Raw genomic sequence first — 425837 nt, 5'->3', positions numbered from 1 at the left:
AAATATGTTACTACCTTACTGTCCCTCTTCAAGCAATTTTTACTTTTCCTAGACTTGTTAACGTGTAAATACAGTTCTCAAATAAATTTTATACAAAATGATTTCGTGTTCTACCTCCCCATGTACCCTTACGCAAACCCTTTGATAGCAAATAAATTACAATAATAAAATATAAGAAATACTAACTGAGTAATATACAAAGTCGCCAATTATTGTAGAACCGCAAAATTGGTTGCATAAGTCCGTTACTGTTTTTATTGGACTGGAAAATTTTGTATAAACTAAACGTTTATTTTTTTTAAGCGCAGTTACTTTTAAACGTTTTATTTAGAGATAGTTTTTTATAGACTTTGAGGATCACTCAACAAATTTTTATTTTTTTTCTCTTATTATTTTGCAGTTTTGGGCTTAATTGAGGTAACGTAGGTACGCGAATCTGCTGATAATTTTAAAAAACTGCTTATAGCTTACTTGAGATCGTAGTGGGTTAAAAATTATAATATAAGCGTACAACTCAGTCTATAAGAACAGTTAGAAAACGAAACCGTCTTGTCCAGAAAAACATTTAATAAATGTAATTAGTTCAGGTAATGCAAGTAAAGAAATATTTTATGAACTCAACATTTTTTTCCAAATAAGCCAGATAAGTTTTACAATCGACCTAAATATATAAGATGAAAAATTTAGAACCTTCTATATCAGTTTTCTGCAGCTATTTAGAAAAATACGAAATAAGCGAAGTTTTATTCATTTATTAACCAGTAAAATACAAATAGCAAGTACTTTTAAACAATTCTTTAAAAATCCAAACAGAACGAAATAACCCAATTTTTTTTTAATATACGTTCTCTGTTTGACAGGACTAGAAACAAAATAACTCGATTTTTTATGTATCCAAAAATTTAGTTACGTGGGGGTTTTTAAATAAATAATTTAAATTCAACTAGTTCACTAATTGCTAATTGCAAGTATGAGAAAAAATTAAAAAAAATTAACACTTGCGCCCGTCGGTAATATATTTTCAAAATGCAGCGAATACGCGTGATTAAGGATACAAGATAAATGTTGACATTTTTTATACCTTCTCCATCATGTTTGCAGCATTGCAAATTTTTTTTTAATTTTTTTAATACTATAGTTTTAGATAGTTAGATCAAATTTCTTTATTACATTTATCTCTGACTTTTGAGAACAGAGCATTTGTTTGCCTTATGGTAACCGTTATGTAAATACAGACTTTTTTATTTCAAACTTTGATGGGCAAGGAATTGGGCTATCTGGAGATCCTAATGGTACTAATAAAAACGAGGTAGCAATATTTAGGTAGGTACGTATCCGTAGTTTGCACAAATTGAACCAATTATTTTTTAATAATGGCAATTTTTTGTTGAAACAAGCTTATTCAATTAAAATAGTATGACGAAAACTAGAAAATCAGTAATTTGTAATTTCTTCATTAGCAACAAATTCCTTAAATAAATTTTAGTTTAACAATTTGACCGAAATTGGGGTATCTGATTTTAATTTAACAACGACTAGAGATTAAAGTTCACTAAATTAGAGGTTTTTCAATAATAATGTAGTGATCAATCAATAGAATAAATTGAAAAAAAAAGTGAAAAATGAAAGAAATTAATAAAATATCTTATAATTAAAAATACGCCATCTTGGCTTATATTATAGCTTTAATTCAATAAAATATACAATTTTAAATATTCAAAGCATATGTTCCAGAAAGACTATCTTTGTATGATGTTCTTCTGTATACAGGATGTCTCCAAATTGGCGAATTTCAGTTCAGAGCGTTGTAGAGAATTACTTAAGTGGTTCAAATATAGAAAAAAAATAAAGATTTGAGACTTCCCCATAAAAATATATTGGTTTAAAGATCACTCTTTGATCTGCGTTTTCTTCAGATGTAGGCTAAAAGCGTCAGTGTTTATTCTTATTTATGGTGAAAATGCATGTTTAGAATAATCATGTAAAAAAAATTTTCAAACAAATAGCTTTATTTTGGAGTAAAAAATCTAACAACTTGTGTAATTTACCGTTTTATTTTTAAGAAAAATTACATACACCTGAAGTGCACCTGCTAACCATTGTATCTTTGTGGGGAAGCCCCGAGTCTTCATTTTGTTTCTAAATTTGGACTACTGAAGTGATTCTCTATAACGCTCTGAACTCGAAATTCGCCAATTTTGAGACGCCCTGTATATTTTTGCTATTTATTTATTATTGTACTAGTACATAACGGGGCTTTTTATAGCCGCTACGTGTTGACATTATGAATAACAGTCGGACATAAACTTATAATTAAAGCAAGAACTATACCGAAAAAAATAATCAAAACAGAACGAATTAAAAATTTCGGGTTTAATTACTGGGTAATCCAGTAATTATCATTATTTCAAAAAAAGTGTGCAGGTTTAACTGGATTCTAAATTAGAACAGGTGTGGTCTAATTAGGTATTTGTAATCTTGATGCTTCACACCTTAAATTTGTTTATGTATTTAGTCTAAATATAGGAACCTTTCAAACAAACAAAAATGGGTTAACTGCTTTATATTTTTTGAAATCGCCTAAAAACTTTATCAAACATTATCTTCAAACAATACTTATGTCGTACACAACGTGATGTAGAAAAGTAGCAATAAAGATAGCCGCCAATTGGTAAACATATTGAAAAACACGATTCTAAATTGGTGAAAGCGCAATTTAATCCTTTTTAGATTAGTCCCGGAAGGTTATCTTCTACAATAAGTGGCATCAATTAATTTAAATTAATGGAAAATTTCGGTTTGTGTTATCTATGCTAATTCAAATCCAATCATCAGGAGAAAATATTTCACTAAACGAGTTGTTGTTTCAACCAGGAGTGCAGAAATTTATGCAGATTCGAGATTTCTTATTGAATAATAAAAGCGACCATTTCAAAGTAATTTACCGCGCTTTATTGGGGCCATGCGCATGCGCCCTTCAGTCAACCCCAACCCGAAGACACATCGATCTCCAGCCGAACTCAGCCGACACTTGACAGAACCTGTTCATTCAATTTCACGCTCGCATAAAACAAAATAGTCAATAGTCGGAGTCGGTGTCATGTTCCAGTGTTCCAAACTCCACTAAAATGCGCTTTTCCGGCCATTCCTTCGTTCCGCCTCTGGAAGCGTGAACCCAGAATCGATTTTTGTGTGAGCTATGTGAAGAGCCATGGACTCGGGTCTGGGAAGCGACGAAGACCGCCGAGGTCGCACCAAGGAGCAGAAGCAGCTCCGCAACCAGCAGCTCCTCAGCGGGTGCTTCATCGACGCCGCGAGCCTCTCCGACGATGCCGAGGTCGACCAGCGGCGCACCGACGAGCGAAGACAGGGGGCCCTCATTTTCCAGTCGTCCATTCCGCAGTTTTCCATGCTTCAGATGGCCGGAAACGAGGCCGCGCCGACGTACCCCGAAACCAGCACGCCCTACAACTCCATCGTCCACCTGGAGGAGGACGCCTCCAGGAAGTCGCCGCTGGGGTTCTACGTGGACTTGAACGAGGTGCCCGACCCGCCGAAGACGCCGCCGCCGGCGACAGCCGCCAAGAAGAACATCTTCTCCATGGTCATCGACTTCGAAGGCCCCAAGAAGGACAAGCCCACCAAGCTGAGCTCCTCTCTGGTCTCCTACAAGAAGAACAGGCAGTCCAAGCAACTGACTCTCACCACGAGGTACAACGGGAACAGCAGCCTCTCCTCGAGTGTGAGCTCCATAAGTTCAGTGGCTGGGCCCAGCAGACAGGTGGAGGATGAGAAGGAGGAAGTGGAGGGTCAGAACCAAATGTCGGCTTCGTCGAAGTCGTCCAGCTCGAGTGAGAATTTCCCGATGCACAAGAGCGAGGACGAGGGACACGTGGAGGAGCATAAACCCGCCGAAGACGACGTCGTGGAAAAAAAATGCGAAGAGACTAACGCTAAAAACGAAGAAATTAAAGAAGTTGAGACTCAGGTATGTGGTGACCCTTTTTTTGATGCATAGGAAACGGATTGTATAACTTTTGTCTAGTTGTTCGTAGAAGGACATCAGTGTTGACAATGGATTGTAAACAATAAGAGCATGACTGCGCGCGATGGAATACTAATACGGTTTTTAGAATGAAAACTTTTCACGTACCAGTAAATATTTTGAATGAAAATTTGCATATTTTTAACTATGAATAACTTATTTTGACGTGGAGATTGAGTTGTGATATGACGAGACAAATTATTAAATTTAAAAATTACAGGTAAAAGTACACGGAATAAAACAATAATAACTTAGTTTTCAATAGTTGACATGTAATTATTATGAAATAGATTAAAATAATACACTCACAATACTAAAAAGTAAAAAGTTCTTTTCCTTGTATGCAAACAGCAAGTAATAATTCAAAAGCACTTTCATTTTGCAGTAAGTGTAAAGTTGATATTAATTGAAAGGATGTCACTAAATATTTGAGGAAAGAAAAAGTTGGCACAAGAAGTATTTTAATAACAGTTCAAACATATCGAATACTTTTACTTTTTTTTGTTTTCATGTTGCATTTTTTAACCATTTTGTGTGTCTATGATATGATATGGTGGTTCCTTCGTACGATTTAAAATTACAATTAAATTTTAATTCGTGATTAATTTGACTTCTACCAATGCATTGTAATCCGAATTATTTTATTTATTTTGTATTTCAGTTTTGCGGTAACTAATTATGATCGATTTTTATACAAGCTGAAGCAAAAGCAACACACAAAATTCATACTTTTGTTATGATTTATTTACGAAAAAATTTTCGAACTAGTTGATTTTATTTTTGTACTGATTTGATAATACATTTTTTTACTTTTCTGGTGGTAATAAAAATTAAACAAATGACATAAAAAATAAGTACATGAAATACAAAAATAGCGACAACACAAAAAAGTACAAAATATTAAATACTAAAAAAATATGATAGATATGAATTTTTATTAACTGTTAATTTTTTAATAAGTTTTACTCATAACTTTACGAAAAAAAAAATCACCATGAAGAAATTAAAGTAATGTTAATATTATGCGACATTTACGGTGTGATTCAAAACTTGGTATAGAATTTTTTAATGTGAAAATATAAACGTCCTCCAATAAAGCAAGGGTACTTGCACAGATAATGCTGGTCTTTTAATTATTATTATTCCAGGGGTGTAAATTTGTTAGTTCAAACATTTTTTCATTATCTGTTTTTGAAAGAAATATGTAAAAAAAATCTGTAAAACTTAAGATATGTAATGTAGAGTTGTTTCTATAATAAAATAAAAATAAAACTCCAGACCTGTAAAGCTAGTACCATATGTAGAGAGTTAAATATCCGACATTCTAACAATTTAATCACAAGCTTTGGCCTTTCAGGTCAGGTCAGGTCAAGTTTTGTTAAGATCAGTGTATTGATCATCTTGTACAGGGTATATTACGACCTTTTATTATACAATTATTTTCTTAAATAAATAGTTATAAAAACCTAAATATTTACATTAAAAGTTGGTTCTAAATTTTAACTGTTAAGAAATTCTTCAATGGAATATAAACAATGTTTTAATAAATGTGGTAACAGCATTCCCTTAAATTGAGGTGGAGATTATTGTTAATTAATAATTGTAAAATATTTATTTTTTGTCTTAAATATGTACAAAACTTTTGTTCATCGTTCTTCGTTATATATTTTTCTTGATTTTGTTATTTAAACTTTAAACTAAATATACAGGGTCTCTAAAAAGTATGGATATATATTAAGGGTATATAAATTCTATTGTTTCAGATGTTTATTAAATTTCTATATCCATTTGTTCTTCCGATACAAGGCTAACTTGATTTTTTTTAAATAGCAACAAATCAAATTTAATATATTTGAGAAGAGCATTTTTTTCTGAGTTCGATGGTATAACATATGCATACCTTACTTTAATCAAAACTTAAAAAAAAATCGAAAATTTTGAAAAATGTAAAATGTTGTTAGCCTTGGAAATGTTGTCTTTATTTATCGTTAGCTGATTAACCAAAAAATAAGTAAATGCTAAAAATAATTATTAAAATAACACTTCTAACTGAAAAAGAACACGTTTTAATTAAGAAATTTTAAACACAGAATACTTGATTTTTATGCTACAAAAGATGTTCAAATTGATTTCCACTAACTTCTTGACTTTCTAAACCAACATGAGATTTTTTTTCGCTCAGTTTTACTTAAATGTACTATAATTAAACTATTTATTGCACCCTAGTTTAATTTTTGGCTAATATACAAGTGACAGGTATCGCTAATAACAATATTTTCATAGCTAACTTAGTTTTACTATTCCAGAAAATTTTTGAATATTTATTTTTTTACCTATTAATAAAAGTAAAGGTGGGTATTATGTTACATCACTAAATTCAGAAAAAAATGCTCTTTTAAAAATGATTAAATTAGACCTTTCGTGCTATTTAAAAAAATTACGTTGGCCTTCTATTTTCAAAACAAATGACGATAAAAATTTAAAAAAGCTTTCAGGTGATAGAATTTAAACACTTTTAACTGTGTCCCAGATTTCAAGATTTTCTGTTAAACCGTTCTGAAAATATTTAACTGTATCCATACTTTTTAGCGACCTGTATAATTGAACTATCAATTATTATAATTAATCAAATGCGAAAGACAAATTACTTCTGATTTTCGCTATTTGTTTTTTCCTTGAAGCTAAAAACAGCAAGATCTATACATACTCGAACATATCTGCTGACGCAAGTAAAATTTTCAATATGTGGCTTATTTTTGGATTGCTAAAAACAAGAACGCAAAAAAAAATCGCTATGATCTTAGCTACACTGCTATCGGATCATAAAAATGTATTTGGTGTTATCATTGTTTTTATCAGTAGTGCAGTATTACGACACCAACAGGGATATTACCAAAATATCAAAACGAAAACCAACCTGCATCCGGTTCACAATTTTTTAAATTTCTATCAGTATCAGTGTAATTTTGAAGTGTACAATTAAAACTCGTTTTCTAAATTTTACATGCATCATACATTAAAAGATGAGTTCATTTTAGATGAATCTCTGATAAAGCGAATCTCATGTTGCCATTAAAAATTTGAATAGTATTAACGGATCTTTATTGCAAGAGTGAAAGATGGGAAAAAAGTTGCAGAGATGATGTGTTATGAGAAATATGCTAGTTCTTTTATGGAGATCACTGACCTTACCTTACCTGTCTCTATCAAATTCAGGCATGTCTATCATTAGCTTACCCACCCAAACAGCAGGTGTTATTTGTACATGTAATCATTCTTACTATGTAGTTATTTCGTAGAAGATTATCACAACGACTAATCTCGAAAGTGTATTAGATATTTGTTTAGCAACTTTTTTAATTATTAACAACAAACATTTCAGCTTAAGGAGTAATGATATGATAAACAATGTTTTGTTTAATAAATAAACGTTGTCCTTGCTGATTTATCTATTCTACTTTGTTTTAATTACTTGGATGTCATGCTCGCTTTGAGATTATTTACTACAAGACTGAGCATCGTTTATCGTAATAAAATCTGATGTTTTGATTGTTGATGTTATAGTAGAGAATCCTTCACCGAGTCAAACATCTCAAAAAGGAAGAAGTGTATTAATTCCTGGTTTGCATTATGCATGAAATTAAAGCGTAATTATTAAACCACGATTATGTCAAAGTCAATGCCAACATAAGAAGTATCATGTTTGTGTTTTCCGCGCTTGTCACCAAGATAAAAAAAATGATACAATTAACAATATTTATGTTACATATTGAAAACAGGAATTGGGGACATTAAAGCTGTGAGCACACCCACACTGATTAATTTAATGTGATTTAAATTAATATATGATAATTTTATTACAAGCTAATTTTATGCATTGCAAATTGCGACCTTTAACAATGTATTGATGAAAAAATAAAGTGAAGCCAACTCATCACCGGAAATTACATCAAAGAATTTCTTGTTCATGGTAAAGCAAAAAAAAAAACAAACATTTTCTGTTCTGAAGGATCAAGGATGTTCACTTTACTATAAATAAGTGTTAAGTGCAACTTGATTAATAAATATCAATATAACTTTTCGCTCTAATTGTTAAATTAGTAGTAATTAAGCGGAAAACCTTAACTAATCTTAACAAGTCAATTGATTTTCTACCACAAGTGTTTCATTGTTTCAGCGCGTAATTATGTATGAATGTGATAAACAATACGTTGAACCTCAGTCACTGATAGTTGTGTTGATATGTTTTGGTAAAAACTCTAACAATTTTTAAAACCATAATTGAATCTTCTAGAAAAGGCTTCACAAGAGTAGATTGAAACAGTTTGTCTTTCAATCCTTGTAAAACGATGAAGTTGTCATAAATGGTACCTTAGTAGAGTCTGGTAAATGCAAGATATACATCGGTGTACTTACCCTTTGTATATCTTGGATTAATCAAGCTCTACTTGAAAAGTATGAATAAAATTAGTTTTCCTGGGGAAATTGTGTTTTTTAATTGTAGGTATGTATTTTTATTTGTTTACATTTTATTTTTTAAGACAAGATTAATTTATAGTTTGGAACTAATTCTGTGCTAGTTCTTTGATTTTAATAAAATTGAACAAGTATTTACACAATGCACCCGCATTTGTTTGGTGTATACATTAATTTTTAAATGATCCCTCGTCTACTGGAGGTCAAAATTTAAAAAAGTGTTGGTATCTTTTACTGCGCGAAGTGTATGACCGATAATGATTAACTGTGTATTTTAATTGGATTCGAATACATCATTAACCTTTTTTGCATAAGCCTAATTACCATTTAATACTGTACACTAAAATTTTTACTGCTGCTTGTCTATAAAAAAGCATGCCGACTGTAAATCATTCCCATGTGACTGTGACCGCAATCAATTTTCTTTCCATAAAAAGAGTTTATGTTAGGGCATTTTACGGCAGTGTATTGTCATCATAATTCTCCATAGAAAGTTCTTTTTGAATGAAGTGGGTTTGATGGGAACGAAAGATACACCCATAATAAGACTATGACTAATCGTACAGAAGAGTTGTTTATCGTGATCACATTGAGAATAAATGAAATAAATTTTTAAAATTAACGTAATTTACAATGAGATGACGGCTAAACGCTTGATAATCATATTGTTTATTGTATGCAAGTTTTACCAAATAAAAAATCCATTGTTTTACAAGAAAGGCAACATTCTAGTAACCAATTATCTTCTTCATAATTCAATAAAAACAGTGACTAGTTTCATTCCCAGGTAATTTATTTACCTCATTGCAAATTAATCGCTTGTCAATCAGGAACTGATTATTTATTTTGGTGACGCTTTTTTAACGATCGTGAAAGTTGAGCATAAAACCGATGACATCTCCTTAAATTAATTCCAGCCTTGAGCGAAAACAAATATTGATTAGATAAAAGTGTACTCTGCCGAGAGAAATCCGCAATTTCAAAGTTGCAGTATTAGCTTTCGCACTTAATTCGATCTGATTAGCAGCAGTATCTCCATAATTCAATAAAAATGTTGCTTATCGTGAGTCACCTGTTCTGGTTTCGATAAGTTGTTTAAAGGGACATGCGGTAGACTTTGTTCCTCGGAGATTGACAATCGATAATCGAACGGAAAGTTTGGTCGGAAATTATGTCAAAATTTAAATTGGGTTGGTAACAAAAAATGTATTAAAACAATTAGTGTACCACATGTCGTGAATACACTTTATAAAAATGATTGGATAATCATGCTTGAATAACTAACAAATCACAAAAAAATAGTAAAACGTGATACGGAGGACTATAACTTAGGAGACGAAACGAGATGATAGCAGAATTTCTGAACCCAAAAAAATAGTACGGTAGAGTAGACATGAGGGCGCTTACAGCGTTATACATTCTCGGCACCAAATCGTTTTAAATTAATTTTAATCCAACCAATTCACTAATTGCTTGGAAAAAAATGCAGAAATGTTGAGTTTTGTATTCCCAACAGACTGGGAAAAACCTACGGCTAAACTTTTCATGAAAAACATGAGGAAAAAATTATTTAAAATTTAGAATTTGCGCTTCGTCCCGTATTTTTCAAGACGGTTAAAGATATAAGAAAAATGTTAGGAAGAAATTTGTAGAGAAATAAATTTGCGCGAGAGCATATCTATATCGTCAATGGTTTAGGCCTTAAAGACGTTTAAAGAGACTAAAGCGACTTTAAATAACATAAAGTTATTTAGTTATTTATTTAAATAAGTCGCGGACTTATTTATAGAAAATTTTATTCTCTACACCTTTGTTCTTACACTTTTTTTTAAATCTTCAACTGTATTTCCAGCGTTTTGGTAAATGTGCAATGGTGCGCAAAAAATTATAGCTTAAAATCATCAATATTTGTTCCTCCTTTATATTTTTGAGAACGCTGCTAATACGGTTGAAGATACAAAAAAAGTCTAAGAAACAAAGTTCGCGACACCATATTTCTATCTGCAACGGTTTTGGTGTAAATTCACTTTCCAATACTTGACCACCGGCAAAATAAAGCAAATCCGTCGCTTGAGCGTCTTTGAACGACTTTGGGGTCAAAATGATTGAAGATAAGGATATAGTCGGACTTTTTTGTAGGAAATTTAATTCTCTTCAACTTTATTCCTTAAACTTTTTTTGTATTTCCAACCGTATTCCCAGCGTTTTGAAAAATACAGGGCAGAGTGCAAATTGGTAAAAGTTAATTTTTTTTTAATATAGTTTACGATATAACTTTTGCATTATATTTATGTCTTATTAATTATTATTGAGAAATTAATGCTCCATCTGCCTGTGTTTTTTTGTTTACTATGTGTTAACAGTTATACAAATACAACCCTTTTTTCAAATTCATTACTCTGAAAACTTAAACGGTAATAGAACAACTGCGCTCTCTGGCGACATTAACGGAACTATCAAGAACGGGAACGTTTTATTTGTACGTCGTTTCACATCATAACCTTTAGATATCCATAGTCACACTTTAGTAAAACGCGAATGAAAAAACATAATGTTGTTGAAACTTGATTAATTTTTCTGAAAATAGTTGCAAGTAACTTTCAGTAACGATTTTAATTTAACATACGGTAGACTGCCAAAAAGATTTGCCGATTTTTGGAGATATCATTTAATCTTGTAAATATAACTGATGATTAATCGCGGAATACCAATTTTGGAATGTTTAAGGTTACATGTAACAAAAAAGGGACCACATACTAATAGAACTACACCTACAAAATATGTTGGTAGAATTCCATTGGCAAGTTTAGTAATCATCAAAATGCGTAATAGAACGTAGGCGTAATATTTAACCAAGAAATCATCCTTGTATCGTCGTTTTTACCACAATGGTATTTCTTGAATTTTGGAAACAACATTTTTGTGTTTTTCTTGTAGGAACGGCCCCAGTTCGTCAAACTCTCCGACTTAGAATGTCAAAAACCAAGACTGGATCTGAACTTCACTCCCCGGATGAGCAAATCCATCCCTGAGAGTTCATGGGTGGAAAGTCCACTTTTGATGTCTAGGTCTGCCGGTTATCGCAGCGCACCACATCCTCTTGAACCCGAATCTGGAGAGTTTTCTGATTCGGGTAGTGCTACTGATACCAGCGTATCACAACCTAGGCGTTCGGTGCGGCGTTTAGGAACAGATCTGCTCCGAATGTTTTTGGAGGAAATTGGACCAGATGTTACCGTCGAAGTAGACGGGCATAAACTGAAAGCACACAAATGCATTCTGGCGTCTAGGTGCCAGTATTTCGCCGCTTTATTGAGCGGGAATTGGTTGGAAGCATCCGGAAATATTATCTCACTGCAAGTAAGGAATATTTACGAAATCTCTAGACTCTAGTTAATTGTAGTAAAACCTATAAAGTGGGCTAATGAAATAATAACGAAAAGCATCAAAAGGTCGGTTTGTTATTAAAAATAATTTCTATTGCGATAGAAAAATAAGCATGAAATTAGTTTTTACTTTTATTTCTCGGCCAATATGCATGGTATTATTGGATACCAAAAACAAACAAATAAATTAACATATTCATTAAACACTACAATAGAAATTATGAGTAGTCAATTTTGTGTAACGACTAACGAGTGGGTTTTCGAAACAAGAGATTAACATTGATTAATCGAAGATATTTGTTTAATTATTGATTACATCAGGTTTATGAATTTTTTAGCTCCTCTCTTTTTATTTTAAGGTTATTATACCGTTATTATTAATTCGATATGTTTCACCAAGACGACTGGAAGGCTTCATGTACTTTTAGAGGGTTGAAATTTGAAGGGAGGGTAGATTAATTCATTGTCTCTAATGTAAATGAGATTAATTGCGTCGACAAAAAGAAATTATTAAAAAACAATAAGGTCATTATTAGTAGAAGAGGGGATTTTTAAAATTTGGAAGGAAGATGGAATAATTTTTCTTTACTGTGAATTGAAGTGAATGCGTTGCAAAAAAATTGTATGAAAAAAATAACGGGAGGGAGGATAGATTAATTTTATGTAAATAAGGGTTAACTTCGTCGACTAAAATAAATAAAATAAGGTTATTATTTTATTCATTATTTTAAAAAAGAAATCGTTTGGAAAAAATAAAAATCATTAACAATTCGACATATTTCAAGTATAGGCTGGGAGGGTTATTAAATTTTTAGAGGGTTAAAATTTGAAAGGATAGTAGATAAAAATTAATCGTCTTTAATGCGTCGACAAAAAGAAATGGTTAGAACACAAATCTTGATATATTAGATTTTATAATTATTATAATTTATAATTCAATTCTTGAAATTACAAACGTTTATTCAATTTTTTACCAATCATCAAAACATTAAGATAATTGCTTAAAAAGGCTTCCATTATCGATTTCATAAAAATTAACAAATACCACGATATTTTGTAAAAAAAAAACATTTTACGTCAGAAATAGATCTAACACGATTACACTTGAAGCAGGAGAACAAGACACGCAACAATTTGGCGAAATTAATATTATTTATGTGTGGTTGTGTTAGAACTCAGGTTCTTACAAAAATTTTGCTAAACGATGTTGAAAAATTGCTAAATTAGGTCAAAAATTACATTATGTTTTCTTTTTCAGCGTTTTAGTACATTTTTCATCTAGAAACGCTGTTGTTTTTAAGCTAGAGTTGTATTCATTTTACATGCTGTTGAAATGTTGAAATACATTTTAATAATACATAAATAATAAATTAAGTGTTATTTTCACTGTCCCACTATGTAAAGAAATTCTAGATACATTGTTAATATCAAAAAACTGAGAACAAGACGTTTTTATCACAAGTTGTTATTTTTCCGATGATTTTCCTTTATAAACAAAACTGGCCTTATGTCGCCTTATCGTATTTTAGTTGACAATAAAGATTTATGCAGCAATTTTGCTGAAATATTTTGATTTTTTCACTACTACTGCCCAATAAATCAATCAAATAGCCTGAGAAAGGGTATTTTTGTTGAATCCGACAATTTTTGAACTAGTTTCGTAAATATCAGTCTATTTTCGATGATTTCCCATTTATGGACGAAATTGATTTAAGTTTTTTTGTTAACCCACTTTATTAGAATTAAAGAATTAAAATACTGTATTTTTTTGCTAATGTTTGAATTGGTTTCGTTAGAATAGGATGATTGTTCAATAATTCCTTGCTTAAATTAGCCTGGTAATTGCTAAAAACGCATTATTTTCGTGGAAATGTCGTTTTCAATCAAAATAAAGCGACTCATTATTTCAACGAAAATATTACGAAAATCGCCGTTTTTTGGATAAAAAATCGCGATTTCGGCCGTTTCATCTTGAATACTTTTTTTGTAAGAGCGAAGTCACTTGAAATCAACTAATCTGAACAAATTAACTGGTTGAAAACAAAAATTTATATACCAATTTTGCTGAAATATTTTGATTTTTTCACTATTATTGGCCAATAAATCAACCAAATAGCCAGGGAAAGGCTCAGACCACATTATTTTTGTTGAATCCGACAATTTTTGATCTAGTTTCGTAAAAATCGGTCCATTTCCGATGATTCCTCATTTATGGACGAAACTGATTTAAGTTTTTTTGTTAACCAACTTTATTATTAAAGAATTAAAATACTGTATATTTTTTTTGCTAATGTTTGAATTGGTTCCGTTAGAATAGGATGATTTTTCAATAATTCCTTTCTTAAATTAGCCTGGTAATTGCTAAAAACGCATTATTTTCGTGGAAATGTCGTTTTCAATCAAAATAAAGCGACTCGTTATTTCAACGAAAATATTAAGAAAATCGCCGTTTTTTGGATAAAAAATCGCGATTTCGGCCGTTTCATCTTGAATACTTTTTTTGTAAGACCGAAGTCGATTGAAATCAACTGATCTGAACGAACTAATAGGAAGATCGTGTTTTTTTTTCACTGGTTGGAAGTCAACTCATTCCAACAAAACTAACGAGAATATCGTCATTTTCGGTCAAAATAAGGTTACTGAACTATTGCAAAGCGATTTGACCACTTTTCAAGCGAGGAATCATTGGGAATCCGACGGAACCAGATCAAAAATTTAGTTTAAAGCGATCGAAGTTATTTGGCTCTTTTATAAGCGAAGAATATTGTATAAAATCATGCTTCCCAGTAGCATACACCCTTTCTATTTTTATTTTCCTTTACTTTCAAGCAAAAACAGGTCGATTAAGATCGCGAAGGGAAGTTAACTAACCAATGTTGGTTTTGAACTTCTCTCTCGCGATTCTGATCGACCTGTTTTCGCCTGAAAATAAACTGGTCGAAAAAAGTTAGGGTATTGGTGTTTTATTTTATTCGTCGTAATTTCGCGATTTCTAATTAAATAAAAAAATATTGCATTTTACACGCCTGACTGTACGTTCGAATGGTATCTCCCCAAATTTTTTGGTAATTTTTCACTTGCAGATAAAAATAATAAATAAAAAAAAGTAATTTTCGACCAAAAAGTCAAATTTTAAATTTTATACTAAACCACGCTTATTCACTTCAGATAATTGTTTACAAAATTAGCGAAGAAAAATACCAATCAGATTTTGAATTAAACGCACTTTTACATTTTATTTTTAAAAATTATTTTTATTTATGAGTTGCTACTTGTGGCGTCATAAATTTATGTGACAATGTGAACTGTAAATTGGGGTAAGATTGTAAAAGATTTCGTTGGGATATTTCAATGCAAGCATCAGTTTTATTGCAAGACTGTAAATAAGGGGCTTCAAAAAGGTCGGCTACTGGTAACTGATTGCTTTGTTGGTAAATTATACCATCTTCTAATAAATCACGCGTCTAGTTTGCGTCTAGATAAAAAAGACCGATTATTTCACCAACCAAGTAAAAATTTATAATTCTGATACCAACGTTCGATGGTCTAAAAACTTTGTAGTTAAATTAACAGTTAGTGCCCAAAAACTCACAAAACTGCTACGACTTCATTTATTAACAAAAAAATTTAATAAAAATCGAGAATTATCAATGTACAGACTGGTGTGTAAAATTTCAGGATTTTTATTTCATTAGAAGTCGCGATTATCTTGGGTGCGCGATAATGTTGCCTGACCCTATATTATGTTATTGCTTCTGCAGATTTTTTTTAAAATTCAATAATAACCTTAAATTTTTTCAATCAATTTATAGTACATATTTACTCAATTTGAAACGTTATTGAGACTGCAACCGGTCTTTTTGCATTTGAAACAGCTATTGATGTCTTTTTAGGGCTTCTCGTATGAATCAGTTTACTTCGCTCTCTGTCACATCTACAGTGGGGCCGCACACGTGCCCGACTCAATCAGCCTCGTAGAACTCGCCTCACTGGCCGACATGTTAGGCTTAGAAGGCCTCAAAGAAGTAGTCGAGCACGCTTTAAAACAGCGTCACTGTCACAACTTTCACAAACCATGTGCCGGCTGCTGTACCGGAGTCCTGGAAGTCCTTCCGTTATCAGCCGCCTACGGCCTGGACGACCTCTACCAGAAATGCCTCCAATGGATCACCCAGCACTTCGTCCGAGTGTGGCCAAGTCGTGCTTTTGCCAGTTTGCCGCGCGAGTTGCGCGAAAAGTGCTACCAGCAACACGTCGTTCATATGACGGCCGACAAGGTGCTAGAAACTATAGTGAGTTGTGATAAGGTCCTGGCCACTTTACCTGCCCTGAGATGGGCTGAGCCCGTCACTCAGTTGGTCTTGCAACTGTCGGATGCTTGTCATCTGTACCATAGGCAGCATTTCGCGGCGGTTTTAGCGTCGCCGTCGTTTCTGGCTTTGGATGCTGGATTGGGATGGAGTGTGGGACAGGTCGAGGACCAGATGGTGTCTGCTGCAGGGAATTTGAGTGTGGAACAGGCGTGCAGGAGTTACGCGAGGTGTTGCAAGATGGTTGATCAGAGCTGGAGCAGGCCGTTTAATGATCTGTTGTTTAAAATTAAAGTGCAATTAGAACAGTGTTTAGTAGCGCAGTCTGATAGGCTGATTCGAAGTAATGCATGGTTGAGGCTGGATTCGGCATTGAGGTAAATATTATTTGATTTTATTACGTTATAAGTTATAATTAATTAATTATTATTCGCTCAAAAAAAAATCATCCCTTACTTTTTGTGCACAATAAGAACCTAATATTTTTATTTGCTAACAACCTTTAGGTTTTCACCTTAATGAAGAAATAGAAAAAAATAATTAAAGTGGAGACCAAAATTGTTGAATACAATTTTGGTCTTTTCTGTACTATTGTAACAATCGAAACTGTTAATTTTAATTAAAGAAATGAACCATTCTTTCCCCATTTTAATTTCTATTGATGTTTTTTCAAGACTTTCTTGTTCTAAAAAATGATAAAAAATCAGTGATTTCTAAATATTAATTATTTGAAAGAAAATCCAAATTTGAAATCTGTTTGTTTCCACCGGTTTCACTTATTCCTATAAGCACGTTTTATCAGGTCCCATATTATGAAAGATTTATCTGCTTGGAGTGTTGTTCTTCTCTTCCAAATTGTATTGGAATGAAAAGATTTAAAACGAAAACTAATTTTAGCAAATAAGAAACTATTTTTTAGCTTGTTATGGCTGTACAGAGAACCAAATAATGAAAAACTTATAGAATGTAGGAAGTTTATGAAAAATACGAAAACCTGAAATCGATAGAAACAAAGGTCTTTCAAATTTAGATCTTTTAGATTAGATCATTACTAAATAATAAGCATTTCCTACTTTTGACTTTCTTATCAAAAGGAAACTGCTAATAAAAAACAGCCAATACAATAATCACTCTCAGAATTTTCACGTGAAGTTTTCAAAATCCTCTCTGGGAAAATTAAAATTGGTTACAAACTTGGACCTAAAAGAAAAAGTGCACCCTTTTTGTTTTGATTTTGGTGTTGGATACGATTTTTTTATTGTTAGATTTTTAGCTTTTATTTATGAAAATAACAGTTTATTTTTCTCTATATTCCGTAATTACGACACTAATTTAATAAAAGCAGAAAGACATTCTCTACGGCGAGGAACTGTTTGATTTAGGCACAAAAATAATAATCTGTTTTGAGATTTTGTCACTAATTGGTAATTATACGCTTTCAACTGAACAAATTTGTATTGGCAATACTTATAAGGCAATTTACCTGTAATTTCATCAAGTTTTAGTACCTAATCAGTTTTTTTTTAATTTCACAATTAAAATTGAACTTAAAGACATTTCTTCATGAAATTTTTCTTAATAAATGATAAAGTATTGAGATCTATCAGTGTTATACGAATATAAAATCACTGATGTCTGTATATTATACACAACGCATGTATGTTTTTACAAGGTAATTTTAAATAGTGATAATTAACACAATAGAAAATAACAGGATTTCTTCACATTAAAATTAGTTATATGAGAGTAGAGTCATTAAATAAGAAAAACATTAAAAAGCGAAATGTGTCAAAAATACAAAGAACAAGTCCCCAAGATAAAAATATTCCAATCAATACTCCTATAGAAAGCTCTGTTAAAATTTGATTCGTTCTTAAAAGTTAGCAACGCGAATGAGCCAACCAAATTGCTTCACTTTGGTCACGTGATAAGTTTGCAAATTAAATTAATGACGCTTCTATAAACCGGTCCCTAAGATCTTAAAACGTTATTTTCTCAAAACCACTAGTTCATAAACAACTCAGTTATGTAATTAAAATTAGTAAGAACGAAGTAGTTTTTTATCTGAAAGATGATTTTTGTTTATTAATGTTACACTAGGTATACTTTTTATATTTAAATAATTGAAATAACTAAAAATTATATCAATTGGACCACCTAATTTTTATATGAGAAAAGCCAAAACTAGTTGCCAGTTATATCTAAACCATATTACAAACTTTCTCATTATCAAGATATTATTAAAGATAAATATATTTCTTTCCTTCCATTGACAAAGTACGTTCAAAGGAAAATTCTTTTTGAAAAATCATGGAGATGTAGCAATGAGCATGTATAATTCCAGTGTACATTTATTATTGGAAAATAAACGTTTGACGTTCAGTATCTCAACTTTTAAAAATAAAACTCTACGCAAATATAGTAGGTACATATTTGTAAACAATATTTGCACGGAAAATATTTACCTTCTTACATTGTTTTCGTTATTTTTTTGATAGATAAAATATTAAGAAAATAATATGCCTGTTTTATTCCTCAAACAAGCTATTAAAGCAATTGTTTATGTAGATCAAGAAATTTTAAGTGAAAATTACGAAAATCACCAAAAACAAAAAAGAAAAAGATGTTGTACGGCGACGAAATTTGCGTAATATGAGATTTTCTATTAAGATAATTTTCATATAACTGAGGGATGCAGAGTTACAATTTCGAATGTATTTCAGAGAATACAAAATGAATTTAAATTTAGGTCGCATTGTAAAGAAATTTAGAAACTGTTAAAAGCAAACGAAAGATTGTCTTTAAAAACATCTATAAAAAACATCATTTGAAACCACCAAAAGGATGGCGTATGTGCATAGAGCTAATGGAAAAGTACGTGGAAAAGTAGTTTTAAGAGTGGTTAAAATTTTCTTTTATATTTTGTCGTAAAGAGAAACGTATCAAGTATAATTAAAAACTGAAATTAGACTTGAACATTTTTTCAAACATAAGATATTTTCGGACCAATCATGAAAGGTCAATAATGGTCTATGTCAACTCGCTGAGACAATTCGTACGTGGAAAAAAATGTGATTTTCTTTTTTTTTTGTTCTAACGTTTTTAAACATTCCCTGTATATAAACGCTTCCGAATTTTTTCTCAAACGTTCATATTATTTATGTTGAATTCAGATTTTTTTTATTTCAATTAACCATAAACATTAAAATAAATTTTGATACAATTTGGACAAAATTTTCTTCATTATATTTTAAGAGGTTTTAGCTTCGTAGTGTAACCTAAGACTGCTGTAATTAATAAAATTGTTCGTGGCTGCAATAATGTCGTATGTTTAAGATTATTAACTTTTATTATTCGTTAAGTATCATTACTAGTTAGAAATGAGATTGGATAAAATGCACTTGGTAAAATATTAAAAAAATGGTATTTATAGCTTAAATATTTTCCTATCATCTAATAAAAGCACCGTTATCTTTATAATGCAGTTTAGAGCATTTTTGACCCTAAATAACTTACCCACACTTCGTATTAATTTCAGGTGCCGCATAAAGGACTTAACCCCCGTGGCGGAGCCCGTGAGTCGCTTGCCCCGGGCGACCCCAAAACGAACGAAAAAATCGCCTCTTCAATCAGCTACGAAACCGCACAGCCAGAGCCCGACAATAAGCTCGTCCGACTCCTCCCGTAACTCAAGCCCTGGAATGAACCAAGCCCAGTCTCGTCTACACAATTCCGGCGGCAGTCCCTCCCTCCGCAGGAGTCTCCTTCTCGCTGCAAGGGCGCCCCAGGTGCCCCCCAGCCCGTCCACCCACCGGCGCAGCACTCTGACCCAGCCCACGCAAGCCAGCGCCGCCAAATCGGCTCCCTCCAAGAACATCAGGAACCCTCCGCCCAAAGCTGCGACACCTACCACCACCGTCAAACCGGCGCAGAAAAAAGCCCCAGCGCGAAACGCCGTCTCTAACCCTAATCTGCGGAAACCGAATCCGACGCTTTCTAGCAAAAAACCCATCAGTAGGTCGAGTTCGCCCTTGAAGGTTGAGAGCAGGGCGAGTTCGAGGGTCACTTCGCCCATAAAAGCCGACGTTCGGACGCCTTCCCCTAAGAAAATGCATAACGGGAAAGTGGGGTCACCTAGGAAGGAAGTGAAGGAGAGTAAGGAGAGCAAACCGGTGGTACCTACGATGCAAAGGTCGAGCACTTTCCTGAAGGATGAACCTACTGTTTTGGGGAAGGTTAAGTAAAGGGATGTTTCCAGCTAGTCCATTCCTAGTCAGGCATATTTTTGTTTCGTTTTTGATCTCGTTATTGTATTATTTTTGTATGTTTGTAAGACATTGTGATATATATTACTATGCTTCACATGAATCAAATTTTAGTCGTTTTAAATTATTGTAGCTAAAAGTACTAATTTTTCTCACAGTTGTTTCGTTGATACATTCCATAAATGTGATAATTTAACTGATGCTAAGCACGGGGGCACTTTATTTCTAACGGAATATTCTGTAAAAAGTTTGGAAGTGCCAGTTGTTTATGCTACCCACATTTTATTGATTTTTGTACTTTTGTACGAAAAATAGTCACTCTGCTGTCTTATTCTCTAAATTAAATTCAAGACTGAATTTATTGAACATAACAACTTATGGTTGTTTTGAAGTACAAATTTTGGGTAATCAAATTAATCGACGTGGGTAGTATTCTGTGATTTTTCGATATTTTAACGCTTTTTAAATTAATTTTAATCATGTTCATGTGAAGTTCCTGATATTTGATTATGGAGGAATAAATATTAGGAGGTGACACGTCCTGATGGTCTAAATTAGATTAATTTAAACCAGAGTTCTTTATTAGGTATTGCCTGCGGGTTCCTAAATACTAGGATGCGACACATTAACCTTAAATAACGATGTGAGCAATAGTAAAAAAGAGTGAGATAGTTTTCAATAAGATAACAACATAACAAGAAAAAGTGTAAAGGACAAAGTTGTACAAAATTAAATTTTCTTGAAAAAAGTCTGCGGGAACATTTTGCCTTTTAAACTTACGTTTTTTCTATAGCAAACGTTGAACTATTTCTTTATCAACTCTTTTGAGTAGATAAAATAGCACTTTATCCAATTAAATTTACAAATTCAAACTATTAATTTGAAGGATTAAACTTGGAGGTCTGCTATAGAAAAAATATATTATACAAGACAATAAAGACCGTTTATCTGCTTGTGAAATAAGTCGACTCGTAACTTCGTCACTGTTGAACTTAATCTTTTCACTCATAAATAAAAAATCGGTGGTGGTAATAGACCAAAAAATCTCTTTATCGTCTTGTAGAATTAATAACTAATCGCTTTTACTGTCCGAAAACGATGAGTTAAGCACCAGTTTTGTTAAAATCAGTTGTTTTCGGACGAATCCTTGTTCAGAAATGACAAAACACGATGTAGAAAACCTGAAATAGTTTTAATCTGAAGCTGAAAACGACGCGAGTTAAGCACCAATTTTGCTGAAACCAGTTAAATGATATAATAATAGTTGAAAACAAAAATATTTGTTGCCATAAAAAACTTAAAAATGTGGTAATAAAAATATTGAGATTTATAAGAATTTCTAAAAATAACGTGTTCAAGTTTTTTTTTTAATGACAAGATGTGAATTTTATCCGTTATTTTAAATTCGCCATTAATTATTTCACTTCCCTCATCAGAGCTAACGATGGAGAGGGAAAGGGAGTGGAGTAGTTTATAAGTTTATTCGTTCATGTTAAATCTTGCCCTAATTGATTGACTTTTACCAATTTTGTCTCTTTCTTTGCTTCAGCAATTTCTCAAAAAATATATTTAAGTTATCAGCTTTTGATATTTTGCACCACGATCTGCACTAGTTAAATTAATAATTCGCTACAACTTTTTTTCATGCTGTCTTGTATCTTTGACCGTATTCGCAACGTTTTTAAAAATATAGGACAAATCGAAAACGTAATAGTTTTTCGGACGTTTGTCGTGTTAATTTTAGTTAGCATTTCTCATATTAATAAGAGTTTAACGCTCATTAACGTTTTTTTAAGTGATTGCACTGAATTAATTTAATTAATCTAGAACCGAAAGTCTAACGCTCAAAGCGCCCTCATTTTTGGATCTAGTTTCGCCTCCTAGTTTTTAGTTCTCCGCAAGTAAGCGCTATATTTTTTAGGTTGAAAAAACAGTGATTTGCCTCCTAGTGTTAGTCCTCCGTACATTTGTTAAAGAGAGTGAACAAAATGCTATTGTGCGTGGAATATTGAAGATAGATATCTAAAGGCAAATGACAGATTCGTATATATTACTTTACTATTGTAATAATTGTTCATAACAAATGTTTATAATTTCATGTAAATTAAAATAAAGTAGATATTTTTACTAGGTGTTATTATTCCGATCTTGAGGTAACTGTTTCAATTTAAACTTAAATAATGAAAATTCAAGTTTAAATTTTTCAAAATATATTCTGAAAATGGTCCCCAAAAGATAACACTCCACAGACCTTATACAAAACGATGTACAAGTAATGTAATAACACAGTATGTACACAATACAGGTTTGTATTCAATTTAATTACACAACGGCGGCTTATTTGATTCCACGAAACAAATAAGCTTGTCATATTCAAAGAAAACTGGACTAAAATAAATAGATGACAAACAATTTAACCACCTTAGGGTGTCTCTACAGCAAAACAAACTAACACAAAGCCGATCAATGTACATTTCAAATATCAAATACGGGAGTTATTTACAATAATCAAACTCGAGCCGTATCAAGCAACTAAAATAAAAATGACTAATTTTCTTATCATAAATACTTGCTCGTTAGGGCAATATGTTTTTGTGTACCCGTTACAGTCGACATGAAAAGTACATAGAATATTCAACAAAACTTTACATTGAAAACATATCAAATATTTAATTTTACACATTAGTTACAATATGATACACGCATTAAAAATAGTTTATAGGAAATAAAAATACACTACATTTATTTACCTTAAATCTACAATAAAAAATGACTACTTGCAGTAAAAATATTGATCAGGCAAGACCCTTCACTTGAGACTATATGCCACCACAGAAATGTCAAAAGATTGCTAAATTTTGATTTTCAATTTGTCGCTGCTTGGACATGCACATAATCTCAAGTAAATAATTTCACAGCTTCCTTAAGCAATGAAGAAAGTTTCCCGTCATTGGTCGAGGAAGCAATAGATTGAAGCTTAGTTAGAACTTATTAATTAGGCTGATGCACAAAATCTGAGCAAAATATCTACAATGAAGTGTGACAATATGAAACAAACAACAAATATGGAAGACGTTAACCTACGATTGTTACTCTTCTCGCAAAAATATATTATTAAAAATATCGCATATTTGCAACACACTGCAAGACTATAAGGCCATTTATTTCATTGGATAGGTCAGACATTCATTTGATTTTATTGGCACAAAATACAAATTGCTAAATGAAAAAAATCAACAAAATGAAACAAACAAAACTACATGACCTCATGGAATGCACATTGAATATTGCAGCTATGCTGCCACCTCTTATCTAGACATTTACTTAAAAAAGCTTTCGTTTGATTGTGAATACTATCATGCCACGTTGCACTCGTTATTCTTTTGAGTATGTTTGAATGAATGATGAGTTCAAAATTCTGTGATAATCAGCTACTTAAGTCTTTTTAAGGTTTGAGATCTTGTCTCGTAGCACATAGTCGTAATCACATACCTGACACATACAATATCTGATTTGTTGAACTACTTCTAGTTATCTCTACGCGCTTTTTTCTTACTCTTCTTCGCCACCTTCGCTTCTGTCCAAACATCTACAACAAAGAACAATCAATAATAAGGGAAAACATTCTGTCCCAGCCAACTGATGCTTTTAATTATGCTCAGTTTTTGAAACTGATTTTTTCACAAAAAAATATTACACAAAAATTAAGAATCCTAGAAAACTATCACCAAACAATCAACTGCAGCTAAAGCCGTTTTACCGTTCGCTAAAATTCTAAGTCAGAATGAAAAAATCCCCTAAATCACAGATTTAGACCTCAAAAATTCTTCAAAAGAAAAAGTATAAAGAATTTATTTTTTTTATTATTTTTCACATGTTATTATCTTTTTTTGTATTAATTACGCAAACAAAACTAAATTCGATTATATGAGCACCTCTAGTAATTCACGAACTTATATCGTAAAGAACTAGTCTTTTTAAAAATGTATTATATAACCAAGAATAGTAAATACTAAAGAAATTTTTATAACTTTAAAAAAAAAAATTAAACTTAAAGCTGAACCAATTATTATAAACGTAAAAAATTAAGTTTGTTAAAAGTTGAATAACGTAAAACAAATAATTAAAGTCCCTTTTTTATTTTGTTTTTCAGAGATTATTAAATTGTCTTTCTAAAAACAATTTCAAATGTTTAAAATTATAAATAATTACTGCACTGAATGTGAATAAAATTATTATGAATTTTTGGAGACAGTACCTCCCAGCTCGTCGAAGGCAACGCCTCCCTCTTTGACGGGAGTCTTGGGCGGTTCTTCCCTAATCTCTTCAATCACTTTCTCAACCTTCTGTTTAGGAACTTCCTTTGGAACCGGCGGTTCTTTCTCAACCGGTTTTTCATTCTCCTTCTTGGCCTTCTTTTCCTTCTTCTTTTCTTTCTTCTCTTCAATCACGACAACAGGCTCCTCAATCTGAATCGGTTCCTCTACAGGTTTCTCAACCTTGATCTCCTTTTCCTTCTCACGCAGCTCCTTGTTAACCACTTCCTTGACTAACTTTTCAATTTCGGCCGCTTTCTCGACCTTTTTCGACTTCTTGTCCTTCTTGGCTGGACTCTGATCGGGTTTCTTCTTCTTATCGGCTTTGCTGGGAACGGTCTCCCAGTTGCCATCGTCGAAATCCACTGGTTTCTCACTGAGGAATTTCTTCAAGTTCTTCTTGTTTTTCACTTCTTCGATCACTTTATTTTTGTTGGCTTCGTTCTTCTTATTCTTTTCGGCCTGTTTGTTGTTTTCTATTTTCTTGTCTTTTGGTTTTTGAGAGTCGGTCGAATCTTTGGTTGGCGACCTTTTTGAATCTTTGACTGGTGATTTCTCGGTTTTTGCATCACCAGTAGACACGTGTCCGTTGGCGGTGGTTTTCTGCAAATTGATTAATACTTTATTAAGATTCAATTCATGTTATGTTGTGTAACTGGATAACAAATTATGAATAGACATCAAAAATGACACAAAGCAATGTTTTTTTTATCTTTTATTTGCTCATCAATAATTTATCTAAAATCTAAGAATTAAAGGTCATCTCGAGATTACACATTACACAATAATAAATTGCCAAGAGCCTCGCTAAATTAAGTGTGGTTCATTTTTAACTTAATGATCTCCAGGGATTTTTTCAAGTCTCAAACACAAACTCGGTTTCGTTAGGTTTTACTTATTTAAAAAATTCTTTCCTTGCTCTATACAAATTAAAAATACATTGTACATTTTCCTGTACACATAGCCTTTGTTCTATTGTTTATTTATCTTATCTAGAATGCAATAAAAATTGTTGTCACGTATCGAATTCGTAAGTATGAAATTTTTTATTTTTTCTAATGATATTTGTATAATTTCCCAAAACACACAAATAAGCAAAGATAAACCACAATTGTATCTACAATTCTAACGATAAATATGTACTGTTCGATATTTTTAGCTTTACATGAGTTAATTAGTGGTAATAGCATATCGTCTAGAACGTATAAGTGTATTAATATTTTCAACAAAAAATAGACACTAACTCATTTTAACTACCAAAATAAGATGTATATGATTTTTGAAAGTAATGATTTTTTTACGTGACAATTTCATGGTCGTCAATCATTTATTTGATTGATATAGTTTAGTGTTTTTTTTAGGTCTAATATCTGGCAAGTCCGGTTTCAGGGCTGCAAACGGCTAAATAACTAAATGCTTTTAATTTTGTTGCCAACTCAAACAGTCGTTTTCGATGACCGGATATGTAAATATCTACACACCAATTACAAAAAAGTGTAAATATTAGTTCTAACAATTTTAGAAATTTGTCCTTGATGCTTCATCACGATCTGACAGTTGGGGATAAGTTTGCCATTCTATGGAATGACATTCTATTAAATTAAGAATAAAAAAATATACCTTCGTTTCTCCTTGAAAATTGAGTGAACAGATTTAATCTACTTTTCTACAACTAAAATTAACTGAAATATGGAAAAAATAAGTGGTTTCTGTTACCACAATAATAATAACGGAATTACGAAAATATGGAAATCACCGCAAAATATATTTCCCATTTACAAAGCCATGGTCAGCCAGCAATTATTATTGTAAAATGAAAATAATTTAATGTACGAAAACAACACTAAATTTCGAAAGTCTGGTGAATTTAAGTTTTTAATGACACAATACTTAAGTTTTGAAATGGAAAGTTGGTAGAAACCAATATTTACTTGAAAAGATAAAAAAAGACTAATTAATGCCTTCAATTTTTTGTTATTTTTTTTTATTACTAAAATTCAGAGCCACCGACTTGACAACAATAAAGACCATTTTAAGGTTACCAAACATTTATTTCTGCATACAATGTGAGCCTACTTAAAGGATACTGAATTTATTTACAAATCTCTATAATTAAAATTAATTAATTAATAAAATAATATTAGCAGCAAAAAATATTATTTCTTATATAATTTACAAAAATCCGTAAAAAATGTCACTATCAACAATTTTTTTAAGATTTTTTTGTTCAAAAAATCATTTAGTATTTTGCATGGTATAATTTAAATTTGAAATGACACTTATAGCAATCATAAAATATTTAGATTGATATTTTAATATACATTCTCAATTTTTTTTATTTATTATAAGGAACTGGAACTGGAACTTCTACGGAACTAGAAAAATTATGAAAAAAGGCACATATATAGAGAGAAAAAAAATAGAGTAGCAAACGCTCATTTCTGTGCGACTATTAGTTTTTGAGATATAGCAAAAAATACTTTTAGGAGTGTACAATCAAACTTGACAAAGATTTTGGATTTTGCTAATTATTAATTTTTTAAAGATGAACTCGTCACAATCCATCAATAAAAAATTTGTGTCTGTTTTTAGTAAACTCAAAAAAATATATTTGGAGTTTTTTATGGTCTAGTGTAAACCTGGGTTTGATTTATATTATTTGACAAACGTCACCAATTGATTTTTATTTTTGTTCCCTCGTTTTTGAAAGCATTCTCGAAATAAAAAATTGATCAAAATATGTTTTGGCACCGCTTTTGTTGTCTCATTGTTAAAAATTGTTTAATCAATGCAAATCCAGCGATTTTATTACCGTGACGTTTTAAATATACCTGACCACAAGTGATAATGTTTTTCAATAATCGACACGTTTTATGGCTATGGCAATCAACTTAACAATTAGATTAAGGTGTCGGTTTTAAAATTAATTGCTTTCGCAAAACAACGAAATCAGACGAATTTATGAATATGATAAAGTTGACAAAATATCCAAGCCAAGAATTGAATTGAAAAGTAAATATTTTTGGTTCAGCTGCGGGACAAATTAGCTAAATTATTATGGCCACGGCGCATTCCTTTGTTCCTTTATCACATTTGTTCTGTAGCAATTAGATTTAAATTTCCCACTGACCAGTTATATCTGTTTGATCTAAAACTGGCAAAGATACAAGCAAGTTGAGCAAACAGGTTTATTTTAGCATTTCCCCAAAAATCGTGGGCTATCCGAAGCAAAGCGGCCCCCTTTGGGGCTGCAGCATATGTTAGACTGAATTCGGCGCTCGATCTGAATTAAAAGCCGCGATTTGGGTCCATTGCCATCGTGGGGGCTTACCTTTTCCTTGATTTTCTTCTTTTTCCCTGCTTGTTTTCGATCATCGTTGGTGAGTTTGTCGAAAGGTGGTTGTTCTGCCGATTTGAATCCGAATGTGAACACTAGAATCACTACAATAATGACCAAAGCCACAGGTAACAGGTAGAGGGTGAGTTGGTTATTTACAAGATCTTTCACTAATTCCATTTTGATGGACCGAAAGGTGATTATTTCTACCGAAAAGCTGCCACGGAACCAACGAACAACCGCAAATCTAATTTTTGGTGACGCGGCTGTGACGTAAACAGACACATATGTTTATTTTCTGCATTCTGCGCCACGTATTTGCGCAAGCTGTCAAAATTAGGGACAAATTGGGGAATTCTACACTGCCAACACTACTATGGTGTTTTTTTTGACTAGTTTTTTGCAAAATTAATGATTTCAAAAGACTCGAAAAAAGCAAATTATTGTAATTATTGGAATTGACTTACTGACTTTTTAGTCTGTGTTAGCGCGTATTCTGTGTTTGGATTAAGTTTAAGAAGCCTGTCAAGTAGAATCAACAATAGAATTAATACAAAATAAAAATTTTGAAAAATTGCATAAGATTTCCAGTACATCCTTTCAAAAAATTCAAAACGTTTTAGTTAGATAGTCATATAGTTATTAGTATTTAAAATAGATAAATTATTCTTTCTCTTCATAGATACACATAATTCTTTCACAAAAAAGTTATTCATGACATTATGAATATTACTGAAACAATTAAGATTTACAATTACTGACATGATTTTCCAAAAATTAAATAATTAAATGTGTATTTTTTATTGTATCTAGTGTGAAAATTTAAAACTTAAAATAATTAATAATCACTTAAAATTACTTCCCAATGAAAAATCTGTAATTTTCTTACTATTTCATTGTTTTGATTTTTGTTTGCTTTAAAATTTTCTAAACAACAGTGAACACTGCTTGAAATGTTAAGTTTAGGGTAAAAATTGTAAAATGACACAAAACTGTGTCTGGATTTGCTGACAGGATAATGAAGCCAACAACTGTAAACAACGCCTTTTATTCACATTTTACATTTTCAGTTAGCTTTTTTCGTAGGTGCTGACCTCGCAAACACTACAACTAAAGGCTTATCTTTCAAAATATACGCATTGGTTTCTTTCAATGCTTTTTGTGCGATTTCAACTGAACTTAAAGTAACGAAAGCTTGCCCCTTCATTCTCCCTTCCTGCATAAGTCTTATATCAAAAGTGGAGGGGTTTTCTCCATCACTCTCCACCTTATACCTGTTATAAATATACTCCAAATCTTTCAACTCGGCATTTTTGGCGATATTTTTAATATACAATCGGCAAGTTGGTGCCCCTGGATGATAATTCTTGAAAACTGGAAGCACATCAAGGTCTTTTTCTGGGATTTGATTGGCGGCCAATTCTTTAGCTGTGATAACAGTTTTTTCGGGTTTTTCAGCACTGCTTTCGTCCGCTTCGCACGATGGAATGGTCCCAACGTGTTGTTCCACCTCTTCTTCTTTACCTGATAATTTTTAAATTAAAAATGAAGGTTTGGGATTTGAAAAAACAACGATGAATTTTTGGAGACGGTTCGAGATTTTATTATCTCTTCTTCAGGCCTTAAATTCTCTTAAACATTGAATGAAATGAAAATTATAATGTTTAAAAAAATTTAGGACTGGAACGTCGCCGAAAAATTGATCGTTGTTTTTTATAGAAACTAATAAACGGTTAGGTAAGTAATAGTCACTTTGTAAATAAAAGATTGTAAATACTAGGTAAAAATTTGTTACGTAAAGTAATCGAAATGCTTGGTAATAAACAGAGAGCGGATCTTAGGAAACCTCCTTAACCCGCAATCGTTAAGGCCATTTTTTCAAACTCAAAATAAATCTGTTTTGTTAAAAATGTAAATAGTATTTTAATTTTTCCTAAATTTCTAAATTGCCTTGTATCTATACTATCACTTGTATCCTAAATATGTTTAAAGCATCCAAAGTTGTTTCCAATTTAAAATAATTTATCTTTTCATTTTTTTTAACTAATATTGAGTAAGATTTTTCAATTTCATAGAATTTTAATTTTACATCTAGAGATTTTTTGTTTCACAGGCTTCCAGTCTTTTAATCTCATCAGTTTTTGGTTTCTTAGTTTCCCTTTTCCCCATACTTCTTATTCATTTCCTGTATTTTCAATTTTTCGTGATTTCACTATCTTATAATTTCAGTTTTCCAATTTCTTAATGCTATTATTTTGCAGTTCTATAGTTTTTTAATTTCTCCCTCTTTCCACCGCTCTTAGCACAGAATTTTAATCTCCCTATTTTTGTTTTTTTTTGTATTTCAGCTTTTCAGTATAAAATTTTTTAGCTTTTCAGTCTCTTAAGTTTATTCAGAATGTAAGTGTTTCAATTTTTAGTGTTTCTCTTTTCCTGTTCTCTAGTTTTTTCAGTTTCTTAGTTTTTCGGTTACTTACTAGATCTTTATATTTCAGCTTTTTAGTTTCTCAGCGTTAAGTTACTTTCAGTGGGAAATACTATTGTATATTAAATATTTTTTAAGGTTGCTTTTATTTCTAAAGATTCATGAGTCCTTGCAAAAGCACAGTATTGTTTCAGTCAAGTTCAAGCTACTTTGGAAAAAGACTTTGAAATTTGACACAAAAATTTTTATAAAAAATACTCCAGAAGTTATGGAAAACTGGAAAACAAACTGAGACTGTCCAACAAATTCTAGATATAGAAATCTACTGAAAATAAAAATTGTTACTGAATGAAAAAATATTGATAACGCAGAGATATCAATTTTACATCAGAAAATTTAAAACTATATTTAGGTTAACCGATTAATTAATTGCCCTTATAGCTTTTTATGCAATAAAGAATTTATTTATTTATTTAAAGAATTATTTCGTTTTACTTGTATTTATAAAGGAAAGTATTGCAATAAAAAGTATGTTTTTATTTTTCCTGAAGTGGGAATTAAAAAATATGTATCTACATTATCAGATTTTTAATACCTAATGACCGTTTTTTCCCACCTTTTTTGAAACCTAAATAAAGTTTATTATTTGTTTTTATCCACAAAAATCCGGTCCCTAGTAAAAAATTCTATGTAATAAATTAAGATTTACTAGGTGAAATATTTTAAATGCTAATTAAAATAATCTAAATGTTAAGTAGCAATGGTGGTAACTATGTATTTTTAAACAAAATTTGTTAAAAAAATAATAATACTAGTATTTATAAAACGCCATACCTACTTAGGTTTTTAACACCCAATTAGTAAAATAAATATTTGACATGCTAGGCATGGATTAACAATTTTTGATGTAAAAATTCAAAAAAATACATTTCTTAAAAAAAAGTTTTTTGAAGAAATAGAAAGGACACAGCAAGTGACGTATTTTATAGGAGAAAGTAAACAGTGTAATTGCTCTTATTAGACAAAAAACTTGCATTGACACATTTTTTTTAAATAAAAATAATCTTTAGAAGAGTTTACATAACGTTTTTAATTTTTATCAAGCGGTCATTATTTTTTTATTTTTTACCAAGCATTATTTACTATTTTCACCAAGCGTTTATTAATTCGAAACTGAATTTTAAAATTATCAAAAAAATATATTCCTTTACCATCTAAGGCCGTCGAAGACACTTTCAGCTCGATTTTGCGCTGCGTTTGCACATCCGATTTCTCAAAAACATCCTCAGGCTCATGCTTGGCCCCACTTGAGGCAACTGCGACCGCTGGTTTAATAAATTTAGGCCTTTTAACCGCTTTTTTCTGTCTCAAAACGCGCTTTTGTGGGATTATTTCCTTGTTTGTTTTCGATTCTTCGTCACTTTCTAGCTCCGATTCGGACGAACTTTCTTGGGGCTTAGGTGGAGTCGGGTCTGCAGGCTTCGGCTGAGGCTGCTGTGGGGGCCTCTGTCTCACGGGGTCCGGAAGTGCGAACGGTGGCGGCAGATTCATTCGATTCATCAAGTGCAACACTTGCGTGTAAAATTTCGGTACAGTGGCCAAAGCATGGCCAATATTGTTGATTGTGAGGCGATTGGCTTTGGGGTACACGTATTTGAGGTGAGGGGGCGGTGGTTGTTGGAATCCCACAGCACTGTTGAATGAGTTCAATTTCGTGACAAACGACTTGAAGTGCTCCTTGTTGGTGGCTGTGGTTTGTTCGACCTTTTTGATTTTTGGTAAACCTATGTCGTGGACTGCATATTCGACACACAAACGGTTTTTCAATATGTAGGCTTGGTGGAGGCGAAATAGCACTTCTCGGGCCACTTCTTTCGAATCAAAGCGGGCGAAGGCGACCGATTTTTGGCATGATTTTGAGGTTATAATCTTCACTTTTGATGCTCCGAAGTGCTTCAAAAAGTCTTCCTTTTCCGCATCGCTGAGTTCTTTAGGTAGGTTCTTTATTTTTAAAACGTCCTCACACACCATTCTTGTTTATTGTCAGTAATATAAATTTTCGAATTAAAAAAAAAACAGTTGGTCAACAATCTGTCAGCTGTCATCTGCAGTCATCTGTAATTGACCTTAGTAAGTTTTGTATGAGAGGTTGGTACAAAACGCGAATATTTTTTGTTTAAAAAGATAAAAAAAATGAGGAAGTGTACATAACTAATGGTTTCTAACTGACTTTACACTATGTGGCCTTTATTAAAACGATAATTCATTAGAAATTAAAAATTTTTCATTCGTAACAGTTAACGTTGGCAATAATTATTTACTAAGATGCGGGAACCACAAAAATTAATAAAACTCACTCACCTTGTGGCATCTCCTTCGTCTCCCCTCAGTTAAAAATCCAAAAATTTTGTCCAAGCTTTGCAATAATACGACGTTTTAACTTCAACAAAATTAATTTCGTCTTATACTCGTATTTTCCTAAACACCCATACTTACTGCTGTGATATAAAAATGTTCTACTAATAATTATTGCGCATAGAAAAAATTAAACAAAAGTTACAAAGTTGTCGTCAAAATTACAAATTAAAAAAATTACAAAAAACAAAAATACGAAATCAAGTCCAGAAGTTTTCTTCAAAGGCTTTGAGAGAATTACGTTTCATCTACAACACAATCAATTAATTTTCACTCATATTTTGATATAAATACTTACTGTATTCTAAAATGTTGCACTCACATTAAAAATCACATATTCACACACCTCACCGCACTTAGAAAAAATTAAAATTCACTCACCCTTGGCGTCCTCTTCGTTCCCTCTTCTTCTTAGAACAGACCTACTGAAAATAAAAAAACACAACATCACTATGCAAATTTTTGATACATAACTTTATGTATAACATAACGGATTTATGCTTAATTTCTTTTTAGAGATAAAAAACTTTGGCAACTAACCCTTTAATCCTGATCCTTGTAGCACGATTATAGCGTCCAGGTTCCCTGAAGATCCTTTCCATTGGCACTTTAATCACTCGTAATGTAAAAAATCGCGCACTACTAAATGTCTGTTAAACACTTGAAAATCCACAACACGCACTTACGATCGCTAGAGTTATCTGCAACAACAAATAGGAATAATTAATAATGAATGAAGGAACAAATTTAAATTCGTACAATATACTTAGTCTCGATCTTGCTGTGAATGTTTTTCTTCATTATTTCAGTGATGTTTCGTCAAAAGTCCAGAAGTTTTCTTCAAAGGCTTTGAGAGAATTACGTTTCATCTACAACACAATCAATTAATTTCCACTCAAATTTGGATACTTATAAATACTTACTGTGTTCTAAAATGTTGCACTCACATTTTCACTTCACACACTTCACCGCACTTAGAAAAAATTAAAATTCACTCACCCTGGGCGTCCTCTTCGTTCCCTCTTCTTCATAGAATAGACCAACTAAAAATAAAAAAACACAACATCAGTATACAAATTATCGATAAATAACTTTATGTATAACGTTACGGATTTATACTTAATTTTTTTGGAAAAAAAACTTTGACAACTAACCCTTTAATCCTGATCCTTGTAGCACGATTATAGCGTCCTGGTTCCCTGAAGATCCCTTCCATTGGCACTTTAATCACTCGAAATGTAAAAAAACGCGCACTACTAAATATCTGTTAAACACTCGAAAATCCACAACACGCACATTCAGTCACTCGAGTCATCTGAAACAAAAAATTGAAAAAATAGTTATGAAAAAAAAACAAAATAAAATTCGTACAATATACTTAGTCTTGAGCTTGCTGTGAATGTTTCTCTTCATTATTTAAGAGATGCTTCGTCAAATGTCTGGAAAATTTTCATCAAAAGCTTTGAGAGAATTACGTTTCATCTACAACACAATCAATTAATTTCCACTCATATTTTGATATAAATACTTACTGTGTTCTAAAATGTTGCACTCACATTAAAAATCACATATTCACACACTTCACCGCACTTAGAAAAAATTAAAATTCACTCACCCTGGGCGTCCTCTTCGTTCCCTCTTCTTCTTAGAATAGACCAACTGAAAATAAAAAAACACATCAGTATACAAATTTTCGATAAATAACTTTATGTATAACATTACGGATTTATGCTTAATTTTTTTAGAGAAAAAAAACTTTGCCAACTAACCCTTTAATCCTGATCCTTGTAGCACGATTATAGCGTCCAGGTTACCTGAAGATCCTTTCCATTGGCACTTTAATCACTCGTAATGTAAAAAATCGCGCACTACTAAATGTCTGTTAAACACTTGAAAATCCACAACACGCACTTACGATCACTAGAGTTATCTGCAACAAAAAATAGGAATAATTAATAATGAATGAAGGAACAAATTTAAATTCGTACAATATACTTAGTCTCGATCTTGCTGTGAATGTTTTTCTTCATTATTTCAGTGATGTTTCGTCAAAAGTCCAGAAGTTTTCTTCAAAGGCTTTGAGAGAATTACGTTTCATCTACAACACAATCAATTAATTTCCACTCAAATTTGGATACTTATAAATACTTACTGTGTTCTAAAATGTTGCACTCACATTTTCACTTCACACACTTCACCGCACTTAGAAAAAATTAAAATTCACTCACCCTGGGCGTCCTCTTCGTTCCCTCTTCTTCATAGAATAGACCAACTAAAAATAAAAAAACACAACATCAGTATACAAATTATCGATAAATAACTTTATGTATAACGTTACGGATTTATACTTAATTTTTTTGGAAAAAAAACTTTGACAACTAACCCTTTAATCCTGATCCTTGTAGCACGATTATAGCGTCCTGGTTCCCTGAAGATCCCTTCCATTGGCACTTTAATCACTCGAAATGTAAAAAAACGCGCACTACTAAATATCTGTTAAACACTCGAAAATCCACAACACGCACATTCAGTCACTCGAGTCATCTGAAACAAAAAATTGAAAAAATAGTTATGAAAAAAAAACAAAATAAAATTCGTACAATATACTTAGTCTTGAGCTTGCTGTGAATGTTTCTCTTCATTATTTAAGAGATGCTTCGTCAAATGTCTGGAAAATTTTCATCAAAAGCTTTGAGAGAATTACGTTTCATCTACAACACAATCAATTAATTTCCACTCATATTTTGATATAAATACTTACTGTGTTCTAAAATGTTGCACTCACATTAAAAATCACATATTCACACACTTCACCGCACTTAGAAAAAATTAAAATTCACTCACCCTGGGCGTCCTCTTCGTTCCCTCTTCTTCTTAGAATAGACCAACTGAAAATAAAAAAACACATCAGTATACAAATTTTCGATAAATAACTTTATGTATAACATTACGGATTTATGCTTAATTTTTTTAGAGAAAAAAAACTTTGCCAACTAACCCTTTAATCCTGATCCTTGTAGCACGATTATAGCGTCCAGGTTACCTGAAGATCCTTTCCATTGGCACTTTAATCACTCGTAATGTAAAAAATCGCGCACTACTAAATGTCTGTTAAACACTTGAAAATCCACAACACGCACTTACGATCACTAGAGTTATCTGCAACAAAAAATAGGAATAATTAATAATGAATGAAGGAACAAATTTAAATTCGTACAATATACTTAGTCTCGATCTTGCTGTGAATGTTTTTCTTCATTATTTCAGTGATGTTTCGTCAAAAGTCCAGAAGTTTTCTTCAAAGGCTTTGAGAGAATTACGTTTCATCTACAACACAATCAATTAATTTCCACTCAAATTTGGATACTTATAAATACTTACTGTGTTCTAAAATGTTGCACTCACATTTTCACTTCACACACTTCACCGCACTTAGAAAAAATTAAAATTCACTCACCCTGGGCGTCCTCTTCGTTCCCTCTTCTTCTTAGTATAGACCAACTGAAAATAAAAAAACACAACATCAGTATACAAATTATCGATAAATAACTTTATGTATAACGTTACGGATTTATACTTAATTTTTTTGGAAAAAAAAAACTTTGACAACTAACCCTTTAATCCTGATCCTTGTAGCACGATTATAGCGTCCTGGTTCCCTGAAGATCCCTTCCATTGGCACTTTAATCACTCGAAATGTAAAAAAACGCGCACTACTAAATGTCTGTTAAACACTCGAAAATCCACAACACGCACTTTCAGTCACTCGAGTCATCTGAAACAAAAAATTGAAAAAATAGTTATGAAAAAAAAAACAAAATAAAATTCGTACAATATACTTAGTCTCGAGTTTGCTGTGAATGTTTCTCTTCATTATTTAAGAGTTGCTTCGTCAAAAGTTCAGAAGTTTTCTTCAAAAGCTTTGAGAGAATTACGTTTCATCTACAACACAATCAATTAATTTTCACTCATATTTTGATATAAATACTTACTGTGTTCTAAAATGTTGCACTCACATTAAAAATCACATATTCACACACTGCACCGCACTTAGAAAAAATTAAAATTCACTCACCCTGGGCGTCCTCTTCATTCCCTCTTCTTCTTAGAATAGACCAACTGATAATAAAAAAACACAAGATCAGTATACAAATTTTCGATAAATAACTTTATGTATAACATTATGGACTTATGCTTAATTTTCTTAGAGAAAAAAAATTTGCCAACTAACCCTTTAATCCTGATCCTTGTAGCACGATTATAGCGTCCAGGTTCCCTGAAGATCCCTTCCATTGGCACTTTCACTCGAAATTTTAAAAATCCTGCACTACTAAATGTCTGTTCAGCACTCGAAAGTCCACACCACGCACTTAGATCACTAGAGTTATCTGAAACAAAAAATAGGAATAATGAATAATGAATGAAGGAACAAATTTAAATTCGTACAATATACTTAGTCTCGATCTTGCTGTGAATGTTTTTCTTCATTATTTGAGTGATGTTTCGTCAAAAGTCCAGAAGTTTTCTTCAAAGGCTTTGAGAGAATTACGTTTCATCTACAACACAATCAATTAATTTCCACTCATATTTGGATACTTATAAATACTTACTGTGTTCTAAAATGTTGCACTCACATTTTCACTTCACACACTTCACCGCACTTAGAAAAAATTAAAATTCACTCACCCTAGGCGTCCTCTTCGTTCCCTCTTCTTCTTTGAATAGACCAACTGAAAATAAAAAAACACGACATCAGTATGCAAATTTTCGATAAATAATTTTATGTATAACATTACGCATCAATGCTTAATTTTTTTTAGAGAAAAAAACTTTGTCAACTAACCCTTTAATCCTGATCCCTGTAGCACGATTGTAGCGTCCTGGTTCTCTGAAGATTCCTTCCACTGGCACTTGAATCACTCGAAATATAAAAAAACGCGCACTACTAAATGTCTGTTAAACACTCGAAAATCCACAACACGCACTTTCAGTCACTCGATTCAGCTGAAACAAAAAATTGAAAAAATTAGTAGTGAAAAAAAAAAACAAAATCAAATTCGCACAATATACTTAGTCTCGAGCTTGCTGTGAATGTTTTTCTTCATTGTTTAAGAGATGCTTCGTCAAATGGCTGGAAATTTTTCTTCAAAAGCTTTGAGAGATTTACGTTTCATCTACAATTAATTAATTAATTTTCACTCATATTTAGATACTTATAAATACTTACTGTGTTCTAAAATGTTGCACTCACATTTTCACTTCACACACTTCACCGCACTTAGAAAAAATTAAAATTCACTCACCCTGAGCGTCCTCTTCCTTCCCTCTTCTTCTTAGAATAGACCTACTGAAAATAAAAAAACACAAGATCAGTATACAAATTTTCGATAAACTACTTTATGTATAAGTATATATAATTTTTTTAGAAAAGAAAAAGTGACAACTAACCCTTTAATCCTGATCCTTGTAGCACGATTATAGCATCGAGGTTCCCTGAAGATCCCTTCCATTGGCACTTTAATCACTCGAAATTTAAAAAATCGCGCACTACTAAATGCCTGTTGAGCACTTGAATGTCCACAACACGCACTTACGATCACTAGAGTTATCTGAAACAAAAAATAAGAAAAATTAATAATGAACGAAGTAACAAAATCAAGTTCGTACAATATACTTAGTCTCAATCTTGATGTGAATGTTTTTCTTCATTATTTAAGAGATGCTTCGTCAAAAGTCCAGAAGTTTTCTTTAAAGGCTTTGAGAAAATTACGTTTCATCTACAACACAATCAATTAATTTTCACTCATATTTTGATACTTATAAATACTTACATTGTTCTAAAATGTTGCACTCACATTAAAGATCACATATTCACACACCTCACCGCACTTAGAAAAAATTAAAATTCACTCACCCTGGGCGTCCTCTTCGTTCCCTCTTCTTCTTAGAATAGACCAACTGAAAATAAAAAAACACAAGATTAGTATACAAATTTTCGATAGATAACTTTATGAATAACATTACGAATTCATACTTAATTTTTTTAGAGTTTTTTTCTAAATTTTGTATACTAACCCTTTAATCCTGAACCTTGTAGCACGATTACAGCGTCCAGGGTCCCTGAAGATCCCCTCCATTGGCACTTTAGTCACTCGAAATTTAAAAAATCGCGCACTACTAAGTGTCTGTTAAACACTCGAAAATCCGCAACACACACTTTCAGTCACTTGAGTCATCTGAAACAAAAAATTGAAAAAATTAGTTATGAAAAAAAAAATAAAAATAAAATTTGTACAATATACTTAGTTTCGAGCTTGCTGTGAATGTTTTTCTTCATTGTTTAAGAGATGCTTCGTCAAATGTCTGGAAATTTTTCTTCAAAAGCTTTGAGAGATTTACGTTTCATCTACAATTAATTAATTAATTTTCACTCATATTTAGATACTTATAAATACTTACTGTGTTCTAAAATGTTGCACTCACATTTTCACTTCACACACTTCACCTCACTTAGAAAAAATTAAAATTCACTCACCCTGGGCGTCCTTTTCGTTCCCTCTTCTTCTTAGAACAGACCTACTGAAAATAAAAAAAACACGACATCAGTATGCAAATTTTCGATAAATAACTTAATGTATAACGTTACGGATTTATACTTAATTTTTTGGAGAAAAAAAAACTTTGACAATTAACCCTTTAATCCTGATCCTTGTAGCACGATTATAGCGTCCAGGTTCCCTGAAGATCTCTTCCATTGGCACTTTAATCACTCGAAATTTAAAAAATCGCGCACTACTAAATGTCTGTTAAACACTCAAAAATCCACAACACGCACTTACGATCACTGGAATTATCTGAAACAAAAAATAGGAAAAATTATTAATGAATCCAGGGATAAAATTAAATTCGTACATTATACTTAGTCTCGATCTTGCTGTGAATGTTTTTCTTCATTATTTAAGAGTTGCTTCGTCAAAAGTTCAGAAGTTTTCTTCAAAAGCTTTGAGAGAATTAGGTTTCATCTACAACACAATCAATTAATTTCCACTCATATTTTGATATAAATACTTACTGTTTTCTAAAATATTGCACTCACATTAAAAATCACATATTCACACACCTCACCTCACTTAAAAAAAATTAAAATTCACTCACCCTAGGCGTCCTCTTCGTTCCCTCTTCTTCTTAGAACAGACTTAAACAGAACAGACTGAAAATAAAAAACACGACATCAGTATGCAAATTTTCGATAAATAACTTATGGATTTATGCTTAATTTTTTCAGAGAAAAAAAACTAACCCTTTAATCCTGATCCTTGTAGCACGATTATAGCGACCAGGTTCCCTGAAGATCCCTTCCATTGGCACTTTAATCACTCGAAATTTTAAAAATTGCGCACTACTAAATGTCTGTTACGCACTTGAAAATCCACAACACACACTTTCAATCACTCGAGTTATCTGAAACAAAAAATAGAAAAAATTAATTATTTTCTAGAATGAAAGGAATGGAAAAAAAGTCTTTTGATCCAATATTAAAGATTTCATATTTTCAAATTTTTTATATTTGATTATATTAGATGCAATACATAGATGTTTTTTATTAAAGCCAAGTTAGGTGTTTTCATGTTTTATTTTAGAATTAAGACATACCTAAGCAAAACTTGCTAGAATTTTTCCCGCCAACAGTTTCCCAACAGTTTCCCGCCCGTCATTTTCCCGCCAACAGTTGAGTCCCCGGAACGTTTTACATGGGTTCCTGTGCTGATCTGGCATTGAACACCTAGGCAAGAATAATATTATTTACCTATTTCACATATTCGCACTCAGTTTTGTTCTTATTTTACGTATTTACAATGAAAATGAAATACGAAAATTTTCACCTGCAAGGCGTCACCACCGCGAACACCAATTACCCGCCAAATCGTAGGCGGCCCTTTCCGAATGACAGAATTCCTAGTAATTATATCGAACGTTTTTTAAAATTTTTGCACAATATTTGAGAAAAGAACAGTTTTAACACACTTTTTCACAATGGAAAAACTGTAGGACGCCACCATGAATAAGATGAAGCCGATCAAGACGCCGATTATTTATTGTTACCAATATGTTACAATTAAAAATCACTAAAGAACTTCAGGGGAGGGGGTGCTCTTGTTTAATTTTTCGTGTTTTGGTGGTGAATTTTTGAAAACATTGTTTCCTTTATGAACTGACTAACGTAAATAAAAAATTTCCAACGCCTTCAAACATGCTTTAACCGGATTTAACGAAAGAAATATTTTTTCCCTCTTGTCAATCAACCGGTACTTACCGACTAGAAAAAATTTCGTATCACAGCTAATTAATGATACCATTCAAACACCGGACGTTTTTTTGAAACTTTTGCACAATATTTGATAAGAAAACAATGGTTTTCATACACTTTTTCACGTTATAAAACATTGGCAAAGCCACCACCATCACGACGCGGGCTAATCAAGAGACTTTTTTTATTGTTACCAATGTGACAATTAAAAATCACTAAAAAACTTTATGGGAGGGGTACGCTGTTTAATTTTTTGTGTTTTGGGGACGAATTTTTTAAAACGTTGTTTCCTTTATGAACTGATTAAAGTAAATAAAAAATTTCCCACGCCTTTTATTTCCTGTTGCCGATTAACCAGATCATAGGTGACACTTACCGACTCGAATTTTTTTCACATCACTGCTAATTAATGCAAACCATCGAAACACCGAACGTTTTTTGAAATTTTTGCACAATATTTGATAGTTTTTAGAATTTTTAACGTTATAAAACTATTGGCAAAACCACCACCACCATCACGACACTGACTAATCAAAGGACCAATTGTTTATTGTCACCAATGTGACAATTAAAAATCACTAAACTTCTTCAGGGGAGGGGGTGCGTTTGTTTAATTTTTCGTGTTTTAGTGATGAATTTTTTAAATTATTGTTTCCTTTACGAACTCACAAAAGTAAAGAAAAAAATTTCAAATATGATTTCACCCGTTTTAACTAATGATTTTTTCTTTTACCGATCAACCAGATCGAAGGTGGTACTTACCGTCTCGAAAACATTTCGTATGACAGCTAATTAATGCAACCATCGAAACACTGAACGTTTTTTTGAAACTTTTGCATATTTGATGAAAAAGCAAGGGTTTTTACACACTTTTTCACGTTATAAAACTTTGGCAAAACCACCACCATAACGACGCCGTCTAATCAAGAGACCTTTGTTTATTGTTACCAATGTGACAATTAAAAATCACTAAAAAACTTCAGGGGAAGGGGTGCGTCTGTTGAAATGTTTGTTTGTTTAAAGGGTAATTAACTAATTAAAGAACAATTATGTTGGTTTTTTAGGGCGGGGGGCAAGTACCCGAAGGAGAGCACCTATGGTATTTAGTGTTTAGTACATGGTCAAAGGTGGATCAAACATTTTTCTTTCCAGAAGTAAAAACGTACAAGTTTTGTGCCACTCGGGCCAAGTATCGATATTTTAGCCAAGGAAAAGGACAAATTTTATTTAGCTACAGATAGTAGCCTGATTTTTTGCCCCAGCTTTTAATTATTTTTTGTACAAACTTATGTTTTTCAGGATTCAACTCAGTGGTGCTTGATGTTGACAAACAAATGGATTTCGAGACAGCTTTGCCACACAAATCTCAACGAATTATGAAAGCGTTGAATGTCCTGTAACTTTTGAGAAGATTCAGTTTCCTAACAGACTTTTGGGTTCGATTCGTCCAGTTAATGTCTGCGAAACTGTTGGGATTAAGAATAAAGTGGAGGAGAATGGACGAAAAGTTGTAAAGAGGATGTTTGCTTTGGATAAGGCTCAAAACCGAATTTTCACTTTTATGGGACGAATTTTGAGTAAGTTTGCCTCCTGGTGGTGGTGGTGATGAAAAAAGGGCTCCAATGGTGGGGGTACTTGCTGGTAGTCGGTGTGTATTATGTTGTACGAATGGTGGATTGTATTTATTGATTAATTAATGTAATGTTAATCCAAACTAGTACGTATTACGTGCAAATTTACTTGAAGAGTTTCTTGATATTTGTAGTGTTTCGTTGTTTCTTTATATTATAAAATGTGCTTCCAAGAAACATTCTTGATTGAAATAAATGTCTAGATATTTTTTATTGCATAAAATGCTTATTAATCAAGTTGATTGGAATTTTACGTAACGGCGCATTGTTTTGAAAATTAAAAAATACTTTTTTAATGCTAATTTCAAAATACAGGCCTGAAATATTTTGTATTTTTTGAACTGTTCTCAATACTTAGATATAAAGCAATAATTAAATTGAAAGTGGGCAACTTTTAATACACCTCTCTTCGAATTCTTAGCTAACTGGAAGAAAATTTATGACGGTTTAAGTGCGGATTAACTGCCGGAGGTAACCATTGAAAAGTTAATTATTTTATTGCATTTGTTCAAAACAGGAACATTGTTCTATATTAGAGAATTATTAGCTGTTTTAAAACTATAAAAACGCCAACATCGTATTTTACCGAATTATTTTTTTAAATGAGATTGATTATAAATTGTACAATGGTTATTATATTAATGACTGTGTTAATGATTACATCTCTCATTGAAAGTATAAATTACAATAGCTATTATTTTTCTAAAGTGCATTAATAGAGAAAAAAATGAGTTTGGGGGTTTCCCCACAAAGATACACTGGTTTGATCACTCTACTAATTGCGTTTTCGTCAAATTCAAGCTAAAAGTTTCAGTGTTTATTGCGACTTATGGTGTAGATGATTGTGGAGAATAATAATGTAAAACAGTTTTTTTAAGTCATACTTTGGAGGAAAACATCCTAAATTTTGGTAATTTCGTTATGATTTACATATAAGAAAAATTACGAAAATTTAAATTTCTTCACTCCAAAATAAAACTAATTTTTCGAGAAATCGTTTTATATAATTATTTTTCACAATCATCTTCACCATCAATAGCAATGAACACTGAAATTTTTTGCCGATATTTGAAGAAAACGTGATTTAAATTGCACTTGAAATGCACCTTGAAACCAATGTATTTTTGTAGGCAAGCCAGGATTCTTTATTTTATTTTTACATTTGAACTAGTGAAGTGATTCTCTACAACGCTCTGAAGTGGGAATTTCCCAATTTTGTGACACGCTGTATTTTTTGCTTAATAAATGTAATGTTTTACATGTAAATTTAGACATTTATGGCTAATTTCAAAATACAGGCCTGAGATATTTTGGATTTCTGTCAACTGTTTTCAATTCTTATATTTAAAGCAAAAATTAAATTGCAAATGGGCAACTTTTAATACACCTCTTTTAGAATGCCTAGCTAGCTAGAAGAAGATTTATGACTGCACAGCTGGGGGTAACCCAGAAGGTAATTAGTTTATTGCATTTGTTCAAAATAGGAACATTGTTCCTTATTAGCTGTTTCAAAACTATAAAAATGCTAACGTAGCATTTTACCGAATTATTTTTATAAATAGGATTGATAAAATTGTAGAATAGTTATTAATTATTAAGATCTCTCATTGAAAGTATAAATTACATTAGCTTTCATTTTTTGAAAAGCACAAGAAATTTATTTAATTTTTTAATTTAACAGGTAATTTTGAGAGAAAATAGTTTTGAACTTTTGAGCAAATAATTCACTTATTTTTTTTAAATATTTGCCAATTTAAAAAAATATAAAAAATAAAGAATGGAAACTTTTGTTGGTACATTGCACATATGTATCTGCACTTTGAATAAGAATTTTTCTTACATTTAAGTATGCAGTTTGAATTTCTTTAGCCATTAATAAGCAATTTTAGAATTTTGTGGTAGAGTAAGAAAAACATGAAAATCATTTTACGGAACTTTTCGAAAACATGCTGTCTTGCAACACGTTTGAGAAAAGTTTAGAAAAGTCATTGTTACAAAGCAGGTGCGGGGTGACAATTTTCGACGTCAATAGACATGAATTGAGACAACGGCCCCATCTTTTTTTCTCCCCTCTGCTTATTAGTTGCGGTGTTGGGGGTAGGAAAAGTGAAAGTCGGCGAAATTAGTAAATAAGGCATTGTAAGAATTGATTTACTTTTATTTACTACTATTTATTATTAAAAACTGGGCGCCACCAACTTTATCCTAAAAGCTGAAAAAGAACGGTTTTCCGTTGTTATCCAGGTTTACATTACGTAAGAGTGCCTTTTCGACTAGCTTTTATACAGTGGGAGTAGGGAAGTTCGATTTTAATCAAACACAGGTGATTGAAAACAGAAATTTATTCAGTAGCTATAACAACAGTAACAACAAATAGAACAAGTAATTTTTACAAACATTTTTGGTTATTAAAGTTTTTGTAATATTGGTTGCCTGCACCTAGACCTAATCGTAAATCGTCATATTGACCCGGTTTTTTATAAGTATACATAGGACTATAATTATTATTATAAGTATACAGGCTGGTCCACGAGTAATAATGAGCCTGAAAAATTTTTTGAAGCAACCAACACTTCATTTCATAGATTACGTGGATAGTTCCAATATAGGAACTCTAGCTAATAAGTGTTAATAATGTTGTTGCTTATTCCATAGATATGAGTAAAGGTAGTACACCTTTATTCTACGACTGGTTACTATGTTAACGTACATTATTTGATTTAGTTATTTTTTATCTTTCTCTATAGAATAAAGTGGCCCTTTTTTATTGATTTTTTTATTCCAACGGTGAAAAAATTCAACAAAAATTTTAACTTATTTTTCTAGTGGATAAAATAGATTTTATGCTTAACAATGGAATACAATAATAAAAAATTAAATACTTTAAATTCATAGCACAGTTCATAGTTAAAGTTTTCAAATTCATCACCAACTTGACGACAAGAATCACAATTAGGACCCACCAACTTGACAACAATAAATACTATTTCAAATTTGCCACTTGATTTCAACAATTAGATAATTTTTTTATTAATTTTTTACAAGTGCCTGCGTTAATATAAATTCCCGTTTTCTCTCTTTACTCTTTAAAAACACAAGTGTTAAGTTGAGGTTACGCAAATGTCAAACTGACGTCTGTCACGAGGTGAGGTTATATCACGGAACAAAAAATGAAAAACTCGCTCTCGTTGGTATTTAAATGATAGGTGAGACCAACAATGCACTATTTATCACTTAATTATTTAATTATTTGCGTAGACTTGTCACTTGTATTTCCTGGGGGTTGATGCAATGGTGGGGTTGAGTGATTCCTCTCACAAACTGTCGCAGCTCGATTTTGTGATTGCTGGTGGAGGTTCAGGCTTTATTACACGAATGTTATGTCAGCCTTTAGACGTGCTTAAAATAAGGTTTCAACTGCAAGTTGAACCGATTTTGAAAAGTAACGTTTCAAAATACCAGTCAGTGTTTCACGCCGCTAATTTAATTGTCAAAGAGGAAGGGGTGAAGGCACTGTGGAAGGGTCATGTCCCTGCACAATTACTCTCAATAAGTTACGGAGTTGCCCAGTTTTGGAGCTTCGAAGTGTTAACCAAGCAAGTCTCTAGAATTAATTTATCACCAACTTTTTCTCCTATGGTTAATTTCACTTGTGGCGCCCTTGCAGGTAAATCTATCCCTTTACCAAACAATAAAAAGTAAGGTAAATGTTTGTAGGTTGTTACGCCACTGTTGCATCATTTCCCTTTGATGTAGTTAGGACCAGATTAGTTGCACAAAGTGAAAACCGAAAAGTCTATTCTGGTATTTTACAAGCTTTTACTTCAATATTAAAAAATGAAGGATTTTTTGTTTTGTATAGAGGTATTTGGCCCACGTTTTTACAAGTTGCTCCTCATGCAGGGGCACAGTTCATGTGTTACAAATTATTTGATAATATTTATAAACATTTAATCAATTCACAAAATACAACGTTAACTAGTAGCTTAGTGTCGGGAAGTTTGGCAGGTTTATGTGCAAAAACTGTAGTCTATCCGTTTGATTTGGCTAAAAAAAGATTACAAATTCAGGGTTTTGAACAAGGGAGGGCCGAATTTGGACAATTTTTCAAGTGTCAGGGACTTAATGATTGTCTCATTAGAATCTACAAAGTTGAAGGTCCTTCTGGCCTTTTTAAAGGCCTTAGTCCTAGTCTCATTAAGGCTGTTGTAACAACAGCTTTACACTTTAGTAGTTATGAATTAATTTGTAAAGCTTTGGCAAAGAGGAAGAAATAATATTTATTTGCATTAGTGTGGTGTATTATAGAACTTATAAATTTTTATTTTTATTTAAAAATACCTATTTAAAGATTTATTAAAAATTTGTTAAAGTTTTTGTTAATTGCCGCGTACGTAACTACAGAGTGATCAAGAAAGACTGCATAAATTGGCAACACTTAATTTTAGTTGGTACACCTGGAGTTTATACCTACTCTCCAGTTATTGAACTCGAAGAAAGTAAAAGTAACAATTTTTAGTGCTTTTTCGGTTTGCTTTCACGAATTTTCTAATTAATGTATCTTTCTGTCTCTTTTACCAGAATTTTGAAATAAATTGATAATACAAAAGCCAATTCAGAATTCCCAACTTAAATTGGTGATCAATTTGTATCTACATAAAATCTAGGTCGTTTAAAAGTTAAGTTTTTATTAATCTTTATTGCTTTTTCTTGTTATACTTACGAGTATTTCTGAACAATTATGTTTTTTTGTTATTTCTTATTCAAGTTTATTGTTTCTGAATTGCTCACAAAAAATAAGTACATAATCGTTATTTTATTCTTATTCTTTAAAATGGCTTTATGTTTTAAGAAAAAAATGTGTTGTGTAGTCGGCTGATAATTTTTTTTTAATCATACATCAATGAATCCTGTGATCGTTGTTATGTGTTCACTCATCACTAGTGTGATATTATTGTTTTGTTTGTTTAATATTTATTGTAGTACTTAAATGAATCTGTACCAAAAATGTGAAGACTAATAAAAATAGTAATATATTTTCAAAGATAATTTAATGTATTAATTAAAAACTTACAACAAAACATCAGTGGGACTATCTAACATTTATACAAATTTACAATAAATATTATTTGCATTGTGGTTAACCGTATGATATTGTGTATCCCATGTTTCTCATGAGGGTTTCTTTGATGGCCGGTTGTAGTTCTTTTTGCATGTACGTAGTTAGTAGAGATCTAATTCCTTTGAGAAAAATATCCTCCATTTCCCTGGACAGTTCCTCACTGTCCTCGTCGTCTCTGAATCCTCTTCGATGTTCCCTAAGCCTTGGTTCACAGCCGTAGGCGTAAACACTTATAAATCCAGGCTCAAGGAAATGTGAATCAGTCTTGACGTTGAACTGGCCCCTCTCGCGTCTTATGGGCTCAGTGTGAAATCTGGAACAAGGGTTTACGAAAGCATATTTAGGACACAAAACTCCTATTTATAAAAAAGTCCAAGAATAAAAACTTTGCAAATGTATTATTGTTTGTTTTTTATCATTGTTTTAACAAGATATTTTTTGTATTGTTCATTATTATCTTGTGTGTTTTTTTATTTTATCAGTTAATTCAAACGTTCAATTTTTATCTCCAGACGTTAAAAAATGTTTTCAGTACACTCACGTAAATATACAAAGTTAATCTTTGCTTTTAGGAAACTTTTTTTAATTTATTCGTTATCTATCGCACATTATTGAGTTTTTATTCACCATTTTGCGTAAAGGGAAGTGTGGTTGTTTCCCTAATTTAAAAAGATGCTTCTTTTACGTTTTGTTGTTATTAAAAATAATATTGTTTTTTAAGATTGTTTTAAAATGATATTTTTTTGTTTTATTGTTCATTAATATATTGTGTGTTTTTTTATTTTATCAGTTATCTTAAATGTTGAATTTTCATCTCGAGACGTTAAAAAAATTGTTTTCAGTACACTCACGTAATTACTAATTATACAAAGTTAATCTTTGCTTTTAGGAAACTTTTTTCAATTTATTTGTTATCTATCGCCCATTATCGAGTTTTTATTCACTATTTTGCGTAAAGGGAAGAGTGGTTGTTTCCCTAATTTTAAGAAAAAAAAATGCTTCTTTTAGGTTTTGTTGTTAAAATAATAGGTAAGATTTTAAACTCTTCTTTTTTAGGATCAGAACTCTTCTTTGTTCAAGAAGGATAAATAAATAAAAGATTCAAGGGCAAGTGTCTAATTCGATAAAACTGTTACTTTTTGTGACATTCATAAACAAGATTTTCAAAAATTAATAATTTGTAGAAAAGGCACACCAAATATCTTCAGAATCTTGTAGGTTTCATAGATGAATTGATTAATTAAGTAGTTCTAAATACACATTAAAATATGTAAAACTTTGATTTATCATTTCCTTTACGTTTCTCTTTTGCTTATTTTGTTATCTTTCTTATTGTTTTTTTGAACCTTTTTATATCTTTATCGCACTCTTGATTTTTTTTAAGATGTGTAAGACCCATCACCAACCATTAGCAAGACTAGAAAACATAATTTTTTTTAGAAGATTTTCTTTATAATTTTACATTATAATAGTAATATTGCAAGCGAATGCCTTTTTGTTAATCTTTATTGTTTAAAAAAATCAGCAAAATTTTACGGATGATTTCCCGAAAAACGAGACAAATTTTTGTCTAAATTTTTAGACTCTTCATTTTTTTCACAGTCGAAGCTTTGATAAGGCTTGTTTTCCTCAAAAGAAAGGACAATTTTCAGATGATTCACCCAAAACGAGACTTTGCCAAAATATTTTAAGACAACAAAAAATTGGTTACGGACCTAAGAAGTGATTTACTTTTTTACAGTCAAAAGTCAAAGATTTTTTGCCAAAGCCAATGTCAAGATATTTTGAGAAAGCTTTGAAATTTAAGAAATAATTGTCGATTTACAATATTTGTACAGTTGAAGGCCCTTCTGTAAGCTTTGTTTTTTTGGCAGAATTTTTTTATGGATAATTCGTCTAAGAACGAGACGATACGAAATTTTTAACAGCTGATTAGAAGATCTTGATAATTAAGTTTGGCAATAAATATTTCAGATTTCAGAGTAAATATTATTTCCTTAACATTGCTGATCATATTGCAGAAATGAAATTGTCGTAAATTTAATTAAAAAGTAGGTAATAAATAGTAAGTGCTTTATATAATGATGAGTCATCTTTTGTTATTTTTTTAACATTTAATTTGTTAGATTGAAAAAAGAGGATTTAATTTATCTAAAATCTTAGTACGTACCATTTTATAAGAGATAGAAAGAGGACGAGTTATTCTTTATTCAGTTGTACATTGATGAAAAATAATGATTATTAAACAACTTAAGACGAAAAGTATTAATTGTTTATTTACGATTTTTTAAGAATAAAAATGTATTTTTATTCCATTTATTATTTCCTATGGAAATACACCAAAGTAGAGTTACACTGCAGCTGGTATTTTCAGACTTAGGGGCTGAAGGTCCTTAATTATTTAGAAAAATCAAATGTTGGTATTTTCGGACCTATTTAAAAAAAAATTTAATTGGCCTAATTCAAACTCACCAAGTTAGGTATAATGAGAGGTTTCACGAGCAATCATTTTTTTTTATTAAAAGTCGGCACAACCTATAAGGAATTTATTTTTAACGAATAATAAAAAACGAATACGAGTATAATTAGAAATAATATAATTAATCTAAAGAAAAAATGAAATTTTAAAAATAACTTCGTCAAAATGATCGAAATCAATTCACGGAGTCACACAGGGATTTTTTTGTGTTGTGGAGAGTTTTGAACTTGACCTTGAACCTACTTTTCTTAAAAAAAACAGGATTTCATATTTTACTTTATTCCAAGTGTTTGAAAATCTACCATTTTTTTCTTAAAATTTCGATGTTTAATTTGTAGTCTTTCCCAATTATAATAACAATAACTTTGCCATTTCAAGATCTCGATAAGTTTTCGAGTGAAATTCGTAACTCTGAAACCTCCAGATCATTAAAAACGAAAAAATAAATCTTGGATATTTGTAAATAAAATAATATAAAAAAAAATGACATGGTCTCTTTGCTTATCTAAAACGATGTACGGAGTCACACTGTAGAAAATAATTTTGCGACGGGTAATTTAGCCTTCAATCTTGTAGTTTCATTTTTTCATTAAAAAACAGCGTCTCCAATAGATATTTCTTTTCAGGCGCTGAGAAAAATAAAATCCGAAGATGTAAATCTATAAATTATTTATCAAATTATTTTTAAAGAACATAATTCCGATACATGAGATCACACTGTAAAAAAACAATTTTGAATTTACTTTTGATTCCGTCTTTTATTTTCTAGAAATAGTATTCCATATTTCGTTTCATTTCGAGAGTCTAAAGGATCTCTGTACCGTTAAAAATCTATCAACTGTTTCTTAAAATTTAGCTACTTTTTCTGGTGGTATTAAATATTACTTCTAGCCCTTTCAAAGTTAAAATACCGATTTTACACTGATCTCCATGGGTTTTGGAATAAGTTTTTCATAACACTGAGATATCTGAAACCTTGAAACTGCAAAAAATTACAAAATAAAATTAAGATATTTTCAGGGTTTCTTAACTTTTCTAACTAAACTGTTTAATTATGTGTGTATAGTAGATTAATTAAGAGTCAGAGGAGCTTCGAAATTTTACAATTTCGAGAGAACGCCACTCTAGAGATACATCATTATGATTAATGAAAACTGCTAATTGTATGTAAATTAATCACGCGGATGTTTGTAATAATTAGCTCCCAAAAAATCCGGTGATGAAAGTCGAGTTGCGACAGTTGCCTCACAACAGAAAGTTTCGGAAATTTGATCTGGCTGATAATTACATAAATGCAAGTCAATTCCTTCCAATTAACCTCTGAAACACAGTCTCAAACCCGGCTATTGTTGAAGAGAGCGGCGTTTCCTCCAACCCAAATCAACACTTACCCAATGCCCGCCCGTCTCAATCGCAGAATCATGCTGCAAGAGTCCTCCGGATTGGGCTCAACGGGCGCTCTTTGGAGCATGTCGCCGTTGAAGAGGTTCACTTTGCCGCTGATTGTCAGATCGTTGAACAGCAAGCGGGTCTCCAAGGAGGCGTTCCGGGGATTGAACCGACAGCGGTCCACTCTTACCCAACTGCTGGAAGTCGGGAGACGCACTCTCATGTCGGTTACGTACATGTCGTAAGGGGCAGAACGGAGCTGCTGGTGGAGCGAGTATCCGTTGAGGTGGAGGGTCTTTTGTTTGGCAATTTGCCGGCGACGGATTTGGTCCAAGGCGGTTTCGAGACGTTCGGAGCATCGGTGGTTGTAGGGGATGCTGCGTTCGTCGTCGTAATTGAGGTTGTTTCCGTTTCCACGAACGTAGGGGTATTCAGCCGTGGAGAATTTGTCGTTCTGACGAGTTGGAGGCTCTGGGGAGGAGAGACATGTAAAGAACTAATGGAACCAAATCGATAACACAAATTTAATGTACATTCAAAAAATTACAGAGAAGAGGAAACAACGGAACGTGTTTTAACTTATTGATTTTACATTAGCTGACACGGAGTTTAGTCGGATAACTAATTTCTCTAATTATGGATAAGCTTATCAGTAGATGATCATCTAATGGCCTGTTGTTCGCAATATGAACATAGCTAACTACTGTCGTAATTATTTACGCATCAAGGGAGTAAAGGAATCTTTACATACCTCCGCTGATAATGTTCTTAATAAAACTTTACGTCCATATTCAGGAAGTAAAGGGTTGTTAACGAGTGAGGATATTAGTAAAAGAGATTAATCGTAATAATCCAAACACTTGAAATTACTAATAAGTAGGGTCCGGCTTTGGGATTTTCTGCCTTTTCATATTTCTGTTGAGGCATTTTTCGAGTCATTCATGTTTTGCATAAAACTTCCACACATTTTACCTTGCGGTAAAAATTCTGGAGCTTTTAGACCCAATATCATTTTTGTAATATGTGTTTTTTACCAAACAATAGATATGTTTATCACAGTATTGTAGTAACGTTTTCTTTGTACACCATTAAATTTTTATTATGATTACCCCAAACCGCAAGAACCCTTCCAGCTTATTGTGTGATTTATTGCTGACAGGCTATAGGTTTTCAGACGAACCGATCGGTATCGTAAATATTTTTTTGTCACCCTTGTCAAAATATCTTAAAGTGAAGGTTGCTTATTTTAAACACCATTATCTGTTGTAAAACTTTATTGTGTACAAAGAAAACGTTGCTACAATAGACTTTCGATTATTCACAATAAAGTGAATCGAAATTCTGGATAATCCGAAGCTTTTGGTAAAAACTTTTTAAAAGCAAAGTAACAATAAATTACGAGTAGAAAGAAAACGTTAAACTTAAAAATCACAACAATGAAGATTGCTTAATTAAGCAGTAAACTAAAACCATGTTTTGGGTGTTTCTATATTTTTATATAGAATATATAATAATATTTTTATAACAAATTTTTACTTGATGTCGCGTTATCTTGTTGTGCAATGTGCTGGGGAGATTCTTCAAATGCCTGCCTTCCGTCAGTAACAAAAAACTGTGAGATACTTTTGTACATTCAACGTGTTATTGAAATTATTAGGATTTTTTTATCTTCCTCATTTCTTAACAATTGCACGAAATCTGATTCAAGATCAGGACATTTAAAGTTTCAAATAAACGGGAATTGGATAATCTAGAGTTTACCATAGTTGATAATGATAACAAAACTTAAAGTTTCAAGGAAAATAATGTTAAAGAAAAAAGAAAAATACTACACTGGGTAATTGATTAGATAAGAAAATGTTAATTTGTTTGTTGTTTTTGTTTCTTTAATAAAAAACTTATTTCATTTTGTGTTGAATTATTTTTTAAATGATTTTTAATGTTTTTACTGTGCTTTTTTGGAATCCTTTTTTACAGATTTTAAAGTTCCAAAATCCGGTCTATTTTTATTAAATTTTTTTCGTAACAGAACATCGATGAAACTTCAAATGCTATCAAATTACAGTCTTTGTACATTTTTTGTTTGTAAAAGATAACTTTTCAAAATTTTCAATTCTAGACCACAAGCACTTATGACACTGCTCATTAAAACTTACTTCATCATGATTTCCGAATTTCTTAAAACTACAAAAGTACTTAATAAATTACCGGAGGATTAAAAGGTCACCGAATTTATTCCAATTTAAAAAAGCGGCCAAAATATTTTTTTCAAGTAACTGTGTTTATTCGTACGACGAATTTTTTAACTAACAAATTTGTCTTAATTAAACTTGTTCTAGGTATTTAGTAATTACATGCATTTTATTTTTCAATGTTCTTTTATTTTCTTGACTATGTCGATGTCTGTAATAAGATTTTATGACTATAAACGTTTTTATTATTATTATTATTATTAAGATTAAAGTGCTCTCGAAAAGCTGTTAATTATTATTGTTTAAAATGTTTCTGTACTGTACCTTTTAATATTAAATTTTTAATTCACTTTTTTATAAAAAAGTCATTTTATTCTTTTAAGAATTTTTTTTCGTTTGTTTTGATTATTTTATCTTATAAACTTTCACTGTGAATAAATTGTCTTTTTTTTTCAAGAAATACATTGTTTAATCAGTAGATTTTATGTCATCGGGCTATTGTAGATTATATGCCATTGTTTTTAATTTTAACACAAATAAAGATTATTATTATTATTATTATTATTATTATTTGTATGAATTCGTTTTAGAAAATTCATCATTTCTTGATGATGCTGTTAGTCTGTCTTCTCCCATTGTATTTTTTAAATAATTTTTAACATATTTAACACTGAAAAAAAAAACTTTCAACTTATGTACTAGATATCTCGGTATTATTGTTAAAAAACTTCATAGTCATTGAAAAGTTGTAAAACGTTGTAAAGTTGTAAACGTTGCTTACTTTCTTTATTTAGACAAACAAGGTATTTGAAGTTTTACCTTTTGTCAAAAAAAAATAAATGCTTCTTTTTACATAAGAAGAAATCTGTATAATACAGTGATAGAAGTTTAAATAGGTCCCACATATTGTACTAATATTATTTAAATTTACATCATATCACAGCGGAACGCAAATAACCAGATTTGGTATAAAATATTTTTCGAATTCCGAGAGTTTTAATTTTTACACGGTATTTGTACACGGGAAAATTCCTCCTGTTTTTACACGGAGAATTCTGAAATTGAATTAATAAAAAAATTGAAGTCTTGATTAAATGAGAGTTTAATTTTGTATTGGTAGGTTACGAGTTTTTGAGTAATTTACGAACGAAAGTTATCTTTTAGTACTTACTGAACAGGCAATATAAAGTAGCGATTTTTGGTCATAATGATAAAAACGACGAATTTAGGAGTTAAATGGACTCTTCCGCTTGGTGATTTACGTGTTTGAATCGTCAATTTCATTTGAATTTTTTATGTAGTTAAACAGCCTTGTATAAAGTTAAATATACAATACTATTTCAAAGCTGCAATTTAAAATTTGCTATTTGAATAATAATAAGGCACTGGTTCAGTTGGTGAGGAGAATTTACTTACTTGACTTAAAAGTGAATCACTCTCAGATGCATAACTAACGAGAAGTTCCAACTTTTGAGAATAACACCTAAACTAATAAATGCAAAGATATAGATCAAAAATATCCTTAATTAGACGAACACATTGTTTTCTTAGAGTCGTATTAAGATAATTTGTTTATTTGATAATTTTAAATTTAAAGATTTAACTGTTCAAAATCTTCTTAGGAAAATTTTTTGGGTGCATAGAAATTTTAATAAAACTTATACCATCTTACAACATTTGTTTGATCTGACAAATAAAAGTTTGTCAAAATTTAGGTTTTTATAAATGGTGGATGCGCTTTCCTCGAGTTTTCAAATAGAATCTTCGGGTTTGACTGTTTGATTTTTTTTTAACCAAGTTTATTTAGATAAGTAAATGAACATAAAACTGATAAAATTTTTAGTTTTAAGTTGTAATAATGTTTCGGTTTGATTCACTGAAATGTGAATATAATAAAATTGAAAAACTGCAAAAAAACTATTCACTTCCAAACCAGAAAATCATAGCAAGTAACTAATATCTCTAACAGCAATATTTTTAGCATCTTACCAAAACCAAAAAAAAACCTAATTTTGACCATAAATCGAAAAATATCAAATGTAAAAATTTGAACTTGAGTTCAGGTTTTTCCAAATTTCGAATTGTTTATTTTGCTAGGTTTTATTTTTTTTAGGTTTATTTCTTTTTAAAGTTACAGTTTGTGCTCTATTTAATTTAGGTATTTTTGAGTTGTTCGGATTTTCAAGTTGTTTTGGTTCAAAGTTTACTTTAAGTTTTTCGGTGTCACTCTTTATTTCAGTAAAAGAGATACTATGTCTAATTCGTTCTTTTGTAAGTTTTGATGTATTATCGTATTATCGTCTTGAAAAGAAAATGATTGCAACTTCACATTGAAAACTCCTATATTTTTTAATGTGAAAACGTAATAACTTCTCTTATATCTTTCTAAGTAATTGCACGGATTCCCCATCCGTCTGTAAAGAAAGATTGAGTATTTGATTTTCTCTGGAGTCATCATATGTAGTTATTGGAAAATAAATTCAGTCTAGGAACAATTGTTCGATTACCAGACAATACAATTCGATGTATACCTACCTACAGGTATTTACGTATGCGAGCGTGTAGTTTGCGATAATATTTTGCCGTGTGTTTGAAGAAACATTTCTTTATGTGTTTCAAATGTTTTACAACAAATATTTATTGGAATTTAACAAAATATGGAGAGAAATAAATAAACATACTTCTATATGTGACCTTAGCTGATCTATGATCGAAGTTTTTTCCTTCTCCTTCTGAGGGAGATTTTGAAACCATAAATAAATTCAGTCTAGGAACAATTGTTCGATTACCAGACAATACAATTCGATGTATACCTACCTACAGGTATTTACGTATGCGAGCGTGTAGTTTAGTTGTTTTATTTGCGTTTACGGATGCAATTATGTATTACAATGACATATCTTACAGGTGGGTACTTTCAAGCATAAATGTGTCGTGTGCCATGAATAATAGCTTTTAGATATCTAATATAATAATTAAATTGCTCGTTACTAATTACATAAACATACCTATTTAGAACAACAATTTCTGGGTAAACTGTCAGAAAGAAACTGTGTTAAGTTGCTTGAAATTCTATTGTTTAAATTTGAATATGATGAGAAATTAGACACAATTATTTTGAATTATTTACGTAAACCCACCAAAATACCTCGAATATTTTCGCACTTGCCTAACCATTATCCAAGTTTAACTAAACTTAAACCCACAAAAAATAATAATATAATGAACATTGTTTTACAATATAATGTCTTAGGCAGGCACAATTATGCAAACATGGAAGAAAGTCAGAGAAAGAATACATCATTATTACATCTTGCTTTTTCTAGAACTTTGTATGCGCTTCAAAACGTAAAATAAAAAAGAACAAATATTGTAAAGCAAAAACTTGGTAAATAACAATATCTCAAAACACCAAACTTTATTAAAGTCTACACGTGTTTCGCCAACTAAATTGGCAGCATCATGGTGCTCATAAATTATAAGTTTATTATTATGTAAAAATTACATAAAACGTGCGAGAAGTTTGACGTTTAAGGGTGAAATATATTTTTTTTCTGTTACAATGGGATCAAGTCCAAATATTTCAGTATATTATTAAAGTTTGGTAAATGTTTTGTTAATAAACTGTTCTGTTATTTGCGACAGGACTGAATAAAAAAACATTTGATCTGTTTATTGCTTTGTTATACATTTATTACCAAACTTCTGAATGCCATCCACATTAAAAAAATACGTTGAACGTTTTGTTGTTGTGTTTACAAGTTTATATGACATTGTTGTTTACCTACCTACCTGCTCACTCAAAGGAACTGTTATCTGAAAAAAAACACATGTGTGTACATTTTATAATTGCATCCAACCTAAATATTATAAAAAGTATAAGAAAGGTCTCAGTAAAAGTAGGTTCGATGTTAATTAGAAATTCCCAATATGGTAAAAAATGCAATAAACTATCAAACCATTGTTATTCGTTCAATTAATCAATAGGTAAGTCATGTGGAAAAGACCACAAACTGGATTTTGGTGTAGCCTAGTTTAGTCATTTAATAATAGTAAGTATAAATAAATAACTTCCGAAAAATTAATAGACATACATGAAATCTAGGCTAGTTATAACACTTAGCACGGATTTTTTTACAAAACCGTATCTGTGTGATCTTTAGAGCACCACTTATTAAGTTATTATTATACTCTTTTGTAAATTTTTGTTGATTTAATAAGTTGTGTGCGTGATTGTTATGTGAAAGACAGAGCAAAATCCATAATTGTTATAATTATTTAACCATTTGCTTAATAAAAAATATAAGACCGAACTCAACTTGGTATATCCATAATTCAAAAAAGTATCAGTTATTAATTAATTTTTGTTTTTTTTTTTTTTTAATATTGAATATAATCTCGGTACAAAACTGTTTCGAGGCTGTATTTTAGCCCCTAGGAGTTTCAACGGTTTGCAAATTAATTAATGAACGGAAATGGACCGAAAAAAATTCTTGTTTCAAATTTAATATGTTTTAAATTTAAATAAATTTATTTTTCCAAAAAGATACCTTTTGATAGAGAATTTTAGTGGGTATTAGAACGCAATCGGAATGATAAAAAATGTAATAAAATTGTGCATATTTGAAGTTGGAAAAGGAATAGCATTAATCAGACTTCGTTTAGTATGTATAGGTTTGAGATGAGCAGTTCGTTCTCTGTAATTTATATCTGCTATTGAAAGGATGTAATCGAATAGATGGGAGAGAGTGCATTGAATTAATTGAAATTGATTCAATGTGCCACAAAGCTTTCCAGAATAATTAAGAATATGTGATAATTATAATAGTGATATGAACACATTATGTTTTTTTAAAGACACAGGTTTACAAAAAAAAACTGATTCGCCATCATTTTAAAATAGTTGGGTATGGCACCGAATTATAAACTAAAATCTAAAAAAAATATTAAAATGTTTGGTAAAGCAACCCTTAAGTGGGGCTTCTATTTTTTGATTTTTTTATATATGATAATGTTGCTTAAACTCCCTTATTCGCAACTAAAAGTTGTACAAACAGTCATCGCTTGCACAACAGATGTTATTAAATCACTCTGCTTATTAAATATTCAGATTTCGTACGACTTTTGCCAGATACGCAAAATTCAGACATTTATTTAAAATCTTCGTATTATTTGTTAAGTATTTAAATAGATGTCAAAATATCATGAGAATTCGTACAAATTTTATAGGATAACATTGGTAGCAAAGACTTTATAATTATTCCAATGCAAAACGTAGAATATATTAAATAGTAAACAATAATTGTTAACGGCATTTTGCGATAATATTTTGCCGTGTGTTTGAAGAAACATTTCTTTATGTGTTTCAAATGTTTTACAACAAATATTTATTGGAATTTAACAAAATATGGAGAGAAATAAATAAACATACTTCTATATGTGACCTTAGCTGATCTATGATCGAAGTTTTTTCCTTCTCCTTCTGAGGGAGATTTTGAAACCATAATGAGGTTTCAAGGTTGTACCTACTTAGTTTTTTTATAAAAATTCTTACTCATCTTTTTAAAATCTTTTAAAATTGCTAAACGAATCCAGTTACAATCCAGGCTTTTACTCAGATTCTTTTTAAACAGAAACCTTCTATGGGACCCATTTTACCTTAGAAACACACTTTTGAACCTACTTTTTTTAAAAGCGAATAAAATTTTTATTTTAAAATGAATGTAAGCTACTCGTATATACTGTCATAAGAAACACCAGTCGGACTGGAGTCGGAAATTTTTTAAGTGTTTTTCAATAACATTATTTCTAAAAAATACTAATTCTAACTAAGTTTTTCTAATTTCTATTAATATATTTTTTTCTGTACGAATATTAGGTAAAAGCAGAAAAATAAAAAATAGTATTACTTTTAACTTTTACAAAGTGCTTATAGACAAATTATCGATTCATATAATCGATTTTTTTGATAATTAACTGTCTAAGAGCCGTCAGGCTGGCATTATCATAAACAGTATTTTTTTTTAATTAAGGTTGGTATAATTTTTTACCTGGCAAATTCAATTTCTAATTTTTCAAGTTGTCTCCATTTTAAAACACGTACAACACATTTATTTATTTTAGACCACCTTTAGACTAACGAATTAACGATTAATTAACGTCCAATTTTCAAAAATGTCAAATCTGGTGTTCAAAAGGTCAAATACAGAATATAGCTAGTTTCAAAAGTGTTTGGACATGAACTGATATAGTCTGGTCTTTAACAGAATTTTGACACTGACAGTTGATTAAAAAAAATTAACTATATTTTTTTCGACTGCTTTAAAAATTTCATATTTTTTTCTAGAACAAAGTATAAAAGTTAATATTACAACTTCAGGTATGCATCATTTTGTTAGGTATACTTCTAACTACTTTCTGTATATAAATAACAATAAATTTTTAAGAAAGACTTAGGTGTATAGGTTTGTTAATGAAATTTTTATAGAATTCTTGATTAAATTTTTGGTTAGACTGTATGTTGTTTTGTATTCTTAAGCAGAATCTAGCAATAAAATTCTGCTAGAAATACTTAAAACCGCAATAACTTTAAATAAAAAGACGCTAAACTAACCGACCATTTTTCTACTTGAAGTACATACAGTAATATTTTTTATGGTTTAAGTATATTTTTCAACGTGAAATATTAAAAAATTCCTGCCAGATATTTGAAATGTAGTACTACCATCGTATTAAACGTAAATGAAAAATAACACACACGTTTTTTGGTTCTTCCTCCCAAGTTTTATTTTTATTTTGCTACACGTTTCGACCAGTTACCATGTGACCATTTTCAGGCATCAATTTTGAGTTCACCTTTCTTATTTATTATTTATTATTTATCGCCAGTTTTTAAATTAAAATTTTTCTATTATTATTTATTATATCCAAGCCATAATTACAAGTACTGACACTTTTGTTACTTTTCACAATGTTTTTCAACATGAATTAGAGAAGCAATAGAAATAGCACGAGATAAAAGTATATGATAAATTATAACTAATTATGCATGTACTTAATTTCTTAATCACCCTTTAATAATCCACTTGGTTGACGAATAAATTATATTTATCTCAAATACGGGTAGAAAAAACTTTTCTTTTCTATAATAAACAGCTATTAAAAACTGAAAGTTTCAGAAATATCACAAAATTAGTTGTTATGATAGGTATTACAACTTACTCACTATTGCTTGATTCCAGCAATGAAGTGGTTGATATGATAATATACTATTAAAAATGTCTAGTCGAAACGTACATAATAAATTAAGCGAATACTAAATAATTTTCAACAGTTGACTCCACACTAGCTAGGAATATGTAATGTAATGTAATTGAAAACCTTTTTGGTACTCTCACTACTACTCATTTTTGTCTAAATTAAATACGATTTATTATTTCATTAAAATATCAACAAAACTATTTAATCCAATTAAAGCTTAATTTATAAATTGTTTCATTTTCAGTATGTTTTCCAATATTACCAGCCAATTTTAAATTATTTGCTAATATTTAATTTGAATGATAACGTAATTAATTTCTGTTGCAACCAACAAAGCAATGACACTATTTGAATATTATTATTCTCGGCATGAGAATCAACATAATTCTTATTTTACTTTTTATCTACCTACATAATAGCTTGATCAGACTGCAGTTCTCGAATCTTCGAAGACCTAACACGCAACTTGACATTATTTAACTTTCTTTAAATAATGACTGTCAAAGCTTGACTGAAAAATTGCAAAATGCAAATAAAATGCAGAAAGCGCCTAATATCTTGTCCTGTTAACTAAAAGTGTTACTTCTTTGTTTAAGTCAATCAGATAAGGACGCCGAGCTGATTCATTTATTGATAAGCTCGTCACAAAGAATAAAGACTAAGCTAATTACGTGCCGAAATTGTGCGAAAAATTCACTCACCATGTGAATCAACAAGGGTTGTCGTATCTTCGGCCAGAATAGACACCACCATATCCGTGAAACTGAGCGCCCAGAGGAACAGCATCCACATTTGGAGATACATCGCACGATTAACAATCGAGTCGGTTATCAATTAGTTATTGTTGACGGGAATCAGACCGTTTCCCAGACTCTCACTGGTGTAGGTGCGTTCGGCAAGAGTGTCTTCTTAGCACTGGCATAAAACTTGAACCATGGCTAACGCTGTACCTCCAAGAAATAATAGAGCTTTTACACGAATTAAACCAGGTCGCTCGACTATTGTTGGCGCGGATGTCTCTAGAAATCCGATGGTTCCAGTGAAATGCGGGAAACTGCCATTACCATGCATGGCGGTTGATGAAGAAAGTATAGTCGCCAAAATAACACGACCGTTGCAGCGGAAATAATTGAGAAAAAATTCAGGTGACGTTACACCATTCATTTCGGTTTCCTCTTGCGGTGTAACAATGCTTCGAACCGAGTTTTTATCATTATATAAATAGGCGCCTCTTCATTGACGTTGAAAGTTTGTTGTGCATGAGTGAGTGTTTTACTCTGCAGGGTTAAAAATTGGTTAAATTCCGGCACCGAAAACGAAGATTTAGGCAATGGTTTAGCTAAAATCATTTGATTTCGGACAACAAAACTCGCTGCAAAAAAGTTAAAGTCGATTTGGACCGAACGCAAATTATTTGACTAAGATTATTCCTGACTTGAAAATGTCAAAACCGAAAATTGCTCTATTCTTTCGAAGAAAACGACGAATGAAGCACCAGTTTAATGGAAAACCATCATTTCGGATAATTTCTTGCCCTAAACTGGCAAGAAATGACGATTGAAGCACCAGCTTTTTTGAAATCAGACGATTTCTTGGTCTGAAGGGTGAAAATTATCAATTTTGTTCAAAAGATTTGATTTCGTCAGATTCATTGCTCAATTAAGTCTTTTTAATAAATCTGCTATTAAAATGATCGTAGTTTTAGCTAGTTTTAAGAAGTTCCTAGTAATTTCAATAAATATTAAAGAAAAAATTTTCGAAGAATAATGGTATTGAAAAAGCCTGATGTACACAATACAGAAAAATGTCTTTGGAAAAAGTCAGTAAAAAGTAAAAATGGCAACGATTTTTGAAGAATGAAAAACTTCTTAAATAAATCGCGGGTGATTTTTTAAAAGATATACAGCGTTGGACAAAAGTATGGAACTAAGCGTTTTGTGCATAAACTATGTACCTACGTCACTTTTTTTCTAAATTCCTTATTCTTTTCAAGTTATTGAAAAAAATATTTTTTTCTAAATGGCACCTTACTACGGCGATTTTTTTGATTTAAGATTATGCTCTAAAAATAACTTCTGCTTTAATAAAATTAATTTTAAACCAATGGTTTTTTTAAAATAAATTATTAAAGTTGCGTTTCGAGTTCATTACGAAGGTTTTTCGAACTTAGCTGAAATGGTTGTATCCATGGTGTTTGTATTTGCGAAAAATTTGACGAATCAAATTAGTGAATTAAAAACATCCATGGATACAACCACTTCGGCCAAATTCGAAAAATCTTCGTAATGACTTCGAGCAGCAATTTTAATAATTTATTTAAAAAAAAAACACTGGTTTAAAATTAATTTTATTAAAGTAGAAGTTATTTTTAGAACATAATCTTTTACCAAAAAAATCGTGCCTGTAGCGTGCCATTTGAAAAAAATGTTTTTTTCCAATAACTCGAGAACCTAAAAAAAGTTTGAAAAAAGTTATTCTTGAAAAATGTTCTCACTACTAATACTAATTAATACTTTTGCCTAACGCTACATATTAAAAAATAAGAGACATTAAAAAATCTACTGCATGTTAACTTAATTTTTAGAATTACCTTGCATTTGTGGAGAACTTGTGCTAGAACTAGGTTTGCTATTTCATTCAAATTAATTGAATGAAAAAAATAAAGATATTGAATGTAAAAAAATCAACTGAAAAAAAATTCACAAGGTTAAAACAGATACATATTTTTACTGATTTATTTTTATCAGATTCCAATGCTGTTGTAAAGCAGTGTAAAAGAGTTTATTAAAACACCAATATCCTTAACTGATATTCTCAAAAGATTGGTCTAAGAGGTTGGTTTCTGAGATGGTGTTTATTAATAAAGTTAACAATTAAGTCAATTTTAGAACAGACACACAAAATTTAAGAAATATTTATAAATTTTTACTGTTTAAACATAATAAAATTCTACGTCTTTGTTTTTTATGTACTGACTAAATTTAAATTTGTATTATATTTTAATTTTGTTTTTGAGGCCTGTTTTTATATTTTTTTTGTAAAGATAGTGGCATTAACTTCCCCTTCAGCTCATTCTTTGTTTGAACTTCTGCGTTGCTGCGTGTCAATGCCACATTCTTGTTTACATTTTAATTATGTAATCTGTAAAACTTTACTATATTTAATATTATTTATAAAATTGTTTGGTGAGTTTTATAATTTTTAAATTGTCGAAGTTATATAATAACTTGTTCTTCAGCTTGATGATGTCCTATGTAATAAGACGAAACGTTGCATAACTCGCTTTTAGTTTTATTTATGGTTCTTCCCCAGTAATTTTCTAACTCTATAAATATCCCTATCATTTTTTGAGCAGCTCATGCAGTTTGGCAGTCTATTGAGGAGTCAGAAGAAGAGTAACATTTAAAATTTTAAAAATATGTGTAATAAAGAGGTTAAGTGCTATATATATCCATAGTACGACAAAAAATGTCCCATGTCCTTTCAATAAAAATTGTCCCTTTTCAGGGTTTGGAATTTTTTTCTTAATTTCTGATTTAACCAGTAAATGTTTTTTTCTAAAAAATGTCATGGACAGGGTGTAGAAAAGTTAAAATCTCTGTTGACAACTGCCGACGAAGAAACAAGAACCAGTTTTTTTTATCATTTGATTTCGAATGATTTCTTGATCCAAAACTATAAAAATCGCTGCAGAGAAACCATAATCGTTATATTCTGACCCTATATGACCGGTGATTAATTGATTTCAGAAATTTTTTTGCTTAAAAGCGGCACTTTCGCTGTACAAAAACCAAAATCATTTTAATCCCATACTTTCCAGACTGAAATGTTTCCAAAGTAAATAGAAAATATATGTGTGCACACTGCACTGAGCACTGAGCTTTGAAAATATGTTAGACTCGTGATTTATTCCTGTTTTAATATTTCCATGAAAGCTTATGTATGTTGTTTGTTATTAAAACAAATTTAAATTCTGCGATTGAATTCCGCTGTGGACGTAAATAAAATATGGAATTATCGCTTGGGGAACGGTTTATATCTATTTCCTGAATAAATACCTTCACAAAGATAGTCTCATGCATAATTTTTTCGTTTTGATATTACTAAAATATCTTTTAGTATCTCCAAAGAGTTCAACTTCGGGAGAGCTTAAATACTTCACGTGGATAACGCACACCTGTATGTTGCAAATTCGTTAAAAGGAAATTTTTGCACATTAAAGGCAACTCAAGCACTTTACATTCTTAAAATAGCTTTGAAAGCTCCTTGTATAAGGATGAAGTTTTTTTATTATTGAAACTAATACGGTGAAAGCAGCTTTGAAAACATCATAGATCCTTATTATTTTATTCTGTCTGTATACTCGTATTACTCGTAAGCAGACATTTTATTTGTGTCTAATCAATCTTTACTGCATGCGTTGGGAGATAAAGGACCAAAACTGCAGGCAAGCTTCTACCTAATTATTTTTATTGCGTTTTCTTGTGTCTAAAAGGCTTGATTTTGTAACTGACTGCCTCAAGGTGATGAAGCATTTTTATACTTGTGACACAAAATGCCTTACTATTTAGCTTTATCAAATTTTTTACAAAAAAAAAGCTCTATTTTTTACAGTTTTTGTAGGAAGATAGGTTTTTCTGTCGATCTAATTCTAATTATCTAATTAATTCTTTATTAGCCTGGCTTATAGATTATTAGACAAGCTTTTGTAATTAAAAAAGTGCTTCATCTTAAAACTGTTATTAAAATTTCAGGAGATTTTTCGTACGCGGGCTTCATTATCCTTAATTAATGAATATTTCACGGTTCATACTTTAATTTTTCTACATTTTCTCACATTTTCCGAAAGAATCAAGAAATTGATCATCGTATCTCAATGTTTCAAAATAAAAACAGATGATCAAAAATTTCATATCTTCTGCCTCCACAGTCATTTATTATATATTATATATTATATATTATATATTATATATTATATATTATATATTATATATTATATATTATATATTATATATTATATATAATATATTGTATATAATATTGTAATATTGTATATTATACAGCGTGCTCAAAAACTGGAGCACCAACTCAATCGTATGTGGTAGAGAACTGGTTACATATAAAGGTAAAAATAGTAAAAAAATTCTTTGTATTAAAGTTATTGATAAATAACTAATTTTAAGTAAATGATATGTGGCAACGTTGTATAACAGTCATGATCGCAATAGAATTTGAGCAACAATAAAAATAAATTATTTTTAAAACGGTTTCCTAGGAAATAATTCCCAGTGTTGGCACATCTATACATGTAATTTTTTGGATGAATTTAAATTTTTTTAATTAAAAAAACGGCTAAAATCTGATAGTAAATTTAAAAATAAGTATTCATCGTTTTGTTACGGAACGATTACCTGGTATGAAACATAAAAACAAAAAAATTATGACAACTAAAGAAGTTAACACAATAAGTTTGTAGCTCCAGATTTTTTAAAATATAACTTTAGGAATTTTTTCAACATTTTTCCTTTAATTTGCACTTGCTTCTCAATAACGTATGTACCACTGAGTTGGTGCGCCAGTTATATATTATATATTATATATTATATATTATATATTATATATTATATATTATATATTATATATTATATATTATATATTATATATTATATATTATATATTATATATTATATATTATATACTATATACTATACGGTATTGTCTTCAACTATGACAACAGGCTTAACTATCGATGTGTTTTTTCTAATTTTAACTCAATGTGTTTAGATTTTGAGACCATGCTGTACAAAAATTTATTTATCCAACCAAAATCCTCTTATACCTTTGAACCTATAAACTTTCGGATAACAGACTTCTTTTGAATTCTACTATCACCCTTTAAAACATTTGGACAACTATCAAATTCATCCTATACATATAGAAAAATATTTAATATTTTAAAAGACAGTGACTTTAGTCTTTTCTCTATCGATTTTGATGAAATTTTTACTACAAACATAATATTACCTCTTCTTTGTAGGAGTATCTACCTAATATTTATTTTTATGCATATGTGTTTTTTATAGGTGCATATTTTTTTCTACAGGTTTTTTGTGCTGCGTTCATTTTCATATTTTTTGAATCTTGTTTTTTACAGATAGCACATTTCAACGGAATTGCAAAAAAACATGTCTGCAGCAATAACCTTTCTTTTTTTTCAGACGAACTCGACAATCCCTCAATACGACTTTTATCTCCACAGCTTTATTTATTTTTTTTTTTCATAAAATTGTAATGTATCATTTTACACATTTAAATGTCCCATATTTTTATTTTTGACCTATTTTTCCGAGTGCCAAGATGAAACATTTCGACTTTTCTTTATATTACAAATTTTGATATACAAAATTTAAGATATTTTTATAAGGTACTGAAACTATTCTTCAAATCATTCTGAAATACTATTTAACAAAATTTTCTTAGGACTTTTATGGAATAGAAGTTGAAGATAACAAATAATGGTCTGTTTGTAAAAAAACACAAATTTTTCCGAGTTGCTTACGTAAATTAGTTAACAGCTTGGTGTAATCCCGTTTTTCCAAAAACAAAAAACTGGGTTATAATTAAGGTCAAAGTTTACACCAACAGAATGATTTCTGTCATAATGTTGATTGAAAATTGATGAAACACCTATCAAAATGTACAAAGATTTCTGAATAAGCAAATTACTATACCCATAAAAATGTGAAAAATTGTCGTTAAGTGTGTTTGCCTTTTATGCCCAATTCTCTTTTATAGTTATCTTCGGCATTACTTGGTTTTTTAGAGATCATGAAATGACAGAAAAATCTCGTTAAGCGGACTCTCTTATATGAGAAAAAAATGTCCCTTTTATTCAGATTTCACGTGAAAGGCTAAACACATGTGTATTTTGCTGCAAGGTTTATAGATACCCACAGAGGAGTAATAAATGATCAGTTTTCTTGTTCACAGTAAAATGCATAACCTACTTTTATAAGTGTAATTTAATCACAATAAAGTTTTATTCAAACTCAAGCAAACGAGTTAACTTTATTATCATTTTCGAACATAAAATTGGAAAAGCAAATAACAATAAAAATAAATTTGCTTTTATAATAAATTAAAAAAAAACGTCAGAAACATTCATTTGAACACAGATGTCAATATTTATGGCGATATAAATTCATAGTGGTAGTGCATGTGAAAATATGCAGTTAAAATGAAATACTTGCCTCACGGTATCAGAGCACATTATATGAATACGAGGCATGAGGGATGCAAATATCTTTTTTATGGCATCGTTATGAAATGCTTTGTGAAACTGTATAGTGTCGCTTTTGAATCAAAAATAGCTTTCTACGCATCAGCAATAAAACGGCGTCAAAATATCGAATTTATTGTACGGAACATGGAAACGGCGAAAATGTTTGCCATAATGCCATTTCTGTTTTATCGCACATGATTATTGTACTAGAGCGAAATAACAACCATTACATAAGCATTTTACTTTTATGGTTGTCGATATTATGGCTAAAATGGAAGGACAGCTCATGTTCTATTATGTAGTGACAAGTAATTGAGGAACTGATTCAAATAATTAAACGTCAGGTTGTAAAATACTGTTATATATTTCTGCTATTGTTTCGTTCCTAATTAGCCATTTCGTTGAGTAAGCGACAAAGTTTTCGTTGATTTCTTTTCGGAAATTAGACATTTCCTGTACTTTACGGCGACTTAAAGTTATTTCGGTTCTCCCACTTTGAATTCAATCTTTTCTAATTAATATTGTCTCAAGAAAATCGCTTTTGTATTCTACCGAAAACAAGTGATCCAATTTAATTTAATAAGACCTACGATTTATATTTTACTCTGTAATTTATTTCATTAATAAAAATGTATTAATTTATAAAATGACGGAGCGAAAGCAATTTCCAATATTTCCATAAAGTTTGTTGGCAACAATTGTCGTTTCATCAATTCGTACACCTATTGCATTTTACATGCGAATAAAACTGTAATAAAGTAAATATTGGTTTCATGTCAGTTCAAGAATTTTAAAAGTTGAATTATTTAAATGAAACAAGCGAGAGCCAAATTGTGTGGTATAAAAGTTATGACAAAGAGTATTATCAAGGGAACACAATTTTGCCATTGTGGTGATGAAAACTGTTCAAATATTTAATCAAACGCGTATTCAATTTAAATGCTGTGACAGAGGCGCCTAAATTGAATATTTTATTACATAAATAAAGCATTAACAATAGTTGTTGTAAAATAATTTTTAGGAGACTCTTTTATTTTTTAGTACTATCTGACTTTAAAAAAATGTAAATGTACTTGCACTGTTTAACTTTCTACAGTGATTTCAAGAAGTAACTCATTTGTTTTTAAACGCATATGAATTTACATAATTACCATTTACAACATTACCTTGACAATTCAGATTATATTATTTTTTTGAATGTTAAGATCAAAAGCTTTCTCCTAATTGTACCTGTGATTAATTAGCCAACAATCTTACGTCTTTGTTCTTTTTTCCAATTCTCACATATACAGTGGTTGAAGAAGCGAATGTTCACTCCCTCGATAGTTTATGAGTAAATAAATAAATAATAAAGCATTATCAAATACAAAAATATATCTTACTGAAATTTCAGTAATACTTTTTGAAAAAGAATTAAACCAACTCAAAATGCTTCTTTTTTTTCATAATAGTCAATTATGTAAAAGGGACCAAAAATAGATATTTTTATCATGTTTATCTGCTTAAATTATAGTCCATTGTTGACTATTAAGATTTGTTAATTTGTTTGATGTAAAGTTCCCATATGCGGGTACCATCTTTACTCTGTATGTAATAAAGATTAAGAGAGATTAGTGAACTAAAAGTATAGCATCTGGAAATTATTCTTCACACATTTCTTTTTTAATAAATAAAAAAATCATCAGTGTTAATTTAATATTTAAATTAAATGTATGTACGTGTTTGAAGTTTTTTCTATGCAATCAACATCGAAGAACTGCATTGGAAGTTATCTAAGTGTTATTACTACTCTTATTATTTATAGTTATTAATAATACGAGTGCGAAAACAAAGCTTAATGTTCGAGGACTGTCGTTAAGCAACGAGCATATGCGAGTTGCATACCTAGACATCCGCGAACTTTAAGCGTTTTCGCATAATAAAAGTGTTATTCAATTTTTTTTTGTTGGAACATTTTAATTTAAAAACACGTTGCTATGGGAAGCGTGTTTTAAAATAGTGAAAAAACACGTTGCTATGGGAAGCATGTTTTCAGATAGTTAAAACACGTTGCTACCGGAAACGTTTTAAAATAGTGTTTATAATGTTTATAATTTATAATTTATAATAGTGTTTATAATCTAGGATTCAGATGTTCAAACTAAGCTTTAAAATGTTACCAACAAAAAAATTATTAGAATTGTTATTACTGATAAACAAATAATTTGTTGATATACTTAATATAGCATACAAAAATAATCGTTTTTATTGAAGAACTTTTCATGAAAAATATTATCAATTTTTTGTAATTACAACATTTTGGAAAACAAACTTCTAAGGAACGTTAAGTTAATTTGGAGTAAATTATAAACTTCCAATTAAAGTCAAAAAAAAACTATTTCCAGTTTCGAAATAACCTGACTCTTGCGTTACCTTAGATTTTTTTCTGACTCAGACTTAAAGTATAAATTGTAAGAGCCGTCTTTATTTAACTATAAGTTAACATTAAGTTTTGGTTGACTCAGAGTTATTTAACTCTTAAGTTAACTAACTATTAAAATAACTGGCCGTAATGGCCACACTAAACTTTGTATTTGTTGATTATTGTTGATGAGTTATGTTTAATTATGATTACGTTAATAATTTATCCGAAAAGTGTGATTAATTACAGAATTCATTCTGCTACGTTAGATAATATGTCAGGAGCGTGTTAACAGTAACAAATCAATATTTAACTACCTATTTGCTTTACAAGAGATATTAATAGTTGCAGTCAAAAACACTCTATTAATTAATCAGCTTATCATTATCAGGGTAATAACTGGAATGTTGTATTGAGGTGTAAGTATGGTAGTTGTAAAATAGCAGAAGAGAATAATAATACTTAATTACTTATTATTTAAATTAAATTTTTCATTTTTATTACTTGTATGCTATTAGAACAGATGTTAGTACATTAATTATTTTTTCATTTAATTTTGGAACAAGCCATCTAGATAGATAAACTTTAATACAGCGCTGTTGTACGGGTTTTATAATGTTTTAAAGTGGTTACGATTTGAACCACAAGGCACGAGATTTAAAAGATTTAAATTTACAATACAGTTTGATTTTCACATAACATTTTACAATAAAAGTAATGGTAAAAAGTCTCGAAAAATTTTTCCCTTATCATTGTAACTGGAATATTATATTGCAATGTTCATGCTCGTAAAATGTACAATAATGAAACAAACTTCCAACTGTTTGCCGTAAGCAAAATTTCATTTCGGAGATTAAATGGCTGCAAAAATGTTTCGTATAATTAGCTGCTCCGGTGCGTAATTATTATCATCTGGATAACCATGATTAAAGCTTCTAGTCATTGAGAAGATTGCATATACAGGCCTTTTAAAATTATATGATTAGCTTGAATAGAGCGTACATCCAACATCTGTAACGCACCATTTTGAATTAATAGAATTTATCATTTGAACAAGGTATCATTTACAATGTTATGATTGTTATGAACCTACAACGTGCTTTTTTCTTTAAAGAAAAAAATACAAACAGTTGTATGGTTTGCTCTGAATTCTTTGTTATTGTTAAGAAAACAGCCTTTGCAAATTGTAGTTTGCATGTGAAGTCAATTTTTTATTAACTTTTTACAATATGTACTTACCACAAAGAATAATTTTAAATAATATTAAAACATAATGAAAATTATTTAAAATATTTTTCACTAATTTTGAACTGGCCATGGTCATAAAAAATTAAACTTAGTTCCAATAATTTTCCTTCTCTTTTTCTCTTGTCAGTATTGTCAGTATTGTCAGTTTCACCAATGTGAAAAGAGAATAATACCATATAATATTTTAATCTGATGACATGTAATCTTTCATAGTATATAGAAATTAATTTCTTATCTTTTTTTATAATAAATTTACTTCCTAGTTTACAAAATTGCTTTCTTTTGTTAAAAATTTTTTACAATAAAAGTGTTTTTTCTCATATTTTTTTGTTATCTGTAATCTTACAATTGAAAATGAGGTTTTGGTTTAAAAAAAAGCAACAATGAATTTTTTGGCGAATGGCACGTTTCGAGATTTTATTATCTCTTCTTCAGGGCTTTTGTTCCTAGTTTACAATATTGGTAAAATTTCACAGATTGCTTTTGTAAAAAAAAATTTACGACAAAAGTATTTTTCTCGTATTTTTTTGTTATTTGTAATCTTAAAATTGAAAATGAGGGTTTGGGTTTTTAAAAAACAACGATGAATGTATTGGTGACGCCGACGTTTAGAAATTTTATTATCTCTTCTTTAGTCTTTCTTCTCTTAAATCAGTCTTAAGTTATTAAATCTCTTAAATTTTAATTAGTGTTTAAGAGAATTTAAGGCCTGAAGAAGAGATAATAAGAGACATCGCCAAAAAATTCGTCGTTGTTTTTTTTAATCCAAGTTCTTCATTTTCAACTTTAAATTTATCTGTTTTTTTTAACTTTTAAATCAGATAATGGTCGCAGAAGACATGGCATCTCTTTCAAATGTCCAAATACAGAGTTATCGATTATTGAAATTCCAGGTCCAAATTCAAAGATTTAACAGAAAAACCTAAATATTTCTAAAAAGCCTAAATTTAGGTAGGTTTAAGAAAAGCTAAAGGAAAAATAAAGTTAGAGAATGTAGGTATTTTTACCAACATGCTATTCCGTGTTTTAACATACGCTAAAACAGGTACTGGACTTTTTTTTAATAAACCTAGTTTTTTTAATTAGCTTCGTGATTCATAAAATATAAACTTCATTTCTTATTATAACGAATATTTGAATGAAAGACAAAAATAATTCTCAGAATATTTGAAACCAGGCACGATTTTTCAAAAAAAACACTTTTTCTAAGTTTTTGGTCAAACATAACTTGTCCATTTCCAAAAATTTACAATCGTTTTGTAAAATAGCATTATCGAGGGCAGCATAAACAATGTGAACCTTTTAAAAAGAGAAATAATCTGTAGAACCTAGCCAGTAATAAAGATGCTTTAAACCTTTTTAATAAAACTGATATTACAATAAAAAAAATTGGAAATATTTTCATAGAGCTGCTGCCCCTGAATTCAGTGTCAATGTACTCCTGAAGAAACAACAATACAACCTTTCTTTATTTCAAACTGAATTAATTGTAACGGTTTAGCAGAACCAAGAGACAATTTTTAGTCCTTTGAAGATTGTAACGATAGTGCTCGACTTTTACTTCACTATCCCTTTTGTAAACGGATAATATTTGACTCAAAAATGACTGTATTCGGAAGTAAAATTACCGTTGGGGGCGCCACTGAGCTAGGTCGAAAACAGTAACCATAATTGGCGGGAAAATGTTTATTCGGATATTTTGAGTGTTGTACGAATTTTGGGGCTTCACAATTATTACATTGTCTATGCGGAATGACTATTGTATCTTTGATGCAAGAAACTTATGTTGACAAATGAGAGATGACGAGGAAAACACGAATAACGAATGACTATTTGGTTCACTTTCTTTATTGGAAAATTATTACAAAGACATTGAAAAGCCTACCTTTTGGCATAATTTACGTTTAAATGTATCAGCAGTTGTTAATCTTTATTGTAGTTTTGTAGATTTACTGCAGCATTTCATGATTTTTTCAGTGGAAAATTCTAACCTAAAATTCATAACACTTCACTAATTTATTGGTTTCTTGAGCCAAACTTTGTGTTCGCTGTGATCCATTACTTATAATCTTTAATTAGACAACTGTTTGATAACACTTTGTAATCAAAATTTAAATATTTTTTACTTTTTATCCACTTTCAAGTTCCAACAATAAACACATTATACCATGAAAAACTACAGAACCAAAGTCAACGCTAGTATTTACCACCACGTACTTTTAAAGTAATTCTTTCTATTGTAAGTAATTAACACTATACACGCAAAATTGTTGAACAATTCATTAAATGTCAGTTAAATGTGGCATTACGAAAATTTCTTTACTGTTTTCGACATAGTTCAAAAGTCATCACCAGAGGGCGTCTAGTTAATTTTATTTCCGAATAATACCTAGTAGTGAAAATTTTTGCAATTTTGTGTTCTTACATTGTTGTTAGTTCCTACAACATTTGGCAGCGAAATCATTCAATAATTTGTATTTTTATATCAATGACAATCTTGCTTATCTTGTATTGTGTGAAAGTTGATCAACTAGTCACCGGCTTGAATACGATCTGCAAACATGTACTTACATTTTTTTAGAATTTCAAAAGATTAACAGTCTTGTTACGATATTTGTGGAAGAAGGAAAGAGGACAAGACACATTTTCCATTCTAAAATTGTACTTAAAGAGGTCACGATGTTCAGGGCTCTGGAAAATATTAATCCGGTTTTGTACACAGCGCATTCTCCAGAAGAACCGCTTTGATAAACGACGTATTTCCACCTCATTTTCATACGACAGAACATACCTAAGACAAGACGAAACATTTTTCACGCTTTAATCCCTTGTCGATGTCCAGCTGTTTGAAATATAATATCACGTCCCATCAGGTCATACGCTCCCCTGACTTATAATTTCAAAAAATAAAAAACAAGAGTCGTTGATTTAAGCCCTAAAACGGAGAACTTTCTCCCAACTTGCACTGTCTTAAATTTCAACTGCATGAAGGTGCGTAGGCTGCAGCTTCACATTCTCGAAAATACCTACACAGCTTTAAATGGACATTGTTGGATTAATTTCGTTGCTCGGTTGGTTCATTGCACTTTTTTGAACAACTCAGCTAATTTAATATTAACCCTTTTGTGGAGCTCCGTTACAAAGCCATAAATAATGCACGTTCCAGACTTGTTAAAGCTACTAGTCCTTTTTTGCTTGATTATAGGCAAGTAGGCTAATTAGAGAGCAATTACCGGCACGTGGGCGCGGCTCCAGGAAGTACTAAATCCCGAATCACATCAGGTGGAGCATTAGATGCACTAGCTACCGTCCTGTTGTGTTTAATCACAATGAAGAATGCGAGCAGTCGTGGCATCTAGCGGCATGTGTAGCCCCAGGTCACGAGTGACCGGCATCACACCGTCTAAAGTTACAAAATTAATTAAATCTACACCTGTGTCGTATCTACAAGTAATCTTCCTGTTAACAGATTTGGATTATTTCCGTTGTGGTTCGGGGGTGGAGGAAATTTGATTACTTTTAGGTGTTGGTCTGCCAGAAGGACTCCTCACTATCTGGGTTACTGTGATAGCTTACGGTTTGCGTTAAAACAGACGGAAATACGATTATTTTGCCTTATTTATACCCATTAGTCAGTCAAGAACGACTAGCGTCATTTCAGTTAATCTCCAGTTGCAATGATTTATTGAAGGCGTACACAGGAGATGCGACTAATTTAACACAAAACGACAAATTTGACACGTGATTGGAATTAAGTAACGGAGTGATGTAAATGATGTCTTTCAGTGTTATTAGTATGTAAAATATTTGTAACACATCTCGAGTGAAAAACATGTATCATTTCTTGCATATCCGTGTAAATAAATACACATCAGCCAGTTTAATTTATTTATTCGTAAACGTACGTACAGGTTTTAAAGTTTTATTTGTCATATTTTATCATTGATAACAATATTTTTAAAGAATTTTATTGTTTTATAGATAATAGGACAAAGTATTATAAAAAATATCAAAAAACTTACACAGGTAATTCAGGGAAATTAACTACATTCTACATCTAGGTAAATACAATCTGATCTTGAACCAATGAACATACTAGTATTTAGACTTTAATTTGTTTAAATAAAAAATAACTTGTGGCCGAAATTTTTTAAGCGAGTTTTTCTATACATATTATAATAATTAATAATATAATTAAACACGAAAATACGCTTCCAATCTGCACAAGAATCATACTTGTAGAAATTTTTAATTTTTTTTTTCATTTTTCTTTAGTCGAAATCAGGTATAATCTAAAAGCAACAAAACGAAAAAATGTGAGTCTTTGATAAAAAAATGATTTTCTTCAACAAAAAACACGTCTCTTTATCGTCGCATATATTCCAATATAATGTTTAAACAATTTTTTTTACAATATTTCGAGGAATATTGTTAATAAATGCAAATTGATTTTTTTATATCAAAAATTTTTTTACATTTGGCTTACCAAATAATAATGAATTCATTTTTACATCCAAATTAATATATTTTTGGAAAAAAGTACCTGTATAAAATAATGTTAAAAATTGTATTTACTGATAACCAAGAAATAAATGAAGAAAAAATATTAATTGAAGGGCTTAGCGGATGAAGAAACTATGGCTTTTTTTGAAAATTGACTTTTTTACAAATTTGAATTATTTTCATTACGTTTAATCAAAATATGTACACATTCGTTTTTTTCTGTAAAATTTCAAGTTATTTGTGGATAAAGGGGCTATGTCCAATTAATTTAAATTGCATGATAATAAAAACTTATTTAAAAATACCATTTATTTTATATTAGTTGATTACTGTATAGTATAAAAATAAATTAATCTTTTGTATGTTTTTTTTTTATTTAAAAAAAGTATCATTTATCGATAAAACAGTGACACACACTTAACTTATTTCTAATTGAAACTGGCTATTTTCTTGTTTAATAAATATGTATTTAATTATTTTCTAATCGACTAAACCGTAAATTTAAAGCAATTTTTTGAAATGAAATTTTGAATGCGCCTAGCATAAATTTTACTTTTATGTACATAGCCCCTTCATCTATTAACCCCTCTAATTATGACACATTCCTTATTGCTTTTGATCATCAAATGAAGACTTATTTACTTTATTCTACATTGTCTCAAATCTACAGAAGTATTTTTTTATTACAAGGTGTACACAGGATAAATAATTAATAAATAATTCTACTTAATAAAATAATAGTGGAAAGAGTTCTTATTAGAAATTATTTATAATTAGTTAAAGTGGAAAATACCGAATCCGAAAATAAGTAGTTCGCAGTGTTATAAAGATTTAACTATTGTCTTAATCTGTATATAACCTTTTTTTAATATATTCGTAATAAACGTCTTGAAACCAGGTAATTGTTTTACAAATAATAGTTATGTAATATACTTAAGGCACAAGTACTTAGATAAACATTTTTTAATATGTTGGAATTTGTAAATTTAATTAAACAGAATAAATTTAAAATATTTTATGTACCCTTGCGGTTAAAGTGCTATTTTATCTACGCAAATGAGTTGATAAAGATATAATTTAACATCTGCGATGGAGAGAACTCGATTTATTGAACCCAAAACAGTGAGTGACTCTGCATAAGTCTGCCAGAAGATATACTCTTTTTACGACTTTAATCTGATACCTATTTTTAACTTCATTAATTTATTTTAGCCCCCAATAAACAAACTCAAACAAATCCTCTCCAAGCCCGTATTCAGAACTTTTATACTAAAATTTATAGTGTCACTTTAACTATGGAATTATTATATATTTTTTATAAAAATAAAAACACTGATCTGCAAAAAATATTTTTTTTTGTTTTTCTTATTAAATTTAAGCGTGATTATTAAAAATTCAATACTTCTGAATCGAAATATAAAAAATAATAACAAAAATTATGTATCACATAACTTTTTTTTATAGATTTTTTTACTAAATCTTTAATTATAGTTGTAAGGCCACTTTCATAATCGAATTTAAAAGAGCATTAACTTAAATTTTGCTTATAATGTGCTGGTTACTACGGATTTGTTGACAAACATTTGACATTCTAAACAATATTTAATTTAATGCTCTGTTAAAATCGATCATGAAACAGGCTATATCTGTAAATTTGTAAATTTGCGACAATGATTTACAGCAAAACGTTCCAAAACTCTAAAAGTCATAAAAAAATGTAACTAGTTGTATAATAATCTCATTTTTCTTTGTATTTTTTCCCTTTTAAAGAAACTGAAGCAAATATAGATTCAGAAGGTTTAAATCTTCGTACTCCTTCAAATTTTTTTTGAGGAAAATCTTTTAATAAAGAGCAAACATCCTAAAGGTTGCAAAAATAAAAACAGTATATCTTTGAGTAAACTTCTGATCCCAAAAATTTTAATTAAATCAAATACTAATTAGTTCACTGTACACTGTAATTATACTACAATTAAACCTCTCAACAACGGACACCGACGGGGACCTTTAACTGTCCGTTGTGGAGAGGTTTTGTTGAATTTTAATATAGGTTTTGTTACGTTTCTACAAAAATGTCCGTTTTGAGGAAGTGTCCGTTAAGAGAGGTTTCACTGTATTATACTATAATATTAGAATTTGTACGACAAACATGAGAAAAAAATATTACATATTATAAATATGCGGTACGTCCGGTATTTTTCAAAATGCTGAAAGATACAAGGACTAAATTTCTTACAAAAAATCTGCCAGGCCATATCTCTATTTTAATTGGACCTCTAAAGACATTCGAGCTCAAGCTACGGATTATTTTATTTTTACAATTGTTTTAGTGATTTTTTTTAACAAAGGTAAACCTAATCAGTTGATTTTATGTAATACAACTGACAAAGTTCCTTCCTAAACTTTAAAACGACAAAATTTATTATTTACACGATAAAACTTGTAAATTAGAAGCCAAGAACTCGCAAAGATGAATATTCACCGTCATGTCGTGATTTCGAATAACGGACTTGGTATTAATAATTACAAAACTAAACACCTATGTGTTTGTCGAGTGAAAAACATTGCAACATATGTGAGTAAAACAAAACAGGTGTACAACATTAAATCCTTTCTTTTTGCAAATTTGATTCGATCAGGTGCCAATAGAATTTTATTAATGACAATATACCTACTGACACCTGTATTAATGTTCCCAACTCGCGATACATTCCATCGATAGTGGGTCACTGTGATTTTATGCGAGAGGAAGTCGATGTAGTTTTATGCAAAGAGATGTCGGTCAGTCAACATTTCCATTTCAGTTTCTTTTAGCCTCGATAAGTCTCACTGTCAAGTGCATTTGCTATAAACAAGTGTTATTTTTTTCAAAACTACACGGAGTAGAAATTTACGTGCAGATTTGCAAAAATAATCCGATAAAACCACTTGCACGCCCACACTCGCACGGAACCTGCTTTAAAACCTTATTTATATCTGAGTGTAATTTCAGCGTGAAGAAAGTTAACGAAAGATAACGCGTTATGTTCTGCCGTCTGCGTGTTTGTTTTTCACTTAAAATTACTGTAATATACCAACTTTTTACGTAATAATTATTTAACTCCTGCACAAACTTTGCATAATAATGGAAAATAGTCCACAATCAGGAAATATTGCATAATAGGGGACATATACTTTTTTTGATAATTTTATTTTATTCAACGTAATTATTTGAGCTTTTGCTCCAAAATTATTAAGTTAATAGCATTAGCATTAGCGGTGTTAGCATCCGAAATGAATTTTTCTTTCGGTAATTACTTTGTGTTCACGTTTGAATGTTTGCTTTTGTTGCGCCCTGAAACGAACAGTCAATAAACGAACGAAGTAATTGGGTAATAACTTTGATTTATGCTTTAGGCGTGGAAAAATTGAAGGAACAACGTTTTCCAAAGCTTGTGAATATGTGATCAAATTGTTAAAGATTTTAGACCATTTTATTACTTGGAAATAATTACTGAGTAAGCTTTTTTCGAGAGCTCATCAAAAGCTTTCGCTCTACATAAAAAATTTCATCTTTCAGCGATTAAGAACAGTTCGTTTCACGCCCACTCACTTTCTCCTCTTTGATCGAGTTACAAGTGAAAATAATTATTTAGGAACAAATGTTGACATGTGCTTGTCTTCATACAAAGATAGCTCTTGATGGCTGTCGTGCCCTAATTTATTAAAAATGGCTGGAAACAGATGTAAAAGTGGCATAAATCACATCACATCTCGCATCGCATCAAGAAAAATTATCATTTTATCTACTGACTCAACTAAAATATCGTTTCAAAAACTTGCTAAAAATACAGGGTGATTCTTTTGAAGCCTATTTTTAGAAACATTTCAACTTTCTTTCGATTGTCGCTGAAAAAATTGGTTCATTTTACTTGAGTTATAGCCGTTTTCTGTCATTTTCTGAAAATCATACTAACATTGAAATACAATTTCCCCTAACCTAAAAATATGCACTTACCGCAAAGAGTTTTCATTATTCTAAACGTCCCTAACAAAAAAATAGATAGGTAAAAACTATGGGATTATAAGAACAAATAACAAATAACATAATTGAAGAGGCGAAAAGAAAAATGTAAAAAAATGTGTAGTTACTAAAATTTTAAAGCTAGCGCCAGTTTCTCCTAGTTTCATAAGTTCGGCAATTTTAAAAATAATTCAGTTGAATTAAGACTGGTCTTTTTTGTCAAGGCGGCCGTAGCTAAAATAGAAGTAAAAAAATGTATAATACAGCGTGCTCAAAAACTGGTGCACCAACTCAATGGTGTGTGGTAGAGAACTGGTTACATACAGGATGCTCAAAAACTGGCGCACCAACTCAGTGGTACGTTATTTAGAAGCAAGTGCAGATTACGGGAAAAATGTTGAAAAAAGTCATATTTTAAAAAATCTGGAGCTACAAACTTATTGTGTTAACTTCTTTAGTTTTCATTATTTTTTTATGTTTTTATGTTTCACACCAGGTAATCGTTCCGTAACAAAACAATGAATAATTATTTTAAAATTTACTATCAGATTTTATCAGTTTTTTTAATTTAAAAAAATTAAAATTCATCCAAAAAATCACATTGTGTAGATGTGCCAAGACTGGGAATTATTTCCTAGGAAACCGTTTCAAAAATAATTTATTTTTATTGTTGTTCAAATTCTATTACGATCATGACTGTTAGACAACGTTGCCACATATCATTTACCTAAAATTAGTTATTTATCAATAACTTTAATACACAGAATTTTTTTACTATTTTTACCTTTATATGTAACCACTTCTCTACCACACACCATTGAGTTGGTGCGCCAGTTTTTGAGCACGCTGTATAAAGGTAAAAATAGTAAAAAGATTCTTTGTATTAAAGTTATTGATAAATAACGGATTTTAGATAAATGATATGTGGCAACGTTGTCTAACAGTCATGATCGCAATAGAATTTGATCAACAATAAAAATAAATTATTTTTGAAACGGTTTCCTAGGAAATAATTCCCAGTGTTGGCACATCCACAAATTGTAATTTTTTTGATGAATTTTAATTTTTTTAAATTAAAAAAACTCCTAAAATCTGATAGTAAATTTAAAAATAATTATTCATCGTTTTGTTACGGAACGATTACCTGATATGAAACATAAAAACATAAAAAAATAATGAAAATTAAAGAAGTTAACACAATAAGTTTGTAGCTCCAGATTTTTTAAAATATGACTTTAGGAATTTTTTCAACATTTTTCCCGTAATCTGCACTTGCTTCTAAATAACGTACCACTTAGTTGGTGCGCCAGTTTTTGAGCAGCCTGTATAGACTACAAAAGAATAATCCTGTATATGAAAATTTGGTTCCATGCAATAATGTAGTGGTTGCGAATAATATTTTTTTGTATAGAGGTTATTCCAGCTGATGAATTTAAAATATAATAAACGTCCTAAAAAACGTAAAATTTTTATTTAAAAACACACATCATCCAATCACTGTTATAACTTTTCAGAATAGTGAGTTAAGATCAATGGCTATCTTGTTCACAAAACAATTTTTATTTATTTTAATTTTTGAGTTATGATAGCAAAAAAACACATAAAAACAAATATAAATTTACAATTCATTTTACAAAACAAGTCGAAAAATCACCTATCCACTTTCAAAATGACCTTATTTAAAAAAAAATTCACTGTCTTAATTTTCTTTTGTTTTTCGAAATTTTTATTAGCAAAACAGTAAAATTTTTTTATATAAGATCGAAATTCATGTCACTTTTGCCATTTTCAAAAAACTATTTTTTCTGAATTCTGCTTGAAAAGATCGAGAAATTATGTATAAAAGTCAAAATTAACTAACTTTTTGAGCTTTTTAACACGTCTTTCAGAGAAAAACTTAGTTATTAGTTATTATGTATAAATCGCTAAAAGTGAAGACAGAACATTGCTTGTTATTGTTTTTTGAACGAGAAATTTCCACTCAAACTTCATCAAAAATAACTAAATAACTCGATCAAAACTGACGTTCACTTAATTTGGTAGCAATTTTGTTTATTTTGAGTTAGTTTAAGACTCACTTATTTTGCAAAATTTTTGCCTATTAAGTGTCCTATCAAGGGCAAAAATTATGTTAGGTTTGGATTAATTCTTTGATTTAAGTTTGTTTTATAAGTGAAAGATTATTTTTTGAGAATTTTCCTTTAGAAAGTCCTAAACCCACGCAGTTAATTCAAAGTTATTTGTATTTTTTCCAAAGTTTAAGCTCATTTTTAAATTAACAACGCACTTTTTCACAAAATTTTGCCCGAAAAATTACCAGTCAAGATCGAAAATGAGCTTTCTTTTTCTAGGACAAATTAGCACATTATCCTTCAGCCAAAAAAAAATATTGTTGTCTGATATTTCACATAAATTTGCTAGTATTCGCCTTTTTTTGGATTAAGGTACTTCGGTTTTTAGTAAAAAATTAACTAGTTTTGAAAAATTTCTTCTGAAATGAGCAAATCCTGATGTTCTTTTGACCTATTTACAATGATTTTTAGATTGCAAATTTTGCTGAAATGATCCAAAATATTTCTGATTAAAGTCAGAATTAATTTTTGCATTTTCAAGCGTTTTGCACAATTTGTAACCAAAAACTCACTTATTTCTCTTGAGTTCTCTAAAACTGACCGAATAAACTATAAACTGAAAGATCGAAAAGGTATTTTTATGCGAGCAAATTCTATAAAACGCTAATAAAAAAACAAAACTCACAAAATTACGTTATTTCAAGTTAATAAATCAATTTTGCTAAATTTTCTTCTAATAGGAGTTAAAAATAAGGTTAAAAGAACACAATATTTTGTCATGACAATACATTTGAGGATGTAAAGGATTTTATAATTTTTTAAAATTCAATAATGTTCTTTTATAAAAAGGTACATTTTTTTAGATTAAGTAGAACTCCACCTACTCCACCTAATCATCACAGCACAGGATTCGTAAATTAGAAATGCTTTCACTGTTGTGTAAAATTATGGGTGTTTTAAATTTTGCCTATTTAATTATTATGAATTATTCGAAAAAAATCATTTCCTAATAAAGTCACCTACAAATAATTTCCTTGAATGCACCACAATGTTTTTATTTCAAACATTTATAATGTTCCTTTTAATTGTTACACAGACCCAATTAAGCTGGCGTACCTAAATTATATAACACGTTTAATTTCACAAAACAATCAAGACAATTGTTCCTTCAGGTCATTGTGTAATTTCAATTGTTTTATAAATTTAAGTGAAGTCACGTGCGCATTAAGAGAAGCAACTATTTGCTCGGCAAATGAAAGGCTCTAAACTTGGCTCGACGGAAGTTACTAAAGAGGGCAGAAAGATTTAACTTACGATAAGTGTTATCTTCAGGTAAATATTTAAGGCCAATAAGAATGAAACGTTAGACCGGGTTTATCCTCTTCAACAAAAAAGTAAGTGCGGTATATTGCGGAGAAACTCATTTTTTGTGGCGTAATTAATACGAAAAGTAAAAGGAGATACAAACGTCTCTAAATTATTATGATTAATAAATTTAGGCGACGAATGGTAAAAAAGCGACTTTCGTTTGTTTTTGATCTCCTATTTCACTTTTTGCGCGCCTAGAAGTTAAAAATAAAACATTTTCTAATTAACCGTAGGGTTGGCATAAAATCTGAAAAGTTGCAGCAGCAATTCAATTTGTATTATTAGTTGTAATAAGTTGGCTTCGAGTTGAGTTGCTCGTTCAAACTTCCTAACAAGGCGTAATGTTGACGAAGGCTTCTTGCGGGGTCTTCAGCCCCCAATTCAATTATCCAGTTATAATTAAACTGATTCAAATCGCCAAATCCGTAAACCACGGTATATTTAAACTGAGTTATTCATCCCCGAAATTTTCTTAATCACTTGGGGTAACACTTCATAACAAAGTTATGATGTAATTTAAATCGGGAAACTTCCGCACTATTGGACCATTCGCAGCTGTTGAATATTTATCTCCAGTTCCAATATTTACGTCGATTCCCACAATCGACGACAGTCAGCTCACAGCTCCCTATATCTCTCTCTGAACAATCACAATTGATGAGGGTTCAATCGGAGCCAGTCTATTGGGTTTTTTGATCCTTGCGAGTTGCTGTGTGGGCCTTCATGTCCCTGTTTGGTAACCCGAGGTCAGCTGCTGTCTCCAATGATAGCGTAAATGTAGCAGCGAACTTGCACAATAAAAAGGAAGAGAGCTTTCAGTCGGAGTTATCACACATTGTTGTATAATTAAATGAATGGCCCCAATGGCACAATAACAACTCCGATTTTGACAGAATCAAATTAAGGAAGTGCTTTTTGTTGTGTTATCATTTCCCTCATCATGCATGGCTTAAGTGGTTTCTACTAATGAAGCATTTAGAAAAAGTGCTATGTTTATGCATTTCATGCAAATGCTCCAAAACGAAAATAAATGCATCCAAGTTGTAATAAACTGGGTAACTGTGCGATAGCTACTTAAGAACATGTGTTGTTGTTTATTTATAGGCCTAACACCACAAAGCTCATTAAAAGGAAATTAAAAATTCAATGTGATTTGTTTAATAATTATTATTATTCTGATAACAGAAATTAATTTATAACTAGCATTTACATGACTATTGACTACATAAGTTAAAAAACTAATAGGTTTATTATGTATTGTCTTTCCAACACAAAAAGTTGTAATTAATTTGCATTATGAATGACTCAGAGTAGAGCAGGAGAAATTTTTGTTAAAACTTTTTTAAATCGATACGAAGTTACATTTAATAATTAATCAATGTGCAAGTGTGAATATATTGTGAAATACAATTTTATCTACTTGTTGAACTATAGTGAAACGTAAATTTTTAATACTGGCGTAAACCTACCAGAATTTTGGCCATTATGTTTTATTACTCGATAAAAAGTTAATTTTAAACCAGTAAATTTGAATCAGAAAAATTGAATGCAGGAGAAGCAATTTCACGATAAGTACATACATTTTTAACTATTTTTCGAACTATTGCAGTCGAATAGACGCTTAAAAATACTATTTAAAATCGTTTTTATTAAGACCTATAACATTTTCAAACAAATTATCGAAGTAATCTTTATTTTACTCGCATGAAGACGAAGATCTAACGTTTTTTTAACGTTACAACGGTTGATATTGCGATATACGTTAAAATTTACAACGTTGTTATTTGGTTTTTCAACGTTTATGTTACGTGGTATAACAACCATCTTTATTCTTTTTACTTTAAAGTGGTTTAAAGTAGGTATGTCTTAACCGAGGCCTTAACTTAAAGTTGTATTTACGTAAAAAACGTAAAGAACTTTAACGTTATTAATAACTGTATTTACTAACGTTTGTTTTAAACGTATAATTAACGTTAAAAAAAAACTGAATTTGGTTTTTATGGCACTGTAATGTAACCTTTTAATTGAACGTTATACTAATGTCGTGAAACGAAGTTTAAGTGAACGTAACTAATTACTTGCACAGAAAATGCAGAATATACAGGGTGTTAGCAAATAGCTTAGCAATATTTCGTATTACCTATGTGAATTTGTCTTGATTAGATAAGTTAAAAACCCTTACATCATTTTTACAAAAAATGCATACTTTCTTCAGAAACTTTTATTAACCCACCTGTTGAGAGCCACTGTGTGGCTCAATTTTTTTCTTTAATTTAATTTATTTATCAAACGAAATGGAGATGGTGGTGCATTGGCGTATTGAAAATTTTTCAAAATTTTGGTTCACATGTTCATTTGTATGGGAAGTTCAAATCCCGGTCCTGCCAAAAAAAATTTAATTTTTTTTCATAAAATTTAATAACAAAACACAACTTAATATAGAAGAATAACGTAGTGGAACAAGAACTTAATTTACCTCTTGTCAATAATATTAAAAAAAATTTGTCCATAATATCAAAATTTACGCTAATTTTTAAAATTCTAGTTCAGCGGTTCTCAAAATTTTGGACTTTAATTTCAGAACGATTTTTTGGAAAAAATATGCATTTTTGATTTACATAAATTTTGCTCAATCGATTTGTTTTGGCATTCTCTATCTACCTTTAAATTTTTGCTAAACCATTCCCTAACACGCTGTATAGTAAATAACCACTATTGTAATAAACTACTCTTGCATCTATTTTTGACAATTATTATAAAATATAAAAACTGATATAAAAAATAAAAAAAAACAGTTATACTTTGACAGTTATATGTTTTTTACAATGTTTCGTTAAATTATTGTGTTACAAATTCGTTTAAATAGTTACCAAAAAAACGTTAATGTTTTACGTTACAAGTAACGTTATTTATATGGACATTTTGCTTTTGATTCAACAATAAAAGCAACGTTTTCGCAACCTAACTAATGTTTCTTTCTATGTGTTATTTTTACGTTAGTGTGTTTCTAGGGAAGTAATTGGTATAATTAATTTGAAACATAATTTTTAATGTAGTAACCTAAAACTACAAAAATTTTTGTTAAATGGAATGCAGGAGAAGCAAAAAAACCTACAGTTTTAATTATTTTTCGACCATATTGCACGCTGATAGATGTTTAAATTAATTAAAATCATTTTTATTTATTGAAACCCGTTATATTTTCAACTAGGATGAAAAATAATTGAGGTAATCTATATTTTATTAATTGCTATCATTTTAATTTGCGGTTAAATGAAACTGACCCAAAAATTTTTCCACTAATTTTCTTAACTTTGGTATTAAAATTTTTAATTTATATGGGAAAGAGTTTACTCTTAGCTTGACAGTGTGTGTTATGATGTTCATCCAAACTTTGTGAATAAGTAGTCTTTTAATGACTTTAAAACAACTCCACTAAGCCGAAACAACAATAAAACAAACCGAACTCCTTTCATCTCTGACTTGCAAACATTCGAGCTTCTAAAACAATTTTTTTCATTACATTAATTTGTGGTAAAATGTATGGTTTTAAAGTCATGGAAACTGACTGTTGTTTACTTTGTAACCTTAATTTATCTAAAATCTCAATCCTAAAATGCTAACCCGTGAACTTTCTTATCTAAATATATGTCTAATTTGATGTTTTCTTATTTTTTTCGATAACATTTTGTTTTGTTGTTAAATTAATGATTGGGTAAAGGCATCTAGTCATCATCGTTGATCAAGTCTCGTATTATTACAATAAAAACTTTACTCAATTGTTATTGTACTTTTACTTGCGATTACATTTTCTCCATTTTTATAACGTCATACATTCTATTAAAAATGGTAATAACAATGATTTTCTCTCGACTGGAAATAATAAATAATTCTTTGTTGTGTTCATCGCAAGTAATTTACAATTTACAATTACTAGACATATCGACAAGAACAGATGTTTGAAACTTTAATAGACTTAGCAGTTGAAATACTTTTTTAATTACTACCTGCTGCGAGACGGAAGACTTGTCTAAATACGCAATTTTTTAATCTTTTTTATGTATCATATAAAATTTTTGTTTAAGTTAAATGGCACAAAAAATATTCAATCAAATAATAATCAAAAATTACAGATATATTTTATTACCGGTTGCAAACAATTTTGCTTTCATCATATCGTAATTAAAATTTTTAAAGAAAACATGATCTGAAGTCTCAAAAACATAAACCAAAAATCTAACGTTTGAAGAGTTATATTGCGCGAAAAAAGGCTCAAACAACTTTTTGTTATAGGAACTTCAAATTATGTATGTTATCACTACTCAAAAGATGTTCAAAGATTTTTCGATTTTTATTCATCCTATAATAAAAAAAATTGAAATTTACAAAAACCACTTTGAACTCACTTTATTGTCTATTTAAACACATCAGATAGTTATTTGGTTTTCTTAAAAATCAGAAAAACACATTTTCAGTTGGTCATATCTGTTGCTTTAGATTTAAAAAATCACAACTTTACAACTAAATAGAAAGACAAAATAAATAAATTGTTACTTTCCATAATTATTTTACTCTTTTCACGCATTTTTTTTATAGAATATTTAAATTTCTGACCTATTTTATCCCATAAAATGTCTACGCTTTTGCCATTTACTGTTTTTGCCACTATACACTTCATTATTTATTTCGTAAGAATAAAAAAAATAAAGTATAAAAATTGAAAAAAAAAAACGGATTAACGGATAATAACAAAAAAATTAAAAATGTTTTGATAATTGTACACAAAGGGTTTTATTAGAGTAGTAATTTCTTCTTTATTTACAGAGATTATAGTAATTTTGAAAAATTATTTTTTGTAAATATTCAAATGAAGCATGAAAGAAAAGTGTAATGATTAATACAGGTGTACAAAAGGTATGGAACTAAGCGGTTTTTTTTAAATTCGGTTTATGTAATCCTTTAAAAAAATGAATTACTTAAAGTTCGTTTTTTCAAGAATGAAATCCGCAGAAATTTCTTATTGTTTTTGAGTTTTGTAGTTGTTTTAAATAGCAATCTGCCACTCAGTAAAGATTCTATTTACTTTCCTATTTACAGTAACGCACAAGATTCGTATCTTTGTTATGAGTTGTTTTTCAAAAATATTCTCGAACAAGTCGATTTTATTTTTTAAATGCTACAATTTGTCACCATAATAACATTTCTGACTTCATTCGTTTTGAAATAACGACGTCATTTTTTTTTGAATGACAACTCCAACTGATACTTTTAATTCCTGTTTTAAATAGTACACATTTTTATCTTTCTGGAAAGTAAAAAAATAAGCAAAAAAATTCTTAAAAATGAAGAAATTAAAATAAAAAAAAATTAAAAAATTATAAAAGTTATTGTAGTATTACAATATGGAGTATTACCTACACAAAGAGTTTGATCTTTTCGTTCTCGCTGTATTTTATAAAGTTAAGTGTGATTGTTTTCTGTCTATTTTTGTGATAAGGTCTCTTATTAAGTGCTAATTGTATAATTGTATAAGTGATAATTAGTATAATCATACAAAAAAAATATACAAAAACATTTGCCGCTTATAAAACAAGGCAGAAACAAAAAGATATGTTTAATTGTTAATATTTTTTATTTTATTAATTTTTATTTTACTTTTTTATTACCAGATGGATAAAGATGTGTAAAGATATATGTCACTAGATCGTCAAAATTTAACATTAAAAAAAAGCGACTTGTTATAGGTTTTATTTAAAAAATGACAAAGATATGAATTTTGTGCGTTACTTTTGGTTCAGTCTGTATAAAAAAAATTGACTTTTATTTTGAGTTCACTCATGTAACGTTTTTTCAGACTTCTCTTATGAGATACAATTCTTTAAAGCCATTTTTATTATTTTTATCAACTCGTGATTTCGTCACTCTTAACCTAAAATGCTATTCGGAAGTAAAATTACCGTTGGGGGCGCCACTGAGCTAGGTCGAAAACAGTAACCATAAATGGCGGGAAAATGTTTATTCGGATATTTTGAGCGTTGTACGAATTTTGAGGCTTCACAATTATTACATTGCCAATGCGGAATGACTATTGTGTCTTTGGTGGAAGAAACGAATGTTGACAAATTAGAGATGACGAGGAAAACACGAATAACGAATGACTTTTTGGTTCACTTTCTTTATTGGAAAATTATTACAAAGACATTGAAAAGCCTACCTTTTGGAACAATTTACGTTTAAATGTATCAGCAGTTGTTAATCTTTATTGTAGTTTTGTAGATTTACCGCAGCATTTCATGATTTTTTCAGTGGAAAATTCTAACCTAAAATTCATAACACTTCACTAATTTATTGGTTTCTTGAGCCAAACTTTGTGTTCGCTGTGATCCATTACTTATAATCTTTAATTAGACAACTGTTTGATAACACTTTGTAATCAAAATTTAAATATTTTTCACATTTTATCCACTTTCAAGTTCCAACAATAAACACTTTATACCACGAAAAACTACAGAACCAAAGTCAACGCTAGTATTTACCACCACGTACTTTTAAAGTAATTCTTTCTATTGTAAGTAATTAACACTATACACGCAAAATTGTTGAACAATTTATTAAATGTCAGTTAAATGTGGCATTTCTTTACTGTTTTCGACATAGTTCAAAAGTCATCACCAGAGGGCGTCTAGTTAATTTTATTTCCGAATTTTGTCTATTGATAAAGAAATAGTTTAACATCTGCTATAGAAAAAAATAAAAAATAAAATTGATTGGAAAAACCGAACTCATTGTTTTGCTTAGCTGAATGTTTTTACTCGTATTACCATTCGAAGTAGTCCGACACTTTTGAATCACCCTGTACTGAATTAAAAAAAAACGTTAATTATATTTTTTATACTTTACGTTTATAAACGTCTATCAGTAGGAGTCGTTTGTGGTTCTTTAAAGACAATTAAAGTACAGTGAATTTAGGGATATTTAGCTTTCAAGAGTTTTATCGATAATGCGTGGAATACACGTACGATAGATTTAATCATCATTTCTTTTTTATTTGTTATTTATTTTTATTACCGTTACTAACTGACATAAAATTTGCTAAATGACATTTTTTTAAATTAAAATAAGAAAAAAGTATAAAAAACAGCATAAAATACTCGTTTTATAAGGGTTTGTTTTTTAATACATCATTCTAATACTTTATTACATTCTGTATAAGACTGTCAAATATTTCGAAAAATTAAAGACCTTTATAAATAAGTTGAATAGAATTACAAACGTATTTTATTTCAAGAAATGTTAGGGGAGATTTTTAGAGCTTAGAGTGGTGTTTCGGAATTAAACCATTTCCCCAGCTTATCACCGCCCGTCCTTTCCCCAAGAAAAAACCGGTTCAAGAAGATACTAATTATCTTAAACAAATAGTCGCAATGTTTTAATTTTCCTGATTAAATTTACTTAAGGTCAAGGCTATTTCCCTTTCATTTACATAAGCTCTTGCTTTTATCTGCTTCTTCTCCTCCCTACCTTCCACGACTCGTAATTTTGATGCTAATGCCAAATTTTCATGTACACAACTTCATTTCCCGGATTGCTTGTTCGATAAGCTATAAAATCCCCCAACTTGGGTGACGTCAAGCGCCGATTTAAAATTTTAATTACCTGCGACAGTCTTCCATAAAGATTATCCCCTAAACTAACGTTAGCCTCCACAGGTGCACTCTAACTTGTGGAGGGTGGCTGTTGCCTAGCGCTTCCAGACCGAATCGATCCTGGAACGGCGGACATTATCCTGCTCCAGACTGGTCCTTCCAGGAGGCTTTTATGCGGCCGTTGTCGCCTCGTTTGTTGCGATAACGATGCGTTCTTTATTACCGTCATGTTTAATTAATTTATTGCGTCGGAGGGAGGAAGTGTGAAATGATTTTTATCCCGTCATGACCTCATTATCGCATTGAATTAATCGGAGGTGATCAATATTTATGTTTACTGTGAAGCGCGAAACTGTTTAATTGTATTTGCATCTCTCTATGTTTATGCCAGGCCACATGTCAAATGTCTCCTGGTATCTTAAATCCGTTGACACGACATAAAATTTTTCTCATTAACAACTAATTAAGGGAAAAAGCCCGGGTGCAGGCGATTTATGTGTGTTTTCGTAACTGTCGTAACAAATTATGCGTTGACTGTTAAAGTTAACTACGTTTCTAATTAGAAATATCTTGGATGAAGCAAACCATCTGACTGATTTTGCTTCTTTTAAAAATACGTCACAGAGACCATCAGTGTCAAAGGGCAACATCCAGCTGCTTATGTGCTACATCCTGCTTTAAATCTTCTCAATTGGAGGCGAGCAAAATAGCACATGTGTGGTTTCTAGTCCCCTAATCCGATAACTTGAGTTTCTATACTATAACATGTGGTCTCATATTGTGCTGTTTGGCAATGGAAACCTATTTTAGGTGTTATTTGTCTGAAATTAATTAGTACGGTTGTTGCGAAAACCACATGATACAAAATTCGTTTCGTTAATTAGGTTTGAAATGTGAAAAGATAGGAATGGGGGATACCTACTGGTTTAATCTAAAATTTAGTTCGCAAAGTTTTGTTCTCTCTGAACTAATAAAGCTACACCAAATTAATAATCCAGCTAATCTAATAGAAGCACTTTTTGATGGTTGCTTTGTTTTGTTGTGTTATTCATACAGCGTTCGGCAAAAGTATGGAACAAGCGTTTTTTGCTTAAACTATGTATCTTACAAAAAACTAATTAGTACATTAACAACTACTTTTAAGATGTGATCATTTTGAAAGAATAACATTTTTCGAAATTTGTTTTAATTTTCGACTTATTCGATTTTTTTGGTAAAAGTTTATGTTCTAAAAATAACTTTTTCTTTATTAAATTTAATTTTGAATTAGTGTTTTTTAAATAAATTATTAAAGTTGCGTTCCCAGCTCATTTCGAAGGTTTCCCGAACTTGGCCGAAGTGATCCATGAATGTTTATATATTTGCGAAAAATTTGACGAATCAAATAAGTGAATGAAAAACATCCATAGAGACAGCCAATTCGGCTAAATTCGAAAAATCTTCCTGATGAGTTCGGATCGCAATTTTAATAATTTGCTTAAGAAAAATCACAAATAAATTTTATTAAAGTAAAAAAAGTATGTTTTTAATAACTCGAAAACTAAAAGAAATTTTGAAAAAGTTATTCTAGAAAAATGATTACATTTTTAATTAGTTTTTTCGAAAGGTACTTAGTTTAGGCACAAAACATTTGGTTCCATACTTTTGCCTAACGCTGTATGTATTATAATAATGTATAAATTAATCACATTGTAGGAAATTATTGAAAAAACTGTAGTTCCCTTTTTGCTAATTACTAATTAAATATGTGGCTTATCTAAGAGTAGGTTTACACAAATATGAACTGGTTTATGAACCGGAAATACTATTCATAATTGGTTTTTACGTTTGGAAGTAGTTCAGTTTCAACTTGTTTTGTTATAAAGTGAATGCTTAAAGATAATATAAGTATAGTAAAACTATTCCTGTATCAGTAAAAAAACTAGTAATAAATAGGAAGGATGAACATGTTTTATTATATTTATTTTTTTCCTAAACTTCGATCCAAACCCTAAAAATTATAGTTATTTTGCTTTTGAGTCAAAAGCATTTTTTCTATCTACACAAAAAAATACCATACTTCATCCTGGGAACTTATATGCAGTTGTAAAATAGGATGAGCATAGCATGATGTTTGAAAAATTCCTTGCTATCGGTAACTGGGTAAAGTTTGTCAATTTTCAATTTTACAAAAACTTTTATTTTAAATTTTTAGTGCAACATTTACAAAACAAAAATTAGTGCTGTGTAAATTACATTTTTAATGTACGAAAACACGTGATCTAAGCCTGACCGTTGCACAGCTTGGGAGGATCTAGTAACGTGGTTGTTGGAACTTATTAGCTGTTTCAAAACTATAAAAACGACAACGTCGCATTTTACCAAATTATTTTTTTAAATAAGGTTGATAAAAATGTAAAATTGTTCTTAATGATTAGATCTCTTATTGAAACTATAGATCTTAAAGTACATGAATAATTTGTAACACCTAATTTTGAGAGAAAATGCAACGTTGGCGTTTTTATAGTTTTGAAACAGCTAATACTTTACTACAGTTATTGAAACAAAGTTCATGTTTGTGGTCTACAGCATTGTAATAAATGAACTGAAAGGAAACCTCCGACAATTATTTTAGTAAATACTTACAAAAATAAAAAATGAGTGGTGAAACAATAATTAAAAAAATCAAAATTTCCTCATTAGCTTCTCAGCGCAAAATCTTTATCGAACATAAATATTTTGTTGTGCCGTGTGTAACAGTCAGCTTCAGCGTAAATTTCCACCTTCAGAGGAAAATTACATTATCAATATTAATTAAAAATTAGTCAGAACAAGGTTACGGTGCTGTAGAGTATAGCTGCGAAAGTCTTATACAGGGGGCGTAGCTCAGATGGTAGAGCGCTCGCTTAGCATGCGAGAGGTACCGGGATCGATACCCGGCGCCTCCACACTTTTTTTTTATCTAAATAATTTTTTTTTTAATTTAATTGACGAAGGGTCTCTTATTAGCTTGTTACTGTCTAGACTGTCTCCACTTGAACTAACTGAGATTAATTTTTTTACTCTGTACACAATTCTTTCTCAGCACGAACCTGAAAGATAATTTCTTTGAAGTTTGAAAAGTCCTCTTTTAGTACTAGGAAACAACTGAGGCACAAAATTTAGATCTTTATTATGGGTCATTTGTCATAAAAAGCTTTGGTCATGACGATTTTACTTCGGTAACTGCGACAATATGTTACCTTACCATCCATGATTTTATTGATTTTTGAGTAATGCTAATGAGGTCATTTTTTTATTTTATTAAATGATAATCAACAGTTTGGGTTTGACAGTATACCTACTCCTTTTACTTTGTGATAAGTACATACATAAGTATAAAAAATAAAAAATTCTATAAAAGGGTAAAATTAAATAAAAAAGCTATTGATTATTTTGTGCAAAAGACTTTTTTATTCTTCCACACTGCCAAAATTTACAGTTTTTCTCTTGTGTAAGGAAGTTTTGACAACTGTTTGGCATTTCTTAATACGACACGTCAGAATATTTTTAATAGACTGAAAGCAATTTCAAGTCTTAAGTCTAATTCGAAGAATAAAATGTATTCAATTTGTCTTCGTGTAAATCGGTTTATTTATTCCACTTCGTGGATAATAAACCACTCGTTATAATTGGTGGTTTAAAATTCTAGTCGTGAAATAAAGCGTCCGATTTACACTCAAACTAGTCAAACTCGTTAAATAAATAACTATTATGTCCCTATTCATGTTAATCTCCTCTTATAAAATAAGAAAAGAGAGTGAAAAAAGCGTCTTGTGTGTAATTATTAATTATCAATAATTGTTTTATTTTGGTAGGTATTAGCTGTTACAAAACTACAAAAATACCAACGTCGCATTTTACCAAATTATTTCTTTAAAAAAGGTTGACAAAAATGTAAAATTAGTGGTTAATAATTAGATCTCTCATTGAAACTATAGATTTTATTAAGTATTAATTTTTTAAAAGGCATAAATACTTTAAAACAACTAATTTTGAGAGAAAAATACGGTGTAGATGGTGTTTCTATAATTTCGAAACATAATATGATTTTTGTGTTTGTACTTTTGGTTTAGTCTCTACAACCCAAATTAATTGTTCCAAATAACCTCCGGATTATTGATTTCTCAGATTATCGCATTAATATTTTTTTAACTAAATAATAATAATATAATTAATTAATTAAATACTACTCATTGGTGGTTATAGAACAAGTTGCTCATACGAGAATCAAAGCAAAAAGAGTAAACAATCTCTTAATTAAAAATATTGATCTTTTGTTATTAGTTAATTAAATTTTATGGCACTTTAACTAGATTAGACTGATCTTTAAAACAAAGAGAATGTGCAATTAGCGCAAACATCATTTATAATATAAAGTAAGGTCAAAATCTGAGTTGAGTCAAAATCACTTAATTTTTTCGCATTTTTATCCGATATTTGCATTTCTCTAAAATTAGAAATGAAAAATTTTAGCGGATGGACAAGCTAAAGGTTTAAAATTTTATTTCTCGTACCTACCTATTTATTTGTATAAAACTTTAACCGTCTGTTTTGAAAAGAGAAATGATGAGGCCGCATACATTTTCCATTATTATTAAAACGTCAACAATCATGAAGAGGGTGTATGCATAACATAAATATTTAATCGAGGTGTTTTCCTACCGAACGATACCTGCTCGTGATATTTAAACAAAAGTCCAGTCGTTCAAATTCATAAAATGGGGGAGATGTTTCTCGAACAAGTCAAACACTGTCGAAAAAAGAAAAATTGGAGCAATTTGCGAGGGCCACTACATAAAAAATTGAGTTCAACAGGTAACGATGCATAATACAAATTATTGTTGTTCAAACAGCGGACATCCGGGCGATGTTTCACCGGAACAAGGAAACAATACAGACCAGGGTCGTCAGGTATACGACTCGATTGTCACGTAATGTTACAGATAAACGTCCCCCATTTGATTATTAATTGAAGGTGTGAGCTTTAATCAGTGGAATGAAAAATAAAACGAAAGTAACACAGGCTTATAGATTTTTATTCCTGTAATAACAGTCGTGAACGTTCTTTATTCGCCGAGGTCTTTTCAGCCTCTGGTTCTTGCGGATGCGAGATATCAATCCCATAATCCGCCAGATCATCGGTATATCTGCAATATTCGGTGAAAAATTCAAGAAACTCTTTCTCCTCTTCGGTGAGCAGTCTCGGAGGGGGCGGCACCGGCTTTGGTGGATTCACAGGAGGAGATCTCCATTTCAGCTCTTTGAAAAAAAATTAAAACGTTACAAGTTAATGAAAGAGAATTTTTAAAGTGGTCAGGAAGCTGTTAACAAAATTAACAAATACTTTATCAACACAATTGAATGCAACACTATTTTTTCTCAAGGGGTGAATAAGTCCATGTATCTTCATGCAACAGATAATACTGAAATAATCATCTTAAAGGATACTAAAGTAGTTGGAATTAACGGCATTGCAACAACATTCTTAAAAATTGTCAACAAATTTATATCGGAACTACTTGCATACATTTGCAACTTATTTTTCTCACAAGGAATTTTTCCATCAAAAAAAAGTGTTTTAAAATTAGCACACAATAAAGGAGGTAAATGTATTCTAATACATCTGTTGATTACGAATTTCGCGAAATGAGTGAGTTTCTGACTGAAAAATGCACTAAAACCTTAAAAAAGTTCAAAAATAATGCAATAGTGAGCTTAATTTTGAAGTTTTTCTGCAAAAATGGTTTAAAAACGTAGCAAATTTGATGATTGGCTATTCTTTAAAAAATATTTGTAACCAAATTTTCTACCTTTCCTTTACACTTTTTCATTTCCAACGAGAACTGAAGATAACTTTTATTCTTTAGAGAGTAACAATGCAAAATAAAAATTCTAACTCAAGCACCTAACATAAATTTGGCAACCAGACATCCAGTTTGTCTTTGTATGGTTAAGTCAATCAAAACTTTGTTCCTTTAGGACTATGAAGTCCACATTAGATTTGAGGCTTTTGGAAGTTTTTGACAAAATTCAGGGAAATAATTGACTTTCTAGCTTAAAAATGAACAGCGATTCACTAAAGTTTGGATGAAATTTTGCAAAACATTTGTGTTTCAAGCTGAAAAACTGCTGAAATGGTTTGGAAAACAAAAAAAATTGTTCCAATTAGATGTTTTTTGATTCAAAATTTTACAAAATAGGTGTGTTTTTGGTCGAAAAATACAATGAAACTTTGAAGAAGTTAAAAAATAGTACAATTGTGAACTGAACTTGAAAGTTTTTAGTCAAATTTTTTTTTTGAATAACAGTGATAATTTGACGATAGTTTGATTATTTATTATTAGTTTTGACAAAGAATAGATACACAAATTTGGGGATTTTTTTAGGAGATTTATAATGAAATTTGGCAACAGTTTCGAGTTCTTGAGTTAAAAAACGCTAAAACAATGTCATTTTAAACTTGAGGTTTTTGGACTTAATTTTTTTTAGAACTTTTCGAAATCCGGGAATTTCAAACTGAAAAATCACCTTAAACGCTTGGAAAATTACAGAACATTGTCATTTTTACACTATTTGGTGTTATTTGATGAATTTAAAAAAATAGAGTATCCAATTGACTGTACCTATATAATTTACGAGAACTGAAGAAAAAAACTTTACTATTAGCAAAATTGTATTTTTGTACAATAGTTTATAACAAAATTTTGTCTAATGGTAAATGATATGATCTAAAACTTTCAAGAAAAAATTTTAAACCAAACATTAACATAAAATTGACCACCAGGTATCGAATTTGTCTTTGTATGGTTAAAAAACAATCAAAAATTTCTTCCTTTAGGACTATGAAGTCCACATTAAGTTTGAGGTTTTTGGATGTTTTTGGCAAAATTCAGGAAAATGAATGACTTTCTAGCTTAAAAATAAACGATTCACTAAACTGAGTACAAAAATTTGCAAAACATTTGTGCTTCATGCTGAAAAATTGCTGAAACGGTTTGAAAAAAAATGTCTTTTTCCACCTAATTAGGTGTTTTTTTATTCTGAATTTCATAAAATATGTGAATTTTCGACAGAAAAATACAACGGAACTTTGAAGAAGTTAAAAAATAGTATAATTATGAACTTAATTTTGAAGTTTTTGTTCAAGAATTCTTGAAAACAACGCAAATTTTATAGTTTGGTTATTTAGGACAGAAAATACAAAAATGTGGCGATTTTTTTTACAAATCTATGATAAAATTCGGTAACAATTTTGAGTTTTCGAGTCAAAAAAGTGTAATAAGGATAAAAAACGGTAAAACAATGTCATTTTGAAATTCAGGTTTTGGACTTTTTCAGAATTTCTCTAAATCCGAAAATTTTGAACTGAAAAATCACCTTACTCGCTAAGAAAATTACAGAACATTGTCTTCTTTACCGTAATTTGGGGTTTTTTAATGAAATTTGCCAAAAAATTAGAGTATTAAATAAAAAAAAATACAAAAACACCTGAAAAAAATATTTTTCGCGACCTAATTTGCTGTTTTGTTTTTCGACTAATTTTAAGTGTAATTGTACATTTTATACAGACTGTTCTGTAGCACACAGCACAAAATTCATATTTTTGTTATTAGTCATTTTTCAAGAAATTTTCGTACAAGCCGGATTTTTTTAAATGCGGAATTTTGACATCATAGTGACATTTCTGATGTCATTGGTTTTAGAACTGTTACGTCATTCTTAATTTTTGTAATGAAAATCGACATTTTTGTCCACTGTTTTAGACCGTACACATCCTAGTTCTTCTTGTAGTATAAGGAAAAAATAAAATAACAAAGTGAAACTAAAAACTGAAAAAATAAATTTAGCAGTTTTTTAAATGTTTTATTTTTTGTTAAATTAGCATAAAAATATTTAGTATTCGGAAATAAAATTAACTAGGCGCCCTCTGGTGATGACTTTTGAACTATGTCGAAAACAGTAAAGAAATTTTCGTAATGCCACATTTAACTGACATTTAATGAATTGTTCAACAATTTCGCGTGTATAGTGTTAATTACTTACAATAGAAAGAATTACTTTAAAAGTACGTGGTGGTAAATACTAGCGTTGACTTTGGTTCTGTACTTTTTCGTGGTATAAAGTGTTTATTGTTGGAACTTGAAAGTGGATAAAAAGTGAAAAATATTTAAATTTTGATTACAAAGTGTTATCAAACAGTTGTCTAATTAAAGATTATAAGTAATGGATCACAGCGAACACAAAGTTTGGCTCAAGAAACCAATAAATTAGTGAAAGTGTTATGAATTTTAGGTTAGAATTTTCCACTGAAAAAATCATGAAATGCTGCGGTAAATCTACAAAACTACAATAAAAATTAACATCTGCTGATACATTTAAACGTAAATTATGCCAAAAGGTAGACTTTTCAATGTCTTTGTAATAATTTTCCAATAAATAAAGTGAACCAAACAGTCATTCGTTATTCGTGTTTTCCTCGTCATCTCTCATTTGTCAACATAAGTTTCTTGTATCAAAGATGCAATAATCATTCCGCATAGGCAATGTAATAATTGTGAAGCCTCAAAATTCGTACAACGCTCAAAATATCCGAATAAACATTTTCCCGTCATTTATGGTTACTGTTTTCGACCTAGCTCAGTGGCGCCCCCAACGGTAATTTTACTTCCGAATAACACCTAAACACAAAAAATAAACAAAAGAAAAACATCACCCTTTATAAAATAAGGCATGAACGAAAAAATAAAACTCTTTGTGTAATCATCTCAATAACTTCTACAACTTTTTTATTTTATTTTCTTCTTATTTTTTTACTTCAATTTTTTGTTTTTTTTATACTAATCAGGAAGATAAGAATGTGTACTATTTAAAACAGTAATAAAAGATGTCAGTTGTTATTTAAAAAAATAAAGTCGACCTGTTCGAGGAATTTTTTGAAAAATGACTCATATGACAAAGATATGAATTTTGTGTGCTATTTTTGGTCCACTCTGTATTATTATGTTTTCTGACATGATGAACGCCATATGGTTTTTATAATAAATAATCCATTCTATTCTAAAGCATTTTGTAATTTGGGCTCTTATGTGCAGCTTTGTGTCTCATTGTGTGCGTGAACATCTCTTTAAAACCTCCGCACGGATTATATACCTCTAGTGGTCCTCTTATGCGGCGGCGAAAACACCTTCTGCAACTTCAGGAAGAGCATTTCAAATTCAAGTAACTGCCTTGCGGCTTGTTGCGCTGCTTTCATCATTTTCGCCTCTTCCCTATAGCAGCTAACTTCCAGTTGCGCCACTTGCTCGGAAGGCATTTGATCGAGACTGATAAGCTCCTCGCGAAATTTCGATTCAATCATTTTCATCATCTCGCTCATGCTCAAATTGGCATCGTTCGGACCGATCCGAGTTTCATAAACGTCTTCGACGAACACGTGCAGATTCAGAACTTCCTCAGCGATTACCAATTTCTTGAATTCCCCATTGATTAGTTCCAAAGCTAATTCCTCCAAGTACTTGGCACGTTCCTCCTCCCACCTGTAATTGCCAATAAATTCCGCACTTATCAACGCATGAGTTATGACCAGAGTCCGGCATTTTCATATTTCTTTAATTAGACAAAACAGTTAAATAAAATTCTTACTGAACTACTGAACGTTTCTCAGAACAAATTCTAGTTTTTAGCGAGACCAACATATTAGGTACTTGTGATACGAGTAAATATCAAAAGAATTATTATTTGAGGTGCGTAGAACCTTTAGGAAAATGAATTCCAACTTAAAATATTTGTTTCATTTACAAAAAAAGACCGACGTTTTGTCAAAATTTAGACTTTCATCCCTCGGGTTTATAATTTTATTGTGTTTGTTGTGTTTTTTTACATTTTTCAGAATTTTGTATATACAAACCAATTTCGACGTTATTTGTACATTAATAATAATAATAATAATAATAGGCCTTTATTAAAGAAAAATATAATATAAATATAAATAAATAATTAATTTTCTTCCGCACTCTTTTTGAAATGACGTTGGAGTTGCATTGAGTTTTACAAAGTTTCATTTGTAAATCAGAGAAACTAAAAAAACTGAAATTAAAGTCTTATCATCTGTAAAACGAAAAACATGTCACTGAAAAACTGAAAAAAACTATTCACAAATGCTCATAAACTCGTATCTGTAATGATACTTAATGATAATGACAATATATCTAACCAAACCCAAAAATGATAGTTGAAGTTTGTTCAAAATAATTTTCTCCAAAGTAAAATGAGCATCTGTATTTTTCTCTACTACAAAAGTAACAAAGTTTTTTCATTTTTTTTTTTAGTATCAACAAAACAACCAAATATCTTGTATTAAGTATTAGCGTTTTGTGATTATGACACCATAAGCATAATTGGGCATTGAACATGATTTCATGATAGATGATAGATTTAGATATTTTGTAAAGTACCTGAAGAATGTCCTACTTAAAAACGCCTAGTTCTTTTGTTTTTCGCTTAAAAAAATAAATTCGAAAATTACAAATTTGGGTTTTTTTTTCAATAATTCAAAAGCTCTTTCAGATAATTTCTTATCCTAACTGAGATTCCCACGGTGGAGCTCGAAAAACAGACACCCTGTAAAATGTAATCTTAAAATTGAACTAAATCGAAATGATTTGAGCTTGAAACCAGATGTAGAAAAACGGTTTTCACTATTGTAATAAGTACCCCTTATAAGTTCAATGCTTTAAAATTTCATAATTTTGTGAGTTTCAAGTTTATAAATTGATACGCGTTTTTGGCGTTTGATAAATTTTAGATTTTATACAGAAGCAGATTACAGAAAACTACAACAATGTTAAGTTAAATTAAATTATACTAAGAAAAAAATTTTTAATAAAATAATAAAAATAAGAGGTTGTCTGAAATTGAAAAATCTAAAAAATGAAAAAAAAACTGTATCTTGAACTAGTAGCGACATTCTTTCTAAACATAAAAATTTTCAGTGAAATAAGGGAATATAAAAATCAAAATTTCAAGTATGGTTTTGGCTTAACCTCGATTATTTTTACGTTTCTGAATTCATTCTTTATGATGTTTATGTTTTTCATCGATTTGTTAGAACAAACTTCCACAAAGACTCACAACTCAATTTCTTTTTGCAGTAAAAGCAAATATCATTGAATTATTCTGACATTATCTCGAAAATTGGCAAACAAGATGAAATATCAATGAAACTGGACATGATATTTTATGATAATTTCACTCAAAATTTGTTGTTTTCTTGGATGTGAGTCTGAGTGGGAGTGTGACGTATTTTTTACAATTCTCAGATAAAACGATGAAGTTTTTCTCTTTAGGTTTTTGAGAAGTTCAAATTTGTTTCTTTTGGCTTTATAATTTTTTAACCTCAGGTTGTTTTAAGTTTTCAGGTTATTTTTTATTTCTATCATTAATTTGGGAAATAAACTTTTTTTAACATTTTGAGATTTGATTTTTGTTTCGCTACAAAAACGAAAAAGTAGAAATTTATTTTTTAGAGGCTTACGATTATATACTTTCAAGATTGGCAATAACGTTTCTAAAATTTGGTGAGGAATTCTCTAACTTTTCATTATTTGGTGGGGTGTGTAAATGTTCAAGTTTTCCCAACTCACTTCCACTTTTCCACATTCTAACTTTAATTAGGAAAATTGACACTTATCCACAATAAATATTTATTTATATTTATATTTATAAATGCCTGACCAAACTAAAAAAAGCTTGTGTTCAACTTGCCAGAAAAACCGATTTTTCCATTCACGACACCTAGGTAATTAATTCCACGTCTAGAAATAATACTTGTTTAAATTTCGTGTGAAATAAGCTCGAAGTTAATACGTTTCAAGTTTTTAAGAAATGCTTCAGTTTTAGTTCATAATAATTTTTACATTTTCAGTTTTCTAAAAATTCATATCTTTGTTATTGAAAAAATCATTTTTCAAGAAATTTTTTTAAACACGGGATTTTGACATTATAGTGACATTTCTGATGTCATTGGTTTTTGAATTGTGACGTCATTCTCATGACAATCGACATTTTTGTTCACTGTTTAAGACAGTACACACTTTATCCCCGGTTTCTTGAATCGGTTATCATTAGATAAATTTTATCGGTTCCATAATTTTTATAAAAACACCAATCAGATCACCTCTACCTTAGCAAGTATCCAACCGACAAAAGTTATCTATCGATAAATCTTTCAAGAAACTGGGGGTCAATCTTTCTGGTAATAAGGAAAAAATGGAAACAAAAACTGAAAAAATTAATTTAATAAAATAAAAAAAATATTGACTATTAAACATAATCGGCATTATCTTTTTGTTCTTAATTTACTTTATAAGCGGCAGTTTTTTTGTAAAATTACCATAAAAATATTTAATATGACACATATATCACACATATAAACAAAAAAATAAACAAAACAACCATCACCTTTTATAAAATAAGGTATGAACAAAAAAATAAAACTCTTTGGGTAATACTCTCAATAACTTCCACAACATTTTTATTTTATTTTCTTAATTTTTTTTGTTTTTTTTTACTTTAACTTGCCAAGAAAACCGATTTTTCCATTCACAACACCTAGATAATAAATCACACGTCTAGAAATAACTAGTTATTGTTTAAAATTCGTTTGAAATAAGCTCGAAGTAAAATTACCATAAAAATATTTAATATGACACATATATCACACATACAAACAAAAAAAATAAACAAAACAACTATCACTTTTTATAAAATAAGGTATGAACGAAAAAATAAAACTCTTTGGGTAATACTCTCAATAACTTCAACATTTTTATTTTATTTTCTTCATTTTTTTGTTTTTTTTTTTGCTTTAACTTGTCAAGAAAACCGATTTTTTCATTCACGAGACCTAGATAATAAATCACACGTCTAGAAATAACTACTTATTGTTTAAAATTTGTTTGAAATAAGCTCGAAGTTGATACGTTTCAAGTTTTTAAGTTCTCAGTTTTAGTTTAGTTTAGTATTTCACTGCTCTCTTGCACAAAATAACAGAATCGTGATCTTTTATTAAGAGTTCTTTTTTATGACCCTTCAAATTTTCAAAAACTGTTAGCGGTACCGAATTTGTCCCTGTTTTTTTTATCAAACAATCTGTTTGCTACTAACTACTAACATTTTTTTTTTCAAAATAAAACAAAAATTGAAACCCATCATCTATTTTCTCAAGAAACATCTCACTCGCTTTTTTAAAAATTTATCGACTTAAAACCCGAACTTATGACTTACGAAATCCCACTCGCTAATTTCTCGATAAGTTCCTGCAGCGAGTTGATCTCAGCATTGAATAATTCCTCCGCCCGAGCCATTCCCTCTTGCACATTTTCCAAAGGAACGGCCAACTCCTCGGAATGCAGGAGGGAGTTCAAGTTTTGAAGTTCCATAAATCTGAAAACGTCGAGTAGTTGATTCGGGTCAGTAAAATACAGCGCTGGCTCTTTCTGACTCGCGCAGTCTTCCCGAAACTGGTTGATTAAATCTTCCAACGAGGCAGTTTCGTCAGTCACATTCAGGCGGTATTTACCGAAAATGGACGACACTTCCTGAAACGCAGCAAGATCTCCCTCTTGCATGTAGTAGTAATCATGCTCCTTCCTCCAGGATATGGGGCTGACCAGGTAGAGAAACCTCTGGTACAACTTACAGTTACGCCACTTTTCCTCAGTGCTGTACAGAACTGACTTCAAAGCGCCATACTCTCGAGATAACTGGCGATATTCCTCGTATTTTTCCTGGGCTAACATTGCTTCCCGATCTGACTCTTTCAGCAAGTTCATCGAGGAGGTGTGATCATTGTACAGGAACTCCTCGAAGGTGTTGACATAAGTCTGATAATTGTCTTTAATCCGGTCAATTTCCTTCTGCTCCAGGATCAAGCTCTCATCAATCAGCATAATATCGTCACCTCTGTACCCAGTCAGGATTTTAGTCTTCAGCACATCTCGCACCGTCTGTATGTAACGACTCAATTTCAGTTTTTCAGGGATCGGTCTCCCTTGCACAATCGTGAAAAATTCAGGATCCACGTCTTGCACCATCTTCGCGCTCCTAATTTCAGGCTCTTTAACGTACAAGCGGTTCAGCATATCGCCTTGTTGCCTCGACTTGTAATTGTGCCGTTCGTTGTACTTGTAACCCATTTCCTTGCGCCTCAAGTCGGACCTCCACTCCTTGGTCATGACTTTGTGGGCGAACTCCTCGTGGTCCTTCGGGTAGACGAACGGGGACGGCTCATTGAGCAAATCCCGCTGATTCCGGTCATTTATCCCAGTTCCTGCAGTGAAATACCGTTTCTTGATCCTTGGCAGTTTCAGAGGCTCCTTCTTTTGGGTGATTCGGCGCGATTTCGGCTCTCTTGTCCGCTCAAAGTGCACTTTTTTCGAGTTTTTGTCGCAGTTTACTTTGAGGGATGAGCGGTCTGGGGAGACGGTGCTGGGGCATGAAGGGGTGGCGAGGGAGGTGGAAGACATGGCTGCACATATTGAGGCATAGGTGGGCACTGGGTCGGGGCGAAATATTTTACAATGTTCATGTTCCGTCATTATGAGAAGTTTTGTCAATACGTGGGGGTTGCTACAGAAATAAATTGTTTAATCAATATGACGTGCAGCTTCATCTTTGATTTTTTTGTTGGAGAAATCTCGTCGTTATTCAGAAATTATATTAACTAGACGCCCTCTGGTGATGACTTTTGAACTATGTTGAAAACAGTAACGAAATTTTCGTAATTCCACATTTAAATGACATTTAATGAATTTTTTAACAATTTTGAATGTATAGTGTTAATTACTTACATTAGAAAGAATCACTTTAAAAGTACGTGGTGGTAAATACTAGCTTTAACTTTGATTCTGTGGTTTTTCGTGGTATAAAGTGTTTATTGTTGAAACTTGAAAGTGGATAAAAAGTGAAAAAGATTTACATTTTGATTACAAAGTGTTATCGAACAGTTGTCTAATTAAAGATTAGAAGTAATGGATCACAGCGAACACAAAGTTGGGCTCAAGAAACCAATAAATAAGTGAAGTGTGTGAATTTTAGGTTAGAATTTTTCCACTGAAAAAATCATGAAATGCTGCGGTACATCTACAAAACTACAATAAAGATTAACAACTGCTAATACATTTAAACGGAAATTATGCCAAAAGGTAGGCTTTTCAATGTCTTTGTAATAATTTTCCAATAAAGAAAGTGAACCAAACAGTCATTCGTTATTCGTGTTTTCCTCGTCATCTCTCATTTGTCAACATAAGTTTCTTGCATCAAAGATACAATAGTCATTCCGCATAGGCAATGCAATAATTGTTAAGCCTCAAAATTCGTACAACGCTCAAAATATCCGAATAAACATATTCCCACCATTTATGGTTACTGTTTTCGACCTAGCTCAGTGGCGCCCCCAACGGTAATTTTACTTCCGAATAAAATATTTCGGGTCTGGAGATGCGTCCTAGTGTTTTATTCATTTAGTTTACGCCTTTGAATTTGTGTGGAACGTTTTTGTTTATTTATAGTCTCATTTCTTGTGCCATTTCGAATAATTTATCAAAAAACTTTGAAAGTGTCAAGTTTAAAATTGGGGGTTTTGCTCATCGAGAATTTATTCCTCTTTTTCAATTAGAATGTATTTAATTTTTAATTAAATAAATATTGGCTTGTGTTAATTGCTTCGATAACATCGTAATTTATGTTTTAATTGTAAACATGAGACATGATACAACATTCATAACATTCCCAACTTGCATTTTAAGATAATTGTGGATAATTAACACTTAACCTTAGCTCTAGTAAAAATTTTGGGTCATGTTTTTTGCGTTTAAGCCGGTTTAGGCAGAAAGTTTTAAACTAAATTATTGGTAATTTCATATTTTTATGAATTAAAGGACTGCTGAGTTTATAGATCAAAAATGTGCTTACACACGGTTTTTGTATCTTTTTTGCTTATTTTTTGACGCAATTTTGCAAAATAATTGCGTTTTTGGTCAAATTTGCCAACTTTTCAGTTTTTTTACCTTACTTTGGCAATCAACGTGTTTTAAATGACATTCAAAATTAAAAAGTCACATTTTTTATAGTGATTTTTCAACTAATTTTTGGTACAATTTCGTAAAAAATGTACTAAAAGCTCTTGAAACCTAAGCAAAATTTTACAGGACTGCTGAGTTTATAGGTCAAAAATTAGCTTATACACTTAAAAAAAGACGTTTTTTATACATTTTTTAATTATTTGTTGACGCACTTTTGAAAAATAACTGCGTTTTTGGCCAAATTTGGCAACTTTTCAGCTTTTTTACCTTACTTTGGCAATCAACGTGTTTTAAGTGACATTCAAAAAGAGAAAAATTACACTTTTTATAGCGATTTTTTTAACTAATTTTTGGTACAATTTCGTAAAAAACATACTAAAAGCTCTTGAGACTTAGGAAAATTTCACGATAGGAGTGCTGAATTATCGGTCAAAAACGAACTTACACACCTAAAAAACAAAAAAATAACACGTTTTTTTATATCATTTTTGCTTATTTGTTGACACAATTTTCCAAAATAATTACGTTTTGGCCAAATTCGGCTACTTTTCAGTTTTTTTACCTTACTTTAGCAATCAACGTGTTTTAAGTGACAAAAGATAAACCTCAATTTTTATAGTGATTTTTCATCTAATTTATAGTAGAATTTCGTAAAAAACGTACTAAAAGCCCTTGAGATGTAAGCAAAATTTCACGAAAGAACTGCTGAGTTTATAGGTCAATATAAACACACAGGTTACACACTTAAAAAAAAATATAACCCTTTTTCTTGAAGTTCTTATTAAACATTTAGTGATTTTTTGACTTATTAATGACGAAACGTGTTTCTGACTAAAAAACACTGAACCTAATTTCTTTAATCTTTCAATTTAAATGTTTAAACACTCGAAAAAGACAACCATTCAGGCAATTTTTGACCAAATTCTGAATTTTTTTAGCATTTTTTGTCACAATTTCCCAGAACAATTTGTTTCTGAGTGTCAAAAGAGTATTTAAACATCCACAAAAAGAAAATGACACTCTTTACTAAAAAAATTCCCAAGCTCTTAAGTGATACGAAACATATGTCATTTCGACAAGTTTCAAGATTTTTAAGCAAGCATTTAGTTTTTTTTTAAGTAATTTGGTAATTTTTTGCTTATTGCTGCTGCAATTTTGCAAAAAAATTGCTATTTTGGACAAAAAAAGATGTAAGATACTCGAGAAAGCGTTTACTTAACCCTTAATTAAATCAAGCTTTTTTCTGTTTATATGAAAGAATAATTTTTTCAATTGGCAATTGACCTAGCCTGATATTCAAACTGTAAAAGCTTATACACCTTTTCCAATTGTAATAGTTCAGAATATATCAGATTAATTTCAGGAAGTACATTTGACACTCTCTGAAATACAATTAATTCTTTTGAAACATAACTGGAAAAAGTCTAGTTTTTTTTGAGATCGTTATGACTGTTTTTCGTTTGTCCAACTTTTATCAAAAAAATAACAAAATAATAGTAAACGCTGAAAAGACGATTCTACAGATACTTGATTCATTCGGATTTCTTAGAAAATAGAATTATTTTTTGGATTTTTCTCTGATATCAAAAACAATTATTGGAAGTGAATCTTCGTAGGAGATATGTTTCGAAAGATGAGGGTTTCATTGTTTGTCATTTTTTGTGGAAGAAGATTTATTTTCAAGTTTTTTTAACGTTTTGTTTGGAGATACCTATCACTTTATAAAATCTGTTTGATTTTGAAAGAGAATTCCTTTCATTGGGTAATTTTTTATGAGTTGCAGTTTTGTTTTTAGGATTAATAAATGCTTTTATCCACTATTTTATAGTAAAAAATTACAATATTATTGGTACAAGTAAAGGCCGGAACAACAAGAGAGATCACTATGTGACCTTAGTGATTGAGGAGCCTTAAATTTTTTCAAACAAAAGGAAACAAGAAAGAACAAGTTTTTACTCAAAGTCTCTTATTACCAAATAAAAATATTAATAAATTTAGAAATTCACTTTTTGGTCAAAAATTGTTGCTTTTTGACTTTTTTCCTTGATTGTAGAAGAATAAATTACCAAAAAAAAATATATATATGAAACGTAAAGCTAGTGTTCACTTTCCGATATTTAATTTTAATTTAAACTTTTATTATTAAAGAACATCTATGAATAAAATAATTATAAAATAAAAATGTAAAATTTGTCTTGTGTGAGGAAAATACATTTTGTAAAAAATTGTTTTATAAGAAAAATAGCTGATGAAGGCATGTTTCATGCCGAAACGTCCGTAAATGTACTAATTGTTAAATAAAAAGGATCTGGAAGCCAGAATTACATTGAATAATCAAAAAGTACTCGTAAATATTTATTTGTACAAGTAAGTTAATCATAAATCACAACAGAATACATGGCATTGGTTTCTGATTATCAGAAACTAAACTTCTTGGTAATTGTTGATAAGTAATTCTTTTTTAAATATTTCGAAGTTATTATTTATATTTTTTATTTCCTTTAGAATTATACTCTTAGTACTTAACTATTACATCTGTTTATCACCCTTCTCCTCTTTCCATTTTTTATTTCCTCGTTCTTTCTCTGCTACGACGAATTATCTCCGAAAATTCTTTTTCTTGACAGATTTAGCCTTGTTTTTGAGAATAAAAATAAAGATAAAAGGGTGCATAATAGTCTGTTATTATACGAGTTTTTTAACACGACATATCTTCGCACGAAAGGGGAATTTGCGAGGAGTGTTTTAAAGGATTAAGTATATTATTTTTGAGAAAGTAGTATTTTATGCAATGACCTTTACAAAATCCTAACGTTGTAAACAACCTTTTGAACCACTCTGTATATGTAGTCAAAAAGTTGAACCAAAATATACCCTCATGTTATTTTCTATCTCCAATTTAGCACAATTTCACAAAAAACGTGTTCAAACGCTTGTAAAAAGCAAAAACATTTACTCAAAAAATTCGATCAAATTAATTTCAGCTTTCAGCGGTTTTTGAAAGTCTTTTTTCTCGTCTTCTTTGCGACTAATTATTTTGCTTCGCCGACTTGAACCACTCACAGAAATGAATTTCCTTTAATCTGAGCAAAAAAAAGTAACATTTTGCCCTTGCTAGGTTTACAAATTTTCTCCGGATCAATAACCCCCTAATGACAATAATAGGCAACAGATCCACTAATAAAAGAAGCAATGACCGCGCGGAAAGCCGTAACCAGCTTATTTTAAGACCTGCTTTTTCCTTATTAGTTTGATTCCTCTTCGGTAATTTGAAAAGTGAATTTCAATTAAACAAACATCTCAATCATTCTTTTTCACGCATCGCCGAAACTCCGGAAAATATCACTTATTTCCAACTTTCGGCAAACGGCACAATAGAGCCACATTTAGATGCTATCACTGTTGATTCTACCCTTTCACATAAATTTAACTATGGGCATGCTGCCATAAAACGTCAAATAAATAAAGCCTCATCGAAAATTCCCGCTTCGTTGTTTGATTTTATTCGGAATCAGTGGACGTTTTGTCAGCTGTTGCTCGAACAAGAAACGCGCTGTTTATTTTAATATCAATGACAGGGAGAAGTAGTTTTATTTCTTGCAGTGATAAATGAACCAACTGGTTATGCACACTGTAATTTATTTCGTTATCACTTCCTTAAATTCGTGCGATTGATGGAAATTTTAACCGTCTACGTGCAGGAATTATTATTTATTCAACGTATTTGATGGATGATCTTTGAATCGTAATGTGATTGTGTTCGTAAATAATACATCAGGGCAAAAACGGGATTTAACCGTCATTTATCCAACGGCCATATCGATGAATATACAGGGTGTCCCAACGATGTGACAAAGTCCATTACTGACCTTTGAATGTTAGAAAATATATCTTTTTTTTAACGAAAACCCTAGATACTAATCCCTGACCCAACTATGATTATTTTCAAATAATATATAGGGTGTTCCCAAAATTAGCTACAACACAGACCTATGTTTTTTTTAATGGAACCTATATTTTCTTGCATTTTCGGAAGTAGCTTTTAACACTGATGTTATTGGTCGATTTTGATTTTTTTTTAAATAATTCGATTTTCTTTACGAAAACACGTTTTTTTTAATCATTAGATAAAAACTAAGAATCTCAATATATAAATTTAGATTAAAATCGTCAATATTAAAAGCTACGTCGAACAATGCAATTAATTTAGGGTGTATTTAAAAACATAACTTTAGTGTTTTTAAATATTGGAACACCTGTATATACAGCCTGTTCCGTCTAAAACCCACATCAGAAGTATTGAATGTTCTAATAAAAATATTTATTTGAAGAAAGTTGATACTCAGCCATAATTCGTTGAGTTCTGCTCAATGAAAATATTTTCAAGATGGCGACACTTCCGGTTATACCGGAAGTCAGTATCAACTTTCTTATTTTAAATGGAAATCTATGTTTTTCATTACATTTTTGAATTAGGTCAGTTATTTTAAAGTCGTTTTTCTTAACTTTCCCTATACCTAAGTTTAACCGTTTTCGATATATTTAAGATTTTTTGAAAATTTTTGAATTTGCACCGGCACTTAAAAAATCGGTAACTCTCTTAGTTTTAAAGATTACGAAATCATATTTGGAGAATTAAAACATAAAGCCTAAATAAGTTCTCCAGTGTGTTCAAAATTGGAAAAGAATTTAAGAAACCCAAAAATTTTAAGGTTAAGTTGGGACAAGTTCAAATAACTTTTTTCAAATGGGATGATCCAATTTTAATTTTTTTAAGTGAAGGAGAATTTTTTCTGTATCTAATTATATTAGCATCCTTATACCTATCTGTGATAATTTTCAAGTTATGTTGGTTTTTCTGACATTGTAGAAAGTTTCTTACCAACCACAGCTATTTTTTGCATAAATTGTTATAAAAACATTTCTGATTAAACATACGACAAACTCTGTTCAAAATTGTGTTGTCCGGCTGTGAAAACAAAATAAATTCATTGAAAGTTGAATTAAAAAACTTTAATTTTTCACATTTTTTCTCAAGTTTCCATGGCAACCTATGAGAAAAGGCCCGTGGCTAGTGAATTTCTCAATCCCAACAAAAAGTTATTGTAACTTGAAAACTATTAAACATAAGTATAGGGAATACTAATACAGATCGATGCAGAATTAAATTTTCTACGATTTAATGAAATAAAACTTGTGGCATTTCATTTGAAAAAATTGAGTTATGGGTGCTTAAAGTTCTGAAAATTTAACTTTAAACATTTGGGGTTTGTTATTTTTTTTTAGAAATTCGAAAACACCAAAGAAAAGATCTAGGCTTCCTCTTTCAAATGAGCTAAAAAATATTTCCGAAATTTAAAAAATGGTAGAGTTATCGATTTTTGAAGTGGAAGGTACGAATTAAAAAAAATTAAAAACCCTAAATATTTCGTAAACGGCGAAACTTAGGTATACGAGAAGCATATAAAAACTACGTTAAAATAACTCTAGTAATCCAAAAATGCATTAAAAAATATAGCCTTCCATGTAAAATAAGAAAGTTGACAGCGATTTCCGGTATAACCGGAAGTTTCACCACTTTGAAATTATTTTCATTAAGAAGGACCTAAGAGATTATGGTTGTATACAAATTTTCAGATGACTATCGTTATTAAAACTACCAATACTTTTAATATATATAATTTAAAAAGAAGAAAAAGTTAATATCTCTAGTAATAAATAAGCTAAGCTTTTTCGGACCGTTGGCACAGCCTGTATTTATGATAACTGATAACGCATCCAGAAGGGAACAAAAAGGCTTTGTAAAGTGAGAACAATCCAATTGTTACATTTCCATAACTGTCTTTAAACAAGATTTGTGAAAAATTGTGCAAGGACGTGGTAGAAAAGAGTTAATAATCGCATAAAAGGCAACTTCAAATGTGCGCTTCATATTTTCCAGAGCGACATTTTATTGAAGTCCCCTAGGTAAGACAGTTATTTTTAGAATTACTCAGAGGGTTGTTTACTCTGTTTGACTTGACGTTTGTAGTCTGAATTTATTTGTCTGCGGAAACTCCGAATTGAAAAAAAGGCCAATAAATAAATGAAAATTTGTGTATTTTCTTGTTGACACTAAGCTAACTTTATCGGACCCTTTTAACTGAATCCAGCTGTACATTCCACGACCCATTGATTACACAACAGAGAGGAGAAAAGTCTTTAGATTGTAGTGGAAAAACGGCTCCGGGCCAACTGGTGTGTATTTTACACAAAGCACTGAAATCTCTCTATTATGAATGAGTGAAGGGATTTTTTAAACAAAGCAAACAATTCCACGTCGTGTGGCTTGAAGCAACACAACTTTTAATGCTCCCCTTTCTAATCAAAAATCTGCGTTTGCAAGATGGTTGCCTCACTGGTGACACGTAGTTTGCAGACGCTGTGTTTCTCGAAACCCTTTCATTGATCATAAATTTAGATCGAGTTTGAGATTGTGGTAATTGCTTTCAATTTTACGACAGCTTTGCGGAGAAACTCGGTCTTGGCGTGTTCTGCTGCTCCTTTCAAGGGAAAACTTCTCAAAACTGTTATTAATGACAATATCGACTCGACGTTCGCTGAGTTATCAATTTGATTAAAAAAGGATTTATTAATCGGCTCCAAGTCATTTCCTCGCAGCTAAAGTACCTGCTTCAGCGCGAAATTACTTTCATATTCCAAACACAGTCATCTTCCATTTTTTTACTGTGCAATTATTTATTGGTTGTAGGTGAAATTTTTAAATGAAAAATAGCTTCAGTTTTTTTAATATTGCGTGTGGCCATCTAATTAAAAGTTCGCACTTTTACAAAACTTTTCTTGTACACGCACTATATGAAATAAATTTTCTGTCACGTCATGGAAACAATTATATCAAAATTGTCCTGAGAATATTTTAATTTTGGCTATAATTTTCGAGTGTCACACACTTTTAAAACGGTAATGTTCCTGATGTAGTACTTTTTTTTACATCAAAACGATTTCTACTTTGGAAAATGGTTTAAAAAAATGAATGAAAATTATTGAATCATCAAATTTTGAACCGTCATCATGACACGGTATTTTTTTATCTGAAAATAACTAACTCTAGTTAACCTTATTGAATTACATATTAATTACAAGGATATATGTTATAGAATTGTACACTATAATAATGCAGAGTTGTATCATTTATGTTATGTAACGTAATTGTATAGTTTTTTATACGTTCCAACATAAAAAGAACGCTGGTCTGGTGTACAATTGACTTTATGAGCTTGACAATTTTCTTTGCTCAAACTACTCTTTCCGCCAACTGTCTAGCCACTTTTACGAAGAGAATGAGAAACTGTTTTCAATTAATTTGGTTGTATTTCAGTGGCACTCCACTGGAAGAATATTAAGAGTTTTTGGAACTTTTTATTATTTAATTTGGCACCAAAGTAAGTGCGATATAAATTCACAGACTATCAAATGAATTTCCAGGACAAATTTATAATTTAATCCTTTATTATTAAAATCTTAGTCATATACGTAGATATTACTAAAGTTATTTTTAGATAATATAATAAACAACAAACTTCTGATTAGATTCCAGCCAGGTAAACATGCAAAGCAGCATGATATGCAAACCAAAAAAGGTGATTGTTGATTTTAGTTTCAGTCAATATTTTGCGTTTCTGTTATCAAACAAAATAAGAAATTATTATGTCTAAAGAATTATGAAAAATGCAGAAAAAAATTAAAATAAATGATCATTATTAAATTATTAAATAATTGTAAGTCGGAAATATTTACTTTTGTCCAGTTATAGTCCAAAGATTTTATTTTGGTTTACTTTCAAACTAATTAAATTATAGCTAAATTAATAATGAATATGAGTCATTCATTTTCAGCTAAATTTTCAATAATTTCATTAGCGTAGATTTGAAAAAAAGGGTACAATGTCTAAATCCACGAGAATCAATTATTGATTTGATATAACTTTAGCTCTTTAGTTCTGTCCAGAACAGATATTGGAATAAGCCTGCGTCTTGAGAACACATTTTTATCATACAAAATAATTGTGTTTTTTTTTCTTAAATATAGTATGATTCAAAATAGACTTTTTGGCTTAACAAAACTTCTGAGACTATTCTTAAGAATCAAAAATGAAGTGTTATTAAAATAATATTAAGTAATTAGTATTTCAAGAAAATCAAGAAACGTTTTTATTCTTGTTTAGGTATGGTCAAGAATCAAGATAACATCAAGACACGTGTTCAAATTGTTCATACATGTAACAGTGTTCAAGAATAAAAAATCTTGAAATGTTGAATCTTTTTAATAAGCTGTTTGATTTCTGATTTTAATCATTAGCAATTGTAGTATAATTTGCAAATAAAAGGTAACTTTTAGCAGATGTTTTGTATTACTCACGTTTTGTACGACATTTTTTCGTTTTTTTGACGATGACGAATCTATGATTTTTGACGTATTGTTATTAAAATTTCTATCGACTGTGAGATGCCATGCCAATGAGTAAATAAAATTGTTTTCGTTAGAAAGTTGAACGTAATTGATAAGGAAGAATTGGAAATAGTGGAGATTTTTTGTCTTAGTGAAACATTAACAATGGGCAACACCAAAATTCCTCTTGAGACGAACAGTAGTTACATTTTATGTTTTGTCATTCATTGTAATTTTTGGGATAAGTGCAAATACAAATTTGTTTTTTTTTTCTTGGCTAGGTTTTAATAATTTTAATCTGACTTTCTCATTCAGAAAAGTTAAAAAACGTGGTCTTGATTTGATTAATTTTTTGGTGCAGAATGCAAAACCGAAATTTGTTTATTTCTCTGGATCCCGCTTTTTCGAAATACGTATTTTAGGTCGTGTTTTACAAAAAATTGATCTAGAAAACAAAACTAAGAAAAACTGAAATAACGTATCCAAAATTAAGAAACATATTATTATTTACAAAAAATATTCTAAAACTGAGCAAAGCCTGATTTCCTAAATGTTTTTCATAATACGAGTATTTAAAGATGGAAAAGTTACCGAAAAATCTTTTGTAGTTTCTTATTTATTGAAATAAGGCTAAAATTAACTTTCAGTTCAAAATCGTCACGTTCCAATAAAATTGTAGCTACTATGTATTTTCAAATACTTAAAAATATAAATTACGAGACACAATTTTCCTTAGACCACCTACCATTCCAATTGTAAAAAAAATTGATTATCAAAAGTCAAGGATTATACAATGTGTTCAAAAATGGTTGTAAATTAAGTCGACTATGCGATTCAAATTAAATGTGCCGCTTCGTCCAAATGACTATTGTAGGTTTTGAGTACTGTCACCTCTGTCAAATCTTTGAATTAGCATTTAAGTATTTCTTTGCATTTTCGTCAAAGTTGTTTCAAGAGTAAAGTTTGCCTTGATTTGTGTTTTATAATCATGTGAATTTTTATTTTTAGATTACATGTCTTTTTACATTATTTTGACGGATCTGTGACTTTAACGGAATTCACAATTTATATTAAGCGGTACAATATACAGTGCTTTCATTTCAAAAGGAGCCAGTCTCAATAACTTTTGAGATCGACAATATTTTTATTTAAATTAAATTGGCTTCAAATCATGGCCTACTACGAAAAATTTCAAAAATATAACCACCCTTAACTAAAAAACGAATCGACAAATAAATTTTTTTCTTTAACAGTTAGATACTCAAATTTTTTTTCTTTCCCAAAATGTTTGAAAAAGTAGGGGGTGCTATTTAAAATTTTAAAGTAGGGGTGGCTAGTGATTAAGGGATGAAACGTAAAATGTAACTAATGTTGGTTTTGAACTTCCCTCTCGCGATTTTAATCGACCTGTTTTTGTTTGAAAATAGATTTGCTTGTTGTCAAAAGTTATTGAGACTGGCTCCTTTTAAAATGAAAGCCCTGTATATCAAAATCACTTTTGAACAGTGTGTAAAGAGCGTACAACTAATAGAAGCAAATGGATTTCAGGTATGGATTTTGTATGAAAATTCAACTGGGACAACCTACTTGTATGTAATATTACAGTAAAATCGCCCTTATTGGACGCCTCCGAATAAAGAACACCTCGTCACAACGGACAATTTAAGATTCCCCATAGGTGTCCGTTGTTGAGAGGTTTTACTGTACGTTGACTGACAATAAAAGCATAACTCCAAAAAGCTATTTGAAAAAAACAAACGCAATATTCCAAAATCCTTTATTAAAATAACAATAAGAATAATATCAACCATCTTTATTTAAATTGTAAATAAGCAAAACTCCCTGACGAAAATAGCACTAGACCGTGATTAATAAAATTACAAGTTCATTCTACATCATTAGGATCAAAATGATAATACAAATGCGTATCATCTGCATGGACATGGATATAGTGAAACCTCCCTTAACACAACACCTATTCACAACGAACATTTTTGTAGGAACTTAACAAAACCTATATTAAAATTTTCCACCTTCCATTAGCGGACACTTTTCAACAATGGACAAAAAACGATTCTCCATAGGTGTCCGTTGTTCAGACTTTCTACTATATTTACATAATTTCGAGCATTATTTATTTATTTATTTCTGCGCGGTATATTGAAATAGAAGCGGTCCTAAAATTGAGCTTTGTGGAACACCGGATGTAATATTACCTGCTCTTGATTATGGGCTAACTATATAGTAACAATTTGTTTCCTATTACCTATTACCTATTATTGTTTTTATTATTTTATTTTTTTATTTTATTTTATTTTATTGTTTTTTCTGAGGTCTCAAACCATTTGGAGAAATCCATCAGTGTCACTATGGTTGCTTCACCTTTATTCAAAGTTTTAAAGTCTAAAGCAATGATCAAAAACTGTTCCCAGTGCTTTTTACTATATCCTGATTATTTATTAATTCTTAGTACCTAACTATAGCTGCAGAATCGATATTTTATAAACCTGACTAATAAATTACTTTTTCTCAAATTTTTGATAATTAGTAATATGCTTTCAAAAAAAAAATAAAATTCGCAAGAAACACAAAGTAGAAAATTTTTCCGAAGAGACACATTTCAGAGTAAGTCAAAAAGTTGTCCCAAAAATTACAATATGGAAATCGGGGATCACTGCTTGAAGCAATTAAGTCCACACTCTCCGAAAGCACTTGATAAAATTCGATTGGAGCTACAGCGTGGGCGTGTTAAAAACTCCCCGCTTTCCCCCTCTCCCTGAATTAGCAAGGCAAAATTTGAATCAACATGTCCATTCCCTGATTAATGTATCACAAGTGACATGGCCAAGGGCTGGAAGGAAGCACCGTCGAACCTGGATCAGAGTGCGCTTTATGCGGGTATTGATCCGGAGGCAACTGGGTTAGTGTATTTCTACGGGATGAGGGGTTGGAACCACCCCCGACCGCGACAAAGACCTTGCAATTAACTCACACGATTCTAAAAATACACAAGGGGTGTCTAGGTTAAACGTGCATTTAATTAACTACCCGAGTTAATTGCTAATTAATTCAGCAGCATTGATCTAGAAAGCAAATCTGTTCGTGCATTCCTCCTCCGCACAACCATCGCCGGTATTAATTTACCGTTGCCATATATGGCCGATAATAGGTGGGACAGTAAAAATTCGAATATGTAATCTCGTGGCTTGATGGCGGTTCTTTGCTGCCATCGGGCTGATTCCTTATGAATTCTTTCTCTCGGCCAGTTAATAGAACCAACTGGTCTTTCAACCGTCAGCGATTTTTTAGTCTCATCACAACGTACAACAAATATTTGACGAACATCAGCTCGGGAATGAGATCACGAAACGTTTGATTTATGTGCTATAGGTGGTATGTCGTTATCTTTACCCTCCGTAATGCACTCTTCAGTACACAAAAAAATCTTAGTTAATAGACAAAATTTTTAAGTAGAAGGGCTACTTCGGTTATCTCAAAAAAAAAAACGTGATCTTGCTTCTATTTATCGTCCGAGAAGATAACAATGATTGTAAGGATGTGATAATATCATAAAATTAGCAAGACAAGGTTTTATAATTCATATACAGGCTGATTCTTTTAGGGCCTTCTAATCCAGCTAGAGCTTTAAGATTTTGTATACAATCTAAATCGACCATTCTGAGTTCAACAAAATTATTTTCAAAATGGCTGAATTTCCGGAACTATGAGAAATTGCCGCCAACTTTGTACTTGTTAGTACTTATCTGTCATAGTTTTTGACATACGTCAATTTTTTATTTGCAGGGGTTCATTTAAAATATCACAGCACCCTTTAGAACAAGTGAATAATTATTTTTGCATTTGATTGCCAAAGGTTCAAAGGGTCTTCTCAAGTCTTCAGGATTGTCAACTGTCAAATTGCAAGGCTACTATGATATTTTGAAAATGGTGATTAAAAAATTATTATAAAACAGTTTTTTCAAATGGAATGACTCCGTTATTTCCATGGCAATCAAAAGAACATCGATTTTATGCAGACTTTTATTAACATCTTCAATATCTATCTCTTACAGTTTTTGAAATAATCGCAAAAAACAGAATTTTGGTTCATTATTTTTAATTTTAATCAAGTAAAATTTTGAAAAATACGATAAAATTGTGCTATTAATTAAAAGAAATGTCCTGTTTGTTTACCATTTCTATTCAAGAAGTTCAAAAGTCGATGGCAGACTGACTGACTTACTTTAAATAATTCACTAAGTTATAATAAACCATAATTAAATATTATTGTTTTGCTGCTTATTTATAGAAGATTTTTGAAAACAATTTTGAAAAAATCATACTAGCCATGAATTTTGACTATTGACAATTTCGAAAATTCTAGAAAACTCTTCAAACCGTCGGTTATCGAATGCAAAAAAGTCTTCACAAGGGCTGTGATATCTTAGATAAACCCTTTTAATGAAAATTTTAACAAAAAAATTGATATATGTCAAAAACTATGACAGGTAAATACCAAGAACTTGGTAAAGTTAAAAAGTTTCTAATGTAGGCCTTAAAAGAATCACCCTGTATTATTCCAAGCTCGATTGCAAGTATTATTTAAATAAAATTAAAATATTGTTTAAAATAGGGTATGTTATCTTTAAAAAGATACATTACACTGAGCACTAGAAACTAGCAGAGTAAATCGAAAAACTGTTGCATACTTTTTGTAGGTGAAATAGATAATAGGATAAAAGGTCTAGGTCATTCGGATAATGAGTTTTGTTTCTTAATAATAAAAGTTATTGATTTTCCTTATTAGATAGTCATATTTGCTGACTATAATTTAGTAATAACTAATAAAGAATGTTTGGTTTGTAAAGACATAATTACTTGGGAGATATCTGTAAGCATTTGTGAAAATAAATGTTATACTGTTGTATTGACGTATAAACAGTTCGGAATTGACTCGGAGATAGGTAATAAATTAATGGAATTTAATTTGTCGTACATATAGCATTCACACCACCCACACACTCATCGTAAACTAGCCACTAGACACACAAATCTATTTCAGATTCAGATCAATACGATTGTAAAATTAGATACGTTATATTCGTAAATCAAAAACTGTAATTTTCTAGTGCCCCTCGAGCTTACTTTTTGAAAAATTTATTAAAGGCCAACCTGCTGTATTTTTTTGACTAAGATTATGATCTTAGAATCACAGCTATATAAATACATAGAATTTAGTGAAAATTCATTTGACGAAAAGAAATTTCATGGTAGTTAGCCATTACAAAAATTTTGTATGCACCTTGTATACACTTCCACTTACCTTCAGTTGTGGCATCATTTTTTTAAATATAATTTTATTGTTTACAAATTGGCCACGTTATGGAAAAAATGGCAGTTTTATAGAAAAACTAAAATCGTAAATATAAATTTAAAAAGTCTTAAAGTCGATTAAATAATTTATTTTGATGTTAAATTAAAAAATGTACATTTTAGAGAAAATGTATAATTGGCTTTAAATTTTAAACCTGTAATGTATATGCAAAACTCTTCTCTAAATAAGGTACGACGCCAGTGTCACTACCTATATTTGGAAACCGGACAAAAATAATATAGGAAGAGTTAAAAAATATAGTAAAGTTTAAAAATATATCAAAAAAACTAAATTTGTTTTTTTGTTTTCTATTTTAATTTAATTTTACTTCAATACTAAAAATAGGTACTTACTGAAATATTTGTGATTTCTAAACCTATTACAATACTATTACAAAACGGAAGTTACAAAATCACTGTGAATAAATTGTCTATCTATTTTAGGCAAAGTAATACAATCACCCCCTTCTTGACAGTAACAGATTATACTTCCTTATTTCTTGAATGGGGTGCTTATATTTTTAGCCCTCACACTATTTACGTGTAAAATTTATTTTAGGGTTGTGTAACACCTGACAATTTTTTTCAGAAAAACATTGACTCCACTTTCTGTTTTTTTTTTTAAACACGTAAAATGATAGTGTAGTAAGCAGTGTAAGTTTAGTTGTGTAGAAACTTTGTCACAACCATAGACACGATTTATTGTACTTAACTCGAGCTTTCGTAGCGTAAGCTTACACAAAAGCAAACAAACTAAGCCAATTATTGAGGTTTCTACTATATTTTTATACATTTAAGGAAATAGGGTTATTGAAGGGTGATTCTTAGGGAATTTCTCCACTCATGAAAAAATATAGGGTGCTCAAAAACTGGTGCAAATCAGTGGCGCGTTGTTAAAAAGCTCGAAAAATCTTGAAAAAATTCCTAAGGAAATGTTTTGAAAAATCTGGAGCTACAAACTCATTTTGTTAACTCCTTCAATTTTCATTATTTTTAAATTTACTAGCTGACTAGCAGTTTTTTTAATTTAAAAAAAAATAAAATTCATCAAAAAAATTACAATTTGTAGATGTGCCAACACTGGGAATTATTTCATAGGAAACTGTTTCAAAAATAATTTATTTTTATTAATCAAATTTTTTTGCGATCGACTGTTATATATAATGTTGCCACGTATCATTTATTTAAAATTCGTTATTTATGAATAACTCTAATACAAAGAATTTTTTTACTATTTTATTTTTACCTTTACATGTAAACAATTCTTTACTACACAACATTGAATTTTTAAGCACCCGGCATAGAGCATCCTCATATCGTCATATCTGCTTTTTTATCACACAATTTTTTACTTACAGCTTATATTCGGGATTATGCTGTGTTTTATTTTTCCAGATTTCAAACAACAATTGATATAATTTAAACATGAAAAATTGTTTCCAATAATGCTTAGCCAATTTATCAATAAACCCTGTTAAATAAAAAATAAATAAAAAATGAAATAACACTAACAAAGTTTTTAGCCAGACGTCGGCAGAATTTCGCTTAATTAGAGTAAAATGAGAGAAAAAAAAACTTCCCTTAATCAAATTTTTTCTTTCAAATTTTTTTTCAAATGTAATGGTATGTCAAGTGACACCTCGTATGAAAGCCCTTTTCGCAAGCATTACGACGCACTATTTGTGTTTTGAATTTTTTCAAAGCCTACATGATAAAAAAATAAAAACCAATTTTATAAGTTGAACATTATTTAATGCAACATTTGTTCAAAATGGGCTCCTTTTCTCTCCTGGGAAATAACATAACGATAGTAGCATGAATTTCTAACATTTTGCAACATTTCTACTGTAATTTGCCTAATTTCAACTTATAAAATTTAGTTTTTATTTTTTTATCGCGTAGGCTTTGGAAATATTAAGAAAACGAAGAGTTCGTTGTATTTCTGCAAAGTGCTCTTTCACATGAGGTGACACTTAACATACCGGAACATATGAAAAAAAAGTTAAAGGTGGCTGTGCAGTTTTACAGCAAATAAACAAAAACCATATCCACCAAATAAAAAAAAAGCGATCTGTTTCTGGAATTTTTACAAAAATTGCCTATATGTAAGTTACAAATTTTATTCCAGAAAAAATTCCACACTGTATGTAGTTACGATTTCGTTTTACTAGTTACAGCTACTGTATGTTCCTAGAAATATTGTACATCAAAGAACTGACATCGTCAAACAGTACAGAAATATGCACAAGTTTTGTTTTGTTTGTTGTGCACCTTCGCGGTCAGCGGTTTATATTTTTAGCGTTTTAAAATAATTTTTGAATTAATCACCCGCCACAAAATTTTAGGACTGACCCACTGATTCATCGTCGCTATTCTTATTGAAACAATCAAAAGTCGGATTCCATCGTGTGGAAACTACCAATTCATTTAGGAAACAATAAAATTGCTATAAAATATTAAACAAGCTTATTAAATTTTACGTACGGCAATCAAACGTGAAATTACAATTACAAGTATGTAAATAAAACTGCAATAAAATCGTAGATTTATTCAGGAAAACAGTTTTACCTTAGAATTCCATGTTTGCTGGAATTAATTTTTACTCACACACCCTCTTATCTCGGCTTGACAGTGGAGATAATCTTGGTCGCTCCTCGACTTACTGTAATTACCCGAGCACATAATCCTTCTCGCAGTTAAAACTACATTATTCTGGGTGATAAGATGTTTACTTGGGGTCGTGTAGTACATTTTGGATGTGATTTTGCCCCGCATGAAAAAATAAAGCTTGAAGCTGCACACAGTCGTGATATAATATCCCGGCTGAATGCGTGTGGAGCAGATGGTTGGTTCTTGTAAAGCAGCAGGTAGTCAATTATTAAAACGTGCATTCAGACGGCCAGGCTCGAAATGAAACCAACTTTTTATAAAACAAATATGGTTTAATAATAATGTTTAGAAATTATATTACATTTAGGTACATATTTACAGATTTACGTTATATAAACATGGCGAGCAACAGGAATAATTCTGGTTATACAATTCTAAGATTAATTCAACATTAATAGTAGGACAGTAACAACAAAATGACGGGGAGGGCCGGTAACACACTATCGCGAATTTTGGGTGAAGGCCGTATCGAACAATTTGGTGGTTTGTATTGGTCGTCCGATTATTATTACTTCAAATTGAGAACGGAAAACAGCAAAACTGGATGGCTTTAGTCATCGATGTCTCTTGTTTTTTTTGGTTTGGGTCACACGATTGTTTTCTCAATTTAATGTAATAACTGCTAACTAAAACTACTTATAAATAAATGAGCACCTTTGGTTCTGGTAATAAACTAGAGTCTTGAATCGAATTGTCGTCACGTGGGAGGAGCAACAAAAATGCACTTGGAGGCATCAGACTTTTCTATTATTTTAATTTATTGTAATGCCTCATTGTGTGAATGGAAGAAGTGACGGGTGTCAATTCTATTCAAGAAATAGTTATTTATGATCTAGAATTGCACATTTCGACGTAATAAAGCGTATGGGAACCATCTGGGTATATTTTCACACTGCTTTCTCATTATACAATAATATAATACTCATCGTTTCACTTTCAAGCGTGCAAACTATAATTAAGGCAAAACCTTAACAAATCGCTGTGGAGTCTTGCATAGGAGAATACATGTAATAGTGGAGGATGCGAATTAGGCTCGTCCTTCACCCATCTGCTTACAGGATGAGTCTTATTTTTTATCAAACAAAATACGCATAAAAAATGTTCAAGACTGTTATTTAAAGCGTGTCAAAAAGCATCTTAAGAAATATTTTTAAAACTTATTTATTTTCTACTCGGGCTGTCTTATCCGAATTCAGAAAAAATCCTTAATAATTGATAATAGGGTAACGCAGGGAGCGATGGACCACCGGGTGAGTAGTGAGACCAGTAGTTTTAGCCACCACCGGTAGGTGGCTGTTTTAGCAGGTGCATCTGCTCGAAACTAGTAATAGTGTCTATTTTTTCTTTTGATGTTTAGATATAAGTAATTGCAAATATATTTGTACAGTGTGAAAAAAATCTAATTTAATGTCGACTTTAGCTCAAAACTCTATTTCATAATCACTTTAAATGTACATTTAAAAAACTGCTCATTTAGTTTAATGCACCCATTGACGTATTAATGAAATTAATTTATACTAAAAATTTTCAAATCAACATGAACGTGCAAAACGTAGTCGAAAGTAGCAGTTCATGTGCTGATAGATGATGTGTGGTTGTTGTAATGACGAAAAATACAATAAGAAAACATTTCTTCCAAATTTAGAAATGAAAAAATACAGTGGTTAGAAAATTAGACGATTTTGTGAAGAAAACGCAAATGTTAATGTTTGAAAAATTTTAATTACAAAGCACATTGTCATAAACATTTGTTCTTTAATTATTATTTCCAATTCCAGAAGCTTAATTTTTTGATGTTGGCAATATCCCCCAATTTATTTTCTGTAAGATGACACTGTTCTAACTTATTTTTTTTAGTTCTTCCCCATCAATTTTACTGTATTACCTTCTGAGATAAATTAATTTTATCAGTCACCTTACATTTGATAAGATTTCTTTAAGCAATAAAAGCTCCCTCTCTTTGAAAAAATTCCTTCCACAATTCCTTTTCTGGTTACATTAATCTTTTTAAATACAGTTTACCTTGACAAAGTCAGTAAGGTGTGACAGAAAATTGATAAATTTCTTTAAATGAAGTGCTACCAAAACGATATAATTTATGCTCGTATCAGATCAAATTTTCTGTTAGTTAATAGTGAGTTTTATGTTTATATGGAACGTTAAAACCTTTTTCTCTTAGCCAATACGAAATTTAGTCAAATTTAGAAGGTAACAAAGTTTAACTTCTGTAATGCGCAAACTCACTAGAGTCGCTGTAAAGTTTAAATATTTAAAGCAAAGTTTAGAAACCCGACACACCAAACGTTTATTTGAAACACAACGCGTTTCAACCACAAAGTGGTCATCCTCAGGTGAGAATAAACGTTTGGTGTATCGGATTTTTAAACTTGTTTTTAGTTAATTTCCACGTCAAGAAAATCCAACAAGAAGTTTTACTATGAAATGCAATAAATTAATGAACGTTTTAATGCCTCCATTAAGTTAAATGAGCAATTATTTAATGTGGCATTAGCGGTGTATTTATGACATCGGCCCTTAACCTTATTAATTGTGTTCCTGTAATTAAAAACAAAGTCTCAGGAGGCTAGGAACCAGGGCCTGCACTAGCAGAAGTTATTTCTTCACCAGAACTCATGTAAAAGAAAAAAAGAAGAGTGAAAAAGAAAAGAAAAGAAGAAAGTTCCAAAAAAAAGAAAGTTTTTTAATTTTAATTATTGTTCTTTAGATTTGTATCATCAGCTTTATGAAATTTATATAGGCATTTTCAAACAAGTGCTCCATCTCTCCCGGGTTTACCCTATGAATGATGAAATCACAACCGCTGCTATTGGAGGCGAGATTTCAGCAAATTTGTTTTAAGTATTTTACAAATTAACGATTGACAATTACAAGTAAAAACAAAAGCAACTTTATTCTCAAGAGTCCAATAGAGGGCAAAAAGTATTTTATCTTCTCTTTAATTAGATCTGATGTAGATTAAAAATAATTTTCAAAGAGTATCAATTTTTTTTCAGTTTTCAGGATTTTTTCTGAACTAAATAAAGCACTGACCTCATTTTAAAAGAATTTCTCCCGTACAGCTTAAATAAACGAATTTAACCTTTAAATAAGTTTCAAAAATGTTACTTGAAAGGGCTGTAAAACTTTGTGGAAAATGGTTAAAATTTGACGCTTATGAACATAACATTTTAGGCACATTATATTTAATCCAAAATAAGTTTAATCCGGTAACAGATGGGTGAAAGACGTCTCTAATTCCGATCTGAGACTATAATAACTATTGTTGATGCGAACACTTGAAAAATGTAGAAATCGTTCCTTGTGCTGTACTATCGAAAGAACCCAAACTTGCAAAAATTACCTACATGTATTTACACTTTAGAATTTGTCGTTTCTCGTAACAGGGATTAAAAAACCTAGCAATTTTCCCAAATTGATATAAAACACTCACTATCGGAGGCAAGCTTCCGGCTTGTATTAGGTACAACAGTGTTTTCAATAAGAATATCACAGAGGGACGTGTCGAAAGTCTCACTAATTTTGCAACTGCGCTGTTATTATTAGAGAAAACACTGATCCGAACAAATTAAAAACAGTACATTGACTCGCGCACTCGCGCTTTACCTCGTCTTCTTCTTGGACATTTTGGCCAGCTTCCGCCGCTTGAGGATCATCTCGTAGAGCACCTCCAGGCCCTCCTGGAGGCCGTCGCCGGTGATGGCGCAGGCGGGCTGCACGTGCCAGAGGTGGCCGTTGCTCAGCTCCGTCAGCCCGAGCAGCTTCTCCAGCTCGCGGGGCTCCCGCGCCCCCGGCAGGTCCTGCTTGTTGGCCAGCACCAGGATGGGCACGCCGGAGTTCTCCGGCGCCTTGACCGTGCGCATCAGCTCCATCTTGGCCTCCTCCATGCGCTCCACGTCCACGCTGTCCAGCACGAAGACGATGCCGTCCGTGCACCGCGTGTAGGACTTCCACAGCGGGCGCAGCTTCTCCTGGCCCCCCACGTCCCACACCAGGAAGTTGATGCCCTTGGCCTTGCCCATCATGCCCTTGACTTTCTCGCAGTTGAAGCCTATCGTGGGGACTGTGTTCAGGTACTGGTCGAATTTTAGGCGGTAAAGGGCGGTCGTCTTGCCCGCCGAGTCTAAGCCGAGCATCACCACGTGCAGGGTGCCCTGACCTGATGGCAACGCATCAAGCAGCGATGTGTTTTTGCCCATGTTGGCACCCATTGGAGACTAAGGAGAGACGGGCTTGGAGTTACATCGTGTCGGTGTCTGGGGTCGACCGCTCCAAGACACTTGGCTCAATTCCATGGGTGAGGGTTTAGAATCATCGCGGAGGATCTGCAACAATAATGTGACGGTTTAATTTCACCAAGGCGTTTATGGTTGGATTTAAATCAAAGTGAGAACGTAGAACTTTATTTCGTTTAAAGTCACCAAGAGTCGTCCGAAGGTATTTTCGCTTCTGGGCTAGGTACTCAAGTAACAACAATGGAACAATGCGACTTTCTTAAAACGAAAATACTCGTACAACATGGGTTCCATTTTTTGTAGAACCATATTATGCAAATTCTTTCGTGAACTTTAATAAATGATGTTAGCAGTTTTAGTTTTTGACTTATTAACTATTATGTAAATGCATACCAAAATATTTAAAATAGTGCTTTATATAGAAAATTCTCTGTTCTTTTCTATTCTGAAATCAGATTTAGAATTTGAATTTTTTTTCGTGTAGAAAACCAGAAGTGAAGTTTTAAATCCGAATTTTAGTAACTTGGACTTTTTTTTATTTATTTTTATTTCAAAAAATAGCTTATAATATCTAGGTTTTACACTATAAGTCGCAAAATGGGATCTCTATTTCTTTAGGAGATACAGTACTTAATGTACGTCATCGGCCGGTTTACGCAAGAAATTACGCGCTTTTGAGTTCATTAAGTACTATATCTCCTAAACGAATAGAGATCCCATTCTGCGACTTATAGTATAAACTCTATTTACTTTAAACTATTTTTTAAAATAAAAGTAATTTAAAAAAAATGGTCCAAGTTACTAAAATTCGGATTTGAAACTTCACTTCCGGTTTTCAATACGAAAAAAATTTCAAATTCGATTTTAGAGTTAAAAAGAACAGTGAATTTTGTGTATAAAGCACCATTTTAATTATTTTGTTATATATTGTTTAATTAGAATAATAGTTCACAAAAACGTTATGCTTAATATTTGGTCAATTTTTAGAATAACTTTTTAAATAAGCTGACCATAAAAAATCATTACGTATTTACATTCACACCTTTAAAGAGAACAATTGTAACCGAATTTCAGGTTGTCGAATTTTTTTGAGTTGTCCGCTTCACGTGAAATACCGCTAACAGTTTTTCGAAAATTGGAGAGTGAAAAAGGTCATAAAAACATTAAAGTTGTTGGACTACATTTGAGAAGAGAGTAGAAAATGTGATAATTTTAAACAGGTCATCAAATTGCAAAAAACTGTTATTATTATAAATTATAAATTATTATAAAAAAAACTAAAAATATAGATTTTTTTTTATAAATTATTAACGTTGCTTCCCGAGCTCAACACGACGATTTCCACAAATTAACCGAATTGGTTGTTCAGTTTTTGAAGTCATTTCCCTGTAAACTAAAAAGATTTTCGAAAAATTTTATTCTTATAAAATCATTACATTTATTAGAGATTTAATAATAATTGAAGTGGAATGACATTTTTGCTCTTAAAAAATATTACGAAGGAAATTGTTCTTGGTTGTTCACCTTGCCATCTCCCCTTTAAGCAAGATCTATCAATATTGAAGCCTGATGATGATTTAATTAAAATCGAAACGTCGCTAAAAATTTAAAGCTTATTTACATTCCTGCCCTTAATAACCAACAACAATTTCCTCCGTTTAATAATAATGTACAAATATTTTTTAATAAAGAAACCCAGTCCATTCTTTTGCCGAATCCTGGGTATCCACAGGGTGACTCAAAGTGTACGACAAACTCTCGTATAAAAGACGTTCAGTTAAGCACAAAAATGAAGTCAATTTTTTTTTCAACTGATTTAATTTTTATTTATTTTTTAATTTGTTTCTCTTAGTAACTGTATCGATTGTAGCTCTGTTGTTTCCTATGATTAATATCAATTAATTGTTTTGTACCTCATAAGACATTAATTGTTTTTCTTTCAACAGGTATTTGTTTAATATTGTAAGGCTGTCGTTTCTCCTAACCAAAGTCAAAAAAATATTATCTGAAGTGCCAAAAATTTAACATAAAAATGTTACTTTTAAGATCTATATCTCGTGAAAAAAGACTTTTTTTGTCTTTTAATACAGCTTGATGTCCTTTATCACTCGAGGATTGTCCTGCACTTTTGAATCAGCCTGTATACATAACTGTAGCTTTTTTTTCTATAAATAAATAATAAGAATTGTCGGATAACTTCATCCTGGAGATAAATTTTAAAAAATATATTCTTAAATATAATATATTTAAATATAAATCATTATCTAAGAGTTTACTAAAACTTTTTCTCTTAATCCATAAGTTCATAAATACATTGTTGTATAAAGAACGAGCGCCAAAGTCAAGCATTCATTTACAAATAAATTTGAAATTACCTAAAATTCAGTAAAACTTAATCTAAAACCAAAGAAATTAATAACATAAAACGCCATCAAATTAAAAACCCGACGAATGTGAAATATAAATCTGAAAAAAATAGTTAAATTGAAAATCATAAGAAACTACACTAAAAATAAATAACGAAAAAAAATCGCTTAAAAACCTAATTGCTAAAAATAAACATTCGTTGAAGTTCGAATTGTAACTGAAACTGAAGTTAAAAGTTTTACCTAAACCTGAAAAATAAAAACTCAAAGACTTTCGATATTTGTCAAAGACAGATTTTTTGGTTGTGGTTTAAAACATTGTAATTAGAAATACGAATTTCTGATAAATATTTCGTGACTTTAAAGTAAATACTAATAATTTTTTTTCAGTTTTTCAGTGATTTGTGTGTTATTAAAAAATTGGTTTTGCTTCTTTACTTCCTCTCATTTTAATTTGATTTTTCGATCCCATTTCAGTGAATCACGTTAGCAAAAGCAAAACAGTACGCACTTTCGTCTGTTAAAGAAAAAACAGAATAAAAATATAAAATTCAATGCAAATTTGAAATTATTTCTAAAAAAGTGCGAAAGTTGAATTAATTAATGTGCAAATAAACAGGAACTATGAACTAAGTATGTTTAAAATCATAAAAAATAAATTTGAACAAAAAACAAACTTGGAAGGTTCGACCTAAAAACCTAAATAAAAGTGCACTCAAAAGTCAAAATTTTGACAAAAACCCGTCATAAGACGGGATAAATTTTACTCAAAGTTCTATCCGTCCTGAATAATTTCCATAATGTTTACACAAATAATTTGGGTGGTCCCTGAAAAATTTGAATTCAAATACGTTCTAAACCATTTTCCCACAACTTGAATTTTTCCATTGTTTAATTAAATAACTGTAGCTATAGCCCATTTAACAGTGATGAATTCACCGCCTCCGAACACACCCACGATCGGAGGGATTTTTACGCATAAATTGTCACGAGCTTTAATTGACCATTCAATGCAGATAACGATTTGCTTCGAAATAAAATGCGTGATATTATTTTCATCAGGGGGGAAGTTGAATCCTCTTATTTTTCAGTTGACCTCTGCTGTTTGATCTTGTCTTTACACCGAACGGAAGTACAAATTAAGAAAGGCAAACACCCCTCAAGTCCTGAAACTTCTTCATCTAAATGACTGTACACACACGCTTCATATTCACTTCTTTCTTTCACTGAGCAGATGTTGCGAGATTTACAGCGCATGTAAATGCAAATCTCCCCAATAAGATTATCATGTCGTAGAAAAATATGGGTCGTAAAGTAAAAATAAATTGTTTAAATGTACGATTTTCTTGTCGGATGGATAAAATACAAGTTTCGATTTCTAGTCAGTGCACCTGAACTCGTGGAGTTATGCAAACGCGATTAAGCCATCACGTATAATGTACCGTTTATAAAACAAATGCGATTTGATAAGAATAATCGCAATGGTATGGTTTTTAACTGCAATCCTCTGATGAGTATGTGTACAGTTAGCTGGGTTCAACGAATGACCACGGTAAAATCGATTCTTGTAAAGTAATTTGTTGCAGAATAATTTATGAGCTCGTAAGTTTTAATTGTCTTATTAGCGGGAATTCATACACAATTAAAACATACCGCTGGAAAATAATATGCAAAAATGCACTTCCTTATTATTTTCACAAAATTAATAATTTGTGACGTTTAAATTAAACAATAAAATGTTTACGACTCCTCAAGGACCACTCCTTTCTTGATGCATCCTAAACAGATCGTTCGGAGATTATTGTGCTTTCAGGGCTTGGTAGAGAAAGTTGCTTCGAAAATTTCTTTTGAGGTTTTTTACAAAATTACATGAACGGTTAACATTACACCGTTAATTATCATACAAGCTGGCACAAGGCAAATGCAGTTTGCTTGTTGCATTATCCATTTGTTCGTAGTGGTGAATTAAAAATTTAATAATTAATTAAAAATTTAACTGTTAAACCTCATTAGAGGGAAATTCATACCGTTGACAATGGTTTATGTCAACAATGCCACAAAGTTGCCCAAGTTTGTAGTTTCCTGAAACTTACCCCGAAGCGTCAATTAATAAAATTAACAATTTCGGATTTTGAATCTCACTCGTAATTTTAACTTTTCTGGAAATATTTTCACTCATCGTCATGCATATTAATTAGTTCGGAATGAATGAACGTCAGTAATTTTCAATTTCAATATTTATTAAACTCGACAATTGTCGATCATTATCAAATATCCATTAAAATTCCAATTAATTAACAATATTCCGATAGCCAGTAACCGATTTGATTGCCATCGTAAGCCCAAAAAATGTGAAAATTTACGTTTCATTTCCCGGTACAATTTGTACAAGTAAAATTTATTTTATTACCTCCAAATCAGATGACAGCTGTAGGTGATAAAGATAGGAAAGAATGTGAGATAAAAATATGAGTAACAAACACTTCAATTTATTATTACTATTCATTTTAAACGTCAAAAATTCCAACAATTTTTAGATTTCAACAAGATAATATATTATCTAAATTATCTTGAAACACCGCCAATCAAACAAAAAAATCTTAATTGAATCAAAAAATAACAGCAAATGAGTACTTTCAATAAGTAACGATTAAGATATTCTTAAGGTACAATAAATCTATTCAAACTAGGTGTATTACCCAAAAATAACAATAAAATGAGAAAAAATTGTTTAAACAAATAACCAAAGAAAATAAAGACAACTCTAATTACGTGTATTATAAGTTCAATAACGAAAGCATCACAACTTATTTTTGTAAGGCAATTTCCACTTTTTTTTCTGTGGGTAAATATCATGTTCACTTCCGACATCCAAATGCATCAGTTATGGCTTTAAATTAAACGAACTAAGTCTGAAAATTAAGGTTTTCGGTCAAAAGTGTGGTATTTGAGGTATTCATAAAAGACACTAGTTTTTAAGTGAGATTAGAGTCAACGTAATAGAGTCAAACAAGTTCGAAAATTTTACGAGTAATATACAAAATACTGTGATTCTTAAGAGATTTTGCTCATTTTTGATCCAAAATAAATCAAATTTACCTATTTTCAAACAACTTTGGTCGTTTTTTTTCGTAACTGACCGTTTATTTTTGACCAAAATATAGGCAATTCTTAATTAACAATTTCGCTCATTTTTAATCCAAAATAAGCCTTTATATATTTCGAAACAAATTTCGTCGTTTTTTTTTTGGCAACTGACCGTTCAATTTCGGCTAAAATATAGCAATTTTATGCCATTTTTAAGAGGTTTCGCTCAATTTTTAGCTAAAATAAATAAAATTTAGCTATTCCCAAACAAATTTGTTCTTTTTTTTTGGAAAAAGACCGTTCATTTGGGATTAAATATGACAATTTTGGGCTTTCATAAGGAAATTTGCTCATTTTTAAGCTAAATTAAGTTAAATTTAGCTATTCTCAAGCAAATTTTTTTGTTTTTTGGCAAGTAACCGTTCATTTTTGGCCAAAAGATGGCCTTTTTGGGGCTATTCTTAAAGGGTTTTGGGTGTTTTTAATAAGAGAGAATCTGTTAAAAGTCACTGTAATTAAGGCGATGCATTTTTTTTCCAAACGTTTTTGCTTGTTATCAAAAGTATACATTATTTTAAAACTTAAGTTATTTTGGTGGAACCAGCGCTGTAATTGTTTTTAATGAATATAAGGTGGTACGTCGTTCGAAAGTAATCTGAAATAAGTCAAAAATGTATTTTTTATTCCAAAAAAATGCCGTACCTAATTCCAGAAAAAGTAATTTTTAATAATTCTAAACACTTTTAATAATTACAAATTCATACAATAACAATGCCAACAACCAATTTTTAGAAATTCCGAATATTTGTGCAACTACTTTCAAAGTTGACGGATTTTCGGCCAAAATTTTTCAAGAAAGAGATTTTATTTTCATTTCAAAAGACCTCAAAGTCAAGAAAAATTTAAACGGTTACAAATTAATCAATAATAACAAATTGTATTTTTCGTTTACAAAAAGTATGAAACTAAAGACTGAATCTTTCGAACACATAAGAGCTTCCTGGAGGAAAATGTAATTACCAAATTTCTGACTAAAAATTTTTTTTTATAATAAATAGTTTACGCAGACTTTTCTATAAGATTTTGAAATTTTTAAACTTTCTTAAATTAAGGAGGGAATACTTTACATACTACTAATAACTCCTAGTTTTTTTTATATGCATCAGATTTTTTTGTTTAAAATTTTTATGGCCAGTTTATAGAAAGCTCAATTAGATTTTAATGCGCTGTTAAAAGTTAGTTTCGTGAATGAGAGCATTTGATTAACCCATAAAACCAGAAAGTTTTGTTTGAAATTCTGTTAAAATATATGATTAACAGAATAGTTTAGTGGTTAGGAAGCTATAGAAAATTGATAAAAAATATGTTCCATTTTTTATTTTTGGGATACAGGGCTTTTTTTCAAAAGAACCCAAAATTCAGACACACATTACAAAAAACATTGTATTTATACGAGAAATTGGAATAAAATTATGAACTGTTAGGTATATAAAACAGCTCCAGTTTTGATACTCATTTATTTTTTCACCGAACAAATTTCAAATGTGCTGTTTATAAAACTAAAAGAAGTTTAGATTAGCATTGAACAAAATTCAACATTGACACTTGTAGTAATTAGGTGTCTCTACCTACCTAAGAGTAGCAACAAGCGATTTAAACAGAAATATTGAAACAGATGTAAACCGTCCTTTTAAAAGGACCGTAGGTTCAAATTTGATCAGTTAATCACGCATTTAATAGCCGATTGAAACCATACTTTTATTATTAATAGTCCTCATGCACCTAATTATTTTTTTCCATACGAATTAATCCAATTTACAAGAAATGAAATGACGCAAAAATCTTCTATTGAGTAGTAGTAGTTGAAGGCTATTTTCATTATTACACAAGAAATCTGAAATTTGAGCTTGGTTTTGAGGTGTTTCATACATGTAATCTGTAATTATTACTGAGGCAACACAGGATTTCAGTAAAATTATTGTTTACTAATAGCAGTAATAGCACACCTCATTCAACAAACTCTCAAGGTGTTTTTAATGGAACAATAGATAAGTGCCATTTAGAAGGAACAATTTATACTGATATAAACAGATAATTTCAGTTTGGCATTTGTTGTTTCACACACTCGTTTAAAATTTCAAGCGTTCTCTGTCCTTTCTCTTCTTGAAGGGTTCTCAAAAAAAATGGCATATTTGCGGTTTTTCCGTTAATAACGCTGAGATTATACCTAATCCACTTCAGAGCAACTTCAGTCAATTGCGGTTAAGAATCTGCGGTCTTAAAACAACCACACAGAACTGCGGCCGACAATTTAATATTAAATAACTCACCGGAAAATTCGTTACTGTTCAAATATGGGAATTCTCCAGTCGACCACTTCTCACTATCATGATCAATTGTGCGCTACAGTGTGGTTGGTCCAAGACAAAGGTTATTGCTTTAGTGCACTTTCACTGAAACCCAGCGTTTTAGCCTCGCATCAAAGGGAGCGCAAATGGGCCTTAGCCCTTAGCTTTATTATTGATAAAGCCATTGCGCTATTATGGCTCGCTTTTATCGCTGTTTACCCAGCTACCAAGTGGGTCGTTTATTTGGCCGAATGTGGGTCGATCATTGTGCCTATTTGCCCAGAACTACATAAAAAGTCGCAATATCCAGCAAAGCACAAATTTAATAATAATTTATCGGTAGTTTATCCCAGGATAAACAGTAAAGATTAAAATGGAAACCTAAATTAAACTTAAAATTCAATTGAAAGAACCATAATGAAATCTAACGCATGTAAACAGACTTAATTTAAAAAAAATATCCAAGAATTGTAAAAAATATCAAAAAAAAAGTGAGTACCTTCAAGTACAGGGTGACCCAGCGGTGTGTAATCGGTCTATTACTTTTTTGCTATTTGAAATATTACCATTCTGTTTTTATTATGCGATCGATCGACTTAAAGTCCACAAACTAAATTGAAAAAAAAATTTATTATGCACAGGGTGGTGAACCAAAGTTATATTTTTTAAATGGAACACCCTATATATTTTTTATAATAAGATTTTACGCAAAAAATAATGTAACTTTATATAAACAATTATGGGTCTATCTCTTTTCGTTTCGGAATTATTCAACTTTTCGTTATAAAAAAGACCAATTTTTGAAAAATCACTGCAAAGTCGCTTATGAAAGTGTTTCGATAAATTTGCAACAGAAAAATTCAGAATACCTTGTAGTTCTAGTAAATCGACAACTTTTAGTTAAAGCACGCAGATAATATACAGGGTGTGCCAAAATGCAAAAAGTTGAATAACTCATTTTTTTCAAATGGAACACCCTGTAATTTATTAAATGTATCGAAAGCATTTTTGATAAGCTTTCTAACGGTATGGAGTTTCCATAGCAAATTTAAAATATTTTTCGAGATTTTTCAAAAAAATATATTTTATTACAAGAAAATTTGTTAACCTAGAATCTGATGGTCAAATGGTAATTAATTTTTTGATATGTACTCATGTGACTAATTACATTAGTAATCTAATTATTATCTGATACATAAATGAATTTCACTCATCAAGAATTAATAATAAAATAAATAAAAAAAATTTTTTTTATTTTTTTTAACACTAAGAAATATTGTAAATTTGCTATAAAAACCGAATATCAATAGAAAGTTTATCAAAAATGCTATCGATGCATTTAAAAAATACATGGTGTTCCATTTGAAAAAAATGAATTATTCAACTTTCTGCGTTTTGGCACAGCCTGTACATTATTTCCGTGTTTCAAGTAAAAGTTGACTATTTCCTAAAACTACAAGTTATTCTCAGTTTTTCTGTTGCAAATTTACCGAAAAATATTCATAGGCGACTTTGCAGCGATTTTTCAAAAATTGGTCTTTTCTATAATGAAAAGTTGAATAATTCCGAAACAAAAAGAGATAGACACATAACAGTTTATATGAAGTTACAATATTTTTTTGTGTAGAATCTAATCATGTAAAAATATATAGGGTGTTCCATTTAAAAAAATATAACTTTGGTTCACCACCCTGTGAACAATAAAAATATTTTTAGTTTGTGGACTTTAAGTCAATCTTTCGGATAATGAAAACGGCATTGCAATTTTTCAAAGAACAAAAAAAGTTATAAACCGATTACGCACCCCTGGGTCACCCTGTATACTCCATAAGGCCGAGTTGTAAAAAAACTTGATCGTGTTTTTAATTCTATATAAACCCTAAAGAAAAAATAAGGGTTTAAAATCAGGTTTAAAGGCGATTAATTGTTTATACAACTCGGCCTAACTTAACCACGTAATTCTAAAAACTCAAAAAAGTAGGCGAGGCCAAAACCCACTATTCTTGAAAATTTGATTTCCAAATTCGGATTTGCAATTTGGAATCCTTCTTCACTGAAAATTTTTACGTTTGCAATATGTGGTGAAGGGCAAAATTTTAGGATCTTCAATTATAGAAAGATTGTCATTTAAAGTTATTCTTGTTTTTATTTTATTATTATCTAAGAATTTACTGAAACTTTTTCTCTTAATCCATAAGTTCTTCAAGAGATTGTTGTACGAAGTATGAGTGCATAACTCTAGTATTCATTTATAAATAAATTTGAAAACACCTAAAATTCAGTAAAACTTCATCTAAAACCAAAGAAATTGATAACATAAAACACCATCAAATTAAAAACCCGACGAATATGAAGTATTAATCTGAAAAAAATTAATTAAACCGAAAAATTTAAGAAACTACACCAAAAATAAATAAAGAAAAAACAATAGCTGAAGAAATCTTATTGCTAAAAATTAAAAATTCGTAAAAGTTCGAATTCTAACTGAAACTGGAGTTAAAAGTTTTACCTAAACCTGAAGAATAAAAACTCAGAAACTTCGGATATTTGTCAAAGTTAGATTTTTTGGTTGTGGTTTAAAACATTGTAATTAGAGATACGAATTTCTGATATTTCGTGACTTTAAAGTAATTTTTTTCAGTTTTTTAGAGATTTGTCTGTTATTAAAAAATTGATTTTGCTTCTTTACCTCCTCTCATTTTAATTCGATTTTTCGATTCCCATTTCAGTAAATCACGTTAACAAAAGCAAAACAGTACGCATTTTCGTCTGTTAAGAAAAACAGAATAAAAATACAAAATTCAATGCAGATTGGAAATTATTTTCAAAAAAGTGCGGAAGTTCAATTAATTAATGTGCAAATAAACCCAAAAATATGAACTAAGGATGTTTAAAAACATAAAAAATAAATTCGAACAAAAAAACAAACTTGGGAGGTTCGACCTGAAACCTATATAAAGTACACTCAAAAGTCAAAATTTTGACAAAAATTGTCGTTTTCAACGAATTTTCAATAAGGGTTCTACGTCATTCGAAAGTAATCTGCAATCTAAAGACAAAAATTCAATTTTTAATCTAAAAAAAATGCCGTACCTAATTCCAGAATAAGTAATTATTAATAATTCCAATACAAATTTAATTATTCCAATCAGGCCACACACCGCTCACATATCCAAATTCATACAATGATAACAATGCCAACAAATTTTAAAAAAATCCGAATATTTGTGCAACTATTTTCAAAGTTGACGGCTTTTGGCCAAATTTTTTCAAGAACGAGATTTTATTTTCATTTCAAAAGACCTCAAAATCAAGGAAAATTTAAACGGTAACAAATTAATCAATAATAATAAATTGTATTTTTCGTTTACAGAAAGTATGAAACTAAAGACTGAATTTTTCGAACACATAAGAGCTTCCCCTAGGAAAAAGTAATTACCAAATTTCTGACAAAAAACTTTTTCTTATAATAAATAGTTTACGCAGACTTTCCTATAAGATTTTGAAATTTTTAAACTTTCTTAAATTAAGGAGGGAATACTTTACATACTACTAATAACTGGTAGTTTTTTATATGCATCAATTTTTTTGTTTAAAATTTTTATGGCCAGTTTATAGAAAGCTCAATTAGATTTTAATGCGCTGTTAAAAGTTAGTTTCGTGAATGAGAGCATCTGATTAACCCATAAAACCAGAAAGTTTTTTTTTGTTGAAATTCTGTTAAAATATATGATTAACAGAATAGTTTAGTGGTTAGGAAGCTATAGAAAATTGATAAAAAATATGTTTAATTTTTTATTTTTGGGATACAGGGCTTTTTTTCAAAAGAATCCAAAATTCAGAGGTCCATTAGAAAAAACATTTTATTAATTTGAACGTAGTAGTAATTTTCTGATTTTTATACAAGTGTATCTATACGATAAATTGGAATAAAAGTATGAACTGTTAGGTGTATAAAACAGCTCCAGTTTTGATACTCATTTATTTTTTCACCGAAAAAATTTCAAATGTGCTGTTTATAAAACTAAAAGAAGTTTAGATTAGCATTAAACAAAATTCAACGTTGACACTTGTAGTAATTAGGTGTCTCTACCTACCTAAGAGTAGCAACAAGCGATTTAAACAGAAATATTGAAACAGGTGTAAACCGTCCTTTTAAAAGGACCGTAGGTTCAAATTTGATCAGTTAATCACGCATTTAATAGCCGATTGAAACCATACTTTTATTATTAATAGTCCTCCTAATTATTTTTTTCCATACGAATTAATCCATTTTATAAGAAACGAAGTGATGCAAAAGTGTTCTACTGAGTAGTAGAAGTTGAAGACTATTTTCATTATTACACGAGAAATCTAAATTTTGAGCTTGGTTTTGAGGTGTTCCATACACCTCCATCATTGTACCTATTTGCCCAGATCTACATAAAAAGTCGCATGAATGATGGTAATTTCAGCCTACTAATGAATGAGAGGAAGTGTACCAAGGTAAAACAAGATTATGTGGATATCGTACAGGTGTCTGGTGCACTTAAATGGCTCGTGCTCTAACTGTTTCCATAAATAAAATGTCGCAAAGTACAGCAACTTGTATCTTGCAACCGCTAGCCGTTTTTCCTTCAATGAGCAGCAGTGATTTGTTGGAGTGACCAACTGAGAAGACGATGACGACCGGCTTTCGTGACGTTATCTCCTAATTGCTTGATTTGAGAAACCAGGAATTATTACCGCATTAGAAGTTACGATGTTTACGTAAGCCGCGTAATTTGTTCTTGGGCGCTCAAGGTGGCTTCTTTGGCCAATTAATTGCTAACGGCTTTCAAATCCTTTGTCTGGTTTATTCGATATGCGGATCACTGTTTCGCCGTTAGAACTACATGACATTGTTTATTGTGAATTGGAGGTTAAAACAGGCCGAATATGAAGCAATAATACGCCAGATTTCGTGAAAAATGAGGCTATCGCTGGTCTGATATCCTTACGATAAAGTAATTATTGTTTAACGGTTAACTGTTTTAAGTAACCATACCATGTTAAACGACTGGAAAGATATTGTCAATAGCGTGAAAGGAAAACTTTGAACTCGTGCTGCTTCTCGCCAGTTCATCCAATTTACTCCCAGATTTATTTTTACGAATTAGTTCTGACATACAACTTCTTCAACATCATAGATAAGGGTTATTGCATTTGCCAAGCTTTTCGCGTTTTGTATTCTAATAACTAACTTCCTGTTGCGAGAATCTGTAACACCTTTATTTATTTTAAAATCAAATACTTGGAAGTGTTTGCCTAAGTGCAGCGTTTGCAGTACAGGAATTAAAAGTAGAATTATCAGTGTACAAAAACATGGTACATTCTGTTCTTGTTAGTTGCTACTCAACAATTTGAAAAATAAAAAAACTAACCGAAAAATAATTAGATTTCAAAATCAGGTTCAGGTTCCAATAAATTTGATTTAATCAAATGCAATATTTCAAAACATTTTGAAAATAACCCATTTATAACTGGAAGACTGTAAGAGACACTTTTCAGTTTGTAAAAAATTGTTTTATCTGTGTAATGTAATAACTAATAACAGAGTTTTAAATGGGCAAGAATAACACCGTTTTTGAACCAATTTGTGACTTTTCGTTGGATAAACGTATAAAAATCACCACTTTAAGCCTGTTTTGTTAATTAATTTTTGAAGATTTATTTTTCGCTAAATAATAATAATTGAATGACTGACTGTATGAAAAACGTACTTACTTGAACCCTTAAAAAGCAAAACTAAAAACATTTTCGCCACAATTTCGAAACGAAAGATATATAAAAGGGTGTTTTTTAAGCTGTTATTTAAAGAAGTAGTATACCGGGTGCTCAAAAACCGGTGCACCAACTCAATAGGGTGTGGTCGAGAATTGCTTACATAATAAAGGTAAAAATAGTAAAACAATTCTTTGTAAAGTTATTAATAAACAAATATTGATAAATTGATAAACGAATTTTAAATAAATGAACGTTGTCTAACTGTCGTGATCGCAGCAGAATTTGATCAACAGTAAAAATAAATTTGTTTTGAAACTATTTCCTAGGAAATAATTCCCAGTGTTCGCACATCTACAAATTGTGATTTTTTTTATAAATTTTATTTTTTTTTAATTTAAAAAACTGATAAAGTCTAACAGTAAATTGAAAAATAATTATTCATTGTTTTCTTAGTGAACGATTTCTTAGTGTGAAACATAAAAACATTAATAAATAATGAAAACTGAAGAAGTTAAGAAAATAGGTTTGTAGCTCCAGATTTTTTAAAATATGACTTTAGGACTTTTTTCAAGAGTTTTCCTGCGTCAGTTTTTGGGCACCCTGTATAATGTGAAATTGTGTAGTATATAATAGGGTAGTTTTCCTTATCCTTAGTATAAAAATCTCGCTCACATTTTAAAGGACTTAAATATAGGGTATTTTCCATAAAAAAATTATATTTTATTAGATAAAATGGGTTTAAAAACAGGCCATTTTCCTTATTTTTTATGCTTTTAAAAATCTTCAACGACTAACACTTGACTCTCTTTCCATAAAAATATTTTTCAAAAAATCTGAGTTTTAAAAAAGGGTCAAAAATTAAGGTAAAAAGTCAAATTCAACGTTGTTGCATAGAAAAATAGAAATATGAGTCAGAAAACTAGGTATACAAATCTGACTTGAAAAGTTACACATCATATACTACTAAAAGATGCACCAAATATTAAAAAAAAAAACATAAAAAAATGTTTTTTAAAGAAAGTTTTTATGTAGAAGATGCAATAAAAAGTAGATAATAATGTTTAATATTGTTACTTACAGATTAATTTCTGTTGATATTTTTTACCAAAAAATTGAAGAATACAAAAAAGACAGACCGAAGTTTATTATCTAACCATAAATAATGTATTGAATTATTGATTTAAAAAACTGACAACCATGCTTGCTTGTCATCATTTATAACCTAAACAGATTTTTTATGACAACTCACAGTATTACCAAATAATATGTCAGATTTTCATAAATACTCCGAATTTGAGAAAATCTTAAACAAGTATAGAATTGCATTGTCACGCAGATTACGTAAGTATGCAAAATTTTCATTCATTCGGACAACAGAAACCCTCTCAAATATGATACAGACAGGCAGACAAAAAAGCAAGATAAAAAAGCATATAAAATGTTAACATAATGTATGTTATTCCCAGTCCAATTTTGTGTTTTTCTCCGATTTAAACATGTATTCAAAGGCTCTCCTTAAAGACTTATGTTACTAGCTAAAAAAAGTGGTAGCCAAATAGACAGAACTTTGTACTCAAATAAATAATTTTGGGCCCGTTTTAGTAAAATTTTCCGAAAACTGGCTTTTTAGCTCAACCCCTGCTTTATTTACGACACAGCTAAAAAATTAAATATTGTTCACACAATTTATTTAATTTGAAAAAACAAACGATATGAACCCATTAGTTTACGTAATCAGTAACATTGTTAGGGTTTTTACATTATGTAAGAACATTTGAAGAAAGTGTAACAATCTTTTAAATTTTCTAAATAAATCCGAAAAATACCTAATGTTCTGGTTTCAAACGACGTTTCTACAAAATTTTTGTCACTACTGAAGAACCCAAGTAAAGAATTCATTAAAAGCATTTTTAACAACCTTTCCGCTATTGTACCTATATTTTATCAGACACACAATGGGCCAGATTTTTATAACAGTTATTAAAGTTAATAAGTAGAAAAGTATTACAAACTTGTCAAGTGCGGAAAATTTCGTATTGACCTCGGTTCAGTTTTTAATTTTTACATTTCTTCACCAGGTCAAAGATTGTAGCTTTTTGTCTTGTGTTCTATTTTTTGTTTGGTATCACTATCAACACAAGTCTTTAAAATTGGTAGTAACGTTTTAAGGTTCATCAAAAGGTTAAATTTGATAACATAGTAGATTTTGGCCGCTGTTCGTGTTCAAAACATTGGCTGTATACAACACAAGAAACAAAAACATTAGAACTTTCTCGTTTATTTTGTTCTCCAGAACAAATACCATTGGTAAAAAAAGTAATAAAACAATAGTGATCTTTTAGTTAACTGAGGTCTTTCAACTTCAAATGTATGAAACTCTCATTGATATGGATCTAAACACCTGTGCTAGTCTCTTTGCGATCTTCCGATGGTAGTGTAAAATATGGAAATGGGATTTACTATTCAGTAGATATTCATTTGTAACTGTACTCTTTTTTTAAATTCAGTTAGGACTTCGACAAACATGTGTAAAAACTTAAGTAGCTCTGTTCGCGGTTATGTGGGTAGTTGTAGTGGTTTCAAATAGGAGCTAACAACTTATTTAAATCGTGGTGGCCTTTTTGAAAAAGGAAAAGTTCTTGAACAAATCTCATTTATTGATTATTAGACAAAAACTAAAGTCATTAAATAAAATCTTTTTCGTTGAAATTCTTTCAAAGATGACTCAAGGTCTTGAACATAATAATGACTTCAATGATGCACCGTATACCTAACCTACCGCTCACCGACTTGTATTGAAAACCAAACTAACCGTTATGTGGTTAATAACAATCTGGGCAAAAAAGAAAGCAAATTTCCAATGGCACAATTTGCCGAAAAAGTCCATACGTGGGTTTGTCATTAGCTAAATTTCACACAGACCAGGAATAAAGAAATTAAACACATTACCTAAATTGAAATTAATTGGCGTTAAATGCGAGTCACACCTTGAATTCGCGAATTATTTGGCTGGAAGAAGTCAATTATTAATTTTTCACAGAACTGGTTATTTACGATCGGGCGCTTTCAAAATTTCGCTTCATTTGTATTAATAATGCCTTGAAAAGACGACAAAATGTAGCGTAAATACCTAAAGACCCAGTTATCTCCAGTGTTATTGACTAATAAGTCGAGTTTGTTTTACTTCAAACACAAACTGTGTTAGCTTTCACTGCCAGAATAGATCATAAATTAACAAACAAACTGAAAAATATCGATAGCTGCTCCCATCTCGAACATAAATGGTTTATTATACTTTCTCCCTTTTTTGTTTGCAAATTTGCAGAGATTATAGCGAAATGTAAATCATATACGCATTTCACACCTCAGGCCGAGAGTTACAAGATAAAAAATTCTCACGACTAACTTTCGAATATTGTTTGAGCTATGAATCAATTGATAAGTCATTGTTGGCTCTAGATAATACAGGCTGATTCTTTTAGGGCAAACATTACAAACTTTTTAACTTCTGAAATAGGTAGAGCTTTAAAATTTTGTATACGATCCAAATCGATCATTCTGAGTTCAACTAAATTATTTTCAAGAAGGCTGAACTTCCAGAACTACGAGAAATTGGAGCCAACATTAAAATTTTAAATGGTAACCACACATTTTTATTGCATATTTGAATTCACCTTCTCAAGCTGAGTAAAATTTACCCAAGTTGTTGGTACTTATCTGTCACAGATTTTGACATATGTCATTTTTAAATTTTCATTTGCAAGGGCTTATTTAAAATATCACAGTCCTTGAACCCTTTGCGATAAGTGAATATGTTTTTTTGCATTCAATAACCGAAGGTTAGAAGAGTTTTCTAGAATTTTCGAAATTGTCAACTGTCAAAATTCATCGCTAGTATGATTTTTCAAAATTGTTTTTAAAAAACTACTGTAACTCAGTTTTTTCAAATGTAACGACCCAATTTTCTTAACGGCAATCGAAAGACTATCGATGTTTATGACTTTTATCAATACGTCCTATACCTATATCTTACAGTTTTTGGAAAAAAATTACAAAAAACGGATTTTACATCGTAATTTTACGAATTAGTTACTCAAGTAGACCTTGTAAAATGGTCAAAAATTGTCAAACTTCAATATTTTATTTAGTTTTTAGCTAGTTCATTATTAAATAAACAATAATATTTAATTACAGTTTATTATAATTTAGTAAATTATGTAAAATAACTTACGTCAGTCTGCCATCGAATTTAGAACTTCTTTAATGAAAATGGTGAACAAATAGGACATTTCTTTTAATTAATAGCACAATTTTATCGTATTATTCAAAAGTTTACTTGATTAAGAATGAAAACAATAAGCTAAAATTCTGTTTTTTGCGATTATTTCAAAAACTGTAAGAGATAGATATAGAAGATGTTAATAAAAGTCTGCTTAAAAATTGCTGTTCTTTTTATTGTCATTGAAGAAACGGTCATTCTATTGGAAAAAACTTTTTTATAATCATTTTTTAATCATCATTTTCAAAAAATCATAGTAGCCTTGCAATTTGACAGTTATCAATCCTCAAGACTTGAGAAGACCCTTTGAACCTTTGGCTATCAAATGCAAAAAGCATTATTTACTTATACTAAAGGGTTCACGAGCTGTGATATTTTAAATGAACCCCTGCAAATAAAAAATTGACATATGTCAAAAACTATGACAGATAAGTATTAGCTGTTTCAAAACTATAAAATCGCCAACGTCGCATTTTCTCTCAAAATTAGCTGTTAGTTCAAAAAAAATAATAGCTTATGTAATTTATACATTCAATGAGAGATCTAATCATTAATAACTATTTTACAATTTTATCAATATTATTTAAAAAAAATAATTCGGTTAAATGCGTTTTTATAGTTTTGAAACAGCTAATATCTTTTTAATAAGGGTATTTCTTTCTATTTTCTTTTCCCCTGCAGTTTGAAATTGAATTTTTGGTTAGATTAAAAAAAGTTGACCGGAAATTTAATTAACAGAGAGGTACAGGCACGTAAGAAAACAATTAAATCGCCCTGGCCTGTTTGATAAAAACGTCTCAAGTCCACAATAAACCACGGAACAATCTTGGAAGATAGATGGAGCGTCAGGACCCCGACTTATATTTAATCTTAGCCAACATAAAATTCCACTAAAACTCATAATCATGCCAGAATGTTTCAGGGTTGGATACTTTGTTCGGCGTGTGGAACGAACACCGACACTGCTTGCAACTTTTCAAGCAAAAATTCGATAAATAAGTCGTTTGTGACGGCTTATTCGTTGTTTATATTGACCGAATCACTCGTGTTATTAATGCCCCATTATTAGGCAAGAAGTTATAAATATTCCCGCCGAGATTGTAAACACACGATGCATTTATTTCAACATCTCCTTGAAAGCTCGCTGCAACGTCAACTTGGAGTCTTAACTTTATTTACGCTAAGAAAATCTGTTTAAAGAATACGTAAACACGGAAACAATGAGGAAATAAAAAACACCTGTCCTTAAAAATCAACTCGCTCGATCACTGCCAAAAACGAGGCAATTGCGGTGGCCCACAAAAGTGAAATTGTAAAAACTCACGGTCACTTTATTACAGTTGGAAACAAAAAATCATCTTTTTATAGGAATGACAAAGTTAGCTAGTCCTTGAGGTATAGAAACCGTGTATAATTAAATTTTTATACTTGTTTGGGTAAAAAACGCACATATTTATAACCAGACCACAATTTTTAAAATTACAATATCGCAACCATCTAAAAAGTGTAACACACTTTTCCTGGTCTGGTGCATTACAATAGTCTTAATTAATTTTGTGAAATCAGTGAAATTATTTCGATGAGATCATTGTTATGACTGCTGATGATAAAAATGTTATTTCACATGTTTTCAGTTTTATAATTAAAATTACACAATTGCTTCAACGAGAGTCATTACCCTCATTTTTGAACTCAACGAGCATCTAGCACTGTCGCAATGACCTATTTGTTATTTTTGATTCATAATTCCTCCATTTCTGAAATGTGGGTAAATTACGAGGTCAACCATTGATACGTATCTCAAATTCGACTTTCCTTCGTAGAAAGACATTTTCTAGGTAAAACATTCTAAAGCTCTGGGCTTGGCATAAGTGACAAACCTTCAGTTAATCGGAATATATGTTGATGTTTTGAAACTAAATTTTTGAGTGTAACTATTTAACATTTCGGCCTTGAAATTGTTTATTTTACCCCTGGTTTCTAGAATGACTTATCTTGCGGTTCGATAGTTTCTAATAATTGCGATAGAAATTATGGAACCGATAAAATTTATCTACAGATAACTCGTTCCAGAAACCGGGGGTTAAAAAGAATAATGAAATTTATAAAGAAATAACTAAACAAATAATTACGTGTCATAATTTGTCAGTTAATAAATAGCACATAAATAGTAATTCCTTAAAAAGAACAACAATTAACGGAGGATATAACACACGATAGTAAAATTAAAATACTATATACAGGGTCGCTAAAAAACTTGGATATAGCTAAATATTTTTAGAACGATTTAACAGAGCACCTTGAAATATGGAAAAGAGGTAAAAGTGTTTAAATTCCATCATCTGAGATCTTCTAAAAATTTTTTCCATCATTTATTTTGAAAATACAAGGCGAACTTGATTTTTTAATGGCAAGAAGGCTCAAATTTCATAATTTTTAAAAAGCATTTTTTCAGTGATGTAATATATACCCACCTTTATTTTTATTAAAAGGTAAAAAAAATCAAAACTTAAATCTGGACTTCTGGAAAAAAACTAAGTTAGCTTTGAAAATACTGTTTTCTGTACTGTAGGATAAAAAACATGTATTTCGTGTTTATTATTTTTTTAATGTGTTCTTTTTCAGTTAAGTGTTATTTTAACAATTATTATTAACTTGCACAAATGTTCAAGCGGCAAAGAGCTAACAATAGACAAAGATATTTCCAAAGCTAGCAAAATTTTACATTTTTCAAAATATTATTAGTTCGAATTTTTCGATTAGATTAGTTTCGATTAAAATAAGGTATGCATGTGTTAGACCATAGAATTCGTAAAGAAATGCTCTCCTTAAAAATATTAAATTTGGTCCTTCTTGCCATTAAAAAAATCAAATTAGCCTTGTATTCTAAGAACAAAAAAATAAAAAAAATTCATATACTCTTAAGTATATACCAAGTTTCAATAAGATTTGATGATTAGTTTTCATAATATAATGTATCCATACTTTTTAGGGATCTTGAAAGAAATACATATCGTGGGTATCAGAATTTTTTAGGATATTTTATAAAAGAACAAAGTTTTATTCTCATATCTGACACCCTTCACAATTTAGATTTACCAGAAAGACAAGAAAAAATAACTTCGGAAAATGAGCAAAGAAGTCAAATTTTGCCGTTTAAATTATTCAGATTCAAAATTATATCAAAGTGTAAAAATGTAGTTTTTATATTTTTTGCTTGCTTTTTTGATGAGAACGCGTTTAACTATCGTTTTAATCTCGTTTATTTGCACTGTGCGGAATTTTATGATTTAGGGCCGATTTATAGAAAGCTCTGTTAAAATTTAATTCGTTGTTAAAAGTTAACAACGCGAATCGACCAACCTTCAATTTGGTCACGTGATCAGTTAATCACGCATTTAATTGCGAATGAAATTAATTAGGCTTTAAAAGCTCCGTTAAAATTTAATTCGTTGTTAAAAGTTAACGCGAATGGACCAACCAAATTGCTTCAATTTGGTCACGTGATCAGTTAATCACGCATTGAATTGCGAATTAAATTAATGACGCTTCTATAAACCGGTCCTTAGTATTTTGTTCTGTAAAGTAGTGTTTTGTGACATTTTTCTGTCAAAAGTCAAAGTCAAAATTTCAGTATTTCAGAACTGACTTCGCTTTATTAAAATCTATCATCGTTGAAATTATTTTACCACAAAACAATTACCTAATCAGTCATGAATTCGTTACGTTTCGATTAGTTTTCCGAAGCAGAAAATTCTACTACTTTTCTACCATGAATTCTAAGTTCCAGAAAATCGAAAATTTTGCAAATCTGGATAATAAAGTTCTAAAAACCGCCAAAAAATGACCACTCCAAACATTCAACATTAAAGGGACAGAGAAAACTCAAAAAATTTCTTAAGAATACCAATCTTTGGCAAAGTGTGTTTTAAATCTAGAGAGAAATCATCTCTGCTTTTCCTTTATACCCCCAAGTTGTCATACGTTTTCCAACCCCACAGAATTATCTTGCCCAGACAGTTCATTGATTTGTCGGTTATTATTTCCTTTTCATTAAAATTTTCCGACAACCACCGCTGTTGCAATTTCAGGACAGGATTACCCAAAATCAACAAACTTGCCACTCTATTCCGTAACTCAAATTACGAACTCAAAATCCAGTTTACGCATGATATAACAGGATTCCCGGCTTTCAAACAGTTTTCACGAAAGATAAACAATGCGCTTTAATACCCATTTCACCGTTCAGGTGTATCATAATTTTCGGTTCTGCGTACACAAGCTGATTCACATAATTCGGTTTTGCCAACTTTCGATAAATTTGTTGCAACGTGAATCACCCTGTACAAGGCACAACAGAAAAGCACCGTTTGTTTTGGTTTAACAATTTATGAAGGTCTTCTCCAACAGGTGTATCATTAAACTTATTGACATCCAGGTAGAGAAGGATCAAATTACCTGCCATAAGAAACATTTTTAAAGGTAAAAGCTGGCCAACTGAAAGTTCCTAGAAATATTACCACGCCTAGTGTAGGGAAACGGCCATCAGTATTCAGGTGCATGCACTACTGTTATAAAAGCAATTTAAAATATATGTGTGTGGAAGATAATAGTGGATATCGTTTCCAATTGCAGCGTTTTATTTTAGTGTTTTAAGTCAATAATGATAGACACGGAACTATTTATCATTTTGACGAGCAAAGGTCTCCCGTTTCTTGGCCAAACTTCAGTCAAGAATTGCACAAGTGCCAGTTATTCATGAAAAACGGTGCTCTCGCAACACTTTGCATAATTTGCTTCAGAGACCTAATGTCCCACATATTGTGAGAATTTCCATGGGATTGTTAAACTAGGAATTTAATTGATTATTACACCATCCTCTTCTATTTAAGAACTGGTTGGAATGCGTTAGCGAATGTTGTTCGTCTTTTGCCGGAAGGCACCTTCTTGACCTTATAAACTATTTAATCATCACACTTCTTGGATTCACTAAGAAGCGTTATGAAATTATCGAATCGTGGTTAGACAGTGTCGCAATTTCCGCTTTTGCGAATTTTGGCAAGATGTAACACCTCGGAGAAAGTTTCAATTGTCCGTAATCAAAGTCTAGTTCATCCACAAGTCCCGAGAAAAATCGCAATTTGCGTGGAAACTCGATTTCTAAATACCCAACTTTCTTGAAATATCGAGCAGTTTACAACGATATGTGCGGTCCTAATTGATCTCTCGATGATTACAGAAGTAGAACAAACAAATAGAAAAGTCGGTGCGAGTTTCTCGATCAATTCACTCGACTTTTTTATGAAGGGGTTGCATTTTTAGTCGTTTTGAAGAGGAAAGGGTTCGTTAAATTCACAAGAGTCGTTCGCTCGTGAACAATTAAAATGCTTTGCACGCGCTCTCGCTTAGTTGCGTCGTGTTACATCATGTTTAACATTTTAATTGAAGCTGCATTGGCCACTTATCGCAGCAATGCCCCAAATCTGCGCCAAAAGCAGCAAAAGTCATTGTGGTTCCACCAAAACCCATTTATTTTTGGGTACACATTAAAGGCACACTATACTCGTGTTGAAAATAAAAGATATCGCAGTAGGCCATGACTGTGTAAAACGACCTTTACGTTTAACTAGAAGTGATAAAGTTACGTTTACGTTTAATTGTCAAAATTCAAAACGTTAAGGCTAATTTTAAGGGAAAATGCCACGTTGACGTTTTTATAGTTTTGGAACAGCTAATAAATCTTTTGACAGTTTTGACACATGTAGTTGGAAAAACAGATACCACCTAAAAAATAGCATTATGACCAACCTAAATTCAAATTTCCACAGCCGACTGGAATATCATTTAATTTGAAAAGGAGTATTTTATTTAAACGCCAAGTATTTTCGTTCAGTAAAAATGATAAATGCACAGTAAAAATAATAAATGCAGAGTAAAATAATAAATGCACAGTAAATAAAACTTAAATTCAAATTTCCACAGCCTACTGGGACATCATTTAATTGGAAAAGGAGTATATTTTATTCAACGCCAAATATTTTTGTTCAATAAAAATGATAAATGCACAGTAAAAATAAAAATGCACAATAAAAATAATAAATGCACAGTAAAATAATAAATGCAGAGTAAAATAATAAATACACAGTAAAAAAAATAAATGAACAGTAAATAAAACTTAAATTCAAATTTCCACAGCCTACTGGGACATCATTTACTTTGAAAAGGAGTATATTTTATTCAACGCCAAGTATTTTTGTTCCGTAAAAATGATAAATGCACAGTAAAAATAAAAATGCACAATAAAAATAATAAATGCACAGTAAAATAATAAATGCACAGTAAAAATAATAAATGCACAGTAAAATAAATAAAGGAACAGTAAATAAAACTTAAATTCAAATTTCCACAGCCTACTGGGACATCATTTAATTGGAAAAGGAGTATATTTTATTCAACGCCAAGTATTTTTGTTCAGTAAAAATGATAAATGCACAGTAAAAATAATAAATGCACAGTAAAAATAATAAATGCAGAGTAAAATAATAAATGAGCAGTAAATAATAGTATTTCCAAAGTGGAGAGTCCCCAGCCTGCAGGCTAGCTACTAAGCGTTTAATATTTAAACTGTGCAAACTGAAATTAGATACTTGCATATACGATTTTTTTACTGGGCACTTTATACTGAACATATTTTAATAAAACACGGTGTGTGGTTTACTTGTCATTAAAAATTTTTATTGTGCAAAATATTATATTATACTGATCATTTATTATTACTTACTGATCAAAATAGGATCGCTTTATTACCACCCTTTATTTTTATCCCAATTAAAAACCAACATCGGCTTGGCCAAGTCAAATATTTTTCGTTATTCGCTTTGATTTATTCTTATTTTTCTTTCGGCGTCATTTAATTAAGTCGCTGAAATTTAAGATCTAATCTAAAATGTCGCGTGTGCTGGTTAATCTATTTTTAATACACATTCACAACTGTAATTATTAAAATAAAATGCAAGGTTAATGGGTTATGACCAAAACCATTACCAACAAACAAACCGCAATAACAAATTAGCTCCAAACGTTATTCAGAGCTGTGCTTAAATTTTTTAGTTATCGGGATTAACTATTCACATGAAATTGCAGTCAAGTATTGATTTTGAGTGAAAAGAGGGATACAAACACAAATTTATTGATCAAATTTTGCACAGAACGTTTAATTTAGCCAGGTGTGACTGTACTATTTTTATCAATAAGTCTATAAAAATAAAAGGTCACATTGGGAAAAAAGATAAAAGGAGAAAGAGAGCAATAATTAAAACAAACATAGCGGTACCTTGAGTACAGATTATATTCCTAATTTATTTACAAAATTTCAACAATGGGCAATCACTCGATGCTATTGTGATAAATTAATAATACTGATTACAACAAAGGTGGGTCGGAACAATCTGTACGACTTTTTTAATTTAAAATTGACAATTATTTAAGAAAGAAATTAATTTTTTAATTTGTAGTTTTTTTGTATTAGGTATGAACGAATCAGTTCTTGTTATTATTTCCAATGGAGGATAAGGGGTAAAAAAATGATTGGGCAAAGATGCGACATACTGACCTCTAGAAATGGTACTCCTCCTGATAATAAAAATATGTTTGGTATCACTTGATTTTTTAATGTTACCGCCACTTGGTGTTTAATGTTTTGTAAAATATCACCATTAAAGGTCAGTATATTATTTAAATAACGCACGCATCCTAACTACCACTACACACACCAAACATCCTTGCTCGACTGATTTGAAGCTGATTAGAGCTCGTTGGTTGGCGCTGGCTCACCGATTTGGTGGCTCGTTTTCTTTTCTCTCTCAGGTTTGAATTTAGTTTCGAAATGAAGGCTGAGAGGCGCCACTTGTCGGTATTCGAAGTTGGTGAAGGTTTAAAACACAGGTAGAGTATAGTCAAGTATCAAACCCGAATAACCGAAGCCTACCATTAAATACAGGGTGATTCATTTAGAAGAAGTACCTGTTTAACCCTCAGTTTCTCAAACGCTTAAGTTATATATTTTGAAATAAATATTTGCCTATTTAAACACTTAAAGTTGAGATAATAGGTAAATTCCAAGGACGTATAATTTTTAGGACGGAAGGGGCTTTTAAAAATATGAAAACCGGGCTAAGGCTAACGCTAATAGAATCAGTAATAAAAAGATAGATAAGAAATAACAAAAAGCACGTGTATCCCAGCTTTATTTTAATCTATTTATTTTCAATTTAAAACTTTAGAACCTATGTCTTTAGCACATCCATTTGCATCTTCCTGATCTCACTTAATCATATCTTACTATTAATTAATACTAAGAAACTCAATGATGTTGGCTGTTGAGTTACCCAATTCAAAGTTACAATTTGCGGGAGCTTTTTGGAAACTTTTGTGTAACCAGGTTGGCTCTCCTGGTAAGCACAGTACTCGCAGTACTTGATCACAGAGGGAGAATCGCCATATTGGCATTTCACCCTCACATTTTTGAGTCTGTGGTAGTGCAAACTTTGTTACGGGTTTAAATTTATAATTCTAAGTTTGAAACCGTACACAAATTGGCAGAAATTACAAATTGTACAAGAAAGTGGAAAGTAAACGCGTGATAATACCACTACCAACTGTACCATCACTCCATCACTTATACAATTTTCCCGTCTCCAAAGGCCTTCACAAAAAGGTATAGTAGGTGTAATTCTTACTAATTTATCTCTTATTAAATCTGTAAACTCATTGTTCCTAAAATGAGTAAACTGGAAAATAGAAATTCATTTGAACGTAGGCCTCCATTTCGAATGTTCAATTAAAACTTAAAGTTTGCAAACATTTCAAAGTATTTGTGGTGGTATGTGGTTTAAGCCCGTTCAATCTGGAGGACGTCAAACACATAAAATAAAATGTAGATACGCCTGGAAGAAGGTGGAAAGAGTTTAATTACGGCCTGTGCTCGAGACTTCTCAAAGCGAGAATTCTCGAGAACTCAGGCCTCATTCGAGACGAGAAAAAAGTGTCGACAAATCTAGCTTAGCAGAGTACTTTGGCATACGGGGAATTTGATTGTTGTGAAAATATTTAACAGGGCGATAGTAGAGCTTGAAAGAAATCAAAATACAGGGTGTTTCATGTTTTATTTTATTTTACACGCGCCTGTAACAGTACATATTCCAACACGAACTCAATTTCAAATGTTGAAAAATTGGATAGTCTTCTCAAGCCTGTTCATCCTTTAAAAAAATGCAACAAAGAATCATATTCATTCCGTTTCTTGTTGAAACACATGAAAATTGTTTCTGAAAAACATCAATTTATGACTAACAATGAATAGTGATAACTACTGTCATAATTACACACATAACTAAGTGTGTATTTTTTGTGTCTAGTGTTTGATGACTTTTGTATATTTGAGTGCGTACATTAGACACAGGCCTCGTAAAGTTGTATGAAACATTCTATAATTTAATTTGACTTATTCGAACGTTTATAGTTTTGGAGAAATAATAGAGCGTGTGCCCTTGCCTACTTTTTTTTGAACGCGCTAAATATTTTTCGTTTGGACGTCTTAAATAAAACTTTTAGGACAGTTAATCTCCTTTGAGGACGAGAAAATGCTCAGGCAACGTCCATACCACGCTGAATACACCAGTTCTCGTCTGATCACTGAAGTTAAAGCAGCGTCGGGCGCGGTTAGTACTTGGATGGGTGACCGCTTGGGAACACCGCGTGCCGTTGCCTCCTTTTTTGTTTTGTAACGTCTTAAATAAAACTTTTAGGACAGCTAATCTACTCTGAGGACGAGAAAACGTTCAGGCAACGTCCATACCACGCTGAATACACCAGTTCTCGTCTGATCACTGAAGTTAAGCAGCGTCGGGCGCGGTTAGTACTTGGATGGGTGACCGCTTGGGAACACCGCGTGCCGTTGCCTCCTTTTTTGTTTTAAAACATCTTAAATAAAACTTTTAGGACAGTTAATCTCCTTTGAGGACGAGAAAATTTTCAGGCAACGTCCATACCACACTGAATACACCAGTGTAATCTTTTCCCGGATATTTTGATTATCATAAATTTTATATAATAATTTCTCTACCTCTATGGGGAGTATGGGGACACTTTTATTTTTATTTATTTTATTGTTTTATTTTTAAAATCGAAAACTTCCAAAATAAATCAACTGCCATTGCAAGAATATTTATTTATTACTAAGCAATTATGAAGCGTTTTCTTATCTCATCTTTTTTTTTTACTCTTGTGCAAGCCAAATGTCTGATGTGCAATCACCTCCAGGGTATCTGAAAACAATGATTGTGCCAAAATTATCAAACACACAATTTGCCTAAATAAACAGACCTCATTTCATGAGCTAATAATGGTCCATCAGGCCCGACTCCAAAATCGACCAAAAAGTTCTCATCCAACTTCATCCCACCTCTCTGTGTATCAATATCGATTTTAACAATAGTTGCACCTTTTTCTATTGTCTCGGGATAAAACTGTCGGTCCCAAGGCGAGAACAAACTCGAGCTAATGTACAGCCGCTTTCCATCAAGAGACAATTGCATCATTTGGGGACCACCCAAGATGCGCCTTCCCTTAATGTAGACAGGATCCGGCTGTTCCTTCAATTCTTTATCTTCCAAGACTTTAATCTTAGAATCTTTCAAAATTTTTCCACCCAAAAATAATTGCCCCGTCAATTTCGGATGCGCGGGATCCGAAATATCGTACTGTCTGACATCGCCATGTAGCCAATTGTTGAGATAAAGGTATTTGTCGTCGAGTGATAACAAAATATCTGTTATCATCCCGTTGATGTAATCTCCATCCCAGCCCGAAACTTTCTTAGCTGGAATATCAATGACCTTGTCAACAGCCCAAGTTCCATCACTTTTTTGATAAAACCTAAAAAAACAAATAAATACAAAAATTTTTTAATTTTTTCAACACCTGAATATATTAGCGTTGAGGGCGCAGCCAACGAACCCTTGGGGCTGTTTCGGGTTGTGCAAAAACCGAATTTCAAGAGGGGTCACTCCATCAAACCCCAAATTAACCGTTTGGAGGAGCTCTCGTTTAGACCAAGAGAAAAAATTGAGGGAGCGTCCGTAGATTTTTTGGTCGTCGGGGTCAGTGGGTTGGAACCCACGTTTGAAAATTTTGGGAGCCCCCCACTCTGATGAGACCATTATGTCAAAGTAGGGCTGGTACCAAAAGTCATAATTGAAGGCTCCGCTCTTGTTCCTGGTCCAGGTTCCCTTCACTTCGAAGGTTTTACCATCGAGTAAAATAAACTCGCATTTGCCGTTCCCTTGATTGTCACCCATTGTCGAAATCATCACTTCACCACTTGCCAGGCAGTGGGCAGTGTGGGGGGTGGTGCAGTTAAAGCGGTGCATTTCTTCAGCTTCGATCACCTAATTCATAAAAAAAATTTTTTACACTATAATTAACGGTAAAGTGGAAACATTCCATTAATTTCGTTCCAATTGTTATTTTAAGGGAAAGAGTGTAACAAATATTTTTTAAATCAAAACTTTAAGATACAGGGTAATTCTTATTGTCGGGCCTACGCTAGAAACTTTTTAACTTTTAATGTCGTTATATGTGAAATTTTCTACAAAACCAAAATCGACCATTCTCAATTCAGCTAAATTATTTGTAAAATGGATGAACTTCTCTCTTCTCTTGACAAGCTCTAAGTACAGTACATATTTTTTTTAACTTTTTTAAACTGAGTAAAACATACAAAAGGGACAAGTTAATTTACATCATGGGAAATTGACGTCTAATGTGCCAAAAGTTGTTCAGATACAATTTTTGACGCTCAAATATTTTTGTTCGTTGAAAACAAAAGAATTGATAATTCCACACAAAAAGTAGATGCGGTGTCTTATTTGTCAAAATGTTGTAACTTCCCTATTTAAATTCTTAACAATTTATGAAAAACAGTAATAAAGTAACAATTACCCAAAATATTACTTCCCTATTTAAATCCGTAACAATCTATGAAAAACAGTAATAAAGTGACATTTACCTTACTGACGTCCTGTTTTTTATTAAACCAACTGTACCGAATATTGCTGATTGATACTTATCTGTCATAATTTTTGCCATTCTTCAATTTTTTGTTAAAATTTTCATTTGCACAGCTTTAGGACCTTTTTCAATAAGTGAAAATTTTTTGCATTTGATAAGAGTCTTTTAAAAATTATTTTAAACTATTAAATTTGAAGGCAAGTATTAGCTGTTTCAAAACTATAAAAACGCCAACGTCGCATTTTCTCTCAAAATTAGCTGTTATAAGTTATTCAAGCACTTTAAAAAAATAGCTGATGTAATTTATACTTTCAATGAAAAATTTTATAGTTTATAGAAGCGTAATTTATTTAATCTGCAATTAAATGCGTGATTAACTGATCACGTGATCAAATTGAACTTTTAACAATGTATTAAAATTTATTTAAAGTTAACGTATTAAAGTTTAATTTGCTCAAACAATTTCTTATGAAGTTACGCTGAAGGTGATTTTAATTTCTTTTATTTTTTTAATTTTGAGAGTAAATCTAATTGATTTAAATGATTTTTCAAAATAATTGTTGATTTATTTTTATTTATTACAGTTTTTGAAATACTCTAACACACAGGTAATATATCGTAGAAACGGGTTTTACTTCTTAACTTTCATTTTTATTAGTCAAGTAAGCTCTCCAAAATTAACAGCTTACTTACTTACTATAAATTATACAGGGTTATTCACACTAGACTCCGAACTAACCAAGTAAATAATGCACAACTGGAAATACAGATTAGAAAACTAATTGAATTTCTATTATGATTTCATAATTAATTAATATTTACTTGAATTTATGATTTTATTTTCTAATTTTAAGTCTGGACGTTAAGTTGCATTTTTACTTAGTCAAGTTCGGAGTCTTATGTGAATAACTCTGTAGAAATGAAATATCTAAAATGACTCAATTAATCCACCAACGAGATTTGGACTCGTTTAACAATGAAAATAAAAATCGTTAACTAGTTAACTAGTTTTTCGTGATTATTGCAGTTTATAAGAGAATTTTGCAACAGCGCATTTGAATTTTTTGGAGTGAAAAAAATCTATGTTCTATGTGATCGCCAAATTTTAATCCAAGAAAATCCATCAGAAACTTCGAATTTGTGTTCCATTTCACTCCAAATAATGCAAATGCGTTGTTGCAATATTCTACTATGAATTGAAATCAGAATTATTGTAGCAACGTTTTTTTTGCACACCATTAAATTTTTTTATGATTACCCCAAACCACATGTGTAATTTATTGCAGATAGTCTTTCACACGAATCGATCGGTATCGTAAATATTTTCGTGTCACCCTTGTCAAAACATCTTATTGTGAGAGTTGTTTATCTTTAACACCATTATCTTTTGTAAATTTTATGGTGTACAAAAAAATTTTGCTACAATATTACTTATTGATCAAAGTTTCCATAAAAACCGATGTTCTTTCGATTAGGTATCGTTAAAAAAATAGGATCATTCTATTTGAAAACACTGAGTTATAGACGTTTTTTGATCATAATTTTCCAAAAATCATACTTCCCTTGTTTGACAGTTGACAATTTTGAATTACTCACGACTACTTGAAAAGATTCCTTAAACCTTCGGTTATCTAATGCTGATACAATTACAAAAAATCTTCGCCTATCATAAATTCATAAAGCATTCAAGAGATGCGATTTTTTTGTATGGACTTCCGTAAATAAATAAGTGTTGACAAAAAATTACACATGTCAAAAATTGTGATAAATAAGCACTAACAACTAATTAGTACGTTTTACGTTTAAGAAGGCGAATTCAAAACTGTAGATAGTACCACATTCCAAATTTCAAATTTGGTGAAGATTTCTCGCAGTTTCGCAAGTTCAGGCATCTCGAAAATAATTTAGACAAATTAAGAAAGTTTTCAAACTTGTAGCTAATGAAAAGTTAAAGAGTTTCTAATATAATGTGGAATTTAGACCAAACATCAAAAGTAAAAATGAATAAGTCAGTAAATTTTAAGTACATTTTTTACAAACATGAACTGAAGTTTTTAATCGAAGACGAATTTTAGAAAAAAAAATAATTATTCAACAAGTCATGACAATATTAAATCAGCGGAGAAGAGTATAAATTTCAAACTTTGACCTTTTGTAACTAGAGACTTAAAAAATCCCCTACAAAACTCGCAGACGCCACAATTCCGTAACATTTTTTGGAAAAATTCTGAAATAAAAATTTTTCCTTTCCTTACTTTGTGCATAGTTGGAGCCCTTGGATTTTTCCCCGTATCGACGACATAAATTCGGTCGGAGTTCAACGCCGGCAAAATGAGTTTATCCCTTTTGGGAACATCACAGCAGCCCTTCGTGTCATGACAACTGGAACAGATATTCCATCCGCTGTGGTGCAGTTCATCGTTAAGTCTTCCGGTCCTCAATCTGTGAATAACCTGATAAAAAGTAATCAGCGTCGCTGACAAACAATCACTGGTTGTAATACTTGGCAATAAGTAGGTGACGATGGGTTAACGTCCACAGTTGCTAACAGGTCGGTTTTTCCTTCAGCTTGGTTGGGTTGAATACAAACAACGTAGAGCAGTTCTTCACGAGGGCCATTTTTCATGGCATCGAGAGGAGTAGCGTATCCAGGTCCTGTGAAATAAAAATAAAGTTAATGAATTCGACCTTAATTTTTCAATTCAATGCCAAGTTCGTGTTTACTTGAGTTTTAGACGCTACTTACCGTTTGAAGGCATGGTGAATACTGAGTTGAGAGACAGACGATTTCCAAATCAATCGCTTATGAACAAGTGGACAAATAACTCATAAATGGATAAGATATGTTTGTGTGCTTGTTTCTGGTTTTAGTTGTTTCAGTTGCATAGTAGACACGCACATATGATTGTTAAATCGAGTTGGTTTTGGAATGATAAGAAGAAAAATTGAGGATTACTGGCAGAAACGAATGTTTGTTTTTTAAGTATTGCATAAATTTGTAATAAATATTTATAGCTTCTATCAAGTTTTGAGTGTTTATTCACTTCGGAGATTGACTTTGAGATAAGCTAAAAATTTCTCGGCCAATATCTTTGTTATTACCGCAAATTCTAAATAACAGAAGAAATCGTCCCGTTTTTTATATTAAATTTTTAGAAAGTTGCGGTAGAGGTAAGTTAAGTTTGATTTTTGATATACAGGTCGATTAGAAAACTTAAAAAACGGGGACTTTGAAATCACACGGTATGTAAATCATCTAATCACAATAATTCATGTGTTTAACAACTTTACATCTAAGTTGGTAAACCTTGACAAAACCATTAATCAATATACAGAGGACAATTCAAAAGTGTCTTTCCAACTCGTGAATAATGATAGCACTGACAAGTATGCAGTTTTTTTCCAAGCAATTTAATTTTTCTTTTTTTTTCTTTACTAACCGTTTCGATTATTGCCTATGCTTATTTTTCTTTCTAGTTTTATCGGATTTGGCAGTTTGTTGAATGTTTTATTCACCATATTACAAAAATTGGTGATTTTTTTCAATGTTACAAGATCACTTGCCTATTTGAACTATTAACTTAAAAAAAATATGAAGTACCAAAAAATTACTTAACCCATGAATCTAACGTTTGGAGAGCTGTATCTTGTACAGAGCTGTATAAGGTTCGAACAATGTTTTGTCAAAGAAGCAATTTAACTCAATTAGAGTTGGGCGTCTTATTTATCACTAAGAGATGGCCCGATATTTTTTAATCATCCTGTGTAAGGAAAAGGCATAACTGTCGTAAAGTGACAGGGCACAAACCAGGACATAATTAATTAATAATGATTATGTAAAAAAATTTAACGGAGGTTAAAATACTTTCCAGTTTTAAAGATCAATAAACAGATATTCATTTCAATTACACAAAAACAAAATAAAACGAATATTAACATAAAAAATAACTTAACTAAACTGGGGGTGGTTCCTTAAAAATTAAACAAAAACCTTATAAGTCAATGTCCGGGAATTTTTCTGCCAGTTTGCTTTATTTACTGTCCTGTATCAGTCTATTTCTTATCCTTTCTCTGTTTCTGTTTCTCCTTTTTAGTTTAGCTTTTCTCCTTCTGTACTATCTTTACTTTTAATGCTTTATTCTCTATTCCATGTTCTATTCTCTATTAGAAATCGGATCCTGTTATCCTTTCTCTGTTTTCTGTTTTTCCTTATTAGTTTAGCTTTTCTCCTTCTGTACTATCTTTACTTTCGTTGTTTTTTTTGTGTTTTGTCAACTTTCTATTCTCTAATAGAAAGAGGTTTATAATATCCTTTATTCTTCTCTCTTTTTTTTCTTTGTTCAGTCTTCTTTTCTTTCATTTACTATTCTTTCCTAAATCCTACTTCTGTTAGTTCTCCTGTTTTCTTTATTTACTATCCTCGTTTTTTTCTGCGTTTTCTCATTGTATCTGTCAGTTTTGTCTTGCTTTCGCTCCTGTCTCAGTCAAAAAATCAGGAAGCATTTGTTCAGATAGGAATGACTTAAGAAAAATCTTTCTCTCCAAAATATTACAAGGTTTTTTTCAGATATCCTGAAAAGATTCATTGTTTAAAATTATGTTTCTTCGAATTGCTTTTAAGATATTTTAAATATTTTAAGATATTTTTAAGATAATGCATTTAAGATTTGAAAAAAAAAGCAGAAGGTACAGTTCCTTTTTTTATGGTCTTTTTTTTGAACAACGACTTGGATACAATATAAATTAGTGGAGTTTTTTAGCTCCCATTGTGTCACTATTATTGATTTTTTTTTGACATTGTAGGTCCCTATAATATGAAAATTATAACATCCTAACACGCAAATTGAGTAAGCTGACCTTGTGTTTATTTATAATAATTTTGTGAAAGGTAATGGCAAGTGAGTATATTTTTTGCATTGTAAATTAGGTACAGGAGAAGCTATTTATTAGGCGATTATTTTTTCTAGGAGTTTATTGTTTATGGCATTTTTTCATAGAGCCTATTCATTAAAGAATCAAGAGCGTAAATTCAAAATCATAAATTTATTTTTACATTTTTTTAAAAGAAAAAAAAAGATCGGTGTTTTGACGAATACTAATCCTTGTAAATTCTCGTACAGAGTAATTCAAAAGTGTCGCCGCCTGATTTCTCAAAAAAAAGTCAGAAGTCGGGGTGGTTGTAAATACTACAATTTTTGCCTTTTTGAGTTTGAACACATTGTTCTCAGTTTTTTTTTCGAGAGAGAGTTTGCTAATAAACCGACACCGACAAATTTAGTAATTGGGGTGTCATTTACATTTTGTTTTGTTGTGTTTAAAACCGCAAAATTACCAAACTACCAGGAAAGCTCAAATTTAAACCGGAATTTGTTTATGCACAAAATTTTGAAACTCATCATCATTGTGGAATCAAACGTTCTCCAGTGCTTTTTAGGTGGTTCAAAAAAAAATAAAATTTCAAGGTGACATAGTAGGGCTATAAGGGGAATATGAGGAGTCTTTCAGTGCAATTTTTTCAGGATATTTGTGGTTAAATGCATGGTCGGGCGTTTTTTTGTAACAAAATCACACTTTTTGCTAAAAGATGGACGTTTATCTTTCCAAAAAGTCGTGTATATAACTTCCTGGATTATCCAAAATACAGAAACTATGTTTTTTCTGTTTAAAAACCCAACTTCGATTTTTATCGGCTTTAATAAAAAAGGAGTAGTCACTTTTTTGAATTGAATTATTATTTTTATTCTGGAGTGAAATGACTAATTCACTAAATTTTTTTTTAGCATTAAGTCGATTGAAAAGTTCGGTAAAACAATTGACCACGTATACAAAGTCAAAAAACTTCTATAAAAAATATGTTATAAAACTATCAAAGGGATGGCATATGTACCTGAAGGTAGAGAACGTGGAAAAGTAGGTTAAAGTTTTAATTTTGTTAAAACTTTCTTTTGGTCAAAAGTTATAAGAAAATTCTGGTTTATATTAAATTTGGACCTTTTAGGTAATTCAAAAATACGGTATGATTTCAAGGATGTTAGGTTTTTTGTCGAGAAAAAAAACAGGTACATTTATGGCAATTTTACGCTATTAATTATTATTGTTGATGTTGAAGTTTCTTTTAACTTTTTTATTATTTCACATCACTTTGGTGGCTTTTGTCCTTTTCCAATGACATTATACTTACTTAGCATTAAAAAAATTTCTAATTAAAATGTGCTGTGCCACCGAATTATTGGTTCTATTAGACGGTGACGGACTTACGACTTCATGGCATATTGATCAGAGTCCCGTGTTTGTTAAAACATAAATAAATCTCATAGAAAATGTGTAAATTCGGGTTGAATAAATAAAACTCCATCATAATTTGTAACATGTATTGTTTCAACATAAAACCATCTATTTACAAATGGGGTTGTACATTTGATTACATGAGGTTACCAACCACCACGACCTTGAATAGCTACAAACGCAACTACACAAAAAATGGAATACTTCTTAATACAATTCTAAATAATTTAATATACAACATTGGTACAGTAAGCAACAATTTTATTTTACATTATGGTGGTGCATTAAAAATGCTTGGAATTACAGTAAAAATGTTATTTTTAACGAGATGAAAAATTGTCTTGATAATATTTAATCGGTGAATTTACGGTTGACGTTACGTCCAAACAAGGCCGTACGAATTTCTGGCACAAGTTGCTGTGCGATTAAATCCAAACGAGCCTCCAAGGTGTTGTCAATCTTGATTTTACCCTTTTGCGCATACAAAACCACTCCTCCGGTGGTTTCGGATGGCAAGTGGCTCTCATCGTCGATTTTAAGATGAACGTCTTTACCAGTGGCGTCCCTGTATTTCGTCGCAACAACTGGGAGAATGCCCTGGATTATACTCCTGTCCTGTTGCCTGACTCTCACCACTATATTGTTCTCAAACAACTAAAAAAGGCATATATTAACAAATGTACCTCCTACTGGTATGGTGGATTAGACTCTAATATCATGCCTCCAAATAAATTCCTCATCAAAGTGACCTATTTGAAATCAAGTTAATTTCAAAATCACAAGTCACTTTTGTCAGAAATTTGTTTGAATGCTGTTACCACAGACTAACAGACGGCCGTATGAAAAGTTGTCCGCACTTTTCACTGCTTTCTCTTCGTCATAAATTGTGGGAAAGTATTCAGATACAGAAACACTGGAATGTTGTAAATGTCGATACAATAAAAAATTGTGTGACTACCAAAAAATAGTTTAAATAAAAACTTTAGATCGCAAATATAAAAACTACAAAATCTAAAAAAAACAAAACCAATTTTGTGTGAAATGTTCAATACTATAAACGGTTTAGTATTATAGAATTAAAAAGAAACAAAATAATTTAACATAGATACATAACATGGAATATTTTAATTATTTTTCCTAATTTTTTCTGTTTTTTGTTCACGTAACAAATCCAATGAAACTACATTAGCTTCGTTTCTAATCCCTGGAGGTGTTCAATACATGTAATTTTCAGACTCTTCTGTATCCATTTTCGATCAAAATTAGTTTTTAGGCACAAAACAATTTTATTTTTGATTTTTAATTTAATTTAATTTAATAATAAATTTTTAATTATTTTTGATGCGATAATAACAGTAAAAAGTTCAAAAATAAAAAGTAAGTAATAGGTTTCAAGAGATGAAAAAAGTTATCAAAAGCATTTGAAATCATAAATATAAATTTTGTGCGTTAATTTTGGTTAAGTCTGTATGTTTTGAGCAAGAATTCTTTGTACTCCAAAATTAATGTAGATTAAAAACTTGATGATAAACCGAAAAATTTATTATTATTTATTTCGAGGAAATATGGCAATGTAATTTGTAACTTGTAGTATTTTGACGGTACATAAGAAAGTTATGAAAAACAAAGAAAAAATTAACCAGTTTCTATAAAATAGTTATTTATTTAACGAGTTTGAGTATAAATCGAACGCTTTATTTCGAATGGTTTATCATACACGAGGTGAAATAAATGATTTATTTCCCATTTACACGAAAACGAGTTGAATACACCATTTTATTCTTCGAATTAGACTCAACAAGGCTTAAAATTGCTTTAAATCTATTAAAAATAATCTGACGTTTCATAATGATAATTATCAACGTGTTGTCAAAACTTCTTTACAGAGGAAAAAAAACGTAAATTTTGACAGTGTCGAAGAATAAAAAAAATAAAGAAAAAAATAATCAATATTTCTAATTAGAAATTTTTGTCTTTATTTTGAGCAAGTAGAAATATTATATTACATCGATAAACAAATATGTTTCAAACTAAATAACAAAATATTATTAAATAAAAATGCAGTATTAAAAAATCGGAAAGAAGAAAAGTAGTGTAAATTGCCTCGTTTCAGCAAAAAACTTAAAATTAAATAATGGGATGTTGTGATGTTTTAGAAAGATTTTTCCAATTTCTTCGTTCAGAAAACTAAATCAGAGTAAAAATACGAGTATAATACAAAAAAACCTAAACAATTTTTACGATATTTTTTTGCTTGATTTCAAGCAGATAAACTTGTTTAATTGATGAAAGCAAGTAAAAACGGAAAAAGCAAAAAAGCAATCTTGATTACTTAATTGTTATAGGTAAATAGTACTTCAAAGGTTATAACAAATTAAAAAAAAAACAACTCAAAAAGCAACCAGCCTCAATCAAAATAAAGGAATAGTTGTCAAGCGCCGTACCTAAATATTTGTAATTATGTAATTATAATTTTGGCCTTATTCGAGTTTATAAAAATATTATTACAACAATAAGCAGAAAAAATGCAATACAAAAAAATGAAAAAAGACAATTCTGGATGGACAGGTTTGTCCAAATTTTTTAAACACAATATTAAAAAAAATAGAAACAATTACATACAGGATTTACACTTAGTTTTAGCAAATACTCTTAAATTGGATGCTTGGAAGCTGATGTTACGATAAAGTTATTTTCGCTAATTCTCTGAGCAAAAAGTGAATAACTAACAATACTATATAAAATTATTTTTTGTAATTTTTTGAAGATAGTTGGTTAGATTTTGTATACAAAGTTAGTTTGCTAAAAGCATATTTTTAAAATGACCAATCAAAAACTAATATTCAAAATTCAGCTTTCGTTACGAAATATTTTATATTTTTCACTATACAAGTGAACTATTTTAAAACAAGTGAGGCTGAAATATTTTATGCAAAAAATCCGTAAAGAAAATGTCACTAAACCCAAAAAATTAACAAGTAGTATAAGTTAAAAATTAAAATAAAAAGACAACTATTTTTTTAAGGAATTGTTTGCTTGGCAATTTATTAGTGTCGTATTAATTAATAGTAATAAAGTGTACAAATTCTGAAAAAAATCACATACATAGAAAAAATTTGCAAGGTATTTAACAGCAAACGCAGATTAATGTACCATTATTTGTTTCCAAGACACAGGAAAAAATCCTTTTAGGAGGAGAGCATCAAAGACTAACAACTCGTTGCCTCTTATGTCCTACGCCGATGACTCAAGCCCTAATGAAAATTTTTTTTATTTGAAGAATTTTTTATCTACAAAATATGGTTTTCCTTGCCTTTAAATTTGTATAGGTAAAATAGTTTTGGGGAAACAAATATAAAATTATACACATACAAATAAATACACTATACATATGGAGTTACCTTGTTTTCGCAATCTCTCCACCGCTATTATGTAATAACCTTTTTACTAACATTTACAAAGTTTGAAACGGAAAGTAATTAATTTGTAAACAAAGTCTTAAGTTCTGTGCATTTTTAATCAAATTCATCGACAATTTTAGTTGTATCTAAGCACAGAATAATTTTTTTTTAATATCTTAAAACTCCGCCGCCGTCTCTCTCTCTGAAATAATACATAACACTTTTTTTTGTGGATTTTACAATTTAAACCTCCTTTTTAATATCTGAATCCTAGATTGTAAACATTATTTTAAATCACGTTTCCGATAACAACGTGTTTTCACTATTTTAAAATACGGTTACCATAGTAACATGCTTTAAATTAACGTTTTCACTATTTTAAAACACGCTTCCGTATAGCAATATGTTTTAAATTAAAATGTTACAACAAAAAAAATTGAATAATACTCATACGAAAACACTTAAAATTCTCTTCTCTTGAAGCACTCGTGTTATTAATAACTATAAAAAAACGTTACCTCTTAAAATTTCTTCGAAACAATTACTATTTCTTAGATCAACAACTTCATGTTGATCACGGAAAATGTGTAGCAATAAGAAGTTTTGAAAATAGTATTTGTGTTTGAATATTAAAAGAAATACTATTTATTTCCAAACTTTTTGCCATTGGACGGATTACCTTTCGGCCAAATTTTCAAATTAAAAACTTGACCTTTTACCACGTTACAATGTATTAACGTAATATTTTGTTGTATGTTTTTACCTAATAAAAATTAAAATAATCTAAAACTGGATTAAAATTTTCCGCCACTTTGTTCGCAGTGCCATCTGAATACAAGTTAACTTAACGAACGGTGTCGAATAATTCCGAAGTTGTAGCAATTGGCCATCTGTGAGTAACCTGTGCCACAACTAGAAACTAAATTATGAACTATTTTTTTTTTCTAAACCTAAACTAAACTAAATAATAGTCGATAAGTTAATAGTCGTCCTACGTCCAGGCTTCACTCTGGGTTACCCGACCTTGCTATAAAAATTAAGCTAGAGTAGTAAAACTAGGACAATATTAAAAAAAAGACAAACTAGAATTGTCTAAGCTAGACAAAAGAAAAATATAATAAAGTGATACCTCATCACTGATTCCCAAGTACTAAAAATAATAAAAAAAAGGTTGAAATAAAAGTTGAAAGGCATTCCCTTATCTTAAGCTAGGATCAATACCTGGTAGAGACTCTGGAGAATGAGAGACTCCAAAAGCTGTGAATATCTCGCCTGGTCATTGGTGATTTCGCCCAGACGTTTGCGGGCGTCATCCAGCACATTGTGGACGTGGTCTTCACGCACTTTTAATACTTTCAAACGGGCTTGGTTCAGCATGTTTGACGACTGACTGCAATAGATCACATGACATGAAAAGGCAGCCCAGGACAATGATTTACGTACATTTTCTTCTGCAATTCCACCTGTTTCTCCTTCTTCTCGTAATATTCCATGATCTTCAAGCGCTGTTGTTGGACCAGGCGCCCTTTTTCAATGTTAAACTCCTCCTCAGCTTTCGCATCGATTTCTTCGGCTTTTTCATTGGCTTCTTGCTCAATGAAAGCCATCATATGCTTGATCTGTGAGGAACATTGCGTTTGACTTAATATTATATTCGTTATTGAATTAAATGTGTACGAACAATTCTTGTGAGGGTTTGGTATTTATAGATTTGTGTTTTATTGACTTACTTGTTTTTGGACGTCGACATCGCTTAGTGCCATTGTTGGAGATTGTTTTTAACACTTTTTAAATGAAATAAATTGGTTGAATTCACGGGACACCTTAGACAACGCCTTTATAGTAAAACTTGTCTCAAAAGTGTGACAGACTGATTGATCATATGATTTTGACCTTATGACAGTCAATGGCGCAACCGTTTAACTATTTTTGAAAATTTGCTAATCAATTAAGTGGCAGTAATCAAACGTAACAACAAAAAAATTGAGCAAAATTTAACAGTGGTCATAATCAGTGGAGATATTGTCCCGTTTAAATTACTTTTTTACGAAAGTTGCTCTTTTGATTAATTTAATGTCCGTGATAGCGGTCCACCTAACGGAACATCTGTGAACCACGCACAGCGATCTGTAATCTGTACTGTTGTTGACAACTAATCTAACCTTTATTTTTTTAGTAAAACAATTTGATTATTTTGATTAGAAAATATCGCTATAAAATAACAGCCATGAATGTGGTGGGAATGGGAATGATCCCCCAACCAAATCCGCAACAGCCGCAGCAACAACAACAGCAACAGCCCCACCAGCCCCTGGACAACATTTCCAAAATTAAAACCTTGATTGGGCCTTTAAGGGAGTCGCTTTCTGTAAGCTGTTTTGTGAAATGATAATTTTGCTTATGTTTGTTCTCCTAGAATACCATTAAGACAGCGGCACAAACTTTAAACCAAAATAGTCAAGTGGATGCGGGCTCTTTGTAGGTTTTTCCGTTTTTTTTTTTAAATACCTACTAACATTGTTGTTTTTGTATGTTAGGAAAGGGGTTGATGTGCCAATACCACGATTCGATAAAAATCTAGAAGAATTTTACTCAATATGTGACCAAATTGAGTTACATCTAGTGAGTGTTTGATTTTGTTGTTTTTTTACATGTTTATTGTTTGTTTTAGAAAACTTCGATAAAATGCATTGGCCAAGCGGAAAGTAGCAATCGATATTTGCACGTTCCTGTGATTCCCCACAGAAGCGAGAATATTGGAATTAATGAAAATATGTTGTCATATCCTCAATTTTTGGCCACTGCTAGTGCTCAAGTGGCGTATGCTAAAGAAATTCATGATACATTAATTGCAGCGGCTCAAAATATTTCTCCTTCTGATTGACGTTTCCAGCAATTTTAATTTTTTGTAAATTATTTATTGTATCGTCTTTATTTTATACCCTGTTTTCAATTAAGTTTCTGATTAAAGTTGCATATTATGTGAAATTTACACAGTCATAGCCCACTTGACGAATTGTAATAGCATAAATAATTCATTGTTGCCTACTAATTTACCAAGTCACAAGTCGGTTTGATCAGAAATTTAGTTGAAACCTCAATAATGGTTAAATATATTTTTTTAATTTAACAGTGATAAGGATTGATAAGTGTGTGTATTCAAATAAAGAATTTTCTCAATGTGGACATTTTTTTATTCTAGGTTAAATATAAATATAATAATATAAACTGACCAATTGGTCAGTTTATCTTTGATGAAATCTGGCTAAACAATCGCTAAAAAGTGTTGATTTAAATTCAGATTGCCAACGGACACAGTATTTCTGTATCAGTCTGTACATAATGTAATTACGACCGTTTTTTTTTAAATCTGATTTAGTAAAATCATATTCCACACAAAAAATCATTAACTGGGTAAATAGTGGATAGATGTTTCATAAATTTAAGTCTCAGTGAATGTTTTTTGGAGTCGTATTAGGAGTCCGACTATCCAACTTGTCTCAACCGTAAAACTACGACACTTTGGAAATATTTTTTATGCTTCTGGGCCTCAAATGACAACGTTTATGATTGAGAATATGGGCTCCTAGTCATTTAAAGTCAACATGTGTGGTGAAAATATTCATTTTGAACCACTTTTTGTATAAGAACTGTCGCTTTTAGTATGGGTACTAACACGCAAAAAACACCAGCACCGTTTGCAAAACATAATATTTACGTGCCACTTTATCACTTCTGAATTACATATCTGAAACACTTTCCACGGAATTTTCGTTTTTTCGTGAATTTTCAAAAAGCATTTTCGAAATGTCAAGTGTCAACTTAAAGAAAAGCGCGCGCATGCGCGTTGATTTCAACACGAATAATTCAGGATTTATTGCGATTAATCAGTTTCATTTTATTATTTGTTATTTATTTCCTCTAATTATTTTAATTTTGGCGTTTTTCATCTATCAGTAAAACCTCCAGCACGACCCCCAGGGGTAAGTCAATGAAAGAGTCTAATAAGGATGTGAGATGTGACAAAGACAGACTCATCATTTATGAATTAACGTAGTGCACGTAAGATTTGTTGTAAAATTTGTAAGTATTTTGATTGGATCGTTTGAGGTCGGCCATCATAATTACGGGGAAAACCAATCACTTTAGAGTTTTTGATTCATTCAAAAATTTTATTTTTGGATTTGATTAGTCTATTTAAGGTCGGCCATTAAAATAAAGGGAGAAACCAATCAGTGGGAATTTTTGGTTTAATTCAATAATTTAATTGAATGGTTAATTTAAATTTGGAAGCAGACAATGGAATAAATAATTTCAATTGCTAATGAGAGTTATAAAACAATGAAATTGGAGATTCTTATTCCTCTTTTAATATTTTTGCTCAAAATTTTTTGTGGAACTTGGAAATTAATGAAATTGTAATGTAAACGTAGGTTGGTAAATGTACATGTAATAAATAAACTATAACTTTATTGATTACATCTATCTATCTATCGATAAAAATTAGCAAAGACGTTGTTTTAGACTATTGGTTGAATTATTGCAACGTTATTTTAAAATTAAATGGAAATAACCATTTATCTTGGGACAGGAACTAACATATTTCAATAAATTTCGGCGAAAAAACTCACCAAATTACGTGCAAATTATCTTATTTCAACGAATTTAGCTTAATTTGTGTCATGACGTCATGAGTTTTTACTTTTTTCTCTACTCAAGTTGGCTCACAGTTTTTTTTGCAGTTTTTATTCTTAGTATATACTGATTTTTTTAGGCCTACATTAGAAACGTTTTAACTTGTAGTGTAGCCAGAGCTTTAAAATGTGGTATACTTTACAAATCGACTGTTTTGAGTTCAACTAAACTATTTTCAAAATGGCTGAACTTTCGGAACGATGAGAAATTGGTGTCAACTTTAAAATTTTAAATTGTAACCAACTATTTTTTTATGCATTTTTGAATTCAACTTTTCAAACTGAAACAATATTACCCATGGTGTTAGGACTTATCTGTCATAATTTTTGAGGTAGGTATAACAATTATTTTGTTAAATTTTTTGTAGGGGGTTATTTAAAATATTACAGCTTTCGAACTCTTTACAATAAGTTAATTTTTTTTGATTTGATAACCAAAAGTTCAAAAAGCTTTCTAGAATTTTCAAAATTGTCAACTGCCAAAATTGAAGGCTAGTATGATTTTTTCAAAATGCTTATCAAAAACGGCTATAACGACTCTATTTTCTTAACGACAGTCGAAAGAACAACGACATTTATGGTGACTTTTATCAACACGTCTTAGACTTATCTCTTACAGTTTTTTAAATAATCACAAAAAACAGATCGTTTATCATATAGGCCATCAAATTGTGAACTTTTTGAATGAACATGGTAGAAAAACATTTTTTGAAAATTTTGATCATCATAAAAAAAATTCAAAGTAACCTGGCAATTTGACCGCTAAGAATCTTGAAAAGTTTAGAAGACTCTTGGAACTTTTAGTTATCAAATGCCAAAATGACTATTCACTTTTTGTAAAGCGTTCAAAAGCTGTGATTTTTTGAATGAACACCTGCAAATGAAAATTTGAATTTTGTTTTCTTAGTTTTTAAACTATTCGAAATATTTCATTAAGGCGTAATGAATACAATTGTTCTGCATACCATATGCAGATAATTTCTCGTATTACTAAATTTAATATGAAATACGAAGCATTCTGAATGCAGAATGCAGGCAGTAAATAATAGAACAAGACATATTTTCTATACCTACATACAGTGTTTCCTAAGGCAACATATCTTCTAACAAACCAAATATGCTTTGCTTACTAAATTCACGAAGCTGTAAATCTAAGCTCCCCAATATTACACGTAACAATAGAATCGCAATTAATCAGAAAATTATTCTGACAATTGTACCTATCTCTGTGATATTTAAATTCTAAATATCCGTGATTCATCCTCACAATCGCGCAAGGATTCCACACCTATGAGCTCAATCGAAGGCACGCGATTTATTACACCACTCGTAGACTCGTACCAAATGTATAGAAGTTTATTTAATTTAAACCCCTGAAGTAAAGCTCTAAAGTTAACTGCAATCATAAAAATAGAAATCCAATTCGAGAGGAACAAATAAAAATTGAAAAAACCATTTGTTCTAATTTTATAACCATTACGTTTTATATTCGTATCTCTAAAATACCTTGATGTTTGAAAATGTATGTATCGATGGCGGATTATTATTATTATTTCTATAAATCTCCAATTCAGTTTTGAATAAATATATTTAATGTTCTAGAACAGCAAAATACTTACCGTAGACATTTGGTTGAGCTTGGAAACACTACGTATACTGTCTTGGACAAAGCCGTGGTAACCAATGGTAGTAATAAAGAGTAGGGATTTTCTTTGGTGGTAATGCAATTATTTGGAACTCAATCGCGCAAAAAGTTACATTTTGTCATATTTGACAAATTATATTTGGTGGTTGTTTTTTCTGTAAGATGTGGTGTAAGGTAGCAAATAATGTAACAACAGTCCAGTAAAATATTAAAAAAAAGAATGTTTTTATTTTCGAAAGTGTCTACAAGTTACAATTAAAAGTATTACTAACTAGTAATTTTACTATTTTTACCCATCTATTAGTGATGATAGGTAAAATTAAAATTATTTGAAAATAAGAAAAATATTTATATACGCTATTTACCAAAGTATACCTCTGTATACTCTAGCTGGACCTCATTAATTACAATAGGGTTTTATTTATAAAGCGTTAGCCCTTTAGACACGTTCGAAATCTGAATAAAATCATTTGAATTGCTCTTCATGAGATAATTACTCTTATATTATAGAAAAATATTTCAAGGATCGTTCAAAAAATTCGTGACTATTTGGTGTTTTAAGGGAAAATAAGGGAAAAAAGAAGAAATAAAATAAGGGAAAAATTCCGCGACAAGAAAATTTTTATTGACTGGAGGACATTTTTTAGTGACTTTTAAAAATTATGGCGTTTCTTTTGTAATACAAACAATACCTTCAAATGTTACATAACAACCTTCTCTTTGATAAGTTAATGATTTTTTTTTAATTTTGGTTATTTATCATAAAGCATTATATTAAATTAGAGTGAAACTTCCTATAGACAATCATAGTGTACCTACACTAAGCGCTTTCACAATTCAAATTTAAAAGGTTTTTTAGCAAAAATTGTGTATACAGTGTGAGTCAGTAGTTGGTTATTTTTAACAGAAATGACATTATCTCTCTATTCTTTCCTTATTCAAAAAATGTTTGCTTTTTTTACAATTTTTTTGTATTTGGATTTTACGTTTATTTTTGTAAATTAAGACAAAAACAGAAAATAAAGCTCTTTGTGGGTAATTAAGTGTTGGTACGTTTTTTATTTAATTCAATTTAATTTTTTTATATTTACCAGAAAGATAGAGGAGTAGACTTTTGAAAACAGTAAGAAGTTAACAACAAGAAAATTAGAAATAACGTAATAATAATAATAATAATAATAATAATAATAATAATAATAATAATAATAATAATAATAATAATAATAATAATAATAATAATAATAATAATAATAATAATAATAATAATAATAATAATAATAATAATAATAATAATAATAATAATAATAATAATAATAATAATAATAATAATAATAATAATAATAATAATAATAATAATAATAATAATAATAATAATAATAATAATAATAATAATAATAATAATAATAATAATAATAATAATAATAATAATAATAATAATAATAATAATAATAATAATAATAATAATAATAATAATAATAATAATAATAATAATAATAATAATAATAATAATAATAATAATAATAATAATAATAATAATAATAATAATAATAATAATAATAATAATAATAATAATAATAATAATAATAATAATAATAATAATAATAATAATAATAATAATAATAATAATAATAATAATAATAATAATAATAATAATAATAATAATAATAATAATAATAATAATAATAATAATAATAATAATAATAATAATAATAATAATAATAATAATAATAATAATAATAATAATAATAATAATAATAATAATAATAATAATAATAATAATAATAATAATAATAATAATAATAATAATAATAATAATAATAATAATAATAATAATAATAATAATAATAATAATAATAATAATAATAATAATAATAATAATAATAATAATAATAATAATAATAATAATAATAATAATAATACTAGTTTATTTTCCAACAGGTACATAACCCAATTACAGGAAAAAAAAATTAAAATACAATTAAAACTACAATACAATAAACACTAGTTACAATTGCAAAAAACAACCTAACATACACATTTTATACGTAATCTTTATGTTTCAAAAACCTATCACTTCTTAAATTTTGATATGTGAGAATATGGTCAGAATGATGTCAGAAGTATTTAGATAAAACTCGATCTGTTTGTAAACTTTTTTGAAAAATGGGCTTTAACGAAGATATAAATATTGGGCATTAAATTATATTTTCTTTGAATTAAGTTGTAGAAAAAGCAAAAACAGAAATAATTTTAAAAAATGCAAAATTAAACTTATAACAAAATAGTACCTATATTAAAAAACAAGTGTCATAAAAGCACACTTGTTGCCGTCTTTAAACAAAAATTGTTATTTTAATTGATTTAGGAATTTTCATTACAATCGGTAATATCTCAATTTTAAAAGTGAAAGTAGTATATTATTATACGAGTTTTATAAGACGTTCTATTGTGGCACGAAGGGTTTTGGAGCACGACGAAGGAGTGCCTTATAAAACGAGTGTAATATACAATTTTTTCTACTTTCTATTTATGTTGTTTGTTTTTGTTTAGTTTAACTTATCAAAATCTGTTTAAACTATTTCCTCTTATTTTTGTTAATTATTCGGGCTTTATCAGTAAACGACTTGACGCTATTGACAGACCACACACTATATGACAGTGATGACTGATGACACACAGCCCAGCACTGCCAATACAACTTCTAAAAATTTACTAAAAGGAGTTGCACAAAAGCTCTTTTTGTGAAACTACTTTCAGTTTCACAATGAACAATTTGTGATACCAAAGTAGAAAAAAAATAGTTGTAATTTTTAACAACAGTTAGATGAGTTTACCACCTAAATTTTAACCGTTCTTTTTCCAAATAGTTAAGTGAATTTAATCCAACATATTAGGTAGATTGTCAATTTAATTCTCTTGCCACGTAGGTACACATTTTCCATTAAGCTGTACTTTGATATAACACCACAAACAACCGAGCATCGACGTGCAAACAGTGCACCCAATCAAAATGGCACGTGAAAGCATAATAACAAATTGTAAATACTTGAGCATTTTCCGCAAGAAAAATTGTAAATACTTGAGCATTTTCCGCAAGAAAATGTTGCAACTTACTATTCCGCTGGCACAAAGTATCAATCATTTCGATAAATGTACGTAACGGTGTGATACCACACGTTCAGTTCCTTTAACGAATGCAATATATTTTAGAAAATATGTTCGAAAATGCTGCGCCGCAAAATGCCAACGTGTAAAAAATGTCTTGGAAGGCTATTTCCGATACAAGAAATATAGTTATCGAACATAACCCCGGCTATAATTTTATCGATAGTTATCAAATTTCCCCAAATTGTTCAGTGTCAAAGATTTCACGTTTATGTCACGATCCTCGTAAAAATTTCAAACTTATTCGCTGTTTCATATGACGGGATTTTCCGCCATACAGGAAAAACTAAATTACGCTTCTCAACCGTATTATTTTTGAAGCTTATGATCCATTCATTTATTTATTTTCGCGCAGTGACAGAAAAACGCAACTTCTTTTGGTCAGATGACTCTCAAATAAAATGTGAATATAAATGCCGCATCAAAGCGCTCTGCCGGAAAATATACAAAAACACACAGGGAAATATTACTGAAAAGTTTCATAAAATACAGAGTTTTTGCCGCATTTATTGCCCCAGAGAGGGCAATGCGAAGAATAAAACTAACGCTAAACGAAAACATATTAAATATTTTGTAATTTTATTGTTTATGTCCAATTCTGAGACCTGTCCTAATTTATACTGAAAGAATTTTGAAAAACAAATTAAAAAAAGTTTTTTTAGAAAAAAGTAAAAAGTGAAAAATAATGTTTTTCTATCAGAGGAGCGAATATTTTTTCTTACAAATTAGGATTTTACAATATATAAAAGTTTTGGAAACAGTGCTCAGTTTTAAAAGGTAATTCTGTAATGCCATATTGTTACTACATATGACCGTTCCCAAAGCTTTTATAAATTTTAAAATCCTAATTTGTAATAAAAAATATTCTCCTCTGATAGAAAAACATTTTTTTTATATTTTATGTTTTTTATGCATCTTTTAAATAAAAGCTTTTTTCTAAAAAACATTTTTTAAATTTGTTATTTATTGTTTTTTAGTCTTCACTTATTCCAAGCGTCTTTTTCTTTTTTTCTGAGATTTACTTTCGTCTTATTATTCTAACACTATTATTTTACCGATTTGTGCAAACTTGTTTAGTGGTATGTAATAGAAAACAGCTGCTAGCATTGAAGGCACATCCTAACCTCTGTTCTGTGTCTATATTCTATCGTCCAAGATAAATGAATTTAAAAAAAATAGCGACATTTGTTTGTAACGAAACGTAATAAAAATGATTAGGTATTAATTAATATATTTCCCAATGACTAACATACCGTTAATGTTGGTATAAGTTACGGTATCTACACAGCGAAAACCCATTTGTAAACATAATATATAACTTCAAAACCTCATTTAATCCTTTTAGGGGGTATTTTACCACATAGGATTGCATTGTCACGCAGATTATGTAAGTATGCAAAATTTCAATTCAGTTGGACAACAGGAACTCTTTCAAATTTGGCTCCAAAAATATGAAACAGACAGACAGACAACAAAGCAAGTTAAGTAAAAACTTAAAAAAAAGCGCTTTTGATTTTCTTTTACTTTTCAGTATTTTTAAGTAAGATCACAGAATTAAAAAAAGGGATTTTACTCAAAAAAACTATAATTAGGACTCATTTTTACAATCACGATTTGACAATGGATTTAATATAAAACTAACACAAATTTGAGTTAATAATTTAGGCTTCTTCATCCTTTTTCTCTTCGCTGCCTTCACCAGTGTCGCCCTCAGCAGCTGGTTGACTTTCTTCTGGCGGTTCTTCCTCAGTTGGTTCAGCAGGCGGTTCGTCAGCCGGTTCTTGAGCAGGTTCTTGAACAGGTTCAGGTTCAGGTTCAGGCTCAGGTCGTTGTGGTTCAGGCTCAGGAGCCGGTTCCCTTGCCCTGCGTTCTCTCTGAGCTTCAATCAAACGATCGATGTATTCTCCAGCATAATTAAAAAACAAAAACAAATACCACAGTGTAAACAAACACGGAGGATGTTGGTAATTTGTTAAATCGCAAAAATCGAAATCCATTTCCAAAATTGGTTACGAGAATTTTGAGCGATCTTGACAATGTCACTGAACTTACTAAGGAAACTCAATTTGAAATTAATTTTTGAAAGCCACTGTGATTGTCAAAATTGTGAACTTATTATCTCTGCGTGTGATAACTGATAATCCATTATTTGGTTCAGTAGATGGCAATAGAGGTTCTCAATGGGGTATACATGTTAATATATCCGATTTGATATTTGCTTTGAAAATTTCAGAACATGTATGGAACGAATTATGCCAGGCTTCATGTGGTAGGTATTTGATGAATTAGCCAACGCGTGTGAAACCTCCATGAATATATTGGTCCAGGAAGAGAACACAGCTTGTCACCGCATTAATCAACATTCTAAAATATGGATCATCGAGTATACAAGCTATACATGCTTTAAATGCTAATTGCAATATATTCTCGGAATGCAAAGAGTGGCTGAATTGTCAATAAAATACAATTTCTTTACAGAAATAACTGATAAAACCATTGTTCTCACACATATTGGTATTTACTAGTAAATGAAGTGTTTCCATCGAATGTCTTCATTTTTTAATTTTTTTTTAATTTTGTATTTCAAACACCGGGTGATTCAAAAGTGTCGGACAAACTCTCGTAAGTCAGATTTTTTTTCAAGCAACTTTTTTTCAAATTTTTTAATTTGTTTTCCTTAGCAACGGTATCGATTGTTTCTCTTTTGTTTCCTAAGACGTCGAATTTAATTTGTGGTCGAATTTACAAGATTTTTAATTATTTAATTATCTTTAGGCACTAATTGTTGTTTTTTTCTCAACAGGTATTTGTTTAACCTAGAGCCAAAAAAATTAACTTAAAAATTTAACTTTGAAGGGGTATATCTTGTGAAAAAAGGCTCAAACAATTTTTTGTCATAGGAACTTTTAATTCAGTTTGATGTCTTTTATCAGCACCCCAGAGATTGTACGCTATTTTTGAATCACCTTGTATATTAAACTATTTCTAGCGAAGTTACGCTTCGCACGATTGTGAATTTAAGAATTTTAAGTTATTGAAGGGCTTTTCTCATTTTGTCCAGATTTGCACATAGAGAACTTGAAGAGGTTTGCATTAAGTAAATTCACAAGGTAAGAGCTCTTTAAAATCAAGCACCGTCGTCTTTTTGCAGTCGTTCCTAATTATTCATGTTACATTTTATCTGAGATGATACCGAGAGATATAAAGTATAGTAATTTTTAATTCTTAGGGTTCCAGTCAGGAACGGACAGCTTTCAAGGTGCAGAAGTGTTTTTTTCAAAATAAATAAATTAATTTTACAACTTTGTAAAATTAGGCTCTGCTTCAAGTACATTTAAAATTATCAAAAATTATTGAGATTTTTGTTCTTATTTTTGTAGCGATGATAGCGTCAGGTGATTTTTAAATAGCTTGTTCAAAAATATTATTGCTCGGTTTAAGTGCTCAAAAAAGACAAAAGTATGTGACTAATTCGACTTTTTTTGTGATCACTCTCATCACAGTTATGTGAAATATTTAAGTATTTGAAAAAAGTGCCATGCAATCGTTTGAATTTATCATTAGAGTACGTAATTTTTTTCATTGTGATTGGTAAGCTAGTGCAAAGTGAGGGAAAAATGTACTATAATATTAGATATTACTTGACTTTTTACCTTAATTAACTATGACAATCAGCGTTTTCACACAAGTTACAAAACTAATACATGCCTACTCTAATTATAAATTCAAATGATCACATGGTATTTGAAACGTTGTCCAACTTAAGCTAACCAATTTTGAACAAAGCGACAATATTTTTTGTTTTTTTTTAAGTTTATAAATTTTTTAGTTGGTCTATTGTTTGTATTTTATCAATTGACTATCTTCAAAATTTTTGGGGATATGTGTAATTTTTTTCTATTTGCACAGGTTTTTTTTTGTAATTAGTCTACTACTCTACTATATGAATTTAGCCACTTGGCATTTTTCCAAATCTTTGTGAAAATTATTTGTGAAAAATTTTTTAATTTTTTTTCTTTATTTGCAGAAATTTTTTTGTTTTTTTTATAGTTTAGCAATCTTCTTATTTGGTCTACTGTTTACATTTTTTCAATTAACTCTTTATTTTTTTGTGCATATTTGAATTTTTTTCTTATTTGCACAATTGTTGTTTAGGGGAATTATTCCAGGAAACCTCAAACTGGTTCTTCCATACTCTGATCCAAAATGTCACTCGAAAGAGTAAAAAAACATCATTTCTGATTCAGTTCAACGATTGTACTTGTTTAAAAGACTTTCGTGAAATTGTGTGTATTTTAGTGAAAAAAAAAAAATTAATGTGCTATACAGAATTGTACAATTCTTATAATTTTTTGATCTATTTGTGATAATAGAAGTTTCATTCAAAAATCTCGTCTTTGGTTAACATACCAAACCTAAACGTGTTATGTAATGTACCTAATTTTCGATCCGATTTAGTGATAAACAAACATGCATTATTTTATAACTCAATTTTGATTAAAAAAGTTTTGGAGTAACTATTATTTGGGAAGAATCCCTCTATCTCCTTCAGCATCTGTCTCAGTTTTTTTTCTAACCGTTTTTGTTTTTTTATTACCGTCTAAGAATAGGAGCTTTTTCCAAAATTTCTCTAATTTAAACTGTAAGACAAGCATGTTTTAACTAGTGACCACTAAGGTATGCCTAAACTATGATCATATATTATACTTTTAATTAAAAAAAGTAGGTATCACCCAGAATTATTTTTATCATTTAATTATAGTAAAATTTTTGGCAACAGATTATATCACAATTTACTGTGTGATAATGATAATAAATAGCTTGTTGGTTATTCATTCCGATTCAGTTAAATTTTTAATGTCGATATAATTATCTATGTGACAGAAATCAGTAACAAATTTGAAGGAAATCAGCAGGAATTTGACACTAGAAAGCACCGGTTTTTCAAAACTAAAATATTGCAATACTTTACTTTTTGGTAGAAAATGAATTAATTCTCATGGATTATTTCTAACAGGTTAGAAGTATGACGGGATCATGTTAAGAAAAAGCTTGTCAAAGAACTTGCTGAATGTTTGCTTTTTTTCTTGGAGATCATTGAAAGCAGATAGTAGATTTTTTCTCAAAAAGTTTGAATGTTTTTTAAAATATTACGTTACAATTTTTTGTGAATCAAGCAAAGACACGAGCTTTGTTTTTTCAAAGGTGACTGAGATAGAACATTTACCTGACCTTTATCAAATTAAAATTTCAATTGCTCAAAATTCTATGGGTGTTTTACTATTTCAGTTTTGGAATTCTCACTTAAAAAATAGGAGAATCTTTATTATGAAAAAATTATTGCAATGATTTGAAAAAAAATATATAATGTAATTTTTTGCATTTCAAGATTACATTACAGCAGCAAATTGAAGAGTGTTAGAAACTCTATCGTTTGCTATATATTTTTTTTTGAATACTAGAAAAATTTATTTTTTGGCACTAAAACTTGAAACACCCTGTACAAAGACACCCGCTAATAACTTTTAAATAATTTCTGTATCAAAATTTGATTTGTAATTATAGTTATTTAAAAGTATAAAATATTATGGGGACCATCAAAAGAACTCTAATTTAGACTGATAAAATACCACCGCCAACAAATAAATCTATTCCAGAGATAAACATTGACGTTTTCATTGTCTCTACAGTTGTAACATGCAAGCGCAGGACAATGCATTTTTCCCGACGATTGTAAAAGCCGCCTTTTTGATCTTTTATTTACAACAATATAAAAAACAAACATGTTTATTCTTATTACTTCGTTACCACAAACGATTCTGTTTGTTAAATAATTTTTCACACAATTATTCACTTGAAATCTTAATGAAACGAAACCTAATTTTCTATAAAAGTTTATGTAACAACACACATGAAATTGGTAAAGTTTGTCTTTAATTCATTCTGACGACTTCAGAATGCACATTCAATTTCCACATTAAAACTTTTACTGAGCAACGTATCACTTGAGAGTGCACTCCAATTAAAGTTCTGAATCCATAAACTACAATTCCTCTTTTAATAAAGACCGAACTATTCATTCTAACGCCAAAGCAAGACGAGACAATGGTGATATTAATAAAAATTAGTATCAAACTTATATAATATATATAAGTATAAGTATCTTATACTTATAAGTATTAGCATTTACTTAAAAGTATCAGTTCAACCTAAAAGTAAATACTTATACTTATAAGTATTAGCATTTACTTAAAAGTATCAGTTCAACCTAAAAGTAAATACTTGAATCCATATTCATAAAAAGATGCTTATTCTTATAAGCAAATACAGTGTGTTCAAAAATGGTTGTTCATCAACTTGACTATGGAAATGATTATTTTAGTTTCTCAGTCAAATCTTTGAATTAGCTTTTTACTCAGTTTTTGCTTTTTTCGGCAAAGTTTTTTTAAAGTTCAAGGTTTGTATTGATTTGTGTTTTATATTTCCGTGATATTTGATGTTTTGTATTCTTTCGTTTTTGGACTCGAAGCTTTTTGCATTATTTTGACGGATCTGTCACTTTGACAGCATTCACAATTAAGCGGCACATTACTTTCAGTTTCATAGGGGACTTGATGAACAAACATTTTTGAACAATCTGTACTTATATCTATTAAGTATATATACATGCTAATTTTTGTTAGTAACTTCTCTGTTTTATGAATATCAACATAAGTATAGATACTTATTTTTTATGATTTTTAAGCATATGCTAATACTAGAAAGTGTTCAAAAATGATTGTTCATCAAGTTGACTATGGAATTCATTGTGCAGCTTCTTTGTGTTTTTCTTTGTGATTTGTGTTTTATATTTCCGTGATTTTTAATGTTTTATATTCTTTCGTTTTTTGATTCGAAGCCTTTTGCATTATTTTGACGGAACTGTCACTTTGTTTCACAATTTAAATTAAGCGGCACATTACTTTCAATTTCATAGAAGACTAGATGAACAACCATTTTTGAACACATTGTACATAAGTATTAGCATCTACATATTACTACTTAAAATTTTATGAATATGGATGTAAACATCTAGTTAAAAGAATATAAGTATAAGCATGTTCTACTTTTTATGAATATCACCCAAGTTCTTATCTAAATCAATTGTAGGATGGATTATAAGAAATTATGAAAATATCGTGCATGCTACAAGGTTTCATATTACCATACTTTAGCCACTTCACGAATAATTACCATCGCAGCCTCTCCCCAAATATTAAAATCTCCAACGATCTTAATTAGGCCAGAAAGGAAACACTTTGCGATACAATCGCGAACTTTTCCAGATTCCCAAGATGACGTAACGCCCTTAATTGAGACCGAACGCAACTTGACCTTAGAAAATGAAACGTAAATGCTAGCCCTTCCCTAATGAAAATTATTAATCCCAAGACTCGCATTTATTTTTTTTTCCTCCAAAAACCAACTTTGGCGCAATTTCGCACTACATCAAGTTTGGAAACAAGCCGTCAATAAATTTTTCGAGCGTTTTCGATTACCCGCTGTACACGCAAGATTGGAATTTAAGTTTGGTTTTTCGAAAGTTGCGACAAGATAATTTATTCTATTACATTAGGTTACTCACCAGCATTTATATGACAATCATATTATTGATATTCGAGGTGCGCATGCGCCAGTGAGAGGGTCGTCGCGACGCACATCCCTTTCAAACGCCAGTTTACGTCGAGACGCTGTACTGTGGTGACTCGTAACATGATCTCATAATTTGCACATTGTGTGTGTTTCCCCCAATTGCGATAACGTAAGTAGCGAGTGAGAATTTACTAAAACACTCTGTAGATACCCAAGGCTTGCGAGTACTAAACAAGTGATTTATTTGAGCAAAATTGCGACCATGTTACAATTGTTTCGGGAAGTTTTTCACTGCTTGTTGAAATTAAAATTTAGTTTAGGTGCGAGTGTTAAGAGAGTACTTTGGGTTGTTGTTTTCCCGGCGCATCCGCCAGAATTTCGAAAGTTTAATTAGCAGTTTAAAGAAGAGCGACGTGGCAAGATTAGGCTTTTAAAGCACGTTGTTGTACTTTAAACTGTGTTTGATGTTATCTGGATTTATTTGGGAGGTTTAGCCTGGAGCTTTGTAAGTTTGGAACAAGTATGACGTTCGAAGAATTAGCAAGGCACGCCCATAAATTAGTTAAGTCTTGCAACGGAAGCGATGGTATCACAATTCAAACAACTTTTTTTGGGGGGCGGTTTGAGTGGCGGCACGCAACCGCCACGTGTAAATAGACAACAAGACAAGGGGCGGAAGCCTCTCCAATCGATTCGGAATTTTTCGTGAATTGTATTAACAAAAAAAAAGGTTTATTGCCCAACTTGCTCTAATAGTATGACAATACAATAATAGAATTTAACAAAAAGGCTAAATAATATAAACAAGAGATTAAGTATAAAGAGGAAAAAATACAAACGTAATACATTAAAAATGTCGTAAAAAATATAATATATTAAGAGTAATCTTACAGTAATAAATAGGACAATCAATAAGAAAAAATATCACAGTCTGAACAAATTTGATCGTAAGATTTACGCATTATTTTTCGTTTAGAATGTAAGAGCAGTCTATTTGATTATGTATAAGTTTGAAGAGAAACGTTAGTGTAAAGTGTATTCTTTGCATATCTAAGTATATGGTAAATCAAATATTAGCAAAAGCATTTCATGTGGAAAACCTCTATAGCTTTAAAATAAAAATATTTATAATAAATTTTATCTGGGTTTTATAGAAAACATTCCATTTGAAAGTGCAATATTCTAGTTTTGATCTTATTACTGTGAAACATGCATTAACCACCTTGCATTTTGAGGTATTAGGTTTAAGTTTATTTAAGCTACACCAACCAACTTAGTACGAAATATTAGATTGGAAAGTGAGACATTACTTAAATGTTTAAATTTCAGACAACAATTTAACATTATCAGCTTACATAGTATGTGGCAGTTAAGACACTACAGTAGATTATTAATAAACAATAGAAAAAAATTGGTCCCAAGGTAGACCTCTGTGGTTCACCAGATAAGACACTACAATTATGAGAAACGTAGCCATTGTGTGACACAAAAAATTGTCGGCAAATAAAGCTGAAATAGTTTATTATCAGAGCTTCAGAGAAACCAATATAATTAGAATTTCATCATCGAGTTTGTCTACAGTAAGGTTTTTATTTTGCTGAACATAGCATAACACACGTAACACTAATAATTCTATGTTCATTTAAAAAAATCCATGTCATTGCATTGCAAACAGTTTCATAGAAATGCCAATGTTCAGCAAAATAAAACTTTTACTATATTTTACATCAATTTAACTTTTAATAATAATAATTTATTAGACATCAAGAGACACATTACAATATGAAATAAATAAAGCTAATATAACATTTTTTAGATATAGATTTCAAACTTTAAAAGAAAAGAATTGGTCCCAAGGTAGACCTCTGTGGTACACCAGATAAGACACTACAATTTTGAGAAACGTAGCCATTGTGTGACACAAAAAATTATATATATACAGGGTGCTCAAAAACTGGCGCACCAACTCAGTGGTACGTTATTGAGAAGCAAGTGCAGATTACGGGAAAAATGTAAAAATTCCTAAAGTTATATTTTAAAAAATCTGGAGCTACAAACTTATTGTGTTAACTTCTTTAGTTTTCATTATTTTTTTATGTTTTTATGTTTCATACAAGGTAATCGTTCCGTAACAAAACGATGAATAATTATTTTAAAATTTAAGATTTTAGCAGTTTTTTTAATTAAAAAAAATTAAAATTCATCCAAAAAATCACAATGTGTAGATGTGCCAACACTGGGAATTATTTCCTAGGAAACCGTTTCAAAAATAATTTATTTTTATTGTTGCTCAAATTCTATTGCGATCATGACTGTTAGACAACGTTGCCACATATCATTTACCTAAAATTAGTTATTTATCGATAACTTTAATACAAAGATTTTTTTACTATTTTTACCTTTATATGTAACCACTTCTCTACCACATACCATTGAGTTGGTGCGCCAGTTTTTGAGCACGCTGTATATATATATATATATATATATATTATATATATATATATATATATATATATATATATATATATGACTAACTGACTAACAAGTAACGGTTTTTTTCTGATTTGACAAACGTAGGATCATATTCTAAAAGATCGTTGTCTTTAATCCGTTTTAAACTAGGAAGATTGTAGTCTCCCAATACATAATATTTAGCTAAAGCCGGTTCACTTACATAAAAACCACGTCCTAGTGTAAGTTCTTAATATTTGGTCTGTGTAACTCGGTCTTTAAACGAGCGCTATTTGTTTCTAGTAATTTCTAGTGAGAAATTTGTCAGAATTGACAGTGTCTACAAATATAGGTTAGAAGCTCTGAAAGTTTTTTTAAATCTGGTAATTATTCACTTAAATTAAATCTGTGAAATTATGAAACTATTCCAAAAACAGGGTATTAAGACTAATACTTTGTTTTAATAAAAATTTCTATTGCGCGTAGAGGGAGAAAAGTTTCCCCGTCCTTGGTGTTGCGTTAAAATTTTTCGAACTTGGAACTTTGAGCACTGGTAGGTGAAAAACGTTTAGCAGGAGTTAGATAAAGGAGAGATATGGTAGGTACAAAAAGGAAAATGGAAAATTACCGAGAAAACATTTTTTACTGTTGTCTCCAAAGTTCTCTTCAAAGCGCCTCGGCAAAGTTGCTCGATTTTTGCGTAGCATTTTATAATTGCCTGTTTTAACATTTAGCGTTGCTCGCTTCTTTATAGACTTTTGACTGCTTATTTTTAAAATTTCTGTTTGAAATTACGATTTTCCTTACTGCGCTTGTGCCAAATGTCAAATTTTGACAATGAATTAGTACTGCCAATCGGTACACTAAAAAAACTAGGCACGGCGTACCAACCTAACAACTTCACAGCTGGTTGTTATCCATGTGAAAATACAGTAGATAAATCCCACTTCAGTTCATTGTAGAATTTTGCAATAACCCATTTGCATTTTTTAGAATTTCTGGTGGGTTTTGACTCAAAATTTGTAGCTGGGATTTAGCTTAACATAGAGTTCTTTTTTTATACAGAAATTCTTAATTTGTGCTTTATTGCTCCAAAAAATTCAAATGGACTGCCAAAAAATTCTACTAAGAAAAATAATTAAGTTGCAGTTTATTTCAATAAGGTTGATATTAGCATCTAAAGAGGATCTTGGTGGAAGGTACAATGCACCAAAAATTAATAAATTGGTTAGACGTATAGTTACTGATACCCAAACATCTTCAGTACATGAGTCAGACAGCAATTAAAATACCACCACCTGTACACTTGTCACTGTTATCAGAAGATCTGTCGGTTCTGTAAATAACGTAAACCCACTATCACCTGGGTGTAAGCACGTTTTAGTAAATACAATAATATCATATTCATCATTAGGACAATACAACAAATCAACAGACAAGAATTAATGCGCAGACATTTTGATAATAAAACGAAGATTTAAGCCAGAATCTTTCGGGTTTACATTTTTGACTTCTTGGTGGTCGGTATTCCTTAAGTTAGTAATCATAGGAGAAAAATTAAACCAACGGATCTGTTCCAATTTTGAACGGAACCGTTCTGGCTGCACACCTTTTGGGTAATTCCTCGACTAGGAAATCACAGTTTGAGTATTTTTTCTCAAAATAAGTTGATAATTCAGTTGATATTTATCTGTCAGTGGCGTTTCTATTTTTCCCGAAAAAAATGAGACGCATTTATAGCCTCGCGACGTGTGCGATACATTTCACAGCTCAACTGGAAATTGATTTCGTATTCAGGAAAATACTCAGCGCGCATTTGTATAGCTGTCGATGTTTGTAGTATACTTATTTAAATTTATCTGCTTCATCTCTCTCCGCATTGTCTTCATGGACTTGCTTTCGTGTTATTAAAATACTTGCATCAAGTGGAATCTTCCTGATACAAAATGCTGGGCTTTTGTAATAAGCTATTCTGTTACCTCCAGACTAATTTGTGTAATTCCTTTCGTGGAATGAACATGTTTGCCGTCAAAGCACCCGCAGGCGGTGGTATCAGACGAAATAGGGGATCTCAATTATCATCTTAAGCTCATTCATATGGACGGCGCTTGGATGAATGAAATTAAAAGGTTGGAACGATGGAATCGTTAAATATTCTCTGTTGATAATGTTTACATTGAAAGCGGCAAAAATTAAACAAGATAAATAGATCGTGGAATGTAATTTAAGCGTGCAACGGGCTTGCAAGTCGCTGTCACTAATAACAACAAAGCTGAATGCAAATTTACGTCTTTACGTACTTTTATTTTGAAAGCCGCCAAGTTAGAACGTCAAATTAGTTTTCCAGTTTATAGATTTAAAGTTTCTCTTTTTGAATTAAATTAAAAACGGATAATTTCCATGAATTTATTTATTACAACGCAGATTTTAGAGGAATTTAATAATTCTTTCTAGTATTGTGAGGGCTCTAGGTTCTGTTTAATTTTATGAAAGGTCGCATTTCTTATTATCAAAGCAACAAAAACTTAGAAGGTTTGATACTCTTTATTTGAAATTTTAGGACTGCTTGTTTCACAAAAAAGTTTAATTTACAATTGGAACCTAGACAAAGTTTTTTTTTGTTTTTGTGTTGTGATGAAAAAAAAACGAAATATTGTTGAAGAATATTTTTTACTTCCTTTATGTACTCTATACATTCTATTTAAATTCCTATAAGGTCGCTTTAGAGCTAGATCATCAAGTATAACAATTTTAGACTTACACAAAAAGTTGAGTTACAACTTACGGTCAGAAAAATAAGAGACATTTTTTGTTAATGTGATAGACAAAAATAAAATCGTGTCAAAAAAAAATCTCGTAATGTGTGGACTCCTTGTACCTCTCGTAATTACATAAGATTGCATTTCTTAAAACTGAAATAACATCAAAATTAGAATGTTTTATAGTGATTTGTTTTTATTTATTTTTTAAGTTTTACGACTGTTAATGTCTTTAAAATAGTTGGTCGACGTATAGTAATTATTTTCCTACAAGGCAGGTCAAATATTGATTGATATTGAATAATGCTTCAGATATTACAAAAAAAAAACAACAATTCAAAAATGGAACAGAAACTTGGTTTTAAAAATAAGAAAATTAAATAAGAAAAAATGAAATCTTATTGAGGAATTTTTTTTTCGTAATGTGAGGGTTTTTTATTATTCTACAAGTCTATATTTTAAGACTTCACATTTCTTCAAATCAAAATAACAATAAGCACAACTTGCAATGTTTGATAGATACTCTTTTATTTTTTAAGTTTTAAGACTGTTAAAGTCTTTAGGTTAGTTGGACAATGCATAAAAATTATTTTGCTAGAAAAGAGGTCAAATATCTTTTAATTATTGTTTTAAATTTAGATCACCCAGTTCATATATTTTACAAAAAAGATTAATTATTCATTTAAATCAAGACATGGTCAGAAATAAAAAATATTTTTTGTCGTAATAGAAAGAATGAAATATTTTCAAGGAATTTTTTCTTGTTAAGTCAAGGCCTACTTATCGTATAGTCAATTTAAATTCAAAAGAAGTCGCATTTCTTAAAAAGAAAATAACAAAAACTTTGAAGGTTTGGTACTTCTTTATTTTACGTAAGTTGATCAACAAATCACAAATACTTCTTTAGTTTATTTATTTTACTCTTTTACAATAAAAGTTTAATCTAAAATTGAAATCTAGACCTAAACAAAAAAAAACATTTTTTTTAGTGATATAACAAGCAACTCATTAACAAACTTGAAACTTTTTTAAGTTTCAAGGTTAAAGCCTTTTACGTTAGTAGGTCAAGAAAACAGATTAAATACAAATACAAATGTGTTACTTTTGGAAAAAAAGTCAAAATTGGAAAATTGAAATTTTTTCTTGTAATTTGAGATGTTTTTTGTTTATCTTACAGTCTATTTCAAATTGCGTTAAAGTCGCATTTCTTCAAATCAAAATAACTTGGAACGATTGTTATTTCTTTATTCTTAAGTTTTAGGACTAAGAAAGAAAGTTTTTAGGGATGCATAACAATTATTTTACTAGAAAATGGGTCAAATTCTTCAGTCAGAAACAAAAATTATCTTTCGATATGATAAAAAATAAAATAAAATTGTCAAAAGATGTGTTCAGTGAGGCTAACACTGATTTACACGCTTTGTACTCGGGAAATTTGGTATATTTTTGTATCTGTTTAAAAATAAATAAAGAAAAACCTTTAAATAACAAATGAATGCTAAAGATTTTACAAATTAATGAATGTGTCTGAAGTAATGTAAGAAAGTATAACTAATAAAATCGTTATCCAATTCAGAGATTTCTAATAAGTAGGTATCGCTAGAGGTTTTTAAATATGCAAGCTGTATCGAGCCGCGTAACCTTTTGAGTGGTTTAATATTTTAAATGGCTTGTAATGAAAACGGAATGAAACTATTTTAATAACCTCGTAATATTAGCTCAGTGAATAAGAGCACTTTATCCCTCAGGAGAAGTAATTATCATTTACCTCGCTTTAATACTGGGTGATGAAGAACTGCAGCTTGAGATGCCACTTACAATTTTTTTAAATGGTACAAGTAAAGTAATTTTTATTGTTGGCCTTGAATATTTTAAACAATATATACACTGTATACGATGTTTTAGTGGCGTGAATGTTTTACAACAAAATTTTATTTTGTTGAATGTTTTTTACCGTCCTGATTTGCACTAATTTGAAACTCACTTTAAAAAAAAAAACGAAATCGTTATTTTACCAATGGATGTTGTTCCTAGCTTAACTTATTACCTCACAGATCAGTTCTTATGTCGATTAAAATATTTATAGCGTGGTAAACAGCGTAATAATTTTAATAATTTTTGGGAAAAACCTAATGTTCAAAGGGAATGAAAAAACACTGCATTGGCAATTTTGACGTAATTTTTTTTACTAAAAAAAATGAATTAAATCGGATTAAAAAAATCTTTTGTTTTGTGTTAGAACTTGTCAAAGGGTAAGAATAACATGAGATCGAAAATATACTCAATTAGAGCAAGCCTTGAAAATTCATATCACATGCTGTGTAAAACCATCATAAGATAACATAATTTTTAAAGTGTGGGCGTAAATAAACGGCTAAAATGTAGCTAAATAAATGGTTAAAATATGGCTAAAGTTCAGCAGGCACAGCTTGCTCTAATTTAGTATATCTTCGATGTCATGTTACATTTTTATGAACACTTTTTTCAAGTTAAAAAACGATTCTGGATATTTTGGAATAATATAAGAGAATATTAAATCGAAATGATAATATCTGATTTGTGTTTTCTGTAACTCTGCATATCTACAGGGTGTTCCGACTAAACCCCACATTAGAAATATTGACAGTTTTAATAATGATAGTCATGTGAAAATTTGTATACAACCATAATTTTTTAGGTTCTGCTTAATGAAAATATTTCCAAAATGGTGACACTTCCGGTTATACCGGACGTCGTTATAAACTTTCTTATTTTAATTGGAATGCTATATTTTTAATGCGTTTTTGGATTAGTTGATTAAAGGATTAATTCCTTTTAAAATAAGAAAGTTGATAGCGACTTCTGGTATAACCGGAAGTGCCGCCATCTTGAAAAAATTTTTATCGAGCAGAACTCAACGGATTATGGCTGAGTACCAACTTTAGAATAAATAACTTTATTAAAACTTTCAGTAGTTCTAATGTGGGTTTTAGACGGAACAAGCTGTATTTTTTTTTACTTTCTGTTCTAGTATAAAGTTCTGTACAAAGGATCAATGTTCTTGGTCCTCCTTGCATAAATAAAAGCGCATTTTATGGCAGAAGGCCCGATATTCGAAAATCTCTAGCAAGGCATAAATTTCAGAGCGAACTTTCCGTCACAGAACAAATCATATCAATACAATCATGTATTCACCAAGTCGAAGAATGTATCCAGTTATCGGGAAAAAGCGTCATAGGCTTACTTTATGCATCAACGTGTCGCAACATTTTCAGTTCCTTTTAAATATTTCATAGCTATTGTTTCCCATTTTTCTTGGCACATATGCCGAAGATTTTACTCTGACAAATTTGTTACGTTCTGTTTCATCCCTTATGACCCTCCAAGTTGTGGTAAATGAGTTTTTGATCATATTCATAGTGTTCTAGTTACTCGCAAGTAATAAAGCTGAAAGCTTACGGTATTATGTAAGCAGTTAATTATTATAAGATTAGTTTGTTTACGATCCTGATTGAATTAAACTTAGTTTCACTGTTTAATAAATTAGCAATTTTGATAGGCGTGCAGCAGCGAAATTTAATTGCAAGCGAACAAAACAACATTGTTTTCACAAAATTTTCTATGGAATTAACCAACTCGGGTTGTATTTTATTTACTGAGTAATCGAGGGACGGACGCACTAATGGTAAACAAAAAACAAGAATACATACTCGTGTATGTATAGTTGTGTCGCTTCGTTATTCGGGTGATCCTTTGTGAAACGTTTTATTCCTTTCCGAGCCTATAAAGCGCAATTTAATTTACCTGAATAATTTTTAAACAAGTGTGTGTTTGTTGTCCAACCCTTGGAATTAGATTTGAGGGACCCTTCCGGTCGAGGCGAGTGCTTGTCGAGGTCAAACAATTCACATATGGTGCAGGCTTGAATTGACAGTTGGAGTGTGGTCAAAGATATCGCGTTTGACAGCACACGACATGCATATTAAATGGGCACCTACTTGTCTGTTCCTGACGAGTTTGCCCTTTCTGAACGAATTTATTCTAGATACAAGTGTTTGTCGCGCTGTGTGCTTCAACTCTAGTGTGTTTGTTAATTGAAATTGTTTAATTAATTTGATAGTGAACTAGTATAAAAGGAATGCTTCTTTTCTAACACTTTTTTTCCAACTCGTATTACATTAGCAGAAGTTTGCTGCCTTAGTTTGAAACTTCTTACAGCCCTATTTCTGGAATCAGGGTTGTGTTCCATTCCCACATTAGAAGAATTGGGAGTCGTTACTTACGAATTTCCGATGGCATTTCTAGTTAAATTTAACTCAAAATTTTCAAATAGAATGAATAGAATTTTGTTTCACTAAATTGAGGAAAAATTTATTTATTTATTTATATTTATTTATTATTTATCTATATTATGGATATTTAAAGGTTAGGATATGAAACGAGGTACAAATAAAACGTTCTCGTCCTTGATAGTTCCGTTAATGTCGCCAGAGAGCGCGCAGTTGTTCCATTACAGTCTAAGTTTTCCGAGCAATAAATTTGAAAAATGGTTGTATTTATAACGGTTAACACAAAGCAAACTAAAAAACACAAGTAGATAGAACATCAAAATTTCAATAGTGAGACATAAACATAAAGAAAAATTTTTATTGTAAAATATATTTTAAAAAATTTTTAACAAATTTGCACTCGGCGATATATTTTTCAAAACTCTGTGAAAAAAAAATGTTAAGAAAAAAGTTGTAGAGAATTGATTTTCCTACAAAAAAGTCCGCGAAACCATGTCTCTAACTTTAACCATTTGGAGCCCAAGCTAGTTCAAAGACGCTGAAGCGACGAATTTTTTTCATTTTGCCGGTGGTCAAGTATTGGAAAGTTAATTTATATCTAAACCGCTGAAGATAAAAATATGGTGTTGTGGACTTTTTTGTCGAAAATTTAATTCTGTACAATTCTGTTTTTATACTTTTTTTTGTATCTTCAACCGTACATGCAGCGCTCGCAAAAATATAAGTTGGGAGGCAAAATGATATTTCTATTCGCTAACTCTTTGCGCACCGTTGGATATTTATCAAAACTCTGGGAATACGGTTGAAGATACGAAAAAAGTGGTAGTAATAAAGTTGTAGAGAATTAAATTTTCTATAAAAAAAGTCTACGACACTATATTTCTATCTGCTACAGTTTAGGTGTAAATTTCCGTTGTTTGAGCGTCTTTGAACGTCTTTGCGGCCTAAACCGTTGACGATAAAGGAAATAAATAATAAATAAAAATAAATAAATAATAAATAAGCCCATACGAAAAAACCTACAAAAAAATGCCCACATCGAAAAAAATACATATGGGAAAAAACCAACACAGAAATAAGCCCACATAGAAAAAAAACGCACACAGAAATAAACCCACAAAGAAAAATGTCCACCTAGAAAAAACTCACATGAATAAAAGCCCAACTGTCGAAAAGCAGCCCATGAAAAAAGCTCAAAAAAATTAATTCACAGGGAAAAAACAATCTCTGTCGTGGATGAATTTATAAATCGGTAACTTAATAACTTAATAAGTTTTGTGAAACATGTTTTAATAACGTAAATAAATAGCTACACTATGATTGTATAACTATATCTGACGATTTATTTGTCGTTGGTGAAACCGAAAGCAAGTAATTAAAATATCAAGCAATATCAACTCAATTTTATTTATAACATGGGAATTAATAACGATCCAGCTGAGGTAAAAAAATTAAAATGTGGACTAGTTTCAGTTTAATTAAAATTAAACAATACTCAGCAACAGATGGTAAAAACATTAAAAAGTTACCTATAAATTGAAATAAATTAACACATTTTAAAATTTACAAACTGTCTTTAAAGTTAAAACAAGAGCAGACTTAGAGCAAAAATTACGGATACTATTAAACTGCTAGATAAATAATAGTCATTTTCTTGGTTAAATATTGTAAATTTTAGAAAAATAATCTAAACGCTAAGTGATAATGTATTTTTAATAAAATTTGATAAGAAATAATAATATTCTTCCACTTGTTAAGCTAGATATATTAATAATAATAATAATAATAATAATAATAATAATAATTTATTTGTGGCAGTAAAACAGTTACAATGTAATTTGTTACCACAAGAAAAAAAATACTATAACAAAATTAAAATTTTCCTACCACAAATTGGACCAAAAGGCAGCAAAGCTGATCAAGGTTTTGGCCTAGACAATAAATGAGAAATAACAAAAAATAAAAATAAACAATGTGATCGAAAAAAAATAAAAAAAATTAATAATAAAAAAATATCCAATTCTATTTAACAAAATTATAGAGAAGAAAAAAAAACAAAAGAAGAATAGAATAATCATTTTATACGAAACATTTTGTATTTATATTTAAAATTACCGATTTGCGAATTTTTTAATGTCAGAGGAACTTCACTGTAGAATAAGTAGATATTATAAACAAAACCCTGGCAAAATATTGATGTTCTATATGATGGTAAAGATATGAGATGTAAATAAATAAATAAATATATAAATAAATAAATAAATATAAATATCTGCTATGCTAGACATGAACTAAAAACAAATTTTTGACGTAGAGATCTGATTAAAAACCATCTCTCTAAAATAACGAATGTTTTTTAAAGATGGAATGGATAAATGGCGTATTCAGTAGAGGAAATTAAAAAAAGTAATTAAAAAAAGCAGTAGCCCCTCTTTTATAATTAATAAATTCTTAAATATTATGTTTATTATTTTTACCTAGCATTTATTTTTCCCAAAAATTACTGGTAAATATTGGGCAAACCACAAGAAATTGAAGATTTTTTGGCTTTCATAATTGTTAAAAAAATAATTGAAAGAGTACTTAAAGTATCATTAATAAAGGTTACTGTATATCACAATGTAAATCCCTATATAAAAAAAAAACGTTCGCAAGTACGTTGTGTGGACAAATACAGGGTTATTCATAAACATGCAGCAATAATTGAACCTCAAAAAGGACCTATAAAATGATGCTAATTGAAAATATGTGCGGACGGATAGCCAGAATTATAAGTTATAAGATGATAAGTTATAATGAAAAAAGAGTATACCAACGAATATAAACTAGAGGGGAAATATTTACATCAACACAGCTTATATTGAGTTTCTTTCTCTCTATTTGTGATTTTTTTCTGTGTGAGCTTCTTTCCATGGAAGTTTTTATCAGTGTGGTTTTTTTTCCATGTTGTTTTTTTATTGTGGGCATTTAAGTTTGTTTTTTTGAGCTTTTTTGCTGTGCGCATTTTTTGTTGGGCTTTTTTCAGGTCACGACGATAGACTTTTTTAAAGAAAATTTAATTCTGTATAAATTTTTTCCTAACATTGTTTTTTGTATCTTTAATTGTAGCTTCTTAGAAAATACGGGGCTAAGTGCAAGTTTTAAAGAGTGATTAACTTTTTCTCACGTTTCTTATGAAAATGATAGTCGTCAGTTTTTCTGAAAGTTATAATTATAATCCAACAAGATTTAGTTTGATCAAAATTATAATATGCTTGCAATGGATTACGAATTATTTAGAAAAAACTACTTATTAATTGGACAATAGCTAAACTTCTTAAAGTATGCTGCATTAATTTAAGGCAAAGATCTAGTAGTTATACTTTTGGGATAAGTACTCTTCAAGTGAGGAATCGTCTGGTAGCAGTTTTAACAGTATTAATTTATGCTCCTATTAATTAATTAAATGTTTAAGTACCTGTTTTATCTACGCTCAACTATAAGTTTTAAAATGTGTGTGATCTTTTGAGTGTAACAAATTTGAACCAACCGGAGTGAATAAACTACAAATTCAAGTAGTGTGGAGAGAAGTTAAAAAAAACACTCTAAAAAGTGTAGAAGTGCATCTGACTGCTCTTTCGTATTTCCGATTTATCCTGGAATTTCCTGAATTAATTCCGGTTAAGGACAAAAACATTTTTTATTATGTATTTTAATTAGTTAAATGAGTAGTAGTGCTTCTAGTCAACAATAACAACAATCTCGTACTACGAATAACATCATCTAATGTGCGAAGGCTATGTAAATAAACAGAGGATCTCTTGTCATGTTTGGTCAACACTTGTACAACCTTCCATCCGCAAATTGAGTTTGCGCCTTTCAACAAACATCATAACAATCATTTTCCTACGTCTTACACAATGCAATTCGCCAGCTGGGCGAACTCGATCCAGATTAAATGGAAAGCTGCTCCTTAAAACATGACATTCATTGGAAACAAGCACATCCGAAAATTAACCGCATTTCCTGCTGCATGTTATCCAACCATCTGGTAATTTATTGCAGACTAGATCGAAGCCGATAATACCAACCCTATTGATCACTACCAACATTCGAATTGAGAATTTAGAATTCTAATAATTCGAATACCAAGTCGGATTAAGGTGGAATTTCAACGAGTGAATACCGATAAGTGGGTACATCGTGTCGCAATTACTATGCCGGATATTGAATTATTCCTCCAGAATATGAAGCTAACCGGCACAGAACTCATTTTAATGGCAAATTCCGGCCGCCAAATAGCATTTTATAAATGCTACCAACCAATTATTTTTGCACCTACATTATCCCAATAAAAAACTACTCTTTTTAATGCACCGATGGTTTGGAAAAATTTAAATAATACCCACACAGTGTAAATGACGTTGATTTCCTAGAAAGGCAGCTGAGAGTTTTCTTTAACATACATATTAAAAAACTAAAACAGCATAACTTATTCTTCTTTTCTAACATTTTAGACAAAATTAAATTAAAAGAAATGGTCGGTTCAACTGAATTGGAATTTGTCAACCCTTCTATTTTCTTATTTCAAGATTTAATAAGCTTATAACACTGTTGCATTTAAAGATTTTCTAGTAGCACACTTGCATAACGAAGATATAACCATTCAATATAACCGCACGCTCCCAAATGTGACGCTTTTTTACTAAGTGATATATAACCATTCTATCTAACCGTTACCTACGTGTGGTTACATAACTTCTCTTATATCTCGGTTATGTATAGCGTAGATTGGTATTATGCTTCCTTAGCTAACCATTATAAAACTAACATTTTATAACTGAAGGTAGCATACGCTATATTACAGCACAAGTTATATAATAATAATTTATAACCGCCACATAACCTTTGCTGTATAACATAATCATGCATACATTAAATTTAGCAAGGGCTATAATGCTAAGAAACATAACTGTTATTTAACCGTAATATAACCATGGTTATACACGCTTAACCATGGTTAGATAACCAGTATATAAACTGGAACTAACATAACCAAAATGGTTAGATTTTGGTATAACAGTTATATAACGTTATATAACCGCTATATAACTTAGTAAAATTGTGCTACTAGGGTTATGAAAACAGAAATCTTGAAAAAAAAAATGGTTGCAACTTTTAATCATATTCATAAGCAACAATGAAAGTAAAGTGAAAGAAATATTAGACAAAGCTACTACTTATACAAGCTATTTCTTCTAAACCCAACACAAGAAGGTTTGGAATTTGTAATTTTTCTTTCTTTGTTTAAATGGAAAACTATGTTTTACTGGATTTTAGGATCATTCAAATTATTCTAAATGAGTTTTTATCAGCTTTCCTTAAAGCTAAATGTAGCTGGATTTTTTGAAAATTTTTCATTTTGCACTTTCAACATTAAAAAAAAACTAAGGAATTGTGAAAGCAATTTCTTTAAAGAATAAAGAACTTTTATTGCTTGACGAAATAAATAAATATAACAGTTTTATCGAACTTAATTAGATGCCCTGATAACATTAATTCATCTGAAAATGCAAAATTGGTAAAAATTAAATTAAAATTAAAATTTGAAGCAGATTAAAATCAAATTCGATAATTTAAAAAACAAACCTAGAAAAAGAGCTATACTATTGTAAGTACGAGTAAAAAAATATTTTATAATATGTTAATTGTTTAGTTACGTTTGCGGAATAGAAAATCTAATAATAAAAGAAAATGCTAGTTTTGATCCTATAGCTGAATACAAACATGAAGGGTATAAGAATAAAGTAATTAGTTTATTAATTAAGATTTGGAACAAAATTAGTTCAAAAAGTCAAAAAAATACACAGAAAAACAGAGAAAAATCGGATTATTGAAAACACTAAATAAAATAAAGCTTTTGGAATTAGAAATAAAAATTATAGAACAAATGTTAAAGAATAATTATTTTTTATTTTTTTAATTAAATTTTTTTTAACATTAGCTTCATTTACGTTTTCTGAAAAAAAAGATTGTTTTCTAGATCATTTTCTTTATTAAAATCTTTTAACCACTGGAATTTTATGCAATTTAAAATCTTTGCAAGAAACGTTACGTATTAATTTGGAAGCAATTTTTTAAAAGACTGCTGCTTTTAATTACTTTGCAAATTTTTTACACCATTTAATTGGGGAATTAAATACTGTAATCTACTATTCACCAAATGTGGAAAATTAAATTCTGTTTCGCATAATGATTCAACACATTTGAAACATATTTTAACTAATTTCAAAAAATTTCCGTCTTTCACAAAACAATCTTTTTTATAGATAAGTTTTGACTCATTTTGGGTTTTAGTCATTATTATGATGTTCTTATTGTGCTTAAAATGTTAAAATTATTGCTCACGATTCACTTACGAGTACATACAAGGTGAGTCTGCTAAAAACTATTTTTGATTGTATTTTTAAAACTAATAATCACACGTAAATGAGAATTTGTTATTGAATATTTTATAATTTACTCAATACATGTGAATTTTTTCAGTTTTTTTTTAAATTAAATTATTCCAAATTATAATTTCTATAGTGTCGTTTTAATTTAAATCAAACAGAGTTTAAATGATGTTTTAGGTAAAAAATTACGGAAAGTAATTGCTGCTATTTTAAAAATTACATTTATTTAAATTTTTATTTATTTAATTATTTTTTGGAAGTAGTGATATTTGTATTGTACTTGTTTTGTACAAAACAACATCGTTCGTTTTAGAGTGATATGAATATAATACAAAGATAAATAAAAATATAAAGATAGTTTTTGACTCATTTTGGGCTTTAGTCATTGTTATGATGTTCTTATTGCGTCTAAAATGTTAAAGTTATTGCTCAGGATTTAAACAACATACACCTACATACGAGGTGAGTCTGCTTAAAATATTTTTGACTGTATTTCTAAAACTAATGATCACACGTAAATGGGGGTTTGTCATGAAATACTTTGTAATTTTCTCAATACATGTGAATTTTTTCAGAATTTTTTTACTTAAATTAGGTATTCTAAATTAATCTCTCAAGTGACATTTTAAATGATGTTTTAAAAAATTACATTTATTTGAATTTATAATTTTTATTTATTTAATTATTTTTTGGAAGTAGCGGTATTTGTATTGAGTATTTTTTGCACCGTTCGTTTTAGAGTGATATATAAACCATATTTTCTTGTAGTTACAAAGAGGTGTTGAAAAATTAGGAAAAAATTACATAAATAATAATGGAGAGAAAAATACTCGTAAAGTACATATTTAGTTTTTGAGATACACTAAAAGTATACAATGTGTGTTAGAATGATTTTCATCCAATCGTCAGAGCACTTCTCATATAAATTACCAAATAAGCTTCGGTAATATAAGTATTTTCTTGTACAGTGTTTAGTTGCATTTCAACGAAATTTTTAAAATTTAATGACTATTTGTGAATTTCACAACTGACAGTTTTGACATTTATTGACAGAAAATTTAATTGAGCAGAGTGGCACAAATTTTTCACATGTAAACCAATTTCAAAGTTAACTAGTTGAGAATCATTAAAAAACACAGTACTACAAAAAAATACGTTCTGGTCTTTTCGTCTAAAAACCTTTACATTGTTCCATAAACATATCTGATAACTGAGATAAACATATCTCACTTTGTAAATGAGAGAAAGATTTACAGTACATTCAATTAGGAAAATAGATAATATTTTCTAACTATGACTACAAGTATGTGTACATTTACAAAAGATTGTTTGGCAATAAGGACCACAGAAATGATTTTTTTTTCAATGATTTTCAATATGAACTATCATTTTGTTTATTTACACAATTGAATATAGGTAGTGGCAAAAACAAATACTCGTAAAATATTTGTCAAATATGTAAAAATCTAAAATGTAAAAAAATGTAATCCAGTCGGTACAAACAAATAAAAAAATCTTTCTTAGTTTCGTTATTAAAATAATATAGAATTTACATATAACTAAGATTGAAATTGCCTAAAGATAGTTTATTTTTTGTGTAAAAGAATGATTGTTTATTTAGTCAATAATTTTGTTTTCAGTGTCTTCGTCGAAGGCTTGTAACTACCATCTAAGTCCTACTCCTGGACAGAGTAAGGTAAGAGAACCTTTATTTAATGCAAAAGGTGCTTTTTATATTATTTGTTTAGAGTTTAACAGTGTTTTTATGATAATATAATTTTTTTTTACAATAATCTTTGAACAAATTTTTAAGTTTATCGATTACTTAATCACAATGTAAATTATCATTAAAATCTGGTCGGATTTTACAGAATGCACTAGTTGTTTGAATCGGTTTTTCTCTAGAAACAAAATACGTTGAGTCATTGTTCTTATTATTAAATAATTAGTGATCAACATTTCTTGCAATTACCTACTAAAAATGTAATGTTCGTTGCTACATCCCCAATCCGTAACAAGGATTTTATGTTTTGCAGTAAAAAAAGTCGAATTTCCTGTACTGCTAATAAATGTTGCCGAGGAAACATGCACAAGCATGCTTTTTATTTCGAAACTGTATGTAACTGCTTACTGTGTTTAGGGTAACTTTCAGGATAATTTATGGTATGTGCACATATACAGAGAAAATACAGCGCATCAGAGTAACTCATTTGCCATCTTATTAAATTTCTACTTGGACGTGTTTAAAACGACAACAAATTATGTGCACACGTACAATGTTTCCAATTTGTCATCGAAATAAATTAAGGTTTTTTTGCTCCCAAGTCAGTTCAGAAAGTAAAAGTCTTTGGTGTATTTTAAAAACATGTTTTTCCTTGAAGCTAGTAATTTAATTTAAGCTACTTAAGTTGATTTGAAACAAAATGTGTTTTCGGTTTTCCGTTTTTTCCTCGGTTTTGTCCCTGTGATGTTAAAAATTAAGCAGTACTTAATTCGTCTGAGTGTATTTTCATAAAGGAATTTCCCGGCGAGACTTTATTAGTCCGGGAAATGCGGAAACAATTATTAAAAAAATATCCATCCCTTGACAAAAAATTTAATTTCGGGTCCACAATGCGGACCGATTATTTTTCGATCGGTTTGGTTCGTTATTGTCTGGGGATTTCAATTTCCTCGTTAAATATTTCGAAATGTCGCAGCTTGATGACTTCGCAAAGGAGCGGTTCGCCGCAGTGTTAAAAACTTTGCTTATGCACTTTGCAGAATTGCGTGATGTAATATAACATCCTGTCACCTCTCTCGAAACTTTCCCGTCTCTGGGCGCGGAAAAACCGCAAGAAAAACCACTGGAAACTCCGAGATAGCTTTCTTACACATGTCAGGAAAGAATGGCGCCGCGGAATTTTCATATCACATTCATTTTAATGCACTGCAAAAACTCGTACATTTTCATCCCGAATAATTCTTTCTCGAATTAGGGTCAGTGTTCGATCGACGTGTTATGTGCCGCTCAACTTATATTCCATACAAAGTCTGTTCTGAAAGCAATTTATCACTCGGGGCTCCAACTGTAAATGGGGAATCTAAGAATTAAAACTTTTGTTCGCGATCTGAACCGCCTCCAGCTTGCAATAAAGTCGATACTTTTCGGAACTCGCTGATTTAAATGAATAAAAATTTAACAGATGGGGCCGAAGAATTACATCCGACGGATTTAAATTAAATTTGAGTTGGGTTTGGGCTTTTGGTGCAAAATTAATGCCAGGTCTGATGAAAATTTTATGGCGGATGGACCTACACATTTTGCCATAATTGGAGATATATTGAAACGATCGGAAGATCACAAGTGGCTCAGTTTCTACACCTGGCTTTGGGAAAAAATACGAATAAATCGTCTGTTTTAATTTTGCGGTCTGCTGTGAGATTATGGAAGGCAAAGTTGATTTATAAAGCGCCCTACTTTATTCTGATTTAAATAGAAAAAAATCCGTTGTTGTTTTTAATAATAACTCAATAGTTTTAGTAAATTTTACTAAATGTAGTGGTGTTTTAAAATAAATAAATCATAAAACAGTTAATGGGAAGTAAAATTGGTTTTTTCTCTCAACTTTGTTTAAATTTGTTGCCAATTATTATTTTAGTTTAAACTTTCTTCTTATTTTTTTAAACAATTTTTTGATCAACAATTAAGGATCGCTTGTTTTAGCTTTTAGAATAACACCATAAGATTTTTTTTTGCAACAACTTAATAATATTAATAAATGAATAACTTTTTTTCTAAAAATACAAACGTTTTGTGCATTCTTGCTTTAATATGGACTAGTTACGGCACTTTTTTTATAGAAGTACAATGAAATTATAAATCAGTTATGATGTAGTTGCGATGTTGCGAATAATAGTAATTGACCCGAGATGTTATTTCATATTTTTCTAAAAAATGAGAAAACCTTAGATTTGTTTCATTATTGCTTTTTTATTTTATAATACTCACAAACTTTACGTACTGTGCTTTTTTAAAACAAAAATTAGTCGTAGAAGCTGGATATGCTTCATTGTAAAAGTTTGGAAATGTTTGAAAAAATTAGATAATTTAAGTCCTTTAACCTCTTGATTAAAATTTTATTGAAAATTGATTACAACTCTATTGGCTTCACATAGACATCACCTGATCTAAAAAATGTACGTAGTGTATTCATGATAACCTATCGCTGAAGAATAAAAACATCACGTGCATTTTTTAGATCTGATGATCTGATGAACAGAAGTAATTAATTTTGAATGAAAATTTTAAGAGTTTAAAGGATCTAATTATTTAATGTTTTCCGGAAAAATTAGTCGTTTCAAAAATATTTCTCAAAGTACGTAGACATAAAAACATAAAACACATCAAAAATGTGTATTATAACCTCAGTCCTAAACCCTTCGTGTATGATTTTTGAAAAAATTATAACTAACCTGTGGAACTAACAGTTTAAAGTGCATTGTTTTTCTAAAAAACAACGATATTTATGGTTAAATTGAAAAAATTATGTAAAATTTTACAATTGCTTACCTTAAAAGGAACTAAATCAGTTTTGAGAATAAAATTATTTTCAGCGACTTCTTCTATTAAAAAAGAACTAAATAGTTTTTTTATGATAACCTATCTCTGAAGCATAAATACACCACGTGCATTTTTTAGATTTGATGATGGTTATACAAAGCCGAAACAGAAGTAATTAATTTTGAATGAAAATTTTAAGAGCTTAAAGGGCCTAATTATTTAATTTTTTTCGAAAAAATTAGTTGTTCAAAAATATTTCTCAAAGTACGTATTAAAAATTAAAAATGTGTATTATAACCTCAGTCCTAAACCCTTCGTGTATGATTTTTGAAAAAGTTATAAACTAACCTGTTGAACTAACAGTTCAAAGTGCATTATTTTTCTAAAAAACAACGATTTTTATGGTTGAATAGAAAAAATTATGTAAAATTTAACAATTGCTTACCTTAAAAGGAACCAAATCAGTTTGGAAAATAAAACTATTTTCAGCGACTTCTTCTATTAAAAAAGGAACTAAATAGTTTTTTTTATGATAACCTATCCCTGAAGCATAAATACACCACGTGCATTTTTTAGATTTGATGATGGTTATACAAAGCCGAAACAGAAGTAATTAATTTTGAATGAAAATTTTAAGAGCTTAAAGGGCCTAATTATTTAATTTTTTTCGAAAAAATTAGTTGTTCAAAAATATTTCTCAAAGTACGTATACATAAAAACATAAAACACATTAAAAATGTGTATTATAACCTCAGTCCTAAACCCTTCGTGTTTGATTTTTGAAAAAGTTATAAACTAACCTGTAGAACTAACAGTTCAAAGTGCATTATTTTTCTAAAAAACAATGATTTTTATGGTTTTATTGAAAAAATTATGTAAAATGTAACAATTGCTTACCTTAGAAGTAACCAAATAAGTTTGGAAAATTATTTTCAGCGTCTTCTTCTATTAAAAAAGGAACTAAATAGTTTTGGAATGATTTATTTTTACTGTTTTTGCTTTTTTATTTTTTTAGTTGGAAGAAATTGGAAGTAACCTTGTTTCCTTATTTTTTTTAATAATAAAGATTTTTGTTTTCTTATTTTTAAATACTTATTCGTAGCTTAATTTTTCACAATTCACCATTTATATCAACTAAAAATTTACGAAATTGCTTTATTTTGTCGGAAACGAATTTTTTTATCCACAAGTTTATGGAAGATTCTGTAAACCAAACTCTCTACGTTTGCTCTGAAATCTCAAATCTCAAATTTCTACAGCTAACCGTTCGGAACATATCGTGAAAAGTTTAGTCTCGTCACAAAATGTCTAAATCAAACTTTCTACATTAGCTGCAGATGGTTTTATTGTGACTGATCACTGATAAGTGATAAAAACAATTTTTGAACTTGTGTTAAAATATCCGAATTTTAAATATATAATTCCTTCCTTATAACTCTTTTTATATAACTTTTTATATCACTCTTTTATATCACAGCATTCAACGTTGTACATAACTAAAAGCAATATTTATTTTATTAACTTTGATAAGTGGAACCTTCGATACTCAATTTTTTTTTTGATAATCTGAATGACTGTAAATTACTTAGCACAAAGACCGTGATTATTCGAATTCCTTGATTTTTTTAACTTTTTTGACGGAACCCAGGACCGAAATTTCACCCAACATTCATGTTTACTCTGAATGTAGCGACAATTGTTTTACGTATTTCCTGCACAAAACAATAAAATAGCACCGTTTGTCTTAGAACGATATAAGAAATAATCTCAGAAATAATAAATAATTATTAATAATTGTGAAATGACATTTTTGCTTTTGAAAAATTTTGACGGAGGAAATTGTTCTTGGTTGTTTAGGACAGGGATATAAATAAGCTTTATATTTTTAGCAACGTTTCGATTTTAATTAAATCATTATCAGGCTACAATGAAAAACGTAAGGTTTGTAGTTTCTTCTTGTAGCCTGATGATGATTTAATTCAAATCGAAACGTCGCTAAAAATATAAATCTTATTTACATCCCTGTCCTAAACAACCAACAACAATTTCCTCCGTTATTAATAATACGAGTGCGAAAACACAAGCGTAGAATTTGTTATGCAACGAGCGTATGCGAGTTGCATACCCAGACACCCGAGAACTTTAGGCGTTTTCGCATAAGTGTTATTCAAAACTTTTTTTTTGTTGGAACAATTTAATCTAAAACACGTTGCTATAATAAGCGTGCTTTAAAAAATACCAAACACATTAATTTAAAACACCTTGCTATGGAAGCGTGTTTTAAAATAGTGAAAACACGTTGCTATCGGAAACGTGTTTTAAAATAGTGCTTATAATCAAGGATTCAGATATTAAAAAGAAGGCTTAAAATGTTATCAACAAAAAGATATTTTTTAAATAATTAATATTTTGTTGCAAAAATATATAGTGGTGAAACGGAAACAAAAAATATGCAAAGGCTATGCACTTTGGGCTTTACAAGTTGACCTTGCATTTTAACTTTCTTTGTTATGGTGAAGATTATTTGTAAATTGAAAATGGAAAGTTGAAAATTTTGTTGGTAAAGTAAACCTCAGATCCTAATAAAATTAACAAAAAAACTTTTAAACTGTTTCAATATTCCTACATGAAAAAATATTGGTACTTTGTATGTAATAGTAATGTTCTTGAAAAAAAAACAGAGCAAGACAAATTAGTCATAAATCAACTCACTAATTTATCTCTCCAAGTTTTGTAAACTCTTTATTCATTTAGAAAAATTTGCCGTATTATGTTAAAAAAAGTCGTTAGAATTGCACAGCTGGTCCAATTCATTTTTTTAACAAGTGACCCAATTAATAAAAAACGAATTATTCCACAAAACTGTAGTTCTGAGAGCTTCTAAATTTCTGGTCAAGGAAAAAAATAATTTTGATTGCGGAGTGTCTTCGATTAGACAACTCTAATTTTTAAGCAAGTGATAACATCTGATGAAATCGTAGCTGTTTTTTTTTAAACAAAAAATAAGACAATTAATCTTGAACTCAATTTCTCAAAACCAGAACTAATTTTAATACATCTCTGGATTCTCATAATAATTGTTGTTCCTAAAACATCGTTCTAAAACAGTCAGCTTAATGGCCTTAAAATAGCCCAAATCGCGAGTATTCTGTGCGCGAGCAAAACTAACTCTTGTGTCTAGTTTCCAAGCAGCTCTTAGTTTTTCCAATCCACCAATAATTGGTGGATCTATTCCCAGCCCTCGTTTCCCCAGCCACACCATCTCCCTTTTCCTCTTACAAGCTACAAGTGAGCAGTTGGTAACAAAAAGCCAAAGTTGTTCTAAGGGCATATTTACCCGACAAGGCAAACTTTTCCGTTTACTTTTCAAAGTCGAACGTTTACTTTTCATTGTAGAGCTCGCCACCAGCACACATCGAGCATCTTGCAATTAGAAAGTGCGAGTTGCAAGCCCTGATAAGGGAATCCGGGCCATTCCTTGTTTTCCGGGCCCCCATATCGATTTCATTTATCACCCTTGCTGATTTCTTATTCAACTAATTTATATTTGATGAGAATTGGTTGTCCCCTTATCAGTCTCGTTAGCTGGGAATTTGCAAGCGTTTTAAATAAATTCCGGCCTTAGCCGGAAAATTCACAAATGGCCTATCAATTCAGGTATACAGAGATTTCCCGGCTCAAATGAAGCCATTTTGACAGCGAATTTCGCGTTTATGACGCCCGTAAGTCTTAACGGGTTGAAGACAATGGGACACGAGCATCGAACCGCGCTGTGATAATGGGACCGATAAACCCCAGCCCTTGTCCCGGAAAATCATACAATATTAGAGCTAACTACAATAATAATTGCGAATTAGACCTATACAAATAGTTGCTTAGCGCTGTGTTTGCACGCCTGAATTACCGAACTGTCTACTCGACACATTTTTAGGACTCTTTCCTCCTTTGTTTTAAGAACCCTTTTCTTATCGGGCGAAATTAATCTCGGATTCTGGGTTTTTTGCTATTTTTAAGATATGAAGCTATTTTTCACTCAACTTTGTGAAATCTCAACGGCTCTGGAGGAAGGATACGAAAATGTTTTTCACCGACTTTATAATTCCACACGCCCGAGACGAGATTTTTTACTTGAACTATTCGGGCTCTTTCCACTACAAAGTTAATTAGAAAAGTGATAAAAATGTCCTGGAGTTTTTTATTTTAAGAGGATTGTGCACGAAGCAGAAAAGTTGCAAGATTTATACCAGTGTGAAAAAATACTAAAAGAGAAATACTTACAAGATTTAAAAAATTATTATTATAATTAGTTATTATGCTAAAAGCCAATTGAAAATTACAATACTTTGTCTTAGAACTGGTTTACAAAGTGAGTTCGTTAAAAGTATTTTTTCTGTGCAAGTGAAGTTTTTCATCCAGTAATAGGAGAGAACTTTAGTTTTTTTTAATAAAAATTGTAGTTTTCGAAATAAAAATCGTTAAAAATTATATCAAATTTTGCTGTGCGCTAGTGACTTAAAAATGTAAGTCTGGTTGCTTAGATACTGTCATTTTTAGAAGCACTAACAATTAATTTCTATGACTGTGATCATAGGGGTTAATTTACTATCATTATTTTTGACCTAACAAAAAAAAGGTTTTTCGAACTTGTTGAATTCATATAATGAACCAGAATTTTCTTTTCAGTTTATGTCGGGATCACGCTGTATTTGTTAAATTTCTTATATTTACCTCGACAAAAGTGTGTTATGTACGTTATTTATTATATTTAAGGCATTTTTTGCACAAAACTATTTACTTTAAAATAACATAAGAAATAATATTTTGTGCATGTAGTATTTGTAGTGGTTATATACATGCTTAGAGAAAATTATAACATTTAATAGTAAATTCTGATTTCTGTGTGACACTTAGTTTTTAAGATACAGTGGGCCCTAAAACTAAAAAACATTTATTAATTATTACTAGTAGCAGAAATCTGATTATAAATAAATATATCATTTGTTTTGAGGTATCAATGCTTTTTTATTGAGTATTGATAGTAATGACTTTAAAACTATTTTAATTTAGCACAAACTAAAACTATTTTAATTCAGCACAAACTCTAGTATCAGTAACAATTTCAGAAATGCAATTTTTTTTAATATCTAACAGTCTGTTCAAATTTAAAAGTAGGTGTGTAGACACCTAATTATGTACTTTTATAAGGTAAAATAATGCAGATATATGTTCTGCAACATTATTCTTGAGTATGTTATAAGCTATCTCTTAAATATCGATGATATAGCAAGTCATAATTGATGCAATGTTCTTGTTTTTTGTTTATTAATAAAGAAACTCTAGCAACTTTTCTAAAAATCGTCACTTTTTTTATATTGGTTTTCTGCACAAACGTATAAAACCTATAAAAGTTATTTTGAATTTATATAATAGCTTATTTTAATTTAAAAAATGGTCGATGCGCTGAATTATTTATTAAAAAATTCATAATTCAAAAACTAAATGAAGTAAAGCAAAACGGTTTATTTCATTGACATTTACGGCTCATTTTGCATATTATACCACTATTTGCACAATCTTAGCTTACTTAAGAAATTATTTAAAAGCTTATCTTAATTTTAAAAATGGTGGATGCGCCGGGTTATTTATTAGAAAATTCACACCTCTAAAACTAAAAGACGTAGGACAAAACGGTTTGTTTCATTGACTTGTGCGGCTTTTTTTACACATTATACCATCATTTCTAGAACCTCAAGTACTTAGAGTACCTGAGAACGTATTTAAAAGCTTATCTTAATTTGAAAAATGGTAGATGTGCCGAGTTATTTATTAAAAAATTCATAACTTAAAAACTAAAAGTAGTGGGACAAAACGGTTTGCTTCATTGAATTCCACGGCTCATTTTGCGTATTATACCATTATTTCTACAATTTAGCTTATTTGAGAACTTATTTAAATGCTTATCTTAATGTGAAAAATAATGGATGCGCTGAGTTATTTAAAAAAATTATAACTCAATAACTGAAAGTCGTAGGGCAAAACGGTTTGTTTTATTTAATTGGACGGCTCATTTTCCAGATTACACCATCATATCAACAACCTTAGATTTCTTGAAAACATATTTAAAAGCTTATCTTAATTTGAAAATTGGTGGATGCGCCCAGTTATTTATTAAATTATTCCTAACTCTAAAGGAAAAAGTCGTAGAGCAAACCGGTTTGATTTATTAAACTTTACGGCTCATTTTGCGTATTATACTACCATTTCTACAATCTTAGCTTACTTGAGAACTTATATAAATGCTTATCTTTATTTGAAAAATGGTGGATGCGCCGAGTTATTTATCAAAAAATTCATAACTCTAAAACTAAAAGTTATAGGACAAAAGAGTTTGTTTTATTGAATTCTGCGACTCTTTTTGCATATTATACCACTATTTCTACAACCTAAGCTTATTTGAGAATTTAGTTAAATGCTTATCTTAATTTGAAAATTAATGGGCGCGCTGAGTTATTTAAAAAATTCATTACTCAAAAACTATAAATCGTAGAGCAAAACGGTTTGTTTCATTTAATTCTACGGCTCATTTTCCATTTTACATCACCATTTCAAGAACCTTAGATTTTTTGAAAACATATTTAAAAGCTTATCTTAATTTGAAAAATTCATAACTCAAAAACTAAAAATTGTAGAGCAAAACGGTTTGTTTCATTTAATTCTACGGCTCATTTTCCATTTTACATCACCATTTCAACAACCTTAGATTTTTTGAAAACATTTATAAGCTTATCTTAATTTAAAAAATGGTGGATGCGCAGAGTTATTTATTAAAATATTCCTAACTCTAAAGGTAAAAGTCGTAGAGCAAAACGGTTTGATTTATTAAACTTTACGGCTCATTTTGCGTATTATACTACCATTTCTACAACCTTAGCTTACTTGAGAACTTATATAAATGCTTATCTTTATTTGAAAAATGGTGGATGCGCCGAGTTATTTAATAAATTATAACTCAAAAACTAAAAATCGTACCGCAAAACGTTTTGTGGGAGTAAATTCCACTCAGTTTGCTTATGACACCAGTATTTTTACAACTAGTTTAGTTGAAAACTTATTTAAAAGCTTATATAATAGTAATTCTCCTCCTATGAAGAAAAAATGCTAAGAGCATTATGTAGTTACTTACTCATTCTGTTGAACTACCTATTAACAATAAAACATTTTTTAAGACGTACGATAATAAGTTATTCTGTTGAAATTACTGAACAAATTAACGAATAAAATTAAATACGAAGTCGGACCGTAGTTTCGTAAGTGGAATATTCTGATCAACTTGGATATAATTTAAGAAAATCGTTATGGAATGGAACATAATCCATCACGAGCAGACGTTTAGAACTGAAATTTCTCTTCTTATTGCAATATTTCTCGTTATTTTGCTTTTAGTAGTTAACCCTATATAATGGGACCGGTTGCAAGTTCCCGAGTAAGTTTTCCGATTAAGAAATTGCAAATAAATAAAATTCCTCTGTAAAGTTTGAAAGAATTGAACGCGTGATAAAGTTTGGGGCCGGTTAATTTCGGCGTTCGCATTGAGATGTATGTGCGGTCTCCGAAGCTCCTCCGGGACATCACTGTTTTTAATAAAGTCTGATGAGATGGCAAACAAGACGGGAACAAGACGTGAAAGCGAAACGATACGGAATATAGAAATCTTAATAATCGCATTATTGGCAAGAGGGCGCGGTTGAGGAGGACTTGGAAGCCAATGTTGTTCACTTCTAGGGGCCAATTTCAACCGTTTAATGAAGCCGAGGTGCCCTTTGAAGTAATCGTCGACGAGAAACCGGCAAACTTTGTACACACATTGTTTAGGGTTGAGCTATTCGTATAATGGAGTCCCAAAAATAACAGCCGACGAAGCATTTATTCCCACCCTAAACACCCTCAGAGCCGCCTGTATTGCTCTCGCGCTAGCGATCCATGATTTATTTTCACTTTCCAAGTTTGGGAAAAATTTGCTCATTGAGAGACAATGGATTCGGAGGAGTTTCGCAATTAATGGCACACCGAATCGAGACTTTTCGCACTAAACTTGTACATTGTAGTACGTTTTAAGAGTGCCTAAAACCTCCAATTAATTTTATACTTAATTAAATCCATTCTCAAGTGACGATTATTACGGGGGAAATTCATCGCTGAGCTGCGCATCGATTTAACAGATTCGTTATTGTGAAGAGGGGACAATAGTTTACACCCTATTTATTTCTAGAAGATGTAGAAATTTCTCTGTTAGTGGTAAGTGGACCATAAATTATTCGAACTTTTAAATCTTCGGTGTTAAAATGCTAATTACACAAAGCTTCACACTTTTACGTTGTTACATTTTAATTTTAACACCTACCATTAAAAAAATAGAATTTAGATTTTTTGAGTGATTTTGATGTTTAAATAATCAATTCCTGCTTTATTGTGCCACAGATGTGGCTTTTGTCTTACAAAATGCTTTCCAATTTATTACCAACCTTTTGTAAGTAAGTGTGCATAGATTGTTGCTAAAAGTTGAGGTAACATTTCTGTGGCGTCTGGCGACCCGTTTTTGGACACAATATATACAGAAAAAAAAACTGCAAAAATTACGTTACGTTAAACTTTGGTATTACTTTGGAATCACTTACAACTGGCTATTATAAAATTGTTACCGTTTTTCTTTACAGGACATTTGAATTGTTATAGTAATTGTAATTAAAGTATTTGCACAATGTTTAAAAAAATAAACAGTCCATAAAATCAAACATTAATGATGCTAAAAAATGAACTCTTGTTAGTAAACTGTAACAAAAAAATTGTTAGATATAACTAAAATTAATAAAAAAAAATAATTAATATTAAATCACTGCCAATAATTATTTCTTATGTTATTTTAGAACGAACGGTGCTTAAATGTTGTTTTCTGTAAAAAATATCTCTAGCCAATTTTGGGTCTAGCAGCAAATTATTTTATTAAACCACTTGGGCACCTTTGGTTTGGATAGATATTATAGAAATTATAAATTTTTGATTAATCTGTTTTATATTTTTTTATTTATATTATTTTTTTTATTAATCAATAGTTATTATAAAGAAATGTAGTTTAAAATGTTTAAAAAATACATGCACAGAGAAAAAATAAAGTATTTAATGACAAACATTGATTCCTATGTGACTAATTCATTATAATTAGTTTATGAGAAATAGTAAAATAAACTTTGAGCATCAAACGCTGTAGAAAAATTAGTATGTTATCACTGTTTAATTATTATTTCTTTTTTTATTAGTTTTTGTTACATAAGTCATTACAGTATCTTTGCTGTTTTTTTACGATTAGAACTGATGAAAAAATTTTATTTTTGAAGCTTTAGGTTGTTTTTAAATTCATAATATTTTTAAAGAATTTAATTATAAGATTTTAGTTGGATTTTAGTTTGACAGTGAGTGGCACACTGTTTAAAAAACACATTGATATAGTTATTCCTTTTTTCAATTACTATTTTATTATTAGAGTTGCTCCAATTACCCATATAATAAAATAAAATTGTGAACTTAAGATATTCAATGTCTACTCAAAAATTTCGTTAACAACAACAACTTTATGGATTACAAATTTTTAATAAAATTACTAGCAAATTTTTGTGATTGCAAAACTCGCCGATTTTCTCGGAGAATATGCTTATAAAGAATTTTCGGACAAATTGGGCGAGTTTTGGTAATAACTTTATGTCTGAAAAAATGTATTTCACTAAAATATCTCAAAAACTGATTAGTTGACGCACAGAAATCAGTTGTTAATTGCTGTTAAATACGTAATTTTTTTTTCTACACGTGCTAATTTTTTCACAATTTTTCTGCAATTCCCAATAACAAAATGATAACATGAGATCGAAAATATACTCAATTAGAGCAAACAGTACCTACAGAACTTTAGCCATATTTTAGCCGTATATTTACAATGTAGCCACATTCTAATTTATTTACGACCGCACTTTTGAAGTGACATATGCTGGTTTCACACAACATATGATGTGGCTAAAGTTACACTTCATTTTTAAAGCTTGCTCTAATTGATTATATTTTCGATCTGATGTTATCATAATTAAAATATATACCGGGCGACTATTAATGATTATGATTTAAGTAGTCAGGTTGGTTTCAAAACTTTATTTGGCAGCCTTGACTATGAAATTTATTTGTAAAAATCTTATATTAAATTGTCATGATTGCTGACATGACCGTCAGATAAAACAGCTCCATATAATAGGTTAGCAGGGAGAGCAATAACTCAATGTTGCAAAAAGATTTTTTTGCCTCAATCATTAAGTCACCCGGTATATAAATAAAATATTTAATTATAAATTAAAATTTCTTTAGGATTTCTAAAGTTTTCCCAAAACAACGATACTTCAACCATTTAAAAACAGTTTTAAATAAAATTGTTTCTACAAATTTTTACTTAATTGTTTTTTGTGGCTAGTGACATTTTTACGGATATTTAGCATAAAACAACATTTATTTTAGGTTTATAGAAAGTTTCGTCAAATTTTAATTCGTTGTTAAAGGTTAATAGATGCGAATGGACCAATCAAATTGGTTCAATTTGGTCACGTGATCATTTAATCCCGCATTTAATTGCGAATTAAGCGCTTCTATAAACCGGTCCTAAGGATCGGTTTCACCAACGTTAGTTAAATTTAATAGACAGTTAAAAACAATTGTTTCTGTGGATTTATTCTACGAATAAATTTCACTGAAGTTAAATAATTTTTACTTAATGTTAATTAATTTTTGTAATTTCGTATTATAAATACGATATAATTTAGTATTCAGCATAAAAAGACTTTGCATTATTTTAATATATTATCTGTTTGATTTTAACGATTTTTTGAATCCACTAATTACAATATTTACTATAGGGTGTATCAGAAATACGTGTGTTAATTTTAACACGTAATAAAACTCAACAAATACAACAACTTTTCTATATAACGTTTTGCAAAATTCTTTTTTTTTGAGCAAACGAGCCGATCAGTGTTTAATAATTAGTTTGTATTCATAGGAACAATTTTTATTATTGTTTTAAATTATTTAAATCGTTCGTTGCTAATACAACGAAAATAGTTCGGCTTTTTTATTTTTGTACCCATAGGCGGGTATACGTTTCAGTATGTTATCTTTTCCAAATTTTAAGTAAATTTGCAAAAGTTTTATTAAAAAATTACAAATAGAAAAAATGTGTTATTTGTTGAGCTCTGTTACCTGTTAAAATTAACACACGTATTTCTAATACACCTTGTATAATAATTACGACCGAAGTCACAAACTGTGATTGCAAGACTCGCAAATTTAACCGAACGAATAAATGAATTTTCAAGTATACAGTGCTGGCAATGGTTGCGGTCAGAGAGACGACAGTAAAAGCAGGGGTTTGTTTTATCAAGAAGACATTTTCAAATCGGTTAGCTGTACTTGTGTGTCCTATGTTTTATTCGGAAGTAAAATTACCGTTGGGGGCGCCACTGAGCTCGGTCGAAAACAGTAACCATAAATGGCGGGAAAATGTTTATTCGGATATTTTGAGCGTTGTACGAATTTTGGGGCTTCACAATTATTACATTGCCTATGCGGAATGATTATTGCATCTTTGATGCAAGAAACTTATGTTGACAAATGAGAAATGACGAGGAAAACACGAATAACGAATGACTGTTTGGTTCACTTTCTTTATTGGAAAATTATTACAAAGACATTGAAAAACCTACCTTTTGGCATAATTTACGTTTAAATGTATCAGCAGTTGTTAATCTTTATTGTAGTTTTGTAGATTTACCGCAGCATTTCATGATTTTTTCAGTGGAAAATTCTAACCTAAAATTCACACACTTCACTAATTTATTGGTTTCTTGAGCCAAACTTTGTGTTCGCTGTGAGCCATTACTCATAATCTTTAATTAGATAACTGTTTGATAACACTTTGTAATCAAAATTTAAATATTTTTCACTTTTTATCCACTTTCAACTTCCAACAATAAACACATTATACCATGAAAAACTACAGAACCAAAGTCAATTATTATTATTATTATTATTATTTACCACCACGTACTTTTAAAGTAATTCTTTCTATTGTAAGTAATTAACACTATACACGCAAAATTGTTGAACAATTCATTAAATGTCAGTTAAATGTGGCATTACGAAAATTTCTTTACTGTTTTCGACATAGTTCAAAAATCATCACCAGAGGGCATCTAGTTAATTTTATTTCCGAATACAACCAGATCAATTTATTTGTAAAATAGGAACAGTTGCATGGCAATTAAATTAAACAAATAAACCACCCCAACAAATTGTTATGCTTTAATTACCACGTACGTTTAACATCACATTGCTTATTTATATCTTCGCCAGTTAATTCCCAACGATACAAAAAATATTAACTTTCCCTTTCATCTTTTTGTAGACTGAACGTATTACCAACTTGAGTAGTTGAGAGCGCCTAATATCCCAAGAGCACCATTCTACTCACTTATTACCTCTGCCCCATTACCCATGTCTCTTAATTACAATCATTAGAAGCCGAAAAATTTGCGGCCTTACTTAAACTAAAGTATCACAAAACGACACCAAAGCTTTTTACGCCGGCATAAAGCACGTATTTACCCTTTCGCAAATATGTGTATTTGGTTTAGGGAAAGTTTCTGCACAGCCTCTAAACACTTTTCAAATAATTACATACCTAAGCGTGTGTTCCGAGTTGATATTCCAAAGTCAAATATTTGGCGGAAGGAATCAAACAACTGATTCAAATCGTTTTATTTTTGCTTTATTGTTAACAAAAATCTGCGTTCACTAACACATTTTATTTTGTTGTTGGAGCGAAATTGGATGTTCGGAGAGGTGATGAGGGTAGCTCGGCTTATCCAATTTTCGGGAATATATTTAAAATTTATTGCCGGCCAGGGAGGCAAATTTGTTGACAATTTCATCGCCAACATGACTAAACAGATTTCATTTTTAATTAGTGCCTCGTTGTTTATTTCTTAATTTCCTATCTACAAAAAAGGTGGCCCAACATTAATATCAAATTATAGGCCAATAAATCTGCTTTCATCGTTTTCTAAAATTTTTGAAACTGTTATATCTTCCAGAATTACTAACTTTTTAATGAAATTTCAGCTACTGAATTCATCCCAACACGGGTACATTAAAGGGAAATATGTTGACTCAGCTGTATTTAGCTTCACTAATGCTCTGTTAGAAAAATTAGAAGAAAAAAAGGTGGTTCTTGGAATTTTCTTAGATTTCTCCAAAGCCTTCGATTGCCTAGATCATAACATCCTAATAAGTAAATTAAAGAAATACGGCTTAAGAGGAATTACAATAACAAAAAACAGTACTGTATATACATCAAATAAACTTTTAATTAAACAAGGTGTACCTCAAGGTAGTATACTAGGGCCTTTATTTTTCGTAATTTATATAAACGACCTATTAAACATTTTAACAGCCTCAGACAACAATAGTGCAGTTAACTTTGCTGACGACACAAACATATTAACTTGGGGTGAAAATATGACAGATACAATGAAAGAAGCAAAGATATGCATGAATAAGGTAATAAACTATAATTAGTGTTAAATTTTGAAAAAACCTACGGCACTCATTTTGCAATATGTAATCACAAGAATACAGAGAAACCAAATAAAATTGTAATATCATCTAAAGAAATTGAATTAATAGAGAAAACTAATTTTCTGGGAATATGCATTGACCATAAGTTAAGCTGGGCGAATCATGTAGATAATAATAATAATAATAATAATAATAATTCTTTATTCTTCTTTATACACTAACTGTAAATACAAACCTAAACTTAAATGAAAATTAAACCACATAAACATGAATTCAAAACATAAATTAATTAAATTCTAGATTTCACAAAAGTTATTGCTCAGATATTCCTCAATACTATAAAAAGTTTTTTTAATTAGATAGGTCTTTATTTTATTGAGTAGAATTTTTGGGGGAAGACATTTAAAATCTTTAGGGAGAACATTGAAAAATCTTATACAGTAATAGTTGTAAAAATTTGGGATTTAGATAGTCTTAGTTTTTCGAATGATATTATATGGCTTCTAGTTTCGTAGGTATGAAAAGAGTTTAGTTTATGGTAATGAAATTCGTTGTTTACTATAAATTGCAAGCATTTGAAGATAGACAGAGAAGGTAACGTAAGAATCTTTAGATTACTAAAATTATTTCTGCAGTCGTCACGATATGCTAGAGAAGAAATAATCCTAACAGCTTTTCGCTGAAGTAAAAAGTCTAGTAAATGTTGAACTGTGATCCCATATAAGAATGCCGTATTCAAGGTGCGAATTTATAAGAGCAAAGAATGGCATTCTTGTAATATGTAAGGGTAGATTATTAGACAAATTTCGAAGTAGATAAATTGCTTTACATATTTTGTTTGCAACAAGCTCGCCATGCTGGTTCCATGTAAGTTCTGCATCTATACAAAATCCAAGGTAGTTTGTAGTTTTGGAATAATTTATTATTTCAGCACTTTTTTTGTGAAAATTGCATTATTATAGTTTTTTCTTTGTTTAATGTTAGTTTATTACTAAGGAACCATTTTTCAGCTAAGTCCATAGATTTTTGTTGTTTCACACTAGCGATTTCTTTTGTAGTTCCAGTCACCCCAATAGCAGTGTCGTCTGCAGATAAAGTAGTATCGGTCTCGGCTATGAAATATGGAAGATCATTTATATATAAAAGAAAAAGTATTGGTCCTAGAATTGAACCTTGAGGTACTCCATTAACCACACCACGACTTTCAGAAAAAGCACCATTTACAGAAATCGATAAGTAAGAGGATATCAGTTTCGTACTATTTGAATGAAAGTTATAAAAAAAGAGTTTACGTATTAGGATATCATGTGATACACCGTCAAACGCTTTACTAAGATCCAACAATGAACTTACGTATACACCTCTCTCTTCAAAGCATAGAATAATATTTTGTACTAAAGACATAACTGCATCTGATGTTGACATACCTTTGCGAAAACCAAACTGTTGGGATGAAAGTAGATTATGTTTATGCAAGAAATTAACAATTTGCCGTAGCAATAATTTTTCAAAAATTTTTGATAGTATAGATAGTAGAGAAATCGGCCTGTAGTTATTAACATCTTGCACATTGCCTTTTTAAAAAATGAGTGTTATAATTGATACCTTTAGACAATCAGGAAAAACGTTACTTTGAACGCATGCATTAAATATTTTTGTAAAAGCAGAAATTAAAAGATCTTTAACGGTTTTTATAATTAGTGAATTAAGGCCATATATATCTTTGCTGTTGAATTTGTTAAGGAATCAAAAGCTTCTCTAACTTGAGTAGGAGATACTGTTTCAAAAAGGAAATAATCTGGATTTGTGTTGACATTTTTCATGATTTGAATGGGATTATATGGAGGGGGTGGGAGTAAATTTTTAATGTTTTCCGAAATTTTAGATAATTTTAGATTTAATTTTATTACTTTTTTTATTTTATTTTAATTAATTTTAGATAATTTATTAAAAAAATTAAACTCAGTACATTTTACAATACGTGTTTTAAAAAAATACATTAAGTTAGACAAGTTCACTAGAATTAGCCAGTTACAAAAAACTTTCGTTATTTTGTGTATATCTAAAAGCTGTAACTACAGAGTAATTAGAATTGCCCAGTTTCAGGCAACATATTTTTATTTAGAAGTATTTGCTGAATAATTTTTCTCCCTTACATTTTATAGTTGGTATAAATATTAATATTTAAATTTTATATACAATGTATTTTTAAATGATTTTTATCTAGTCGTCTGTGAATTTCCCATGGAAAATCAGAAATGCCGCTTTATAGAATTAATGACTGGCATTTAGACACCAAATATTACCATTATCTATTTATTAAGTCTCTAATTTATATTTTTTTAAAATTTTTCGTAATTTATATAAACGACCTATTAAACATTTTAACAGCCTCAGACAACAATAGTGCAGTTAACTTTGCTGATGACACAAACATATTAATTTGGGGTGAAAATATGACAGATACAATGACAGAAGCAAAGATATGCATGAATAAGGTAATAAACTGGACTAAAGAAAATAAATTAGTGTTAAATTTTGAAAAAACCTACGGCATTCATTTTGCAATAAGTAATCACAAGAATACAGAGAAACCGAATAAAATTGTAATATCATCTAAAGAAATTGAATTAATAGAGAAAACTAATTTTCTGGGAATATGCATTGACTATAAGTTAAGCTGGACTAATCATGTAGATAATTTATTAAAAAAATTAAACTCAGTACATTTTACAATACGTGTTTTAAAAAAATACATTAACATTGAACATCCAAGAATAATATACTTCGCAAATTTTCAATCATTACTAAGCTACGGTATAATATTTTGGGGGCAAAGTGGAAAGATATCAAAAGTATTTGTTGCTCAAAAACAAGTCATGAGAACTATGTTTAACTTAAAATATAATGAAACTTGTAGGAACATCTTTACAAGCAATAACTTTTTGACAGTAACTGGTTTATACATATATAGATTACTTTTATTTTTCTTTAAACAGAATCTACTATTTAATGTCACTAACGACCATAAGTACAACACTCGCAAAGTAGACTTAGAGTATCCAAGGCACAAACTCACGGTGACGGAAAAAAATCTCATTATGCAGGAATAAAACTATATTATAGTTTACCTGTGCATCTACGCACACCTTGCAATTTAAATTTATTTAGAATGAAAATATTTGGCTACATTTTGGATCTCGAACCATATACTTTAAATGAATTCTATAGTTGATAGGTTTTTTGACTTATGTCTTAAAATTATTTTTATGTTATTGTTATTTCTGTGTATAATACTGACGTTTTTCGTATCAATTTTGTTACTACATCTGTATAAATTGATAGAAAATTATTATTATTATTATTATTATAATTCAGCGTTAATGGGAGTTGTGATAAAAAGTGGCGGCATTTAGCGCCAGATAATTAATTGGTTCATGCTCCATTCATCACGCAGATCAAATCGATATCATTCGTCATCGAATCCTGGTGCTGACATGTAAAGCTGCTTACAGCGAGCTCAATCATGACGGGAACAAACATGCTTCATGTCCTGGCGGTCAGAATTACCTGCATTGAAGCCTCATGACTCTTTTTGTTTAATTAAACCATATCCATCCACTTAATGTGACATGTGATCGATCCGACAGATCAATTTAGCGCAAAGTGTTGATTTTTAGACTGAAAGCTAACACCGATAATTAATTATCGGAGGCGTTTTGGCACTGTCATCGACATGCGGACGCATTCGAAAAAACTCATTTGGAATTAATGGTGTCTGTTTACAGAAGCGGCGAAATTTTGTGACAACCAGTCGGGAAAAGTTAATTTACTCCTCAATCACGTTAACTCAAACTTCTTGCGACATGAGTCATTATACAAATTGAGACGCGAATTACGGAGCAATTTCATTTCGGGCAACACCTGATTACTGGAAATTATTAAGCCGCGTTCCGTCTCAGACGGGGTTTTTTGATTCGCTTATTTCACAATTTAGATAAACCGTTTCGTTTCGCGGAATTAAGACAGTGAACGAAAGCCAAATCTACATATTTTTTGCGTCCAATTTAAGGCGTAACGATTGTTGCTTTAAGCGCTTTGCTGGAAATTTATATCAAGGGTTAAATTACTGTGAAAAGTGTTCGAGTTTTTTGGCCGATTAACCTTTACTACTTCGTATTTTCTCATGTTTGATGTTTGATATCCAGATCAGTTTAATCTTAATATCACTTATAAAAGTTTAGGCAGATGAAAGTATTTCTTGCTCTTAGTGGGGGCATTATTGTATCTAATTTTCGGCGGAATGAACCAGCAGGTTTCCCAAGAGTGACATTTTAGATTCTTGTTACCTCTACACCATTAGGCTTCATTTATTATAAATTAGGTTGGGTACACAATCTTAGTTTGTTGTTATTTGCTATAGCTCCCACCTGACATTCACATATAAATAATACAATACCTGGGCTAAGTACTCAATTTGTATTAATTACGACTTGTTTGTTGAAATTTATACAAGTCTTTAATTACTGGCAAAAAATCAAATCGACTCTGATCTAGTTTTTTCTAAGTTTTTTCGAGCTTGCAAAAAATGTAGTGCGAAATATTTCTATGAATAGCTCCCCTAGCAAGACATTACAGCAGTCATAACGCGGATACTTGAGGAGAATATACAATGACTATAAGCTCCAGTAGTTTTTGAGAGACATCAATACATGAAAGCAAGAGTTGTTGGCTTACAGTTACATAAAAAAAATTGATTAAACCTTTTTTAAATTTCTTTATATGCGAGAAACCATTGTTCAGTTAAAATATGTAAAATTTCAAGAATATTATTTAGTTAAGAGTGATTTTCTTTCAACATTAAAATTCAGTTTAATTCTGAGACTTATTTGATTTCTAGGTGTATACGACAATATACGACAGTAAAATATTACAGTTGTCGATACAGTAAAACCTCTCAACAACGGACATCGATAGTGAATAGTCCGTTGGGCAATTCGGAAGTAAAATTACCGTTGGGGGCGCCACTGAGCTAGGTCGAAAACAGTAACCATAAATGGCGGGAAAATGATTATTCGGATATTTTGAGCGTTGTACGAATTTTGGGGCTTCACAATTATTACATTGCCTATGCGGAATGATTATTTCATCTTTGATGCAAGAAACTTATGTTGACAAATGAGAGATGACGAGGAAAACACGAATAACGAATGACTGTTTGGTTCACTTTCTTTATTGGAAAATTATTACAAAGACATTGAAAAACCTACCTTTTGGCATAATTTACGTTTAAATGTATCAGCAGTTGTTAATCTTTATTGTAGTTTTGTAGATTTACCGCAGCATTTCATGATTTTTTCAGTGGAAAATTCTAACCTAAAATTCATAACACTTCACTAATTTATTGGTTTCTTGAGCCAAACTTTGTGTTCGCTGTGATCCATTACTTATAATCTTTAATTAGACAACTGTTTGATAACACTTTGTAATCAAAATTTAAATATTTTTCACTTTTTATCCACTTTCAAGTTCCAACAATAAACACATTATACCATGAAAAACTACAGAACCAAAGTCAACGCTAGTATTTACCACCACGTACTTTTAAAGTAATTCTTTCTATTGTAAGTAATTAACACTATACACGCAAAATTGTTGAACAATTCATTAAATGTCAGTTAAATGTGGCATTACGAAAATTTCTTTACTGTTTTCGACATAGTTCAAAAGTCATCACCAGAGGGCGTCTAGTTAATTTTATTTCCGAATTTCAATGTAATTATACAATGTGTTTTTAAATGATTGTCATCTAATTAATTTTGAAACTGGTTTACGTGTAAAAAAATGTGCCGTTCTGCTCAATTGATTTCTCTGTCAATAAATGTCAAAACTGTCATTTGTGAAATTCACAAATTGTCAATTAATTAATTTTAAAATTTTCGTTAAAAACACTTCTACTGTCGAAGCTTATGTCCAAATTGGAGACTTGATAAATGCAGAGTGGCAATATTCGTTGTCTAAATGCTTGTCATTAATTCTATAAAGCGGCATTTCTGATGGGAAATTCACAGACGACTAAATGAGAATCATTTAGAAACACATTGTATATTTTTTTTAATGAACAAATGGGTGTAACTATGACAGGAATGTGTCAAAGCAACCACAGAAGTAATATTACAAAGTGTTCAAAAATGGTTGTTCATCAAGTCGACTATGGAATTCAAACTCAATGTGCCGCTCCGTTCAAATGACTATTGTAGTTTCTGAGTACTGTCATCTTTGTCAAATCTTTAAATTAGTATTTTATTCACGTTATTTGCATTTTTCTGCAAAGTTGTTTTAAGTGAAAGGTTTGTCTTGATTTGTGTTTTATATTTCCGTGTTTTTTGCAATATTTTGATGGATCTGTTACTTTGACAGTATTCACACTTTAAATTAAGCGGCACATTACGTTTAAATTTTATAGGTGAAATGATGAACAACCATTTTTGAACACATTGTAGATCTGCTAAACTCTTAATATAACACCACATAATAGGAGTATGAAAGCATTATTCAATATATGATAGCTGTATAAGATTCGTGACTATCAACATTTTGTTCTTAAATTTTTCATTAATGGTTAAAATTTTTGTTTGGTTGTAATTTAATGGTACTCTCTAGAGAAAAAAATTATTTAAAAAATACTTGAGCTGTTTTTTTTATATTTGTAATTTTGGCTTTTATATTGTCTTTATATTTACCTTTTATTTCTTCAATTTTGTTTATTTTTTATATTTGTTTTGAGGTTAGTTTAATTCCGACTTTAATTTTAATTGTTGGTTGGGGGTATCAACCTAAGCGTTTACAATATGGTGTTTATTTGTTGCTTTATACTTTGTTAGCTTCTTTGCCAATGATGAGTTCTTTATTTTTTGGTTATAGGAAGTTTTATTCGTGACTATCAACATTTTGTTCTTAAATTTTTTATTAATGGTTAGGTATATTTTAAAACCAAAAATTTTTTGAAATTAAAACCAAAACCATTAAAAAATAAAATTAACAATTGTTTACTTAAAATTTTTGTTTGGTTGCTTTTAGAAGCCGTGTTTTTTACAGTAATTTTTTACATGACATCGTTTCTGCTAGTTTTTTAAACAAGTACACACATCGATATTTAATTCTTTATTTTTGATTTAAAATTTTTATCTACTTCAACATGTTACATAAAACAAATGTTCGTTTTTTGCTTTACCACTCTGTCCGTTGTAAGAGGTAAATTTATGTGATTTTATGGTAACTGGAATGTTTTCTGTTCCATGCGTCCGCTATACAGAGGGTCCATTGAAGAGATTTTTTTTAAAAATATTTTCCAATAGTTTTATTACCTTCTTACAAAAATGTCTGTTGTAAAGAGGTGTCCGTTATTCGAAGCTATCTATAAAGAGAGATTTTTTTACTGTATTTTTACGCGTAGAAAATGTGGAGAGTGCAACTTTGATGGAAACACTAAAAGGCTGATAATTCTTTTGACAATTTAATAACATGTACAGTTTACCCATAAAACACCTGAAGATGACCACTTTGTGCTCGAAACGCCTTGAATTTTTTTTTAAGTTTTAATTTTTTTTATTCTAAAAATTAAAAAATTTTAATTGCACCATAGGCTTTCAGTTTTTAACAAATAAATCATCTTTATCAATTTGCGTTTGTTAACTTGGTAATTATTGCATTTAACCAATCACGCTGTAAGATTTTTATTTGTTGTAATAAATTAATAAAATATCTTAGAAGTTAGCGCAACTTTTACGACTGCAAGCTTTCTTTAATAAAATAGCAAAGTCAGCTAGATAGCCGAGAACCCTAAATCAAATAAACATTTTTCGCTCTCTATTTATTTTTGTGTTTTTCAAATAAAAATTAAACAGCTGTTTATTCGCAACAAACTACTTATATACAACACCCTTTCAAGTCACTGGTCACATTAATGTGAAATGTAATTTATGTAAATCAACTATGCATGTAATAGAAAACTGAAATAAAAATACTACTTTGATGCTGCTTATTTTTGGATACGTTTATCACATCTGACTTTTTTGACTTTTTTATAAATAAAATGAAATTCGACGATTAGACAATAACAGTTTATGGTAATTGATTCAGTTGAAATTGTTTTCCCTGTCAGTTGTCACAAACAATTTGCTGAGGATTTTCTATTTCGCTGAATTCTCGATAAGTTTTCAAGGACTTTCTCTACGCTCATAATGAAAACACACTTTTGTCTTCTAAATTATGTACAACTTACCTGGGGTAGCAATCGGATAAGTTAAATTGGAAGAGTGTATTTTTATTGAATGAATCTAAATTTTTCCTAACATGCCATTAGTTTTTGGTAACATTCGTGAATTTTTAATGTTAAAAAAAGTAAATAATTAAACCTTGCAAAGTGTAAAATAGATAATTAACTAATGAAAATAAAAACTAAATCTTACTAATTTTGCCCGGCGCATCCACCATTTTTCACTCAAGCTGACTGGTAAAAAAATGCCTAGAAAACACTCGTTGTAAATTTATCTCATGTTCATCAAAACGCCTGAAATTTTAAACATAATTGCCACTACTTTCTTAAAAGGATAAAATATTCACAGCTCAAGTGGTTTCAAAGTTGAGCTCGTCCAACTCGTTTTTAGTTTAGTGAATCAACCGCTGAAAAGTTTAACTCAGATTTAAATAAGATTCTACAGGGTTCAGTCGCTTGTATGCATTTTAAATTCAGGCCAAACATCCCTCAACCAATATATTTCCTTTACAACAACCAATTGGCTTACTTGTCTGGTGCTCGCATTTTTAATCACAGGCGCACAGGTTTGTTGCCGTATAGAGAGATAAATAAACAAAAATGACATCAGTAAGCAAACACGTTTTACCATTTGAAAATACAATGATCAAGAGCAGTGCCATCGATTTTCCATTTGGAAGCGTATTTTTACGGTAAAAAGCGCCAATGAGCAACATTTTGATGTCAGAATGACTGATAGATGATTATCGTATTATACGTATTCACCTGGCATCATTCCGAAATAAATTATTGATAAAAACCAAGGCATTTTCGAATTCGTCGAAGCACATTGGGGCAATTTCTGCCTTCCTGATAATCGAGAATTGATGTGGCCACTCCTATCACGTGGTTTACAAAGGCCAATGAAAGGAGGGTGTCAATATTTTTTCCGCTTTGATTGAATTCCATGAATCACGTAACGTACGCTTCTATGCATTTACGCTTCGTTGGGGAGAAGCCCTAAGCCGACAACTCGCCTGTAAATGTCCAAATTACCGACAATTTACAAAGCTATGAATTTAAAATTTATAAAAACGCCTCTTATTCCGCACGACGGAATTGTTGTTATGAAAAAATTGCATATTAAGTCGCGTCCACGACTCGCACATGATTGTAAAATTTTATCGCGCGGTTTTATGACGCTTGTATTACGTGCGTGGAAATTGCTAATTCAATATGTGTTTTTAACTGAAGGTGCCATTTAACGTGTGAATTTGCTCCAATAAATGTTTAATTCCTGAAAAATTTGGTCATGTAATTTCATTTAGAACCGTCATATCACTGTGATGGTTTGTGTGAAGTGTACGCGGGCTAATTTCTGCTAATTAATACTGGTGTATTGTGTATTTGCAGTTGACATGCTTATTATAATATAGGCATAGGTAGTTTGAACAAACAGACATGAGGGTTACCCTTTATTTTACTATCAAGCTATTGTTTTGCGATTTAGAAATCATATTTAAGTGCAATTGAAAAATAAAGCACTGTAAGTCAGTCGTTTGCTTAGTTTCTTGCATATATTTGGTTACATGTTCCAGATGCTTTGTTTAGCTGGGAATAATTCTGCAAGTTTGCAATTGGCAGAGTTTGAAATGTATTGCACAGTGAAATGTGTTCTGTAACACCTTGAGTCTGCAACTGTATTTTTTCCACTTAGAACAGATGTCAATGATTGTGTGAAATATTCTAATATTAATGGCAAAAGCTCGATTGTTTTTGTGATATTTTAACAGTTAAAACCGGATCAAGGAAAAGAACGTAGTTTTATTTAACTTAAATTTAATTAAACAAAAAATAAAACTCTTGATTACTTGCGATGGAAGTAATGTCTAAAAACCAAATTAATCAACTTCCGTCCACATAAACCGCGATTTGTTTGCATTTCGCGTTTTAGCTCTGATTCTGTGACAAATGCATTAAATAAATTAAAAATCAATATTACTGTTGGAAGCAGGATAAACAAACACAACTGGCTTTGGCATGAGATGTTCTTTCAATAATGCTTTGTTAATTTTCAGTGTTCATCCTTTTAAAATTAAATTTTGTGCTTCCACATTCCACATCTACTTTTATAAGAATAGAAAATCTGTGTTTTTTATTTTTTGAAAAAGCGAGCAGTCGTGCAACTGAAAATATTTAAGTTTTCCAATTACAGACATGTTAATAATAATGTTTTCTGTTTCCTTCCGTGTCGCTGATTCGTAATATAACTCTAATAAGTAATTCTCAAACTGTTTAGTAATCAAATGTAGAAAAAAATAAAAGAAAAACTTGTTGAAAGTGAAACGATTGATTTTGATTTTTTTTTGATTATTTTTTGTGAACAAATAAATACTTGAACTGTTTGGGAGTTTCTGGTTAAAACATAAAAACAAGAAGGATTCGTGCAATCTCAAAATACCTGCATCATACTTTATTGAGGTGTTTGACACAGATAATACATAGCAGATGAGAGTTCCATTTTTTTTCTAGTGAGCGAGAGAAGGGACTAATATTTTCGTCCCTCTCCAAATTTAGAGGACTTTGGAAAACTTAGATATTTTAGACTCTAGTGTATTTATCAATATATTTTCAAGAAAAAATTATCAATAAACAGTATATTAATTTACAATAACATGCTTACATTCAAAAATATATATTAAAATTAAGAGAAATAAATTATTATATAGGTGGTCATAATGACCAAATTGTGGTAAATTATTCCAACAAGAATAGATATGAAAGTGTAAAAAAAGATATAATTTTAGTTTCTATATTTTTATTTTATTTGCAAATCCTTTGAGTAATATAGAAATGTAGAAAGAGAAACAACCCTAGTTTAAGTGTTTGAAACTTTTTTCTTGTATTCATAGACATAATAATTGGCGCAGTCAGCAGGTTTTGCCGAAGTAGATACTTTGTGTAGAGAGGGCACCTTTGTTGCAATATTTGTAAAGTTTCAGGAAATTTTGAAGTTTTCAGTAAGTGGACATAAAGAGAAATAAATCAATTATTTTTCTAAATTTTTTAACAAAAAATGTGTACATATTTTTTATTTCTTTTTTCAAAGTTATAGACAAATTACTTCAGTATCGAAAGAAATAACGTTGAATTTATTTAATTAAAAAATTAAAAAATAAAATAAAACAATAAAACTCTTATAACTAAAAAGATCCTTTCGATATTTAAAATTGTTTTGTCGATACAAAGATTTCTCGTTGAGTTTAGGAAATGATTTAAAAGTATTTCCAAAGACCTCAAAGGATCAAAAATAAACATTGTTTTGTATTTATAAAAGATTAATGGATTCAGGTCTGGGAAATCAGCAAGCAGTTGGATGAAACTGTCACCAAAATATTTATTCCTATTTCAGTATTCAACATCAATGCGGTCGTATTATTGGGTAGTAAGTACCGTCTTGACCTAGATTATTAATTATTACGTTTAACAGCTGCCAGAAATTACTGGGTATTGGACAAATCATTTTTAATTTTACATGAATTTTTTTTGCTTTTTAACTTTTCTTTTTAACGGTGGCTTTTTCTGTTTTGTCTTTAATAATAATAATTAGTAATAAATTTAATAACTACAGAACTTGGAACTCTCTTAGCAGCTTTTTAATTTTTTAGTAACAAATAGTTTTGAAGTATACGATAGAGGTTTAATTATTTAAAACAATGTGAACCAGATCTAATTCTTTTACACAAATGCTTTTCTGCTCCAGATTGTTTTGGCGCAGTATTTTATTAAATGACTGCAAGAATTATTTGTGTTATTGATTGAAAAATGCTTCATAAATGACTCATCCTGTATTCATATCTTCTAAACCCAGCAAGATATCGAAAAATTTAGTTAAAATTCAGTTAAGCCTATTTGAGGCATTTACAAACAAACAGACAAAATTCTAAAATTTTAAATATTTAGGATTAAACATCGTATAAGTAGTAGATTGTTAACAGATTGTTAACTTTTAGTTGCTTAACTTAGGATGCTATTCCATTCCTTAAGGGCTATTAAGCTATTATCATGCACGGATAAATTTTAATTGTTTAATTAAAGGTGTTCAACAAAATTATAATAAAAATGATCGTAAAAAACTTAATCAATTTACTTAAACCAAGCTCTTTACGATCATTTTTATTCAAATTTTGTTAATAGAACTAAAGTCTATTTATAAGAACGATCCTTTATAATGCAATGTCATTTCTCTTCTTTTTACAAGACATCAGACATTTTGAGTTACTCTCAGTAACCTTTTGCAATTTGTCAAATAATAATAATAGTAAAGATAATAATAACTCGTCCTCATTTGAATTGTAAATACAATTTGGAAGTCTATCAGTTGCTATTCGAACTTAACTTAACAAGTAAGAAGTAAACAAATATAGAAATAAAAAAATAAACGAAATGAAATTTACAAAAATCACACTGTACTGAAACTAAAAAAAAAATAAAAAAAAACAAGACGAAAATAACAAAAAGCAAAAGGAATTCTGGAAAAAAACTACAGATCAGAAAAATTTGCTTTTGTTTTACTTTTCTTTTATTGCGTAAATTGTTCACCAACAGAATTGTACAACTTTATTTTATTGTATTGTAACAAATTGATGGATATTGATTGATACTGATTGCAATTTTTTTTTCAATAAAGTAGTTAACGGTGGTGAAACATTTTTTAGATAAACCTTGACAAAAATGATTATACAATGTGTTTTTAAATGATTCTCATGTCAGAAAATGCCGCTTCATATAAATCATGATGGGCATTTAGACATCGAATATTATCGTTCTCCATTTATTAAGTCACCAATTCGGAAATAAGCTTCGATAATAAGTTATTTCTTGCACGGTCTAACAATTTAGTTGCATTTTAACGAAATTAAAAAAAAATGATTAAATTTCTCAACTGACAGATTTGACATTTATTGACATAGGACTCTGGACTCTGCTTAGCGGCACACATTTTTTTACATGTAAACCAATTTCAAAGTTAACTAGATGAGAAGCATTTAAAAACACTTTGTACAATTTGGTCTACCGGCAGCCAACTATGTTTTTATTTTTTGCTTTACTTGCTCAAATTTTCTTTATTTCTAAATAAAACAAGCACACGAATTTTGTATTTTTGGTAGTTGATATTTGGAACCATAAGCTAAACATGAATAATTGACAATGAAACCATAGTTAAAGTTGAAAAGCATTAAATTTTGAATAATTTTAGAATAGTTAGGCTTTTGTCGTATTACGTATACAACAAAGCAAAGATACCATGTGTTCTATCTTTATTTGAAAAAAAGTCCGTTTTCCGTTGCCGTTATCACATAAAGATTACAATAGATTTTTCCCAGGAAATTTTGCAACACCATAATGTTTAATGTCAAAATTTGTCTTTAAACCCAAGCGATTGAAGTTAGAGATTGAGAAATAAACACAAATTTTGGCTCTTTAAATGTTTGTAGATCATCTCTCAAGTAGAAATTTGGATAGATGTTGATGTCGGTACACTCCGGTGTAAATTTCTGTGGGAATTTATGAACGCGTTTGCACATTGTGTTAATTCCCGCCCTCATGCGGAACGGCTTAACCGGATGATAAAAGTTCAGCAAGTATCGAGCAACACGAGATTTCGGCATGTTGCCGGTTCATACCGGTAAAATATGCCCCATTTCAGCCAAGCTCCGAGAATAATTGAACTGGAGCAAGTTGTTCCCAATCCCGATTGTTCATTTGGACCGATTTACTCTCTTGGTCGCAGTTTCTGTATTTTTCCTATCTGAGAATTATGAACGCAATAATCGTTTTAGTTTTCTTCTGTGGCCCACAAAGCGTCGTCGTTCCGTTGCCGCTTCTTGCTTTACTGGCACATTTACATCGAGTCACGAACTTCGAAAATTGCATAAATCTAACTGGAACATGTGCCAGACAGACTGCCGAGTTCCGACGTGTTCTTGAAAAATGCTATCGGAGATTAACAGCGCGGCACAGCATCGCACACACAATTAGCAACAAGAACAGACACACACCACCCTAATCCGCGCGAAATTTTATCACGTAACGCTTTAAGAAGATCGTTCGAAAGCGGGACCTGCATCCTGATGGGGATTTACACAATGTTTCTTTCTTATTAAGAAATTAAAATAACTATAAACAAGAACCCTCTCCAAAAACCTCTCCGACAATTTAATCGAATTCTGGACCGTCGTGTCGTATCGCTCTTTCCTAGGGGAGCTGGAAATTAAAACGGGCTCCTAAGATGTATTAGGATACTAGTTAAATTAACTTTCCCTAATCACGAGTAGCTGCTGCAAAGGCCGGAAATTTCTTAATTGCCAGAGTTGCCCAACTTTTTTTTGCCAAGAAAAGTATGATTCATCAAATCGGTAAAACATAATTCACTTGTTTTGCATTTCAAAACAAGAGGAAAAATTTGTCTGTATTAATTTATAAATTAGTTTGAAAAAATGTGCACAACTAAGTAATCAGCCATACCAGGAAAAATGTAACCTGACACCAGAATTTTTAAATAATTTTAGTTATGTTAAGTTTCTTTCAAAATACATAATTCGGTTATATTTAATGTATTTTTCTAGTTTCTACGAGTAGTAGTTTAGAAAATGGGAATCAGTAGGTAAATTGATTTTTAACTTTATAACTTTTGTTGTCCCGTCCGTTATCGCGAACATAAAATCTTGTCCTACTTCTCAAGTTGTTAAATAAAACCAAGAATTTTTAATTTCCACTGTTGTCTAATTTTAATATTGTTAAAGTCTTTAATAATTAAAACCTGTATGAATAAATTTATTTTCACACACAAGATTTTTTGTCCTGTCCGTCATGTCCCGTAATTAGAAGTCGTTGCACATTTCAGAAGTTTCAACATCTTTCATGTTTTACTTCAAAAATAGTGGTTGGAATTAGTGCTTTTTAAATTAATAGAATTTTATAATAATTAAAATGTGAGGTCTTTTTTGTGTCCCGTCCGTCATCACAAACTGATGATATCTTTTTCCTGCTCGTATTTTAAATTTTAAAAATGTGGCTCAAATTGTAGGTTTCAAACAATTTGATTGGTATTAAGTTCCTATGAAGGAATAATCACTTTTACTGATACTGTTCGTAAAAACTGAAAATAAATAAAATTACAGAATTACAGAATTAATTCTTATAATCTTAATTATTATCTTATAATTTTAATTATTTAATTTTAATAATTCCAACTCAATTCCTGCAACTCTTACTTAATTTTTATAATTCTAAGTAATTGAGTAATTAATCAATATTACATGATAAGATAGTCATTTCACTCATTTCAAGTAATCTTGGATAATTAAAAAAAAACACTAATTTCAAAAAAGAATTCCAGTATCTTCAGTAATTCACAACTAATTCCAAAAATTCCATAAATTCCAAAGGCCATTTGGTTAGGTCTTAATATCTAAACTGGTAAGCAATATTCTAACTTTTACAGGTCCCGAAACAAAAATTTGCATAATTACAGTACTTTTGATCACACTGTTAACTACGAAAAACTAAAATATTTTTCCATAATATTTTATCTACTTTGTTCATGTATAAATAGTTTTCTAACTATTAATTGCCCTGAAGTACTCCAAAAAAGGTAGCGAAACGTTGGTAATTAATAATTAAACCTAATAATCTGCTTGTCTGCTTTATCAAGAATTAATTACGTCATAATCAAATTGTTCCTTAATAATTAAATTACATTGTTTTGAGGTCCACTTTGTCTTGACAGCTTTGATAAACACTCTTGAACTGATGAACTGATATTTAATTGATTTAATTGATATTTAATGATTAAAAAGCAACTTTAAGTGTGAATGCAAATTACTTTGTTATATTGTCTTAATTAAATTTAGGGATAGTTACCTTTCTTTAAATTTTGTGTGAATTTTATGTCTCAATTGTAAAAAGAAGACAAAAATAAATTTATCTATGTTTACTCTGGTCAGATAGAAAGTGAGTTTTAGTTTATTCTAATTAAACTTGGACAATTTTTTAAACAAACCTGAGATTATAGCTTAGAACTTTGTAAAGAAAACTCGTAATTTATTTTCGCATTTATTTACAATAACATTAAATTTCTGTAAATTACATAAAATAGTTAGTTTAATAAGAATTAGTTTAACTAAGGAAAAATGGAAGATTTTTGAGAATTGGAATTAGACAATATTTTAGTTCAACATTTAATCTTTATACAGGGTGCAACAAAAAAAGCGAAGCAGAGATTTCCCAAGGCAAAATAATGCGATATAACCCTTACCTCTACACAAAAGTTAAAAGTTAGAAAGATTCAAAAAATACTTTCTTTTTTTTTTCAATAACTTCTTAATGAAATAATCAATTTTTATGAAATATGGTACAAACAATTTACTATGAAAATTACATGTTATGTTTTATCATTATAAAAAAGTATTTATCTATCAACAATTTAACACATTTTAGGATAAATTTTTGTTGTACGTTATCTGATTGGTGCAATTTTATTTTTGTTCAAAAGGTCCATTATGTTTAAACAATTTTTGTATCTCATAAATTTTTTATCGGTTTCGGTTTTGAAGTTAAACAATAATTTAAGTAGACTTGTTCGCCAGAATATTATCGTTTCCATTTTGTTTAAATTTCGGTTATAGTTATTTATGCAGGTTTATCCTAGTTAACAATAATGTAATTAGTTAATAACTTACACAAAAAAGGCCATTTATCACACAGTTGTGAAATTACTCGAACCCTAACTCAACTAAATAAAATCAACTTTTTAAAAAAATTAATAATTACATAATAATATTATAAATTTTTTACTCGAAAACCAAGATGGTTTTGATAGCAAAATGTAGGTATGTAAATAATATAGAAATCAGTTACTCCATTAAGGAGTTATTTACAAAAAGTAATAATTTTTGAGCTTTACCTTTTTCTTTTCACTACACTTTGTATAACATTTTCTTTTCTAAAACCAGAAGTTCAGTATGTCGTCTTGTAGCCAGTAGCATTTTTTTTTTTTGAAAAAAAAAAAACCAATTTTTTTTTAAACGTAATTGGTCCATTTAGTTTGATTTTGTTCTCCATTTGAACTTCTAATCTGAAAAATCTAAAAAAATTGATTTTTTTATGTCTAGAATGTTTATTATTATCGTTTTGTCAATGTAAGTACTCGACTATAAATAAAAAGTTCCAAAGTTTCTAAAAAGGTAAAATTAAGAGTCCAGGCAATTTACAGTTGTTAACTTAAAGTACAATGGCATGATAAGTTTAGTTTCTGCAGTTTTAAGTTTGAAATTGAAAAAAATTTTTGTAATTATCTTAAAACATAACTAAAGCAAAAGTTAATGTGGAATTTAAAATACTCTTCGGCATGAAAATCGATTATCTCGTGGTAAACAGCCGACTACATTAAATCAAACTTGTTATTTATTAGAATATATTTACACATTGTTTTGACTGTAATATTTTTGTTGTCAAATAACATGGATAGCACAGTAGGCTTGGGGTGTGTATACATCCAAGCAAAAATAATAATAATGTAATTTAATTTTATTCTATTTGTTTATTTTGTACGCATAAATGTTTCGTGTAGGTACACCAGTTGGTAACAAATTGAATACGAATGGTATTAAATTTACAGCTCTGGATGGAATCATAACAAATACTTACAGTTTATTTCCATATTTTAATTTGCATTCGCTTTACTCCAACTTCATTTCCAGTTTAGTTCGCAGATCTGGAAAAGAGCGACGAAAGATAAAAATATGATCGAGCTTTTCTAATGATCTGGACTAATAATGAATTAATTGACAAAATGGTTTTGTAACGAAAGGGCTAATAAATAATTTTTGATTAACTCTCAATTATCCTAATGGAAGCTTTACACCAGTCATAAAGATCAAAGCCGGTATGATGGTGTAAATAGTAATAAATTCTATTTCAGGTTATTCGCCTAGTTAATTAAATGAAGTACTGCCGTCGGCATATATTATTCTACAAGTTTATCTTGTAAGTTAGCCGTCTGTCTGTATTTAGTTTGAAAAACTAATCGTTTGCCCTTAGGTGAAGTTTGCCTTTAATACATTTCGAAACAAAATTAAACCCTTTGTTCTAGCATAGCTGGGTGAAATAAACGGGGCCGTTAGCTATTCCTAACCAACAAGGGGATATTTGTAAGGAACTGTAAGCAATCAGGGGTTAAATTCATTAAACCTAATCTAAATTATGAGATACGTTGTTCCGCATAATATTTACTCTTATCGATACAAGTGGTTAAAGATTTGTAATCGGAGAGATTCGTTATAATTGAATAACCGCACATATTAGAGGAAAGCAAATAACGCTGTATTTCTCGTCTTTTAGCAGCAGTTGCAGTTTCCAGTGATTTTCCGATAATTGTAGAGAATTATCAGTGCGGTGCATTTAAATCGCGAACTTGGGAATAAGTTCAGGCATTACATATGCGGAGTTCCAAGATTTAGAACTGTTCGTATCTGTGACATAAAAGCTGAAACTGGCAAATGCACTTAGAGGGGAGGTTATACTAAAAATGTGGGGTTGCTGGCTTAATTGATAACAGAGTTAGTTATTCAAATCTCGTTTTTTGTCAAAATTCGTGAATAATAGTTGTGAACAATAAAGGTTACAAATATTTGTAATCAATAATTATTCTTACAGATTATACCAAAACTACTTTGTAAACAAAAAATTTATTTGTTTTTTTTATTTACACGTATTTGAGGATGAAAGTTTTAATATTGTCGTAACTTTTGTTGCATACATTATAAAGCAATAATATATCGTATGCTTGGATAATTTATATTTATATTATTATAAGAAATTGTAAAAAAATAATTGAAAGAATTCACAACCATGGTGAAAACAATACCGTATGTAAAAGCGTGTTTGATTATTAGTTTTTGTGATATACAGTAAAACCTCCCTTAATGGACACTCCCAGATAACGGACACCTCTTCACAACGGACATTTTTGTAGAAACGTAACAAAAGCACTGGAAAATAATGTATAGAAACCTCTTTAGAACGGACTCTCTGTATAACGAACACGGACAAAAAACAGTTTCAAATTACCATAATGTAATATAAATATAATTCATACAAAGGACAGACCGAAAGAGTGGTGATGAAAAAAACGAATATTTGTTTTAAGGATCTTGTAGAAATGAATGAAAAATTCTATACCGAAAATTCAGAATTAAATATCAATGAGTGTATAAAAATTTTTTTTAGAAAACGTGAAAAAAAATTGATAGTCTTATCAATGGGAAAATTCGCCTTAGAACCACAATAAACTCAAGCTGTTTGAATGTTTTGAATCTGGTGAAAAATATCTTAAATTAAATTTTGTGTCATATAATTTTTTTTATAAAAACAGATCCTAAAATTAGCCAAACAAAAACTGAAGATTTTAAGTAAAAAATTTGATTATTTCTTTTTTAGTAATTTAAATTTTGTCTTGAAAAAATTTTTGAAAAGAATAAAAACTTGAATGACGAAATGTTTTTATAGACACGACTCTTACAAATACCAACATGGTCAAAAAATTGAACGAATTAAACGCTTAACCTAAAGCTATACAAAAGATACAATGTGTTCAAAAATAGTTGTTCATCAAGTCGACCATGGAATTCATATTCAATGTGCCGCTTCGTCCAAATGGCAATTATAGTTTTTTAAAACTTTCATCTCTGTCAAATCTTTGAATTAGCTTTTTATTTATTTTTTAATTAATTAATTTGTGTTTTATAATTTCGTATTTTTTGTTGTATATTTTTTTATTTTTAGATTCGAAGCCTTTTTGCATTATTTTGACCTATCTGTCACTTTGCCGGCATTTACAATTAATACTAAGCGACACATTACGTCTACATTGCATAGGTGACTTCATGAACAACCATTTTTGAACATTGTGTATTTAATAAATGTAACAAACATACTTCACTTATTCAAGATTTCTGAATATATTCTTGCTGCTGTTTTAAATTTGAATTTGTTTGGTGGGCAGTTTATGGAATGATGCTTAAAATTATTTGTTTAAAATTACCCACTTCTCATTAGTGGACACCTCTCACCATCGGTGTCCGTTGTTGAGAGGTTCCACTGTAGTATAAAATACTTTAAGCAGATTCATTTTGTATAAATTTTGCTATACATGCTACGGATATCTGAATGTTAGGATATGAAGCGACGTACAAAAAAAACGTTCCCGTTCTCGATAGTTCTGTTAATGTCGCCAGAGAGCGCATTTTTGAGTTTTCAGAACAATGAATTTGAAAAAATGTTTGTATATTTGTAACGGTTAACACACAGAAAACCAAAAAATACTGTCAGATAGAGCAATAAATTCTCAATGGTAAACGTAAACATAATGCAAAAACATTATTGTAAAATATATTTAAAAAAATTACAAATGTTAACCAATTTGTACTTTGCCCCATATTTTTCGAAACGCTGCAAATACAGTTACAAATGTAAGAAAAATCATAGAAATAAAGTTGTACAAAATAAAATTAAAAAAAAAATACGCAAAACTGTCTTCGTATCTTCATCCATTTAGGCCCCACTACCGGTGGTCAAATATTAGAAAGTTAATTTATACCAAAACCGTCAAAGATAGAAATATGGCATCGCCGACTTTTTTGTAGAAAATTTAAATCTCTACAACTTTGTTTCTGGCACATTTTTTGTATCTTTAACCGTATTCACAGCGTTCCCGAAAATATAAAGTGGAACGCAAATTGCTAATTCTAAGCGATAATTCTTTGCGCATCGTCGCATATTTCGCAAAACGCTGGGAATACGGTTGGAGATACAAAAAAATTGTAATGAACAAAATTGTAGAGAATTAAATTTTTTATAACATTGTCTGGGATATCACATTTCTAAATTTTACAGTATAGGTATAAATTAACTTTCTGCAGTAAAATGAAACAAATCCGTTGCTTCAGCATTTTTTAACGTCTTTAGGGTTTAAACCGTGAACGATAGAAATATGGTTGCGCGGATTTTTATAAAGAAAATTTAATTTTCTACAAATTTCTACAAAATTTTTCTTGATATTTTTCTTGTATTGTTAATTCTATTTGCAGCGTTTTGGAAAATACTGGACGAAGCGCAAATTTAAATTTTTTTTTTCTTATGTTACTTATAAAAATTTTAACCGTCAGCTGTTCTCAGTCTGTTAAGAGTGCAAAGCTTAACATTTCTGCATTTCTTCCAAGTAATTAGTGAAGCGCCCTCATTTTTACTCTGCCGTACTATTTTGTATCTCGTTTCGTCTCCTAAGTTATAGTTCTCCGTAGTCACCCTGTTTGTAATTGACTAAGTTTGTATCATGTATATTTCTTGATTGTTGATTTTATTATTCTATTTATTATATTTTTTTATTGTAAGAAATAGTAGAAGAATTTTGGATATTGTACAACATACTTTTAGCATACTAATTTTGAATAAATATTACGTGCTGTTTGTAGAGGCTTAAAATGTATGTAATCAAACGCCAGATTTTGGCCCTTTGATTTTATGCCTAAAGATCATCGAGTGAGTAATTTAGGGTCAGTTAAACAGCAATTATAGGGTGGTAAAGTTCAGGTGAGTGATTAACTGGAATTTAAATCACTCTCTGCCTCTCCACTCGGAAGTGTTGTGTAAACAAAAGTAAGCAACAAATTTTTACGAGCACCTCGAACTCCTGCTCCGATTCGGATTTCACAAAGTTTTAAAAGTGCTGAAGTTTACTCATTAAGTATCAAATTAGCACCCAATTGTAATTATTGTTCCAATTTTAAGGAAACAAACGTAATAAATTTCGTCTTATTTTTTTCTACTTTGAAATTAATTTTGGAGGTATCGGGAATTAGATTCTTTAATTTGAGATGAGTTGCAGCAAAAATTACATTTCCTTTGTAATTTTAGGGTGAGCAGATGGGAAGTAAGCCATTTCAGCCCTAGCTAGGGAGCGATTTTTTCTCTTTATAGGAAGTTGTTTTGTGTGAAAGGAAATATCGTGCCCTCTGTTAGATTTCTTTTCTGTGCAGTTTTGAAGCTTCCTCGATTAATTACCATGTCTGGCTGTGTTAATTATGCAGGTGGGTATATATTTAATGTTATGTGAAACAAATATTGGATTTAGTTGGAGTCGGAGGTAAACAGCGATGTATTTATTGGCAAATACCTCCATGCTGGACAATGCAACAATAGCATGTGACTGACACTAAAAGCAAATTCATTCATTTTTCATGCCACATAAATATTATCGCACAGGATTTACTGTTAATAAATCGCCGATAATAGTTAGCGTCGTTTATTACAGGGTTTGTTCCTGTATTTTGTCAATAGTTATGATGAGTAATGGAATAAAAAATTGCTGCATAAATGCCATAATAAGTTGTTTGTCTCCTTTATTTCGCACAAGAGATAATCCTGATGTGTACGTGAGTAAAATAAAATGGACGAAACGACATTGTGGAGTAGCTTCCTCTGGGAGATTTAGTAATTCGCGTAGAATGCACTGCCTGCAATACTTTGCAAAAGCAAAACGCAACCTTGCAAGATCCTCAGCCGATTATCTAAATAAAGAATAAATCGCGGATGTCGACTAAAAACTCTCCCGAACCCACTTCAGCAAATATCCGGATCATCTACTTGCAAATTTTGTGTATTTTCCAGACAACTTTATTTTCCTGTTTCATAAATGCAGTTCAAGTCTTTTTTATTCACATGACTGCTTCATATTTTTGTTAAGTGTCAAGATATGGTAAGTAGAGTGCGACAAGCGCTCCCAACACGCTAAATTAAAGATAATATTTTCATATGTTCATTCCCACAATTTCGAGCCGTTAAGGACTCGACGGCTTGATGGCACGGAATCAGTGGCGTAGCGTGAGTGAAATAAATTATTATCGCTAATATTAGTAAATGTCACTCTACTTTAACTTTAACGAGATTTCACTAAACGTTCGACCCAAAATTGGATATCCAAAATGACAAAATAAAAAAACAATAAATAAATAAAATAATAATAAAATAAAAGATCGGTTTTCGTGTTTTCATGATCAACAAAATGCTTCCCCGACTCGCTTTACGAATAATGCCCTATTTATTGTCCTGAAGAAGCCCCAAAAATGTGTAGAAACGTAGACAATAAATAATCTACCAAAATTAAATGTGTTTGCATTCCCGAATATCCAATTACTTATCAATCAATCAAACGATGAACAACAACTTTAATATTAATTAATTTTAATTTAGTTAATTATTGAACTTTAAGTTATTTTTAATTTTTTTATGGGATCCTAATTACTAAAAAAATCTTAAAAATGAATAAGAGAACGTATTGGTCAGGTCAAGTCAAATAATTGGCATGTGATATGTTGTCTAACGATAGGTTTTCGTAACATTTTAAATGACTTGCTTTTTAAAAAATTATTTGAAATTTACAAAACCACTTAACAAACTATTTAAAAAAAATTGCATTTTAATGGATATTTGTATACCAAAAAAAAAGAAAAGGCTTTCCTCGAGTGTTTTAAATATGATTTTTTGGAAGGCTTTATTTAAAAATATTATTTTTTTTTAAATATTCCATGACAGAACATTATTACGTTTTTTCTTCCCGAGGGAGGAAAGTACTTTTATATTTGGCGAGTGAAAATGACATTTTTTATTGGGGTGGAGAAAAAAATTTTTTCTCGTTATGGACAAATTAACATTTTCGAAAAAATGTGAAACAATGTTTTTTCACTGAGTTTTCTACAGTAAAACCTCTCTACAACGGACACCTATGGGGAATCTTAAATTGTCCGTTGTGGAAAGGTGTCCACTAATGGGAGGTGGGAATTTTAATGTAGGTTTTGCTACGTTCTTACAAAAAATGTCCGTTGTGAAGAGGTGTCCGTTATTCGGAGGTGTTCATTAACCGAGGTTGTACTGACTTAGCAACAAAGGACTTAAATTAAATTTTGGGTTTGTAAGTTTACATAATTACTGCCTATACTTTTAAAAAACTTCAAAATTAGTTCGAAAATATTTCGAAATTAGTTCGAAGTGTACACTCTAGATTCTCTTTTAACGTAAAAATGCCAAACCGTATAAGCACTTAAATTACTAATATAAAAAAATTGGATAAAATGTTCAACCTCCAGTAAAATTCGTTTCTTGCAACCTGACCTAACCTGCTTTTTCGTTATTATACTCTTTGTAAAGCAATTTGTAAGGTCGGTATTTATTGGCTTAAGCTATTAATTTCAGACTGCACAATTTATTTCTACAATAAATTTTCATCTGCAATCTCTAAGTAATTTTTAACAAAAAAATTCATTTTTGAAGGTATAAAGCGTCCCTAGGTGATAGTGTTAAATTAACCAAATAAGTATTTAGATAGTACTTATATTAAACAGTTTTTTAAAAGACGCTTTATGAATAAACTTAAAAATTGTACACTTTGAAACTAAAACGCTTTCAATAAAATGTAAAGTATTTATTAAAAGGCAAATCTTGGATGTGAGTTCTTGCGCTTTCTTCATTATTTTAAATGTTTAGTACTTTATAATTTTTTGTCTTTCAAGTTTTTTAAGAAACAGTCGATTTTTTTAAATTTAAACAAAAAAATCATTTTCCATTTCACGCATGAAATATTATTCAGATGTAAACACTGAATCGTTTTTCCTACTTTGATTTAACAATGTTTTTATTAAACTCTAACTGTTATTTTTTATTCAAACACTAATATTATTTTTAAATTAATTATCCCCGGTTTGTTGAACGACTGATTTATCAATAGATAAATTTTATCGTTTGGAGAATTGCTAAGGTAGAGATGATCTGATAAGAAGTTTTTAACGGGAGGTAAGTTCTTGTACTTAAAAACAAATTCCATATTTTGTTTTATTGTCTTTGAAATAATTGAACTCAGTTTTTTCTTCACTGTGATATGCCTCAAAAATTAAACAAACAAAAATTCGTGGCTTGAAGATGATACAATAAAGGTATCGAAACGTCGGAACGAATTTAAGTATTGTATTATTTATCATCCTTTAATCAAATTGCGTAGTCTGGCTGCAAAACCTGATAAATAAAAAATGACAATATTTTAGATTACATATCTCAGTTGTAGAACTTTTCTATGGGTATCTAACTAGATTCTTAACAAAAAGTATACTTCTAAACTATCCCATTGTAATTGCTGTTCAATGTTCTTTTTTCTTTTCAAAGTTAATTATATCTCTCTCAATCTAGTTGTTTAAGATTATTGTTTACATAGTCTTCCTTTGTTTTTTTAAATTAATAAAATTGTAATTTTTTGTAACTGGTATAAAATAAAATAAAACAAAATAAATCGAAAGCACGAAGAAATGTACTTAGTATTATTTTATTTAGTTTTTCTTCTTGGTTTATTACTTATTTATGTGGTTTTATCGATAGGTTCTGTATTTTAAAAATACAATATAATACAATTAAACAGTTTACTCTTTATGATCTTTATGTTTCTTGTTTCAAAAACTGTATTTATTTCAGTTTTTTTTAACATTGATCGTATTCTCTAAGGGAGAGTGTCTCAAGATTGTTGTACTGGTTTCAATAATTACCTTTAATTTTTGTCTTTTAATTTTTTGCGGGACAAAACATTAGAAAAATGGAAAAATCTCGTTAACTATTAGAAATTCTGCTATTGATTTCCAAATTACATTACATTGCTTAGATTATGACTGGGGTGAAATATGCTTTAAGAGTTGCTAAATGGTTTTGACTTGCACCTGTAATAAAGAAAGTATGGAATTTTTTAAAGTAATATAGAACTTTAGACGTTAGGCATCGTAATGAGAAATATACAAGAAATAAATCAAATCAATAATAATTATTTTTTTGTTTATTATTTATTAAACAATCAACAAATATATCAAAAAAAATACAGCAGGTGAAAGAGAAAAATCCAAATTTTAGAATTATGTACTTACAGAAGACTCAAAAGATTTGAATAATTGTACGCAAAAGTGTTACCAAAAAGAGTAAAATTGTTATATTTTCTAAACCTTCATTGCTATATTATGACCTGGTTCAGGTTGAATTTTTCAATTAGGTTTCGATTATTTTAGATTATTAAATTAGGAGATACAGCAGTCTAGATAATATGTTAATAGCGTGTTCACACAAAAATAAAACATTATCAAAACGGTGGCAATTTTCAGGCTAAAAACTGAAACAGCTAATTACTATTAAAAGTAATTATAGTTAACGAAACAACATTTGCATTATGGTGATTATACTGTTGCTCCAAGAAAGTCGGCAGCAGCTCCCATTAGCCTCATTTCAGGCTACGTCAGTACATGTCGATTTTGATAAGACATCGAAGTTAGTAAAGGTATCAGTGAAATGCGTTGCACCTCATTCCCGACAGTTACAGCACGATGTGGATAATGCAACGTTATACACATGTGGCGTGGTGAATTACCAATAAAACGACCCTTTTTCCCCTTTTCATTTCGGAAAAATGCTTTCGAGAAGTAATATTTCAGAGAGAAAAATTGTGATGAAATATTCATGAACCTAATTTTCGTTTTTATGATTTTACTTAAATACAGATTTGAGTGTATTATGACAGTAATGCGGTGGAGTAAGACAAACACGGTCTTAAAAAGCGTTTGCTGAATTTTTATAACAAAATCAATATAAGTATCGTAAAAATAGGGAAACTTTTATGGATGTATATGTAATATTACTCAGACGGGATTTTTTATTCAGTTTTATTATTGGCTACGAGTTTAAGCTTCATAGAGAAATAATAAAAACTGAATCAATATCTCACTCACTTGAATATCATTCAGTCAGGATTACTTCTCTGAAAGAAATCGGGCCTAATTATGACGAGCTTGTGGAACTCTTATTTCGTTTTTCAACGCTCCTTGAATACGAGTATCGTTTCCTAAAAATCAGAAATTTGTAAGCTTATTAACTTTTTATAATACATTCTTTGTACCTAGCATCAATTTTGCAACCTACATGGTATTAATATTAATATTGAAAATATTTTTTGTATTTTTGCTGTGCGAGTAATTAAATCTGAGTAAGATTGTTTCCTTGAGGCGGATTGTAGCGCATTTTCAGCAAGATTGTTGCTGGAATTAGAAGTTTCCATTTAATTATGGTTTGTGGTTTACTTAATTGGCGCTGAAGGCTACTTCAAGTATTTTCCACAGATCTTAGGTTAGGGAAGTTTTTAAATGTTTCTTTCATGCTTCTGACACGGTGTTGGCAAAGAAAAATCAGGAAGCTTAAACCGACTAATGAAAGGAAATAAATGCTTGCTTTTTGTATTTCGTTTATTTTCTTCAAGTATTACACATGTGTTCAGTTGCAGACTTTACTAAAGTAAATTGTGGAAATTGTGCACTAGAGTGATCACAAACTATGTTGATCCTCGACATCTTGTATGGATTATTGGAGCATTAAGATCTATATACCGTGTAATCGAAATCAAAACGCCGTAAACTTGGTTAAGTCCTGTGTACGGAGGACTATAACTTAGGAGGCGAAACAGATTTTTTGGACTTGAAGAAATAGTACAGCAGAGTAAAAATGAGGGCGCTTCAAGCGTTATACCGTTTTAAGTTAATTTAAATCCAACTAATTCACTAATTACTTGAAAAAAATGTAGAAATGTTGAGCTTTGCACTCTTAACAGACTGAGAAAAACTGACGACTAAAATTTGAATAAAAAACATGAGAAAAAAATATTTAATATTTAAAATTTGCGCTTCGTCCCGTATTTTCCAAGACGCTGCGAATGCGGTTAAAGATACAAGAAAAATGTTAAGGAACAATTTGTAGAGAATTAAATTTTCTTTAAAAAAGTCCGCGAGGTCATATCTCTATTATCAACGGTTTAGGCCCTGAAAACGTTCAAAAACGCTGAAGCCAAGGATTTGTTTTATTTTTTCGGTGGTCAAGTTATGGAAAGTTAATTTATACCTAAACCGTAGAAGATAGAAATATGGTGTCGCTGACTTTTTTATAGGAAATTTAATTCTCTATAACTTTGCTCCTTACCCTTTTTTTGTATTTTGAACCGTATTTCCAGCGTTTTGATAAATATACAACGGTCCGCGAAGAATTATCACTCAGAATTATAAATTTGCGTTCCACTTTGTATTTTGCGAATGCTGCAAATACGGTTAAATATACGAAAAAAGTGTAAGGAACAAAATTGTAGAGAATTAAATTTTCTACAAAAAAGGCTGCAAAACTATATTGTTATCATCAAAGGTTTAGGCATAAATTAATATTCAAATACTTGACCACCAGCAAAATGAAGCAAATCCGTGGCTTGAGCGTTTTTGAATGACTTTAGGGCCTAAATGGTTGAAGATAGGGATACGGTCTCGCGGACTTTTTTGTAGAAAATTTAATTCTCTACAACCTTAGTTGTTACGATTTTCTTATATCTCCAACCGTATTACTAGCGTTTTGATAAATATGCGACTGTGCCTGAAGAATTATCTCCCAGACTTATAAATTTGCGTTCCACTTTATATTTCTGTGAACGCTGCGAATACCATTCAAGTTACAAAAAAGCGTTAGGAACAGAATTGTAGAGAATTAAATTTTCTACAAAAAAGTCCGCGACACTATATATCTATCTTCAACGGTTTAGGTATAAATTAACTTTACAATACTTAACCATCAGCAAAATGAAGCAAATCAGTCACTTGAGCGTCTTTGAACAACTTTAGGGCCTAAATGGTTGAAGATAGGAATACGGTCTTGCGGACTTTTTTGTAGGAAATTTAATTCTCTACAACTTTCTTCGTAACATTTTTTATGCATCTGTAACCGTATTCGCAGCGTTTTGAAAAATATAGGACAAAGTGCAAATTGGTAAAAGTTTGACATTTTTTTAAATATAGTCTGCGATTAAATTTTTGCTTTATGTTTATGTTTTACTATTGAGAATTGAACGCTCTCTCTGTCTGTATTTTTTGTTTCCTATTTGTTAAGCGTTATACAAATAAAACAATTTTTTTCTGAAAACTTAGCCGGTAATGGAACAACTGCGCTCTCTAGCGACAACAGCGGAACTATCAAAGTTGGGAACGTTTTATTTATACGTCGTTTCACATCCTAATCTTTAGATCTCCGTAGTCCTATGTGTGCCCTTGTAAGTTTCGTGAAAAATGCAAAAATTAATCTTCCAGTGTTTTAATTACTGAAGGATGCCAAAAATGAGATATGTACTTGTGCCTAGTTAGAGTTTTTGTTACATGTAATTGGGCAAGTAAAGTTTAATTAAAACATTTTGGAGAAACATCTCTTATTAAAGCAGACCGCTCGTGGAGGAATAAAAAATGATCTAGTGCGCAATTCAATTAGTACCCAAGTTAATTAACATTGGGCCACCGAACCATGCTAAGCAGGGATTAGAGTTGCGAAATTCAATTAAACCAATAAACGCTTATATTACAATATCTTGGAAGAATGACTTAACGCGACGTTTGTGGGAAATTCGTGTCTCGGATTTGAATAAATTTGTTGGAAATTTATCGGTTTCTGGTAAACCTCTTGTCTGAATTAAATGCAAAAATAAAACGTTTTGTTGGAAGTTTTCTCGATTTGCATCCCCGTCTTGATTTAATACACAATGGAGGCGAACGCATTTAGCTTTTCAATCGCAAAGTTTCAACACGTTTGTTCAGATTTGATATAAAGTAACTCCAGGATTGCTCATTATTTGCGAGAACCTTTAGTTTTGAGCAATTTTCCGGTGAAGGCACACGGGCACAAACGTCGCAGCAGCTCTTGAATTTCACCAAGATTCGCATTTTGTGAGGGATTTCGGACCAGTCTTGAAATTTGTTCATGAAATTTTATTCGGTCGTTAAAAATGACCGGGTTATTGGTGTTACGATGCTGAAATTGATTGTGGAAGCCTGTCACGGTGACACGAGAATAAGGAGATGTGGTCTTTACATACATTTTATTTTAGAGGCTTCTTTTGCAGGCTTACGACAGAGCCACTAGGCTTCGAGGTGAAACGAAGACAGAATTGGGTTAAACCGTCGTCGGTAATAAATCGAGAATCTAGTTTTTATTCTATTCTGTTTTGAATAAGCTAGCACTACAGCGTTTCAAATAATAAAAAAAAACTTACGAATGAGAGAATAATAATGAAGTGTCTACAAAAAATGTATTTGGAAAATACACACACTGATTAAGTCAATGTTATTGTTTCTTACTTTCATTATTATTAAAAATCTGAAAAAATTCAACAATTCGACTTGCTGTCTGCTAATTTCAGAAAGACCTAGAAGTTACCCTGAATGGACTTAATTTGGACTGTTTTTGTCAATTGTTCTTTAGTTTACCTTGAAGATTTAAACCACGTTGAGATACGAGGGTTAGTTGATTAATTCGTGGAAGAAAATTGTTTTTCTAAAATCTCTTATGTTTTTATTACTCTCCTTCCGTAGTGTCATATTAAAATTTGTTCAAATTTTGTCAAGTATTTTTTATTTGCTGTCTTCTCAAAGTAACAAGTTTCCGATTTTTCAACAAAACTGGTGAAAATTGAAGTTCTAGCGGTGAGAATATAACAGATTATGCCATTAGGAGTACAAGTTGAGTGTTTATTTTGTTTGAAGCTATTTTCAGTGCAATCCAAAAGATTTCGTGCGTCTGTGCTGATTTAAAATAATAAATAGAGTAGAAAATATCTTTTCTAAAGTGGTATGGTATTTCAAAATTGGAGAAAAATGACCTCGAAAAAATATTCAAAGTTTGAAAGTTTGAAAAAAATTATATATATATATATATATATATATATATATATATATATATATATCAAATATAAAAAACCAAAAAACTGATACTTTAATTAAGCGCTTGCATATAAGCAAATTTAGTACTATTAGTATTATTATTATTATTAATGTTATTGTTATTAATATGACGACTAAAGACGACTCTGAAGACTTTAGTGACTTTTATGTCTCCCCCTTTTTTCTCTACTAAAGTGTTAGACCCAATTAATTTAGTTTAATTTCAGTTTTTCAAACATTTTATTTTAAAGCAAATGTTTTTTAAAGATTATTTATATCCAACTCTATAACTCGCTTATGGTTGGTCCTACAAAAAAAATGCATATGACTATTTTGTAGGAAATTTTATCAGCTTTAATTTTGAAAGAAAGATAAAAATTGATAGGAGTAACTGTTTTCGAGATATAAGCAAAAAACCAAAATGGAAACTGTAACTGTTACTGAACAAAAATGTAATTCAGTTTTCAATGTTTGAGACGAAGACGAAAATGCAGCATCTAAAAACGACTCTGAAGACTTCAGTGACTTTTATGTCTCCTCCTTTTACCTCTAATAAAGTGTTGGACCCAATAAATTTAGTGTATTTTAAATCACAAGACATTTTCTGTTAAAGCACATTTTTTTTTAATTATTAATTATTTGCAAACTTATATCTCGCTTATGGTTAATCCTACATGAAAAATGCAAATAACTATTTTGTAGAAATATTTGATATATACATTGTATAATATATATAATATAATATATAATACATTGTATATAGATGAAATCACAAAACTTTTATAGTAGATAACCAAGTTGTAGCTTCTGTTACTAAAAGTTACTAAAAGGTGCTTGTAACATGCTACAAGAATCGACATCCTATTTGAAAACATTAAGTTGTGAGTACTTGAAGTTGTTCAAACTTAACCTTAAAATTTTTGGGTTTATTAACTTCTTTTCCAATTTTGAATACACTGGAGAACAGATATAGGCTTTTTCTTTTAACTCTTTAAATTTGATATCAAAATCTCTAAAACAAAGAGAATTAACGGTTTTTTAAATATAAGATGCAAATCCAAAAATTTCCAAAAAAATCCTAAATATCTCGAAAACGGTAAAACTTAGATATAGGGAAAGCTGATAAAATCTTCCTCAAAATAATTTAACTAATCAAAAAAACGCTAAAAAAAAACTCTGTTTAAAATATGAAAGTTGATGGTATAACCGGAAGTGCCGCCATCTTAAAAATATTTTTATTGAGGATTATGGCTATGTACAAACATTCAAATAAATATTTTTATTGAAACTTTTAATACTTTTAATGTGGAGTTTAGACGAAACAAACTGTATTTAAACAATCTAAAAAATTTGCCCGGCGCATCCACCAAATTTCGAATCACGAAACGATACCTGTTGAAATAATTTGAACATTTTTCCTTTTCTATATGATTCATTGCTCCAATTTTAATGCAATTACAAGCAATTATTCCAGATAGCATATATCACCCTGATTGCGACAAAGTTGCCTTCAGTGAGACAATAACAATGAATCAAAGGCGCCGTTAGTTGTTGGTTTAATAATCCCGCCACTTCATTGATTCATGATTTACGCCAAACTACAGCAATTAAATATGGTGCGCGAATAAAACCATTCCCCTGTCTTCCAATCGAAATGCCAGCATTGTTCTCCTCACATACTCTATATGCACGACTGAACACCCGTTTACAGCTAATACAAACCCAATGTTTTGAAAACCGATACAGTTTATGTGCCCCTTTTGATTTCGACTTATTGACGATATATTAAACGATGCACGATTTGATTTAGTCGCTTCAATAAATTTCGGACGCAAATTGGTGAAAAATGCAGATTAAACATGACGATAAATGCAATTATTTGGCAGGCGCCAAATTTATGTTGGCAGAAGAAGCGAAGAACTCAAGCCAAATTGCAAAACACATCAGTTGGAACAAATATCGTACTAATCCAGCGAATCCGGCGAATTATGACCTCAAATGACCCAGAAAACACATGCTGCGTTATAAAATGATGGTTGTATTTTAATAAGGCCGCAATCGCATTAATTAAACGAACTGAAATTGTTTCATTTCCGACTATTTCGTTATCTCTCTAGATCATGTCACAGTAATGAGGACATGGAAATATTTTTTCTTTTTGGGTTTAGTTTCGCAACATCCAGTGCATTAATCGTTCCTTAGCGTTCTGCTTTTTTAATTGCAGTAAGAATCTGACAGTGTGCGTGTCTAGAACAGATCAATAATCCAGTAGGAAGGTTTTAGTACTTTTTTACTGTGCGTTTCTGTGTAAAAAAGATTATCTTTTAACAATCCCTCGTGTCAGTTGGTACTTACCTATTTATTTGTATTTTTATGTTGGGCTTCTTTTGCTCATTTATTTTATTTTAGGAACATATCCCAAAAGTTGTATTTGAAGTAATGGGTAGATTATATAAACAGAGAGTTATAGGACTAATGCTGGAATTATTACAAACTAACTCAAACTTATTTCAAATTACCCTTGTACTGTACCGTTGGGAGAAGAAAATCGTCGGACACAATTTACTCAACTCTGTTCTTGATAAAGTTAATTACATTGTTTTAATCCCGGAATTATACATCTGGAAAATTTCTGGAATATGCTTTGGTGCAGATATATTTTCAGTGTTTTAAAACTATCAAACAAGTGTTTTATTTGCCATATTTTGAGAAATCCGATACAAAGGCAATATAAAATAATACATTACAAAGTGATCAAAGTGATGGAGTGATTAATTTTTTTACATCTTTTTAAGTGCTTAATATTAAGAACCACAATTTCTACAATTGATGTTTTTTCTTATTAATTTGTCTCTAAAAGTGCAAAAGTCTTACTTACTTAAAGATCGTGACGACAAACAGTAATAAATTTTAACTGGAACGTTTTTAAGATTTTTTATTTTTTTCAGTTCAAAAAAATAAAAAAATAAATAATTTTGTGAACCGCCAAATTTAGGTATAGAGAAAGTATATATAAACTACCTTAAAATAACTGTAGTAATCCAAAAACACATTAAAAATATAGCTTTCTATTTAAATAAGGAAGTTGATAGCGACTTCCAGTATAACCGGAAGTGTCACCATGTTGAAAATATTTTTATTGAGCAGAACCTAAGAGATTATGGTTGTATACAAATTTTGAGATGACTATCATTATTAGAACTACCAATACACCCTATATAATAAATATTTCCAAAACGAGCGTACGAGTAGGTATTTGGGTTAGAATGTTAAACATGAAGTGCAACAAAAATATTGTTATCAAAGACTTTTCAAGGTAAATTAAAGTCAAATAAAGTTTAAAAGTAAATGTTATGTACCATAGAAAAACTAGGAAAAATGATTCAAATCATTTTTATGAAACTTAATGACATGGCATTAAACTCGAAGACGAAAAATACGAAAAGAAAAAGAAAAAATAAGATGACTGCTAGATAAACAATTGTCTCAGAATAATAAAAAACATTAAACTTCACATAAACATAAAAATTATAATGAAAATATAATCGAAAACAATTTTAAGAAATAATTTGCAATGAACCATCAATGAGTTATAGTAACGAACTAATAAAAAATATTTTTTATATAGGGTTATTCACATAAAACTAAGATCCTGACCAGGTAAAAAGTGTAACTCACAATAGATTTTGTACACTTAACTGGATTCCTTTTTTAATACTCAAAAATGATGTTTTGTGCAAAAATATTTGTAAAAAATGTTACTAGCTCTACAAAATAATTACGTAAAAACCCTGGATGTATTATTTAATTCAAAGAACCACACAAAAAAAATGTTCAAATTATTTCAACTAGTGTCGTTTCGTTATTAAAAATTTGGTGGATGCGCCGGGCAAATTTCTTTTTTTTAATAACAATTTTTTTAGTTACTAAACTTTCAGGTTATTTTGTTGTGTCGAGTTAAGCCATAGTTAATATTCTTAGAACTTTGAGGTTAGAACGTATTCCGCTGCTCCCTACAATGCACCCAAGTATGCAATTTCAGTGCACCCTCTAATGCCAGCTCAGATAAATTGACACAGGGGATTTACAGAACCTCCTCCTTTACAAGCTTGTGGGTGAATACTAATGAATACTAAAGCACGAGTCATTTCGGGACATGTCACATTTTACCATTTGAAGCTTCTAATTTTCATTAAAAATTGATTATCTGTTGACTGAAAACACCAAAGCTACATTTAGGATGCTTTTTATAGTCGGTGATGGACTGAATAATTACATAAACGGTTAAAAGGGCAAACAATTTTAGGAGTTTTTTTAGAACTGTTTTGTCCCACGAGAGTTTAGGTGGCATTTGCTAGAAATGAACCGGGATCATTTTTATAATAAAGTAATTTGGTTAAGGAATTAATTAGGAATTAAGAGCAAAAATGCAAAAATAAAAACTTTCTGTCTCTGAAAATATATGGTTTTTGTTAGGCAAAAATGGGAAGCTCTTTTATTTACGTAATTATTATCTAATTGTTCAACTACCACCACGTATAGCATTTTTTTGGAAAAATTTATGTAATAATTTTTTATTAGGAAGTATATAATTTATGAAACTATAATTTTTTATAATTTTAAATTCAAAATTTTTAATTCGCTTTTATACGAAATAATCATAATATTTCATTAGTTTAAAACCTTTCAATTTGGCTCGTTGTTTAGTTAAAAAAAATTATACTAATAATAAAAAGTCTTTAACGTTCTAAAAACAGATAATTGATTGACCACATTATGGGGGTAAAAAATGCTGATATGAAGATTATTATTAACCACTACTGTACTGGCAATTCTGTTTTTCATTTTTTTAAAAGTAAAAAAAATAATATCATACTTCTTAACTCACTAGTGGAAAACATTTGAAGTATTAGCTATTTCAAGTAATCTAATGAAAAACATACACTTTGTCAGGCGTAGAGTTTTATGAGAATAACCCTGTATAAATAATAAATAGCATTTAAACATTTCAGTGGCGGTCGCATTTTCATTTTGTTAACAAAATTTAAACAAATTGTAATAAAAATTTAAAAAACAAAATTCAGAAAAAAGAATAGAAAACTTCTGTTAGTAAGTACTAGCGTATTTTCCTTATACCAGGTGGCTCAAGTAAGACGAAAAAACTTACAGAAATAATACTAATTAAATAATGAATTAAATTCTAAGTAAGCTAAATAGAACACTCGAGGAAAAAACTCACTAAAAAGATAGAGTTAGACGTTAGATTTGTTCCTAGACACATTTAATTTTTATAGGTTTATTGTCACGATACTTGAATCAGCTTGTACAATTTATTAAGTTTTTAGTACACATTACGGTCCATGTAATTTAACAATAGAGGGTTGAAAAAAAATAGTCATTTCATCATTTTATCTAAAATCTAGGTAGTTGTGGCAGCAGCTGGAAAAGCAAAAGTGATTTCGTTATTGTTTCTGATGTATTAGCTATTTTTAAGCGCTCTTTGATGCACTAAATGTTTCTACAGGGTGATTCAAAAAATCTACTTTCTCATAATGATAAAAACATAAAAATGATAACAGATTTATTTATTTATTTCAAACGACTTTTTTTAAACTTTTTTATTTTTTCTCTCTACCCTATATATTTGTTGCTTTTTTTTCCATATTGTCACATTTCATTTATTGTGGAATTTGGTAAATGTTTTATACACCGCACAGTACAACATGATGCTTTTTTCAATGGGTATCTGTTTAATGTTGCAAGAAGTGCCATTTCCTGTAACTAATTTAAAGAAAGTGTATTCTGAGAAGTTAGAAAAATATAAAAATCAAACATTGAAGAGAAATAATTTTTTGTCATAATAAATTTTAACTAATCAGCTATCACTACTCAAGAGATAGTCCGCAATTTTTGAATCACCCTGTATGTAAATCTGAAAATCTGCTTTTTTAAAGTAAACAGATTTTATAGTAGTTACCATAAATGATTGAAGCAAAAAAGTGTATTGACAACACTGAGCGATTGACAACCTATCCATTTCATTTAATCAGATTATATCAAGTGTCGGAAGGAAAGAGCTAATCGATGATTTTTAAAAATAAATGTGCTTTTTTAACAAAAGTGACGTTTGAATTTGTGTCTCAATGAGGTTTAATATTTTATGAGTACATACATCCACAGTTTTTCTAAAATTTATTGTCACAAAAATTATACTCTCAAATTGATGAGCACCAGTGTAAGATGTAAAAATTCAAATAAACTCTATTCATGGCTCTGCACAATAAACAAAATCTCATCTAATCCCTAAAATAACTATATATATTTTTTATTTAAAATAATATCGATGTTTAATAATCCAAATAAAAACGTGGGCCGCCTATTTTATTTTGCTTAATTGGGTATTTACTGAAGCCATTTGGTAGCCGGCGCAGATTTATTTATTTGGGTGTTCCGTATAAAACGCATATTTCCATGTTATTTCCATATGAAAAAGTGGTAAAAACAGAAACTGAGCCCTGTAGCTTCCAATTCGACGATGTGTATGGTAAACTCCCGCCACATGAATGTTTTACCATATAAATCAACGTAGGCACAACGAAATTTCAACCAGCACCCCAACTGAATTTCTGTAATTGCGTAGCGGTTTCAACACCGTTATATATTTGCTAAAATTATGGCAATTGGGCATATAGGGCATGCATGGCCAACATTCTAATGCATTATTTGCGCTGCACCGCCTACATTTATTGGCCATTTTACGCTAGACTTGTTTCGCTGCAATTAAATAAAAGTTGAAGAAAAAAAACGTACCCTGCAAACTAATTTTTTTTTAATTTTTAGGCTCTTTTAACTAAAAATTAAAGTTAGAAATGAGGTAAACACTTGTCACATAAACATAAATGTACAGCGCTATTCACTTAAATATTTACAAATTTAAGTGAGTTATACAATGTGTTTTTAAATGATTTTTATTTAGTTAGCTTTGAAACTGGTACATGTAATTTTACATGTAAAAAAATGTGTGCCGCTCTGCTCAATTGAATCCTCTGTCAATAAAAGTCAAATCTGTCAGTTGAGAAATTCAATTAATTTCTTTTAAAAATCTTGTTAAAATGCAACTTGTTACACCGTGCAAGAAATCACTTTAATTATCAAAGCTTAGTCGTATTGAAGACTTAATAAATGGAGAATGGTAAAATTCGATGTCTAAATGCCTATCATTAGTTACATGAAGCGGCATTTTCTGATTTTACAAGAAAATTCACAAACGACTAGATGAGAATCATTTAAAAGCACATTGTACTTTTGTCATCAGTGACGTTTAGAAAAAGTAAATTTGTTATATCATTTTCTCTAATCATAGTTACTTCAAATTCAAAATATTTTTCAGAGAAGGAACGTTTAGAAAAAAACAGAGAACAAATATTTTTGAAAATTTCCGAAAAAAAAACAAAATAAAAAACTTTTACTTTTATAATTTTATTCGCAACTTAACAATTTTATAAGAAAATTTTCACAGTTTTACGGCTCACGATATGACATTTTAAAGGGAAATTATATGCTTTTATTAATATTGATTAAGTTAACTTTAAATAATATATTATTAGTTGCACTTTCTACCAGGTCAGGCGCGTATTTTTAAGTGAATAACCCTGTACTATAATTATGTATTTTTTATTAATTCATTGGTAGTTCGTTTACATTTATTTGAAAATTATTTCTTGTAGTTTATCTTGATTAGATTTTTCTTATATTGTTTATTTTTATGCGCGGTATAATGTGTTTTCTTATTCTGGAACAAACTTTTTTTTAATAATTTGTTAATTTAGAATAAATGTTAATTAATATTTAGATTATTTTTGATTTGATAATTAATTTTAATTATAAGGAAAGATAGATCTAATTAACATTTAATGATTTCAAGGATTATTCTAAATTAACGATGATATTAAAATTATTAAAATTGTTTGGAACAAAATAATTTGTGATATGATTTCCTCTAATCAAAGTTACTTCAAATTCAAAATATTTTTCAGAGAAGGAACAAAGAACAGAAAAAAACAGAGAACAAATATTTTTGAAGATTTCCGAAAAAACCATAAAATAAAAAACTTTCACTTTTATAATTTTATTCGCAACTTAACAATTTTATAAGAAAATTTTCACAGTTTCACTGCTCACGATACGACGTTTTAAAGGGAGATTATATATTTTTATTAATCATGATTAAGTTAACTTTAAAAAATGTACTATTAGTTGCATTTCCTACCGGGTCAGGCGCGTATTTTTAAGTGAATAACCCTGTATTATAATTATGTAATATTTATTACTTCATTGGTAGTTTGATTATATTTATTTGAAAATTATTTCTTGTAGTTTATCTTGATTAGATTTTTCTTATATTGTTTATTTTTATGCGCGATATAATGTGTTTTCTTATTCAAGATAATTAATTCAAATTATAAGGAAAGATAGATCTAATTAACAAATAACTAACGATGATGTTAAATTAATGTATGGAACAAATTTAATAAAACTGTTGTTTAAATTTTCACTTAGTTATTTCGTAATGCTAGTAACAATTTTTACAGATTTTTTCAAAAAAACATTTATCAGCATTGTTGTTTTAAACAAATAGTAATTTTTTGCAACAAGTTAATATTAATAATAATTATGAGAAATTTTAGAAAAATCCCAAAAGTTTTATATGCGCTGAATTCTGTGTAATTATTAGTCTAATTACAATATAAACATCCAGTAAGATAGTTGGTCCTACATTTCTGAGACAGTTTTTAAGTGTTTTAACTGGTTATGAAATATCGATTTTTGTAAAGTAAGTAGTTATGCAGAATTTCATTTCAAACAAGTTACCAAGTTTGCTAACTTTGATGAAGTAATAAAATCACAAAAGTTTAGTCGTTTTTTTAAGATTTGCTATTGAAAAATGAGAGGACTGAATTTTACAAAACATTTTTTATTAAACAACACACAAAAATTGTTTTCAAATCTAAATAGAAAAGTGTTAAGTTTGAAAGCTGCAAAGCTTTACGTCCATATACAGAGTGAATTAATAATTCATTTAATCAAAACTGGTTTTTTAATAAAAAATAGTTAATTTTGTAATTTATTAGTAATTACAGATTTGGATAGTTTTTTGGCTTATTGGTTGCGTCTGAGAAAGTGTTAGAAATAACCACCAGCTGACTCACTCTGTACTTCTACAAATAGCAAAAACTTTCTCGTTAATAAATCAATGGAAGAAAACAGGTAGCTACATAATTTCACTCGTCGACATATTTCTAAAACTTTGAGCTCGATCTTTGTTGTCTCAAAGATATTGAATGGGAGTTGTTATTTCGACTTTTATCTGATAAAATATTCATCCATTCTAAAAATTTATATTTAGATTTTTATAGCCAACCCGACTGGTACCAATATTTCACGTCGTTTTAAACATTCTCGATTCAAACAAACGTTGCCGAAATAAATCGGTTTAATTTAGATAAAAATTAGCATCACTTAACTCGCTGTCCATAAACTTTTCAATTAATTTCGTTAAAAAGTCTAATTTTTTTCGAGGGAAGCGGCTGTCTGCCGAAACTCACTTACTTCCAAGTGAAAAATGATTTGGCTGGTGTGAAGCTTTAAAAATTTCCGCACGCAAATTAGGCGTTAGTTCGGCCTTAATTAAAAACTCGGAGAATTATTACGTTTTAAGTCTACATGTGGATGAAACAAGGAATCCCGCAGGAATCTTTTAATAAAAAGGCGGACTACAAACCTAGAAAAGTATTACATTGGGGACGTCATGTACTTTTTTTTTGAAAGAAACTTTGAGCTGCTCACGACTGTTTTAATTAATACGCTTCGAATGACTCTTAAAACAAGTAAATTCCGAGAAGAATGGTCCTTTACGTCTGGGGTTTCCCTCACGGCAAACAATGGATGTAACAGTTTGTCGACATCACCGATGACATATTTTGCACAAAAACGCGACTTGAATTCCAATTTTTTATTCCGGGACATTTCCAGGAGTGTATTAATGATGCGGTTTTTACGAGCAATTTTTCATGAATTTGCAATTCGGACTAAAACAATTATACAAACTGTTTAGAAATGTTCAGAGTTTGGCTTAGTTATTGAGGTAGGTCAGCCACTACAAGCTTAACAACCGTAAAATGGAAAAGTTAAAATTGATTATAATTCATTTAATATACAGGGTGACCTGTACAGCGGTGCATAACTTTTTAATATTACCATGTCGTTTTTATCATTCGATAGAACGACTTTTAAGTCGTCCACAAACTAATTTTTTTTTAATTTTAAACAGGGTGTTATATACAGGGTGGTATACCAAAGTTACATTTTTTAAATAGAACACCCTACATATTTTTGCATAATTTAATTCTACGTGAAAAATAACGTAACTTTATATAAACTATTATGGGTCTATCTCTTTTCGTTTCGGAATTATTCAACTTTTCTTTATAAGAAAGACTAATTTTATAAAAATCACTGTGAAGTCGCCTATGAATATTTTCCGAAAAATTTGCAACAGAAAACTCAGAATACCCTGTAGTTTTAGCAATAGTCGACTGTTATTTGAAACATGCAGATAATGTACAGGGTGTTCCAAAACGCAAAAATTTTAATAATTCATTTTTTTCAATTGGAAGACCATATATTTCTTTACACATGTGTATAGCGTTTCTTATAAGCTTTCTAATGATATGCGGTTTGTATAACAAATTTGAAATATTTCTTAAAGTGTTTTTTTTTTCTTATTTTATTTGTTTATTAATTCTTGATGAGCATATTCGCTTAATATTAAGTAATAACTAGATAATAATTATAATATAATATAATTTTTTTGGGTTTGTAAAAAATTTTTTTAAAGTGTTTTTTGAACAAAACAACATTTAAGCAACGTTTCTTTCAGAACGTCAACAAAAATAGGAATAAAAGATATTACTCAAATGGTTTAGTATTAATTTTATGAATAAAAAAATATATTATACAGAATGATTCTTTTAGTTAGAAACTTTTTAACTTCTAATATAGCTAGAGTTTCAAGATTGTGTACACAATCCAGACCGACCATTCTAAGTTTAACTAAATTATGTTCAAAATAGCTGATTTTTTGGAACTACGAAAAATTGGCACTAATTTGAAATTTCAAATAATAACCACCTATTTTTGAATTCGCTTTTTGAAAGTAAAATGAGTAAAATGTACCCTAGTTGTTAGTACTTATCTGTCAGTTTTTGACGTGCGTCAATTTTTTATACAAATTTTTATTTGCATGGATTCATTTAAAATATCAGAGCTCGTAAACTTTTTAGAATAAGTGAATATTTTTTCTTGCATTTGATATCCAAAGGCTCAAAGAAACTTCCAAATTATTTACGATTTTCAACTGTCATATTGCAAGGCTACTATAAATTTTTGAGAAATGATGATTTAAAAAACAGTTATTTGAAATGGAATGACCCTGTTTTTTCAATGGCAATCAAAATCAAATCAAAATAATTCATTTTTTCAACTGGAAGACCATGTATTTCTTTACACGTGTGTATAGCATTTTATATAATTTGTATAGCAAATTTGAAAATTTTGTTAAAGTGTTTTTTTTTCTTTTTTATTTCTTTTATTCTTGATGAGTAAATTCGCTTATGTATTAAGTAATAACCAGATTAATAATGTAATAAGTCACATTAGTACATATCAAAAAACTTGACTTATCAGATTCTAGGATAACAAATTTTCTTGTAATAAAATAATTTTTTTGAAAAATCTCGAAAAATATTTTTTACAAATTAAACAAAGTGTATTTTTTAGAAAAATATAACTGTAGAACTTGTTTACGAGTAACAGTGGCCATTAATTATTAATCAGTAAGCTGTACATTTTTATTTGATGTTAATATGTGTACGAATGTATCTGACAAAAATGTAAATTTTTGTAATTAAACCTGTTAACAAATAAATATCTAATAAACGGTTAATAGCTTGCATGTGACGTAATCATCCAATTTCTGGGTTTTACCAAAAACTAATACTACAAAGTACTACAGGGTTTTAATCATTATTCATTATACAAAATAAAATTCAATTTTACCATAAATAATATCCACACACAAATTTCCATATAGATGAAAAAGCAAAATTTATAATATTTACTTAAAACCTTGTCAATAAATCAATTAACGTGCGGGACATATTTTCAATACTTTTTAGGAAATGAACAAAGTTGTTAGAAATATTGCGTGATAGCATTCTTATCTTGGAAATTTGACATAATTACATAATTTACTTTTCAACCGAAATGGTTATCGTGATAAACGATATATTTTTGAAAGTTGTTTTGATGACAGCTGGACAAAGTAATTCAGCAAAGTAATTTTTATGTAGAACCCTCAATAGAACATCGGCTAAAAAAACGACCTATTTGAATTAGTTTTTACAAAAGTACGTTTTGCATTGTAATTATAAAAAGTCATAATTATAATCGGTTTTAGTAAGACTTTTGTCTAGTAACTATACCTTCTTTGGCAATTTATTAAGAATTTTGCTCTCTTTTAATGACCTTTAATAATTCTGTAAATGTGAGTCATTTAATAACAAAAATTTGATACGTTTTACAAGTCAGATATTGTTCTGATACTTCTGAAAACCTTTATCCACAAACAAGCAATTATTTCGAGATATTTTACTTGTTGGTAAACCATTTATCTAATAAATCATAATAAGTTAGCTTTTCTCAAATAAATAATTTATTAATTAAACCAATGTGTTCACCTTACTACGTAATTAATTTATATTTTTTCTTAAAGACAGTAAGTTGTTTAATAAACAAAAATAATAAACTTTTATTACCAGCATACTCATTTCTCGTTGCCAAGATAATATGAATAAAAAGTTAATTTTTACTTTATTGACTAAAAGACAAGGTACGAGTATATCAGAGGGTAAATCAAAAATACTTTATTAGATACACTACCACCACTGATCTTTCATTACCAAAGCATCATCATTGCTGTTTTTATCGTGTTTCCCTAAAATAATCTATTTCTTAGCTTGATTTTTTTTACATAATTAAAAATTCTTAGCTTGAAAGCATCCCTATTTGTGTAAAGCGTACAGTGAAATCAACCACACAGAAATGAGCTTTTGCTTTCAAAATTTATGCATGTAACTTTTTTCAATATTTTTCAATAATAATTCTTTATTAAATTTAATTATAATTAATATTACTAAGTCATTGAAAACAATACTTTTTTATTATTTTTAACGATATTCTGAAAGATTGTATGGTTATATGTGTTGTCCAAAAAATGATATTTCAAGACTCATTTAATTAAAAAAATAATGGGATTAAACTTATTATTAAGAATTAATTAATTACTTATTTAGCAAACTTGAATTTTATTACTGAAGGTCAAATTAATCGCAAAATAGAATTATTTGTCTACATTTAAACTTGAACTACAAAATGTGACCTATGCACAATAAATAAACAGAATTTTTTTAGATTTGAAGAAAATTTTTGGAAAGTGTTTTTTGAACAAAACAACTGTTCAGCATCGTTTCTTTCAAAACGTCCACAAAAATAGTAGTAAAAGATATTAGTCAAGTAGCTTAGTATTAATTCATTGTAAATAAAAAATATATATAATACAGGCTGATTTCTTTAGGGCCTACATTAGAAACTCTTAACTTCTAATATAGCTAGAGCTTTAAGATTTTGAATATAATTCAAATTGACCATTTTGAGTTCAACTGCATTATTTTCAAAATGGTTGATTTTCCGGAACTACGAGAAATTGGCGCTAATTGCATTTTTGAATGAACTGGCACATTGCAAGGCTACTATGATTTTTTTAAATAACAATTAAGAAATCATAATAACACAGTTTTTTGGAATGGAATGATCCTGTTTTTGGCAATCAAAAGAAAATTTTATTAACAAATTCTATATTTATCTTTTATAGTTTTTGAAATAATCGCACAAAAATCATTATGAGTTTTAACTCATTATTCTCATTTTTAATTAAGTAAACTTTCGAAAAAATACGATAAAACCGTGCTAATAATTTAAAGAAATGTCCTATTTTTTCGCCATTTTCATTCAAGAAGTTCAAAATTCTTTGGCAGATTGGACATCTGTTGACCATTTTGCAAGGTCTACTTGATAATTAACAATGAAAATTTTAAAGTAAATTCCGTTTGTGATTTTTTTCAAAAATTGTAAGATATACGTAAAGAACGTATTAATAAAAATCACTATAAATATCGATGTTCTTTCGATTGCCGATAAGAAAATAAGGTCGTTCTATTTGAAAAAAACGGAGTTATAGGAGTTTTTTGATAACCATTTTGAAAAAATCATACTAGCCATGAATTTTGACAGTTGCCAATTTTGAAAATTCTTAAGACTCTTCAAGCCTTCGGTTACAGAATGTAAAAACAATTATTCACTTAGAGCATAGAGTTCAGGGGATGTGATAATTTAGATAAACCTTTGCAAATGAAAATTTTAACAAAAAAATAGACATATGTCAAAAACTATGACAGATAAGTGCCTACAACTTAGATAAATTTTACTCAGCTTAAGAAGTTGAATTCAAAAATGCAATAAAATGAGTGGTTACTATTAAAAATTTCAGACTTAGCGTCAATTTTTTGTAATTCCGAAAACTCAGTCACAATTTAGTTAAATTCAGAATAGTCGATTTGGATCGTGTACAAAGTTTCAAAATCAGAAAGTTTCTAAAAAAATCACCCTGTATTATTTTGTATTTTACGCTCACCCTGTTTAATTTATATTGTGGTTTTAAACCTAATATAAACGCATTTGTTTCTGGCGGTTAGCAGTCGCTCGCTGCTTAAAATTTTATTTTAACGCCATTAGCTTTAGTTGGGTAATAATTGCCGCCATGCAAACACAAACATTCCCAAATGGGTTAGAATTAAAGCCAAAACAATTCCTTCCACAAATCCAATTTTAGATTTTCGCAAAAGCTCGTGTTGTTGTGTAAATGATTTCCATTTGTTGTTTTGTTTGATAAACACAGGTGAAATGAAATGAAGTTTTGTAATCCGTTCAAAATCCATTTCCGAGGGTTCGTTATCAGATGTGAAACCGGCTTCGTAGCACTTGCGCAAGAAAAAAGGAATTTTATTTACCGAATGGGCTTTTAAAACTGTTAATCTGTGACTAAGCCACACTTAACAATAGAGGAGTTACTGTTAAAGTGATTTATTTTTGGCGATCAATAGAGCCGTCCGCTGCTAACCAGCACATATCCTCTACAACGCTGTTGTGTTGGGAGATCGTAATCGCAAAGCTAAACCTGTACCTACAGCACAAAGCAGTCTTGTTTTGATGGCTCAAGTAATGCTCGAAGCGGTTTCCCCATGTGTACTTTATCCCGTCTTGAAAAGTCTAATTTCGTAAGGCACTAAGTCGACACTGATGTTGCCTTCCTTTTTCGATAAATTGGCCGAAAGTTGTCAGAGGAAAAAATGTGAGAACGCACTCCTCGTCTTCAACATGATTAGATAAAGCCTAAATCCTTTAAAACCAACTTGAACGATACGTCAGTCAGTTTTGTTTCGATATTCCCGCAAAACTAATTATCTTTTATGCGGACAACGTCACATATTCGTTCAAAACTTCCAAATGAGTAAAACTGATAACAAGTTTCCAACTTTGAAAAATTCAATTTATTGAAAATTAAATGTAAAAAGTTACCACACTTGGGCTGCGTCCAGTGTGGAAGTTTGTAGAGCTCTCATTTAAGTCTCTAATATCGTTTCGATATCGCAACTTTAAAATTAATAGCTGTTTGCAGGACTTGAGCTTTGCGTGATAAGAAATAACAAATTTCTGTTTAAACCATAGAAAATCATTTTGTACACACGACTTAAACATTACAGCGTTTTTACAACGTTTAAGTACGGCATAAACTTTGTAAACTTTTAATCGGATGAATTAAAGGCTATTATTAGTAATAATTAGATTTCTAGTTGACTTGTTTCCTTACAAAACTGCATAATGTTATAAGAAACAAAGTAGTTTTCGTGTAGCGAGTTGTTGTAGCGCTAATTACAAGGTGCTTTAAACTTATTTAAATTGTTAAAGAAATTACACTACTTGTTGGAAAATGGCAAGTTTAGCAAATTTATTAGAATCAACGACACAACGAAGAGAAATACTTTATATTTATAATAAATATTTGCAATGAACAATTTTTTTTAAAGTCTCTTCAAGGTACGTTAAATGGTGCTATTCTCTAACTTTTGTAACTATGTTATTACTCTATTATTGTAAAAATTACAACTGTTGTATAAATTTGTAATCCATAAACTCCGTTACCCTCTGTTAGCACCAATCGGAGTTATTTTGTGCTAAAAATGGAGTTCCGCAACGTTCTAATCTAGGTCCGCTTTTATTTATTATTTTTTATAATGATGTTATCAGGGATATGAAGGAATGTTATATATGCAGATGATCTAAAAATTGCACACACTATTAAATCTTATGAAAATTGTTTAGAATTACAAAATAATATCGATGTCTTAAACTCGTGGTGCCATTATAATCGATTAGAGTTGAACATTAAAAAATGTATTTGCTAGAAAATCTAATTTGATTAACTTTTATTATAATATAAATGGTACCGTACTTGAAACGTGCAATAAAATTACGGACTTAGGCATAGTTACGGATAGTGGTTTGACCTTTACACCTCATATTATTCAGCTAACTAGTAGTGCATTAAAAACTCTGGGCTTTATATGTAGAAATATAAAAAAATTAACTAGTGTATCTTGTATTAACTTTATTTTATGCTCTTGTTAGGTCTAAGCTTGAATATTATTGTGATGTTTGGTGTCCATTCTACCAGTTTTAGGTAAACGTTTTGAAAAATATTTTAAGAAAGTTTTGTAAAAACTTATATTTTAAAATTTATAACAGGTATCCTGTAAGGCACTGTGATCAAAGTGATCTTTTAAGAATTGTAAATGAAAGCACTTTATTAAGTGGGAGAAATGTTCTATGTATTATTTTTCTGCAAAAACTTAGGCGGTGATATTATCAGGTCTGATCTTCTAGATTAAGTTAACATTGTAGTACCTAGAGCTAACAAACGAAATCCTCTTACATTTTATTTTTCCACCCCAAATACCTGTCATCATCTGAATTCTCCACTTTTTTTTGTTTTAAATTATATAATAATATTACAATTGATTTAAATATTTTCTTCAATAATTTTCAAAATAAAATTGTAAAGGTCAAGCTTGTAGAATATTTTTTTTCGTAATTTATAATGTTTTGTATAATTTAATTGTCTCAATTTTGTTCTTTTTTGGTATATTGTATTGTTACTTGACCACTTTAGACTAATAAGTCTGTTGGAAATAAATTATATTATTATTATTATTATTTCTTCGATACCATTCTCTGTTAAATCACAGCGGCAAAAATCCTGCTATGAACTAACAGTGTTTGGGACAGATCGTGAATTTTTGCGATGTTCTACCAAATTAACGAGAAATTGTATTAAAATTATGATAAGTGGTTAAAACTAGAAGCTTATTAGTCATTCATACAATTCTACTTCAGATATGAAAGAAAACGAAGAAAGAAGATAAGTTCGATTTAAAAAAAAAATAAGTGGTATAATGCATAATATTACAAAAGTAATCTGTAGCAAAGAACATCATTTAAAAATGTCTAGGAACGCAAAATTTATATAAATAAAATATTTAGCATTGTATACTCTTTATTTTATTTACGCTAATGCGTGAAAATAAAACAAAAATATTTTGATTTGTATTATTTATTTCAAATACGTACGAAGTTTCACATTACCTACATTTTTTCTCTTTCAATAGTAATTTTCTTTCTTCCAAATAGTGTTTCTCCCTTTTATTTATTTATTTATTATGACTTTTATATAGTGAATGTTTATGTACCGTTTAGAAAAAAGTGTTTAATTGTAGACAATTTCTTGTCTAAAAACTAGAAATACAGTTTTCAAATGATCCTTTGCATAGAAATGAAAAAACGCTTATAGAACGCACAAAAAAACTTTATTCTCGCTCAGAAGAACTAACTAAACTCTGGCTTAGAAGAAAATTTATAATAATAATAATAATAATAATAATAATATTATTATTATTATTATTAAAACTTTAGTTAATTTTAGACAATTTCTTGCCTAGAAATCAGAAAATGACTTATCCTTTCCGGAAATATCAATTTACAGCCGATCCCACAAAAATAGTCCCAAAACAAAAAATATGTTTTTTTTTTAAAAACAGGATATGCTTTGCTTTTGTGCTCTCATCTTTTGCATTCGCTTTCTTTGCACATTTTACTGAAACTTTTTGCGACACCAAGCTCAAAATTATAATTTTGGCAATTTCAAATAAAATATTTGAATTGATTTGTATCATGCAGTAATCCATACATTGAACTCAACTTCTGTTATTCAGAAAATTACATTTTCGAATAAATGGGAACACTGTTACCCTTACTTTAACAGAAACAGTTAGAGAATCTCAAATTAGACAGCTCTGTTAAGCGGTGTCAGAATAACAGAGATTATTAATAATACCACCATTAATTGCATAGCATTAAACTAGAAGAGAAAAAATAGAAAAAAAAGACGAAAAAGATTATTGTTATAAAACAATTGTCTCAGCATAAAAAAAACTTTAAACTGCATATTAAAATACAACATATAAAGAAAATATAATCGAATAGAACTTCAAGTAATTTTCAAACAAATATAGGGTGTTTCACGTAATGTTACAAGGCCTCCGCCTGTAAAATGCAATCAGCAATACATATTCCGATACGAATTCGATTACTTAAAAAAACTGGATAATCTTCTCTAGTTTGTTTACCCCTTAAAAAAATTGCAATAGTTTTAGTAAATGAGTGGTTAAGTTTGATAGATTAGAATCATATTCGTTTCGTGTGTTGTTAGAACACAAAAATTGTTTCTGAAAACCAGCAATTTATGACAATGAATACTACAGTGATTAGTTTGACAACTACTGTCAGGGGTTTCCAAAAATTAAACAATTGAATGTGTATTTTCTGTATCTAGTGTTTTGTGACTTTTGTATATCTGGGTGTGTACATTACGCGCAGGACTCGTCAAGTCATGTGAAACACCATGTATAAACAAACTACCAATCAGTTACAGTAATGAACTAATGAAAGATATATGATTATAATACAGTTTTATTAACGTAAGACTACGCACCTGACCAGGTAAAAAATGCAACTCACAATACATTTTGTACAGTTAACTGGATTCTTTTTTTTTAATACTTAAAAATGATCTTTTGTGTAACAGATTCTGTAAAAAATGTTACTAGCTCTACAAAATAATCACGTAAACATTTAAACAACATACTTATTAAGAATTTTTTGTTGCAAACATTAATTCAAATTAAAATAACATTAGAAATCAATATTTGTTAATTAATATTTTATTATTTTTATTTTTATTAATATCAATATTTTAAATTTGCTAATTAGTTTTACTTATAAGGAAAAATTCTGAAAAATTCGCATGTATAGAAAAAATAAAGTATTTAACAGTCAACACTGATTTCTGTAGCACGACGACTAGATTTAAGAAATTTAAAAAAATACTACGAGTCTCAATTTGATCAATAAGTTATTACATTAATAAATTTAAGTGAATTTATAATCAATAACAAAGAATATTGCTGTTGTTACGCGTGTTTATAAATAAAAAATTCATTCTAATTTTATTTTGATTAAATTAGATATCAGAGACACATGTGACAAATTCATCTGTACCTTCATTTACTTTCTTACAACGAATACGAGCACAGCAACATAACATTTTATTTCCAATTTTATACATTGTTAAAACAAACATTGTTACAGATTCGACAAAGTCGCAGAATAACTTTCTCGTTTTTCCCTTCAACTAAACGAATAAAAATAAATAAGGACCACTTGTGCTGTTCCAAAGCAACTGTTCCATAAAATTTGCAAAAAATATTTAAAGCCTTTGTTTACTGCTGACATGCAATTATCGTAAAAATTTTAACTGCACTGAAACCCAGTCATGTAGGTGTTATACTTGCTCTATTTAGATTTATGACAGGCTTTACTTTGTTGCACCGAACAAAAATTACCAAACGATTTTATAAATTGACTTTCTTGTGAATTTTTATTTTCCAGGTTCAAGAATAACAAAGACAAATTGAAGTTAATGAGATTTTATTGCCGCAGTAAATCTCAAATTTAATTTACTGTTGATTTAATTTTATATAGTTGACAGTTTTTTGCCGTAAACAGAGAAAAATTTAATTTGTTTATTTTTTAAGTGACGTTGAATAAAACTGCGAAAATGTTTCGGCTCGAAATTGAAATATTATAAAAATATAAAAAAGATCTAACTTATTATTGATGAGTCTAATATCCTCACTTCCATATGGATACCCACGTGTATCATTAATCACGTCCAAGCTTTGACAGTTGTTGTGATTTTATTGAACAGGTAATGGATTAAAAGTTTTGAAGGTTTAATTTTGAGATTTGATTGAGAGTTGGTTTTATTACGGCCTTTGTGTCAAGTTTATAGAGACACGTTTGAGACCATTCCTCAACATCTGTACAGCACCCAGATTACTTTAAGTTGGTTATAATTTACGGTTTTCATTTGCAACCGCAAATGGGATCAGATTATTACACGGAAGTGCACATAATGAATTCACGTGCGCACGCCTTTAAGACGAGAGACTTGCACGTATTCTATTTGGGTTAATCTAATTGTGCGAATTCCCCAAGAGTTTACTGTCATTCAACGTTGATTCGAATAATTGAAAGGGAACGCTTTTTCGGCACTTGACGGTGCGCAATATTTATATTATTTCTGACAGCCGAAAAATTTCCCAAGATAGAGTCGATAAAGCTTTCTTGCAGAAAATTGCACACTTATTTGATAAGCCTGGATGCAGGATATAGATCAAAATAAATTTCAATATACCTAAAACGTGCCCCATAACTTTATTTTACGTCGAGAAGAAACCTCGACATTTTGCTGCATATTCATTTCATGTGAGGAAATTGTTTTCGCAATCGAAATGGCAAAAAATGGCCAAAAAAATATATAAGACTGACAACGGTTGCAAAACTAATGTGATATTTGGTTAACTTAAGCAAAATAAAACCTTTTTTCAGTTTTTTTCAGAGACTTTGACAAACTAGGTTTTTTCGGGTCAGGTCAGGTCAGGTCAACGTCAAGTTTTTAAAGTTGTTCCGGTAGAATTTTTTTAATCGTTATTGATTATGTATATTAATGGTTCATTTTTTCTTTAAGTTTTCCTAGATTGAATGTTGAATTAAATGTTCCAGGTTTTAAAACTTGTTGAAGTTTAAATTTTTTATAGCTTTTTTGGTTTTGAATATTTTAGAATTTAAAAAATCGGCTTTATTATTACAAATAATTTTGAACAAACAACTTGGGCAAAAATTTTTTTTTAGTTTTTTCAAAATCTATGTTGCATTATGTATTTCAACTTTCAAAGATTGCATTATGTATTTCAACTTTCAAAGATTTAAGATGTCTTTAAGTTTTTTATGGGTCTACGTCAAATTGGGTGTTCCAAGTTTTAAAAGTTATTGAAGTTTTTACATTTTTACATTACGTAATAAATTAAATTTATCATAGCTTTTTTGTTGTTTAAATATATCAAAATTTTTAAAATTGACTTAATGAATTATTTAAAAATTGTAAATCATTTTGATCATACAACTTGGGCAAAATCATTTTGCTTCTTTCAATTTTTATCCTCCAATTTTTGCGTTGAGTTTTTGATGAATTAGATATTTCAGGTTTCAGATGTTTTTCAAGGTTTGATTTTTACCCTTTTGAGTTCAAATTTCTTAGTTTTTCAGGAATTTGAATATTTCAAAAATGTTAAAATCAATTTTATTATTTCAAAATTGTTAATCGTTTTGATCAAATAGTTTAAACAAGATCAAAATTTTTTTAGTTTTCTTGAGAGTTCGTGGTGAATTAGATTTTTCAGGTTATGTTAGGTCAAGTCAATGTCAAGTTTTTTAAAGTTTTCCTTTTTTTATGTTTTTAGTTCTTTGTTCTAGCTGTTCTGCAAGGAAATCTTTAAAATTGTTATTGATTATATTATTAATGACTTCATCTTTAAGTTTTCTTTAGAGACTACCTATGTTAGTCTATGTTAATGGTCCAGATTTTAAAAGTTTTACATGTTTTTAATTATACATTATTTAATTTTGTTTTTAATTTTACATTTTTTTAATTTTTAAGTTTAAATTTTATACTTGTAGCTTAAGTATTTTAAATTTTTTAAAATTGTCTTTATTGATTATCTAAAAATTGTTAATCGTTTCGAGGAAATAACTTGACCAAAATTCATTTTTTTTCAGAGTCTATGTTGAATTAGATGTCTCAGGGTTTTACAAGTTTTTGAAGTTTTTATTTTCACATGTTTGATTTAAATTTTTTTTACAGTTTTTCAAGTATTTGAATATTCTAAATTTTTTAAAATCGACTTTAATGATTATCTCAAAATTGTAAATCATTATTTTCAAACAACTTTAGACCAATCAATTTTTTCAAGTTTTTTTCAGAGTCTATGTTGAATTAGGTATTTCAGGTTTGAAGTGTTAAATTTTTAAGGTTTAGAGTTCAAATTTATTATAGTTTTTTTAGAACTGGAACATTTTAGAATTTGTAAAATCTGTTCTATTGATTATCTCTCAAATATAAATCATTTTGATTCAGCAACTTAAGAAAAATAATTTTTTTCATTTAGTTTTTTCAGAGTCTATTTTAGGTTATGTGTTTGAGCGTTTGTAAGCTTTTGAAGTGTTTATTTTTTACGTTTATGGGTATAAATAATTTTAAATAGTTTTGCTTAAATATCTGAAGCAAAATTTTTTTTAGTTTTTTTTTAGAATCAATGATGCATTATGTGTTTTAGCGTTTAGAAGCTTTTGAAGTGTTTAATTTCTGGATATTTGACTTCAATTTTTTCATTGTTTTTTTGGTGTTTATAAATTATTTAAATTTCGAAATCGGTTTTAATGTTTACCTCAAAAGAATTTTGACTATACAGCCCTAACAATATCTATTTTTTCTGTGAAATTGTTTTTTGATTTTACGTTAATTAATTAGATACTTCAGGTTTTAGAAGTTTTTAAACTGTTTAATTTTTACGTTTCAGAGTTTAAATTTCTTACGGCTCTTCTTATAATTAGATACCTCAAAATTTTAAAAGTCGGCTGTATGATTATTACCTTAAAATTGTAAATCGTTTTTATCAAACAACTTGAGCAATGGCAATTTTTCTCTTTTAGTTTTTTCAGAGTCTGCTTGAAGCTGTACCATGTATATCTTTAAAAATTTTTTTTTATTTTTGAGTTAAAATGTCTTTTACTAACCTACTTTTTTGTATTTGAATATTTTAGAAACTTTAAAATCGACTGTATATAACTTCAAAAATGTAATTTTTTTAGATTTGACAAGAAAATCCACAACATTTCTTTCATTCAAGCATTTTAGGTTCCTGATTTGTGTTTATTTTTTGGTTTAAGTTGATTCAAATTCTATTAAGTTCAACAATTTTTTCAAATATTATCATTAAACCGAAATTACGTGAATTTTTGTGAAAACATTAAGAAAGCAATTTTGATCCAATCTGTAGTGTAATTAGTATTTTTGGTAGCATCCAAGAAAATCCCACCTTGTTTGTTGGTGTTTTCAATCTTGAGGTTGTCATGAAAGTTTAATGAGTCAATTTATATAATCCCCCGAAATTAAGTTAAACAGCTTGAAAAGACTGATCAAAATAAATTTTAATTTACCGACAACATTATCATAATCCCCGATCGGGAACTTTTCTGATAACTGTCCGCCTACAAAAACCATAAATCGATCAAAAGCAGAAACGCGAGTTTTTAATTTAGAATCACAAAATAATAAAAAGCTTATTGATGGCAAAACTTTTTGATTGCACGTTTGAAATGGTGGATGCGCCGGGATTGATAAAACGAGCACCAATTATTATCTACACAATGTTTAGTTTTACAAACAAAGTGTATCATTGGTTCAAATTTTTTGCCCAGCTTTGAGAGCACTTTATTTGTAAAAACTGTTAAACAATTTTCCGGGCGTTACTTCCACTTTGCCTGCAACATATTTTATCCATTATTCCATCCCGCATTACGTCTCGCTAATTTACATTTAAGGTTGGATATGACTTTCCTAAGAGACTTATATCAAAACTTTGGACTTATATAATAATAAAACAACTTAGCGAAATGACAGTTGTTGGGTTGTTGTGAAGTGAAAAATGTTCTTAAGCAAATCTGCGAGCTACTGAAAGTTTGGCAATCAGCTTCGGCTCACCTTCCACTCTGTCCTTAATTAGTTGAAGGGTTTGACCATATTCAAGTAGAGTTAATAATTATCATTATGAACAAAGTGTTTAGGGGTAGGCTTGTGTAGCTATACTTTAAGAAATAATTTCAAACAAGCTGACGATTGTAATAAAACTGAATTACACGAAATATTATTCGGGAGTTCAGGCACCAGCTGCAGGACACCGGAAAGCTAATGCAATATCATTTCTTCATAACAGACCAAGTTTGGAAAATCAACAAAACATTGGTGATGAATTGGTGTTAATTAAAGTGTCCCTGAATATTTACAGTTAAATGAGTGTGTGAATTAATCGTAATTAATTCCAAGTTCCGGTTTTAGTAATTAGTCCTACTTTTAAAGCAATTAACTAAGATTCTGAAAAGGCAATTTTATATTTAATATCGTCAAGCAATTTTAATGGACTTGAGTAACGAGTAGTTACAATGGCCTAATTCAAGTCGTTATGAAACTTTTCTAGAGCTTGAAACTGGAGCTGGATTTTTTCCCAAAGTTCGATATTTGCTTTTATAATAATTTAGTCAGAAGCATTTCGCGTAATTACGTTAATTAATGTTCGCTTAATTACGTGAAAGAGATCATTTATCTTGAGCTAGTAATACGAGCCACTGCTGAGCCCCTACGTCGCAGCTGTCGTATGAGACCGTTCATTAATATCGCAGAATACGAAATGCATATCTATTTAACCCCAACAAAACTTGGCTGATTAAATTTACAGTCTCGTCGAACAAAAACAATTTCTTTGGAAAATTCATTAATACATTTAAAATGGTATTTATGTTTCCAAGCTCAGTCATAATTACTGTAATCCCTAAACATTCCAGGATTTCCGGAAATTTATAGCGTAATTGAGTTAAACATTCCAAGAATACTTCATTGGCAGAATAGCGGAGAACAAAATTCAAAGTGCTGCAAACTTCAATTCATTCTTGCACTTTTTAAGAATTAAGTGGAAATTGAATAATTAAAAACTAAAAATAGGGCAAAATTTATAATGTGGGTTAGAAGTTTCTCAACTGTTGGGACTGCGATTTTTCCGTCTAGAAGCATTACAAATTTATGGAAAAAGTTGTAAGGAGCTAATAATAGTTTAATAGCTACTTAGCTAATGGGAAGGCAAAAATGGAAAGCAAAATAACTAAAAAGCAATACTTTTTCCTGATTCATTATAGTATAAAAAAATTAAAAAATACAATTTTCTAGTTTTTTTTTTGAAAAGTAGTAAAATCTTTTTAGATTGCTATTAATTTTTTTTTACTTTTCTCTCGATTTTTTAGTAAATAATAGTTTGTTTTTTTCCTGTCGTTTATTGTTTTCTATGTCTTTTCAAAATTTCTAAGTATATTACAATTACAATTACGGGTATAATTTGTTTTCAATTTTAAATCGCCGTTTTAGACAATTTTTGTCTTTTGCAACTCAAAAATTTAATTCTTTTTAATTCTAAAAAAAGCAACTACATCACAGAAATAAAAAAAATCTAAAAAATTTGTAGTATTGTATCCAAAACCCACCAAGTCCATAAAAATAACTTCCCTGTGCATTTTTATTAAACACAGAATGAGAATAAAATTCCTTTTGTGTTAGTAAACTTGACTCAGATACCTAGATAGTCATATTTCAAAGAAATAACTTTGTCTCTTCTTTGTAAAGTCAACAATTTAGCTCACTTCATTAACGTTTGATATTTTTTGTTTCAAATTAAACACAATTATTTGGTAATTAATTAAATACTCTCTATAATCATGAATTTAGTTTGTGCTTTCTCGACAATTTGTGAATGACAGGAAAATCTCTCTGTGCCAATACTTTAACTTTATCGCAAAAGGAATTGTCTTCTTCAACGAGAACGAGTATGTCGCTTCTGTTTCACTATAAAATGGCTTTAAAATATTCGATTTTCATTCAGTGATGAACACATGCGTCCTCAAACCTTTAACAATGCAGTCACAATACTACAATGCAGTCTTTCTAACACGAAACATTTATTGTTTGTTTAGTCTCGTTATTTAACTAACAACAAAATTAACTTGACTAAACTCTAAATGTAGTCGTATAAATTTTTAATTTGTGATTTTATTAAAAAGTAGATATGTTACTTTGAACACAATCTTTTTATTAATGTTACATTATATTACAGACCACACATTTTTTTTTTTCTATAAATATGTACAACTTCAAATAAGAGTCTTGATTACACAAAAAATACATATTTTAGTAATACAATGAACTAAAGTAACAGGAGCTACTACACAGTCTTTTCGTTAGGTACAGAAAAAAAATCGTACCAAATAAATTATTGTTTGCGTTACATCTTTGATAAATCTACATTTTATATGCTCTATGCAAGATAAGGTTTCTCACTTTAATACAAAAGCTTATTAAATAAAAATACTTAAGGCAGACAAAAAGACATAAAGTGTTTATTTAATGTTCTACAAGATCTACAAGGTCATCGTCAGACCATGAAAGCATGGAAGTGCATGTAACAGAAAAAGCCAAATTCACAAATAGATTGTGAAGCCTTTGATTTCCTAATTGTAGAAAAATGTGAACTGTACATAAAGCATACACATTTAGCAAAAACTGTTCAGATATTATTGAGTTTCTTAATTTGGGAAATAATAAAGTAGAAAAACCAGATAACACAGACTTAATCTAAAAATAGAATACGTAATGCCTCTGACAAGGGAAGAATTTAGAGAGTATTTGCTCTTCTTTAATAATTAACATTTTATGGCTCTTGTTACAAAAAAAATAAAATAATAAAAAAATGGTGGATGCGCCGGGTCTAATAACATCTTCGGATACCACTTCAATTTTTTAATTTTAATTTTTTTACAGCAATTGTGGAAAAACTTATTAGATAAATATAAACTACAAACAAAACAAATGCTTAGAAAATAATGGCTTCTAGAAAGACGAATAAAAATGGTGGATGCGCCGGGTCTAAAAATCTTCTGAATCAACTTTGATTAGTTTTCATTTTTTACAGTAGCTGTAAAAGAACTTATTAGATAAATGTAAACTACAAACAAAACAAATATTTAGAAAATCTATATTCAGAATCACTGGAAAAAGTTTTAATGAAAAGCAAAGTTCTTTGGAATAGATGTTTTTTTTGAATTTTCAAACCAAACTAAAATTACGCTTTTTGAAGATCATCAACATTTATTATTTTATCCGTCTCGTAAAAAAATGTTAAATATTTCACAAACAACAAAACTAACCAAAAAAAAAATTATGTATGTTTGTTAAAAAAATTATTTCGGATTTTATTAAAAAGCAGATGTGTATGTACTTTGAACATGTGTAACATGTATTTAAGATTTTTTTTTTACTTAAGTAAAAAGATTTATTACACTATCATTTAATTAATGTTACATACATCGCAGACTATAAACAAGTAAAACTTCTATTTAGAGTATTCAGTTTAACAAAAAATATATACATTAATAATATATGGAGTTATAGTAACACAAACTATCTTCACTATGAACAAAGAAATCTGTTTTAAATATCTGTCAACAAAAATTTATATTATAAAGTCTTTTCTTTGAGTATTTTAAAAGAATCGAAGAAAATAAACTGTTCTTTGCGTTACATCTTTTAAAAGAATTAGTTTTTTCACTCTCATACAAAAACTTTTAATGCAAATGTTTATTGAGACAAACAAAAAGGAAAAGAATGCTTAATTGGTGAAATAATAAAATAGGAAAGAAAACAAGATAACACAAAGATAATATAAAAATTCGTAATTATTCTAATAAGCAAATTTTTTTTTTAAATTACTTCTTGTGACTGTAGGTACTAAGAATAAAAATGGTATATACGCTGAGTCTAAATAAATGTACGATCACAACTTTGGTTAGCTTTAAGTTTTTTATTAGATAATAACAGCGTAAAGTAAATGTTTAGAAAACCTGTATTCTGAAACACTGAAATAAGTTTCTAATAATAAGCGAAATTTTTTGATTTTGTAAATTAAACTAAAATTATGCCTATTACAAATGATCAACATTTATGATTTATTTTAGTCTTGCCTAAAATAAAATTTTAGTTGCTTATTACACTGACTACAAAACTAACTAAACTAAACTTTAAGTATCTTTGTACAATTATTTTTTTTAATTAAAAAAATGTCTATAAAAATAGTTTTTAAATTAATATTGGATACTCATACGTCACAAACCATGCATTTTTTGTGTAAATAAGTAGGCTTACATATAATAAGAATTTTTAAAATAACAAAAAATATTTAATTTAATAATACAGTGATCTAAGTAACAGGAAATACATTCACAATCAACTGAAAAATCTACTTTAAGCAGGTATTTGGTTCCATTAAAACTTAGGCGCGTTAGGTAGATACGGAATATTCCAATCAAATAAACCTTATATTCAAAATTTGAAAAAATACTTGAATTTTTTATACAAACTATTCATATGAAAAATATGTTTTTAACTTTCACGAAGGAGTAAAATAAAATAAAAAATGTTTTCAAAATTATTCAAAATAGGTAGAGTAAGAGCTTGAAAAATAGTTTTAAACAAAAACTGTAACACATAAAATTGTTCTTCTGACTTTAATTGATATTATTAAGATTAATTTTAAAACATCTTAGAATAAAATTTAGAAAATTTGAGTTCTTCTGAATGAAGCTAAAAATTTATTTTTTATTGGTTAAGACTCTTCAATGAATGTAATTTTTAACGTATATACGCAAGCTTTAGTCCTGACAAGGCACTACTGAGAAAATTATAGATTTCTTGTAACGTGTAATGTTTATTGTTTATTTAAAGTTTAGATACGCAAACAGTAAAACAAGATATGTAGTACGATACACAAATTCTTGTGAGTTCACACCTCTGAGAATTAGTTTTGTCTTTTATTTATGATCAAAGTTGTACTGTATTAAAAATGAGTACGAGTTTTGCGCGTTTTGAAAGCGCTGGATTAAACGTTCATTGCTTTAATTAAAATGTCGTACATTAATTTATAAGTATCGTGCAGTGTGCCGCTTCCAGGATTTTCAATATTTTGTTAAAAGTGGCTCGCTGACAAAGTATTAATAGTCCGATGAAATATTAACGTTGTTTATTAAATTTCAGATGGGAAGTTGCGGTAGAGGCGGAACAGCCTCGGTGTGGGTGACTTTACTCCTAACAGCGGCCCTTCATCCAATGGCCAGCACTTCACACATTAAGGTAAAATTTATGAACAGTGCTGTTTTAATATCACATTAAAAACATAAAGTTTTGCAATGTGTTCAGACAGCGTAATTTACAGTTTATTGCCTGAATACCTAATTGTCCAGAATTTCGTTTCTAAGGTAACACCCCTCGCAAGACTAATAAGGGTGTTATCTTTCGAGGAAGCACTGTAATACACTCGTGCCCACTTAAATAAACAACTTCATATTTCAACACTCAATTCTTTATCGCTAAGCTTCCATAAATATTTTTTTCGGAGTTTTTAAGAATTTAATATGACGCATAAATCGTGGAACTTTCTATGTTAAATATAAAGTTACGTTTCGGAGACAATTTCTTTGTGAAACGTTTTCTCTGAGATAGTGGTCCTGGGTGAAAAAGGACGATCTGAACGACTTCAAAGTTTGTTTTCTTTGCCGTTAGCTTCGCTTTACGGCTGTCTTCGAATATCGTGTTACAAGATAATCAACGGAGAAATAAATAATTCTTTATGTACCGCGCAAAGATAATCGTGTAATCATGTAGACATTGTTTAAACGGACGGAAACAACAGAATAAATTATCACTAATTTATCAGATCTGACGCATTTAACTACTTTACAAATGTTTCTTTGAACTGATGCAAAAAATTTAAATTGAAAATTTAACAATCCTTCTTTCTCAAGAATTAAATTCGTAATATGAGAACACACACGACGTCACAGTTAATTACAATAACTGATTCACAAGTTTTTTTGTCGAAAAGTTTTCGCAGGTGTGTTTGTGTGATTGTAAATGTAGGTAAAGTGTAATTTGGTTGTTCAGTTGGTGGCTTGCGGCATCAGCTAAATGTGTAAACAAAACTACAAATTGACAAACTGTTGAGTAAACAGAAACATTTTTGAAATGTGGATATTGCTTATAATATTTGTTTACTGCAGTGCAATTTGCACAATTGAAATTTACGACATAATATACAACAAAATGAAGAAACTGAAGAAATATTTAAAAAAATCGTAAAAATGGAGCAATTGAAAATTAAAAGCATTTATTTTGTTTATTTACTGAATATAACACACGTCAAAGTAAGTAATTATTTATTGTTCGCTTGTAAATAATCATTATTTTTATATTAAGTGTTGAAACAACCTCACACATAGCATAAACGTTTCTTCTATAAAATATTTAACTTAATTTTTCCAAATACTTCAATTTGTCAATGTCTGTGTGTAAAATGAATAAAAGTGCTTACGGGGTAAGACTATTAGGAGTACAGTTTTTCTATAACTCTCTATAATCACACAAAAATACAAAATTTAAAGTTTGCTATGAAATACTTTATATTTTACTATTACTTATAAATTTCTGATAATTCAAAATAATTATTCAATTATTATTTCTAATGTCACTTTAGAACAAGCAATGCTTAAACGTTTTTATGTTGAAACAATGTCACTAGCCACCAAAAATAGTGAATTAAATAAAAATTAAAAATATAAACAAACGTTTGGAACTAGGAGCAATTTAACCTTGAATTTATTATTCAAAAAATCATGCTTTTAAAATAACAAAATTTTAATTATTTTTTATTAGTTTAGACAAGAGTCAACTATTGATAGAGCTTTTTTAAATTAAGTTTCGGAAGCTGTTGGTGGTTTGTTTAAAAAATGATAGATGCGGCTTCAGCCAAAACTTTAGTTAGCTTTATTTTTTGCTTATTTGATAAATGTAAATTAAAAAGAAAACGAATGTTTAGAGTTTAAAGCAAAAATAATAAACAATTTTTTGTTACATATTTTCCAGTTTCTTAATATGCGAAATAATAATGAAAGAAAACCAACTAGAATTTTTCTTATGTTGGTTAAATGAAAAAATGGTGGATGCGCCAGGTATAAATAAAATTTTGGTCATAACTTTCCTAGGATTAATTTTTTACAGTAATTATAACTGCACTTATTTGAAAATGTATTATTGTATTCAAAGTATTAATATTAAAAAAATGTTTAAAGATTTTACAGAGATACAGAAATAAAGATTTTCCTTATTTGTAAAATAATAAGGTAGATAGCGCAAAAATAATTTAAAAATAATACTTTCGGCAAGACAAAGGAAATTTTTTTTTAATTTAGACAGTAATGAACTTTTGCTCCCTCTTTTTTATCAATTAACTTTTTAAAACTATTGTTGAAACCAAAAATGGTGGATTAAACTAAAACTTCGACTTAAATTTTGGTTAGCTTTAATATTTAATGTAACAGAACTTATTTAATAAATGTAAGCTAGAAACAATACAAATAATTTACACACAATTTGCTCAGGTATTTTCTAATTTTTAAATATGCGAAATAATAATGTAGGAAAACCAACTTGCACAGAAATAATATTTATAAACAATACTTTTGGCAACCGCAGAAGTGAATTTTTCTAGTATAGACAGTAGTCAACTCTTAATTTTTTTTAACAATTTTTTAAAAACACCACTAGTAAAAATGGTGGATGCGCCGGGTCTGAATACAAAACTGGACAAAACTTTAATTATTCTTCTAAATTTTTTATTATTTTTTTGTGGTAATTATGTAACTAACTTATTTGACAAATGTAAGCTAGAAATTACACAATGTTAAATCTTTTTTCACGGTTATAGAAAAATGAATATTGGGTTTAAAGCATAAATGTTTATCACAATGTGTCACATTTTACAATTTCTTAGTTTGCAATTTGCAAAACAATATGGTTGGGAAACCAATAAGCACAGAAATAATTTGAAAATAATACTTTCGAAATAAAGATATTGGTGGGAAAAAATGGTGGATGCGCCTGGTCAACATAAAACTTCTGCTAAATGTTTGGTTTGCTTATATTTTTTACGGTAATTTAACACCATTTATTTAACAAACGACTAAATTTTTTTGATTTAGATACCAATCAAATTTTGTTAATTTTCTTTAATACTTTTTTCTGGCTTTTGTTAGTAAAATAAAAAATGGTGGATGCGCCGGGTTTAAATAAAACATCGACTAAATTTTTAGGTAGTTTCTATTTTTTGCAGTAATTGTAACAGTACTTATACGATGAACATAAATTACAAACAAAACAAATGTTTAGGAAACCAATAATCAAAAGCATTGACTTAAGCTTGTGATAAAAAATCAAAGAAACTGATGTTTCAAGTAATCGTTGTTTTTACTTTATCAGCCAGTTAGAACAACTTTGTATGTGCAATAAAATTTAACTTCTTAACTTGTTACATAACTTTCTCCAATGTGAAATCAGATAAATACACTGCGAAAACTTAAACCTTCTTTTAGGTGGCGTTATTTTTTGGCACGTAGTTCATTATTGAAAACTTCTAAACCATTTTTAATTAGATAAGCTTGCACCTAACGCTGTAGCGTAAAGTTAATGTAAAGTTTTAAAGTATCGTATGTGAAAGTTTAATAAAACGTTATAAAGTTGTGTTTGCGTATTATAAATTAAAAGTAGATAGAAGGAAATTGCAAATTACGGAAAATCTAATTTATATTCAAATTTCCGCATTTTGTATTTTATCAAAAGTGTTTTCAAGCGCAGGGTGATTATTTGACCTCACAATAAATTCATCAAAGAAATTAATTACATGCATTGTAGTTTGTTTTACAACAAACACGAGTTGCTAATTTTAATGACAATTTGACTCAGGAAATTATTTTGAAGAAATGTTTTCCATCTGCTCCTTTGCTATTATTTATGTCCTGTTGGATCTTCATGGGCCCGCATCGCTCTGAAACCGTTTAATAACGACCCGGAATGAGTTCAGCCAGAGCGAAGAGATTAATGAGTCATTTTATGTTGCTTAGCAAGTGCTACTCAATGGATTGATCAGAAAGAAAGATCAATTGCTAGAGGCTATAAATCGTGCCTTTTTTGCCGTCACTCGGACGAATTTGTGAACTTAGAGAAACGGAAATTTAAATATTATTAAACTTTCTCATTTAATATTAAATTGGAAAACTGTGTTGCAATGAAGGAATTTCAAGTTTTTCAACGGACTGTTTTGATCTGTCGACTTGATAACTCCAGTAATGTTATTTGAGGAGTTTTCTGTTAAAACGTTTCAAAGTTCGGTGAGGAGTTACGTACTTTTACAAATCGGAATAATTGAGGAAATTATATAGAAAGTTTCGGATTGCAAAGAGTAAATTCGAATTTCCTGCAGTCAGTCGCTGTATTAATGAATTTAGCTGGGTCTGATGCGAAAAGCTTGTTGGATTAACATACACATAATCGCCGGAGTAACATATGTTTCATTTTCAAATCTCCACAGATTTGCAGCGAGATTCTAAACCCAATTATTTTACATCAAATAACTTTGCACCTGCTGGCTTTTACTTCTCTCTTAAAAATAAATAAACAAGATAATGAGAAAACTTTTATGACAAAAAAACAAGAAGTGGATAATTATAAGACACATTAACTTACGAATTACCAACAACTTAATAGCACGTAGTCGTTCTGTTGTCATGTTAACCACGCTGTCACTATAAATATTATTTCAGTTCAATTAATACTGGAATTGCAGCTGAAATTACGCTTAACCTTTTTTTAGACCTACTTTTAGGGAAAAGTTACAGAGGAAAACACCTTAAAATACGAAAACGATTAGGTTCGTTGTTTATTCCCAGTAAGCACACAAACGTTGTTTTTACGTTCTTTCAACGTTAGAACGGCTGATATAACGTTGTACGTTGAAATTTACAACGTTGTTATTTGGTTATATGATTACGTTTTTCTTTAACGTTTATGTTACATAGTTTAAAAACCATCTTTATTTTTTTACCAATTTTTAACGTTTATAACAAATTTATAAAAAATTTATAACAATTTTTAACAGCTGATATAACGTTGTACGTTGAAATTTACAACGTTGTTATTTGGTTGTATGATTACGTTTTTCTTTAACGTTTATGTTACGTAGTTTAAAAACCATCTTTATTTTATAACCAATTTTTAACGTTTAGAATACGTCTTAACTTAAAATTGTGTTTACGTAAATAAACTAAAAGAACCATAATGTTGAATAATTTTATTTACTAGCGTTTGTTTTAAACGATAAATTAACGTTTCAAAATTTCAAAATTTGGTATTTATGCCATTGTTTAGCGTTAATGTAACCTTTCAATTAAACGTTACATTAGTGTCGTGAAACGAAATATAAGTATACGTAACTAATTAAGTGTATAGCGAACGTTGAATGTACAGGGTGATTTTTTAGGACCTACATTAGAAACTATCCAACTTCTAATATAGCTAGAGCATTAAAATTTTGTATAAGATTCGAATCGACCATTCAGATTTCAACTAAATTATTTTTAAAATAACTGAGCTTCCGAAACTACAAGAAATTGGCGCCAAGTTTGAAATTTTAAATAGTTACTACACATTTTTGTTGCATATTTGAATTCACCTTCTTAAGCGGAGTAAAATTTACTCAAATTATTGGTAGTTATCTGTCATAGTTTTTGAAATAAATCAATTTGTTAAAATTTTTGATTTGCAAATGTTTATCTAAGATATCACAGCTCTTGAACCCCTTGCAATAAGTGAATAATTTTTTTTGCATTTGATAATCAAAGGTTTGAAGGGCCTTCTGGAATTTTTTAAATTGTCAACTGTCAAAATTCATGGCTAGTATGATTTTTTCAAAATGGTTATCAAAAAATTGCAAATGCTCAGTTTATCCAGATGGGACGACTCTATTTTTCTTAACGGCAATCGAAAAAACATTGATATTTATAGTGACTTATCAAGACGTTTTATACGTACCTCTTACAGTTTTTGAAAAAAATTACAAAAAAACGGATTTTACTTCGGAATTTTCATAGGTAATCAAGTAGACCTTGCAAAATGGTCAACCACTGTCAAACTTTAATATTTTTTTATATGTTAACAAAATGGTCAACCACTGTCAAACTTTAATATTTTTTTATATGTTAACAAAAGTCTACATATAAATTGAAAAAACAAAGTCATTCAATTTGAAAAAACTGTTTTATATTCATTTTGTAACTATTTAAAAAAATCATAGTAGCCTTGCAATTTGACAGTTGACAGTCCTAATGATTTGAGAAGATCCTTCGAACCTTTGGCTATCAAATGCAAAACAAAATATTCACTTATTGTAAAGGGTTCACAAGGTGTAATATTTTAAATGAACCCCTGCGAATAAAAATTTGTATAGAAAATTGACATAAGTCAAAAACTATGGCAGATAAGTACTAACAAGTAGACTACTTTTTAATCAGTTTTAGGAGGCAAATAAAAAAATGCAATAAAAATAGGTGGTAAATAACTAGTGTAGTAATAACTAAACAGATATAAAAAAAATAAAAAAATAGAAAAAAATAGCTAAAACTGCGTTTTTAAAATAATTTCAACTTTAAAATAAATATTTAAACAACAAATTTTTTTCAAAGTCAGTATCAGACTTAGTGTTAATTATTCTACCAATACACATATGTTTCATCTGTTGGTAAAAAAACGCTGTAACCTAGTGTAATTAAATACAATTAGACTTACACAAAAATGTTCCGTTTTATGACAGGGTTTAACAATAAGTAAAAAAATAGTTTCTCTTAAAATGTATAAAAAAATTACGTAAGTACATCACATGTACGTTCTACGTTGTTACTTTGCTTTGTATTCTCACATTTTTGTCAATCTCATAAATTTTGTAACTATATGTTAAAAATAAAAGATTCGCTAGAAACTGTATTAAATTATGTAATACCTATCGAGATGATTCTTTCTAAACTATAGCTTTCTTTATGACGCAGAGGAATAGCCAAATTAATTTTTAACGAAATCGGCCAAAGTTTGTAAAAGTGCTAATATGAGAAGGTCTGGTCGAGATCAGTTGTGTAAATGTATGAAGTGGGTCAAAGCGAACAAAGAGTAAAATGTGTAGATCCTATGAAGTGATTCCGATCACTGAAAACCAACGAATTCAGCAAGCGGGAGATAAGAAATTTCAGCGAATGAAATGTATGAATTGTGACTGTTGCTGAACTGCTCGACTGCCTGTGAAAAGTTTGATATTGGTTTAGGTATCTATTCAGCCCGGCATTCGCTGTTTTTTGGCGCAACATCAATAACATTTATGTGTGAATACATAGCAGTCAAAAAGCGAAGGTATGCACCGCTGGTCACCTTCATAAATAAAATATCCACATATAATATATACAACAAAGCTCTTTCAGGACGACACTTTAACATGTAAAATCACTCGCTGTCAAAATTCTACGTATTTGGGTCATTTGTTTCTCCTATGTATTGATCAACTGTTTTGTTTGCTCGCTATTTGAAAGGTCCAAGTCGTAAATAATTGCGGAAGTCGATATTTTGTGGAGCGAATTGTTGGAAAAGGTTGGAGATCCAAATTCGGGAGGTTCAAAGAGCGTTTGGCATGGGAAACAAACAAGTAGTGGGAACATTAATTTTTAATAACTTGCGACGACTTTGTTGCACGTCTATTTTTTGCTATAAACAAGGGTAAAAGTGGCGGCAACTAACCGTAGGGTGAAACGGTGTCGTCAACCATTGGTGGCAAGTAATGAAATTCTTTTATGAGCAAAGCGAGTTACCGCCAAAGGTGGCAAATTTACAATTGTCAGGCAGTGTGTTAAAAAAATCGGACACAATAATTACATCTTCTCTTTTTTTTTCTTTTACAATAGGAAAATTGGTATAACCCTAAGTTTAGTTAAAGAAAAAACATTACTTAATAAGTTTGTGTTCGATTTTACAATTTTTAGTGGTTGTTGAACAATAGTAATTATAGATAAAGTGTCTTGAAATGTATGTACCTAAACAGTAATACTAGCAATTTGACTGTCTGTAAACACAGTTGTAGGTCATCTGATAAAATAATAAACCTATTAGGAAACTGAAACATTGCTGTCAGTTTACAATAAATTGTGATAAATTCGCTAATAATTCATCGGTGTTTAAAACACTAACTTAACAGTGTCAAAAAATTGTCTCAATACCTTTGTTTTAAAAGTTTCCAAAAAGTAGATTGAAACACTCAAATCAAGTGGTGGACAAGAGTAAAGAAAACATACATGAAATTTTATTTAATTATAAATTATAAATATGACAGACAGTACTGACACTGAAATTGAAAAACTAAAAAAAAACGAAAACAAGATTTAAATCTTGATCTTGCTACTGAAGAATTTCGAAATATCAAGACTTTTTGTCTTGAAACAATTAAACGATCTTCGCTTAAAAGTCTCGTCTTGTCTTGGTGGCAACAGTGTTCATTAGATCTTTTTCGAGGTCTGTTGGTTGTGAGAAAAAAATGCCGCAAAGGGTTTCCACTTTGTTTTTATTTTGATTCTGTAACATACTAATAAATGGACCTAAATTATTTATTAGTATGTTAGAGTATGGCTATTATATTATATCTTATTTTATCTTTATTTGACTCGCTTTAACAATAGTTATTTATTTAATGAGTTTGAGTGTAAATCGGACGCTTTATTTCACGAGTGGATTTTTAAACCACGAGTGAAAACGAGTGGTTTATCATCCACGAGGCGAAATAAATGAACCGATTTACACAAAAACGAGTTGAATACAACATTTTATTCTTCGAAATAGACTCAGCAAGGCTTAAAATTGCTTTAAATTTGTTAAAAATAATCTGACGTTTCGTACTGAGAAATGCCAAACAGTTGTCAAAACTTCCTTACACAGGAGAAAAACCGCAAATTTTGACAGTGTCGAAGAATAAATGTTATTTTCGACATGTTTTTTGCCCGAAAATTATTATTATTTATACAATTTTCCATATAATTTAAGAGGCTTTTTTTATTATTTTTTTACTTTCGCAAAATGACTGTGCTTCTATTAAAAATGTGGTTAAATGCTCAAAAACAGGAGAGAGAAAAGAACGAAGAGTTGACTTTGAAGGAAAGAGAAGGTTGTTTTCTTGAAAGAACTTTGAAACAATTTTGTAGTCTAATATACAGATACACTATGTTTGCTGACCTCTAAAACTCATTAAATTAAAAAAAGGAATATGGAATTTTTAAGGAAATGTCGACATAACGAAGTGTGTTTAAAAAGTGAAAATTTTAAAGTTCTTTAGGATGGATGGAAACTATTTTAACAAAGCATTCTAATAGCAGGCTACTACCAAGAAAGTTAAACTTCAATACAAAAGAGTATGACCTTTTTAATGATTGTAGGATGATAAATAATATAACATTTCTGAACAAAAACATAGCCTGATTTTGCAAAAAATAATAAATGAATACTAAACTACGAATATCCTTTATTGAAATATCTAAAATATTTTGTGGACCTATTTTCCACGTGTCTTATGTCATAATTTCATGCAAGAAAATCGTCTGACAACAGGCTGAACCTCAGTATCTTTTGTAGCAGTTTACCAAGAAGTTATGGTGTGTATTTTTAATTTTTTTATTACCTGATAAATTAATATGTTTTCAATAAATCTTTTGATTATGTTTTTTAGCTATTTTTTTCTAATCTTTAAATTAGGAAACAAAATTGGCAGAAGGCTCAGTGTTATGAAAGTCCATTTACGAAATATTGCTTAATTTTATGCTGTCCCTCTTGTTTAGACAATAAAACAAAATACAATTACAGAAACTTCAAAATATATCTTGTAGGTTCGTTTTTGGTTTAAACAAATTTCATCATGTCTCTCTAAAACACTCAAACTACTCAAATACTCACATTTATATTTAAATTTATGTTAACTTTGTCTCTATTCTACCTTGAAGAAAAATTTATATATTATGATATCTCAGTTTAAAACATCCATCTTTTATCGCTTGTCAGTTTACAACGAGGTTATAATTTATAATTCTATACTACTTTTTCAGTTGAATGTTTCGATGAATAAATTTCGCAAACTCTACAAAGATTTATTCATTTATTGATCTTACGTCATTAATTGTAAATTTGGAATTAATAGGAAATACATTTATTAGAAATTATATTCTTGTATCCTACATTTTCATTTTAATTTTCTCTACTGTATATTTAGTTTTAAGGTTTTTTCATTATATTAATTTTTTTCTGTTTTTTGTTCTTAACACTATTTATTTCGTCACTTTCCTTTTTGTTAATTTTTTGGGTTGAGTAGCCTTCGGCTAGAGTTTGCTCCACATACTTGTTTATTTTTTTTTCTGATCAATATTTCAGACCAACTTTTAAACACTAGGACTTTAATAAAGAAGCCTAGGACGTTAAAACTTAACATTTTGTAAAATATAAAGCTTTATTCGCATTTCTACGACAATCTTAAAACCTCAAAAATGCTCATGAAATGTTGTTAATGTAAACAGAAACTCGTATTTTCTCTCTACTGATACAGATTTTAACACTCTCGGAATTATAGGTATGGCGACTTTGCACTATAACTTTGGAAACATTCGACTAAATATTATAAAATTTCTTTTAAACATCTTCTAGTGTCACGAATCTTCACGTTTGCACGATATGAGTATATTTATGGTTACAATTTTTACGCTTTATTTTAAAAACCCTCGACTTTTTTGGATGTGTTGTTTTATTTTATGGATTACCAAGCGTAAGGTATTGTTATATTATAAGGAATAATTATAATATATTATATATATTATTTTATATTTAATATAGAAGTGTTATCTAATGTTCGTTTTACAAAATATATAGTGAAATAAATGAAAACGTTAAAAAAATTGTAAATATCTTTTTAAAATTAAACCTGGCCGATGCCCTCCAAGGCATTATCTTTATAAATCAGGTCTTAGATGAATGTGAATTGGAACCCATCACTTTTCGTAACATTGTTCATGGTCAGACGTCAATAATGTTATCAACTGTCAATAGCAAAATTTCTGTATGCTTGAAAAATCCTATATTGCCATCAAGACAACATATTTATTCTTTTAAATATTAATGTGCTCAAATTATAACTTTTGTTACACAAACATGTTGATATATTCAATATGCAATTAAGCATTTTTGTTTATAAAATTAAGTCCTCATTATGTAGACCTGTGTAATTATTTAATTTTTGTAATGAGATGTACTTTGTGTCCATTTATATTCATTGTGATCCTGTAATTGGAATTCAAATTGTATTGGATAAATAAACCTATAATAATAATAATAATAATAATAATAATAATAATAATAATAATAATAATAATAATAATTATTATTATTATTATTATTATTATTATTATTATTATTATTATTATTATGAAAAAATTGTTTTTTTGATTTGTTTACAAAGAAGCGTGTGTTCATTGCCTGCTAAATTTACGTCCCTTAGAAGCCACGTAAAGTTTGAAATAAACTGGTTAAAAGAGTTAAACTTCACTCAAATCGCTAGTCATTTGAATAAGAAAACTTGAGTTATTTTGATTTCTTCTGAACACTTCTTTCATCGTCTAATATTTGCACAACTATTAAATAACTAAAATCTCACTAAACTTTAATAAAGCAGCAAAAAATGAATAATCATTTTTAATTTACGATTAATTATTGCTCATCACGTGATGACAAAGGAGGTAGAGACACATCTCAGCTGCTTTGCCTGGAGCCATTTGGCTCAGTCCGGCCCTGATTGCCGGCTTAGACGCCTTTGATTAAGAACTTGCGCTTTATCAAATTTTCTGTAATCGTGGTTCTAATGCAAATGATCAAAAGCATTCCTCGCCACACGGCCGCTGTTAGATCTGTGGATTTTTTGCTTAGTTCGGCCGAACCAAAGCATTAGTGTTATTAAACCGAGGTAGCGAACCCAAGGGCTAGTACAGTGCGATGTCGTCAACAATTGACGACAACTAATAAAATTCCCATCGCAGTGTCACGGCTTTCCACTCATATTACATTTTTATCTGCGCTGAGCGGGCAGCAGAAGACGTGAGCCGCAGAGTAATGGGGTCTCAAGTCACACCAAAAGTGCGGATGAGGGCGAGATGCGTGCTTGCCATTGCCATGCTCCCTCTGTCACCAAAAGATTACCACCCTGTCTCTGCACCCGCTTGACTGACGACCGCCGTTGCCACCCCCTAACTCTTACAATAAAATATACAAAAACGGCCCCCAAATCCCCCAATCAATCAAAACGGAACCGTCAGCTTAACACAACATCGCTGATAAAAGATCCTCCGGAATGAATGAGTGCTATCAGAGTGGTAAGCCGGAGTAACACTATAAACCTACAGGTCCTCAAGCATTAGTGTCCGTGAGAATCGGCATAGCGGCAACGGCGCCGCTCCTAATACATTTTCTTGATAAATGACGGACATATCGAAGGCTTGACCGCGAAATTTGCTTCGCAAAGATCGGCAGTTTTTCCGGAAGAGGGCGGGTTGAGAGGTCAGCATTCGGATTTTTTACGGACTATAAAACAACGCTATGGCTTGAAATGTCAATAATGAACTTTGTCAACGCTTTGAATCATTCATCAGACGATTTTTTAACAGGCGGGTTACTTTTTAGCGAATCATTACAGGACTGACAAAAACTCGACCAGTTTTTTGTAGCGCGAGAAAAGCGAGGCTAAATTATTGAAGATGCAGTGGTGTGTGACTTGCAAAAATTTCCACCATCTAGCAAAAATGAGAAATCACTTTATTATCTGCTAGAAAAAGTTGTAATTTTTATTTATAATTTCATGATTTTTATACAATTACTAGAAAAAAAGAAAATATCAACAGGCACTCAAAAAATGTCAAAACAATACCATAAAGAACCAATAATAGTAATAATTTCTTTTTGCAATTTTTTTACTTCCGCCTCTATGAAAAATGTGGCAAAATGCTCGAAAACAGGAGAGAGAATATGAACGAAGAGTTTACTTTAAAAGTAAGAGAAAATTGTTTTCTTGAGGGAACTTTGAAACAATTAGTCAAAATTCAGATACACATTCATTTTATTGCTTGCTGCCCTTCAAAGCCCATTAAATTAAAAAATAATATTTTTAAGGAAGTTGCAGTAGTGCTGACAGATACTTTTGTATATGTCGTCTTTAAGATGGAAGAAAATAATTTTGACAAAACATTTTGGAAGTAATTGCACGTGAGAGTATTACCAAGAAAGTTAAACTTTAAAACAAAAATAATAGTTTATTATACAAGTAAAGAAAATTTGTTCATTATCTGCGAGTGATGTGGAATCACGAGCAGATAATGCCAACTTTTCTTTACGTGTATAAACATCGTTTTCTCTTATAGGTACATTGAGAAATTTTTGTTAAATTTTTTCACCGATAGAATAAAAAAATCACCAAATAAAATAAAAAATCACTAAATGGCCACATTATGCTATTAGTAAGATATAAAAATAACTTAATCAAATAATATGGTAACCACTTGTAGAATAAAGTTGTACTACCTCTACTCGTATCTATGGAATAAGCAACTATATTATTGATATTTATAAAAGAAAAGATTTTAAATGAGTGTAGGATGATCAATAATATTAAAATTCTAAACGAAAATATATTTACTCTGTTTTCTTAATAAATACTAAACTAAGAGTATCTTCTATTAAAACAGGATATTGAAAAAATATATCTTGTGAACCAAGGTACCTTATTTTCAATGTGTTTAACGCCAGAATCTCACGCAAGAAACTTGTCTGACACCAGGCTGAACCTTCTTTTGAAGCAGCTTACCAAAGAGTTACGACGTGTATTTTCATTTCATTACTTTTGTAAATTAATAAGTTTTCAATTATTATTTCGGTTTTATTTTTTGCCTTTATCTTCTAAACTTCAAATTAGGAAAAAATAGCAGAAAGCCCAGTGTTATCATTTATGAGATATTGCTTAATTTTATGTTTTTGTTTAGGCAATAAAAAAAACAAATTACAGAAACTCCAATATATCTGTTGTTTATTTTTGGTTTTTAAAAATCCCACCATGTTTTCCAAGAAACTTAAATTATTTGGGCTAAAAGTTGAAAATATGTATCGACACCAATTACTTGGTGTGTGGTTAAGCACCACTTTTCCTCTAACGTACCTTAAAGAAAAATAGAAAAAATTCTATAGACCTGCCCAATGTTAGTTATTTATCATACTTTTTCAGTTAAAGGTCTCGCAAACTCTACAATTAATTAAGAATAATATCCTTGTATTCAACATTTTCATTTTTATTTTCCCTACATTGTTTTTAGTTTTAAGGTTTTTTCATTATATTATTATTTTTTCGTAACTCTACTTATTTCGTTACTTTTTTTGTTCATTTTTATTTTTTGTAATTTTTTTGAGGTGAGAAGCCTTCGGTTTTTTTACGGACTACAAAACAACGCTATAGCTTGAAATGTAAATAATGAACTTTGTCAACGCTTTGAGTCATTCATCAGACGATTTTTTAACAGGCGGGTGACTTTTTAGCGAATCATTACAGGACTGACAAAAACTCGACCAGTTTTTTGTAGCGCGAGAAAAGCGAGGCTAAATTATTGAAGATGCAGTGGTGTGTGACTTGCAAAAATTTCCACCATCTAGCAAGAATGAGAAATTACTTTATTACCTGCTAGAAAAAATTGTAATTTTTCTTTATAATTTCATGATTTTTATACACTTACTGGTTGATCTCTTCTACAGAGTGACTATTATTTGTGGAAGAAAATATCAACAGGCACTCAAAAAAGTCAAAATAATACCATAAAGAACCAAAGGATTGTGACCAATGACTTTCTTCTCTGGTGGACTGCGCTTGAGCTAAAAATTTTGTTGTCAACATAGGTAGGCAACACATTAAACTCAATGGTGGCAAAACAAATATTTTAGACGTGAGTTTGCATTGCGCAGTTAGAAAAAAAATAGTTTTTTGGATTTGCTAATTTCCATATCTGCAGTATTGTGCATTTCTTTAATAAAGTTGTTTAAAACATCAAATCTTTAACTTGCATTCTCACCTAAAAATTTAATCAAGACCACATGAATTTTTTTTTCGCGATGCAGTCAAGGCGAGGGTTTAGTAACGAGGGTTTTTTGCACGCAGAAATATTTGCCCCACCAGGAGCTAATTGCATAGTCCAAAGTAGTGTCAGCGTTTATTAGTTTCGAGTACTATTAAGGAAGTTCTTGATAATATACGAGGGCAGTGTGAGAAATTCTCGGCCTACCACAGAAAAACAGTGTTATCAATAAAAATTTTATGCCGGATTAAGTCAAAAACGGTAACCACAGTTAAAAACATGGAAAAAGTGCACAATTTCCGGTTTATTTTGCACTAAGAATTAAATATGAAAAAATTGTGTGCAAGATGGGTGCCGCATTTATTAAACGGTGATCAAAAACAAGTGCGCTAACAATGTTTGGACCGTTTTAAAAAAGATCCAACCGATTTTATGCGCAAATTTGTGACAATGGACGAAAGAAACATGGTCCACCACTGGACTCCAGAAGCAAAAGAACAATCAAGACAATTCCATCTGCCGAAAAAGTCATAGCCAGTGTTTTTTGGGACACATAAGGCATTCTTTTTATCGATTACTTTAAGAAGGAGAAAACTATAAAGGGCTTTTTAGAGAAACTGGATAAAGAAAACTGTGAAAAAAAAAGACAGGTTTGCTGAAGAAAATAAATATTTTTCACCAAGACAATGCACCTGCCCACAAAAGTGCTCTGACAATGGAACACCTGAGGGATTTAAAGTATAAATTAATAGAACATCCTCCATATTTGGCGGATTTAGCCCAAACTTCCACCTGTTCCCAAATTTAAAAACATTTGTGGCTGAGAAACGTTATCAGTCACATGAGCAGGTGAATAGAAGCTGTAAACGAGTATTTTAAACGCCTCTCAGAAAAAAATTAAAAACATGTTGGACTAAGTGGAGATTGTATAGAAAAATAAATGCATATTTAAATTAAAAAACCCTGTCTTTTATCATTGTTAGGCCGAGAATTTTTCACCTTGCCCTCGTTCACCAGTTGTTGAGAATAATAATGATTTTGTTGTTTGGGATATAAATAACTATCATAGTTTTGTAGTTGATATGGTTGAATAATAATTAAAATGTAAGTGGATTTGTGTCTCGAAAAGTTCCACGAATTGCCAGTCGCAGTAATTGTTTATTTTGTGAAAGTTCAGAATCAGATTTCTTAAATATATACATCACTCTTATGCTATTCTGCAGAAACACTTGCTAAATCGTTCGAAATTGTATCATATATCTTTATTAATAAAATGATAGCAACTGTTATAATAGAACACAATAATAAATACTTCAGAACTTGTTAATGATCCAAATGATCACATTTCGAACCAAGATCCATTAAATAATAATTAAATAATCCATATTTAATGGATCACTTGTTGCGGTTAATTTAATTGTTTTTAATTAGTATTATACTTAACGAGAGTTCTAAATAACATTTACGTATGAGTAGAAATAGTTAATACATTACAACTCGAGCTCCGTACTAAACTGTAACCACCATGGGTGAAAATAGTTTTTTGTTCTTAAACCACGGGATGAAATAAATGAACCAATTTACACGAAAACGAGTTGAATACAATATTTTATTCTTCGAATTAGTCAAACAAATAGCGATTTCTCTAAATAAAAAAACACCTATTCGTTTCCCAAAAATTGTACTTCTTTAAAGTTTGTTTAACTGTTGGTAATTTCTTTTTTGTTATACTCTAGGCATATTTTCGTTCTCATAACACTTAAAACTAAACAGATTTGAAAAAACTCACGTCAAACACTGTCAGGAACGCAAAAAATTGGAAGAACAATATTTGCTCCTTTACCACTTGATTAAAAACGTTCAAATTTTATTCATTTAATACCTGATAATAGTGTACATTTGTGCCAAGTTTCATTAAAAAAATTCCTATTCTTTCTTGGTGTCGCAATTTTTATGACACTGAGTATACAGACTCGCTAAAAAGTGGATACAGTTGAATATTTTCAGAACGATTTAACAGCAAACCTTGAAATTTGGGGAATAGTTAAAAGTGTTTAAATTTTATCATCTGAGACATTTTTCAAATTTTTATCGTCATTTATATTGAAAATTCAAGGCTAACTTAATTTTTTGGAAATGGCACGAAAGGTCAAATGGTATATTTAAGTAATGGTATATTTAAGTAAAACTGAGCGAAAAAAATTTTCATGTTGGTTTATCATGGAGACAGAAAGCCAAGAAGTTAGTGGAAATCAATTTGAACAAGGTTTGTAGCATAAAAATCAAGTATTCAGTGTTCTTTTTCAGTTAAAAGTGTTATTTTTGACTATTATTTTTAACTTTTATTTATTTTTTTGTTAATGAGCTAACGATAGATAAAGACATTTCCAACGCTAATAAAATTTTACATTTTTTAAAATTTTCGTTTTTTTTAAGTTTCTATTAAATTAAGGTATGCATGTGTTATATCACAGAACTCAGAAAAAAATGCTTTTCTCAAAAATATTAAATTTGACCTTTCTTACTATTTAAAAATTACAAGTTTTATTACCAAATTACAAGTTTTCAAGGAGGCTTCAATGAAATCCATCAACTGTCGCCACAAGCTAAAACTTGGTTATCTACTATAAAAGTTTTGTGATTTCTTCTACATACAATGTACTATTGTCCTTTTTTTTCTGTCGTACGAATATATATATATATATATATATATATATATATATATATATATATATATATATATATATATATATATATATATATATATATATATATATATATATATATATATACTATTTAAAAAAAATCAAGTTAGTCTTGTATCTGAAGAACAAGTGGAGATAGAAATTTAGTAAACATCTGAAACGATATAATTTATATACTCCTAAGCATACACCTAATTTTAATAAGTTTTGATGAATAGTTTTTAAATATTTAACTGTATACATATTTTTAGCGACCCTGTATATAGGTTTCAGTGCTCTTTCATATTAAAAAAATTAATAGCTAAATAATGTTATGGGACATGATGTGCGGTAGTATGGTATTAAGAATTTTTTTTCCAAAATCTTAATATTTTAAAATGATACTTTGTAAAGAAAATTGGAAATATTCACACAGACAATGTGATGTAATAACTCATTTATCAAAGTGCCTATATCGTGTCAACATTTTCAAATGATGTGAAATTCAGAGGCTATTTATATTCTCACTTGTGGTTGGTTTTACATCGCAGTGTTTCTCTCTTAAGATAATTAACACCAAATTTATTTGAAAATTTAAATAGGTTTCTGTTATAAATAGTGCTGGACAAAAAGAAAATCTCTTATACCTAACTATTAAATTAAACATTAAGTCCATAATAGGTCCTACGTATTTATATTTGAGGTTTATTTTATAAACAACAAAATAATTGTGAGCCCATTGAAATTTCTGAGTTGAATTTTCTTCAAGTCATTTGTTTCATTTGCAACTTTTATTATCGTAAGATGTTTCCAAAGAATAGTTGTAGGGTTTCCGTTCCTGTTATCCACTAACGATTTTTGACCCTAACGCAATTACGTAGACCAGAACTTTACGACAAAGTAAATTGAGTTCTCCTTCATGCGAGTATATTTTCAATTGTGTCATAAAATGATTTCTGTTGTTTGAAGACACTGATAAACTGTTATCAGTATCTGTGTTTGCAAACTGAGTTATTTAAAAATACTTATCTCTGAATAATCGCTGCATATTACTGCCAACAGATAACATCATGCGGTCTTATAAATTTTCTCTTAATGATGGTTTAAATACCGAACAAAGTTTTTAACTGCTTTCGAGCAAATAATTAATTCTGGTCGCCATAACGATTTTTTAATGAAACCAACGGGCTTTTATCAAATTTGTGCGTTACATTTCCAAGTTGATTTTTGAAACGGTTTAATCGTATTAAGCACAAACTGACGAATTATCTATTAGTTTATTGGATAATTACAGAAATGCGTAATTCAAACACCGACTAGCACTGTTTATGTTTATGTTAAAATTGAGTCAATTACTCGAAAACACAGGGAGTGTAAATTAACGTGAAATTTGAAGTTTGCTCCAGTTGTAAAGTTAAAACTTTACAACTTTACCTACAAATGGCAGGAACGTATTTAATTGTAAAAATAACAGTTATTATGTATTTCTATAAATTTTTGTTTAAATAAATTTTGCCTATAATTTTATGTTTTGGTGGATGCGCCGGGGTAACATTATGGACAAAGCTGTCTGTTAGTGTGCATTTGCTATAATTAATATTATTTGTACATAATTTGTTTGAATTAATTTTCGCCACAATACTATTAAACTTTAAATTAGCTTTAGGCTTTAAAGCAACAAAATATTTAAATGCGTTTAATTAATTAAACGGCCAAAACAAGTTTGTACATCGAATGTTGAAGCTTTGAAAGTACATTTTTTTACACAGTGCCACGTAATTGCAAAACGGAAAACACTGAAAGCAATCATTAATTATCAGATGGTAGGTGTCAATTTCCCTGAAAAACCTTTGCTTCGTATTTAGAAAAAGTTCCGCCTTACCGCTGACAAGCACCTTTAGCGTAAACACGATATTTTTTGTAAACGTTTGTGTAACTGATACCTAAGATCAAAGCTGCAAATACTGTCAACAAGTTTTAACACCCAAGCGTCGCCATTCTAAAGTAAAAATAAAACTCTTCATAAAGTCTGCAACGTCGACTTGTTCGCGTGAAAACTACATTTCATTTAAACTTACATAAAAGAATCTATAATACTTTCATTAACATCAAAGCAATCACGACGAGTAGCTGCACCACAAGACGCAAACTTGCCGTGGAACGTCAAGCTTCATAACAAAGAAAAACTTGAACGGCACACAGCTGAAGCGTATTTGTGGAAAAGCGAAATTTGAAATTGTGTGCAGAAAGTTTACGTTTTTATTGGAAAGTATCAGGATGTACGATTTTACATTGAAATCTCTAAGTAAAGAGAAAATATTACGAAAAATGTGCACAATATTTTGCAATACATATTACAATGGTTGTTTCATTTATTTATTATTTAAACTGCTCCAGTTACTACTTCAGTTAAGTATACATGTTCACTATTACACTTTAATAGCATATCAGTCAACAACCGGGTAATGGCAGCTCTATTAATCACAAGAATGAAATTCGCTCGAACAATAAATAATTAGTAATACCTAAATATATTATCCTTGATGGTAAAATACAGTATTTTTTCTACTACTATTATTAGAGTACTGGTATCGTTTGGAATTGGTTTTTTTTCCTGTAAAATTTACATTTCCGGCAAAATATTGTTTTTGCGTAATTTTTTTCAATGCATTAATTATATTAAGCAAAAAAATTAGAAAAAAAGTTGATGTCAGAAGTGGGATTCGAACCCACGCCCACAGAAGTGGACCAGAACGCTCATACAACCTGCACTGCAGGCAAGGAAACCTTGAGTCTGGCGCCTTAGACCGCTCGGCCATCCTGACATGTTGATAACAATTTTGTGCGTAACTTTTACCACAACCTATTCACTATTATCAGCTTTGAATAGATAATACGATAGAAATATGTATTTAAATGTGAAAACACATTGAATGGGGAAGTAACATTGCTTCAATAATAAATTTAGTATTATACTTTTATTAAACACAATTATATTATATTATATTTTTATTAGTATACCAAAGGAATTATATTGGTCGTAATGACTGTGGGCAACGGGTTTACTGTCCAGAGGGCCGCTTGGTTATTATCTTATCAACACCTAATAATTCCCGTGATAGATAAATAATTTTATTTCTTGAAAAGAAATTTCTACAAAAGTTTCCGTGACTAAGACAATATTTGACGACAATAGATTAGTAAGAAATAAAATAGTTTTTTTGTTGGTATCATTTTAGACCTTCTTTTTAATATCTGAATCCTAGATTATAAACATGTTTCTCATAGCAACGTGTTTTCTCTATTTTAAAACACGCTTCCCATAGCAACGTGTTTTAAATTAAAATGTTCCAACAAAATCACGCTTCTGTGCTATTGCAGGAAATTTAAATGTTTGAAATGTTCACAGGACTGATTCATTTTTTAAAAAAGATAAAATTAGAGTATACATAATTTTTTGCCACCTTGACACTATTCCAGATCTTTGACGGTGTTTTAATCTAAAAAGCAAATATTTCTTTAATTTGCCAAAAACCATGTCATGTTTTAAATAATTCAGAACTATTTTTAATTGTGCTAGACTAGGAAGTATATTTTTATTTTTTTTTAAACTCTGCGCACACTCAGTAAATTTTTGAACGGTTTTGTATTGTGGCAGGAAGAAACCTCTAAGTTTTTATGATATGTAGGTATGACTCTGCGTAGTATTAATTACACCATACAACTTACGGAATTGTTAGTTTTGCTCCATCAAACAATGGAATGATTTTAACTTTCGATTTAAAGATTGCCTAAAAAATTAATTAGTAGTAGCAGACATATTTTATAATTTATTGCATAAATCTGCGCTGTAATAAAAATCAGCAAAATAAAGTATTGATAAAAAAGAACAATTATTACTACCAGTTAGAAAATAAATCCCTAACTCTCACTCTGTATTACTCTGGATTGTGAACCGTTTACCTTATTCTTTTTTATTTCAAAAGATAATCAGTTATCCAGTTCGATCTATTGATTTAATTTTTTGGATGTACGAGTATCTACATTTTTTCCTACTGTACTTAACAAGTAAGGCTTATACGTATTTCAGAAATTATTACTTCAGAAATAAATTTGGTACTTTCTGAAATACAATAAATTACTAATCTGAAATGCAATAGATACTTCCCGAAATATAATTAGAAAAGGTGTAATCTTCAGTTTCTAGCATGACTTAGGCAGAATGTTTTTTATTAGTATCAAATGGTGTCAAATGTATAGAATATTTCAAATAAACTAAACTACAAATAGCGCGTTTTTTTATTTATTATTAATACTTTCTGAAATACAGCAACTAATTATTCTAAAGTACAACTGATGCTTTCTGAAATATAACTGAAAAAAATGTAAAATAATGAAAATTATGAAATCTATAAAATCTATGTAAACTTTAACTCGATCTAGAAACTCGGTCTTAGGAACGTAGTTGATTCTATTTTTCTATTTATAGCCAGGTTTCTATCTTAAAAAATTAAATGTTAGGCTTGTTCTAAATAGTTTTGAACCTTTGTACACTATTGAGTAAGTTCTAGTTAAGTGACCAAAGCGATTTCCCAGTTATTTAGAAAAATATTAGACCTTTCTCGATTTCTTTTTGCAGCTTTCTAAGGTTTAGGTTTTGTAAAGAGAACTATTTAGAATAAATGCAAACGTGTGGAGTTTAGAAACTAGTTATTTATCTATTCGCTGTTAAATTTGTGGTGCTGCCAAGCAGCAACAAGAATTTCTAACGAAGATTATTACAAGTTCGGAATATTTTCACAGTATGTAAAAATTCGATTTTTGTCAGTCGACTTGAGGCGCGTTTTGGGCTTTAGAAATGATATGTATTAACTAAAATAAAATAAAGGGAATGAAAAAAAAAATATTTTGAGTTCATTAGAGCTTTCTGTTTACCGTGTTAAGCAAAGGTTTGGCACTTTTAATGACGACAACATGGCGAAAAAGTTCTTTAAAAACCATGAGTTAATTGTAAAAATCACTTGACTCGAAAAAAGTAATTAAGAGGTTTTCGGTAGTCTTACAAGCAATCTCGTCTGGTTGGAAACATGTTCTACAGAATGTTCCACAAATGTTATGATTGGTATACATGTCAGCCAAAGTGCATAAAGTACGTACTAATTCACAGGGAAAAATATTAGAGAAAACTACCTTTCGTCGTTGGGAAAATTTTTGGAAGATGCTTAAGATTACTTAAATGAAATCTTTAGTCATATTACAGAGCTCGAAAAGAAAACACGATTTTAACTAACGAAGATATTCTGCATAATCTGATTATTTCTGATTTACTAATTTCTAATTTGAGAGCTCAAAATTTCCGAAATTCAAGACACGAATTTTTATTACCAAAAACTCAAAGTTTCTGTTAGTTTTGAATAATGGTTTTAATTTACTAATTTCTGATTTGAAAGCTCAAAATTCCTGAAATTCAAGACACGAATCTTTATTACCAGAAACTCAAAGTTCCTGTTGGTTTTGAAAATATGAGAAAGATAAATTTTTAACAATTGTTGGACAACCTCCTGATAAAGATAGAAGGTTAGAAAGTTAGAAGATGATTCTTTGATGGATTTAGTTCTTGGTACCATTAGAGTAAAAAACAAATGTTTTTCTTTAAGATGCGTAAACGTATGTGAATAATTTGTTACATAATATGTTTATTCTAACTTTTATACGTCGAGTTAAAAACTTTTTAATTACTAATAGTTTTTTTTATTTATTTCATTTTATTTTATTTATTTATCTATTTTATTTATTTTATTTATTTATATTTATTAGTCAAATATTGGTTCCTTACTTTTCTTCAATAGCGCATTTGTAAAAACACTATTATGGTTTTGTCTTCAGATCCCAGAAAAAGATCATTTATTGTAGGTACTAATAATTTAGTATATCTCGTTTTGTTAATTTTAGGGTGGTCATGAATTCGTTATGTATAAAAAACACATCCATCTGTTTTTTGTATCCAGAATAATTTTTGCCTGACTTGACCTGACCAAGCTTAACCATAGTGACTAACACACTAATAAATACAATTATTTTTTGTAGTTTTAGTTACATTAACGTTTGGCTTCGTATTTTAAAACAGTAAAGTTTTAAAGAATTGTTTTGCATTTCCTGCATGAAAAACCCAAACTATGAATGTCATTTTGCTCTTTGTACGTTCAGCTGGTGTAGTCCGTAATAAAATGCGAAAATGTCATCGAGCAAGTTGTACGTGGTTAGTGCTCCACAACCCGAAGTAACTAAATTAAGACTCCAACACGCGAAGCAGTAATCAGAAGTTGACACACATGTTTGTAGATCGGCGATGATTTAAAAATACAACTCAGATACTGTCTAGTAAGATAAATGTGATTCAACAAATTCGTTTGGAAGAAAGTCAACAAAAGATGATAAGTGCCGGCGTGGAATGATTCCATTGGAAATAATTAATGATCCATCAATTCTGGACCGATATAAAACGCCAGACCCAGAAAGCGTGCAGTTTTTGCATCGCACGTCCTCTGGTGGCGATAAATTATGGATGATAGTGGCTTAGACCAAATCGTTGAAGTTCTTAGTGCAAATATATTTCTAAGAAGCAAGGCCCTGTCTGGAATATGCTCCTTCACGTTCTAGTTAAATAGACGTGACCGAGAATAATAATTACATCGTATAGCGGATTAGAGCACAAAGACGCCCAAGAACACGCTCACGGCCCTTTCTCGCTTCGATGATTTATCGCTCCTAAGAATACATATATAGACACTCCACCACTCTCAACTATCAACCCAGATAATTACGTGGATTTATAAGAGCTAAAATTGTCTTCTGGATCGCACACAGCTACGAAGCTACAAATAGGCTACGATTTAAATTACGACATACTATTAATTAAATACTGTAATAGCAACATTCCATGCTATCGTTTGTCATTCCAAAGCGACGCTTATTTTAGGAATCTGCACAATTTTAGACGATTTTTTAACTAAACACTGCAGACATGCAAATTCGAGCCAACAAGGCAACCTTTACAATTTAGAGGTATTTATTGCTGAAATCCTTCAGGTTGTGAATAATGATTAGCGCATTCTCTTCGCAATAATTTAATCAGTGTCCGGTTTAGAAACATCTTTATCAAAATACTGACAATGAGTGAAATCAATAAATTACACTTTGCATTATTATCCATATTTTTATTGGAAACGATAACTTGCGTCTTTTTAGAACATATATTTGTTGTACGTTATCCGAGTGGCGTAGAATCACGTTACATTACTCTTAAACAATTTTTTTGTAGTCTACGGAGAACTATAACTTAGGAGACAAAATCGCAACCCAAATAAATAGTGCCGCAAAGGAAAAATGAGGGCGCTTCGAGCGTGATACTGTCTCGGCGTCAAATGTTTTTAAATTAATTTAAATCTGACCAATTACTTGGAAAAAATGCTTACCAGACTGAAAAAACTGACGGCTAAAAGTTTTATAAGAAACATGAAAAAAAAGATTTAAAATTTGCGCTTAGTAGAATTTTTCAAGACGCTGCGAATACGGTTAAAGATACAAGAAAAATGTTAAAAAGAAATTTGTAGGGAATTAAATTGTCTTTAAAAAAATCCGCGAGACCATATCTTTATCGTCAACGGTCTAGGCCTCAAAGACGTTCAAAGACGATAAAGCCACGAATTCGGTTTATTTTACCGGTGGTCAAGTAACGATAAGTTAATTTATCTCTAAACTGTAGAAGACAGAAATATGGTGTCGTACACTTTTTTTATAGAAAATTAAATTTTCTGCAACTTTATTCTTTGTATTTTTTTGTACCTTCAACCGTATTTCCAGCGTTTTGATAAATATGAGACGGTGCCCAAAAAAATTCCGATCAATCTCATATTTTTGTGAACGCTGCAAATACGGTTGGAAATATAAAAATAGTGTAAGGAACAAAGTTGTAGAGAATTAAATTTTTTATAAAAAAGTTAGCTACATCATGTTTCTATCTTCAACCAGTTAGGTATAAATTAACTTTCTAATACTTGACCACCGGCAAAATGAAGCAAATCTGTTGCTTGAGCGTTTTTGAACGAGTTTGTGGAAAATTTAATTCTCTACCACTTTTTTTCCAACATTTTTCTTGCATCTTTAACAATATTATTAGAGTTATGAAAAATATGGATAAAAGTGAAAATTAGTAAAAAAAATTAAAATATAGTTTACGATAAAAAAATTTGCATTTTGTTTATGTTTTATTATTGAGAATTTAATACTCTATTTGTCTCGATTTTCTTTGTTTGTTATGTGTTAACCGTTATACAAAAACAACCATATTTTCAACCTGATTTTTCTGAAAAGTTAGATGGTAATGGAACAACCGCGCTCTCTGGCGACATTAACGAAACTATTGAAGAAAGGAATATTCCATTTGAACGTCGTTTCACATCCTAACCTTTAGATATCCGTAGTGTAGGTAAACCTTGGTTTTAAAGTAAAAAGTTAATTAAACACACCTTATTGGTTCGCCAATTATTATTAAATTATTATTGTTGTTTTAGTTTCGCTCTCTACGCTTGTGTTACTTAACAATAATATATTTATTTAGTGATTTAAACAAAAAATGGCATTTTTGCACTCAGTTAGGAATTTCTAAAAATCGTTGTATTTTAACCCAATACAATTAAATAAAAACTGAATTTGTTTGGCTTTGTATCACTAGAAAATCCGTTCACTATAGATTTTTTCTGTTTGTTTAACCATGGGGTTAAACAGAATTTTTGGGAAAATTTTAAATAAGATTAAGAATTTTCCGTAAAAGTTGTCACAACGGTAACTCATTTCCGCAACATCAGTGAATGTCAGCAAAATGTCTTAGCTGGGTCACTTGACCAGCCACAACTAAACAATAGCAAAGGGGTTTTTTAAATTTTAAATGGTGAAAATATTAGTGTAATTAAATTTGGTTTAGATTCACTGTTTTAATTTGTTAGTAAATTTTGTATATATTAAATTATTTTTGTGATAAAATCATTATTAAACTTAACCCTCAAGTTCTTACTCTTTCACTGTTTGGCAATTAAACATTATTATATGCTTTAGCATTTTTTTTTGAGTTATTTCATAAACGGCAATTGGTTTTAATTTTTTTTAGTATAATTAGCAAAAAGATATTTAATATGACACTTAAACAGCCCAAAATAAATAAATAAAAAAACATCACTTCTTATAAAATAAAGCAAGAATGAAAAAATAAAGTTTACTATGTAAAACCCTAATAAAAAATGTCTGTTGTCATTTAAAAAAAACATAAATGACGTCATTAGGTACTCAAAAAGGCATGGCGTTAGAAATGTCATTTTGATGTCAAAATGTAGGATTTAAAAAAATAGAATCGATCTCTTCAAGGATTTTTTGATAAATAGTTCATGACAAAGATATAAATTTTGTGCGTTACTTTTGGTTCAGCCTGAATATGGAACTTAAAATTATATCTAAAGTGAATCAATTTGCCAAAAAATTAGGTCATTAGCAATGCTTCTGACCTGATTTCTTGACAAACGGTTAAAAAAGTTATTAGGATGTAACAATTTTTGCTTCTGGTTTCTTTCAGTACTTTCTAATAACATCTTCACTCTAATAATAAGCTCATTTATTTCTAAAATCAATACCTAATTCTGAAACTTTGCAATAGGTATTGTATCATCTGGAATTTGACAAAAAAATAAGAGTTATTTTTAATTATTAGGAAAATGTAAATCGGTCAATATACAATTATTTATCGAAAAACTTGATTAAAAGCTTTTCACAAATATGGGTAACCTATAAATAAATTAAAAAGTTAAATACTGAAAATAAATATTTTCTATTTGAGTTTGAAACGAGACCTGGAACTGACATTTAATTTAATTAATAAAACGCAGTTTTATTAAAAAGAATCCCGAGTGTAAGTTTTGCCTATAAATATTGTAATTATCTCGCTATATGAACAGATAGGTAATTTGTCTAGTTTATATGAGTCCACAAAATTTATTGTAAAAAAAAAACAAATATGTATTTCCTCATATTGCTAAAATCTGGTCCTGACTTTTTTAATAGAATTTTTTTTTATACTCGTAGCTTTAAGATGGGCATTTCGCACTTCATGCAGCACTCTCTGCGCTCGTGGAGCAAACAAAGTGCTCATGTAGGAAATTGCACTTTCCAAACTCGTTAGTTAAATAACTTTTTGCGAACTTGTGCTAAAAAACGCACTTGCAGTGCTGCTACATATTTCCACATTATTTTTTAATGCAATTATTCTACGTCGTAATTCAAATTCCAACGACTCGAGTTATTAGTTTCGATTATTACCCAAATTATTGACTCGTGAGTTAAGTCCGTTCGATTCGGAAGAAATCCCAATTAAAATATTTAAAGGTGCTTTTCAAGCGCCCTAAATCGATTATTTATAACGCGGCACTGAATGAAAATAATTGAGCAATTTATGACTCGCTGCTCATTCAGTTGTGTTATGAGAAATCATTAAAATCCGACTTAATACTATACGATCATTTTATTATATTCCGGCGAATTCGAGTTTAATGTTCATAAAATTAGAACCGAAATCATCGCTTCAGTTCCATCAAACTCCCTCAGATAGGCAGATTGCAAAAGTTCCTGAAAGTTTGTTAAACTTGATTTTCGATACCGGTTAACTCAAATCGAAGTTATTATCACTCGAAACTACGATTATGTCCCACATCACACCAAATAGATGTAACAGGAATTTAAATACAAGCGTAATTTAATTTTTATGGAGAAAGTTAATAAAATGTTTCCTCCGAAATTAAGGTAGATAAGACGTGAATTTAAAATTCAAACGCTTTCGCTTTGAAATAACTTCATTAACATTTTGTAGGTTTTTTCGTTTATTCACATCCAGTCCCAGACTTGAGAAAAAGTTTACATCAAAAAAATGAGTCATTTATACTATTTTTTATTCACAAACTGTGTTGCTAGTAAATTTTGAATAATAATATAGTAATAATATAAATTGTTATTTTTTGTTAAAATTAATATTTTGCATTCTGGTCAGTTTATTTATACAGGGTGTCTCAGCTAAGACTTTCGAGATTAATATCTCAGTTATTTGTCAACGGATTGTTATGAAATTTAGAATGCACATATTTTAGGAGGAAGTTTTTCAACTAGGGGCAAAAAATGACCTCAAGTTAAAAAATAAAATTTGAAAACACATTTCTTTTATTTCAAATTAAGCCAAATTACCGTTGGATCATTAAACCCCGAAAAATAAATGGCCTCACAAACAATAAGCCAAATCGCCCGGCTGATCCCAGAAAAAAATTAAATTTTGTTATTAAAAACTTAATCCAAATTTTGATAGTAATTTGTGTCACTTTTTGAAACAATTGATGAAGCATTTCTGTGCGGCATTTTGTGTACCACTGAAAAAAATTGTCAAAAATGTGCGCGCTGTCAAAAAAGTAAAATGTTTTAATTTGGTGAAATTACTTTAAAAACCAACAACAGTGGCTGAAATTTCTGTGTTGTTGAAAAAGGAATCAATATTCGCCTATGGAAAGTGTCGTTGGACTTTTTGTGAAATGTTATTTATGAAATATAAAGTTCAAAGAATCGTCAATAATTTGAAGACACAGAAAGCGTACCTGAACTAAATCGAGTGAGGACAAAACACGTCACTGGAAACGAAGCAATAGTTGGGGCTGTAATTCAAGCTTTTGAAGAGAATCCAATCAGCAGTGTACGAAACATTTCCAAAATCCTGAATGTTCAAGTGTCTAGAATTTTTTCAGTTGTCCAGTCTTTTAGTTCTTTTTGAAAGAATTAAAGCATCCAGTACCAAAAGTTAGTCAAAAATATTGTTTCTTAACTTTGTATGGGTGAGAGATAATTGTGAAATGTCTCTTACGTGACAGTTACGTTTCTGCAAGTAGGATTCGGAAATAAAATTAACTAGACGCCCTCTGGTGACGACTTTTGAACTATGTCGAAAACAGTAACGAAATTTTCGTAATTCCACATTTAATTGACAATTTTGCGTGTATAGTGTTAATTGCTTACATTAGAGAGAATCACTTTAAAAGTACGTGGTGGTAAATACTAGCTTTGACTTTGGTTCTGCTGTTTTTCATGGTATAAAGTGTTTATTGTTGGAATTTGAAAGTGGATAAAAAGTCAAAAAGATTAAAATTTTCATTACAAAGTGTTATCAAACAGTTGTCTAATTAAAGACTATAGTAATGGATCACAGCGAACACAAAGTTGGGCTCAAGAAACCAATAAATTAGTGAAGTTTGAGAATTTTAGGTTAGAATTTTTCCACTGATAAAATCATGAAATACTTCGATAAATCAACAAAACTACAATTAAGATTAACAACTGCTAATACACTTAAACGTAAATTATGCCAAAAGGTAGGCTTTTCAATGTCTTTGTAATAATTTTCCAATAAAGAAAGTGAACCAAAAAGTCATCGTTATTCGTGTTTTCCTCGACATCTCTAATTTGTCAACATTCGTTTCTTCCACCAAAGATACAATAGTCATTCCGCATAGACATTACAATAATTGTGAAGCCTCAAAATTCGTACAACGCTCAAAATATCCGAATAAACATTTTCCCGCCATTTAAGGTTACTGTTTTCGACCTAGCTCAGTGGCGCCCCCAACGGTAACTTTACTTCCGAACTGACCAAAATTCTTTAACATCGTCGGTTTGATCACCGAAAGACGTATTTATTTTGAAAAAGATCGAATTTTAGTAAGATTTACGGTCGAACTGGCAAGGAAGTTGGGCAGAAACTTGGACTTGGCCTTGTACACCTTTAAATCTCTCATTGATTGATGGGATTCTAAAACCACGTCGGCTTTCGAAAGCAGCGCGAATAATCTGGTTAAGGGATTATAAACGCGAGCTCTCAATTAATGAAATGTCCTCTATCTGCCATAAATCTCCAGAAGGTTCTCCGGCGATATCTTCCTCTGCGAATTCTATTCGAATTCAGGCCTTTGAGTCGATCACTTTCATCTGAGACGCTATTCACACATGAAAAATTACAACGTCATAAGCTGATCAACTTGGGGACGTTAAGTATCTTAGCGGTTGAGATTAAATTGCCCTTTACAAAAATAAATTAGGAGCATGGTGATCGTTTTTTTATTCTGTACATTAAAAGATTACAATTGATTATTTTAAAATTCTCTTAATTGTAATTATCACAGAACCGCTGCGTGGAATGAACTTTTAACCCCAAAGACCAATTAAGAGCTTTCCAAACATTGAGTTTTACTCAAATTAAAACTAGATCCTTTGAAAGCAATTATCGGTTATATTCGTTCGAGATTTTTGAGTAGAAAAATCTGATTGGCTTCCTATTCAAAGTGACAAGATTCTAGGATTTAATTGTAGTGAAGCATAATTAAATCAAATAAACTATCACGAAATGTATGTTTTTAAAGTTTGTACTTGACAAGCTGTTAATTAAAATTGTAAATCCAACTGATAATTGAAAAAGATAAATAATGTTGCTTCTATTATTATTAAAATATTTTAAATTATAAATCTGGTAGAGACCTTTAATCTCTATCCTATTTATATTTTTGATAACAAACGTACAAAAATATGTAACACATTATCACTAACAATAATTTAATTAAAATTGATTAAGCCTGAATCCGTGCGTAAATAAATTTAAATCCTGTTTAATCAAAACTATTAATAGCGCCCACAAACCTGGATTTCTTATTAGAATTATTTCGTTTTTGAATTTGATTGTTTTTCTGAAGAATTTGGACATGTAAGGTCAGGTTAAGTCAAATATTCAAGCGTTATTAATTTTAACCCATATTTAAATTGTCTTATTATTGTTTTTATTTGTTTTTTTGCAAAGTTTGGACAAGTCAGGCCAGGTCAGCTCAGGTCAAGTCAATAAACTGTTGTTAATGCCCTCATATCCGAATTTTTTATTAGAGTTATTTCATCATTGATTTTGTTTGTTTTTCTGCAAAGTTTAGACAAGTTAGTCCAGATCAGGTCAGGTCAGGTCATGTCAATAAACTTAACCTCTATTTAATCAATTTGTTGAACAACTGGTATTAGTTTTTTCAAACCTGGATTTCTTAATGGAGTAGTATTTCACTATTGATTTGGTTTATTTCTATAGATATTATAGACAAGTCAGGTCAGGTCAGGTCAGGTCAGGTCAAATTTCGAACCTTAAATAAATTTAATTCATATTTAATCAACTACTATTAGTGCCCTCAAACCTGCATTTCATATTATAATTATTTCATTATTGACTTTGTTCTTCTAGATTGTTTAGGCAAGTCAAGTCAGGTCAGGTCAAATATTTCACTGTAAATAATTTTAACCATTTTTTAAACAGTTACTTTTACTAGTGTCCGCAAACCCGGTTTTTCTTATTAGAATTATTTTACTACTAATTTCGTTTTTTATGGAATTGTAGGACAAGTGAGGTCAGGTCAGGTTAAGTATCCAACCGTAAATAAATATAACGTTTATTTAATTATCAACTATTAGTGCCCTCAAACCTGCATTTCTTATTATATTCATTTTATTATTGATTTTGTTCTTCTGGATAGTTTTGGCAAGTCAGGTCAAGTTAGGTCAAATATTTAAACGTAAATAAATTTAACCCTTTTTAAAGAGTAACTGTTACTCGTGCCCGCAAACACGGATTTCTTATTAAAATTATTTCACTATTAATTTTGTTTTTTATGGAATGTTACAAGTCACGTCAGGTCAGGTTAAGAATTCAACCGTTACCTCTATTTAATCAACAACTAGTATTAGTGCCCTGACAAGTCAAGTCAGGTCCAAACAAGTATATAATGTGAAAAAATTTACCCTGATTTAAAAAAGGACTGTTATTTCTTTTTAAAAAAACGTATTTTATGTTTCATTTTGTTTATTTTTTTTGGTTAGTTTAGTGAAGTCAGGCCAGGTCAGGTCAAATATCCTACTGTAAATAAATTTAACCACCATTTAATCAACAACTATTAATATTAATGCTTTCAAACCTGGAATTCCAATTAGAATTATTTCATTATTAAATGTGTTTTTTTGGATGTAATTTTTTAGATAATTTGGAGACGTTAGCTCAATTCAAGTCAAGTCATAGCAGTGTTTTATGAATTGTTAACTTTTCAGAACAATAATACACAAGTCGTGGTTCAGTGTTATCAACCTTAGTGATAAAATTTTCATGAAAAAATATTTAAAAAATCAAATTAGCTCTAAGACAGAATAATTATCCCAATAGCTTCCTCGAAAGAAATATTAAGACTTTCTTCAACAAAAACATGAATTTAAATAAATAAACGAAATGTTTTAAGACCACATAACATTAATTTAGCTTTGTAACACAATTAAGACATTTTTATGACATATAATGTAATAACAGATGCTGCTAAATATCTTCTGTAAGACAAAGAAAAAATTCAACCTACCAACTTACTGTTTTGACGCAGAACATGACTTCAACGTTGATGCAACAAAAACCCTAGGCAAAAAAAGAACAAACATTGACCATCAATTAGCAAAATTATAAATGCAAACAAAAATAATTAAGAATAAATTATAAAAACAACAATATTTTTTTAAATAACTTTGAATTCTATTTTTACGCCCTCTGCTAGAGGACATAACGGCGTAGCAAATTGACATAATTCTACAAACAAAAAAAATACGCTCGGTTAATTTAATCCAACACTGTAATTCCCTTCATGTTACAACAGATTGAATTATTGTTGTCCTGATAATAATTCAGCGAAATATTGTATTTATTTTCGATTTGTCCAAACTATCCTGAAGAACAAACAATAATTATTACTAATACGAGTGTAAAAACACAAGCTTAAAGTTCAAAGGCTGGTCATACTTAGACACTCGAGTACTTTAAACGTTTTCGTATGAGTGTTATTCAATTTTTTTTTTCGTTGGAACATTTTAATTTAAAGCACGTGGCTATGGGAAGCGTGTTTTAAAATAGTGAAAACACGTTGCTATCAAAAACGTGTTTTAAAATAGTTTTTATAATGTAGGATTGTAAGAAGGCTTAAAATGTTACCAACAAAAAAAAATAATAGTGTTTTGACGTGATTTATTTTTATTAAATTATTATTTATTTATCTGATACGGTGCAGTTGCTTGATTTAAAACAAAATACCCCAACTTTCTTTCTATGGGTCGGTCGTTGTTTGGAAGCTGCTTTTGACGCTGCATTTAAATGAGAGAAACGCTGTGTGAGTTCCCGTTTCGCGAAAGACACATTATTTATTCTTGGTGTAACCTTAATTGTAGGAGCTTTATGCATATCTAAGGCGAACGTCATCAAAGCAGTAAAGTGCATTTGAATGCTCTCGTTTATGTATTCTCATCAATCCAGGCATTCCTTATTTTCCACTGACATACTTTCAATTACAGCTCCAAATTCATGTCCAAAAATCTCCAACAAATAGAATCTTCTACGCTTATAACATGTTTACAGCGAACAAGACTTTGTCGAGTTGATCTAGTTTTGAATATTGTATTGCAACGACTCTTATCGCATGCAGGCATACAAAATTTTTAAATCAAACTGATTCTTCCTTCAAAAATAAAATAAGTGAACGGAAGCTCGAAATATATTACTCCGGTGCAGTTCATAGAGAGAAGTAAGTTTTTTTGTGCTGGGTTGCATATTATGCAGGTTGTATTAGGACCAAGATTTAAGCTGAAATCGATCCGTTTAGTGCAAATATATCGCAAAGCACAACACATTTGTACTGCGGAATTCGCGACAAACAAACAAACTGGAATTGAACGCCGTTTAACGTTTCTATTTTACGACTGTATTACTTTATTGCTCTAGCAATAACATTAGGAAGTACTTTAAAAATAAACAATGAATTACTTCCTACACCATATCTTATCTTTTCTATCGCTTTTGAGGTCATATTCAGAAGATTGGGCAAATTTTTAGAGAAGAACAATTTTACGTTTTTTTTCGTTGACCGTTAAAATGATATGAATTATTTTGTTTAAGGACTAGTTTCGGAATTTTAAAGTTAATTTCAAAATTTATGTCGGTTTAGAATGGGAAAGTTTTGTCAACAAATCCATAGTAATCAGCACATTATAAACAACATTTAATTTAATGCTCCTTTAAATTTGATTATGAAACTGACCCTAAAAAATTATGGATTTATTATACACTTATTTTGTGAGTCTTTTATTTAAAATATGTCCATGGGCCGGTTTATTAAAAGCTTAATTAAATTTTAATTCGTTGTTAAATTTAACAACATAAATGGACCAACCAAATGGCTTCAATTTGGTCATGTGATCACTTAATGACGCATTTAATTGCGCATTAAATTAATGACGCTCCTACAAGCCGGTCCTAAGTTTAGAAAAATTTACACATTTTAAACCTAACGTAACGGCATTACAATTTTGCTTCTCTTTAAAAGATACAAAATAATTTTTTGAACCTTATGTTGGCAAAATTTTTTAAATTCAATATTACTTGTAAAAAGCACTCCAGGTCGATCAAAGCAAGCGCAAAAAACATTTTGAACTTTATTTTAGGGTTTTCTGTCGCTTTTTTGCCTTAGAGCGAGTCAGTCTTTTATTGAAAACTGTTTGTAAAATAATAATGTAGACGATTTACCGCTTAGTTTTGGCAAATTTTCGAAAATTTTTGAGTTTTTCGCGAAAAAATAAAAATTTAAATTCATAAGAAATCAGTAAATTTCACGCCGTTAAATGCTCTTACAACCGGCTTATGGAAGCGTTATTAATTTAATCTGCAGTTAAATGCGTGATTAACTACTAGTCACGTGACCAAGTTCAACCAGTCTGATTGGTTCATTCGCGTAATTAACTTTTAACAACGGATTAAATTTTAACAAAGCTTTCTATAAATTACACGTAGAAATAATAGATTTAATTTTAGAATTTTCTTCTATTTAGTGAGTTTTCACTGAAAAACTCTCCCAAATTGACAACAAATAAAACACTTTACAGATACTTTAACATTTTTTCGATTAGTTTTGGCAAAATCTTTTAAATTTATGGTTGAAATACGTTCTGAAGTTAATAGAGAAACTCATTGTTAACCGATTTTTGTAAATCGATTGCTTTTAGTAAATTTTTTTCAAAAAACGTTAATACAAACACAGGTAACGAATTTTTGACATAATTTTGCATTATATTTTGAAAATCATATTTATAATTTAGTAAGGTTCTTTTTTTATTTTCATTCCTAGGGGACAACTTATTTAAGACCTGATTTATTGGTTTGTACTTTATTTCTAAAATTATAAAGTAGTGTGACTCAGACTTAATTTTGCAATTTTTAAATTTTATTTGACAAATCTTTAGAATTTATTAAATAATATCTAATAAAAATAATAATAATAATATAATAAATTAATAATTTGGATTTTCAGATAATATAAACGATCAGAAGCTTACACGATCTCTTAGATATTTTGTAACATTTACCACTTTTTCTTAAATCAATGAAATTTTAATCGAAGGCATTCGTGCAGTTAAGAAAGAAAATTATTTTTCGTAACAAAAAACTGTGACGTGATAGAAAAGTTTTAAGACACATTTTTGTTTGATTGAAAGTCAATAATCATAAAAGTAATTATTTATGAACTAGTGTTATTAATAGTCTTCACTAACAAATCAGTTTATTAAAAATAACAATGGAATTAACAATCTTTGTGTACTTGTTGGTGTGGAAGTTGCCTTTTTAAATGATTTCCTAGAATAAGCTCAATGCTAAAATAGCTTTGTGCTTTCCTCGAAACCATAAAATTTTTGTGATCTACGTTGGATATAGTTCCGAGTGTAAATCTCTCGTTATTCCGGATATCACACCAGAAAATATCCGGAAGCGGATCCTATTGATTCCGCTTCTGATTCTCAATTTTCTTTCCCCAGTAAAAATTTCTCTCAGTTTTATAATACTTATAATAAAATGTTCACTAGAAGCTTTTGTGCTTATTACAATCACACTTGTTTTAAAAACTATGGCACAATTTTTCACTTTATTATTCAAATATAAATATCATTGCCCGTTTTCCTAAACGTATTATGCACTAAAACGAAAACGGCTAAGCTTCTTACAAGACCATAGTTGTAAATTTTATCGCTGGACATAATTCCCTACAGCGTTAACTATAAACTTGAAGACATGTTTGAGCTTAACAATGACCACCAAAGGCGAAATAACGACACTGTGAAATGATATTCCAATCTAAATATCCGGCTAAAACAAAGCAGGTGCTTTTTTAATCCGCCATTATTCACTGGAGGCTTTTATAATGGGAAATTTTTCTATGAGAGAGCTTATAAAGATCAACACTTTTCATTGGATTTTTGAACGCGAAATGGAGAAATCCGTCGCTTTTGTCCGGTTAAAACGTAATAGTCTGATACCAATAGTTTATTAAAAAAAAATTTTTACCGAGATAATTTTTACTGATTTTGTTTTCTAGTTTTTTAATTTGTTTTCTAAAAGTTTTGAAAATTTCTTTCTGGTGTCTAGTTTGACATTATAACATTATACAGGCACTTTTTTTACAGAGAATGTAATAATTAAGTTATCGACGATTTTTTTAACCATTGGTTTAGTTATAATAACATAGTTTTATTGTTTTAAATAGGAATCATAGGCGGCTGTGATAATTTTGAAAAGCATTATTTTAAAATATTAAAAAAAACATAAAATTTCGATTTTTCTTTATAACATGCAATGAAAAATTTTGGAATTTTCAATTAAAACTGTGAAAAATATATTACCTAATAAGTAAAACGTGTTTTTAAATGATTCTCATCTAGTTAACTTCAAAATTGATTTACATGTAAAAAAAATTTGCCGCTCTGCTCAATTGAGTTCTTCGTCGATAAATGTCAAAACGGTCAGTTGTGAAATTCACAAATTGTCAATTAATTATTTTTAAAAATTTTTGTTAAAATGCTACTAAATTCTTACACTGTGCAAGAAAACACTTTTATTGTCGAAGCTTATTTCAGAATTAGACATTAATGAATGGAGAATTGTAATATTTGGCATCTAAATGCCTGTCATTAATTCTATAAAGCGGCATTTCTTATTTTAAATGGAAAATTAACAGACAACTAGATAAGAATCATTTAAAAACACATTGTATTTATATGTTAATGATTTTTAAATGCTAATTTTTTGTGGTGAATAAAAATTATTTGTTTTTAGATTTAAAATGGCATGCTTACATTATTGTTATTTTATTTCCTAATTAAACATGAAACGTCGCAAAAATAAAAAATTTATTAATGGTACGATTGCCTGTCAATAAAATTTTATTTTACAAAAAATTTCAATCCAAACACCAAAATCAAATTTCATCTGCGGTAAAAAATACATAAGATTTTCAACGCCACCTTGATTGCACTTCACTAAATTATAAAAAGTGTCAACAGAAGGTAGTGACACATCTTTTTTAATTTTCAGCACATTTTTTATGTAATTAAGGTCTGCGACGGTCGTATATTTAAAAATAACTTTAACATAGCTTATTTTCATAATTTCACTTTTTTTACTTTAATAACCATTCACAAAATTTCTAGTTATTTACACGCTTTATGTGAAATAATTTTTCCATGGCCAACTATTTTCAAATATTTTAAATATATTTTTATCAAAAGTTATATAAAAATATCAAACAGTATTTATATTGTTTTCAGTTAAGAAAAAAAAGCTTTTCGAAAATGTCATAGCCAACTATGATTGGCTATGACATATTGTTTTCAGTTCGAAAAAAAAGCTTTTCAATAATGTCATAGCCAACTATGATTCCTATTTGAAAAAATACAACTTTATGTTATTATAGCTAAACAAATAGTTAAAAAAAATCACTGATAAGATTATTACATTCTCTGTAAAAAAGTCTTTTTATAATGTCTTTTCTCAAATGTGTACCTTTTATAATAAGGAAGATATGAATTTTTTAATTTTTCGCTAAAATATTAACTTTGTTTATAAGTCGAAAACAAAAGACGATAGCGGAATGCTCTTAAGACTAAATTTATTTTTTTTAAAAAACGGACTCGAGAATGTGTCACTGATTTTTCATTAAAGCTCTTAGTTTCGGAGATCCCCTATTCGGACATCCAAAATGCAGCACCCTGTAGACTAGTGTAATATTTACTTGCAGTGGCTCAAACTAAATTATGTTTTTCCCAAGACAAAAATTGATGATGAACGAGTGCAAATCTGCAAAAAGTATCATTCAAAAGACAAACGATGACTTGTCAAATGCTTAGTTCCAAATACACAAAAAGGGACTCCCCGAGATAACATTTCTTATAACAACACATAAAAGCAAAATGTAAGGCGATTACGAAACAAAGACAAATCAACGATAGTACTTAGCTTGTTGCTTGCCGCGAGAATAAACACAACCAAGTGGCTGAAGAGTAAATTAGCCGCATAAAATGTCTCTAATTTTGTTGCTCTACACACTTCCTCGCAATAGAGTGAAAAATAAATCAATATTTGATGTTAATTTAGTATCAAAGCTGTTGCAGCTCGAAACTTGAGCAAAGTCGCCTATAAATTAGAGCAAAGCTTCTGAATTTTGCAAAGTTCAGCAAAGCGTTGTTAATAAATCGTTTAGGTTGCTCAAGCCTTAAAAAATGTTCAGTATTGTGGTTGGAAGAACGACGATAAGAAGTTTATTTTACGCACTTTTGCAATAACAACTTTGGCTCAGTATGTCTTGTATATTTTTATTGTTATGTGGGCGAATTCCCGGAGATGGAACCGTGCCTTTTGAGATAATTCTATCAAGTTGGTATGGAATGTTGCCATAATTGGATGAAAGGCGTATTTTCCGGATTGCAAAATTTAAGCCTGAACTTGAGCAATATCGATATTGCTTACAACTTCTGAAATATGTGACAGTTTAATCAACTTCCATAATGGGCCAAATTACGAAACAGATTCACTTGGAATTGTGCTCGATCTTTTTGTATAAATTATGTGGAACAAGATAAAAATAAAGTCGCTGTGGGTCCGAGGGAAAACTGCGATGATACATATGGACCGAAGAGATAAAATAAATAATTTTTTCGGTGTTGTCTCCTGGGAATGCGTATAGAGAAGAGGCATTTTCCAGTTCACTAAAATCAATAACAATACTGTTGAAACCGTAATTTTTTGCGAGGAAAGTACGCTTGTCACTCCCACTTTAGTCGAACATTTTTATTTACCATCCAAATGTCACTCCAACCTTTTAGTACACAAACAATTTTTAAACTCAGCCTTCTGTAAATAGTTTTTATTTGGGCAAATATTTTGCTAATTTGTGAAACAAGCCTGGGCTGGACAGTCAAATTTTTAAAACAAATTAATGACTACATACAGGGTGCCCCAGGGGTGCGTAACCGGTCTATAACTTTTTTGTCACTAGAAATATTTCTATGACGTTTTTATTATACGATAGATCGACTCAAAGTCCACAAACTAAAGAAATTTTTATTATATACAGGGTGGTGAATCAAAGTTATATTTTTTAAATAGAACACTTTAAATATTTTTGCATTATTAGATTCTACACAAAAAAATAATGTAACCTTGTATAAACTATTATGGGTCTATTTCTTTCCGTTTTGGAATCATTTAACTTTTCATTATAAAAAGTCCAACATTTGAAAAATTACTGCGAAGTCGCTTATGAATATTTTCCGGTAAATTTGCAACAGAAAAACTTAGAATACCTTGTAGTTTTAGCAAATAGTCGACTTTTAATTAAAGCACGCAGTTAATATACAGGGTGTGCCAAAACGCAAAATGTTGAATAACTATTTTTTTTTCAAATGAAACGCCATGAATTTTTTCAATGCATCGATAGCTTTATTCATAAGCTCTCTAATGTTTGCATAGCAAATTTAAAATATTTTTCGAGATTTTTCAAAAAAATATATTTTATTGCCGGAAAATATTCTTAGCCAACTTCGTAGCGATTTTTCAAAAATTAGTCTTTTTTATAACGAAAAGTTGAATAAGAAAAGAAAAGTTGTATAATAAGAATAATTTTAATTTAATATTTGAAATAGCAAAAAAGTTATAGACACCCTGTATAAGGGTCAATGTTATGAAACAAGTCGGAATGTTTTTGAAGAGCTCGTGAAATCCCAGTTTAGAATCTTTATCAATATTTAATTATGTCAATATGTCGTTTCATTGCCGTAACAAAGAAGAAAACAATTACGAATTCAAAACATTGACTCGTGAATGGGTTGTGCTTTAAATACGACAGAACCCAGATAAGTTCTCGTTATTTTTCCTATTTTAGCTCAGGTACAGGTCTTCGAGTACATCTAGCCAACTACAGAGGATTGGGAGTTGAGTTGTCTTAAGTGCTTGTTACGGATAAAATATCTAAAAATGAACTAAAATAATATTTCGGTTTTAATCTTAAATATGTCTTTTCAATATTTGTAAGATTTGAATGCTTTACGCTAGATTAAAACCATCTGCAACAAAACTTTTAATCTATTTTGGCTTAAGATGTAACTGTAGGTCATTCTAAATCCGAGTTTAATTTTCTCGGAGACCATGTGAATTAATTGGTGGCCGATTGAGAACGAGTTATCTTTACAAACAAACCGAAACCTAGTCTTGGAACAAATTGATTTTGTGCATCAACAATTTAGTGATTTGATTTGGTATTTTGAATTTTAATTGATTTGGTAAAATAAAATGTGCATTAAAACACCTAAAAGCTCTAAAATTGTAGGTTGATTATCACTGAATACCTTAGTAGTTTTTGTACACCTCTTTCGAAATACTATTATGTTATCCAAACAAGAATAAACAAAACCGATCTGTAAAATTAACAGTTCGGGTAAGTGGCTGAGATTTTATTTGTTGTTTTATTTTGAATCGATGCGATAGCTGTTTTTGTTGACAAATCTAAATTTTATTTACGGTGAGGATAAAAACTAAGGACGAAACTATAAATAACCGATATTATTTTGGGGTGGTTCAGTTTTACATTTAAAGATAGTTTACCACTAGCTTGATACAATGAATGTAATTTAAGCAGTTAAAACTGTAAAAATTTAAACACATTGTTTGGTTAAACATATCAAGAAAATTTAAAATTTGCACAACTCTAACCCGGCGCATCCACCAAAAATACTATTGGAAATATTTTGTTTTTAGTGGATGGTAGTTTATTAATTGTTATACAGAAATTTTCAAAGTTGGCGAATTTTGAGTTTAGAGCATTGTAGAGAATTAGTACAAGTATAGAAAAAAATATTTGGAACTTTCTTACAAAGATACGTTGGTTTAACGGAGAACTTTTTAAATTGCATTTTTTTTAGATTGTAGAACATAATAATGTAACACAAATTAAAAAAAATTGCTTTATTTTAAGTAAAAAAATCCCAAATTTTTGTAATTATTTTCTTAAAAATAAAACAGCAAATTAAAAAAAATAGCTTTTTGTGAGAGTGACGTGAGTCTGATAGAAGTATATCTTTTCTGTATCTCAAAAACTTATATTGATAAATATTTTTACATACTTTCAGAAATTTTTTAAACTTAATTTTTTATAACCAAAGTTAATTAAGTTATAGTATTATTTGTTTTAAAACTGTTGTTGAATATTGTCAAGAATTTGCTAATACCTTGTATTTCTACCCTCTAAAGATAAAAAATTATTTTTTTTTAGTTCAAATCAATTCTTGAAATAGTAAATTCATTTGGCCCCACATATTTTTTAATTAAAAAAAAATTTCTTCTGGATTATGAACACTGTTTATACATTTATTAAGTTGATGTTTTACGTTTTTTTTCATTATTTTCCGATTATTTTCTTGTTTCTGCAAAGATTACATTTATGTGTTCTCACAATCCCCTGTTTGTGTTTACGTGATATCTTTTTCATTTCTTCTAATTGTACAAAAATTGACATTTTTTCTATATATTGTAGCACAATTTTTTTTAATTAAATCAACATTACAAATTGCGTAGTTAGCCTAAAACACAAATATTTTGCACACATCAGTTGACCAAATTTTTTACCAAATTTTTTCAAAAAAAAATTGTGAAGAAATTAAGTCCAAAAGCTTCACTTTTAACATGATAGTCATACCGTTTTTTATCGTTTACAACATGTTTTTGACTCAAAAACTTTAATTTTTTACTAAATTACATAAATCTTAAAACATAATACAAAATTTTTGTATTGTCTGTTATAAATAATAAAAAATACCTTAACTATCGTCAAATTTGCGCCACTATTTAAGCATTTTTTTTATAAAAACTACTAAATTAAGTTCACTCTTTAACCCTTTTTCCTCACATTTTCAAAGTTCCTTTTCATTTTTCGGTATAAAACTTTTCTATACTCTTTTATTTCGCCTAATTTATAATTAACAAATTGCAAGTTGGGTCGAAAAAGGCAACACTTTTTCATTTTTAAGCCGTTCCGGCAATTTGCAGCTTGAAACACAAATGTTTTGTCAAATTTCGTCCAGAATTTAGTGAATCGTTCTTCATTTTTAAGCTCGAAACTCATTTATTTCCTTAAATTTTTCCAAAAAACGTCCAAAAATTTTAAACTTACTGTCCAGAAGCAACAAATTTTAGATTGATTTAACCATGCAAAGACAGGTTCGATCTCTGTTGGGCAATTTTATATCATATGTTTGCTTTAGAATTTTTTTTTTCAATTTTAGACAAAGCATCTAACTTTAACAAAAGTTTTTTTAAAAGAAAAAATTTGCTAATATTTCAAATAAAATATGTTTGTTGGAAACATACACATATGTTTACTTTAGAATTTTTTCTTTCAATTTTAGGCAAAGCATCCAATTTTAGCAAAAGTTTTTTTAAAAGGAAAAATCTGCTAATATTTCACATAATTGGTGCAATATTGATATTGCACATAAAAGTTTTCGTTTTTCATTCAGTTTATAGTCGAGTCATTTGGCTCCAAAAATTTTTTTAATTAAGAAAAAGTGATGCTAATTCGTTACACGTTTACGTCCTTTAATTTTTCAGTTTTTTTTATATATTTTTAAGTTGATTAAACGGTATTTATACTTCTGTTAATTTAAGGTTTCGCTTAAAATTTAGCGTTTTTATGTTTCAGTGTTTACCTCATCACCTCTTGCTGCATGTTTTTCTAATTTTTGGTCATTTACCTTTTCTTCCTCTAATGTTCTTTAATTTTTGTATTCAAACGTTTCCGGATTTATATTTAAGGTCTATGTGTTTTTACAATCTCTTTTTTATGTTTCTGTCATATTATTTGACCTGACGTGACCTGACCTGGTGAGGCTTTAGCTCGTGACCATCTTTTGCAGATATTTTTTCACAATCTTTTTATTTAAATTGGTTTTTATTTAGTATTAGTTTCACATTTTGTCACCAGAATAAAAAACGAAATAGATTCGTTAACGCTTTAAACATTAGCGATTATTAACAAATTAATTAAATAGTTATTAAACAGCAATTTTTAATGCACAGATTAAATTCTCAGCTTGCTATTGCAGTCAAAATACGTCTAGTGAAGCAAAGCCCCTTTCTCACACTCTTGATTGGGGTCAAGAGCGCAAAAAATTCGCCTTTTTCATACTAACGTAAAAATGTTTCTCGCCAGTCACAACACCGAGCTATTTAGCTTTGAAACCGCCTCTTATGAATTATTTATTATCGCTGTCGGGAAAGTCCTTGTAAATCTTTTAGTAAAAAGTGCGCCAATCGAGATTTGAAGTCTTAGTGGCAGTAGAATTTCAGTCAATGATCAGGTTGGGCACTTCATTATCACAACAGTCAGGACATGATGAATGCCAGCCTTAAAGAATTAATGGCAGCAGGTCCTGATCGCGGCTTCGATTATCCTTTCAGAATGTTCCATCAAGTGGATCACCTCAGGTATAAAGTATATTTTGTTCCATGATGGCCGTCTCTCTTCGCCCAAGCGGCCCTCTATATTTTATATCGCTGAAAACGTTTTTACGCACTGCTTGTTTCACGCTCCCAGTCATTTTTTCCATTTCCGAGAATCACAATATTTCTATCTATGAAATTTACAATACGTTGCGCCACTGGAAAAAAGACCTTAGGCGCGCTTTTACCATGGGAAATTTATGCCCGTGTTAAAAAGGGAAGAGCCGCGAAAGAGCACGACGTTATGTGCGTTTTATAAGCGAATTGGGTGCAACACAAAAACACGAGATACTTGTATTATTTGGAGCGTTTTTTTTTTCTTTAATACTTAATTTGTTGGGGCAGTGTACTTAAATTCGAAAAAATATAAATGGATAAAGTTTGTACAAAGAGAATGATGGTGGAAGGTAAATTTAACGTAGCACGAAAGCCCGAGTTTTTAATTGTTCGGTTGTTATTTTATTTTAATTACCTCAGTGAGGTAGAAGGAATACAAAGAAAGAACTGAAAGCACACTGCGGTATACACGGTCTGCTTATTATAAATTGAGAAAAATTTAAATTTGCGTATAGAAACAGTAAAACAAATTAAACGAAAGCTGTTAAAACAAATAAATATAAATAAACTGAACACAGTATGGTGGTTAAAATTGAATATATCTAATAGAATCTGTCACAGATTAAATTGTACAATCCCTACAGAATACTTAGTTGCGATAAAATTTTAATAATTCTAAGTTAAAATTGTAATTTGCTTTTGTTTACAATATCTATGGAAGCATGGCAAAATAAAATTTGAAATTAAATATGAAAGGCTCAATGAATTAAAAAATATATTGAAATCTCGACGTAGTGGACAAGTTTTTTTTTGTTCTTGACTTCTTCTACAAGCAGCAATTCTTATTTGTATTTTTTTGTATAATTATTAGCATGAAAACACTTAATGACACCTACATACAAAAAACCAACAAAAAAACAATCACCCTTTATCAAATTAAGCAAGAACTAAAAAATAAAGCTCTTTGTGTAATATTCTCAATAACCTTTATAATTTTTTTATTCTTCTTTTTTGCTTTATTTTTTATTTTCTTACACTTACCATAAACATAAAATGAAAACAATTTAACACTGAAATTACAAATGAAAACAGAAAGGTCAGTATGATGTCAATGTAGTGTTTAAAAAAATTAACATGCTCGAGAATTTTTTTGAAAAATAACTCATAACAAAAATAAGAGTTTTGCGAGTATCTTTTGGTTAAGTCTGTACATAAGACTGTAACTGTTTAGAAAAAAACTTATGGATAAACACTACTGTATTTTTATGAACCGTCTGTGAAGAAACGATTTACTGACTGCAAAAAATCAGACATCCTAGTAGCACACTTATATAACCGAGATATAACTATTTAATAACCGCAAACTTCCAAATGTCACGCTTTTGTAAGCCAACTGTTATAATAACCACCTTATCTACGCGTGATTATACTGCTGTTATATTACTGCCCTTATGTTTCGATTATGTATCGTTATATAACCCTTATATAAGCGTGGTTATATTGCGGTTATATGACTGCCTTTATATCTCGGTTATGTTGCGGTTATGTATCGCTTATCTAACCCTTATATTTTACTGCGGTTACATAACTATTCTTATATTTCGGTTATTATGCGTTTATGTGTCGTTATATTGCGCTTATATAACCATGCTTATATTTCAATCTAATGTACCTTTTTCCTCTAAAAAACAAGATTTGGTCAAACTGTAAACAAATTACAGTTATCAGAAACCAAAGAATTACTTATTTCAAAAACGTATTGTTCACTGTTTTCTCTATTGTTTTCTGAGTTTTGGACAAATTCTCCGAATGCAGTTTAACATTGTAGGACTAAAGGGTCGGCAGGTAGAAAATGAGAAAACATTTATTCTTGGAATAATTTGCTTTGGTTTTGACAAGTTCGTAATCTTCATGGTTAAAATTAAAATATATTTAGGCAAGCTTTTTCAGCATTCAAGTAAGTATAAATTAAATTTGTACTCTTCTTATATAATAAACAATAAAATATGGATGACACGATTCACGTGGTTGTAAAGAAGTAAAGAAAAAGCAAAGATCACTGTTGAATGCACCTTGTTACCAAGAAACTAAAGAATTTTAAACCATATAACCAAAAACTTTGAAGATCACTTTATTTGTTTTGTTATTACAACTACAAAAATCCGGCGACATATCAAATATAACTGTAACATAACCATGCTTAGATCACTGATATACAGGATGTCTCAACTAAGACTTTCGAGTCTGATATCTCAGATATTTGTCAACGGATTTTTATGAAATTTAAGATACAGATATTTTAGAAGATAAAGATTAAAATCCAATTAATGCAACAACTCAAGTCTTAAAAACGTAATTTTCACATGCGTTTTTAAAATGTTAAGCCTACCATTGAATTTTGGTCAATCCTACTCACAGAAACGTAACTGTCACGCAAGACATTCCACAATTATCTCTTACCCATACAAAGTTAAAAAACAATATTTTTGACTTATTTTTGGTACTGGATGCTTTAATTCTTTCAAAAAGGACTAAAAGACTGAACAAACAACAACTGAAAAATTCTAGACACTTGTACATTCAGAACTTTGGAAATGTTTCGTACACTGCTGATTGGATTCTCTTCAAAAGCTTGAATTACAGCCCCAACTATTGCTTCGTTTCCAGTGACGTGTTTTGTCCTCACTCGATTTAGTTCAGGTACGCTTCCTGTGTCTTCAAATTATTGACGATTCTTTGAACTTTAAATTTCATAAATAACATTTCACAAAAAGGCCAACGACACTTTCCATAGGCGAATATTGATTCCTTTTTCAACAACACAGAAATTTTAGCCACTGTTGTTGGTTTTTAAAGTAATTTTACTTTTCTGACAGCGCACACATTTTTCACAGTTTTTTTCAGTGGTACACAAAATGCCTCATAGAAATGCTTCATCAATTATTTCAAAAGTCACTGCCCAAATTACTATCAAAATTTGGATTAAGTTTTTAACAACACAATTTATTTTTTTCTTGAATCAGTCGAGCGATTTGGTTAATTTTTTGTGTGGCCATTTATTTTTTGGAGTTTAATGATCCAACGGTAATTTGGCTTAATTTTAAATAAAAGAAATTACAAATGGTTTTTATGCAGTGGCTATTAGGAACTATTTCGTTCGTAAAATCAATTTTGTTATATTTTTTTTCATCAAAAGTTTTATTTTTGTTTCATACTATCCCGGCGCATCCACCAAAAAGTACCACTCGTAATTGCCAAATTTTTTGAATTGTGATCTTGATATGAACATAAAAATTACTAATAACGAAATCAAATTATATGATTGGTTGTCTAGTTTAAATGAGTTTGAAGAAATAGGACTTTAACACTGAAGTATAATTTGTATACCTCTAACCACAAAGAAACTAATTGAAATATTTTTTGTTCTCCTTTTGGTACTAACAGTATAAAAATTATGAATACCCACCTACCACAGTGTTTTTAGAGCAACAAAACACCAGAAAATTTTATCCCAAAAATCATGTTCTAATGACTGAACCTTTGTACCGTTATTAACTACGTTGTTTCCCTTTAGTGAAATTAATTATTGGTGTTCGATACTGACATTAATGAATTTCCAGACGCGTTTTTTAATTAATTATTGAGCACTTATTCAACACGAGCCAACGCTGCGTTCATTTTTTATCGGAGCAAATCCCAAATAAATGAGTACAAAGTGTAGTGTGTAATTTATCCTATTAGGTAAATGTTTAAGAGAGGAGTGATATATGGCCCCGGTATCAGCTTGAATAATTAAGTAAATGGAATTCCTGTTGCGTCTCGGCGTCGCCGACGCTGCACCCCCATTTCACCACCGCGATCACGTGCACAGGGTTACTACACGGTGAAATATCCTCGAAACACCGCCGGATTTGCGGCGATACTTTCCTCAAAATTGCAATCCGCCAACAACACATTCACGTCTGCGAGCGGCGACGAAGCAATTTGTATAGGGTTTGCTTATACATCGTGTCGCCCGAATGCCCCCCATTCGTCAACCGAATTGCAAACTTGACCTCTACAAGATTTGCAGAAACTATTTTATTTCCGGGTTTAATTAAACTGGGAATTTCAAATTTGGACCAAAGTTTCTCTTCTAATACGCACGGGAGGTCCAGGCCTCATTAAAATCAATTACGGGGATTTTAAATTTAGAGCTGACCATAAACCGGAAGTAATATCAGCAATAAACGGAACAAATTATAAAACCATCATGTATTAAATGAGAATTTGGGTACAATGTTTATATTACTTTACTGAATAAAAATTAGTAAACATACCGTCATTTAACTGTTTTAAGTTTGTACTATTTAAAATCAATTAACTTAGAAGCAAAGAATTGGAAAACTACTGATATTATTTCATGTGAAGCGATTCCGCTGAGACCGCCCGTACATTTATCCGCTTCTTTTAAAGTTTACTTTCTGTATAAAAGCTAAACTTAATAAAGCTTTACCCTTTGCTTTATTTAAGAATTCTCTTTTAAAAATAAAATTTGCCGATCTCGACCTTTGAGAAAATAATATGGTTTCCTTATATTTTCTTATATGACTAAAGTGACATTCTCTGGGGACGAAAATAGAACTTGTGTCTACATCCTTTGTTTAATTGGAATTTGTATGTCGTCAGTGTTTTACGTACGGGAATAATGCAAAAATATGAACAAATTTGGGAGTAATCATACAAATTATTAAGCCCATATTTCAAAATAGCATTTTGTTGATCGTTTTTATTAGATAAATAGTAAATCGTAAGTAATCGTGTGTGAGTAAAATAAACGCTCAGGACGAAGTCAGGTGTCTAAACCTATGTAAGAGTTCGTAGTGCCACAAGAATTATTTTGATAAATTTCAGATTGTTTTTCAACGATTTTTTTGGTCTGAAATGTTTCTAAAGAAAGTAACTGCAGATAATTTTTGAGGATTGTAGATTGGAGTTTTTGTGTCACTTTTTTTTAATTAGTGTTGTTTTTTTGACCCAATTAAACATCTATTTTAACATAAAAAATGTTAAAGGAAAATTGTAGTTTAATTCAATAGTTTCAAGTAGCGCACATATTATTTTAAATGAAACTACTGTATTGAGCAAAATTAGGTACATGGAAAATATAAACAGTTTTCTACGACCTCTGAAACTTAGAACTTACAATTTAGAGTATTTTTGAAAATTTTGTTGAAACCTATCGTAAGTGCACGTCTGACGTTGTATTAATAGAATTCTGTTGTTGTGTTATTATTAAACAATGAACAAAATAAGTGATTTTGCCTTTTATGAGAGAGTCCTTGGCAAAACATTATTGTCATTAAAATGATAGTCTTGCTTTAGCAATAATTTTGAAAAAATACTGTCAATTAATATTTAAATAGTGTTTTTTAAAAATTGAAAACAGCCTTCTTAGTCTCTTTTATAGGTTTCCCTTTATTGTCATTTTGACTTTATGGAAGAATGAAAATGAAAGAAAAAATTTACTTTACGAATTAGGTTTAATTTCAAAATTTTAGGTGCACAATACTTAATGATGGCTTTAGAGGACGAAAACGTTAGTAACTAATAATAATAATAATATTCCTCATTAAATGCGTTATGGTAGGTGACAAAAAATTAAACATTTTAGTCAAAAACGTCTTTTTAAAATTATGTAGACAACTATTTGAAACTTTGGGCTTGTTCGTATTTTGCACCCAAATATGAAAAGAGGATTATTATTTGATTCAACTTATCACATGAGGTAAAGAATGAAAATCGATTTTTGTATTACACTGATTTATCCTTGTTATTGTTCAATTTATAAATTACCTATGATTCCAAAGCTAATAACAGATCATATGTTATCTTTAAAATAGTTAGCGAAATGCGATTGTCTATCTGATTTATTTAAATTCGATAGTTGTTCTTTGATCTTTGATAGTAAGCATTACACTCTATACATTTTAATAAAGAAATCCTTGATCTATTCGGTTTTTTCTTTTATCTTTATTATTTACATCATTGGTAGTGTTAAATGAGATAATGTTAATCCTTTTTAATACAAATATGTAGCAAAATGATAAAAGTTATAAGAAAGTATCATAATAATGTATAAACCTTTACCTATTACATAACCATCTCTCACTAATGGATGAAGATTCTAAAATTAATAATTATTAAAAACGTGTAATATGCTACAAATGTATGTTTACGTGTACTTATATATTTTGTAAATTTATAATAGATTTTCTTTAGTTTGTTAATTTTATAATTATCAAATAAATCAAGAACAAAGTATAAAAAAGCGATATTATATATATATATATATATATATATATATATATATATATATATATATATATATATATATATATATCTCGAAACCTTGATATCTCGAATTTATAAGTGCATTTTTGTTTAATTTTTGAGACGCTTTAGAAGGGGCTGCAATAAAACGAAGGAAATACTTTAAATATCTTAAAATACTCCTATCTCATTTAGAAGTGCAAATGTCACGGCTTATACCTACTGAAAAATAGCAGCTACAATTATTGTCGAAATATTTTTTATAATTTTTGAAATGCCTTATTGTTTTTATCATCTGAACCCTATTACATTCCTCGTTATTAATAAATCATGAACAAATCATTAAACTGATTCCAATAAAAAATTAATTAAACATTGAAAAAAACTCTTCTATAAGGTCACTACTTTCGGATAAAGCAAGTTGAGTTATTTTAGCATTTTTGGGATCTACTATCATCCTGTAAAATACTTGCACAATTATCAAAATCACACTGTGTAAACGATCAAACTCATCAAACTACAAACTTTTTTCTTGTATGATTTTCAAGAAATAAACTCTTGCTAATATTTCTTCAGATTGTTACGAATCCATTGCCCAAGGTTTTCGCACTCCCAGAGCGAGAAAAACGTTTTTACTAACATAAAAGACAAGCATATTAGATAAAAAAAATTCAATTGCAAAATAAATGGTGCCTAGTTGTTGTTTTAATAAAAGAAATTGCCCTTTTAAATCACTAGCTGTGTTTCAAAACTTGCACAACGTTAAACATACTTTTTGCATGTAAATTTCGTAATTAATTGCCGGATCATTTAACTTCCGAGAGGAGTTAAGTGTGGCTAAGCTGAGAAGCTACAGTATATATTTATAGGTTCTTGGGCGTTTGTTAGGATTATTCGGTATGGACCAGTATCCTTAAGCATGATAAAGTTGCCCGACAGTTATATCCGCTCTGATCCAAAATTATTTAATATCTAACGCTGAGAAGCAATAGACTTTCGTAAAATACGCCTGAATTTGCCTTAACACCTTGAAAAATGGTTTTAATAAAATTTTATAAACACCTGTCACACCTAATAAGTAACTAATTCATTTTTTGCTTAAATTAACGCACTCAGCGCACTCAGACTAGGTTGATGTCTTTGTGTTGAAGGAGAGTCGAAACAAAGGAATTTTTATGTAAAGCAACTGGAATGGCAGGACTTTATTACATTTTTATATGGCAAATGTAATAGTAAACGAGAAGAAGTCCTCAAGTATAGACTGGGTATACTTTGTAACTGTTCGTTAAACTCGTAATAAAGACCGTTGACGTGACTCACCCAAGCGGTTTGAGCACCGCCTAGTTTATCTTAAAAGCCCAGTTGCCCCTATTCTGGTTATGCATTGTCTGCATGCGGTTTGTATCTTTCTACCCTTCGCGATAGCCGAAGGGCAAAGAGAGCATTGTGACGACCAGAGACGGCTCGCATGGGAAAACTCTCGCTATAAAACATCTACAAAATAGTCCGCTGAAGGCAGCCTCCAACTCATAAATAAACCCCCTCTCGCTATAAAATGCACCCCGTCTGGATATTGAGATACGCGACACCATCCGTACCTGAGTCTGAATGCAAATTTTTGCGCGCATAAAAAACGAAAGTGTTATGTCCGATCTACCTCACGTTAGATTATTTCAAAAATTTGCAGTCAGTCCTCAAACAACAAGCAAAACCTTTGAGATGTTTTGGATATACAGGGTGTCCCACCGATGAAAAAAGTCCATAATTGATCTTTAAATATTGGAGAATTATGTTTTTTTTGCGAAAGCCCCATGAGTCATCTAAAACAATTTTCAAGTATATACAGGGTGACCCAAGGGTGTGTAATCGGTCTATAAATTTTTTGCGACTTGAAATATTGAGACGCCGTTTTTATTATCCCATAGATCGACTTAAAGTCTACAAACTAAAACTATTTTCATTATACACAGATGTATACAGGGTGGTGAATCAAAATTATATATTTTTTAAATGATGCACTACATATTTTTGCATAATTAGATTTTAGGTAAAAAAATAATCTAACTTTATATAAACTTTTAGGGGTCTATATGTTTTCGTTTCGAAATTATTCAATGACCAATTTTTTAAAAATCACTGCGAAATCGCCTATTTTGCAACAAAAAAATTCAAAATACCTTGTACTTTTAGGAAAAAAGTTGAATAATTTTTTTAATGCAACATCATGTTTTTTTTTAGACGTATTAATAGCATTTTTATAAGCTTTTTAATGATATGCGGTTTGTATAGCAAATTTACAATATTTCTTAAAGTATTCAAAGAAATAAAAAAGATCATTTTTTATTTGTTTTATTATTAATTCTTGATAAGTGAAATTTATTTATGTATCAAGAAATAATTAGATTACTAATGCAATCAATCACTTTAGTACGACAAATCAAAAAATTAATTACCATGTGACTATTGGATTCTGGGCTAACAAATTTTTATTTTTTTTGAAAAATCTCGAAATATATTCTATGGCATGCTAACCCCACATCATTAGAAAGCTTATCAAAAACACTACCAACGCATTAAAAAGTGTATGATGTTCCATTTGAAAAAAATAAGCTATTCAATTCTTTTGGCACTCTTAAGCTTGCGTTTTGGCACACCCTGTATACAGCGTGCTCAAAAACTGGCGCATCAACTCAATAGTGTGTGGTAGAGAACTGGTTACATATAAAGATAAAAATAATAAAAAAATTCTTTGTATTAAAGTTATTGATAAATAACGGATTTTAGATAAATGATATGTGGCAACGTTGTCAACAGTCATGATCGCAACAGAATTTGAGCAACAATAAAAATAAATTATTTTTGAAACGGTTTCCTAGGAAATAATTTCCAGTGTTGGCACATCTACAGATTGTGATTTTTTGGATGAATTTTAATTTTTTTAAATTAAAAAAACTGCTAAAATCTGATAGTAAATTTAAAAATAATTATTCATCGTTTTGTTACGGAACGATTACCTGGTATGAAACATAAAAACATAAAAAAATTATGAAAACTAAAGAAATTAACACAATAAGTTTGTAGCTCCAGATTTTTTAAAATATGACCTTAGGAATTTTTTCAACATTTTTCCCGTAATCTGCACTTGCTTCTCAATAACGTACCATTGAGTTGGTGCGCCAGTTTTTGAGCACCCTGTATATTATTTGCGTGCTTTAAATAAAAGTCGACTATTTGCTACAACTACGAGGTATTTTAAGTTTTTCTGTTGCAATTATTTTATAAGCGAGTTCGCAGTGATTTTTCAAAAACTTGACTTTTTTAAAACGAACAGTTGTATAATTCCGAAACAGAAATAGATAGATCTATAGTAGTATACATAAAGTTACATTATTTTTTTGCGTAGAATCTAATTATGCAAAAATACATAGAGTGTTTTATTTAAAAAAATATAACTTAGGTTAACCATTCTGTATACAACACCCTGTGTGTACTAAAAGTATTTTTAGTTTGTGGACTTCAAGTCGATCTATCGGATAATGAAAACGGCATGGCAATATTGCAAGTAACAAAGAAGTTATAGACCGATTACGCATATATTTCTGGGTCACCCTGTATATTTTTTTTTAATTTGCACTGGTTTATTAATCACAAAAAAAAAGAAAACGTTTACTCCAATTTGAAATTCAAATAATGTCATTGTATACAATTTAGGCATGACAATTATTATCCCGGCGCATCCACCATTTTTGCCCCAACATTATAAAACTATATTTTTCTCGTAAAAAGTAGTCTCTAGCTTATGTTGTGTACTTTGATTATATTTCACTCAAAACATCGTCTTTTCACTTCATGTTCATCATATCCCTGCTTATACAGTCAATTAACTCACCAAAAGCTGCTAACACATCGTTTTCAAATCACGCAATAACAATCTGGTTCCATAATATTCACGTTTATACTACAGAAAGTTCGAAAGTTGGATGGAGGCACTGTCTGTATTTAATAAGCCACTACGTAATTACCAGGCTTTGTATAATTATCAACGTGAATGTAGTTATTTTGGAAACATTGCCAGGGTTGAAAGAAAATTAATTATAATTTAGTTTTTTTTTAATTTACCAGATTATTGGCTGTCAGTAAATGTACACAATTTTTTTTATTCGTAGCATTTCCGAACTTTAAGTATATTATTTTAATATAAAAACCGATGTTGTGTGTAACAATTATTTCTACTACAGCTGTAAAGACAAGTGAAATAGAAAAAAAAAATGCAAATGGTAGATATCACCGGATTTTTTTGAGCTAAAAATTAATTTTGAAATTACAAAAACTTAATTTTACAAATTTTCAAGTGTCGTTTTGTTCTTCTGTAGAAGCACAACTGAAAATTTTTTGAAAAGAAAAGAAATCGAAAAGTTATGGTGTTATTCGTTTTTGAATTCTCTTTAAGAACAAAATAATAAAATATGGTTTATTTTACGTATCTGATCACTGAAATAAATAAACAAATTTTTTAACTTCTATTTTAAATTTTAAAAAATCAGGTTTTTTTATTTAACGCTTTCTCATACTCTTATAACCTAGAAATTACCCTGAAGCAAGTTAGGTAAGACAACAACTTTTGAAGTGTTTTTTTGTTCTTATTCCAAAGCACGATAGAACATCTTTGTTTTAACTCAAACTAAAGCTTGCCCTCGTTTAATTTGTTTTGAGCAAAAAACTTACAAAATTCACCATCTTTGTCAGAAGAAAACAGAATTAGTTTTTATTAATTAGTTTTTGACTTCTCTTTGAATAAAACACGTTTGCTTTAACTCAAAATATTGCTTTAGCACTGTTCTTGTTTAACTTGTTTTGAGCTTTCAACTTACAAAACGATGGTTTATTACTAGTATCTAACATTGAATAATTTTTAGTTTAAATTTAAAAAACAGTTTTTATTATACTTAACTCTTTTTTAATTGGAAACCTAGAAATTGCCTACCTAAGAACAGCAAGTTTATCAATTTTTAAGTAATGCTTTTTTGTTCCTTTTTTACTCTTGCAGAAGCACAACAGTAAATCGTTGTTTGAACTTAGAAAAAGGTTTTAACAACTAGTTGCCTGAGAATGGTTATTAAAACTGATCGAAACATGTAGCTTATTTTAATAAAAGTTAAGAAAAAAGAAACTGAATTATTGAATAATTTTACCCATTATATTCTTTTTTTGCTTTTTAGCAGAAGTACACCCGAAAATAGTTGCTTGAACTCAGAATAAACCTTCAGCTATTTTCTCACTCAACTCGGTTTAAGGAGAAACACTCTAAATTTCATAAATTTTGTCAAAAAATGAAAACCGAAAAGTCATTGTATTTTAATTATTTTTTGACTTCTACCAGAAAACAAAAAAATAAGAGATGAATTTTGTAAAAAAACAATAAGTCGTTGTTATATTTGTTCTTGAGTTCTGTTTAAGAACAAAATAATAAAAGAGTACGTATGCATTGAAAAAAATAAAAAAACAAACCTTTTGAATTTTTTATTTTATTTAACTTTTTTTCATGATTGTTAATCCAGAAACTACCTTGAAGCATGTTAGGTGAAGCACCAATTTATTACGGCATTTTTCCAAATATTTTGTTATAACTTAACTTCCCAGTATATTTTTAACAATTTACCACACATTTAATATTTGTTTTAATTGTTAATTGCGTTTGCTGAAACATTTATAAAATTGCTACAGCAATTAAAATTGTAATTACTTGTCAATATTTTATTTCAGTTTTGTGTTTAATAATTTACAAACACACTAATTAATTGGAAATTTACAATGAAAGAATTTTTTATATTTATAATGACATGGTGTTTTTTACCTATAGTTTATTTTTCATGCATTTGTCAATTTGATTTTGAAAGCATCCGTTTGAACACTGATTTGTCTAAACGTAAAAGCAATAACACAAACACTGAGCAAATAATGGAAATATGCAGTCTTTGTTATTCTCCAAATATTTGCCATTTTTTTGAAAAAGTTAAACATGAAACGCACCGAAAGACAAATAGTCGAAAAAGTAGCACAGATCAAAGTAAAACTGTTGGCATGTAACCAATTCATCATATGAAGAATATACTGATAAAATAGCCAGAGGTAGGCTAACACAAGACCTAATTTTGCATCCCCCAACAACTCGGTGACCTACAGTGTCAGTATTACACTTTGGATTTGAAACCTTTTGTCAGATGTAATTGAAACTTGAATAAAACATCAGCAGGTTCGACGAGTGAGCTGATTAATTGACTTGAAACGACACAATGAACAATATTTATAATAAAGCGAGCGCAATAACAATTTAAAATATTTCAAATCAACAGCTGAGAGAGTGAATAGCAGTCGATCGATGGTGGAAACACACGTAATAGCTCAGTTGTTATGAATATTATACTATCACATGTCGTCACTATCACTGTAAACACGACCTGTCAATAAGAATCACAGATTGGTGGCTCTCAACAAAATTTATTTCAAGCTTTATTAAGAGATGAAGTTCATTGTTAAAATCTTGCACCTTTTTGAATAGCTGTTTCTGAACTCTTTAACGCTTTACATAAATTTCCTAATTTGGGCGAAACATAAACTCGCTTTTAATTAAAGGAGCTTATTATATTTTTGTGAAAAGTTCTTAAGAGAATTTTTCTTTACAATAATTCTGGTGCTGATACTTGCTTTAATTGCTTAATCTTTGAACCGGTTAGCGCGAGATAAAAATTTGTTTCCGGGTTGTCACTTTTCTTAGCGCGAACAAATAAAGTTATTTCAAAATAAAATTAAAACCTGTTATAAATTTATATTTTTTATAAGTAGAGACGGGATTTTTAGGAAACGTTTTTTATTAATGCCTACTATTTTTTATTGCTCTAAATTCCATTACAAAAACAAACAACACGAATTACGTTTTGTCAAAAACTTAAAATTATCTATTACACAAAAAAGCTATAAACAAATTAATTAACTTTTGAACCTAAATAAAGTTATAAATTAGCTGATATACTCGTAAAATTGAATTAATTTTACATCAGCTGATTTAGAACACTATTTTTTCTGTAAGAATTTATTTCAAGCTAGAAAATATACTTACTGAATAGAAATGCATAATTTTAGTTAGTAAAATCACTAAATCAGACACCTTCGCATTATCAATATATTTATTCATTCGATTAAAATTTTTTTTCAGTAGATTTTTATTCTTAAAATTTTTTGCCACTAACTATTTTTTCTACAAATCCTGGAGTACATTTTACAAAAATTTGCACTTTATTCACGAGTTTAGTTGCTTCAATAAGTCACTTTTTCTAATTTTTTCTAATTTTGTGATGCTATTTATTAAAATTTCAGAGTGAAAAAGTAAGTCATTTTTTAAAGTAGCTTGACTAAGAAGAAGACAAACACTAATAAACCGAAACATGATATTTTGAATAAAAAACAAATACCTACACTAAGAAACTGAATAAATAAAAATTAAAAAAAACAGTAAGAGTACAATTCTGTTGATCTAAGTGACTGAAAATTTAGTAACAAATTAAGAAACTACTGCACTGCAAAGCAAAAACGTTGAGAAATTGATTAACTCAAATTACAAAACAGTGAAGCAACGAAAAACTGAAAAATTTAGGAAATGAATATGAAATATGGGAAATTAAGAAACTAGAAAGGTGAAATACTGAAAATAAATTAAAAAATTCTGTGTCTTAAACACGAAGAAACTATGAGATCGAAAGATTGGAACTCTGAGAACATACAAAAATAAGAAGTTTGTTAAAAGTTGAATAATTTGAAAAAGTAAAATGGAATAACACTCAATTTTTTGTTCTTGTTTCACAAAGATCACGAAATTGTCTAAATAAAATCATATAACATCTAAATTTGAAATGCACAAGTTAATAACTAAAAAGATATAAAAATTCTTCATCTAATTTGGTACATCTTTGAGTTTTTTTTGAGGGAGTCTTGCGAAACAATTGAGTTTTTACTGAAAAACTTGCGAAGTTTTTAAGTTAAACAAGTAGTAGGTAATTTTTAGATTTTTATTAGTCAGTTACTAATTCCTGGGACAAATGAGACACGACTGCATCGGATTTATGGCCGGTCTTTCTCAACAAATTGGTCGATTTTATTTAATTTTTGGATTTTTTTTTTGACAAAAACACATTGAGTTTTTACTGAAAAACTTGCTAAATTTTTAAGTTAAACAAGTAGGAAGTAATTTTTAGATTTTTATTAGTCAATTACTAATTCCTGGGACAAATGAGACACCACTGCACCGGTTTTAGGGCCGGTCTTTCTCACTAAATTGGTCGATTATGCTTAGTTTTTGAAATAATGTATTTTTTTTGACAAAAACACACTTTTTTTTAATTTATTACACAAAAACTAAGAATCCTAGAAATGTAGGACTTTTACACAAGTAATTAAGAACTACTCAGTCGGTTTGGAAAAATTAATAAATACTATTATATTAATTGAAATAAAACATTTTGAAAATCTAAATTAACAATTATTGACGTACACTGCAGTTTTGACACTTCGAAATAAATATTTTTTTATTCTTAATTGTTTAAAATTAAAAAATAATTTATTAGAAAATTAGAGTATGCATATTATCAAAAATTATAACTGACAAAGGAATTTTAAGGCTGAGAAACTAAAAACTATTAAGAATGAAATTCTGAAGAACTAAGCGAAAGAAGAACATTAATAAGATAAGATAGTAAAACTGAGAAATTGTGGAAATGAATTATATGAAATACTATGGAGAAGTGAGAAATTAAGAAACTAATAGGCTAAAAAAGCCTGGGAAACAAAAAATCTTTATTTATAAATAAAATAACTATTATGAATTAAAAAAATTTGATCATAATAATTTTAAACTAAATACTAATAAAATAAAAAAACATGGACACATCACAACAATAAACACAACAAATCAGTTTAGAAATTTAGGAAAAATAAAAAGGTGTCAAATATTTCAATTTTTTTCAAAACAAATATATTTCGGGTTTTCATAAAAGTCCTTAAGAACTGCGTGTTAGGAAAGATTTCTAAAGTCTGGTCTTCATTTATAAACTATTATCTGTTTCAAACTACAATGTGTTCAAAAATGGTTGTTTATCAAGTTGACTATGGAATTCAAGTTCACTGTGCCGTTTCGTCCAAATGTTGTAGTTTATTCTTTGCCAAATCTTTGAATTAGCTTTTTTGCATTTATTGGCAAAGTTGTTTCACGTATATTTCTTTTAATTTGTTTTTATATTTCTATGATTTTTCTTGCTGTGTATTTTTTCGTTTTGGGATTCGAAGCCTTTTTGCATTATTTTGACGGATCTGTCACTTTGACGGCATTCTCAATTTAAATTAAGCGGCACATTTCATAGGTGACTTGATGAACAATCATTTTGGAACACATTGTATAAAAACGCCATAGTCTTATTTTACCAAAAAAAGTTTGATAAAAATGTAAAATATACGTTAGATATTATTTTTGAAATGCATGAATACAGCTAATCTTGAGAGAAAATGCGACGTTGGCGTTTTTATAGTTTTGAAACAGCAAATATTTGTGGCAAAGCTAATTTGGGAAGCCTAATAAATATTACTCCCCAACAAAAAATAAACCGTCCTTTTACAGCAGGGAATGCGAGTTCTGTTTAGTATATTTCCTCCTTTCTAGGCTCTTTATATCGTCTGAATTTACGATGCACAAACATGTAGTGTTAAAGTAGCCTACATTACTTGGATCCTATCGTGCAAAAGAAGCGCATACAATTCGTACATCTCGTGGATTTATTTTTCTTGTGAACAAAAATTTTACTCTGATATCGAGGCAAATTTTGAGATAGTCGGGCAATTACAAGGGGAGATCGGCGGTTAAATTTCAAATAGTACAACATTGCCTTTGAGGTTGAGCGTTTGGTTGCCTCACCGCAGCATTTCTAGGGATCTTTACCGATAAATATTTAAACAGAGGATATTGCGTTTCACTTCTCGACTATTATCCACGGTATTAGACACAGTTTGCTCTTTTTTATTTGCTTATTGATTCGATCAATAAGTGCCGAAAAGCCAATAGGAGTTCGTGATTTGTTTCTTAAGAAATCAGACCGGCAAATGGCAACTTTTATTAAACGATCGACACGTCTCTGTTTATGATATTTATTCTTCGGGAGATTGTTCTACTCGAGAGCTCATAAAATAACATCTGTCCGTAATAGGGTCGGCTATAAATTAAAAAGATGGGCATTATGGACGCGGATAACTATAACTATGGGAAATTATTTTGTTGTCACTTTTTTTTAACTTTTAAAAATAATTTAGTTGTTTAACGTAACTCAATTGTTCCGATCATCAATTTTGAATTTTAAAACTAATTCAATTTTAATTCCAATTGATTAGCAGTTGTGATATGAACACTTCAGCTTTCGACACTTCAACTAAAAGTCGATTAAAAAAATAGTACCTAGATAATTGATATAATAAAGTATTGAAGGTTTTCTGAATGCCCTAAATGTTTTCCTTCTTTGCTATTTATCTTTTCTATGCAACTATGTTTTTTCATAAATAAGACCTTTAAAAATTGGTTTAATAGAATATCTGTAATGAGCTAAATTGGTTATAATGTGAGAAAGAATTGTTCATTTTTAATATTACGATTTTATTCTAAAAAATAATAATAAATACTTAAATTATTACAAGTGGATAGGCTGTGCCGATTCTAATTCACATCGTCTGCACATGACCCATTTTAGGGATTCCCCGGCGCAAAGCGTGGGAATCCCCTGATGTTGATGCTATTTTTGGATTATGAAGTCATTATTTGTCTTTGTATGCGCATGCGTCACTTTGGGGAATCCCACATTGAAAATTATGTGAATCCCCTGATGTTAGTGCTGTTGTTGTATCATGATGTCATGGTTATTTTTGATTATGACGTCAGGATGGGAATCCATTGGGGAGTCCCACATTGGAAATTATGGAAATCCCCTTTTGGTATTACCGTGACATCACATGATGGACTTTATCAAAAAAAATATCTATTTTATAATTTAAACACCTTGATTTAATATTTTGAATACATCTTTACACGGGATGTACTACAGGGTGATACAGAAATTTTGAAATTTAAAATCAAATTGTATCTAGTCTTATTTTTGGGATCTAATAGTTAAGTTTGAATGAGGTTTTTTCTTGCCACACTTTTAATTTTATACGAATCCTTCTGTATAGCATTCGATACATTACGTACTGCATTCGCTGGTCATTTGTATGAGTAGCAACAAATCGATATATCTGCCTCAGACATGCATATTGGTTCCAAGTAAAGCGGATATTGGATCAAAGCTCTGTCTCGGTTTGTTCGTGGCTAGTCGTTCTAGCTGTCTTTGAAAGATAAGAAGTAAGTTTCGCAAAGAAATAATCCCTTCAGTTTAATTTCAGAACGAGAATCATCATCTTCCTAAAATCATATTAGAGAGCAATGCAAACCTCAACAGTTTTTATAGACGATAAAATCGCGTTCTGAATAGCACAGCTTTAACTTATACTAGTTTGGAATTTTTTATTTAAGTTTCAAAGATGGTTTTTCGTCTACGCATTGTCTTGTTATTAACTAAATACCGAGTTTTTGGGAAGTTATAACTTTATTTAGGTGTCAAAAAAGATTGTAAACACACAGAAATCTGGTAATTTTAGACCTATTTATTATTCCTTTCTACTACAGGAAAAGTAAAAACATAATGTTTATTCTACAATTGAAAGTTCTAATAAAGACATTTATCTGAAAGTTGTACTCGGTTATAATGCGTTGAGTTCTGTGCAATGAAAATATTTTCAAGATGGCAGCACTTTACTGCATTTTTGGATAATGTGAGGTATTTTAAGAGAGTTTTTATCAGCTTATTCTATATCTAAATTTTATCGTTTTTGAGATATTTAGGATTTTTTAAAAAAATTTAGATTTACATTATAAAATATAGCTTTCTATTTAAAATAAGGAAGATAATAGCGACTGCCATCTTGAAAATATTTTCATTGAGCAGGACCTAAAAGATGATTGTATACAAATTTTCAGATGACTATCATTATTAGAACTACCACTACTTCTAATGTGGGGTTTAAACAAAACACCCAGTATAATAGTTAGAAATATAAGTGATGAGTTCAAAAATTTCAATTTTTTTTTATTATATTTTTTATTTTTCTTCAATAACATTGTTTATTTTTATTTTTTATTATTTCTCATTTATTATCTGTGCCTAAACCTTGATCAGCTTTGCTGCCTTTTCGTCCAATTTGTGGTAGAAACAACTTGAAAAAAAAATTGATTTTGTTATCGTATTTTTGGATTTTTTTTCTTGTTGTAACTAATTTTATTTAACTATTTTACTGCCACAAACAAATAATAATAATAATAATTGCATTATTGCAAATTATTGTCAGAAAAAATCAAAGCTTTCACTGCGTTTTCGGATTATTTGAGATATTTTAAGGGAGTTTTATCAGCTTTTTCTATACCAAAGTTTAACCGTTTTTGAGATATTTAAGATTTTTTGAAAATGTTTAAATTTATATTAAAAAATATAGCTTTCTATTTAAAATAAGGAAGTTGATAGCGACTTCCAGTATAACCGGAAGTACTGTCATCTTGAAAATATTTTCATTGAGCAGGACCTAAAAGACTATGATTATATACAAATTTTCAGATGACTTTCATTATTAGAACTACCAGTACTTCTAATGTGGGGTTTAAACAAAACATCCTGTACAATAGTTAGAAATATAAGTAACGAGTTCGTAAATTTTACGGTTGTCGTGAAAGTAAATGTTGAATTTATTAAACTTGTTTGTTTTTTCCTAATAATGACTTCTACAAAATAGAATTAATAAAAATCAATTAATAACTTCTTACAACTGGTTTATAGAAGCGTCATTAAATTAATTCACAATTGAATGCGTGATTAACTGATCACGAGACCAAATTGAACAAATATGATTGGTCCATTGACGTTGTTAACTTTTAACAACGAATTAAATTTTAACAAAACTTTCTATAAACCGGCCCTCAATAATAATTCCTAATTAGACAAATAACTTATCTAAACAGTGTTTGAGAATTATTTAAAGCACAAGCGAATCCATTTTTTTGAGATTGCAAAAATGGACAAATTGAATGATTTAAATTACGTTATACTCAAAGAAGTTTTTTTTGACTGCCTATATCTAAATCTAATTAGGGAACAAGAACTGTTAGACATTTTCCTGAAAAAAAAATCAATTAAATCGGTGAAACACATATTATATCTGTCTAATTAATTAAATAATTACTAAGTCTCATATTTTTACCATCAATATTTCGCCGGGGTTTTGTTTATAATATCTACTTATTCTACAATGAATTTCCTATGACAATAAAAAATCCTGAAATCAGCTGTTTTAATATCAAGTACAAAATGTTTCTCACAAAATGGTTTCTTAAGTTTTTTTTATTTATCCTCTCTATAATTTTGTTAAATAGAATTAGATATTTTTTATATTTTTTATTTTTCTTCAATCACATTGTTTATTTTTATTTTTTATTATTTCTCATTTATTGTCTGGGCCTAAACCTTGATCAGCTTTGCTGCCTTTTGGTCCAATTTGTGGTCGCAACAACTTGAAGAAAATTTTAATTTTGTAATCGTATTTTTTGATTTTTTTCTTGTTGTAACTAATTTTATTGTAACTATTTTACTGCTACAAACAAATAAGAATAATAATAATGCTACTATTCAGAAAAAATCAAAGTTTATACTGTGTTTTCGAATTATTTGAGGTATTTTAAGGGAGTTTTATCAGCTTTTTCTATACCTAAGTTTAACCGTTTTTGAGATATTTAAGATTTTTTGAAAATTCTCAGAATTACATTAAAAAATGTAGCTTTCTATTTACAATAAAGAAATTGATAGCGACTTCCGGTATAACTGGAAGTATTGCGATCTTGAAAATATTTTCATTGATCAGGACCTAAAAGATCATGATTGTTTAAAAATTTTCAGACGAAACAGCCTATATAAATTCCATTACCAAAATCAAACAAAATAAGCTTTTGGTATAAAGTTAAAACTATAATGAAGTTAATTAATCGTTGAACCTAAATGTTGTTCTAAATTTGCTAAAATGTCACCGTGTTCTTACACGTGCCACGTCATGGCTGAAACTATAATTCCTATAATTACCTAAAAATAATTAAGGGTGCGGTTTTGGCATCAGACACGTGCAATTTGCCGAAAGTGGTTCGGCCTTTAGCTGCCAGGTGCAAAGTAGTCGACTCGAAATTCACTTAGGATTCAATTTAATTAGCTTGATGAATTTGGTCGTTAAATGAGCCCAAGCACTTTACTCCGACCTTTCATATCTCGTTCTTATTTCAGCTTCTTCGGCAAAATTCTCGATACGATCTCGAAAAAGGCCGAAATTAGGTCATGATTTAATTTAAATTAGAAAGCTCTAAATGCGCGTAAACTCAATTTCGGCAAAAAGCGCAGACTTGATCCATCCGTTCCTATTTGTAACCGGAAATTTAACTAATAAATTTCCTGGCTGAAGTGCATTATTCCCGCTTTTACCTTGCGAATATGTCCGAGGGACTGAAATAAGAACTCGAACGGCGCTGGAACCGGGGGCTCTATCAACTTTTCAATTTATTGGAGGCAATTTTACTGCCGAATCCACGTACACACTGTGTTATGATTCTCAGGATAAATGCCAAAGTTTTTTACGAGCGGCTGCATAATTCACAAAATTTGAAACTTTGCGATTAATCGCCGCTTCTTTTATCACAGTTGTTGTCGCTCGGGCCAATTTTCCGCCACTTAATTCTCGAAAACTATTTCCGGGAAGGTGTATATATTCGAATTCGGAGCACACATTGCGGAAGTGGAGCCTCAATAAAGATAGGAGTGCGCCGTAAGCACCACTTGACTCAAATATTATGCAAGTTTGTGTACGAAAGCCGTGCTAAAATCTAGTTCAACGCCTTTTGTACTTTGAAGTTGTAATCCCACCACGTCGTTTGATTATGCTTGTATCATATTAAAATCATAAAGCACGGAGCTCGTCGTAAACATTTCAACTCGGAGACTGGATTCGGATTCGATCTTACTTTGTACCTACCTAAAGTATTTCCTGCATTTCAATATGCATTAATAAATTATTACAGAGAGAGGGATTCTCCTTTACGTTTTATTAAAATTTTATTGATTCCGTCTTCAACAAATGGCTTTTTTGATGAACGATTCAATCTTATTTTAGAAGACACCCCCTTAAAACAAGAAGGTTTCATTCTTACTTTATTGTTGTCTCAAAGGTAGAATACAATTAAAATTCGTAAAACCTAATAAGAGATTCATCTGGTTTAAAATAACAAGAACTCATACCGTACTGTGTCGCCTTTATTCATATTGTAAATAGTCGTAATGCGAATTGTGCCAAAATTTACGCTTCATAAATTTTGCGCTTCCGTCTCATTTAATGTTAAATATTTAGTTTCTAGGTAAGCCACATACACAATTAATTAAACGGTGCAAAAAATGCTTTCTCTTGCAAATATACAGGCTGATTCTTTTAGGGCCTACATTAGAAACTTTTTAATTTCTAATATAGTTAGAGCTTTAAGATTCCAAGTTCAACCAAATTATTTTCACATTGGCTGATTTTCCGAAACTACGAGAAATTTACTTTACTGCTTTACAACTTTAGAAATTTTAATAAGTAACCACCTATTTTTATTGCATTTTTGAGTTCGCCTCTTAAAACTAAATAAAATGATAACCAAAAGTTTGAAGAATCTTTTAGATTTTTCAAAACTGTCGACTGTTAAAATTCATGAATAATATGATTTTTTCAAAATGGTTATAAAAAGCTGCTATAATTCAAGAACTTTAAGCGTTTTCGTATGAATATTATTACATTTTTTTTGTTGGAACATTTTAATTCAAAACACATTGCTATGGGAAGCGTGTTTTAAAATAGTGAAAACACGTTGCTACGGGAAACGTGTTTTAAAACAGTGTTTATAATCTAGTATTTAGATATTAAAAAGAAGGCTTAAAATGTTACCAACAAAAAACTGCTATAACTCAAGAACTTAGCAGTTGCAAGCAATCAATTTTGTTGTGTATAATTTTAAAAAGAAATGTTACTGCTGCAAATTTATATAGCCTAGTTATTAGACAAATCGGCGAGAAAATTCCCAGAGAATTGGAATTTAAAAAAAAACACTTAGGCGGATATATATCAAAAGTTCCCAAGGTTGGGGTGAAAGGCTGAGGAGGGGGAGAGGATTAAAACAGTCTTTTTTTGGTTTTTTGCTTATATTTCAGAAACTGTTACTCCTATTAATTTTTATCTTCTTACCAAAATTTTTTAGTAGTAAAGAATCAATAAAATAATTAAACTATATGACTGTTTGATAGAAAATTGCATTAAAAAACATTTAGACAAATTAAGGTTTGACTCATTTTTCTGACACCATTCTAAAAGAATATTCTTCTGAAGAACGTTATAGTTAAAATTTTTATTCTACAAAAAAAAAATTAAATTGTGGGCGTATAGAAGGCAACCCATGTCAAAAGAAGTTACAATGTCATTAATAAACAGTACAAAAAGAAGCGGTCCGAGTATCGAACCTTGTGGCATTCCAGACGTAACTTCAAATACGTCAGATACAAAACCATTTAGGAAAACATACTGTCTTCTTTTAGAAATATAAAAAAATATAACAAAAAAATTTATCAAAGAGTCTGAAAGACCAAAATAATAAAGTTTGGAAAGCAGTAAATTAAAGTTTACACTATCGAAAGCCTTTGAAAAGTCTGCATAGAAAACATCAAGTTGCATACAATACGATATTTTTATAAAGCTTCTTATGAGTACATCTAATTTTTGCTAAATTTACATTTTTTTAAATTAGTATTTTTAAGACTGTCTGTCTATCTTTTAAAAGCAACTTCAATATTAAAGCAAAGTTTCAGGAAAGCAGTTTGGTAGGTTTCAATATTCTTACAACTTTGTAATTTTTTTTACGTAAAAACTGCAAATATCGTTGTTAAACAAACATAAAATAAGCAGTTTTTAATAGCGGCTAAAATTTTTGGTTTAAATGAATATTGTATTCTGCAAAATGTATCTTAATGTTCATGAATATGCAGCGTATTTATTAACTCTTAGTTTGCTACTTTTTAAGTTTTATGTAAACTCGAACTCTTCAAGTGAATTTGTAATGTGACACAGATGGAAATCTTTTATTAAGAATTTTTAAAAAGCCTCTATTAAACGTAAATATGTTTAATTTTAATTAGAACGTGGAAACAGTTATTAGTTCTGTAAGTTTAATTTAATTTCTTGGCACTTATCCAAATTAAACTTACGAATAAAAATCCTGTAGTATGTATTTTGTGGCTTTTGCTTAGTAAGTGAAAAGTAGGAAGTTATAAATAAAATCCAGCAAAAGTTTTTACTATTATTGTATTTTTTTAATTAATTTTGCAACGTTAATATTTTACTATTATAAGTAGAAGCATTTATAGTATACCTAACTTTATTTGTAGAACGTTGCTGACACATTTTGAGCTCCAAAAATTTATAAAATAAAAGAACGGGCTATAAAAAAGTCACTAGATACGGGATGAGTTAATTGTGGGGTTTTTCTAAAATTAACTTAAATTAAATCCAACCGAAAATACTAATTACATTCACGACTTGATACTGCATTTCATTTTAACTCGGAATTAACTGAATCTAAGCTGTTTTTTTTATCATAATGAAAAATTAGCAAAGCAATCAAAACAAAGTTGTTAATTCTGAGGACAATGCAATTGATTATTAATTTGTAATTTTCTAAAAATTAGAGAATAATATTTAATTAATTAGTAATTATTATTAATTATTATAATAATACAGTTATTAATTAATTAATTTAATTTAATATTATTCAAATAAATTAGTATTTTTTTGTCCTACATATTATTTACCGAGAAACTTAAAATAGTCTTCCATGTCCCTATTAAGCAGTTTTGGTTTTTACATTAGGTTGAAATTGGTTTAAAGTTGTTAGGACTTTCCAAACATTCCATGATGAACAATTTATATATATTTTAAAAAAATCTCTTAAAAATTGCGAGTTAGAGAAGTTTCTTAAAATCAGATTTCTATTATTAACAAAGCACGAAAGACTTATCTATGCAGACTGAACCCAAAAAAAAAACACAAATTGACTCCCAAATTGACACCGAGAAGAGTAAACTACATTTGCTGTTATGTATCCTTAGTTTATAAAATATTTTTATGTGCAACCACTTAAAAACATTTCCATTCTGAAGACTGACACCAAGTCTCAATAAATTACAGCTTCTAGCAAGCGTCAGTGGTTTTATTAAAAAATAAATTCAAAATAGAGCAAATCAACAGCCGACGTTCTATTGATTGGCAAAGAAAACTTGCCAACTGACTGCAGTACAGTTCTGCTTTGTTTTACTTATACATAAGACGTTCATATCTTAAAATGTTCGGCAAGCAAGTATTTTGAAACTTTTTAAAGCAAGTTAAAAAACGTCAGATTAATGTTACCATTCGGTTTCTTACAAGCCGCGTTTCAATTACTATTAAATGTAGCGGTTTACCAGCAAATCCCTTTTGTAAAACCGTCGCACAAATAAATTCTCAAGAGTGAAACAATTTGAGCAGAATTACAACAAAGATTTTCGACTAATCCAAATTGCGCGCGTAAAGTTGTAATAAATGGACGTCGTAAAATATAGTGCTTTATAAATTTATACACAAGAGGTGCGGAATTTGGTTTTAAAGAGACTGGTGACCGGGAAATTAAATTCCGGTTGGTTTCTTTGTATCGAACGAGATTGTAATTTAGGTAGGATCTAGTAATTAGATTTGTCCGTGACGCCTGAGGATTTGGTGTTAATTGCCTAGTTCAGCTTATCTGATTATCATTAATTATGGCATCGATGTTGAATTATGTGGGGTAAGGTGCGAGATGGAATAGCGCAATGTGGTAGCGCTTATAAAATTATCTTCAACTTTGTTTGTGCCTCCGTATTGCCACTGGAAAATAACGCAATCTTCTCCATGAATATGTATAGAGCAAACATTAAATTTCGGTTGGGTTTTTCTTCTTTTGCTGCAATTCAGTTTCCGTATTTAGTACCCTTTTAAAAAATAAATTTTACGACAGTTGGCACGAATTCCCTATCTTTAAATGAGTCATTTAAAATGATAAATAGAAATCGGGTTTTGGGAAACTTTCCTAACACGCAATTTTTAAAGGCTTTTCCGAAAACTCGAAATAAAGTTATGTTGTTAAACATTCTTAAATTATATTCTAAATGAGTATTAAACATCCTACAATTGTGTTTGATTTTGTTAATTTAAAATATGATTTTTTTTCAGTTTTTTTTATTATCATTACATAGTTTTTTTTTATTTTATTGTTATTTTATTTTACATCTATAGATTTTTTGTTTCTCAGGCTTCCAGAATTTAGCTTTTTAGGTTCTTAATTTTCCCATGACATCCAAATTTTTCAGTTTTTTGTGATACCTATACCTTTTTATTTTAATAGTATTCATATTCGTCACTTAAATCTACAAAATTTTATTCCAGTTTTTAAGTTTTTTAACTTTTCATTCTCTTAGGGCCGGCTTACAGAAAATTTTAATCACAATTAAAATTTATTTCGCTATTAGTTAATTAAAATACTTTTGTCAATGTATTTTAAATGGCAATTTAATTTAAATTTGTTTAATTATGACTTAAATTACTCAGAATCTAATGTTTCAATTTATTATTGTTTCTCTTTTCCATTTCTTTAGTTTTTTAGTTCCTCAGTTTTTCAGTTGATTAGTTCTTTAGAATTACAGTCTCAATATTTTTTAGTTTTTTGTGTTTTTTGTTTCTCAGCGTCAGTGAGTGTCAGTGTTTAAAAATTGCATACTCAAATTCTATAGTACATTAATTTTTTTCTACAGTTTATACAGTTATATAATTTTAATTTTTAAAATTTATTTAAACGAATTATTGTAATTGTAATTGTAATTTTCCTAGGATTCTTAGTTTTTGAATAATAAATTTTGAAAAAATGTGTTTTCATAAAAAAAAAATCAAATTATTTTAAAACTTATTTTAAAAGCAGAACCTCATTGTGTGAAAAACACCGGTCCTTAAACTGATTCACTGGTGTCTCATTTGTTGACAGGAATAAGTAGTTTTTCAATTTTTAGCAAACCTTTGTTCCCAGGCTTCCAGTCTTTTAATCCCATAGTTTCTTAGTGTTTCAATCACACAGTTTTTAAGTTTATTTTCAGTTTTTAGTTTCTTAGTTTCCCATATTTCATATTCATTTCTTAATTTTTTCAGTTTTTTGTCGCTTCACTGTCTTATATTTCAGTTTTCCAATTTCTTAATGTTCTTACTTTACAGTTCTATAGTTTTTTGATATATCAGTATCACTCTTTCAGCAGCTTAGATTAATTGTATTTCAATCTCATATTTTTTTGTACCAGTTTTTATTTTTTTCAGCTTTTCACTCTCTTAATGTAGTGTTTTTCTTAACTTTTATTTTATTTTAAACAATTTTTATTTTTTATAAAATTTTTGTATCAGTCAATATTTACGTCAAAATTACAGTGTTCACCAGTTGTTATATAATTTTAATTTTAAAAATTCATTTAAACAAACTATTGTAATTGTATTAACTTTTCCAGAACGACAGTCTAGATTTTAGTTAGTTGTGTGAAAGTCCTACTTTTCTAGGATTTTTAGTTTTTAAGTAGTAAATTAAAAAAAAAAATTTTCATCAAAAAAAATCAAATTATTTCAAAAACTTAGCAGAACCTCATTCTTTAAAAAACACTGGCCCTAAAACTGATTCACTGGTGTCTCATTTGGAGAAAGGAATAAGTAGTTAACCAAGTTTTTCAATTTTTAACAAACCTTTTTTCTCAGGCTTCCAGTCTTTTACTCTGATAGTTTCTTAGTGTTTCATTCACACAGTTTTTAAGTTTATTTTCAGTTTTTAGTTTAGTTTAGTTTCATCTCTTAATTTTTTCAGTTTTTTGTCGTTTCACTGTCTTATATTTCAGTTTTCCAATTTCATAATATTCTTACATTGCAGTTCTATAGTTTTTTGATATATCAGTATCACTCCTTCAGCAACCTAGATTGATTATATTTTAATCTCTTTTTTTTATACCAGTTTTTATTTTTTTCAGCATTTCACTCTCTTAATGTAGTGTTTTTCTTAACTTTTTGTGGACTCAATATCTGATAATTATTTAGTTTGTATTTTTTTAATTTTTTATTTTTGTTTTTGAAGATTTATAGTGTTTATTTACTATTCTTTTAGTCATTTAGATCTACAACGTTTTAATGTCACTGTTTTTTAGCTTTTCACATATTTAATGTATTGACATTTTATACATGTTTCAATTTATTATTGTTTGCAATTCTACTGTTTTTTCATCTAAATTTTTCAGTCACTTGGATCTACAGAATTTCAATCTCAGTATTTTTTGTTTTTTTTTGTTTTTGTATTTTAGTTTCTCAGCGATACAATTGCTTTGTTAGTTTAGTACTTGATCTTACAATTTTTCTCCATTTTAATTGGAATTTAATTTTCTTGTATAACTGTTAAGTTTTATCTGTCTCTTAGTGTATTGGTATTTTAGTCATAACTCAATTTATTAGTGTTTCTAAATGTTTCAGTCGCTTGGTTAAAACGAACTAATTTTAAGTGCAATAATTTTACAACACCAATTACATTTTTTTATCTATCTTTTTGTGTAATAGATAATTTTAAGTTTTTGACAAAACGTAGTTTGTGTTGTTTGTTACTTTTCCTTTAGTTGGAATTAATAAAAAATATATTTTAAATTACAAGCTTCTATACCTAATTTGCCTCTTTGTACAACTTTTTTTTTAAACCTAAATAAAGTTTTTAAAAAACCTTAAAAATTGTGTCCTTTAAACCTAGCACTTGCCACAAACGTACAATTCTAAATACCCCCGTTGTAAGTGGCCGTTCGAAAAATAACAAGCTCATAATTCATCCGACCCTTGCAGGGAAGAAAAAATAGCGATTGGATTTTCCGCTAATACACCTTTCTGCCGGTGGCCGCCATTTGAGAGCATTGTTATCGGAAGCAAACAAGTTTTGGACGGAAATGGCCAACGCCATTACAAAAATCCGTTAAAGCGCCTCTTAAGATAGTCGATTTCGAGTGGTAATAACGGAATCGGTTGAATTTAATTAAATTACATCGTTATCGAGGGAGCGTCAGATTTACTCTATGACACTCGTGCGGTGCCGGAACCTACCATCATATTTGTACGTGGAGCACACCCTCGAGAGTGCATCGTAAACGAGGCATGGTGTTGTTGGAGAGAGTTCTTGCTACGGATGGGCAATCCTCGTTCCTGCATTTCCCGTGTTCAATTAACCTCTCTTGATAACGCCAGATATTACAAAAGGGGAAATACACCACCGATTCTCCCGTCGAGCAATGCTCGTGTTTGTGTGGAAAAGTTATTCACCACCGGTTTTGACACAGACTAATTGGGAGTAAAGTGAGCAGCAAAATTTGGTTTTTAAGACGGTCAAGTGCAATAAGTTTGTAAATTTTAAAAAATATATAAAGTGACGAATTAACCCCTTAATGAATAAGCGAGGTAACTCTACTTTTAATAAATTACAGACGAAATGTGGAATTAAATTAAATATTTAAAGCGGTAGATTTTGGCCGCTTATCGCTAAATATTTTTAATATTAACGTCATTAATATACATAACTGTATAATTTCATTGAAATCGTTAACAGATGAATAAAAGAAACCGGAGTACCAATTTTAAGGCCCGTTTGCTTATTTCGAGCTTAAACCAAGTTTAACTTTAAACTAAGTTTAAGCCGGCACTGAGTGTTACTCAATTACAAAATATTGACTAAGCCAATGCTTAGAATTGGTTTAACTAAGCGGTCGATTTTGGCCGCTTAGGTATTGGCTTATCGCTAAACATTTTTAACATTAACGTTATTAATATACATAACTTAATAATTTCATTGAAATCGTTAACAAATGAAAAAAAACGAAGTACCAATTTTAAGGCCCGGTTGCTCAGTTCGAACTTAAACCGAGTTTAACTTTAAACTAAGTTTAAGCCGGCACCGAGTGTTACTCAGTTACAAAATATCGACTAAGCTAATGCTTAGAATTGGTTTAACTAAGCGGTTGATCTTGGCCGCTTAAGTATTAGCTTATCGCTAAACATATTTAGTATTAACGTTATTAATATACATAACTTTATAATTTTATTGAAATCGTTAAGAGATGAATAAAAGAAACCGAAGTACCAATTTTAAGGCCTGGTTGTTCAGTTCGAACTTAAACCGAGTTTAACTTTAAACTAGTTTAAGCCGGCACCGAGTGTTGCTCAGTTACAAAATATCGATTAAGCCAATGCTTAGAATTGGTTTGACTAAAAAACTAAAACTTAAGTATTGGCTTATTGCTAAACATTTTTATTATTAACATTATTAATATACATAACTTAATAATTTCATTCAAATCGTTAACAGATGAGTAAAAGAAACCAAAGTACCAGTTTTAAGCCCCGGTTGCTCAGTTCGAGCCTAAACCGAGTTTAACTTTAAACTAAGTTTAAGCCGGCAGCGAGTGTAGCTCACTTACAAAATATCGACTAAGCTAATGCTTAGAATTGGTTTAACTAAGCGGTTGATCTTGGCCGCTTAAGTATTAGCTTATCGCTAAACATATTTAGTATTAACGTTATTAATATACATAACTTTATAATTTCATTGAAATCGTTAACAGATGAATAAAAGAAACCGAAGTACCAATTTTATGGCCTGGTTGTTCAGTTCGAACTTAAACCGAGTTTAACTTTAAACTAGTTTAAGCCGGCACCGAGTGTTGCTCAGTTACAAAATATCGATTAAGCCAATGCTTAGAATTGGTTTAACTAAGCGGTCGATCTTGACCGCTTAAGTATTGGCTTATTGCTAAACATTTTTATTATTAACATTATTAATATACATAACTTAATAATTTCATTGAAATCGTTAACAGATGAGTAAAAGAAACCAAAGTACCAATTTTAAGGCCCGGTGGCTCAGTTCGAGCCTAAACCGAGTTTAACTTTAAACTAAGTTTAAGCCGGCAGCGAGTGTTGCTCACTTACAAAATATCGACTAAGCCAATGCTTAGAATTGGTTTAACTTAAGCATTGGCTTATCGCTAAACATTTTTAATATTAACATTATTAATATACATAACTTTATAATTTCATTGAAATCGTTAACAGATGAGTAAAAGAAACCAAAGTACCAATTTTAAGGCCCGGTGGCTCAGTTCGAGCCTAAACCGAGTTTAACTTTAAACTAAGTTTAAGCCGGCAGCGAGTGTAGCTCACTTACAAAATATCGACTAAGCTAATGCTTAGAATTGGTTTAACTAAGCGGTTGATCTTGGCCGCTTAAGTATTGGCTTATCGCTAAACATATTTAGTATTAACGTTATTAATATACATAACTTTATAATTTCATTGAAATCGTTAACAGATGAATAAAAGAAACCGAAGTACCAATTTTATGGCCTGGTTGTTCAGTTCGAACTTAAACCGAGTTTAACTTTAAACTAGTTTAAGCCGGCACCGAGTGTTGCTCAGTTACAAAATATCGATTAAGCCAATGCTTAGAATTGGTTTAACTAAGCGGTCGATCTTGACCGCTTAAGTATTGGCTTATTGCTAAACATTTTTATTATTAACATTATTAATATACATAACTTAATAATTTCATTGAAATCGTTAACAGATGAGTAAAAGAAACCAAAGTACCAATTTTAAGGCCCGGTGGCTCAGTTCGAGCCTAAACCGAGTTTAACTTTAAACTAAGTTTAAGCCGGCAGCGAGTGTTGCTCACTTACAAAATATCGACTAAGCCAATGCTTAGAATTGGTTTAACTTAAGCATTGGCTTATCGCTAAACATTTTTAATATTAACATTATTAATATACATAACTTTATAATTTCATTGAAATCGTTAACAGATGAGTAAAAGAAACCAAAGTACCAATTTTAAGGCCCGGTGGCTCAGTTCGAGCCTAAACCGAGTTTAACTTTAAACTAAGTTTAAGCCGGCAGCGAGTGTAGCTCACTTACAAAATATCGACTAAGCTAATGCTTAGAATTGGTTTAACTAAGCGGTTGATCTTGGCCGCTTAAGTATTGGCTTATCGCTAAACATATTTAGTATTAACGTTATTAATATACATAACTTTATAATTTCATTGAAATCGTTAACAGATGAATAAAAGAAACCGAAGTACCAATTTTATGGCCTGGTTGTTCAGTTCGAACTTAAACCGAGTTTAACTTTAAACTAGTTTAAGCCGGCACCGAGTGTTGCTCAGTTACAAAATATCGATTAAGCCAATGCTTAGAATTGGTTTAACTAAGCGGTCGATCTTGACCGCTTAAGTATTGGCTTATTGCTAAACATTTTTATTATTAACATTATTAATATACATAACTTAATAATTTCATTGAAATCGTTAACAGATGAGTAAAAGAAACCAAAGTACCAATTTTAAGGCCCGGTGGCTCAGTTCGAGCCTAAACCGAGTTTAACTTTAAACTAAGTTTAAGCCGGCAGCGAGTGTTGCTCACTTACAAAATATGGACTAAGCCAATGCTTAGTTTAACGTTAAACTAAGTTTAACCGGCAGCGAGTGTTGCTGACTTACAAAATATCAACTAAGCCAATGCTTAGAATTGGTTTAACTAAGCGGTCGATTTTGGTCGCTTAAACATTGGCTTATCGCTAAACATTTTTAATAATAACGTTATTAATATACATAACCTAATAATTTCATTGAAATCGTTAACAGATGAATAAAAGAACCAATTTTTAGCACAAGGAAAGAAATTGGGTCGATTTTGTTTGTAAAAAAATACTTGGTTACGATCGATGACAAAAATGGAGCATGGGCCAAAACTGCACTAAGATTTAATTTAAGACACCTGTAGAGAAGCCGCTACATTACGATAAATATGCGACAATTAAAAAAAACATAAAATCCGATTTGTTACTTTAATCAATTTTCAATTATTTATTTCTTTATTAGCCTTTAAGCACTTTTATATAAATATTTTGTCAAAACTAGTAAACAGTTAAAAAAAACAGTAAAGAAAATATGAATTAAATACAGGTTGAATCTACGAAAAGTATTTTTCACTGTTTCTCAAAAACTAATAGTTGCACACAAGTCAACTTTTGCTTATTTAATATCCCATATTTTTCCCCATGCAAGTGATTTTTTATGACTTTCCTTATCCTTTATTATAATTAAAACATAACATAATAAAAACATGAAAATATTACATAATTAAGCGAACTTTAATGATTTTTAGTGTTATTCAAAAATACCGATACTTACGTTAAAATAAAATTCTACATAAAATCTTTACGAATTTGAATTTTCAATGTTTATTCAATTACATATTTTTTAAGACTTGCGACATTTTTTTGCGGATGTATTTACACACGACTATATTTGAATAAGCATAGCTTATTCAAATGTGACCCAAAAAATAATAATTTTTTGCAGCTACTTGCTAGTAGCTAATGAATGTAATTATAAGAAATTGTAGAAACTATTTGAAAAACATCACAGATATAGAAAAAAAATATAAGGTATTTATTTTAATAGCGAAAGCTGAGTTTTGTGCGGTTAATAGTTTATGAAATAAAGGAAAATTATATTTTTTGTGAAACCACGCTGTATACCATAATTTGAAATGAAATCGACAAATGTCCATAAGCTTTAACTGTTTTAATAGGTTACACAAATAAACATAAGCTTATAAGGCAAAGTCGAATAAACAAATTAAAATCAAAGAAAGTTAGTTATTTAGCTAGTTAGTTAGTTAAAGAAAGTTTTAACATTGTTTTGAAAAGTTGCATTGGACATGTTAAAAAATGCGAATGTCCCGTAAAAACTGAGATACTTCAAAATGGAACACCCTATTTTTTTTTATTTGTGCATCAAAAAGCTCTTCAAATGTCTTTCTAAAAACGTTAGCAGTCTCTTACTGATTATTCAAAAAATATAAAAAATTGGTTATTTTTGCTTGAATTTTATAGTGAAGTAGAAGCAATAAATTTTTTTGAGCCTCTAACGATACAGAAACCGAAATAGACAGAATTTTAAGGGTGAAAATGTCGATGTCTTTAGACATTTTAACAGTTTATAACCGATATTTTAATTTTTTTATTCTACTTTCTAGTTTTTTTCTATTATATTTTCAATAATTCTCAAATTCCAGGTAACTTCAAAGTAAGAAAAAAATGTTTTTTCCTGGATTTAATTTTGCTAAAAAAAACCCAAAATATTTGGTGACCTGACCTGACCTGACCTGACCCTCTGGAAGCCAAAAATCCTTTAGGTGCTGAAATTTGTGCGCTTTATTTGGCTTCATTTATTTAAGGACTCTCTATAATAAAAACAAATAAGCTTAAATTATATGCGACATTGAAATTTGTGTTTTCGAATATTTTAATATAAAAGCTAAGAAGTGTCTAAAAACACCAAACAAAATCCTAATTGAGGTTAATTTTAGCTCGTTTACTCAAACTCCAAAACGTGTTAAAAAAATCATCATAATTAACTGGAGCTGATGTCACAATAAAAAAATTGGTAGTACATTGTGTTATCCTTAACATTTTAAAGACGTTTTTGAATTAAAACCTTTTTAATCTTTTTTGCAGGATTTTGCTAAAGTAGCTTGAAAAATCACCATAATTACAATAGTTTGCCTCTTTCGAAACAAAAATGGAATGATTTTGTATTTTTGTTAAGAAAAGCAAGCAATAAAGTATCACCCTTATTAGTTGTTTAAAAGAAACTTTCTTAAAAGTCTTTATTTTTCTTGGTACCTTTTCCCTATTTTCATACTACTACTATATTACTATATTTATCTCATATGTAGCTAAAACAAAAAGTACTTTTAACAGACTCACCTTGTATATTTCTTTTTTCCTTTTTATTGGTTTACGTGATTTAGCTTACTTATTTCAATTTTTGCCAAAAAAGCCAAAGTACAAATCCACAGTGCATTAAAAATCTGTATTCGTCACACGTGTTTACAAATTTGTTTTAAAAAAATGTATTGGTAACATAGTTGAAACGTGCTATAAAATTGTCCTTTAAATAAAAAAAATAGAGTCTAAACATGCACCGGATAATAATTGATATTCTCATCACCCACGCTGCACTATGTCAATAGGATTACAAGCTTTATTACAAAATGATGCCACTGCAATGCTTATGGTCTCATTTTGCTGCAGCCGCTCATTTTGGAATTACTAATTGCATCCACGCGAACATTAAAATTTTAAATGTATTACCACACCATGTTGTCATTCAATTTTCAACTTTAATTTTAATGGCTCAATTAAATTTGTCAATTATGGAAAAATACCACACCAGCATTATTGAAAATAACGCCAAAAAATACAAGTAGATCTTGCGTGCTGTTTTTGGTAATTAATTCCATTGATCGACATTTGGCGTTAGTTTTACTTATTAAAACGATGATAATTATTAGCTACTGCTGATTATTTATTCTCTCAGCGGTCCAGCTAATTACGGTATTAAGTTGTCAGTCAAGAACTTTGTTCATGCATTAATTATTATTACTCGTATCATTTACAATTAATTTAAGATCGTCTGGTCACCTTAATTAGTTTTATCGACCAATTTCTTTCTTAATATCTTTGTCAATAAATAAATGAAATGATAACATCACAGTAATTTGATGTAGAAAAATACGAGTCTAGAATTAGACACTAAAAACAAATTAGTAATAAAACAAATAATATACTAACTTTAAATTCAGAATATTACTTCCTTTAAATTGTTTGTAAGATTTATTGACGGGTAAAATATTTAATTTGGGCTAAAATAATAAAAATGCTACTTGTATAAAAGATTGATTACATTTTGTATCTACTCGTATTTTAAACGTTTACGTTTTCAAAATATCGAAGCGTTTAGACTTTTTTTGACAATTATGTATAAACTTGCCTCTAATAAAAAAGATGCAATTCGGTTTAGGTTTAGATTCGTAATATATGCAATTAACAAGAAAAATTTTCAATTTTTCTCAATAGAAAAGTTTCATATTTATTTGTCAGAATACGTTTCAGCCACAAAATGGTTTAAAATTTTAATTTTAAACTGATTTAAAATAAAATAAAAGTTTGGTGTTTTCTGTGAAAATATGATTATTTCATTCGCAGTATCAAGGTATAGGTCCAGAAGATAAAGAAAATAAAATTAAATAAAATTAAAAATAATAGTCAGTTTTTTTATACATTGTAATTTTAACGTTGCCTTACTTTAGTAGCTAGTCGAACTAAAAGTACTAAAAAGTACTAAAAGTGAAACTAAACAGTATCAGGACAGTCAATATTTAATTCTGGGAATACAAAGGTGTTAATTTTTTTGCCCCAAGACAAATTTTACATACGTATATGAGGTGGTAAATTTGGTGGATGCGCCGGGTAAAATTAACTTTGCACTTTATTTTCATTATTAATTTTACCTATACGTTGCTAATAAATGTAACAAATTGTTTAATAAAAAAACTAGTAGGATCCGAAATTTTTAAAAATATCTGTATCAATTAATCTCGTTATTTTACGCGTGAACTAAAAAAGTTAGTTCGATAGTTTTAGTTAATTAAATAAATATATATGGGATATTATTTTGGGAGGGAAATTATTCAGAATAAAGAATAATAAAATTGTTTGAGTTTTTGGCGAACTACGAAATTTCCTATTTGAGCGGCAAAATTATGGAATAAGTTTATACTTAAACCGAAAATATATTGTTTTGACTAAAATCTTAAAACGGTTCAATTTTTACCTTTTGATTTTTGAGTAACACAGTTATCGTCTTTTTTTAATTAAAACTGTTAATTGTCGAAATGGCAATATTGAAAAATTACATACTACGAACAATATAAACAAAAAGCGCAAACACAGAAAAAAACATGAAAGAAAATTTCTTTTTGTTGAAAGTGTTTTTGTGAAACAACTCAACTGGATATTTAATCAGTTTGAAAGCGAAATAGTTTGAACCTTTAATTGGTATTAAAATTTTACGTTTGTCACTTTTCAATGTTTTTTTTTTGGTAACTTTGTCAAGTAAGTAGTCAAGAAAGCGGCCCAAAAGATAAAAAAAATTAAATAAAATGAAAAATAAAAATCGGTTTTCCATACATTGTAAATTCTTTTGTCCCAAGTCAAATTTTAAATACATATATTTCTGTGTAAAATTTGGTGGATGCGCCGGGTAAAATTAACACTGCACTTTATTTTCAATATTAATTTTACGTACGATGCAAATAACAAATTATTTATTAAAAAAACCTGCAAAACCCGTGATACTTCAAAATGTCTGTATTAATTAATCTTTAAATTAATTAATTTTACACACGACACAAAAAAATCAGTGCGACAGTTTTAGTTAATTAAATAAATAAAAAGGATATTAATTCGAAAGCAAATTATTCAAAATAAAAAATAACAAAATTGTTTGAATTTTTGGACGAACTACGAGATTTCTAATTCGAGCGCCAAAATGATGGAATAACTTTACTTGAACCAAAAATATATTGTTTTGACAAAAATATTGAGACGGTTTAACTGTTACCTTTTGGTTTTTGAGTAATACAGTTATTGTCCTTTTTTAATAAAATCTTTTAATTGTCGAAATGGCAATATCAAAAAATTATTTGAACAAAAACACAAACACACCAGAAAGTAATGAAAGAAAATTTCTTTTTGTTGAAAGGATATATTTTTTGGTGGCACAAAACAACTGGATATTTAATCAGTTTAAAAGCGAAATAGTTAGAATTTTATTTGTCTTTGTCTTTTGTTGGTATTAATATTTACGTTTGTCACTTTTTAAATGTTTTTTTTTGTAAACTTTGTTAAGTAGTATTTAATATAAATAAAAGTATAAAAAATAATAGTGGAATAATAACCTATTCTGTTCAATGTGTTTCGTGTGTTTGTTATTTTGTAATTTAGAGCAATTGTAGCTGATGATGACATTTTTATGTCGAAACGTCCTATCTATGGATTTTATTGTAAAAAACATTGTTTAATAACAGGACGTGATAGCCAAAAGGATTATTATTTATTAACAAATACAAAGGTGCAAGTAACTTTTTTAATAACGTTTAATATATTACCGCTGCCTTTTTAATAAATAATTAAAAGTATTTTGAGTCATTTTGTTAAAAGTATTTTTGGTGGCACAATACAACTGCATATTTAATCAGCTTAAAAGAGAAACAGTAAATTAAAATTGACGTTTGTCACTTTCTGAATGTTTTTTTCGGTAACTTTGTTAAGTATAAATAAAAATATAAAAAACAATTAAGTAATAATAATCCATTTTTGTCAATGTGTTTCGGGTGTTTATTGTAATTTAGAGCTGATGATGTCATTTTTAGGTCGAAACGTCCTATCTATGGCTTTTATTGTAAAAAAACATTGTTTAATAACAAGACTTGATAGCCAAAAGATTATTTATTGACAAATACAAAGGTCCAAGAAACTTTTTTTAAATTATTTAATATATTACCATTGCCCTTTTAATAAATATTTAAAAGACTTTTGTATCTTTTTGTTTAATAAGTACTCAAAATACAGGTTGAGACCTTTTTTAAACTGCCTGTTTGCGTATTTTATTTAAAACCAAAATATTTTTAGTTTTAATAAGGTTGTTCCATATAATATTGCTCCTCACTACAGAAGGTGTTTTTTGCGATATTTCAAAAAAAATAGCTGCACAAAAATCAGCTTTACATTTTTTCTACGAATGTAAATTTATTCAGATTTTTTTAAACTAATTTATTAATTTTTTGGGCTAGTAATATTTCTTACGGATTTTTTACACATAATAACATTTAGGAGTTTTGAGCAGCAATGATATAGATGTAGAGAGAAAAAGTTTATCAATTAATTAATTGATTAATTAATATTTATCACAAGTAATAGTAGATACTTCGATAATTGGACCGAAATGGTGGTTGCTCTCTTTAACGTTAAGCCAATTTCAGCATTCTACCTTTGACATCATAGATCAGAGCTTTTGGACTTTGGTATAATTCTCACCCAACGAGAGTTTGGTTTCTCTCATGAATAAAATCTTGTTTGTAAACTAGAGTTTATGTAAACCAGATGATAAACTTGGCTAAGTTTAATTAGATATTTTTGTATCTTGAAAGTTGTTGTCGCATAAAAAAGCAATTTGTAACAAAATCTAGGTCCCCAAATGCCAGGCAAATTAAAAATATTAACAGCGGCAGCATTGTGAACGGAATAATTAAGTTGGATTTTATCAGTAAAATGAGATGTCGCGTTTTATTTATATAGTCTCGAATTTAATTGTGTGTAACTTTGTTTACCAGCCACTTCACTGAGTAGATGCATCGATTCACCACTTCATTTGTGCTCTAATTTCAGAATCTATTAACTGGCGAAGTTTGCAGTGTTAGACTCAGATTCCCAGAGGTGTTGTGGCGGTGTGTGTGTACCTGCCAGCTCCGATGCTATTGCAGTTACACCTCTGCAGATTAACAGTTTGACTCAGTTCTGGATTGGCATTCCGGCAAATTTGCTAGTCAGCTCGTAATCAATTCCTTCTATGACTTGCTAATTTCATCTCGCAACCAAAGCCCATTTTTCAAGCCATCGATCAATCATCAAAAAGCACTCGTTCGATGATTTTCCAATACGGGACTAGAACAATCAGCTTTGTGCAAGAAATAATTTATGGTGCAATATCTCATTTGTTCAGATTGAGTGCTGTTGATTAAAATTTAATTTTACGCATGAAATACAACCGCAATGTTCCAAACTTGCTCGTAAATCTGAATTTCATCCACGCTATTGGTAATTCAGATTGTTACTTGACTGAATTGCCATTTGCCATGTATTTTCTTTTTAATCGAGCTCGATCGGAGATCCAAACTTTCAATAAAGCGCGTGTAAGTGAAAAAGTTCCGAACGTTTATGAATTGAGAGCGAACACTAATAACTAGAGACCGAATTTTAGGAAAGTTTCCTAACACGCAATTTTTAAGGGCTTTTCTTAAAACTAGAAATTAACATTTGTTTTGTTAAAAATGGAAATATTAGGCACTTTTTTGTTTTTCCTAAATTCCTAAATTGCATTGTTTCTACAAATCTACAGATTTTTTGTTTCTCAGTTTTCCAGCTTTTTAGTTTCTTAATTTCCTTGTAGTATTTCATGTAATAAAAATTAATAATGAATATAAATAAATAAATGAATACATTTCCTCGTTTTTTCAGATTTTCGTGGTTTTACTATCTTATCTTATTAATGTTCTTACTTCGCAGTTTCAGGTTTCATAATTATCACTCTTTTAGTCATTTAAATCTACAGAATTTTAATCTTACTGTCATTTAGTTTTTATTTTTTTATGTTTTTTTAGTTTTTCATTGTGTCGTTCTTTTATTCGGAATTTAATGTTTCAATTTTCAGTTGTTTCTCTTTTCCAGTTCTATAGTTTTCTCAACTTTTAGTTTTTTTAGTTTCTCGGCGTTAAAGTTTTTTTGTCAGTGTTTGAACTTTTCATTTTTCAAAATTTGCATAATCTAATTCTACATTAAATATATTTTTTAATTTTATGCATTTTTTGTATTTTATAAAATTTTTGTATCGTATAGACGTTCTATTGTGGCACGAATGGTTTTAGAGCACGACGAAGGAATGCTCCAAAAGAATGAGTGCCACAATTAAGTCGCATAAAACGAGTGTAATATACTATTTTTTCTAATTTCTATTTTTGTGTTTGTTTAGTTTAGTTTACCTTTTTAAAATTTGTTCCTTTTAATTTTGTTAATTATTCAGGCTTCATCAATAAACAACTTGAGGCTGTTGACAGATCATTCACTAAATAACAGTGATGACTGATGACACCCAACCCAGCACTGCCAATACAACTCTTAAAAAATTACTAAAAGGAGTTGCACAAAAGTTCTCTTTGTGAAACTACTTTCAATTTCACAATGAACAATTTGTGAAACCAAAGTTGAAAAAATTATTTACGTAGAAGTGTTAAAATTGCAGTGTTTGCCAATAATTGCTAATTTTAATTTTAAAGATTTATTTATTTTAATTATTATATTAATTTTTATTAATATAATAAATTTATTAATTTATTATTAATTTTTTCAAACCGATAATGTAGATTTTGTAGTTTTTGATGTTAAAGCTATGTTAAAGTCTTACTTTTCAAAGATTCTTAGTTTTTGAGTAATAAATAAAAAAAGGGTGTAAAAAACATCAAATTATTTAAAAAAAGGTCGGCCCTAAAACTGATTCACTTGTGTCTAATTTGTCCTAGGAATAAGTAATTAACCAATAAAGATATAAACAGTGTAGATTTTGTAGATTTTAATCAGTTATGTGAAAGCCCAACTTTTCTTAGATTCTTAGTTTTTAAGTAAAAAATTAAAAAAATGTGTATTTTCATCAAAAGAAAATCAAGTTATTCAAAAAAACTAAGCAGAATCACATTCGGTGAGAAAAATCGGCGTTAAAGCTGAATCACTGGTGTTTCATTTGTCCCAGGAATAGGTAGGTAACCAATAAAAATATAAAAATTAGCTCCTACTTATTTAAATGGTGCACAAATCGACAGTGTAGGTTTTGTAAATTTTAATCAGTTATGTGAAAGTCCGACTTTTCTTAGATTCTTAGTTTTTAAGTAATAAATTTAAGAAAAGTGTATTTCCGTCAAAAAAAATCAAGTTATTTAAAAAACTACGCAGAATCACATTCTGTGAGAAAGATCGGCCCTAAAATTGATTCACTGGTGTTTCATTTGTCCCAGGAATAAGTAGTTAACCAATAAAATTATATAAATTACCTCCTACTTGTTTAAACGGTGCACAAACCGACAGTGTAGATTTTAGTCACTTATGTGAAAGTCTGAATATTCTTAGATTATTAGTTTTTAAGTAATAAATTCTAAAAAAGTGTATTTTCGTCGAAAAAAAAAATCAATTTATTTCAAAAACTAAGCAGAATGCCGTTCTGTAAGAAAGGCCTGCCCTAAAACTGATTTACTGGTGTCTCATTTGTCCTAAGAATAAGTAGTTAACCAATAAAAATATAAAAATTACCTCCTACTGGTTTATATGGTGCACACAAAATATCAAGACGATTGAAGCGTTCGTCATTGGATAACGGAAGGGATATTCCACTTACAACTGCAAAACAGGCAAATCATAAGGCGTTCAAAACTGAACAAAAAATTGTTGTTTGATTATTTTGTAAATGTCGGCCAAACCATATGGAATTTCGCTGTTTTCTAAGAAAATTTCAAATTTCCCTTTACACTTGGGTTCAAAAATCGTGGATAAGTTGTGGATCGATCTGTTTTTAATAAAAATTGATTCTGGCAATTAATTCATGATTAAACTTTAACATTTCGCAATTTTTTTTATTGTTTTGCAAGATTCTTAAGGTACTTAAAAATGTACCAAATTAGGTCAAAAAATTTTATATCTTTTTAGTTACTAACTTAGACAATTTTATTTAGACAATTTTATGATTTTTAAGAAGCAAAAACAATATTTTAAGTGTTCCGTTTAACTTTTTCAAAATTTTCAACTTTTAAGAAACTTCTAATTTTTTTAAGCCTTTCAATCCCATAGTTTCTTAGTATTTAAATCACACAGTTTTTAAATTTGTTCTCAGTATTTCAGCTTTTTTGTTTCCTAGTTTCTTTCCTTTCTTTCACTTTCATTTTCTAAATTTTTTAGTTTTTTGTTGCTTTATTATCTTATAATTTTAGTTTTCCAATTTCTAATTTATGTTCTTACTTTGCAGTTCTCCAGTATTTGAATTTATCACTCTCAGACACTTCAATCTACAGACTTTTAATCTTACTTTTTTTAATTTTTCTGAATACTAGTTTTTAATTTTTTTAATTTTTGTATCTCTTAATATATAGGTTTGTTGCTCGGTGAGTTTATTTTTAATGTTGAGATGAATTCTTACGAAAAAACGAAGTAACTTTACATCAGCAAATTTAGAACAATATTTAGGTTCAACAGATAATTAACTTATTTATAGCTCTTTTTCCTTAATTGATAATTTTAAGTTTTCGACAAAACGTAGATTTGTTTGTTTCTGTAATAGAATTTATTGCAAAAAATATGTTTTTATTTTTTCTGTAGTAGTAAGTAATAAATAATGTATTTCTATTTTTGTCGAACCATTTCTGACACGGTTTTTCAAATCCGGTCTCTCCTAATAACCGTAAAATTGATAAGACGAACAAGCACCGACCAACGGCTGCACTTTCTAACTTAATTAACATTGTCTTTAGTGATGAAAGGACACTTTAAAAGGAACTTGAAGAAATTGCAACTCAAATTAGTCGTAAAAGCGATAAAATCTCCAATTCTCTCGAGATTAAAACGAATTATTGCACTCGTCAAAAATGTATTTCGCTCGGCAGGAAATTACGTCCGACTCCTATAAACACAAAATCCAATATAAAATAAAATTATTATTATTTTAAACATTTCTGCAAAACTTTGCGACTTTACATTCAAAGGCGAGCTACTCCGAATTATAATACATCGTAAATCTCCATTCCGTTAAAAGCTCGCTTTTGAATCGCTCCAACTACTTAAGGCTTCTTGTTTTTAAACTGCGACCATTCATTTTACTTTGCACCATACATCATCCAATCAACTTTTAGTCACTACTGAATTTTTTATTGTTACAGAGATCGAGGCATCACAGAGATTCAGTGACATCTGATAGCCCCCAAACGACACATATCACATTACTGGAAACAAGTAAGTCAAGTCAGCTTTATTAGGGTAATCTCCCTTTCTTTCATTTATTTTTCCGCTCTTAAATGTCGCTGACTTCGGATCGTTTTTTCTTATTTTTTTCGATAAATTGGCAATGTTTATTTCCTGACGGCTAGTAAAGAATGCATAAAAAGTCTTCAGTTTTTATTTTTCTTCGCCTACCACTTTGAGTTTTGAACATTTTGTGTCTGTAAGGTTGATTGATTCTGACTGGTGTGCAAATATTTGTACGCACGAACAACGTGAGCACAATATATCATCACTTATAATGTATTAGAACTTTGGGTCTATATGAATAGGTATAGATTTTTTCAGTGATTTGCCTTTGGCGATAAAAGTTTTTCAATTTGTAAAGTGGCTTAGAGAAGATTGTGGTGTACAATATCAATTTTATATTTTTTTTCAAAATATTTGACTGAATTATACAACGAAATGTTTCAAACTTTTAAAATAAACTTTTTAAAATAATGTTTTATTAATCGTATTAATCGTTTTAAAATTTAGTTACTGATCGATCAGTATTGATAAAATTAGAAAAGATCAAAGAATTTATTATAATACGATTTTATATCACCTCGACGAAGATCTAAGTTTAGAATCCAATTTTTTATTCTTAGTTTGGTTTTGTAGAAGAAATTAATTATTTTAAAAATTTACAAAAACATCAGTAATATATTACTTATATACAATATATACTTAAAAATACATTTGTTGTAATCTTTTTTGAAACATCCTGTACACTCGCGAATTGTTTTAAGAGATAAATGTGCATTCTAATTTTTTAAAAGTGATTTAAATATTTAAACGTTCAATAATGAGTTTTTACTAGAACACCCTGTAAACATAATTTTTGTTATTGTAAATTTGGGTTTAACAAAGAGAAAATACAGTTCTATTGCAAATTATTTCGGTTTGAAGGTTAATTTGCCGGAAAATTAAATTTGTTGGACTTAAATAATCAAATACATTATAGTTTACATACACAATTGGTGGATGCGCCGGGCAAAATACACTTCTCTTTTAGTTGTTATAATTTTTTTAATAACAAATACATATATACTATTACTTTAGTACAAAAATAGTAATAATTTTAAATTGCTGCACTGTCAGTTGTTAGCATCCCTCAATATTTTCCGTTGTGTGATCACGTCTTACGCATTATTATTCAATATTTGTCACAGTACAATTTTAATATTAAATGTTTGTAAATCTTTCTCGTAAAAAACAGTTGTCTTGAAGTATATATACAACCAAAATCAAGGGACAAAATTAATATCCTTCTTCTGGGACATTTTTCAAAATTTGCCTGAAAGGTCGATTTAAGTATTTTAAATGCTAACTTTTATCAACATTTATGACGGTATTAGTTTTTGAGTATTGATGACATTTAAATGACAATCGACGTTTGTGTTTATTGTTTTTGACAGTATACTCATCCTTTATTATTCATATTAAAAAAATAATGTAAAAAAAACTAAAAAGAAAATACTTTAAATACAAAAATTAAAAAATTATCGATAAATTCACACCAATGGTTTTACTTTTCTGTTCTTGCCTCATATTTTAATTTTTAAAACACAATTCTATTTTGTATATTTTTTGTGTTTAAGTTCCAAATTAAGTATTGTTATGCTAATTGTTAAAAAATGTAAATAAAAAAATTACCCTTTACAAAGACAAGAACAAAAAATATAGCTGTGTAAACTGTCAGTGATTTAAATTTTATTTTAATTTTTTTTTATTACTCCCAGGAAGATAAAAGATGATGAAGTGCACTACAGTAACACAGTAACACTTCAGTTAACTCTAACTAAAAATGTGGCTTGTCCTTTAATAAAAAATATATAAAAATATTTCTTCAAAAAAACATTTACTTTATAAATGCACTAAAAAATAATCTTTCCCTGTTAAAGGAGAATATTTTTGCTTATAGATTAGTATTCCAAAATTTATAAAAGCTGGTCAGCTGATTCTGTAATACCGTATTGTTAAAACTTAATTGTAATCAATAATCATTCCCCATTCCTAAAGTTTTTATCAATTATAGAATCTTAATTTGTAAGCAAAAATATAGTCCTTTGTTAGAATATCATTATATTTTAACAACCCAACTGTATAGAATTGCATTGGCTTGCAGATTACGTAAGCATGCAAAATTTCAATTCATTCGGACAACAGGTATCCTTTAAATTTGGCTCGGAAAATATGAAACAGACAGACAGACAACAAAGCAAGTTAAATAAAGGCTTTTAAAAAAATTAATTGACATAATTAGTTAATTACATTGCTATACAGCCTGTTCCGTCTAAACCTCACATTAGAAGTATTAAAAGTTTTAATAAAGATATTTATTTAAAAATTGATTATTATTATTATTATTTTTAAGATGGCGGCACTTCCGCTATCAACTTTCTTATTTTAAATGGAAAGCTATGTTTTTCATTGCGTTTTTAGATTTGTTGAGTTATTTAAGGCCGTTTTATCAGCTTTTCCTCTACCTAAGTTTAAGCGTTTTCGCGATTTTTTAGATTTTTTGAAAATTTTTGGATTTGCACCTGTCACCTAAAAAATCGGAAACTCTCTTAGTTTGAGAGATTTTAAAATTACATTTGGAAAATTAAAAAATAGAGCCATTATCTGTTCTCCAGTGTGTTGAAAATTGGAAAAAAGTTAGTAAACCAAAAAATTTTAAGATTAAGTTTGGACAATTTCAAGTACTTATAACTTAATTTTTTCAAATGGGATGTCCAAATTTTTATTTTACTAGAGAAGAATTTTTTTCTGCATCGACTTGTATTAGCATTCCCTATACCTATCTGTAATAATGCAAGTTATGTTGGTTTTTTGGATATTGTAGAAAATTTCTTACTAACCACACCTATTTTTGCATAGTTTGCCATAAAAACATTTCTGATTACACAAATGACAAACAAAATAAATTCATTGAATGTTGGTTTCAAAAATTTTAATTTCTTACATTTTATCTTTCGTTTCCATGGCAACCTATGAAAAAAAAGCTGCCAATACTTCTAATGGAAGGTTCAGACGGAACACCCTGTATATAGTGTCAAAAATGTAACATTTATGAAAATAAACTCGATCTGTTTGAGACTTATTTTCAAAAATAACAAATAAGATATGAGTTTTGTGCGTTACTTTTAGTTCAGTCTCTACATAAACTTGTATTGTATGTACAACATACTGTAATGTTTCTTTTATTTCATTATTAATTAAAAGAAGTATTTATAGCTAATTGGATATTTTATCAGTTATAATTATTAAAACCTCTATACGAGTATAGTGTATTCTATGAACTATTGTATCCGTTTATAACCCACAGTTATAAGCATATTAACTTCAAAGTCCTAGCGATTCTAAATTTTTGTTCGGTTTGTAATCGAACAGAATTGTAAAATTTGATCAATAGATATCAAATGTTGTAACGTCCTAAAAGAGTACACAATTGTATGATAAATGAGAAAATAAAATGTGTAATATTTCCCTTGTTTATCCACAAGTTTTCGACATTATATTTTGTTTTTCCCAAGATGGAAAATCGAATCCAATTAGTTTTAACATTGGATTGAAATCGAATCCGCTCTCAGTCAGTCTCTTTCAGATATTGTCAACTCTATAAGATGCAAATCTCCCAAGTCGCAGAACAAACAGCAAACAAACAAATCTTTTTTTCCGAAGGCATATTTTCGCAAAAAGCAACTAAATAACTGGTATAAGTTATTCCTCGCAGACGGATTTAAATCCGTATTCACATCGAGAACAATTGCGTGCTCATTTCTGTCATATCCACTTTCGGAACGTGACTCAAGACACTCACTCAGAGACAAGCCTCGTGATTTAGAAGCTATAATCTAGTTTATTGTTTCTGCGATCAATTTTGCAGCTTGCACATTGTCAACATAAATCATGTTGATAGTGTTAATATGATATTGTTGCAGATCCCTGCCTGGTGCATTATTGTACGAAGGGGAGAGAATGCGTTGTCGAAAACGGCGAAGCGACGTGCGTCTGTCAGAAGCAATGTGCCGTGCATCGGAGGTTGGTTTGTGGCTCCGATGGCCACGTTTACCCCAACCACTGTGAATTACACAGAGCTTCCTGCATGACCGCCACCGATATTACCGTAGAAAGAGGAGTGCACTGCATCAAACACGGTAATCTGCCTAATTGGATTCTACGTTCGGAGCGCGTTTCATTCTCGCAAACAAATAAGTGCCACATTTAGAAAAACATATTCGTGATAAATGGTAAATACGGACAAGGGGGGCGTTTGTATTCCCTTTATTGTGCGTTTTATTGCAATTTAATCCATTGTTGGGAGTAACTAAATAATGCCTATAATAAAGTAGTTGGGTATTCAAGACACTTCCAACATTTATTACAACCTGAAAACACTCACCATTTAACGTAAAATTTGCTTTTTCAAAATTTGTTCTCTCTGTCTGTTTATTATGGTTTTCATCGTTGCATGTTACATTTATTTATTTTTTTGCTTTATTTCTTTCTGTCTTTCTCGTTTTAACGTTTTTCTATTACGAGTACATCCACTTTTTCGACTTTTTAGTTCTTGACTGTTCTTCTTTGTATGTTTTTATGTTTGTTATTATTTTCTTTTCAATAAAACCTATTATTATCATTATTTTTATTTTTATTATTTTAGATGATTCGATTTTTTTTGAATCATCAGTAACTTATTACATTAATACAACTTCAAGTAATTTAAATAAATATTGTGAGGCTCAGTTTTTAGAATAAAATAAGAACAAAACTCTTGTGGTACAATATAGAAATGGCCCAATGTCATCCAGTATCTATATTAAGCTTGGTACAAAATCTGTTCCGTTGGCCGATGAAGTAAAGTTTTTAGGCTTATACATCGATAAAGCTTTAAAATTTAACGCACATAGTAATTATGTATGTCGCAAAGTAGCCAAATATTCATACATTATTCGTAACTTGCGCACTAGTGTAAGTATAGATACTTTAAAAATGTTTTATTTTGCGTATGTACACTCTACTCTCTCGTATGGATTAATATTTTGGGGCTCTTCTACCAGTTCAAAAGAAGCCTTTGTGTTGCAAAAAAGAATCATACGATGCATGCTTTTCAAAAAACCACATGAGAGTTGTAAGCCCTTTTTTAAATCACTTGGAATTCTACCTCTAACATCAATGTATATCTACAGTCTCGCAGTATTTGTGAAAGAGAATGAGCATCTCTTTGAAAAAAATAAAGACAAATATGATGTAAGTTTCAATAAAGTTACAAGGTTCTGTAAAGACATCCGAATTCCAGAACATAACTCCTCTTTTTTTAAAAATGGTGTTTATTATAAGTCTGTTCAGATTTTCAGAAATTTGCCGCAGGACAAGGACATTCGTTTGCTAAATTCGCTGACACAATTTTAAATCTAAGTTAAAATCATATTTATTAGAGCATTGTTATTATAAACTTGATGATTTTGTTAACTATCAAAGTTAACATGCTCGATACGACGGTGCCGATATCTCGGAAGAGATCAATGGCTGTACGAATTATTATTATTATTATTATTATTATTATTAACTCGATTTTCTTTCAGCCAGAAGTAGTTATTTATTTAGCGAGTTTAAGTGTAAATCAGACGTTTTATTTCACAAGTGGTTTATCATCCACGAGGTGAAATAATGTACCGATTTACACGAAAACGAGTTAAATACAACATTTTATTCCTTGGCTTAGACTCAACAAGGCTTAAAATTACTTTAAATTTGTTAAAAATAATCTGATGTTTCGTATTGAGAAATTTCAATGAGAGAAATCTCTCACGAGCTTTATACTGGCAATTCAATCACGTGTGATATACGACATTTTATCTTATACCATTGTACATTAGACCATTGTTTTCGGTGAGAGAGAAATCACTGGTATAATGTACAGTGGTATAAGATAAAAAAAGATAAGATAAGATAAAATGTCATATATAATACGTGATCGAATTGCCATTATAAAGCTCGTGAGGTGAAAATTTCCACTGACATGAAATGATGCATTCCTATAACTCATAATATAATATACTATTTTAAATTGCATTAATACAAAAATTACACAATTAGGTTTAACGTGGTCTAGGGTTTCGACTTTTGGTTTTAAAGCTTCTTATTATCTCTGTTGTGTGAAAATAACCATCTTTTAAGCTAATTTCAGCAACAGCTTATTATAGACAAGACGAGATTTCGTTAAATATAGCCAAAGGATCACCAAATTTGGAAACAAATTAGCTTGTTTTACAGACAAAATCTATTTATTGCCTGAAATTTCATCAAAACAAAGAGAAATATTAAACAATTATTTCACCGGTTACCTTATTTTGGCCAGTTGTCACCGAAAAAATAAATAAAATTATTTATGGTATCCCAGCAAATTATTTAGGTTTTTTAGGCTAATTTTGCCAAAATAATCTAAAAAACTTCCTAACCAATCGAATAAAGTGATACTTTTGGCATGTTAGTACGTTTAAACATCCTCTTTAGCGAGAATTTTCGCTCAAACTGACTGGAAAACACCTCTGTTGGGAAGGATTAAACTTTTTGTCACTTTTCGAATAATTTTGATTATTTTTAAGCAAGAAACTCATATGTTTTTTGATACACAAAATTTTATCAGAACACTCGCGAAAATAAACTAATTATTTCAAAATTTTTGTTATTTCATTTACTTTTTTGTTACTTATTTTGAACAGGAAACTTAGCTGAATTTTGGCAAAATGAACCCAAAACTTACGTTATTTTGACCTATTGTATGTGATTTGACTCGTCAATTGTCCAAAATGAATAAGTTTCTTTACATAAGTTCAAAACAAAATAATAGAAAAATCACTTAAGTCGATCGAAAGACATGTTTTGGTTTTAGTAAGCATTTAAGCTCGTTTTTGTCTAAGATATTACTTTTTACTACCCCAATTTTGTTGGAAAGCTTTTTGTTATGGCCTGACTAGATTTATTGAGCCAGAAACTTATTGATTCAGTTTTAAACTCTATAAATTTATGATACTTCGGTTTATTTCGTGCAATTTGGATCATTTTTCAGCTAAAAACTACTTATTTTTAATAAAAGCTTGTGATTTATGCATCTTTTACGGAATGTAAAAGCAAGACATTACGTCTTTATTATAAGAAAGCGGTGGTTTTTAGTATGTTTTAAATTATCAAGAGTCTACCATTTTTAGCTGAAACCCAAGAGATTTAGCTCGTTTATTTATGTCAAAAATTTATTTATCTTCGTCGGTCAAAACATCTAATTAAAATGAATGTGACATTATTTTGCTCTTTTCGTTAAGCACTTTCTTTTTTTAGAGATTTTGTTCAAACACTTGAAAATTTCCCTTCAGTGTATGAAATTTTGACTGTTTTGAATTCATTTTACCTCATTTTTACGTCAAAAATGCATGTTCAACCAAAAAATTCGGTCGAATTCTATATTACAACGCCAGTTTAAAGCGATCTAACAAGTTTTTGTGAGAAAAGCTTATTTATTTCGCACATTTTCTTGATATCAACGGGAGAAATAAACTAATCAATTCAATAATATTTGGGTCAAAAATTTGTACAAGTACCTCAAGTCAGCTAGGAACAGGATTCCATTCAGTTAAATTTGTCAAAGTAACCCAAAAAATTGCCAAAGTAGATCAAAATCTACGTGTTTTGTGCCATTTGGGTCAATTGAAAATCACAGTTTTGTTTTTTTCTTGCACTTGAGCATAGTTTCGGCCCAAAATTTTCTTTCTTGTTAAAAACTTTAATGTGTTTTGCGAAACTATAAGACGAAAAATACTCAGTTGTGTAATTATTATTTTTTTGGCAGTTTAGTAGTTTAGTGCAATTGTTTTATTATTATCAGTGTTTTTAACCAGAATAATAATAAATAACAATAAGTAAACAAAAAAAAACAACATAAAAACTATAAAAAGTAATTTACATTGTTTTGGTTTACTTCCTGCTATTTAACTCGTTTTTAACCAAAAACTCACTTATTTTCAGTTTATTGCGTTAAGTCAATCCGAAAAATGTGTTTGTTGAAGTGACTTTTTACGTTTTTTTTTTTGGCAAACTTTTGACCTTTTAACCTTTACGTGATAAGGTAATTGTAAGTTTTTATTACGTTCTTCATGTAGGTAAAAATATGCTGGATTTTAAATGTTTTCTGAGTTTGCTTATTGTTTGTTGCAATGACAATTTTAAGAGAATTAATTAATAATAATTAAAGACAAATAAAAAAACAGTAAAAGAAGAGTAATCGTAGACACAAGAGACGTTAGAAGTTTTAAACAAAAAGCCTTTCGCTCTGATTAAATTTGTCATTAGAAAATCTCATTCCATTTTCTGCTTTCTGGTGCATGACTACGAGTCTTTCATTTAATTAAAACTGTGTAACCATTGTGTTTACGTTATCATTGATCAAAAATTATTATTATGATTATTTTCCATGCAAAGCGGTAATCTAGATTATTTCCCGTTCTCTATACTTAGCGTCAACGTAATGTAGCTTTTCAAAAATAATTAATAATACACTGTCCCCTTTGATTAGCTCGTTGAAATCACGATACGGTGCTTGCAAATTTAACTCATTAACAAATTCGAGTAAAAAATCCATAATTACCATTTATCACCGCAGTTTTAAAGCGAAATGATTTAATTGCGGTGGAGGCAGCCATATGCAAATGGAAGCGGAGTGTCGTGGGTGCACATGGCATGGGCGGATGAACATCACCGCCAACTTTTGCTCGTTAAAGTAATTTATAATAATGCATGTAGATTAAAGGGTGGTAGATAACTGGCGCTTACGTTGCTCTACATTGGACAATTTACAGGAAAGGGTTGGGCCCCATCGGTGCAGCACACAAACTTATATTTCAATCAGTTCGCCACTGCGGTCCCGGAACAGGAAACCCATGATGCCACAACGGGAACTTACACACAAAGCATTCCGGAGGCCGTGCAAGTCACACCAACTAAAGATGCCAACTTCCTTTTAGTAAGTTGCATGTTCCAATGAGAAAAAAGTAAGCAGGATTTACCCCTCAAAACGGAAAAACGTTCAAAAAATTTGCGGCAAATTACATCACACTAAGCCACATTTGCCAAAAAAATCGCCCGGCGCATCCACCAAATTTTTAAGACAGCTTGTTTTTAAATTTTCTACATTTATCTTTAAGCATGAGTTAAGCTCTCAAAACGGAAAAACGTCCAAAAAATTTGCGGCAAATTACATCACACTAACCCACATTTGCCTAAAAAAAAAATCGCCCGGCGCATCCACCAAATTTTTAAGACAGCTTGTTATTAAATTTTCTACATTTATCTTTAAGCATGTGTTAAGCTCTCAAAACGGAAAAACGTTTAAAAAATTTGCGGCAAATTATATCACACTAAACCACATTTGTCTAAAAAAAACGCCCGGCGCATCCACCAAATTTTTAAGACAGCTTGTTATTAAATTTTCTACATTTATCTTTAAGCATGTGTTAAGCTCTCAAAATGGAAAAACGTTAAAAAAAAATTGCGGCAAATTATATCACACTAAGCCACATTTATCTAAAAAAATCGCCCGGCGCATCCACCAAATTTTTAAGACAGCTTGTTTTTAAATTTTCTACATTTATCTTTAAGCATGTGTTAAGCTCTCAAAACGGAAAAACGTTCAAAAACTTGCGGCAAATTATATCGCACTAAGCCACATTTGTCTAAAAAAATCGCCCGGCGCATCCACCAAATTTTTAAGGCAACTTGTTATTAAATTTTCTACATTTATCTTTAAGCATGTGTTAACTTCTCAAAACGGAAAAACGTTCAAAAAATTTGTGGTAAATTATATCACACTAACGGGCCAATTTCAAGTTGTGAGATACGACCGGTGCAAATCATGGTCGCAGTGCAACTTTGCGCGGGTGATTTGCGCGCTCTCTGCGACCACGAGATGCGTCCGATCTCAAGTCGATAAAGTGCAATGTCGCAGCGTAGCAGCAACTTTTGTCCGTGATGCAAAATTTTGCGCCGGTCACGTGACTTTCGAAATGTCAAATTTTAATTTTGAGTTTGGCTTTTGTGTTCAAAGTGAAAAGAAAAATCAAGGGTAAGTATTATTATGATAAAAATGTAATAAAAAATATTAGTGAGCAGTCATTTATGGTCAATACTAAGTCAAAGCAATTTTAATTTTGTGTTGTTTCTTTCAGAACGATTAAAAATGCCGGCGGTCGAAAAACTGGATGAAATACAAGTGCTGATGAGATTTAAAAGCGTTGAGACAATTTGTTTGACCCATCTTTGGGGTTTGAAAAAGACTTTCACTGATTCAATTTCTCCGAGAAAGGACCTAGAACCAGGTCATAAATTTTGTTCAAGAACAGGGACAGTGAATGATTTGAAAAAGAAATTTGAAGTCAGTGAACAAGTGCAAAGCTTTTGTTAATAATGCTGTTAAACTGGAATTGTCGAAAAGCCCTCCAACATTTTACGAGAAGAAAGTGCTTTCTTTTATAGAAACTTGATCAAAACCGATTTAAGAAGTTTCAAAAACTAAAATTAGTAACAGGCAGTTACTTTAAACTTACCTCTTCAAATTTTATAGTTAAAACGGTGGCTTTAATACTTACATTTGTGTAAATTTTCAGTGTGGATATACATAACCCTACCATACTAAAAAAAGCTGTAGTTCATGAATTTTGTATTATTTATTTCAGTACAAATAATGTATTTTGGTACATTTTCAGGCAAATATATTCTTTTACAGTTTTCAATTTAGTTTATTTATCAATATACAACAAATTCCGATTTCCATGATCCAATTCCTGGGTAATAGGTATTTACGGCCAAAATTGCTGCATCTCCTCTTCCATCCAGTAATTCCTTATTTTCTTCGCGATCATCAACAAACATCGGCACTGGGATTTCCTGCTGCTATTGGAAAATGAATAAATTGTGGGGGCTTTCTTGTCCAAACCTGCAGTCACTTCCTGGATGGTTTTCAGAATTGTGCTTTTGAAAATGTGACCTCTGCTGCCTACCATCTATTGTTTGTTCCAGTGTCGAGCCATATATAGCTTATACATAGGAGTTCAAGGCAGAATAACGCCCCTTTTTGGTGCTTTTCGTCAAAGCCCGCGAAATGAACTGCAAACGGTTCCATCAAGCCGGGGTTTGTTGAAAAAGTAGGGTTTCCGAAGAGCCGTTGATAAAAAATAGTCTCAAAAGTCGTTCGTCATTATCACTGTTTTCACTTTCACTTGAATTTATCAAGCAATTTCAAGTAAATCGTTCACCAAAGGGGCCAATATTTGGTCCCGACCGCCATTTTCACATGAAATTGCAAATTTGACAGGTCGCAAATCCACTTACGACTGCTCGAGAGGTGTCGCAGCCAACGGTAGCAAAATTGCGCGCAAAATTTGACTTGAAATTAGGAAGCGACGGTCGCATCTTGACACTGCGCCGTTGCTAAATCATGATTTGCGCGGGTCGTAACTCAACTTGAAATCAGCCCGTAAGTCACATTTGTCTAAAAAAATCGCCCGGCGCATCCACCAAATTTTTAAAACAGCTTGTTATTAATTTTCTACATTTTTCTTGAAGCACGTGTTAACCTCTCAAAACGAAAAAACATTAAAAAAATTTACGGCAAATTATATCACACTAAGCCATATTTGTCTAAAAAAAAAACCGCCCGGCGCATCCACCAAATTTTTAAGACAGTTTGTTATTAAATTTTCTACATTTATCTTTAAGCATGTGTTAAGCTCTCAAAACGGAAATACGTTCAAAAAATTTGTAGCAAATTTATATCACACCAATCCACCTTTGCCTTGAAAATCGCCCAGCGCATCCACCAAATTTTTAACACAGCTTGTTATTAGATTTTCTACATTTATTTTTAAGCATGTGTTTTTTAACTTTTTAACCCTTTGCTTAAATTAATATTAAAGTATTATTAAATGTGTGTTTAATGTACAGGTCATATTATACAAAAATTGTTTAGCCAACATAACAATAAAAGAGTTCTTTGTATGTGAATATAGAGTAGTTATCCATAATTATAAATTGCTTTTAATTTTTTTAATTAATTTATTTAAAATACAGTGAGTAATGAGTGACTATTTACAACAACATGAATACTAAATGATATCATTGTTTTATTTGCAAAAGTACTAGAATAAAGAGGTATATTGTTACATAGTCGCAAACAAATAAAATTTGTTTTTAAAAATGCAATGTTGAAAATTTAACTGGTAGAGAACTTTCAATAAAACCACGATTTTTACGCAAAAGTTTTGTTTATTATAACACTGACATCATCAGGCACTTGCTAACAATACATTTTAAGTTGTAAAAAATTGTTAGCAAGTACCTGATGATATCTGTGTTATAAGAGACGAAACTTTACGTAACAATTGTGGTTTTATTATATTTTCCGCCAGTTATTTTTCGAATCTTGGGTAAAATATTTAAGAGAACGTTTAACTTCACAAGATTATTCTTAAAAATGTTACAACATAAAATCGCCCGGCGCATCCACCAAATTTAAAAAATATAGTCCGCATAAAATCTTTACGGAAACCATAAAATTTGATACATACAAAAGTTTAAATAAAAACGTGGTCGACAGTGCTCTGAAAATTTTATGAACGCATTCTTGCATAGTAGTCCGTCAATTATTATTTCCCAAGTTTTCCAATTTTTGAACACATAGTATGTGTTGTGTTAAATATTGATTAGAGTTTTAACAAACTAATATATTTCTCAAAAAAATCTTAACATAGTCTTAAGTAATTTGTCATTTGATTAAACATAATACAGGTTTATGAAATTTTCAAACTATCCTTAGCCAGGTTTTTTATTTCACTTTTGTGAACACAAGCTTACATTAAACTTAGTTAGCACGAACATAATGTGTATATTAAGATTTTTTTTCAAATACATGTCCAATAACTTTGCTCTTTAGTCAACAAGTAACTCGGTCCTTAAAATACATATTAGATTTGTCGCCAAATAAACTGTTTAGATCTTATTAGATTATATTACCAGTTTTATACTTATCTTATTACAACTTATTTTTTTTATTGTCAATACAACGCCATGTGCATCAGCTTTATGTTTCACAACATAATTTTGCAGTTACACACCCTATTACATAAATAACTATTTAAAAAGTTCCATGCAACGTTTTTGTTAAGTCCAAAAATAGATTTATGTTTCCACATTAAACACAAAAGCACAATTAACGCCCGTAGTTTTAATTTGTTTATAAAGTAAACTGAAAAACATCAAGTCATAATTTTACGTAAACTCTATTTTGTGTGACGCAAACAAAGAGTTTCAAATAATGGGAGGTTATTCAAGCCAAATAATTATTTTAAATAGCGTAGTTTTTTGTCGAATAATCAATACCTCTTTACACGAATTTATTTTTATAAATGTTTATAAATAGCAAATAAATAACTGAACCTATAATATTATTAAAATTAATCTGTCGGTTTAACATTAATAAAATATATTTGTCTGTTTTTAATTTCAATAGGTTTTATTCAATAATTTTCATCAAAAAAGTGGTGAAGGCGACCTTGTATTTGGTTATAAAATTACAATGAAACAGTCATTGAAAATATTCAAAATATTCAGTGCTTTGTTTAACCACTACAATGGAAATTATTATTTTTAAACAACTAGTAAACTACTTCTGTAACTGGAAATGCTTTTAAAAATAAATCATCTCAGCGAAGTCCTTATTTTAGCACGTCGAACCTGTCACAACCGTTTTAGTTTGAGCCCACATTAATAAATAAAACTTAGTTTTTATAAACGTCAACCTGGAACTTGGCCGTAACAAAATCTTCGCACTTAAACAGTTTGAAACTTTTACGCAAAGAAAACTAAATAAGTAAAGCCTTAAATTTACGACTTTAATTCCCAGCACATTTTTGTATACAGCCTATTCCGTCTTAACTCCACATTAGAAGTATTGAAACTTCTAATAAAGATATTTATCTGAAAGTTGGTACTGAGTCATAATTCGTTGAGTTCTGCTCAATGAAAATATATTCAAGATGATGGCACTTCCGGTTATACCGGAAGTCGCTTTAAACTTTCTTATATAAATAGAAAACTATGTTTTTCACTTCATTTTTAGATTAGTTGAGGTATTCTAAGGCCGTTTTTATCAGCTTTCCCTATACCTAAATTTAACCGTTTTTGAGATATTTAGGATATTTTGAAAATTTTTGGATTTGCACATGTCACTTAAAAAATCGGTAACTCGCTTAGTTTTAGAGATTTCGAAATCATATTTGGAGAATTAAGAAAAGGAGAACTATATCTATACTCTAGTGTGTTCAAAATTGAAAATGAAGTTAATAAACCCAAAAATTTTAAAAGGTTAAGTTTGAACAATTTCAAGTACCCATAACTCAATTTTTTTAAATGGGATGTCCCAATTTTTAATTTACTAGATGGAGGAGAATTTTTTTCTGCATCGATCTGTATTAGTATTCCCTATACCTATCTGTGATAATTTTCAAGTTATGTTGGTTTTTTTGACATTGTAGAAAATTTCTTACTAACCACAACAATTTTTGCATAGTTTTCAATAAAAACATTTCTGATTAAACAAACGACAAACTCTGTTCAAAATTGTGTTGTCTGTTCTGTGAAAACAAAATAAATTCATTAAATGTTGGTTTAAAAAACTTTAATTTCCCACAATTTTTGTCTCGTTTTTTTGGCAACCTATAAGAAAAGTCCTATGGCTAATGAATTTAATAGTCTCAACAAAAAGTTATTGTAACTTGAAAACGATTAAATATAAGGAAAGGTAATGATAATGCAGATCGATGCAGAATTAAATTCTCTACGATTTAATGAAATAAAACTTGTAGCATTTCATTTGAAAAAATTGAGTTATGGGTGCTTAAATTTTTGAAAAGGTAACTTTAAACATTTGGAATTTTGTTTTCTTTTTTAGAAATTTGAAAACAACCAAAGGAAATATCGAGGCTTCCTCTTCCAAATAAGCTGAAAAATATTTCCAAATTTTAAAAAATGGCAGAGTTATCGATTTTTGAACCAGAAGGTGCAAATTAAAAAAAATAAATAAAGACCCTAAATATTTCGTGAACGGCTAAATTTAGGTATAGGGGAAGCTTATGAAAACTACCTTCAAATAACTCTAGTAATTCAAAAACACATTAAAAAATATAGCTTTCCATTTAAAATAAGAAAGTTAATAGCGACTTCCGGTATAACCGAAAGTGTCACCATCTTAAAATTATTTTCATTGAGCAGGACCTAAGAGATTATGGTTGTATACAAATTTTCAAATGCCTATCATTATTAGAACTACCAATACTTCATGTGGGGTTTACACGGAACACCCTGTATAATAGTAAGAAATGTAAGTCACGAGTTCACGATTGCCATGAAAGTAAATGTTGAATTTATTTAAGTTGTTTTTTTTCTAATAATGACTTCTACACAATAGAATTAATAACTTCTTAATAATAATTGCTAATTAGACAAATATCATCTAAACAGTGTTTGAGAATTATTTAAAGCACAAGCAAATTCATTTCATTGAGATTGCAAAAATGGACAAATCAAATAATTTTTAAATTACGTTATACTCAAAGGATTTTTTTTGTCTGGCTATATTTAAATCTAATTAGAGAACAGAAACTGACGGATTTATCATATAGAACATCAATATTTCGCCGAGGTTTTGTTTATATAATATCTAATTATTTTACAATAAGTTCCTATGATAATAAAAAATTCTAAAATTAGCAGTTTTAAAATCAAATACAAAATGTTTCTAACAAATAGATTTTTTTATTTTTCTTATTTTTCCTCTTAATAATTTTGTTAAATAGATTTAGATATTTTTTTATTATATTTTTTATTTTTCTTCATTCACATTGTTTATTTTTATTTTTTATTATTTGTTGTTTATTGTATCTAATTAAAGAACAAAAACTGATGGATTTATCATATAGAACGTCAATATTTCGCCGAGGTTTTGTTTATATAATAACTAATTATTTTACAATAAGTTCCTATGACAACAAAAAATTCTTAAATTAGCAGTTTTAAAATCAAATACAAAATGTTTCTAACAAAATGATTTTTTTATTTTTCCTCTTTATAATTTTGTTAAATAGATTTAGATATTTTTTTATTATATTTTTTATTTTTCTTCATTCACATTGTTTATTTTTATTTTTTATTATTTGTTGTTTATTGTATCTAATTAGGGAACAATTTGATGAATTTATCATATAGAACGTCAATATTTCGCCGAGGTTTTGTTTATATAATATCTAATTATTTTACAATATGTTCCTGTGACAATAAAAAATTCTAAAATCAGCAGTTTTAAAATCAAATACAAGATGTTTCTAACAAAATGATTTTTCTGTTTTTCTTATTTTTTCTCTCTATAATTTTGTTAAATAGAATTAGATATTTTTTTATTATATTTTTTATTTTTCTTCATTCACATTGTTTATTTTTATTTTTTATTATTTCTTATTTATTGTATGGGCCAAAATCTTGGTCAGCTGTGCTGCCTTTTGGTACAATTTGTGGTAGGAAAAACTTGTAGAAAATTTTGTTATCGTGTTTTTTTCTTGTTGTAATTATATTGTAACTACTTTACTGCTACAAATAAATAATAATAATTATTATTATTATTATTACTAATTATTGTCAGAAATAATCCAAGCATTTTGCGAAATAAATTGACTCAGCTTCAGAAGTAAATCAATTATTTACAACTTGTAGAAAATTTTAATTTTGTTATCGTGTTTTTTTATTTTTTTTCTTGTTGTAATTATATTGTAACTACTTTACTGCCACAAATAAATAATAATTATAATTATTATTACTAATTATTGTCGGAAATAATCGAAGCTTTTTGCGAAATAAATTGACCCGTAACTTCAAAAGTAAATCAATTTTTCCAATATTTTTATTTGATAAATTTATAAAAGCACAAAGTTCTTTGACTATTACATATCAAATCCATTGCATTTGAAATCCATTTCCAGTGTCATTCATCCCGAACAATGCAGCATCTCTCTATATTTATTTGAATAAACCAGCGACTCCGCATCCATTCTAAAATTTTATGCCAAACACACAAAGACAGATAGATAAATTTTCATCTGACACACATACAAACTGACAAACCGGAAAAAACTATAAAATTAATTCGTCAACGAAACGCAAACTAATTTAACTATTAATAAATAGCTCCACTGAAAATTCATTTTGACTGCAAGCAATTTAAAGTAGTGCTTATGAATATGTGGGGTGCTGTGGTGAGCTGCCATCGTTCATAAATATTCACCAAGTCTCCGGGTGATAAAGCATTTTATATCAGGGCCCTAAGAATGAAAAATCTAAGGAAAAACGCAGATTAATTTTTAACGAGACTATAAATAGTTAACCGGGCTGAAAATAGCACGATCGATGAATTCTTGTACCAATTTTTGATGAATTCACCCACATTTGGACTGAGGAAAATATCATTTATTAATGGGGGCTTTTTCAGACTTCTGACGTGCCACCTTTGCCAACAAGGACGGAAGAGGCGAACTACATGGAAAACGAGATCGACTACGGGCGAGAAAAGGGAGACGGTGTGCTCTATGACAAAGAAGACTGCTCTATGCAGGAGTACGAAATAATGAAAGTAAGCCAAGCATCGAACAATGTAGTGGCTTTTTTACCGACACCGAAATTGTTTTTAGGATAATTTATTGTTGTACAACCATGCCAGGCTGATGTCACAGGACAACCATAGCAAAGATTACTTGGTTTCCATTATGTTCTCCCATTATGACAGCAACAACAATGGTAACCTGGAGGCGACCGAATTAAACGAGGTACGGCATAGCACAATAGTTTCAGCGATAATATCATTACCGCCTAATATATTTTGTTAGCGCTTTTAATTAAGAAATGCCACATCCTGATCGCACAAGGCGAGAAATTAATAACGAAAATTGCTAATTTCTATTAGGGGAGAAATTTTGTTACACTAATAGCATTATTTCCTCTAACTCGGTTCGAGACGCACGGCGAAAGCAAGAACGATAAATAAATAATAAATGATCGTTCATCATCCACATAAATTTGTCAGCCTTTATTGCAAGCAGCAGGTAGTTGACAGCTCGTAACACAAGGAGGTGGGAAATGGAATTATTTTATTTAATTCGAAAGAATCGAACAATTTATTTGTGATAGGATTTGGAATTTTCTAGGCAAGTATTAAAATGTTGTTGTTGAATATTGTAGACAAACAAAGAAATTGTTGCGCTGTTAGATTAATTAAAAATTAATGCCTGGAATAATGTTTTCAGTGATGAAAAGAATGTGTGGGAGTACCAAATGACTAAAAAAGCTTTCAATACGTAAATCAATACTTCGTCAAAGCGCTTAGAGTTTAGGCAAAGGTGAACTTTTTCTTTATATCGATTCGGTTCATTATTAATTGTTAAAAGAGGATTATCTTCGTTAAAAAAATTGTCTTCTGCTGAAAGTGTATTGACATCTTTTATTTATTAAAGAGTAACGAAAAACGCATTGATTATTTAAAGCATGTACGTAGTAATAAATTAAAATTTTTTGTCGGAGCAAAATTTATTTACATTCAGCTGTCTGCACAAACCTGGACTGAACTGATAACCTATAACAAAAAAGCTTTTCTCGGTAAAGTTTGATTTATATCCGTTTTTAATTTTAATATACGCATATATCAGCACATATTTGTGTTTAATATTTTTTCTTCGCTTTTGTTTGGCTATATATTTTCACCAGTTAAAAGTTTACTTGAACAAAGAACTAAGCACATTTTATTCGTTGTATATTTTAGAGTTTTCATGATTCAATATTTTTTAAATTTGTTAAATTACTGATGTAATTGTGCTAAAAGTATTTTAACTGTGACTTTTTTAGAATTCATCTACAGTTCTTTATAATAACTTTAAAATACTTACTGTGTATTAGTTCTGAGATACAGAAACGTATGCTTTTAGAAGCTCACCTGTATAAAAACAAGAACTTTTACACTTCAAAGATATGGTTCTCCAGACTTGTAAACTTTTTACAAAAAAATCGTCGAGAGTAGTACTAACAATAGTACCAATGGTACTATAAAAAAAAAGAATTTTTTTAACCACCCAGGTAAGTATTAAAGTGTTTTAGAAAAATTTGTAGTCTTAAAGTTATTTGTTAATTTAAGTATTGTGTTTAACTGAAATTGGAAATTACTTATTCATAGGAACAAAACTATTACAATTACAACAGCTTTACAGAATATTTTAATTATTTATTTATTTTTTAAATTTAAATTTTTTTTTAATTTTAAATTTAAAATGTAACTCAATTAAAAACAAATATTTGAAAATATAAAGCAACAATTTAGTTGACATAACTGGGTTGCACATTTATACTCGACATGTTTTTAACTAAAGTGAACTTATACACTGTTGCAGTTTCACATTTTTTACACGAGGTTTAATTGAAGTCGTCAGCTTTTATGTGTGCTGATAAAAATGAACTAAAGTCTAGTGTTTTAAATGAATGCAACAGTGACAAACACTTCTTTGTAAATGTTTTTTCATAAATACAAAATGCAATTTTAAGACCTTTTTTTCTTCAAACTATAAATTTCATATTTCAGAGATTTCGAAAATGATTTAGATATTTTAAATTACTGAAAAAATAGTGCAATAAAATCAATAGAATAATAAAGTGAATTTTAAAAATTCGTATATTTTACACGATTTCATATCTGATTTTATAAATTTACGGAATATCACATAATAGGAAAAAAATAATTCAATTTTATTATTCTTGTGCAGTAGGGCGTAAAAATCAATTTCCCTCAATATCTAAGCGTCATAAATATTCTATATTTTCTACTTGAATGCGTAAAATCTTCCGGTTTCCGTCCCTACTTCTCTACATTGTTTTCATCTATCTCTTATTAGAGGCTGGTATTTTACAAAGAATAGCACTCCTAAACCATGAGGTCAGTTGGTAGCTATAATACATTTATTATTACAATTACTTGATTGAAGTTTTCCACATTCGTGCGAGTATTTAAGCCATTATTTTATTTTATTTCAACAGATTTTATCGAAGATTTTACAAAATCACATATTAAAAGTCAAATAAATCAAACATTATTAAAACCAGTTTTAACTGCACTACAATTTCTTTGTTCTTAATACTTAACTATAAATATTTAATTTTTAACATCAGAGACAAAATCTTAATAATGAACAATTCTCTCAAAAAAACGGTTTATCTATAAACGTCATTAATAAATAGGTAATGACTTATTGAAACTAAATATTATTGCATTGTCTCGGAGATTACGTGTGTATGCAAAATTCCAGCTCGTTCGGACCCCTTTTAAATTTGATTCCCAAACTATAAAAGACAAACAACAAAGCAAGTTAAATATAAGCTTTTAAAAATTTAAAATTTGTGTTTAAGTTAATTTTCGTCAAATTCCTGGTTTACAGAGCTTCTAATCTTAAAAAAACGAAAAATTTAAACGCTAGGTGAAAATAGTAAATATAAAATATAAACATTATAAATGCTTTGTGCAAACAGCAAGTCCTACTAAAGATTATTTGTAGTATTTAGAAAAAGTTTGATATAATCGAATTTCCTGAGGGATCCCACATGAAACATTTTTTTAGTCCATGTCTGTTCTATCAAATATTTAGCTTAGCACATCTTATCAAAAAATGCGTTACCACTTAGATTTTTTTACAACCAAGCAACTATAATATTTTACCTAGCAAATTTTATTTTAACACCATATTTTACTTAGAAAATGACAATATTATTTATTTGACCTCCTTTAAATTTTAAATAAAATTAATGCGTAAATAAAGATTTAATTCAGTTTTGATTGTACATATTATTTGATTTTTTTATTTTTCGTTACTTTAATGTATTTATAAATTTAATTTTATAATTTATAAATCGTGTCTGTACGTACATTTAAAAAAAGTTTAGTCATGCCTTTTCAAAAAATTTTTTTTGACTCCCATTAGTATTTATTTATCGAAAATTTTACCATAGCATCGATAAACATGAAGAAAGAGAAATATACCACATAGATAAAAGAATTTTAAAAAAATCTACTATAATGCAAGTAGTTACATGTTTTTGAATGGTTTTTATTGTTTTAGAACAAATTATAACAACTGTTTTAAATTATTGTCCCAATAATTAAATCGAAAGTTATAGTTTTAAGTAGTCAACGATTTATTTCAAAAATCTATTATTTATGTGATACATAATTTTGTTATTATATTTCGATGCAAAATAATAAGAAGGAGGAAAAAAGTAATTTTTTGCAAACCAGTGTTATTACTTATTAGATTACTGAACCCCCACTGTTTTTCTTCCATTTAACCCACATTTACAAAGTCATAGTTGAAATTTATTTTGATTTGGCATTAATTTCACAATTCATCTCCAGAATAAGAAAATTACAAAAGTTAATACACTAATAATATTTAACTACTATTTAGCTCAGCTATTTAAACAGTATATATTACTATTAATTGTAATTAACTATTAACTGCCTATGTTTTAACTTAATAGATTATTATTAATAACTATTCCCTTCTTTACTTAAAAGTACGATCTTTAAAATTTTTTCTGTCAGGTTCTTTATTAAATACTTGCAAGATAGGTAAACTTTGCCCTTCAAAGACCAACTGATCCTCAAAAGATCTTCGGCTGTTTACAAATAACAAACGTTTTTCAAAACTCAAAAATAAAAAATTACTTAAAAAATATTCTTCTTGACAATTAATAATTTTTTTTTATATTGTACAACTTTTTAATCATTTTTTTCAGAAATTACTATTACACAAGTTGTGTTAAAAGTGATCTTTTCAGAACAAAAGTACTTTTCAAAAATACAAGTACTAATATGGCATTTATAAGAAAAAAATTGAGTGTTGTAACTCTGACATCAAGAACGCCATGGAAAAGGCAATGACAGATCTAAATTTCTTGTAAAAAAGTGTTCAAAAAATATCTTACTTAAAAAAGTCTAGTTCTTTTAGTTTTCGCTTAAAAAAATATGAAACAAAAATTACAAAATTTAGATTTTTCCCATAATTCAAATACTAAAAATGACACATAAATTTTGTACCAGATAATTGTTCAGCACATAAAAGTGTGCAACTTTGCCCTAATTTAACCGACCTCCTATCTCTTGTAGTAACTGAGATCCCCTTTGTGGAGCTCGAAAGACGGACACGCTATATATAAAAATCATTTCAACACACCTTGTATTTAAATGATGTAACTAAAAAACATTTGGTCCAATTCTTCTTGCTATCCACACTTTTGGACCAAACTGTATAAAATTGAAATTATAACGCGTGAAAAACACGTGTGATAAAACTGAAAGAAGTCCTTAGAAAACGAGGTTTCCCTAAAGTCGCATCCTTTGCTCCAGATCACCGCTCAGGAGCGTCTGGATAGCTTGAGCTCCGGCTGTTCCCTTTCAAATATGATCCAATACGACGATACCGACCACGACGGCAAATTGAGCATAAACGAATTCTACGTGGCTTTTAGCAAATTGTACAGTAAGTATAGGTGACATCGCCCTTATCTGAGCGAAAAAGTGACACTCCCGTCACACAGGTGTATCGGTCGTATCCCTGGATAAGGCGCTGGAAATGAACCGTTTGAGTGCCCGAGTGGGCGATAACGTGGAAATCAAGTGTGACGTTACCGGTTCACCTGTTCCACCGATCGTCTGGAGACGGAATCAGTTGGACCTGTCCACTTTAAACGAAGAAGAAATACGAGTGTTCAGTGACGGCAGTCTTTACTTAACTAGGATACAACTCCAGCATGCCGGAAATTACACCTGCCATGCTCAAAGAAACAAAGACGTTGTTCAGACGCACATCCTTACTGTTCATAGTAAGTGCACGATAATTGGTCTTTGGAATTGCTTAATAGACCGAAATTTATAGCTGTGCCAGAAGTGCATGTCACGCCCAGGATCCAATCGAAGAGGCCAGGGGAGGATGCCACCATGCTGTGCCATGTGGCGGGAGAGCCCTTTCCCAAGGTAAAAACTTTCTGTTTCTTTGTCCTTCTTAATTAATTTGACCAAAGACACGCGGAGATATTGTTTTTTTTTAATACATCCGAGGTAACTTGGGGGAAATTTCTCTCGAAACTAACGCAATTGAGAGTCAAAACTTGGAAGCTTACTGAGTGTTGATTTTTTTTTCTAAACTTTCCTTTAAATCGATAATCACTAGTTTACCCTTAGTAAATTGAATAAAATTAAATGGCACATTAATAATTGTGTTACAATGTAAATAAACCACCATTAAAAATGTTTGGGTAACTAACTGTTGCAAAGGTGCAAACAAAGAATTTTTTTTCGAGCTTATTTTTTGAGAAAATAATAATTAAGGTCGAAACCGCATCCCTGTGGTCTCTTGTTTTTGAATTATAAAAAAAGGTTGATATTTTAAGTCTTTAAAAATTCGTATCAAATGAAATTTCACAGTGTGGTAAAATAAAAAATTAATAATAAAAAATTCAGAGCCTAAAATACATACTGAACAAGAGTCGCTGAAAAACTTAGTATTTCCATAATTATTGCTAAATATCTAGTTAAATATTCCTACAAATCGTACTTATTCGTAACATAATAATATTCTAAGCTAGATTCAGTTTTTAGATTCATAAATACATTTCTTATCTGAATTAAATGCTATTGTTTTCTGCAATTTTAAAAAAAAAATTATGCAATTCAAACTAAAATTTAATTTAAATTTTTTAATTTTTTAAGTATTTTTAAGTATTTGACAATTATTGCAAAATAAAAAATATGAGTGTCAGTTTCTCTTAATTTATACCAGCAGTAATCGGTTAGCAAAACTTTATCGTCATAAAACTTTAAGCTTGATGGAAACGCTTAGCGTGTTCATCGTTTAAGCTTCCCAGGTTTGGTTAGGATAATTTTACATTAACTTTACATTCGTTTAATGGTATTCTAAGGCGAATAAAATGTTTAACGATTAATTTTTCACACAGTAACGACTGCTAAAAAACATCACAAACAAGTGTGAGTTTAAAATTCGCAAAATTGCAAAATTAAAAATGCTAGCGACACGTGAATATAATGTGTTCTATTTGACTAAAATGTGTTTTTAAATTTTTTACGTTTTAGACCATTCTGTATATTATCTTTATCTGCGTGCTTTAACTAAATTCGACTACTTGCTAAAACTACAAAGTATTCTAAAGCGACTTGCAAAAGTTTTTTAATAAATAATTCCGAAACCGGACAAGATAAATATAAAGAAGTTTATTCTGCGAAAATATATAGAGGTGTTCCGTTTAAAAAATCTAACTTCGCTTTACTACCTTGTATACAACACCCTGTATATAATAAAAATATTTTTAGATTGTGTTACTATCTTTGATGTTTATATTTACGTATATTTGTTCTTTGCTACAATAATTCTCTTAATTAAAATTATGTTTTTCTAAACACAGCATGTTAGAAAATGACTTAGCAATATTTGTTATGTGAATGTCATCTTCAGATGAGTTGAAAACCTTTCTATCATTTTTCCAAAATGTACAAATATTTTTTCTTCAAAAATGTTTATTTTTTACCCAACTATTTAGAGCCACTGTGTTTACTAGCAAATTTAAAAACAATAACACGAATTGAAATGGAAAAATTATGGTGTGGACCAAATAGTAAATTTAAATTTAAAGTTCAGTTGTTCTCAAAATTTAAGATCATAGGTCAAAACATTTTTTTGGGAATTTTACTTGATCCATTCGTTTTGCTGTTCTTTGTCTACCTCCAAACTTTTGATAAAATCTCATAACACACTGTATATTATGTACGTAGAAGTCACTACTTAAAAAAAATCTCACTCTTGGCAAAAAATAAGGATGTTTTTCAATGCACATCAAATTCTTATATAAACTTTTTCAAACCTAAGTCTGAAACTAACTAATTTAATTACTATTTATATGAATAGAAATAGAAAAATTATTAATTTCCTTAGTTAATTTCTATGTAAAAATTTTATCCTGGTTTAATTTAATGAGACAATCCGTTGTCTGACACAAAAATATAAATTTTAAATAAAATAAAAATAAAACAAAATGAAATTATCAAAAATAAGATAGATTTTCTTCTGGAAAAAAATCATTTTGTAAATGAGCAATAACAAAAATGACGGTTTATTTCTCTTCATTGTAAATATTTATTTACCAGTTCCTGTTTTTTTGCTTTTTTTCTTAAAGTTTGAATATTCTCTACTTGTAAGTTTATTTTCCAATAAAATGAAAGGTTTACAATTTACAGAAAGTAATTTACAACAAAAAAAGCATAGTCCATAGACCATATGTTATCAATTGTTTGGGTTTAATGTAGTTATGTACGTGGCTATTTTTTAATAGTACATCAATTCTTTTCTAAAATGGTAATTTATTTATAAATTTTATATTATAAACCCCGCATTCGTGATAAAAAAACTTAAATTTAGTGCCTTGTGTACAAATAACTATTAATTGAATAGAACTGGATAAATAAACACAGGTTTACTACCTTTAAACAAAATATATATCACTGGTACATTAATTCATTATTTATTTTCTATAAATAAATACAATCAAATGATTACTGCTTTATTGTTACAGAGATAAACTTTTATATTCATATACTTCAAAGCAAACCAAAAATAGAACTTGCTATTTATTTAATGTGGGCGGGTAGATTCTTTGTTCCATATGAGTATATGATATTTTTATCAAATCACAAGCAATAACGACTGTATTTATAGTTATTATTAACACTAATATCTTGTAATATGTACGAGTACCTATTTCTTTTATGGTGTATTTAAGCTGACAAAAGTATTTTGTTAACATAACAGATTGATAAATTAATTTAAATATATTTTAAGATCGGCACAATAACAAATACTAATTCAACTCTGAACTGGGTTTTATGTAACAATTAACTAATACAAAAGGAACTTATGGGTCGCACGAAAAAAGTGAAGTAAATACCTTTACCTGTAACAGAAAAAGATATAAGATAGACATAATTTATATTTTATGAGAGAGAAAGAGATAGAACTATAGCAAAATATATTTGCTTGAATTACCACCCATTATTTGAAACTCATTGTTTGCATCACACAAAATAAATTTGATGTAAAATTATGATTTGATGTTTTTCAGTTTACCATATAAACAAATTAAAACTACGGGCGTTAATTGTGCTTTATATATTTAATGAAAAAACATAAATTTATTTTTAGACTTAACAGAAACTTTGGGTACAACTTTTTAAATATTTATTTATGTAATAGGGTCTGTCATTTTAAAATTTATTATTATATTAAGCGTTGTGAAGCTTAAAACTGATAAAGTCGCTTATGCCACTTTCTAAACTCAAAATAAAAACATAAAATTAGTTTTGCTACTATATACTAATATAGTTTTAATACAATTTATGTGATGACAAACTTTGTTAAGCGTCTTGCATACAATATTTACCTTGAACACAAGAATATGTTTAAAATAATTGGAAAATTTGACAGATAATAATTGACTGAGTGGTTTTGAATCAAAACAAAAGTTTTAGAGCACTGTTTACCACGTTTTGTTTTAAACTCATTCTCATTCCCAGATTTTATGTGTTCAGTGAAGATTTTAAGAAAACTCGTATATTTTAAATTTGGTGGATGCGCCGGGCGATTTTTTCTTATAACATTTGCTCAACATATGTTCAGTAAAGATTTTATAACAACTCGTATATTTTAAACTTTGTGGATGAGCCGGGCTATTTTTTGTTTCAACATTTGTTCAACATGCGTTCAATAAGGATTTTATGAAAATTAGTATATTTCACTTTTGGTGGATGCGCCGGGCGCTTTTTTTGTGTCAACATTCGTTCAACATGTGTTCAGTAAAGATTTTATAAAAACTCTTATATTATAAATTTGGAGGATGCGCCGGGCAATTTTTTGTTCTACATTTGTTTAACATGTGTTCAGTAAGGATTTTATAAAAACTCTTATATTATAAATTTGGTGGATACGGCGGGCAATTTTTTGTTTCGCATTTGTTTAACATGTGTTCAGTAATGATTTTATGACAGTTTGTATATTGTAAATTTGGTGGATGCGCCGGGCGCTTTTTTGTTTCAACATTCGTTCAACACGTGTTCAGTAAGTATTTTATGAAAACTCGTATGTTTTAAATTTGGTGGATGCGCCGGGCGATTTTTTTTCAACATTTTTTAAATGTTTTACGAAATAGATTATATCTCTGTACGACTATGTAACAATATATTCTTTATACTTGCGCTTTTGCAGCTGTGACAATGATATCCACTATTATTAATGTTGTGAATAGTCATTATTATTATTCACAGTATTTTTAATAATTAATAATCAGTAGTTTATTTATAAATCATCTAAATTTATTTTTAATTCAAGTAATGTTCTCAATAAATTTAAAATTAATAAACCATAACATTTGACGATACAAAACAATATGATTAAACTTAATCCCAAATTTTATAACAAGCAATAAGCACTGCAGCACTCATTTATTTGTCTGTATACTAAATGTTCACAAAACGTGTAAATGTACAATTTAAGAAAGAAATTTTGCACAGTTTTATGTTTAGTACACACTAAAATTTTACAAGTACTTGTATACAGAACAGACATCCATATATTAATTCTTATAACTATAATCACCATACAATTTAGAGCAGTAGTGGCACGACTCCAAGCAATAACACAGAATTACTTGCATCTGTGCATCTGTATTCATTGTGTATCTCATTAAAATGTAATCGAAATGTCGATTGCTCGTCAATTTGAGATTTAACAGTGAAATATGCAAAGCTACAATCCATTCAACTGCAAATTCCAATTTGAAAAAAAACACAACAGCTGTATTAAGATCGGGTAATTAAAAGTGAAACAAAACAATTATAATTGTGAGCTAAATAACATAAGTTTGACTGGTTTAAGCTTAAAATTTTAAGGGAATATAATGGTAAATCCGTATTGAAAAGTTGTTGGCAAGGCAGACAAAGAAAGTTCACCATGTATTCATGTGTTCACGTTTTCTTCTTTTGCTTTTAAACAACTTTAGTGCGTCGTATTACGTTTGTCGTGATTTTTTAGTATTAGTCTACTACTGAGTTTCCAAAAAGCAATTAGGGTTAAACCTGATTACTCAAACAATCAATAACTAATTGGTGACACTTTGGTAAACTAGAAAACAGGTTGTAATATAATTATTTCATTAGGCTAATGTTACACTCTATTTAAATTAAGCCTGTCTCACCACAGCGCAATACCGCTTTTCACTGAGATATTTAAATGTAAAGTGTCACATTAAAGTCAGGCAGAAGTGCATTTGAATGCGGCTCTTTAAAAAAACGACTGGTACAAAAATAGATACATTCATTCCACATTACGGAGACACTTTTAGCACAGCAAAAAATTCATCTCCTTGATTCCGAAATTTTCAATTATCATTTAAAGTTAGTTCTTGCACAGCAAGTACCAACATAATGCTTATTTCATTGCAAGCAACATTCCGAAACTTGTGCAAATTGCAAACTATATCCTCAAGATGCAACACTGAGCTCTGATTTAAGTAAATAGTTTTACACAAACACGACCACGAAAGCGATTAGATCAGTACATTAGGCACAACGACCTTTTCGCAAATTTAAATAAGATTTTCTAAGTTTCGATAGAATTTTAGTCGAAAGAAACTAAAATGTTACTTCATTAATTGTAAACGAGCTCAGTAAATTGTTATTGTGATGTGAATAGAGGGTGAAATGGGCGTTGTACATTTATTTTATGAAATGTTATCCAACTCCTGGGAATTCATTATCCTCTAAGATCACCTAACCAATTTGATAATAAAGGTATGGACCTGTATAATGCTTAAAAGCCAAGTTTAACACTCTGTTAAGGTCTGGTTCCTGTTTTGAATATGAAATTATTATCTAATGCTATAAGTATTCAAGAATTGAGTCAGTTTCAGACAACGTGTACATTTTATTGTTAGTAATTATTTCTGTAAATTAATAATTAGAGTTAATGCAGGCGTCAAGATTCAAATCGGAAATTTGAAGTTTTAAAGATCTAAATTTAAGAAAAGAAATTCCGGATGTTCTTTAGATAATAAAATTTTGAGTTTTTTTTTATTTCAAAAAGGCTAATTTGTTTAAAAGGTAAATATTTCATTCGTAAGCCAAAATTGTGATTGTTTTCGGTTATATTTTAAAGTTACTATTCTTTAAAGGTGAAGTTCTAAACTTGAATGAAAAAAATCCAAATGTATTAAGTGTCCGAACCTAAATTTTGTTGCTACCTTAAATAACAAAAAATAAGTGTTTTTCTTTTATTTCAAGAAGTTTAAACAGTATAAATGTGTTCGCAAAAAGTGTAGTTTGTTGCTTCTTGAATTAACAAAATTTAAAAGTTTTTTTTATATTTTAAGTAATTTAAAGAAAAAATATCTTATTTGAAGCAAAAAGTTATGAACCTAATTTGTGATGGTTGTATTTTCAATTATTCATTATTAATTTTGACTCCAAATTTCAAAGCTTCAAAAGTGAATTTCTAAACTTGAAGAAGCAAATTCACTAGTAATTGTCCGAAATTAGTTTGTTTCTTCCTTAATTAACAACATTTAAAAGTTTTTCTTTTATTTCAAAGAATTTAAATCGTTTAAAAGGCAAAATTGTGAACTTAATTTACTTAGTAGTCAAAATTCAGTATCAGAATTTTGAAGTTTTATAGGTAAATTTTCGAGTAAATTTCTAAAATCTCAAAAAAAATTTTTTTCAGAGAATTTAAATACTTTAAATTGAGCAAAACTGCAAACCCAGCTTGAATTTCGGATTATAATTTTTAATTTAAAAAGGATTCAAAATAAAAAAATTAAAATTTCAAAATATGAAAGGAGAATTTCTAAGCTTGAACTTGAACGAAGAAATCCGGAAGATAACATTCCTTTAGATTCCTTAGATAACAAAATTTTGAGTTTTTTTTATTTCAGTGTTAAAAAAAATATAAGATCTTATAAAAAATCATAATGCCAGTGTGCAAATTTAGAATTTGATAACAAAATTTGTATTTTTTTTTTCAGAAAGTTTAAAATAGTTTACTAGAGCAAAATGGTAATTCTAGCTTGAATTTCGGGTCATATTTTTAAATTTCAAACAATATTCGAAATCCAAAAATCCAAAATTTTAAAGCTTGAAAGAAAAATTCTTAAAGTTGAATTTTAAAGAAGAAATTCCGAATATAAGTGTCCGGAATTTCTAGTTTATCGCTTCCCTAAATAACAAAATTTAGAAAAAAAAATTTATTTGAAAGTGTAAAAAAAATAATGAAAAAAAATAGGTATGCAGGTATATTTTTATCAGAGAGTTCAAATAGCTGAATTAGCACAAAACTGTAAACCCAGTTTAAATTTCGAGTTATATTTTTAAATTTAATGCTGTATTCGAAATCCAAAAATCAAATATTTAAAAGCTTGAAAACGAGAATTTCAAAACTTAGACTTGAAAGAAGAAATTCCAAATGTAAGTGTCCGGAATTTGTAGTTTATAGCTTCCTTAGATTACAAAATGTAGGGTTTTTCTAAATTTCAGAGTGTAATAAAATTCTAATATCTTTTAAAAAAAATTTGGTATGTCAGTGTGCGAAATTAAAGTTTGTCCCTTCCTTAGATAATAAAATGTATATATTTTTTATCAGAGACTTTAAATAGTTTAATTAGAGCAAAATTGTAAACCCACCTTAAATTTCGGATATTTTTTTTAATTTAATACAGGATTCGGAATCCAAAAAATAAATATTCTAAAGCTTGGAAAAAAAAATTCTAAACTTAGACTTAAAAGAAGAAATTCCGAATATAAATGTCTAGAATTTCTAGTTTATAGCTTCCTCAGATAACAAAATTTTGTTTTTTTTATTTGAAAGTGTAAAAAAATAATTCTAAAATCTTGAAAAAAATAGGTATGCCAGCGAATTTAGAATTTTTGTCACTTTCTTAGATTACAAAATTTATATATTTTTATCAGAGAGTTTAAACAGTTTAATTAGAGCAAAATTGTAAACCCTGTTTAAATTTTGGGTTATATTTTTAAATTTAATGCAGGATTCGAAATCCAAAAATCAAAAATTCTTAAGCATGAAAAAAGAATTTCTAAACTTAGACTTAAAAGAAAAAAATCCGAATATAAATGTCCGGAATTTCTAGTTTATAGCATCCTTAAATAACAAAATTTAGTTTTTTATTTGAAAGTGTAAAAACATAATTCTAATAAAAATCTTGAAAAAAAATAGGTATGCCAGTGTGCGAATTTAGAGTTTGTTACTTCCTTAGATTACAAAATTTATATATTTTTATCAGAAAGTTTAAATAGCTGAATTAAAGCAAAACTGTAAACCCAGTTTAAATTTCGGGTTATATTTCTAAATTTAATGCAGGATTCAAAATCCAAAAATCAAAAATTTAAAAGCTGGAAAAGGAGAATTTCAAAACTTGGACTTGAAAGAAGAAAGTGTCCGGAATTTGTAGTTTATAGCTTCCTTAGATGACAAAATGCAGAGTTTTTTTATTTCAAAGTGTAAAAAATTTCTAAAATCTTCTAAAAAAATTAGGTATGCCAGTGTGCGAAATTAGAGTTTGTTCCTTCCTTAGATAATAAAATTTATTTACTTTTTTTCAGAGAGTTTAAATAGTTTAATTAGAGCAAAATTATAAACCCATCTTGAATTTCGGGTTATTTTTTTTAATTTAATACAGGATTTGAAATCCAAAAATCAAAAATTTCTAAACTTGAAAGGAGAATTTCTAAACTTGAACTTGAAGGAAAAAAATTTGAATGTAAGTTTCCGGAATTTCTAGGCGATCCTTAGATTTTTTTATTTCAAAATGTAAAAAAAATAAAAATAAGTATCTCAATTTTAAGTTACAATACAGTAACTGTAAACCTAGTTTGAATTTCAAGTGTTTAATTTCAAAATTGATTAAGGGCCGCTTTTAATAACAAAAATTTAGAAAGCACTTTTTTTAAATGAGTTGTCAAAGCTTTAATTACGATATTAAGCCAGTTACGCGCTAAATGAAATTCTTTCATGGCTACAGCGAACCCAAATTCCTTTGCAAGGTATCGCAAAAATGCTGTTTAAAAATACAAGAATACGAGGAAAATATTTCACATTTTCCTGACATTCGAAAAACTAATTTCAGGTAGAGTGGCTGAAAAATGACGAAACCCTCCGATTAGAAAATCCCCGCAAATACCAAGTAGTGGGAAACGGAACCGCTCTGAAAATAAGGAACATAGCTTTCGCTGATACGGGGGCTTACATGTGCCAAGCCACTAATATAGGTAAAAAGCCGTCATATATAACGCGACGAAAATAACATTTCTTCCATCGCAGGTGGATTAACAAGAGACATAAGTTCTCTGGTCGTCCAAGAGCAGCCGACACCTAGTAAGTAGCGGAGCGAAAACGGCACGAAAAAGCTAAGTATGTAAATGATGAAAATTTGATTTCAGCCTCGCCTAACGAAGAGCGGCGCTTTTTTGCCTTCCACGACTGGGGAGTGTCAGTGTATGAGCCATCCACTTGTCGACTCTACCACAGGATTCAATCCACAGACATCATTCCAGGCACTCAGGTAATTTTCCGATGTAGCTTTTCATTCTGAATTCTGACACCTTTTTTACAATCTCGTTCCGCCGGGTTAAACGAACTCTACAGTAAATGAACACGATTAAATTAAAAAAACGAATGATGGAAAGACTAAGTACAACGACTTTACCCAAAAAAATAAACATCTTCTATTATCTAAATTAAATTTGTCAAATAAAGCTTGCAATCTATTTAAACTTTGTCTTGTGACAAAATTTACAACAAAAATTCAAATGTTTATAAAGAGAAACTTTGGGAGAAAATGACGCGGTCAATCTGGTGTTTTTGTATTGTATGTGTTGTTAATTTTATACAGGGTGCTCAAAATCGGGCGCATTAATACAGTGGTACGTTGTTGAGAAGCATTTGTAGATTACGGGAAAAATCTTTAAAAATCTCTAAAGTCAAATTTTACAAAATCTGAAGTTACAAACTTACTTTGTTAACTTCTTCAGTTTTCATTATTCTTTAATGTTTCCATGTTACACATTAGGCAATTGTTCCTTACATAATGACGAATAATTATTTTTAAATTTACTATCAGACTTTAGCAGTTTTTTGAATTTAAAAAAAATACTCAAAAATCACAATTTGTAGATGTTTCAACACTGGGAATTCTTTTATAGGAAACTGTCTCAAAATTTAATTTATTTTTATTATTGATAAAATATTACAGACTTAATTTTTTTTAACCATTCGGTAATACATTCCAGTAACACACTGTAACCGCGATCAAAACGCACAAGCAAACGAATTTGAAACTTTCATTAAACCGCAGTTTGCGAAAGCAGCAAGTAGCAAAACTGAATGCAATTAAAGAAGACAACAAGGTTTTTTGATAAATTTTTTCAAAAAAAATGTAATCTTTATGATAATTAATTGTTGTAAGGTGGAAAAACAAATATTGTCTGATTCACCCATTTTTTTACGACATTTTTTTTGAGATACCCTTTTAAAAAATATACAAGTAGGTATATTTTTAATGTCCTATCGCTGAAACTCCTTTGTTAAGCAAATAATTTCAGATATTACATTTAAACAAATGATTCAAGTATTCATAACTTTGTTATTATACAAGGTTTAAAATAAAGCCTGCAGTTTTGGTGGAAAAATTAACAATATAGCCAATTTTTTTCAGCTTTAAACAGTATTTTTGTTAACATGGTTCTAGAATATTTGATAGGTGATTGTAATTGTAATTGTAGTAAGTAATAGGTAAAAGTTTTTTCGTCGGGAAAAAAAAAATTTGTTGAGTAAAAAAAGAAATTAATAGCCTAAATGATGGAGCATTAAACGTTCTCAGTAAGCACATTATTAACGTAAAAACGACGTAAAGAAAGAAAGGTTAATTAATTTGCAAAAATATTACTTTTATTGTTGAATCAACGCAAATCAACGTTACTTGTAACGTAAAATATTAACGCTTTTTTAGTAACTATTTAAGCGATTTAGTAACGCAAAATTATAGAAAATATAAAACCAATATTCAACGTCAACAAGCAACGTTATAAAAAAGCTTTTTATTCAGATAATTTTATTCCATTATAAAATATTAACGTCAAACAGTACCATAAAAATCAAATTATTATTTTTTGAAACGTTAATCATACGTTTAAAACTAACGTTACTAAATACGATTATTAATAACGTTAAATTTGTTTTACACTTTTTATGTAAATACAACTTTCAAGTTGAGACGTTCTTTAACGTTAAAAATTGATAAAAAGAATAAAGCTAATTTTTAAACTACGTAACATAAACGTTAAAAGAAAACGTAATCACAAAACTAAATAACATCGTTAAAAATTTCAATGTATATATCAACGTAACGTAACGTTAAAAAAACGTTTAATCTACGTCTGTGTGCTTCCTGGGCTTAGTTAGTTACTGTTGTAACAATATATTGCGTATAAATAATAATTTGCGCTAAATTTTCTGTTTTGTACATGGGAATTATTTTTTGCAATTTTGTTGGATATAATCTTTTGAGAACTTTTAAACCCGTTTGAAATTATTTGTAATATTCTGTAGGATTATTTTATTTTTCGAATTAGTCAACTTTATTTTTAAAGTGTTATTAGGCAAAAAAAATTAACACATAATAAAGGAATTACAATAGTATTTTTAAAAAGAGCGAAATAGAATCTAAAAGAGAATTTGGAGAATGTAAAAAAATATAGTTTGTAAAATGATTTCATGTAAAGTTTTCAAAACATAACAGAAGACTACAGAATTTTTTAAATAAAGCCTAAAACATAATTATAAGAAACAATATAAAGAAAAAAGTATAAAAGAATCATCAAATGAATTTATAAAATAAACTTAAGAAGCGTTGCAATCCAAATGTTCAGAGACGGCTTTACAAAAGAATTTGAGGGAAATCTTAAAAAAAAATTAAGAATACACAAACATTGCTAAAGAGTAACCAAGAATAATTCTAAACAAAATTATAAAACAATTTAAAAAGACACAGCTTCACGTCTCCATCGTTTTACTAATTTTAAATTAGCTTTTTTCAATTTATATTTATATATTTTAATAATAACCAAATAAATCTTTGCTTAAGCTGACCCTAAACTCTATTTCTACATCAATTACAAATATCTTACATTTTAGAAATGGATCGAATTTACTAAATTATTTCAATACCTAAGCAAAATAATCGATTAATAGGACTTTGTTTTACAAACAACAATAATAACTGCATCTGATAATGTAAAAAATATAGAGTATTTAAAGTTTCACCTTACTCTTCAAACGCTCTAGAGTATTACAAAAATAATTTCAGATGATGTAGTAATAAATGGATGAAAAAATTTTAGTGGATTGATATTTATGTAATATGTACTTTTATCACTTTTTTTACTTTTTATTTTCTCTTGTTGTTATTATTTATTAACGAACGCTCTGTAGACTAAATCTTAAGTTTTAAATTTTTTGAATTTGCTTTTTTTGTACGTTTGTGTTTTGGTAATAAATTTATTATTATTATTATTATTATTATTATTATTATTATTATTATTATTATTATTGTATTATTCAAAAGCCATTAACTCACTAGATTACCTGTATAGTTGTTAAGGTATATCATTGGTTCACATATCTTAAATAATAAATGATACAAATTTAAAGCTAAAATTCATTGAATTTTTAATTATTTAAATCATAAAATGCCATTTAGAAAACTTAATTTTATTCGGTTAAAGTAGCTTAACTCAAGGATTGTGTCTGAGAAAATATAAGGTATTTACAGTACAAAAATTGCGACGAATCACGAGAGAAATAAAAGTCTGAAATAACATTTGCCGGAGAAATTCCAATCCGCTACTCCTAATTTATTCGAAACTGGATTCTTTCGGTAAGACCTGTGATCTCAGAAATTTACGTAATAAACTTAATTTAAATAGAAGATCGTCGTCCTCTGGAATACCAATAAAATAAAGTCTTTGATTCTTCAGTGAGTTGGACTAGTTGTGAATAGTTTCTTCAAGTAATCTAAACTATCAAAGGATTATTCAACACGTCAGCAGTTGTAAACTTGTTTTGTAACAGTGAAGATGCGAGGAAATTAGACACATCAGTATTAATGAAACGTTCTAGATCCACAATAGCCACGGTTTTTCCTCCCTGTTTCTTTGTGATCGCTCTCCTTTAAGTAAAACAGAAGTTATGATAACTTCTCTAACTCCGAGCGATTTCTTAAACGTCTTCGTATAAATTTTACAAGATTTGTGGTTCCGAAAGTTACATCAACTTTTGTTTACTTATTTGTTTGGGTGTTACCAACAAAACTCCAAACTATTGATTACACTTTAATTTAGATTAACTCCATCGTACACAAAAGATTAAGCCAGGGCTACAGTGCAAATCGTTTATGTGTAACCCAACCGCTGAATAATTTCTTGCCTAATTAATTTTTAACTTTAATAATAAGGTGAAGCAACAAGCCACTGTTCCGATATCATTTTAAAACAATAAAACACGATTCTACTGTATTAGAAGACGTTCACATCGCCGTTAATAAAGCTTAGGAGTGATCATCCCTGATATATGACGGCACCCATACTACGTATAGCTCTAAGAATGATGTATTGAACAATAATTCTTGGTGCATTTTTCGCCTTTTTACGCCAAGCTGAAATAAAAAGGATTATGTCGACGAAAGCTAAGAGGAGAATTTTGTGTGATTTACTGAACTAATTGCATGTTTCCAAATCCGGCATTAAAAAGTCACCCAATTAATTGCTGTCTCTTTTCTAAATGATTTTGCGTTTTTTGGCTATTAAAATCACAAAAACTACAAGTTTGTTATTTGAATATTTTATACAGATAATAAATAATCACAAAGTTTAAATTAAGGTATTTATCAAAAAAATAAGAATATCTACTCTCATTTATTTTTATAGAATGATATGAATAAATAAAGGTCTTATTGAAAAATATTCTATGCAAAATTTAATGCACATTTAAAAGAGTTATTTACATAAACAAATAATGTTTTTAATATCAAAGTAAAAAAAATCAGGGATCATAGATAAATTATTAATTTACAATAACAATAATAATACAATAACAGCCTTGAACTCTAATCACCTCAAAAATAATAAAATTAAAAAAAACATACAGTCATATTTTTTACAAACTGTAGGACAAACGTAACGTAACAAATGAGAAAAACACTCGGAAAAAAACTTACAGAGTCTACAACTTAAGACTGTTAGAGTAAAGAATGTTTTTTGAGAGACTGTTGCTCAAAAATTACTAACATTACCAAAAATGTTTTTTAAAGCAAAATGGTTTGTTCCGTCGTAAAAAGCAGATTAAAATCTATAAAATAAAATAGGTTTTAGCAAATTTTTTCTCAAAATTTTGAAAATTGCGGAGAAAGTATTAACAATTTTTTTTATTTTCCCAATTACGGCAGTGATCCGGAAAATCGATTGGTTTTAAGAAATTGGCCAAATTCCCAATAGTTTTTTAATTATTTATTTACATTTACCTATTTTTGCTTTTATGAGCAATTTGCAAGAAAACTATTGGTCGGAGAACAATAATCTTTTTTTTGAAAAAGATAGATAATTAATAAGGCTTTCCAAAGGTAATAAGCTTTACAGGGTTATCTCTAATAGTCCGGGAGTAATTGCATGATTAATGTATCGCAAATCGACAAGAATTTTGACGAAAAATTGAACAATTCTAAACTGGAAAAATTTCTTTTAACAGAAAGAACATCTTATTTTGGATGATTTGTATTCATACTTATTTGCGATCCTTTACGGTGTAAAGTTTGTTGTACTTGTTTCAAATCTTAACCGGAATTAAAAAATATATATTTTTTTAAAAAACACTCTAACGAAATGGGATTAAGGTCTATTGAAAATTGAAATCATTTGCTAGCTATTCGCTTCTTCGTCAAACAAATACAAAAAAATTACCTAGATTTATTTTTTTTAATAAACACTTTTTATTATTACCATTTCTTTTTAATAATTAGTATCAAATACTAAAAATGGTTGTCTTATTTAAAACTGTCTATTAATCTCTCTTAAAAGTACTTAGTTTTTGCCTTGATTCCGGTTTCGAAATTAGATACTGAACAACAGTTTTGTTTTGGAAGAGTGCATTCAGGTTAAATAAAATTTAAATACAATTTTTTATTAAATCTAATGTATGGAAATTATTCCATGAGAAAACTTTTCGAATATAAACACGGGGAAAAATTCTATGTAGTAAAAATATTAGTATAGTAACTTGAAGAGGGTCTTTTAGATCACTTCCGCCAAGAAGTATATAAACTGATTACATTATAACATTTTTTTAACTTCAAAAAGCAGTCTTTAACTTTTACACACCGATAACTAAACTAAATACGGGGTGAATTTTAAGGAGTTGTGCAAATATTTTGAGGGGTGCCACTAATTTTCTCTAGAGTTCTCAAAAGAAGACAAAACAATTTAACTTCCCTTATAATTTCTGAGATACAGAATGTTTTATAGCGCAAAGAAATTTAAATTTCAGCCTTCTTCTGAGCTCCACTATTACCCACAATTACAACAACATTAATAGTGAGATTACGAATATCGTAACAATTTAATTTAATACTTTTTTCTTCTCATTAAATTTTATCAATTTAATAATTTCTTCTTTTTTATCCTTGATAACTGTTTTGGTTTATAATTCTTTTGTATTTTTCCACCCAGCTTCCGCACTTTACGTAAAGTGCTTTTTTATTCCTTAACCGCTGCCCATATCGTAGCTAATTCGATCAATTATTATCAACTGGAATTTTCATTTTTTTTTCTCATTTTAAAGTACTTCCTTCATAATTACTGCTGGATAAAATTTTCTGGTGTTAAAAAGTTGCTGTTAAATAATTTCTCATTTTAAAGTACTTCCTTCATAATTACTGCTGGATAAAATTTTCTGGTGTTAAAAAGTTGCTGTTAAATAATTTCAAATATCTTGTTGTTGTATTTTTTTGTCCTAAAAACCATTTTTCGTACAAATGATTAATTGGCAAACTCCAAATAATAGTAATTTTCTAGTATTAAAAAAATTATAGACTTGGCGGACTTTTCAGTTTTACGGTTGGCTATTACTCGCTATTACAAATATTTGCACAATTACCAATTCACACTGTATACAGAACATACGTAGACAAAAATGTTTCTAACATTTTTTATAACAACATTAATAATGTTATTACGATATCGTAGCCATTTAATTTAACTCTCTTTTCTCATCAATTTTTATGAATTTTCTGACTTGAAGTTTGTGTTTTCGCACTTGAATTATTAATAACTATAAGCATAAGATCCTCAACCATCATTTGTAAAAACAACCATAAAAACTTAAATAAATTCTAAATCCTTAATAATATAAAAAATAAGATGAAATACAAAAAATGAACAAATTCAAGGCAAAATACATTAACAATGTATTACAAGATTTAATCCTTAATAATATAAAAAATAAGATGAAATACAAAAAATGAACAAATTCAAGGCAAAATACATTAACAATGTATTACAAGATTTAAGGCTTACTTTAATTAACCAAAATCTAAACTGTTACAATCATTAGTATTAGAAGAAAAATTTGTAACTACAATTTATTTTTAAACTTAACCTTGGCTACTGAAAGTGCTTCTTTTGGCAGTCCAAACTGACCCAAGAAACTAGTCAAAAAATCTTCTTCTTGTGTGAATTTCCTAAAAGAAATTTCGTAGGGTTTAGCAGTTTATATGAGCTAAATTAAATTCAAACTTTTATTGAGATTAAAAATATGTGAGTTAATTCTAAACATTGAACAATTTGTCCGGCGCATTCACCATAAAGTATTAACTAGGTATTAAAAATTTGAGTTACAAACAACTAACACAAATCTTGTTCATTGATTTTAGTTCAAAAAACAAAAGTTTCTAAAATATATTTTACATACATACAATAATCCAAAAAGTTTCAGAATGTTTTAATTTATATTGAAATAACCAAACTACATAATATTTCACATAATTTTACGAGACCTACGCCTGTAAAATGCCATCAAGAACACATATTCCTATACGAACTCGATTACAATTTTGAAAAATTAGATAGTATTCCCTAGTTAGTTCACCCCTTTAAAAGAATACAACGTTTTGGGAGGTTAGTGATTAAGATAGATAGAATAGAATCATATTTATTCCACCTTTTGATAGAACACATGATAACTGTTTCTGAAAAACATCAATTTATGACACTGTCCCAGTGACTAGTGTCATGGGTTTCCAAATAATAAATAATTAAATGTAATTTTTTTGTATCTAATGTTTTATGGCTTTTGTGTGTATGGGTGCGTACATTAGACACAAACTTCGTAAAGTTGTGTAAAACACCCTATATATTCCAATTTGAATCAACCATTACTTATTACTCTGTACCAGCCAAACAAAATACAGAAATATCAATATGACAAGGTAATTCATCAAAGGTAATTATCTCAGAAATATTGAACGATTAGCCCGGCGCATCCACCAGAATTTATTAAAAATGTTTGTGATATAAATATAATGCACAAAACTATTTTTATTAATTTTGTGTTAGATTTCGTTTCATAAAGTAATTTATACTTCACCCTTTACTGAAGAGGTTTAAACATACTCTATACTTTTTTTCTTTTGGATCTAACTTTCTTTTTCTGTTTTATTTCTTAATTTTAATCCTGTTCTAAGCAAAACCATGTTACAATAAGAATTAAAAGAAAAATTTGTAACTTCAGTTTTAAAATGGGTGTTGTGTGAAACACCCAGTATATTCCAATTTGAATCAACCATTACTTATTACTCTGTACCAGCCAAACAAAATACAAAAATATCAGTAAGACTAGGTTATTCATCAAATGAATTATCTCAAAAATATTGAACGATTAGCCCGGCGCATCCACCAGAATTTATTAAAATGTTTGTGATACAAATACATAATACACAAAAATATTTTTATTAACAACTTTGTTTAAGATTTCGTTTCATAAAGTAATTTATACTTCACCTGTTACTGAAGAGGTTTAAACATACTCTATACTTTTTTTTCTTTTGGATCTAACTTTCTTTTTCTGTTTTATTTCTTAATTTTAGTCCTATCCTAAGCAAAACCATGTTACAATAATAATTAAAAGAAAAATTTGTAACTTCAATTTAAAATTATCATTAAAATCAAAGTATGCGATATTTATTCTGAAACAATACCCAAGACATTAAACTGTAAGAGCTCATAACTCAAGTTCTTCAAGGATAATATCGCGCTCGATATGGAATATGATATTGTTATGTTAAGAACATTAATTCGCACGTGTGAATCTGCATCGGGTGGAACTTGGTATAAAGCAATAATCGTAACAATAACCATTTTAAGTTATTAAATTAGGTATTAATTTCACACAAAAAAATAGCCCATAACTTTGTTTAATGAAGATTAAACACTTCGCAACGAATACAAAATGCGCCACTAAACTTCCAACAAAGAAAATAAAACAATTCCACAGCAAAATATTGTCTCACAGAAAATTCATAGAAGCACCACTTCACTCATAATCCCCCGGCAGTTACTAAACACTTTTTCCCAAATAAAATACTTTTTATAGGAATACGTGTGTGGCGATAAAGGAGTAAAATGCTCCTGGGGACGTGCCATAAACGTTGCCAACCGATACGTCTACGCCAGCCAACCAGAAAGGGACCGAGTAATAATCATTTCCAAAGTACAAATGGTGGTAGTAGACGTAAGTACTTGATCAATTAATTTCAGCAGCAATAATTGTTGTTGTAGGTTGTTAGCACCGACAAATATCCCGTGGAACTCTTCCACGTCCCTCATTTAGACCAAGTGTGGATACTTAACTGGAGATCAACGAACAATACCGGAATTAAAACCATTCAGGTCAGGCAACCAGCGCGATTCCAAGTCGCTGCAAAATAATTTTTTGGAATTTTTCAGGTGATTAGGGACGCAGGCCAGAAGCGAAAACACCACACTGTGCATCCGGAATCAATCGACGGTCATTTTGATCTAGTTAAGGGGCTTTTTATTCCGTCTCCGGACCAAGTATTGCGAGCTTGAAATAATTATTTGGTGAATTATTTGGTTTATTTCAGGAGCTTTCGCATTATAGCTTCAAATACGGGTATGCAACCCACACCAATCAACGAGGTCTCTACAAACTGGATCTCGTTAATTTGAGATACACCAGATCAGTTGATCTCACACCCTACAACTGCGTTCCAGCCCAGATCCAATTTTCCGCGTTATGTAATAATAAATTTCCAGCTTAATCCCTTCCTAACGGTGTATTTTTTCAGACGGTTTGGTGATAATGCAGTGTCTGGAGCCCGTCACTAGCAGGCCCACCGGTCAATTGATTCTGGATTATCTGACAGATACGGTTATTGGAACGAAACCAAATTTGCCTGGAATCCCGTACATATCTCCCGATTCTAGGAAACTCGTTACACTAGATCGTACAAATAGCGGAGCCACTCTTATCGTGCAAGAGATAACAGGTAGAGCGTGTTATTTTCGGATCAAAAATATTGCTGATTCTTGGGATTGTAGAGAACGGTCTTGTGTTTTCGTTTGATGTGAAAACAACGCTGAATATATCCGATGTCACGTTCTATCCGAGTCAAACAACTCACAGTTATGATATTTACGCAAGTGCCCAAGACAAGGAAGATATTCTATTCCTCAATCTGTTAACAGGTTTGTGGGAGTGGGTGGCGGGGGCACGGCTTGATTAAATTCGATTTCAGGGAAAGTGGAGATCATAACGGGTGTCGGGAAAGCAATTCCCATGAAATTAACCAAATGGAACAATCCCAACAGACCTATCAGCGGATCAGGTAAGACGCGATCCTATCACCTGACGCTGTTCAGAGCTGATTAAAATGTTAACGTAATATATAGGAGCCGGAAAAAGAATAGAATAAAGTGTACGAAAAAAATAATTAGTACAAAAATAATTAGTACGTTAAATACGTGATAAATTTTAGAAACTCACGATGTCAGGAGTAGCATTTTTTTTATAGATTATTTACTCTATTAAAGTACTTACCACAAATTTCAAAACCGCTTTAATTTTTGTTAGAGCGATTTTGTGAAAATCGTATTGGAAAGTAACGTTCGATTCTCTAAATGTTCAATAGTCCGATCTTTTTGAACAAAATCATGAAATATTATACAATTTAAAAACAACATTAATAGAAGTCGTTTTTAAGCATAATTTCTAAACAAAAAAGCATCGTGATAAAATGACATTAAATAAATTCATAACTCAAAAACTATAAAGAATTTCGCACAATTAGCTTTAGCATAAAATTCAGTTTAAATTAAAGATTCAATCTACAGGGTAACACGATTAAGATTTAATCCCATTTTACGCAATTTAAAACTTTTCACCTATACAGGGTGTATTTTTTTATTGAAAAATTGCAAATAGAAAAGATGTTATATTTGTTGAGCTCTGTTACCTGTTAAAATTAAAACACGTATTTCTGATACACCTTGTATTTTTTTGTCGATTTAGACAAATAAAGCTTTTCTGTTTCAAATAAACCAATTTTTTCTACTTATTTGCTAGTTTGACATTTTTATGAACTAAAAAACTTTTTTTGTGCTATTTTAATGCTAATTTTAATAATTCTCAAGTTTTTAAAATTGCTTTACCTCCAATATCCTCTAATAGTTTTAAAAACTTATATATTTTTGGAACTAAATAATTTTCGTCATTTTGAAACGTCGTAGCGAAAATTTGACGAATATAAAATTCGGCAAACTCCCAAAAATCTTAGAAATGCGCTCGGAACACAACTTTAACAATATAATTTAAAAAACCACTGGTTTCAAAGCAATACTTTAGGCATATTTTGCTTAAATTTTAAGCTTATTTTAGCTTTAATTTTCGTCATTTTTGTGCTAAAAATTACGAACTATAATTATAACACTAAGGGCCGGTTTACAGAAAGCGAAATTAAGATTCAATTTAGAATTAAACTAATTCTAAAGTTTTTAAAGCTTTCTATAAACCGGCCCTAAATCTAATAATAGTAATAACCTTATCTCAAAAATAGTTTTTAATTTAAACATTTTTGATCAAAAGGCTGAGTTTTTATGGAAAACACAACGATAATTTTAACAACTTCCATTTCAAATCTTTCTGAAAAGTGGCGATAGTGCGTGTGCACTTTTTAGTTGATGTAAGTCTCAAATTTAGACATTTTCTATATATCTGTGTTATATTAGATCCTATTGTGAATAAAAGGAGTAATTTAATTGTTGGCTTTTGACTGGAAATAATAGTAAATTGACAATCATTTCCTAGTGATGTAATACATTTTCATATTTTTTTTTAATTATTTTGACATTCTTTTAGGCAAATCATCTGTAAAATTTTTCTAGTTCTTGCTGAATACAAAGCTTTGTCTAAAGAGATTTCAATTGTAAAAAAATAGTAAACGAACAATTATTTCTTGGACCTTAATGAAGTTTGTTGTTTTCTCAAAAAAAAATACTAAAAAGTACTGAAAACAAACCTTGTTAGCAAGGCCTTTTGTTGAAAATAAAAAATATCTTAAGGGTTTTTCACTGTAAATAGTTAATAGACTTAAATAGTTAATTGACGACCACTTATGTTCTTAATGAACCCTTTGGTTTTCTCACAATATTTTGGAATTTTTTGCTAAATATATTTCATTTTTGCCGAAAACAAAGCTTACCAAAAACACCTTCGTCTGTAAAAAAATAGTGAACCGACAATTGCTTTTAGGGCCCTAATATGTTTTTATTTGTTTTTTTTTAATATTTTGACAATAATGTAAATTAGGTTTTTGCTTTTGTATTACAAAGCCTCCAACTCCAAAAAATGTGACATACAATCCATTCTTAAAGCTCTAGAAAAAAATTGTGATATGCTGAGAACATTTTTGCACTGTCTCGTTTTTTAGCAAATTACTCGTAAATTTTCCCTGATTTTTACGGTAAACAATTTATCTAAAATGCCTACGATTGTAAAAAAAAAAGTGAATTCATAATGACTGCTGAAGCCTTAATGAATTCTTTGTTTTTTTCCAAAATATTTTGGTATTTTTTAGCTAAATTATTCCTAAAATTTTCTTATTTTTGCTGAAAACAAAGCTTTTCAAAAGTGCCATCGACTGTGAAAAAATAGTGAAATGTCAATCACGTTTAGAGTCGTTATACAGGTGTCCTAGCGAGTAAGTAAAGTCCATGATTTTCTTCTAAATATTGGAAAAGTAATAATTTTATTTTTCTAAGCCGTAGATATTAATCCTCTGCCTCACCTAAAATTATTTTCAAATATACAGGCTGTTCCGACATGAGCTATAATACAAACTTTTTTTTTAAATGTATCACCCTATATTTTTTGCATTTTTCGATGTAGTATTTAAAACCAATGATTTTGATTTAAACTTTTATTGGTCGATTCTGCTTGGTTTTTGAAGTATTTTAATTTTTTTTAACGAAAACCCGCTTATAAAAAAATTATTACTCAAAAACTAAGACTTCTAGAAAAGTGGGACTTTCACCACTTTAAAGTAAATGTTCCAATTTTAAGAACGTATTTTTTCTTAACTCACTTTCATCAAGAAAATAAAAAATAAGAGCTTTGTTAAAAGTTCAATAACTTGAAAATTTTAAATGGAAGCTACATCTAAAAATGCAAAAAATTGTACGGTGTTCCCATTTAAAAAAAAACGTAAGTTTGTATTGTAGCTCATTTCCGAAACACCGTGTATGTTTAAAAATAATTCCAAGTAAGGCAGGAGCTTAGGAAACAAATGTTGTTACTTTTCTAACATTTAGAGGTGACTAATGGACTTAACCAACTTGCTGGGACACTCAATATGTTTATTTTATTTGTTCACTAAATGATCATTTTTTTAAAGCCAATAACCGTACAATTTTTCTGATTTCTGTTGAAATTAAACCTGCTTTAGTCTTCTTTAAAAGCGAATTTTCCATATGTTTTTTGTTGAGAACAATGCTTATGCAAAAAAACTTTGCTATGAAAAGTGATAATCATTTTTAAGGCTATAACGTTTTATTTTCTTTAGGTACTGTTTGAGCATTTCTATTTACGCCGCTTCAAAATAATAACTATTAGCTGTTTCAAAACTATTTTTAAGAAGAAGAAGAAGAATTTTATTAATTAATAGGAAACCTAGTTACAATAGTTAAAAATAAATAAAAAATTACATTAGTGGATAAAAGTCACACTTATTGCACATTTATCTTCACATAATCTTTGATTTTTGATTTAAATATAGATAGAGTACCTGCATTTGTAATATTGTTTGGTAACTTATTATATTCATTAATACCCTTAAAAAATAAAGATAACATTGTTTGTTGGTAATTTACACTTTGAACATTAATTTTGGAAGAATCCCTAGTCTGGTAATTGTGTACACTATTTCTGCAAATAAGATATTCACTGAAATACTCTGGTACTCCAAGCTTAATTATTTTATATACAAAAATCATGGTAGAATAATACAGTCGTTGCGTCACAGAAAACCACATTAGGGCCGATAACATACATTTTATAGGTGTTAAGCGGTTACATCTTAAAATTATACGCATTCCTCTATTCTGAAGCTTTTACAGTTGTACAACATGACTAGGCCGTAGCAGGTACATAAGTGTGGCACAATAATCAAAATGTGGTTGGACAATACAATTGTAAATTAAAATTCTTGTTTGCATTGACACATGCGTAGATATTCTTAAGAAAAAAAACAATTTCGTCCTAATTTTTTTACAAACATAATCGAGATGACTCTTAAAATCGAGCAAGCTATCTAGGTAAAATCCTAAATACTTACATTTATTAACAAACTCTACAGTTATGTTATATATGCTTAAATTAATGTTGGCAAAATCAATGTGGTTGTATTTATATTTAGTTGTAAAAATTATAGCTTTAGTTTTGGACACGTTTACTTTAAGTTTATTTGTGTTAAAATATTTTTCAAGTATTTCGAGAGCCTTGTTCATTTTTTTAATACATTTATCAAGATCAGTGTCATAGCATGCTACCAATGTGTCATCGGCAAACAAATTAACAAAATCACAATCACAATAGTTTACAATGTCATTAAGATAAATTAAAAATAAAAGAGGGCCAAGAACGCTACCTTGTGGTACACCAAATTCACTAGACACTTCATCAGACAAAACGTTATTATATTTAACTTTTTGTTTCCTGTCTGTTAGATAACATGCCATATACTCGCGCAATGTTTTTTAATTGATTTACATAGTAACTATCTGATAAGAAATTAATATTAAAATCACCTAATATGATACATCTATCGTTGCTAAATAAATCACAGTATTCTTCAAATAATTCAATAAATTGACGACAGTTACCACTTGGCGACATATAGACACAGCAGATCTTAATTTTCTTGTTTTTAAGATCAAGATCAAATTTCAAGCTCCAATAATTTCCTTCACAAACTCTGGTATCAATAGACGAAACCTTCACATCATTTCTCACATACACCATCACACCTCCAGTGTACCTATTTGAAGAATCACACCTTAACACATTGTAGTTTTGTATTTGAATTTCAACGTCCTTAATATCTTCTGTCACTCTTGTTTCACTTAATATTAGTAGTTTTGGCTTCACTTGATTCACTAGAACAACTAACTGATCCTTATGCGGCAGGAAACTCTGAAGATTCAGATACAATATGCAAGGTTCTTCATTTGTCTCTGGAGATACTTTCTGATTCGTGTAGGTTATTCTGCTTTTTGGGAAAAAATTGATATCTTTTAATCAACACATCTTCCGGCCAGTTGTCTGGATTGTACAGGTGTTCCAGAAGCCGACGATCTGTGATAATTTTAAACGATATGCTCCTAGCATCATCTCTTCTAGTAAGTTTCTCTACTTCAATAGTCTCATTAGGGAATATTTTGCTTAAATAGTCTTTAACATCTTCTTCTTTAGTTGAGTTTTCGAAATTTCCAGCGTAAATATATGCCTTCCTATTTGCTGCTGTAAGACCTGAAGATTTCTCTGTATTAGCCTTACCACGCACACCGGACCATTTTTTGTTTATTCGTCTTTTTGACTGTACTTGTATCCAGCCATTAGATGAGCGGTCATTGTCCCTTTCTACTTTTTCTATATCGAAATCAGCTGTCTTCACTGTTGAATTATTATCGCGTAGTTTTTTTGGTCCTACATCGATTAGATCTTTTTGCTGTTCTCCCCTCGTTGTTAAATTTTTACTAGGAATAGTTGTCTTCAATTTACTGCTGTTGGTGTTGCTGTAACCACCATCATCCCTAGATCGTTGAATTTTAATTTCCTGCGTTAACGTATGAGTATGGTTAGGTCTTATCTCTACTCCCGAAGAAGGAGTGAGCAGCTTAATAAGATCTATATTAGATGACTTCAATACATCAACTTCATTACGTAGTTTTTGGATCTCATCTTGAAGTCCCATAGTTGCATTTTTCTTCCATTTTTTCTTCCATTCCAGTACAACATATTACTTGTTCATCATCAATCACTTCAATATTCAGTCTTTCGACACACTTAGGGTGAAATACCCTGTCACACTTGATACATTTTGGCCCTTTACTTGCTTTATTTCGGCAATATAAACAAAACAAATCAGGACGCGACATGTTGCGTTCAAGTAGGCAACCTAGCCACTAGCGAAAGTGGCTATAAAAACTTCACCGTCGCATTTTCTCTCAAAATGCGTTGTTACAAATTATTTATGCTAATCAAAAAATTGATAGCTAATGCAATTTATAGTTTCAGTGAGAGATCTTATCATTAATAACTATTTTACATTTTTATCAACCTTATTTAAAAAAATAATTCGGTAAAATACGTTGGCGTTTTTATAGTTTTAAAACAGCTAATACATCTCACTTCTTTGTAGATCTGTGTTTGATAACAATTATTATTTTATAAGTATTACCCTTTACCTTTCATTTAACAAATGATCCAGTTTTTTCTAAAGACAGTATGCTAATTTGAAGGTTTATTTTTCTTGTTTGAACATTTCTGGTTTTCCTTTTATTTGATCCAGTTATCAGTTTCACTCGTTTTAAAACTGTTTATTTCTAGGTTTGTTCGGGCAGTACATGGTGTCCCCCGCCAGTGAGGCGTTATTCGTGATAAACGGGCGGTCGCGAACAGTAAATTGTGAAATCGGTGCAGTGAACCACCCGAACGCCATCGTCTGGACCACCCTCAAGCTCCATTAGTGGTCGGCCAAACAAATATCAACTCGTTTCGTATTACTTAAAAATTATACTTTTTATACTAATATCAAAACCGCTGCGTGTCAAACCCATCACAGCATGGCTTTGACACGAAGATAGTTTAGGAAATAATAATTGTTAAGAATGTATTGTCAGACCTACTGTTGTAGCCAAGTCTACGATTATCAATATCGAGATCACTACATCTGTCCAATTTTTGGTGACTCTGATTTGGAACTGAATATTTTAATAATAACGTTGTTTTAGTAAATGTAGTCTTGTGATAACTTATTGAGTCCCCACAACAACACCACCGCCAATTGTATTTCATTCTCGACGCATAGATTACGCACACGATATTTTTTAAACGAAATAGTTTCGGGAGATGTTACGCAGCCACTGTGGGGATGTAATACACTTGGATGGGAGTTTTTCGTGATTGACTTGATTTCGTTCGCAGAACTTGGACCTTTCTTTCGACCACTTTGTTGTAGCTTAACTTTTCCGTAGGTTTCATGTAGGATGTACTCTTGTTTCGGTTTTTGCTAGCTTGCTCTCTATATCTCGCCTTTATATAAGCTAAAATGTTGTTTATCGTATCACAAATGGGCTTATTGTAATATAGGTATTATGGTACAATATTGTTTATACAGAAATAAACTGACAACATTGAAGTACATTTGATTCCGATTTCTCCTGTCACAACAAAACAAAACTTTTTACAAAATAATGACAGTGTCATGTGCTGTTACATTTCATGTTTATACTTTCACTTTACTTTTTATTAAATATGAAGTTATGTTTTAGTACAGTTATTATACAGGTAAGGCCCCAAAACCCCACTCCTCATTCCCACAAAAAACAATTTCCAGAACGCCGGTGTGTACGAAATTAACAGTGACGATATTGCAATGATTTTTTGTAAGAATCAATCGCCAAAACCAAGTTAAGACTATCAGGACTTTTTTAGATTTGACCGTAGAAAATACGTTTGAATGCAAAGTTCACGTAAGTGTTTCCAGCCTAAAATGCATTGAAGGAGATCCTTATTCCGACACAGCGGACCATATGTTCGTAATTGGGGGAGATATGGGGGTCATTAATAGCAAAGGTGTGAAAAACGCTACACTAATTTACCCAAATTTGGTAAAACCCAATTTATCGCTTTCCGTTTTCTAGATTTTCTTTTCCAGTATTTGCGAAATAGAGCTGGGAAATGTTTAATGTCGCTAAATTACCAAACTGAACAATCATCCGAGCAAATGATCAGAGAAATATATTTTAACACGAACGAGATTTACCATAAAGGAGGAGGTATAAACACTCAGTCCAGACAAAGCAAAAAGTTGTAGAATGCAAAGATTGAAACATTTTTTTTATCTCAGTATTAAAGATTAAACAGTTAAGAGTCCAGTCAAATCAAAATGTTGGGGGAATTTTTTGATACAAATTACTGCACAGTTTTTGAAAATGTTGAATCAAAAAAAATTGCAACCCTCGAGAAGGTTTTAAAAATAAAAAAAAAATCTTTTTGGAGATTTTTTAAAATTGGGAAAAGCTAGAACAAATGTGTACTTCTAAATAATAATTATAAAGCATAGAGTAGTAGATGAAAATGTTGTTTTGATTTTTTTGCTATTTTTTGGTTAAATTGCTTAAAAAATATGAAAAGTAATATTAATTTAATTTTTTCGTATAATTACACTGGTCTGCAAAAACTTTTTTTTATTATTATGCGTGTTTACTGATTATCAATTATAAATTTTATGCTTCTAAATCAAAATATAAAAAAAAATGTGTATCTCCTATAGACTTTCGTTGTAATAGTTTTTTTAAATAAATAAGTTGTTGACTAAAACTATTGCTGTAAATTTAATGATTGCGACATTAATTTACAACAATGGTATAATTCGTTCCAATATTCTAAAAGTCAATAAAAATGTATCTAGTTGCATTTTTCTTTGTTGTATTTTTTTTTTAATATTTTCCATCAAAGTTTTAATGAATAAAAATGTGCTCTGATTGCATCTGACTATTTCCAGTTGTATCATCAGTTATGAGTCCAGTCAAATCAAAATGTTGGGGGAATTTTTTGATATAAATTACTGCACAGTTTTTAAAAATGTTGAATCAAAAAAAATTGCAACCCTCGAAAAAGTTTTAAAAAATAAAAAAAAAATTTTTCAAGATTTTTTAAAATAGGGAAGAGCTAGAACAAATGTGTAGTTCTAAATAAAAATTGTAAAGCATAGAGTAGTAGATAAGAATGTTGTTTTGATTTTGTTGCTATTCTTTGGTTAAATTGCTTAAAAAATATGCAAAGTAATATTAATTTAATTTTTTCGTATAACAGTGGGCTGCAAAAACTTTTTTTTATTATTATGCGTGTTTACTGATTATCAATTATAAATTTTATGCTTCTGAATCAAAATATAAAAAAATTGTGTTTCTCCTACAGATTTTTGTTATAATAGTTTTTTTAAATAAATAAGTTGTTGATTAAATTATTGCTGTAAATTTAATGATTGCGACATTAATTTACAACAATGGTATAATTCGTTCCAATATTCTAAAAGTCAATAAAAAATGTATCTAGTTGCATTTTTCTTTGTAGTTTTTTTCTTTTAATATTTTCCATCAAAGTTTTAATGAATAAAAATGTGCTATGATTGCATCTGACTATTTCCAGTTGTATCATCTCTCATCTATGTGTAATATTTCTTTAGATGTAACGTTTCTTCATGATTATCTATACTACCCTAAAATTTTTGGTAAAGAAATCTAATTAAGAGTTAAAAAGGCCAGTCATGTCTTATATTTCGGACCCTTATAAGAAGAAAAAAAATGCTCGAATGATTTCCTGGTAGTTAGCAGCATTTTTAGCTTCCCATCTACTGAAATCGTTTTTATATGTGCGTACAGAAACGATTTAAATAGATTTAATAGATTAAGGAAACACAAAAAAAATAATTTTGGGAAATTAAAAAAAATATAAAAATCTTTACGTAATATCAAAAAACTGAAGCAGGTTTACGAGTAAATCTTCATATTGCAGACAGTGTAGTAAATTGTAGTAAATCTGGTAAGCTAACGCTGTTTAGTTTAGTTATTTATATATTTTGAATTTTCATTATTTCTGCCTTGAAATCCTTTTGACTAAAGCGTTTATTTTTTTAGTGGTTAAGTATTATTTGTTTTATTAGAAGAACGAATGTTGACAATGTTTATTGAAGGTATTTGTTAAATAAAGCGCTTCACAAAGGATATAAGGAATTCCAATTACATATTTTTACATTAAACATTTTCCGAGCACTGGAATAACATACCAGTAAACATGTATCTGTTTTTATCTTCATTCATTTATCTAGATTCCACTGCTCGGAAACTGATAGAATTGATTTGGTTTAATTATTTGATTAGATTTTCTTAACTTTTGTGGAGTAAAACAGTAGAAAAGTATAAACAATCAACAATAACGAAAGAATCTTTATTACTCTAATCGAAAAGTACTAACGTGATTTCAGACAATTTTTAGTAGTTTAGCTCATCGTCATTATTGAGGCAGGAAATCACTTAACTCAAAAAAAATCTACAAAAAAATAGAGAAAATTGAAAGGACTAAACTGTCTGCATTAATTTTTTGATTTTTGGTCCACGAAATATTTGTGACGACTAAAATAAACTGCAACTAAAAAACCGTGGTAGTAAAGATGGCGAAACTACAAAAACTATATACCGCAATCACCACCTCAAACGCATATAAGAGTAACAATAAATTGCAATGAACTTCCTTTTGCATCAAAAACTTTCTAGGACAATTAAAATATTTATATTAAAATATATAAATGTAAAAATTCTCACATCTCGAATAAAGATAATACGCCACAAGACAAATCCAATTTTCTGAGCTTTCTTGCAAATATACGCTCATTGAGAAACCTTCTAGCTTTATTCCCATGAAAGATATGAGAAAGTATCTTTTAAAATTTTTAAAAAAATCTCCACTGGACGTCTGTCATAATGAATGCAATTTTAAATCACAAAAAACCTTCCAACCAAATTTTAATTTTATCAAAAAAGTCAAAAAAACACTTTTATACAGCATACTATGCTTTACAAATCTTTTGTTTGTAGAACTATTTTTTCTAGCTCTTACCTACTTTCTAAAACTTACTTTTGATTCACCGATTTTTAATAGTAATAGTAATGACTACAAAATTTTAATTTTGAATTCCGTTCCCAACCATTGCCATTGCCTGGACTAAGTTGCAAAATTACAAATTTGGATAATAAAAATTTTCCTTCAAGGTACAGCCCTTGATAAATGCTCGACTTGTGATCTCACGTCTGAAACTTGTCTTCCTGTCGACTGTGTTATTAAATACTCCTCTCGAAGGAGTTACTTCAACCGTGAGCGTAAAATTTGTCAGTCGGTTCCTGAATGTCCCCCAAATACTATCTACGTCCCCAAAAGTAACATTTGCAGGAAGTTACACGAACCAGTGTGTGAGTCTGATCTTGAAATGATTGAGGATGGTAACATCGAACATTGCCACAGTATTTCAAATATTGTACAGATGATGTTTTTGTGTTTTGATTTTTTTTTTAATGTTGTGTTTAGGTGAATTCAAAATGTTACCACGGAGTTTTGGACAATGGAACGGGAGAATGTGAGTGTGATGATGGATGGGCTACTGCAACATGCGCCGAAGGAGCGTATCATCCGACACTAAATCTTTACCATATGTGCAATGTCGGGTTTAATTCTTGGCAAAGGGCTAATAGGGAAAAGTTAATAATGACGATTTTAGTTTTAGTGGTAAGTGAAACTGCGGTGAAAATACGTTTTTAGGTTACTATTTATGCTATTACGTTGATAAATAACTTTACAAAAAAAAAACGAAAAAAATTGAGTTTTGCTCTAACCCGGCGCATCCACCATTTTTCTACTAGCCGGAACAAAATGCCTTTTTGCAACAAATCCTTAAAAATTCGTTGGCGTCAACATTAACCTAAACCCCAAAGTAGAAAACAAAAATATCAGAAAGGTTTTTGACCTTTTAAATGTTTACAATGTACAAAAGATTTTTGAAAATTTCGGAGAAAAAGTATTTTTTTAATGTTTTTTCTAGATTTTGGCTATTGCCCTCGCCGCTAAAATGTTGCTAGCGGTATGTCTTTTAAACTGGTGTTGCCACTTTATCAGATCGAGAAGTAAAAGTTATATCGATGATGAATTCTGTGGATCGGAACATTGCCACTATAGTAGTTATTGTGGTGACGCTGATTGTCTCCAAGAGGTTCCTAAAGATAAATCTTCAAGGACAATAAGAGTGTCCTTTTCAAATATTAGCTCTGCTGAAGATACTGATGCTACAGCCAGTGGAGATGACGATAAAACTCATTCCAAATCTTCAGGAAATGCGAGCCATGCAACTATTAATCTTTGTCACTGTCAAAGATAAAAGAATGACAAATAAAACATTATGCTTTGTATTTATTTATTTGATTTTTTCTATGTTTCAGCGGAAAAATACAGTTACTGCAAACATTTTACCTAAAACCAATATTGATTTAAAAAAAATAAACAATTAGAATTTTTTTCTCTCCTCATATGCTGCAAAATCAAAACGAATTAATTAATTTATCAGGATCAAAAGTTCAGGCCCACTTCAATAATCACAAAGGAACTATTATTAAAACTCCCTCGGAGTGTATATCGAAGGCCCACTTCAATAATCACAAAGGAACTATTATTAAAACTCCCTCGGAGAGTATATCGGGTGTGTCAAAAGTCGCGGATAAGCTCTTAAGAATATAGAAAAAGCTATACAAAGGCTGAAATCAGAAACAATAAATGGTAATGGCAATTTGAGAGAGAATTTTGTTCTAACCCGGCGCATCCACCATTTTTTTAAAACGAATAATTGTAAATTCCCCAAAGTTTTTCATTTTTTCTTTTGCATTTCGTTGAATAACGCGATTACATAATTGTCTAAAACAATTAAACAACACAAAAAATGTTACCTCGGATGAAGAGAAATAAAAAATAAAACACTATTTAATGTTTTATATTACTTTTTCTAACAACAAATCCACATGCCATATTTTTTCTTTTGCATGTCGTTTAAATAAGTAAGTATGTTAGACAAAACCTTGCAAAGTAATAGAACTAACATTATAGTAAATAATCTATCATTAAAAAACACTAAAATTTGTTTTTCAAATATTTCGACCATAAAATGGTCATTGAGTGAGGAGAAAAAATAAATTAAACACAAATATGTTTAGTATTTCTTTATTTGATTTTTTCTATTTTTCACCGAACCACCAAAAAAGTTGTAATAATAATAAGTTTCAATTAAAAATAAAAACTGTGTTATCAATAATTATGTGTCGAGAGCATGAATTAGTTCAACAGTTTGTCCTTTTTTAACAACATGTGGAATAGTTTTTGGTACCATACTAGAAACATGAAGAATATTCACAAAATTTTTAAATAAAAAAAGTACATTTTTTAATTGCTCTGACCCGGCGCATCCACCATTTTTGTTGTACCAAGTAAGACTGGGTCAAATCACCGAAGTAGCTTAAATAATGTAAGTGTACTCGTAGGTGTAGACAATAAACACATAAAAAAATAAAGATAAATAAATAAAAATTGACAAACGGTATCTCAATTGATAGTAGAAAAATAAGACTATAATGAAATACTGCCTGCAGTTACAATTAAAAATAATTAGAAATTCTGCCACTTCTCCCAAAAATTTTAATCTAGGGTTTTTTAATTAGGAAGTGTTATTATTAATTATTTAGTTACTTAAAATTTTATCTAAAACAAATCTACTCTTAAACACATACAATTTTTAATAGAAAATATATTGCATTTGTGATTATGGAAAACCTATTTTTTTATTACAAATTGAATCCACACCATCTGAACTCATTTAGCTTTTAACAAAAAAGGCAGGTTGTTGGGCATTTTAATAATTTACAAAAAAATAAATATTTAAATTTTGAGAAAAATAGCTACAACCCGGCGCATCCACCATTTTTCTAACAACGAATCACTTCAAATTCCTTATATTTTCTTTTGCATTTTGTTGAAATAAGTGATTATGTTTATCAAAACATGAACACATAATAGTCTAAAACAATTAAACAACACAAACCACAAGGTGGTCCTCGGATGAGAAATAACAAATAAATCGCTATTTAATATTTTATATTACTTTATTTGTCTTTTTCTTCTATTTTTTACCAAACCACCAAATGTTTAATTATAAGCATCAATTAATAATAGTAACTGTGTTTACAAAAATTATGTATCAAGGGCATGAACTAGTTTAACTGGTTGTCCCCTTTTGATAACATGTGGAATTGTTTTTGGAACCATACTGAAAATACCAGCATTATTTAACGAAATTGTTAAATAGTCAAAAGCTTACGTAATGCAATTTATAATTGGACAAACCGATAAACACAAAGTACATCCAGTACAGTCATCATTCACTGTAGGAATATGCGTCTTTGGATCAAAATTAATAGCTTGATAACCGGAATCGTTACACGTCATGTAACATTTACCACAGTTAATACACATGTCCTGAAATTTTTTGGTACCTCCTGTGATAAAATACAACCACACTTACACCATCAATCAACGCTACAACTTGTTTTGTATCATCTAACTTCTCGTAAGCCCCAATTTTGGGCAAAGCTCGCCCTACAATCTCATTAATTTTTGGTTCCTTTGACGGTACCTGTACCCCATTTATTGGGTACCCATTCTCACGCCCATTGTGGTGCAAAATAATTTC

At 29.8% G+C, this 425837-nt stretch overlaps 13 protein-coding genes, 2 long non-coding RNA genes and 4 other non-coding genes across 21 annotated transcripts in view; 9 read left to right on the top strand and 10 right to left on the bottom strand.

Moving 5' to 3' along the window:
* The window catches only part of Cnep1r2 (CTD nuclear envelope phosphatase 1 regulatory subunit 2), an 838-nt gene extending 737 nt beyond the window's left edge, over positions 1 to 101 (top strand). Inside the window, exon 4 of the mRNA XM_008200751.3 lies at positions 1 to 101. This exon is cut by the window's left edge and continues 150 nt beyond it. The gene's annotated coding sequence lies outside the window, so the exon portion shown is untranslated.
* Positions 102 to 3008: 2907 nt separating this feature from the next.
* LOC659745 (uncharacterized protein) lies at positions 3009 to 22609 on the top strand. Its single transcript, XM_966022.4, has 4 exons — positions 3009 to 3988; positions 11459 to 11881; positions 15801 to 16594; positions 19756 to 22609. Exons 1-4 carry the CDS (start codon positions 3212 to 3214, stop codon positions 20459 to 20461), a joined length of 2700 nt encoding a protein of 899 aa, XP_971115.1. The 5' UTR covers positions 3009 to 3211; the 3' UTR covers positions 20462 to 22609.
* Positions 22610 to 22675: 66 nt separating this feature from the next.
* Positions 22676 to 28445, bottom strand: LOC659676 (DNA ligase 1). Its single transcript, XM_971232.5, has 3 exons — positions 28130 to 28445; positions 24741 to 25401; positions 22676 to 24071 (listed from the first exon to the last, which is right to left on the bottom strand). Exons 1-3 carry the CDS (start codon positions 28313 to 28315, stop codon positions 24010 to 24012), a joined length of 909 nt encoding a protein of 302 aa, XP_976325.2. The 5' UTR covers positions 28316 to 28445; the 3' UTR covers positions 22676 to 24009.
* Positions 28446 to 29167: 722 nt separating this feature from the next.
* Positions 29168 to 32675, bottom strand: LOC659607 (RNA-binding region-containing protein 3). Its single transcript, XM_001808849.4, has 2 exons — positions 31772 to 32675; positions 29168 to 29659 (listed from the first exon to the last, which is right to left on the bottom strand). Exons 1-2 carry the CDS (start codon positions 32589 to 32591, stop codon positions 29202 to 29204), a joined length of 1278 nt encoding a protein of 425 aa, XP_001808901.2. The 5' UTR covers positions 32592 to 32675; the 3' UTR covers positions 29168 to 29201.
* Positions 32676 to 45961: 13286 nt separating this feature from the next.
* On the top strand, positions 45962 to 49316 carry Tpc1 (Thiamine pyrophosphate carrier protein 1). The gene is made up of 4 exons (XM_965843.4): positions 45962 to 46120; positions 46173 to 46581; positions 46632 to 49044; positions 49093 to 49316. The coding sequence occupies exons 2-3, from the start codon at positions 46206 to 46208 to the stop codon at positions 47189 to 47191; spliced, it is 936 nt and encodes a 311-aa protein (XP_970936.2). The 5' UTR covers positions 45962 to 46120; positions 46173 to 46205; the 3' UTR covers positions 47192 to 49044; positions 49093 to 49316.
* On the bottom strand, positions 47949 to 62749 carry LOC103314498 (uncharacterized protein). The gene is made up of 3 exons (XM_008200749.3): positions 62058 to 62749; positions 51907 to 52375; positions 47949 to 48349 (listed from the first exon to the last, which is right to left on the bottom strand). The coding sequence occupies exons 1-3, from the start codon at positions 62158 to 62160 to the stop codon at positions 48055 to 48057; spliced, it is 867 nt and encodes a 288-aa protein (XP_008198971.1). The 5' UTR covers positions 62161 to 62749; the 3' UTR covers positions 47949 to 48054.
* Positions 62750 to 94733: 31984 nt separating this feature from the next.
* TRNAA-AGC (transfer RNA alanine (anticodon AGC)) lies at positions 94734 to 94806 on the top strand. The gene has a single exon. It is a non-coding gene; the product is annotated as a tRNA-Ala (tRNA).
* A 2114-nt stretch (positions 94807 to 96920) lies between these two features.
* LOC100141725 (cilia- and flagella-associated protein 100) lies at positions 96921 to 106571 on the bottom strand. Its single transcript, XM_001808659.4, has 3 exons — positions 105185 to 106571; positions 101051 to 101436; positions 96921 to 97159 (listed from the first exon to the last, which is right to left on the bottom strand). The coding sequence occupies exons 1-3, from the start codon at positions 106495 to 106497 to the stop codon at positions 96936 to 96938; spliced, it is 1923 nt and encodes a 640-aa protein (XP_001808711.1). The 5' UTR covers positions 106498 to 106571; the 3' UTR covers positions 96921 to 96935.
* An 18153-nt stretch (positions 106572 to 124724) lies between these two features.
* Positions 124725 to 154373, bottom strand: Arl4 (ADP ribosylation factor-like 4). The gene is made up of 2 exons (XM_008200748.3): positions 154164 to 154373; positions 124725 to 128816 (listed from the first exon to the last, which is right to left on the bottom strand). The coding sequence occupies exon 2, from the start codon at positions 128700 to 128702 to the stop codon at positions 128094 to 128096; it is 609 nt and encodes a 202-aa protein (XP_008198970.1). The 5' UTR covers positions 128703 to 128816; positions 154164 to 154373; the 3' UTR covers positions 124725 to 128093.
* A 1826-nt stretch (positions 154374 to 156199) lies between these two features.
* LOC135268000 (5S ribosomal RNA) lies at positions 156200 to 156319 on the top strand. Its single transcript, XR_010336435.1, has one exon. It is a non-coding gene; the product is annotated as a 5S ribosomal RNA (ribosomal RNA).
* A 74-nt stretch (positions 156320 to 156393) lies between these two features.
* Positions 156394 to 156512, top strand: LOC135267948 (5S ribosomal RNA). Its single transcript, XR_010336383.1, has one exon. It is a non-coding gene; the product is annotated as a 5S ribosomal RNA (ribosomal RNA).
* Positions 156513 to 156759: 247 nt separating this feature from the next.
* LOC659271 (uncharacterized protein) lies at positions 156760 to 161563 on the bottom strand. The gene is made up of 6 exons (XM_965596.4): positions 161367 to 161563; positions 161124 to 161275; positions 160876 to 161073; positions 157532 to 157998; positions 156935 to 157486; positions 156760 to 156876 (listed from the first exon to the last, which is right to left on the bottom strand). Exons 1-6 carry the CDS (start codon positions 161377 to 161379, stop codon positions 156828 to 156830), a joined length of 1431 nt encoding a protein of 476 aa, XP_970689.1. The 5' UTR covers positions 161380 to 161563; the 3' UTR covers positions 156760 to 156827.
* A 3414-nt stretch (positions 161564 to 164977) lies between these two features.
* Vha26 (Vacuolar H[+]-ATPase 26kD subunit) lies at positions 164978 to 170199 on the bottom strand. 2 transcript variants are annotated; one of them, XM_015978525.2, is made up of 5 exons: positions 170037 to 170199; positions 169750 to 169925; positions 169528 to 169696; positions 169436 to 169456; positions 164978 to 165559 (listed from the first exon to the last, which is right to left on the bottom strand). In XM_015978525.2, exons 1-5 carry the CDS (start codon positions 170067 to 170069, stop codon positions 165257 to 165259), a joined length of 702 nt encoding a protein of 233 aa, XP_015834011.1. In that variant the 5' UTR covers positions 170070 to 170199; the 3' UTR covers positions 164978 to 165256. The 2 variants fall into 2 exon arrangements, with proteins under 2 accessions (XP_015834011.1, XP_970621.1); XM_965528.4 differs by lacking the exon at positions 169436 to 169456 and having other exon boundaries at positions 170037 to 170197.
* A 211-nt stretch (positions 170200 to 170410) lies between these two features.
* Positions 170411 to 171486, top strand: ix (intersex). Its single transcript, XM_008200746.3, has 4 exons — positions 170411 to 170674; positions 170723 to 170784; positions 170844 to 170928; positions 170978 to 171486. Exons 1-4 carry the CDS (start codon positions 170534 to 170536, stop codon positions 171188 to 171190), a joined length of 501 nt encoding a protein of 166 aa, XP_008198968.1. The 5' UTR covers positions 170411 to 170533; the 3' UTR covers positions 171191 to 171486.
* Positions 171487 to 179377: 7891 nt separating this feature from the next.
* LOC135265775 (uncharacterized) lies at positions 179378 to 179873 on the bottom strand. Its single transcript, XR_010333630.1, has 2 exons — positions 179746 to 179873; positions 179378 to 179689 (listed from the first exon to the last, which is right to left on the bottom strand). It is a non-coding gene; the product is annotated as an uncharacterized LOC135265775 (long non-coding RNA).
* Positions 179874 to 185518: 5645 nt separating this feature from the next.
* On the top strand, positions 185519 to 418694 carry LOC659040 (follistatin-related protein 5). Its single transcript, XM_008200745.3, has 22 exons — positions 185519 to 185611; positions 202995 to 203050; positions 280287 to 280382; positions 368300 to 368372; positions 372347 to 372562; positions 377258 to 377421; positions 385987 to 386127; positions 386186 to 386320; positions 390934 to 391066; positions 391125 to 391409; positions 391463 to 391560; positions 400782 to 400923; positions 400976 to 401029; positions 401095 to 401216; positions 410351 to 410488; positions 410536 to 410646; positions 410704 to 410811; positions 410862 to 411015; positions 411066 to 411266; positions 411319 to 411465; positions 411516 to 411605; positions 417881 to 418694. Exons 3-22 carry the CDS (start codon positions 280287 to 280289, stop codon positions 418018 to 418020), a joined length of 2748 nt encoding a protein of 915 aa, XP_008198967.1. The 5' UTR covers positions 185519 to 185611; positions 202995 to 203050; the 3' UTR covers positions 418021 to 418694.
* TRNAL-CAA (transfer RNA leucine (anticodon CAA)) lies at positions 300696 to 300812 on the bottom strand. The gene is made up of 2 exons: positions 300775 to 300812; positions 300696 to 300741 (listed from the first exon to the last, which is right to left on the bottom strand). It is a non-coding gene; the product is annotated as a tRNA-Leu (tRNA).
* LOC107397653 (uncharacterized) lies at positions 379102 to 380052 on the bottom strand. The gene is made up of 2 exons (XR_001574728.2): positions 379390 to 380052; positions 379102 to 379346 (listed from the first exon to the last, which is right to left on the bottom strand). It is a non-coding gene; the product is annotated as an uncharacterized LOC107397653 (long non-coding RNA).
* A 19-nt stretch (positions 418695 to 418713) lies between the features above and the next one.
* On the top strand, positions 418714 to 423517 carry LOC103314495 (uncharacterized protein). 2 transcript variants are annotated; one of them, XM_015978523.2, is made up of 8 exons: positions 418714 to 418840; positions 418890 to 418938; positions 418988 to 419025; positions 419078 to 419163; positions 419211 to 419331; positions 422326 to 422588; positions 422639 to 422836; positions 423150 to 423517. In XM_015978523.2, the coding sequence occupies exons 3-8, from the start codon at positions 419013 to 419015 to the stop codon at positions 423480 to 423482; spliced, it is 1014 nt and encodes a 337-aa protein (XP_015834009.1). In that variant the 5' UTR covers positions 418714 to 418840; positions 418890 to 418938; positions 418988 to 419012; the 3' UTR covers positions 423483 to 423517. The 2 variants fall into 2 exon arrangements, with proteins under 2 accessions (XP_015834009.1, XP_008198966.2); XM_008200744.3 differs by having other exon boundaries at positions 418988 to 419163.
* The last annotated feature ends 2320 nt before the right edge of the window (positions 423518 to 425837 follow it).

Source organism: Tribolium castaneum, chromosome 1 (assembly GCF_031307605.1).
Source record: "Tribolium castaneum strain GA2 chromosome 1, icTriCast1.1, whole genome shotgun sequence".
Classification (NCBI taxonomy): Eukaryota; Metazoa; Arthropoda; class Insecta; order Coleoptera; family Tenebrionidae; genus Tribolium; species Tribolium castaneum.
The sequence above is the reverse complement of the archived record's forward strand: the minus strand, read 5'-3'. Positions and strand labels throughout refer to the sequence as shown.

Bases quoted from the DNA above. Each gene is read 5' to 3' on its own strand.
- LOC659676 (XM_971232.5), bottom strand. From the start codon at position 28,315: ATGGAATTAGTGAAAGATCTTGTAAATAACCAACTCACCCTCTACCTG. The intron at 25,402-28,129 runs GTAAGCCCCCAC...ATCAATTTGCAG, and splicing joins AGAAGAAAATCAAGGAAAAG to AAAACCACCGCCAACGGACA. The intron at 24,072-24,740 runs GTACTGTCTCCA...TCTTTGTTGTAG, and splicing joins TGCCTTCGACGAGCTGGGAG to ATGTTTGGACAGAAGCGAAG.
- LOC659607 (XM_001808849.4), bottom strand. From the start codon at position 32,591: ATGGTGTGTGAGGACGTTTTAAAAATAAAGAACCTACCTAAAGAACTC. The intron at 29,660-31,771 runs GTAAAGGAATAT...AAAAATTATCAG, and splicing joins GTCTTCGACGGCCTTAGATG to GTAAAGAAGAAGAGGTGGAA.
- LOC659040 (XM_008200745.3), top strand. From the start codon at position 280,287: ATGGGAAGTTGCGGTAGAGGCGGAACAGCCTCGGTGTGGGTGACTTTA. The intron at 410,812-410,861 runs GTATTGCGAGCT...GGTTTATTTCAG, and splicing joins TTATTCCGTCTCCGGACCAA to GAGCTTTCGCATTATAGCTT. The intron at 411,466-411,515 runs GTTTGTGGGAGT...ATTCGATTTCAG, and splicing joins ATTCCTCAATCTGTTAACAG to GGAAAGTGGAGATCATAACG.
- ix (XM_008200746.3), top strand. From the start codon at position 170,534: ATGAATGTGGTGGGAATGGGAATGATCCCCCAACCAAATCCGCAACAG. The intron at 170,785-170,843 runs GTAGGTTTTTCC...TTTGTATGTTAG, and splicing joins CAAGTGGATGCGGGCTCTTT to GAAAGGGGTTGATGTGCCAA. The intron at 170,929-170,977 runs GTGAGTGTTTGA...TGTTTGTTTTAG, and splicing joins ACCAAATTGAGTTACATCTA to AAAACTTCGATAAAATGCAT.
- LOC103314498 (XM_008200749.3), bottom strand. From the start codon at position 62,160: ATGTATCTCCAAATGTGGATGCTGTTCCTCTGGGCGCTCAGTTTCACG. The intron at 52,376-62,057 runs GTGAGTGAATTT...TCTCCTCCCCAG, and splicing joins AACCCTTGTTGATTCACATG to AGCCTCCAACTCGTCAGAAC. The intron at 48,350-51,906 runs GTAAGTGTTGAT...CCCTTGTTCCAG, and splicing joins TTGAGACGGGCGGGCATTGG to ATTTCACACTGAGCCCATAA.
- LOC103314495 (XM_008200744.3), top strand. From the start codon at position 418,775: ATGTTTATACTTTCACTTTACTTTTTATTAAATATGAAGTTATGTTTT. The intron at 418,939-418,987 runs GTAAGAATCAAT...GGACTTTTTTAG, and splicing joins CGATATTGCAATGATTTTTT to ATTTGACCGTAGAAAATACG. The intron at 419,332-422,325 runs GTATAAACACTC...TTTTCCTTCAAG, and splicing joins GATTTACCATAAAGGAGGAG to GTACAGCCCTTGATAAATGC.
- Arl4 (XM_008200748.3), bottom strand. From the start codon at position 128,702: ATGGGTGCCAACATGGGCAAAAACACATCGCTGCTTGATGCGTTGCCA.
- LOC100141725 (XM_001808659.4), bottom strand. From the start codon at position 106,497: ATGACGGAACATGAACATTGTAAAATATTTCGCCCCGACCCAGTGCCC. The intron at 101,437-105,184 runs GTAAGTCATAAG...TGGCAATTACAG, and splicing joins AAATTAGCGAGTGGGATTTC to GTGGGAGGAGGAACGTGCCA. The intron at 97,160-101,050 runs GTATATAATCCG...TTTTTTTCAAAG, and splicing joins GCATAAGAGGACCACTAGAG to AGCTGAAATGGAGATCTCCT.
- Tpc1 (XM_965843.4), top strand. From the start codon at position 46,206: ATGGTGGGGTTGAGTGATTCCTCTCACAAACTGTCGCAGCTCGATTTT. The intron at 46,582-46,631 runs GTAAATCTATCC...AAATGTTTGTAG, and splicing joins CACTTGTGGCGCCCTTGCAG to GTTGTTACGCCACTGTTGCA.
- Vha26 (XM_015978525.2), bottom strand. From the start codon at position 170,069: ATGGCACTAAGCGATGTCGACGTCCAAAAACAA. The intron at 169,926-170,036 runs GTAAGTCAATAA...TGTTCCTCACAG, and splicing joins ATGTCGACGTCCAAAAACAA to ATCAAGCATATGATGGCTTT. The intron at 165,560-169,435 runs GTATCACTTTAT...TGCCTTTTTTAG, and splicing joins ACTTGGGAATCAGTGATGAG to TTGTTTGAGAACAATATAGT.
- LOC659271 (XM_965596.4), bottom strand. The intron at 157,487-157,531 runs GTGTTGAAAAAA...TTGTTTTTTTAG, and splicing joins CTCAACGCTAATATATTCAG to GTTTTATCAAAAAAGTGATG. The intron at 156,877-156,934 runs GTCTGTTTATTT...CATTGTTTTCAG, and splicing joins TTATTAGCTCATGAAATGAG to ATACCCTGGAGGTGATTGCA.
- LOC659745 (XM_966022.4), top strand. From the start codon at position 3,212: ATGGACTCGGGTCTGGGAAGCGACGAAGACCGCCGAGGTCGCACCAAG. The intron at 3,989-11,458 runs GTATGTGGTGAC...TTTTTCTTGTAG, and splicing joins TTAAAGAAGTTGAGACTCAG to GAACGGCCCCAGTTCGTCAA. The intron at 11,882-15,800 runs GTAAGGAATATT...ATGTCTTTTTAG, and splicing joins GAAATATTATCTCACTGCAA to GGCTTCTCGTATGAATCAGT.